Source organism: Gorilla gorilla, chromosome 9, assembly GCF_029281585.2.
Source record: "Gorilla gorilla gorilla isolate KB3781 chromosome 9, NHGRI_mGorGor1-v2.1_pri, whole genome shotgun sequence".
Classification (NCBI taxonomy): Eukaryota; Metazoa; Chordata; class Mammalia; order Primates; family Hominidae; genus Gorilla; species Gorilla gorilla.
This window is the reverse complement of record NC_073233.2, coordinates 59,578,854-60,155,569: the sequence shown is the minus strand read 5'-3', so window position 1 is coordinate 60,155,569 and position 576,716 is coordinate 59,578,854.

Here is a 576,716-nt window from a genome sequence, read left to right as displayed (position 1 = left end):
CAATATCTTCGTATAGAAAATAGAGAGAATCATTCTCAGCAACCACTTGGTGATGTGTGCGTTCCATTCACTCAGTTTAACCTTTCTTTTCATAGAGCAGTTTGGAAACACTGTGCCTGTAAAGTCTGCAAGTGGATAATTGGACCTCTCTGGGGATTTCGTTGGAAAAGGGATTTCTGCATATAACGCTAGACAGAAGAATTCTCAGTAACTTCTTTGGGCTGCATGTGTTCAACTCACAGAGTTGAACCTTCCTTTAGACAGAGCAGATTTGAAACCCTCTTTTTGTGGGATTTGCAAGTGGAGATTTCAAGCGCTTTGGGGCCAACGGAAGAAAAGGCAATATCTTCGTGTAAAAACTAGAGAGAATCATTCTCAGCAACCACTTGCTGATGTGTGCGTTCCAATCACACTGTTTAACCTTTCTTTTCATAGAGCACTTTGGAAACACTCTGTTTGTCAAGTCTGCAAGTGGATATTTGGACCTCTCTGGGGATTTCGTTGGAAACGGGATTTCTGCATATAACGCTAGACAGAAGAATTCTCAGTAACTTCTTTGGGCTCCGTGTATTCAACTCACAGAATTGAACCTTCCTTTAGACAGAGCACATTTGAATCCCTCTTTTTGTGGAATTTGCAAGTGGAGATTTCAAGCTCTTTGGGGCAAACGGTAGAAAAGGCAATATCTTCGTACAGAAAATAGAGAGAATCATTCTCAGCAACCACTTGATGATGTGTGTGTTCCACTCACAGAGTTTAACCTTTCTTTTCATAGAGCAGTTTGGAAACACTCTGTTTGTAAAGTCTGCAAGTGGATATTTGGACCTCTCTGGGGATTTCGTTGGAAACGGGATTTCTGCATATAACGCTAGACAGAAGAATTATCAGTAACTTCTTTGGGCTGCGTGTGTTCAACTCTCAGAGTTGAAAATTCCTTTAGACAGAGCAGATTTGAAACCCTCTTTTTGTGGAATTTGCAAGTGGAGATTTCAAGCAATTTGGGGCCTACGTTAGAAAAGGCAATATATTCGTATAGAATATAGAGAGAATCATTCTCAGCAACCACTTGGTGATGTGTGTGTTCCACTCACACACTTTAAGCTTTCTTTTCATAGAGCAGCTTGGAAACACTCTGTTTGTAAAATCGGCAAGGGGATATTTGGACCTCTGTGGGGATTTCGTTGGAAACGGGATTTCTGCCTATAACGCTAGACAGAAGAATTCTCAGTAAATTCTTCAGGCTGCGTGTGTTCAACTCACAGTGTTGAACCTCCCCTTAGACAGAGCAGATTTGAAACCCTCTTTTTGTGGAATTTGCAAGTGGAGATTTCAAGCGCTTTGGGGCCAACGGTAGAAAAGGAAATATCTTCCTATAAAAACTAGAGAGAATCATTCTCAGCAACCACTTGGTGATGTGTGCGTTCCACTCAGAGAGTTTAACCTTTCTTTTCATAGAGCAGTTTGGAAACACTGTGTTTCTAAATTCTGCAAGTGGATATTTGGACCTCTCTGGGGATTTCGTTGGAAACGGTGTTTCTGCATATGACACTAGACAGAAGAATTCTCAGTAACTTCTTTGGGCTGCGTGTGTTCAACTCACAGAGTTGGACCTTCCTTTAGACAGAGCAGATTTGAAACCCTCTTTTTGTGGAATTTGCAAGTGGAGATTTCAAGCGATTTGCGGCCAACGGTAGAAAAGGCCATATCTTCGTATAGAAAATAGAGAGAATCATTCTCAGCAACCACTTGGTGATGTGTGTGTTCCACTCACAGAGTTTAACCTTTCTTTTCATAGAGCAGTTTGGAAACACTCTGTTTGTAAAGTCTGCAGGTGGATATTTGGACCTCTCTGGGGATTTCGTTGGAAACGGGATTTCTGCATATAACGCTAGACAGAAGAATTCTCTGTAACTTCATTGGGCTGCGTGTGTTCAACTCACAGAGTTGAACCTTCCTTTACACAGAAAAAATTTGAAACCCTCTTTTTGTGGAATTTGCAAGTGGAGATTTCAAGCTCTTTGGGGCCAACGGTAGAAAAGGAAATATCTTCCTATCAAAACTAGAGAGAATCATTCTCAGCATCCACTTAGTGATGTGTGCATTCCACTCAGAGGGTTTAACCTTTCTTTTCATAGAGTAGTTTGGAAACACTCTGTTTGTAAAGTCTGCAAGTGGATATTTGGACCTCTCTGGGGATTTCATTGGAAACGGGATTTCTGCACATAACGCTAGACAGAAGAATTCCCAGTAACTTCTTTGGGCTGCGTGTGTTCAACTCACAGAGTTGAACCTTCCTTTAGACAGAGCAGATTTGAAACCCTCTTTTTGTGGGATTTGCAAGTGGAGATTTCAAGCGCTTTGGGGCCAACGGTAGAAAAGGCAATATCTGCGTATAAAAACTAGAGAGAATCATTCTCAGCAACCACTTGCTGATGTGCGCGTTCCACTCACACAGTTTAACATTTCTTTTCATAGAGCAGTTTGGAAACACACTGTTTGTAAAGTCTGCAGGTGGATATTTGGACCTCTCTGGGGATTTCGTTGGAAACGGGATTTCTGCATATAACGCTAGACAGAAGAATTCTCAGTAACTTCTTTGGGCTGCGTCTGTTCAACTCACAGAGTTGAACCTTCCTTTAGTCAGAGCAGATTTGAAACCCTCTTTTTGTGGAATTTGCAAGTGGGGATTTCAAGCGCTTTGGGGCCAACGGTAAAAAAGGAAATATCTTCCTATAAAAACTAGAGAGAATCATTCTCAGAAACCACTTGGTGATGGGTGCGTTCCACTCAGAGAGTTTAACCTTTCTTTTCATAGAGCAGTTTGGAAACACTGTGCCTGTAAAGTCTGCAAGTGGATATTTGGACCTCTCTGGGGATTTCTTTGGAAACGGGATTTCTGCATATAACGCTAGACAGAAGAATTCTCAGTAAGTACTTTGGGCTGCGTGTGTTCAACTCACAGAGTTGAACCTTCCTTTAGAGAGAGCAGATTTGAAACCCTCTTTTTGTTGGATTTGCAAGTGGAGATTTCAAGCGGTTTGGGGCCAACGGTAGAAAAGGCAATATCTTCGTATATAAACTATAGAGAATCATTCTCAGCAACCACTTGGTGATGTGTGCGTCCCACTCACACAGTTTAACCTTTCTTTTCATAGAGCACTTTGGAAACACTCTGTTTCTAAAGTCTGCAAGAGGATATTTGGACCTCTCTGGGGATTTCGTTGGAAAAGGGATTTCTGCATATAACGCTAGACAGAAGAATTCTCAGTAACTTCTTTGGGCTGCGTGTGTTCAACTCACAGAGTTGAACCTTCCTTTTGACAGAGCAGATTTGAAACCCTCTTTTTGTGGAATTTGCAAGTGGAGATTTCAAGCGATTTGGGGTCAACGGTAGAAAAGCCAATATCTTCGTATAGAAAATAGAGAGAATCATTCTCAGCAACCACTTGGTGATGTGTGTGTTCCACTCACAGAGTTTAACCTTTCTTTTCATGGAGCAGTTTGGAAACACTCTGTTTGTAAAGTCGGCAAGGGGATATTTGGACCTCTCCTGGGGATTTCGTTGGAAACGGGATTTCTGCATATAACGCTAGACAGAAGAATTCTCAGTAACTTCTTTGGGCTGCGTGTGTTCAACTCACAGAGTTGAACCTTCCTTTAGACAGAGCACATTTGAAACCCTCTCTTTGTGGAATTTGCAAGTGGAGATTTCAAGCGATTTGGGGCCAACGGTAGAAAAGGCAATATCTTCGTATAGAAAATAGAGAGAATCATTCTCAGCAACCACTTGGTGATGTGTGCGTTCCATTCACTCAGTTTAACCTTTCTTTTCATAGAGCATTTTGGAACCACTGTGCCTGTAAAGTCTGCAAGTGGATAATTGGACCTCTCTGGGGATTTCGTTGGAAAAGAGATTTCTGCATATAACGCTAGACAGAAGAATTCTCAGTAACTTCTTTGGGCTGCATGTGTTCAACTCACAGAGTTGAACCTTCCTTTAGACAGAGCAGATTTGAAACCCTCTTTTTGTGGGATTTGCAAGTGGAGATTTCAAGCGCTTTGGGGCCAACGGAAGAAAAGGCAATATCTTCGTGTAAAAACTAGAGAGAATCATTCTCAGCAACCACTTGCTGATGTGTGCGTTCCAATCACACTGTTTAACCTTTCTTTTCATAGAGCACTTTGGAAACACTCTGTTTGTAAAGTCTGCAAGTGGATATTTGGACCTCTCTGGGGATTTCGTTGGAAACGGGATTTCTGCATATAACGCTAGACAGAAGAATTCTCAGTAACTTCTTTGGGCTCCGTGTATTCAACTCACAGAATTGAACCTTCCTTTAGACAGAGCACATTTGAATCCCTCTTTTTGTGGAATTTGCAAGTGGAGATTTCAAGCTCTTTGGGGCAAACGGTAGAAAAGGCAATATCTTCGTACAGAAAATAGAGAGAATCATTCTCAGCAACCACTTGATGATGTGTGTGTTCCACTCACAGAGTTTAACCTTTCTTTTCATAGAGCAGTTTGGAAACACTCTGTTTGTAAAGTCTGCAAGTGGATATTTGGACCTCTCTGGGGATTTCGTTGGAAACGGGATTTCTGCATATAACGCTAGACAGAAGAATTATCAGTAACTTCTTTGGGCTGCGTGTGTTCAACTCTCAGAGTTGAAAATTCCTTTAGACAGAGCAGATTTGAAACCCTCTTTTTGTGGAATTTGCAAGTGGAGATTTCAAGCGATTTGGGGCCAACGTTAGAAAAGGCAATATATTCGTATAGAATATAGAGAGAATCATTCTCAGCAACCACTTGGTGATGTGTGTGTTCCACTCACACACTTTAACCTTTCTTTTCATAGAGCAGCTTGGAAACACTCTGTTTGTAAAATCGGCAAGGGGATATTTGGACCTCTGTGGGGATTTCGTTGGAAACGGGATTTCTGCCTATAACGCTAGACAGAAGAATTCTCAGTAAATTCTTCAGGCTGCGTGTGTTCAACTCACAGTGTTGAACCTCCCATTAGACAGAGCAGATTTGAAACCCTCTTTTTGTGGAATTTGCAAGTGGAGATTTCAAGCGCTTTGGGGCCAACGGTAGAAAAGGAAATATCTTCCTATAAAAACTAGAGAGAATCATTCTCAGCAAACACTTGGTGATGTGTGCGTTCCACTCACAGAGTTTAACCTTTCTTTTCATAGAGCAGTTTGGAAACACTGTGTTTCTAAATTCTGCAAGTGGATATTTGGACCTCTCTGGGGATTTCGTTGGAAACGGTATTTCTGCATATGACACTAGACAGAAGAATTCTCAGTAACTTCTTTGGGCTGCGTGTGTTCAACTCACAGAGTTGGACCTTCCTTTAGACAGAGCAGATTTGAAACCCTCTTTTTGTGGAATTTGCAAGTGGAGATTTCAAGCGCTTTGGGTCCAACGGTAGAAAACGCAATATCTTCGTTTAGAAAATAGAGAGAATCATTCTCAGCAACCACTTGGTGATGTGTGTCTCCCACTCACAGAGTTTAACCTTTCTTTTCATAGAGCAGTTTGGAAACACTCTGTTTGTAAAGTCTGCAAGTGGATATTTGGACCTCTCTGGGGATTTCGTTTTAAGCGGGATTTCTGCATATAACGCTAGACAGAAGAATTCTCAGTAACTTCTTTGGGCTCCGTGTATTCAACTAACAGAGTTGAACGTTCCTTTAGACAGAGCATGTTTGAAACCCTCTTTTTGTGGAATTTGCAAGTGGAGATTTCAAGCGCTTTGGGTCCAACGGTAGAAAAGGAAATATCTTCTTATAAAAACTAGAGAGATTCATTCTCAGAAACCACTTGGTGATGTGTGCGTTCCACACACAGAGTTTAACCATTCTTTTCATAGAGCAGTTTGGAAACACTGTGCTTGTAAAGTCTGCATTTGGATATTTGGACATCTCTGGGGATTTCGTTGGAAACGGGATTTCTGCATATAACGCTAGACAGAAGAATTCTCAGTAGCTCCTTTGGGCTGAGTGTGTTCAACTCACAGAGTTGAACCTTCCTTTAGACAGAGCACATTTGAATCCCTCTTTTTGTGGAATTTGCAAGTGGAGATTTCAAACGCTTTGGGGCAAACGGTAGAAAAGGCAACATCTTCGTACAGAAAATAGAGAGAATCATTCTCAGCAACCAGTTGGTGATGTGTGTGTTCCACTCACAGAGTTTAAACTTTCTTTTCATAGAGCAGTTTGGAAACACTCTGTTTGTAAAGTCTGCAAGTGGATATTTGGACCTCTCTATGGATTTCGTTGGAAACGGGATTTCTGCATATAACGCTAGACAGAAGAATTCTCAGTAACTTCTTTGGGCTGCGTGTGTTCAACTCACAGAGTTGAAAATTCCTTTAGAGAGAGCAGATTTGAAACCCTCTTTTTGTGGAATTTGCAAGTGGAGATTTCAAGCGATTTGGGGCCAACGGTAGAAAAGGCAATATATTCGTATAGAATATAGAGAGAATCATTCTCAGCAACCACTTGGTGATGTGTGTGTTCCACTCACACACTTTAACCTTTCTTTTCAAAGAGCAGTTTGGAAACACTCTGTTTGTAAAATCGGCAAGGGGATATTTGGACCTCTGTGGGGATTTCGTTGGAAACGGGATTTCTGCATATAACGCTAGACAGAAGAATTCTCAGTAAATTCTTCAGGCTGCGTGTGTTCAACTCACAGTGTTGAACCTCCCCTTAGACAGAGCAGATTTGAAACCCTCTTTTTGTGGAATTTGCAAGTGGAGATTTCAAGCGCTTTGGGGCCAACGGTAGAAAAGGAAATATCTTCCTATAAAAACTAGAGAGAATCATTCTCAGCAACCACTTGGTGATGTGTGCGTTCCACTCGCAGACTTTAACCTTTCTTTTCATAGAGCAGTTTGGAAACACTGTGTTTCTAAATTCTGCAAGTGGATATATGGACCTCTCTGGGGATTTCGTTGGAAACGGTATTTCTGCATATGACACTAGACAGAAGAATTCTCAGTAACTTCTTTGGGCTGCGTGTGTTCAACTCACAGAGTTGGAACTTCCTTTAGACAGAGCAGATTTGAAACCCTCTTTTTGTGGGATTTGCAAGTGGAGATTTCAAGCGCTTTGGGGCCAACGGTAGAAAACGCAATATCTTCGTTTAGAAAATAAAGAGAATCATTCTCAGCAACCACTTGGTGATGTGTGTCTTCCACTCACAGAGTTTAACCTTTCTTTTCATAAAGCAGCTTGGAAACACTCTGTTTGTAAAGTCTGCAGGTGGATATTTGGACCTCTCTGGGGATTTCGTTGGAAACGGGATTTCTGCATAAAACGCTAGACAGAAGAATTCTCAGTAACTTCTTTGGGCTGCGTGTGTTCAACTCACAGAATTACCCCTTCCTTTACACAGAGCAGATTTGAAACCCTCTTTTTGTGGAATTTGCAAGTGGAGATTTCAAGGGCTTTGGGGCCAACGTAGAAAAGGAAATATCTTCCTATAAAAACTAGAGAGAATTATTCTCAAAAACCACTTGGTGATGTGTGCGTTCCACTCACAGAGTTTAACCTTTCTTTTCATAGAGCAGTTTGGAAACACTCTGTTTGTAAAGTCTGCAAGTGGATATTTGGACCTCTCTGGGGATTTCGCTGGAAACGGGATTTCTGCATATAACGCTAGACAGAAGAATTCTCAGTAACTTCTTTGGGCTGCGTGTGTTCAACTCACAGAGTTGAAGCTTCCTTTAGACAGAGCAGATTTGTAACCCTCTTTTTGTGGAATTTGCAAGTGGAGATTTCAAGCGATTTGGGGCAAACGGTGGAAAAGGCAATATCTTCGTATAGAAAATAGAGAGAATCATTCTCAGCAACCACTTGGTGATGTGTGTGTTCCACTCACACACTTTAACCTTTCTTTTCATAGAGCAGTTTGGAAACACTCTGTTTGTACAGTCGGCAAGGGGATATTTGGACCTCTCTGGGGATTTCGTTGGAAACGGGATTTCTGCATATAACGCTAGACAGAAGAATTCTCAGTAAATTCTTCGGGCTGCGTGTGTCCAACTCACAGTGTTGAACCTTCCTTTAGACAGAGCAGATTTGAAGCCCTCTTTCTGTGGAATTTGCAAGTGGAGATTTCAAGCGATTTGGGGCCAACGGTAGAAAAGGAAATATCTTCCTATAAAAACTAGAGAGAATCATTCTCAGAAACCAGTTGGTGATGGGTGCGTTCCACTCAGAGAGTTTAACCTTTCTTTTCATAGAGCAGTTTGGAAACACTGTGCTTGTAAAGTCGGCAAGTCGATATTTGGACCTCTCTGGGAATTTCGTTGGGAACGGGATTTCTGCATATAACGCTACACAGAAGAATTCTCAGTACCTTCTTTGGGCTGCGTGTGTTCAACTCACAGAGTTGAACCTTCCTTTAGACAGAGCAGATTTGAAACCCTCTTTTTGTGCGATTTGCAAGTGGAGATTTCAAGAGCTTTGGGGCCAACCGTAGAAAAGGAAATATCTTCCTATAAAAACTGGAGAAAATCATTCTCAGCAACCACTTGGTGATGTGTGTTCCACTCACAGAGTTTAACCTTTCTTTTCATAGAGCAGTTTGGAAACACTCTGTTTGTAAAGTCTGCAAGTGGATATTTGGACCTCTCTGGGGATTTCGTTGGAAACGGGATTTCTGCATATAACGCTAGACAGAAGAATTCTCTGTAACTTCATTGGGCTGCGTGTGTTCAACTCACAGAGTTGAACCTTCCTTTACACAGAAAAAATTTGAAACCCTCTTTTTGTGGAATTTGCAAGTGGAGATTTCAAGCTCTTTGGGGCCAACGGTAGAAAAGGAAATATCTTCCTATCAAAACTAGAGAGAATCATTCTCAGCAACCACTTAGTGATGTGTGCATTCCACTCAGAGGGTTTAACCTTTCTTTTCATAGAGTAGTTTGGAAACACTCTGTTTGTAAAGTCTGCAAGTGGATATTTGGACCTCTCTGGGGATTTCGTTGGTAACGGGATTTCTGCACATAACGCTAGACAGAAGAATTCTCAGTAACTTCTTAGGGCTGCGTGTATTCAACTCACAGAGTTGAACCTTCCTTTAGACAGAGCAGATTTGAAACCCTCTTTTTGTGGGATTTGCAAGTGGAGATTTCAAGCGCTTTGGGGCCAAAGGTAGAAAAGGCAATATCTTCGTATAAAAACTAGAGAGAATCATTCTCAGCAACCACTTGCTGATGTGCGCATTCCACTCACACAGTTTAACATTTCTTTTCATAGAGCAGTTTGGAAACACACTGTTTGTAAGGTCTGCAGGTGGATATTTGGACCTCTCTGGGGATTTCGTTGGAAACGGGATTTCTGCATATAACGCTAGACAGAAGAATTCTCAGTAACTTCTTTGGGCTGCGTCTGTTCAACTCACAGAGTTGAACCTTCCTTTAGACAGAGCAGATTTGAAACCCTCTTTTTGTGGAATTTGCAAGTGGAGATTTCAAGCGCTTTGGGGCCAACGGTAGAAAAGGAAATATCTTCCTATAAAAACTAGAGAGAATCATTCTCAGAAAACACTTGGTGATGGGTGCGTTCCACTCAGAGAGTTTAACCTTTCTTTTCATAGAGCAGTTTGGAAACACTGTGCCTGTAAAGTCTGCAAGTGGATATTTGGACCTCTCTGGGGATTTCTTTGGAAACGGGATTTCTGCATATAACGCTAGACAGAAGAATTCTCAGTAAGTACTTTGGGCTGCGTGTGTTCAACTCACAGAGTTGAACCTTCCTTTAGAGAGAGAAGATTTGAAACCCTCTTTTTGTTGGATTTGCAAGTGGAGATTTCAAGCGGTTTGGGGCCAACGGTAGAAAAGGCAATATCTTCGTATAAAAACTATAGAGAATCATTCTCAGCAACCACTTGGTGATGTGTGCGTCCCACTCACACAGTTTAACCTTTCTTTTCATAGAGCACTTTGGAAACACTCTGTTTCTAAAGTCTGCAAGAGGATATTTGGACCTCTCTGGGGATTTCGTTGGAAACGGGATTTCTGCATATAACGCTAGACAGAAGAATTCTCAGTAACTTCTTTGGGCTGCGTGTGTTCAACTCACAGAGTTGAACCTTCCTTTTGACAGAGCAGATTTGAAACCCTCTTTTTGTGGAATTTGCAAGTGGAGATTTCAAGCGATTTGGGGTCAACGGTAGAAAAGGCAATATCTTCGTATAGAAAATAGAGAGAATCATTCTCAGCAACCACTTGGTGATGTGTGTGTTCCACTCACAGAGTTTAACCTTTCTCTTCATAGAGCAGTTTGGAAACACTCTGTTTGTAAAGTCGGCAAGGGGATATTTGGACCTCTCTGGGGATTTCGTTGGAAACGGGATTTCTGCATATAACGCTAGACAGAAGAATTCTCAGTAACTTCTTTGGGCTGCGTGTGTTCAACTCACAGAGTTGAACCTTCCTTTCGACAGAGCAGATTTGAAACCCTCTTTTTCTGGGATTTGCAAGTGGAGATTTCAAGCGCTTTGTGGCCAACCGTAGAAAAGGAAACATCTTCCTATAAAAACTAGAGAGAATCATTCTCTGAAACCACTTGGTGATGTGCGCGTTCCACTCACAGAGTTTAACCTTTCTTTTCATAGAGCAGTTTGGAAACACTGTGCTTGTAAAGTCGGCAAGTCGATATTTGGACCTCTCTGGGAATTTCGTTGGGAAAGGGATTTCTGCATATAACACTACACAGAAGAATTCTCAGTACCTTCTTTGGGCTGCGTGTGTTCAACTCACAGAGTTGAACCTTCCCTTAGACAGAGCAGATTTGAAACCCTCTTTTTGTGGGATTTGCAAGTGGAGATTTCAAGCGCTTTGGGGCCAACCGTAGAAAAGGAAATATCTTCCTATAAAAACTGGAGAAAATCATTCTCAGCAACCACTTGGTGATGTGTGTTCCACTCACACAGTGTAACCTTTCTTTTCATAGAGCAGTTTGGAAACACTCTGTTTTTGAAGTCTGCAAGTGGATATTTGGACCTCTCTGGGGATTTCGTTGGAAACGGGATTTCTGCATATAACGCTAGACAGAAGAATTCTCAGTAACTACGTTGGGCTGCGTGTGTTCAACTCACAGAGTTGAACCTTCCTTTAGACAGAGCAGATTTGAAACCCTCTTTTTGTGGAATTTGCAAGTGGAGATTTCAAGCGATTTGGGGTCAACGGTAGAAAAGGCCATATCTTCGTATAGAAAATAGAGAGAATCATTCTCAGCAACCACTTGGTGATGTGTGTGTTCCACTCACAGAGTTTAACCTTTCTTTTCATAGAGCAGTTTGCAAACACTCTGTTTGTAAAGTCTGCAGGTGGATATTTTGACCTCTCTGGGGATTTCGTTGGAAACGGGATTTCTGCATATAACGCTAGACAGAAGAATTCTCTGTAACTTCATTGGGCTGCGTGTGTTCAACTCACAGAGTTGAACCTTCCTTTACCCAGAAAAAATTTGAAACCCTCTTTTTGTGGAATTTGCAAGTGGAGATTTCAAGCGATTTGGGGTCAACGGTAGAAAAGGCCATATCTTCGTATAGAAAATAGAGAGAATCATTCTCAGCAACCACTTAGTGATGTGTGCATTCCACTCAGAGGGTTTAACCTTTCTTTTCATAGAGTAGTTTGGAAACACTCTGTTTGTAAAGTCTGCAAGTGGATATTTGGACCTCTCTGGGGATTTCATTGGAAACGGGATTTCTGCACATAACGCTAGACAGAAGAATTCTCAGTAACTTCTTTGGGCTGCGTGTGTTCAACTCACAGAGTTGAACCTTCCTTTAGACAGAGCAGATTTGAAACCCTCTTTTTGTGGGATTTGCAAGTGGAGATTTCAAGCGCTTTGGGGCCAACGGTAGAAAAGGAAATATCTGCGTATAAAAACTAGAGAGAATCATTCTCAGCAACCACTTGCTGATGTGCGCGTTCCACTCACACAGTTTAACATTTCTTTTCATAGAGCAGTTTGGAAACACACTGTTTGTAAAGTCTGCAGGTGGATATTTGGACCTCTCTGGGGATTTCGTTGGAAACGGGATTTCTGCATATCACGCTAGACAGAAGAATTCTCAGTAACTTCTTTGGGCTGCGTCTGTTCAACTCACAGAGTTGAACCTTCCTTTAGACAGAGCAGATTTGAAACCCTCTTTTTGTGGAATTTGCAAGTGGAGATTTCAAGCGCTTTGGGGCCAACGGTAGAAAAGGAAATATCTTCCTATAAAAACTAGAGAGAATCATTCTCAGCAACGACTTGGTGATGTGTGCGTTCCACTCAGAGAGTTTAACCTTTCTTTTCATAGAGCAGTTTGGAAACACTGTGCCTGTAAAGTCCGTAAGTGGATATTTGGACCTCTCTGGGGATTTCTTTGGAAACGGGATTTCTGCATATAACGCTAGACAGAAGAATTCCCAGTAAGTACTTTGGGCTGCGTGTGTTCAACTCACAGAGTTGAACCTTCCTTTAGACAGAGCAGATTTGAAACCCTCTTTTTGTTGGATTTGCAAGTGGAGATTTCAAGCGGTTTGGGGCCAACGGTAGAAAAGGCAATATCTTCGTATAAAAACTATAGAGAATCATTCTCAGCAACCACTTGGTTATGTGTGCGTCCCACTCACACAGTTCAACCTTTCTTTTCATAGAGCACTCTGGAAACACTCTGTTTCTAAAGTCTGCAAGAGGATATTTAGACCTCTCTGGGGATATCGTTGGAAAAGGGATTTCTGCATATAACGCTAGACAGAAGAATTCTCAGTAACTTCTTTGGGCTGCGTGTGTTCAACTCACAGAGTTGAACCTCCCTTTTGACAGAGCAGATTTGAAACCCTCTTTTTGTGGAATTTGCAAGTGGAGATTTCAAGCGATTTGGGGTCAACGGTAGAAAAGGCCATATCTTCGTATAGAAAATAGAGAGAATCATTCTCAGCAACCACTTGGTGATGTGTGTGTTCCACTCACAGAGTTTAACCTTTCTTTTCATAGAGCAGTTTGGAAACACTCTGTTTGTAAAGTCGGCAAGGGGATATTTGGACCTCTCTATGGATTTCGTTGGAAACGGGATTTCTGCATATAACGCTAGACAGAAGAATTCTCAGTAACTTCTTTGGGCTGCGTGTGTTCAACTCACAGAGTTGAAAATTCCTTTAGACAGAGCACATTTCAAACCCTCTTTTTGTGGAATTTGCAAGTGGAGATTTCAAGCGATTTGGGGCCAACGGTAGAAAAGGCAATATATTCGTATAGAATATAGAGAGAATCATTCTCAGCAACCACTTGGTGATGTGTATGTTCCACTCACACACTTTAACCTTTCTTTTCAAAGAGCAGTTTGGAAACACTCTGTTTGTAAAATCGGCAAGGGGATATTTGGACCTTGTGGGGATTTCGTTGGAAACGGGATTTCTGCATATAACGCTAGACAGAAGAATTCTCAGTAAATTCTTCGGGCTGCGTGTGTTCAACTCACAGTGTTGAACCTCCCCTTAGACAGAGCAGATTTGAAACCCTCTTTTTGTGGAATTTGCAAGTGGAGATTTCAAGCGCTTTGGGGCCAACGGTAGAAAAGGAAATATCTTCCTATAAAAACTAGAGAGAATCATTCTCAGCAACCACTTGGTGATGTGTGCGTTCCACTCGCAGACTTTAACCTTTCTTTTCATAGAGCAGTTTGGAAACACTGTGTTTCTAAATTCTGCAAGTGGATATATGGACCTCTCTGGGGATTTCGTTGGAAACGGTATTTCTGCATATGACACTAGACAGAAGAATTCTCAGTAACTTCTTTGGGCAGCGTGTGTTCAACTCACAGAGTTGGAACTTCCTTTAGACAGAGCAGATTTGAAACCCTCTTTTTGTGGGATTTGCAAGTGGAGATTTCAAGCGCTTTGGGGCCAACGGTAGAAAACGCAATATCTTCGTTTAGAAAATAAAGAGAATCATTCTCAGCAACCACTTGGTGATGTGTGTCTTCCACTCACAGAGTTTAACCTTTCTTTTCATACAGCAGCTTGGAAACACTCTGTTTGTAAAGTCTGCAGGTGGATATTTGGACCTCTCTGGGGATTTCGTTGGAAACGGGATTTCTGCATAAAACGCTAGACAGAAGAATTCTCAGTAACTTCTTTGGGCTGCGTCTGTTCAACTCACAGAATTACCCCTTCCTTTACACAGAGCAGATTTGAAACCCTCTTTTTGTGGAATTTGCAAGTGGAGATTTCAAGGGCTTTGGGGCCAACGTAGAAAAGGAAATATCTTCCTATAAAAACTAGAGAGAATTATTCTCAAAAACCACTTGGTGATGTGTGCGTTCCACTCACAGAGTTTAACCTTTCTTTTCATAGAGCAGTTTGGAAACACTCTGTTTGTAAAGTCTGCAAGTGGATATTTGGACCTCTCTGGGGATTTCACTGGAAACGGGATTTCTGCATATAACGCTAGACAGAAGAATTCTCAGTAACTTCTTTGGGCTGCGTGTGTTCAACTCACAGAGTTGAAGCTTCCTTTAGACAGAGCAGATTTGTAACCCTCTTTTTGTGGAATTTGCAAGTGGAGATTTCAAGCGATTTGGGGCAAACGGTGGAAAAGGCAATATCTTCGTATAGAAAATAGAGAGAATCATTCTCAGCAACCACTTGGTGATGTGTGTGTTCCACTCACACACTTTAACCTTTCTTTTCATAGAGCAGTTTGGAAACACTCTGTTTGTACAGTCGGCAAGGGGATATTTGGACCTCTCTGGGGATTTCGTTGGAAACGGGATTTCTGCATATAACGCTAGACAGAAGAATTCTCAGTAAATTCTTCGGGCTGCGTGTGTCCAACTCACAGTGTTGAACCTTCCTTTAGACAGAGCAGATTTGAAGCCCTCTTTCTGTGGAATTTGCAAGTGGAGATTTCAAGCGATTTGGGGCCAACGGTAGAAAAGGAAATATCTTCCTATAAAAACTAGAGAGAATCATTCTCAGAAACCACTTGGTGATGGGTGCGTTCCACTCAGAGAGTTTAACCTTTCTTTTCATAGAGCAGTTTGGAAACACTGTGCTTGTAAAGTCGGCAAGTCGATATTTGGACCTCTCTGGGAATTTCGTTGGGAACGGGATTTCTGCATATAACGCTACACAGAAGAATTCTCAGTACCTTCTTTGGGCTGCGTGTGTTCAACTCACAGAGTTGAACCTTCCTTTAGACAGAGCAGATTTGAAACCCTCTTTTTGTGGGATTTGCAAGTGGAGATTTCAAGAGCTTTGGGGCCAACCGTAGAAAAGGAAATATCTTCCTATAAAAACTGGAGAAAATCATTCTCAGCAACCACTTGGTGATGTGTGTTCCACTCACAGAGTTTAACCTTTCTTTTCATAGAGCAGTTTGGAAACACTCTGTTTGTAAAGTCTGCAAGTGGATATTTGGACCTCTCTGGGGATTTCGTTGGAAACGGGATTTCTGCATATAACGCTAGACAGAAGAATTCTCTGTAACTTCATTGGGCTGCGTGTGTTCAACTCACAGAGTTGAACCTTCCTTTACACAGAAAAAATTTGAAACCCTCTTTTTGTGGAATTTGCAAGTGGAGATTTCAAGCTCTTTGGGGCCAACGGTAGAAAAGGAAATATCTTCGTATAGAAAATAGAGAGAATCATTCTCAGCAACCACTTGGTGATGTGTGTGTTCCACTCACAGAGTTTAACCTTTCTCTTCATAGAGCAGTTTGGAAACACTCTGTTTGTAAAGTCGGCAAGGGGATATTTGGACCTCTCTGGGGATTTCGTTGGAAACGGGATTTCTGCATATAACGCTAGACAGAAGAATTCTCAGTAACTTCTTAGGGCTGCGTGTGTTCAACTCACAGAGTTGAACCTTCCTTTAGACAGAGCAGATTTGAAACCCTCTTTTTGTGGGATTTGCAAGTGGAGATTTCAAGCGCTTTGGGGCCAACGGTAGAAAAGGCAATATCTTCGTATAAAAACTAGAGAGAATCATTCTCAGCAACCACTTGCTGATGTGCGCGTTCCACTCACACAGTTTAACATTTCTTTTCATAGAGCAGTTTGGAAACACACTGTTTGTAAAGTCTGCAGGTGGATATTTGGACCTCTCTGGGGATTTCGTTGGAAACGGGATTTCTGCATATAACGCTAGACAGAAGAATTCTCAGTAACTTCTTTGGGCTGCGTCTGTTCAACTCACAGAGTTGAACCTTCCTTTAGACAGAGCAGATTTGAAACCCTCTTTTTGTGGAATTTGCAAGTGGAGATTTCAAGCGCTTTGGGGCCAACGGTAGAAAAGGAAATATCTTCCTATAAAAACTAGAGAGAATCATTCTCAGAAACCACTTGGTGATGGGTGCGTTCCACTCAGAGAGTTTAACCTTTCTTTTCATAGAGCAGTTTGGAAACACTGTGCCTGTAAAGTCTGCAAGTGGATATTTGGACCTCTCTGGGGATTTCTTTGGAAACGGGATTTCTGCATATAACGCTAGACAGAAGAATTCTCAGTAAGTACTTTGGGCTGCGTGTGTTCAACTCACAGAGTTGAACCTTCCTTTAGACAGAGAAGATTTGAAACCCTCTTTTTGTTGGATTTGCAAGTGGAGATTTCAAGCGGTTTGGGGCCAACGGTAGAAAAGGCAATATCTTCGTATAAAAACTATAGAGAATCATTCTCAGCAACCACTTGGTGATGTGTGCGTCCCACTCACACAGTTTAACCTTTCTTTTCATAGAGCTCTTTGGAAACACTCTGTTTCTAAAGTCTGCAAGAGGATATTTGGACCTCTCTGGGGATTTCGTTAGAAACGGGATTTCTGCATATAACGCTAGACAGAAGAATTCTCAGTAACTTCTTTGGGCTGCGTGTGTTCAACTCACAGAGTTGAACCTTCCTTTTGACAGAGCAGATTTGAAACCCTCTTTTTGTGGAATTTGCAAGTGGAGATTTCAAGCGATTTGGGGTCAACGGTAGAAAAGGCAATATCTTCGTATAGAAAATAGAGAGAATCATTCTCAGCAACCACTTGGTGATGTGTGTGTTCCACTCACAGAGTTTAACCTTTCTCTTCATAGAGCAGTTTGGAAACACTCTGTTTGTAAAGTCGGCAAGGGGATATTTGGACCTCTCTGGGGATTTCGTTGGAAACGGGATTTCTGCATATAACGCTAGACAGAAGAATTCTCAGTAACTTCTTTGGGCTGCGTGTGTTCAACTCACAGCGTTGAACCTTCCTTTAGACAGAGCACATTTGAAACCCTCTCTTTGTGGAATTTGCAAGTGGAGATTTCAAGCGCTTTGGGGCCAACGGTAGAAAAGGCAATATCTTTGTGTAAAAACTAGAGAGAATCATTCTCAGCAACCACTTGCTGATGTGTGCGTTCCAATCACACAGTTTAACCTTTCTTTTCATAGAGCAGTTTGGAAACACTCTGTTTGTAAAGTCTGCAAGTGGATATTTGGACCTCTCTGGGGATTTCGTTGGAAACGGGATTTCTGCATATAACGCTAGACAGAAGAATTCTCAGTAACTTCTTTGGGCTGCGTGTGTTCAACTCACAGAGTTGAACCTTCCTTTCGACAGAGCAGATTTGAAACCCTCTTTTTCTGGGATTTGCAAGTGGAGATTTCAAGCGCTTTGGGGCCAACGGTAGAAAAGGAAATATCTTCCAATAAAAACTAGAGAGAATCATTCTCAGCAACCACTTGGTGATGTGTGCGTTCCACTCACAGACTTTAACCTTTCTTTTCATAGAGCAGTTTGGAAACACTGTGTTTCTAAATTCTGCAAGTGGATATATGGACCTCTCTGGGGATTTCGTTGGAAACGGTATTTCTGCATATGACACTAGACAGAAGAATTCTCAGTAACTTCTTTGGGCTGCGTGTGTTCAACTCACAGAGTTGGAACTTCCTTTAGACAGAGCAGATTTGAAACCCTCTTTTTGTGGGATTTGCAAGTGGAGATTTCAAGCGCTTTGGGGCCAACGGTAGAAAACCCAATATCTTCGTTTAGAAAATAGAGAGAATCATTCTCAGCAACCACTTGGTGATGTGTGTGTTCCACTCACACACTTTAACCTTTCTTTTCATACAGCAGCTTGGAAACACTCTGTTTGTAAAGTCTGCAGGTGGATATTTGGACCTCTCTGGGGATTTAATTGGAAACGGGATTTCTGCATAAAACGCTAGACAGAAGAATTCTCAGTAACTTCTTTGGGCTGCGTGTGTTCAACTCACAGAATTACCCCTTCCTTTACACAGAGCAGATTTGAAACCCTCTTTTTGTGGAATTTGCAAGTGGAGATTTCAAGGGCTTTGGGGCCAACGTAGAAAAGGAAATATCTTCCTATAAAAACTAGAGAGAATTATTCTCAAAAACCACTTGGTGATGTGTGCGTTCCACTCACGGAGTTTAACCTTTCTTTTCATAGAGCAGTTTGGAAACACTCTGTTTGTAAAGTCTGCAAGTGGATATTTGGACCTCTCTGGGGATTTCGCTGGAAACGGGATTTCTGCATATAACGCTAGACAGAAGAATTCTCAGTAACTTCTTTGGGCTGCGAAGGTTCAACTCAAAGAGTTGAACCTTCCTTTAGACAGAGCAGATTTGTAACCCTCTTTTTGTGGAATTTGCAAGTGGAGATTTCAAGCGATTTGGGGCAAACGGTGGAAAAGGCAATATCTTCGTATAGAAAATAGAGAGAATCATTCTCAGCAACCACTTGGTGATGTGTGTGTTCCACTCACACACTTTAACCTTTCTTTTCATAGAGCAGTTTGGAAACACTCTGTTTGTACAGTCGGCAAGGGGATATTTGGACCTCTCTTGGGATTTCGTTGGAAACGGGATTTCTGCATATAACGCTAGACAGAAGAAATCTCAGTAAATTCTTCGGGCTGCGTGTGTCCAACTCACAGTGTTGAACCTTCCTTTAGACAGAGCAGATTTGAAGCCCTCTTTCTGTGGAATTTGCAAGTGGAGATTTCAAGCGCTTTGGGGCCAACGGTAGAAAAGGAAATATCTTCCTATAAAAACTAGAGAGAATCATTCTCAGAAACCACTTGGCGATGGGTGCGTTCCACTCAGAGAGTTTAACCTTTCTTTTCATAGAGCAGTTTGGAAACACTGTGCTTGTAAAGTCGGCAAGTCGATATTTGGACCTCTCTGGGAATTTCGTTGGGAAAGGGATTTCTGCATATAACGCTACACAGAAGAATTCTCAGTACCTTCTTTGGGCTGCATGTGTTCAACTCACAGAGTTGAACCTTCCTTTAGACAGAGAAGATTTGAAACCCTCTTTTTGTGGGATTTGCAAGTGGAGATTTCAAGCGCTTTGGGGCCAACCGTAGAAAAGGAAATATCTTCCTATAAAAACTGGAGAAAATCATTCTCAGCAACCACTTGGTGATGTGTGTTCCACTCACACAGTTTAACCTTTCTTTTCATAGAGCAGTTTGGAAACACTCTGTTTTTAAAGTCTGCAAGTGGATATTTGGACCTCTCTGGGGATTTCGTTGGAAACGGGATTTCTGCATATAACGCTAGACAGAAGAATTCTCAGTAACTACTTTGGGCTGCGTGTGTTCAACTCACAGAGTTGAACCTTCCTTTAGACAGAGCAGATTTGAAACCCTCTTTTTGTGGAATTTGCAAGTGGAGATTTCAAGCGATTTGGGGTCAACGGTAGAAAAGGCCATATCTTCGTATAGAAAATAGAGAGAATCATTCTCAGCAACCACTTGGTGATGTGTGTGTTCCACTCACAGAGTTTAACCTTTCTTTTCATAGAGCAGTTTGGAAACACTCTGTTTGTAAAGTCTGCAGGTGGATATTTGGACCTCTCTGGGGATTTCGTTCGAAACGGGATTTCTGCATATAACGCTAGACAGAAGAAATCTCAGTAAATTCTTCGGGCTGCGTGTGTCCAACTCACAGTGTTGAACCTTCCTTTAGACAGAGCAGATTTGAAGCCCTCTTTCTGTGGAATTTGCAAGTGGAGATTTCAAGCGCTTTGGGGCCAACGGTAGAAAAGGAAATATCTTCCTATAAAAACTAGAGAGAATCATTCTCAGCAACCACTTGCTGATGTGTGCGTTCCAATCACACAGTTTAACCTTTCTTTTCATAGAGCAGTTTGGAAACACTCTGTTTGTAAAGTCTGCAAGTGGATATTTGGACCTCTCTGGGGATTTCGTTGGAAACGGGATTTCTGCATATAACGCTAGACAGAAGAATTCTCAGTAACTTCTTTGGGCTGCGTGTGTTCAACTCACAGAGTTGAACCTTCCTTTCGACAGAGCAGATTTGAAACCCTCTTTTTCTGGGATTTGCAAGTGGAGATTTCAAGCGCTTTGTGGCCAACCGTAGAAAAGGAAACATCTTCCTATAAAAACTAGAGAGAATCATTCTCTGAAACCACTTGGTGATGTGCGCGTTCCACTCACAGAGTTTAACCTTTCTTTTCATAGAGCAGTTTGGAAACACTGTGCTTGTAAAGTCGGCAAGTCGATATTTGGACCTCTCTGGGAATTTCGTTGGGAAAGGGATTTCTGCATATAACACTACACAGAAGAATTTTCAGTACCTTCTTTGGGCTGCGTGTGTTCAACTCACAGAGTTGAACCTTCCTTTAGACAGAGCAGATTTGAAACCCTCTTTTTGTGGGATTTGCAAGTGGAGATTTCAAGCGCCTTGGGGACAACCGTAGAAAAGGAAATATCTTCCTATAAAAACTGGAGAAAATCATTCTCAGCAACCGCTTGGTGATGTGTGTTCCACTCACACAGTTTAACCTTTCTTTTCATAGAGCAGTTTGGAAACACTCTGTTTTTAAAGTCTGCAAGTGGATATTTAGACCTCTCTGGGGATTTCGTTGGAAACGGGATTTCTGCATATAACGCTAGACAGAAGAATTCTCAGTAACTTCTTTGGGCTGCGTGCGTTCAACTCACAGAGTTGAAAATTCCTTTAGACAGAGCAGATTTGAAACCCTCTTTTTGTGGAATTTGCAAGTGGAGATTTCAAGCGATTTGGGGCCAACGGTAGAAAAGGCAATATATTCGTATAGAATATAGAGAGAATCATTCTCAGCAACCACTTGGTGATGTGTGTGTTCCACTCACACACTTTAACCTTTCTTTTCAAAGAGCAGTTTGGAAACACTCTGTTTGTAAAATCGGCAAGGGGATATTTGGACCTCTGTGGGGATTTCGTTGGAAACGGGATTTCTGCATATAACGCTAGACAGAAGAATTCTCAGTAAATTCTTCAGGCTGCGTGTGTTCAACTCACAGTGTTGAACCTCCCCTTAGACAGAGCAGATTTGAAACCCTCTTTTTGTGGAATTTGCAAGTGGAGATTTCAAGCGCTTTGGGGCCAACGGTAGAAAAGGAAATATCTTCCAATAAAAACTAGAGAGAATCATTCTCAGCAACCACTTGGTGATGTGTGCGTTCCACTCACAGACTTTAACCTTTCTTTTCATAGAGCAGTTTGGAAACACTGTGTTTCTAAATTCTGCAAGTGGATATATGGACCTCTCTGGGGATTTCGTTGGAAACGGTATTTCTGCATATGACACTAGACAGAAGAATTCTCAGTAACTTCTTTGGGCTGCGTGTGTTCAACTCACAGAGTTGGAACTTCCTTTAGACAGAGCAGATTTGAAACCCTCTTTTTGTGGGATTTGCAAGTGGAGATTTCAAGCGCTTTGGGGCCAACGGTAGAAAACCCAATATCTTCGTTTAGAAAATAGAGAGAATCATTCTCAGCAACCACTTGGTGATGTGTGTGTTCCACTCACACACTTTAACCTTTCTTTTCATACAGCAGCTTGGAAACACTCTGTTTGTAAAGTCTGCAGGTGGATATTTGGACCTCTCTGGGGATTTAATTGGAAACGGGATTTCTGCATAAAACGCTAGACAGAAGAATTCTCAGTAACTTCTTTGGGCTGCGTGTGTTCAACTCACAGAATTACCCCTTCCTTTACACAGAGCAGATTTGAAACCCTCTTTTTGTGGAATTTGCAAGTGGAGATTTCAAGGGCTTTGGGGCCAACGTAGAAAAGGAAATATCTTCCTATAAAAACTAGAGAGAATTATTCTCAAAAACCACTTGGTGATGTGTGCGTTCCACTCACGGAGTTTAACCTTTCTTTTCATAGAGCAGTTTGGAAACACTCTGTTTGTAAAGTCTGCAAGTGGATATTTGGACCTCTCTGGGGATTTCGCTGGAAACGGGATTTCTGCATATAACGCTAGACAGAAGAATTCTCAGTAACTTCTTTGGGCTGCGAAGGTTCAACTCAAAGAGTTGAACCTTCCTTTAGACAGAGCAGATTTGTAACCCTCTTTTTGTGGAATTTGCAAGTGGAGATTTCAAGCGATTTGGGGCAAACGGTGGAAAAGGCAATATCTTCGTATAGAAAATAGAGAGAATCATTCTCAGCAACCACTTGGTGATGTGTGTGTTCCACTCACACACTTTAACCTTTCTTTTCATAGAGCAGTTTGGAAACACTCTGTTTGTACAGTCGGCAAGGGGATATTTGGACCTCTCTTGGGATTTCGTTGGAAACGGGATTTCTGCATATAACGCTAGACAGAAGAAATCTCAGTAAATTCTTCGGGCTGCGTGTGTCCAACTCACAGTGTTGAACCTTCCTTTAGACAGAGCAGATTTGAAGCCCTCTTTCTGTGGAATTTGCAAGTGGAGATTTCAAGCGCTTTGGGGCCAACGGTAGAAAAGGAAATATCTTCCTATAAAAACTAGAGAGAATCATTCTCAGAAACCACTTGGCGATGGGTGCGTTCCACTCAGAGAGTTTAACCTTTCTTTTCATAGAGCAGTTTGGAAACACTGTGCTTGTAAAGTCGGCAAGTCGATATTTGGACCTCTCTGGGAATTTCGTTGGGAAAGGGATTTCTGCATATAACGCTACACAGAAGAATTCTCAGTACCTTCTTTGGGCTGCATGTGTTCAACTCACAGAGTTGAACCTTCCTTTAGACAGAGAAGATTTGAAACCCTCTTTTTGTGGGATTTGCAAGTGGAGATTTCAAGCGCTTTGGGGCCAACCGTAGAAAAGGAAATATCTTCCTATAAAAACTGGAGAAAATCATTCTCAGCAACCACTTGGTGATGTGTGTTCCACTCACACAGTTTAACCTTTCTTTTCATAGAGCAGTTTGGAAACACTCTGTTTTTAAAGTCTGCAAGTGGATATTTGGACCTCTCTGGGGATTTCGTTGGAAACGGGATTTCTGCATATAACGCTAGACAGAAGAATTCTCAGTAACTACTTTGGGCTGCGTGTGTTCAACTCACAGAGTTGAACCTTCCTTTAGACAGAGCAGATTTGAAACCCTCTTTTTGTGGAATTTGCAAGTGGAGATTTCAAGCGATTTGGGGTCAACGGTAGAAAAGGCCATATCTTCGTATAGAAAATAGAGAGAATCATTCTCAGCAACCACTTGGTGATGTGTGTGTTCCACTCACAGAGTTTAACCTTTCTTTTCATAGAGCAGTTTGGAAACACTCTGTTTGTAAAGTCTGCAGGTGGATATTTGGACCTCTCTGGGGATTTCGTTCGAAACGGGATTTCTGCATATAACGCTAGACAGAAGAATTCTCTGTAACTTCATTGGGCTGCGTGTGTTCAACTCACAGAGTTGAACCTTCCTTTACACAGAAAAAATTTGAAACCCTCTTTTTGTGGAATTTGCAAGCGGAGATTTCAAGCTCTTTGGGGCCAACGGTAGAAAAGGAAATATCTTCCTATCAAAACTAGAGAGAATCATTCTCAGCAACCACTTGGTGATGTGTGCGTTCCACTCACAGAGTTTAACCTTTCTTTTCATAGAGCAGTTTGGAAACACTGTGCCTGTAAAGTCTGCAAGTGGATAATTGGACCTCTCTGGGGATTTCGTTGGAAAAGGGATTTCTGCATATAAGGATAGACAGAAGAATTCTCAGTAACTTCTTTGGGCTGCGTGTGTTCAACTCACAGAGTTGAACCCTCCTCTAGACAGAGCAGATTTGAAACCCTCTTTTTGTGGAATTTGCAAGTGGAGATTTCAAGCGCTTTTGGGCCAACGGTAGAAAAGGTAATATCTTCCTATAAAAACTAGAGAGAATCATTCTCCGAAACCACTTGTTGATGTGTGCGTTCCACTCACAGAGTTTAACCTTTCTTTTCATAGAGCAGTTTGGAAACACTCTGTTTGTAAAGTCTGCAAGTGGATATTTGGACCTCTCTGGGGATTTCGTTGGAAACGGGATTTCTGCATATAACGCTAGACAGAAGAATTCTCAGTAACTTCTTTGGGCTGCGTGTGTTCAACTCACAGAGTTGAACCTTCCTTTAGACAGAGCCGATTTGAAACCCTCTTTTTGTGGAATTTGCAAGTGGAGATTTCATGTGCTTTGGGGCCAACGGTAGAAAAGGAAATATCTTCCTTAAAAACTAGAGAGAATCATTCTCAGCAACCACTTGGTGATGTGTGCTTTCCACTCACAGAGTTTAACCTTTCTTTTCATAGAGAAGTTTGGAAACACTCTGTTTGTATAGTCTGCAAGTGGATATTTGGACCTCTCTGGGGATTTCGCTGGAAACGGGATTTCTGCATATAACGCTAGACAGAAGAATTCTCAGTAACTTCTTTGGGCTGCGAAGGTTCAACTCAAAGAGTTGAACCTTCCTTTAGACAGAGCAGATTTGTAACCCTCTTTTTGTGGAATTTGCAAGTGGAGATTTCAAGCGATTTGGGGCAAACGGTGGAAAAGGCAATATCTTCGTATAGAAAATAGAGAGAATCATTCTCAGCAACCACTTGGTGATGTGTGTGTTCCACTCACACACTGTAACCTTTCTTTTCGTAGAGCAGTTTGGAAACACTCTGTTTGTACAGTCGGCAAGGGGATATTTGGACCTCTCTTGGGATTTCGTTGGAAACGGGATTTCTGCATATAACGCTAGACAGAAGAAATCTCAGTAAATTCTTCGGGCTGCGTGTGTCCAACTCACAGTGTTGAACCTTCCTTTAGACAGAGCAGATTTGAAGCCCTCTTTCTGTGGAATTTGCAAGTGGAGATTTCAAGCGCTTTGGGGCCAACGGTAGAAAAGGAAATATCTTCCTATAAAAACTAGAGAGAATCATTCTCAGAAACCACTTGGCGATGGGTGCGTTCCACTCAGAGAGTTTAACCTTTCTTTTCATAGAGCAGTTTGGAAACACTGTGCTTGTAAAGTCGGCAAGTCGATATTTGGACCTCTCTGGGAATTTCGTTGGGAACGGGATTTCTGCATATAACGCTACACAGAAGAATTCTCAGTACCTTCTTTGGGCTGCATGTGTTCAACTCACAGAGTTGAACCTTCCTTTAGACAGAGCAGATTTGAAACCCTCTTTTTGTGGGATTTGCAAGTGGAGATTTCAAGCGCTTTGGGGCCAACCGTAGAAAAGGAAATATCTTCCTATAAAAACTGGAGAAAATCATTCTCAGCAACCACTTGGTGATGTGTGTTCCACTCACACAGTTTAACCTTTCTTTTCATAGAGCAGTTTGGAAACACTCTGTTTTTAAAGTCTGCAAGTGGATATTTGGACCTCTCTGGGGATTTCGTTGGAAACGGGATTTCTGCATATAACGCTAGACAGAAGAATTCTCAGTAACTACTTTGGGCTGCGTGTGTTCAACTCACAGAGTTGAACCTTCCTTTAGACAGAGCAGATTTGAAACGCTCTTTTTGTGGAATTTGCAAGTGGAGATTTCAAGCGATTTGGGGTCAACCGTAGAAAAGGCCATATCTTCGTATAGAAAATAGAGAGAATCATTCTCAGCAACCACTTGGTGATGTGTGTGTTCCACTCACAGAGTTTAACCTTTCTTTTCATAGAGCAGTTTGGAAACACTCTGTTTGTAAAGTCTGCAGGTGGATATTTGGACCTCTCTGGGGATTTCGTTCGAAACGGGATTTCTGCATATAACGCTAGACAGAAGAATTCTCTGTAACTTCATTGGGCTGCGTGTGTTCAACTCACAGAGTTGAACCTTCCTTTACACAGAAAAAATTTGAAACCCTCTTTTTGTGGAATTTGCAAGCGGAGATTTCAAGCTCTTTGGGGCCAACGGTAGAAAAGGAAATATCTTCCTATCAAAACTAGAGAGAATCATTCTCAGCAACCACTTGGTGATGTGTGCGTTCCACTCACAGAGTTTAACCTTTCTTTTCATAGAGCAGTTTGGAAACACTGTGCCTGTAAAGTCTGCAAGTGGATAATTGGACCTCTCTGGGGATTTCGTTGGAAAAGGGATTTCTGCATATAAGGATAGACAGAAGAATTCTCAGTAACTTCTTTGGGCTGCATGTGTTCAACTCACAGAGTTGAACCCTCCTCTAGACAGAGCAGATTTGAAACCCTCTTTTTGTGGAATTTGCAAGTGGAGATTTCAAGCGCTTTTGGGCCAACGGTAGAAAAGGTAATATCTTCCTATAAAAACTAGAGAGAATCATTCTCCGAAACCACTTGTTGATGTGTGCGTTCCACTCACAGAGTTTAACCTTTCTTTTCATAGAGCAGTTTGGAAACACTCTGTTTGTAAAGTCTGCAAGTGGATATTTGGACCTCTCTGGGGATTTCGTTGGAAACGGGATTTCTGCATATAACGCTAGACAGAAGAATTCTCAGTAACTTCTTTGGGCTGCGTGTGTTCAACTCACAGAGTTGAACCTTCCTTTAGACAGAGCCGATTTGAAACCCTCTTTTTGTGGAATTTGCAAGTGGAGATTTCATGTGCTTTGGGGCCAACGGTAGAAAAGGAAATATCTTCCTTAAAAACTAGAGAGAATCATTCTCAGCAACCACTTGGTGATGTGTGCTTTCCACTCACAGAGTTTAACCTTTCTTTTCATAGAGCAGTTTGGAAACACTCTGTTTGTATAGTCTGCAAGTGGATATTTGGACCTCTCTGGGGATTTTGTTGGAAACGGGATTTCTGCATATAACGCAAGACAGAAGAATTCTCTGTACCTTCTTTGGGCGGCGTGTGTTCAACTCACAGAGTTGAACCTTCCTTTAGACAGAGCAGATTTGAAACACTCTTTTTGTGGAATTTGCAAGTTGAGATATCAAGCGCTTTGGGCCAACGGTAGAAAAGGCAATATCTTCGTATAAAAACTAGAGATAATCATTCTCAGCAACCACTTGCTGATGTGCGCGTTCCACTCACACAGTTTAACATTTCTTTTCATAGAGCAGTTTGGAAACACACTGTTTGTAAAGTCTGCAGGTGGATATTTGGACCCCTCTGGGGATTTCGTTGGAAACGGTATTTCTGCATATAACGCTAGACAGAAGAATTCTCAGTAACTACTTTGGGCTGCGTGTGCTCAACTCACAAAGTTGAACCTTCCTTTAGACAGAGCAGATTTGAAACCCTCTTTTTGTGGAATTTGCAAGTGGAGATTTCAAGTGCTTTGGGGCCAATGGTAGAAAAGGGAATATCTTCCTTAAAAACTAGAGAGAATCATTCTCAGCAACCACTTGGTGATGTGTGCGTTCCACTCACAGAGTTTAACCTTTCTTTTCATAGAGCAGTTTGGAAACACTCTGTTTGTAAAGTCTGCAAGTGGATATTTGGACCTCACTGGGGATTTCGTTGGAAACGGGATTTCTGCATATAACGCGAGACAGAAGAATTCTCAGTAACTTCGTTGGGCTGCGTGTGTTCAACTCACAGAGTTGAATCTTCCTTTAGACAGAGCAGATTTGAAACCCTCTTTTTGTGGAATTTGCCAGTGGAGATTTCAAGCACTTTGGGGCCAACGGTAGAAAAGGAAATATCTTCCTATAAAAACTAGAGAGAATCATTCTCAGCAACCACTTGGTGATGTGTGTGTTCCACTCACAGAGTTTAACCTTTCTTTTCATAGAGCAGTTTGGAAACACTGTGCTTGTAAAGTCGGCAAGTCGATATTTGGACCTCTCTGGGAATTTCGTTGGGAACGGGATTTCTGCATATAACGCTACACAGAAGAATTCTCAGTACCTTCTTTGGGCTGCGTGTGTTCAACTCACAGAGTTGAACCTTCCTTTAGACAGAGCAGATTTGAAACCCTCTTTTTGTGGGATTTGCAAGTGGAGATTTCAAGCGCTTTGGGGCCAACCGTAGAAAAGGAAATATCTTCCTATAAAAACTAGAGAGAATCATTCTCAGCAACCACTTGGTGATGTGTGCGTTCCACTCACAGAGTTTAACCTTTCTTTTCATAGAGTAGTTTGGAAACACTCTGTTTGTAAAGTCTGCAAGTGGATATTTGGACCTCTCTGGGGATTTCGTTGGAAACGGGATTTCTGCATATAACGCTAGACAGAAGAATTCTCAGTAACTTCTTTGGGCTGCGTGTGTTCAACTCACAGAGTTGAACCTTCCTTTAGACAGAGCAGATTTGAAACCCTCTTTTTGTGGGATTTGCAAGTGGAGATTTCAAGCGCTTTGGGGCCAACGGTAGAAAAGGCAATATCTGCGTATAAAAACTAGAGAGAATCATTCTCAGCAACCACTTGGTGATGTGTGCTTTCCACTCACAGAGTTTAACCTTTCTTTTCATAGAGCAGTTTGGAAACACTGTGCCTGTAAAGTCTGCAAGTGGATAATTGGACCTCTCTGGGGATTTCGTTGGAAAAGGGATTTCTGCATATAAGGATAGACAGAAGAATTCTCAGTAACTTCTTTGGGCTGCGTGTGTTCAACTCACAGAGTTGAACCCTCCTCTAGACAGAGCAGATTTGAAACCCTCTTTTTGTGGAATTTGCAAGTGGAGATTTCAAGCGCTTTGGGGCCAACGGTAGAAAAGGAAATATCTTCCTATAAAAACTAGAGAGAATCATTCTCAGCAACCACTTGGTGATGTGTGTGTTCCACTCACAGAGTTTAACCTTTCTTTTCATAGAGCAGTTTGGAAACACTCTGTTTGTAAAGTCTGCAAGTGGATATTTGGACCTCTCTCGGGATTTCGTTGGAAACGGGTTTTCTGCATATAGCGCTAGACAGAAGAATTCTCAGTAACTACTTTGGGCTGCGTGTGTTCAACTCACAGAGTTGAACCTTCCTTTAGACAGAGCAGATTTGAAACCCTCTTTTTGTGGAATTTGCAAGTGGAGATTTCAAGCGATTTGGGGCCAACGGTAGAAAAGGCCATATCTTCGTATAAAAACTAGAGAGAATCATTCTCAGCAACCACTTGCTAATGTGTGCGTTCCAATCACACAGTTTAACCTTTCTTTTCATAGAGCAGTTTGGAAACACTCTGTTTGTAAAGTCTGCAAGTGGATATTTGGACCTCTCTGGGGATTTCGTTGGAAACGGGATTTCTGCATATAACGCTAGACAGAAGAATTCTCAGTAACTCCTTTGGGCTGCGTGTGTTCAACTCACAGAGTTGAACCTTCCTTTAGACAGAGCAGATTTGATACCCTCTTTTTGTGGAATTTGCAAGTGGAGATTTCAAGCGATTTGGGGCCTATGGTAGAAAAGGCAATATCTTCGTATAGAAAATAGAGAGAATCATTCTCAGCAACCACTTGGTGATGTGTGCGTTCCACTCACAGAGTTTAACCTTTCTTTTCATGGAGCAGTTTGGAAACACTCTGTTTGTAAAGTCTGCAAGTGGATATTTGGACCTCTCTGGGGATTTCGTTGGAAACGGGATTTCTGCATATAACGCTAGACAGAAGAATTCTCAGTAACTTCTTTGGGCTGCGTGTGTTCAACTCACAGAGTTGAACCTTCCTTTCAACAGAGCAGATTTGAAACCCTCTTTTTCTGGGATTTGCAAGTGGAGATTTCTAGCGCTTTGTGGCCAACCGTAGAAAGGAAACATCTTCCTATAAAAACTAGAGAGAATCATTCTCTGAAACCACTTGGTGATGTGCGCGTTCCACTCACAGAGTTTAACCTTTCTTTTCATAGAGCAGTTTGGAAACACTGTGCTTGTAAAGTCGGCAAGACGATATTTGGACCTCTCTGGGAATTTCGTTGGGAACGGGATTTCTGCATATAACGCTACACAGAAGAATTCTCAGTACCTTCTTTGGGCTGCGTGTGTTCAACTCACAGAGTTGAACCTTCCTTTAGACAGAGCAGATTTGAAACCCTTTTTTTGTGGGATTTGCAAGTGGAGATTTCAAGCGCTTTGGGGCCAACCGTAGAAAAGGAAATATCTTCCTATAAAAACTGGAGAAAATCATTCTCAGAAACCACTTGGTGATGTGTGCATTCCACTCAGAGGGTTTAACCATTCTTTTCATAGAGTAGTTTGGAAACACTCTGTTTGTAAAGTCTGCAAGTGGATATTTGGACCTCTCTGGGGATTTCGTTGGAAACGGGATTTCTGCACATAACGCTAGACAGAAGAATTCTCAGTAACTTCTTTGGGCTGCGTGTGTTCAACTCACAGAGTTGAACCTTCCTTTAGACAGAGCAGATTTGAAACCCTCTTTTTGTGGGATTTGCAAGTGGAGATTTCAAGCGCTTTGGGGCCAACGGTAGAAAAGGCAATATCTGCGTATAAAAACTAGAGAGAATCATTCTCAGCAACCACTTGCTGATGTGCGCGTTCCACTCACACAGTTTAACATTTCTTTTCATAGAGCAGTTTGGAAACACACTGTTTGTAAAGTCTGCAGGTGGATATTTGGACCTCTCTGGGGATTTCTTTGGAAACGGGATTTCTGCATATAACGCTAGACAGAAGAATTCTCAGTAACTTCTTTGGGCTGCGTCTGTTCAACTCACAGAGTTGAACCTTCCTTTAGACAGAGCAGATTTGAAACCCTCTTTTTGTGGAATTTGCAAGTGGATATTTCAAGCGCTTTGGGGCCAACGGTAGAAAAGGAAATATCTTCCTATAAAAACTAGAGAGAATCATTCTCAGAAACCACTTGGTGATGGGTGCGTTCCACTCAGACAGTTTAACCTTTCTTTTCATAGAGCAGTTTGGAAACACTGTGCCTGTAAAGTCTGTAAGTGGATATTTGGACCTCTTTGGGGATTTCTTTCGAAACGGGATTTCTGCATATAACGCTAGAGAGAAGAATTCCCAGTAAGTACTTTGGGCTGCGTGTGTTCAACTCACAGAGTTGAACCCTCCTTTAGACAGAGCAGATTTGAAGCCCTCTTTTTGTTGGATTTGCAAGTGGAGATTTCAAGCGGTTTGGGGCCAACGGTAGAAAAGGCAATATCTTCGTATAAAAACTATAGAGAATCATTCTCAGCAACCACTTGGTGATGTGCGCGTTCCACTCACAGAGTTTAACCTTTCTTTTCATAGAGCAGTTTGGAAACACTGTGCTTGTAAAGTCGGCAAGACGATATTTGGACCTCTCTGGGAATTTCGTTGGGAACGGGATTTCTGCATATAACGCTACACAGAAGAATTCTCAGTACCTTCTTTGGGCTGCGTGTGTTCAACTCACAGAGTTGAACCTTCCTTTAGACAGAGCAGATTTGAAACCCTTTTTTTGTGGGATTTGCAAGTGGAGATTTCAAGCGCTTTGGGGCCAACCGTAGAAAAGGAAATATCTTCCTATAAAAACTGGAGAAAATCATTCTCAGAAACCACTTGGTGATGTGTGCATTCCACTCAGAGGGTTTAACCATTCTTTTCATAGAGTAGTTTGGAAACACTCTGTTTGTAAAGTCTGCAAGTGGATATTTGGACCTCTCTGGGGATTTCGTTGGAAACGGGATTTCTGCACATAACGCTAGACAGAAGAATTCTCAGTAACTTCTTTGGGCTGCGTGTGTTCAACTCACAGAGTTGAACCTTCCTTTAGACAGAGCAGATTTGAAACCCTCTTTTTGTGGGATTTGCAAGTGGAGATTTCAAGCGCTTTGGGGCCAACGGTAGAAAAGGCAATATCTGCGTATAAAAACTAGAGAGAATCATTCTCAGCAACCACTTGCTGATGTGCGCGTTCCACTCACACAGTTTAACATTTCTTTTCATAGAGCAGTTTGGAAACACACTGTTTGTAAAGTCTGCAGGTGGATATTTGGACCTCTCTGGGGATTTCTTTGGAAACGGGATTTCTGCATATAACGCTAGACAGAAGAATTCTCAGTAACTTCTTTGGGCTGCGTCTGTTCAACTCACAGAGTTGAACCTTCCTTTAGACAGAGCAGATTTGAAACCCTCTTTTTGTGGAATTTGCAAGTGGATATTTCAAGCGCTTTGGGGCCAACGGTAGAAAAGGAAATATCTTCCTATAAAAACTAGAGAGAATCATTCTCAGAAACCACTTGGTGATGGGTGCGTTCCACTCAGACAGTTTAACCTTTCTTTTCATAGAGCAGTTTGGAAACACTGTGCCTGTAAAGTCTGTAAGTGGATATTTGGACCTCTTTGGGGATTTCTTTCGAAACGGGATTTCTGCATATAACGCTAGACAGAAGAATTCCCAGTAAGTACTTTGGGCTGCGTGTGTTCAACTCACAGAGTTGAACCCTCCTTTAGACAGAGCAGATTTGAAGCCCTCTTTTTGTTGGATTTGCAAGTGGAGATTTCAAGCGGTTTGGGGCCAACGGTAGAAAAGGCAATATCTTCGTATAAAAACTATAGAGAATCATTCTCAGCAACCACTTGGTGATGTGTGCGTCCCACTCACACAGTTTAACCTTTCTTTTCATAGAGCACTTTGGAAACCCTCTGTTTCTAAAGTCTGCAAGAGGATATTTGGACCTCTCTGGGGATTTCGTTGGAAAAGGGATTTCTGCATATAACGCTAGACAGAAGAATTCTCAGTAACTTCTTTGGGCTGCGTGTGTTCAACTCACAGAGTTGAACCTCCCTTTTGAAAGAGCAGATTTGAAACCCTCTTTTTGTGGAATTTGCAAGTGGAGATTTCAAGCGATTTGGGGTCAACGGTAGAAAAGGCAATATCTTCGTATAGAAAACAGAGAGAATCATTCTCAGCAACCACTTGGTGATGTGTGTGTTCCACTCACAGAGTTTAACCTTTCTTTTCATAGAGCAGTTTGGAAACACTCTGTTTGTAAAGTCTGCAAGTGGATATTTGGACCTCTCTGGGGATTTCGTTGGAAACGGGATTTCTGCATATAACGCTAGACAGAAGAATTCTCAGTAACTTCTTTGGGCTGCGTGTGTTCAACTCACAGAGTTGAACCTTCCTTTAGACAGAGCACATTTGAAAAACTCTCTTTGTGGAATTTGCAAGTGGAGATTTCAAGCGATTTGGGGCCAACGGTAGAAAAGGCAACATCTTCGTATAGAAAATAGAGAGAATCATTCTCAGCAACCACTTGGTGATGTGTGCGTTCCATTCACTCAGTTTAACCTTTCTTTTCATAGAGCAGTTTGGAAACACTGTGCCTGTAAAGTCTGCAAGTGGATAATTGGACCTCTCTGGGGATTTCTTTGGAAAAGGGATTTCTGCATATAAGGATAGACAGAAGAATTCTCAGTAACTTCTTTGGGCTGCGTGTGTTCAACTCACAGAGTTGAACCTTTCTTTAGACAGAGCCGATTTGAAACCCTCTTTTTGTGGAATTTGCAAGTGGAGATTTCAAGCACTTTGGGGCCAACGGTAGAAAAGTTAATATCTTCCTATAAAAACTAGAGAGAATCATTCTCAGCAACCACTTGGTGATGTGTGCGTTCCACTCTCAGAGTTTAACCTTTCTTTTCATAGAGCAGTTTGGAAACACTCTGTTTGTAAAGTCTGCAAGTGGATATTTGGACCTCTCTGGGGATTTCGTTGGAAACGGGATTTCTGCATATAACGCTAGACAGAAGAATTCTCAGTAACTTCTTTGGGCTGCGTGTGTTCAACTCACAGAGTTGAACCTTCCTTTAGACAGAGCAGATTTGAATCCCTCTTTTTGTGGGATTTGCAGGTGGAGATTTCAAGCGCTTTGGGGCCAACCGTAGAAAAGGAAATATCTTCCTATAAAAACTGGAGAAAATCATTCTCAGCAACCACTTGGTGATGTGTGCGTTCCACTCACACAGTTTAACCTTTCTTTTCATAGAGCAGTTTGGAAACACTCCGTTTTTAAAGTCTGCAAGTGGATATTTGGACCTCTCTGGGGATTTCGTTGGAAAAGGGATTTCTGCATATAACGCTAGACAGAAGAATTCTCAGTAACTACTTTGGGCTGCGTGTGTTCAACTCACAGAGTTGAACCTTCCTTTAGACAGAGCAGATTTGAAACCCTCATTTTGTGGAATTTGCAAGTGGAGATTTCAAGCGCTTTGGGGCCAACGGTAGAAAAGGAAATATCTTCCTATCAAAACTAGAGACAATCATTCTCAGCAACCACTTGGTGATGTGTGCATTCCACTCAGAGGGTTTAACCTTTCTTTTCATAGAGTAGTTTGGAAACACTCTGTTTGTAAAGTCTGCAAGTGTATATTTGGACCTCTCTGGGGATTTCATTGGAAACGGGATTTCTGCACATAACGCTAGACAGAAGAATTCTCAGTAACTTCTTTGGGCTGCGTGTGATCAACTCACAGAGTTGAACCTTCCTTTAGACAGAGCAGATTTGAAACCCTCTTTTTGTGGGATTTGCAAGTGGAGATTTCAAGCGCTTTGGGGCCAACGGTAGAAAAGGCAATATCTGCGTATAAAAACTAGAGAGAATCATTCTCAGCAACCACTTGCTGATGTGCGCGTTCCACACACACAGTTTAACATTTCTTTTCATAGAGCAGTTTGGAAACACACTGTTTGTAAAGTCTGCAGGTGGATATTTGGACCTCTCTGGGGATTTCGTTGGAAACGGTATTTCTGCATATAACGCTAGACAGAAGAATTCTCAGTAACTTCTTTGGGCTGCGTGTGTTCAACTCACAGAGTTGAACCGTCCTTTAGACAGAGCAGATTTGAAACCCTCTTTTTGTGGAATTTGCAAGTGGAGATTTCAAGTGCTTTGGGGCCAACGGTAGAAAAGGAAATATCTTCCTTAAAAACTAGAGAGAATCATTCTCAGCAACCACTTGGTGACGTGTGCTTTCCACTCACAGAGTTTAACCTTTCTTTTCATAGAGCAGTTTGGAAACACTCTGTTTGTATAGTCTGCAAGTGGATATTTGGGCCTCTCTGGGGATTTCGTTGGAAACGGGATTTCTGCATATAACGCAAGACAGAAGAATTCTCTGTACCTTCTTTGGGCGGCGTGTGTTCAACTCACAAAGTTGAAACTTCCTTTAGACAGAGCAGATTTGAAACACTCTTTTTGTGGAATTTGCAAGTTGAGATATCAAGCGCTTTGGGGCCAACGGTAGAAAAGGCAATATCTTCGTATAAAAACTAGAGAGAATAATTCTCAGCAACCACTTGGTGATGTGCGCGTTCCACTCACACAGTTTAACATTTCTTTTCATAGAGCAGTTTGGAAGCACACTGTTTGTAAAGTCTGCAGGAGGATATTTGGACCTCTCTGGGGATTTCATTGGAAACGGTATTTCTGCATATAACGCTAGACAGAAGAATTCTCAGTAACTACTTTAGGCTGCGTGTGTTCAACTCACAAAGTTGAACCTTCCTTTAGACAGAGCAGATTTGAAACCCTCTTTTTGTGGAATTTGCAAGTGGAGATTTCAAGTGCTTTGGGGCCAATGGTAGAAAAGGAAATATCTTCCTTAAAAACTAGAGAGAATCATTCTCAGCAACCACTTGGTGATGTGTGCGTTCCACTCAGAGAGTTTAACCTTTCTTTTCATAGAGCAGTTTGGAAACACTGTGCTTGTAAATTCTGCAAGTGGATATTTGGACCTCTCTGGGGATTTCGTAGGAAACGGGATTTCTGCATATAACGCCAGACAGAAGAATTCTCAGTAAATACTTTGGGCTGCGTGTGTTCAACTCACAGAGTTGAACCTTCCTTTAGACAGAGCAGATTTGAAACCCTCTTTTTGTGGGATTTGCAAGTGGAGATTTCAAGCGCTTTGGGGCCAACCGTAGAAATGGAAATATCTTCCTATAAAAACTGGAGAAAATCATTCTCAGCAACCACTTGGTGATGTGTGCGTTCCACTCACACAGTTTAACCTTTCTTTTCATAGAGCAGTTTGGAAACACTCTGTTTTTAAAGTCTGCAAGTGGATATTTGGACCTCTCTGGGGATTTCGTTGGAAACGGGATTTCTGCATATAACGCTAGACAGAAGAATTCTCAGTAACTTCTTTGGGCTGCGTGTGTTCAACTCACAGAGTTGAACCTTCCTTTAGACAGAGCAGATTTGAAACCCTCTTTTTGTGGAATTTGCAAGTGGAGATTTCAAGCGCTTTGGGGCCAACGGTAGAAAAGGAAATATCTTCCTATCAAAACTAGAGAGAATCATTCTCAGCAACCACTTGGTGATGTGTGCATTCCACTCAGAGGGTTTAACCTTTCTTTTCATAGAGTAGTTTGGAAACACTCTGTTTGTAAAGTCTGCAAGTGGATATTTGGACCTCTCTGGGGATTTCGTTGGAAACGGGATTTCTGCACATAACGCTAGACAGAAGAATTCTCAGTAACTTCTTTGGGCTGCGTGTGTTCAACTCACAGAGTTGAACCTTCCTTTAGACAGAGCAGATTTGAAACTGTCTTTTTGTGGGATTTGCAAGTGGAGATTTCAAGCGCTTTGGGGCCAACGGTAGAAAAGGCAATATCTGCGTATAGAAAATAGAGAGAATCATTCTCAGCAACCACTTGGTGATGTGTGTGTTCCACTCACAGAGTTTAACCTTTCTTTTCATGGAGCAGTTTGGAAACACTCTGTTTGTAAAGTCTGCAAGTGGATATTTGGACCTCTCTGGGGATTTCGTTGGAAACGGGATTTCTGCATATAACGCTAGACAGAAGAATTCTCAGTAACTTCTTTGGGCTGCGTGTGTTCAACTCACAGAGTTGAACCTTCCTTTCAACAGAGCAGATTTGAAACCCTCTTTTTCTGGGATTTGCAAGTGGAGATTTAAAGCGCTTTGTGGCCAACCGTAGAAAGGAAACATCTTCCTATAAAAACTAGAGAGAATCATTCTCTGAAACCACTTGGTGATGTGCGCGTTCCACTCACAGAGTTTAACCTTTCTTTTCATAGAGCAGTTTGGAAACACTGTGCTTGTAAAGTCGGCAAGTCGATATTTGGACCTCTCTGGGAATTTCGTTGGGAACGGGATTTCTGCATATAACGCTACACAGAAGAATTCTCAGTACCTTCTTTGGGCTGCGTGTGTTCAACTCACAGAGTTGAACCTTCCTTTAGACAGAGCAGATTTGAAACCCTTTTTTTGTGGGATTTGCAAGTGGAGATTTCAAGCGCTTTGGGGCCAACCGTAGAAAAGGAAATATCTTCCTATAAAAACTGGAGAAAATCATTCTCAGAAACCACTTGGTGATGTGTGCATTCCACTCAGAAGGTTTAACCATTCTTTTCATAGAGTAGTTTGGAAACACTCTGTTTGTAAAGTCTGCAAGTGGATATTTGGACCTCTCTGGGGATTTCGTTGGAAACGGGATTTCTGCACATAACGCTAGACAGAAGAATTCTCAGTAACTTCTTTGGGCTGCGTGTGTTCAACTCACAGAGTTGAACCTTCCTTTAGACAGAGCAGATTTGAAACCCTCTTTTTGTGGGATTTGCAAGTGGAGATTTCAAGCGCTTTGGGGCCAACGGTAGAAAAGGCAATATCTGCGTATAAAAACTAGAGAGAATCATTCTCAGCAACCATTTGCTGATGTGCGCGTTCCACTCACACAGTTTAACATTTCTTTTCATAGAGCAGTTTGGAAACACACTGTTTGTAAAGTCTGCAGGTGGATATTTGGACCTCTCTGGGGATTTCTTTGGAAACGGGATTTCTGCATATAACGCTAGACAGAAGAATTCCCAGTAAGTACTTTGGGCTGCGTGTGTTCAACTCACAGAGTTGAACCCTCCTTTAGACAGAGCAGATTTGAAGCCCTCTTTTTGTTGGATTTGCAAGTGGAGATTTCAAGCGGTTTGGGGCCAACGGTAGAAAAGGCAATATCTTCGTATAAAAACTATAGAGAATCATTCTCAGCAACCACTTGGTGATGTGTGCGTCCCACTCACACAGTTTAACCTTTCTTTTCATAGAGCACTTTGGAAACCCTCTGTTTCTAAAGTCTGCAAGAGGATATTTGGACCTCTCTGGGGATTTCGTTGGAAAAGGGATTTCTGCATATAACGCTAGACAGAAGAATTCTCAGTAACTTCTTTGGGCTGCGTGTGTTCAACTCACAGAGTTGAACCTCCCTTTTGAAAGAGCAGATTTGAAACCCTCTTTTTGTGGAATTTGCAAGTGGAGATTTCAAGCGATTTGGGGTCAACGGTAGAAAAGGCAATATCTTCGTATAGAAAACAGAGAGAATCATTCTCAGCAACCACTTGGTGATGTGTGTGTTCCACTCACAGAGTTTAACCTTTCTTTTCATAGAGCAGTTTGGAAACACTCTGTTTGTAAAGTCTGCAAGTGGATATTTGGACCTCTCTGGGGATTTCGTTGGAAACGGGATTTCTGCATATAACGCTAGACAGAAGAATTCTCAGTAACTTCTTTGGGCTGCGTGTGTTCAACTCACAGAGTTGAACCTTCCTTTAGACAGAGCACATTTGAAAAACTCTCTTTGTGGAATTTGCAAGTGGAGATTTCAAGCGATTTGGGGCCAACGGTAGAAAAGGCAATATCTTCGTATAGAAAATAGAGAGAATCATTCTCAGCAACCACTTGGTGATTTGTGCGTTCCATTCACTCAGTTTAACCTTTCTTTTCATAGAGCAGTTTGGAAACACTGTGCCTGTAAAGTCTGCAAGTGGATAATTGGACCTCTCTGGGGATATCTTTGGAAAAGGGATTTCTGCATATAAGGATAGACAGAAGAATTCTCAGTAACTTCTTTGGGCTGCGTGTGTTCAACTCACAGAGTTGAACCTTCCTTTAGACAGAGCCGATTTGAAACCCTCTTTTTGTGGAATTTGCAAGTGGAGATTTCAAGCACTTTGGGGCCAACGGTAGAAAAGTTAATATCTTCCTATAAAAACTAGAGAGAATCATTCTCAGCAACCACTTGGTGATGTGTGCGTTCCACTCTCAGAGTTTAACCTTTCTTTTCATAGAGCAGTTTGGAAACACTCTGTTTGTAAAGTCTGCAAGTGGATATTTGGACCTCTCTGGGGATTTCGTTGGAAACGGGATTTCTGCATATAACGCTAGACAGAAGAATTCTCAGTAACTTCTTTGGGCTGCGTGTGTTCAACTCACAGAGTTGAACCTTCCTTTAGACAGAGCAGATTTGAATCCCTCTTTTTGTGGGATTTGCAAGTGGAGATTTCAAGCGCTTTGGGGCCAACCGTAGAAAAGGAAATATCTTCCTATAAAAACTGGAGAAAATCATTCTCAGCAACCACTTGGTGATGTGTGCGTTCCACTCACACAGTTTAACCTTTCTTTTCATAGAGCAGTTTGGAAACACTCCGTTTTTAAAGTCTGCAAGTGGATATTTGGACCTCTCTGGGGATTTCGTTGGAAAAGGGATTTCTGCATATAACGCTAGACAGAAGAATTCTCAGTAACTACTTTGGGCTGCGTGTGTTCAACTCACAGAGTTGAACCTTCCTTTAGACAGAGCAGATTTGAAACCCTCATTTTGTGGAATTTGAAAGTGGAGATTTCAAGCGCTTTGGGGCCAACGGTAGAAAAGGAAATATCTTCCTATCAAAACTAGAGACAATCATTCTCAGCAACCACTTGGTGATGTGTGCATTCCACTCAGAGGGTTTAACCTTTCTTTTCATAGAGTAGTTTGGAAACACTCTGTTTGTAAAGTCTGCAAGTGTATATTTGGACCTCTCTGGGGATTTCATTGGAAACGGGATTTCTGCACATAACGCTAGACAGAAGAATTCTCAGTAACTTCTTTGGGCTGCGTGTGTTCAACTCACAGAGTTGAACCTTCCTTTAGACAGAGCAGATTTGAAACCCTCTTTTTGTGGGATTTGCAAGTGGAGATTTCAAGCGCTTTGGGGCCAACGGTAGAAAAGGCAATATCTGCGTATAAAAACTAGAGAGAATCATTCTCAGCAACCACTTGCTGATGTGCGCGTTCCACTCACACAGTTTAACATTTCTTTTCATAGAGCAGTTTGGAAACACACTGTTTGTAAAGTCTGCAGGTGGATATTTGGACCTCTCTGGGTATTTCGTTGGAAACGGTATTTCTGCATATAACGCTAGACAGAAGAATTCTCAGTAACTTCTTTGGGCTGCGTGTGTTCAACTCACAGAGTTGAACCGTCCTTTAGACAGAGCAGATTTGAAACCCTCTTTTTGTGGAATTTGCAAGTGGAGATTTCAAGTGCTTTGGGGCCAACGGTAGAAAAGGAAATATCTTCCTTAAAAACTAGAGAGAATCATTCTCAGCAACCACTTGGTGACGTGTGCTTTCCACTCACAGAGTTTAACCTTTCTTTTCATAGAGCAGTTTGGAAACACTCTGTTTGTATAGTCTGCAAGTGGATATTTGGGCCTCTCTGGGGATTTCGTTGGAAACGGGATTTCTGCATATAACGCAAGACAGAAGAATTCTCTGTACCTTCTTTGGGCGGCGTGTGTTCAACTCACAAAGTTGAAACTTCCTTTAGACAGAGCAGATTTGAAACACTCTTTTTGTGGAATTTGCAAGTTGAGATATCAAGCGCTTTGGGGCCAACGGTAGAAAAGGCAATATCTTCGTATAAAAACTAGAGAGAATAATTCTCAGCAACCACTTGGTGATGTGCGCGTTCCACTCACACAGTTTAACATTTCTTTTCATAGAGCAGTTTGGAAACACACTGTTTGTAAAGTCTGCAGGAGGATATTTGGACCTCTCTGGGGATTTCATTGGAAACGGTATTTCTGCATATAACGCTAGACAGAAGAATTCTCAGTAACTACTTTAGGCTGCGTGTGTTCAACTCACAAAGTTGAACCTTCCTTTAGACAGAGCAGATTTGAAACCCTCTTTTTGTGGAATTTGCAAGTGGAGATTTCAAGTGCTTTGGGGCCAATGGTAGAAAAGGAAATATCTTCCTTAAAAACTAGAGAGAATCATTCTCAGCAACCACTTGGTGATGTGTGCGTTCCACTCAGAGAGTTTAACCTTTCTTTTCATAGAGCAGTTTGGAAACACTCTGTTTGTAAAGTCTGCAAGTGGATATTTGGACCTCACTGGGGATTTCGTTGGAAACGGGATTTCTGCATATAACGCGAGACAGAAGAATTCTCAGTAACTTCTTTGGGCTGCGTGTGTTCAACTCGCAGAGTTGAATCTTCCTTTAGACAGAGCAGATTTGAAACCCTGTTTTTGTGGAATTTGCAAGTGGAGATTTCAAGCACTTTGGGGCCAACGGTAGAAAAGGAAATATCTTCCTATAAAAAGTAGAGAGAATCATTCTCAGAAACCACTTGGTGATGTGTGCGTTCCACTCACAGAGTTTAACCTTTCTTTTCATAGAGCAGTTTGGAAACACTGTGCTTGTAAATTCTGCAAGTGGATATTTGGACCTCTCTGGGGATTTCGTAGGAAACGGGATTTCTGCATATAACGCCAGACAGAAGAATTCTCAGTAAATACTTTGGGCTGCGTGTGTTCAACTCACAGAGTTGAACCTTCCTTTAGACAGAGCAGATTTGAAACCCTCTTTTTGTGGGATTTGCAAGTGGAGATTTCAAGCGCTTTGGGGCCAACCGTAGAAATGGAAATATCTTCCTATAAAAACTGGAGAAAATCATTCTCAGCAACCACTTGGTGATGTGTGCGTTCCACTCACACAGTTTAACCTTTCTTTTCATAGAGCAGTTTGGAAACACTCTGTTTTTAAAGTCTGCAAGTGGATATTTGGACCTCTCTGGGGATTTCGTTGGAAACGGGATTTCTGCATATAACGCTAGACAGAAGAATTCTCAGTAACTTCTTTGGGCTGCGTGTGTTCAACTCACAGAGTTGAACCTTCCTTTAGACAGAGCAGATTTGAAACCCTCTTTTTGTGGAATTTGCAAGTGGAGATTTCAAGCGCTTTGGGGCCAACGGTAGAAAAGGAAATATCTTCCTATCAAAACTAGAGAGAATCATTCTCAGCAACCACTTGGTGATGTGTGCATTCCACTCAGAGGGTTTAACCTTTCTTTTCATAGAGTAGTTTGGAAACACTCTGTTTGTAAAGTCTGCAAGTGGATATTTGGACCTCTCTGGGGATTTCGTTGGAAACGGGATTTCTGCACATAACGCTAGACAGAAGAATTCTCAGTAACTTCTTTGGGCTGCGTGTGTTCAACTCACAGAGTTGAACCTTCCTTTAGACAGAGCAGATTTGAAACTGTCTTTTTGTGGGATTTGCAAGTGGAGATTTCAAGCGCTTTGGGGCCAACGGTAGAAAAGGCAATATCTGCGTATCAAAACTAGAGAGAATCATTCTCAGCAACCACTTGCTGATGTGCGCGTTCCACTCACACAGTTTAACATTTCTTTTCATAGAGCAGTTTGGAAACACACTGTTTGTAAAGTCTGCAGGTGGATATTTGGACCTCTCTGGGGATTTCGTTGGAAACGGTATTTCTGCATATAACGCTAGACAGAAGAATTCTCAGTAACTTCTTTGGGCTGCGTGTGTTCAACTCACAGAGTTGAACCTTCCTTTAGACAGAGCAGATTTGAAACCCTCTTTTTGTGGAATTTGCAAGTGGAGATTTCAAGTGCTTTGGGGCCAACGGTAGAAAAGGAAATATCTTCCTTAAAAACTAGAGAGAATCATTCTCAGCAACCACTTGGTGATGTGTGCGTTCCACTCACACAGTTTAACCTTCCTTTTCATAGAGCAGTTTGGAAACACTCTGTTTTTAAAGTCTGCAAGTGGATATTTGGACCTCTCTGGGGATTTCGTTGGAAACGGGATTTCTGCATATAACGCTAGACAGAAGAATTCTCAGTAACTACTTTGGGCTCCGTGTGTTCAACTCACAGAGTTGAACCTTCCTTTAGACAGAGCAGATTTGAAACCCTCTTTTTGTGGAATTTGCAAGTGGAGATTTCAAGCGCTTTGGGGCCAACGGTAGAAAAGGAAATATCTTCCTATCAAAACTAGAGAGAATCATTCTCAGCAACCACTTGGTGATGTGTGCATTCCACTCAGAGGGTTTAACCTTTCTTTTCATAGAGTAGTTAGGAAACACTCTGTTTGTAAAGTCTGCAAGTGGATATTTGGACCTCTCTGGGGATTTCGTTTGAAACGGGATTTCTGCACATAACACTAGACAGAAGAATTCTCAGTAACTTCTTTGGCCTGCGTGTGTTCAACTCACAGAGTTGAACCTTCCTTTAGACAGAGCAGATTTGAAACCCTCTTTTTGTGGGATTTGCAAGTGGAGATTTCAAGCGCTTTGGGGCCAACGGTAGAAAAGGCAATATCTGCGTATAAAAACTAGAGGGAATCATTCTCAGCAACCACTTGCTGATGTGCGCGTTCAACTCACACAGTTTAACATTTCTTTTCATAGAGCAGTTTGGAAACACACTGTTTGTAAAGTCTGCAGGTGGATATTTGGACCTCTCTGGGGAATTCGTTGGAAACGGTATTTCTGCATATAACGCTAGACAGAAGAATTCTCAGTAAGTACTTTGGGCTGCGTGTGTTCAACTCACAGAGTTGAACCTTCCTTTAGACAGAGCAGATTTGAAACCCCCTTTTTGTTGGATTTGCAAGTGGAGATTTCAAGCTGTTTGGGACCAACGGTAGAAAAGGCAATATCTTCGTATAAAAACTATAGAGAATCATTCTCAGCAACCACTTGGTGATGTGTGTGTTCCACTCACAGAGTTTAACCTTTCTTTTCATAGAGCAGTTTGGAAACACTCTGTTTGTAAAGTCGGGAAGGGGATATTTGGACCTCTCTCTGGGGATTTCGTTGGAAACGGGATTTCTGCATATAACGCTAGACAGAAGAATTCTCAGTAACTCCTTTGGGCTGTGTGTGTTCAACTCACAGAGTTGAACCTTCCTTTAGACAGAGCAGATTTGAAACCCCCTTTTTGTTGGATTTGCAAGTGGAGATTTCAAGCGATTTGGGGCCAACGGTAGAAAAGGCAATATCTTCGTATAGAAAATAGAGAGAATCATTCTCAGCAACCACTTGGTGATGTGTGCGTTCCATTCACTCAGTTTAACCTTTCTTTTCATAGAGCAGTTTGGAAACACTCTGTTTGTAAAGTCTGCAAGTGGATAATTGGACCTCTCTGGGGATTTCGTTGGAAACGGGATTTCTGCATATAACGCTAGACAGAAGAATTCTCAGTAACTTCTTTGGGCTGCATGTGTTCAACTCACAGAGTTGAACCTTCCTTTAGACAGAGCAGATTTGAAACCCTCTTTTTGTGGGATTTGCAAGTGGAGATTTCACGTGCTTTGGGGCCAACTGTAGAAAAGGAAATATCTTCCTTAAAAACTAGAGAGAATCATTCTCAGCAACCACTTGGTGATGTGTGCGTTCCACTCACAGAGTTTAACCTTTCTTTTAATAGAGCAGTTTGGAAACACTCTGTTTGTAAACTCTGCAAGTGGATATTTGGACCTCACTGGGGATTTCTTTGGAAACGGGATTTCTGCATAGAACGCGAGACAGAAGAATTCTCAGTAACTTCTTTGGGCTGCGTGTGTTCCACTCACAGAGTTGAACCTTCCTTTAGACAGAGCAGATTTGAAACCCTCTTTTTGTGGAATTTGCAAGTGGAGATTTCAAGCGATTTGGGGTCAACGGTAGAAAAGGCCATATCTTCGTATAGAAAATAGAGAGAATCATTCTCAGCAACCACTTGGTGATGTGTGTGTTCCACTCACAGAGTTTAACCTTTCTTTTCATAGAGCAGTTTGGAAACACTCTGTTTGTAAAGTCTGCAGGTGGATATTTGGACCTCTCTGGGGATTTCGTTCGAAACGGGATTTCTGCATATAACGCTAGACAGAAGAATTCTCTGTAACTTCATTGGGCTGCGTGTGTTCAACTCACAGAGTTGAACCTTCCTTTACACAGAAAAAATTTGAAACCCTCTTTTTGTGGAATTTGCAAGCGGAGATTTCAAGCTCTTTGGGGCCAACGGTAGAAAAGGAAATATCTTCCTATCAAAACTAGAGAGAATCATTCTCAGCAACCACTTGGTGATGTGTGCGTTCCACTCACAGAGTTTAACCTTTCTTTTCATAGAGCAGTTTGGAAACACTGTGCCTGTAAAGTCTGCAAGTGGATAATTGGACCTCTCTGGGGATTTCGTTGGAAAAGGGATTTCTGCATATAAGGATAGACAGAAGAATTCTCAGTAACTTCTTTGGGCTGCGTGTGTTCAACTCACAGAGTTGAACCCTCCTCTAGACAGAGCAGATTTGAAACCCTCTTTTTGTGGAATTTGCAAGTGGAGATTTCAAGCGCTTTTGGGCCAACGGTAGAAAAGGTAATATCTTCCTATAAAAACTAGAGAGAATCATTCTCCGAAACCACTTGTTGATGTGTGCGTTCCACTCACAGAGTTTAACCTTTCTTTTCATAGAGCAGTTTGGAAACACTCTGTTTGTAAAGTCTGCAAGTGGATATTTGGACCTCTCTGGGGATTTCGTTGGAAACGGGATTTCTGCATATAACGCTAGACAGAAGAATTCTCAGTAACTTCTTTGGGCTGCGTGTGTTCAACTCACAGAGTTGAACCTTCCTTTAGACAGAGCCGATTTGAAACCCTCTTTTTGTGGAATTTGCAAGTGGAGATTTCATGTGCTTTGGGGCCAACGGTAGAAAAGGAAATATCTTCCTTAAAAACTAGAGAGAATCATTCTCAGCAACCACTTGGTGATGTGTGCTTTCCACTCACAGAGTTTAACCTTTCTTTTCATAGAGCAGTTTGGAAACACTCTGTTTGTATAGTCTGCAAGTGGATATTTGGACCTCTCTGGGGATTTCGCTGGAAACGGGATTTCTGCATATAATGCTAGACAGAAGAATTCTCAGTAACTTCTTTGGGCTGCGAAGGTTCAACTCAAAGAGTTGAACCTTCCTTTAGACAGAGCAGATTTGTAACCCTCTTTTTGTGGAATTTGCAAGTGGAGATTTCAAGCGATTTGGGGCAAACGGTGGAAAAGGCAATATCTTCGTATAGAAAATAGAGAGAATCATTCTCAGCAACCACTTGGTGATGTGTGTGTTCCACTCACACACTTTAACCTTTCTTTTCATAGAGCAGTTTGGAAACACTCTGTTTGTACAGTCGGCAAGGGGATATTTGGACCTCTCTTGGGATTTCGTTGGAAACGGGATTTCTGCATATAACGCTAGACAGAAGAAATCTCAGTAAATTCTTCGGGCTGCGTGTGTCCAACTCACAGTGTTGAACCTTCCTTTAGACAGAGCAGATTTGAAGCCCTCTTTCTGTGGAATTTGCAAGTGGAGATTTCAAGCGCTTTGGGGCCAACGGTAGAAAAGGAAATATCTTCCTATAAAAACTAGAGAGAATCATTCTCAGAAACCACTTGGCGATGGGTGCGTTCCACTCAGAGAGTTTAACCTTTCTTTTCATAGAGCAGTTTGGAAACACTGTGCTTGTAATTCGGCAAGTCGATATTTGGACCTCTCTGGGAATTTCGTTGGGAACGGGATTTCTGCATATAACGCTACACAGAAGAATTCTCAGTACCTTCTTTGGGCTGCATGTGTTCAACTCACAGAGTTGAACCTTCCTTTAGACAGAGCAGATTTGAAACCCTCTTTTTGTGGGATTTGCAAGTGGAGATTTCAAGCGCTTTGGGGCCAACCGTAGAAAAGGAAATATCTTCCTATAAAAACTGGAGAAAATCATTCTCAGCAACCACTTGGTGATGTGTGTTCCACTCACACAGTTTAACCTTTCTTTTCATAGAGCAGTTTGGAAACACTCTGTTTTTAAAGTCTGCAAGTGGATATTTGGACCTCTCTGGGGATTTCGTTGGAAACGGGATTTCTGCATATAACGCTAGACAGAAGAATTCTCAGTAACTACTTTGGGCTGCGTGTGTTCAACTCACAGAGTTGAACCTTCCTTTAGACAGAGCAGATTTGAAACCCTCTTTTTGTGGAATTTGCAAGTGGAGATTTCAAGCGATTTGGGGTCAACGGTAGAAAAGGCCATATCTTCGTATAGAAAATAGAGAGAATCATTCTCAGCAACCACTTGGTGATGTGTGTGTTCCACTCACAGAGTTTAACCTTTCTTTTCATAGAGCAGTTTGGAAACACTCTGTTTGTAAAGTCTGCAGGTGGATATTTGGACCTCTCTGGGGATTTCGTTCGAAACGGGATTTCTGCATATAACGCTAGACAGAAGAATTCTCTGTAACTTCATTGGGCTGCGTGTGTTCAACTCACAGAGTTGAACCTTCCTTTACACAGAAAAAATTTGAAACCCTCTTTTTGTGGAATTTGCAAGCGGAGATTTCAAGCTCTTTGGGGCCAACGGTAGAAAAGGAAATATCTTCCTATCAAAACTAGAGAGAATCATTCTCAGCAACCACTTGGTGATGTGTGCGTTCCACTCACAGAGTTTAACCTTTCTTTTCATAGAGCAGTTTGGAAACACTGTGCCTGTAAAGTCTGCAAGTGGATAATTGGACCTCTCTGGGGATTTCGTTGGAAAAGGGATTTCTGCATATAAGGATAGACAGAAGAATTCTCAGTAACTTCTTTGGGCTGCGTGTGTTCAACTCACAGAGTTGAACCCTCCTCTAGACAGAGCAGATTTGAAACCCTCTTTTTGTGGAATTTGCAAGTGGAGATTTCAAGCGCTTTTGGGCCAACGGTAGAAAAGGTAATATCTTCCTATAAAAACTAGAGAGAATCATTCTCCGAAACCACTTGTTGATGTGTGCGTTCCACTCACAGAGTTTAACCTTTCTTTTCATAGAGCAGTTTGGAAACACTCTGTTTGTATAGTCTGCAAGTGGATATTTGGACCTCTCTGGGGATTTCGTTGGAAACGGGATTTCTGCATATAACGCTAGACAGAAGAATTCTCAGTAACTTCTTTGGGCTGCGTGTGTTCAACTCACAGAGTTGAACCTTCCTTTTGACAGAGCCGATTTGAAACCCTCTTTTTGTGGAATTTGCAAGTGGAGATTTCATGTGCTTTGGGGCCAACGGTAGAAAAGGAAATATCTTCCTTAAAAACTAGAGAGAATCATTCTCAGCAACCACTTGGTGATGTGTGCTTTCCACTCACAGAGTTTAACCTTTCTTTTCATAGAGCAGTTTGGAAACACTCTGTTTGTATAGTCTGCAAGTGGATATTTGGACCTCTCTGGGGATTTTGTTGGAAACGGGATTTCTGCATATAACGCAAGACAGAAGAATTCTCTGTACCTTCTTTGGGCGGCGTGTGTTCAACTCACAGAGTTGAACCTTCCTTTAGACAGAGCAGATTTGAAACACTCTTTTTGTGGAATTTGCAAGTTGAGATATCAAGCGCTTTGGGGCCAACGGTAGAAAAGGCAATATCTTCGTATAAAAACTAGAGATAATCATTCTCAGCAACCACTTGCTGATGTGCGCGTTCCACTCACACAGTTTAACATTTCTTTTCATAGAGCAGTTTGGAAACACACTGTTTGTAAAGTCTGCAGGTGGATATTTGGACCCCTCTGGGGATTTCGTTGGAAACGGTATTTCTGCATATAACGCTAGACAGAAGAATTCTCAGTAACTACTTTGGGCTGCGTGTGCTCAACTCACAAAGTTGAACCTTCCTTTAGACAGAGCAGATTTGAAACCCTCTTTTTGTGGAATTTGCAAGTGGAGATTTCAAGTGCTTTGGGGCCAATGGTAGAAAAGGAAATATCTTCCTTAAAAACTAGAGAGAATCATTCTCAGCAACCACTTGGTGATGTGTGCGTTCCACTCACAGAGTTTAACCTTTCTTTTCATAGAGCAGTTTGGAAACACTCTGTTTGTAAAGTCTGCAAGTGGATATTTGGACCTCACTGGGGATTTCGTTGGAAACGGGATTTCTGCATATAACGCGAGACAGAAGAATTCTCAGTAACTTCGTTGGGCTGCGTGTGTTCAACTCACAGAGTTGAATCTTCCTTTAGACAGAGCAGATTTGAAACCCTCTTTTTGTGGAATTTGCCAGTGGAGATTTCAAGCACTTTGGGGCCAACGGTAGAAAAGGAAATATCTTCCTATAAAAACTAGAGAGAATCATTCTCAGCAACCACTTGGTGATGTGTGTGTTCCACTCACAGAGTTTAACCTTTCTTTTCATAGAGCAGTTTGGAAACACTGTGCTTGTAAAGTCGGCAAGTCGATATTTGGACCTCTCTGGGAATTTCGTTGGGAACGGGATTTCTGCATATAACGCTACACAGAAGAATTCTCAGTACCTTCTTTGGGCTGCGTGTGTTCAACTCACAGAGTTGAACCTTCCTTTAGACAGAGCAGATTTGAAACCCTCTTTTTGTGGGATTTGCAAGTGGAGATTTCAAGCGCTTTGGGGCCAACCGTAGAAAAGGAAATATCTTCCTATAAAAACTAGAGAGAATCATTCTCAGCAACCACTTGGTGATGTGTGCGTTCCACTCACAGAGTTTAACCTTTCTTTTCATAGAGTAGTTTGGAAACACTCTGTTTGTAAAGTCTGCAAGTGGATATTTGGACCTCTCTGGGGATTTCGTTGGAAACGGGATTTCTGCATATAACGCGAGACAGAAGAATTCTCAGTAACTTCTTTGGGCTGCGTGTGTTCAACTCACAGAGTTGAACCTTCCTTTAGACAGAGCAGATTTGAAACCCTCTTTTTGTGGGATTTGCAAGTGGAGATTTCAAGCGCTTTGGGGCCAACGGTAGAAAAGGCAATATCTGCGTATAAAAACTAGAGAGAATCATTCTCAGCAACCACTTGGTGATGTGTGCTTTCCACTCACAGAGTTTAACCTTTCTTTTCATAGAGCAGTTTGGAAACACTGTGCCTGTAAAGTCTGCAAGTGGATAATTGGACCTCTCTGGGGATTTCGTTGGAAAAGGGATTTCTGCATATAAGGATAGACAGAAGAATTCTCAGTAACTTCTTTGGGCTGCGTGTGTTCAACTCACAGAGTTGAACCCTCCTCTAGACAGAGCAGATTTGAAACCCTCTTTTTGTGGAATTTGCAAGTGGAGATTTCAAGCGCTTTGGGGCCAACGGTAGAAAAGGAAATATCTTCCTATAAAAACTAGAGAGAATCATTCTCCGAAACCACTTGTTGATGTGTGCGTTCCACTCACAGAGTTTAACCTTTCTTTTCATAGAGCAGTTTGGAAACACTCTGTTTGTAAAGTCTGCAAGTGGATATTTGGACCTCTCTGGGGATTTCGTTGGAAACGGGATTTCTGCATATAACGCTAGACAGAAGAATTCTCAGTAACTTCTTTGGGCTGCGTGTGTTCAACTCACAGAGGTGAACCTTCCTATAGACAGAGCAGATTTGAAACCCTCTTTTTGTGGAATTTGCAAGTGGAGATTTCAAGTGCTTTGGGGCCAACGGTAGAAAAGGAAATATCTTCCTTAAAAACTAGAGAGAATCATTCTCAGCAACCACTTGGTTACGTGTGCTTTCCACTCACAGAGTTTAACCTTTCTTTTCATAGAGCAGTTTGGAAACACTCTGTTTGTATAGTCTGCAAGTGGATATTTGGACCTCTCTGGGGATTTCGTTGGAAACGGGATTTCTGCATATAACGCAAGACAGAAGAATTCTCTGTACCTTCTTTGGGCGGCGTGTGTTCAACTCACAGAGTTGAACCTTCCTTTAGACAGAGCAGATTTGAAACACTCTTTTTGTGGAATTTGCAAGTTGAGATATCAAGCGCTTTGGGGCCAACGGTAGAAAAGGCAATATCTTCGTATAAAAACTAGAGATAATCATTCTCAGCAACCACTTGCTGATGTGCGCGTTCCACTCACACAGTTTAACCTTTCTTTTCATAGAGCAGTTTGGAAACACACTGTTTGTAAAGTCTGCAGGTGGATATTTGGACCTCTCTGGGGATTTCGTTGGAAACGGTATTTCTGCATATAACGCTAGACAGAAGAATTCTCAGTAACTACTTTGGGCTGCGTGTGCTCAACTCACAAAGTTGAACCTTCCTTTAGACAGAGCAGATTTGAAACCCTCTTTTTGTGAAATTTGCAAGTGGAGATTTCAAGTGCTTTGGGGCCAATGGTAGAAAAGGAAATATCTTCCTTAAAAACTAGAGAGAATCATTCTCAGCAACCACTTGGTGATGTGTGCGTTCCACTCAGAGAGTTTAACCTTTCTTTTCATAGAGCAGTTTGGAAACACTCTGTTTGTAAAGTCTGCAAGTGGATATTTGGACCTCACTGGGGATTTCGTTGGAAACGGGATTTCTGCATATAACGCGAGACAGAAGAATTCTCAGTAACTTCTTTGGGCTGCGTGTGTTCAACTCACAGAGTTGAATCTTCCTTTAGACAGAGCAGATTTGAAACCCTCTTTTTGTGGAATTTGCCAGCGGAGATTTCAAGCACTTTGGGGCCAAAGGTAGAAAAGGAAATATCTTCCTATAAAAACTAGAGAGAATCATTCTCAGCAACCACTTGGTGATGTGTGTGTTCCACTCACAGAGTTTAACCTTTCTTTTCATAGAGCAGTTTGGAAACACTGTGCTTGTAAATTCGGCAAGTCGATATTTGGACCTCTCTGGGAATTTCGTTGGGAACGGGATTTCTGCATATAACGCTACACAGAAGAATTCTCAGTACCTTCTTTGGGCTGCGTGTGTTCAACTCACAGAGTTGAACCTTCCTTTAGACAGAGCAGATTTGAAACCCTCTTTTTGTGGAATTTGCAAGTGGAGATTTCAAGCGCTTTGGGGCCAACCGTAGAAAAGGAAATATCTTCCTATAAAAACTGGAGAAAATCATTCTCAGCAACCACTTGGTGATGTGTGTTCCACTCACACAGTTTAACCTTTCTTTTCATAGAGCAGTTTGGAAACACTCTGTTTGTAAAGTCTGCAAGTGGATATTTGGACCTCTCTCGGGATTTCGTTGGAAACGGGATTTCTGCATATAGCGCTAGACAGAAGAATTCTCAGTAACTACTTTGGGCTGCGTGTGTTCAACTCACAGAGTTGAACCTTCCTTTAGACAGAGCAGATTTGAAACCCTCTTTTTGTGGGATTTGCAAGTGGAGATTTCAAGCCCTTTGGGGCCAACGGTAGAAAAGGCCATATCTTCGTATAAAAACTAGAGAGAATCATTCTCAGCAACCACTTGCTGATGTGTGCGTTCCAATCACACAGTTTAACCTTTCTTTTCATAGAGCAGTTTGGAAACACTCTGTTTGTAAAGTCTGCAAGTGGATATTTGGACCTCTTTGGGGATTTCGTTGGAAACGGGATTTCTGCATATAACGCTAGACAGAAGAATTCTCAGTAACTCCTTTGGGCTGCGTGTGTTCAACTCACAGAGTTGAACCTTCCTTTAGACAGAGCAGATTTGATACCCTCTTTTTGTGGAATTTGCAAGTGGAGATTTCAAGCGATTTGGGGCCAACGGTAGAAAAGGCAATATCTTCGTATAGAAAATAGAGAGAATCATTCTCAGCAACCACTTGGTGATGTGTGTGTTCCACTCACAGAGTTTAACCTTTCTTTTCATGGAGCAGTTTGGAAACACTCTGTTTGTAAAGTCTGCAAGTGGATATTTGGACCTCTCTGGGGATTTCGTTGGAAACGGGATTTCTGCATATAACGCTAGACAGAAGAATTCTCAGTAACTTCTTTGGGCTGCGTGTGTTCAACTCACAGAGTTGAACCTTCCTTTCAACAGAGCAGATTTGAAACCCTCTTTTTCTGGGATTTGCAAGTGGAGATTTCATGCGCTTTGTGGCCAACCGTAGAAAGGAAACATCTTCCTATAAAAACTAGAGAGAATCATTCTCAGAAACCACTTGGTGATGGGTGCGTTCCACTCAGACAGTTTAACCTTTCTTTTCATAGAGCAGTTTGGAAACACTGTGCCTGTAAAGTCTGTAAGTGGATATTTGGACCTCTTTGGGGATTTCTTTGGAAACGGGATTTCTGCATATAACGCTAGACAGAAGAATTCCCAATAAGTACTTTGGGCTGCGTGTGTTCAACTCACGGAGTTGAACCCTCCTTTAGACAGAGCAGATTTGAAGCCCTCTTTTTGTTGGATTTGCAAGTGGAGATTTCAAGCGGTTTGGGGCCAACGGTAGAAAAGGCAATATCTTCGTATAAAAACTATAGAGAATCATTCTCAGCAACCACTTGGTGATGTGTGCGTCCCACTCACACAGTTTAACCTTTCTTTTCATAGAGCACTTTGGAAACCCTCTGTTTCTAAAGTCTGCAAGAGGATATTTGGACCTCTCTGGGGATTTCGTTGGAAAAGGGATTTCTGCATATAACGCTAGACAGAAGAATTCTCAGTAACTTCTTTGGGCTGCGTGTGTTCAACTCACAGAGTTGAACCTCCCTTTTGAAAGAGCAGATTTGAAACCCTCTTTTTGTGGAATTTGCAAGTGGAGATTTCAAGCGATTTGGGGTCAACGGTAGAAAAGGCAATATCTTCGTATAGAAAACAGAGAGAATCATTCTCAGCAACCACTTGGTGATGTGTGTGTTCCACTCACAGAGTTTAACCTTTCTTTTCATAGAGCAGTTTGGAAACACTCTGTTTGTAAAGTCTGCAAGTGGATATTTGGACCTCTCTGGGGATTTCGTTGGAAACGGGATTTCTGCATATAACGCTAGACAGAAGAATTCTCAGTAACTTCTTTGGGCTGCGTGTGTTCAACTCACAGAGTTGAACCTTCCTTTAGACAGAGCACATTTGAAAAACTCTCTTTGTGGAATTTGCAAGTGGAGATTTCAAGCGATTTGGGGCCAACGGTAGAAAAGGCAACATCTTCGTATAGAAAATAGAGAGAATCATTCTCAGCAACCACTTGGTGATGTGTGCGTTCCATTCACTCAGTTTAACCTTTCTTTTCATAGAGCAGTTTGGAAACACTGTGCCTGTAAAGTCTGCAAGTGGATAATTGGACCTCTCTGGGGATTTCTTTGGAAAAGGGATTTCTGCATATAAGGATAGACAGAAGAATTCTCAGTAACTTCTTTGGGCTGCGTGTGTTCAACTCACAGAGTTGAACCTTCCTTTAGACAGAGCCGATTTGAAACCCTCTTTTTGTGGAATTTGCAAGTGGAGATTTCAAGCACTTTGGGGCCAACGGTAGAAAAGTTAATATCTTCCTATAAAAACTAGAGAGAATCATTCTCAGCAACCACTTGGTGATGTGTGCGTTCCACTCTCAGAGTTTAACCTTTCTTTTCATAGAGCAGTTTGGAAACACTCTGTTTGTAAAGTCTGCAAGTGGATATTTGGACCTCTCTGGGGATTTCGTTGGAAACGGGATTTCTGCATATAACGCTAGACAGAAGAATTCTCAGTAACTTCTTTGGGCTGCGTGTGTTCAACTCACAGAGTTGAACCTTCCTTTAGACAGAGCAGATTTGAATCCCTCTTTTTGTGGGATTTGCAAGTGGAGATTTCAAGCGCTTTGGGGCCAACCGTAGAAAAGGAAATATCTTCCTATAAAAACTGGAGAAAATCATTCTCAGCAACCACTTGGTGATGTGTGCGTTCCACTCACACAGTTTAACCTTTCTTTTCATAGAGCAGTTTGGAAACACTCCGTTTTTAAAGTCTGCAAGTGGATATTTGGACCTCTCTGGGGATTTCGTTGGAAAAGGGATTTCTGCATATAACGCTAGACAGAAGAATTCTCAGTAACTACTTTGGGCTGCGTGTGTTCAACTCACAGAGTTGAACCTTCCTTTAGACAGAGCAGATTTGAAACCCTCATTTTGTGGAATTTGCAAGTGGAGATTTCAAGCGCTTTGGGGCCAACGGTAGAAAAGGAAATATCTTCCTATCAAAACTAGAGACAATCATTCTCAGCAACCACTTGGTGATGTGTGCATTCCACTCAGAGGGTTTAACCTTTCTTTTCATAGAGTAGTTTGGAAACACTCTGTTTGTAAAGTCTGCAAGTGTATATTTGGACCTCTCTGGGGATTTCATTGGAAACGGGATTTCTGCACATAACGCTAGACAGAAGAATTCTCAGTAACTTCTTTGGGCTGCGTGTGTTCAACTCACAGAGTTGAACCTTCCTTTAGACAGAGCAGATTTGAAACCCTCTTTTTGTGGGATTTGCAAGTGGAGATTTCAAGCGCTTTGGGGCCAACGGTAGAAAAGGCAATATCTGCGTATAAAAACTAGAGAGAATCATTCTCAGCAACCACTTGCTGATGTGCGCGTTCCACTCACACAGTTTAACATTTCTTTTCATAGAGCAGTTTGGAAACACACTGTTTGTAAAGTCTGCAGGTGGATATTTGGACCTCTCTGGGGATTTCATTGGAAACGGTATTTCTGCATATAACGCTAGACAGAAGAATTCTCAGTAACTTCTTTGGGCTGCGTGTGTTCAACTCACAGAGTTGAACCGTCCTTTAGACAGAGCAGATTTGAAACCCTCTTTTTGTGGAATTTGCAAGTGGAGATTTCAAGTGCTTTGGGGCCAACGGTAGAAAAGGAAATATCTTCCTTAAAAACTAGAGAGAATCATTCTCAGCAACCACTTGGTTACGTGTGCTTTCCACTCACAGAGTTTAACCTTTCTTTTCATAGAGCAGTTTGGAAACACTCTGTTTGTATAGTCTGCAAGTGGATATTTGGGCCTCTCTGGGGATTTCGTTGGAAACGGGATTTCTGCATATAACGCAAGACAGAAGAATTCTCTGTACCTTCTTTGGGCGGCGTGTGTTCAACTCACAAAGTTGAAACTTCCTTTAGACAGAGCAGATTTGAAACACTCTTTTTGTGGAATTTGCAAGTTGAGATATCAAGCGCTTTGGGGCCAACGGTAGAAAAGGCAATATCTTCGTATAAAAACTAGAGAGAATAATTCTCAGCAACCACTTGGTGATGTGCGCGTTCCACTCACACAGTTTAACATTTCTTTTCATAGAGCAGTTTGGAAACACACTGTTTGTAAAGTCTGCAGGAGGATATTTGGACCTCTCTGGGGATTTCATTGGAAACGGTATTTCTGCATATAACGCTAGACAGAAGAATTCTCAGTAACTACTTTAGGCTGCGTGTGTTCAACTCACAAAGTTGAACCTTCCTTTAGACAGAGCAGATTTGAAACCCTCTTTTTGTGGAATTTGCAAGTGGAGATTTCAAGTGCTTTGGGGCCAATGGTAGAAAAGGAAATATCTTCCTTAAAAACTAGAGAGAATCATTCTCAGCAACCACTTGGTGATGTGTGCGTTCCACTCAGAGAGTTTAACCTTTCTTTTCATAGAGCAGTTTGGAAACACTCTGTTTGTAAAGTCTGCAAGTGGATATTTGGACCTCACTGGGGATTTCGTTGGAAACGGGATTTCTGCATATAACGCGAGACAGAAGAATTCTCAGTAACTTCTTTGGGCTGCGTGTGTTCAACTCGCAGAGTTGAATCTTCCTTTAGACAGAGCAGATTTGAAACCCTGTTTTTGTTGAATTTGCAAGTGGAGATTTCAAGCACTTTGGGGCCAACGGTAGAAAAGGAAATATCTTCCTATAAAAAGTAGAGAGAATCATTCTCAGAAACCACTTGGTGATGTGTGCGTTCCACTCACAGAGTTTAACCTTTCTTTTCATAGAGCAGTTTGGAAACACTGTGCTTGTAAATTCTGCAAGTGGATATTTGGACCTCTCTGGGGATTTCGTAGGAAACGGGATTTCTGCATATAACGCCAGACAGAAGAATTCTCAGTAAATACTTTGGGCTGCGTGTGTTCAACTCACAGAGTTGAACCTTCCTTTAGACAGAGCAGATTTGAAACCCTCTTTTTGTGGAATTTGCAAGTGGAGATTTCAAGCGCTTTGGGGCCAACGGTAGAAAAGGAAATATCTTCCTATCAAAACTAGAGAGAATCATTCTCAGCAACCACTTGGTGATGTGTGCATTCCACTCAGAGGGTTAAACCTTTCTTTTCATAGAGTAGTTTGGAAACACTCTGTTTGTAAAGTCTGCAAGTGGATATTTGGACCTCTCTGGGGATTTCGTTGGAAACGGGATTTCTGCACATAACGGTAGACAGAAGAATTCTCAGTAACTTCTTTGGGCTGCGTGTGTTCAACTCACAGAGTTGAACCTTCCTTTAGACAGAGCAGATTTGAAACTGTCTTTTTGTGGGATTTGCAAGTGGAGATTTCAAGCGCTTTGTGGCCAACGGTAGAAAAGGCAATATCTGCGTATAGAAAATAGAGAGAATCATTCTCAGCAACCACTTGGTGATGTGTGTGTTCCACTCACAGAGTTTAACCTTTCTTTTCATGGAGCAGTTTGGAAACACTCTGTTTGTAAAGTCTGCAAGTGGATATTTGGACCTCTCTGGGGATTTCGTTGGAAACGGGATTTCTGCATATAACGCTAGACAGAAGAATTCTCAGTAACTTCTTTGGGCTGCGTGTGTTCAACTCACAGAGTTGAACCTTCCTTTAGACAGAGCAGATTTGAAACCCTCTTTTTGTGGAATTTGCAAGTGGAGATTTCAAGCGATTTGGGGCCAACGGTAGAAAAGGCAATATCTTCGTATAGAAAATAGAGAGAATCATTCTCAGCAACCACTTGGTGATGTGTGTGTTCCACTCACAGAGTTTAACCTTTCTTTTCATGGAGCAGTTTGGAAACACTCTGTTTGTAAAGTCTGCAAGTGGATATTTGGACCTCTCTGGGGATTTCGTTGGAAACGGGATTTCTGCATATAACGCTAGACAGAAGAATTCTCAGTAACTTCTTTGGGCTGCGTGTGTTCAACTCACAGAGTTGAACCTTCCTTTCAACAGAGCAGATTTGAAACCCTCTTTTTCTGGGATTTGCAAGTGGAGATTTCAAGCGCTTTGTGGCCAACCGTAGAAAGGAAACATCTTCCTATAAAAACTAGAGAGAATCATTCTCTGAAACCACTTGGTGATGTGCGCGTTCCACTCACAGAGTTTAACCTTTCTTTTCATAGAGCAGTTTGGAAACACTGTGCTTGTAAAGTCGGCAAGTCGATATTTGGACCTCTCTGGGAATTTCGTTGGGAACGGGATTTCTGCATATAACGCTACACAGAAGAATTCTCAGTACCTTCTTTGGGCTGCGTGTGTTCAACTCACAGAGTTGAACCTTCCTTTAGACAGAGCAGATTTGAAACCCTTTTTTTGTGGGATTTGCAAGTGGAGATTTCAAGCGCTTTGGGGCCAACGGTAGAAAAGGAAATATCTTCCTATAAAAACTGGAGAAAATCATTCTCAGAAACCACTTGGTGATGTGTGCATTCCACTCAGAGGGTTTAACCATTCTTTTCATAGAGTAGTTTGGAAACACTCTGTTTGTAAAGTCTGCAAGTGGATATTTGGACCTCTCTGGGGATTTCGTTGGAAACGGGATTTCTGCACATAACGCTAGACAGAAGAATTCTCAGTAACTTCTTTGGGCTGCGTGTGTTCAACTCACAGAGTTGAACCTTCCTTTAGACAGAGCAGATTTGAAACCCTCTTTTTGTGGGATTTGCAAGTGGAGATTTCAAGCGCTTTGGGGCCAACGGTAGAAAAGGCAATATCTGCGTATAAAAACTAGAGAGAATCATTCTCAGCAACCACTTGCTGATGTGCGCGTTCCACTCACACAGTTTAACATTTCTTTTCATAGAGCAGTTTGGAAACACACTGTTTGTAAAGTCTGCAGGTGGATATTTGGACCTCTCTGGGGATTTCTTTGGAAACGGGATTTCTGCATATAACGCTAGACAGAAGAATTCTCAGTAACTTCTTTGGGCTGCGTCTGTTCAACTCACAGAGTTGAACCTTCCTTTAGACAGAGCAGATTTGAAACCCTCTTTTTGTGGAATTTGCAAGTGGATATTTCAAGCGCTTTGGGGCCAACGGTAGAAAAGGAAATATCTTCCTATAAAAACTAGAGAGAATCATTCTCAGAAACCACTTGGTGATGGGTGCGTTCCACTCAGACAGTTTAACCTTTCTTTTCATAGAGCAGTTTGGAAACACTGTGCCTGTAATGTCTGTAAGTGGATATTTGGACCTCTTTGGGGATTTCTTTGGAAACGGGATTTCTGCATATAACGCTAGACAGAAGAATTCCCAGTAAGTACTTTGGGCTGCGTGTGTTCAACTCACAGAGTTGAACCCTCCTTTAGACAGAGCAGATTTGAAGCCCTCTTTTTGTTGGATTTGCAAGTGGAGATTTCAAGCGGTTTGGGGCCAACGGTAGAAAAGGCAATATCTTCGTATAAAAACTATAGAGAATCATTCTCAGCAACCACTTGGTGATGTGTGTGTTCCACTCACAGAGTTTAACCTTTCTTTTCATAGAGCAGTTTGGAAACACTCTGTTTGTAAAGTCTGCAAGTGGATATTTGGACCTCTCTGGGGATTTCGTTGGAAACGGGATTTCTGCATATAACGCTAGACAGAAGAATTCTCAGTAACTTCTTTGGGCTGCGTGTGTTCAACTCACAGAGTTGAACCTTCCTTTAGACAGAGCACATTTGAAAAACTCTCTTTGTGGAATTTGCAAGTGGAGATTTCAAGCGATTTGGGGCCAACGGTAGAAAAGGCAATATCTTCCTATAAAAACTAGAGAGAATCATTCTCAGCAACCACTTGGTGATGTGTGCTTTCCACTCACAGAGTTTAACCTTTCTTTTCATAGAGCAGTTTGGAAACACTCTGTTTGTATAGTCTGCAAGTGGATATTTGGGCCTCTCTGGGGATTTCGTTGGAAACGGGATTTCTGCATATAACGCATGACAGAAGAATTCTCTGTACCTTCTTTGGGCGGCGTGTGTTCAACTCACAAAGTTGAAACTTCCTTTAGACAGAGCAGATTTGAAACACTCTTTTTGTGGAATTTGCAAGTTGAGATATCAAGCGCTTTGGGGCCAACGGTAGAAAAGGCAATATCTTCGTATAAAAACTAGAGAGAATAATTCTCAGCAACCACTTGGTGATGTGCGCGTTCCACTCACACAGTTTAACATTTCTTTTCATAGAGCAGTTTGGAAACACACTGTTTGTAAAGTCTGCAGGAGGATATTTGGACCTCTCTGGGGATTTCATTGGAAACGGTATTTCTGCATATAACGCTAGACAGAAGAATTCTCAGTAACTACTTTAGGCTGCGTGTGTTCAACTCACAAAGTTGAACCTTCCTTTAGACAGAGCAGATTTGAAACCCTCTTTTTGTGGAATTTGCAAGTGGAGATTTCAAGTGCTTTGGGGCCAATGGTAGAAAAGGAAATATCTTCCTTAAAAACTAGAGAGAATCATTCTCAGCAACCACTTGGTGATGTGTGCGTTCCACTCAGAGAGTTTAACCTTTCTTTTCATAGAGCAGTTTGGAAACACTCTGTTTGTAAAGTCTGCAAGTGGATATTTGGACCTCACTGGGGATTTCGTTGGAAACGGGATTTCTGCATATAACGCGAGACAGAAGAATTCTCAGTAACTTCTTTGGGCTGCGTGTGTTCAACTTGCAGAGTTGAATCTTCCTTTAGACAGAGCAGATTTGAAACCCTGTTTTTGTTGAATTTGCAAGTGGAGATTTCAAGCACTTTGGGGCCAACGGTAGAAAAGGAAATATCTTCCTATAAAAAGTAGAGAGAATCATTCTCAGAAACCACTTGGTGATGTGTGCGTTCCACCCACAGAGTTTAACCTTTCTTTTCATAGAGCAGTTTGGAAACACTGTGCTTGTAAATTCTGCAAGTGGATATTTGGACCTCTCTGGGGATTTCGTAGGAAACGGGATTTCTGCATATAACGCCAGACAGAAGAATTCTCAGTAAATACTTTGGGCTGCGTGTGTTCAACTCACAGAGTTGAACCTTCCTTTAGACAGAGCAGATTTGAAACCCTCTTTTTGTGGGATTTGCAAGTGGAGATTTCAAGCGCTTTGGGGCCAACCGTAGAAATGGAAATATCTTCCTATAAAAACTGGAGAAAATCATTCTCAGCAACCACTTGGTGATGTGTGCGTTCCACTCACACAGTTTAACCTTTCTTTTCATAGAGCAGTTTGGAAACACTCTGTTTTTAAAGTCTGCAAGTGGATATTTGGACCTCTCTGGGGATTTCTTTGGAAACGGGATTTCTGCATATAACGCTAGACAGAAGAATTCTCAGTAACTTCTTTGGGCTGCGTGTGTTCAACTCACAGAGTTGAACCTTCCTTTAGACAGAGCAGATTTGAAACCCTCTTTTTGTGGAATTTGCAAGTGGAGATTTCAAGCGCTTTGGGGCCAACGGTAGAAAAGGAAATATCTTCCTATCAAAACTAGAGAGAATCATTCTCAGCAACCACTTGGTGATGTGTGCATTCCACTCAGAGGGTTTAACCTTTCTTTTCATAGAGTAGTTTGGAAACACTCTGTTTGTAAAGTCTGCAAGTGGATATTTGGACCTCTCTGGGGATTTCGTTGGAAACGGGATTTCTGCACATAACGCTAGACAGAAGAATTCTCAGTAACTTCTTTGGGCTGCGTGTGTTCAACTCACAGAGTTGAACCTTCCTTTAGACAGAGCAGATTTGAAACTGTCTTTTTGTGGGATTTGCAAGTGGAGATTTCAAGCGCTTTGGGGCCAACGGTAGAAAAGGCAATATCTGCGTATCAAAACTAGAGAGAATCATTCTCAGCAACCACTTGCTGATGTGCGCGTTCCACTCACACAGTTTAACATTTCTTTTCATAGAGCAGTTTGGAAACACACTGTTTGTAAAGTCTGCAGGTGGATATTTGGACCTCTCTGGGGATTTCGTTGGAAACGGTATTTCTGCATATAACGCTAGACAGAAGAATTCTCAGTAACTTCTTTGGGCTGCGTCTGTTCAACTCACAGAGTTGAACCTTCCTTTAGACAGAGCAGATTTGAAACCCTCTTTTTGTGGAATTTGCAAGTGGAGATTTCAAGTGCTTTGGGGCCAACGGTAGAAAAGGAAATATCTTCCTTAAAAACTAGAGAGAATCATTCTCAGCAACCACTTGCTGATGTGCGCGTTCCACTCACACAGTTTAACATTTCTTTTCATAGAGCAGTTTGGAAACACACTGTTTGTAAAGTCTGCAGGTGGATATTTGGACCTCTCTGGGGAATTCGTTGGAAACGGGATTTCTGCATATAACGCTAGACAGAAGAATTCTCAGTAAGTACTTTGGGCTGCGTGTGTTCAACTCACAGAGTTGAACCTTCCTTTAGACAGAGCAGATTTGAAACCCCCTTTTTGTTGGATTTGCAAGTGGAGATTTCAAGCTGTTTGGGACCAACGGTAGAAAAGGCAATATCTTCGTATAAAAACTATAGAGAATCATTCTCAGCAACCACTTGGTGATGTGTGTGTTCCACTCACAGAGTTTAACCTTTCTTTTCATAGAGCAGTTTGGAAACACTCTGTTTGTAAAGTCGGGAAGGGGATATTTGGACCTCTCTCTGGGGATTTCGTTGGAAACGGGATTTCTGCATATAACGCTAGACAGAAGAATTCTCAGTAACTCCTTTGGGCTGTGTGTGTTCAACTCACAGAGTTGAACCTTCCTTTAGACAGAGCACATTTGAAACCCTCTCTTTGTGGAATTTGCAAGTGGAGATTTCAAGCGATTTGGGGCCAACGGTAGAAAAGGCAATATCTTCGTATAGAAAATAGAGAGAATCATTCTCAGCAACCACTTGGTGATGTGTGCGTTCCATTCACTCAGTTTAACCTTTCTTTTCATAGAGCAGTTTGGAAACACTCTGTTTGTAAAGTCTGCAAGTGGATAATTGGACCTCTCTGGGGATTTCGTTGGAAACGGGATTTCTGCATATAACGCTAGACAGAAGAATTCTCAGTAACTTCTTTGGGCTGCATGTGTTCAACTCACAGAGTTGAACCTTCCTTTAGACAGAGCAGATTTGAAACCCTCTTTTTGTGGGATTTGCAAGTGGAGATTTCACGTGCTTTGGGGCCAACTGTAGAAAAGGAAGTATCTTCCTTAAAAACTAGAGAGAATCATTCTCAGCAACCACTTGGTGATGTGTGCGTTCCACTCACAGAGTTTAACCTTTCTTTTAATAGAGCAGTTTGGAAACACTCTGTTTGTAAACTCTGCAAGTGGATATTTGGACCTCACTGGGGATTTCTTTGGAAACGGGATTTCTGCATAGAACGCGAGACAGAAGAATTCTCAGTAACTTCTTTGGGCTGCGTGTGTTCAACTCACAGAGTTGAACCTTCCTTTAGACAGAGCAGATTGGAAACCCTCTTTTTGTGGAATTTGCCAGTGGAGATTTCAAGCGCTTTGGGGCCAACGGTAGAAAAGGAAATATCTTCCTATAAAAAGTAGAGAGAATCATTCTCAGAAACCACTTGGTGATGTGTGCGTTCCACTCACAGAGTTTAACCTTTCTTTTCATAAAGCAGTTTGGAAACACTGTGCTTGTAAATTCTGCAAGTGGATACTTGGACCTCTCTGGGGATTTCGTTGGAAACGGGATTTCTGCATATAACGCTAGACAGAAGAATTCTCAGTAACTACTTTGGGCTGCGTGTGTTCAACTCACAGAGTTGAACCTTCCTTTAGACAGAGCAGATTTGAAACCCTCTTTTTGTAGGATTTGCAAGTGGAGATTTCAAGCGCTTTGGGGCCAACCGTAGAAAAGGAAATATCTTCCCATAAAAACTAGAGAGAATCATTCTCAGCAACCACTTGCTGATGTGCGCGTTCCACTCACACAGTTTAACATTTCTTTTCATAGAGCAGTTTGGAAACACACTGTTTGTAAAGTCTGCAGGTGGATATTTGGACCTCTCTGGGGATTTCATTGGAAACGGTATTTCTGCATATAATGCTAGACAGAAGAATTCTCAGTAACTTCTTTCAGCTGCGTGTGTTCAACTCACAAATTTGAACCTTCCTTTAGACAGAGCAGATTTGAAACCCTCTTTTTGTGGAATTTGCAAGTGGAGATTTCAAGTGCTTTGGGGCCAACGGTAGAAAAGGAAATATCTTCCTTAAAAACTAGAGAGAATCATTCTCAGCAACCACTTGGTGATCTGTGCGTTCCACTCACAGAGTTTAACCTTTCTTTTCATAGAGCAGTTTGGAAACACTCTGTTTGTAAAGTCTGCAAGTGGATATTTGGACCTCACTGGGGATTTCGTTGGAAACGGGATTTCTGCATATAACGCGAGACAGAAGAATTCTCAGTAACTTCTTTGGGCTGCGTGTGTTCAACTCACAGAGTTGGACCTTCCTTTAGACAGAGCAGATTTGAAACCCTCTTTTTGTGGAATTTGCAATTTGAGATTTCAAGCGCTTTGGGGCCAACGGTAGAAAAGGAAATATCTGCGTATAAAAACTAGAGAGAATCATTCTCAGCAACCACTTGCTGATGTGCGCGTTCCACTTACACAGTTTAACATTTCTTTTCATAGAGCAGTTTGGAAACACACTGTTTGTAAAGTCTGCAGGTGGATATTTGGACCTCTCTGGGGATTTCGTTGGAAACGGTATTTCTGCATATAACGCTAGACAGAAGAATTCTCAGTAACTTCTTTCGGCTGCGTATGTTCAACTCACAAAGTTGAACCTTCCTTTAGACAGAGCAGATTTGAAACCCTCTTTTTGTGGAATTTGCAAGTGGAGATTTCAAGTGCTTTGGGGCCAACGGTAGAAAAGGAAATATCTTCCTTAAAAACTAGAGAGAATCATTCTCAGCAACCACTTGGTGATCTGTGCGTTCCACTCACAGAGTTTAACCTTTCTTTTCATAGAGCAGTTTGGAAACACTCTGTTTGTAAAGTCTGCAAGTGGATATTTGGACCTCACTGGGGATTTCGTTGGAAACGGGATTTCTGCATATAACGCTAGACAGAAGAATTCTCAGTAACTTCTTTGGGCTGCGTGTGTTCAACTCACAGAGTTGAACCTTCCTTTAGACAGAGCAGATTTGAAACCCTCTTTTTGTGGAATTTGCCAGTGGAGATTTCAAGCGCTTTGGGGCCAACGGTAGAAAAGGAAATATCTTCCTATAAAAAGTAGAGAGAATCATTCTCAGAAACCACTTGGTGATGTGTGCGTTCCACTCACAGAGTTTAACCTTTCTTTTCATAGAGCAGTTTGGAAACACTGTGCTTGTAAATTCTGCAAGTGGATATTTGGACCTCTCTGGGGTTTTCGTTGGAAACGGGATTTCTGCATATAACGCTAGACAGAAGAATTCTCAGTAACTACTTTGGGCTGTGTGTTTAACTCACAGAGTTGAACCTTCCTTTAGACAGAGCAGATTTGAAACCCTCTTTTTGTGGGATTTGCAAGTGGAGATTTCAAGCGCTTTGGGGCCAACCATAGAAAAGGAAATATCTTCCTATAAAAACTGGAGAAAATCATTCTCAGCAACCACTTGCTGATGTGTGCGTTCCACTCACACAGTTTAACCTTTCTTTTCATAGAGCAGTTTGGAAACACTCTGTTTTTAAAGTCTGCAAGTGGATATTTGGACCTCTCTGGGGATTTTGTTGGAAACGGGATTTCTGCATATAACGCTAGACAGAAGAATTCTCAGTAAGTACTTTGGGCTGCGTGTGTTCAGTTCACAGAGTTGAACCTTCCTTTAGACAGAGCAGATTTGAAACCCTCTTTTTGTGGGATTTGCAAGTGGAGATTTCGAGTGCTTTGGGGCCAACGGTAGAAAAGGCAATATCTTCCTATAAAAACTAGAGAGAATTATTCTCAGCAACCACTTGGTGATGTGTGCGTTCCACTCACAGAGTTTAACCTTTCTTTTCATGGAGCAGTTTGGAAACACTCTGTTTGTAAAGTCTGCAAGTGGATATTTGGACCTCTCTGGGGTTTCGTTGGAAACGGGATTTCTGCATATAACGCTAGACAGAAGAATTCTCAGTAGCTTCTTTGGGCTGCGTGTGTTCAACTCACAGAGTTGAACCTTCCTTTAGACAGAGCAGATTTGAAACGCTCTTTTTGTGGATCTTGCAAGTGGGTATTTCAAGCGCTTTGGGGTCAACGGTAGAAAAGGAAATATCTTCCTATAAAAACTAGAGAGAATCATTCTCAGAAACCACTTGGTGATGTGTGCATTCCACTCACACAGTTTAACCTTTCTTTTCACAGAGCAGTTTGGAAACACTGTGCTTGTAAATTCTGCAAGTGGATATTTGGACCTCTCTGGGGATTTCGTTGGAAACGGGATATCTGCATATAACGCTAGAGAGAAGAATTCTCAGTAACTACTTGCGGCTGCGTGTGTTCAACTCACAGAGTTGAACCTTCCTTTAGACAGATCAGATTTGAAACCCTCTTTTTGTGGGATTTGCAAGTGGACATTTCAAGCGCTTTGGGGCCAACGGTAGAAAAGGAAATATCGTCCCATAAAAACTAGAGAGAATCGTTCTCAGCAACCACTTGGTGATGTGTGCTTTCCACTCACAGAGTTTAACGTTTCTTTTCATAGAGCAGTTTGGAAACACTCTGTTTGTATAGTCTGCAAGTGGATATTTGGACCTCTCTGGGGATTTCATTGGAAAGGGTATTTCTGCATATAACGCTAGACAGAAGAATTCTCTGTAACTTCTTTGGGCTGCCTGTGTTCAACTCACAGAGTTGAACCTTCCTTTAGACAGAGCAGATTTGAAACCCTCTTTTTGTGGGATTTGCAAGTGGAGATTTCAAGCGCTTTGCGTCCAACGGTAGAAAAGGAAATATCTTCCTATAAAAACTAGAGAGAATCATTCTCAGCAACCACTTGGTGATGTGTGCGTTCCACTCACAGACTATAACCTTTCTTTTCATAGAGCAGTTTGGAAACCCTGTGCTTGTAAAGTCTGCATGTGGATATTTGGACCTCTCTGGGGATTTCGTTGGAAACGGGATTTCTGCATATAAGGCTGGACAGAAGAATTCTCAGTAACTTCTTTGGGCTGCGTGTGTTCAACTCACAGAGTTGAACCTTCCTTTAGACAGAGCACATTTGAATCCCTCTTTTTTTGGAATTTGCAAGTGGAGATTTCAAGCAGTTTGGGGCAAACGGTAGAAAAGGCAATATCTTCGTAGAGAAAATAGAGAGAATCATTCTCAGCAACCACTTGGTGATGTGTGTGTTCCACTCACGGAGTTTAACCTTTCTTTTCATAGAGCAGTTTGGAAACACTCTGTTTGTAAAGTCTGCAAGTGGATATTTGGACCTCTCTGGGGATTTCGTTGGAAATGGGATTTCTGCATATAACGCTAGACAGAAGAATTCTCAGTAACTACTTTGGGCTGCGTGTGTTCAACTCACAGAGTTCAACCTTCCTTTAGACAGAGCAGATTTGAAACCCTCTTTTTGTGGGATTTGCAAGTGGAGATTTCAAGCGCTTTGGGGCCAACCGTAGAAAAGGTAATATCTTCCTATAAAAACTGGAGAACATCATTCTCAGCAACCACTTGGTGATGTGTGCGTTCCACTCACACAGTTTAACCTTTCTTTTCATAGAGCAGTTTGGAAACACTCTGTTTTTAATCTGCAAGTGGATATTTGGACCTCTCTGTGGATTTCGTTGGAAACGGGATTTCTGCATATAACGCTAGACAGAAGAATTCTCAGTAACTACTTTGGGCTGCGTGTGTTCAACTCACAGAGTTGAACCTTCCTTTAGACAGAGCAGATTTGAAACCCTCTTTTTGTGGAATTTGCAAGTGGAGATTTCAAGCGATTTGGGGCCAACGGTAGAAAAGGCCATATCTTCGTATAGAAAATAGAGAGAATCATTCTCAGCAACCACTTGGTGATGTGTGTGTTCCACTGACAGAGTTTAATCTTTCTTTTCATAGAGCAGTTTGCAAACACTCTATTTGTAAAGTCGGCAAGGGGATATTTGGACCTCTCTGGGGATTTCGTTGGAAACGGGATTTCTGCATAGAACGCTAGACAGAAGAATTCTCAGTAACTTCTTTGGGCTGCGTGTGTTCAACTCACAGAGTTGAACCTTCCTTTAGACAGAGCAGATTTGAAACCCTCTTTTTGTGGAATTTGCAAGTGGAGATTTCAATCGCCTTGGGGCCAACGGTAGAAAACGCAATATCTTCCTATAAAAACTAGAGAGAATCATTCTCAGAAACCACTTGGTGATGGGTGCGTTCCACTCAGAGAGTTTAACCTTTCTTTTCATAGAGCAGTTTGGAAACACTGTGCCTGTAAAGGCTGCAAGTGGATATTTGGACCTCTCTGGGGATTTCTTTGGAAACGGGATTTCTGCATATAACACTATACAGAAGAATTCTCAGTAAGTACTTTGGGCTGCGTGTGTTCAACTCACAGAGTTGAACCTTCCTTTAGACAGAGCAGATTTGAAACCCTCTTTTTGTTGGATTTGCAAGTGGAGATTTCAAGCGGTTTGGGGCCAACGGTAGAAAAGGCAATATCTTCGTATAAAAACTAGAGAGAATCAATCTCAGCAATCACTTGGTGATGTGTGCGTCCCCCTCACACAGTTTAACCTTTCTTTTCATAGAGCAGTATGGAAACACTCTGTTTCTAAAGTCTGCAAGAGGATATTTGGACCTCAATGGGGATTTCGTTGGAAAAGGGATTTCTGCATATAATGCTATACAGAAGAATTCTCAGTAAGTACTTTGGGCTGCGTGTGTTCAATTCACAGAGTTGAACCTTCCTTTAGACAGAGCAGATTTGAAACCCTCTTTTTGTGGGATTTGCAAGTGGAGATTTCAAGTGCTTTGGGGCCAACGGTAGAAAAGGCAATATCTTCCTATGAAAACTAGAGAGAATAATTCTCAGCAACCACTTGGTGATGTGTGCGTTCCACTCACAGAGTTTAACCTTTCTTTTCATGGAGCAGTTTGGAAACACTCTGTTTGTAAAGTCTGCAAGTCGATATTTGGACCTCTCTGGGGTTTCGTTGGAAACGGGATTTCTGCATATAACGCTAGACAGAAGAATTCTCAGTAACTTCTTTGGGCTGCGTGTGTTCAACTCACAGAGTTGAACCTTCCTTTAGACAGAGCAGATTTGAAACATTCTTTTTGTGGATCTTGCAAGTGGGTATTTCAAGCGCTTTGGGGTCAACGGTAGAAATGGAAATATCTTCCTATAAAAACTAGAGAGAATCATTCTCAGCAACCACTTGGTGATGTGTGCATTCCACTCACACAGTTTAACCTTTCTTTTCACAGAGCAGTTTGGAAACACTGTGCTTGTAAAGTCTGCAAGTGGATATTTGGACCTCTCTGGGGATTTCGTTGGAAACGGGATATCTGCATATAACGCTAGAGAGAAGAATTCTCAGTAACTACTTGGGGCTGCGTGTGTTCAACTCACAGAGTTGAACCTTCCTTTAGACAGAGCAGATTTGAAACCCTCTTTTTGTGGGATTTGCAAGTGGAGATTTCAAGCGCTTTGGGGCCAACCATAGAAAAGGAAATATCTTCCTATAAAAACTGGAGAAAATCATTCTCAGCAACCACTTGCTGATGTGTGCGTTCCACTCACACAGTTTAACCTTTCTTTTCATAGAGCAGTTTGGAAACACTCTGTTTTTAAAGTCTGCAAGTGGATATTTGGACCTCTCTGGGGATTTTGTTGGAAACGGGATTTCTGCATATAACGCTAGACAGAAGAATTCTCAGTAAGTACTTTGGGCTGCGTGTGTTCAGTTCACAGAGTTGAACCTTCCTTTAGACAGAGCAGATTTGAAACCCTCTTTTTGTGGGATTTGCAAGTGGAGATTTCGAGTGCTTTGGGGCCAACGGTAGAAAAGGCAATATCTTCCTATAAAAACTAGAGAGAATTATTCTCAGCAACCACTTGGTGATGTGTGCGTTCCACTCACAGAGTTTAACCTTTCTTTTCATGGAGCAGTTTGGAAACACTCTGTTTGTAAAGTCTGCAAGTGGATATTTGGACCTCTCTGGGGTTTCGTTGGAAACGGGATTTCTGCATATAACGCTAGACAGAAGAATTCTCAGTAGCTTCTTTGGGCTGCGTGTGTTCAACTCACAGAGTTGAACCTTCCTTTAGACAGAGCAGATTTGAAACGCTCTTTTTGTGGATCTTGCAAGTGGGTATTTCAAGCGCTTTGGGGTCAACGGTAGAAAAGGAAATATCTTCCTATAAAAACTAGAGAGAATCATTCTCAGAAACCACTTGGTGATGTGTGCATTCCACTCACACAGTTTAACCTTTCTTTTCACAGAGCAGTTTGGAAACACTGTGCTTGTAAATTCTGCAAGTGGATATTTGGACCTCTCTGGGGATTTCGTTGGAAACGGGATATCTGCATATAACGCTAGAGAGAAGAATTCTCAGTAACTACTTGCGGCTGCGTGTGTTCAACTCACAGAGTTGAACCTTCCTTTAGACAGATCAGATTTGAAACCCTCTTTTTGTGGGATTTGCAAGTGGACATTTCAAGCGCTTTGGGGCCAACGGTAGAAAAGGAAATATCGTCCCATAAAAACTAGAGAGAATCGTTCTCAGCAACCACTTGGTGATGTGTGCTTTCCACTCACAGAGTTTAACGTTTCTTTTCATAGAGCAGTTTGGAAACACTCTGTTTGTATAGTCTGCAAGTGGATATTTGGACCTCTCTGGGGATTTCATTGGAAAGGGTATTTCTGCATATAACGCTAGACAGAAGAATTCTCTGTAACTTCTTTGGGCTGCCTGTGTTCAACTCACAGAGTTGAACCTTCCTTTAGACAGAGCAGATTTGAAACCCTCTTTTTGTGGGATTTGCAAGTGGAGATTTCAAGCGCTTTGCGTCCAACGGTAGAAAAGGAAATATCTTCCTATAAAAACTAGAGAGAATCATTCTCAGCAACCACTTGGTGATGTGTGCGTTCCACTCACAGACTATAACCTTTCTTTTCATAGAGCAGTTTGGAAACACTGTGCTTGTAAAGTCTGCATGTGGATATTTGGACCTCTCTGGGGATTTCGTTGGAAACGGGATTTCTGCATATAAGGCTGGACAGAAGAATTCTCAGTAACTTCTTTGGGCTGCGTGTGTTCAACTCACAGAGTTGAACCTTCCTTTAGACAGAGCACATTTGAATCCCTCTTTTTTTGGAATTTGCAAGTGGAGATTTCAAGCAGTTTGGGGCAAACGGTAGAAAAGGCAATATCTTCGTAGAGAAAATAGAGAGAATCATTCTCAGCAACCACTTGGTGATGTGTGTGTTCCACTCACGGAGTTTAACCTTTCTTTTCATAGAGCAGTTTGGAAACACTCTGTTTGTAAAGTCTGCAAGTGGATATTTGGACCTCTCTGGGGATTTCGTTGGAAATGGGATTTCTGCATATAACGCTAGACAGAAGAATTCTCAGTAACTACTTTGGGCTGCGTGTGTTCAACTCACAGAGTTCAACCTTCCTTTAGACAGAGCAGATTTGAAACCCTCTTTTTGTGGGATTTGCAAGTGGAGATTTCAAGCGCTTTGGGGCCAACCGTAGAAAAGGTAATATCTTCCTATAAAAACTGGAGAACATCATTCTCAGCAACCACTTGGTGATGTGTGCGTTCCACTCACACAGTTTAACCTTTCTTTTCATAGAGCAGTTTGGAAACACTCTGTTTTTAATCTGCAAGTGGATATTTGGACCTCTCTGTGGATTTCGTTGGAAACGGGATTTCTGCATATAACGCTAGACAGAAGAATTCTCAGTAACTACTTTGGGCTGCGTGTGTTCAACTCACAGAGTTGAACCTTCCTTTAGACAGAGCAGATTTGAAACCCTCTTTTTGTGGAATTTGCAAGTGGAGATTTCAAGCGATTTGGGGCCAACGGTAGAAAAGGCCATATCTTCGTATAGAAAATAGAGAGAATCATTCTCAGCAACCACTTGGTGATGTGTGTGTTCCACTGACAGAGTTTAATCTTTCTTTTCATAGAGCAGTTTGCAAACACTCTATTTGTAAAGTCGGCAAGGGGATATTTGGACCTCTCTGGGGATTTCGTTGGAAACGGGATTTCTGCATAGAACGCTAGACAGAAGAATTCTCAGTAACTTCTTTGGGCTGCGTGTGTTCAACTCACAGAGTTGAACCTTCCTTTAGACAGAGCAGATTTGAAACCCTCTTTTTGTGGAATTTGCAAGTGGAGATTTCAATCGCCTTGGGGCCAACGGTAGAAAACGCAATATCTTCCTATAAAAACTAGAGAGAATCATTCTCAGAAACCACTTGGTGATGGGTGCGTTCCACTCAGAGAGTTTAACCTTTCTTTTCATAGAGCAGTTTGGAAACACTGTGCCTGTAAAGGCTGCAAGTGGATATTTGGACCTCTCTGGGGATTTCTTTGGAAACGGGATTTCTGCATATAACACTATACAGAAGAATTCTCAGTAAGTACTTTGGGCTGCGTGTGTTCAACTCACAGAGTTGAACCTTCCTTTAGACAGAGCAGATTTGAAACCCTCTTTTTGTTGGATTTGCAAGTGGAGATTTCAAGCGGTTTGGGGCCAACGGTAGAAAAGGCAATATCTTCGTATAAAAACTAGAGAGAATCAATCTCAGCAATCACTTGGTGATGTGTGCGTCCCCCTCACACAGTTTAAGCTTTCTTTTCATAGAGCAGTATGGAAACACTCTGTTTCTAAAGTCTGCAAGAGGATATTTGGACCTCAATGGGGATTTCGTTGGAAAAGGGATTTCTGCATATAATGCTATACAGAAGAATTCTCAGTAAGTACTTTGGGCTGCGTGTGTTCAATTCACAGAGTTGAACCTTCCTTTAGACAGAGCAGATTTGAAACCCTCTTTTTGTGGGATTTGCAAGTGGAGATTTCAAGTGCTTTGGGGCCAACGGTAGAAAAGGCAATATCTTCCTATGAAAACTAGAGAGAATAATTCTCAGCAACCACTTGGTGATGTGTGCGTTCCACTCACAGAGTTTAACCTTTCTTTTCATGGAGCAGTTTGGAAACACTCTGTTTGTAAAGTCTGCAAGTCGATATTTGGACCTCTCTGGGGTTTCGTTGGAAACGGGATTTCTGCATATAACGCTAGACAGAAGAATTCTCAGTAACTTCTTTGGGCTGCGTGTGTTCAACTCACAGAGTTGAACCTTCCTTTAGACAGAGCAGATTTGAAACACTCTTTTTGTGGATCTTGCAAGTGGGTATTTCAAGCGCTTTGGGGTCAACGGTAGAAAAGGAAATATCTTCCTATAAAAACTAGAGAGAATCATTCTCAGCAACCACTTGGTGATGTGTGCATTCCACTCACACAGTTTAACCTTTCTTTTCACAGAGCAGTTTGGAAACACTGTGCTTGTAAAGTCTGCAAGTGGATATTTGGACCTCTCTGGGGATTTCGTTGGAAACGGGATATCTGCATATAACGCTAGAGAGAAGAATTCTCAGTAACTACTTGGGGCTGCGTGTGTTCAACTCACAGAGTTGAACCTTCCTTTAGACAGATCAGATTTGAAACCCTCTTTTTGTGGGATTTGCAAGTGGACATTTCAAGCGCTTTGGGGCCAACGGTAGAAAAGGAAATATAGTCCCATAAAAACTAGAGAGAATCGTTCTCAGCAACCACTTGGTGATGTGTGCTTTCCACTCACAGAGTTTAACGTTTCTTTTCATAGAGCAGTTTGGAAACACTCTGTTTGTATAGTCTGCAAGTGGATATTTGGACCTCTCTGGGGATTTCATTGGAAAGTGTATTTCTGCATATAACGCTAGACAGAAGAATTCTCTGTAACTTCTTTGGGCTGCCTGTGTTCAACTCACAGAGTTGAACCTTCTTTTAGACAGAGCAGATTTGAAACCCTCTTTTTGTGGGATTTGCAAGTGGAGATTTCAAGCGCTTTGCGTCCAACGGTAGAAAAGGAAATATCTTCCTGTAAAAACTAGAGAGAATCATTCTCAGCAACCACTTGGTGATGTGTGCGTTCCACTCACAGACTTTAACCTTTCTTTTCATAGAGCAGTTTGGAAACACTGTGCTTGTAAAGTCTGCATGTGGATATTTGGACCTCTCTGGGGATTTCGTTGGAAACGGGATTTCTGCATATAAGGCTGGACAGAAGAATTCTCAGTAACTTCTTTGGGCTGCGTGTGTTCAACTCACAGAGTTGAACCTTCCTTTAGACAGAGCACATTTGAATCCCTCTTTTTGTGGAATTTGCAAGTGGAGATTTCAAGCGGTTTGGGGCAAACGGTAGAAAAGGCAATATCTTCGTAGAGAAAATAGAGAGAATCATTCTCAGCAACCACTTGGTGATGTGTGTGTTCCACTCACGGAGTTTAACCTTTCTTTTCATAGAGCAGTTTGGAAACACTCTGTTTGTAAAGTCTGCAAGTGGATATTTGGACCTCTCTGGGGATTTCGTTGGAAATGGGATTTCTGCATATAACGCTAGACAGAAGAATTCTCAGTAACTACTTTGGGCTGCGTGTGTTCAACTCACAGAGTTGAACCTTCCTTTAGACAGAGCAGATTTGAAACCCTCTTTTTGTGGGATTTGCAAGTGGAGATTTCAAGCGCTTTGGGGCCAACCGTAGAAAAGGTACTATCTTCCTATAAAAACTGGAGAACATCATTCTCAGCAACCACTTGGTGATGTGTGCGTTCCACTCACACAGTTTAACCTTTCTTTTCATAGAGCAGTTTGGAAACACTCTGTTTTTAAGTCTGCAAGTGGATATTTGGACCTCTCTGGGGATTTCGTTGGAAACGGGATTTCTGCATATAACGCTAGACAGAAGAATTCTCAGTAACTACTTTGGGCTGCGTGTGTTCAACTCACACAGTTGAACCTTCCTTTAGACAGAGCAGATTTGAAACCCTCTTTTTGTGGAATTTGCAAGTGGAGATTTCAAGCGATTTGGGGCCAACGGTAGAAAAGGCCATATCTTCGTATAGAAAATAGAGAGAATCATTCTCAGCAACCACTTGGTGATGTGTGTGTTCCACTGACAGAGTTTAATCTTTCTTTTCATAGAGCAGTTTGCAAACACTCTGTTTGTAAAGTCGGCAAGGGGATATTTGGACCTCTCTGGGGATTTCGTTGGAAACGGGATTTCTGCATAGAACGCTAGACAGAAGAATTCTCAGTAACTTCTTTGGGCTGCGTGTGTTCAACTCACAGAGTTGAACCTTCCTTTAGACAGAGCAGATTTGAAACCCTCTTTTTGTGGAATTTGCAAGTGGAGATTTCAATCGCTTTGGGGCCAACGGTAGAAAACGCAATATCTTCCTATAAAAACTAGAGAGAATCATTCTCAGAAACCACTTGGTGATGGGTGCGTTCCACTCAGAGAGTTTAACCTTTCTTTTCATAGAGCAGTTTGGAAACACTGTGCCTGTAAAGGCTGCAAGTGGATATTTGGACCTCTCTGGGGATTTCTTTGGAAACGGGATTTCTGCATATAACGCTATACAGAAGAATTCTCAGTAAGTACTTTGGGCTGCGTGTGTTCAACTCACAGAGTTGAACCTTCCTTTAGACAGAGCAGATTTGAAACCCTCTTTTTGTTGGATTTGCAAGTGGAGATTTCAAGCGGTTTGGGGCCAACGGTAGAAAAGGCAATATGTTCGTATAAAAATTAGAGAGAATCAATCTCAGCAATCACTTGGTGATGTGTGCGTCCCCCTCACACAGTTTAACCTTTCTTTTCATAGAGCAGTTTGGAAACACTCTGTTTCTAAAGTCTGCAAGAGGATATTTGGACCTCTCTGGGGATTTCGTTGGAAAAGGGATTTCTGCATATAATGCTATACAGAAGAATTCTCAGTAAGTACTTTGGGCTGCGTGTGTTCAATTCACAGAGTTGAACCTTCCTTTAGACAGAGCAGATTTGAAACCCTCTTTTTGTGGGATTTGCAAGTGGAGATTTCAAGTGCTTTGGGGCCAACGGTAGAAAAGGAAATATCTTCCTATAAAAACTAGAGAGAATAATTCTCAGCAACCACTTGGTGATGTGTGCGTTCCACTCACAGAGGTTAACCTTTCTTTTCATGGAGCAGTTTGGAAACACTCTGTTTGTAAAGTCTGCAAGTGGATATTTGGACCTCTCTGGGGTTTCGTTGGAAACGGGATTTCTGCATATAACGCTAGACAGAAGAATTCTCAGTAACTTCTTTGGGCTGCGTGTGTTCAACTCACAGAGTTGAACCTTCCTTTAGACAGAGCAGATTTGAAACGCTCTTTTTGTGGATCTTGCAAGTGGGTATTTCAAGCGCTTTGGGGTCAACGGTAGAAAAGGAAATATCTTCCTATAAAAACTAGAGAGAATCATTTTCAGCAACCACTTGGTGATGTGTTCATTCCACTCACACAGTTTAACCTTTCTTTTCACAGAGCAGTTTGGAAACACTGTGCTTGTAAAGTCTGCAAGTGGATATTTGGACCTCTCTGGGGATTTCGTTGGAAACGGGATATCTGCATATAACGCTAGACAGAAGAATTCTCAGTAACTACTTGGGGCTGCGTGTGTTCAACTCACAGAGTTGAACCTTCCTTTACACAGAGCAGATTTGAAACCCTCTTTTTGTGGGATTTGCAAGTGGACATTTCAAGCGCTTTGGGGCCAACGGAAGAAAAGGAAATATCGTCCCATAAAAACTAGACAGAATCATTCTCAGCAACCACTTGTTGATGTGTGCTTTCCACTCACAGAGTTTAACGTTTCTTTTCATAGAGCAGTTTGGAAACACTCTGTTTGTATAGTCTGCAAGTGGATATTTGGACCTCTCTGGGGATTTCATTGGAAAGGGTATTTCTGCATATAACTCTAGACAGAAGAATTCTCTGTAACTTCTTTGGGCTGCCTGTGTTCAACTCACAGAGTTGAACCTTCCTTTAGACAGAGCAGATTTGAAACCCTCTTTTTGTGGGATTTGCAAGTGGAGATTTCAAGCGCTTTGAGTCCAACGGTAGAAAAGGAAATATCTTCCTATAAAAACTAGAGAGAATCATTCTCAGAAACCACTTGGTGATGTGTGCGTTCCACTCACAGACTTTAACCTTTCTTTTCATAGAGCAGTGTGGAAACACTGTGCTTGTAAAGTCTGCATGTGGATATTTGGACCTCTCTGGGGATTTCTTTGGAAATGGGATTTCTGCATATAAGGCTGGACAGAAGAATTCTCAGTAACTTCTTTGGGCTGCGTGTGTTCAACTCACAGAGTTGAACCTTCCTTTAGACAGAGCACATTTGAATCCCTCTTTTTGTGGAATTTGCAAGTGGAGATTTCAAGCGGTTTGGGGCAAACGGTAGAAAAGGAAATATCTTCGTAGAGAAAATAGAGAGAATCATTCTCAGCAACCACTTGGTGATGTGTGTGTTCCACTCACGGAGTTTAACCTTTCTTTTCATAGAGCAGTTTGGAAACACTCTGTTTGTAAAGTCTGCAAGTGGATATTTGGACCTCTCCGGGGATTTCGTTGGAAATGGGATTTCTGCATATAACGCTAGACAGAAGAATTCTCAGTAACTTCTTTGGACTGCGTGTGTTCAACTCACAGAGTTTAACCTTCCTTTAGACAGAGCAGATTTGAAACCCTCTTTTTGTGGAATTTGCAAGTGGAGATTTCAAGCGCTTTGGGGCCAACGGTAGAAAAGGCCATATCTTCGTATAGAAAATAGAGAGAATCATTCTCAGCAACCACTTGGGATGTGTGTGTTCCACTCACAGAGTTTAACCTTTCTTTTCATAGAGCAGTTTGCAAACACTCTGTTTGTAAAGTCGGCAAGGGGATATTTGGACCTCTCTGGGGATTTCGTTGGAAACGGGATTTCTGCATAGAACGCTAGACAGAAGAATTCTCAGTAACTTCTTTGGGCTGCGTGTGTTCAACTCACAGAGTTGAACCTTCCTTTAGACAGAGCAGTTTTGAAACCCTCTTTTTGTGGAATTTCCAAGTGGAGATTTCAATCGCTTTGGGGCCAACGGTAGAAAACGCAATATCTTCCTATAAAAACTAGAGAGAATCATTCTCAGAAACCACTTGGTGATGGGTGCGTTCCACTCAGAGAGTTTAACCTTTCTTTTCATAGAGCAGTTTGGAAACACTGTGCCTGTAAAGGCTGCAAGTGGATATTTGGACCTCTCTGGGGATTTCTTTGGAAACGGGATTTCTGCATATAACGCTATACAGAAGAATTCTCAGTAAGTACTTTGGGCTGCGTGTGTTCAACTCACAGAGTTGAACCTTCCTTTAGACAGAGCAGATTTGAAACCCTCTTTTTGTTGGATTTGCAAGTGGAGATTTCAAGCGGTTTGGGGCCAACGGTAGAAAAGGCAATATCTTCGTATAAAAACTAGGGAGAATCATTCTCAGCAACCACTTGGTGATGTGTGCGTCCCCCTCACACAGTTTAACCTTTCTTTTCATAGAGCAGTTTGGAAACACTCTGTTTCTAAAGTCTGCAAGAGGATATTTGGACCTCTCTGGGGATTTCGTTGGAAAAGGGATTTCTGCATATAACGCTTGACCAAAGAATTCTCAGTAACTTCTTTGGGCTGCGAGTGTTCAACTCACAGAGTTGAACCTTCCTTTAGACAGAGCAGATTTGAGACCCTCTTTTTGTGGAATTTGCAAGTGGAGATTTCAAGCGATTTGGGGTCAACGGTAGAAAAGGCAATATCTTCGTATAGAAAATAGAGAGCATCATTCTCAGCAACCACTTGGTGATGTGTGTGTTCCACTCACAGAGTTTAACCTTTCTTTTCATAGAGCAGTTTGGAAACACTCTGTTTGTAAAGTCGGCAAGGGGATATTTGGACCTCTCTGTGGATTTCGTTGGAAACGGGATTTCTGCATATAACGCTAGACAGAAGAATTCTCAGTAACTTCTTTGGGCTGTGTGTGTTCAACTCACAGAGTTGAACCTTCCTTTAGGCAGAGCACATTTGAAACCCTCTCTTTGTGGAATTTGCAAGTGGAGATTTCAAGCGATTTGGGGCCAACGGTAGAAAAGGCAATATCTTCGTATAGAAAATAGAGAGAATCATTCTCAGCAACCACTTGGTGATGTGTGCGTTCCATTCACTCAGTTTAACCTTTCTTTTTATAGAGCAGTTTGGAAACACTGTGCCTGTAAAGTCTGCATGTGGATAATTGGACCTCTCTGGGGATTTCGTTGGAAACGGGATTTCTGCATATAACGCTAGACAGAAGAATTCTCAGTAACTTCTTTGGGCTGCATGTGTTCAACTCACAGAGTTGAACCTTCCTTTAGACAGAGCAGATTTGAAACCCTCTTTTTGTGGGATTTGCAAGTGGAGATTTCAAGCGCTTTGGGGCCAACCGTAGAAAAGGAAATATCTTCCTATAAAAACTGGAGAAAATCATTCTCAGCAACCACTTGGTGATGTGTGTGTTCCACTCACAGAGTTTAACCTTTCTTTTCATAGAGCAGTTTGCAAACACTCTGTTTGTAAAGTCGGCAAGGGGATATTTGGACCTCTCTGGGGATTTCGTTGGAAACGGGATTTCTGCATATAACGCTAGACAGAAGAATTCTCAGTAACTTCTTTGGGCTGCGTGTGTTCAACTCACAGAGTTGAACCTTCCTTTAGACAGAGCAGATTTGAAACCCTCTTTTTGTGGAATTTGCAAGTGGAGATTTCAAGCGCTTTGGGGCCAACGGTAGAAAAGGAAATATCTTCCTATAAAAAGTAGAGAGAATCATTCTCAGAAAACACTTGGTGATGTGTGCGTTCCACTCACAGAGTTTAACATTTCTTTTCATAGAGCAGTTTGGAAACACTGTGCTTGTAAATTCTGCAAGTGGATATTTGGACCTCTCTGGGGATTTCGTTGGAAACGGGATTTCTGCATATAACGCTAGACAGAAGAATTCTCAGTAACTTCTTTGGGCTGCGTGTGTTCAACTCACAGAGTTGAACCTTCCTTTAGACAGAGCAGATTTGAAACCCTCTTTTTGTGGGATTTGCAAGTGGAGATTTCAAGCGGTTTGGGGCCAACGGTAGAAAAGGAAATATCTTCCTATAAAAACTGGAGAAAATCATTCTCAGCAACCACTTGGTGATGTCTGCGTTCCACTCACACAGTTTAACCTTTCTTTTCATTGAGCAGTTTGGAAACACTCTGTTTTTAAAGTCTGCAAGTGGATATTTGGACCTCTCTGGGGATTTCGTTGGAAACGGGATTTCTGCATATAACGATAGACAGAAGAATTCTCAGTAACTACTTTGGGCTGCGTGTGTTTAACTCACAGAGTTGAACCTTCCTTTAGACAGAGCAGATTTAAAACCCTCTTTTTGTGGAATTTGCATGTGGAGATTTCAAGTGATTTGGGGCCAACGGTAGAAAAGGCCATATCTTCGTATAGAAAATAGAGAGAATCATTCTCAGCAACCACTTGGTGATGTGTGTGTTCCACTCACAGAGTTTAACCTTTCTTTTCATAGAGCAGTTTGCAAACACTCTGTTTGTAAAGTCGGCAAGGGGATATTTGGACCTCTCTGGGGATTTCGTTGGAAACGGGATTTCTGCATATAACGCTAGACAGAAGAATTCACAGTAACTTCTTTGGGCTGCGTGTGTTCAACTCACAGAGTTGAACCTTCCTTTAGACAGAGCAGATTTGAAACCCTCTTTTTGTGGAATTTGCAAGTGGAGATTTCAAGCGCTTTGGGGCCAACGGTAGAAAACGCAATATCTTCCTATAAAAACTAGAGAGAATCATTCTCAGAAACCACTTGGTGATGGGTGCGTTCCACTCAGAGACTTTAACCTTTCTTTTCATAGAGCAGTTTGGAAACACTGTGCCTGAAAAGTCTGCAAGTGGATATTTGGACCTCTCTGGGGATTTCATTGGAAACGGGATTTCTGCATATAACGCTAGACAGAAGAGTTCTCAGTAAGTACTTTGGGCTGCGTGTGTTCAACTCACAGAGTTGAACCTTCCTTTAGACAGAGCAGATTTGAAACCCTCTTTTTGTGGGATTTGCAAGTGGAGATTTCAAGCGGTTTTGGGGCCAACGGTAGAAAAGGCAATATCTTCGTATAAAAACTAGAGAGAATCATTCTCAGCAACCACTTGGTGATGTGTGCGTCCCACTCACACAGTTTAACCTTTCTTTTCATAGAGCAGTTTGGAAACACTCTGTTTGTAAAGTCTGCAAGAGGATATTAGGACCTCTCTGGGGATTTCCTTGGAAAAGGGATTTCTGCATATAACGCTAGACAGAAGAATTCTCAGTAACTTCTTTGGGCTGCGTGTGTTCAACTCAAAGAGTTGAACCTTCCTTTAGACAGAGCAGATTTGAAACCCTCTTTTTGTGGAATTTGCAAGTGGAGATTTCAAGCGATTTGGAGTCAACGGTAGAAAAGGCAATATCTTCGTATAGAAAATAGAGAGAATCATTCTCAGCAACCACTTGGTGATGTGTGTGTTCCACTCACTGAGTTTAACCTTTCTCTTCATAGAGCAGTTTGGAAACACTCTGTTTGTAAAGTCGGCAAGGGGATATTTGGACCTCTCTGTGGATTTCGTTGGAAACGGGATTTCTGCATATAACGCTAGACAGAAGAATTCTCAGTAACTTCTTTGGGCTGCGTGTGTTCAACTCACAGAGTTGAACCTTCCTTTAGACAGAGCACATTTGAAACCCTCTCTTTGTGGAATTTGCAGGTGGAGATTTCAAGCGATTTGGGGCCAACGGTAGAAAAGGCAATATCTTCGTATAGAAAATAGAGAGAATCATTCTCAGCAACCACTTGGTGATGTGTGCGTTCCATTCACTCAGTTTAACCTTTCTTTTCATAGAGCAGTTTGGAAACACTGTGCCTGTAAAGTCTGCAAGTGGATAATTGGACCTCTCTGGGGATTTCGTTGGAAACGGGATTTCTGCATATAACGCTAGACAGAAGAATTCTCAGTAACTTCTTTGGGCTGCGTGTGTTCAACTCACAGAGTTGAACCTTCCTTTAGACAGAGTAGATTTGAAACCCTCTTTTTGTGGGATTTGCAAGTGGAGATTTCAAGCGCTTTGGGGCCAACCGTAGAAAAGGAAATATCTTCCTATAAAAACTGGAGAAAATCATTCTCAGCAACCACTTGGTGATGTCTGCGTTCCACTCACACAGTTTAACCTTTCTTTTCATTGAGCAGTTTGGAAACACTCTGTTTTTAAAGTCTGCAAGTGGATATTTGGACCTCTCTGGGGATTTCGTTGGAAACGGGATTTCTGCATATAACGCTAGACAGAAGAATTCTCAGTAACTTCTTTGGGCTGCGTGTGTTCAACTCACAGAGTTGAACCTTCCTTTAGACAGAGCAGATTTAAAACCCTCTTTTTGTGGAATTTGCAAGTGGAGATTTCAAGTGATTTGGGGCCAACGGTAGAAAAGGCCATATCTTCGTATAGAAAATAGAGAGAATCATTCTCAGCAACCACTTGGTGATGTGTGTGTTCCACTCACAGAGTTTAACCTTTCTTTTCATAGAGCAGTTTGCAAACACTCTGTTTGTAACGTCGGCAAGGGGATATTTGGAACTCTCTGGGGATTTCGTTGGAAAAGGGATTTCTGCATATAACGCTAGACAGAAGAATTCTCAGTAACTTCTTTGGGCTGCGTGTGTTCAACTCAAAGAGTTGAACCTTCCTTTAGACAGAGCAGATTTGAAACCCTCTTTTTGTGGGATTTGCAAGTGGAGATTTCAAGCGGTTTTGGGGCCAACGGTAGAAAAGGCAATATCTTCGTATAAAAACTAGAGAGAATCATTCTCAGCAACCACTTGGTGATGTGTGCGTCTCACTCACACAGTTTAACCTTTCTTTTCATAGAGCAGTTTGGAAACACTCTGTTTGTAAAGTCTGCAAGAGGATATTAGGACCTCTCTGGGGATTTCCTTGGAAAAGGGATTTCTGCATATAACGCTAGACAGAAGAATTCTCAGTAACTTCTTTGGGCTGCGTGTGTTCAACTCAAAGAGTTGAACCTTCCTTTAGACAGAGCAGATTTGAAACCCTCTTTTTGTGGAATTTGCAAGTGGAGATTTCAAGCGATTTGGAGTCAATGGTAGAAAAGGCAATATCTTCGTATAGAAAATAGAGAGAATCATTCTCAGCAACCACTTGGTGATGTGTGTGTTCCACTCACTGAGTTTAACCTTTCTCTTCATAGAGCAGTTTGGAAACACTCTGTTTGTAAAGTCGGCAAGGGGATATTTGGACCTCTCTGTGGATTTCGTTGGAAACGGGATTTCTGCATATAACGCTAGACAGAAGAATTCTCAGTAACTTCTTTGGGCTGCGTGTGTTCAACTCACAGAGTTGAACCTTCCTTTAGACAGAGCACATTTGAAACCCTCTCTTTGTGGAATTTGCAGGTGGAGATTTCAAGCGATTTGGGGCCAACGGTAGAAAAGGCAATATCTTCGTATAGAAAATAGAGAGAATCATTCTCAGCAACCACTTGGTGATGTGTGCGTTCCATTCACTCACTTTAACCTTTCTTTTCATAGAGCAGTTTGGAAACACTGTGCCTGTAAAGTCTGCAAGTGGATAATTGGACCTCTCTGGGGATTTCGTTGGAAACGGGATTTCTGCATATAACGCTAGACAGAAGAATTCTCAGTAACTTCTTTGGGCTGCGTGTGTTCAACTCACAGAGTTGAACCTTCCTTTAGACAGAGCAGATTTGAAACCCTCTTTTTGTGGGATTTGCAAGTGGAGATTTCAAGCGCTTTGGGGCCAACCGTAGAAAAGGAAATATCTTCCTATAAAAACTGGAGAAAATCATTCTCAGCAACCACTTGGTGATGTCTGCGTTCCACTCACACAGTTTAACCTTTCTTTTCATTGAGCAGTTTGGAAACACTCTGTTTTTAAAGTCTGCAAGTGGATATTTGGACCTCTCTGGGGATTTCGTTGGAAACGGGATTTCTGCATATAACGCTAGACAGAAGAATTCTCAGTAACTTCTTTGGGCTGCGTGTGTTCAACTCACAGAGTTGAACCTTCCTTTAGACAGAGCAGATTTAAAACCCTCTTTTTGTGGAATTTGCAAGTGGAGATTTCAAGTGATTTGGGGCCAACGGTAGAAAAGGCCATATCTTCGTATAGAAAATAGAGAGAATCATTCTCAGCAACCACTTGGTGATGTGTGTGTTCCACTCACAGAGTTTAACCTTTCTTTTCATAGAGCAGTTTGCAAACACTCTGTTTGTAAAGTCGGCAAGGGGATATTTGGACCTCTCTGGGGATTTCGTTGGACACGGGATTTCTGCATATAACGCTAGACAGAAGAATTCTCAGTAACTTCTTTGGGCTGCGTGTGTTCAACTCACAGAGTTGAACCTTCCTTTAGACAGAGCAGATTTGAAACCCTCTTTTTGTGGAATTTGCAAGTGGAGATTTCAAGCGCTTTGGGGCCAACGGTAGAAAACGCAATATCTTCCTATAAAAACTAGAGAGAATCATTCTCAGAAACCACTTGGTGATGGGTGCGTTCCACTCAGAGAGTTTAACCTTTCTTTTCATAGAGCAGTTTGGAAACACTGTGCCTGTAAAGTCTGCAAGTGGATATTTGGACCACTGTGGGGATTTCTTTGGAAACGGGATTTCTGCATATAACGCTAGACAGAAGAGTTCTCAGTAAGTACTTTGGGCTAAGTGTGTTCAACTCACAGAGTTGAACCTTCCTTTAGACAGAGCAGATTTGAAACCCTCTTTTTGTGGGATTTGCAAGTGGAGATTTCAAGCGGTTTGGGGCCAACGGTAGAAAAGGAAATATCTTCCTTAAAAACTAGAGAGAATCATTCTCAGCAACCACTTGGTGATGTGTGCGTTCCACTCACAGAGTTTAACCTTTCTTTTCATAGAGCAGTTTGGAAACACTCTGTTTGTGAAGTCTGCAAGTGGATATTTGGACCTCACTGGGGATTTCTTTGGAAACGGGATTTCTGCATATAACGCGAGACAGAAGAATTCTCAGTAACTTCTTTGGGCTGCGTGTGTTCAACTCACAGAGTTGAACCTTCCTTTAGACAGAGCAGATTTGAAACCCTCTTTTTGTGGGATTTGCAAGTGGGGATTTCAAGCGCTTTGGGGCCAACCGTAGAAAAGGAAATATCTTCCTATAAAAACTGGAGAAAATCATTCTCAGCAACCACTTGGTGATGTGTGCGTTCCACTCACACAGTTTAACCTTTCTTTTCATGGAGCAGTTTGGAAACACTCTGTTTTTAAGTCTGCAAGTGGATATTTGGACCTCTCTGGGGATTTCGTTGGAAACGGGATTTCTGCATATAATGCTAGACAGAAGAATTCTCAGTAACTACTTTGGGCTGCGTGTGTTCAACTCACAGAGTTGAACCTTCCTTTAGACAGAGCAGATTTGAAACGCTCTTTTTGTGGAATTTGCAAGTGGAGATTTCAAGCGCTTTGGGGCCAAAGGTAGAAAAGGAAATATCTTCCTATAAAAACTAGAGAGAATCATTCTCAGAAACCACTTGGTGATGTGTGCATTCCACTCACACAGTTTAACCTTTCTTTTCACAGAGCAGTTTGGAAACACTGTGCTTGTAAATTCTGCAAGTGAATATTTGGACCTCTCTGGGGATTTCGATGGAAACGGGATATCTGCATATAACGCTAGACAGAAGAATTCTCTGTAACTACTTGGGGCTGCGTGTGTTCAACTCACAGAGTTGAACCTTCCTTTACACAGAGCAGATTTGAAACCCTCTTTTTGTGGGATTTGCAAGTGGAGATTTCAAGCGCTTTGGGGCCAACGGTAGAAAAGGAAATATCTTCCCACAAAAACTAGAGAGAATCATTCTCAGCAACCACTTGGTGATGTGTGCTTTCCACTCACAGAGTTTAACCTTTCTTTCCATAGAGCAGTTTGGAAACACTCTGTTTGTATAGTCTGCAAGTGGATATTTGGACCTCTCTGGGGATTTCATTGGAAAGGGTATTTCTGCATATAACGCTGGACAGAAGAATTCTCTGTAACTTCTTTGGGCTGCGTGTGTTCAACTCACAGAGTTGAACCTTCCTTTAGTCAGAGCAGATTTGAAACTCTCTTTTTGTGGAATTTGCAAGTGGAGATTTCAAGCGCTTTGGGTCCAACGGTAGGAAAGGAAATATCTTCCTATAAAAACTAGAGGGAATCATTCTCAGAAACCACTTGGTGATGTGTGCGTTCCACTCACTGACTTTAACCTTTCTTTTCATAGAGCAGTTTGGAAACACTGTGCTTGTAAAGTCTGCATGTGGATATTTGGACCTCTCTGGGGATTTCGTTGGAAACGGGATTTCTGCATATAAGGCTGGACAGAAGAATTCTCAGTAACTTCTTTGGGCTGCGTGTGTTCAACTCACAGAGTTGGACCTTCCTTTAGACAGAGCAGATTTGAAACCCTCTTTTTGTGGAATTTGCAATTTGAGATTTCAAGCGCTTTGGGGCCAACGGTAGAAAAGGAAATATCTGCGTATAAAAACTAGAGAGAATCATTCTCAGCAACCACTTGCTGATGTGCGCGTTCCACTTACACAGTTTAACATTTCTTTTCATAGAGCAGTTTGGAAACACACTGTTTGTAAAGTCTGCAGGTGGATATTTGGACCTCTCTGGGGATTTCGTTGGAAACGGTATTTCTGCATATAACGCTAGACAGAAGAATTCTCAGTAACTTCTTTCGGCTGCGTATGTTCAACTCACAAAGTTGAACCTTCCTTTAGACAGAGCAGATTTGAAACCCTCTTTTTGTGGAATTTGCAAGTGGAGATTTCAAGTGCTTTGGGGCCAACGGTAGAAAAGGAAATATCTTCCTTAAAAACTAGAGAGAATCATTCTCAGCAACCACTTGGTGATCTGTGCGTTCCACTCACAGAGTTTAACCTTTCTTTTCATAGAGCAGTTTGGAAACACTCTGTTTGTAAAGTCTGCAAGTGGATATTTGGACCTCACTGGGGATTTCGTTGGAAACGGGATTTCTGCATATAACGCGAGACAGAAGAATTCTCAGTAACTTCTTTGGGCTGCGTGTGTTCAACTCACAGAGTTGAACCTTCCTTTAGACAGAGCAGATTTGAAACCCTCTTTTTGTGGAATTTGCCAGTGGAGATTTCAAGCGCTTTTGGGCCAACGGTAGAAAAGGAAATATCTTCCTATAAAAAGTAGAGAGAATCATTCTCAGAAACCACTTGGTGATGTGTGCGTTCCACTCACAGAGTTTAACCTTTCTTTTCATAGAGCAGTTTGGAAACACTGTGCTTGTAAATTCTGCAAGTGGATATTTGGACCTCTCTGGGGTTTTCGTTGGAAACGGGATTTCTGCATATAACGCTAGACAGAAGAATTCTCAGTAACTACTTTGGGCTGTGTGTTTAACTCACAGAGTTGAACCTTCCTTTAGACAGAGCAGATTTGAAACCCTCTTTTTGTGGGATTTGCAAGTGGAGATTTCAAGCGCTTTGGGGCCAACCATAGAAAAGGAAATATCTTCCTATAAAAACTGGAGAAAATCATTCTCAGCAACCACTTGCTGATGTGTGCGTTCCACTCACACAGTTTAACCTTTCTTTTCATAGAGCAGTTTGGAAACACTCTGTTTTTAAAGTCTGCAAGTGGATATTTGGACCTCTCTGGGGATTTTGTTGGAAACGGGATTTCTGCATATAACGCTAGACAGAAGAATTCTCAGTAAGTACTTTGGGCTGCGTGTGTTCAGTTCACAGAGTTGAACCTTCCTTTAGACAGAGCAGATTTGAAACCCTCTTTTTGTGGGATTTGCAAGTGGAGATTTCGAGTGCTTTGGGGCCAACGGTAGAAAAGGAAATATCGTCCCATAAAAACTAGAGAGAATCGTTCTCAGCAACCACTTGGTGATGTGTGCTTTCCACTCACAGAGTTTAACGTTTCTTTTCATAGAGCAGTTTGGAAACACTCTGTTTGTATAGTCTGCAAGTGGATATTTGGACCTCTCTGGGGATTTCATTGGAAAGGGTATTTCTGCATATAACGCTAGACAGAAGAATTCTCTGTAACTTCTTTGGGCTGCCTGTGTTCAACTCACAGAGTTGAACCTTCCTTTAGACAGAGCAGATTTGAAACCCTCTTTTTGTGGGATTTGCAAGTGGAGATTTCAAGCGCTTTGCGTCCAACGGTAGAAAAGGAAATATCTTCCTATAAAAACTAGAGAGAATCATTCTCAGCAACCACTTGGTGATGTGTGCGTTCCACTCACAGACTATAACCTTTCTTTTCATAGAGCAGTTTGGAAACACTGTGCTTGTAAAGTCTGCATGTGGATATTTGGACCTCTCTGGGGATTTCGTTGGAAACGGGATTTCTGCATATAAGGCTGGACAGAAGAATTCTCAGTAACTTCTTTGGGCTGCGTGTGTTCAACTCACAGAGTTGAACCTTCCTTTAGACAGAGCACATTTGAATCCCTCTTTTTTTGGAATTTGCAAGTGGAGATTTCAAGCAGTTTGGGGCAAACGGTAGAAAAGGCAATATCTTCGTAGAGAAAATAGAGAGAATCATTCTCAGCAACCACTTGGTGATGTGTGTGTTCCACTCACGGAGTTTAACCTTTCTTTTCATAGAGCAGTTTGGAAACACTCTGTTTGTAAAGTCTGCAAGTGGATATTTGGACCTCTCTGGGGATTTCGTTGGAAATGGGATTTCTGCATATAACGCTAGACAGAAGAATTCTCAGTAACTACTTTGGGCTGCGTGTGTTCAACTCACAGAGTTCAACCTTCCTTTAGACAGAGCAGATTTGAAACCCTCTTTTTGTGGGATTTGCAAGTGGAGATTTCAAGCGCTTTGGGGCCAACCGTAGAAAAGGTAATATCTTCCTATAAAAACTGGAGAACATCATTCTCAGCAACCACTTGGTGATGTGTGCGTTCCACTCACACAGTTTAACCTTTCTTTTCATAGAGCAGTTTGGAAACACTCTGTTTTTAATCTGCAAGTGGATATTTGGACCTCTCTGTGGATTTCGTTGGAAACGGGATTTCTGCATATAACGCTAGACAGAAGAATTCTCAGTAACTACTTTGGGCTGCGTGTGTTCAACTCACAGAGTTGAACCTTCCTTTAGACAGAGCAGATTTGAAACCCTCTTTTTGTGGAATTTGCAAGTGGAGATTTCAAGCGATTTGGGGCCAACGGTAGAAAAGGCCATATCTTCGTATAGAAAATAGAGAGAATCATTCTCAGCAACCACTTGGTGATGTGTGTGTTCCACTGACAGAGTTTAATCTTTCTTTTCATAGAGCAGTTTGCAAACACTCTATTTGTAAAGTCGGCAAGGGGATATTTGGACCTCTCTGGGGATTTCGTTGGAAACGGGATTTCTGCATAGAACGCTAGACAGAAGAATTCTCAGTAACTTCTTTGGGCTGCGTGTGTTCAACTCACAGAGTTGAACCTTCCTTTAGACAGAGCAGATTTGAAACCCTCTTTTTGTGGAATTTGCAAGTGGAGATTTCAATCGCCTTGGGGCCAACGGTAGAAAACGCAATATCTTCCTATAAAAACTAGAGAGAATCATTCTCAGAAACCACTTGGTGATGGGTGCGTTCCACTCAGAGAGTTTAACCTTTCTTTTCATAGAGCAGTTTGGAAACACTGTGCCTGTAAAGGCTGCAAGTGGATATTTGGACCTCTCTGGGGATTTCTTTGGAAACGGGATTTCTGCATATAACACTATACAGAAGAATTCTCAGTAAGTACTTTGGGCTGCGTGTGTTCAACTCACAGAGTTGAACCTTCCTTTAGACAGAGCAGATTTGAAACCCTCTTTTTGTTGGATTTGCAAGTGGAGATTTCAAGCGGTTTGGGGCCAACGGTAGAAAAGGCAATATCTTCGTATAAAAACTAGAGAGAATCAATCTCAGCAATCACTTGGTGATGTGTGCGTCCCCCTCACACAGTTTAACCTTTCTTTTCATAGAGCAGTATGGAAACACTCTGTTTCTAAAGTCTGCAAGAGGATATTTGGACCTCAATGGGGATTTCGTTGGAAAAGGGATTTCTGCATATAATGCTATACAGAAGAATTCTCAGTAAGTACTTTGGGCTGCGTGTGTTCAATTCACAGAGTTGAACCTTCCTTTAGACAGAGCAGATTTGAAACCCTCTTTTTGTGGGATTTGCAAGTGGAGATTTCAAGTGCTTTGGGGCCAACGGTAGAAAAGGCAATATCTTCCTATGAAAACTAGAGAGAATAATTCTCAGCAACCACTTGGTGATGTGTGCGTTCCACTCACAGAGTTTAACCTTTCTTTTCATGGAGTAGTTTGGAAACACTCTGTTTGTAAAGTCTGCAAGTCGATATTTGGACCTCTCTGGGGTTTCGTTGGAAACGGGATTTCTGCATATAACGCTAGACAGAAGAATTCTCAGTAACTTCTTTGGGCTGCGTGTGTTCAACTCACAGAGTTGAACCTTCCTTTAGACAGAGCAGATTTGAAACACTCTTTTTGTGGATCTTGCAAGTGGGTATTTCAAGCGCTTTGGGGTCAACGGTAGAAAAGGAAATATCTTCCTATAAAAACTAGAGAGAATCATTCTCAGCAACCACTTGGTGATGTGTGCATTCCACTCACACAGTTTAACCTTTCTTTTCACAGAGCAGTTTGGAAACACTGTGCTTGTAAAGTCTGCAAGTGGATATTTGGACCTCTCTGGGGATTTCGTTGGAAACGGGATATCTGCATATAACGCTAGAGAGAAGAATTCTCAGTAACTACTTGGGGCTGCGTGTGTTCAACTCACAGAGTTGAACCTTCCTTTAGACAGATCAGATTTGAAACCCTCTTTTTGTGGGATTTGCAAGTGGACATTTCAAGCGCTTTGGGGCCAACGGTAGAAAAGGAAATATAGTCCCATAAAAACTAGAGAGAATCGTTCTCAGCAACCACTTGGTGATGTGTGCTTTCCACTCACAGAGTTTAACGTTTCTTTTCATAGAGCAGTTTGGAAACACTCTGTTTGTATAGTCTGCAAGTGGATATTTGGACCTCTCTGGGGATTTCATTGGAAAGTGTATTTCTGCATATAACGCTAGACAGAAGAATTCTCTGTAACTTCTTTGGGCTGCCTGTGTTCAACTCACAGAGTTGAACCTTCTTTTAGACAGAGCAGATTTGAAACCCTCTTTTTGTGGGATTTGCAAGTGGAGATTTCAAGCGCTTTGCGTCCAACGGTAGAAAAGGATATATCTTCCTGTAAAAACTAGAGAGAATCATTCTCAGCAACCACTTGGTGATGTGTGCGTTCCACTCACAGACTTTAACCTTTCTTTTCATAGAGCAGTTTGGAAACACTGTGCTTGTAAAGTCTGCATGTGGATATTTGGACCTCTCTGGGGATTTCGTTGGAAACGGGATTTCTGCATATAAGGCTGGACAGAAGAATTCTCAGTAACTTCTTTGGGCTGCGTGTGTTCAACTCACAGAGTTGAACCTTCCTTTAGACAGAGCACATTTGAATCCCTCTTTTTGTGGAATTTGCAAGTGGAGATTTCAAGCGGTTTGGGGCAAACGGTAGAAAAGGCAATATCTTCGTAGAGAAAATAGAGAGAATCATTCTCAGCAACCACTTGGTGATGTGTGTGTTCCACTCACGGAGTTTAACCTTTCTTTTCATAGAGCAGTTTGGAAACACTCTGTTTGTAAAGTCTGCAAGTGGATATTTGGACCTCTCTGGGGATTTCGTTGGAAATGGGATTTCTGCATATAACGCTAGACAGAAGAATTCTCAGTAACTACTTTGGGCTGCGTGTGTTCAACTCACAGAGTTGAACCTTCCTTTAGACAGAGCAGATTTGAAACCCTCTTTTTGTGGGATTTGCAAGTGGAGATTTCAAGCGCTTTGGGGCCAACCGTAGAAAAGGTACTATCTTCCTATAAAAACTGGAGAACATCATTCTCAGCAACCACTTGGTGATGTGTGCGTTCCACTCACACAGTTTAACCTTTCTTTTCATAGAGCAGTTTGGAAACACTCTGTTTTTAAGTCTGCAAGTGGATATTTGGACCTCTCTGGGGATTTCGTTGGAAACGGGATTTCTGCATATAACGCTAGACAGAAGAATTCTCAGTAACTACTTTGGGCTGCGTGTGTTCAACTCACACAGTTGAACCTTCCTTTAGACAGAGCAGATTTGAAACCCTCTTTTTGTGGAATTTGCAAGTGGAGATTTCAAGCGATTTGGGGCCAACGGTAGAAAAGGCCATATCTTCGTATAGAAAATAGAGAGAATCATTCTCAGCAACCACTTGGTGATGTGTGTGTTCCACTGACAGAGTTTAATCTTTCTTTTCATAGAGCAGTTTGCAAACACTCTGTTTGTAAAGTCGGCAAGGGGATATTTGGACCTCTCTGGGGATTTCGTTGGAAACGGGATTTCTGCATAGAACGCTAGACAGAAGAATTCTCAGTAACTTCTTTGGGCTGCGTGTGTTCAACTCACAGAGTTGAACCTTCCTTTAGACAGAGCAGATTTGAAACCCTCTTTTTGTGGAATTTGCAAGTGGAGATTTCAATCGCTTTGGGGCCAACGGTAGAAAACGCAATATCTTCCTATAAAAACTAGAGAGAATCATTCTCAGAAACCACTTGGTGATGGGTGCGTTCCACTCAGAGAGTTTAACCTTTCTTTTCATAGAGCAGTTTGGAAACACTGTGCCTGTAAAGGCTGCAAGTGGATATTTGGACCTCTCTGGGGATTTCTTTGGAAACGGGATTTCTGCATATAACGCTATACAGAAGAATTCTCAGTAAGTACTTTGGGCTGCGTGTGTTCAACTCACAGAGTTGAACCTTCCTTTAGACAGAGCAGATTTGAAACCCTCTTTTTGTTGGATTTGCAAGTGGAGATTTCAAGCGGTTTGGGGCCAACGGTAGAAAAGGCAATATGTTCGTATAAAAATTAGAGAGAATCAATCTCAGCAATCACTTGGTGATGTGTGCGTCCCCCTCACACAGTTTAACCTTTCTTTTCATAGAGCAGTTTGGAAACACTCTGTTTCTAAAGTCTGCAAGAGGATATTTGGACCTCTCTGGGGATTTCGTTGGAAAAGGGATTTCTGCATATAATGCTATACAGAAGAATTCTCAGTAAGTACTTTGGGCTGCGTGTGTTCAATTCACAGAGTTGAACCTTCCTTTAGACAGAGCAGATTTGAAACCCTCTTTTTGTGGGATTTGCAAGTGGAGATTTCAAGTGCTTTGGGGCCAACGGTAGAAAAGGAAATATCTTCCTATAAAAACTAGAGAGAATAATTCTCAGCAACCACTTGGTGATGTGTGCGTTCCACTCACAGAGGTTAACCTTTCTTTTCATGGAGCAGTTTGGAAACACTCTGTTTGTAAAGTCTGCAAGTGGATATTTGGACCTCTCTGGGGTTTCGTTGGAAACGGGATTTCTGCATATAACGCTAGACAGAAGAATTCTCAGTAACTTCTTTGGGCTGCGTGTGTTCAACTCACAGAGTTGAACCTTCCTTTAGACAGAGCAGATTTGAAACGCTCTTTTTGTGGATCTTGCAAGTGGGTATTTCAAGCGCTTTGGGGTCAACGGTAGAAAAGGAAATATCTTCCTATAAAAACTAGAGAGAATCAATTTCAGCAACCACTTGGTGATGTGTGCATTCCACTCACACAGTTTAACCTTTCTTTTCACAGAGCAGTTTGGAAACACTGTGCTTGTAAAGTCTGCAAGTGGATATTTGGACCTCTCTGGGGATTTCGTTGGAAACGGGATATCTGCATATAACGCTAGACAGAAGAATTCTCAGTAACTACTTGGGGCTGCGTGTGTTCAACTCACAGAGTTGAACCTTCCTTTACACAGAGCAGATTTGAAACCCTCTTTTTGTGGGATTTGCAAGTGGACATTTCAAGCGCTTTGGGGCCAACGGAAGAAAAGGAAATATCGTCCCATAAAAACTAGACAGAATCATTCTCAGCAACCACTTGTTGATGTGTGCTTTCCACTCACAGAGTTTAACGTTTCTTTTCATAGAGCAGTTTGGAAACACTCTGTTTGTATAGTCTGCAAGTGGATATTTGGACCTCTCTGGGGATTTCATTGGAAAGGGTATTTCTGCATATAACTCTAGACAGAAGAATTCTCTGTAACTTCTTTGGGCTGCCTGTGTTCAACTCACAGAGTTGAACCTTCCTTTAGACAGAGCAGATTTGAAACCCTCTTTTTGTGGGATTTGCAAGTGGAGATTTCAAGCGCTTTGAGTCCAACGGTAGAAAAGGAAATATCTTCCTATAAAAACTAGAGAGAATCATTCTCAGAAACCACTTGGTGATGTGTGCGTTCCACTCACAGACTTTAACCTTTCTTTTCATAGAGCAGTGTGGAAACACTGTGCTTGTAAAGTCTGCATGTGGATATTTGGACCTCTCTGGGGATTTCTTTGGAAATGGGATTTCTGCATATAAGGCTGGACAGAAGAATTCTCAGTAACTTCTTTGGGCTGCGTGTGTTCAACTCACAGAGTTGAACCTTCCTTTAGACAGAGCACATTTGAATCCCTCTTTTTGTGGAATTTGCAAGTGGAGATTTCAAGCGGTTTGGGGCAAACGGTAGAAAAGGAAATATCTTCGTAGAGAAAATAGAGAGAATCATTCTCAGCAACCACTTGGTGATGTGTGTGTTCCACTCACGGAGTTTAACCTTTCTTTTCATAGAGCAGTTTGGAAACACTCTGTTTGTAAAGTCTGCAAGTGGATATTTGGACCTCTCTGGGGATTTCGTTGGAAATGGGATTTCTGCATATAACGCTAGACAGAAGAATTCTCAGTAACTTCTTTGGACTGCGTGTGTTCAACTCACAGAGTTTAACCTTCCTTTAGACAGAGCAGATTTGAAACCCTCTTTTTGTGGAATTTGCAAGTGGAGATTTCAAGCGCTTTGGGGCCAACGGTAGAAAAGGCCATATCTTCGTATAGAAAATAGAGAGAATCATTCTCAGCAACCACTTGGGATGTGTGTGTTCCACTCACAGAGTTTAACCTTTCTTTTCATAGAGCAGTTTGCAAACACTCTGTTTGTAAAGTCGGCAAGGGGATATTTGGACCTCTCTGGGGATTTCGTTGGAAACGGGATTTCTGCATAGAACGCTAGACAGAAGAATTCTCAGTAACTTCTTTGGGCTGCGTGTGTTCAACTCACAGAGTTGAACCTTCCTTTAGACAGAGCAGTTTTGAAACCCTCTTTTTGTGGAATTTCCAAGTGGAGATTTCAATCGCTTTGGGGCCAACGGTAGAAAACGCAATATCTTCCTATAAAAACTAGAGAGAATCATTCTCAGAAACCACTTGGTGATGGGTGCGTTCCACTCAGAGAGTTTAACCTTTCTTTTCATAGAGCAGTTTGGAAACACTGTGCCTGTAAAGTCTGCAAGTGGATATTTGGACCTCTCTGGGGATTTCTTTGGAAACGGGATTTCTGCATATAACGCTATACAGAAGAATTCTCAGTAAGTACTTTGGGCTGCGTGTGTTCAACTCACAGAGTTGAACCTTCCTTTAGACAGAGCAGATTTGAAACCCTCTTTTTGTTGGATTTGCAAGTGGAGATTTCAAGCGGTTTGGGGCCAACGGTAGAAAAGGCAATATCTTCGTATAAAAACTAGGGAGAATCATTCTCAGCAACCACTTGGTGATGTGTGCGTCCCCCTCACACAGTTTAACCTTTCTTTTCATAGAGCAGTTTGGAAACACTCTGTTTCTAAAGTCTGCAAGAGGATATTTGGACCTCTCTGGGGATTTCGTTGGAAAAGGGATTTCTGCATATAACGCTAGACCAAAGAATTCTCAGTAACTTCTTTGGGCTGCGAGTGTTCAACTCACAGACTTGAACCTTCCTTTAGACAGAGCAGATTTGAGACCCTCTTTTTGTGGAATTTGCAAGTGGAGATTTCAAGCGATTTGGGGTCAACGGTAGAAAAGGCAATATCTTCGTATAGAAAATAGAGAGCATCATTCTCAGCAACCACTTGGTGATGTGTGTGTTCCACTCACAGAGTTTAACCTTTCTTTTCATAGAGCAGTTTGGAAACACTCTGTTTGTAAAGTCGGCAAGGGGATATTTGGACCTCTCTGTGGATTTCGTTGGAAACGGGATTTCTGCATATAACGCTAGACAGAAGAATTCTCAGTAACTTCTTTGGGCTGTGTGTGTTCAACTCACAGAGTTGAACCTTCCTTTAGGCAGAGCACATTTGAAACCCTCTCTTTGTGGAATTTGCAAGTGGAGATTTCAAGCGATTTGGGGCCAACGGTAGAAAAGGCAATATCTTCGTATAGAAAATAGAGAGAATCATTCTCAGCAACCACTTGGTGATGTGTGCGTTCCATTCACTCAGTTTAACCTTTCTTTTTATAGAGCAGTTTGGAAACACTGTGCCTGTAAAGTCTGCATGTGGATAATTGGACCTCTCTGGGGATTTCGTTGGAAACGGGATTTCTGCATATAACGCTAGACAGAAGAATTCTCAGTAACTTCTTTGGGCTGCATGTGTTCAACTCACAGAGTTGAACCTTCCTTTAGACAGAGCAGATTTGAAACCCTCTTTTTGTGGGATTTGCAAGTGGAGATTTCAAGCGCTTTGGGGCCAACCGTAGAAAAGGAAATATCTTCCTATAAAAACTGGAGAAAATCATTCTCAGCAACCACTTGGTGATGTGTGTGTTCCACTCACAGAGTTTAACCTTTCTTTTCATAGAGCAGTTTGCAAACACTCTGTTTGTAAAGTCGGCAAGGGGATATTTGGACCTCTCTGGGGATTTCGTTGGAAACGGGATTTCTGCATATAACGCTAGACAGAAGAATTCTCAGTAACTTCTTTGGGCTGCGTGTGTTCAACTCACAGAGTTGAACCTTCCTTTAGACAGAGCAGATTTGAAACCCTCTTTTTGTGGAATTTGCAAGTGGAGATTTCAAGCGCTTTGGGGCCAACGGTAGAAAAGGAAATATCTTCCTATAAAAAGTAGAGAGAATCATTCTCAGAAAACACTTGGTGATGTGTGCGTTCCACTCACAGAGTTTAACATTTCTTTTCATAGAGCAGTTTGGAAACACTGTGCTTGTAAATTCTGCAAGTGGATATTTGGACCTCTCTGGGGATTTCGTTGGAAACGGGATTTCTGCATATAACGCTAGACAGAAGAATTCTCAGTAACTTCTTTGGGCTGCGTGTGTTCAACTCACAGAGTTGAACCTTCCTTTAGACAGAGCAGATTTGAAACCCTCTTTTTGTGGGATTTGCAAGTGGAGATTTCAAGCGGTTTGGGGCCAACGGTAGAAAAGGAAATATCTTCCTATAAAAACTGGAGAAAATCATTCTCAGCAACCACTTGGTGATGTCTGCGTTCCACTCACACAGTTTAACCTTTCTTTTCATTGAGCAGTTTGTAAACACTCTGTTTTTAAAGTCTGCAAGTGGATATTTGGACCTCTCTGGGGATTTCGTTGGAAACGGGATTTCTGCATATAACGATAGACAGAAGAATTCTCAGTAACTACTTTGGGCTGCGTGTGTTTAACTCACAGAGTTGAACCTTCCTTTAGACAGAGCAGATTTAAAACCCTCTTTTTGTGGAATTTGCATGTGGAGATTTCAAGTGATTTGGGGCCAACGGTAGAAAAGGCCATATCTTCGTATAGAAAATAGAGAGAATCATTCTCAGCAACCACTTGGTGATGTGTGTGTTCCACTCACAGAGTTTAACCTTTCTTTTCATAGAGCAGTTTGCAAACACTCTGTTTGTAAAGTCGGCAAGGGGATATTTGGACCTCTCTGGGGATTTCGTTGGAAACGGGATTTCTGCATATAACGCTAGACAGAAGAGTTCTCAGTAAGTACTTTGGGCTGCGTGTGTTCAACTCACAGAGTTGAACCTTCCTTTAGACAGAGCAGATTTGAAACCCTCTTTTTGTGGGATTTGCAAGTGGAGATTTCAAGCGGTTTTGGGGCCAACGGTAGAAAAGGCAATATCTTCGTATAAAAACTAGAGAGAATCATTCTCAGCAACCACTTGGTGATGTGTGCGTCCCACTCACACAGTTTAACCTTTCTTTTCATAGAGCAGTTTGGAAACACTCTGTTTGTAAAGTCTGCAAGAGGATATTAGGACCTCTCTGGGGATTTCCTTGGAAAAGGGATTTCTGCATATAACGCTAGACAGAAGAATTCTCAGTAACTTCTTTGGGCTGCGTGTGTTCAACTCAAAGAGTTGAACCTTCCTTTAGACAGAGCAGATTTGAAACCCTCTTTTTGTGGAATTTGCAAGTGGAGATTTCAAGCGATTTGGAGTCAACGGTAGAAAAGGCAATATCTTCGTATAGAAAATAGAGAGAATCATTCTCAGCAACCACTTGGTGATGTGTGTGTTCCACTCACTGAGTTTAACCTTTCTCTTCATAGAGCAGTTTGGAAACACTCTGTTTGTAAAGTCGGCAAGGGGATATTTGGACCTCTCTGTGGATTTCGTTGGAAACGGGATTTCTGCATATAACGCTAGACAGAAGAATTCTCAGTAACTTCTTTGGGCTGCGTGTGTTCAACTCACAGAGTTGAACCTTCCTTTAGACAGAGCACATTTGAAACCCTCTCTTTGTGGAATTTGCAGGTGGAGATTTCAAGCGATTTGAGGCCAACGGTAGAAAAGGCAATATCTTCGTATAGAAAATAGAGAGAATCATTCTCAGCAACCACTTGGTGATGTGTGCGTTCCATTCACTCAGTTTAACCTTTCTTTTCATAGAGCAGTTTGGAAACACTGTGCCTGTAAAGTCTGCAAGTGGATAATTGGACCTCTCTGGGGATTTCGTTGGAAACGGGATTTCTGCATATAACGCTAGACAGAAGAATTCTCAGTAACTTCTTTGGGCTGCGTGTGTTCAACTCACAGAGTTGAACCTTCCTTTAGACAGAGTAGATTTGAAACCCTCTTTTTGTGGGATTTGCAAGTGGAGATTTCAAGCGCTTTGGGGCCAACCGTAGAAAAGGAAATATCTTCCTATAAAAACTGGAGAAAATCATTCTCAGCAACCACTTGGTGATGTCTGCGTTCCACTCACACAGTTTAACCTTTCTTTTCATTGAGCAGTTTGGAAACACTCTGTTTTTAAAGTCTGCAAGTGGATATTTGGACCTCTCTGGGGATTTCGTTGGAAACGGGATTTCTGCATATAACGCTAGACAGAAGAATTCTCAGTAACTTCTTTGGGCTGCGTGTGTTCAACTCACAGAGTTGAACCTTCCTTTAGACAGAGCAGATTTAAAACCCTCTTTTTGTGGAATTTGCAAGTGGAGATTTCAAGTGATTTGGGGCCAACGGTAGAAAAGGCCATATCTTCGTATAGAAAATAGAGAGAATCATTCTCAGCAACCACTTGGTGATGTGTGTGTTCCACTCACAGAGTTTAACCTTTCTTTTCATAGAGCAGTTTGCAAACACTCTGTTTGTAACGTCGGCAAGGGGATATTTGGAACTCTCTGGGGATTTCGTTGGAAAAGGGATTTCTGCATATAACGCTAGACAGAAGAATTCTCAGTAACTTCTTTGGGCTGCGTGTGTTCAACTCAAAGAGTTGAACCTTCCTTTAGACAGAGCAGATTTGAAACCCTCTTTTTGTGGGATTTGCAAGTGGAGATTTCAAGCGGTTTTGGGGCCAACGGTAGAAAAGGCAATATCTTCGTATAAAAACTAGAGAGAATCATTCTCAGCAACCACTTGGTGATGTGTGCGTCTCACTCACACAGTTTAACCTTTCTTTTCATAGAGCAGTTTGGAAACACTCTGTTTGTAAAGTCTGCAAGAGGATATTAAGACCTCTCTGGGGATTTCCTTGGAAAAGGGATTTCTGCATATAACGCTAGACAGAAGAATTCTCAGTAACTTCTTTGGGCTGCGTGTGTTCAACTCAAAGAGTTGAACCTTCCTTTAGACAGAGCAGATTTGAAACCCTCTTTTTGTGGAATTTGCAAGTGGAGATTTCAAGCGATTTGGAGTCAATGGTAGAAAAGGCAATATCTTCGTATAGAAAATAGAGAGAATCATTCTCAGCAACCACTTGGTGATGTGTGTGTTCCACTCACTGAGTTTAACCTTTCTCTTCATAGAGCAGTTTGGAAACACTCTGTTTGTAAAGTCGGCAAGGGGATATTTGGACCTCTCTGTGGATTTCGTTGGAAACGGGATTTCTGCATATAACGCTAGACAGAAGAATTCTCAGTAACTTCTTTGGGCTGCGTGTGTTCAACTCACAGAGTTGAACCTTCCTTTAGACAGAGCACATTTGAAACCCTCTCTTTGTGGAATTTGCAGGTGGAGATTTCAAGCGATTTGGGGCCAACGGTAGAAAAGGCAATATCTTCGTATAGAAAATAGAGAGAATCATTCTCAGCAACCACTTGGTGATGTGTGCGTTCCATTCACTCACTTTAACCTTTCTTTTCATAGAGCAGTTTGGAAACACTGTGCCTGTAAAGTCTGCAAGTGGATAATTGGACCTCTCTGGGGATTTCGTTGGAAACGGGATTTCTGCATATAACGCTAGACAGAAGAATTCTCAGTAACTTCTTTGGGCTGCGTGTGTTCAACTCACAGAGTTGAACCTTCCTTTAGACAGAGCAGATTTGAAACCCTCTTTTTGTGGAATTTGCAAGTGGAGATTTCAAGCGCTTTGGGGCCAACGGTAGAAAAGGAAATATCTTCCTATAAAAAGTAGAGAGAATCATTCTCAGAAAACACTTGGTGATGTGTGCGTTCCACTCACAGAGTTTAACATTTCTTTTCATAGAGCAGTTTGGAAACACTGTGCTTGTAAATTCTGCAAGTGGATATTTGGACCTCTCTGGGGATTTCGTTGGAAACGGGATTTCTGCATATAACGCTAGACAGAAGAATTCTCAGTAACTTCTTTGGGCTGCGTGTGTTCAACTCACAGAGTTGAACCTTCCTTTAGACAGAGCAGATTTGAAACCCTCTTTTTGTGGGATTTGCAAGTGGAGATTTCAAGCGGTTTGGGGCCAACGGTAGAAAAGGAAATATCTTCCTATAAAAACTGGAGAAAATCATTCTCAGCAACCACTTGGTGATGTCTGCGTTCCACTCACACAGTTTAACCTTTCTTTTCATTGAGCAGTTTGGAAACACTCTGTTTTTAAAGTCTGCAAGTGGATATTTGGACCTCTCTGGGGATTTCGTTGGAAACGGGATTTCTGCATATAACGATAGACAGAAGAATTCTCAGTAACTACTTTGGGCTGCGTGTGTTTAACTCACAGAGTTGAACCTTCCTTTAGACAGAGCAGATTTAAAACCCTCTTTTTGTGGAATTTGCATGTGGAGATTTCAAGTGATTTGGGGCCAACGGTAGAAAAGGCCATATCTTCGTATAGAAAATAGAGAGAATCATTCTCAGCAACCACTTGGTGATGTGTGTGTTCCACTCACAGAGTTTAACCTTTCTTTTCATAGAGCAGTTTGCAAACACTCTGTTTGTAAAGTCGGCATGGGGATATTTGGACCTCTCTGGGGATTTCGTTGGAAACGGGATTTCTGCATATAACGCTAGACAGAAGAATTCACAGTAACTTCTTTGGGCTGCGTGTGTTCAACTCACAGAGTTGAACCTTCCTTTAGACAGAGCAGATTTGAAACCCTCTTTTTGTGGAATTTGCAAGTGGAGATTTCAAGCGCTTTGGGGCCAACGGTAGAAAACGCAATATCTTCCTATAAAAACTAGAGAGAATCATTCTCAGAAACCACTTGGTGATGGGTGCGTTCCACTCAGAGACTTTAACCTTTCTTTTCATAGAGCAGTTTGGAAACACTGTGCCTGAAAAGTCTGCAAGTGGATATTTGGACCTCTCTGGGGATTTCATTGGAAACGGGATTTCTGCATATAACGCTAGACAGAAGAGTTCTCAGTAAGTACTTTGGGCTGCGTGTGTTCAACTCACAGAGTTGAACCTTCCTTTAGACAGAGCAGATTTGAAACCCTCTTTTTGTGGGATTTGCAAGTGGAGATTTCAAGCGGTTTTGGGGCCAACGGTAGAAAAGGCAATATCTTCGTATAAAAACTAGAGAGAATCATTCTCAGCAACCACTTGGTGATGTGTGCGTCCCATTCACACAGTTTAACCTTTCTTTTCATAGAGCAGTTTGGAAACACTCTGTTTGTAAAGTCTGCAAGAGGATATTAGGACCTCTCTGGGGATTTCCTTGGAAAAGGGATTTCTGCATATAACGCTAGACAGAAGAATTCTCAGTAACTTCTTTGGGCTGCGTGTGTTCAACTCAAAGAGTTGAACCTTCCTTTAGACAGAGCAGATTTGAAACCCTCTTTTTGTGGAATTTGCAAGTGGAGATTTCAAGCGATTTGGAGTCAACGGTAGAAAAGGCAATATCTTCGTATAGAAAATAGAGAGAATCATTCTCAGCAACCACTTGGTGATGTGTGTGTTCCACTCACTGAGTTTAACCTTTCTCTTCATAGAGCAGTTTGGAAACACTCTGTTTGTAAAGTCGGCAAGGGGATATTTGGACCTCTCTGTGGATTTCGTTGGAAACGGGATTTCTGCATATAACGCTAGACAGAAGAATTCTCAGTAACTTCTTTGGGCTGCGTGTGTTCAACTCACAGAGTTGAACCTTCCTTTAGACAGAGCACATTTGAAACCCTCTCTTTGTGGAATTTGCAGGTGGAGATTTCAAGCGATTTGGGGCCAACGGTAGAAAAGGCAATATCTTCGTATAGAAAATAGAGAGAATCATTCTCAGCAACCACTTGGTGATGTGTGCGTTCCATTCACTCAGTTTAACCTTTCTTTTCATAGAGCAGTTTGGAAACACTGTGCCTGTAAAGTCTGCAAGTGGATAATTGGACCTCTCTGGGGATTTCGTTGGAAACGGGATTTCTGCATATAACGCTAGACAGAAGAATTCTCAGTAACTTCTTTGGGCTGCGTGTGTTCAACTCACAGAGTTGAACCTTCCTTTAGACAGAGTAGATTTGAAACCCTCTTTTTGTGGGATTTGCAAGTGGAGATTTCAAGCGCTTTGGGGCCAACCGTAGAAAAGGAAATATCTTCCTATAAAAACTGGAGAAAATCATTCTCAGCAACCACTTGGTGATGTCTGCGTTCCACTCACACAGTTTAACCTTTCTTTTCATTGAGCAGTTTGGAAACACTCTGTTTTTAAAGTCTGCAAGTGGATATTTGGACCTCTCTGGGGATTTCGTTGGAAACGGGATTTCTGCATATAACGCTAGACAGAAGAATTCTCAGTAACTTCTTTGGGCTGCGTGTGTTCAACTCACAGAGTTGAACCTTCCTTTAGACAGAGCAGATTTAAAACCCTCTTTTTGTGGAATTTGCAAGTGGAGATTTCAAGTGATTTGGGGCCAACGGTAGAAAAGGCCATATCTTCGTATAGAAAATAGAGAGAATCATTCTCAGCAACCACTTGGTGATGTGTGTGTTCCACTCACAGAGTTTAACCTTTCTTTTCATAGAGCAGTTTGCAAACACTCTGTTTGTAACGTCGGCAAGGGGATATTTGGAACTCTCTGGGGATTTCGTTGGAAAAGGGATTTCTGCATATAACGCTAGACAGAAGAATTCTCAGTAACTTCTTTGGGCTGCGTGTGTTCAACTCAAAGAGTTGAACCTTCCTTTAGACAGAGCAGATTTGAAACCCTCTTTTTGTGGGATTTGCAAGTGGAGATTTCAAGCGGTTTTGGGGCCAACGGTAGAAAAGGCAATATCTTCGTATAAAAACTAGAGAGAATCATTCTCAGCAACCACTTGGTGATGTGTGCGTCTCACTCACACAGTTTAACCTTTCTTTTCATAGAGCAGTTTGGAAACACTCTGTTTGTAAAGTCTGCAAGAGGATATTAGGACCTCTCTGGGGATTTCCTTGGAAAAGGGATTTCTGCATATAACGCTAGACAGAAGAATTCTCAGTAACTTCTTTGGGCTGCGTGTGTTCAACTCAAAGAGTTGAACCTTCCTTTAGACAGAGCAGATTTGAAACCCTCTTTTTGTGGAATTTGCAAGTGGAGATTTCAAGCGATTTGGAGTCAATGGTAGAAAAGGCAATATCTTCGTATAGAAAATAGAGAGAATCATTCTCAGCAACCACTTGGTGATGTGTGTGTTCCACTCACTGAGTTTAACCTTTCTCTTCATAGAGCAGTTTGGAAACACTCTGTTTGTAAAGTCGGCAAGGGGATATTTGGACCTCTCTGTGGATTTCGTTGGAAACGGGATTTCTGCATATAACGCTAGACAGAAGAATTCTCAGTAACTTCTTTGGGCTGCGTGTGTTCAACTCACAGAGTTGAACCTTCCTTTAGACAGAGCACATTTGAAACCCTCTCTTTGTGGAATTTGCAGGTGGAGATTTCAAGCGATTTGGGGCCAACGGTAGAAAAGGCAATATCTTCGTATAGAAAATAGAGAGAATCATTCTCAGCAACCACTTGGTGATGTGTGCGTTCCATTCACTCACTTTAACCTTTCTTTTCATAGAGCAGTTTGGAAACACTGTGCCTGTAAAGTCTGCAAGTGGATAATTGGACCTCTCTGGGGATTTCGTTGGAAACGGGATTTCTGCATATAACGCTAGACAGAAGAATTCTCAGTAACTTCTTTGGGCTGCGTGTGTTCAACTCACAGAGTTGAACCTTCCTTTAGACAGAGCAGATTTGAAACCCTCTTTTTGTGGAATTTGCAAGTGGAGATTTCAAGCGCTTTGGGGCCAACGGTAGAAAACGCAATATCTTCCTATAAAAACTAGAGAGAATCATTCTCAGAAACCACTTGGTGATGGGTGCGTTCCACTCAGAGAGTTTAACCTTTCTTTTCATAGAGCAGTTTGGAAACACTGTGCCTGTAAAGTCTGCAAGTGGATATTTGGACCACTGTGGGGATTTCTTTGGAAACGGGATTTCTGCATATAACGCTAGACAGAAGAGTTCTCAGTAAGTACTTTGGGCTAAGTGTGTTCAACTCACAGAGTTGAACCTTCCTTTAGACAGAGCAGATTTGAAACCCTCTTTTTGTGGGATTTGCAAGTGGAGATTTCAAGCGGTTTGGGGCCAACGGTAGAAAAGGAAATATCTTCCTTAAAAACTAGAGAGAATCATTCTCAGCAACCACTTGGTGATGTGTGCGTTCCACTCACAGAGTTTAACCTTTCTTTTCATAGAGCAGTTTGGAAACACTCTGTTTGTGAAGTCTGCAAGTGGATATTTGGGCCTCACTGGGGATTTCTTTGGAAACGGGATTTCTGCATATAACGCGAGACAGAAGAATTCTCAGTAACTTCTTTGGGCTGCGTGTGTTCAACTCACAGAGTTGAACCTTCCTTTAGACAGAGCAGATTTGAAACCCTCTTTTTGTGGGATTTGCAAGTGGGGATTTCAAGCGCTTTGGGGCCAACCGTAGAAAAGGAAATATCTTCCTATAAAAACTGGAGAAAATCATTCTCAGCAACCACTTGGTGATGTGTGCGTTCCACTCACACAGTTTAACCTTTCTTTTCATGGAGCAGTTTGGAAACACTCTGTTTTTAAGTCTGCAAGTGGATATTTGGACCTCTCTGGGGATTTCGTTGGAAACGGGATTTCTGCATATAATGCTAGACAGAAGAATTCTCAGTAACTACTTTGGGCTGCGTGTGTTCAACTCACAGAGTTGAACCTTCCTTTAGACAGAGCAGATTTGAAACGCTCTTTTTGTGGAATTTGCAAGTGGAGATTTCAAGCGCTTTGGGGCCAAAGGTAGAAAAGGAAATATCTTCCTATAAAAACTAGAGAGAATCATTCTCAGAAACCACTTGGTGATGTGTGCATTCCACTCACACAGTTTAACCTTTCTTTTCACAGAGCAGTTTGGAAACACTGTGCTTGTAAATTCTGCAAGTGAATATTTGGACCTCTCTGGGGATTTCGATGGAAACGGGATATCTGCATATAACGCTAGACAGAAGAATTCTCTGTAACTACTTGGGGCTGCGTGTGTTCAACTCACAGAGTTGAACCTTCCTTTACACAGAGCAGATTTGAAACCCTCTTTTTGTGGGATTTGCAAGTGGAGATTTCAAGCGCTTTGGGGCCAACGGTAGAAAAGGAAATATCTTCCCACAAAAACTAGAGAGAATCATTCTCAGCAACCACTTGGTGATGTGTGCTTTCCACTCACAGAGTTTAACCTTTCTTTCCATAGAGCAGTTTGGAAACACTCTGTTTGTATAGTCTGCAAGTGGATATTTGGACCTCTCTGGGGATTTCATTGGAAAGGGTATTTCTGCATATAACGCTGGACAGAAGAATTCTCTGTAACTTCTTTGGGCTGCGTGTGTTCAACTCACAGAGTTGAACCTTCCTTTAGTCAGAGCAGATTTGAAACTCTCTTTTTGTGGAATTTGCAAGTGGAGATTTCAAGCGCTTTGGGTCCAACGGTAGGAAAGGAAATATCTTCCTATAAAAACTAGAGGGAATCATTCTCAGAAACCACTTGGTGATGTGTGCGTTCCACTCACTGACTTTAACCTTTCTTTTCATAGAGCAGTTTGGAAACACTGTGCTTGTAAAGTCTGCATGTGGATATTTGGACTTCTCTGGGGATTTCGTTGGAAAAGGGATTTCTGCATATAAGGCTGGACAGAAGAATTCTCAGTAACTTCTTTGGGCTGCGTGTGTTCAACTCACAGAGTTGAACCTTCCTTTAGACAGAGCACATTTGAATCCCTCTTTTTGTGGAATTTGCAAGTGGAGATTTCAAGCGGTTAGGGGCAAACGGTAGAAAAGGAAATATCTTCGTAGAGAAAATAGAGAGAATCATTCTCAGCAACCACTTGGTGATGTGTGTGTTCCACTCACAGAGTTTAACCTTTCTTTTCATAGAGCAATTTGGAAACACTCTGTTTGTAAAGTCTGCAAGTGGATATTTGGACCTCTCTGGGGATTTCGTTGGAAACGGGATTTCTGCATATAAGGCTGGACAGAAGAATTCTCAGTAACTTCTTTGGGCTGCGTGTGTTCAACTCACAGAGTTGAACCTTCCTTTAGACAGAGCAGATTTGAAACCCTCTTTTTGTGGAATTTGCAAGTGGAGATTTCAAGCGCTTTGGGGCCAACGGTAGAGAAGGAAATATCTTCCTATAAAAACTAGAGAGAATCATTCTCAGCAACCACTTGGTGATGTGTGCGTTCCACTCACAGAGTTTAACCTTTCTTTTCATAGAGCAGTTTGGAAACACTGTGCTTGTAAAGTCTGCAAGTGGATATTTGGACCTCTCTGGGGATTTCTTTGGAAACGGGATTTCTGCATATAACGCTATACAGAAGAATTCTCAGTAAGTACTTTGGGCTGCGTGTGTTCAATTCACAGAGTTGAACCTTCCTTTAGACAGAGCAGATTTGAAACCCTCTTTTTGTGGGATTTGCAAGTGGAGATTTCAAGCGGTTTGGGGCCAACGGTAGAAAAGGCAATATCTTCCTATAAAAACTAGAGAGAATCATTCTCAGCAACCACTTGGTGATATGTGCGTTCCACTCACAGAGTTCAACCTTTCTTTTCATGGAGCAGTTTGGAAACACTCTGTTTGTAAAGTCTGCAAGTGGATATTTGGACCTCTCTGGGGATTTCGTTGGAAACGGGATTTCTGCCTATAACGCTAGACAGAAGAATTCTCAGTAACATTTTGGGCTGCGTGTGTTCAATTCACAGAGTTGAACCTTCCTTTAGACAGAGCAGATTTGAAACGCTCTTTTTGTGGAATTTTCAAGTGGCTATTTCAAGCGCTTTGTGGTCAACGGTAGAAAAGGAAATATCTTCCTATAAAAACTAGAGAGAATCATTCTCAGAAACCACTTGGTGATGTGTGCATTCCACTCACACAGTTTAACCTTTCTTTTCACAGAGCAGTTTGGAAACACTGTGCTTGTAAAGTCTGCAAGTGGATATTTGGACCTCTCTGGGGATTTCGTTGGAAACGGGATATCTGCATATAACGCTAGACAGAAGAATTCTCAGTAACTACTTGGGGCTGCGTGTGTTCAACTCACAGAGTTGAACCTTCCTTTATACAGAGCAGATTTGAAACCCTCTTTTTGTGGGATTTGCAAGTGGAGATTTCAAGCGCTTTGGGGCCAACGGTAGAAAAGGAAATATCTTACCATAAAAACTAGAGAGAATCATTCTCAGCAACCACTTGTTGATGTGTGCTGTCCACTCACAGAGTTTAACATTTCTTTTCATAGAGCAGTTTGGAAACACTCTGTTTGTAATGTCTGCAAGTGGATATTTGGACCTCACTGGGGATTTCGTTGGAAACGGGATTTCTGCATATAACGCTAGACAGAAGAATTCTCAGTAACTTCTTTGGGCTGCGTGTGTTCAACTCACAGAGTTGAACCTTCCTTTAGACAGAGCAGATTTGAAACGCTCTTTTTGTGGAATTTGCAAGTGGGTATTTCAAGAGCATTGGGATCAACGGTAGAAAAGGAAATATCTTCCTATAAAAACTAGAGAGAATCATTCTCAGAAACCACTTGGTGATGTGTGCATTCCACTCACACAGTTTAACCTTTCTTTTCACAGAGCAGTTTGGAAACACTGTGCTTGTAATGTCTGCAACTGGATATTTGGACCTCTCTGGGGATTTCGTTGGAAACGGGATATCTGCATATAACGCTAGACAGAAGAATTCTCAGTAACTACTTGGGGCTGCGTGTGTTCAACTCACAGAGTTGAACCTTCCTTTAGACAGAGCAGATTTGAAATCCTCTTTTTGTGGGATTTCCAAGTGGAGATTTCAAGCGCTTTGGGGCCAACGGTAGAAAAGGAAATATCTTCCCTTAAAAACTAGAGAGAATCATTCTCAGCAACCACTTGGTGATGTGTGCTTTCCACTCACAGAGTTTAACCTTTCTTTTCATAGAGCAGATTGGAAACACTCTCTTTGTATAGTCTGCAAGTGGATATTTGGACCTCTCTGGGGATTTCGTTGGAAACGGGATTTCTGCATATAACGCTAGACAGAAGAATTCTCTGTAACTTCTTTGGGCTGCGTGTGTTCAACTCACAGAGTTGAACCTTCCTTTAGACAGAGCAGATTTGAAACCCTCTTTTTGTGGAATTTGCAAGTGGAGATTTCAAGCTCTTTGGGTCAAACGGCAGAAAAGGAAATATCTTCCTATAAAAACGAGAGAGATACATTCTCAGAAAAAACTTAGTGATGTGTACTTTCCACTCACAGAGTTTAACCTTTCTTTTCATAGAGCAGTTTGGAAACACTGTGATTGTAAAGTCTGCATGTGGAAATTTGGATCTCTCTGGGGATTTCGTTGGAAACGGGATTTCTGCATATAACGCTAGACAGAAGAATTCTCAGTAACTTCTTTGGGCTGGGTGTGTTCAACTCACAGAGTTGAACCTTCCTTTAGACAGAGCACATTTGAATCCCTCTTTTAGTGGAATTTGCAAGTGGAAATTTCAAGCGGTTTGGGGCAAACGGTAGAAAAGGCAATATCTTCGTACAGAAAATAGAGAGAATCATTCTCAGCAACCACTTGGTGATGTGTGTGTTCCACTCACAGAGTTTAACCTTTCTTTTCATAGAGCAGTTTGGAAACACTCTGTTTGTAAAGTCTGCAAGTGGATATTTGGACCTCTCTGGGGATTTCTTTGGAAACGGGCTTTCTGCATATAACGCTAGACAGAAGAATTCTCAGTAACTTCTTTGGACTGCGTGTGTTCAACTCACAGAGTTGAACCTTCCTTTAGACAGAGCAGATTTGAAACCCTCTTTTTGTGGAATTGGCAAGTGGAGATTTCAAGCGCTTTGGGGCCAACGGTAGAAAAGGAAATATCTTCCTATAAAAACTAGAGGGAATCATTCTCAGAAACCACTTGGTGATGTGTGCATTCCACTCAGAGAGTTTAACATTTCTTTTCATAGAGCAGTCTGGAAACTCTGTGCTTGTAAAGTCTGCAATTGGATATTTGGACCTCTCTGAGGATTTCTTTGGAAACGGGATTTCTGCATATAACGCTAGACAGAAGAATTCTCAGTGAGTACATTGGGCTGTGTGAGTTCAATTCACAGAGTTGAACTTTCCTTTAGACAGAGTAGATTTGAAACCCTCTTTTTGTGGGATTTCCAAGTGGAGATTTCAAGCGCTTTGGGGCCAACGGTAGAAAAGGAAATATCTTCCTATAAAAACTAGAGAGAATCATTCTCAGCAACCACTTGGTGATGTGTGCGTTCCACTCACAGAGTTTAACCTTTCTTTTCATGGAGCAGTTTGGAAACACTCTTTTTGTAAAGTCTGCAAGTGGATATTTGGACCTCACTGGGGATTTCGTTGGAAACGGGATTTCTGCATATAACGCTAGACAGAAGAATTCTCAGTAACTTCTTTGTGCTGCGTGTGTTCAACTCACAGAGTTGAACCTTCCTTTAGACAGAGCATATTTGAAACCCACTATTTGTGGGATTTGCAAGTGGAGATTTCAAGAGCTTTGGGGCCATCGGTAGAAAAGGAAATATCTTCCTATAAAAACTAGAGAGAATCATTCTCATAAACCACTTGGTGATGGGTGCGTTCCACTCAGAGAGTTTAACCTTTCTTTTCATAGAGCAGTTTGGAAACACTGTGCTTGTAAAGTCTGCAAGTGGATATTTGGACCTCTCTGGGGATTTCGTTGGAAACGGGATTTCTGCATATAACGCTAGACAGAAGAATTCTCAGTAACTTCTTTGGGCTGTGTGTGTTCAACTCACAGAGTTGAACCTTCCTTTAGACAGAGCAGATTTGAAGCCCTCTTTTTGTGGAATTGGCAAGTGGAGATTTCAAGCGCTTTGGGGCCAATGGTAGAAAGGGAAATATCTTCCTATAAAAACTAGAGAGAATCATTCTCAGAAACCACTTGGTGATGTGTGCGTTCCACTCAGAGAGTTTAACATTTCTTTTCATAGAGCAGTCTGGAAACACTGTGCTTGTAAAGTCTGCAATTGGATATTTGGACCTCTCTGAGGATTTCTTTGGAAACGGGATTTCTGCATATAACGCTAGACAGAAGAATTCTCAGTAACTTCTTTGGGCTGCGTGAGTTCAACTCACAGAGTTGAACCTTCCTTTAGTCAGAGCAGATTTGAAACCCTCTTTTTGTGGGATTTGCCATTGGAGATTTCAAGCGCTTTGGGGCCAATGGTAGAAAAGGAAATATCTTCCTTAAAAACTAGAGAGAATCATTCTCAGCAACCACTTGGTGATGTGTGCATTCCACTCACAGAGTTTAACCTTTCTTTTCATAGAGCAGTTTGGAAACACTCTTTTTGTATAGTCTGCAAGTGGATATTTGGACCTCTCTGGGGATTTCGTTGGAAACGGGATTTCTGCATATAACGCTAGACAGAAGAATTCTCAGTAACTTCTTTGGGCTGCGTGTGTTCAACTCACAGAGTTGAACCTTCCTTTAGACAGAGCAGATTTGAAACCCTCTTTTTGTGGAATTTGCAAGTGGAGATTTCAAGCGCTTTGGGGCCAACGGTAGAAAACGAAATATCTTCCTATAAAAACTAGAGAGAATCATTCTCAGAAACCACTTCATGATGTCTGCATTCCACTCACAGGGTTTAACATTTCTTTTCATAGAGCAGTTTGGAAACTCTGTGCTTGTAAAGTCTGCAAGGGGATATTTGGACCTCTTTGGGGATTTCTTTGGAAACGGGATTTCTGCATATAACGCTATACAGAAGAATTCTCAGTAAGTACTTTGGGCTGCGTGTGTTCAATTCACGGAGTTAAACCTTCCTTTAGACAGAGCAGATTTGAAACCCTCTTTTTGTGGAATTTGCAAGTGGAGATTTCAAGTGCTTTGGGGCCAACAGTAGAAAAGGAAATATCTTCCCATAAAAACTAGAGAGAATCATTCTCAGCAACCACTTGCTGATGTGCGCGTTCCACTCACACAGTTTAACATTTCTTTTCATAGAGCAGTTTGGAAACACACTGTTTGTAAAGTCTGCAGGTGGATATTTGGACCTCTCTGGGGATTTCATTGGAAACGGTATTTCTGCATATAACGCTAGACAGAAGAATTCTCAGTAACTTCTTTCAGCTGCGTGTGTTCAACTCACAAAGTTGAACCTTCCTTTAGACAGAGCAGATTTGAAACCCTCTTTTTGTGGAATTTGCAAGTGGAGATTTCAAGTGCTTTGGGGCCAACGGTAGAAAAGGAAATATCTTCCTTAAAAACTAGAGAGAATCATTCTCAGCAACCACTTGGTGATCTGTGCGTTCCACTCACAGAGTTTAACCTTTCTTTTCATAGAGCAGTTTGGAAACACTCTGTTTGTAAAGTCTGCAAGTGGATATTTGGACCTCACTGGGGATTTCGTTGGAAACGGGATTTCTGCATATAACGCGAGACAGAAGAATTCTCAGTAACTTCTTTGGGCTGCGTGTGTTCAACTCACAGAGTTGGACCTTCCTTTAGACAGAGCAGATTTGAAACCCTCTTTTTGTGGAATTTGCAATTTGAGATTTCAAGCGCTTTGGGGCCAACGGTAGAAAAGGAAATGTCTGCGTATAAAAACTAGAGAGAATCATTCTCAGCAACCACTTGCTGATGTGCGCGTTCCACTTACACAGTTTAACATTTCTTTTCATAGAGCAGTTTGGAAACACACTGTTTGTAAAGTCTGCAGGTGGATATTTGGACCTCTCTGGGGATTTCGTTGGAAACGGTATTTCTGCATATAACGCTAGACAGAAGAATTCTCAGTAACTTCTTTCGGCTGCGTATGTTCAACTCACAAAGTTAAACCTTCCTTTAGACAGAGCAGATTTGAAACCCTCTTTTTGTGGAATTTGCAAGTGGAGATTTCAAGTGCTTTGGGGCCAACGGTAGAAAAGGAAATATCTTCCTTAAAAACTAGAGAGAATCATTCTCAGCAACCACTTGGTGATCTGTGCGTTCCACTCACAGAGTTTAACCTTTCTTTTCATAGAGCAGTTTGGAAACACTCTGTTTGTAAAGTCTGCAAGTGGATATTTGGACCTCACTGGGGATTTCGTTGGAAACGGGATTTCTGCATATAACGCGAGACAGAAGAATTCTCAGTAACTTCTTTGGGCTGCGTGTGTTCAACTCACAGAGTTGAACCTTCCTTTAGACAGAGCAGATTTGAAACCCTCTTTTTGTGGAATTTGCCAGTGGAGATTTCAAGCGCTTTGGGGCCAACGGTAGAAAAGGAAATATCTTCCTATAAAAAGTAGAGAGAATCATTCTCAGAAACCACTTGGTGATGTGTGCGTTCCACTCACAGAGTTTAACCTTTCTTTTCATAGAGCAGTTTGGAAACACTGTGCTTGTAAATTCTGCAAGTGGATATTTGGACCTCTCTGGGGTTTTCGTTGGAAACGGGATTTCTGCATATAACGCTAGACAGAAGAATTCTCAGTAACTACTTTGGGCTGTGTGTTTAACTCACAGAGTTGAACCTTCCTTTAGACAGAGCAGATTTGAAACCCTCTTTTTGTGGGATTTGCAAGTGGAGATTTCAAGCGCTTTGGGGCCAACCGTTGAAAAGGAAATATCTTCCTATAAAAACTGGAGAAAATCATTCTCAGCAACCACTTGCTGATGTGTGCGTTCCACTCACACAGTTTAACCTTTCTTTTCATAGAGCAGTTTGGAAACACTCTGTTTTTAAAGTCTGCAAGTGGATATTTGGACCTCTCTGGGGATTTTGTTGGAGACGGGATTTCTGCATATAACGCTAGACAGAAGAATTCTCAGTAACTTCTTTGGGCTGCGTGTGTTCAACTCACAGAGTTGAACCTTCCTTTAGACAGAGCAGATTTGAAACACTCTTTTTGTGGAATTTGCAAGTGGAGATTTCAAGCGCTTTGCGGCCAACGGTAGAAAACGCAATATCTTCCTATAAAAACTAGAGAGAATCATTCTCAGAAACCACTTGGTGATGGGTGCGTTCCACTCAGAGAGTTTAACCTTTCTTTTCATAGAGCAGTTTGGAAACACTGTGCCTGTAAAGTCTGAATGTGGATATTTGGACCTCTCTGGGGATTTCTTTGGAAACGGGATTTCTGCATATAACGCTAGACAGAAGAATTCTCAGTAACTTCTTTGGGCTGCGTGTGTTCAACTCACAGAGTTGAACCTTCCTTTAGACAGAGCAGATTTGAAACCCTCTTTTTGTGGAATTTGCATGTTGAGATTTCAAGCGCTTTGGGGCCAACGGTAGAAAAGGAAATATCTTCCTATCAAAACTAGAGAGAATCATTCTCAGCAACCACTTGGTGATATGTGCATTCCACTCAGAGGGTTTAACCTTTCTTTTCATAGAGTAGTTTGGAAACACTGTGTTTGTAATGTCTGCAAGTGGATATTTGGACCTCTCTGGGGATTTCGTTGGAAACGGGATTTCTGCACATAACGCTAGACAGAAGAATTCTCAGTAACTTCTTTGGGCTGCGTGTGTTCAACTCACAGAGTTGAACCTTCCTTTAGACACAGCAGATTTGAAACCCTCTTTTTGTGGAATTTGCAAGTGGAGATTTCAAGCGCTTTGGGGCCAACGGTAGAAAAGGAAATATCTTCCTATCAAAACTAGAGAGAATCATTCTCATCAACCACTTGGTGATGTGTGCGTCCCCCTCACACAGTTTAACCTTTCTTTTCATAGAGCAGTATGGAAACACTCTGTTTCTAAAGTCTGCAAGAGGATATTTGGACCTCACTGGGGATTTCGTTGGAAAAGGGATTTCTGCATATAATGCTATACAGAAGAATTCTCAGTAAGTACTTTGGGCTGCGTGTGTTCAATTCACAGAGTTGAACCTTCCTTTAGACAGAGCAGATTTGAAACCCTCTTTTTGTGGGATTTGCAAGTGGAGATTTCAAGTGCTTTGGGGCCAACGGTAGAAAAGGCAATATCTTCCTATGAAAACTAGAGAGAATAATTCTCAGCAACCACTTGGTGATGTGTGCGTTCCACTCACAGAGTTTAACCTTTCTTTTCATGGAGCAGTTTGGAAACACTCTGTTTGTAAAGTCTGCAAGTCGATATTTGGACCTCTCTGGGGTTTCGTTGGAAACGGGATTTCTGCATATAACGCTAGACAGAAGAATTCTCAGTAACTTCTTTGGGCTGCGTGTGTTCAACTCACAGAGATGAACCTTCCTTTAGACAGAGCAGATTTGAAACACTCTTTTTGTGGATCTTGCAAGTGGGTATTTCAAGCGCTTTGGGGTCAACGGTAGAAAAGGAAATATCTTCCTATAAAAACTAGAGAGAATCATTTTCAGCAACCACTTGGTGATGTGTGCATTCCACTCACACAGTTTAACCTTTCTTTTCACAGAGCAGTTTGGAAACACTGTGCTTGTAAAGTCTGCAAGTGGATATTTGGACCTCTCTGGGGATTTCGTTGGAAACGGGATATCTGCATATAACGCTAGAGAGAAGAATTCTCAGTAACTACTTGGGGCTGCGTGTGTTCAACTCACAGAGTTGAACCTTCCTTTAGACAGATCAGATTTGAAACCCTCTTTTTGTGGGATTTGCAAGTGGACATTTCAAGCGCTTTGGGGCCAACGGTAGAAAAGGAAATATCGTCCCATAAAAACTAGAGAGAATCGTTCTCAGCAACCACTTGGTGATATGTGCTTTCCACTCACAGAGTTTAACGTTTCTTTTCATAGAGCAGTTTGGAAACACTCTGTTTGTATAGTCTGCAAGTGGATATTTGGACCTCTCTGGGGATTTCATTGGAAAGTGTATTTCTGCATATAACGCTAGACAGAAGAATTCTCTGTAACTTCTTTGGGCTGCCTGTGTTCAACTCACAGAGTTGAACCTTCTTTTAGACAGAGCAGATTTGAAACCCTCTTTTTGTGGGATTTGCAAGTGGAGATTTCAAGCGCTTTGCGTCCAACGGTAGAAAAGGAAATATCTTCCTATAAAAACTAGAGAGAATCATTCTCAGCAACCACTTGGTGATGTGTGCGTTCCACTCACAGACTTTAACCTTTCTTTTCATAGAGCAGTTTGGAAACACTGTGCTTGTAAAGTCTGCATGTGGATATTTGGACCTCTCTGGGGATTTCGTTGGAAACGGGATTTCTGCATATAAGGCTGGACAGAAGAATTCTCAGTAACTTCTTTGGGCTGCGTGTGTTCAACTCACAGAGTTGAACCTTCCTTTAGACAGAGCACATTTGAATCCCTCTTTTTGTGGAATTTGCAAGTGGAGATTTCAAGCGGTTTGGGGCAAACGGTAGAAAAGGCAATATCTTCGTAGAGAAAATAGAGAGAATCATTCTCAGCAACCACTTGGTGATGTGTGTGTTCCACTCACGCAGTTTAACCTTTCTTTTCATAGAGCAGTTTGGAAACACTCTGTTTGTAAAGTCTGCAAGTGGATATTTGGACCTCTCTGGGGATTTCGTTGGAAATGGGATTTCTGCATATAACGCTAGACAGAAGAATTCTCAGTAACTACTTTGGGCTGCGTGTGTTCAACTCACAGAGTTGAACCTTCCTTTAGACAGAGCAGATTTGAAACCCTCTTTTTGTGGGATTTGCAAGTGGAGATTTCAAGCGCTTTGGGGCCAACCGTAGAAAAGGTACTATCTTCCTATAAAAACTGGAGAACATCATTCTCAGCAACCACTTGGTGATGTGTGCGTTCCACTCACACAGTTTAACCTTTCTTTTCATAGAGCAGTTTGGAAACACTCTGTTTTTAAGTCTGCAAGTGGATATTTGGACCTCTCTGGGGATTTCGTTGGAAACGGGATTTCTGCATATAACGCTAGACAGAAGAATTCTCAGTAACTACTTTGGGCTGCGTGTGTTCAACTCACACAGTTGAACCTTCCTTTAGACAGAGCAGATTTGAAACCCTCTTTTTGTGGAATTTGCAAGTGGAGATTTCAAGCGATTTGGGGCCAACGGTAGAAAAGGCCATATCTTCGTATAGAAAATAGAGAGAATCATTCTCAGCAACCACTTGGTGATGTGTGTGTTCCACTGACAGAGTTTAATCTTTCTTTTCATAGATCAGTTTGCAAACACTCTGTTTGTAAAGTCGGCAAGGGGATATTTGGACCTCTCTGGGGATTTCGTTGGAAACGGGATTTCTGCATAGAACGCTAGACAGAAGAATTCTCAGTAACTTCTTTGGGCTGCGTGTGTTCAACTCACAGAGTTGAACCTTCCTTTAGACAGAGCAGATTTGAAACACTCTTTTTGTGGAATTTGCAAGTGGAGATTTCAATCGCTTTGGGGCCAACGGTAGAAAACGCAATATCTTCCTATAAAAACTAGAGAGAATCATTCTCAGAAACCACTTGGTGATGGGTGCGTTCCACTCAGAGAGTTTAACCTTTCTTTTAATAGAGCAGTTTGGAAACACTGTGCCTGTAAAGGCTGCAAGTGGATATTTGGACCTCTCTGGGGATTTCTTTGGAAACGGGATTTCTGCATATAACGCTATACAGAAGAATTCTCAGTAAGTACTTTGGGCTGCGTGTGTTCAACTCACAGAGTTGAACCTTCCTTTAGACAGAGCAGATTTGAAACCCTCTTTTTGTTGGATTTGCAAGTGGAGATTTCAAGCGGTTTGGGGCCAACGGTAGAAAAGGCAATATCTTCGTATAAAAACTAGAGAGAATCAATCTCAGCAATCACTTGGTGATGTGTGCGTCCCCCTCACACAGTTTAACCTTTCTTTTCATAGAGCAGTTTGGAACCACTCTGTTTCTAAAGTCTGCAAGAGGATATTTGGACCTCTCTGGGGATTTCGTTGGAAAAGGGATTTCTGCATATAATGCTATACAGAAGAATTCTCAGTAAGTACTTTGGGCTGCGTGTGTTCAATTCACAGAGTTGAACCTTCCTTTAGACAGAGCAGATTTGAAACCCTCTTTTTGTGGGATTTGCAAGTGGAGATTTCAAGTGCTTTGGGGCCAACGGTAGAAAAGGAAATATCTTCCTATAAAAACTAGAGAGAATAATTCTCAGCAACCACTTGGTGATGTGTGCGTTCCACTCACAGAGGTTAACCTTTCTTTTCATGGAGCAGTTTGGAAACACTCTGTTTGTAAAGTCTGCAAGTGGATATTTGGACCTCTCTGGGGTTTCGTTGGAAACGGGATTTCTGCATATAACGCTAGACAGAAGAATTCTCAGTAACTTCTTTGGGCTGCGTGTGTTCAACTCACAGAGTTGAACCTTCCTTTAGACAGAGCAGATTTGAAACGCTCTTTTTGTGGATCTTGCAAGTGGGTATTTCAAGCGCTTTGTGGTCAACGGTAGAAAAGGAAATATCTTCCTATAAAAACTAGAGAGAATCATTCTCAGCAACCACTTGGTGATGTGTGCATTCCACTCACACAGTTTAACCTTTCTTTTCACAGAGCAGTTTGGAAACACTGTGCTTGTAAAGTCTGCAAGTGGATATTTGGACATCTCTGGGGATTTCGTTGGAAACGGGATATCTGCATATAACGCTAGACAGAAGAATTCTCAGTAACTACTTGGGGCTGCGTGTGTTCAACTCACAGAGTTGAACCTTCCTTTACACAGAGCAGATTTGAAACCCTCTTTTTGTGGGATTTGCAAGTGGACATTTCAAGCGCTTTGGGGCCAACGGAAGAAAAGGAAATATCGTCCCATAAAAACTAGACAGAATCATTCTCAGCAACCACTTGGTGATGTGTGCTTTCCACTCACAGAGTTTAACGTTTCTTTTCATAGAGCAGTTTGGAAACACTCTGTTTGTATAGTCTGCAAGTGGATATTTGGACCTCTCTGGGGATTTCATTGGAAAGGGTATTTCTGCATATAACTCTAGACAGAAGAATTCTCTGTAACTTCTTTGGGCTGCCTGTGTTCAACTCACAGAGTTGAACCTTCCTTTAGACAGAGCAGATTTGAAACCCTCTTTTTGTGGGATTTGCAAGTGGAGATTTCAAGCGCTTTGAGTCCAACGGTAGAAAAGGAAATATCTTCCTATAAAAACTAGAGAGAATCATTCTCAGAAACCACTTGGTGATGTGTGCGTTCCACTCACAGACTTTAACCTTTCTTTTCATAGAGCAGTGTGGAAACACTGTGCTTGTAAAGTCTGCATGTGGATATTTGGACCTCTCTGGGGATTTCTTTGGAAACGGGATTTCTGCATATAAGGCTGGACAGAAGAATTCTCAGTAACTTCTTTGGGCTGCGTGTGTTCAACTCACAGAGTTGAACCTTCCTTTAGACAGAGCACATTTGAATCCCTCTTTTTGTGGAATTTGCAAGTGGAGATTTCAAGCGGTTTGGGGCAAACGGTAGAAAAGGAAATATCTTCGTAGAGAAAATAGAGAGAATCATTCTCAGCAACCACTTGGTGATGTGTGTGTTCCACTCACGGAGTTTAACCTTTCTTTTCATAGAGCAGTTTGGAAACACTCTGTTTGTAAAGTCTGCAAGTGGATATTTGGACCTCTCTGGGGATTTCGTTGGAAATGGGATTTCTGCATATAACGCTAGACAGAAGAATTCTCAGTAACTTCTTTGGACTGCGTGTGTTCAACCCACAGAGTTTAACCTTCCTTTAGACAGAGCAGATTTGAAACCCTCTTTTTGTGGAATTTGCAAGTGGAGATTTCAAGCGCTTTGGGGCCAACGGTAGAAAAGGCCATATCTTCGTATAGAAAATAGAGAGAATCATTCTCAGCAACCACTTGGGATGTGTGTGTTCCACTCACAGAGTTTAACCTTTCTTTTCATAGAGCAGTTTGCAAACACTCTGTTTGTAAAGTCGGCAAGGGGATATTTGGACCTCTCTGGGGATTTCGTTGGAAACGGGATTTCTGCATAGAACGCTAGACAGAAGAATTCTCAGTAACTTCTTTGGGCTGCGTGTGTTCAACTCACAGAGTTGAACCTTCCTTTAGACAGAGCAGTTTTGAAACCCTCTTTTTGTGGAATTTCCAAGTGGAGATTTCAATCGCTTTGGGGCCAACGGTAGAAAACGCAATATCTTCCTATAAAAACTAGAGAGAATCATTCTCAGAAACCACTTGGTGATGGGTGCGTTCCACTCAGAGAGTTTAACCTTTCTTTTCATAGAGCAGTTTGGAAACACTGTGCCTGTAAAGTCTGCAAGTGGATATTTGGACCTCTCTGGGGATTTCTTTGGAAACGGGATTTCTGCATATAACGCTATACAGAAGAATTCTCAGTAAGTACTTTGGGCTGCGTGTGTTCAACTCACAGAGTTGAACCTTCCTTTAGACAGAGCAGATTTGAAACCCTCTTTTTGTTGGATTTGCAAGTGGAGATTTCAAGCGGTTTGGGGCCAACGGTAGAAAAGGCAATATCTTCGTATAAAAACTAGGGAGAATCATCCTCAGCAACCACTTGGTGATGTGTGCGTCCCCCTCACACAGTTTAACCTTTCTTTTCATAGAGCAGTTTGGAAACACTCTGTTTCTAAAGTCTGCAAGAGGATATTTGGACCTCTCTGGGGATTTCGTTGGAAAAGGGATTTCTGCATATAAGGCTAGACCAAAGAATTCTCAGTAACTTCTTTGGGCTGCGAGTGTTCAACTCACAGAGTTGAACCTTCCTTTAGACAGAGCAGATTTGAGACCCTCTTTTTGTGGAATTTGCAAGTGGAGATTTCAAGCGATTTGGGGTCAACGGTAGAAAAGGCAATATCTTCGTATAGAAAATAGAGAGCATCATTCTCAGCAACCACTTTGTGATGTGTGTGTTCCACTCACAGAGTTTAACCTTTCTTTTCATAGAGCAGTTTGGAAACACTCTGTTTGTAAAGTCGGCAAGGGGATATTTGGACCTCTCTGTGGATTTCGTTGGAAACGGGATTTCTGCATATAACGCTAGACAGAAGAATTCTCAGTAACTTCTTTGGGCTGTGTGTGTTCAACTCACAGAGTTGAACCTTCCTTTAGACAGAGCACATTTGAAACCCTCTCTTTGTGGAATTTGCAAGTGGAGATTTCAAGCGATTTGGGGCCAACGGTAGAAAAGGCAATATCTTCGTATAGAAAATAGAGAGAATCATTCTCAGCAACCACTTGGTGATGTGTGCGTTCCATTCACTCAGTTTAACCTTTCTTTTTATAGAGCAGTTTGGAAACACTGTGCCTGTAAAGTCTGCATGTGGATAATTGGACCTCTCTGGGGATTTCGTTGGAAACGGGATTTCTGCATATAACGCTAGACAGAAGAATTCTCAGTAACTTCTTTGGGCTGCATGTGTTCAACTCACAGAGTTGAACCTTCCTTTAGACAGAGCAGATTTGAAACCCTCTTTTTGTGGGATTTGCAAGTGGAGATTTCAAGCGCTTTGGGGCCAACCGTAGAAAAGGAAATATCTTCCTATAAAAACTGGAGAAAATCATTCTCAGCAACCACTTGGTGATGTGTGTGTTCCACTCACAGAGTTTAACCTTTCTTTTCATAGAGCAGTTTGGAAACACTCTGTTTGTAAAGTCGGCAAGGGGATATTTGGACCTCTCTGGGGATTTCGTTGGAAACGGGATTTCTGCATATAACGCTAGACAGAAGAATTCTCAGTAACTTCTTTGGGCTGCGTGTGTTCAACTCACAGAGTTGAACCTTCCTTTAGACAGAGCACATTTGAAACCCTCAATTTGTGGAATTTGCAGGTGGAGATTTCAAGCGATTTGGGGCCAACGGTAGAAAAGGCAATATCTTCGTATAGAAAATAGAGAGAATCATTCTCAGCAACCACTTGGTGATGTGTGTGTTCCATTCACTCAGTTTAACCTTTCTTTTCATAGAGCAGTTTGGAAACACTGTGCCTGTAAAGTCTGCAAGTGGATAATTGGACCTCTCTGGGGATTTCGTTGGAAACGGGATTTCTGCATATAACGCTAGACAGAAGAATTCTCAGTAACTTCTTTGGGCTGCATGTGTTCAACTCACAGAGTTGAACCTTCCTTTAGACAGAGCAGATTTCAAACCCTCTTTTTCTGGAATTTGCATGTTGAGATTTCAAGCGCTTTGGGGCCAACGGTAGAAAAGGAAATATCTTCCTATAAAAAGTAGAGAGAATCATTCTCAGAAACCACTTGGTGATGTGTGCGTTCCACTCACAGAGTTTAACCTTTCTTTTCATAGAGCAGTTTGGAAACACTGTGCTTGTAAATTCTGCAAGTGGATATTTGGACCTCTCTGGGGATTTCGTTGGAAACGGGATTTCTGCATATAACGCTAGACAGAAGAATTCTCAGTAACTTCTTTGGGCTGCGTGTGTTCAACTCACAGAGTTGAACCTTCCTTTAGACAGAGCAGATTTGAAACCCTCTTTTTGTGGGATTTGCAAGTGGAGATTTGAAGCGCTTTGGGGCCAACCGTAGAAAAGGAAATATCTTCCTATAAAAACTGGAGAAAATCATTCTCAGCAACCACTTGGTGATGTCTGCGTTCCACTCACACAGTTTAACCTTTCTTTTCATTGAGCAGTTTGGAAACACTCTGTTTTTAAAGTCTGCAAGTGGATATTTGGACCTCTCTGGGGATTTCGTTGGAAACGGGATTTCTGCATATAACGATAGACAGAAGAATTCTCAGTAACTACTTTGGGCTGCGTGTGTTTAACTCACAGAGTTGAACCTTCTTTTAGACAGAGGAGATTTAAAACCCTCTTTTTGTGGAATTTGCAAGTGGAGATTTCAAGTGATTTGGGGCCAACGGTAGAAAAGGCCATATCTTCGTATAGAAAATAGAGAGCATCATTCTCAGCAACCACTTGGTGATGTGTGTGTTCCACTCACAGAGTTTAACCTTTCTTTTCATAGAGCAGTTTGGAAACACTCTGTTTGTAAAGTCGGCAAGGGGATATTTGGACCTCTCTGTGGATTTCGTTGGAAACGGGATTTCTGCATATAACGCTAGACAGAAGAATTCTCAGTAACTTCTTTGGGCTGCGTGTGTTCAACTCACAGAGTTGAACCTTCCTTTAGACAGAGCAGATTTGAAACCCTCTTTTTGTGGAATTTGCAAGTGGAGATTTCAAGCGCTTTGGGGCCAACGGTAGAAAAGGAAATATCTTCCTATAAAAAGTAGAGAGAATCATTCTCAGAAAACACTTGGTGATGTGTGCGTTCCACTCACAGAGTTTAACATTTCTTTTCATAGAGCAGTTTGGAAACACTGTGCTTGTAAATTCTGCAAGTGGATATTTGGACCTCTCTGGGGATTTCGTTGGAAACGGGATTTCTGCATATAACGCTAGACAGAAGAATTCTCAGTAACTTCTTTGGGCTGCGTGTGTTCAACTCACAGAGTTGAACCTTCCTTTAGACAGAGCAGATTTGAAACCCTCTTTTTGTGGGATTTGCAAGTGGAGATTTCAAGCGCTTTGGGGCCAACGGTAGAAAAGGAAATATCTTCCTATAAAAACTGGAGAAAATCATTCTCAGCAACCACTTGGTGATGTCTGCGTTCCACTCACACAGTTTAACCTTTCTTTTCATTGAGCAGTTTGGAAACACTCTGTTTTTAAAGTCTGCAAGTGGATATTTGGACCTCTCTGGGGATTTCGTTGGAAACGGGATTTCTGCATATAACGATAGACAGAAGAATTCTCCGTCACTACTTTGGGCTGCGTGTGTTTAACTCACAGAGTTGAACCTTCCTTTAGACAGAGCAGATTTAAAACCCTCTTTTTGTGGAATTTGCATGTGGAGATTTCAAGTGATTTGGGGCCAACGGTAGAAAAGGCCATATCTTCGTATAGAAAATAGAGAGAATCATTCTCAGCAACCACTTGGTGATGTGTGTGTTCCACTCACAGAGTTTAACCTTTCTTTTCATAGAGCAGTTTGCAAACACTCTGTTTGTAAAGTCGGCAAGGGGATATTTGGACCTCTCTGGGGATTTCGTTGGAAACGGGATTTCTGCATATAACGCTAGACAGAAGAATTCACAGTAACTTCTTTGGGCTGCGTGTGTTCAACTCACAGAGTTGAACCTTCCTTTAGACAGAGCAGATTTGAAACCCTCTTTTTGTGGAATTTGCAAGTGGAGATTTCAAGCGCTTTGGGGCCAACGGTAGAAAACGCAATATCTTCCTATAAAAACTAGAGAGAATCATTCTCAGAAACCACTTGGTGATGGGTGCGTTCCACTCAGAGACTTTAACCTTTCTTTTCATAGAGCAGTTTGGAAACACTGTGCCTGAAAAGTCTGCAAGTGGATATTTGGACCTCTCTGGGGATTTCATTGGAAACGGGATTTCTGCATATAACGCTAGACAGAAGAGTTCTCAGTAAGTACTTTGGGCTGCGTGTGTTCAACTCACAGAGTTGAACCTTCCTTTAGACAGAGCAGATTTGAAACCCTCTTTTTTTGGGATTTGCAAGTGGAGATTTCAAGCGGTTTTGGGGCCAACGGTAGAAAAGGCAATATCTTCGTATAAAAACTAGAGAGAATCATTCTCAGCAACCACTTGGTGATGTGTGCGTCCCACTCACACAGTTTAACCTTTCTTTTCATAGAGCAGTTTGGAAACACTCTGTTTGTAAAGTCTGCAAGAGGATATTAGGACCTCTCTGGGGATTTCCTTGGAAAAGGGATTTCTGCATATAACGCTAGACAGAAGAATTCTCAGTAACTTCTTTGGGCTGCGTGTGTTCAACTCAAAGAGTTGAACCTTCCTTTAGACAGAGCAGATTTGAAACCCTCTTTTTGTGGAATTTGCAAGTGGAGATTTCAAGCGATTTGGAGTCAACGGTAGAAAAGGCAATATCTTCGTATAGAAAATAGAGAGAATCATTCTCAGCAACCACTTGGTGATGTGTGTGTTCCACTCACTGAGTTTAACCTTTCTCTTCATAGAGCAGTTTGGAAACACTCTGTTTGTAAAGTCGGCAAGGGGATATTTGGACCTCTCTGGGGATTTCGTTGGAAACGGGATTTCTGCATATAACGCTAGACAGAAGAATTCTCAGTAACTTCTTTGGGCTGCGTGTGTTCAACTCACAGAGTTGAACCTTCCTTTAGACAGAGCACATTTGAAACCCTCTCTTTGTGGAATTTGCAGGTGGAGATTTCAAGCGATTTGGGGCCAACGGTAGAAAAGGCAATATCTTCGTATAGAAAATAGAGAGAATCATTCTCAGCAACCACTTGGTGATGTGTGCGTTCCATTCACTCAGTTTAACCTTTCTTTTCATAGAGCAGTTTGGAAACACTGTGCCTGTAAAGTCTGCAAGTGGATAATTGGACCTCTCTGGGGATTTCGTTGGAAACGGGATTTCTGCATATAACGCTAGACAGAAGAATTCTCAGTAACTTCTTTGGGCTGCGTGTGTTCAACTCACAGAGTTGAACCTTCCTTTAGACAGAGTAGATTTGAAACCCTCTTTTTGTGGGATTTGCAAGTGGAGATTTCAAGCGCTTTGGGGCCAACCGTAGAAAAGGAAATATCTTCCTATAAAAACTGGAGAAAATCATTCTCAGCAACCACTTGGTGATGTCTGCGTTCCACTCACACAGTTTAACCTTTCTTTTCATTGAGCAGTTTGGAAACACTCTGTTTTTAAAGTCTGCAAGTGGATATTTGGACCTCTCTGGGGATTTCGTTGGAAACGGGATTTCTGCATATAACGCTAGACAGAAGAATTCTCAGTAACTTCTTTGGGCTGCGTGTGTTCAACTCACAGAGTTGAACCTTCCTTTAGACAGAGCAGATTTAAAACCCTCTTTTTGTGGAATTTGCAAGTGGAGATTTCAAGTGATTTGGGGCCAACGGTAGAAAAGGCCATATCTTCGTATAGAAAATAGAGAGAATCATTCTCAGCAACCACTTGGTGATGTGTGTGTTCCACTCACAGAGTTTAACCTTTCTTTTCATAGAGCAGTTTGCAAACACTCTGTTTGTAAAGTCGGCAAGGGGATATTTGGACCTCTCTGGGGATTTCGTTGGAAAAGGGATTTCTGCATATAACGCTAGACAGAAGAATTCTCAGTAACTTCTTTGGGCTGCGTGTGTTCAACTCAAAGAGTTGAACCTTCCTTTAGACAGAGCAGATTTGAAACCCTCTTTTTGTGGAATTTGCAAGTGGAGATTTCAAGCGATTTGGGGTCAACGGTAGAAAAGGCAATATCTTCGTATAGAAAATAGAGAGAATCATTCTCAGCAACCACTTGGTGATGTGTGTGTTCCACTCACTGAGTTTAACCTTTCTCTTCATAGAGCAGTTTGGAAACACTCTGTTTGTAAAGTCGGCAAGGGGATATTTGGACCTCTCTGTGGATTTCGTTGGAAACGGGATTTCTGCATATAACGCTAGACAGAAGATTTCTCAGTAACTTCTTTGGGCTGCGTGTGTTCAACTCACAGAGTTGAAACTTCCTTTAGACAGAGCACATTTGAAACCCTCTCTTTGTGGAATTTGCAGGTGGAGATTTCAAGCGATTTGGGGCCAACGGTAGAAAAGGCAATATCTTCGTATAGAAAATAGAGAGAATCATTCTCAGCAACCACTTGGTGATGTGTGCGTTCCATTCACTCAGTTTAACCTTTCTTTTCATAGAGCAGTTTGGAAACACTGTGCCTGTAAAGTCTGCAAGTGGATAATTGGACCTCTCTGGGGATTTCGTTGGAAACGGGATTTCTGCATATAACGCAAGACAGAAGAATTCTCAGTAACTTCTTTGGGCTGCGTGTGTTCAACTCACAGAGTTGAACCTTCCTTTAGACAGAGCAGATTTGAAACCCTCTTTTTGTGGGATTTGCAAGTGGAGATTTCAAGCGCTTTGGGGCCAACCGTAGAAAAGGAAATATCTTCCTATAAAAACTGGAGAAAATCATTCTCAGCAACCACTTGGTGATGTCTGCGTTCCACTCACACAGTTTAACCTTTCTTTTCATTGAGCAGTTTGGAAACACTCTGTTTTTAAAGTCTGCAAGTGGATATTTGGACCTCTCTGGGGATTTCGTTGGAAACGGGATTTCTGCATATAACGCTAGACAGAAGAATTCTCAGTAACTTCTTTGGGCTGCGTGTGTTCAACTCACAGAGTTGAACCTTCCTTTAGACAGAGCAGATTTAAAACCCTCTTTTTGTGGAATTTGCAAGTGGAGATTTCAAGTGAATTGGGGCCAACGGTAGAAAAGGCCATATCTTCGTATAGAAAATAGAGAGAATCATTCTCAGCAACCACTTGGTGATGTGTGTGTTCCACTCACAGAGTTTAACCTTTCTTTTCATAGAGCAGTTTGCAAACACTCTGTTTGTAAAGTCGGCAAGGGGATATTTGGACCTCTCTGGGGATTTCGTTGGACACGGGATTTCTGCATATAACGCTAGACAGAAGAATTCTCAGTAACTTCTTTGGGCTGCGTGTGTTCAACTCACAGAGTTGAACCTTCCTTTAGACAGAGCAGATTTGAAACCCTCTTTTTGTGGAATTTGCAAGTGGAGATTTCAAGCGCTTTGGGGCCAACGGTAGAAAACGCAATATCTTCCTATAAAAACTAGAGAGAATCATTCTCAGAAACCACTTGGTGATGGGTGCGTTCCACTCAGAGAGTTTAACCTTTCTTTTCATAGAGCAGTTTGGAAACACTGTGCCTGTAAAGTCTGCAAGTGGATATTTGGACCACTGTGGGGATTTCTTTGGAAACGGGATTTCTGCATATAACGCTAGACAGAAGAGTTCTCAGTAAGTACTTTGGGCTAAGTGTGTTCAACTCACAGAGTTGAACCTTCCTTTAGACAGAGCAGATTTGAAACCCTCTTTTTGTGGGATTTGCAAGTGGAGATTTCAAGCGGTTTGGGGCCAACGGTAGAAAAGGAAATATCTTCCTTAAAAACTAGAGAGAATCATTCTCAGCAACCACTTGGTGATGTGTGCGTTCCACTCACAGAGTTTAACCTTTCTTTTCATAGAGCAGTTTGGAAACACTCTGTTTGTGAAGTCTGCAAGTGGATATTTGGACCTCACTGGGGATTTCTTTGGAAACGGGATTTCTGCATATAACGCGAGACAGAAGAATTCTCAGTAACTTCTTTGGGCTGCGTGTGTTCAACTCACAGAGTTGAACCTTCCTTTAGACAGAGCAGATTTGAAACCCTCTTTTTGTGGGATTTGCAAGTGGGGATTTCAAGCGCTTTGGGGCCAACCGTAGAAAAGGAAATATCTTCCTATAAAAACTGGAGAAAATCATTCTCAGCAACCACTTGGTGATGTGTGCGTTCCACTCACACAGTTTAACCTTTCTTTTCATGGAGCAGTTTGGAAACACTCTGTTTTTAAGTCTGCAAGTGGATATTTGGACCTCTCTGGGGATTTCGTTGGAAACGGGATTTCTGCCTATAACGCTAGACAGAAGAATTCTCAGTAACATTTTGGGCTGCGTGTGTTCAATTCACAGAGTTGAACCTTCCTTTAGACAGAGCAGATTTGAAACGCTCTTTTTGTGGAATTTGCAAGTGGGTATTTCAAGCGCTTTGTGGTCAACGGTAGAAAAGGAAATATCTTCCTATAAAAACTGGAGAGAATCATTCTCAGAAACCACTTGGTGATGTGTGCATTCCACTCACACAGTTTAACCTTTCTTTTCACAGAGCAGTTTGGAAACACTGTGCTTGTAAAGTCTGCAAGTGGATATTTGGACCTCTATGGGGATTTCGTTGGAAATGGGATATCTGCATATAACGCTAGACAGAAGAATTCTCAGTAACTACTTGGGGCTGCGTGTGTTCAACTCACAGAGTTGAACCTTCCTTTATACAGAGCAGATTTGAAACCCTCTTTTTGTGTGATTTGCAAGTGGAGATTTCAAGCGCTTTGGGGCCAACGGTAGAAAAGGAAATATCTTACCATAAAAACTAGAGAGAATCATTCTCAGCAACCACTTGTTGATGTGTGCTGTCCACTCACAGAGTTTAACATTTCTTTTCATAGAGCAGTTTGGAAACACTCTGTTTGTAATGTCTGCAAGTGGATATTTGGACCTCACTGGGGATTTCGTTGGAAACGGGATTTCTGCATATAACGCTTGACAGAAGAATTCTCAGTAACTTCTTTGGGCTGCGTGTGTTCAACTCACAGAGTTGAACCTTCCTTTAGACAGAGCAGATTTGAAACCCTCTTTTTGTGGAATTTGCAAGTGGGTATTTCAAGAGCATTGGGATCAACGGTAGAAAAGGAAATATCTTCCTATAAAAACTAGAGAGAATCATTCTCAGAAACCACTTGGTGATGTGTGCATTCCACTCACACAGTTTAACCTTTCTTTTCACAGAGCAGTTTGGAAACACTGTGCTTGTAATGTCTGCAAGTGGATATTTGGACCTCTCTGGGGATTTCGTTGGAAACGGGATATCTGCATATAACGCTAGACAGAAGAATTCTCAGTAACTACTTGGGGCTGCGTGTGTTCAACTCACAGAGTTGAACCTTCCTTTAGACAGAGCAGATTTGAAATCCTCTTTTTGTTGGATTTCCAAGTGTAGATTTCAAGCGCTTTGGGGCCAACGGTAGAAAAGGAAATATCTTCCCTTAAAAACTAGAGAGAATCATTCTCAGCAACCACTTGGTGATGTGTGCTTTCCACTCACAGAGTTTAACCTTTCTTTTCATAGAGCAGATTGGAAACACTCTCTTTGTATAGTCTGCAAGTGGATATTTGGACCTCTCTGGGGATTTCGTTGGAAACGGGATTTCTGCATATAACGCTAGACAGAAGAATTCTCTGTAACTTCTTTGGGCTGCGTGTGTTCAACTCACAGAGTTGAACCTTCCTTTAGACAGAGCAGATTTGAAACCCTCTTTTTGTGGAATTTGCAAGTGGAGATTTCAAGCTCTTTGGGTCAAACGGTAGAAAAGGAAATATCTTCCTATAAAAACGAGAGAGATACATTCTCAGAAAAAACTTAGTGATGTGTACTTTCCACTCACAGACTTTAACCTTTCTTTTCATAGAGCAGTTTGGAAACACTGTGCTTGTAAAGTCTGCATGTGGAAATTTGGACCTCTCTGGGGATTTCGTTGGAAACGGGATTTCTGCATATAAAGCTAGACAGAAGAATTCTCAGTAAATTCTTTGGGCTGGGTGTGTTCAACTCACAGAGTTGAACCTTCCTTTAGACAGAGCACATTTGAATCCCTCTTTTAGTGGAATTTGCAAGTGGAGATTTCAAGCGGTTTGGGGCAAACGGTAGAAAAGGCAATATCTTCGTACAGAAAATAGAGAGAATCATTCTCAGCAACCACTTGGTGATGTGTGTGTTCAACTCACAGAGTTTAACCTTTCTTTTCATAGAGCAGTTTGGAAACACTCTGTTTGTAAAGTCTGCAAGTGGATATTTGGACCTCTCTGGGGATTTATTTGGAAACGGGCTTTCTGCATATAACGCTAGACAGAAGAATTCTCAGTAAATTCTTTGGGCTGCGTGTGTTCAACTCACAGAGTTGAACCTTCCTTTAGACAGAGCAGATTTGAAACCCTCTTTTTGTGGAATTGGCAAGTGGAGATTTCAAGCGCTTTGGGGCCAACGGTAGAAAAGGAAATATCTTCCTATAAAAACTAGAGAGAATCATTCTCAGAAACCACTTGGTGATGTGTGCGTTCCACTCAGAGAGTTTAACATTTCTTTTCATAGAGCAGTCTGGAAACACTGTGCTTGTAAAGTCTGCAATTGGATATTTGGACCTCTCTGAGGATTTCTTTGGAAACGGGATTTCTGCATATAACGCTACACAGAAGAATTCTCAGTGAGTACATTGGGCTGTGTGAGTTCAATTCACAGAGTTGAACTTTCCTTTAGACAGAGTAGATTTGAAACCCTCTTTTTGTGGGATTTCCAAGTGGAGATTTCAAGCGCTTTGGGGCCAACGGTAGAAAAGGCAATATCTTCCTATAAAAACTAGAGAGAATCATTCTCAGCAACCACTTGGTGATGTGTGCGTTCCACTCACAGAGTTTAACCTTTCTTTTCATGGAGCAGTTTGGAAACACTCTTTTTGTAAAGTCTGCAAGTGGATATTTGGACCTCTCTGGGGATTTCGTTGGAAACGGGATTTCTGCATATAATGCTAGACAGAAGTATTCTCAGTAACTTCTTTGGGCTGCGTGTGTTCAACTCACAGAGTTGAACCTTCCTTTAGACAGAGCCGATTTGAAACCCTCTTTTTCTGGGATTTGCAAGTGGAGATTTCAAGCACTTTGGGGCCAACGGTAGAAAACGAAATATCTTCCTATATAAACTAGAGAGAATCATTCTCAGCAACCACTTGGTGATGTGTGCGTTCCACAAACAGAGTTTAACCTTTCTTTTCATGGAGCAGTTTCGAAACACTCTGTTTGTAAACTCTGCAAGTGGATATTTGGACCTCTATGGGGATTTCGTTGGAAACGGGATTTCTGCATATAACGCTAGACAGAAGAATTCTCAGTAACTTCTTTGGGCTGCGTGTGTTCAACTCACAGAGTTGAACCTTCCTTTAGACAGAGCAGATTTCAAACCCTCTTTTCGTGGATTTTGCAAGAGGAGATTTCAAGCACTTTGGGGCCAACGGTAGAAAAGGAAATATCTTCCTATAAAAACCAGAGAGAATCATTCTCAGCAACCACTTGGTGATGTGTGGGTTCCATTCACAGAGTTTAACCTTTCTTTTCATAGAGCAGTTTGGAAACACTCTGTTTGTAAAGTCTGCAAGTGGATATTTGGACCTCTCTGGGGATTTCTTTGGAAACGGGATTTCTGCATGTAACGCTAGACAGAAGAATTCTCAGTAACTTCTTTGGGCTGCGTGTGTTCAACTCACAGAGTTGAACCTTCCTTTAGTCAGAGCAGATTTGAAACCCTCTTTTTGTGGGATTTGCCATTGGAGATTTCAAGCGCTTTGGGGCCAATTGTAGAAAAGGAAATATCTTCCTTAAAAACTAGAGAGAATCATTCTCAGCAACCACTTGGTGATGTGTGCATTCCACTCACAGAGTTTAACCTTTCTTTTCATAGAGCAGTTTGGAAACACTCTGTTTGTAAAGTCTGCAAGTGGATATTTGGACCTCACTGGGGATTTCGTTGGAAACGGGATTTCTGCATATAACGCTAGACAGAAGAATTCTCAGTAACTTCTTTGTGCTGCGTGTGTTCAACTCACAGAGTTGAACCTTCCTTTAGACAGAGCATATTTGAAACCCACTATTTGTGGGATTTGCAAGTGGAGATTTCAAGCGCTTTGGGGCCAACGGTAGAAAAGGAAATATCTTCCTATAAAAACTAGAGAGAATCATTCTCAGAAACCACTTGGTGATGGGTGCGTTCCACTCAGAGAGTTTAACCTTTCTTTTCATAGAGCAGTTTGGAAACACTGTGCTTGTAAAGTCTGCAAGTGGATATTTGGACCTCTCTGGGGATTTCGTTGGAAGCGGGATTTCTGCATATAACGCTAGACAGAAGAATTCTCAGTAACTTCTTTGGGCTGTGTGTGTTCAACTCACAGAGTTGAACCTTCCTTTAGACAGAGCAGATTTGAAGCCCTCTTTTTGTGGAATTGGCAAGTGGAGATTTCAAGCGCTTTGGGGCCAACGGTAGAAAAGGAAATATCTTCCTATAAAAACTAGAGAGAATCATTCTCAGAAACCACTTGGTGATGTGTGCGTTCCACTCAGAGAGTTTAACATTTCTTTTCATAGAGCAGTCTGGAAACACTGTGCTTGTAAAGTCTGCAATTGGATATTTGGACCTCTCTGAGGATTTCTTTGGAAACGGGATTTCTGCATATAACGCTAGACAGAAGAATTCTCAGTAAGTACTTTGGGCTGCGTGAGTTCAACTCACAGAGTTGAACCTTCCTTTAGTCAGAGCAGATTTGAAACCCTCTTTTTGTGGGATTTGCCATTGGAGATTTCAAGCGCTTTGGGGCCAATGGTAGAAAAGGAAATATCTTCCTTAAAAACTAGAGAGAATCATTCTCAGCAACCACTTGGTGATGTGTGTGTTCCACTCACAGAGTTTAACCTTTCTTTTCATAGAGCAGTTTGGAAACACTCTTTTTGTATAGTCTGCAAGTGGATATTTGGACCTCTCTGGGGATTTCGTTGGAAACGGGATTTCTGCATATAACGCTAGACAGAAGAATTCTCAGTAACTTCTTTGGGCTGCGTGTGTTCAACTCACAGAGTTGAACCTTCCTTTAGACAGAGCAGATTTGAAACCCTCTTTTTGTGGAATTTGCAAGTGGAGATTTCAAGCGCTTTGGGGCCAACGGTAGAAAACGAAATATCTTCCTATAAAAACTAGAGAGAATCATTCTCAGAAACCACTTCATGATGTCTGCATTCCACTCACAGGGTTTAACATTTCTTTTCATAGAGCAGTTTGGAAACTCTGTGCTTGTAAAGTCTGCAAGGGGATATTTGGACCTCTTTGGGGATTTCGTTGGAAACCGGATTTCTGCATATAACGCTAGACAGAAGAATTCTCAGTAACTACTTTGGGCTGCGTGTATTCAGCTCACGGAGTTGAACCTTCCTTTAGACAGAGCCGATTTGAAACCCTCTTTTTGTGGAATTTGCAAGTGGAGATTTCAAGCGCTTTGGGGCCAACGGTAGAAAAGGAAATATCTTCCTATAAAAACTAGAGAGAATCATTCTCAGCAACCACTTGGTGATGTGTGTGTTCCACTCACAGTGTTTAACCTTTCTTTTCATAGAGCAGTTTGGAAACACTCTGTTTGCAAAGTCGGCAAGGGGATATTTGTACCTCTCCGGGGATTTCGTTGGAAACGGGATTTCTGCATATAACGCTAGACAGAAGAATTCTCAGTAAATTATTTGGGCTGCGTGTGTTCATCTCACAGAGTTGAACCTTCCTTTAGAGAGAGCAGATTTGAAACCCTCTTTTTGTGGAATTTGCAAGTGGGTATTTCAAGCGCTTTGGGGTCAATGGTAGAAAACGTAATATCTTCCTATAAAAACTAGAGAGAATCATTCTCAGAAACCACTTGGTGATGTGTGCGTTCCACTCACACAGTTTAACCTTTCTTTTCACAGAACTGTTTGGAAACACTGTGCTTGTAAAGTCTGCAAGTGGATATTTGGATCTCTCTGGGGATTTCGTTGGAAACGGGATTTCTGCATATAACGCTAGACAGAAGAATTCTCAGTAACTACTTGGGGCTGCGTGTGTTCAACTCACAGAGTTGAACCTTCCTTTCGACAGAGCAGATTTGGAACCCTCTTTTCGTGGGATTTGCAAGTGGAGATTTCAAGCGCTTTGGGGCCAACGGTAGAAAAGGCAATATCTTCGTATAAAAACTAGAGAGAATCATTTTCAGCAACCACTTCGTAATGTGTGCGTTCCACTCACACAGTTTAACCTTTCTTTTCATAGAACAGTTTGGAAACACTCTTTTTGTAAAGTCTGCAAGTGGATATTTGGACCTCTCTGGGGATTTCGATGGAAACGGGATTTCTGCATATAACGCTAGACAGAAGAATTCTCAGTAACTTCTTTGGGATGCGTGTGTTCAACTCACAGAGTTGAATCTTCCTTTAGACAGAGCAGATTTGAAACCCTCTTTTTGTTAGATTTGCAAGTGGAGATTTCCAGCGCTTTGGGGCCAATGGTAGAATAGGCAATATCTTCGTATAAAAACAAGAGAGAATCATTCTCAGCAACCACTTCGTGATGTGTGCGTTCCACTCACACAGTTTAACCTTTCTTTTCATAGAGCAGTTTGGAAACACTCTGTTTCTAAAACCTGCAAGTGGATATTTGGACCTCTCTGGGGATTTCGTTGGAAACGGGATTTCTGCATATAACGCTAGACAGAAGAATTCTCAGTAACTTCTTTGGGCTGCGTGTGTTCAACTCACAGAGTTGAACCTTCCTTTAGACAGAGCAGATTTGAAAACCTCTTTTTCTGGAATTTGCAAGTGTAGATTCCAAGCGATTTGGGGCCAACGGTACAAAAGGCAATTTCTTCGTATAGAAAATAGAGAGAATCATTCTCAGCAACCACTTGGTGCTGTGTGTGTTCCACTCACGGTGTTTAACCTTTCTTTTCTTAAAGCAGTTTGGAAACACTCTGTTTGTAAAGTCGGCAAGGGGATATTTGGATCTCTCTGGGGATTTCGTTGGAAACGGGATTTCTGCATATAACGCTAGACAGAAGAATTCTCAGTAACTTCTTTGGGCTTTGTGTGATCAACTCACAGAGTTGAACCTTCCTTTAGACAGAGCACATTTGAAACCCTCTTTTTGAGGAATTGGCAAGCGGAGATTTCAAGCGATTTGGGGCCAACGGTAGAAAAGGCAATATCTTCGCATGGAAAATAGAGAGAATCATTCACAGCAACCACTTGGTGATGTGTGCGTTCCACTCACAGAGTTTAACCTTTCTTTTCATAGAGCAGTTTGGAAACACTCTGTTTGTAAAGTCTGCAAGTGGATATTTGGACCTCTCTGGGGATTTCGTTGGAAACCGGATTTCTGCATATTACGCTAGACAGAAGAATTCTCAGTAACTTCTTCGGACTGCGTGTGTTCAACTCACAGAGTTGAACCTCCTTTAGACAGAGCAGATTTGAAACCCACTTTTTGTGGAATTTGCAAGTGGAGATTTCATGCGATTTGGGGCCAACGGTAGAAAAGGCAATATCTTCGTATAGAAAATAAAGAGAATCATTCTCAGCAACCACTTGGTGATGTGTGTGTTCCACTCACAGAGTTTAACCTTTCTTTTCATAGAGCAGTTTGGAAACACTCTGTTTGTTAAGTCAGCAAGGGGATATTTGGACCTCTCTGGGGATTTCGTTGGAAACGGGATTTCTGCATATAACGCTAGACAGAAGAATACTCAGTAACTTCTTTGGGCTGCGTGTGTTCAACTCACAGAGTTGAACCTTCTTTAGACAGAGCAGATTTGAAACCCTCTTTTTGTGGAATTTGCAAGTGGAGATGTCATGCGATTTGGGGCCAACGGTAGAAAAGGCATTATCTTCGTATAGAAAATAAAGAGAATCATTCTCAGCAACCACTTGGTGATGTGTGTGTTCCACTCACGGAGTTTAACCTTTCTTTTCATAGAGCAGTTTGGAAACACTCTGTTTGAAAAGTCAGCAAGGGGATATTTGGACCTCTCTGGGGATTTCTTTGGAAACGGGATTTCTGCATATAACGCTTGACAGAAGAAATCTCAGTAAGTTCTTTGGGCTGCGTGTGTTCAACTCAAAGAGTTGAACCTTCCTTTAGACAGAGCAGATTTGAAACCCTCTTTTTGTGGAATTTTCAAGTGGAGATTTCAAGCGCTTTGGGGCCAACGGTAGAAAAGGAAATATCTTCCTATAAAAACTAGAGAGAATCATTCTCCGAAACCACTTGGTGATGTGTGTTCTACTCACAGAATTTAACCTTTCTTTTCATAGAGCAGTTTGGAAACACTATGCTTGTAAAGTCTGCAGGTGGATATTTGGACCTCTCTGGGGATTTCGTTGGAAACGGGATTTCTGCATATAACGCTAGACAGAAGAATTCTCAGTAAGTACTTTGGGCTGCGTGTGTTCAACTCACATAGTTGAACCTTCCTTTAGACAGAGCAGATTTGAAACCCTCTTTTTGTGGGATTTGCAAGTGGAGATTTCCAGCGCTTTGTGGCCAATGGTAGAAAAGGCAATATCTTCCTATAAAAACTAGAGAGAATCATTCTCAGCAACCACTTGATGATGTGTGCGTTCCACTCACAGAGTTTAACCTTTCTTTTCATGGAGCAGTTTGGAAACACTCTGTTTGTAAACTCTGCAAGTGGATATTTGGACCTCTCTGGGGATTTCGTTGGAAACGGGATTTCTGCATATAACGCTAGACAGAAGAATACTCAGTAACTTCTTTGGGCTGCGTGTGTTCAACTCACAGAGTTGAACCTTCCTTTAGACAGAGCAGATTTGAAACCCTCTGTTTGTGTGATTTGCAAGTGGAGATTTCAAACGCTTTGGGGCCAACGGTATAAAAGGCAATATCTTCCTATAAAAACTAGAGAGAATCATTCTCAGCAACCACTTTGTGATGGGTGCGTTCCACTCACACAGTTCAACCTTACTTTTCATAGAGCAGTTTGGAATCACTCTGTTTGTAAAGTCTGCAAGTGGATATTTGGACCTCTCTGGGGATGTAGTTGGAAACGAGATTTCTGCATATAACGCTAGACAGAAGAATTCTCAGTAACTTCTTTGGGCTGCGTGTGTTCAACTCACACATTTGAACCTCCTTTAGACAGGGCAGATTTGAAACCCTGTTTTTGTGGAATTTGCAAGTGGAGATTTCAAGCGCTTTGGGGCCAACGGTAGAAAAGGAAATATCTTCCTATAAAAACTAGAGAGAATCATTCTCAGCAACCACTTGGGGATGTGTGTCTTCCACTCACAGAGTTTAACCTTTCTTTTCATAGAGCAGTTTGGAAACACTCTGTTTGTAAAGTCGGCAAGGGGATATTTGGACCTCTCTGGGGATTTCGTTGGAAACGGGATTTCTGCATATAACGCTAGACAGAAGAATTCTCAGTAACTTCTTTGGACTGCGTGTGTTCAACTCACAGAGTTGAACCTTCCTTTAGACAGAGCACATTTGAAACCCTCATTTTGTGGAATTTGCAAGTGGAGATTTCAAGCGCTTTATGGCCAACGGTAGAAAAGGAAATATCTTCCTATAAAAACTAGACAGAATCATTCTCAGAAACCACTTCATGATGTTTGCGTTCCACTCACAGAGTTTAACCTTTCTTTTCATAGAGCAGTTTGGAAACACTCTGTTTGTAATGTCTGCAAGTGGCTATTTGGACCTCTCTGGGGATTTCGTTGGAAACGGGATTTCTGCATATAACGCTAGACAGAAGAATTCTCAGTAACTACTTTGGGCTGCGTGTGTTCAACTCACAGAATTGAACCTTCCTTTAGACAGAGCCGATTTGAAACCCTCTTTTTCTGGGATTTGCAAGTGGAGATTTCAAGCACTTTGGGGCCAATGGTAGAAAAGGAAATATCTTCGTATAAAAACTAGATAGAATCATTCTCAGCAACCACTTGGTGATGTGTGTGTTCCACTCACAGAGTTTAACCTTTCTTTTCATGGAGCAGTTTGGAAACACTCTGTTTGTAAACTCTGCAAGTGGATATTTGGACCTCTCTGGGGATATCGTTGGAAACGGGATTTCTGCATATAACGCTAGACAGAAGAATTCTCAGTAACTTCTTTGGGCTGCGTGTGTTCAACTCACAGAGTTGAACCTTCCTTTAGACAGAGCAGATTTGAAACCCTCTTTTCGTGGATTTTGCAAGAGGAGATTTCAAGCACTTTGGGGCCAACGGTAGAAAAGGAAATATCTTCCTATAAAAACCAGAGAGAATCATTCTCAGCAACTACTTGGTGATGTGTGCATTCCACTCACAGAGTTTAACCTTTCTTTTCATAGAGCAGTTTGGAGACACTCTGTTTGTAAAGTCTGCAAGTGGATATTTGGACCTCTCTGGGGATTTCGTTGGAAACGGGATTTCTGCATGTAACGCTAGACAGAAGAATTCTCAGTAACTTCTTTGTGCTGCGTGTGTGCAACTCACAGAGTTGAACCTTCCTTTAGACAGAGCAGATTTGAAACCCTCTTTTTGTGGAATTTGCAAGTGGAGATTTCAAGCGATTTGGGGCCAATGGTAGAAAAGGCAATATTTTCGTATAAAAAATAGAGAGAATCATTCTCAGCAACCACTTGGTGATGTGTGTGTTCCACTCACAGAGTTTAACCTTTCTTTTCATAGAGCAGTTTGGAAACACTCTGTTTGTAATGACGGCAAGGGGATATTTGGACCTCTCGGGGGATTTCGTTGGAAACGGGATTTCTGCATAAAACGCTAGACAGACGAATTCTCAGTAACTTCTTTGGGCTGCGTGTGTTCAACTCACAGTGTTGAACCTTCCTTTAGACAGAGCACATTTGAAACCCTCTCTTTGTGGTATTTGCAAGTGGAGATTTCAAGCGATTTGGGGCCAACGGTACAAAAGGCAATATCTTCGTATAGAAAATAGAGAGAATCATTCTCAGCAACCACTTGGTGATGTGTGCGTTCCACTCACAGTGTTTAACCTCTCTTTTCATAGAGCAGTATGGAAACACTGTGCTTGTAAAGTCTGCAAGTGGATATTTGGACCTCTCTGGGGATTTTGTTGGAAACGGGATTTCTGCATATAACGCTAGACAGAAGAATTCTCAATAACTACTTTGGGCAGCGTGTGTTCAACTCACAGAATTGAACCTTCCTTTAGACACAGCAGATTTGAAACCCTCTTTTTGTTAGATTTGCAAGTGGAGATTTCAAACGCTTTTGGGCCAACGGTAGAATAGGAAATATCTTCGTATAAAAACAAGAGAGAATCATTCTCAGCAACCACTTCGTGATGTGTGCGTTCCACTCACACAGTTTAACCTTTCTTTTCATAGAGCAGTTTGGAAACACTCTGTTTCTAAAACCTGCAAGTGGATATTTGGACCTCTCTGGGGATTTCGTTGGAAACGGGATTTCTGCATATAACGCTAGAAATAAGGATTCTCAGTAACTTCTTTGGGCTGCGTGTGTTCAACTCACAGAGTTGAACCTTCCTTTAGACAGAGCAGATTTGAAAACCTCTTTTTCTGGAATTTGCAAGTCTAGATTCCAAGCGATTTGGGGCCAACGGTAGAAAAGGAAATATCTTCGTATAGAAAATAGAGAGAATCATTCTCAGCAACCACTTGGTGATGTGTGTGTTCCACTCACGGTGTTTAACCTTTCTTTTCTTAAAGCAGTTTGGAAACACTCTGTTTGTAAAGTCGGCAAGGGGATATTTGGATCTCTCTGGGGATTTCGTTGGAAACGGGATTTCTGCATATAACGCTAGACAGAAGAATTCTCAGTAACTTCTTTGGGCTGCGTGTGTTCAACTCACAGAGTTGAACCTTCCTTTAGACAGAGCACATTTGAAACCCTCTTTTTGTGGAATTTGCAAGTGGAGATTTCAAGCGCTTTGGGGCCAACGGTAGAAAAGGAAATATCTTCCTATAAAAACTAGAGAGAATCATTCTCCGAAACCACTTGTTGATGTGTGCGTTCCACTCAGAGAGTTTAACCTTTCTTTTCATAGAGCAGTTTGGAAACACCATGCTTGTAAAGTCTGCAGGTGGATATTTGGACCTCTCTGGGGATTTCGTTGGAAACGGGATTTCTGCATATAACGCTAGACAGAAGAATTCTCAGTAACTTCTTTGGGCTGCGTGTGTTCAACTCACAGGGTTGAACCTTCCTTTAGACAGAGCACATTTGAAACGCTGTTTTTGTGGAATTTGCAAGTGGAGATTTCAAGCGCTTTGGGGCCAAGGGTAGAAAAGGCAATATCTTCATATAAAAACTAGAGAGAATCATTCTCAGCAACAACTTGGTGATGTGTGCGTTCCACTCACAGAGTTTAACCTTTCTTTTCATAGAGCAGTTTGGAAACACTCTGTTTGTAAAGTCGGCAAGTGGATATTTGGACCTCTCTGGGGATTTCGTTGGAAACGGGATTTCTGCATAAAACGCTAGACAGAAGAATTCTCAGTAACTTCTTTGGGCTGCGTGTGTTCAACTCACATAGTTGAACCTTCCTTTAGACAGAGCAGATTTGAAACCCTCTTTTTGTGGAATTTGCAAGTGGAGATTTCAAGCGATTTGGGGCCAACGGTAGAAAAGGCAATATCTTCGTATAGAAAATAGGGAGAATCATTCTCAGCAACCACTTGGTGATGTGTGTCTTCCACTCACATAGTTGAAGCTTTCTTTTCATAGAGCAGTTTGGAAACACTCTGTTTGTAAAGTCTGCAGGTGGATATTTGGACCTCTCTGGGGATTTCTTTGGAAACGGGATTTCTGCATATAACGCTAGACAGAAGAATTCTCAGTAAGTACTTTGGGCTGCGTGTGTTCAATTCACGGAGTTGAACCTTCCTTTAGACAGAGCAGATTTGAAACCCTCTTTTTGTGGGATTTGCAAGTGGAGATTTCCAGCGCTTTGTGGCCAATGGTAGAAAAGGTAATATCTTCCTATAAAAATTAGAGAGAATCATTCTCAGCAACCACTTGGTGATGTGTGCGTTCCACTCACAGAGTTTAACCTTTCTTTTCATGGAGCAGTTTGGAAACACTCTGTTTGTAAACTCTGCAAGTGGATATTTGGACCTCTCTGGGGATTTCGTTGGAAACGGGTTTTCTGCATATAATGTTAGACAGAAGAATTCTCAGTAACTTCTTTGGGCTGCGTGTGTTCAACTCACAGGGTTGAACCTTCCTTTAGACAGAGCACATTTGAAACGCTGTTTTTGTGGAATTTGCAAGTGGAGATTTCAAGCGCTTTGGGGCCAAGGGTAGAAAAGGCAATATCTTCATATAAAAACTAGAGAGAATCATTCTCAGCAACAACTTGGTGATGTGTGCGTTCCACTCACAGAGTTTAACCTTTCTTTTCATAGAGCAGTTTGGAAACACTCTGTTTGTAAAGTCGGCAAGTGGATATTTGGACCTCTCTGGGGATTTCGTTGGAAACGGGATTTCTGCATAAAACGCTAGACAGAAGAATTCTCAGTAACTTCTTTGGGCTGCGTGTGTTCAACTCACATAGTTGAACCTTCCTTTAGACAGAGCAGATTTGAAACCCTCTTTTTGTGGAATTTGCAAGTGGGGATTTCAAGCGATTTGGGGCCAACGGTAGAAAAGGCAATATCTTCGTATAGAAAATAGGGAGAATCATTCTCAGCAACCACTTGGTGATGTGTGTCTTCCACTCACATAGTTGAAGCTTTCTTTTCATAGAGCAGTTTGGAAACACTCTGTTTGTAAAGTCTGCAGGTGGATATTTGGACCTGTCTGGGGATTTCTTTGGAAACGGGATTTCTGCATATAACGCTAGACAGAAGAATTCTCAGTAAGTACTTTGGGCTGCGTGTGTTCAATTCACGGAGTTGAACCTTCCTTTAGACAGAGCATATTTGAAACCCACTAATTGTGGGATTTGCAAGTGGAGATTTCAAGCGCTTTGGGGCCAACGGTAGAAAAGGAAATATCTTCCTATAAAAACTAGAGAGAATCATTCTCATAAACCACTTGGTGATGTGTGCGTTCCACTCAGAGAGTTTAACCTTTCTTTTCATAGAGCAGTTTGGAAACACTGTGCTTGTAAAGTCTGCAAGTGGATATTTGGACCTCTCTGGGGATTTCTTTGGAAACGGGATATCTGCATATAACGCAAGACGGAAGAATACTCAGTAACTACTTTGGGCTGCGTGTGTTCAACTCACACTGTTGAACCTTCCTTTAGACAGAGCAGATTTGAAACCCTCTTTTTGTGGGATTTGCAAGTGGAGATTTCAAGCGCTTTGGGGCCAATGGTAGAAAAGGCAATATCTTCATATAAAAACTAGAGAGAATCATTCTCAGCAACAACTTGGTGATGTGTGTGTTCCACTCACAGAGTTTAACCTTTCTTTTCATAGAGCAGTTTGGAAACACTCTGTTTGTAAAGTCGGCAAGGGGATATTTGGACCTCTCTGGGGATTTCGTTGGAAACGGGATTTCTGCATATAACGCTAGACAGAAGAATTCTCAGTAACTTCTTTGGGCTGCGTGTGTTCAACTCACAGAGTTGAACCTTCCTTTAGACAGAGCACATTTGAAACCCTCTTTTTGTGGAATTTGCAAGTGGAGATTTCAAGCGATTTGGGGCCTACTGTACAAAAGGAAATATCTTCCTATAAAAACTAGAGAGAATCATTCTCAGCAACCACTTGGTGATGTGTGCGTTCCACTCAGAGAGTTTAACCTTTCTTTTCATAGAGCAGTTTGGAAACACTGTGCTTTTAAAGTCTACAGGTGGATATTTGGACCTCTCTGGGGATTTCGTTGGAAAAGGGATTTCTGCATATAACGCTAGACAGAAGAATTCTCAGTAACTTCTTTGGGCTGCGTGTGTTCAACTCACAGAGTTGAACCTTCCTTTAGAGATAGCACATTTGAAACCCTCTTTTTGTGGAATTTGCAAGTGGAGATTTCAAGCGATTTGGGGCCAACGGTAGAAAAGGAAATATCTTCCTATAAAAACTAGAGAGAATCATTCTCAGCAACCACTTGGAGATGTGTGTGTTCCACTCACAGAGTTAAACCTTTCTTTTCATAGAGCAGTTTGGAAACACTCTGTTTGTAAAGTCGGCAAGGGGATATTTGGACCTCTCTGGGGATTTCGTTGGAAACGGGATTTCTGCATATAACGCTAGACAGAAGAATTCTCAGTAACTTCTTTGGACTGCGTGTGTTCAACTCACAGAGTTGAACCCTCCTTTAGACAGAGCACATTTGAAACCCTCTTTTTGTGGAATTTGCAAGTGGAGATTTCAAGTGTTTTGGGGCCAACGGTAGAAAAGGAAATATCTTCCTATAAAAACTAGAGAGAATCATTCTCAGAAACCACTTCGTGATGTGTACGTTACACTCACAGAGTTTAACCTTTCTTTTCATAGAGCAGTTTGTAAACACTCTGTTTGTAAAGTCTGCAAGTGGATATTTGGACCTCTCTGGGGATTTCGTTGGAAACGGGATTTCTGCATATTACGCTAGACAGAAGAATTCTCAGTAACTTCTTCGCGCTGCGTTTGTTCAACTCACAGAGTTGAACCTTCTTTAGACAGAGCAGATTTGAAACCCACTTTTTGTGGAATTTGCAAGTGGAGATTTCATGCGATTTGGGGCCAACGGTAGAAAAGACAATATCTTCGTATAAAAACTAGAGAGAATCATTCTCAGCAACCACTTGGTGATGTGTGTCTTCCACTCACAGAGTTTAACCTTTCTTTTCATAAAGCAGTTTGGAAACACTCTGTTTGTAAAGTCGGCAAGGGGATATTTGGACCTCTCTGGGGATTTCGTTGGAAACGGGATTTCTGCATATAACGCTAGACAGAAGAATTCTCAGTAACTTCTTTGGACTGCGTGTGTTCAACTCACAGAGTTGAACCTTCCTTTAGACAGAGCACATTTGAAACCCTCTTTTTGTGGAATTTGCAAGTGGAGATTTCAAGTGCTTTGGGGCCAACGGTAGAAAAGGAAATATCTTCCTATAAAAACTAGAGAGAATCATTCTCAGAAACCACTTCGTGATGTGTGCGTTCCACTCACAGAGTTTAACCTTTCTTTTCATAGAGCAGTTTAGAAACACAGTGCTTGTAAAGTCTTCAGGTGGATATTTGGACCTCTCTGGGGATTTCGTTGGAAACGGGATTTCTGCATATAACGCTAGACAGAAGAATTCTCAGTAACTTCTTTGGGCTGCGTGTCTTCAACTCACAGAGTTGAACCTTCCTTTAGACAGAGCAGATTTGAAACCCTCTTTTTGTGGAATTTGCAAGTATAGATTTCAAGCGATTTGGGGCCAACGGTAGAAAAGGCAATATCTTCGTATAGAAACTAGAGAGAATCATTCTCAGCAACCACTTGGTGATGTGTGTGTTCCACTCACAGAGTTTAACCTTTCTTTTCATAGAGCAGTTTGGAAACACTCTGTTTTTACAGTCGGCAAGGGGATATTAGGAACTCTCTGGGGATTTCATTGGAAACGGGATTTCTGCATATAACGCTAGACAGAAGAATTCTCAGTAACATCTTTGGGCTGCGTGGGTTCAACTCACAGAGTTGAACCTTCCTATAGACAGAGGAGATTTGAAACCCTCTTTTTGTGGAATTTGCATGTGGAGATTTCAAGCGGTTTGGGGCCAACGGTAGAAAAGGAAATATCTTCCTATAAAAACTAGAGAGAATCATTCTCAGCAACCACTTGGTGATGTGTGCATTCCACTCACAGAGTTTAACCTTTCTTTTCATAGAGCAGTTAGGAAACACTCTGTTTGTAAAGTCTGCAAGTGGATATTTGGACCTCTCTGGGGATTTCGTTGGAAACGGGATTTCTGCATATAACGCTAGACAGAAGAATTCTCAGTAACTTCTTTGGGCTGCGTGTCTTCAACTCACAGAGTTGAACGTTCCTTTAGACAGAGCAGATTTGAAACCCTCTTTTTGTGGAATTTGCAAATGGGTATTTCAAGCGCTTTGGCGTCAAAGGTAGAAAAGGAAATATCTTCGTATAAAAACTAGAGAGAATCATTCTCAGCAACCACTTGGTGATGTGTGGGTTCCACTCACACAGTTTAACCTTTCTTTTCATAGAGCAGTTTGGAAACACCCTGTTTGTAAATTCAGCAAGTGGATACTTGGACCTCTCTGGGGATTTCGTTGGAAACGGGATTTCTGCATATAACGCTAGACAGAAGAATTCTCAGTAACTTCTTTGGGCTGCGTGTGTTCAACTCACCGAGTTGAACCTTCCTTTAGACACAGCAGATTTGAAACCCTCTTTTTGTGGAATTTGCCAGTGGAGATTTGAAGCGCTTTGGGGCCAACGGTAGAAAACGAAATATCTTCCTATAAAACAAGAGGGAATCATTCTCAGAAACCACTTCGTGATGTGTGCGTTCCACTCACAGAGTTTAACCTTTCTTTTCATAGAGCAGTTTGGAAACACAGTGCTTGTAAAGTCTGCAAGTGGATATTTGGACCTCTCTGGGGATTTCGTTGGAAACCGGATTTCTGCATATAACGCTAGACGGACGAATTCTCAGTAACTTCTTTGGGCTGCGTGTGTTCAACTCACAGAGTTGAACCTTCCTTTAGACAGAGCACGTTTGAAACCCTCTTTTTGTGGAATTTGCAAGTGGAGATTTCAAGCGCTATGGGGCCAATGGTAGAAAAGGCAATATCTTCGTATAGAAAATAGAGAGAATCATTCTCAGCAACCACTTGGTGATGTGTGCTTTCCACTCACAGAGTTTAACCTTTCTTTTCATAGAGCAGTTTGGAAACACTATGTTTGTACAGTCTGCAAGTGGATATTTGGACCTCTCTGGGGATTTCGTTGGAAACGGGATTTCTGCATATAACGCTAGACAGAAGAATTCTCAGTAACTTCTATGGGCTGCGTGTGTTCAACTCACAGAGTTTAACCTTCCTTTAGACAGAGCACATTTGAAACCCTCTTTGTGTGGAATTTGCAAGTGGAGATTTCAAGCGCTTTGGGGCCAACGGTAGAAAAGGAGATATCTTCCTATAAAAACTAGAGAGAATCATTCTCAGCAATCACTTGGTGATGTGTGTGGTCCAATCACAGAGTTTAACCTTTCTTTTCATAGAGCAGTTTGGAAACACTCTGTTTGTAAAGTCGGCAATGGGATATTTGGACCTCTCTGGGGATTTCGTTGGAAACGGGATTTCTGCCTATAAAGCTAGACAGAAGAATTCTCAGTAACTACTTTGGGCTGCGTGTATTCAACTCACAGATTTGAACATTCCTTTAGACAGAGCAGATTTGAAACCCTCTTTTTGTTGGATTTGCAAGTGGAGATTTCAAGCGCTTTGGGGCCAACGGTAGAAAAGGCAATATCTTAGTATAAAAACTAGAGAGAATCATTCTCAAAAACCACTTGGTGATGTGTGCGTTCCACTCACAGAGTTCAACCTTTCTTTTCATAGAGCAGATTGGAAACACTGTGATTGTAAAGTCTGCAAGTGGATATTTGGACCTCTCTGGGGATTTCGTTGGAAACGGGATTTCTGCATATAACGGTAGACAGAAGAATTCTCAGTAACATCTTTGGGCTGCGTGGGTTCAACTCACAGAGTTGAACCTTCCTTTAGACACAGCAGATTTGAAACCCTCTTTTTGTGGAATTTGCAAGTGGGTATTTCAAGCGCTTTGTGGTCAACAGTAGAAAAGGAAATATCTTCCTATAAAAACTAGAGAGAATCATTCTCAGAAACCACTTGGTGATGTGTGCGTTCCACTCACAGAGTTTAACCTTTCTTTTCACAGAGCAGTTTGGAGACACTGTGCTTGTAAAGTCTGCAAGTGGATATTTGGACCTCTCTTGAGATTTCGTTGGAAACGGGATTTCTGCATATAACGCTAGACAGAAGAATTCTCAGTAACTACATTGTGCTGCGTGTGTTCAACTCACAGTGTTGAACCTTCCTTTAGACAGAGCAGATTTGAAACCCTCTTTTTGTGGGATTTGCAAGTGGAGATTTCAAGCGCTTTGGGGCCAACGGTAGAAAACGAAATATCTTCCTATAAAAACTAGAGGGAATCATTCTCAGAAACCACTTCGTGATGTGTGCGTTCCACTCACACAGTTTAACCTTTCTTTTCATTGAGCAGTTTAGAAACACAGTGCTTGTAAAGTCTGCAGGTGGATATTTGGACCTCTCTGGGGATTTCGTTGGAAACGGGATTTCTGCATATAACGCTAGACAGAAGAATTCTCAGTAACTACTTTGGGCTGCATGTGTTCAACTCACAGTGTTGAACCGTCCTTTGGACAGAGCAGATTTGAAACCCTCTTTTTGTGGGATTTGCAAGTGGAGATTTCAAGCGCTTTGGGGCCAACGGTAGAAAACGAAATATCTTCCTATAAAAACTAGAGGGAATCATTCTCAGAAACCACTTCGTGATGTGTGCGTTCCACTCACAGAGTTTAACCTTTCTTTTCATAGAGCAGTTTAGAAACACAGTGCTTGTAAAGTCTGCAGGTGGATATTTGGACCTCTCTGGGGATTTCGTTGGAAACGGGATTTCTGCATGTAACGCTAGACAGAAGAATTCTCAGTAATTTCTTAGGGCTGCGTGTGTTCAACTCACAGAGTTGAACCTTCCTTTAGACAGAGCAGATTTGAAACCCTCTTTTTGTGGAATTTGCAAGTATAGATTTCAAGCGATTTGGGGCCAACGGTATAAAAGGCAATATCTTCATATAGAAAATAGAGAGAATCATTCTCAGCAACCACTTGGTGATGTGTGTGTTCCACTCACAGTGTTTAACCTTTCTTTTCATAGAGCAGTTTGGAAACACTCTGTTTGTAAAGTCGGCAAGGGGATATTTGGAACTCTCTGGGGATTTAATTGGAAACGGGATTTCTGCATATAACGCTAGACAGAAGAATTCTCAGTAACATCTTTGGGCTGCGTGTGTTCAACTCACAGAGTTGAACCTTCCTATAGACAGAGGAGATTTGAAACCCTCTTTTTGTGGAATTTGCATATGGAGATTTCCAGCGCTTTGGGGCCAACCGTAGAAAAGGAAATATCTTCGTATAAAAACTAGAGAGAATCATTCTCATCAACCACTTGGTGATGTGTGTGTTCCACTCACAGAGTTTAACCTTTCTTTTCATAGAGCAGTTTGCAAACACTCTGTTTGTAAAGTAAGCAAGGGGATATTTGGACCTCTCTGGGGATTTCGTTGGAAACGGAATTTCTGCATATAACGCTACACAGAAGAATTCTCAGTAACTTCTTTGGGCTGCGTGTGTTCAACTCACAGAGTTGAACCTTCCTTTAGACACAGCAGATTGGAAAACCTCTTTTTGTGGAATTTGCAAGTGGAGATTTCAAGCGCTTTGGGGCCAACGGTAGAAAAGGAAATATCTTCCTATAAAAACTAGAGAGAATCATTCTCAGCAACCACTTGGTGATGTGTGGGTTCCACTCACACTGTTTAACCTTTCTTTTCATAGAGCAGTTTAGAAACACTCTGTTTGTAAAGTCAGCAAGTGGATACTTGGACCTCCTTGGGATTTCGTCGGAAACGGGATTTCTGCATATAAGGCTAGACAGAAGAATTCTCAGTAACTTCTTTGGGCTGCGTGTGTTCAACTCACAGAGTTGAACCTTCTTTAGACAGAGCAGATTTGGAACCCACTTTTTGTGGAATTTGCAAGTGGAGATTTCATGCGATTTGGGGCCAACGGTAGAAAAGGCAATATCTTCGTATAGAAAATAAAGAGAATCATTCTCAGCAACCACTTGGTGATGTGTGTGTTCCACTCACAGAGTTTAACCTTTCTTTTCATAGAGCAGTTTGGAAACACTCTGTTTGTAAAGTCAGCAATGGGATATTTGGAACTCTCTGGGGATTTCGTTGGAAACGGGATTTCTGCATATAACGCTACACAGAAGAATTCTCAGTAACTTCTTTGGGCTGCGTGTGTTCAACTCACAGAGTTGAACCTTCCTTTAGACAGAGCAGATTTGAAACCCTCTTTTTGTGGAATTTGCAAGTGGAGATTTCAAGCACTTTGGGGCCAACGGTAGAAAAGGAAATATCTTCCTATAAAAACTAGAGAGAATCATTCTCAGCAACCACTTGGTGATGTGGGCGTTCCACTCAGAGAGTTTAACCTTTCTTTTCATAGAGCTGATTGGAAACACTCTGTTTGTAAAGTCTGCAAGTGGATATTTGGACCTCTCTGGGGATTTCGTTGGAAACGGGGTTTCTGCATATAACGCTATACAGAAGAATTCTCAGTAACTCCTTTGGGCTGCGTGTGTTCAACTCACAGAGTTGAACCTTCCTTTAGACAGAGCAGATTTGAAACCCTCTTTTTGTGGAATTTGCAAGTGGAGATTTCAAGCGATTTGGGGCCAACAGTAGAAAAGGCAATATCTTCATATAGAAACTAGAGAGAATCATTCTCAGCAACCACTTGGTGATCTGTGCGTTCCACTCACAGAGTTTAACCTTTCTTTTCATAGAGCAGTTTGGAAATACTATGTTTGTAAAGTCTGCAAGTGGATATTTGGACCTCTCTGGGGATTTCGTTGGAAACGGGATTTCTGCATATAACGCTAGACAGAAGAATTCTCAGTAACTACTTTGGGCTGCATGTGTTCAACTCACAGTGTTGAACCGTCCTTTGGACAGAGCAGATTTGAAACCCTCTTTTTGTGGGATTTGCAAGTGGAGATTTCAAGCACTTTGGGGCCAACGGTAGAAAACGAAATATCTTCCTATAAAAACTAGAGGGAATCATTCTCAGAAACCACTTCGTGATGTGTGCGTTCCAGTCACAGAGTTTAACCTTTCTTTTCATAGAGCAGTTTAGAAACACAGTGCTTGTAAAGTCTGCAGGTGGATATTTGGACCTCTCTGGGAATTTCGTTGGAAACGGGATTTCTGCATGTAACGCTAGACAGAAGAATTCTCAGTAATTTGTTAGGGCTGCGTGTGTTCAACTCACAGAGTTGAACCTTCCTTTAGACAGAGCAGATTTGAAACCCTCTTTTTGTGGAATTTGGAAGTATAGATTTCAAGCGATTTGGGTCCAACGGTAGAAAAGGCAATATCTTCATATAGAAAATAGAGAGAATCATTCTCAGCAACCACTTGGTGATGTGTGTGTTCCACTCACAGTGTTTAACCTTTCTTTTCATAGAGCAGTTTGGAAACACTCTGTTTGTAAAGTCGGCTAGGGGATATTTGGAACTCTCTGGGGATTTAATTGGAAACGGGATTTCTGCATATAACGCTAGACAGAAGAATTCTCAGTAACATCTTTGGGCTGCGTGTGTTCAACTCACAGAGTTGAACCTTCCTATAGACAGAGGAGATTTGAAACCCTGTTTTTGTGGAATTTGCATATGGAGATTTCCAGCGCTTTGGGGCCAACGGTAGAAAAGGAAATATCTTCGTATAAAAACTAGAGAGAATCATTCTCATCAACCACTTGGTGATGTGTGTGTTCCACTCACAGAGTTTAACCTTTTTTTCATAGAGCAGTTTGGAAACACTCTGTTTGTAAAGTCAGCAAGGGGATATTTGGACCTCTCTGGGGATTTCGTTGGAAACGGAATTTCTGCATATAACGCTACACAGAAGAATTCTCAGTAACTTCTTTGGGCTGCGTGTGTTCAACTCACAGAGTTGAACCTTCCTTTAGACACAGCAGATTGGAAAACCTCTTTTTGTGGAATTTGCAAGTGGAGATTTCAAGCGCTTTGGGGCCAACGGTAGAAAAGGAAATATCTTCCTATAAAAACTAGAGAGAATCATTCTCAGCAACCACTTGGTGATGTGTTCGTTCCACTCAGAGAGTTTAACCTTTCTTTTCATAGAGCTGATTGGAAACACTCTGTTTGTAAAGTCTGCAAGTGGATATTTGGACCTCTCTGGGGATTTCGTTGGAAACGGGATTTATGCATATAACGCTAGACAGAAGAATTCTCAGTAACTTCTTTGGGCTGCGTGTGTTCAACTCACAGAATTGAACCTTCCTTTAGGCAGAGCAGATTTGAAACCCTCTTTTTGTGGAATTTACAAGTGGGTATTTCAAGCGCTTTGGGGTCAACGGTAGGAAAGGAAATGTCTTCGTATAAAAACTAGAGAGAATCATTATCAGCAACCACTTGGTGATGAGTGGGTTCCACTCACACAGTTTAACCTTTCTTTTCATTGAGCAGTTTAGAAACACTCTGTTTGTAAAGTCTGCAAGTGGAAACTTGGACCTCTCTGGGGATTTCGTTGGAAACGGGATTTCTGCATATAAAGCTAGACAGAAGAATTCTCAGTAACTTCTTTGGGCTGCGTGTGTTCAACTCACAAAGTTGAACCTTCCTTCAGACACAGCAGATTTGAAACCCTCTTTTTGTTAAATTTGCAAGTGGAGATTTCTAGCGCTTTGGGGCCAACAGTAGAAAAGGAAATATCTTCCTATAAAAACTAGAGAGAATCATTCTCAGCAATCATTTGGTGATGTGTGTGTTCCACTCACAGAGTTTAACCTTTCCTTTCATAGAGCAGTTTGGAAACACTCTGTTTGTAAAGTCGGAAAGGGGATATTTGGACCTCTCTGTGGATTTCGTTGGAAAAGGGATTTCTGCATATAATGCTAGACAGAAGAATTCTCAGTAACTTCTTTGGGCTGCGTGTGTTCAACTCACAGAGTTGAACCTTCCTTTAGGCAGATCAGATTTGAAACCCTCTTTTTGTGGAATTTGCAAGCGGAGATTTCAAGCGCTTTGGGCCAACGGTAGAAAACGAAATATCTTCCTATAAAAACTAGAGAGAATCATTCTCAGCAACCACTTGGTGATGTGTGTGTTCCACTCACTGAGTTTAACCTTTCTTTTCATAGAGCAGTTTGGAAACACTCTGTTTGTAAAGTCGGCAAGGGGATATTTGGACCTCTCTGGGGATTTCGTTGGAAACGGGATTTCTGCATATAATGCTAGACAGAAGAATTCTCAGTAACTTCTTTGGGCTGCGTGTGTTCAACTCACAGAGTTGAACCTTCCTTTAGGCAGATCAGATTTGAAACCCTCTTTTTGTGGAATTTGCCAGTGGAGATTTCAAGCGCTTTGGGCCAACGGTAGAAAACGAAATATCTTCCTATAAAAACTAGAGGGAATCATTCTCAGAAACCACTTCGTGATGTGTGCGTTCCACTCACAGAGTTTAACCTTTGTTTTCATAGAGCAGTTTGGAAACACTGTGCTTGTAAAGTCTGCAAGTGGATATTTGGACCTCTCTGGGGATTTCGTTGGAAACGGGATTTCTGCATTTAACGCTAGACAGAAGAATTCTCAGTAACTTCTTTGGGCTGCGTGTGTTCAACTCACACAGTTGAACCTTCCTTTAGACAAAGCAGATCTGAAACCCTCTTTTTGTGGGATTTGCAAGTGGAGATTTCAAGCGCTTAGGGGCCAACGGTAGAAAAGGAAATATCTTCCTATAAAAACTATAGAGAATCATTCTCAGAAACCACTTCGTGGTGTGTGCGTTCCACTCACAGAGTTTAACCTTTATGTCCACAGAGCACTTTGGAAACACTGTGCTTGTAAAGTCTGCAAGGGGATATTTGGACCTCTCTGGGGATTTCGTTGGAAACGGGATTTCTGCATATAATGCTAGACAGAAGAATTCTCAGTAACTTCTTTGGGCTGTGTGTGTTCAACTCACAGAGTTGAACCTTCCTTTAGACAGAGCAGATTTGAAACCCTTTTTTTGTGGAATTTGCAAGTGTAGATTTCAAGTGATTTGGGGCCAAAGGTAATAAAGGCAATATCTTCGTTTAGAAAATAGAGAGAATCATTCTCAGCAACCACTTGGTGATGAGTGTGTTCCACTCACAGTGTTTAACCTTTCTTTTCATAGAGCAGTTTGGAAACAGACTCTTTGTATAGTCGGCAAGGGGATATTTGGACCTCTCTGGGGATTTTGTTGGAAACGGGATTTCTGCATATAACGCAAGACAGAAGAATTCTCAGTAACTTCTTTGGGCTGCATGTGTTCAACTCACAGAGTTGAACCTTCCTTTAGACAGAGCAGATTTGACACCCTCTTTTTGTGGAATTTGCAAGTGGCGATTTTAAGCGCTTTGGGGCCTACGGTAGAAAAGGAAATATCTTCCTATAAAAACTAGAGAGAATCATTCTCAGCAACCACTTGGTGATGTGTGTGTTCCACTCTCAGAGATTAACCTTTCTTTTCATAGAGCAGTTTGGAAACACTCTGTTTGTAAAGTCGGCAAGGGGATATTTGGACCTCTCTGGGGATTTCGTTGGAAACGGGATTTCTGCATATAACGCTAGACAGAAGAATTCTCAGTAACTACTTTGGGCTGCATGTGTTCAACTCACAGTGTTGAACCGTCCTTTGGACAGAGCAGATTTGAAACCCTCTTTTTGTGGGATTTGCAAGTGGAGATTTCAAGCGCTTTGGGGCCAACGGTAGAAAAGGCAATATCTGCGTATAAAAACTAGAGGGAATCATTCTCAGAAACCACTTCGTGATGTGTGCGTTCCACTCACAGAGTTTAACCTTTCTTTTCATAGAGCAGTTTAGAAACACAGTGCTTGTAAAGTCTGCAGGTGGATATTTGGACCTCTCTGGGGATTTCGTTGGAAACGGGATTTCTGCATGTAACGCTAGACAGAAGAATTCTCAGTAATTTCTTAGATCTGCGTGTGTTCAACTCACAGAGTTGAACCTTCCTTTAGACAGAGCAGATTTGAAACCCTCTTTTTGTGGAATTTGCAAGTGGGTATTTCAAGCGCTTTGGGGCCAACGGTAGAAAAGGCAATATCTTCGTATAAAAACTAGATAGAATCATTGTCAGCAACCACATGGTGATGTGTGCGTTCCCCTCACTGAGTTTAACCTTTCTTTTCATAGAGCAGTTTGGAAACACTGTGCTTGTAAAGTCGGCAAGGGGATATTTGGACCTCTCTGGGGATTTCGTTGGAAACGGGATTTCTGCATATAACGCTAGACAGAAGAATTCTCAGTAACTACTTTGGGCTGCGTGTGTTAAACTCACAGAATTGAACCTTCCTTTAGACAGAGCAGATTTGAAACCCTCTTTTTGTGGAATTTGCTAGTGGAGATTTCAAGCGCTTTGGGGCCAACGGTAGAAAAGGAAATATCTTCCTATAAAAATTAGAGAGAATCATTCTCAGCAACCACTTGGTGATGTCTGCGTTCCACTCACAGAGTTTAACCTTTCTTTTCATAGAGCAGTTTGGAAACACTATCTTTGTAAAGTCTGCAAGTGGATATTTGGACCTCTTTGAGGATTTCGTTGGAAACGGGATTTCTGCATATAACGCTAGACAGAAGAATTCTCAGTAACTTCTTTGGGCTGTGTGTGTTCAACTCACAGAGTTCAACCTTCCTTTAGACACAGCAGATTTGAAACCCTCTTTTTGTGGGATTTGCAAGTGGAGATTTCAAGCGCTTTGGGGCCAACGGTAGAAAAGGCAATATCTTCGTATAAAAACTAGAGAGAATCATTCTCAGCAACCACTTGGTGATGTGTGCGTTCCACTCACACAGTTTAACCTTTCTTTTCATAGAGCAGTTTGGAAACACTCTGTTTGTAATGTCTGCAAGTGGATATTTGGACCTCTCTGGGAATTTTGTTGGAAACGCGATTTCTGCATATAACGCTAGACCGAAGAATTCTCAGTAACTTCTTTGGGCTGCGTGTGTTCAACTCACAGAGTTGAACCTTCCCTTAGACAGAGCAGATTTGAAACCCTCTTTTTGTGGAATTGGCAAGTGGACATATCAAGCGCTTTGGGGCCAACAGTAGAAAAGGCAATATCTTCGTATAGAAAATAGAGAGAATCATTCTCAGCAACCACTTGGTGATGTGTGTGTTCCACTCACAGAGTTTAACCTTTCTTTTCATAGAGCAGTTTGGAAACACTCTGTTTCTTAAGTCGGCAGGGGGATATTTGGACCTCTCTGGGGATTTTGTTGGAAACGGGATTTCTGCATATAACGCTAGACAGAAGAATTCTCAGTAACTTCTTTGGGCTGCGTGTGTTCAACTCACAGAGTTGAACCTTCCTTTAGACAGAGCAGATTTGAAACCCTCTTTTTGTGGAATTTGAAAGTGGAGATTTCAAGCGATTTGGGGCCTACGGTAGAAAAGGAAATATCTTCGTATAAAAACTCGAGAGAGTCATTCTCAGCAACCACTTGGTGATGTGTGCGTTCCACTCACAGAGTTTAACCTTTCTTTTCATAGAGCAGTTTGGAAACACTCTGTTTGTAAAGTCTGCAAGTGGATATTTGGACCTCTCTGGGGATGTCGTTGGAAACGGGATTTCTGCATATAACGCTAGACAGAAGAATTCTCAGTAACTACTTTGGGCTGCGAGTGTTCAACTCACAGAGTTGAACCTTCCTTTAGACAGAGCAGATTTGAAACCCTCTTTTTGTGGAATTTGCAAGTGGAGATTTCAAGCGCTTTGGGGCCAACGGTAGAAAAGGCAATATCTTCGTATAAAAACTAGAGAGAATCATTCTCAGCAACCACTTGGTGATGTGTGCGTTCCACTCACACAGTTTAACCTTTCTTTTCATAGAGCAGTTTGGAAACACTCTGTTTGTAAAGTCGGCAAGTGGATATTTGGACCTCTCTGGGGATTTCATTGGAAACGGGATTTTTGCATATAACGCTAGACAGAAGAATTCTCAGTAACTTCTTTGGGCTGCGTGTGTTCAACTCACAGAGTTGAACCTTCCTTTAGACAGAGCAGATTTGAAACCCTCTTTTTGTGGAATTTGCAAGTGGAGATATCAAGCGCTTTGGGGCCAACAGTAGAAAAGGCAATATCTTCGTATAGAAAATAGAGAGAATCATTCTCAGCAACCACTTGGTGATCTGTGTGTTCCACTCACAGTGTTTAACCTTTCTTTTCATAGAGCAGTTTGGAAACACTCTCTTTGTAAAGTCGGCAGAGGGATATTTCGACATCTCTGGGGATTTCGTTGGAAACGGGATTTCTGCATATTACGCTAGACAGAAGAATTCTCAGTAACTTCTTTGGGCTGCATGTGTTCAACTCACAGAGTTGAACCTTCCTTCAGACAGAGCAGATTTGAAACCCTCTTTTTGTGGAATTTGCAAGTGGAGATTTCAAGCGCTTTGGGGCCTACGGTAGAAAAGGAAATATCTTCGTATAAAAACTCGAGAGAGTCATTCTCAGCAACCACTTGGTGATGTGTGCGTTCCACTCACACAGTTTAACCTTTCTTTTCATAGAGCAGTTTGGAAACACTCTGTTTGTCAAGTCTGCAAGTGGATATTTGGACCTCTCTGGGGATTTCGTTGGAAACGGGATTTCTGCATATAACGCTAGACAGAAGAATTCTCAGTAACTTTTTGGGCTGTGTGTGTTCAACTCACAGAGTTGAACCTTCCTTTAGACAGAGCAGATTTGAAACCCTCTTTTTGTGGAATTTGCATGTGTAGATTTCAAGCGATTTGGGGCCAACGGTAGTAAAGGAAATATCTTCGTTTAGAAAATAGAGAGAATCATTCTCAGCAACCACTTGGTGATGTGTGTTTTCCACTCACAGTGTTTAACCTTTCTTTTCATAGAGCAGTTTGGAAACAGACTCTTTGTATAGTCGGCAAGGGGATATTTGGACCTCTCTGGGGATTTTGTTGGAAACGGGATTTCTGCATATAACGCAAGACAGAAGAATTCTCAGTAACTTCTTTGGGCTGCATGTGTTCAACTCACAGAGTTGAACCTTCCTTTAGACAGAGCAGATTTGACACCCTCTTTTTGTGGAATTTGCAAGTGGCGATTTTAAGCGCTTTGGGGCCTACGGTAGAAAAGGAAATATCTTCCTATAAAAACTAGAGAGAATCATTCTCAGCAACCACTTGGTGATGTGTGTGTTCCACTCTCAGAGATTAACCTTTCTTTTCATAGAGCAGTTTGGAAACACTCTGTTTGTAAAGTCGGCAAGGGGATATTTGGACCTCTCTGGGGATTTCGTTGGAAACGGGATTTCTGCATATAACGCTAGACAGAAGAATTCTCAGTAACTACTTTGGGCTGCATGTGTTCAACTCACAGTGTTGAACCGTCCTTTGGACAGAGCAGATTTGAAACCCTCTTTTTGTGGGATTTGCAAGTGGAGATTTCAAGCGCTTTGGGGCCAACGGTAGAAAACGAAATATCTTCCTATAAAAACTAGAGGGAATCATTCTCAGAAACCACTTCGTGGTGTGTGCGTTCCACTCACAGAGTTTAACCTTTCTTTTCATAGAGCAGTTTAGAAACACAGTGCTTGTAAAGTCTGCAGGTGGATATTTGGACCTCTCTGGGGATTTCGTTGGAAACGGGATTTCTGCATGTAACGCTAGACAGAAGAATTCTCAGTAATTTCTTAGGGCTGCGTGTGTTCAACTCACAGAGTTGAACCTTCCTTTAGACAGAGCAGATTTGAAACCCTCTTTTTGTGGAATTTGCAAGTGGGTATTTCAAGCGCTTTGGGGCCAACGGTAGAAAAGGCAATATCTTCGTATAAAAACTAGATAGAATCATTGTCAGCAACCACATGGTGATGTGTGCGTTCCCCTCACTGAGTTTAACCTTTCTTTTCATAGAGCAGTTTGGAAACACTGTGCTTGTAAAGTCGGCAAGGGGATATTTGGACCTCTCTGGGGATTTCGTTGGAAACGGGATTTCTGCATATAACGCTAGACAGAAGAATTCTCAGTAACTACTTTGGGCTGCGTGTGTTAAACTCACAGAATTGAACCTTCCTTTAGACAGAGCAGATTTGAAACCCTCTTTTTGTGGAATTTGCTAGTGGAGATTTCAAGCGCTTTGGGGCCAACGGTAGAAAAGGAAATATCTTCCTATAAAAATTAGAGAGAATCATTCTCAGCAACCACTTGGTGATGTCTGCGTTCCACTCACAGAGTTTAACCTTTCTTTTCATAGAGCAGTTTGGAAACACTATCTTTGTAAAGTCTGCAAGTGGATATTTGGACCTCTTTGAGGATTTCGTTGGAAACGGGATTTCTGCATATAACGCTAGACAGAAGAATTCTCAGTAACTTCTTTGGGCTGTGTGTGTTCAACTCACAGAGTTCAACCTTCCTTTAGACACAGCAGATTTGAAACCCTCTTTTTGTGGGATTTGCAAGTGGAGATTTCAAGCGCTTTGGGGCCAACGGTAGAAAAGGCAATATCTTCGTATAAAAACTAGAGAGAATCATTCTCAGCAACCACTTGGTGATGTGTGCGTTCCACTCACACAGTTTAACCTTTCTTTTCATAGAGCAGTTTGGAAACACTCTGTTTGTAATGTCTGCAAGTGGATATTTGGACCTCTCTGGGAATTTTGTTGGAAACGCGATTTCTGCATATAACGCTAGACCGAAGAATTCTCAGTAACTTCTTTGGGCTGCGTGTGTTCAACTCACAGAGTTGAACCTTCCCTTAGACAGAGCAGATTTGAAACCCTCTTTTTGTGGAATTGGCAAGTGGACATATCAAGCGCTTTGGGGCCAACAGAAGAAAAGGCAATATCTTCGTATAGAAAATAGAGAGAATCATTCTCAGCAACCACTTGGTGATGTGTGTGTTCCACTCACAGAGTTTAACCTTTCTTTTCATAGAGCAGTTTGGAAACACTCTGTTTCTTAAGTCGGCAGGGGGATATTTGGACCTCTCTGGGGATTTTGTTGGAAACGGGATTTCTGCATATAACGCTAGACAGAAGAATTCTCAGTAACTTCTTTGGGCTGCGTGTGTTCAACTCACAGAGTTGAACCTTCCTTTAGACAGAGCAGATTTGAAACCCTCTTTTTGTGGAATTTGCAAGTGGGTATTTCAAGCGCTTTGGGGCCAACGGTAGAAAAGGCAATATCTTCGTATAAAAACTAGATAGAATCATTGTCAGCAACCACATGGTGATGTGTGCGTTCCCCTCACTGAGTTTAACCTTTCTTTTCATAGAGCAGTTTGGAAACACTGTGCTTGTAAAGTCGGCAAGGGGATATTTGGACCTCTCTGGGGATTTCGTTGGAAACGGGATTTCTGCATATAACGCTAGACAGAAGAATTCTCAGTAACTACTTTGGGCTGCGTGTGTTAAACTCACAGAATTGAACCTTCCTTTAGACAGAGCAGATTTGAAACCCTCTTTTTGTGGAATTTGCTAGTGGAGATTTCAAGCGCTTTGGGGCCAACGGTAGAAAAGGAAATATCTTCCTATAAAAATTAGAGAGAATCATTCTCAGCAACCACTTGGTGATGTCTGCGTTCCACTCACAGAGTTTAACCTTTCTTTTCATAGAGCAGTTTGGAAACACTATCTTTGTAAAGTCTGCAAGTGGATATTTGGACCTCTTTGAGGATTTCGTTGGAAACGGGATTTCTGCATATAACGCTAGACAGAAGAATTCTCAGTAACTTCTTTGGGCTGTGTGTGTTCAACTCACAGAGTTCAACCTTCCTTTAGACACAGCAGATTTGAAACCCTCTTTTTGTGGGATTTGCAAGTGGAGATTTCAAGCGCTTTGGGGCCAACGGTAGAAAAGGCAATATCTTCGTATAAAAACTAGAGAGAATCATTCTCAGCAACCACTTGGTGATGTGTGCGTTCCACTCACACAGTTTAACCTTTCTTTTCATAGAGCAGTTTGGAAACACTCTGTTTGTAATGTCTGCAAGTGGATATTTGGACCTCTCTGGGAATTTTGTTGGAAACGCGATTTCTGCATATAACGCTAGACCGAAGAATTCTCAGTAACTTCTTTGGGCTGCGTGTGTTCAACTCACAGAGTTGAACCTTCCCTTAGACAGAGCAGATTTGAAACCCTCTTTTTGTGGAATTGGCAAGTGGACATATCAAGCGCTTTGGGGCCAACAGTAGAAAAGGCAATATCTTCGTATAGAAAATAGAGAGAATCATTCTCAGCAACCACTTGGTGATGTGTGTGTTCCACTCACAGAGTTTAACCTTTCTTTTCATAGAGCAGTTTGGAAACACTCTGTTTCTTAAGTCGGCAGGGGGATATTTGGACCTCTCTGGGGATTTTGTTGGAAACGGGATTTCTGCATATAACGCTAGACAGAAGAATTCTCAGTAACTTCTTTGGGCTGCGTGTGTTCAACTCACAGAGTTGAACCTTCCTTTAGACAGAGCAGATTTGAAACCCTCTTTTTGTTGAATTTGAAAGTGGAGATTTCAAGCGATTTGGGGCCTACGGTAGAAAAGGAAATATCTTCGTATAAAAACTCGAGAGAGTCATTCTCAGCAACCACTTGGTGATGTGTGCGTTCCACTCACAGAGTTTAACCTTTCTTTTCATAGAGCAGTTTGGAAACACTCTGTTTGTAAAGTCTGCAAGTGGATATTTGGACCTCTCTGGGGATTTCGTTGGAAACGGGATTTCTGCATATAACGCTAGACAGAAGAATTCTCAGTAACTACTTTGGGCTGCGAGTGTTCAACTCACAGAGTTGAACCTTCCTTTAGACAGAGCAGATTTGAAACCCTCTTTTTGTGGAATTTGCAAGTGGAGATTTCAAGCGCTTTGGGGCCAACGGTAGAAAAGGCAATATCTTCGTATAAAAACTAGAGAGAATCATTCTCAGCAACCACTTGGTGATGTGTGTGTTCCACTCACAGAGTTTAACCTTTCTTTTCATAGAGCAGTTTGGAAACACTCTGTTTGTAAAGTCAGCAATGGGATATTTGGAACTCTCTGGGGATTTCGTTGGAAACGGGATTTCTGCATATAACGCTACACAGAAGAATTCTCAGTAACTTCTTTGGGCTGCGTGTGTTCAACTCACAGAGTTGAACCTTCCTTTAGACAGAGCAGATTTGAAACCCTCTTTTTGTGGAATTTGCAAGTGGAGATTTCAAGCACTTTGGGGCCAACGGTAGAAAAGGAAATATCTTCCTATAAAAACTAGAGAGAATCATTCTCAGCAACCACTTGGTGATGTGTGCGTTCCACTCAGAGAGTTTAACCTTTCTTTTCATAGAGCAGTTTGGAAACACTGTGCTTTTAAAGTCTACAGGTGGATATTTGGACCTCTCTGGGGATTTCGTTGGAAAAGGGATTTCTGCATATAACGCTAGACAGAAGAATTCTCAGTAACTTCTTTGGGCTGCGTGTGTTCAACTCACAGAGTTGAACCTTCCTTTAGAGATAGCACATTTGAAACCCTCTTTTTGTGGAATTTGCAAGTGGAGATTTCAAGCGATTTGGGGCCAACGGTAGAAAAGGAAATATCTTCCTATAAAAACTAGAGAGAATCATTCTCAGCAACCACTTGGAGATGTGTGTGTTCCACTCACAGAGTTAAACCTTTCTTTTCATAGAGCAGTTTGGAAACACTCTGTTTGTAAAGTCGGCAAGGGGATATTTGGACCTCTCTGGGGATTTCGTTGGAAACGGGATTTCTGCATATAACGCTAGACAGAAGAATTCTCAGTAACTTCTTTGGACTGCGTGTGTTCAACTCACAGAGTTGAACCCTCCTTTAGACAGAGCACATTTGAAACCCTCTTTTTGTGGAATTTGCAAGTGGAGATTTCAAGTGTTTTGGGGCCAACGGTAGAAAAGGAAATATCTTCCTATAAAAACTAGAGAGAATCATTCTCAGAAACCACTTCGTGATGTGTACGTTACACTCACAGAGTTTAACCTTTCTTTTCATAGAGCAGTTTGTAAACACTCTGTTTGTAAAGTCTGCAAGTGGATATTTGGACCTCTCTGGGGATTTCGTTGGAAACGGGATTTCTGCATATTACGCTAGACAGAAGAATTCTCAGTAACTTCTTCGCGCTGCGTTTGTTCAACTCACAGAGTTGAACCTTCTTTAGACAGAGCAGATTTGAAACCCACTTTTTGTGGAATTTGCAAGTGGAGATTTCATGCGATTTGGGGCCAACGGTAGAAAAGACAATATCTTCGTATAAAAACTAGAGAGAATCATTCTCAGCAACCACTTGGTGATGTGTGTCTTCCACTCACAGAGTTTAACCTTTCTTTTCATAAAGCAGTTTGGAAACACTCTGTTTGTAAAGTCGGCAAGGGGATATTTGGACCTCTCTGGGGATTTCGTTGGAAACGGGATTTCTGCATATAACGCTAGACAGAAGAATTCTCAGTAACTTCTTTGGACTGCGTGTGTTCAACTCACAGAGTTGAACCTTCCTTTAGACAGAGCACATTTGAAACCCTCTTTTTGTGGAATTTGCAAGTGGAGATTTCAAGTGCTTTGGGGCCAACGGTAGAAAAGGAAATATCTTCCTATAAAAACTAGAGAGAATCATTCTCAGAAACCACTTCGTGATGTGTGCGTTCCACTCACAGAGTTTAACCTTTCTTTTCATAGAGCAGTTTAGAAACACAGTGCTTGTAAAGTCTTCAGGTGGATATTTGGACCTCTCTGGGGATTTCGTTGGAAACGGGATTTCTGCATATAACGCTAGACAGAAGAATTCTCAGTAACTTCTTTGGGCTGCGTGTCTTCAACTCACAGAGTTGAACCTTCCTTTAGACAGAGCAGATTTGAAACCCTCTTTTTGTGGAATTTGCAAGTATAGATTTCAAGCGATTTGGGGCCAACGGTAGAAAAGGCAATATCTTCGTATAGAAACTAGAGAGAATCATTCTCAGCAACCACTTGGTGATGTGTGTGTTCCACTCACAGAGTTTAACCTTTCTTTTCATAGAGCAGTTTGGAAACACTCTGTTTTTACAGTCGGCAAGGGGATATTAGGAACTCTCTGGGGATTTCATTGGAAACGGGATTTCTGCATATAACGCTAGACAGAAGAATTCTCAGTAACATCTTTGGGCTGCGTGGGTTCAACTCACAGAGTTGAACCTTCCTATAGACAGAGGAGATTTGAAACCCTCTTTTTGTGGAATTTGCATGTGGAGATTTCAAGCGGTTTGGGGCCAACGGTAGAAAAGGAAATATCTTCCTATAAAAACTAGAGAGAATCATTCTCAGCAACCACTTGGTGATGTGTGCATTCCACTCACAGAGTTTAACCTTTCTTTTCATAGAGCAGTTAGGAAACACTCTGTTTGTAAAGTCTGCAAGTGGATATTTGGACCTCTCTGGGGATTTCGTTGGAAACGGGATTTCTGCATATAACGCTAGACAGAAGAATTCTCAGTAACTTATTTGGGCTGCGTGTCTTCAACTCACAGAGTTGAACGTTCCTTTAGACAGAGCAGATTTGAAACCCTCTTTTTGTGGAATTTGCAAATGGGTATTTCAAGCGCTTTGGCGTCAAAGGTAGAAAAGGAAATATCTTCGTATAAAAACTAGAGAGAATCATTCTCAGCAACCACTTGGTGATGTGTGGGTTCCACTCACACAGTTTAACCTTTCTTTTCATAGAGCAGTTTAGAAACACCCTGTTTGTAAATTCAGCAAGTGGATACTTGGACCTCTCTGGGGATTTCGTCGGAAACGGGATTTCTGCATATAACGCTAGACAGAAGAATTCTCAGTAACTTCTTTGGGCTGCGTGTGTTCAACTCACCGAGTTGAACCTTCCTTTAGACACAGCAGATTTGAAACCCTCTTTTTGTGGAATTTGCCAGTGGAGATTTGAAGCGCTTTGGGGCCAACGGTAGAAAACGAAATATCTTCCTATAAAACAAGAGGGAATCATTCTCAGAAACCACTTCGTGATGTGTGCGTTCCACTCACAGAGTTTAACCTTTCTTTTCATAGAGCAGTTTGGAAACACAGTGCTTGTAAAGTCTGCAAGTGGATATTTGGACCTCTCTGGGGATTTCGTTGGAAACCGGATTTCTGCATATAACGCTAGATGGACGAATTCTCAGTAACTTCTTTGGGCTGCGTGTGTTCAACTCACAGAGTTGAACCTTCCTTTAGACAGAGCACGTTTGAAACCCTCTTTTTGTGGAATTTGCAAGTGGAGATTTCAAGCGCTATGGGGCCAATGGTAGAAAAGGCAATATCTTCGTATAGAAAATAGAGAGAATCATTCTCAGCAACCACTTGGTGATGTGTGCTTTCCACTCACAGAGTTTAACCTTTCTTTTCATAGAGCAGTTTGGAAACACTATGTTTGTACAGTCTGCAAGTGGATATTTGGACCTCTCTGGGGATTTCGTTGGAAACGGGATTTCTGCATATAACGCTAGACAGAAGAATTCTCAGTAACTTCTATGGGCTGCGTGTGTTCAACTCACAGAGTTTAACCTTCCTTTAGACAGAGCACATTTGAAACCCTCTTTGTGTGGAATTTGCAAGTGGAGATTTCAAGCGCTTTGGGGCCAACGGTAGAAAAGGAGATATCTTCCTATAAAAACTAGAGAGAATCATTCTCAGCAATCACTTGGTGATGTGTGTGGTCCAATCACAGAGTTTAACCTTTCTTTTCATAGAGCAGTTTGGAAACACTCTGTTTGTAAAGTCGGCAATGGGATATTTGGACCTCTCTGGGGATTTCGTTGGAAACGGGATTTCTGCCTATAAAGCTAGACAGAAGAATTCTCAGTAACTACTTTGGGCTGCGTGTATTCAACTCACAGATTTGAACATTCCTTTAGACAGAGCAGATTTGAAACCCTCTTTTTGTTGGATTTGCAAGTGGAGATTTCAAGCGCTTTGGGGCCAACGGTAGAAAAGGCAATATCTTAGTATAAAAACTAGAGAGAATCATTCTCAAAAACCACTTGGTGATGTGTGCGTTCCACTCACAGAGTTCAACCTTTCTTTTCATAGAGCAGTTTGGAAACACTGTGATTGTAAAGTCTGCAAGTGGATATTTGGACCTCTCTGGGGATTTCGTTGGAAACGGGATTTCTGCATATAACGGTAGACAGAAGAATTCTCAGTAACATCTTTGGGCTGCGTGGGTTCAACTCACAGAGTTGAACCTTCCTTTAGACACAGCAGATTTGAAACCCTCTTTTTGTGGAATTTGCAAGTGGGTATTTCAAGCGCTTTGTGGTCAACAGTAGAAAAGGAAATATCTTCCTATAAAAACTAGAGAGAATCATTCTCAGAAACCACTTGGTGATGTGTGCGTTCCACTCACAGAGTTTAACCTTTCTTTTCACAGAGCAGTTTGGAGACACTGTGCTTGTAAAGTCTGCAAGTGGATATTTGGACCTCTCTTGAGATTTCGTTGGAAACGGGATTTCTGCATATAACGCTAGACAGAAGAATTCTCAGTAACTACATTGGGCTGCGTGTGTTCAACTCACAGTGTTGAACCTTCCTTTAGACAGAGCAGATTTGAAACCCTCTTTTTGTGGGATTTGCAAGTGGAGATTTCAAGCGCTTTGGGGCCAACGGTAGAAAACGAAATATCTTCCTATAAAAACTAGAGGGAATCATTCTCAGAAACCACTTCGTGATGTGTGCGTTCCACTCACACAGTTTAACCTTTCTTTTCATTGAGCAGTTTAGAAACACAGTGCTTGTAAAGTCTGCAGGTGGATATTTGGACCTCTCTGGGGATTTCGTTGGAAACGGGATTTCTGCATATAACGCTAGACAGAAGAATTCTCAGTAACTACTTTGGGCTGCATGTGTTCAACTCACAGTGTTGAACCGTCCTTTGGACAGAGCAGATTTGAAACCCTCTTTTTGTGGGATTTGCAAGTGGAGATTTCAAGCGCTTTGGGGCCAACGGTAGAAAACGAAATATCTTCCTATAAAAACTAGAGGGAATCATTCTCAGAAACCACTTCGTGATGTGTGCGTTCCACTCACAGAGTTTAACCTTTCTTTTCATAGAGCAGTTTAGAAACACAGTGCTTGTAAAGTCTGCAGGTGGATATTTGGACCTCTCTGGGGATTTCGTTGGAAACGGGATTTCTGCATGTAACGCTAGACAGAAGAATTCTCAGTAATTTCTTAGGGCTGCGTGTGTTCAACTCACAGAGTTGAACCTTCCTTTAGACAGAGCAGATTTGAAACCCTCTTTTTGTGGAATTTGCAAGTATAGATTTCAAGCGATTTGGGGCCAACGGTAGAAAAGGCAATATCTTCATATAGAAAATAGAGAGAATCATTCTCAGCAACCACTTGGTGATGTGTGTGTTCCACTCACAGTGTTTAACCTTTCTTTTCATAGAGCAGTTTGGAAACACTCTGTTTGTAAAGTCGGCAAGGGGATATTTGGAACTCTCTGGGGATTTAATTGGAAACGGGATTTCTGCATATAACGCTAGACAGAAGAATTCTCAGTAACATCTTTGGGCTGCGTGTGTTCAACTCACAGAGTTGAACCTTCCTATAGACAGAGGAGATTTGAAACCCTCTTTTTGTGGAATTTGCATATGGAGATTTCCAGCGCTTTGGGGCCAACCGTAGAAAAGGAAATATCTTCGTATAAAAACTAGAGAGAATCATTCTCATCAACCACTTGGTGATGTGTGTGTTCCACTCACAGAGTTTAACCTTTCTTTTCATAGAGCAGTTTGCAAACACTCTGTTTGTAAAGTAAGCAAGGGGATATTTGGACCTCTCTGGGGATTTCGTTGGAAACGGAATTTCTGCATATAACGCTACACAGAAGAATTCTCAGTAACTTCTTTGGGCTGCGTGTGTTCAACTCACAGAGTTGAACCTTCCTTTAGACACAGCAGATTGGAAAACCTCTTTTTGTGGAATTTGCAAGTGGAGATTTCAAGCGCTTTGGGGCCAACGGTAGAAAAGGAAATATCTTCCTATAAAAACTAGAGAGAATCATTCTCAGCAACCACTTGGTGATGTGTGGGTTCCACTCACACTGTTTAACCTTTCTTTTCATAGAGCAGTTTAGAAACACTCTGTTTGTAAAGTCAGCAAGTGGATACTTGGACCTCCTTGGGATTTCGTCGGAAACGGGATTTCTGCATATAAGGCTAGACAGAAGAATTCTCAGTAACTTCTTTGGGCTGCGTGTGTTCAACTCACAGAGTTGAACCTTCTTTAGACAGAGCAGATTTGGAACCCACTTTTTGTGGAATTTGCAAGTGGAGATTTCATGCGATTTGGGGCCAACGGTAGAAAAGGCAATATCTTCGTATAGAAAATAAAGAGAATCATTCTCAGCAACCACTTGGTGATGTGTGTGTTCCACTCACAGAGTTTAACCTTTCTTTTCATAGAGCAGTTTGGAAACACTCTGTTTGTAAAGTCAGCAATGGGATATTTGGAACTCTCTGGGGATTTCGTTGGAAACGGGATTTCTGCATATAACGCTACACAGAAGAATTCTCAGTAACTTCTTTGGGCTGCGTGTGTTCAACTCACAGAGTTGAACCTTCCTTTAGACAGAGCAGATTTGAAACCCTCTTTTTGTGGAATTTGCAAGTGGAGATTTCAAGCACTTTGGGGCCAACGGTAGAAAAGGAAATATCTTCCTATAAAAACTAGAGAGAATCATTCTCAGCAACCACTTGGTGATGTGGGCGTTCCACTCAGAGAGTTTAACCTTTCTTTTCATAGAGCTGATTGGAAACACTCTGTTTGTAAAGTCTGCAAGTGGATATTTGGACCTCTCTGGGGATTTCGTTGGAAACGGGGTTTCTGCATATAACGCTATACAGAAGAATTCTCAGTAACTCCTTTGGGCTGCGTGTGTTCAACTCACAGAGTTGAACCTTCCTTTAGACAGAGCAGATTTGAAACCCTCTTTTTGTGGAATTTGCAAGTGGAGATTTCAAGCGATTTGGGGCCAACAGTAGAAAAGGCAATATCTTCATATAGAAACTAGAGAGAATCATTCTCAGCAACCACTTGGTGATCTGTGCGTTCCACTCACAGAGTTTAACCTTTCTTTTCATAGAGCAGTTTGGAAATACTATGTTTGTAAAGTCTGCAAGTGGATATTTGGACCTCTCTGGGGATTTCGTTGGAAACGGGATTTCTGCATATAACGCTAGACAGAAGAATTCTCAGTAACTACTTTGGGCTGCATGTGTTCAACTCACAGTGTTGAACCGTCCTTTGGACAGAGCAGATTTGAAACCCTCTTTTTGTGGGATTTGCAAGTGGAGATTTCAAGCACTTTGGGGCCAACGGTAGAAAACGAAATATCTTCCTATAAAAACTAGAGGGAATCATTCTCAGAAACCACTTCGTGATGTGTGCGTTCCAGTCACAGAGTTTAACCTTTCTTTTCATAGAGCAGTTTAGAAACACAGTGCTTGTAAAGTCTGCAGGTGGATATTTGGACCTCTCTGGGAATTTCGTTGGAAACGGGATTTCTGCATGTAACGCTAGACAGAAGAATTCTCAGTAATTTGTTAGGGCTGCGTGTGTTCAACTCACAGAGTTGAACCTTCCTTTAGACAGAGCAGATTTGAAACCCTCTTTTTGTGGAATTTGGAAGTATAGATTTCAAGCGATTTGGGGCCAACGGTAGAAAAGGCAATATCTTCATATAGAAAATAGAGAGAATCATTCTCAGCAACCACTTGGTGATGTGTGTGTTCCACTCACAGTGTTTAACCTTTCTTTTCATAGAGCAGTTTGGAAACACTCTGTTTGTAAAGTCGGCTAGGGGATATTTGGAACTCTCTGGGGATTTAATTGGAAACGGGATTTCTGCATATAACGCTAGACAGAAGAATTCTCAGTAACATCTTTGGGCTGCGTGTGTTCAACTCACAGAGTTGAACCTTCCTATAGACAGAGGAGATTTGAAACCCTGTTTTTGTGGAATTTGCATATGGAGATTTCCAGCGCTTTGGGGCCAACGGTAGAAAAGGAAATATCTTCGTATAAAAACTAGAGAGAATCATTCTCATCAACCACTTGGTGATGTGTGTGTTCCACTCACAGAGTTTAACCTTTTTTTCATAGAGCAGTTTGGAAACACTCTGTTTGTAAAGTCAGCAAGGGGATATTTGGACCTCTCTGGGGATTTCGTTGGAAACGGAATTTCTGCATATAACGCTACACAGAAGAATTCTCAGTAACTTCTTTGGGCTGCGTGTGTTCAACTCACAGAGTTGAACCTTCCTTTAGACACAGCAGATTGGAAAACCTCTTTTTGTGGAATTTGCAAGTGGAGATTTCAAGCGCTTTGGGGCCAACGGTAGAAAAGGAAATATCTTCCTATAAAAACTAGAGAGAATCATTCTCAGCAACCACTTGGTGATGTGTTCGTTCCACTCAGAGAGTTTAACCTTTCTTTTCATAGAGCTGATTGGAAACACTCTGTTTGTAAAGTCTGCAAGTGGATATTTGGACCTCTCTGGGGATTTCGTTGGAAACGGGATTTATGCATATAACGCTAGACAGAAGAATTCTCAGTAACTTCTTTGGGCTGCGTGTGTTCAACTCACAGAATTGAACCTTCCTTTAGGCAGAGCAGATTTGAAACCCTCTTTTTGTGGAATTTACAAGTGGGTATTTCAAGCGCTTTGGGGTCAACGGTAGGAAAGGAAATGTCTTCGTATAAAAACTAGAGAGAATCATTATCAGCAACCACTTGGTGATGAGTGGGTTCCACTCACACAGTTTAACCTTTCTTTTCATTGAGCAGTTTAGAAACACTCTGTTTGTAAAGTCTGCAAGTGGAAACTTGGACCTCTCTGGGGATTTCGTTGGAAACGGGATTTCTGCATATAAAGCTAGACAGAAGAATTCTCAGTAACTTCTTTGGGCTGCGTGTGTTCAACTCACAAAGTTGAACCTTCCTTCAGACACAGCAGATTTGAAACCCTCTTTTTGTTAAATTTGCAAGTGGAGATTTCTAGCGCTTTGGGGCCAACAGTAGAAAAGGAAATATCTTCCTATAAAAACTAGAGAGAATCATTCTCAGCAATCATTTGGTGATGTGTGTGTTCCACTCACAGAGTTTAACCTTTCCTTTCATAGAGCAGTTTGGAAACACTCTGTTTGTAAAGTCGGAAAGGGGATATTTGGACCTCTCTGTGGATTTCGTTGGAAAAGGGATTTCTGCATATAATGCTAGACAGAAGAATTCTCAGTAACTTCTTTGGGCTGCGTGTGTTCAACTCACAGAGTTGAACCTTCCTTTAGGCAGATCAGATTTGAAACCCTCTTTTTGTGGAATTTGCAAGCGGAGATTTCAAGAGCTTTGGGCCAACGGTAGAAAACGAAATATCTTCCTATAAAAACTAGAGAGAATCATTCTCAGCAACCACTTGGTGATGTGTGTGTTCCACTCACTGAGTTTAACCTTTCTTTTCATAGAGCAGTTTGGAAACACTCTGTTTGTAAAGTCGGCAAGGGGATATTTGGACCTCTCTGGGGATTTCGTTGGAAACGGGATTTCTGCATATAATGCTAGACAGAAGAATTCTCAGTAACTTCTTTGGGCTGCGTGTGTTCAACTCACAGAGTTGAACCTTCCTTTAGGCAGATCAGATTTGAAACCCTCTTTTTGTGGAATTTGCCAGTGGAGATTTCAAGCGCTTTGGGCCAACGGTAGAAAACGAAATATCTTCCTATAAAAACTAGAGGGAATCATTCTCAGAAACCACTTCGTGATGTGTGCGTTCCACTCACAGAGTTTAACCTTTGTTTTCATAGAGCAGTTTGGAAACACTGTGCTTGTAAAGTCTGCAAGTGGATATTTGGACCTCTCTGGGGATTTCGTTGGAAACGGGATTTCTGCATTTAACGCTAGACAGAAGAATTCTCAGTAACTTCTTTGGGCTGCGTGTGTTCAACTCACACAGTTGAACCTTCCTTTAGACAAAGCAGATCTGAAACCCTCTTTTTGTGGGATTTGCAAGTGGAGATTTCAAGCGCTTAGGGGCCAACGGTAGAAAAGGAAATATCTTCCTATAAAAACTATAGAGAATCATTCTCAGAAACCACTTCGTGGTGTGTGCGTTCCACTCACAGATTTTAACCTTTATGTCCACAGAGCACTTTGGAAACACTGTGCTTGTAAAGTCTGCAAGGGGATATTTGGACCTCTCTGGGGATTTCGTTGGAAACGGGATTTCTGCATATAATGCTAGACAGAAGAATTCTCAGTAACTTCTTTGGGCTGTGTGTGTTCAACTCACAGAGTTGAACCTTCCTTTAGACAGAGCAGATTTGAAACCCTTTTTTTGTGGAATTTGCAAGTGTAGATTTCAAGTGATTTGGGGCCAAAGGTAATAAAGGCAATATCTTCGTTTAGAAAATAGAGAGAATCATTCTCAGCAACCACTTGGTGATGAGTGTGTTCCACTCACAGTGTTTAACCTTTCTTTTCATAGAGCAGTTTGGAAACAGACTCTTTGTATAGTCGGCAAGGGGATATTTGGACCTCTCTGGGGATTTTGTTGGAAACGGGATTTCTGCATATAACGCAAGACAGAAGAATTCTCAGTAACTTCTTTGGGCTGCATGTGTTCAACTCACAGAGTTGAACCTTCCTTTAGACAGAGCAGATTTGACACCCTCTTTTTGTGGAATTTGCAAGTGGCGATTTTAAGCGCTTTGGGGCCTACGGTAGAAAAGGAAATATCTTCCTATAAAAACTAGAGGGAATCATTCTCAGAAACCACTTCGTGATGTGTGCGTTCCACTCACAGAGTTTAACCTTTCTTTTCATAGAGCAGTTTAGAAACACAGTGCTTGTAAAGTCTGCAGGTGGATATTTGGACCTCTCTGGGGATTTCGTTGGAAACGGGATTTCTGCATGTAACGCTAGACAGAAGAATTCTCAGTAATTTCTTAGGGCTGCGTGTGTTCAACTCACAGAGTTGAACCTTCCTTTAGACAGAGCAGATTTGAAACCCTCTTTTTGTGGAATTTGCAAGTGGGTATTTCAAGCGCTTTGGGGCCAACGGTAGAAAAGGCAATATCTTCGTATAAAAACTAGATAGAATCATTGTCAGCAACCACATGGTGATGTGTGCGTTCCCCTCACTGAGTTTAACCTTTCTTTTCATAGAGCAGTTTGGAAACACTGTGCTTGTAAAGTCGGCAAGGGGATATTTGGACCTCTCTGGGGATTTCGTTGGAAACGGGATTTCTGCATATAACGCTAGACAGAAGAATTCTCAGTAACTACTTTGGGCTGCGTGTGTTAAACTCACAGAATTGAACCTTCCTTTAGACAGAGCAGATTTGAAACCCTCTTTTTGTGGAATTTGCTAGTGGAGATTTCAAGCGCTTTGGGGCCAACGGTAGAAAAGGAAATATCTTCCTATAAAAATTAGAGAGAATCATTCTCAGCAACCACTTGGTGATGTCTGCGTTCCACTCACAGAGTTTAACCTTTCTTTTCATAGAGCAGTTTGGAAACACTATCTTTGTAAAGTCTGCAAGTGGATATTTGGACCTCTTTGAGGATTTCGTTGGAAACGGGATTTCTGCATATAACGCTAGACAGAAGAATTCTCAGTAACTTCTTTGGGCTGTGTGTGTTCAACTCACAGAGTTCAACCTTCCTTTAGACACAGCAGATTTGAAACCCTCTTTTTGTGGGATTTGCAAGTGGAGATTTCAAGCGCTTTGGGGCCAACGGTAGAAAAGGCAATATCTTCGTATAAAAACTAGAGAGAATCATTCTCAGCAACCACTTGGTGATGTGTGCGTTCCACTCACACAGTTTAACCTTTCTTTTCATAGAGCAGTTTGGAAACACTCTGTTTGTAATGTCTGCAAGTGGATATTTGGACCTCTCTGGGAATTTTGTTGGAAACGCGATTTCTGCATATAACGCTAGACCGAAGAATTCTCAGTAACTTCTTTGGGCTGCGTGTGTTCAACTCACAGAGTTGAACCTTCCCTTAGACAGAGCAGATTTGAAACCCTCTTTTTGTGGAATTGGCAAGTGGACATATCAAGCGCTTTGGGGCCAACAGTAGAAAAGGCAATATCTTCGTATAGAAAATAGAGAGAATCATTCTCAGCAACCACTTGGTGATGTGTGTGTTCCACTCACAGAGTTTAACCTTTCTTTTCATAGAGCAGTTTGGAAACACTCTGTTTCTTAAGTCGGCAGGGGGATATTTGGACCTCTCTGGGGATTTTGTTGGAAACGGGATTTCTGCATATAACGCTAGACAGAAGAATTCTCAGTAACTTCTTTGGGCTGCGTGTGTTCAACTCACAGAGTTGAACCTTCCTTTAGACAGAGCAGATTTGAAACCCTCTTTTTGTGGAATTTGAAAGTGGAGATTTCAAGCGATTTGGGGCCTACGGTAGAAAAGGAAATATCTTCGTATAAAAACTCGAGAGAGTCATTCTCAGCAACCACTTGGTGATGTGTGCGTTCCACTCACAGAGTTTAACCTTTCTTTTCATAGAGCAGTTTGGAAACACTCTGTTTGTAAAGTCTGCAAGTGGATATTTGGACCTCTCTGGGGATGTCGTTGGAAACGGGATTTCTGCATATAACGCTAGACAGAAGAATTCTCAGTAACTACTTTGGGCTGCGAGTGTTCAACTCACAGAGTTGAACCTTCCTTTAGACAGAGCAGATTTGAAACCCTCTTTTTGTGGAATTTGCAAGTGGAGATTTCAAGCGCTTTGGGGCCAACGGTAGAAAAGGCAATATCTTCGTATAAAAACTAGAGAGAATCATTCTCAGCAACCACTTGGTGATGTGTGCGTTCCACTCACACAGTTTAACCTTTCTTTTCATAGAGCAGTTTGGAAACACTCTGTTTGTAAAGTCTGCAAGTGGATATTTGGACCTCTCTGGGGATTTCATTGGAAACGGGATTTTTGCATATAACGCTAGACAGAAGAATTCTCAGTAACTTCTTTGGGCTGCGTGTGTTCAACTCACAGAGTTGAACCTTCCTTTAGACAGAGCAGATTTGAAACCCTCTTTTTGTGGAATTTGCAAGTGGAGATATCAAGCGCTTTGGGGCCAACAGTAGAAAAGGCAATATCTTCGTATAGAAAATAGAGAGAATCATTCTCAGCAACCACTTGGTGATCTGTGTGTTCCACTCACAGTGTTTAACCTTTCTTTTCATAGAGCAGTTTGGAAACACTCTCTTTGTAAAGTCGGCAGAGGGATATTTCGACATCTCTGGGGATTTCGTTGGAAACGGGATTTCTGCATATTACGCTAGACAGAAGAATTCTCAGTAACTTCTTTGGGCTGCATGTGTTCAACTCACAGAGTTGAACCTTCCTTCAGACAGAGCAGATTTGAAACCCTCTTTTTGTGGAATTTGCAAGTGGAGATTTCAAGCGCTTTGGGGCCTACGGTAGAAAAGGAAATATCTTCGTATAAAAACTCGAGAGAGTCATTCTCAGCAACCACTTGGTGATGTGTGCGTTCCACTCACACAGTTTAACCTTTCTTTTCATAGAGCAGTTTGGAAACACTCTGTTTGTCAAGTCTGCAAGTGGATATTTGGACCTCTCTGGGGATTTCGTTGGAAACGGGATTTCTGCATATAACGCTAGACAGAAGAATTCTCAGTAACTTTTTGGGCTGTGTGTGTTCAACTCACAGAGTTGAACCTTCCTTTAGACAGAGCAGATTTGAAACCCTCTTTTTGTGGAATTTGCATGTGTAGATTTCAAGCGATTTGGGGCCAACGGTAGTAAAGGAAATATCTTCGTTTAGAAAATAGAGAGAATCATTCTCAGCAACCACTTGGTGATGTGTGTTTTCCACTCACAGTGTTTAACCTCTCTTTTCATAGAGCAGTTTGGAAACAGACTCTTTGTATAGTCGGCAAGGGGATATTTGGACCTCTCTGGGGATTTTGTTGGAAACGGGATTTCTGCATATAACGCAAGACAGAAGAATTCTCAGTAACTTCTTTGGGCTGCATGTGTTCAACTCACAGAGTTGAACCTTCCTTTAGACAGAGCAGATTTGACACCCTCTTTTTGTGGAATTTGCAAGTGGCGATTTTAAGCGCTTTGGGGCCTACGGTAGAAAAGGAAATATCTTCCTATAAAAACTAGAGAGAATCATTCTCAGCAACCACTTGGTGATGTGTGTGTTCCACTCTCAGAGATTAACCTTTCTTTTCATAGAGCAGTTTGGAAACACTCTGTTTGTAAAGTCGGCAAGGGGATATTTGGACCTCTCTGGGGATTTCGTTGGAAACGGGATTTCTGCATATAACGCTAGACAGAAGAATTCTCAGTAACTACTTTGGGCTGCATGTGTTCAACTCACAGTGTTGAACCGTCCTTTGGACAGAGCAGATTTGAAACCCTCTTTTTGTGGGATTTGCAAGTGGAGATTTCAAGCGCTTTGGGGCCAACGGTAGAAAACGAAATATCTTCCTATAAAAACTAGAGGGAATCATTCTCAGAAACCACTTCGTGATGTGTGCGTTCCACTCACAGAGTTTAACCTTTCTTTTCATAGAGCAGTTTAGAAACACAGTGCTTGTAAAGTCTGCAGGTGGATATTTGGACCTCTCTGGGGATTTCGTTGGAAACGGGATTTCTGCATGTAACGCTAGACAGAAGAATTCTCAGTAATTTCTTAGGGCTGCGTGTGTTCAACTCACAGAGTTGAACCTTCCTTTAGACAGAGCAGATTTGAAACCCTCTTTTTGTGGAATTTGCAAGTGGGTATTTCAAGCGCTTTGGGGCCAACGGTAGAAAAGGCAATATCTTCGTATAAAAACTAGATAGAATCATTGTCAGCAACCACATGGTGATGTGTGCGTTCCCCTCACTGAGTTTAACCTTTCTTTTCATAGAGCAGTTTGGAAACACTGTGCTTGTAAAGTCGGCAAGGGGATATTTGGACCTCTCTGGGGATTTCGTTGGAAACTGGATTTCTGCATATAACGCTAGACAGAAGAATTCTCAGTAACTACTTTGGGCTGCGTGTGTTAAACTCACAGAATTGAACCTTCCTTTAGACAGAGCAGATTTGAAACCCTCTTTTTGTGGAATTTGCTAGTGGAGATTTCAAGCGCTTTGGGGCCAACGGTAGAAAAGGAAATATCTTCCTATAAAAATTAGAGAGAATCATTCTCAGCAACCACTTGGTGATGTCTGCGTTCCACTCACAGAGTTTAACCTTTCTTTTCATAGAGCAGTTTGGAAACACTATCTTTGTAAAGTCTGCAAGTGGATATTTGGACCTCTTTGAGGATTTCGTTGGAAACGGGATTTCTGCATATAACGCTAGACAGAAGAATTCTCAGTAACTTCTTTGGGCTGTGTGTGTTCAACTCACAGAGTTCAACCTTCCTTTAGACACAGCAGATTTGAAACCCTCTTTTTGTGGGATTTGCAAGTGGAGATTTCAAGCGCTTTGGGGCCAACGGTAGAAAAGGCAATATCTTCGTATAAAAACTAGAGAGAATCATTCTCAGCAACCACTTGGTGATGTGTGCGTTCCACTCACACAGTTTAACCTTTCTTTTCATAGAGCAGTTTGGAAACACTCTGTTTGTAATGTCTGCAAGTGGATATTTGGACCTCTCTGGGAATTTTGTTGGAAACGCGATTTCTGCATATAACGCTAGACCGAAGAATTCTCAGTAACTTCTTTGGGCTGCGTGTGTTCAACTCACAGAGTTGAACCTTCCCTTAGACAGAGCAGATTTGAAACCCTCTTTTTGTGGAATTGGCAAGTGGACATATCAAGCGCTTTGGGGCCAACAGTAGAAAAGGCAATATCTTCGTATAGAAAATAGAGAGAATCATTCTCAGCAACCACTTGGTGATGTGTGTGTTCCACTCACAGAGTTTAACCTTTCTTTTCATAGAGCAGTTTGGAAACACTCTGTTTCTTAAGTCGGCAGGGGGATATTTGGACCTCTCTGGGGATTTTGTTGGAAACGGGATTTCTGCATATAACGCTAGACAGAAGAATTCTCAGTAACTTCTTTGGGCTGCGTGTGTTCAACTCACAGAGTTGAACCTTCCTTTAGACAGAGCAGATTTGAAACCCTCTTTTTGTGGAATTTGAAAGTGGAGATTTCAAGCGATTTGGGGCCTACGGTAGAAAAGGAAATATCTTCGTATAAAAACTCGAGAGAGTCATTCTCAGCAACCACTTGGTGATGTGTGCGTTCCACTCACAGAGTTTAACCTTTCTTTTCATAGAGCAGTTTGGAAACACTCTGTTTGTAAAGTCTGCAAGTGGATATTTGGACCTCTCTGGGGATTTCGTTGGAAACGGGATTTCTGCATATAACGCTAGACAGAAGAATTCTCAGTAACTACTTTGGGCTGCGAGTGTTCAACTCACAGAGTTGAACCTTCCTTTAGACAGAGCAGATTTGAAACCCTCTTTTTGTGGAATTTGCAAGTGGAGATTTCAAGCGCTTTGGGGCCAACGGTAGAAAAGGCAATATCTTCGTATAAAAACTAGAGAGAATCATTCTCAGCAACCACTTGGTGATGTGTGCGTTCCACTCACACAGTTTAACCTTTCTTTTCATAGAGCAGTTTGGAAACACTCTGTTTGTAAAGTCGGCAAGTGGATATTTGGACCTCTCTGGGGATTTCATTGGAAACGGGATTTTTGCATATAACGCTAGACAGAAGAATTCTCAGTAACTTCTTTGGGCTGCGTGTGTTCAACTCACAGAGTTGAACCTTCCTTTAGACAGAGCAGATTTGAAACCCTCTTTTTGTGGAATTTGCAAGTGGAGATATCAAGCGCTTTGGGGCCAACAGTAGAAAAGGCAATATCTTCGTATAGAAAATAGAGAGAATCATTCTCAGCAACCACTTGGTGATCTGTGTGTTCCACTCACAGTGTTTAACCTTTCTTTTCATAGAGCAGTTTGGAAACACTCTCTTTGTAAAGTCGGCAGAGGGATATTTCGACATCTCTGGGGATTTCGTTGGAAACGGGATTTCTGCATATTACGCTAGACAGAAGAATTCTCAGCAACTTCTTTGGGCTGCATGTGTTCAACTCACAGAGTTGAACCTTCCTTCAGACAGAGCAGATTTGAAACCCTCTTTTTGTGGAATTTGCAAGTGGAGATTTCAAGCGCTTTGGGGCCTACGGTAGAAAAGGAAATATCTTCGTATAAAAACTCGAGAGAGTCATTCTCAGCAACCACTTGGTGATGTGTGCGTTCCACTCACACAGTTTAACCTTTCTTTTCATAGAGCAGTTTGGAAACACTCTCTTTGTCAAGTCTGCAAGTGGATATTTGGACCTCTCTGGGGATTTCGTTGGAAACGGGATTTCTGCATATAACGCTAGACAGAAGAATTCTCAGTAACTTTTTGGGCTGTGTGTGTTCAACTCACAGAGTTGAACCTTCCTTTAGACAGAGCAGATTTGAAACCCTCTTTTTGTGGAATTTGCAAGTGTAGATTTCAAGCGATTTGGGGCCAACGGTAGTAAAGGAAATATCTTCGTTTAGAAAATAGAGAGAATCATTCTCAGCAACCACTTGGTGATGTGTGTTTTCCATTCACAGTGTTTAACCTTTCTTTTCATAGAGCAGTTTGGAAACACTCTGTTTGTAAAGTCGGCAAGGGGATATTGGGACCTCTCTGGGGATTTCGTTGGAAACGGGATTTCTGCATATAACGCTAGACAGAAAAATTCTCAGTAACTTCTTTGGGCTGCGTGTGTTCAACTCACAGAGTTGAACCTTCCTTTAGACAGAGCAGATTGGAAACCCTCTTTTTGTGGAAATTGCAAGTGGAGATTTCAGGCGCTTTGGGGCCAACGGTAGAAAAGGAAATATCTTCCTATAAAAACTAGAGAGAATCATTCTCAGCAACCACTTGGTGATGTGTGCGTTCCACTCACAGAGTTTAGCCTTTCTTTTCATAGAGCAGTTTGGAAACACTATCTTTGTAAAGTCTGCAGGTGTATATTTGGACCTCTCTGGGGATTTCGTTGGAAACGGGATTTCTGCATATAACGCTAGACAGAAGAATTGTCAGTAACTTCTTTGGGCTGCGTGTGTTCAACTCACAGAGTTCAACCTTCCTTTAGAGAGAGCAGATTTGAAACCCTCTTTTTGTGGGATTTGCAAGTGGAGATTTCAAGCGCTTTGGTGCCAACGGTAGAAAAGGAAATATCTTCGTATAAAAACTAGAGAGAATCATTCTCAGCAACCACTTGGTGATGTGTGCGTTCCACTCACACAGTTTAACCTTTCTTTTCATAGAGCAGTTTGGAAACACTCTGTTTGTAAAGTCTGCAAGTGGATATTTGGACCTCTCTGGGGATTTCGTTGGAAACGGGATTTCTGCATATAACGCTAGACAGAAGAATTCTCAGTAACTACTTTGAGCTGCGTGTGTTCAACTCACAGAATTGAACCTTCCTTTAGTCAGAGCACATTTGAAACCCTCTTTTTGTGGAATTTGCAAGTGGAGATTTCAAACGCTTTGGGGCCAACGGTAGAAAAGGAAATATCTTCCTATAAAAACTAGAGAGAATCATTCTCAGCAACCACTTGGTGATGTGTGCGTTCCACTCACAGAGTTTAACCTTTCTTTTCATAGAGCAGTTTGGAAACACTATCTTTGTAAAGTCTGCAAGTGGATATTTGGAACTCTCTGGGGATTTCGTTGGAAACGGGATTTCTGCATATAACGCTAGACAGAAGTATTGTCAGTAACTTCTTTGGGCTGCGTGTGTTCAACTCACAGAGTTCAACCTTCCTTTAGAGAGAGCAGATTTGAAACCCTCTTTTTGTGGGATTTGCAAGTGGAGATTTCAAGCGCTTTGGGGCCAACGGTAGAAAAGGCAATATCTTCGTATAAAAACTAGAGAGAATCATTCTCAGCAACCACTTGGTGATGTGTGCGTTCCACTCACACAGTTTAACCTTTCTTTTCATAGAGCAGTTTGGAAACACTCTGTTTGTAATGTCTGCAAGTGGATATTTGGACCTCTCTGGGAATTTTGTTGGAAAAGCGATTTCTGCATATAACGCTAGACCGAAGAATTCTCAGTAACTTCTTTGGGCTGCGTGTGTTCAACTCACAGAGTTGAACCTTCCTTTAGACAGAGCAGATTTGAAACCCTCTTTTTGTGGAATTGGCAAGTGGACATATCAACCGCTTTGGGGCCAACAGTAGAAAAGGCAATATCTTCGTATAGAAAATAGAGAGAATCATTCTCAGCAACCACTTGGTGATGTGTGTGTTCCACTCACAGAGTTTAACCTTTCTTTTCATAGAGCAGTTTGGAAACACTCTGTTTGTAATGTCGGCAGGGGGATATTTGGACCTCTCTGGGGATTTCGTTGGAAACGGGATTTCTGCATATAACGCTAGACAGAAGAATTCTCAGTAACTTCTTTGGGCTGCGTGTGTTCAACTCACAGAGTTGAACCTTCCTTTAGACAGAGCAGATTTGAAACCCTCTTTTTGTGGAATTTGCAAGTGGAGATTTCAAGCGCTTTGGGGCCTACGGTAGAAAAGGAAATATCTTCGTATAAAAACTCGAGAGAGTCATTCTCAGCAACCACTTGGTGATGTGTGCGTTCCACTCACAGAGTTTAACCTTTCTTTTCATAGAGCAGTTTGGAAACACTCTGTTTGTAAAGTCTGCAAGTGGATATTTGGACCTCTCTGGGGATTTCGTTGGAAACGGGATTTCTGCATATAACGCTAGACAGAAGAATTCTCAGTAACTTCTTTGGGCTGCGTGTGTTCAACTCACAGAGTTGAACCTTCCTTTAGTCAGAGCACTTTTGAAACCCTCTTTTTGTGGAATTAGCAAGTGGAGATTTCAAGCGCTTTGGGGCCAACGGTAGAAAAGGAAATATCTTCCTATAAAAACTAGAGAGAATCATTCTCAGCAACCACTTGGTGATGTGTGTGTTCCACTCACAGAGTTTAACCTTTATTTTCATAGAGCAGTTTGGAAACACTGTGCTTGTAAAGTCTACAAGTGAATATTTGGACCTCTCTGGGGATTTCGTTGGAAACGGGATTTCTGCATGTAACGCTAGACAGAAGAATTCTCAGTAACTACTTTGGGCTGCGAGTGTTCAACTCACAGAGTTGAACCTTCCTTTAGACAGAGCAGATTTGAAACCCTCTTTTTGTGGGATTTGCAAGTGGAGATTTCAAGCGCTTTGGGGCCAACGGTAGAAAAGGCAATATCTTCGTATAAAAACTAGAGAGAATCATTCTCAGCAACCACTTGGTGATGTGTGCGTTCCACTCACACAGTTTAACCTTTCATTTCATAGAGCAGTTTGGAAACACTCTGTTTGTAAAGTCTTCAAGTGGATATTTGGACCTCTCTGGGGATTTCGTTGGAAACGGGATTTCTGCATATAACGCTAGACAGAAGAATTCTCAGTAACTACTTTGTGCTGCGTGTGTTCAACTCACAGAGTTGAACCTTCCTTTAGACAGAGCAGATTTGAAACCCTCTTTTTGTGGAATTTGCAAGTGTAGATTTCAAGTGATTTGGGGCCAACGGTAGTAAAGGCAATATCTTCGTTTAGAAAATAGAGAGAATCATTCTCAGCAACCACTTGGTGATGAGTGTGTTCCACTCACAGTGTTTAACCTTTCTTTTCATAGAGCAGTTTGGAAACAGTCTCTTTGTAAAGTCGGCAAGGGGATATTTGGACCTCTCTGGGGATTTCGTTGGAAACGGGATTTCTGCATATAACGCAAGACAGAAGAATTCTCAGTAACTTTTTGGGCTGCATGTGTTCAACTCACAGAGTTGAACCTTCCTTTAGACAGAGCAGATTTGAAACCCTCTTTTTGTGGAATTTGCAAGTGGCGATTTTAAGCGCTTTGGGGCCTACGGTAGAAAAGGAAATATCTTCCTATAAAAACTAGAGAGAATCATTCTCAGAAACCACTTGGTGATGTGTGCGTTCCACTCACGCAGTTCAACCTTTCTTTCCACAGAGCAGTTTGGAAACACTCTGCTGGTAAAGTCTGCAAGTGGATATTTGGACCTCTCTGTGGATTTTGTTGGAAACGGGATTTCTGCATATAACGCTAGACAGAAGAAATCTCACTAACTACTTTGGGCTGCGTGTGTTCAACTCACACAGTTGAACCTTCCTTTAGACACAGCAGATTTGAAACCCTCTTTTTGTGGAATTTGCAAGTGGAGATTTCAAGCGATTTGGGCCAACGGTAGAAAAGGCAATATCTTCATATAGAAACTAGAGAGAATCATTCTCAGCAACCACTTGGTGATCTGTGCGTTCCACTCACAGAGTTTAACCTTTCTTTTCATAGAGCAGTTTGGAAACACTCTGTTTGTAAAGTCTGCAAGTGGATATTTGGACCTCACTGGGGATTTCGTTGGAAACGGGATTTCTGCATATAACGCTAGACCGAAGAATTCTCAGTAACTACTTTGGGCTGCGTGTGTTCAACTCACAGTGTTGAACCGTCCTTTGGACAGAGCAGATTTGAAACCCTCTTTTTGTGGGATTTGCAAGTGGAGATTTCAAGCGCTTTGGGGCCAAAGGTAGAAAACGAAATATCTTCCTATAAAAACTAGAGGGAATCATTCTCAGAAACCACTTCGTGATGTGTGCGTTCCACTCACAGAGTTTAACCTTTCTTTTCATAGAGCAGTTTAGAAACACAGTGCTTGTAAAGTCTGCAGGTGGATATTTGGGCCTCTCTGGGGATTTCGTTGGAAACGGGATTTCTGCATGTAACGCTAGACAGAAGAATTCTCAGTAATTTCTTAGGGCTGCGTGTGTTCAACTCACAGAGTTGAACCTTCCTTTAGACAGAGCAGATTTGAAACCCTCTTTTTGTGGAATTTGCAAGTATAGATTTCAAGCGATTTGGGGCCAACGGTAGAAAAGGCAATATCTTCATATAGAAAATAGAGAGAATCATTCTCAGCAACCACTTGGTGATGTGTGTGTTCCACTCACAGTGTTTAACCTTTCTTTTCATAGAGCAGTTTGGAAACACTCTGTTTGTAAAGTCAGCAAGGGGATATTTGGAACTCTCTGGGGATTTAATTGGAAACGGGATTTCTGCATATAACGCTAGACAGAAGAATTCTCAGTAACATCTTTGGGCTGCGTGTGTTCAACTCTCAGAGTTGAACCTTCCTATAGACAGAGGAGATTTGAAACCCTCTTTTTGTGGAATTTGCATATGGAGATTTCAAGCGCTTTGGGGCCAACGGTAGAAAAGGAAATATCTTCCTATAAAAACTAGAGAGAATCATTCTCAGCAACCACTTGGTGATGTGTTCGTTCCACTCAGAGAGTTTAACCTTTCTTTTCATAGAGCTGATTGGAAACACTCTGTTTTTAAAGTCTGCAAGTGGATATTTGGATCTCTCTGGGGATTTCGATGGAAACGGGATTTCTGCATATAACGCTAGACAGAAGAATTCTCAGTAACTTCTTTGGGCTGCGTGTGTTCAACTCACAGAATTGAACCTTCCTTTAGGCAGAGCAGATTTGAAACCCTCTTTTTGTGGAATTTACAAGTGGGTATTTGAAGCGCTTTGGGGTCAACGGTAGGAAAGGAAATGTCTTCGTATAAAAACTGGAGAGAATCATTATCAGCAACCACTTGGTGATGAGTGGGTTCCACTCACACAGTTTAACCTTTCTTTTCATTGAGCAGTTTAGAAACACTCTGTTTGTAAAGTCTGCAAGTGGAAACTTGGACCTCTCTGGGGATTTCGTTGGAAACGGGATTTCTGCATATAAAGCTAGACAGAAGAATTCTCTGTAACTTCTTTGGGCTGCGTGTGTTCAACTCACAAAGTTGAACCTTCCTTTAGACACAGCAGATTTGAAACCCTCTTTTTGTTAAATTTGCAAGTGGAGATTTCTAGCGCTTTGGGGCCAACAGTAGAAAAGGAAATATCTTCCTATAAAAACTACAGAGAATCATTCTCAGCAATCACTTGGTGATGTGTGTGTTCCACTCACAGAGTTTAACCTTTCCTTTCATAGAGCAGTTTGGAAACACTCTGTTTGTAAAGTCGGCAAGGGGATATTTGGACCTCTCTGTGGATTTCGTTGGAAACGGGATTTCTGCATATAACGCTAGACAGAAGAATTCTCAGTAACTTCTTTGGGCTGCGTGTGTTCAACTCACAGAGTTGGACCTTCCTTTAGACAGAGAAGATTTGAAACCCTCATTTTGTGGAATTTGCAAGTGGACATTTCAAGCGCTTTGGGGCCAACGGTAGAAAAGGCAATATCTTCGTATAGAAAATAAAGAGAATCATTCTCAGCAACCACTTGGTGATGTGTGTGTTCCACTCTCAGAGATTAACCTTTCTTTTCATAGAGCAGATTGGAAACACTCTGTTTGTAAAGTCAGCAAGGGGATATTTGGACCTCTCTGGGGATTTCGTTGGAAACGGGATTTCTGCATATAACGATAGACAGAAGAATTCTCAGTAACTCCTTTGGGCTGCGTGTGTTCAACTCACAGAGTTGAACCTTCCTTTAGACAGAGCAGATTTGAAACCCTCTTTTTGTGGAATTTGCAAGTGGAGATTTCAAGCGATTTGGGGCCAACGGTAGAAAAGGCAATATCTTCATATAGAAAATAGAGAGAATCATTCTCAGCAACCACTTGGTGATGTGTGTGTTCCACTCACTGAGTTTAACATTTCTTTTCATAGAGCAGTTTGGAAACACTCTGTTTGTAAAGTCGGCAAGGGGATATTTGGACCTCTCTGGGGATTTCGTTGGAAACGGGATTTCTGCATATAACGCTAGACAGAAGAATTCTCAGTAACTTCTTTGGGCTGCGTGTGTTCAACTCACAGAGTTGAACCTTCCTTTAGGCAGAGCAGATTTGAAACCCTCTTTTTGTGGAATTTGCCAGTGGAGATTTCAAGCGCTTTGGGCCAACGGTAGAAAACGAAATATCTTCCTATATATACCAGAGGGAATCATTCTCAGAAACCACTTCGTGATGTGTGCGTTCCACTCACAGAGTTTAACCTTCGTTTTCATAGAGCAGTTTGGAAACACTGTGCTTGTAAAGTCTGCAAGTGGATATTTGGACCTCTCTGGGGATTTCGTTGGAAACGGGATTTCTGCATTTAACGCTAGACAGAAGAATTCTCAGTAACTTCTTTGGGCTGCGTGTGTTCAACTCACACAGTTGAACCTTCCTTTAGACAAAGCAGATCTGAAACCCTCTTTTTGTGGGATTTGCAAGTGGAGATTTCAAGCGCTTAGGGGCCAACGGTAGAAAAGGAAATATCTTCCTATAAAAACTATAGAGAATCATTCTCAGAAACCACTTCGTGATGTGTGCGTTCCACTCACAGAGTTTAACCTTTCTGTCCACAGAGCAGTTTGGAAACACTGTGCTTGTAAAGTCTGCAAGGGGATATTTGGACCTCTCTGGGGATTTCGTTGGAAACGGGATTTCTGCATATAATGTTAGACAGAAGAATTCTCAGTAACTACTTTGGGCTGCGTGTGTTCAACTCACAGTTTTCAACCTTCCTTTAGACAGAGCAGATTTGAAACCCTCTTTTTGTGGGATTTGCAAGTGGAGATTTCAAGCCCTTTGGGGCCAAAGGTAGTAAAAGCAATATCTTCGTTTAGAAAATAGAGAGAATCATTCTCAGCAACCACTTGGTGATGTGTGTGTTCCAGTCACAGTGTTTAACCTTTCTTTTCATAGAGCAGTTTGGAAACACTCTGTTTGTACAGTCGGCAAGGGGATGTTTGGACCTCTCTGGGGATTTCGTTGGAAACGGGATTTCAGCATATAACGCTAGACAGAAGAATTCTCAGTTACTTCTTGTGCTGCGTGTGTTCAACTCACAGAGTTGAACCTTCCTTTAGACAGAGCAGATTTGAAAACCTCTTTTTGTGGAATTTGCAAGTGGAGATTTCAAGCGCTTTGGGGCCAACGGTAGAAAAGGAAATATCTTCCTATAAAAACTAGAGAGAATCATTCTCAGAAACCACTTGGTGATGTGTGCGTTCCACTCAAACAGTTTAACCTTTCTTTTCACAGAGCAGTTTGGAAACACTGTGCTGGTAAAGTCTGCAAGTGGATATTTGGACCTCTCTGGGTATTTCGTTGGAAACGGGATTTCTGCATATAACTCTAGACAGAAGAATTCTCACTAACTTCTTTGGGCTGTGTGTGTTCAACTCACAGAGTTGAACCTTCCTTTAGACAGAGCAGATTTGAAACCCTCTTTTTGTGGAATTTGCAAGTGTAGATTTCAAGTGATTTGGGGCCAAAGGTAATAAAGGCAATATCTTCGTTTAGAAAATAGAGAGAATCATTCTCAGCAACCACTTGGTGATGAGTGTGTTCCACTCACAGTGTTTAACCTTTATTTTCATAGAGCAGTTTGGAAACAGTCTCTTTGTATAGTCGGCAAGGGGATATTTGGACCTCTCTGGGGATTTCGTTGGAAACGGGATTTCTGCATATAACGCTAGACAGAAGAATTCTCAGTAACTTCTTTGGGCTGCATGTGTTCAACTCACAGAGTTGAACCTTCCTTTAGACAGAGCAGATTTGAAACCCTCTTTTTGTGGAATTTGCAAGTGGCGATTTTAAGCGCTTTGGGGCCTACGGTAGAAAAGGAAATATCTTCCTATAAAAACTAGAGAGAATCATTCTCAGAAACCACTTGGTGATGTGTGCGTTCCACTCACGCAGTTTAACCTTTCTTTCCACAGAGCAGTTTGGAAACACTCTGCTGGTAAAGTCTGCAAGTGGATATTTGGACCTCTCTGTGGATTTTGTTGGAAACGGGATTTCTGCATATAACGCTAGACAGAAGAAATCTCACTAACTACTTTGGGCTGCGTGTGTTCAACTCACAGAGTTGAACCTTCCTTTAGACACAGCAGATTTGAAAACCTTTTTTTGTGGAATTTGCAAGTGGAGATTTCAAGCGCTTTGTGTCCAACGGTTGAAAAGGAAATATCTTCCTATAAAAACTAGAGAGAATCATTCTCATCAACCACTTGGTGATGTGTTCGTTCCACTCAGAGAGTTTAACCTTTCTTTTCATAGAGCAGTTTGGAAACACTCTGTTTGTAAAGTCAGCAAGGGGATATTTGGACCTCTCTGGGGATTTCGTTGGAAACGGAATTTCTGCATATAACGCTACACAGAAGAATTCTCAGTAACTTCTTTGGGCTGCGTGTGTTCAACTCACAGAGTTGAACCTTCCTTTAGACACAGCAGATTTGAAAACCTTTTTTTGTGGAATTTGCAAGTGGAGATTTCAAGCGCTTTGGGGCCAACGGTAGAAAAGGAAATATCTTCCTATAAAAACTAGAGAGAATCATTCTCAGCAACCACTTGGTGATGTGTTCGTTCCACTCAGAGAGTTTAACCTTTCTTTTCATAGAGCTGATTGGAAACACTCTGTTTGTAAAGTCTGCAAGTGGATATCTGGACCTCTCTGGGGATTTCGATGGAAACGGGATTTCTGCATATAACGCTAGACAGAAGAATTCTCAGTAACTTCTTTGGGCTGCGTGTGTTCAACTCACAGAATTGAACCTTCCTTTAGGCAGAGCAGATTTGAAACCCTCTTTTTGTGGAATTTACAAGTGGGTATTTCAAGCGCTTTGGGGTCAACGGTAGGAAAGGAAATGTCTTCGTATAAAAACTAGAGAGAATCATTATCAGCAACCACTTGGTGATGAGTGGGTTCCACTCACACAGTTTAACCTTTCTTTTCATTGAGCAGTTTAGAAACACTCTGTTTGTAAAGTCTGCAAGTGGAAACTTGGACCTCTCTGGGGATTTCGTTGGAAACGGGATTTCTGCATATAAAGCTAGACAGAAGAATTCTCAGTAACTTCTTTGGGCTGCGTGTGTTCAACTCACAAAGTTGAACCTTCCTTTAGACACAGCAGATTTGAAACCCTCTTTTTGTTAAATTTGCAAGTGGAGATTTCTAGCGCTTTGGGGCCAACAGTAGAAAAGGAAATATCTTCCTATAAAAACTACAGAGAATCATTCTCAGCAATCACTTGGTGATGTGTGTGTTACACTCACAGAGTTTAACCTTTCCTTTCATAGAGCAGTTTGGAAACACTCTGTTTGTAAAGTCGGCAAGGGGATATTTGGACCTCTCTGTGGATTTCGTTGGAAACGGGATTTCTGCATATAACGCTAGACAGAAGAATTCTCAGTAACTTCTTTGGGCTGCGTGTGTTCAACTCACAGAGTTGAACCTTCCTTTAGACAGAGAAGATTTGAAACCCTCATTTTGTGGAATTTGCAAGTGGACATTTCAAGCGCTTTGGGGCCAACGGTAGAAAAGGCAATATCTTCGTATAGAAAATAAAGAGAATCATTCTCAGCAACCACTTGGTGATGTGTGTGTTCCACTCTCAGAGATTAACCTTTCTTTTCATAGAGCAGATTGGAAACACTCTGTTTGTAATGTCAGCAAGGGGATATTTGGACCTCTCTGGGGATTTCGTTGGAAACGGGATTTCTGCATATAACGCTAGACAGAAGAATTCTCAGTAACTTCTTTGTGCTGCGTGTGTTCAACTCACAGAGTTGAACCTTCCTTTAGACAGAGCAGATTTGAAACCCTCTTTTTGTGGAATTTGCAAGTGGCGATTTTAAGCGCTTTGGGGCCTACGGTAGAAAAGGAAATATCTTCCTATAAAAACTAGAGAGAATCATTCTCAGAAACCACTTGGTGATGTGTGCGTTCCACTCACACAGTTTAACCTTTCTTTCCACAGAGCAGTTTGGAAACACTCTGCTGGTAAAGTCAGCAAGTGGATATTTGGAACTCTCTGGGGATTTCGTTGGAAACGGGATTTCCGCATATAACGCCAGACAGAAGAATTCTCAGTAACTACTTTGGGCTGCGTGTGTTCAACTCACAGAGTTGAACCTTCCTTTAGACAGAGCAGATTTGAAACCCTCTTTTTGTGGAATTTGCAAGTGGAGATTTCAAGCGCTTTGGGGCCAACGGTAGAAAAGGAAATATCTTCCTATAAAAACTAGAGAGAATCATTCTCAGCAACCACTTGGTGATGTGTTCGTTCCACTCAGAGAGTTTAACCTTTCTTTTCATAGAGCTGATTGGAAACACTCTGTTTGTAAAGTCTGCAAGTGGATATCTGGACCTCTCTGGGGATTTCGATGGAAACGGGATTTCTGCATATAACGCTAGACAGAAGAATTCTCAGTAACTTCTTTGGGCTGCGTGTGTTCAACTCACAGAATTGAACCTTCCTTTAGGCAGAGCAGATTTGAAACCCTCTTTTTGTGGAATTTACAAGTGGGTATTTCAAGCGCTTTGGGGTCAACGGTAGGAAAGGAAATGTCTTCGTATAAAAACTAGAGAGAATCATTATCAGCAACCACTTGGTGATGAGTGGGTTCCACTCACACAGTTTAACCTTTCTTTTCATTGAGCAGTTTAGAAACACTCTGTTTGTAAAGTCTGCAAGTGGAAACTTGGACCTCTCTGGGGATTTCGTTGGAAACGGGATTTCTGCATATAAAGCTAGACAGAAGAATTCTCAGTAACTTCTTTGGGCTGCGTGTGTTCAACTCACAAAGTTGAACCTTCCTTTAGACACAGCAGATTTGAAACCCTCTTTTTGTTAAATTTGCAAGTGGAGATTTCTAGCGCTTTGGGGCCAACAGTAGAAAAGGAAATATCTTCCTATAAAAACTACAGAGAATCATTCTCAGCAATCACTTGGTGATGTGTGTGTTCCACTCACAGAGTTTAACCTTTCCTTTCATAGAGCAGTTTGGAAACACTCTGTTTGTAAAGTCGGCAAGGGGATATTTGGACCTCTCTGTGGATTTCGTTGGAAACGGGATTTCTGCATATAACGCTAGACAGAAGAATTCTCAGTAACTTCTTTGGGCTGCGTGTGTTCAACTCACAGAGTTGGACCTTCCTTTAGACAGAGAAGATTTGAAACCCTCATTTTGTGGAATTTGCAAGTGGACATTTCAAGCGCTTTGGGGCCAACGGTAGAAAAGGCAATATCTTCGTATAGAAAATAAAGAGAATCATTCTCAGCAACCACTTGGTGATGTGTGTGTTCCACTCTCAGAGATTAACCTTTCTTTTCATAGAGCAGATTGGAAACACTCTGTTTGTAAAGTCAGCAAGGGGATATTTGGACCTCTCTGGGGATTTCGTTGGAAACGGGATTTCTGCATATAACGCTAGACAGAAGAATTCTCAGTAACTTCTTTGTGCTGCGTGTGTTCAACTCACAGAGTTGAACCTTCCTTTAGACAGAGCAGATTTGAAACCCTCTTTTTGTGGAATTTGCAAGTGGCGATTTTAAGCGCTTTGCGGCCTACGGTAGAAAAGGAAATATCTTCCTATAAAAACTAGAGAGAATCATTCTCAGAAACCACTTGGTGATGTGTGCGTTCCACTCACACAGTTTAACCTTTCTTTCCACAGAGCAGTTTGGAAACACTCTGCTGGTAAAGTCTGCAAGTGGATATTTGGAACTCTCTGGGGATTTCGTTGGAAACGGGATTTCCGCATATAACGCCAGACAGAAGAATTCTCAGTAACTACTTTGGGCTGCGTGTGTTCCACTCACAGAGTTTAACCTTTCTTTTCATAGAGCAGTTTGGAAACACTATCTTTGTAAAGTCTGCAAGTGGATATTTGGACCTCTTTGGGGATTTCGTTGTAAACGGGATTTCTGCATATAACGCTAGACAGAAGAATTCTCAGTAAGTTCTTTGGGCTGTGTGTGTTCAACTCACAGAATTCAACCTTCCTTTAGACACAGAAGATTTGAAACCCTCTTTTTGTGGGATTTGCAAGTGGAGATTTCAAGCGCTTTGGGGCCAACGGTAGAAAAGGCAATATCTTCGTAAAAAAACTAGAGAGAATCATTCTCAGCAACCACTTGGTGATGTGTGCGTTCCACTCACACAGTTTAACCTTTCTTTTCATAGAGCAGTTTGGAAACACTCTGTTTGTAATGTCTGCAAGTGGATATTTGGACCTCTCTGGGAATTTTGTTGGAAAAGCGATTTCTGCATATAACGCTAGACCGAAGAATTCTCAGTAACTTCTTTGGGCTGCGTGTGTTCAACTCACAGAGTTGAACCTTCCCTTAGACAGAGCAGATTTGAAACCCTCTTTTTGTGGAATTGGCAAGTGGACATATCAAGCGCTTTGGGGCCAACAGTAGAAAAGGCAATATCTTCGTATAGAAAATAGAGAGAATCATTCTCAGCAACCACTTGGTGATGTGTGTGTCCCACTCACAGAGTTTAACCTTTCTTTTCATAGAGCAGTTTGGAAACACTCTGTTTGTTAAGTCGGCAGGGGGATATTTGGACCTCTCTGGGGATTTCGTTGGAAACGGGATTTCTGCATATAACGCTAGACAGAAGAATTCTCAGTAACTTCTTTGGGCTGCGTGTGTTCAACTCACAGAGTTGAACCTTCCTTTAGACAGAGCAGATTTGAAACCCTCTTTTTGTGGAATTTGAAAGTGGAGATTTCAAGCGATTTGGGGCCTACGGTAGAAAAGGAAATATCTTCGTATAAAAACTCGAGAGAGTCATTCTCAGCAACCTCTTGGTGATGTGTGCGTTCCACTCACAGAGTTTAACCTTTCTTTTCATAGAGCAGTTTGGAAACACTCTGTTTGTAAAGTCTGCAAGTGGATATTTGGACCTCTCTGGGGATTTCGTTGGAAACGGGATTTTTGCATATAACGCTAGACAGAAGAATTCTCAGTAACTACTATGAGCTGCGTGTGTTCAACTCACAGAATTGAACCTTCCTTTAGTCAGAGCACATTTGAAACCTTCTTTTTGTGGAATTTGCAAGTGGAGATTTCAAACGCTTTGGGGCCAACGGTAGAAAAGGAAATATCTTCCTATAAAAATTAGAGAGAATCATTCTCAGAAACCACTTCGTGATGTGTGCGTTCCACTCACAGAGTTTAACCTTTCTTTTCATAGAGCAGTTTGGAAACACTGTGCTTGTAAAGTCTACAAGTGGATATTTGGACCTCTCTGGGGATTTCGTTGGAAACGGGATTTCTGCATATAACGCTAGACAGAAGAATTCTCAGTAACTACTTTGGGCTGCGAGTGTTCAACTCACAGAGTTGAGCCTTCCTTTAGACAGAGCAGATTTGAAACCCTCTTTTTGTGGAATTTGCAAGTGGAGATTTCAAGCGCTTTGGGGCCAACGGTAGAAAAGGCAATATCTTCGTATAAAAACTAGAGAGAATCATTCTCAGCAACCACTTGGTGATGTGTGCGTTCCACTCACACAGTTTAACCTTTCTTTTCATAGAGCAGTTTGGAAACACTCTGTTTGTAAAGTCGGCAAGTGGATATTTGGACCTCTCTGGGAATTTCGTTGGAAACGAGATTTTTGCATATAACGCTAGACAGAAGAATTCACAGTAACTTCTTTGGGCTGCGTGTGTTCAACTCACAGAGTTGAACCTTCCTTTAGACAGAGCAGATTTGAAACCCTCTTTTTGTGGAATTTGCAAGTGGAGATATCATGCGCTTTGGGGCCAACAGTAGAAAAGGCAATATCTTCGTATAGAAAATAGAGAGAATCATTCTCAGCAACCACTTGGTGATCTGTGTGTTCCACTCACAGTGTTTAACCTTTCTTTTCATAGAGCAGTTTGGAAACACTCTGTTTGTAAAGTCGGCAGGGGGATATTTCGACATCTCTGGGGATTTCGTTGGAAACGGGATTTCTGCATATTACGCTAGACAGAAGAATTCTCAGTAACTTCTTTGGGCTGCATGTGTTCAACTCACAGAGTTGAACCTTCCTTCAGACAGAGCAGATTTGAAACCCTCTTTTTGTGGAATTTGCAAGTGGAGATTTCAAGCGCTTTGGGGCCTACGGTAGAAAAGGAAATATCTTCGTATAAAAACTCGAGAGAGTCATTCTCAGCAACCCCTTGGTGATGTGTGCGTTCCACTCACACAGTTTAACCTTTCTTTTCATAGAGCAGTTTGGAAACACTCTGTTTGTCAAGTCTGCAAGTGGATATTTGGACCTCTCTGGGGATTTCGTTGGAAACGGGATTTCTGCATATAACGCTAGACAGAAGAATTCTCAGTAACTTTTTGGGCTGTGTGTGTTCAACTCACAGAGTTGAACCTTCCTTTAGACAGAGCAGATTTGAAACCCTCTTTTTGTGGAATTTGCAAGTGTAGATTTCAAGCGATTTGGGGCCAACGGTAGTAATGGAAATATCTTCGTTTAGAAAATAGAGAGAATCATTCTCAGCAACCACTTGGTGATGTGTGTGTTCCATTCACAGTGTTTAACCTTTCTTTTCATAGAGCAGTTTGGAAACACTCTGTTTGTAAAGTCGGCAAGGGGATATTGGGACCTCTCTGGGGATTTCGTTGGAAATGGGATTTCTGCATATAACGCTAGACAGAAAAATTCTCAGTAACTTCTTTGGGCTGCGTGTGTTCAACTCACAGAGTTGAACCTTCCTTTAGACAGAGTAGATTGGAAACCCTCTTTTTGTGGAAATTGCAAGTGGAGATTTCAAGCGCTTTGGGGCCAACGGTAGAAAAGGAAATATCTTCCTATAAAAACTAGAGAGAATCATTCTCAGCAACCACTTGGTGATGTGTGCGTTCCACTCACAGAGTTTAGCCTTTCTTTTCATAGAGCAGTTTGGAAACACTATCTTTGTAAAGTCTGCAGGTGGATATTTGGACCTCTCTGGGGATTTCGTTGGAAACGGGATTTCTGCATATAACGCTAGACAGAAGAATTGTCAGTAACTTCTTTGGGCTGCGTGTGTTCAACTCACAGAGTTCAACCTTCCTTTAGAGAGAGCAGATTTGAAACCCTCTTTTTGTGGGATTTGCAAGTGGAGATTTCAAGCACTTCGGGGCCAACGGTAGAAAAGGAAATATCTTCGTATAAAAACTAGAGAGAATCATTCTCAGCAACCACTTGGTGATGTGTGCGTTCCACTCACACAGTTTAACCTTTCTTTTCATAGAGCAGTTTGGAAACACTCTGTTTGTAAAGTCTGCAAGTGGATATTTGGACCTCTCTGGGGATTTCGTTGGAAACGGGATTTCTGCATATAACGCTAGACAGAAGAATTCTCAGTAACTTCTTTGGGCTGCGTGTGTTCTACTCACAGAGTTCCACCTTCCTTTAGAGAGAGCAGATTTGAAACCCTCTTTTTGTGGGATTTGCAAGTGGAGATTTCAAGCGCTTTGGGGCCAACGGTAGAAAAGGCAATATCTTCGTATAAAAACTAGAGAGAATCATTCTCAGCAACAACTTGGTGATGTGTGCGTTCCACTCACACAGTTTAACCTTTCTTTTCATAGAGCAGTTTGGAAACACTCTGTTTGTAATGTCTGCAAGTGGATATTTGGACCTCTCTGGGAATTTTGTTGGAAACGCGATTTCTGCATATAACGCTAGACAGAAGAATTCTCAGTAACTTCTTTGGGCTGCGTGTGTTCAACTCACAGAGTTGAACCTTCCTTTAGACAGAGCAGATTTGAAACCCTCTTTTTGTGGAATTGGCAAGTGGACATATCAACCGCTTTGGGGCCAACAGTAGAAAAGGCAATATCTTCGTATAGAAAAGAGAGAGAATCATTCTCAGCAACCACTTGGTGATGTGTGTGTTCCACTCACAGAGTTTAACCTTTCTTTTCATAGAGCAGTTTGGAAACACTCTGTTTGTAATGTCGGCAGGGGGATATTTGGACCTCTCTGGGGATTTCGTTGGAAACGGGATTTCTGCATATAACGCTAGACAGAAGAATTCTCAGTAACTTCTTTGGGCTGCGTGTGTTCAACTCACAGAGTTGAACCTTCCTTTAGACAGAGCAGATTTGAAACCCTCTTTTTGTGGAATTTGCAAGTGGAGATTTCAAGCGCTTTGGGGCCTACGGTAGAAAAGGAAATATCTTCGTATAAAAACTCGAGAGAGTCATTCTCAGCAACCACTTGGTGATGTGTGCGTTCCACTCACAGAGTTTAACCTTTCTTTTCATAGAGCAGTTTGGAAACACTCTGTTTGTAAAGTCGGCAAGGGGATATTTGGACCTCTCTGGGGATTTCGTTGGAAACGGGATTTCTGCATATAACGCTAGACAGAAGAATTCTCAGTAACTTCTTTGGGCTGCGTGTGTTCAACTCACAGAGTTGAACCTTCCTTTAGTCAGAGCACTTTTGAAACCCTCTTTTTGTGGAATTTGCAAGTGGAGATTTCAAGCGCTTTGGGGCCAACGGTAGAAAAGGAAATATCTTCCTATAAAAACTAGAGAGAATCATTCTCAGCAACCACTTGGTGATGTGTGTGTTCCACTCACAGAGTTTAACCTTTATTTTCATAGAGCAGTTTGGAAACACTGTGCTTGTAAAGTCTACAAGTGAATATTTGGACCTCTCTGGGGATTTCGTTGGAAACGGGATTTCTGCATGTAACGCTAGACAGAAGAATTCTCAGTAACTACTTTGGGCTGCGAGTGTTCAACTCACAGAGTTGAACCTTCCTTTAGACAGAGCAGATTTGAAACCCTCTTTTTGTGGGATTTGCAAGTGGAGATTTCAAGCGCTTTGGGGCCAACGGTAGAAAAGGCAATATCTTCGTATAAAAACTAGAGAGAATCATTCTCAGCAACCACTTGGTGATGTGTGCGTTCCACTCACACAGTTTAACCTTTCTTTTCATTGAGCAGTTTAGAAAAACTCTGTTTGTAAAGTCTGCAAGTGGAAACATGGACCTCTCTGGGGATTTCGTTGGAAACGGGATTTCTGCATATAACGCTAGACAGAAGAATTCTCAGTAACTTCTTTGGGCTGCGTGTGTTCAGCTCACAAAGTTGAACCCTCCTTTAGACAGAGCAGATTTGAAACCCTCTTTTTGTTAAATTTTCAAGTGGAGATTTCTAGCGCTTTGGGGCCAACAGTAGAAAAGGAAATATCTTCCTATAAAAACTAGAGAGAATCATTCTCAGCAATCACTTAGTGATGTGTGTGTTCCACTCACAGAGTTTAACCTTTCCTTTCATAGAGCAGTTTGGAAACACTCTGTTTGTAAAGTCGGCAAGGGGATATTTGGACCTCTCTGTGGATTTCGTTGGAAACGGGATTTCTGCATATAACGCTAGACAGAAGAATTCTCAGTAACTTCTTTGGGCTGCGTGTGTTCAACTCACAGAGTTGAACCTTCCTTTAGGCAGAGCAGATTTGAAACCCTCTTTTTGTGGAATTTGCCAGTGGAGATTTCAAGCGCTTTGGGGCCAATGGTAGAAAACGAAATATCTTCCTATAACAACTAGAGGGAATCATTCTCAGAAACCACTTCGTGATGTGTGCGTTCCACTCACAGAGTTTAACCTTTGTTTTCATAGAGCAGTTTGGAAACACTGTGCTTGTAAAGTCTGCAAGTGGATATTTGGACCTCTCTGGGGATTTCGTTGGAAACGCGATTTCTGCATTTAACGCTAGACAGAAGAATTCTCAGTAACTTCTTTGGGCTGCGTGTGTTCAACTCACACAGTTGAACCTTCCTTTAGACAAAGCAGATCTGAAACCCTCTTTTTGTGGGATTTGCATGTGGAGATTTCAAGCGCTTTGGGGCCAACGGTAGAAAAGGAAATATCTTCCTATAAAAACTATAGAGAATCATTCTGAGAAACCATTTCGTGATGTGTGCGTTCCACTCACAGAGTTTAACCTTTCTGTCCACAGAGCAGTTTGGAAACACTGTGCTTGTAAAGTCTGCAAGGGGATATTTGGACCTCTCTGGGGATTTCGTTGGAAACGGGATTTCTGCATATAACGCTAGACAGAAGAATTCTCTGTAACTACTTTGGGCTGCGTGTGTTCAACGCACACAGTTGAACCTTCCTTTAGACAGAGCAGATTTGAAACCCTCTTTTTGTGGGATTTGCAAGTGTAGACTTCAAGCGATTTGGGGCCAACGGTTGTAAAAGCAATATCTTCGTTTAGAAAATAGAGAGAATCATTCTCAGCAACCACTTGGTGATGTGTGTGTTCCAGTCACTGTGTTTAACCTTTCTTTTCATAGAGCAGTTTGGAAACACTCTGTTTGTACAGTCGGCAAGTGGATATTTGGACCTCTCTGGGGATTTCGTTGGAAACGGGTTTTCAGCATATAACGCTAGACAGAAGAATTCTCTGTTACTTCTTGGGCTGCGTGTGTTCAACTCACAGAGTTGAACCTTCCTTTAGACAGAGCAGATTTGAAAACCTCTTTTTGTGGAATTTGCAAGTGGAGATTTCGAGCGCTTTGGGGCCAATGGTAGAAAAGGAAATATCTTCCTATCAAAACAAGAGAGAATCATTCTCAGCCACCACTTGGTGATGAGTGCGTTCCTCTCAGAGAGTTTAACCTTTCTTTTCATAGAGCAGTTTGGAAACACTCTGTTTGTAAAGTCTGAAAGTGGATATTTGGACCTCTCTGGGGATTTCGTTGGAAACGGGATTTCGGCATATAACGCTAGACAGAAGAATTCTCAGTAACTTCTTTGGGCTGCGTGTGTTCACCTCACAGAGTTGAACCTTCCTTTAGACAGAGCAGATTTGAAACCCTCTTTTTGTTGAATTTGCAAGTGGAGATTCCAAGCGCATTGGGGCCAACGTTAGAAAAGGAAATATCTTCCTATAAAAACTAGAGAGAATCATTCTCAGCAACCACTTGGTGATGTGTGCCTTCCACTCAAAAAGTTTAACCTTTCTTTTCATAGAGCAGTTTGGAAACATTCTGTTTGTAAAGTCTGCAAGTGGATATTTGGACCTCTATGGGGATTTCGTTGGAAACGGGATTTCTGCATATAACGCTAGACAGAAGAATTCTCAGTAACTTGTTTGGGCTGCGTGTGTTCAACTCACAGAGTTGAACCTTCCTTTAGACAGAGCAGATTGGAAACCCTCTTTTTGTGGAATTTGCAAGTGGAGATTTCAAGCGCTTTGCGGCCATCGGTAGAAAAGGAAATATCTTCGTATAAAAACTAGAGAGAATCATTCTCAGCAACCACTTGGTGATGTGTGTGTTCCACTCACAGAGTTTAACCTTTATTTTCATAGAGCAGTTTGGAAACACTGTGCTTGTAAAGTCTACAAGTGAATATTTGGACCTCTCTGGGGATTTCGTTGGAAACGGGATTTCTGCATATAACGCTAGACAGAAGAATTCTCAGTAACTACTTTGGGCTGCGAGTGTTCAACTCACAGAGTTGAACCTTCCTTTAGACAGAGCAGATTTGAAACCCTCTTTTTGTGGGATTTGCAAGTGGAGATTTCAAGCGCTTTGGGGCCAACGGTAGAAAAGGCAATATCTTCGTATAAAAACTAGAGAGAATCATTCTCAGCAACCACTTGGTGATGTGTCCGTTCCACTCACACAGTTTAACCTTTCATTTCATAGAGCAGTTTGGAAACACTCTGTTTGTAAAGTCTGCAATTGGATATTTGGACCTCTCTGGGAATTTCGTTGGAAACGGGATTTCTGCATATAACGCTAGACAGAAGAATTCTCAGTAACTTCTTTGGGCTGCGTGTGTTCAACTCACAGAGTTGAACCTTCCTTTAGACAGAGCAGATTTGAAACCCTCTTTTTGTGGAATTGGAAAGTGGAGATATCAAGCGCTTTGGGGCCAACAGTAGAAAAGGCAATATCTTCTTATAGAAAATAGAGAGAATCATTCTCAGCAACCACTTGGTGATGTGTGCGTTCCCCTCACAGAGTTTAACCTTTCTTTTCATAGAGCAGTTTGGAAACACTGTGCTTGTAAAGTCGGCAAGGGGATATTTGGACCTCTCTGGGGATTTTGTTGGAAACGGGATTTCTGCATATAACGCTAGACAGAAGAATTCTCAGTAACTACTTTGGGCTGCGTGTTTTAAACTCACAGAATTGAACCTTCCTTTAGACAGAGCAGATTTGAAACCCTCTTTTTGTGGAATTTGCAAGTGGAGATTTCAAGCGCTTTGGGAACAACGGTAGAAAAGGAAATATCTTCCTATAAAAACTAGAGAGAATCATTCTCAGCCACCACTTGGTGATGTGTGCATTCCACTCAGAGAGTTTAACTTTTCTTTTCATAGAGCAGTTTGGAAACACTCTGTTTGTAAAGTCTGCAAGTGGATATTTGGACGTCTCTGGGGATTTCGTTGGAAACGGGATTTCTGCCAATAACGCTAGACAGAAGAATTCTCTGTAACTTCTTTGGGCTGCGTGTGTTCAACTCACAGAGTTGAACCTTCCTTTCGACAGAGCAGATTTGAAACCCTCTTTTTGTGGAATTTGCAAGTGGAGATTTCAAGCGCTTTGGGCCCAACGGTAGAAAAGGAAACATCTTCCTATTAAAACTAGAGAGAATCATTCTCAGCTTCCACTTGGTGATGTGTGCATTCCACTCAGAGAGTTTAACCTTTCTTTTCATAGAGCAGTATGGAAACACTCTGTTTGTAAAGTCTGCAAGTGGATATTTGGACCTCTCTGGGGATTTCGTTGGAAACGGGATTTCTGCATATAACGCTAGACAGAAGAATTCACAGTAACTACTTTGGGCTGCGAGTGTTCAACTCACAGAGTTGAACCTTCCTTTAGACAGAGCAGATTTGAAACCCTCTTTTTGTGGGATTTGCAAGTGGAGATTTCAAGCGCTTTTGGGCCACCGGTAGAAAAGGCAATATCTTCGTATAAAAACTAGAGAGAATCATTCTCAGCAACCACTTGGTGATGTGTGCGTTCCACTCACACAGTTTAACCTTTCTTTTCATAGAGCAGTTTGGAAACACTCTGTTTGTAAAGTCGGCAAGTGGATATTTGGACCTCTCTGGGAATTTCGTTGGAAACGGGATTTCTGCATATAACGCTAGACAGAAGAATTCTCAGTAACTTCTTTGGGCTGCGTGTGTTCAACTCACAGAGTTGAACCTTCCTTTAGACAGAGCGGATTTGAAACCCTCTTTTTGTGGAATTGGCAAGTGGAGATATCAAGCGCTTTGGGCCAACAGTAGAAAAGGCAATATCTTCGTATAGAAAATAGAGAGAATCATTCTCAGCAACCACTTGGTGATGTGTGTGTTCCACTCACAGAGTTTAACCTTTCTTTTCGTAGAGCAGTTTGGAAACACTCTGTTTGTAAAGTCAGCAGGGGGATATTTGGACATCTCTGGGGATTTCGTTGGAAACGGGATTTATGCATATAACGCTACACAGAAGAATTCTCAGTAACTTCTTTGGGCTGCGTGTGTTCAACTCACAGAGTTGAACCTTCCATTAGACACAGCAGATTTCAAACCCTCTTTTTGTGGAATTTGCAAGTGGAGATTTCAAGCGCTTTGGGGCCAACGGTAGAAAAGGAAATATCTTCCTATAAATACTAAAGAGAATCATTCTCAGCAACCACTTGGTGATGTGTGCGTTCCACTCAGAGAGTTTAACCTTTCTTTTCATAGAGCAGATTGGAAACACTCTGTTTGTAAAGTCTGCAAGTGGATATTTGGACCTCTCTGGGGATTTCTTTGGAAACGGGATTTCTGCATATAACGCTAGACAGAAGAATTCTCAGTAACTTCTTTGGGCTGCGTGTGTTCAACTCACAGAATTGAACCTTCCTTTAGACAGAGCAGATTTGAAACCCTCTTTTTGTGGAATTTACAAGTGGGTATTTCAAGCGCTTTGTGGTCAACTGTAGGAAAGGAAATATCTTCGTATAAAAACTAGAGAGAATCATTATCAGCAACCACTTGGTGATGTGTGGGTTCCACTCACACAGTTTAACCTTTCTTTTCATTGAGCAGTTTAGAAACACTCTGTTTGTAAAGTCTGCAATTGGAAACATGGACCTCTCTGGGGATTTCGTTGGAAACGGGATTTCTGCATATAACGCTAGACAGAAGAATTCTCAGTAACTTCTTTGGGCTGCGTGTGTTCAGCTCACAAAGTTGAACCCTCCTTTAGACAGAGCAGATTTGAAACCCTCTTTTTGTTAAATTTTCAAGTGGAGATTTCTAGCGCTTTGGGGCCAACAGTAGAAAAGGAAATATCTTCCTATAAAAACTAGAGAGAATCATTCTCAGCAATCACTTAGTGATGTGTGTGTTCCACTCACAGAGTTTAACCTTTCCTTTCATAGAGCAGTTTGGAAACACTCTGTTTGTAAAGTCGGCAAGGGGATATTTGGACCTCTCTGTGGATTTCGTTGGAAACGGGATTTCTGCATATAACGCTAGACAGAAGAATTCTCAGTAACTTCTTTGGGCTGCGTGTGTTCAACTCACAGAGTTGAACCTTCCTTTAGGCAGAGCAGATTTGAAACCCTCTTTTTGTGGAATTTGCCAGTGGAGATTTCAAGCACTTTGGGGCCAACGGTAGAAAACGAAATATCTTCCTATAAAAACTAGAGGGAATCATTCTCAGAAACCACTTCGTGATGTGTGCGTTCCACTCACAGAGTTTAACCTTTGTTTTCATAGAGCAGTTTGGAAACACTGTGCTTGTAAAGTCTGCAAGTGGATATTTGGACCTCTCTGGGGATTTCGTTGGAAACGGGATTTCTGCATTTAACGCTAGACAGAAGAATTCTCAGTAACTTCTTTGGGCTGCGTGTGTTCAACTCACACAGTTGAACCTTCCTTTAGACAAAGCAGATCTGAAACCCTCTTTTTGTGGGATTTGCATGTGGAGATTTCAAGCGCTTTGGGGCCAACGGTAGAAAAGGAAATATCTTCCTATAAAAACTAGAGAGAATCATTCTCAGAAACCACTTCGTGATGTGTGCGTTCCACTCACAGAGTTTAACCTTTCTGTCCACAGAGCAGTTTGGAAACACTGTGCTTGTAAAGTCTGCAAGGGGATATTTGGACCTCTCTGGGGATTTCGTTGGAAACGGGATTTCTGCATATAATGCTAGACAGAAGAATTCTCAGTAACTACTTTGGGCTGCGTCTGTTCAACTCACAGTTTTCAACCTTCCTTTAGACAGAGCAGATTTGAAACCCTCTTTTTGTGGGATTTGCAAGTGGAGATTTCAAGCGCTTTGGGGCCAACGGTAGAAAAGGCAATATCTTCGTATAAAAACTAGAGAGAATCATTCTCAGCAACCAATTGGTGATGTGTGTGTTCCACTCACAGAGTTTAACCTTTCTTTTCATAGAGCACTTTGGAAACACTCTGTTTGTAAAGTCGGCAAGTGGATATTTGGACCTCTCTGGGGATTTCGTTGGAAATGGGATTTCTGCATATAACGCAAGACAGAAGAATTCTCAGTAACTTCTTTGGGCTGCGTGTGTTCAACTCACAGAGTTGAACCTTCCTATAGACAGAGCAGATTTGAAACCCTCTTTTTGTGGAATTTGCAAGTGGAGATTTCAAGCGCTTTGGGGCCTACGGTAGAAAAGGAAATATCTTCGTATAAAAACTCGAGAGAGTCATTCTCAGCAACCACTTGGTGATGTGTGCATTCCACTCACACAGTTTAACCTTTCTTTTCATAGAGCAGTTTGGAAACACTGTGCTTGTAAAGTCGGCAAGGGGATATTTGGACCTCTCTGGGGATTTCGTTGGAAACGGGATTTCTGCATATAACGCTAGACAGAAGAATTCTCAGTAACTACTTTGGGCTGCGTGTTTTAAACTCACAGAATTGAACCTTCCTTTAGACAGAGCAGATTTGAAACCCTCTTTTTGTGGAATTTGCAAGTGGAGATTTCAAGCGCTTTGGGGCCAACGGTAGGAAAGGAAATATCTTCCTATAAAAACTAGAGAGAATCATTCTCAGCAACCACTTGGTGATGTGTGCGTTCCACTCACAGAGTCTAACCTTTCTTTTCATAGAGCAGTTTGGAAACAATCTGTTTGTAAAGTCGGCAGGGGGATATTTGACCTCTCTGGGGATTTCGTTGGAAACGGGATTTCTGCATATAACGCTAGACAGAAGAATTCTCAGTAACTTCTTTGGGCTGCGTGTGTTCAACTCACAAAGTTGAACCTTCCTTTAGACAGAGCAGATTTGAAACCCTCTTTTTGTGGAATTTGCAAGTGGAGATTTCAAGCGTTTGGGGCCTACGGTAGAAAATTAAATATCTTCGTATAAAAACTCGAGAGAGTCATTCTCAGCAACCACTTGGTGATGTGTGCGTTCCACTCACAGAGTTTAACCTTTCTTTTCATAGAGCAGTTTGGAAACACTCTGTTTGTAAAGTCTGCAAGTGGATATTTGGACCTCTCTGGGGATTTCGTTGGAAACGGGATTTCTGCATATAACGCTAGACAGAAGAATTCTCAGTAACTTCTTTGGGCTGCGTGTGTTCAACTCACAGAGGTGAACCTTCCTTTAGTCAGAGCACTTTTGAAACCCTCTTTTTGTGGAATTTGCAAGTGGAGATTTCAAGCGCTTTGGGGCCAACGGTAGAAAAGGAAATATCTTCCTATAAAAACAAGAGAGAATCATTCTCAGCAACCACTTGGTGATGTGTGTGTTCCACTCACAGAGTTTAACCTTTATTTTCATAGAGCAGTTTGGAAACACTGTGCTTGTAAAGTCTACAAGTGAATATTTGGACCTCTCTGGGGATTTCGTTGGAAACCGGATTTCTGCATATAACGCTAGACAGAAGAATTCTCAGTAACTACTTTGGGCTGCGAGTGTTCAACTCACAGAGTTGAACCTTCCTTTAGACAGAGCAGATTTGAAACCCTCTTTTTGTGGGATTTGCAAGTGGAGATTTCAAGCGCTTTGGGGCCAACGGTAGAAAAGGCAATATCTTCGTATAAAAACTAGAGAGAATCATTCTCAGCAACCACTTGGTGATGTGTCCGTTCCACTCACACAGTTTAACCTTTCATTTCATAGAGCAGTTTGGAAACACTCTGTTTGTAAAGTCTGCAAGTGGATATTTGGACCTCTCTGGGAATTTCGTTGGAAACGGGATTTCTGCATATAACGCTAGACAGAAGAATTCTCAGTAACTTCTTTGGGCTGCGTGTGTTCATCTCACAGAGTTGAACCTTCCTTTAGACAGAGCAGATTTGAAACCCTCTTTTTGTGGAATTGGCAAGTGGAGATATCAAGCGCTTTGGGGCCAACAGTAGAAAAGGCAATATCTTCGTATAGAAAATAGAGAGAATCATTCTCAGCAACCACTTGGTGATGTGTGCGTTCCCCTCACAGAGTTTAACCTTTCTTTTCATAGAGCAGTTTGGAAACACTGTGCTTGTAAAGTCGGCAAGGCGATATTTGGACCTCTCTGGGGATTTCGTTGGAAACGGGATTTCTGCATATAACGCTAGACAGAAGAATTCTCAGTAACTACTTTGGGCTGCGTGTTTTAAACTCACAGAATTGAACCTTCCTTTAGACAGAGCAGATTTGAAACCCTCTTTTTGTGGAATTTGCAAGTGGAGATTTCAAGCGCTTTGGGACCAACGGTAGAAAAGGAAATATCTTCCTATAAAAACTAGAGAGAATCATTCTCAGCCACCACTTGGTGATGTGTGCATTCCACTCAGAGAGTTTAACTTTTCTTTTCATAGAGCAGTTTGGAAACACTCTGTTTGTAAAGTCTGCAAGTGGATATTTGGACCTCTCTGGGGATTTCGTTGGAAACGGGATTTCTGCCTATAACGCTAGACAGAAGAATTCTCAGTAACTTGTTTGGGCTGCGTGTGTTCAACTCACAGAGTTGAACCTTCCTTTCGACAGAGCAGATTTGAAACCCTCTTTTTGTGGAATTTGCAAGTGGAGATTTCAAGCGCTTTGGGCCCAACTGTTGAAAAGGAAACATCTTCCTATTAAAACTAGAGAGAATCATTCTCAGCTTCCACTTGGTGATGTGTGCATTCCACTCAGAGAGTTTAACCTTTCTTTTCATAGAGCAGTATGGAAACAATCTGTTTGTAAAGTCTGCAAGTGGATATTTGGACCTCTCTGGGGATTTCGTTGGAAACGGGATTTCTGCATATAACGCTAGACAGAAGAATTCACAGTAACTACTTTGGGCTGCGAGTGTTCAACTCACAGAGTTGAACCTTCCTTTAGACAGAGCAGATTTGAAACCCTCTTTTTGTGGGATTTGCAAGTGGAGATTTCAAGCGCTTTTGGGCCACCGGTAGAAAAGGCAATATCTTCGTATAAAAACTAGAGAGAATCATTCTCAGCAACCACTTGGTGATGTGTGCGTTCCACGCACACAGTTTAACCTTTCTTTTCATAGAGCAGTTTGGAAACACTCTGTTTGTAAAGTCGGCAAGTGGATATTTGGACCTCTCTGGGAATTTCGTTGGAAACGGGATTTCTGCATATAACGCTAGACAGAAGAATTCTCAGTAACTTCTTTGGGCTGCGTGTGTTCAACTCACAGAGTTGAACCTTCCTTTAGACAGAGCGGATTTGAAACCCTCTTTTTGTGGAATTGGCAAGTGGAGATATCAAGCGCTTTGGGGCCAACAGTAGAAAAGGCAATATCTTCGTATAGAAAATAGAGAGAATCATTCTCAGCAACCACTTGGTGATCTGTGTGTTACACTCACAGAGTTTAACCTTTCTTTTCGTAGAGCAGTTTGGAAACACTCTGTTTGTAAAGTCAGCAGGGGGATATTTGGACATCTCTGGGGATTTCGTTGGAAACGGGATTTCGGCATATTACGCTAGACAGAAGAATTCTCAGTAACTTCTTTGGGCTGCGTGTGTTCAACTCACAGAGTTGAACCTTCCTTTAGACAGAGCAGATTTGAAACCCTCTTTTTGTGGAATTTGCAAGTGTAGATTTCAAGCGATTTGGGGCCAACGGTAGTAAAGGCAATATCTTCATTTAGAAAATAGAGAGAATCATTCTCAGCAACCACTTGGTGATGTGTGTGTTCCATTCACAGTGTTTAACCTTTGTTTTCATAGAGCAGTTTGGAAACACTTTTTTTGTAAAGTCGGCAAGGGGATATTTGGACCTCTCTGGGGATTTCTTTGGAAACGGGATTTCTGCATATAACGCTAGACAGAAGAATTCTCAGTAACTTCTTTGGGCTGCGTGTGTTCAACTCACAGAGTTGAACCTTCCTTTAGACAGAGCAGATTTGAAACCCTCTTTTTGTGGAATTTGCAAGTATAGATTTCAAGCGATTTGGGGCCAACGGTAGAAAAGGCAATATCTTCGTATAGAAAATAGAGAGAATCATTCTCAGCAACCACTTGGTGATGTGTGTGTTCCACTCACAGTGTTTAACCTTTCTTTTCATAGAGCAGTTTGGAAACACTCTGCTTGTAAAGTCGGCAAGGGGATATTTGGAACTCTCTGGGGATTTTATTGGAAACGGGATTTCTGCATATAACGCTAGACAGAAGAATTCTCAGTAACATCTTTGGGCTGCGTGTGTTCAACTCTCAGAGTTGAACCTTCCTGTAGACAGAGGAGATTTGAAACCCTCTTTTTGTGGAATTTGCATATGGAGATTTCAAGCGCTTTGGGGCCAACGGTAGAAAAGGAAATATCTTCCTATAAAAACTAGAGAGAATCATTCTCAGCAACCACTTGGTGATGTGTGCATTCCACTCACAGAGTTTAACCTTTCTTTTCATAGAGCAGTTAGGAAACACTCTGTTTGTAAAGTCTGCAAGTGGATATTTGGACCTCTCTGGGGATTTCGTTGGAAACGGGATTTCTGCATATAACGCTAGACAGAAGAATACTCAGTAACTTCTTTGGGCTGCGTGTCTTCAACTCACAGAGTTGAACCTTCCTTTAGACAGAGCAGATTTGAAACCCTCTTTTTGTGGAATTTGCAAGTGGGTATTTCAAGCGCTTTGGCGTCAACGGTAGAAAAGGAAATATCTTCGTATAAAAACTAGAGAGAATCATTCTCAGCAACCACTTGCTGATGTGTGTGTTCCAATCACACAGTTTAACCTTTCTTTTCATAGAGCAGTTTAGAAACACTCTGTTTGTAAAGTCAGCAAGTGGATACTTGGACCTCTCTGGGGATTTCGTCGGAAACGGGATTTCTGCATATAACGCTAGACAGAAGAATTCTCAGTAACTTCTTTGGGCTACGTGTGTTCAACTCAAAGAGTTGAACCTTCTTTAGACAGAGCAGATTTGAAACCCACTTTTTGTGGAATTTGCAAGTGGAGATTTCATGCGATTTGGGGCCAACGGTAGAAAAGGCCATATCTTCGTATAGAAAATAAAGAGAATCATTCTCAGCAACCACTTGGTGATGTGTGTGTTCCACTCACAGAGTTTAACCTTTCTTTTCATAGAGCAGTTTGGAAACACTCTGTTTGTAAAGTCAGCAAGGGGATATTTGGACCTCTCTGGGGATTTCGTTGGAAACGGGATTTCTGCATATAACGCTACACAGAAGAATTCTCAGTAACTTCTTTGGGCTGCGTGTGTTCAACTCACAGAGTTGAACTTTCCATTAGACACAGCAGATTTGAAACCCTCTTTTTGTGGAATTTGCAAGTGGAGATTTCAAGCGCTTTGGGGCCAAAGGTAGAAAAGGAAATATCTTCCTATAAATACTAAAGAGAATCATTCTCAGCAACCACTTGGTGATGTGTGCGTTCCACTCAGAGAGTTTAACCTTTCTTTTCATAGAGCTGATTGGAAACACTCTGTTTGTAAAGTCTGCAAGTGGATATTTGGACCTCTCTGGGGATTTCGTTGGAAACGGGATTTTTGCATATAACGCTAGACAGAAGAATTCTCAGTAACTTCTTTGGGCTGCGTGTGTTCAACTCACAGAATTGAACCTTCCTTTAGACAGAGCAGATTTGAAACCCTCTTTTTGTGGAATTTACAAGTGGGTATTTCAAGCGCTTTGGGGTCAACTGTAGGAAAGGAAATATCTTCGTATAAAAACTAGAGAGAATCATTATCAGCAACCACTTGGTGATGTGTGGGTTCCACTCACACAGTTTAACCTTTCTTTTCATTGAGCAGTTTAGAAACACTCTGTTTGTAAAGTCTGCAAGTGGAAACATGGACCTCTCTGGGGATTTCGTTGGAAACGGGATTTCTGCATATAACGCTAGACAGAAGAATTCTCAGTAACTTCTTTGGGCTGCGTGTGTTCAGCTCACAAAGTTGAACCCTCCTTTAGACAGAGCAGATTTGAAACCCTCTTTTTGTGGGATTTGCATGTGGAGATTTCAAGCGCTTTGGGGCCAACGGTAGAAAAGGAAATATCTTCCTATAAAAACTATAGAGAATCATTCTCAGAAACCACTTCGTGATGTGTGCGTTCCACTCACAGAGTTTAACCTTTCTGTCCACAGAGCAGTTTGGAAACACTGTGCTTGTAAAGTCTGCAAGGGGATATTTGGACCTCTCTGGGGATTTCGTTGGAAACGGGATTTCTGCATATAATGCTAGACAGAAGAATTCTCAGTAACTACTTTGGGCTGCGTGTGTTCAACTCACAGTTTTCAACCTTCCTTTAGACAGAGCAGATTTGAAACCCTCTTTTTGTGGGATTTGCAAGTGGAGATTTCAAGCGCTTTGGGGCCAACGGTAGAAAAGGCAATATCTTCGTATAAAAAATAGAGAGAATCATTCTCAGCAACCAATTGGTGATGTGTGTGTTCCACTCACAGAGTTTAACCTTTCTTTTCATAGAGCAGTTTGGAAACACTCTGTTTGTAAAGTCGGCAAGGGGATATTTGGACCTCTCTGGGGATTTCGTTGGAAATGGGATTTCTGCATATAACGCTAGACAGAAGAATTCTCAGTAACTTCTTTGGGCTGCGTGTGTTCAACTCACAGAGTTGAACCTTCCTATAGACAGAGCAGATTTGAAACCCTCTTTTTGTGGAATTTAATGTGGAGATTTCAAGCGCTTTGGGGCCAACGGTAGAAAAGTAAATATCTTCCTATAAAGACTAGAGAGAATCATTCTCAGCAACCACTTGGTGATGTGTGCGTTCCACTCACAGAGTTTAACCTTTCTTTTCATAGAGCAGTTAGGAAACACTATGTTTGTAAAGTCTGCAAGTGGATATTTGGACCTTTCTGGGGATTTCGTTGGAAACGGGATTTCTGCATATAACGCTAGACAGAAGATTTCTCAGTAACTTCTTTGGGCTGCGTGTGTTCAACTCACAGAGTTGAACCTTCCTTTAGACAGAGCAGATTTGAAACCCTCTTTGTGTGGAATTTGCAAGTGGAGATTTCAAGCGCTTTGGGGCCAACGGTAGAAAAGCAAATATCTTCCTATAAAAACTAGAGAGAATCATTCTCAGCAATCACTTGTTGATGTGTGTGTTCCACTCAGAGAGTTTAACCTTTCTTTTCATAGAGCAGTTTGGAAACACTCTGTTTGTAAAGTCGGCAAGGGGATATTTGGACCTCTCTCGGGATTTCGTTGGAAACGGGATTTCTGCATATAACGCTAGACAGAAGAATTCTCAGTAACTTCTTTGGGCTGCGTGTGTTCAACTCACAGAGTTGAACCTTCCTTTAGACAGAGAAGATTTGAAACCCTCATTTTGTGGAATTTGCAAGTGGAGATTTCAAGCGCATAGGGGCCAACGGTAGAAAAGGCAATATCTTCGTATAGAAAATAAACAGAATCATTCTCAGCAACCACTTGGTGATGTGTGTGTTCCACTCACAGAGTTTAACCTTTCTTTTCATAGAGCAGTTAGGAAACACTCTGTTTGTACAGTCGGCAAGGGGATATTTGGACCTCTCTGGGGATTTCGTTGGAAACGGGATTTCTGCATATAACGCTAGACAGAAGAATTCTCAGTAACTCCTTTGGGCTGCGTGCGTTCAACTCACAGAGTTGAACCTTCCTTTAGACAGAGCAGATTTGAAACCCTCTTTTTGTGGAATTTGCAAGTGGAGAGTTCAAGCGATTTGGGGCCAACGGTTGAAAAGGCAATATCTTCATATAGAAAATAGAGAGAATCATTCTCAGCAACCACTTGGTGATGTGTGTGTTCCACTCACTGAGTTTAACCTTTCTTTTCATAGAGCAGTGTGGAAACACTCTGTTTGTAAAGTAGGCAGGGGGATATTTGGACCTCTCTGGGGATTTCGTTGGAAACGGGATTTCTGCATATAACGCTAGACAGAAGAATTCTCTGTAACTACTTTGGGCTGCGTGTGTTCAACGCACACAGTTGAACCTTCCTTTAGACAGAGCAGATTTGAAACCCTCTTTTTGTGGGATTTGCAAGTGTAGACTTCAAGCGATTTGGGGCCAACGGTAGTAAAAGCAATATCTTCGTTTAGAAAATAGAGAGAATCATTCTCAGCAACCACTTGGTGATGTGTGTGTTCCAGTCACTGTGTTTAACCTTTCTTTTCATAGAGCAGTTTGGAAACACTCTGTTTGTACAGTCGGCAAGTGGATATTTGGACCTCTCTGGGGATTTCGTTGGAAACGGGATTTCTGCATATAACGCTAGACAGAAGAATTCTCAGTAACTTCTTTGGGCTGCGTGTGTTCAACTCACAGAGTTGAACCTTCCTTTAGACAGAGCAGATTTGAAACCCTCTTTTTGTGGAATTTGCAAGTGGAGATTTCAAGCGCTTTGGGGCCAATGGTAGAAAAGGAAATATCTTCCTATCAAAACTAGAGAGAATCATTCTCAGCCACCACTTGGTGATGAGTGCGTTCCTCTCAGAGAGTTTAAACTTTCTTTTCATAGAGCAGTTTGGAAACACTCTGTTTGTAAAGTCTTCAAGTGGATATTTGGACCTCTCTGGAGATTTCGTTGGAAACGGGATTTCTGCACATAACGCTAGACAGAAGACTTCTCAGTAACTTCTTTGGGCTGCGTGTGTTCACCTCAGAGAGTTGAACATTCCTTTAGACAGAGCAGATTTGAAACCCTCTTTTTGTGGAATTTGCAAGTGGAGATTTCAAGCGCTTTGGGGCCAACGGTAGAAAAGGAAATATCTTCCTATCAAAACTAGAGAGAATCATTCTCAGCAACCACTTGGTGATGTGTGCGTTCCACTCAGAGAGTTTAACCTTTCTTTTCATAGAGCAGTTTGGAAACACTCTGTTTGTAAACTCTACAAGTGGATATTTGGACCTCTCTGGGGATTTCGTTGGAAACGGGATTTCTGCATATAACACTAGACAGAAGAATTCTCAGTAACTTCTTTGGGCTGCGTGTGTTCAACTCACAGAGTTGAACCTTCCTTTACACAGAGCAGATATGAAACCCTCTTTTTGTGGAATTTGCAAGTGGAGATTTCAAGCGCTTTTGGGCCAATGATAGAAAAGGAAATATCTTCCTATCAAAACTAGAGAGAATCATTCTCAGCCACCACTTGGTGATGAGTGCGTTCCTCTCAGAGAGTTTAACCTTTCTTTTCATAGAGCAGTTTGGAAACACTCTGTTTGTAAAGTCTGCAAGTGGATATTTGGATCTCTCTGGGGATTTCGTTGGAAACGGGATTTCTGCATATAACGCTAGACAGAAGAATTCTCAGTAACTTCTTTGGGCTGCGTGTGTTCAACTCACAGAGTTGAACCTTCCTTTAGACAGAGCAGATTGGAAACCCTCTTTTTGTGGAATTTGCAAGTGGAGATTTCAAGAGTTTGGGGCCAACAGTAGAAAAGGAAATATCTTCCTATCAAAACTAGAGAGAATCATTCTCAGCAACCACTTGGTGATGTGTGCGCTCCACTCACAGAGTTTAACCTTTCTTTTCATAGAGCAGTTTGGAAACACTCTGTTTGTAAAGTCTGCAAGTGGATATTTGGACCTCTCTGGGGATTTCTTTGGAAACGGGATTTCTGCATATAACGCTAGACAGAAGAATTCTCAGTAACTTCTTTGGGCTGCGTGTGTTCAACTCACAGAGTTGAACCTTCCTTTAGACAGAGCAGATTTGAAACCCTCTTTTTGTGGAATTTGCAAGTGGAGATTTCAAGCGCTTTGGGGCCAACGGTAGAAAAGGAAATATCTTCGTATAATAACTAGAGAGAATCATTCTCATCAACCACTTGGTGATGTTTGCGTTCCACTCAGAGAGTTTAAACATTCTTTTCATAGAGCAGTTTGGAAACACTCTGTTTGTAAAGTATGCAAGTGGATATTTGGACCTCTCTGGGGATTTCGTTGGAAACGGGATTTCTGCATATAACGCTAGACAGAAGAATTCTCAGTAACTTCTTTGGGCTGCGTGTGTTCAACTCACAGAGTTGAACCTTCCTTTAGACAGAGCAGATTTGAAACCCTCTTTTTGTGGAATTTGCAAGTGGAGATTTCAAGCGCTTTGGGGCCAACGGTAGAAGAGGAAATATCTTCGTATAAAAACTAGAGAGAATCATTCTCATCAACCACTTGGTGATGTGTGTGTTCCACTCAGAGAGTTTAAACTTTCTTTTCATAGAGCAGTTTGGAAACACTCTGTTTGTAAAGTCTGCAAGTGGATATTTGGACCTCTCTGGGGATTTCTTTGGAAACGGGATTTCTGCATATAACGCTAGACAGAAGAATTCTCAGTAACTTCTTTGGGCTGCGTGTGTTCCACTCACAGAGTTGAACCTTCCTTTAGACAGAGCAGATTTGAAACCCTCTTTTTGTGGAATTTGCAAGTGGAGATTTCAACGGCCTTGGGGCCAACGGTAGAAAAGGAAATATCTTCCTATCAAAACTAGAGAGAATCATTCTCAGCAACCACTTGGTGATGTGTGCGTTCCACTCAGAGAGTTTAACCTTTCTTTTCATAGAGCAGTTTGGAAACACTCTGTTTGTAAAGTCTGCAAGTGGATATTTGGACCTCTCTGGATTTCGTTGGAAACTGGATTTCTGCATATAACGCTAGACAGAAGAATTCTCAGTAACTTCTTTGGGCTGCGTGTGTTCAACTCACAGAGTTGAACCTTCCTTTAGACAGAGCAGATTTGAAACCCTCTTTTTGTGGAATTTGCAAGTGGAGATTTCAAGCGCTTTGGGGCCAATGGTAGAAAAGGAAATATCTTCCTATCAAAACTAGAGAGAATCATTCTCAGCCACCACTTGGTGATGAGTGCGTTCCTCTCAGAGAGTTTAACCTTTCTTTTCATAGAGTAGTTTGGAAACATTCTGTTTGTAAAGTCTGCAAGTGGATATTTGGACCTCTCTGGGGGTTTCGTTGGAAACGGGATTTCTGCATATAACGCTAGACAGAAGAATTCTCAGTAACTTCTTTGGGCTACGTGTGTTCACCTCAGAGAGTTGAACCATCCTTTAGACAGAGCAGATTTGAAACCCTCTTTTTGTGGAATTTGCAAGTGGAGATTCCAAGCGCATTGGGGCCAACGGTAGAAAAGGAAATATCTTCCTATAAAAACTAGAGAGAATCATTCTCAGCAACCACTTGGTGATGTGTGCCTTCCACTCAAAAAGTTTAACCTTTCTTTTCATAGAGCAGTTTGGAAACACTGTGTTTGTAAAGTCTGCAAGTGGATATTTGGACCTCTCTGGGGATTTCGTTGCAAACGGGATTTCTGCATATAACGCTAGACAGAAGAATTCTCAGTAACTTCTTTGGGCTGCGTGTGTTCAACTCACAGAGTTGAACCTTCCTTTAGACAGAGCAGATTTGAAACCCTCTTTTTGTGGAATTTGCAAGTGGAGATTTCAAGCGCTTTGGGGCCAACGGTAGAAAAGGAAATATCTTCCTATAAAAACTAGAGAGAATCATTCTCAGCAACCACTTGGTGATGTGTGCGTTCCACTCAGAGAGTTTAACCTTTCTTTTCATAGAGCAGTTTGGAAACACTCTGTTTGTAAAGTCTGCAAGTGGATATTTGGACCTCTCTGGGGATTTCGTTGGAAACGGGATTTCTGCATATAACGCTAGACAGAAGAATTCTCAGTAACTTCTTTGGGCTGCGTGTGTTCAACTCACAGAGTTGAACCTTCCTTTAGACAGAGCAGATTTGAAACCCTCTTTTTGTGGAATTTGCAAGTGGAGATTTCAAGCGCTTTGGGGCCAATGGTAGAAAAGGAAATATCTTCCTATCAAAACTAGAGAGAATCATTCTCAGCCACCACTTGGTGATGAGTGCGTTCCTCTCAGAGAGTTTAACCTTTCTTTTCATAGAGCAGTTTGGAAACACTCTGTTTGTAAAGTCTGCAAGTGGATATTTGGACCTCTCTGGGGATTTCGTTGGAAACGGGATTTCTGCATATAACGCTAGACAGAAGAATTCTCTGTAACTACTTTGGGCTGCGTGTGTTCAACGCACACAGTTGAACCTTCCTTTAGATAGAGCAGATTTGAAACCCTCTTTTTGTGGGATTTGCAAGTGTAGACTTCAAGCGATTTGGGGCCAACGGTAGTAAAAGCAATATCTTCGTTTAGAAAATAGAGAGAATCATTCTCAGCAACCACTTGGTGATGTGTGTGTTCCAGTCACTGTGTTTAACCTTTCTTTTCATAGAGCAGTTTGGAAACACTCTGTTTGTACAGTCGGCAAGTGGATATTTGGACCTCTCTGGGGATTTCGTTGGAAACGGGATTTCTGCATATAACGCTAGACAGAAGAATTCTCAGTAACTTCTTTGGGCTGCGTGTGTTCAACTCACAGAGTTGAACCTTCCTTTAGACAGAGCAGATTTGAAACCCTCTTTTTGTGGAATTTGCAAGTGGAGATTTCAAGCGCTTTGGGGCCAATGGTAGAAAAGGAAATATCTTCCTATCAAAACTAGAGAGAATCATTCTCAGCCACCACTTGGTGATGAGTGCGTTCCTCTCAGAGAGTTTAAACTTTCTTTTCATAGAGCAGTTTGGAAACACTCTGTTTGTAAAGTCTTCAAGTGGATATTTGGACCTCTCTGGAGATTTCGTTGGAAACGGGATTTCTGCATATAACGCTAGACAGAAGAATTCTCAGTAACTTCTTTGGGCTGCGTGTGTTCACCTCAGAGAGTTGAACATTCCTTTAGACAGAGCAGATTTGAAACCCTCTTTTTGTGGAATTTGCAAGTGGAGATTTCAAGCGCTTTGGGGCCAACGGTAGAAAAGGAAATATCTTCCTATCAAAACTAGAGAGAATCATTCTCAGCAACCACTTGGTGATGTGTGCGTTCCACTCAGAGAGTTTAACCTTTCTTTTCATAGAGCAGTTTGGAAACACTCTGTTTGTAAACTCTACAAGTGGATATTTGGACCTCTCTGGGGATTTCGTTGGAAACGGGATTTCTGCATATAACACTAGACAGAAGAATTCTCAGTAACTTCTTTGGGCTGCGTGTGTTCAACTCACAGAGTTGAACCTTCCTTTACACAGAGCAGATTTGAAACCCTCTTTTTGTGGAATTTGCAAGTGGAGATTTCAAGCGCTTTGGGGCCAATGGTAGAAAAGGAAATATCTTCCTATCAAAACTAGAGAGAATCATTCTCAGCCACCACTTGGTGATGAGTGCGTTCCTCTCAGAGAGTTTAACCTTTCTTTTCATAGAGCAGTTTGGAAACACTCTGTTTGTAAAGTCTGCAAGTGGATATTTGGATCTCTCTGGGGATTTCGTTGGAAACGGGATTTCTGCATATAACGCTAGACAGAAGAATTCTCAGTAACTTCTTTGGGCTGCGTGTGTTCAACTCACAGAGTTGAACCTTCCTTTAGACAGAGCAGATTGGAAACCCTCTTTTTGTGGAATTTGCAAGTGGAGATTTCAAGAGCTTTGGGGCCAACAGTAGAAAAGGAAATATCTTCCTATCAAAACTAGAGAGAATCATTCTCAGCAACCACTTGGTGATGTGTGCGCTCCACTCACAGAGTTTAACCTTTCTTTTCATAGAGCAGTTTGGAAACACTCTGTTTGTAAAGTCTGCAAGTGGATATTTGGACCTCTCTGGGGATTTCTTTGGAAACGGGATTTCTGCATATAACGCTAGACAGAAGAATTCTCAGTAACTTCTTTGGGCTGCGTGTGTTCAACTCACAGAGTTGAACCTTCCTTTAGACAGAGCAGATTTGAAACCCTCTTTTTGTGGAATTTGCAAGTGGAGATTTCAAGCGCTTTGGGGCCAACGGTAGAAAAGGAAATATCTTCGTATAATAACTAGAGAGAATCATTCTCATCAACCACTTGGTGATGTTTCCGTTCCACTCAGAGAGTTTAAACATTCTTTTCATAGAGCAGTTTGGAAACACTCTGTTTGTAAAGTATGCAAGTGGATATTTGGACCTCTCTGGGGATTTCGTTGGAAACGGGATTTCTGCATATAACGCTAGACAGAAGAATTGTCAGTAACTTCTTTGGGCTGCGTGTGTTCAACTCACAGAGTTGAACCTTCCTTTAGACAGAGCAGATTTGAAACCCTCTTTTTGTGGAATTTGCAAGTGGAGATTTCAAGCGCTTTGGGGCCAACGGTAGAAGAGGAAATATCTTCGTATAAAAACTAGAGAGAATCATTCTCATCAACCACTTGGTGATGTGTGTGTTCCACTCAGAGAGTTTAAACTTTCTTTTCATAGAGCAGTTTGGAAACACTCTGTTTGTAAAGTCTGCAAGTGGATATTTGGACCTCTCTGGGGATTTCTTTGGAAACGGGATTTCTGCATATAACGCTAGACAGAAGAATTCTCAGTAACTTCTTTGGGCTGCGTGTGTTCCACTCACAGAGTTGAACCTTCCTTTAGACAGAGCAGATTTGAAACCCTCTTTTTGTGGAATTTGCAAGTGGAGATTTCAACGGCCTTGGGGCCAACGGTAGAAAAGGAAATATCTTCCTATCAAAACTAGAGAGAATCATTCTCAGCTACCACTTGGTGATGTGTGCGTTCCACTCAGAGAGTTTAACCTTTCTTTTCATAGAGCAGTTTGGAAACACTCTGTTTGTAAAGTCTGCAAGTGGATATTTGGACCTCTCGGGATTTCGTTGGAAACTGGATTTCTGCATATAACGCTAGACAGAAGAATTCTCAGTAACTTCTTTGGGCTGCGTGTGTTCAACTCACAGAGTTGAACCTTCCTTTAGACAGAGCAGATTTGAAACCCTCTTTTTGTGGAATTTGCAAGTGGAGATTTCAAGCGCTTTGGGGCCAATGGTAGAAAAGGAAATATCTTCCTATCAAAACTAGGGAGAATCATTCTCAGCCACCACTTGGTGATGAGTGCGTTCCTCTCAGAGAGTTTAACCTTTCTTTTCATAGAGTAGTTTGGAAACATTCTGTTTGTAAAGTCTGCAAGTGGATATTTGGACCTCTCTGGGGGTTTCGTTGGAAACGGGATTTCTGCATATAACGCTAGACAGAAGAATTCTCAGTAACTTCTTTGGGCTGCGTGTGTTCACCTCAGAGAGTTGAACCATCCTTTAGACAGAGCAGATTTGAAACCCTCTTTTTGTGGAATTTGCAAGTGGAGATTCCAAGCGCATTGGGGCCAACGGTAGAAAAGGAAATATCTTCCTATAAAAACTAGAGAGAATCATTCTCAGCAACCACTTGGTGATGTGTGCCTTCCACTCAAAAAGTTTAACCTTTCTTTTCATAGAGCAGTTTGGAAACACTGTGTTTGTAAAGTCTGCAAGTGGATATTTGGACCTCTCTGGGGATTTCGTTGCAAACGGGATTTCTGCATATAACGCTAGACAGAAGAATTCTCAGTAACTTCTTTGGGCTGCGTGTGTTCAACTCACAGAGTTGAACCTTCCTTTAGACAGAGCAGATTTGAAACCCTCTTTTTGTGGAATTTGCAAGTGGAGATTTCAAGCGCTTTGGGGCCAACGGTAGAAAAGGAAATATCTTCCTATAAAAACTAGAGAGAATCATTCTCAGCAACCACTTGGTGATGTGTGCGTTCCACTCAGAGAGTTTAACCTTTCTTTTCATAGAGCAGTTTGGAAACACTCTGTTTGTAAAGTCTGCAAGTGGATATTTGGACCTCTCTGGGGATTTCGTTGGAAACGGGATTTCTGCATATAACGCTAGACAGAAGAATTCTCAGTAACTTCTTTGGGCTGCGTGTGTTCAACTCACAGAGTTGAACCTTCCTTTAGACAGAGCAGATTTGAAACCCTCTTTTTGTGGAATTTGCAAGTGGAGATTTCAAGCGCTTTGGGGCCAATGGTAGAAAAGGAAATATCTTCCTATCAAAACTAGAGAGAATCATTCTCAGCCACCACTTGGTGATGAGTGCGTTCCTCTCAGAGAGTTTAACCTTTCTTTTCATAGAGCAGTTTGGAAACACTCTGTTTGTAAAGTCTGCAAGTGGATATTTGGACCTCTCTGGGGATTTCGTTGGAAACGGGATTTCTGCATATAACGCTAGACAGAAGAATTCTCAGTAACTTCTTTGGGCTGCGTGTGTTCAACTCACAGAGTTGAACCTTCCTTTAGACAGAGCAGATTTGAAACCCTCTTTTTGTGGAATTTGCAAGTGGAGATTTCAAGCGCTTTGGGGCCAATGGTAGAAAAGGAAATATCTTCCTATCAAAACTAGAGAGAATCATTCTCAGACACCACTTGGTGATGAGTGCCTTCCACTCAGAGAGTTTAACCTTTCTTTTCATAGAGCAGTTTGGAAACACTCTGTTTGTAAAGTCTGCAAGTGGATATTTGGACCTCTCTGGGGATTTCGTTGGAAACGGGATTTCTGCATATAACGCTAGACAGAAGAATTCTCATTAACTTCTTTGGGCTGCGTGTGTTCACCTCAGAGAGTTGAATCTCCCTTTAGACAGAGCAGATTTGAAATCCTCTTTTTGTGGAATTTGCAAGTGGAGATTCCAAGGGCTTTGGGGCCAACGGTAGAAAAGGAAATATCTTCCTATCAAAACTAGAGAGAATCATTCTCAGCAACCACTTGGTGATGTGTGCGTTCCACTCAGAGAGTTTAACCTTTCTTTTCATAGAGCAGTTTGGAAACACTCTGTTTGTAAAGTCTGCAAGTGGATATTTGGACCTCTCTGGGGATTTCGTTGGAAACGGGATTTCTGCATATAACGCTAGACAGAAGAATTCTCAGTAACTTCTTTGGGCTGCGTGTGTTCAACTCACAGAGTTGAACCTTCCTTGAGACAGAGAAGATTTGAAACCCTCTTTTTGTGGAATTTGCAAGTGGAGATTTCAAGCGCTTTGGGGCCAATGGTAGAAAAGGAAATATCTTCCTATCAAAACTAGAGAGAATCATTCTCAGCCACCACTTGGTGATGAGTGCGTTCCTCTCAGAGAGTTTAACCTTTCTTTTCATAGAGCAGTTTGGAAACACTCTGTTTGTAAAGTCTGCAAGTGGATATTTGGACCTCTCTGGGGATTTCGTTGGAAACGGGATTTCTGCATATAACGCTAGACAAAAGAATTCTCAGTAACTTCTTTGGGCTGCGTGTGTTCAACTCACATAGTTGAACCTTCCTTTAGACAGAGCAGATTTGAAACCCTCTTTTTGTGGAATTTGCAAGTGGAGATTTCAAGCGCTTTGGGGCCAATGGTAGAAAAGGATATATCTTCCTATCAAAACTAGAGAGAATCATTCTCAGCCACCACTTGGTGATGAGTGCGTTCCTCTCAGAGAGTTTAACCTTTCTTTTCATAGAGCAGTTTGGAAACACTCTGTTTGTAAAGTCTGCAAGTGGATATTTGGACCTCTCTTGGGATTTCGTTGGAAACGGGATTTCTGCATATAACGCTAGACAGAAGAATTCTCAGTAACTTCTTTGGGCTGCGTGTGTTCACCTCAGAGAGTTGAATCTCCCTCTGGACAGAGCAGATTTGAAACCCTCTTTTTGTTGAATTTGCAAGTGGAGATTCCAAGCGCTTTGGGGCCAACGGTAGAAAAGGAAATATCTTCCTATCAAAACTAGAGAGAATCATTCTCAGCAACCACTTGGTGATGTGTGCGTTCCACTCACAGAGTTTAACCTTTCTTTTCATAGAGCAGTTTGGAAACACTCTGTTTGTAAAGTCTGCAAGTGGATATTTGGACCTCTCTGGGGATTTCGTTGGAAACGGGATTTCTGCATATAACGCTAGACAGAAGAATTCTCAGTAACTTCTTTGGGCTGCGTGTGTTCAACTCACAGAGTTGAACCTTCCTTTAGACAGAGCAGATTTGAAACCCTCTTTTTGTGGAATTTGCAAGTGGAGATTTCAAGCGCTTTGGGGCCAATGGTTGAAAAGGAAATATCTTCCGATCAAAACTAGAGAGAATCATTCTCAGCCACCACTTGGTGATGAGTGCGTTCCTCTCAGAGAGTTTAACCTTTCTTTTCATAGAGCAGTTTGGAAACACTCTGTTTGTAAATTCTGCAAGTGGATATTTGGACCTCTCTGGGGATTTCGTTGGAAACGGGATTTCTGCATATAACGCTAGACAGAAGAATTCTCAGTAACTTCTTTGGGCTGCGTGTGTTCAACTCACAGAGTTGAACCTTCCTTTAGACAGAGCAGATTGGAAACCCTCTTTTTGTGGAATTTGCAAGTGGAGATTTCAAGCGCTTTGGGGCCAACGGTAGAAAAGGAAATATCTTCCTATCAAAACTAGAGAGAATCATTCTCAGCAACCACTTGGTGATGTGTGCGTTCCACTCACAGAGTTTAACCTTTCTTTTCATAGAGCAGTTTGGAAACACTCTGCTTGTAAAGTATGCAAGTGGATATTTGGACCTCTCTGGGGATTTCGTTGGAAAAGGGATTTCTGCATATAACGCTAGACAGAAGAATTCTCAGTAACTTCTTTGGGCTGCGTGTGTTCAACTCACAGAGTTGAACCTTCCTTTAGACAGAGCAGATTTGAAACCCTCTTTTTGTGGAATTTGCAAGTGGAGATTTCAAGCGCTTTGGGGCCAACGGTAGAAAAGGAAATATCTTCGTATAAAAACTAGGGAGAATCATTCTCATCAACCACTTGGTGATGTGTGCATTCCACTCAGAGAGTTTAAACTTTCTTTTCATAGAGCAGTTTGGAAACACTCTGTTTGTAAAGTCTGCAAGTGGATATTTGGACCTCTCTGGGGATTTCGTTGGAAACGGGATTTCTGCATGTAACGCTAGACAGAAGAATTCTCAATAACTTCTTTGGGCTGCGTGTGTTCAACTCACAGAGCTGAACCTTCCTTTAGACAGAGCAGATTTGAAACCCTCTTTTTGTGGAATTTGCAAGTGGAGATTTCAAGCGCTTTGGGTCCAACGGTAGAAAAGGAAATATCTTCCTATCAAAACTAGAGAGAATCATTCTCATCAACCTCTTGGTGATGTGTGCGTTCCACTCAGAGTGTTTAAACTTTCTTTTCATAGAGCAGTTTGGAAACACTCTGTTTGTAAAGTTTGCAAGTGGATACTTGGACCTCTCTGGGGATTTCGTTGGAAACGGGATTTCTGCATATAACGCTAGACAGAAGAATTCTCAGTAACTTCTTTGGGCTGCGTGTGTTCAACTCACAGAGTTGAACCTTCCTTTAGACAGAGCAGATTTGAAACCCACTTTTTGTGGAATTTGCAAGTGGAGATTTCAAGCGCTTTGGGGACAATGGTAGAAAAGGAAATATATTCCTATCAAAACTAGAGAGAATCATTCTCAGCCACCACTTGGTGATGAGGGCGTTCCTCTCAGAGAGTTTAACCTTTCTTTTCATAGAGCAGTTTGGAAACACTCTGTTTGTAAAGTCTGCAAGTGGATATTTGGACCTCTCTGGGGATTTCGTTGGAAACGGCATTTCTGCATATAACGCTAGACAGAAGAATTCTCAGTAACTTCTTTGGGCTGCGTGTGTTCACCTTAGAGAGTTGAACCTTCCTTTACACAGAGCAGATTTGAAACCCTCGTTTTGTGGAATTTGCAAGTGGAGATTTCAAGCGCTTTGGGGCCAACGGTAGAAAAGGAAATATCTTCCTATCAAAACTAGAGAGAATCATTCTCAGCAACCACTTGGTGATGTGTGCGTTCCACTCACAGAGTTTAACCTTTCTTTTCATAGAGCAGTTTGGAAACACTGTGATTGTAAAGTCTGCAAGTGGATATTTGGACCTCTCTGGGGATTTCGTTGGAAACGGGATTTCTGCATATAACGCTAGACAGAAGAATTCTCAGTAACTTCTATGGGCTGCGTGTGTTCAACTCACAGAGTTGAACCTTTCTTTAGACAGAGCAGATTTGAAACCCTCTTTTTGTGAAATTTGCAAGTGGAGATTTCAAGCGCTTTGGTCCCAACGGTAGAAAAGGAAATATCTTCTTATAAAAACTAGAGAGAATCATTCTCATCAACCACTTGGTGATGTTTGCGTTCCACTCAGAGAGTTAAAGCATTCTTTTCATAGAGCAGTTTGGAAACACTCTGTTTGTAAAGTATGCAAGTGGATATTTGGACCTCTCTGGGGATTTCGTTGGAAACGGGATTTCTGCATATAACGCTAGACAGAAGAATTCTCAGTAACTTCTTTGGGCTGCGTGTGTTCAACTCACAGAGTTGAACCTTCCTTTAGACAGAGAAGATTTGAAACCCTCTTTTTGTTGAATTTGCAAGTGGAGATTTCAAGCGTTTTGGGGCCAACGGTAGAAAAGGAAATATCTTCGTATAAAAACTAGAGAGAATCATTCTCATCAACCACTTGGTGATGTGTGCGTTCCACTCAGAGAGTTTAAACTTTCTTTTCATAGAGCAGTTTGGAAACACTCTGTTTGTAAAGTCTGCATGTGGATATTTGGACCTCTCTGGGGATTTCGTTGGAAACGGGATTTCTGCATATAACGCTAGACAGAAGAATTCTCAGTAACTACTTTGGGCTGCGTGTGTTCAACTCACAGAGTTGAACCTTCCTTTAGACAGAGCAGATTTGAAACCCTCTTTTTGTGGAATTTGCAAGTGGAGATTTCAAGCACTTTGGGGCCAACGGTAGAAAAGGAAATATCTTCCTATCAAAACTAGAGAGAATCATTCTCAGCAACCACTTGGTGATGTGTGCGTTCCACTCACAGAGTTTAACCTTTCTTTTCATAGAGCAGTTTGGAAACACTCTGTTTGTAAAGTCTGCAAGTGGATATTTGGACCTCTCTGGGGATTTCGTTGGAAACGGGATTTCTGCATATAACGCTAGACAGAAGAATTCTCAGTAACTTCTTTGGGCTGCGTGTGTTCAACTCACAGAGTTGAACCTTCCTTTAGACAGAGCAGATTTGAAACCCTCTTTTTGTGGAATTTGCAAGTGGAGATTTCAAGCGCTTTGGGGCCAATGGTAGAAAAGGAAATATCTTCCTATCAAAACTAGAGAGAATCATTCTCAGCCACCACTTGGTGATGAGTGCGTTCCGCTCAGAGAGTTTAACCTTTCTTTTCATAGAGCAGTTTGGAAACACTATGTCTGTAAAGTCTGCAAGTGGATATTTGGACCTCTCTGGGGATTTCGTTGGAAACGGGATTTCTGCATATAACGCTAGACAGAAGAATTCCCAGTAACTTCTTTGGGCTGCGTGTGTTCAACTCACAGAGTTGAACCTTCCTTTAGACAGAGCAGATTTGAAACCCTCTTTTTGTGAAATTTGCAAGTGGAGATTTCAAGCGCTTTGGTCCCAACGGTAGAAAAGGAAATATCTTTGTATAAAAACTAGAGAGAATCATTCTCATCAACCACTTGGTGATGATTGCGTTCCACTCAGAGAGTTTAAACATTCTTTTCATAGAGCAGTTTGGAAACACTCTGTTTGTAAAGTATGCAAGTGGATATTTGGACCTCTCTGGGGATTTCGTTGGAAACGGGATTTCTGCATATAACGCTAGACAGAAGAATTCTCAGTAACTTCTTTGGGCTGCGTGTGTTCAACTCACAGAGTTGAACCTTCCTTTCGACAGAGCAGATTTGAAACCCTCTTTTTGTGGAATTTGCAAGTGGAGATTTCAAGCGCTTTGGGGCCAACGGTAGAAAAGGAAATATCATCGTATAAAAACTAGAGGGAATCATTCTCATCAACCACTTGGTGATGTGTGCGTTCCACTCAGAGAGTTTAAACTTTCTTTTCATAGAGCAGTTTGGAAACACTCTGTTTGTAAAGTCTGCAAGTGGATATTTGGACCTCTCTGGGGATTTCGTTGGAAACGGGATTTCTGCATATAACGCTAGACAGAATAATTCTCAGTAACTTCTTTGGGCTGCGTGTGTCCAACTCACAGAGTTGAACCTTCCTTTAGACAGAGCAGATTTGAAACCCTCTTTTTGTGGAATTTGCAAGTGGAGATTTCAAGGGCTTTGGGGCCAACGGTAGAAAAGGAAATATCTTCCTATCAAAACTAGAGAGAATCATTCTCAGCAACCACTTGGTGATGTGTGCGTTCCACTCAGAGAGTTTAAACTTTCTTTTCATAGAGCAGTTTGGAAACACTCTGTTTGTAAAGTCTGCAAGTGGATATTTGGACCTCTCTGGGGATTTCGTTGGAAACGGGATTTCTGCATATAACGCTAGACAGAAGAATTCTCAGTAACTTCTTTGGGCTGCGTGTGTTCAACTCACAGAGTTGAACCTTCCTTTAGACAGAGCAGATTTGAAACCCACTTTTTGTGGAATTTGCAAGTGGAGATTTCAAGCGCTTTGGGGCCAATGGTAGAAAAGGAAATATCTTCCTATCAAAACTAGAGAGAATCATTCTCAGCCACCACTTGGTGATGAGTGCGTTCCTCTCAGAGAGTTTACCCTTTCTTTTCATAGAGCAGTTTGGAAACACTCTGTTTGTAAAGTCTGCAAGTGGATATGTGGACCTCTCTGGGGATTTCGTTGGAAACGGAATTTCTGCATATAACGCTAGACAGAAGAATTCTCAGTAACTTCTTTGGGCTGCGTGTGTTCAACTCACAGAGTTGAACCTTCCTTTAGACAGAGCAGATTTGAAACCCTCTTTTTGTTGAATTTGCATGTGGAGATTTCAAGCGCTTTGGGGCCAACGGTAGAAAAGGAAATATCTTCATATAAAAACTAGAGGGAATCATTCTCATCAACCACTTGGTGATGTGTGCGTTCCACTCAGAGAGTTTAAACTTTCTTTTCATAGAGCAGTTTGGAAACACTCTGTTTGTAAAGTCTGCAAGTGGATATTTGGACCTCTCTGGGGATTTCGTTGGAAACGGGATTTCTGCATATAACGCTAGACAGAAGAATTGTCAGTAACTTCTTTGGGCTGCGTGTGTTCAACTCACAGAGCTGAACCTTCCTTTAGACAGAGCAGATTTGAAACCCTCTTTTTGTGGAATTTGCAAGTGGAGATTTCAAGCGCTTTGGGGCCAATGGTAGAAAAGGAAATATCTTCCTATCAAAACTAGAGAGAATCATTCTCAGCCACCACTTGGTGATGAGTGCGTTCCTCTCAGAGAGTTTAACCTTTCTTTTCATAGAGCAGTTTGGAAACACTCTGTTTGTAAAGTCTGCAAGTGGATATTTGGACCTCTCTGGGGATTTCGTTGGAAACGGGATTTCTGCATATAACGCTAGACAGAAGAATTCCCAGTAACTTCTTTGGGCTGCGTGTGTTCAACTCACAGAGTTGAACCTTCCTTTAGACAGAGCAGATTTGAAACCCTCTTTTTGTGAAATTTGCAAGTGGAGATATCAAGGGCTTTGGGGCCAACGGTAGAAAAGGAAATATCTTCCTATCAAAACTAGAGAGAATCATTCTCAGCAAACACTTGGTGATGTGTGCGTTCCACTCACAGAGTTTAACCTTTGTTTTCATAGAGCAGTTTGGAAACACTCTGTTTGTAAAGTCTGCAAGTGGATATTTGGACCTCTCTGGGGATTTCGTTGGAAACGGGATTTCTGCATATAACGCTAGACAGAAGAATTCTCAGTAACTTCTTTGGGCTGCGTGTGTTCAACTCACAGAGTTGAACCTTCCTTTAGACAGAGCAGATTTGAAACCCTCCTTTTGTGGAATTTGCAAGTGGAGATTTCAAGCGCTTTGGTCCCAACGGTAGAAAAGGAAATATCTTTGTATAAAAACTAGAGAGAATCATTCTCATCAACCACTTGGTGATGATTGCGTTCCACTCAGAGAGTTTAAACATTCTTTTCATAGAGCAGTTTGGAAACACTCTGTTTGTAAAGTATGCAAGTGGATATTTTGACCTCTCTGGGGATTTCGTTGGAAACGGGATTTCTGCATATAACGCTAGACAGAAGAATTCTCAGTAACTTCTTTGGGCTGCGTGTGTTCAACTCACAGAGTTGAACCTTCCTTTAGACAGAGCAGATTTGAAACCCTCTTTTTGTGGAATTTGCAAGTGGAGATTTCAAGCGCTTTGGGGCCAACGGTAGAAAAGGAAATATCTTCATATAAAAACTAGAGGGAATCATTCTCATCAACCACTTGGTGATGTGTGCGTTCCACTCAGAGAGTTTAAACTTTCTTTTCATAGAGCAGTTTGGAAACACTCTGTTTGTAAAGTCTGCAAGTGGATATTTGGACCTCTCTGGGGATTTCGTTGGAAACGGGATTTCTGCATATAACGCTAGACAGAAGAATTCTCAGTAACTTCTTTGGGCTGCGTGTGTTCAACTCACAGAGTTGAACCTTCCTTTAGACAGAGCAGATTTGAAACCCACTTTTTGTGGAATTTGCAAGTGGAGATTTCAAGCGCTTTGGGGCCAATGGTAGAAAAGGAAATATCTTCCTATCAAAACTAGAGAGAATCATTCTCAGCCACCACTTGGTGATGAGTGCGTTCCTCTCAGAGAGTTTAACCTTTCTTTTCATAGAGCAGTTTGGAAACACTCTGTTTGTAAAGTCTGCAAGTGGATATTTGGACCTCTCTGGGGATTTCGTTGGAAACGGGATTTCTGCATATAACGCTAGACAGAAGAATTCTCAGTAACTTCTTTGGGCTGCGTGGGTTCAACTCACAGAGTTGAACCTTCCTTTAGACAGAGCAGATTTGAAACCCTCTTTTTGTTGAATTTGCATGTGGAGATTTCAAGCGCTTTGGGGCCAACGGTAGAAAAGGAAATATCTTCGTATAAAAACTAGAGGGAATCATTCTCATCAACCACTTGGTGATGTGTGCGTTCCACTCAGAGAGTTTAAACTTTCTTTTCATAGAGCAGTTTGGAAACACTCTGTTTGTAAAGTCTGCAAGTGGATATTTGGACCTCTCTGGGGATTTCGTTGGAAACGGGATTTCTGCATATAACGCTAGACAGAAGAATTGTCAGTAACTTCTTTGGGCTGCGTGTGTTCAACTCACAGAGTTGAACCTTCCTTTAGACAGAGCAGATTTGAAACCCTCTTTTTGTGGAATTTGCAAGTGGAGATTTCAAGGGCTTTGGGGCCAACGGTAGAAAAGGAAATATCTTCCTATCAAAACTAGAGAGAATCATTCTCAGCAACCACTTGGTGATGTGCGCGTTCCACTCAGAGAGTTTAAACTTTCTTTTCATAGAGCAGTTTGGAAACACTCTGTTTGTAAAGTCTGCAAGTGGATATTTGGACCTCTCTGGGGATTTCGTTGGAAACGGGATTTCTGCATATACGCTAGACAGAAGAATTCTCAGTAACTTCTTTGGGCTGCGTGTGTTCAACTCACAGAGTTGAACCTTCCTTTAGACAGAGCAGATTTGAAACCCTCTTTTTGTGGAATTTGCAAGTGGAGATTTCAAGCGCTTTGGGGCCAACGGTAGAAAAGGAAATATCTTCGTATAAAAACTAGAGGGAATCATTCTCATCAACCACTTGGTGATGTGTGCGTTCCACTCAGAGAGTTTAAACTTTCTTTTCATAGAGCAGTTTGGAAACACTCTGTTTGTAAAGTCTGCAAGTGGATATTTGGACCTCTCTGGGGATTTCGTTGGAAACGGGATTTCTGCATATAACGCTAGACAGAAGAATTGTCAGTAACTTCTTTGGGCTGCGTGTGTTCAACTCACAGAGTTGAACCTTCCTTTAGACAGAGCAGATTTGAAACCCTCTTTTTGTGGAATTTGCAAGTGGAGATTTCAAGGGCTTTGGGGCCAACGGTAGAAAAGGAAATATCTTCCTATCAAAACTAGAGAGAATCATTCTCAGCAACCACTTGGTGATTTGTGCGTTCCACTCAGAGAGTTTAAACTTTCTTTTCATAGAGCAGTTTGGAAACACTCTGTTTGTAAAGTCTGCAAGTGGATATTTGGACTTCTCTGGGGATTTCGTTGGAAACGGGATTTCTGCATATAACGCTAGACAGAAGAATTCTCAGTAACTTCTTTGGGCTGCGTGTGTTCAACTCACAGAGTTGAACCTTCCTTTAGACAGAGCAGATTTGAAACCCACTTTTTGTGGAATTTGGAAGTGGAGATTTCAAGCGCTTTGGGGCCAATGGTAGAAAAGGAAATATCTTCCTATCAAAACTAGAGAGAATCATTCTCAGCCACCACTTGGTGATGAGTGCGTTCCTCTCAGAGAGTTTAACCTTTCTTTTCATAGAGCAGTTTGGAAACACTCTGTTTGTAAAGTCTTCAAGTGGATACTTGGACCTCTCTGGGGATTTCGTTGGAAACGGGATTTCTGCATATAACGCTAGACAGAAGAATTCTCAGTAAGTTCTTTGGGCTGCGTGTGTTCAACTCACAGAGTTGAACCATCCTTTAGACAGAGCAGATTTGAAACCCTCTTTTTGTGGAATTTGCAAGTGGAGAAATCAAGCGCTTTGGGGCCAACGGTAGAAAAGGACATATCTTCCTATAAAAACTAGAGAGAATCAATCTCAGCAACCACTTGGTGATGTGCGCATTCCACTCCAAAAGTTTAACCTTTCTTTTCAAAGAGCAGTTTGGAAACCCTCTGTTTGTGAAGTCTGCAAGTAGATATTTGGACCTCTCTGGTGATTTCGTTGGAAACGGGATTTCTGCATACAACGCTAGACAGAAGAATTCTCAGTAAGTTCTTTGGGCTGCGTGTGTTCAACTCACAGAGTTGAACCTTCCTTTAGACAGAGCAGATTTGAAACCCTCTTCTTGTGTAATTTGCAAGTGGAGATTTCAAGCGCTTTGGGGCCAACGGTAGAAAAGGAAATATCTTCCTATCAAAACTAGAGAGAATCATTCTCAGCAACCACTTGGTGATGTGTGCATTCCACTCAGAGAGTTTAACCTTTCTTTTCATAGAGCAGTTTGGAAACACTCTGTTTGTAAAGTCTGCAAGTGGATATTTGGACCTCTCTGGGGATTTCGTTGGAAACGGGATTTCTGCATATAAAGCTAGACAGAAGAATTCTCAGTAACTTCTTTGGGCTGCGTGTGATCAACTCACAGAGTTGAACCTTCCTTTAGACAGAGCAGATTTGAAACCCACTTTTTGTGGAATTTGCAAGTGGAGATTTCAAGCGCTTTGGGGCCAACGGTAGAAAAGGAAATATCTTCGTATAAAAACTAGAGGGAATCATTCTCATCAACCACTTGGTGATGTTTGCGTTCCACTCAGAGAGTTTAAACATTCTTTTCATAGAGCAGTTTGGAAACACTCAGTTTGTAAAGTCTGCAAGTGGATATTTGGACCTCTCTGGGGATTTCGATGGTAACGGGATTTCTGCATATAACGCTAGATAGAAGAATTCTCAGTAACTTCTTTGGGCTGCGTGTGTTCAACTCACAGAGTTGAACCTTCCTTTAGACAGAGCAGATTTGAAACCCTCTTTTTGTGGAATTTGCAATTGGAGATTTCAAGCGCTTTGGGGCCAACGGTAGAAAAGGAAATATCTTCCTATAAAAACTAGAGAGAATCATTCTCATCAACCACTTGGTGATGTGTGCGTTCCACTCACAGAGTTTAACCTTTCTTTTCATAGAGCAGTTTGGAAACACGCTGTTTGTAAAGTCTGCAAGTGGATATTTGGACCTCTCTGGGGATTTCGTTGGAAACGGGATTTCTGCATATAGCGCTAGACAGAAGAATTCTCAGTAACTTCTTTGGGCTGCGTGTGTTCAACTCACAGAGTTGAACCTTCCTTTAGACAGAGCAGATTTGAAACCCTCTTTTTGTGGAATTTGCAAGTGGAGATTTCAAGCGCTTTGGGGCCAACGGTAGAAAAGGAAATATCTTCGTATAAAAACTAGAGAGAATCATTCTCATCAACCACTTGGTGATGTGTGCGTTCCACTCAGAGAATTTAACCTTTCTTTTCATAGAGCAGTTTGGAAACACTCTGTTTGTAAAGTCTGCAAGTGGATATTTGGACCTCTCTGGGGATTTCGTTGGAAACGGGATTTCTGCATATAACGCTAGACAGAAGAATTGTCAGTAACTTCTTTGGGCTGCGTGTGTTCAACTCACAGAGTTGAACCTTCCTTTAGAAAGAGCAGATTGGAAACCCTCTTTTTGTGGAATTTGCAAGTGGAGATTTCAAGCACTTTGGGGCCAATGGTAGAAAAGGAAATATCTTCCTATCAAAACTAGAGAGAATCATTCTCAGCCACCACTTGGTGATGAGTGCGTTCCTCTCAGAGAGTTTAACCTTTCTTTTCATAGAGCAGTTTGGAAACACTCTGTTTGTAAAGTCTGCAAGTGGATATTTGGACCTCTCTGGGGATTTCGTTGGAAACGGGATTTCTGCATATAACGCTAGACAGAAGAATTCTCAGTAACTTCTTTGGGCTGCGTGTGTTCAACTCACAGAGTTGAACCATCCTTTAGACAGAGCAGATTTGAAACCCTCTTTTTGTGGAATTTGCAAGTGGAGATATCAAGCGCCTTGGGGCCAACGGTAGAAAAGGACATATCTTCCTACAAAAACTAGAGAGAATCAATCTCAGCAACCACTTGGTGATGTGTGCATTCCACTCCAAAAGTTTAACCTTTCTTTTCAAAGAGCAGTTTGGAAACCCTCTGTTTGTAAAGTCTGCAAGTGGATATTTGGACCTCTCTGGGGATTTCGATGGTAACGGGATTTCTGCATATAACGCTAGACAGAAGAATTCTCAGTAACTTCTTTGGGCTGCGTGTGTTCACCTTAGAGAGTTGAACCTTCCTTTACACAGAGCAGATTTGAAACCCTCGTTTTGTGGAATTTGCAAGCGGAGATTCCAAGCGCATTGGGGCCAACGGTAGAAAAGGAAATATCTTCCTATAAAAACTAGAGAGAATCATTCTCAGCAACCACTTGGTGATGTGTGCCTTCCACTCAAAAAGTTTAACCTTTCTTTTCATAGAGCAGTTTGGAAACACTCTGTTTGTAAAGTCTGCAAGTGGATATTTGGACCTCTCTGGGGATTTCGTTGGAAACGGGATTTCTGCATATAGCGCTAGACAGAAGAATTCTCAGTAACTTCTTTGGGCTGCGTGTGTTCAACTCACAGAGTTGAACCTTCCTTTAGACAGAGCAGATTTGAAACCCTCTTTTTGTGGAATTTGCAAGTGGAGATTTCAAGCGCTTTGGGGCCAACGGTAGAAAAGGAAATATCTTCCTATCAAAACTAGAGAGAATCATTCTCATCAACCACTTGGTGATGTGTGCGTTCCACTCAGAGAATTTAACCTTTCTTTTCATAGAGCAGTTTGGAAACACTCTGTTTGTAAAGTCTGCAAGTGGATATTTGGACCTCTCTGGGGATTTCGTTGGAAACGGGATTTCTGCATATAACGCTAGACAGAAGAATTCTCAGTAACTTCTTTGGGCTGCGTGTGTTCAACTCACAGAGTTGAACCTTCCTTTAGAAAGAGCAGATTGGAAACCCTCTTTTTGTGGAATTTGCAAGTGGAGATTTCAAGCACTTTGGGGCCAATGGTAGAAAAGGAAATATCTTCCTATCAAAACTAGAGAGAATCATTCTCAGCCACCACTTGGTGATGAGTGCGTTCCTCTCAGAGAGTTTAACCTTTCTTTTCATAGAGCAGTTTGGAAACACTCTGTTTGTAAAGTCTGCAAGTGGATATTTGGACCTCTCTGGGGATTTCGTTGGAAACGGGATTTCTGCATATAACGCTAGACAGAAGAATTCTCAGTAACTTCTTTGGGCTGCGTGTGTTCACCTTAGAGAGTTGAACCTTCCTTTACACAGAGCAGATTTGAAACCCTCGTTTTGTGGAATTTGCAAGTGGAGATTCCAAGCGCATTGGGGCCAACGGTAGAAAAGGAAATATCTTCCTATAAAAACTAGAGAGAATCATTCTCAGACACCACTTGGTGATGAGTGCGTTCCACTCAGAGAGTTTAACCTTTCTTTTCATTGAGCAGTTTGGAAACACTCTGTTTGTAAAGTCTGCAAGTGGATATTTGGACCTCTCTGGGGATTTCGTTGGAAACGGGATTTCTGCATATAACGCTAGACAGAAGAATTCTCAGTAACTTCTTTGGGCTGCGTGTGTTCAACTCACAGAGTTGAACCTTCCTTTAGACAGAGCAGATTTGAAACCCTCTTTTTGTGGAATTTGCAAGTGGAGATTTCAAGCGCTTTGGGGCCAACGGTAGAAAAGGAAATATCTTCGTATAAAAACTAGAGGGAATCATTCTCATCAACCACTTGGTGATGTGTGCGTTCCACTCAGAGAGTTTAAACTTTCTTTTCATAGAGCAGTTTGGAAACACTCTGTTTGTAAAGTCTGCAAGTGGATATTTGGACCTCTCTGGGGATTTCGTTGGAAACGGGATTTCTGCATATAACGCTAGACAGAAGAATTGTCAGTAACTTCTTTGGGCTGCGTGTGTTCAACTCACAGAGTTGAACCTTCCTTTAGACAGAGCAGATTTGAAACCCTCTTTTTGTGGAATTTGCAAGTGGAGATTTCAAGGGCTTTGGGGCCAACGGTAGAAAAGGAAATATCTTCCTATCAAAACTAGAGAGAATCATTCTCAGCAACCACTTGGTGATGTGTGCGTTCCACTCAGAGAGTTTAAACTTTCTTTTCATAGAGCAGTTTGGAAACACTCTGTTTGTAAAGTCTACAAGTGGATATTTGGACTTCTCTGGGGATTTCGTTGGAAACGGGATTTCTGCATATAACGCTAGACAGAAGAATTCTCAGTAACTTCTTTGGGCTGCGTGTGTTCAACTCACAGAGTTGAACCTTCCTTTAGACAGAGCAGATTTGAAACCCACTTTTTGTGGAATTTGCAAGTGGAGATTTCAAGCGCTTTGGGGCCAATGGTAGAAAAGGAAATATCTTCCTATCAAAACTAGAGAGAATCATTCTCAGCCACCACTTGGTGATGAGTGCGTTCCTCTCAGAGAGTTTAACCTTTCTTTTCATAGAGCAGTTTGGAAACACTCTGTTTGTAAAGTCTGCAAGTGGATATTTGGACCTCTCTGGGGATTTCTTTGGAAACGGGATTTCTGCATATAACGCTAGACAGAAGAATTCTCAGTAAGTTCTTTGGGCTGCGTGTGTTCAACTCACAGAGTTGAACCATCCTTTAGACAGAGCAGATTTGAAACCCTCTTTTTGTGGAATTTGCAAGTGGAGATATCAAGCGCTTTGGGGCCAACGGTAGAAAAGGACATATCTTCCTATAAAAACTAGAGAGAATCAATCTCAGCAACCACTTGGTGATGTGTGCATTCCACTCCAAAAGTTTAACCTTTCTTTTCAAAGAGCAGTTTGGAAACCCTCTGTTTGTAAAGTCTGCAAGTGGATATTTGGACCTCTCTGGGGATTTCGTTGGAAACGGGATTTCTGCATACAACGCTAGACAGAAGAATTCTCAGTAAGTTCTTTGGGCTGCGTGTGTTCAACTCACAGAGTTGAACCTTCCTTTAGACAGAGCAGATTTGAAACCCTCTTCTTGTGTAATTTGCAAGTGGAGATTTCAAGTGCTTTGGGGCCAACGGTAGAAAAGGAAATATCTTCCTATAAAAACTAGAGAGAATCATTCTCAGCAACCACTTGGTGATGTGTGCATTCCACTCAGAGAGTTTAACCTTTCTTTTCATAGAGCAGTTTGGAAACACTCTGTTTGTAAAGTCTGCAAGTGGATATTTGGACCTCTCTTGGGATTACGTTGGAAACGGGATTTCTGCATATAAAGCTAGACAGAAGAATTCTCAGTAACTTCTTTGGGTTGCGTGTGATCAACTCACAGAGTTGAACCTTCCTTTAGACAGAGCAGATTGGAAACCCTCTTTTTGTGGAATTTGCAAGTGGAGATTTCAAGCGCTTTGGGGCCAACGGTAGAAAAGGAAATATCTTCCTATCAAAACTAGAGAGAAACACTCTCAGCAACCACTTGGTGATGGGTGCGTTCCACTCACAGAGTTTAACCTTTCTTTTCATAGAGCAGTTTGGAAACACTCTGTTTCTAAAGTCTGCAAGTGGATATTTGGACCTCTCTGGGGATTTCTTTGGAAACGGGATTTCTGCATATAACACTAGACAGAAGAATTCTCAGTAACTTCTTTGGGCTGCGTGTGTTCAACTCACAGAGTTGAACCTTCCTTTAGACAGAGCAGATTTGAAACCCTCTTTTTGTGGAATTTGCAAGTGGAGATTCCAAGCGCTTTGGGGCCAACGGTAGAAAAGGAAATATCTTCGTATAAAAACTGGAGAGAATCATTCTCAGCAACCACTTGGTGATGTGTGCATTCCACTCAAAAAGTTTAACCTTTCTTTTCATAGAGCAGTTTGGAAACACTCTGTTTGTAAAGTCTGCAAGTGGATATTTGGACCTCTCTGGGGATTTCGTTGGAAACGGGATTTCTGCATATAACGCTAGACAGAAGAATTCCCAGTAACTTCTTTGGGCTGCGTGTGTTCAACTCACAGAGTTGAACCTTCCTTTAGACAGAGCAGATTTGAAACACTCTTTTTGTGAAATTTGCAAGTGGAGATATCAAGCGCTTTGGGGCCAACGGTAGAAAAGGAAATATCTTCCTATCAAAACTAGAGAGAATCATTCTCAACAACCACTTGGTGATGTGTGCGTTCCACTCACAGAGTTTAACCTTTCTTTTCATAGAGCAGTTTGGAAACACTCTGTTTGTAAAGTCTGCAAGTGGATATTTGGACCTCTCTGGGGATTTCGTTGGAAACGGGATTTCTGCATATAACGCTAGACAGAAGAATTCTCAGTAAGTTCTTTGGGCTGCGTGTGTTCAACTCACAGAGTTGAACCATCCTTTAGACAGAGCAGATTTGAAACCCTCTTTTTGTGGAATTTGCAAGTGGAGATATCAAGCGCTTTGGGGCCAACGGTAGAAAAGGACATATCTTCCTATAAAAACTAGAGAGAATCAATCTCAGCAACCACTTGGTGATGTGTGCATTCCACTCCAAAAGTTTAACCTTTCTTTTCAAAGAGCAGTTTGGAAACCCTCTGTTTGTAAAGTCTGCAAGTGGATATTTGGACCTCTCTGGGGATTTCGTTGGAAACGGGATTTCTGCATACAACGCTAGACAGAAGAATTCTCAGTAAGTTCTTTGGGCTGCGTGTGTTCAACTCACAGAGTTGAACCTTCCTTTAGACAGAGCAGATTTGAAACCCTCTTCTTGTGTAATTTGCAAGTGGAGATTTCAAGCGCTTTGGGGCCAACGGTAGAAAAGGAAATATCTTCCTATAAAAACTAGAGAGAATCATTCTCAGCAACCACTTGGTGATGTGTGCATTCCACTCAGAGAGTTTAACCTTTCTTTTCATAGAGCAGTTTGGAAACACTCTGTTTGTAAAGTCTGCAAGTGGATATTTGGACCTCTCTGGGGATTACGTTGGAAACGGGATTTCTGCATATAAAGCTAGACAGAAGAATTCTCAGTAACTTCTTTGGGTTGCGTGTGATCAACTCACAGAGTTGAACCTTCCTTTAGACAGAGCAGATTGGAAACCCTCTTTTTGTGGAATTTGCAAGTGGAGATTTCAAGCGCTTTGGGGCCAACGGTAGAAAAGGAAATATCTTCCTATCAAAACTAGAGAGAAACACTCTCAGCAACCACTTGGTGATGGGTGCGTTCCACTCACAGAGTTTAACCTTTCTTTTCATAGAGCAGTTTGGAAACACTCTGTTTCTAAAGTCTGCAAGTGGATATTTGGACCTCTCTGGGGATTTCGTTGGAAACGGGATTTCTGCATATAACACTAGACAGAAGAATTCTCAGTAACTTCTTTGGGCTGCGTGTGTTCAACTCACAGAGTTGAACCTTCCTTTAGACAGAGCAGATTTGAAACCCTCTTTTTGTGGAATTTGCAAGTGGAGATTCCAAGCGCTTTGGGGCCAACGGTAGAAAAGGAAATATCTTCGTATAAAAACTAGAGAGAATCATTCTCAGCAACCACTTGGTGATGTGTGCATTCCACTCAAAAAGTTTAACCTTTCTTTTCATAGAGCAGTTTGGAAACACTCTGTTTGTAAAGTCTGCAAGTGGATATTTGGACCTCTCTGGGGATTTCGTTGGAAACGGGATTTCTGCATATAACGCTAGACAGAAGAATTCCCAGTAACTTCTTTGGGCTGCGTGTGTTCAACTCACAGAGTTGAACCTTCCTTTAGACAGAGCAGATTTGAAACCCTCTTTTTGTGAAATTTGCAAGTGGAGATATCAAGCGCTTTTGGGCCAACGGTAGAAAAGGAAATATCTTCCAATCAAAACTAGAGAGAATCATTCTCAACAACCACTTGGTGATGTGTGCGTTCCACTCACAGAGTTTAACCTTTCTTTTCATAGAGCAGTTTGGAAACACTCTGTTTGTAAAGTCTGCAAGTGGATATTTGGACCTCTCTGGGGATTTCGTTGGAAACGGGATTTCTGCATATAACGCTAGACAGAAGAATTCTCAGTAACTTCTTTGGGCTGCGTGTGTTCAACTCACAGAGTTGAACCTTCCTTTAGACAGAGCAGATTTGAAACCCTCCTTTTGTGGAATTTGCAAGTGGAGATTTCAAGAGCTTTGGTCCCAACGGTAGAAAAGGAAATATCTTTGTATAAAAACTAGAGAGAATCATTCTCATCAACCACTTGGTGATGATTGCGTTCCACTCAGAGAGTTTAAACATTCTTTTCATAGAGCAGTTTGGAAACACTCTGTTTGTAAAGTCTGCAAGTGGATATTTGGACCTCTCTGGGGATTTCGTTGGAAACGGGATTTCTGCATATAACGCTAGACAGAAGAATTCTCAGTAACTTCTTTGGGCTGCGTGTGTTCAACTCACAGAGTTGAACCTTCCTTTAGACAGAGCAGATTTGAAACCCACTTTTTGTGGAATTTGCAAGTGGAGATTTCATGCGCTATGGGGCCAATGGTAGAAAAGGAAATATCTTCCTATCAAAACTAGAGAGAATCATTCTCAGCCACCACTTGGTGATGAGTGCGTTCCTCTCAGAGAGCTAAACCTTTCTTTTCATAGAGCAGTTTGGAAACACTCTGTTTGTAAAGTCTGCAAGTGGATATTTGGACCTCTCTGGGGATTTCGTTGGAAACGGGATTTCTGCATATAACGCTAGACAGAAGAATTCTCAGTAAGTTCTTTGGGCTGCGTGTGTTCAACTCACAGAGTTGAACCATCCTTTAGACAGAGCAGAATTGAAACCCTCTTTTTGTGGAATTTGCAAGTGGAGATATCAAGCGCTTTGGGGCCAACGGTAGAAAAGGACATATCTTCCTATAAAAACTAGAGAGAATCAATCTCAGCAACCACTTGGTGATGTGTGCATTCCACTCCAAAAGTTTAACCTTTCTTTTCAAAGAGCAGTTTGGAAACCCTCTGTTTGTAAAGTCTGCAAGTGGATATTTGGACCTCTCTGGGGATTTCGTTGGAAACGGGATTTCTGCATATAGCGCTAGACAGAAGAATTCTCAGTAACTTCTTTGGGCTGCGTGTGTTCAACTCACAGAGTTGAACCTTCCTTTAGACAGAGCAGATTTGAAACTCTCTTTTTGTGGAATTTGCAAGTGGAGATTTCAAGCGCTTTGGGGCCAACGGTAGAAAAGGAAATATCTTCGTATAAAAACTAGAGAGAATCATTCTCATCAACCACTTGGTGATGTGTGCGTTCCACTCAGAGAATTTAACCTTTCTTTTCATAGAGCAGTTTGGAAACACTCTGTTTGTAAAGTCTGCAAGTGGATATTTGGACCTCTCTGGGGATTTCGTTGGAAACGGGATTTCTGCATATAACGCTAGACAGAAGAATTCTCAGTAACTTCTTTGGGCTGCGTGTGTTCAACTCACAGAGTTGAACCTTCCTTTAGAAAGAGCAGATTGGAAACCCTCTTTTTGTGGAATTTGCAAGTGGAGATTTCAAGCACTTTGGGGCCAATGGTAGAAAAGGAAATATCTTCCTATCAAAACTAGAGAGAATCATTCTCAGCCACCACTTGGTGATGAGTGCGTTCCTCTCAGAGAGTTTAACCTTTCTTTTCATAGAGCAGTTTGGAAACACTCTGTTTGTAAAGTCTGCAAGTGGATATTTGGACCTCTCTGGGGATTTCGTTGGAAACGGGATTTCTGCATATAACGCTAGACAGAAGAATTCTCAGTAACTTCTTTGGGCTGCGTGTGTTCACCTTAGAGAGTTGAACCTTCCTTTACACAGAGCAGATTTGAAACCCTCGTTTTGTGGAATTTGCAAGTGGAGATTCCAAGCGCATTGGGGCCAACGGTAGAAAAGGAAATATCTTCCTATAAAAACTAGAGAGAATCATTCTCAGCAACCACTTGGTGATGTGTGCCTTCCACTCAAAAAGTTTAACCTTTCTTTTCATAGAGCAGTTTGGAAACACTCTGTTTGTAAAGTCTGCAAGTGGATATTTGGACCTCTCTGGGGATTTCGTTGGAAACGGGATTTCTGCATATAACGCTAGACAGAAGAATTCTCAGTAACTTCTTTGGGCTGCGTGTGTTCAACACACAGAGTTGAACCATCCTTTAGACAGAGCAGATTTGAAACCCTCTTTTTGTGGAATTTGCAAGTGGAGATTTCAAGCGCTTTGGGGCCAATGGTAGAAAAGGAAATATCTTCCTATCAAAACTAGAGAGAATCATTCTCAGACACCACTTGGTGATGAGTGCGTTCCACTCAGAGAGTTTAACCTTTCTTTTCATAGAGCAGTTTGGAAACACTCTGTTTGTAAAGTCTGCAAGTGGATATTTGGACCTCTCTGGGGATTTCGTTGGAAACGGGATTTCTGCATATAACGCTAGACAGAAGAATTCTCAGTAACTTCTTTGGGCTGCGTGTGTTCAACTCACAGAGTTGAACCTTCCTTTAGACAGAGCAGATTTGAAACCCTCTTTTTGTGGAATTTGCAAGTGGAGATTTCAAGCGCTTTGGGGCCAGCGGTAGAAAAGGAAATATCTTCGTATAAAAACTAGAGGGAATCATTCTCATCAACCACTTGGTGATGTGTGCGTTCCACTCAGAGAGTTTAAACTTTCTTTTCATAGAGCAGTTTGGAAACACTCTGTTTGTAAAGTCTGCAAGTGGATATTTGGACCTCTCTGGGGATTTCGTTGGAAACGGGATTTCTGCATATAACGCTAGACAGAAGAATTGTCAGTAACTTCTTTGGGCTGCGTGTGTTCAACTCACAGAGTTGAACCTTCCTTTAGACAGAGCAGATTTGAAACCCTCTTTTTGTGGAATTTGCAAGTGGAGATTTCAAGGGCTTTGGGGCCAACGGTAGAAAAGGAAATATCTTCCTATCAAAACTAGAGAGAATCATTCTCAGCAACCACTTGGTGATGTGTGCGTTCCACTCAGAGAGTTTAAACTTTCTTTTCATAGAGCAGTTTGGAAACACTCTGTTTGTAAAGTCTGCAAGTGGATATTTGGACCTCTCTGGGGATTTCGTTGGAAACGGGATTTCTGCATATAACGCTAGACAGAAGAATTCTCAGTAACTTCTTTGGGCTGCGTGTGTTCAACTCACAGAGTTGAACCTTCCTTTAGACAGAGCAGATTTGAAACCCACTTTTTGTGGAATTTGCAAGTGGAGATTTCAAGCGCTTTGGGGCCAATGGTAGAAAAGGAAATATCTTCCTATCAAAACTAGAGAGAATCATTCTCAGCCACCACTTGGTGATGAGTGCGTTCCTCTCAGAGAGTTTAACCTTTCTTTTCATAGAGCAGTTTGGAAACACTCTGTTTGTAAAGTCTGCAAGTGGATATTTGGACCTCTCTGGGGATTTCGTTGGAAACGGGATTTCTGCATATAACGCTAGACAGAAGAATTCTCAGTAAGTTCTTTGGGCTGCGTGTGTTCAACTCACACAGTTGAACCATCCTTTAGACAGAGCACATTTGAAACCCTCTTTTTGTGGAATTTGCAAGTGGAGATATCAAGCGCTTTGGGGCCAATGGTAGAAAAGGAAATATCTTCGTATAAAAACTAGAGAGAATCATTCTCATCAACCACTTGGTGATGTGTGCGTTCCACTCAGAGAATTTAACCTTTCTTTTCATAGAGCAGTTTGGAAACACTCTGTTTGTAAAGTCTGCAAGTGGATATTTGGACCTCTCTGGGGATTTCGTTGGAAACGGGATTTCTGCATATAACGCTAGACAGAAGAATTCTCAGTAACTTCTTTGGGCTGCGTGTGTTCAACTCACAGAGTTGAACCTTCCTTTAGAAAGAGCAGATTGGAAACCCTCTTTTTGTGGAATTTGCAAGTGGAGATTTCAAGCACTTTGGGGCCAATGGTAGAAAAGGAAATATCTTCCTATAAAAACTAGAGAGAATCATTCTCAGCAACCACTTGGTGATGTGTGCCTTCCACTCAAAAAGTTTAACCTTTCTTTTCATAGAGCAGTTTGGAAACACTCTGTTTGTAAAGTCTGCAAGTGGATATTTGGACCTCTCTGGGGATTTCGTTGGAAACGGGATTTCTGCATATAACGCTAGACAGAAGAATTCTCAGTAACTTCTTTGGGCTGCGTGTGTTCAACACACAGAGTTGAACCATCCTTTAGACAGAGCAGATTTGAAACCCTCTTTTTGTGGAATTTGCAAGTGGAGATTTCAAGCGCTTTGGGGCCAATGGTAGAAAGGGAAATATCTTCCTATCAAAACTAGAGAGAATCATTCTCAGACACCACTTGGTGATGAGTGCGTTCCACTCAGAGAGTTTAACCTTTCTTTTCATAGAGCAGTTTGGAAACACTCTGTTTGTAAAGTCTGCAAGGGGATATTTGGACCTCTCTGGGGATTTCGTTGGAAACGGGATTTCTGCATATAACGCTAGACAGAAGAATTCTCAGTAACTTCTTTGGGCTGCGTGTGTTCAACTCACAGAGTTGAACCTTCCTTTAGACAGAGCAGATTTGAAACCCTCTTTTTGTGGAATTTGCAAGTGGAGATTTCAAGCGCTTTGGGGCCAACGGTAGAAAAGGAAATATCTTCGTATAAAAACTAGAGGGAATCATTCTCATCAACCACTTGGTGATGTGTGCGTTCCACTCAGAGAGTTTAAACTTTCTTTTCATAGAGCAGTTTGGAAACACTCTGTTTGTAAAGTCTGCAAGTGGATATTTGGACCTCTCTGGGGATTTCGTTGGAAACGGGATTTCTGCATATAACGCTAGACAGAAGAATTGTCAGTAACTTCTTTGGGCTGCGTGTGTTCAACTCACAGAGTTGAACCTTCCTTTAGACAGAGCAGATTTGAAACCCTCTTTTTGTGGAATTTGCAAGTGGAGATTTCAAGGGCTTTGGGGCCAACGGTAGAAAAGGAAATATCTTCCTATCAAAACTAGAGAGAATCATTCTCAGCAACCACTTGGTGATGTGTGCGTTCCACTCAGAGAGTTAAACCTTTCTTTTCATAGAGCAGTTTGGAAACACTCTGTTTGTAAAGTCTGCAAGTGGATATTTGGACCTCTCTGGGGATTTCGTTGGAAACGGGATTTCTGCATATAACGCTAGACAGAAGAATTCTCAGTAACTTCTTTGGGCTGTGTGTGTTCAACTCACAGAGTTGAACCTTCCTTTAGAAAGAGCAGATTGGAAACCCTCTTTTTGTGGAATTTGCAAGTGGAGATTTCAAGCACTTTGGGGCCAATGGTAGAAAAGGAAATATCTTCCTATCAAAACTAGAGAGAATCATTCTCAGCCACCACTTGGTGATGAGTGCGTTCCTCTCAGAGAGTTTAACCTTTCTTTTCATAGAGCAGTTTGGAAACACTCTGTTTGTAAAGTCTGCAAGTGGATATTTGGACCTCTCTGGGGATTTCGTTGGAAACGGGATTTCTGCATATAACGCTAGACAGAAGAATTCTCAGTAACTTCTTTGGGCTGCGTGTGTTCACCTTAGAGAGTTGAACCTTCCTTTACACAGAGCACATTTGAAACCCTCGTTTTGTGGAATTTGCAAGTGGAGATTCCAAGCGCATTGGGGCCAACGGTAGAAAAGGAAATATCTTCCTATAAAAACTAGAGAGAATCATTCTCAGCAACCACTTGGTGATGTGTGCCTTCCACTCAAAAAGTTTAACCTTTCTTTTCATAGAGCAGTTTGGAAACACTCTGTTTGTAAAGTCTGCAAGTGGATATTTGGACCTCTCTGGGGATTTCGTTGGAAACGGGATTTCTGCATATAACGCTAGACAGAAGAATTCTCAGTAACTTCTTTGGGCTGCGTGTGTTCAACACACAGAGTTGAACCATCCTTTAGACAGAGCAGATTTGAAACCCTCTTTTTGTGGAATTTGCAAGTGGAGATTTCAAGCGCTTTGGGGCCAATGGTAGAAAAGGAAATATCTTCCTATCAAAACTAGAGAGAATCATTCTCAGACACCAATTGGTGATGAGTGCGTTCCACTCAGAGAGTTTAACCTTTCTTTTTCATACAGCAGTTTGGAAACACTCTGTTTGTAAAGTCTGCAAGTGGGTATTTGGACCTCTCTGGGGATTTCGTTGGAAACGGGATTTCTGCATATAACGCTAGACAGAAGAATTCTCAGTAACTTCTTCGGGCTGCGTGTGTTCACCTTAGAGAGTTGAACCTTCCTTTACACAGAGCAGATTTGAAACCCTCGTTTTGTGGAATTTGCAAGTGGAGATTCCAAGCGCATTGGGGCCAACGGTAGAAAAGGAAATATCTTCCTATAAAAACTAGAGAGAATCATTCTCAGCAACCACTTGGTGATGTGTGCGTTCCACTCAGAGAGTTTAAGCTTTCTTCTCATAGAGCAGTTTGGAAACACTCTGTTTGTAAAGTCTGCAAGTGGATATTTGGACCTCTCTGGGGATTTCGTTGGAAACGGGATTTCTGCATATAACGCTAGACAGAAGAATTCTCAGTAACTTCTTTGGGCTGCGTGTGTTCAACTCACAGAGTTGAACATTCCTTTAGAAAGAGCAGATTTGAAACCCTCTTTTTGTGGAATTTGCAAGTGGAGATTTCAAGCGCTTTGGGGCCAACGGTAGAAAAGGAAATATCTTCCTATAAAAACTAGAGAGAATCATTCTCAGCAACCACTTGGTGATGTGTGCGTTCCACTCAGAGAGTTCAACCTTTCTTTTCATAGAGCAGTTTGGAAACACTCTGTTTGTTAAGTCTGCAAGTGGATATTTGGACCTCTCTGGGGATTTCGTTGGAAACGGGATTTCTGCCTATAACGCTAGAAAGAGAAGTTCTCAGTAACTTCATTGGGCTGCATGTGTTCAACTCACAGAGTTGAACCTTCCTTTAGACAGAGCAGATTTGAAACCCTCTTTTTGTGGAATTTGCAAGTGGAGATTTCAAGCGCTTTGGGGCGAAGGGTAGAAAAGAAAATATCTTCCAATAAAAACCAGAGAGAATCATTCTCAGCAACCACTTGGTGATGTGTGCCTTCCACTCACAGAGTTTAACCTTTCTTTTTCATACAGCAGTTTGGAAACACTCTGTTTGTAAAGTCTGCAAGTGGATATTTGGACCTCTCTGGGGATTTCGTTGGAAACGGGATTTCTGCATATACCGCTAGACAGAAGAATTCTCAGTAACTTCTTTTGGCTGCGTGTGTTCACCTCAGAGAGTTGAACCTTCCTTTAGACAGAGCAGATTTGAAACCCTCTTTTTGTGGAATTTGCAAGTGGAGATTTCAAGCGCTTTGGGGCCAACGGTAGAAAAGGAAATATCTTCCTATAAAAACTAGAGAGAATCATTCTCAGCAACCACTTGGTGATGTGTGCGTTCCACTCAGAGAGTTTAACCTTTCTTTTCATAGAGCAGTTTGGAAACACTCTGTTTGTAAAGTCTGCAAGTGGATATTTGGACCTCTCTGGGGATTTCGTTGGAAACGGGATTTCTGCATATAACGCTAGACAGAAGAATTCTCAGTAACTTCTTTGGGCTGCGTGTGTTCAACTCACAGAGTTGAACCTTCCTTTAGACAGAGCAGATTTGAAACCCTCTTTTTGTGGAATTTGCAATTGGAGATTTCAAGCGCTTTGGGGCCAATGGTAGAAAAGGAAATATCTTCCTATCAAAATTAGAGAGAATCATTCTCAGCCACCACTTGGTGATGAGTGCGTTCCTCTCAGAGAGTTTAACCTTTCTTTTCATAGAGCAGTTTGGAAACACTCTGTTTGTAAAGTCTGCAAGTGGATATTTGGACCTCTCTGGGGATTTCGTTGGAAACGGGATTTCTGCATATAACGCTAGACAGAAGAATTCTCAGTAACTTCTTTGGGCTGCGTGTGTTCACCTCAGAGAGTTGAACCTTCCTTTAGACAGAGCAGATTTGAAACCCTCTTTTTGTTGAATTTGCAAGTGGAGATTTCAAGCGCTTTGGGGCCAACGGTAGAAATGGAAATATCTTCGTATAAAAACTAGAGAGAATCATTCTCATCAACCACTTGGTGATGTGTGCGTTCCACTCAGAGAGTTTAACCTTTATTTTCATAGAGCAGTTTGGAAACACTCTGTTTGTAAAGTCTGCAAGTGGATATTTGGACCTCTCTGGGGATTTCGTTGGAAACGGGATTTCTGCATATAACGCTAGACAGAAGAATTGTCAGTAACTTCTTTGGGCTGCGTGTGTTCACCTTAGAGTGTTGAACGTTCCTTTACACAGAGCAGATTTGAAACCCTCGTTTTGTGGAATTTGCAAGTGGAGATTCCAAGCGCATTGGGGCCAACGGTAGAAAAGGAAATATCTTCGTATAAAAACTAGAGAGAATCATTCTCATCAACCACTTGGTGATGTGTGCGTTCCACTCAGAGAATTTAACCTTTCTTTTCATAGAGCAGTTTGGAAACACTCTGTTTGTAAAGTCTGCAAGTGGATATTTGGACCTCTCTGGGGATTTCGTTGGAAACGGGATTTCTGCATATAACGCTAGACAGAAGAATTCTCAGTAACTTCTTTGGGCTGCGTGTGTTCAACTCACAGAGTTGAACCTTCCTTTAGAAAGAGCAGATTGGAAACCCTCTTTTTGTGGAATTTGCAAGTGGAGATTTCAAGCACTTTGGGGCCAATGGTAGAAAAGGAAATATCTTCCTATCAAAACTAGAGAGAATCATTCTCAGCCACCACTTGGTGATGAGTGCGTTCCTCTCAGAGAGTTTAACCTTTCTTTTCATAGAGCAGTTTGGAAACACTCTGTTTGTAAAGTCTGCAAGTGGATATTTGGACCTCTCTGGGGATTTCGTTGGAAACGGGATTTCTGCATATAACGCTAGACAGAAGAATTCTCAGTAACTTCTTTGGGCTGCGTGTGTTCACCTTAGAGAGTTGAACCTTCCTTTACACAGAGCACATTTGAAACCCTCGTTTTGTGGAATTTGCAAGTGGAGATTCCAAGCGCATTGGGGCCAACGGTAGAAAAGGAAATATCTTCCTATAAAAACTAGAGAGAATCATTCTCAGCAACCACTTGGTGATGTGTGCCTTCCACTCAAAAAGTTTAACCTTTCTTTTCATAGAGCAGTTTGGAAACACTCTGTTTGTAAAGTCTGCAAGTGGATATTTGGACCTCTCTGGGGATTTCGTTGGAAACGTGATTTCTGCATATAACGCTAGACAGAAGAATTCTCAGTAACTTCTTTGGGCTGCGTGTGTTCAACACACAGAGTTGAACCATCCTTTAGAAAGAGCAGATTGGAAACCCTCTTTTTGTGGAATTTGCAAGTGGAGATTTCAAGCACTTTGGGGCCAATGGTAGAAAAGGAAATATCTTCCTATCAAAACTAGAGAGAATCATTCTCAGCCACCACTTGGTGATGAGTGCGTTCCTCTCAGAGAGTTTAACCTTTCTTTTCATAGAGCAGTTTGGAAACACTCTGTTTGTAAAGTCTGCAAGTGGATATTTGGACCTCTCTGGGGATTTCGTTGGAAACGGGATTTCTGCATATAACGCTAGACAGAAGAATTCTCAGTAACTTCTTTGGGCTGCGTGTGTTCACCTTAGAGAGTTGAACCTTCCTTTACACAGAGCACATTTGAAACCCTCGTTTTGTGGAATTTGCAAGTGGAGATTCCAAGCGCATTGGGGCCAACGGTAGAAAAGGAAATATCTTCCTATAAAAACTAGAGAGAATCATTCTCAGCAACCACTTGGTGATGTGTGCCTTCCACTCAAAAAGTTTAACCTTTCTTTTCATAGAGCAGTTTGGAAACACTCTGTTGGTAAAGTCTGCAAGTGGATATTTGGACCTCTCTGGGGATTTCGTTGGAAACGGGATTTCTGCATATAACGCTAGACAGAAGAATTCTCAGTAACTTCTTTGGGCTGCGTGTGTTCACCTTAGAGAGTTGAACCTTCCTTTACACAGAGCACATTTGAAACCCTCGTTTTGTGGAATTTGCAAGTGGAGATTCCAAGCGCATTGGGGCCAACGGTAGAAAAGGAAATATCTTCCTATAAAAACTAGAGAGAATCATTCTCAGCAACCACTTGGTGATGTGTGCGTTCCACTCAGAGAGTTTAAGCTTTCTTCTCATAGAGCAGTTTGGAAACACTCTGTTTGTAAAGTCTGCAAGTGGATATTTGGACCTCTCTGGGGATTTCGTTGGAAACGGGATTTCTGCATATAACGCTAGACAGAAGAATTCTCAGTAACTTCTTTGGGCTGCGTGTGTTCAACTCACAGAGTTGAACATTCCTTTAGAAAGAGCAGATTTGAAACCCTCTTTTTGTGGAATTTGCAAGTGGAGATTTCAAGCGCTTTGGGGCCAAGGGTAGAAAAGGAAATATCTTCCTATAAAAACTAGAGAGAATCATTCTCAGCAACCACTTGGTGATGTGTGCGTTCCACTCACAGAGTTTAACCTTTCTTTTCATAGAGCAGTTTGGAAACACTCTGTTTGTAAAGTCTGCAAGTGGATATTTGGACCTCTCTGGGGATTTCTTTGGAAACGGGATTTCTGCATATAACGCTAGACAGAAGAATTCTCAGTAACTTCTTTGGGCTGCGTGTGTTCAACCCACAGAGTTGAACCTTCCTTTAGACCGAGCAGATTTGAAACCCTCTTTTGTGGAATTTGCAAGTGGAGATTTCAAGCGCTTTGGGGCCAACGGTAGAAAAGGAAATATCTTCCTATCAAAACTAGAGAGAATCACTCTCAGCAACCACTTGGTGATGTGTGCGTTCCACTCACAGAGTTTAACCTTTCTTTTCATAGAGCAGTTTGGAAACACTCTGTTTCTAAAGTCTGCAAGTGGATATTTGGACCTCTCTGGGGATTTCGTTGGAAACGGGATTTCTGCATATAACGCTAGACAGAAGAATTCTCAGTAACTTCTTTGGGCTGCGTGTGTTCAACTCACAGAGTTGAACCTTCCTTTAGACAGAGCAGATTTGAAACCCTCTTTTTGTTGAATTTGCAAGTGGAGATTCCAAGCACTTTGGGGACAATGGTAGAAAAGGAAATATCTTCGTATAAAAACTAGAGAGAATCATTCTCAGCAACCACTTGGTGATGTGTGCATTCCACTCAAAAAGTTTAACCTTTCTTTTCATAGAGCAGTTTGGAAACACTCTGTTTGTAAAGTCTGCAAGTGGATATTTGGACCTCTCTGGGGATTTCGTTGGAAACGGGATTTCTGCATATAACGCTAGACAGAATAATTCTCAGTAATTTCTTTGGGCTGCGTGTGTTCAACTCACATAGTTGAACCTTCCTTTAGACAGAGCAGATTTGAAACCCTCTTTTTGTGGAATTTGCAAGTGGAGATTTCAAGCGCTTTGGGGCCAACGGAAGAAAAGGAAATATCTTCCTTTAAAAACTAGAGAGAATCATTCTCAGCAACCACTTGGTGATGTGTGCGTTCCACTCAGAGAGTTCAACCTTTCTTTTCATAGAGCAGTTTGGAAACACTCTGTTTGTTAAGTCTGCAAGTGGATATTTGGACCTCTCTGGGGATTTCGTTGGAAACGGGATTTCTGCCTATAACGCTAGACAGAGAAGTTCTCAGTAACTTCATTGGGCTGCATGTGTTCAACTCACAGAGTTGAACCTTCCTTTAGACAGAGCAGATTTGAAACCCTCTTTTTGTGGAATTTGCAAGTGGAGATTTCAAGCGCTTTGGGGCGAAGGGTAGAAAAGAAAATATCTTCCAATAAAAACTAGAGAGAATCATTCTCAGCAACCACTTGGTGATGTGTGCCTTCCACTCACAGAGTTTAACCTTTCTTTTTCATACAGCAGTTTGGAAACAATCTGTTTGTAAAGTCTGCAAGTGGATATTTGGACCTCTCTGGGGATTTCGTTGGAAACGGGATTTCTGCATATACCGCTAGACAGAAGAATTCTCAGTAACTTCTTTTGGCTGCGTGTGTTCACCTCAGAGAGTTGAACCTTCCTTTAGACAGAGCAGATTTGAAACCCTCTTTTTGTGGAATTTGCAAGTGGAGATTTCAAGCGCTTTGGGGCCAACGGTAGAAATGGAAATATCTTCGTATAAAAACTAGAGAGAATCATTCTCATCAACCACTTGGTGATGTGTGCGTTCCACTCAGAGAGTTTAACCTTTATTTTCATAGAGCAGTTTGGAAACACTCTGTTTGTAAAGTCTGCAAGTGGATATTTGGACCTCTCTGGGGATTTCGTTGGAAACGGGATTTCTGCATATAACGCTAGACAGAAGAATTCTCAGTAACTTCTTTGGGCTGCGTGTGTTCAACTCACAGAGTTGAACCTTCCTTTAGACAGAGCAGATTTGAAACCCTCTTTTTGTGGAATTTGCAAGTGGAGATTTCAAGCGCTTTGGGGCCAATGGTAGAAAAGGAAATATCTTCCTATAAAAACTAGAGAGAATCATTCTCAGACACCACTTGGTGATGAGTGCGTTCCTCTCAGAGAGTTTAACCTTTCTTTTCATAGAGCAGTTTGGAAACACTCTGTTTGTAAAGTCTGCAAGTGGATATTTGGACCTCTCTGGGGATTTCGTTGGAAACGGGATTTCTGCATATAACGCTAGACAGGAGAATTCTCAGTAACTTCTTTGGGCTGCGTGTGTTCAACTCACAGAGTTGAACCTTCCTTTAGACAGAGCAGATTTGAAACCCTCTTTTTGTGGAATTTGCAATTGGAGATTTCAAGCGCTTTGGGGCCAATGGTAGAAAAGGAAATATCTTCGTATAAAAACTAGAGAGAATCATTCTCATCAACCACTTGGTGATGTGTGCGTTCCACTCAGAGAATTTAACCTTTCTTTTCATAGAGCAGTTTGGAAACACTCTGTTTGTAAAGTCTGCAAGTGGATATTTGGACCTCTCTGGGGATTTCGTTGGAAACGGGATTTCTGCATATAACGCTAGACAGAAGAATTCTCAGTAACTTCTTTGGGCTGCGTGTGTTCAACTCACAGAGTTGAACCTTCCTTTAGAAAGAGCAGATTGGAAACCCTCTTTTTGTGGAATTTGCAAGTGGAGATTTCAAGCACTTTGGGGCCAATGGTAGAAAAGGAAATATCTTCCTATAAAAACTAGAGAGAATCATTCTCAGCAACCACTTGGTGATGTGTGCCTTCCACTCAAAAAGTTTAACCTTTCTTTTCATAGAGCAGTTTGGAAACACTCTGTTTGTAAAGTCTGCAAGTGGATATTTGGACCTCTCTGGGGATTTCGTTGGAAACGGGATTTCTGCATATAACGCTAGACAGAAGAATTCTCAGTAACTTCTTTGGGCTGCGTGTGTTCAACACACAGAGTTGAACCATCCTTTAGACAGAGCAGATTTGAAACCCTCTTTTTGTGGAATTTGCAAGTGGAGATTTCAAGCGCTTTGGGGCCAATGGTAGAAAAGGAAATATCTTCCTATCAAAACTAGAGAGAATCATTCTCAGACACCACTTGGTGATGAGTGCGTTCCACTCAGAGAGTTTAACCTTTCTTTTCATAGAGCAGTTTGGAAACACTCTGTTTGTAAAGTCTGCAAGTGGATATTTGGACCTCTCTGGGGATTTCGTTGGAAACGGGATTTCTGCATATAACGCTAGACAGAAGAATTCTCAGTAACTTCTTTGGGCTGCGTGTGTTCAACTCACAGAGTTGAACCTTCCTTTAGACAGAGCAGATTTGAAACCCTCTTTTTGTGGAATTTGCAAGTGGAGATTTCAAGCGCTTTGGGGCCAACGGTAGAAAAGGAAATATCTTCGTATAAAAACTAGAGGGAATCATTCTCATCAACCACTTGGTGATGTGTGCGTTCCACTCAGAGAGTTTAAACTTTCTTTTCATAGAGCAGTTTGGAAACACTCTGTTTGTAAAGTCTGCAAGTGGATATTTGGACCTCTCTGGGGATTTCGTTGGAAACGGGATTTCTGCATATAACGCTAGACAGAAGAATTGTCAGTAACTTCTTTGGGCTGCGTGTGTTCAACTCACAGAGTTGAACCTTCCTTTAGACAGAGCAGATTTGAAACCCTCTTTTTGTGGAATTTGCAAGTGGAGATTTCAAGGGCTTTGGGGCCAACGGTAGAAAAGGAAATATCTTCCTATCAAAAATAGAGAGAATCATTCTCAGCAACCACTTGGTGATGTGTGCGTTCCACTCAGAGAGTTAAACCTTTCTTTTCATAGAGCAGTTTGGAAACACTCTGTTTGTAAAGTCTGCAAGTGGATATTTGGACCTCTCTGGGGATTTCGTTGGAAACGGGATTTCTGCATATAACGCTAGACAGAAGAATTCTCAGTAACTTCTTTGGGCTGCGTGTGTTCAACTCACAGAGTTGAACCTTCCTTTAGAAAGAGCAGATTGGAAACCCTCTTTTTGTGGAATTTGCAAGTGGAGATTTCAAGCACTTTGGGGCCAATGGTAGAAAAGGAAATATCTTCCTATCAAAACTAGAGAGAATCATTCTCAGCCACCACTTGGTGATGAGTGCGTTCCTCTCAGAGAGTTTAACCTTTCTTTTCATAGAGCAGTTTGGAAACACTCTGTTTGTAAAGTCTGCAAGTGGATATTTGGACCTCTCTGGGGATTTCGTTGGAAACGGGATTTCTGCATATAACGCTAGACAGAAGAATTCTCAGTAACTTCTTTGGGCTGCGTGTGTTCACCTTAGAGAGTTGAACCTTCCTTTACACAGAGCACATTTGAAACCCTCGTTTTGTGGAATTTGCAAGTGGAGATTCCAAGCGCATTGGGGCCAACGGTAGAAAAGGAAATATCTTCCTATAAAAACTAGAGAGAATCATTCTCAGCAACCACTTGGTGATGTGTGCCTTCCACTCAAAAAGTTTAACCTTTCTTTTCATAGAGCAGTTTGGAAACACTCTGTTTGTAAAGTCTGCAAGTGGATATTTGGACCTCTCTGGGGATTTCGTTGGAAACGGGATTTCTGCATATAACGCTAGACAGAAGAATTCTCAGTAACTTCTTTGGGCTGCGTGTGTTCAACACACAGAGTTGAACCATCCTTTAGACAGAGCAGATTTGAAACCCTCTTTTTGTGGAATTTGCAAGTGGAGATTTCAAGCGCTTTGGGGCCAATGGTAGAAAAGGAAATATCTTCCTATCAAAACTAGAGAGAATCATTCTCAGACACCAATTGGTGATGAGTGCGTTCCACTCAGAGAGTTTAACCTTTCTTTTCATAGAGCAGTTTGGAAACACTCTGTTTGTAAAGTCTGCAAGTGGGTATTTGGACCTCTCTGGGGATTTCGTTGGAAACGGGATTTCTGCATATAACGCTAGACAGAAGAATTCTCAGTAACTTCTTCGGGCTGCGTGTGTTCACCTTAGAGAGTTGAACCTTCCTTTACACAGAGCAGATTTGAAACCCTCGTTTTGTGGAATTTGCAAGTGGAGATTCCAAGCGCATTGGGGCCAACGGTAGAAAAGGAAATATCTTCCTATAAAAACTAGAGAGAATCATTCTCAGCAACCACTTGGTGATGTGTGCGTTCCACTCAGAGAGTTTAAGCTTTCTTCTCATAGAGCAGTTTGGAAACACTCTGTTTGTAAAGTCTGCAAGTGGATATTTGGACCTCTCTGGGGATTTCGTTGGAAACGGGATTTCTGCATATAACGCTAGACAGAAGAATTCTCAGTAACTTCTTTGGGCTGCGTGTGTTCAACTCACAGAGTTGAACATTCCTTTAGAAAGAGCAGATTTGAAACCCTCTTTTTGTGGAATTTGCAAGTGGAGATTTCAAGCGCTTTGGGGCCAACGGTAGAAAAGGAAATATCTTCCTATAAAAACTAGAGAGAATCATTCTCAGCAACCACTTGGTGATGTGTGCGTTCCACTCAGAGAGTTCAACCTTTCTTTTCATAGAGCAGTTTGGAAACACTCTGTTTGTTAAGTCTGCAAGTGGATATTTGGACCTCTCTGGGGATTTCGTTGGAAACGGGATTTCTGCCTATAACGCTAGAAAGAGAAGTTCTCAGTAACTTCATTGGGCTGCATGTGTTCAACTCACAGAGTTGAACCTTCCTTTAGACAGAGCAGATTTGAAACCCTCTTTTTGTGGAATTTGCAAGTGGAGATTTCAAGCGCTTTGGGGCGAAGGGTAGAAAAGAAAATATCTTCCAATAAAAACTAGAGAGAATCATTCTCAGCAACCACTTGGTGATGTGTGCCTTCCACTCACAGAGTTTAACCTTTCTTTTTCATACAGCAGTTTGGAAACACTCTGTTTGTAAAGTCTGCAAGTGGATATTTGGACCTCTCTGGGGATTTCGTTGGAAACGGGATTTCTGCATATACCGCTAGACAGAAGAATTCTCAGTAACTTCTTTTGGCTGCGTGTGTTCACCTCAGAGAGTTGAACCTTCCTTTAGACAGAGCAGATTTGAAACCCTCTTTTTGTGGAATTTGCAAGTGGAGATTTCAAGCGCTTTGGGGCCAACGGTAGAAAAGGAAATATCTTCCTATAAAAACTAGAGAGAATCATTCTCAGCAACCACTTGGTGATGTGTGCGTTCCACTCAGAGAGTTTAACCTTTCTTTTCATAGAGCAGTTTGGAAACACTCTGTTTGTAAAGTCTGCAAGTGGATATTTGGACCTCTCTGGGGATTTCGTTGGAAACGGGATTTCTGCATATAACGCTAGACAGCAGAATTCTCAGTAACTTCTTTGGGCTGCGTGTGTTCAACTCACAGAGTTGAACCTTCCTTTAGACAGAGCAGATTTGAAACCCTCTTTTTGTGGAATTTGCAAGTGGAGATTTCAAGCGCTTTGGGGCCAATGGTAGAAAAGGAAATATCTTCCTATAAAAACTAGAGAGAATCATTCTCAGACACCACTTGGTGATGAGTGCGTTCCTCTCAGAGAGTTTAACCTTTCTTTTCATAGAGCAGTTTGGAAACACTCTGTTTGTAAAGTCTGCAAGTGGATATTTGGACCTCTCTGGGGATTTCGTTGGAAACGGGATTTCTGCATATAACGCTAGACAGAAGAATTCTCAGTAACTTCTTTGGGCTGCGTGTGTTCAACTCACAGAGTTGAACCTTCCTTTAGACAGAGCAGATTTGAAACCCTCTTTTTGTGGAATTTGCAATTGGATATTTCAAGCGCTTTGGGGCCAATGGTAGAAAAGGAAATATCTTCCTATCAAAATTAGAGAGAATCATTCTCAGCCACCACTTGGTGATGAGTGCGTTCCTCTCAGAGAGTTTAACCTTTCTTTTCATAGAGCAGTTTGGAAACACTCTGTTTGTAAAGTCTGCAAGTGGATATTTGGACCTCTCTGGGGATTTCGTTGGAAACGGGATTTCTGCATATAACGCTAGACAGAAGAATTCTCAGTAACTTCTTTGGGCTGCGTGTGTTCACCTCAGAGAGTTGAACCTTCCTTTAGACAGAGCAGATTTGAAACCCTCTTTTTGTTGAATTTGCAAGTGGAGATTCCAAGCGCATTGGGGCCAACGTTAGAAAAGGAAATATCTTCCTATAAAAACTAGAGAGAATCATTCTCAGCAACCACTTGGTGATGTGTGCCTTCCACTCAAAAAGTTCATCCTTTCTTTTCATAGAGCAGTTTGGAAACATTCTGTTTGTAAAGTCTGCAAGTGGATATTTGGACCTCTATGGGGATTTCGTTGGAAACGGGATTTCTGCATATAACGCTAGACAGAAGAATTCTCAGTAACTTCTTTGGGCTGCGTGTGTTCAACTCACAGAGTTGAACCTTCCTTTAGACAGAGCAGATTTGAAACCCTCTTTTTGTGGAATTTGCAAGTGGAGATTTCAAGCGCTTTGGGGCCAACGGTAGAAATGGAAATATCTTCGTATAAAAACTAGAGAGAATCATTCTCATCAACCACTTGGTGATGTGTGCGTTCCACTCAGAGAGTTTAACCTTTATTTTCATAGAGCAGTTTGGAAACACTCTGTTTGTAAACTCTGCAAGTGGATATTTGGACCTCTCTGGGGATTTCGTTGGAAACGGGATTTCTGCATATAACGCTAGACAGAAGAATTGTCAGTAACTTCTTTGGGCTGCGTGTGTTCACCTTAGAGTGTTGAACGTTCCTTTACACAGAGCAGATTTGAAACCCTCGTTTTGTGGAATTTGCAATTGGAGATTCCAAGCGCATTGGGGCCAACGGTAGAAAAGGAAATATCTTCGTATAAAAACTAGAGAGAATCATTCTCATCAACCACTTGGTGTTGTGTGCGTTCCACTCAGAGAATTTAACCTTTCTTTTCATAGAGCAGTTTGGAAACACTCTGTTTGTAAAGTCTGCAAGTGGATATTTGGACCTCTCTGGGGATTTCGTTGGAAACGGGATTTCTGCATATAACGCTAGACAGAAGAATTCTCAGTAACTTCTTTGGGCTGCGTGTGTTCAACTCACAGAGTTGAACCTTCCTTTAGAAAGAGCAGATTGGAAACCCTCTTTTTGTGGAATTTGCAAGTGGAGATTTCAAGCAATTTGGGGCCAATGGTAGAAAAGGAAATATCTTCCTATCAAAACTAGAGAGAATCATTCTCAGCCACCACTTGGTGATGAGTGCGTTCCTCTCAGAGAGTTTAACCTTTCTTTTCATAGAGCAGTTTGGAAACACTCTGTTTGTAAAGTCTGCAAGTGGATATTTGGACCTCTCTGGGGATTTCGTTGGAAACGGGATTTCTGCATATAACGCTAGACAGAAGAATTCTCAGTAACTTCTTTGGGCTGCGTGTGTTCACCTTAGAGAGTTGAACCTTCCTTTACACAGAGCACATTTGAAACCCTCGTTTTGTGGAATTTGCAAGTGGAGATTCCAAGCGCATTGGGGCCAACGGTAGAAAAGGAAATATCTTCCTATAAAAACTAGAGAGAATCATTCTCAGCAACCACTTGGTGATGTGTGCCTTCCACTCAAAAAGTTTAACCTTTCTTTTCATAGAGCAGTTTGGAAACACTCTGTTTGTAAAGTCTGCAAGTGGATATTTGGACCTCTCTGGGGATTTCGTTGGAAACGGGATTTCTGCATATAACGCTAGACAGAAGAATTCTCAGTAACTTCTTTGGGCTGCGTGTGTTCAACACACAGAGTTGAACCATCCTTTAGACAGAGCAGATTTGAAACCCTCTTTTTGTGGAATTTGCAAGTGGAGATTTCAAGCGCTTTGGGGCCAATGGTAGAAAAGGAAATATCTTCCTATCAAAACTAGAGAGAATCATTCTCAGACACCACTTGGTGATGAGTGCGTTCCACTCAGAGAGTTTAACCTTTCTTTTCATAGAGCAGTTTGGAAACACTCTGTTTGTAAAGTCTGCAAGTGGATATTTGGACCTCTCTGGGGATTTCGTTGGAAACGGGATTTCTGCATATAACGCTAGACAGAAGAATTCTCAGTAACTTCTTTGGGCTGCGTGTGTTCACCTTAGAGAGTTGAACCTTCCTTTACACAGAGCAGATTTGAAACCCTCGTTTTGTGGAATTTGCAAGTGGAGATTCCTAGCGCATTGGGGCCAACGGTAGAAAAGGAAATATCTTCCTATAAAAACTAGAGAGAATCATTCTCAGCAACCACTTGGTGATGTGTGCGTTCCACTCAGAGAGTTTAAGCTTTCTTCTCATAGAGCAGTTTGGAAACACTCTGTTTGTAAAGTCTGCAAGTGGATATTTGGACCTCTCTGGGGATTTCGTTGGAAACGGGATTTCTGCATATAACGCTAGACAGAAGAATTCTCAGTAACTTCTTTGGGCTGCGTGTGTTCAACTCACAGAGTTGAACATTCCTTTAGAAAGAGCAGATTTGAAACCCTCTTTTTGTGGAATTTGCAAGTGGAGATTTCAAGCGCTTTGGGGCCAACGGTAGAAAAGGAAATATCTTCCTATAAAAACTAGAGAGAATCATTCTCAGCAACCACTTGGTGATGTGTGCGTTCCACTCACAGAGTTTAACCTTTCTTTTCATAGAGCAGTTTGGAAACACTCTGTTTGTAAAGTCTGCAAGTGGATATTTGGACCTCTCTGGGGATTTCTTTGGAAACGGGATTTCTGCATATAACGCTAGACAGAAGAATTCTCAGTAACTTCTTTGGGCTGCGTGTGTTCAACCCACAGAGTTGAACCTTCCTTTAGACCGAGCAGATTTGAAACCCTCTTTTGTGGAATTTGCAAGTGGAGATTTCAAGCGCTTTGGGGCCAACGGTAGAAAAGGAAATATCTTCCTATCAAAACTAGAGAGAATCACTCTCAGCAACCACTTGGTGATGTGTGCGTTCCACTCACAGAGTTTAACCTTTCTTTTCATAGAGCAGTTTGGAAACACTCTGTTTCTAAAGTCTGCAAGTGGATATTTGGACCTCTCTGGGGATTTCGTTGGAAACGGGATTTCTGCATATAACGCTAGACAGAAGAATTCTCAGTAACTTCTTTGGGCTGCGTGTGTTCAACTCACAGAGTTGAACCTTCCTTTAGACAGAGCAGATTTGAAACCCTCTTTTTGTTGAATTTACAAGTGGAGATTCCAAGCACTTTGGGGCCAATGGTAGAAAAGGAAATATCTTCGTATAAAAACTAGAGAGAATCATTCTCAGCAACCACTTGGTGATGTGTGCATTCCACTCAAAAAGTTTAACCTTTCTTTTCATAGAGCAGTTTGGAAACACTCTGTTTGTAAAGTCTGCAAGTGGATATTTGGACCTCTCTGGGGATTTCGTTGGAAACGGGATTTCTGCATATAACGCTAGACAGAATAATTCTCAGTAATTTCTTTGGGCTGCGTGTGTTCAACTCACATAGTTGAACCTTCCTTTAGACAGAGCAGATTTGAAACCCTCTTTTTGTGGAATTTGCAAGTGGAGATTTCAAGCGCTTTGGGGCCAACGGAAGAAAAGGAAATATCTTCCTTTAAAAACTAGAGAGAATCATTCTCAGCAACCTCTTGGTGATGTGTGCGTTCCACTCAGAGAGTTCAACCTTTCTTTTCATAGAGCAGTTTGGAAACACTCTGTTTGTTAAGTCTGCAAGTGGATATTTGGACCTGTCTGGGGATTTCGTTGGAAACGGGATTTCTGCCTATAACGCTAGACAGAGAAGTTCTCAGTAACTTCATTGGGCTGCATGTGTTCAACTCACAGAGTTGAACCTTCCTTTAGACAGAGCAGATTTGAAACCCTCTTTTTGTGGAATTTGCAAGTGGAGATTTCAAGCGCTTTGGGGCGAAGGGTAGAAAAGAAAATATCTTCCAATAAAAACTAGAGAGAATCATTCTCAGCAACCACTTGGTGATGTGTGCCTTCCACTCACAGAGTTTAACCTTTCTTTTTCATACAGCAGTTTGGAAACAATCTGTTTGTAAAGTCTGCAAGTGGATATTTGGACCTCTCTGGGGATTTCGTTGGAAACGGGATTTCTGCATATACCGCTAGACAGAAGAATTCTCAGTAACTTCTTTTGGCTGCGTGTGTTCACCTCAGAGAGTTGAACCTTCCTTTAGACAGAGCAGATTTGAAACCCTCTTTTTGTGGAATTTGCAAGTGGAGATTTCAAGCGCTTTGGGGCCAACGGTAGAAAAGGAAATATCTTCCTATAAAAACTAGAGAGAATCATTCTCAGCAACCACTTGGTGATGTGTGCGTTCCACTCAGAGAGTTTAACCTTTGTTTTCATAGAGCAGTTTGGAAACACTCTGTTTGTAAAGTCTGCAAGTGGATATTTGGACCTCTCTGGGGATTTCGTTGGAAACGGGATTTCTGCATATAACGCTAGACAGAAGAATTCTCAGTAACTTCTTTGGGCTGCGTGTGTTCAACTCACAGAGTTGAACCTTCCTTTAGACAGAGCAGATTTGAAACCCTCTTTTTGTGGAATTTGCAAGTGGAGATTTCAAGCGCTTTGGGGCCAATGGTAGAAAAGGAAATATCTTCCTATAAAAACTAGAGAGAATCATTCTCAGACACCACTTGGTGATGAGTGCGTTCCTCTCAGAGAGTTTAACCTTTCTTTTCATAGAGCAGTTTGGAAACACTCTGTTTGTAAAGTCTGCAAGTGGATATTTGGACCTCTCTGGGGATTTCGTTGGAAACGGGATTTCTGCATATAACGCTAGACAGAAGAATTCTCAGTAACTTCTTTGGGCTGCGTGTGTTCAACTCACAGAGTTGAACCTTCCTTTAGACAGAGCAGATTTGAAACCCTCTTTTTGTGGAATTTGCAATTGGAGATTTCAAGCGCTTTGGGGCCAATGGTAGAAAAGGAAATATCTTCCTATAAAAACTAGAGAGAATCATTCTCAGCAACCACTTGGTGATGTGTGCCTTCCACTCAAAAAGTTTAACCTTTCTTTTCATAGAGCAGTTTGGAAACATTCTGTTTGTAAAGTCTGCAAGTGGATATTTGGACCTCTATGGGGATTTCGTTGGAAACGGGATTTCTGCATATAACGCTAGACAGAAGAATTCTCAGTAACTTCTTTGGGCTGCGTGTGTTCAACTCACAGAGTTGAACCTTCCTTTAGACAGAGCAGATTTGAAACCCTCTTTTTGTGGAATTTGCAAGTGGAGATTTCAAGCGCTTTGGGGCCAATGGTAGAAAAGGAAATATCTTCCTATAAAAACTAGAGAGAATCATTCTCAGACACCACTTGGTGATGAGTGCGTTCCTCTCAGAGAGTTTAACCTTTCTTTTCATAGAGCAGTTTGGAAACACTCTGTTTGTAAAGTCTGCAAGTGGATATTTGGACCTCTCTGGGGATTTCGTTGGAAACGGGATTTCTGCATATAACGCTAGACAGGAGAATTCTCAGTAACTTCTTTGGGCTGCGTGTGTTCAACTCACAGAGTTGAACCTTCCTTTAGACAGAGCAGATTTGAAACCCTCTTTTTGTGGAATTTGCAATTGGAGATTTCAAGCGCTTTGGGGCCAATGGTAGAAAAGGAAATATCTTCCTATAAAAACTAGAGAGAATCATTCTCAGCAACCACTTGGTGATGTGTGCCTTCCACTCAAAAAGTTTAACCTTTCTTTTCATAGAGCAGTTTGGAAACATTCTGTTTGTAAAGTCTGCAAGTGGATATTTGGACCTCTATGGGGATTTCGTTGGAAACGGGATTTCTGCATATAACGCTAGACAGAAGAATTCTCAGTAACTTCTTTGGGCTGCGTGTGTTCAACTCACAGAGTTGAACCTTCCTTTAGACAGAGCAGATTTGAAACCCTCTTTTTGTGGAATTTGCAAGTGGAGATTTCAAGCGCTTTGGGGCCAACGGTAGAAATGGAAATATCTTCGTATAAAAACTAGAGAGAATCATTCTCATCAACCACTTGGTGATGTGTGCGTTCCACTCAGAGAGTTTAACCTTTATTTTCATAGAGCAGTTTGGAAACACTCTGTTAGTAAAGTCTGCAAGTGGATATTTGGACCTCTCTGGGGATTTCGTTGGAAACGGGATTTCTGCATATAACGCTAGACAGAAGAATTCTCAGTAACTTCTTTGGGCTGCGTGTGTTCAACTCACAGAGTTGAACCTTCCTTTAGAAAGAGCAGATTGGAAACCCTCTTTTTGTGGAATTTGCAAGTGGAGATTTCAAGCACTTTGGGGCCAACGGTAGAAAAGGAAATATCTTCCTATCAAAACTAGAGAGAATCATTCTCAGCCACCACTTGGTGATGAGTGCGTTCCTCTCAGAGAGTATAACCTTTCTTTTCATAGAGCAGTTTGGAAACACTCTGTTTGTAAACTCTGCAAGTGGATATTTGGACCTCTCTGGGGATTTCGTTGGAAACGGGATTTCTGCATATAACGCTAGACAGAAGAATTCTCAGTAACTTCTTTGGGCTGCGTGTGTTCAACTCACAGAGTTGAACCATCCTTTAGAAAGAGCAGATTTGAAACCCTCTTTTTGTGGAATTTGCAAGTGGAGATTTCAAGCGCTTTGGGGCCAATGGTAGAAAAGGAAATATCTTCCTATCAAAACTAGAGAGAATCATTCTCAGCCACCACTTGGTGATGAGTGCGTTCCTCTCAGAGAGTTTAACCTTTCTTTTCATAGAGCAGTTTGGAAACACTCTGTTTGTAAAGTCTGGAAGTGGATATTTGGACCTCTCTGGGGATTTCGTTGGAAACGGGAATTCTGCATATAACGCTAGACAGGAGAATTCTCAGTAACTTCTTTGGGCTGCGTGTGATCAACTCACAGAGTTGAACCTTCCTTTAGACAGAGCAGATTGGAAACCCTCTTTTTGTGGAATTTGCAAGTGGAGATTTCAAGTGCTTTGGGGCCAATGGTAGAAAAGGAAATATCTTCGTATAAAAACTAGAGGGAATCATTCTCATCAAGCACTTGGTGATGTTTGCGTTCCACTCAGAGAGTTTAAACATTCTTTTCATAGAGCAGTTTGGAAACACTCTGTTTGTAAAGTCTGCAAGTGGATATTTGGACCTCTCTGGGGATTTCGATGGTAACGGGATTTCTGCATATAACGCTAGACAGAAGAATTCTCAGTAACTTCTTTGGGCTGCGTGTGTTCAACTCACAGAGTTGAACCTTCCTTTAGACAGAGCAGATTTGAAACCCTCTTTTTGTGGAATTTGCAATTGGAGATTTCAAGCGCTTTGGGGCCAACGGTAGAAAAGGAAATATCTTCCTATAAAAACTAGAGAGAATCATTCTCATCAACCACTTGGTGATGTGTGCGTTCCACTCACAGAGTTTAACCTTTCTTTTCATAGAGCAGTTTGGAAACACTCTGTTTGTAAAGTCTGCAAGTGGATATTTGGACCTCTCTGGGGATTTCGTTGGAAACGGGATTTCTGCATATAGCGCTAGACAGAAGAATTCTCAGTAACTTCTTTGGGCTGCGTGTGTTCAACTCACAGAGTTGAACCTTCCTTTAGACAGAGCAGATTTGAAACCCTCTTTTTGTGGAATTTGCAAGTGGAGATTTCAAGCGCTTTGGGGCCAACGGTAGAAAAGTAAATATCTTCGTATAAAAACTAGAGAGAATCATTCTCATCAACCACTTGGTGATGTGTGCGTTCCACTCAGAGAGTTTAACCTTTCTTTTCATAGAGCAGTTTGGAAACACTCTGTTTGTAAAGTCTGCAAGTGGATATTTGGACCTCTCTGGGGATTTCGTTGGAAACGGGATTTCTGCATATAACGCTAGACAGAAGAATTCTCAGTAACTTCTTTGGGCTGCGTGTGTTCAACTCACAGAGTTGAACCTTCCTTTAGAAAGAGCAGATTGGAAACCCTCTTTTTGTGGAATTTGCAAGTGGAGATTTCAAGCACTTTGGGGCCAACGGTAGAAAAGGAAATATCTTCCTATCAAAACTAGAGAGAATCATTCTCAGCCACCGCTTGGTGATGAGTGCGTTCCTCTCAGAGAGTTTAACCTTTCTTTTCATAGAGCAGTTTGGAAACACTCTGTTTGTAAAGTCTGCAAGTGGATATTTGGACCTCTCTGGGGATTTCGTTGGAAACGGGATTTCTGCATATAACGCTAGACAGAAGAATTCTCAGTAACTTCTTTGGGCTGCGTGTGTTCACCTTAGAGAGATGAACCTTCCTTTAGACAGAGCAGATTTGAAACCCTCTCTTTGTGGAATTTGCAAGTGGAGATTCCAAGCGCATTGGGGCCAACGGTAGAAAGGAAATATCTTCCTATAAAAACTAGAGAGAATCATTCTCAGCCGCCACTTGGTGATGAATGCGTTCCTCTCAGAGAGTTTAACCTTTCTTTTCATAGAGCAGTTTGGAAACACTCTGTTTGTAAAGTCTGCAAGTGGATATTTGGACCTCTCTGGGGATTTCGTTGGAAACGGGATTTCTGCATATAACGCTAGACAGAAGAATTCTCAGTAACTTCTTTGGGCTGCGTGTGTTCACCTCAGAGAGTTGAACCTTCCTTTAGACAGAGCAGATTGGAAACCCTCTTTTTGTGGAATTTGCAAGTGGAGATTTCAAGCGCTTTGGGGCCAACGGTAGAAAAGGAAATATCTTCCTATCTAAACTAGAGAGAATCATTCTCAGCAACCACTTGGTGATGTGTGCGCTCCACTCACAGAGTTTAACCTTTCTTTTCATAGAGCAGTTTGGAAACACTCTGTTTGTAAAGTCTGCAAGTGGATATTTGGACCTCTCTGGGGATTTCGTTGGAAACGGGATTTCTGCATATAACGCTAGACAGAAGAATTCTCAGTAACTTCTTTGGGCTGCGTGTGTTCAACTCACAGAGTTGAACCTTCCTTTAGACAGAGCAGATTGGAAACCCTCTTTTTGTGGAATTTGCAAGTGGAGATTTCAAGCGCTTTGGGGCCAACGGTAGAAAAGTAAATATCTTCGTATAAAAACTAGAGAGAATCATTCTCATCAACCACTTGGTGATGTGTGCGTTCCACTCAGAGAGTTTAACCTTTCTTTTCATAGAGCAGTTTGGAAACACTCTGTTTGTAAAGTCTGCAAGTGGATATTTGGACCTCTCTGGGGATTTCGTTGGAAACGGGATTTCTGCATATAACGCTAGACAGAAGAATTCTCAGTAACTTCTTTGGGCTGCGTGTGTTCAACTCACAGAGTTGAACCTTCCTTTAGAAAGAGCAGATTGGAAACCCTCTTTTTGTGGAATTTGCAAGTGGAGATTTCAAGCACTTTGGGGCCAACGGTAGAAAAGGAAATATCTTCCTATCAAAACTAGAGAGAATCATTCTCAGCCACCGCTTGGTGATGAGTGCGTTCCTCTCAGAGAGTTTAACCTTTCTTTTCATAGAGCAGTTTGGAAACACTCTGTTTGTAAAGTCTGCAAGTGGATATTTGGACCTCTCTGGGGATTTCGTTGGAAACGGGATTTCTGCATATAACGCTAGACAGAAGAATTCTCAGTAACTTCTTTGGGCTGCGTGTGTTCACCTTAGAGAGATGAACCTTCCTTTAGACAGAGCAGATTTGAAACCCTCTTTTTGTGGAATTTGCAAGTGGAGATTCCAAGCGCATTGGGGCCAACGGTAGAAAGGAAATATCTTCCTATAAAAACTAGAGAGAATCATTCTCAGCCACCACTTGGTGATGAATGCGTTCCTCTCAGAGAGTTTAACCTTTCTTTTCATAGAGCAGTTTGGAAACACTCTGTTTGTAAAGTCTGCAAGTGGATATTTGGACCTCTCTGGGGATTTCGTTGGAAACGGGATTTCTGCATATAACGCTAGACAGAAGAATTCTCAGTAACTTCTTTGGGCTGCGTGTGTTCACCTCAGAGAGTTGAACCTTCCTTTAGACAGAGCAGATTGGAAACCCTCTTTTTGTGGAATTTGCAAGTGGAGATTTCAAGCGCTTTGGGGCCAACGGTAGAAAAGGAAATATCTTCCTATCTAAACTAGAGAGAATCATTCTCAGCAACCACTTGGTGATGTGTGCGCTCCACTCACAGAGTTTAACCTTTCTTTTCATAGAGCAGTTTGGAAACACTCTGTTTGTAAAGTCTGCAAGTGGATATTTGGACCTCTCTGGGGATTTCGTTGGAAACGGGATTTCTGCATATAACGCTAGACAGAAGAATTCTCAGTAACTTCTTTGGGCTGTGTGTGTTCAACTCACAGAGTTGAACCTTCCTTTAGACAGAGCAGATTGGAAACCCTCTTTTTGTGGAATTTGCAAGTGGAGATTTCAAGCGCTTTGGGGCCAACGGTAGAAAAGGAAATATCTTCGTATAAAAACTAGAGAGAATCATTCTCATCAACCACTTCGTGATGTTTGCGTTCCACTCAGAGAGTTTAAACATTCTTTTCATAGAGCAGTTTGGAAACACTCTGTTTGTAAAGTGTGCAAGTGGATATTTGGACCACTCTGGGGATTTCGTTGGAAACGGGATTTCTGCATATAACGCTAGACAGAAGAATTCTCAGTAACTTCTTTGGGCTACGTGTGTTCAACTCACAGAGTTGAACCTTCCTTTAGACAGAGCAGATTTGAAACCCTCTTTTTGTGGAATTTGCAAGTGGAGATTTCAAGCGCTTTGGGGCCAACGGTAGAAAAGGAAATATCTTCGTATAAAAACTAGAGAGAATCATTCTCATCAACCACTTGGTGATGTGTGCGTTCCACTCAGAGAGTTTAAACTTTCTTTTCATAGAGCAGTTTGGAAACACTCTGTTTGTAAAGTCTGCAAGTGGATATTTGGACCTCTCTGGGGATTTCTTTGGAAACGGGATTTCTGCATATAACGCTAGACAGAAGAATTCTCAGTAACTTCTTTGGGCTGCGTGTGTTCAACTCACAGAGTTGAACCTTCCTTTAGACAGAGCAGATTTGAAACCCTCTTTTTGTGGAATTTGCAAGTGGAGATTTCAAGTGCTTTGGGGCCAATGGTAGAAAAGGAAATATCTTCCTATAAAAACTAGAGAGAATCATTCTCAGACACCACTTGGTGATGAGTGCGTTCCTCTCAGAGAGTTTAACCTTTCATTTCATAGAGCAGTTTGGAAACACTCTGTTTGTAAAGTCTGCAAGTGGATATTTGGACCTCTCTGGGGATTTCGTTGGAAACGGGATTTCTGCATATAACGCTAGACAGAAGAATTCTCAGTAACTTCTTTGGGCTGCGTGTGTTCAACTCACAGAGTTGAACCTTCCTTTAGACAGAGCAGATTTGAAACCCTCTTTTTGTGGAATTTGCAAATGGAGATTTCAAGCGCTTTGGGGCCAATGGTAGAAAAGGAAATATCTTCCTATCAAAACTAGAGAGAATCATTCTCAGCCACCACTTGGTGATGAGTGCGTTCCTCTCAGAGAGTTTAACCTTTCTTTTCATAGAGCAGTTTGGAAACACTCTGTTTGTAAAGTCTGCAAGTGGATATTTGGACCTCTCTGGGGATTTCGTTGGAAACGGGATTTCTGCATATAACGCTAGACAGAAGAATTCTCAGTAACTTCTTTGGGCTGCGTGTGTTCACCTCAGAGAGTTGAACCTTCCTTTAGACAGAGCAGATTTGAAACCCTCTTTTTGTGGAATTTGCAAGTGGAGATTTCAAGGGCTTTGGGGCCAACGGTAGAAAAGGAAATATCTTCCTATCAAAACTAGAGAGAATCATTCTCAGCAACCACTTGGTGATGTGTGCGTTCCACTCAGAGAGTTTAACCTTTCTTTTCATAGAGCAGTTTGGAAACACTCTGTTTGTAAAGTCTGCAAGTGGATATTTGGACCTCTCTGGGGATTTCGTTGGAAACTGGATTTCTGCATATAACGCTAGACAGAAGAATTCTCAGTAACTTCTTTGGGCTGCGTGTGTTCAACTCACAGAGTTGAACCTTCCTTTAGACCGAGCAGATTTGAAACCCTCTTTTTGTGGAATTTGCAAGTGGAGATTCCAATCGCATTGGGGCCAACGGTAGAAAAGGAAATATCTTCCTATCAAAACTAGAGAGAATCATTCTCAGCAACCACTTGGTGATGTGTGCGTTCCACTCAGAGAGTTTAACCTTTCTTTTCATAGAGCAGTTTGGAAACACTCTGTTTGTAAAGTCTGCAAGTGGATATTTGGACCTCTCTGGGGATTTCGTTGGAAACTGGATTTCTGCATATAACGCTAGACAGAAGAATTCTCAGTAACTTCTTTGGGCTGCGTGTGTTCAACTCACAGAGTTGAACCTTCCTTTAGACAGAGCAGATTTGAAACCCTCTTTTTGTGGAATTTGCAAGTGGAGATTTCAAGCGCTTTGAGGCCAACGGTAGAAAAGGAAATATCTTCCTATAAAAACTAGAGAGAATCATTCTCAGCAACCACTTGGTGATGTGTGCGTTCCACTCAGAGAGTTTAACCTTTCTTTTCATAGAGCAGTTTGGAAACACTCTGTTTGTAAAGTCTGCAAGTGGATATTTGGACCTCTCTGGGGATTTCATTGGAAACGGGATTTCTGCATATAACGCTAGACAGAAGAATTCTCAGTAACTTCTTTGGGCTGCGTGTGTTCAACTCACAGAGTTGAACCTTCCTTTAGACAGAGCAGATTTGAAACCCTCTTTTTGTGGAATTTGCAAGTGGAGATTTCAAGCGCTTTGGGGCCAACGGTAGAAAAGGAAATATCTTCCTATAAAAACTAGAGAGAATCATTCTCAGCAACCACTTGGTGATGTGTGCGTTCCACTCACAGAGTTTAACCTTTATTTTCATAGAGCAGTTTGGAAACACTCTGTTTGTAAAGTCTGCAAGTGGATATTTGGACCTCTCTGGGGATTTCGTTGGAAACGGGATTTCTGCATATAACGCTAGACAGAAGAATTGTCAGTAACTTCTTTGGGCTGCGTGTGTTCAACTCACAGAGTTGAACCTTCCTTTTGAAAGAGCAGATTGGAAACCCTCTTTTTGTGGAATTTGCAAGTGGAGATTTCAAGCACTTTGGGGCCAACGGTAGAAAAGGAAATATCTTCCTATCAAAACTAGAGAGAATCATTCTCAGCCACCACTTGGTGATGAGTGCGTTCCTCTCAGAGAGTTTAACCTTTCTTTTCATAGAGCAGTTTGGAAACACTCTGTTTGTAAAGTCTGCAAGTGGATATTTGGACCTCTCTGGGGATTTCGTTGGAAACGGGATTTCTGCATATAACGCTAGACAGAAGAATTCTCAGTAACTTCTTTGGGCTGCGTGTGTTCACCTTAGAGTGTTGAACCTTCCTTTACACAGAGCAGATTTGAAACCCTCGTTTTGTGGAATTTGCAAGTGGAGATTCCAAGCGCATTGGGGCCAACGGTAGAAAAGGAAATATCTTCCTATCAAAACTAGAGAGAATCATTCTCAGCCACCACTTGGTGATGAGTGCGTTCCTCTCAGAGAGTTTAACCTTTCTTTTCATAGAGCAGTTTGGAAACACTCTGTTTGTAAAGTCTGCAAGTGGATATTTGGACCTCTCTGGGGATTTCGTTGGAAACGGGATTTCTGCATATAACGCTAGACAGAAGAATTCTCAGTAACTTCTTTGGGCTGCGTGTGTTCACCTCAGAGAGTTGAACCTTCCTTTAGACAGAGCAGATTTGAAACCCTCTTTTTGTGGAATTTGCAAGTGGAGATTTCAAGCGCTTTGGGGCCAACGGTAGAAAAGGAAATATCTTCCTATCAAAACTAGAGAGAATCATTCTCAGCAACCACTTGGTGATGTGTGCGTTCCACTCACAGAGTTTAACCTTTCTTTTCATAGAGCAGTTTGGAAACACTCTGTTTGTAAACTCTGCAAGTGGATATTTGGACCTCTCTGGGGATTTCGTTGGAAACGGGATTTCTGCATATAACGCTAGACAGAAGAATTCTCAGTAACTTCTTTGGGCTGCGTGTGTTCAACTCACAGAGTTGAACCTTCCTTTAGACAGAGCAGATTTGAAACCCTCTTTTTGTGGAATTTGCAAGTGGAGATTTCAAGCGCTTTGGGGCCAATGGTAGAAAAGGAAATATCTTCCTATCAAAACTAGAGAGAATCATTCTCAGCCACCACTTGGTGATGAGTGCGTTCCTCTCAGAGAGTTTAACCTTTCTTTTCATAGAGCAGTTTGGAAACACTCTGTTTGTAAAGTCTGGAAGTGGATATTTGGACCTCTCTGGGGATTTCGTTGGAAACGGGATTTCTGCATATAACGCTAGACAGAAGAATTCTCAGTAACTTCTTTGGGCTGCGTGTGTTCAACTCACAGAGTTGAACCTTCCTTTAGACAGAGCAGATTGGAAACCCTCTTTTTGTGTAATTTGCAAGTGGAGATTTCAAGAGCTTTGGGGCCAACGGTAGAAAAGGAAATATCTTCCTATCAAAACTAGAGAGAATCATTCTCATCAACCACTTGGTGATGTGTGCATTCCACTCAGAGAGTTTAACCTTTCTTTTCATAGAGCAGTTTGGAAACACTCTGTTGGTAAAGTCTGCAAGTGGATATTTGGACCTCTCTGGGGATTTCGTTGGAAACGGGATTTCTGCATATAAAGCTAGACAGAAGAATTCTCAGTAACTTCTTTGGGCTGCGTGTGATCAACTCACAGAGTTGAACCTTCCTTTAGACAGAGCAGATTGGAAACCCTCTTTTTGTGGAATTTGCAAGTGGAGATTTCAAGCGCTCTGGGGCCAACGGTAGAAAAGGAAATATCTTCGTATAAAAACTAGAGGGAATCATTCTCATCAACCACTTGGTGATGTTTGCGTTCCACTCAGAGAGTTTAAACATTCTTTTCATAGAGCAGTTTGGAAACACTCTGTTTGTAAAGTCTGCAAGTGGATATTTGGACCTCTCTGGGGATTTAGATGGTAACGGGATTTCTGCATATAACGCTAGACAGAAGAATTCTCAGTAACTTCTTTGGGCTGCGTGTGTTCAACTCACAGAGTTGAACCTTCCTTTAGACAGAGCAGATTTGAAACCCTCTTTTTGTGGAATTTGCAATTGGAGATTTCAAGCGCTTTGGGGCCAACGGTAGAAAAGGAAATATCTTCCTATAAAATCTAGAGAGAATCATTCTCATCAACCACTTGGTGATGTGTGCGTTCCACTCACAGAGTTTAACCTTTCTTTTCATAGAGCAGTTTGGAAACACTCTGTTTGTAAAGTCTGCAAGTGGATATTTGGACCTCTCTGGGGATTTCGTTGGAAACGGGATTTCTGCATATAGCGCTAGACAGAAGAATTCTCAGTAACTTCTTTGGGCTGCGTGTGTTCAACTCACAGAGTTGAACCTTCCTTTAGACAGAGCAGATTTGAAACCCTCTTTTTGTGGAATTTGCAAGTGGAGATTTCAAGCGCTTTGTGGCCAACGGTAGAAAAGTAAATATCTTCGTATAAAAACTAGAGAGAATCATTCTCATCAACCACTTGGTGATGTGTGCGTTCCACTCAGAGAGTTTAACCTTTCTTTTCATAGAGCAGTTTGGAAACACTCTGTTTGTAAAGTCTGCAAGTGGATATTTGGACCTCTCTGGGGATTTCGTTGGAAACGGGATTTCTGCATATAACGCTAGACAGAAGAATTCTCAGTAACTTCTTTGGGCTGCGTGTGTTCAACTCACAGAGTTGAACCTTCCTTTAGAAAGAGCAGATTGGAAACCCTCTTTTTGTGGAATTTGCAAGTGGAGATTTCAAGCACTTTGGGGCCAACGGTAGAAAAGGAAATATCTTCCTATCAAAACTAGAGAGAATCATTCTCAGCCACCGCTTGGTGATGAGTGCGTTCCTCTCAGAGAGTTTAACCTTTCTTTTCATAGAGCAGTTTGGAAACACTCTGTTTGTAAAGTCTGCAAGTGGATATTTGGACCTCTCTGGGGATTTCGTTGGAAACGGGATTTCTGCATATAACGCTAGACAGAAGAATTCTCAGTAACTTCTTTGGGCTGCGTGTGTTCACCTTAGAGAGTTGAACCTTCCTTTAGACAGAGCAGATTTGAAACCCTCTTTTTGTGGAATTTCCAAGTGGAGATTCCAAGCGCATTGGGGCCAACGGTAGAAAAGGAAATATCTTCCTATAAAAACTAGAGAGAATCATTCTCAGCCACCACTTGGTGATGAATGCGTTCCTCTCAGAGAGTTTAACCTTTCTTTTCATAGAGCAGTTTGGAAACACTCTGTTTGTAAAGTCTGCAAGTGGATATTTGGACCTCTCTGGGGATTTCGTTGGAAACGGGATTTCTGCATATAACGCTAGACAGAAGAATTCTCAGTAACTTCTTTGGGCTGCGTGTGTTCACCTCAGAGAGTTGAACCTTCCTTTAGACAGAGCAGATTGGAAACCCTCTTTTTGTGGAATTTGCAAGTGGAGATTTCAAGCGCTTTGGGGCCAACGGTAGAAAAGGAAATATCTTCCTATCAAAACTAGAGAGAATCATTCTCAGCAACCACTTGGTGATGTGTGCGCTCCACTCACAGAGTTTAACCTTTCTTTTCATAGAGCAGTTTGGAAACACTCTGTTTGTAAAGTCTGCAAGTGGATATTTGGACCTCTCTGGGGATTTCGTTGGAAACGGGATTTCTGCATATAACGCTAGACAGAAGAATTCTCAGTAACTTCTTTGGGCTGCGTGTGTTCAACTCACAGAGTTGAACCTTCCTTTAGACAGAGCAGATTGGAAACCCTCTTTTTGTGGAATTTGCAAGTGGAGATTTCAAGCGCTTTGGGGCCAACGGTAGAAAAGGAAATATCTTCGTATAAAAACTAGAGAGAATCATTCTCATCAACCACTTGGTGATGTTTGCGTTCCACTCAGAGAGTTTAAACATTCTTTTCATAGAGCAGTTTGGAAACACTCTGTTTGTAAAGTGTGCAAGTGGATATTTGGACCTCTCTGGGGATTTCGTTGGAAACGGGATTTCTGCATATAACGCTAGACAGAAGAATTCTCAGTAACTTCTTTGGGCTACGTGTGTTCAACTCACAGAGTTGAACCTTCCTTTAGACGGAGCAGATTTGAAACCCTCTTTTTGTGGAATTTGCAAGTGGAGATTTCAAGCGCTTTGGGGCCAACGGTAGAAAAGGAAATATCTTCGTATAAAAACTAGAGAGAATCATTCTCATCAACCACTTGGTGATGTGTGCGTTCCACTCAGAGAGTTTAAACTTTCTTTTCATAGAGCAGTTTGGAAACACTCTGTTTGTAAAGTCTGCAAGTGGATATTTGGACCTCTCTGTGGATTTCTTTGGAAACGGGATTTCTGCATATAACGCTAGACAGAAGAATTCTCAGTAACTTCTTTGGGCTGCGTGTGTTCCACTCACAGAGTTGAACCTTCCTTTAGACAGAGCAGATTTGAAACCCTCTTTTTGTGGAATTTGCAAGTGGAGATTTCAAGGGCTTTGGGGCCAACGGTAGAAAAGGAAATATCTTCCTATCAAAACTAGAGAGAATCATTCTCAGCAACCACTTGGTGATGTGTGCGTTCCACTCAGAGAGTTTAACCTTTCTTTTCATAGAGCAGTTTGGAAACACTCTGTTTGTAAAGTCTGCAAGTGGATATTTGGACCTCTCTGGGGATTTCGTTGGAAACTGGATTTCTGCATATACTGCTAGACAGAAGAATTCTCAGTAACTTCTTTGGGCTGCGTGTGTTCACCTCAGAGAGTTGAACCTTCCTTTAGACAGAGCAGATTTGAAACCCTCTTTTTGTGGAATTTGCAAGTGGAGATTTCAAACGCTTTGGGGCCAACGGTAGAAAAGGAAATATCTTCCTATAAAAACTAGAGAGAATCATTCTCAGCAACCACTTCGTGATGTGTGCGTTCCACTCAGAGAGTTTAACCTTTCTTTTCATAGAGCAGTTTGGAAACACTCTGTTTGTAAAGTCTGCAAGTGGATATTTGGACCTCTCTGGGGATTTCGTTGGAAATGGGATTTCTGCATATAACGCTAGACAGAAGAATTCTCAGTAACTTCTTTGGGCTGCGTGTGTTCAACTCACAGAGTTGAACCTTCCTTTAGACAGAGCAGATTTGAAACCCTCTTTTTGTGGAATTTGCAAGTGGAGATTTCAAGCGCTTTGGGGCCAATGGTAGAAAAGGAAATATCTTCCTATAAAAACTAGAGAGAATCATTCTCAGACACCACTTGGTGATGAGTGCGTTCCTCTCAGAGAGTTTAACCTTTCTTTTCATAGAGCAGTTTGGAAACACTCTGTTTGTAAAGTCTGCAAGTGGATATTTGGACCTCTCTGGGGATTTCGTTGGAAACGGGATTTCTGCATATAACGCTAGACAGAAGAATTCTCAGTAACTTCTTTGGGCTGCGTGTGTTCAACTCACAGAGTTGAACCTTCCTTTAGACAGAGCAGATTTGAAACCCTCTTTTTGTGGAATTTGCAAATGGAGATTTCAAGCGCTTTGGGGCCAATGGTAGAAAAGGAAATATCTTCCTATCAAAACTAGAGAGAATCATTCTCAGCCACCATTTGGTGATGAGTGCGTTCCTCTCAGAGAGTTTAACCTTTCTTTTCATAGAGCAGTTTTAAACACTCTGTTTGTAAAGTCTGCAAGTGGATATTTGGACCTCTCTGGGGATTTCGTTGGAAACGGGATTTCTGCATATAACGCTAGACAGAAGAATTCTCAGTAACTTCTTTGGGCTGCGTGTGTTCACCTCAGAGAGTTGAACCTTCCTTTAGAAAGAGCAGATTTGAAACCCTCTTTTTGTGGAATTTGCAAGTGGAGATTTCAAGCGCTTTGGGGCCAACGGTAGAAAAGGAAATATCTTCCTATCAAAACTAGAGAGAATCATTCTCATCAACCACTTGGTGATGTGTGCGTTCCTCTCAGAGAGTTTAACCTTTCTTTTCATAGAGCAGTTTGGAAACACTCTGTTTGTAAAGTCTGCAAGTGGATATTTGGACCTCTCTGGGGATTTCGTTGGAAACGGGATTTCTGCATATAACGCTAGACAGAAGAATTCTCAGTAACTTCTTTGGGCTGCGTGTGTTCAACTCACAGAGTTGAACCTTCCTTTAGACAGAGCAGATTTGAAACCCTCTTTTTGTGGAATTTGCAAGTGGAGATTTCAAGCGCTTTGGGGCCAATGGTAGAAAAGGAAATATCTTCCTATCAAAACTAGAGAGAATCATTCTCAGCCACCACTTGGTGATGAGTGCGTTCCTCTCAGAGAGTTTAACCTTTCTTTTCATAGAGCAGTTTGGAAACACTCTGTTTGTAAAGTCTGCAAGTGGATATTTGGACCTCTCTGGGGATTTCGTTGGAAACGGGATTTCTGCATATAACGCTAGACAGAAGAATTCTCAGTAACTTCTTTGGGCTGCGTGTGTTCACCTCAGAGAGTTGAACCTTCCTTTGGACAGAGCAGATTTGAAACCCTCTTTTTGTGGAATTTGCAAGTGGAGATTTCAAGCGCTTTGGGTCCAACGGTAGAAAAGGAAATATCTTCCTATCAAAACTAGAGAGAATCATTCTCATCAACCACTTGGTGATGTGTGCGTTCCACTCAGAGAGTTTAAACTTTCTTTTCATAGAGCAGTTTGGAAACACTCTGTTTGTAAAGTCTGCAAGTGGATATTTGGACCTCCCTGGGGATTTCTTTGGAAACGGGATTTCTGCATATAATGCTAGACAGAAGAATTCTCAGTAACTTCTTTGGGCTGCGTGTGTTCCACTCACAGAGTTGAACCTTCCTTTAGACAGAGCAGATTTGAAACCCTCTTTTTGTGGAATTTGCAAGTGGAGATTTCAAGGGCTTTGGGGCCAACGGTAGAAAAGGAAATATCTTCCTATCAAAACTAGAGAGAATCATTCTCAGCAACCACTTGGTGATGTGTGCGTTCCACTCAGAGAGTTTAACCTTTCTTTTCATAGAGCAGTTTGGAAACACTCTGTTTGTAAAGTCTGCAAGTGGATATTTGGACCACTCTGGGGATTTCGTTGGAAACTGGATTTCTGCATATAACGCTAGACAGAAGAATTCTCAGTAACTTCTTTGGGCTGCGTGTGTTCAACTCACAGAGTTGAACCTTCCTTTAGACAGAGCAGATTTGAAACCCTCTTTTTGTGGAATTTGCAAGTGGAGATTTCAAGCGCTTTTGGGCCAACGGTAGAAAAGGAAATATCTTCCTATCAAAACTAGAGAGAATCATTCTCAGCAACCACTTGGTGATGTGTGCGTTCCACTCAGAGAGTTTAACCTTTCTTTTCATAGAGCAGTTTGGAAACACTCTGTTTGTAAAGTCTGCAAGTGGATATTTGGACCTCTCTGGGGGTTTCGTTGGAAACGGGATTTCTGCATATAACGCTAGACAGAAGAATTCTCAGTAACTTCTTTGGGCTGCGTGTGTTCACCTCAGAGAGTTGAACCATCCTTTAGACAGAGCAGATTTGAAACCCTCTTTTTGTGGAATTTGCAAGTGGAGATTCAAAGCGCATTGGGGCCAACGGTAGAAAAGGAAATATCTTCCTATAAAAACTAGAGAGAATCATTCTCAGCAACCACTTGGTGATGTGTGCCTTCCACTCAAAAAGTTTAACCTTTCTTTTCATAGAGCAGATTGGAAACACTGTGTTTGTAAAGTCTGCAAGTGGATATTTGGACCTCTCCGGGGATTTCGTTGCAAACGGGATTTCTGCATATAACGCTAGACAGAAGAATTCTCAGTAACTTCTTTTGGCTGCGTGTGTTCAACTCACAGAGTTGAACCTTCCTTTAGACAGAGCAGATTTGAAACCCTCTTTTTGTGGAATTTGCAAGTGGAGATTTCAAGCGCTTTGGGGCCAACGGTACAAAAGGAAATATCTTCCTATAAAAACTAGAGAGAATCATTCTCAGCAACCACTTGGTGATGTGTGTGTTCCACTCAGAGAGTTTAACCTTTCTTTTCATAGAGCAGTTTGGAAACACTCTGTTTGTAAAGTCTGCAAGTGGATATTTGGACCTCTCTGGGGATATCGTTGGAAACGGGATTTCTGCATATAATGCTAGACAGAAGAATTCTCAGTAACTTCTTTGGGCTGCGTGTGTTCCACTCACAGAGTTGAACCTTCCTTTAGACAGAGCAGATTTGAAACCCTCTTTTTGTGGAATTTGCAAGTGGAGATTTCAAGCGCTTTGGGGCCAATGGTAGAAAAGGAAATATCTTCCTATCAAAACTAGAGAGAATCATTCTCAGCCACCACCTGGTGATGAGTGCGTTCCTCTCAGAGAGTTTAACCTTTCTTTTCATAGAGCAGTTTGGAAACACTCTGTTTGTAAAGTCTGCAAGTGGATATTTGGACCTCTCTGGGGATTTCGTTGGAAACGGGATTTCTGCATATAACGCTAGACAGAAGAATTCTCAGTAACTTCTTTGGGCTGCGTGTGTTCAACTCACAGAGTTGAACCTTCCTTTAGACAGAGCAGATTTGATACCCTCTTTTTGTGGAATTTGCAAGTGGAGATTTCAAGCGCTTTGGGGCCAATGGTAGAAAAGGAAATATCTTCCTATCAAAACTAGAGAGAATCATTCTCAGCAACCACTTGGTGATGTGTGCGTTCCACTCAGAGAGTTTAACCTTTCTTTTCATAGAGCAGTTTGGAAACACTCTGTTTGTAAAGTCTGCAAGTGGATATTTGGACCTCTCTGGGGATATCGTTGGAAACGGGATTTCTGCATATAATGCTAGACAGAAGAATTCTCAGTAACTTCTTTGGGCTGCGTGTGTTCAACTCACAGAGTTGAACCTTCCTTTAGACAGAGCAGATTTGAAACCCTCTTTTTGTGGAATTTGCAAGTGGAGATTTCAAGCGCTTTGGGGCCAATGGTAGAAAAGGAAATATCTTCCTATCAAAACTAGAGAGAATCATTCTCAGCCACCACCTGGTGATGAGTGCGTTCCTCTCAGAGAGTTTAACCTTTCTTTTCATAGAGCAGTTTGGAAACACTCTGTTTGTAAAGTCTGCAAGTGGATATTTGGACCTCTCTGGGGGTTTCGTTGGAAACGGGATTTCTGCATATAACGCTAGACAGAAGAATTCTCAGTAACTTCTTTGGGCTGCGTGTGTTCACCTCAGAGAGTTGAACCATCCTTTAGACAGAGCAGATTTGAAACCCTCTTTTTGTGGAATTTGCAAGTGGAGATTCCAAGCGCATTGGGGCCAACGGTAGAAAAGGAAATATCTTCCTATAAAAACTAGAGAGAATCATTCTCAGCAACCACTTGGTGATGTGTGCCTTCCACTCAAAAAGTTTAACCTTTCTTTTCATAGAGCAGATTGGAAACACTGTGTTTGTAAAGTCTGCAAGTGGATATTTGGACCTCTCCGGGGATTTCGTTGCAAACGGGAATTCTGCATATAACGCTAGACAGAAGAATTCTCAGTAACTTCTTTTGGCTGCGTGTGTTCAACTCACAGAGTTGAACCTTCCTTTAGACAGAGCAGATTTGAAACCCTCTTTTTGTGGAATTTGCAAGTGGAGATTTCAAGCGCTTTGGGGCCAACGGTACAAAAGGAAATATCTTCCTATAAAAACTAGAGAGAATCATTCTCAGCAACCACTTGGTGATGTGTGTGTTCCACTCAGAGAGTTTAACCTTTCTTTTCATAGAGCAGTTTGGAAACACTCTGTTTGTAAAGTCTGCAAGTGGATATTTGGACCTCTCTGGGGATATCGTTGGAAACGGGATTTCTGCATATAATGCTAGACAGAAGAATTCTCAGTAACTTCTTTGGGCTGCGTGTGTTCAACTCACAGAGTTGAACCTTCCTTTAGACAGAGCAGATTTGAAACCTTCTTTTTGTGGAATTTGCAAGTGGAGATTTCAAGCGCTTTGGGGCCAATGGTAGAAAAGGAAATATCTTCCTATCAAAACTAGAGAGAATCATTCTCAGCCACCACCTGGTGATGAGTGCGTTCCTCTCAGAGAGTTTAACCTTTCTTTTCATAGAGCAGTTTGGAAACACTCTGTTTGTAAAGTCTGCAAGTGGATATTTGGACCTCTCTGGGGATTTCGTTGGAAACGGGATTTCTGCATATAACGCTAGACAGAAGAATTCTCAGTAACTTCTTTGGGCTGCGTGTGTTCAACTCACAGAGTTGAACCTTCCTTTAGACAGAGCAGATTTGAAACCCTCTTTTTGTGGAATTTGCAAGTGGAGATTTCAAGCGCTTTGGGGCCAATGGTAGAAAAGGAAATATCTTCCTATCAAAACTAGAGAGAATCATTCTCAGCCACCACTTGGTGATGAGTGCGTTCCTCTCAGAGAGTTTAACCTTTCTTTTCATAGAGCAGTTTGGAAACACTCTGTTTGTAAAGTCTGCAAGTGGATATTTGGACCTCTCTGGGGATTTCGTTGGAAACGGGATTTCTGCATATAACGCTAGACAGAAGAATTCTCAGTAACTTCTTTGGGCTGCGTGTGTTCACCTCAGAGAGTTGAACCTTCCTTTAGACAGAGCAGATTTGAAACCCTCTTTTTGTTGAATTTGCAAGTGGAGATTCCAAGCGCATTGGGGCCAACGTTAGAAAAGGAAATATCTTCCTATCAAAACTAGAGAGAATCATTCTCAGCAACCACTTGGTGATGTGTGCGTTCCACTCAGAGAGTTTAACCTTTCTTTTCATAGAGCAGTTTGGAAACACTCTGTTTGTAAAGTCTGCAAGTGGATATTTGGACCTCTCTGGGGATTTCGTTGGAAACGGGATTTCTGCATATAACGCTAGACAGAAGAATTCTCAGTAACTTCTTTGGGCTGCGTGTGTTCAACTCACAGAGTTGAACCTTCCCTTAGACAGAGCAGATTTGAAACCCTCTTTTTGTGGAATTTGCAAGTGGAGATTTCAAGCGCTTTGGGGCCAATGGTAGAAAAGGAAATATCTTCCTATCAAAACTAGAGAGAATCATTCTCAGACACCACTTGGTGATGAGTGCGTTCCACTCAGAGAGTTTAACCTTTCTTTTCATAGAGCAGTTTGGAAACACTCTGTTTGTAAAGTCTGCAAGTGGATATTTGGACCTCTCTGGGGATTTCGTTGGAAACGGGATTTCTGCATATAACGCTATACAGAAGAATTCTCAGTAACTTCTTTGGGCTGCGTGTGTTCACCTCAGAGAGTTGAATCTCCCTTTAGACAGAGCAGATTTGAAACCCTCTTTTTGTTGAATTTGCAAGTGGAGATTCCAAGGGCTTTGGGGCCAACGGTAGAAAAGGAAATATCTTCCTATCAAAACTAGAGAGAATCATTCTCATCAACCACTTGGTGATGTGTGCGTTCCACTCAGAGAGTTTAAACTTTCTTTTCATAGAGCAGTTTGGAAACACTCTGTTTGTAAAGTCTGCAAGTGGATATTTGGACCTCCCTGGGGATTTCTTTGGAAACGGGATTTCTGCATATAACGCTAGACAGAAGAATTCTCAGTAACTTCTTTGGGCTGCGTGTGTTCCACTAACAGAGTTGAACCTTCCTTTAGACAGAGCAGATTTGAAACCCTCTTTTTGTGGAATTTGCAAGTGGAGATTTCAAGGGCTTTGGGGCCAACGGTAGAAAAGGAAATATCTTCCTATCAAAACTAGAGAGAATCATTCTCAGCCACCACTTGGTGATGTGTGCGTTCCACTCAGAGAGTTTAACCTTTCTTTTCATAGAGCAGTTTGGAAACACTCTGTTTGTAAAGTCTGCAAGTGGATATTTGGACCTCTCTGGGGATTTCGTTGGAAACGGGATTTCTGCATATAACGCTAGACAGAAGAATTCTCAGTAACTTCTTTGGGCTGCGTGTGTTCAACTCACAGAGTTGAACCTTCCTTTAGACAGAGCAGATTTGAAACCCTCTTTTTGTGGAATTTGCAAGTGGAGATTTCAAGCGCTTTGGGGCCAACGGTAGAAAAGGAAATATCTTCCTATCAAAACTAGAGAGAATCATTCTCAGCAACCACTTGGTGATGTGTGCGTTCCACTCAGAGAGTTTAACCTTTCTTTTCATACAGCAGTTTGGAAACACTCTGTTTGTAAAGTCTGCAAGTGGATATTTGGACCTCTCTGGGGATTTCGTTTGAAACTGGATTTCTGCATATAACGCTAGACAGAAGAATTCTCAGTAACTTCTTTGGGCTGCGTGTGTTCAACTCACAGAGTTGAACCTTCCTTTAGACAGAGCAGATTTGAAACCCTCTTTTTGTGGAATTTGCAAGTGGAGATTTCAAGTGCTTTGGGGCCAACGGTAGAAAAGGAAATATCTTCCTATAAAAACTAGAGAGAATAATTCTCAGCAACCACTTGGTGATGTGTGCGTTCCACTCAGAGAGTTTAACCTTTCTTTTCATAGAGCAGTTTGGAAACACTCTGTTTGTAAAGTCTGCAAGTGGATATTTGGACCTCTCTGGGGATTTCGTTGGAAACGGGATTTCTGCATATAACGCTAGACAGAAGAATTCTCAGTAACTTCCTTGGGCTGCGTGTGTTCAACTCACAGAGTTGAACCTTCCTTTAGACAGAGCAGATTTGAAACCCTCTTTTTGTGGAATTTGCAAGTGGAGATTTCAAGCGCTTTGGGGCCAATGGTAGAAAAGGAAATATCTTCCTATAAAAACTAGAGAGAATCATTCTCAGACACCACTTGGTGATGAGTGCGTTCCTCTCAGAGAGTTTAACCTTTCTTTTCATAGAACAGTTTGGAAACACTCTGTTTGTAAAGTCTGCAAGTGGATATTTGGACCTCTCTGGGGATTTCGTTGGAAACGGGATTTCTGCATATAACGCTAGACAGAAGAATTCTCAGTAACTTCTTTGGGCTGCGTGTGTTCAACTCACAGAGTTGAACCTTCCTTTAGACAGAGCAGATTTGAAACCCTCTTTTTGTGGAATTTGCAAGTGGAGATTTCAAGCGCTTTGGGGCCAATGGTAGAAAAGGAAATATCTTCCTATCAAAACTAGAGAGAATCATTCTCAGCCACCACTTGGTGATGAGTGCGTTCCTCTCAGAGAGTTTAACCTTTCTTTTCATAGAGCAGTTTGGAAACACTCTGTTTGTAAAGTCTGCAAGTGGATATTTGGACCTCTCTGGGGATTTCGTTGTAAACGGGATTTCTGCATATAACGCTAGACAGAAGAATTCTCAGTAACTTCTTTGGGCTGCGTGTGTTCACCTCAGAGAGTTGAACCTTCCTTTAGACAGAGCAGATTTGAAACCCTCTTTTTGTGGAATTTGCAAGTGGAGATTTCAAGCGCTTTGGGTCCAACGGTAGAAAAGGAAATATCTTCCTATCAAAACTAGAGAGAATCATTCTCATCAACCACTTGGTGATGTGTGCGTTCCACTCAGAGAGTTTAAACTTTCTTTTCATAGAGCAGTTTGGAAACACTCTGTTTGTAAAGTCTGCAAGTGGATATTTGGACCTCCCTGGGGATTTCTTTGGAAACGGGATTTCTGCATATAAGGCTAGACAGAAGAATTCTCAGTAACTTCTTTGGGCTGCGTGTGTTCCACTCACAGAGTTGAACCTTCCTTTAGACAGAGCAGATTTGAAACCCTCTTTTTGTGGAATTTGCAAGTGGAGATTTCAAGGGCTTTGGGGCCAACGGTAGAAAAGGAAATATCTTTCTATCAAAACTAGAGAGAATCATTCTCAGCAACCACTTGGTGATGTGTGCGTTCCACTCAGAGAGTTTAACCTTTCTTTTCATAGAGCAGTTTGGAAACACTCTGTTTGTAAAGTCTGCAAGTGGATATTTGGACCTCTCTGGGGATTTCGTTGGAAACTGGATTTCTGCATATAACGCTAGACAGAAGAATTCTCAGTAACTTCTTTGGGCTGCGTGTGTTCAACTCACAGAGTTGAACCTTCCTTTAGACAGAGCAGATTTGAAACCCTCTTTTTGTGGAATTTGCAAGTGGAGATTTCAAGCGCTTTGGGGCCAACGGTAGAAAAGGAAATATCTTCCTATCAAAACTAGAGAGAATCATTCTCAGCAACCACTTGGTGATGTGTGCGTTCCACTCAGAGAGTTTAACCTTTCTTTTCATAGAGCAGTTTGGAAACACTCTGTTTGTAAAGTCTGCAAGTGGATATTTGGACCTCTCTGGGGATTTCGTTGGAAACGGGATTTCTGCATATAACGCTAGACAGAAGAATTCTCAGTAACTTCTTTGGGCTGCGTGTGTTCAACTCACAGAGTTGAACCTTCCTTTAGACAGAGCAGATTTGAAACCCTCTTTTTGTGGAATTTGCAAGTGGAGATTTCAAGCGCTTTGGGGCCAATGGTAGAAAAGGAAATATCTTCCTATCAAAACTAGAGAGAATCATTCTCAGCCACCACCTGGTGATGAGTGCGTTCCTCTCAGAGAGTTTAACCTTTCTTTTCATAGAGCAGTTTGGAAACACTCTGTTTGTAAAGTCTGCAAGTGGATATTTGGACCTCTCTGGGGGTTTCGTTGGAAACGGGATTTCTGCATATAACGCTAGACAGAAGAATTCTCAGTAACTTCTTTGGGCTGCGTGTGTTCACCTCAGAGAGTTGAACCATCCTTTAGACAGAGCAGATTTGAAACCCTCTTTTGGTGGAATTTGCAAGTGGAGATTCCAATCGCATTGGGGCCAACGGTAGAAAAGGAAATATCTTCCTATAAAAACTAGAGAGAATCATTCTCAGCAACCACTTGGTGATGTGTGCCTTCCACTCAAAAAGTTTAACCTTTCTTTTCATAGAGCAGTTTGGAAACACTGTGTTTGTAAAGTCTGCAAGTGGATATTTGGACCTCTCCGGGGATTTCGTTGCAAACGGGATTCCTGCATATAACGCTAGACAGAAGAATTCTCAGTAACTTCTTTTGGCTGCGTGTGTTCAACTCACAGAGTTGAACCTTCCTTTAGACAGAGCAGATTTGAAACCCTCTTTTTGTGGAATTTGCAAGTGGAGATTTCAAGGGCTTTGGGGCCAACGGTAGAAAAGGAAATATCTTCCTATAAAAACTAGAGAGAATCATTCTCAGCAACCACTTGGTGATGTGTGCGTTCCACTCAGAGAGTTTAACCTTTCTTTTCATAGAGCAGTTTGGAAACACTCTGTTTGTAAAGTCTGCAAGTGGATATTTGGACCTCTCTGGGGATTTCGTTGGAAACGGGATTTCTGCATATAACGCTAGACAGAAGAATTCTCAGTAACTTCTTTGGGCTGCGTGTGTTCAACTCACAGAGTTGAACCTTCCTTTAGACAGAGCAGATTTGAAACCCTCTTTTTGTGGAATTTGCAAGTGGAGATTTCAAGCGCTTTGGGGCCAATGGTAGAAAAGGAAATATCTTCCTATCAAAACTAGAGAGAATCATTCTCAGCCACCACCTGGTGATGAGTGCGTTCCTCTCAGAGAGTTTAACCTTTCTTTTCATAGAGCAGTTTGGAAACACTCTGTTTGTAAAGTCTGCAAGTGGATATTTGGACCTCTCTGGGGATTTCGTTGGAAACTGGATTTCTGCATATAACGCTAGACAGAAGAATTCTCAGTAACTTCTTTGGGCTGCGAGTGTTCAACTCACAGAGTTGAACCTTCCTTTAGACAGAGCAGATTTGAAACCCTCTTTTTGTGGAATTTGCAAGTGGAGATTTCAAGCGCTTTGGGGCCAATGGTAGAAAAGGAAATATCTTCCTATCAAAACTAGAGAGAATCATTCTCAGCCACCACTTGGTGATGAGTGCGTTCCTCTCAGAGAGTTTAACCTTTCTTTTCATAGAGCAGTTTGGAAACACTCTGTTTGTAACGTCTGCAAGTGGATATTTGGACCTCTCTGGGGATTTCGTTGGAAACGGGATTTCTGCATATAACGCTAGACAGAAGAATTCTCAGTAACTTCTTTGGGCTGCGTGTGTTCACCTCAGAGATTTGAACCTTCCTTTAGACAGAGCAGATTTGAAACCCTCTTTTTGTGGAATTTGCAAGTGGAGATTTCAAGCGCTTTGGGTGAAACGGTAGAAAAGGAAATATCTTACTATAAAAACTAGAGAGAATCATTCTCATCAACCACTTGGTGATGTGTGCGTTCCACTCAGAGAGTTTAAACTTTCTTTTCATAGAGCAGTTTGGAAACACTCTGTTTGTAAAGTCTGCAAGTGGATATTTGGACCTCCCTGGGGATTTCTTTGGAAACGGGATTTCTGCATATAATGCTAGACAGAAGAATTCTCAGTAACTTCTTTGGGCTGCGTGTGTTCCACTCACAGAGTTGAACCTTCCTTTAGACAGAGCAGATTTGAAACCCTCTTTTTGTGGAATTTGCAAGTGGAGATTTCAAGGGCTTTGGGGCCAACGGTAGAAAAGGAAATATCTTCCTATCAAAACTAGAGAGAATCATTCTCAGCAACCACTTGGTGATGTGTGCGTTCCACTCAGAGAGTTTAAACTTTCTTTTCATAGAGCAGTTTGGAAACACTCTGTTTGTAAAGTCTGCAAGTGGATATTTGGACCTCTCTGGGGATTTCGTTGGAAACTGGATTTCTGCATATAACGCTAGACAGAAGAATTCTCAGTAACTTCTTTGGGCTGCGTGTGTTCAACTCACAGAGTTGAACCTTCCTTTAGACAGAGCAGATTTGAAACCCTCTTTTTGTGGAATTTGCAAGTGGAGATTTCAAGCGCTTTTGGGCCAACGGTAGAAAAGGAAATATCTTCCTATCAAAACTAGAGAGAATCATTCTCAGCAACCACTTGGTGATGTCTGCGTTCCACTCAGAGAGTTTAACCTTTCTTTTCATAGAGCAGTTTGGAAACACTCTGTTTGTAAAGTCTGCAAGTGGATATTTGGACCTCTCTGGGGGTTTCGTTGGAAACGGGATTTCTGCATATAACGCTAGACAGAAGAATTCTCAGTAACTTCTTTGGGCTGCGTGTGTTCACCTCAGAGAGTTGAACCATCCTTTAGACAGAGCAGATTTGAAACCCTCTTTTTGTGGAATTTGCAAGTGGAGATTCCAAGCGCATTGGGGACAACGGTAGAAAAGGAAATATCTTCCTATAAAAACTAGAGAGAATCATTCTCAGCAACCACTTGGTGAAGTGTGCCTTCCACTCAAAAAGTTTAACCTTTCTTTTCATAGAGCAGTTTGGAAACACTGTGTTTGTAAAGTCTGCAAGTGGATATTTGGACCTCTCCGGGGATTTCGTTGCAAACGGGATTTCTGCATATAACGCTAGACAGAAGAATTCTCAGTAACTTCTTTTGGCTGCGTGTGTTCAACTCACAGAGTTGAACCTTCCTTTAGACAGAGCAGATTTGAAACCCTCTTTTTGTGGAATTTGCAAGTGGAGATTTCAAGCGCTTTGGGGCCAACGGTAGAAAAGGAAATATCTTCCTATAAAAACTAGAGAGAATCATTCTCAGCAACCACTTTGTGATGTGTGTGTTCCACTCAGAGAGTTTAACCTTTCTTTTCATAGAGCAGTTTGGAAACACTCTGTTTGTAAAGTCTGCAAGTGGATATTTGGACCTCTCTGGGGATATCGTTGGAAACGGGATTTCTGCATATAACGCTAGACAGAAGAATTCTCAGTAACTTCTTTGGGCTGCGTGTGTTCAACTCACAGAGTTGAACCTTCCTTTAGACAGAGCAGATTTGAAACCCTCTTTTTGTGGAATTTGCAAGTGGAGATTTCAAGCGCTTTGGGGCCAATGGTAGAAAAGGAAATATCTTCCTATCAAAACTAGAGAGAATCATTCTCAGCCACCACTTGGTGATGAGTGCGTTCCTCTCAGAGATTTTAACCTTTCTTTTCATAGAGCAGTTTGGAAACACTCTGTTTGTAAAGTCTGCAAGTGGATATTTGGACCTCTCTGGGGATTTCGTTGTAAACGGGATTTCTGCATATAACGCTAGACAGAAGAATTCTCAGTAACTTCTTTGGGCTGCGTGTGTTCACCTCAGAGAGTTGAACCTTCCTTTAGACAGAGCAGATTTGAAACCCTCTTTTTGTGGAATTTGCAAGTGGAGATTTCAAGCGCTTTGGGTCCAACGGTAGAAAAGGAAATATCTTCCTATCAAAACTAGAGAGAATCATTCTCATCAACCACTTGGTGATGTGTGCGTTCCACTCAGAGAGTTTAAACTTTCTTTTCATAGAGCAGTTTGGAAACACTCTGTTTGTAAAGTCTGCAAGTGGATATTTGGACCTCCCTGGGGATTTCTTTGGAAACGGGATTTCTGCATATAATGCTAGACAGAAGAATTCTCAGTAACTTCTTTGGGCTGCGTGTGTTCCACTCACAGAGTTGAACCTTCCTTTAGACAGAGCAGATTTGAAACCCTCTTTTTGTGGAATTTGCAAGTGGAGATTTCAAGGGCTTTGGGGCCAACGGTAGAAAAGGAAATATCTTTCTATCAAAACTAGAGAGAATCATTCTCAGCAACCACTTGGTGATGTGTGCGTTCCACTCAGAGAGTTTAACCTTTCTTTTCATAGAGCAGTTTGGAAACACTCTGTTTGTAAAGTCTGCAAGTGGATATTTGGACCTCTCTGGGGATTTCGTTGGAAACTGGATTTCTGCATATAACGCTAGACAGAAGAATTCTCAGTAACTTCTTTGGGCTGCGTGTGTTCAACTCACAGAGTTGAACCTTCCTTTAGACAGAGCAGATTTGAAACCCTCTTTTTGTGGAATTTGCAAGTGGAGATTTCAAGCGCTTTGGGGCCAACGGTAGAAAAGGAAATATCTTCCTATCAAAACTAGAGAGAATCATTCTCAGCAACCACTTGGTGATGTGTGCGTTCCACTCAGAGAGTTTAACCTTTCTTTTCATAGAGCAGTTTGGAAACACTCTGTTTGTAAAGTCTGCAAGTGGATATTTGGACCTCTCTGGGGATTTCGTTGGAAACGGGATTTCTGCATATAACGCTAGACAGAAGAATTCTCAGTAACTTCTTTGGGCTGCGTGTGTTCAACTCACAGAGTTGAACCTTCCTTTAGACAGAGCAGATTTGAAACCCTCTTTTTGTGGAATTTGCAAGTGGAGATTTCAAGCGCTTTGGGGCCAATGGTAGAAAAGGAAATATCTTCCTATCAAAACTAGAGAGAATCATTCTCAGCCACCACCTGGTGATGAGTGCGTTCCTCTCAGAGAGTTTAACCTTTCTTTTCATAGAGCAGTTTGGAAACACTCTGTTTGTAAAGTCTGCAAGTGGATATTTGGACCTCTCTGGGGATTTCGTTGGAAACGGGATTTCTGCATATAACGCTAGACAGAAGAATTCTCAGTAACTTCTTTGGGCTGCGTGTGTTCACCTCAGATAGTTGAATCTCCCTTTAGACAGAGCAGATTTGAAACCCTCTTTTTGTTGAATTTGCAAGTGGAGATTCCAAGGGCTTTGGGGCCAACGGTAGAAAAGGAAATATCTTCCTATCAAAACTAGAGAGAATCATTCTCAGCAACCACTTGGTGATGTGTGCGTTCTACTCAGAGAGTTTAACCTTTCTTTTCATAGAGCAGTTTGGAAACACTCTGTTTGTAAAGTCTGCAAGTGGATATTTGGACCTCTCTGGGGATTTCGTTGGAAACGGGATTTCTGCATATAACGCTAGACAGAAGAATTCTCAGTAACTTCTTTGGGCTGCGTGTGTTCAACTCACGGAGTTGAACCTTCCTTTAGACAGAGCAGATTTGAAACCCTCTTTTTGTGGAATTTGCAAGTGGAGATTTCAAGCGCTTTGGGGCTAACGGTAGAAAAGGAAATATCTTCGTATAAAAACTAGAGAGAATCATTCTCATCAACCACTTGGTGATGTGTGCGTTCCACTCAGAGAGTTTAACCTTTCTTTTCATAGAGCAGTTTGGAAACACTCTGTTTGTAAAGTCTGCAAGTGGATATTTGGACCTCTCTGGGGATTTCGTTGGAAACGGGATTTCTGCATATAACGCTAGACAGAAGAATTCTCAGTAACTTCTTTGGGCTGCGTGTGTTCAACTCACAGAGTTGAACCTTCCTTTAGACAGAGCAGATTTGAAACCCTCTTTTTGTGGAATTTGCAAGTGGAGATTTCAAGCGCTTTGGGGCCAATGGTAGAAAAGGAAATATCTTCCTATCAAAACTAGAGAGAATCATTCTCAGCCACCACTTGGTGATGAGTGCGTTCCTCTCAGAGAGTTTAACCTTTCTTTTCATAGAGCAGTTTGGAAACACTCTGTTTGTAAAGTCTGCAAGTGGATATTTGGACCTCTCTGGGGATTTCGTTGGAAACGGGATTTCTGCATATAACGCTAGACAGAAGAATTCTCAGTAACTTCTTTGGGCTGCGTGTGTTCAACTCACAGAGTTGAACCTTCCTTTAGACAGAGCAGATTTGAAACCCTCTTTTTGTGGAATTTGCAAGTGGAGATTACAAGCGCTTTGGGGCCAATGGTAGAAAAGGAAATATCTTCCTATCAAAACTAGAGAGAATCATTCTCAGCCACCACTTGGTGATGAGTGCGTTCCTCTCAGAGAGTTTAACCTTTCTTTTCATAGAGCAGTTTGGAAACACTCTGTTTGTAAAGTCTGCAAGTGGATATTTGGACCTCTCTGGGGAATTCGTTGGAAACGGGATTTCTGCATATAACGCTAGACAGAAGAATTCTCAGTAACTTCTTTGGGCTGCGTGTGTTCAACTCACAGAGTTGAACCTTCCTTTAGACAGAGCAGATTTGAAACCCTCTTTTTGTGGAATTTGCAAGTGGAGATTTCAAGCGCTTTGGGGCCAATGGTAGAAAAGGAAATATCTTCCTATCAAAACTAGAGAGAATCATTCTCAGACACCACTTGGTGATGAGTGCGTTCCACTCAGAGAGTTTAACCTTTCTTTTCATAGAGCAGTTTGGAAACACTCTGTTTGTAAAGTCTGCAAGTGGATATTTGGACCTCTCTGGGGATTTCGTTGGAAACGGGATTTCTGCATATAACACTAGACAGAAGAATTCTCAGTAACTTCTTTGGGCTGCGTGTGTTCACCTCAGAGAGTTGAATCTCCCTTTAGACAGAGCAGATTTGAAACCCTCTTTTTGTTGAATTTGCAAGTGGAGATTCCAAGGGCTTTGGGGCCAACGGTAGAAAAGGAAATATCTTCCTATCAAAACTAGAGAGAATCATTCTCAGCAACCACTTGGTGATGTGTGCGTTCCACTCAGAGAGTTTAACCTTTCTTTTCATAGAGCAGTTTGGAAACACTCTGTTTGTAAAGTCTGCAAGTGGATATTTGGACCTCTCTGGGGATTTCGTTGGAAACTGGATTTCTGCATATAACGCTAGACAGAAGAATTCTCAGTAACTTCTTTGGGCTGCGTGTGTTCAACTCACAGAGTTGAACCTTCCTTTAGACAGAGCAGATTGGAAACCCTCTTTTTGTGGAATTTGCAAGTGGAGATTTCAAGCGCTTTGGGTCCAACGGTAGAAAAGGGTATATCTTCGTATAAAAACTAGAGAGAATCATTCTCATCAACCTCTTGGTGATGTGTGCGTTCCACTCAGAGAGTTTAAACTTTCTTTTCATAGAGCAGTTTGGAAACACTCTGTTTGTAAAGTTTGCAAGTGGATATTTGGACCTCTCTGGGGATTTCGTTGGAAACGGGATTTCTGCATATAACGCTAGACAGAAGAATTCTCAGTAACTTCTTTGGGCTGCGTGTGTTCAACTCACAGAGTTGAACCTTCCCTTAGACAGAGCAGATTTGAAACCCTCTTTTTGTGGAATTTGCAAGTGGAGATTTCAAGCGCATTGGGGCCAACGGTAGAAAAGGAAATATCTTCCTATCAAAACTAGAGAGAATCATTCTCAGCCACCGCCTGGTGATGAGTGCGTTCCTCTCAGAGAGTTTAACCTTTCTTTTCATAGAGCAGTTTGGAAACACTCTGTTTGTAAAGTCTGCAAGTGGATATTTGGACCTCTCTGGGGATTTCGTTGGAAACTGGATTTCTGCATATAACGCTAGACAGAAGAATTCTCAGTAACTTCTTTGGGCTGCGAGTGTTCAACTCACAGAGTTGAACCTTCCTTTAGACAGAGCAGATTTGAAACCCTCTTTTTGTGGAATTTGCAAGTGGAGATTTCAAGCGCTTTGGGGCCAATGGTAGAAAAGGAAATATCTTCCTATCAAAACTAGAGAGAATCATTCTCAGCCACCACTTGGTGATGAGTGCGTTCCTCTCAGAGAGTTTAACCTTTCTTTTCATAGAGCAGTTTGGAAACACTCTGTTTGTAACGTCTGCAAGTGGATATTTGGACCTCTCTGGGGATTTCGTTGGAAACGGGATTTCTGCATATAACGCTAGACAGAAGAATTCTCAGTAACTTCTTTGGGCTGCGTGTGTTCACCTCAGAGAGTTGAACCTTCCTTTAGACAGAGCAGATTTGAAACCCTCTTTTTGTGGAATTTGCAAGTGGAGATTTCAAGCGCTTTGGGTCCAACGGTAGAAAAGGAAATATCTTCCTATCAAAACTAGAGAGAATCATTCTCATCAACCACTTGGTGATGAGTGCGTTCCACTCAGAGAGTTTAAACTTTCTTTTCATAGAGCAGTTTGGAAACACTCTGTTTGTAAAGTCTGCAAGTGGATATTTGGACCTCCCTGGGGATTTCTTTGGAAACGGGATTTCTGCATATAATGCTAGACAGAAGAATTCTCAGTAACTTCTTTGGGCTGCGTGTGTTCCACTCACAGAGTTGAACCTTCCTTTAGACAGAGCAGATTTGAAACCCTCTTTTTGTGGAATTTGCAAGTGGAGATTTCAAGGGCTTTGGGGCCAACGGTAGAAAAGGAAATATCTTCCTATCAAAACTAGAGAGAATCATTCTCAGCAACCACTTGGTGATTTGTGCGTTCCACTCAGAGAGTTTAAACTTTCTTTTCATAGAGCAGTTTGGAAACACTCTGTTTGTAAAGTCTGCAAGTGGATATTTGGACCTCTCTGGGGATTTCGTCGGAAACTGGATTTCTGCATATAATGCTAGACAGAAGAATTCTCAGTAACTTCTTTGGGCTGCGTGTGTTCAACTCACAGAGTTGAACCTTCCTTTAGACAGAGCAGATTTGAAACCCTCTTTTTGTGGAATTTGCAAGTGGAGATTTCAAGCGCTTTTGGGCCAACGGTAGAAAAGGAAATATCTTCCTATCAAAACTAGAGAGAATCATTCTCAGCAACCACTTGGTGATGTGTGCGTTCCACTCAGAGAGTTTAACCTTTCTTTTCATAGAGCAGTTTGGAAACACTCTGTTTGTAAAGTCTGCAAGTGGATATTTGGACCTCTCTTGGGGTTTCGTTGGAAACGGGATTTCTGCATATAACGCTAGACAGAAGAATTCTCAGTAACTTCTTTGGGCTGCGTGTGTTCACCTCAGAGAGTTGAACCATCCTTTAGACAGAGCAGATTTGAAACCCTCTTTTTGTGGAATTTGCAAGTGGAGATTCCAAGCGCATTGGGGCCAACGGTAGAAAAGGAAATATCTTCCTATAAAAACTAGAGAGAATCATTCTCAGCAACCACTTGGTGATGTGTGCCTTCCACTCAAAAAGTTTAACCTTTCTTTTCATAGAGCAGTTTGGAAACACTGTGTTTGTAAAGTCTGCAAGTGGATATTTGGACCTCTCCGGGGATTTCGTTGCAAACGGGATTTCTGCATATAACGCTAGACAGAAGAATTCTCAGTAACTTCTTTTGGCTGCGTGTGTTCAACTCACAGAGTTGAACCTTCCTTTAGACAGAGCAGATTTGAAACCCTCTTTTTGTGGAATTTGCAAGTGGAGATTTCAAGCGCTTTGGGGCCAACGGTAGAAAAGGAAATATCTTCCTATAAAAACTAGAGAGAATCATTCTCAGCAACCACTTGGTGATGTGTGTGTTCCACTCAGAGAGTTTAACCTTTCTTTTCATAGAGCAGTTTGGAAACACTCTGTTTGTAAAGTCTGCAAGTGGATATTTGGACCTCTCTGGGGATATCGTTGGAAACGGGATTTCTGCATATAACGCTAGACAGAAGAATTCTCAGTAACTTCTTTGGGCTGCGTGTGTTCAACTCACAGAGTTGAACCTTCCTTTAGACAGAGCAGATTTGAAACCCTCTTTTTGTGGAATTTGCAAGTGGAGATTTCAAGCGCTTTGGGGCCAATGGTAGAAAAGGAAATATCTTCCTATCAAAACTAGAGAGAATCATTCTCAGCCACCACCTGGTGATGAGTGCGTTCCTCTCAGAGAGTTTAACCTTTCTTTTCATAGAGCAGTTTGGAAACACTCTGTTTGTAAAGTCTGCAAGTGGATATTTGGACCACTCTTGGGATTTCGTTGGAAACGGGATTTCTGCATATAACGCTAGACAGAAGAATTCTCAGTAACTTCTTTGGGCTGCGTGTGTTCAACTCACAGAGTTGAACCTTCCTTTAGACAGAGCAGATTTGAAACCCTCTTTTTGTGGAATTTGCAAGTGGAGATTTCAAGCGCTTTGGGGCCAATGGTAGAAAAGAAATATCTTCCTATCAAAACTAGAGAGAATCATTCTCAGCCACCACTTGGTGATGAGTGCGTTCCTCTCAGAGAGTTTAACCTTTCTTTTCATAGAGCAGTTTGGAAACACTCTGTTTGTAAAGTCTGCAAGTGGATATTTGGACCTCTCTGGGGATTTCGTTGGAAACGGGATTTCTGCATATAACGCTAGACAGAAGAATTCTCAGTAACTTCTTTGGGCTGCGTGTGTTCAACTCACAGAGTTGAACCTTCCTTTAGAAAGAGCAGATTGGAAACCCTCTTTTTGTGGAATTTGCAAGTGGAGATGTCAAGCGCTTTGGGTCCAACGGTAGAAAAGGAAATATCTTCGTATAAAAACTAGAGAGAATCATTCTCATCAACCTCTTGGTGATGTGTGCGTTCCACTCAGAGAGTTTAAACTTTCTTTTCATAGAGCAGTGTGGAAACACTCTGTTTGTAAAGTTTGCAAGTGGATATTTGGACCTCTCTGGGGATTTCGTTGGAAACGGGATTTCTGCATATAACGCTAGACAGAAGAATTCTCAGTAACTTCTTTGGGCTGCGTGTGTTCAACTCACAGAGTTGAACCTTCCTTTAGACAGAGCAGATTTGAAACCCTCTTTTTGTTGAATTTGCAAGTGGAGATTTCAAGCGCATTGGGGCCAACGGTAGAAAAGGAAATATCTTCCTATAAAAACTAGAGAGAATCATTCTCAGCAACCACTTTGTGATGTGTGCCTTCCACTCAAAAAGTTTAACCTTTCTTTTCATAGAGCAGTTTGGAAACACTCTGTTTGTAAAGTCTGCAAGTGGATATTTGGACCTGTCTGGGGATTTCGTTGGAAACGGGATTTCTGCATATAACGCTAGACAGAAGAATTCTCAGTAACTTCTTTGGGCTGCGTGTGTTCAACACACAGAGTTGAACCATCCTTTAGACAGAGCAGATTTGAAACCCTCTTTTTGTGGAATTTGCAAGTGGAGATTTCAAGCGCTTTGGGGCCAATGGTAGAAAAGGAAATATCTTCCTATCAAAACTAGAGAGAATCATTCTCAGACACCACTTGGTGATGAGTGCGTTCCACTCAGAGAGTTTAACCTTTCTTTTCATAGAGCAGTTTGGAAACACTCTGTTTGTAAAGTCTGCAAGTGGATATTTGGACCTCTCTGGGGATTTCGTTGGAAACGGGATTTCTGCATATAACGCTAGACAGAAGAATTCTCAGTAACTTCTTTGGGCTGCGTGTGTTCACCTCAGAGAGTTGAATCTCCCTTTAGACAGAGCAGATTTGAAACCCTCTTTTTGTTGAATTTGCAAGTGGAGATTCCAAGGGCTTTGGGGCCAACGGTAGAAAAGGAAATATCTTCCTATCAAAACTAGAGAGAATCATTCTCAGCAACCACTTGGTGATGTGTGCGTTCCACTCAGAGAGTTTAACCTTTCTTTTCATAGAGCAGTTTGGAAACACTCTGTTTGTAAAGTCTGCAAGTGGATATTTGGACCTCTCTGGGGATTTCGTTGGAAACGGGATTTCTGCATATAACGCTAGACAGAAGAATTCTCAGTAACTTCTTTGGGCTGCGTGTGTTCAACTCACAGAGTTGAACCTTCCTTTAGACAGAGCAGATTTGAAACCCTCTTTTTGTGGAATTTGCAAGTGGAGATTTCAAGCGCTTTGGGGCCAATGGTAGAAAAGGAAATATCTTCCTATCAAAACTAGAGAGAATCATTCTCAGCCACCACTTGGTGATGAGTGCGTTCCTCTCAGAGAGTTTAACCTTTCTTTTCATAGAGCAGTTTGGAAACACTCTGTTTGTAAAGTCTGCAAGTGGATATTTGGACCTCTCTGGGGATTTCGTTGGAAACGGGATTTCTGCATATAACGCTAGACAGAAGAATTCTCAGTAACTTCTTTGGGCTGCGTGTGTTCACCTCAGAGAGTTGAATCTCCCTTTAGACAGAGCAGATTTGAAACCCTCTTTTTGTTGAATTTGCAAGTGGAGATTCCAAGGGCTTTGGGGCCAACGGTAGAAAAGGAAATATCTTCCTATCAAAACTAGAGAGAATCATTCTCAGCAACCACTTGGTGATGTGTGCGTTCCACTCAGAGAGTTTAACCTTTCTTTTCATAGAGCAGTTTGGAAACACTCTGTTTGTAAAGTCTGCAAGTGGATATTTGGACCTCTCTGGGGATTTCGTTGGAAACGGGATTTCTGCATATAACGCTAGACAGAAGAATTCTCAGTAACTTCTTTGGGCTGCGTGTGTTCAACTCACAGAGTTGAACCTTCCTTTAGACAGAGCAGATTTGAAACCCTCTTTTTGTGGAATTTGCAAGTGGAGATTTCAAGCGCTTTGGGGCCAACGGTAGAAAAGGAAATATCTTCGTATAAAAACTAGAGAGAATCATTCTCATCAACCACTTGGTGATGTGTGCGTTCCACTCAGAGAGTTTAAACTTTCTTTTCATAGAGCAGTTTGGAAACACTCTGTTTGTAAAGTCTGCAAGTGGATATTTGGACCTCTCTGGGGATTTCGTTGGAAACGGGATTTCTGCATATAACGCTAGACAGAAGAATTCTCAGTAACTTCTTTGGGCTGCGTGTGTTCAACTCACAGAGTTGAACCTTCCTTTAGACAGAGCAGATTTGAAACCCTCTTTTTGTGGAATTTGCAAGTGGAGATTTCAAGCGCTTTGGGGCCAATGGTAGAAAAGGAAATATCTTCCTATCAAAACTAGAGAGAATCATTCTCAGCCACCACGTGGTGATGAGTGCGTTCCTCTCAGAGAGTTTAACCTTTCTTTTCATAGAGCAGTTTGGAAACACTCTGTTTGTAAAGTCTGCAAGTGGATATTTGGACCTCTCTGGGGATTTCGTTGGAAACGGGATTTCTGCATATAACACTAGACAGAAGAATTCTCAGTAACTTCTTTGGGCTGCGTGTGTTCACCTCAGAGAGTTGAATCTCCCTTTAGACAGAGCAGATTTGAAACCCTCTTTTTGTTGAATTTGCAAGTGGAGATTCCAAGGGCTTTGGGGCCAACGGTAGAAAAGGAAATATCTTCCTATCAAAACTAGAGAGAATCATTCTCAGCAACCACTTGGTGATGTGTGCGTTCCACTCAGAGAGTTTAACCTTTCTTTTCATAGAGCAGTTTGGAAACACTCTGTTTGTAAAGTCTGCAAGTGGATATTTGGACCTCTCTGGGGATTTCGTTGGAAACTGGATTTCTGCATATAACGCTAGACAGAAGAATTCTCAGTAACTTCTTTGGGCTGCGTGTGTTCAACTCACAGAGTTGAACCTTCCTTTAGACAGAGCAGATTTGAAACCCTCTTTTTGTGGAATTTGCAAGTGGAGATTTCAAGCGCTTTGGGGCCAATGGTAGAAAAGGAAATATCTTCCTATCAAAACTAGAGAGAATCATTCTCAGCCACCACTTGGTGATGAGTGCGTTCCTCTCAGAGAGTTTAACCTTTCTTTTCATAGAGCAGTTTGGAAACACTCTGTTTGTAAATTCTGCAAGTGGATATTTGGACCTCTCTGGGGATTTCGTTGGAAACGGGATTTCTGCATATAACGCTAGACAGAAGAATTCTCAGTAACTTCTTTGGGCTGCGTGTGTTCAACTCACAGAGTTGAACCTTCCTTTAGACAGAGCAGATTGGAAACCCTCTTTTTGTGGAATTTGCAAGTGGAGATTTCAAGCGCTTTGGGTCCAACGGTAGAAAAGGGTATATCTTCGTATAAAAACTAGAGAGAATCATTCTCATCAACCTCTTGGTGATGTGTGCATTCCACTCAGAGAGTTTAAACTTTCTTTTCATAGAGCAGTTTGGAAACACTCTGTTTGTAAAGTTTGCAAGTGGATATTTGGACCTCTCTGGGGATTTCGTTGGAAACGGGATTTCTGCATATAACGCTAGACAGAAGAATTCTCAGTAACTTCTTTGGGCTGCGTGTGTTCAACTCACAGAGTTGAACCTTCCCTTAGACAGAGCAGATTTGAAACCCTCTTTTTGTGGAATTTGCAAGTGGAGATTTCAAGCGCATTGGGGCCAACGGTAGAAAAGGAAATATCTTCCTATAAAAACTAGAGAGAATCATTCTCAGCAACCACTTTGTGATGTGTGCCTTCCACTCAAAAAGTTTAACCTTTCTTTTCATAGAGCAGTTTGGAAACACTCTGTTTGTAAAGTCTGCAAGTGGATATTTGGACCTGTCTGGGGATTTCGTTGGAAACGGGATTTCTGCATATAACGCTAGACAGAAGAATTCTCAGTAACTTCTTTGGGCTGCGTGTGTTCAACACACAGAGTTGAACCATCCTTTAGACAGAGCAGATTTGAAACCCTCTTTTTGTGGAATTTGCAAGTGGAGATTTCAAGCGCTTTGGGGCCAATGGTAGAAAAGGAAATATCTTCCTATCAAAACTAGAGAGAATCATTCTCAGACACCACTTGGTGATGAGTGCGTTCCACTCAGAGAGTTTAACCTTTCTTTTCATAGAGCAGTTTGGAAACACTCTGTTTGTAAAGTCTGCAAGTGGATATTTGGACCTCTCTGGGGATTTCGTTGGAAACGGGATTTCTGCATATAACGCTAGACAGAAGAATTCTCAGTAACTTCTTTGGGCTGCGTGTGTTCACCTCAGAGAGTTGAATCTCCCTTTAGACAGAGCAGATTTGAAACCCTCTTTTTGTTGAATTTGCAAGTGGAGATTCCAAGGGCTTTGGGGCCAACGGTAGAAAAGGAAATATCTTCCTATCAAAACTAGAGAGAATCATTCTCATCAACCACTTGGTGATGTGTGCGTTCCACTCAGAGAGTTCAAACTTTCTTTTCATAGAGCAGTTTGGAAACACTCTGTTTGTAAAGTCTGCAAGTGGATATTTGGACCTCCCTGGGGATTTCTTTGGAAACGGGATTTCTGCATATAACGCTAGACAGAAGAATTCTCAGTAACTTCTTTGGGCTGCGTGTGTTTCACTCACAGAGTTGAACCTTCCTTTAGACAGAGCAGATTTGAAACCCTCTTTTTGTGGAATTTGCAAGTGGAGATTTCAAGGGCTTTGGGGCCAACGGTAGAAAAGGAAATATCTTCCTATCAAAACTAGAGAGAATCATTCTCAGCCACCACTTGGTGATGTGTGCGTTCCACTCAGAGAGTTTAACCTTTCTTTTCATAGAGCAGTTTGGAAACACTCTGTTTGTAAAGTCTGCAAGTGGATATTTGGACCTCTCTGGGGATTTCGTTGGAAACTGGATTTCTGCATATAACGCTAGACAGAAGAATTCTCAGTAACTTCTTTGGGCTGCGTGTGTTCAACTCACAGAGTTGAACCTTCCTTTAGACAGAGCAGATTTGAAACCCTCTTTTTGTGGAATTTGCAAGTGGAGATTTCAAGCGCTTTGGGGCCAACGGTAGAAAAGGAAATATCTTCCTATCAAAACTAGAGAGAATCATTCTCAGCAACCACTTGGTGATGTGTGCGTTCCACTCAGAGAGTTTAACCTTTCTTTTCATAGAGCAGTTTGGAAACACTCTGTTTGTAAAGTCTGCAAGTGGATATTTGGACCTCTCTGGGGATTTCGTTGGAAACTGGATTTCTGCATATAACGCTAGACAGAAGAATTCTCAGTAACTTCTTTGGGCTGCGTGTGTTCAACTCACAGAGTTGAACCTTCCTTTAGACAGAGCAGATTTGAAACCCTCTTTTTGTGGAATTTGCAAGTGGAGATTTCAAGCGCTTTGGGGCCAATGGTAGAAAAGGAAATATCTTCCTATCAAAACTAGAGAGAATCATTCTCAGCCACCACTTGGTGATGAGTGCGTTCCTCTCAGAGAGTTTAACCTTTCTTTTCATAGAGCAGTTTGGAAACACTCTGTTTGTAAAGTCTGCAAGTGGATATTTGGACCTCTCTGGGGATTTCGTTGGAAACGGGATTTCTGCATATAACGCTAGACAGAAGAATTCTCAGTAACTTCTTTGGGCTGCGTGTGTTCAACTCACAGAGTTGAACCTTCCTTTAGACAGAGCAGATTTGAAACCCTCTTTTTGTGGAATTTGCAAGTGGAGATTACAAGCGCTTTGGGGCCAATGGTAGAAAAGGAAATATCTTCCTATCAAAACTAGAGAGAATCATTCTCAGCCACCACTTGGTGATGAGTGCGTTCCTCTCAGAGAGTTTAACCTTTCTTTTCATAGAGCAGTTTGGAAACACTCTGTTTGTAAAGTCTGCAAGTGGATATTTGGACCTCTCTGGGGATTTCGTTGGAAACGGGATTTCTGCATATAACACTAGACAGAAGAATTCTCAGTAACTTCTTTGGGCTGCGTGTGTTCAACTCACAGAGTTGAACCTTCCTTTAGACAGAGCAGATTTGAAACCCTCTTTTTGTGGAATTTGCAAGTGGAGATTTCAAGCGCTTTGGGGCCAATGGTAGAAAAGGAAATATCTTCCTATCAAAACTAGAGAGAATCATTCTCAGACACCACTTGGTGATGAGTGCGTTCCACTCAGAGAGTTTAACCTTTCTTTTCATAGAGCAGTTTGGAAACACTCTGTTTGTAAAGTCTGCAAGTGGATATTTGGACCTCTCTGGGGATTTCTTTGGAAACGGGATTTCTGCATATAACGCTAGACAGAAGAATTCTCAGTAACTTCTTTGGGCTGCGTGTGTTCAACTCACAGAGTTGAACCTTCCTTTAGACAGAGCAGATTGGAAACCCTCTTTTTGTGGAATTTGCAAGTGGAGATTTCAAGCGCTTTGGGTCCAACGGTAGAAAAGGATATATCTTCGTATAAAAACTAGAGAGAATCATTCTCATCAACCTCTTGGTGATGTGTGCGTTCCACTCAGAGAGTTTAAACTTTCTTTTCATAGAGCAGTTTGGAAACACTCTGTTTGTAAAGTTTGCAAGTGGATATTTGGACCTCTCTGGGGATTTCGTTGGAAACGGGATTTCTGCATATAACGCTAGACAGAAGAATTCTCAGTAACTTCTTTGGGCTGCGTGTGTTCAACTCACAGAGTTGAACCTTCCCTTAGACAGAGCAGATTTGAAACCCTCTTTTTGTGGAATTTGCAAGTGGAGATTTCAAGCGCATTGGGGCCAACGGTAGAAAAGGAAATATCTTCCTATAAAAACTAGAGAGAATCATTCTCAGCAACCACTTTGTGATGTGTGCCTTCCACTCAAAAAGTTTAACCTTTCTTTTCATAGAGCAGTTTGGAAACACTCTGTTTGTAAAGTCTGCAAGTGGATATTTGGACCTGTCTGGGGATTTCGTTGGAAACGGGATTTCTGCATATAACGCTAGACAGAAGAATTCTCAGTAACTTCTTTGGGCTGCGTGTGTTCAACACACAGAGTTGAACCATCCTTTAGACAGAGCAGATTTGAAACCCTCTTTTTGTGGAATTTGCAAGTGGAGATTTCAAGCGCTTTGGGGCCAATGGTAGAAAAGGAAATATCTTCCTATCAAAACTAGAGAGAATTATTCTCAGACACCACTTTGTGATGAGTGCGTTCCACTCAGAGAGATTAACCTTTCTTTTCATAGAGCAGTTTGGAAACACTCTGTTTGTAAAGTCTGCAAGTGGATATTAGGACCTCTCTGGGGATTTCGTTGGAAACGGGATTTCTGCATATAACGCTAGACAGAAGAATTCTCAGTAACTTCTTTGGGCTGCGTGTGTTCACCTCAGAGAGTTGAATCTCCCTTTAGACAGAGCAGATTTGAAACCCTCTTTTTGTTGAATTTGCAAGTGGAGATTCCAAGGGCTTTGCGGCCAACGGTAGAAAAGGAAATATCTTCCTATCAAAACTAGAGAGAATCATTCTCATCAACCACTTGGTGATGTGTGCGTTCCACTCAGAGAGTTTAAACTTTCTTTTCATAGAGCAGTTTGGAAACACTCTGTTTGTAAAGTCTGCAAGTGGATATTTGGACCTCCCTGGGGATTTCTTTGGAAACGGGATTTCTGCATATAACGCTAGACAGAAGAATTCTCAGTAACTTCTTTGGGCTGCGTGTGCTCCACTCACAGAGTTGAACCTTCCTTTAGACAGAGCAGATTTGAAACCCTCTTTTTGTGGAATTTGCAAGTGGAGATTTCAAGGGCTTTGGGGCCAACGGTAGAAAAGGAAATATCTTCCTATCAAAACTAGAGAGAATCATTCTCAGCCACCACTTGGTGATGTGTGCGTTCCACTCAGAGTGTTTAACCTTTCTTTTCATAGAGCAGTTTGGAAACACTCTGTTTGTAAAGTCTGCAAGTGGATATTTGGACCTCTCTGGGGATTTCGTTGGAAACTGGATTTCTGCATATAACGCTAGACAGAAGAATTCTCAGTAACTTCTTTGGGCTGCGTGTGTTCAACTCACAGAGTTGAACCTTCCTTTAGACAGAGCAGATTTGAAACCCTCTTTTTGTGGAATTTGCAAGTGGAGATTTCAAGCGCTTTGGGGCCAATGGTAGAAAAGGAAATATCTTCCTATCAAAACTAGAGAGAATCATTCTCAGCCACCACTTGGTGATGAGTGCGTTCCTCTCAGAGAGTTTAACCTTTCTTTTCATAGAGCAGTTTGGAAACACTCTGTTTGTAAATTCTGCAAGTGGATATTTGGACCTCTCTGGGGATTTCGTTGGAAACGGGATTTCTGCATATAACGCTAGACAGAAGAATTCTCAGTAACTTCTTTGGGCTGCGTGTGTTCAACTCACAGAGTTGAACCTTCCTTTAGACAGAGCAGATTGGAAACCCTCTTTTTGTGGAATTTGCAAGTGGAGATTTCAAGCGCTTTGGGTCCAACGGTAGAAAAGGATATATCTTCGTATAAAAACTAGAGAGAATCATTCTCATCAACCTCTTGGTGATGTGTGCGTTCCACTCAGAGAGTTTAAACTTTCTTTTCATAGAGCAGTTTGGAAACACTCTGTTTGTAAAGTTTGCAAGTGGATATTTGGACCTCTCTGGGGATTTCGTTGGAAACGGGATTTCTGCATATAACGCTAGACAGAAGAATTCTCAGTAACTTCTTTGGGCTGCGTGTGTTCAACTCACAGAGTTGAACCTTCCCTTAGACAGAGCAGATTTAAAACACTCTTTTTGTGGAATTTGCAAGTGGAGATTTCAAGCGCATTGGGGCCAACGGTAGAAAAGGAAATATCTTCCTATAAAAACTAGAGAGAATCATTCTCAGCAACCACTTTGTGATGTGTGCCTTCCACTCAAAAAGTTTAACCTTTCTTTTCATAGAGCAGTTTGGAAACACTCTGTTTGTAAAGTCTGCAAGTGGATATTTGGACCTGTCTGGGGATTTCGTTGGAAACGGGATTTCTGCATATAACGCTAGACAGAAGAATTCTCAGTAACTTCTTTGGGCTGCGTGTGTTCAACACACAGAGTTGAACCATCCTTTAGACAGAGCAGATTTGAAACCCTCTTTTTGTGGAATTTGCAAGTGGAGATTTCAAGCGCTTTGGGGCCAATGGTAGAAAAGGAAATATCTTCCTATCAAAACTAGAGAGAATCGTTCTCAGACACCACTTGGTGATGAGTGCGTTCCACTCAGAGAGTTTAACCTTTCTTTTCATAGAGCAGTTTGGAAACACTCTGTTTGTAAAGTCTGCAAGTGGATATTAGGACCTCTCTGGGGATTTCGTTGGAAACGGGATTTCTGCATATAACGCTAGACAGAAGAATTCTCAGTAACTTCTTTGGGCTGCGTGTGTTCACCTCAGAGAGTTGAATCTCCCTTTAGACAGAGCAGATTTGAAACCCTCTTTTTGTTGAATTTGCAAGTGGAGATTCCAAGGGCTTTGGGGCCAACGGTAGAAAAGGAAATATCTTCCTATCAAAACTAGAGAGAATCATTCTCATCAACCACTTGGTGATGTGTGCGTTCCACTCAGAGAGTTTAAACTTTCTTTTCATAGAGCAGTTTGGAAACACTCTGTTTGTAAAGTCTGCAAGTGGATATTTGGACCTCCCTGGGGATTTCTTTGGAAACGGGATTTCTGCATATAACGCTAGACAGAAGAATTCTCAGTAACTTCTTTGGGCTGCGTGTGTTCCACTCACAGAGTTGAACCTTCCTTTAGACAGAGCAGATTTGAAACCCTCTTTTTGTGGAATTTGCAAGTGGAGATTTCAAGGGCTTTGGGGCCAACGGTAGAAAAGGAAATATCTTCCTATCAAAACTAGAGAGAATCATTCTCAGCAACCACTTGGTGATGTGTGCGTTCCACTCAGAGAGTTTAACCTTTCTTTTCATAGAGCAGTTTGGAAACACTCTGTTTGTAAAGTCTGCAAGTGGATATTTGGACCTCTCTGGGGATTTCGTTGGAAACTGGATTTCTGCATATAACGCTAGACAGAAGAATTCTCAGTAACTTCTTTGGGCTGCGTGTGTTCAACTCACAGAGTTGAACCTTCCTTTAGACAGAGCAGATTTGAAACCCTCTTTTTGTGGAATTTGCAAGTGGAGATTTCAAGCGCTTTGGGGCCAACGGTAGAAAAGGAAATATCTTCCTATCAAAACTAGAGAGAATCATTCTCAGCAACCACTTGGTGATGTGTGCGTTCCACTCAGAGAGTTTAACCTTTCTTTTCATAGAGCAGTTTGGAAACACTCTGTTTGTAAAGTCTGCAAGTGGATATTTGGACCTCTCTGGGGATTTCTTTGGAAACTGGATTTCTGCATATAACGCTAGACAGAAGAATTCTCAGTAAGTTCTTTGGGCTGCGTGTGTTCAACTCACAGAGTTGAACCTTCCTTTAGACAGAGCAGATTTGAAACCCTCTTTTTGTGGAATTTGCAAGTGGAGATTTCAAGCGCTTTGGGGCCAACGGTAGAAAAGGAAATATCTTCCTATCAAAACTAGAGAGAATCATTCTCAGCAACCACTTGGTGATGTGTGCGTTCCACTCAGAGAGTTTAACCTTTCTTTTCATAGAGCAGTTTGGAAACACTCTGTTTGTAAAGTCTGCAAGTGGATATTTGGACCTCTCTGGGGATTTCGTTGGAAACGGGATTTCTGCATATAACGCTAGACAGAAGAATTCTCAGTAACTTCTTTGGGCTGCGTGTGTTCAACTCACAGAGTTGAACCTTCCTTTAGACAGAGCAGATTTGAAACCCTCTTTTTGTGGAATTTGCAAGTGGAGATTTCAAGCGCTTTGGGGCCAATGGTAGAAAAGGAAATATCTTCCTATCAAAACTAGAGAGAATCATTCTCAGCCACCACTTGGTGATGAGTGCGTTCCTCTCAGAGAGTTTAACCTTTCTTTTCATAGAGCAGTTTGGAAACACTCTGTTTGTAAAGTCTGCAAGTGGATATTTGGACCTCTCTGGGGATTTCGTTGGAAACGGGATTTCTGCATATAACGCTAGACAGAAGAATTCTCAGTAACTTCTTTGGGCTGCGTGTGTTCACCTCAGAGAGTTGAATCTCCCTTTAGACAGAGCAGATTTGAAACCCTCTTTTTGTTGAATTTGCAAGTGGAGATTCCAAGGGCTTTGGGGCCAACGGTAGAAAAGGAAATATCTTCCTATCAAAACTAGAGAGAATCATTCTCAGCAACCACTTGGTGATGTGTGCGTTCCACTCAGAGAGTTTAACCTTTCTTTTCATAGAGCAGTTTGGAAACACTCTGTTTGTAAAGTCTGCAAGTGGATATTTGGACCTCTCTGGGGATTTCGTTGGAAACGGGATTTCTGCATATAACGCTAGACAGAAGAATTCTCAGTAACTTCTTTGGGCTGCGTGTGTTCAACTCACAGAGTTGAACCTTCCTTTAGACAGAGCAGATTTGAAACCCTCTTTTTGTGGAATTTGCAAGTGGAGATTTCAAGCGCTTTGGGGCCAACGGTAGAAAAGGAAATATCTTCGTATAAAAACTAGAGAGAATCATTCTCATCAACCACTTGGTGATGTGTGCGTTCCACTCAGAGAGTTTAAACTTTCTTTTCATAGAGCAGTTTGGAAACACTCTGTTTGTAAAGTCTGCAAGTGGATATTTGGACCTCTCTGGGGATTTCGTTGGAAACGGGATTTCTGCATATAACGCTAGACAGAAGAATTCTCAGTAACTTCTTTGGGCTGCGTGTGTTCAACTCACAGAGTTGAACCTTCCTTTAGACAGAGCAGATTTGAAACCCTCTTTTTGTGGAATTTGCAAGTGGAGATTTCAAGCGCTTTGGGGCCAATGGTAGAAAAGGAAATATCTTCCTATCAAAACTAGAGAGAATCATTCTCAGCCACCACGTGGTGATGAGTGCGTTCCTCTCAGAGAGTTTAACCTTTCTTTTCATAGAGCAGTTTGGAAACACTCTGTTTGTAAAGTCTGCAAGTGGATATTTGGACCTCTCTGGGGATTTCGTTGGAAACGGGATTTCTGCATATAACACTAGACAGAAGAATTCTCAGTAACTTCTTTGGGCTGCGTGTGTTCACCTCAGAGAGTTGAATCTCCCTTTAGACAGAGCAGATTTGAAACCCTCTTTTTGTTGAATTTGCAAGTGGAGATTCCAAGGGCTTTGGGGCCAACGGTAGAAAAGGAAATATCTTCCTATCAAAACTAGAGAGAATCATTCTCAGCAACCACTTGGTGATGTGTGCGTTCCACTCAGAGAGTTTAACCTTTCTTTTCATAGAGCAGTTTGGAAACACTCTGTTTGTAAAGTCTGCAAGTGGATATTTGGACCTCTCTGGGGATTTCGTTGGAAACTGGATTTCTGCATATAACGCTAGACAGAAGAATTCTCAGTAACTTCTTTGGGCTGCGTGTGTTCAACTCACAGAGTTGAACCTTCCTTTAGACAGAGCAGATTTGAAACCCTCTTTTTGTGGAATTTGCAAGTGGAGATTTCAAGCGCTTTGGGGCCAATGGTAGAAAAGGAAATATCTTCCTATCAAAACTAGAGAGAATCATTCTCAGCCACCACTTGGTGATGAGTGCGTTCCTCTCAGAGAGTTTAACCTTTCTTTTCATAGAGCAGTTTGGAAACACTCTGTTTGTAAATTCTGCAAGTGGATATTTGGACCTCTCTGGGGATTTCGTTGGAAACGGGATTTCTGCATATAACGCTAGACAGAAGAATTCTCAGTAACTTCTTTGGGCTGCGTGTGTTCAACTCACAGAGTTGAACCTTCCTTTAGACAGAGCAGATTGGAAACCCTCTTTTTGTGGAATTTGCAAGTGGAGATTTCAAGCGCTTTGGGTCCAACGGTAGAAAAGGGTATATCTTCGTATAAAAACTAGAGAGAATCATTCTCATCAACCTCTTGGTGATGTGTGCATTCCACTCAGAGAGTTTAAACTTTCTTTTCATAGAGCAGTTTGGAAACACTCTGTTTGTAAAGTTTGCAAGTGGATATTTGGACCTCTCTGGGGATTTCGTTGGAAACGGGATTTCTGCATATAACGCTAGACAGAAGAATTCTCAGTAACTTCTTTGGGCTGCGTGTGTTCAACTCACAGAGTTGAACCTTCCCTTAGACAGAGCAGATTTGAAACCCTCTTTTTGTGGAATTTGCAAGTGGAGATTTCAAGCGCATTGGGGCCAACGGTAGAAAAGGAAATATCTTCCTATAAAAACTAGAGAGAATCATTCTCAGCAACCACTTTGTGATGTGTGCCTTCCACTCAAAAAGTTTAACCTTTCTTTTCATAGAGCAGTTTGGAAACACTCTGTTTGTAAAGTCTGCAAGTGGATATTTGGACCTGTCTGGGGATTTCGTTGGAAACGGGATTTCTGCATATAACGCTAGACAGAAGAATTCTCAGTAACTTCTTTGGGCTGCGTGTGTTCAACACACAGAGTTGAACCATCCTTTAGACAGAGCAGATTTGAAACCCTCTTTTTGTGGAATTTGCAAGTGGAGATTTCAAGCGCTTTGGGGCCAATGGTAGAAAAGGAAATATCTTCCTATCAAAACTAGAGAGAATCATTCTCAGACACCACTTGGTGATGAGTGCGTTCCACTCAGAGAGTTTAACCTTTCTTTTCATAGAGCAGTTTGGAAACACTCTGTTTGTAAAGTCTGCAAGTGGATATTTGGACCTCTCTGGGGATTTCGTTGGAAACGGGATTTCTGCATATAACGCTAGACAGAAGAATTCTCAGTAACTTCTTTGGGCTGCGTGTGTTCACCTCAGAGAGTTGAATCTCCCTTTAGACAGAGCAGATTTGAAACCCTCTTTTTGTTGAATTTGCAAGTGGAGATTCCAAGGGCTTTGGGGCCAACGGTAGAAAAGGAAATATCTTCCTATCAAAACTAGAGAGAATCATTCTCATCAACCACTTGGTGATGTGTGCGTTCCACTCAGAGAGTTCAAACTTTCTTTTCATAGAGCAGTTTGGAAACACTCTGTTTGTAAAGTCTGCAAGTGGATATTTGGACCTCCCTGGGGATTTCTTTGGAAACGGGATTTCTGCATATAACGCTAGACAGAAGAATTCTCAGTAACTTCTTTGGGCTGCGTGTGTTTCACTCACAGAGTTGAACCTTCCTTTAGACAGAGCAGATTTGAAACCCTCTTTTTGTGGAATTTGCAAGTGGAGATTTCAAGGGCTTTGGGGCCAACGGTAGAAAAGGAAATATCTTCCTATCAAAACTAGAGAGAATCATTCTCAGCCACCACTTGGTGATGTGTGCGTTCCACTCAGAGAGTTTAACCTTTCTTTTCATAGAGCAGTTTGGAAACACTCTGTTTGTAAAGTCTGCAAGTGGATATTTGGACCTCTCTGGGGATTTCGTTGGAAACTGGATTTCTGCATATAACGCTAGACAGAAGAATTCTCAGTAACTTCTTTGGGCTGCGTGTGTTCAACTCACAGAGTTGAACCTTCCTTTAGACAGAGCAGATTTGAAACCCTCTTTTTGTGGAATTTGCAAGTGGAGATTTCAAGCGCTTTGGGGCCAACGGTAGAAAAGGAAATATCTTCCTATCAAAACTAGAGAGAATCATTCTCAGCAACCACTTGGTGATGTGTGCGTTCCACTCAGAGAGTTTAACCTTTCTTTTCATAGAGCAGTTTGGAAACACTCTGTTTGTAAAGTCTGCAAGTGGATATTTGGACCTCTCTGGGGATTTCGTTGGAAACTGGATTTCTGCATATAACGCTAGACAGAAGAATTCTCAGTAACTTCTTTGGGCTGCGTGTGTTCAACTCACAGAGTTGAACCTTCCTTTAGACAGAGCAGATTTGAAACCCTCTTTTTGTGGAATTTGCAAGTGGAGATTTCAAGCGCTTTGGGGCCAATGGTAGAAAAGGAAATATCTTCCTATCAAAACTAGAGAGAATCATTCTCAGCCACCACTTGGTGATGAGTGCGTTCCTCTCAGAGAGTTTAACCTTTCTTTTCATAGAGCAGTTTGGAAACACTCTGTTTGTAAAGTCTGCAAGTGGATATTTGGACCTCTCTGGGGATTTCGTTGGAAACGGGATTTCTGCATATAACGCTAGACAGAAGAATTCTCAGTAACTTCTTTGGGCTGCGTGTGTTCAACTCACAGAGTTGAACCTTCCTTTAGACAGAGCAGATTTGAAACCCTCTTTTTGTGGAATTTGCAAGTGGAGATTACAAGCGCTTTGGGGCCAATGGTAGAAAAGGAAATATCTTCCTATCAAAACTAGAGAGAATCATTCTCAGCCACCACTTGGTGATGAGTGCGTTCCTCTCAGAGAGTTTAACCTTTCTTTTCATAGAGCAGTTTGGAAACACTCTGTTTGTAAAGTCTGCAAGTGGATATTTGGACCTCTCTGGGGATTTCGTTGGAAACGGGATTTCTGCATATAACACTAGACAGAAGAATTCTCAGTAACTTCTTTGGGCTGCGTGTGTTCAACTCACAGAGTTGAACCTTCCTTTAGACAGAGCAGATTTGAAACCCTCTTTTTGTGGAATTTGCAAGTGGAGATTTCAAGCGCTTTGGGGCCAATGGTAGAAAAGGAAATATCTTCCTATCAAAACTAGAGAGAATCATTCTCAGACACCACTTGGTGATGAGTGCGTTCCACTCAGAGAGTTTAACCTTTCTTTTCATAGAGCAGTTTGGAAACACTCTGTTTGTAAAGTCTGCAAGTGGATATTTGGACCTCTCTGGGGATTTCTTTGGAAACGGGATTTCTGCATATAACGCTAGACAGAAGAATTCTCAGTAACTTCTTTGGGCTGCGTGTGTTCAACTCACAGAGTTGAACCTTCCTTTAGACAGAGCAGATTGGAAACCCTCTTTTTGTGGAATTTGCAAGTGGAGATTTCAAGCGCTTTGGGTCCAACGGTAGAAAAGGATATATCTTCGTATAAAAACTAGAGAGAATCATTCTCATCAACCTCTTGGTGATGTGTGCGTTCCACTCAGAGAGTTTAAACTTTCTTTTCATAGAGCAGTTTGGAAACACTCTGTTTGTAAAGTTTGCAAGTGGATATTTGGACCTCTCTGGGGATTTCGTTGGAAACGGGATTTCTGCATATAACGCTAGACAGAAGAATTCTCAGTAACTTCTTTGGGCTGCGTGTGTTCAACTCACAGAGTTGAACCTTCCCTTAGACAGAGCAGATTTGAAACCCTCTTTTTGTGGAATTTGCAAGTGGAGATTTCAAGCGCATTGGGGCCAACGGTAGAAAAGGAAATATCTTCCTATAAAAACTAGAGAGAATCATTCTCAGCAACCACTTTGTGATGTGTGCCTTCCACTCAAAAAGTTTAACCTTTCTTTTCATAGAGCAGTTTGGAAACACTCTGTTTGTAAAGTCTGCAAGTGGATATTTGGACCTGTCTGGGGATTTCGTTGGAAACGGGATTTCTGCATATAACGCTAGACAGAAGAATTCTCAGTAACTTCTTTGGGCTGCGTGTGTTCAACACACAGAGTTGAACCATCCTTTAGACAGAGCAGATTTGAAACCCTCTTTTTGTGGAATTTGCAAGTGGAGATTTCAAGCGCTTTGGGGCCAATGGTAGAAAAGGAAATATCTTCCTATCAAAACTAGAGAGAATTATTCTCAGACACCACTTTGTGATGAGTGCGTTCCACTCAGAGAGTTTAACCTTTCTTTTCATAGAGCAGTTTGGAAACACTCTGTTTGTAAAGTCTGCAAGTGGATATTAGGACCTCTCTGGGGATTTCGTTGGAAACGGGATTTCTGCATATAACGCTAGACAGAAGAATTCTCAGTAACTTCTTTGGGCTGCGTGTGTTCACCTCAGAGAGTTGAATCTCCCTTTAGACAGAGCAGATTTGAAACCCTCTTTTTGTTGAATTTGCAAGTGGAGATTCCAAGGGCTTTGCGGCCAACGGTAGAAAAGGAAATATCTTCCTATCAAAACTAGAGAGAATCATTCTCATCAACCACTTGGTGATGTGTGCGTTCCACTCAGAGAGTTTAAACTTTCTTTTCATAGAGCAGTTTGGAAACACTCTGTTTGTAAAGTCTGCAAGTGGATATTTGGACCTCCCTGGGGATTTCTTTGGAAACGGGATTTCTGCATATAACGCTAGACAGAAGAATTCTCAGTAACTTCTTTGGGCTGCGTGTGCTCCACTCACAGAGTTGAACCTTCCTTTAGACAGAGCAGATTTGAAACCCTCTTTTTGTGGAATTTGCAAGTGGAGATTTCAAGGGCTTTGGGGCCAACGGTAGAAAAGGAAATATCTTCCTATCAAAACTAGAGAGAATCATTCTCAGCCACCACTTGGTGATGTGTGCGTTCCACTCAGAGTGTTTAACCTTTCTTTTCATAGAGCAGTTTGGAAACACTCTGTTTGTAAAGTCTGCAAGTGGATATTTGGACCTCTCTGGGGATTTCGTTGGAAACTGGATTTCTGCATATAACGCTAGACAGAAGAATTCTCAGTAACTTCTTTGGGCTGCGTGTGTTCAACTCACAGAGTTGAACCTTCCTTTAGACAGAGCAGATTTGAAACCCTCTTTTTGTGGAATTTGCAAGTGGAGATTTCAAGCGCTTTGGGGCCAATGGTAGAAAAGGAAATATCTTCCTATCAAAACTAGAGAGAATCATTCTCAGCCACCACTTGGTGATGAGTGCGTTCCTCTCAGAGAGTTTAACCTTTCTTTTCATAGAGCAGTTTGGAAACACTCTGTTTGTAAATTCTGCAAGTGGATATTTGGACCTCTCTGGGGATTTCGTTGGAAACGGGATTTCTGCATATAACGCTAGACAGAAGAATTCTCAGTAACTTCTTTGGGCTGCGTGTGTTCAACTCACAGAGTTGAACCTTCCTTTAGACAGAGCAGATTGGAAACCCTCTTTTTGTGGAATTTGCAAGTGGAGATTTCAAGCGCTTTGGGTCCAACGGTAGAAAAGGATATATCTTCGTATAAAAACTAGAGAGAATCATTCTCATCAACCTCTTGGTGATGTGTGCGTTCCACTCAGAGAGTTTAAACTTTCTTTTCATAGAGCAGTTTGGAAACACTCTGTTTGTAAAGTTTGCAAGTGGATATTTGGACCTCTCTGGGGATTTCGTTGGAAACGGGATTTCTGCATATAACGCTAGACAGAAGAATTCTCAGTAACTTCTTTGGGCTGCGTGTGTTCAACTCACAGAGTTGAACCTTCCCTTAGACAGAGCAGATTTAAAACACTCTTTTTGTGGAATTTGCAAGTGGAGATTTCAAGCGCATTGGGGCCAACGGTAGAAAAGGAAATATCTTCCTATAAAAACTAGAGAGAATCATTCTCAGCAACCACTTTGTGATGTGTGCCTTCCACTCAAAAAGTTTAACCTTTCTTTTCATAGAGCAGTTTGGAAACACTCTGTTTGTAAAGTCTGCAAGTGGATATTTGGACCTGTCTGGGGATTTCGTTGGAAACGGGATTTCTGCATATAACGCTAGACAGAAGAATTCTCAGTAACTTCTTTGGGCTGCGTGTGTTCAACACACAGAGTTGAACCATCCTTTAGACAGAGCAGATTTGAAACCCTCTTTTTGTGGAATTTGCAAGTGGAGATTTCAAGCGCTTTGGGGCCAATGGTAGAAAAGGAAATATCTTCCTATCAAAACTAGAGAGAATCGTTCTCAGACACCACTTGGTGATGAGTGCGTTCCACTCAGAGAGTTTAACCTTTCTTTTCATAGAGCAGTTTGGAAACACTCTGTTTGTAAAGTCTGCAAGTGGATATTAGGACCTCTCTGGGGATTTCGTTGGAAACGGGATTTCTGCATATAACGCTAGACAGAAGAATTCTCAGTAACTTCTTTGGGCTGCGTGTGTTCACCTCAGAGAGTTGAATCTCCCTTTAGACAGAGCAGATTTGAAACCCTCTTTTTGTTGAATTTGCAAGTGGAGATTCCAAGGGCTTTGGGGCCAACGGTAGAAAAGGAAATATCTTCCTATCAAAACTAGAGAGAATCATTCTCATCAACCACTTGGTGATGTGTGCGTTCCACTCAGAGAGTTTAAACTTTCTTTTCATAGAGCAGTTTGGAAACACTCTGTTTGTAAAGTCTGCAAGTGGATATTTGGACCTCCCTGGGGATTTCTTTGGAAACGGGATTTCTGCATATAACGCTAGACAGAAGAATTCTCAGTAACTTCTTTGGGCTGCGTGTGTTCCACTCACAGAGTTGAACCTTCCTTTAGACAGAGCAGATTTGAAACCCTCTTTTTGTGGAATTTGCAAGTGGAGATTTCAAGGGCTTTGGGGCCAACGGTAGAAAAGGAAATATCTTCCTATCAAAACTAGAGAGAATCATTCTCAGCAACCACTTGGTGATGTGTGCGTTCCACTCAGAGAGTTTAACCTTTCTTTTCATAGAGCAGTTTGGAAACACTCTGTTTGTAAAGTCTGCAAGTGGATATTTGGACCTCTCTGGGGATTTCGTTGGAAACTGGATTTCTGCATATAACGCTAGACAGAAGAATTCTCAGTAACTTCTTTGGGCTGCGTGTGTTCAACTCACAGAGTTGAACCTTCCTTTAGACAGAGCAGATTTGAAACCCTCTTTTTGTGGAATTTGCAAGTGGAGATTTCAAGCGCTTTGGGGCCAACGGTAGAAAAGGAAATATCTTCCTATCAAAACTAGAGAGAATCATTCTCAGCAACCACTTGGTGATGTGTGCGTTCCACTCAGAGAGTTTAACCTTTCTTTTCATAGAGCAGTTTGGAAACACTCTGTTTGTAAAGTCTGCAAGTGGATATTTGGACCTCTCTGGGGATTTCTTTGGAAACTGGATTTCTGCATATAACGCTAGACAGAAGAATTCTCAGTAAGTTCTTTGGGCTGCGTGTGTTCAACTCACAGAGTTGAACCTTCCTTTAGACAGAGCAGATTTGAAACCCTCTTTTTGTGGAATTTGCAAGTGGAGATTTCAAGCGCTTTGGGGCCAACGGTAGAAAAGGAAATATCTTCCTATAAAAACTAGAGAGAATAATTCTCAGCAACCACTTGGTGATGTGTGCGTTCCACTCAGAGAGTTTAACCTTTCTTTTCATAGAGCAGTTTGGAAACACTCTGTTTGTAAAGTCTGCAAGTGGATATTTGGACCTGTCTGGGGATTTCGTTGGAAACGGGATTTCTGCATATAACGCTAGACAGAAGAATTCTCAGTAACTTCTTTGGGCTGCGTGTGTTCAACTCACAGAGTTGAACCTTCCTTTAGACAGAGCAGATTTGAAACCCTCTTTTTGTGGAATTTGCAAGTGGAGATTTCAAGCGCTTTGGGGCCAATGGTAGAAAAGGAAATATCTTCCTATAAAAACTAGAGAGAATCATTCTCAGACACCACTTGGTGATGAGTGCGTTCCTCTCAGAGAGTTTAACCTTTCTTTTCATAGAGCAGTTTGGAAACACTCTGTTTGTAAAGTCTGCAAGTGGATATTTGGACCTCTCTGGGGATTTCGTTGGAAACGGGATTTCTGCATATAACGCTAGACAGAAGAATTCTCAGTAACTTCTTTGGGCTGCGTGTGTTCAACTCACAGAGTTGAACCTTCCTTTAGACAGAGCAGATTTGAAACCCTCTTTTTGTGGAATTTGCAAGTGGAGATTTCAAGCGCTTTGGGGCCAATGGTAGAAAAGGAAATATCTTCCTATCAAAACTAGAGAGAATCATTCTCAGCCACCACTTGGTGATGAGTGCGTTCCTCTCAGAGAGTTTAACCTTTCTTTTCATAGAGCAGTTTGGAAACACTCTGTTTGTAAATTCTGCAAGTGGATATTTGGACCTCTCTGGGGATTTCGTTGGAAACGGGATTTCTGCATATAACGCTAGACAGAAGAATTCTCAGTAACTTCTTTGGGCTGCGTGTGTTCAACTCACAGAGTTGAACCTTCCTTTAGACAGAGCAGATTGGAAACCCTCTTTTTGTGGAATTTGCAAGTGGAGATTTCAAGCGCTTTGGGTCCAACGGTAGAAAAGGATATATCTTCGTATAAAAACTAGAGAGAATCATTCTCATCAACCTCTTGGTGATGTGTGCGTTCCACTCAGAGAGTTTAAACTTTCTTTTCATAGAGCAGTTTGGAAACACTCTGTTTGTAAAGTTTGCAAGTGGATATTTGGACCTCTCTGGGGATTTCGTTGGAAACGGGATTTCTGCATATAACGCTAGACAGAAGAATTCTCAGTAACTTCTTTGGGCTGCGTGTGTTCAACTCACAGAGTTGATCCTTCCCTTAGACAGAGCAGATTTGAAACCCTCTTTTTGTGGAATTTGCAAGTGGAGATTTCAAGCGCATTGGGGCCAACGGTAGAAAAGGAAATATCTTCCTATAAAAACTAGAGAGAATCATTCTCAGCAACCACTTTGTGATGTGTGCCTTCCACTCAAAAAGTTTAACCTTTCTTTTCATAGAGCAGTTTGGAAACACTCTGTTTGTAAAGTCTGCAAGTGGATATTTGGACCTGTCTGGGGATTTCGTTGGAAACGGGATTTCTGCATATAACGCTAGACAGAAGAATTCTCAGTAACTTCTTTGGGCTGCGTGTGTTCAACACACAGAGTTGAACCATCCTTTAGACAGAGCAGATTTGAAACCCTCTTTTTGTGGAATTTGCAAGTGGAGATTTCAAGCGCTTTGGGGCCAATGGTAGAAAAGGAAATATCTCCCTATCAAAACTAGAGAGAATCATTCTCAGACACCACTTGGTGATGAGTGCGTTCCACTCACAGAGTTTAACCTTTCTTTTCATAGAGCAGTTTGGAAACACTCTGTTTGTAAAGTCTGCAAGTGGATATTAGGACCTCTCTGGGGATTTCGTTGGAAACGGGATTTCTGCATATAACGCTAGACAGAAGAATTCTCAGTAACTTCTTTGGGCTGCGTGTGTTCACCTCAGAGAGTTGAATCTCCCTTTAGACAGAGCAGATTTGAAACCCTCTTTTTGTTGAATTTGCAAGTGGAGATTCCAAGGGCTTTGGGGCCAACGGTAGAAAAGGAAATATCTTCCTATCAAAACTAGAGAGAATCATTCTCAGCCACCACTTGGTGATGTGTGCGTTCCACTCAGAGAGTTTAACCTTTCTTTTCATAGAGCAGTTTGGAAACACTCTGTTTGTAAAGTCTGCAAGTGGATATTTGGACCTCTCTGGGGATTTCGTTGGAAACTGGATTTCTGCATATAACGCTAGACAGAAGAATTCTCAGTAACTTCTTTGGGCTGCGTGTGTTCAACTCACAGAGTTGAACCTTCCTTTAGACAGAGCAGATTTGAAACCCTCTTTTTGTGGAATTTGCAAGTGGAGATTTCAAGCGCTTTGGGGCCAATGGTAGAAAAGGAAATATCTTCCTATCAAAACTAGAGAGAATCATTCTCAGCCACCACTTGGTGATGAGTGCGTTCCACTCAGAGAGTTTAACCTTTCTTTTCATAGAGCAGTTTGGAAACACTCTGTTTGTAAAGTCTGCAAGTGGATATTAGGACCTCTCTGGGGATTTCGTTGGAAACGGGATTTCTGCATATAACGCTAGACAGAAGAATTCTCAGTAACTTCTTTGGGCTGCGTGTGTTCACCTCAGAGAGTTGAATCTCCCTTTAGACAGAACAGATTTGAAACCCTCTTTTTGTTGAATTTGCAAGTGGAGATTCCAAGGGCTTTGGGGCCAACGGTAGAAAAGGAAATATCTTCCTATCAAAACTAGAGAGAATCATTCTTATCAACCACTTGGTGATGTGTGCGTTCCACTCAGAGAGTTTAAACTTTCTTTTCATAGAGCAGTTTGGAAACACTCTGTTTGTAAAGTCTGCAAGTGGATATTTGGACCTCCCTGGGGATTTCTTTGGAAACGGGATTTCTGCATATAACGCTAGACAGAAGAATTCTCAGTAACTTCTTTGGGCTGCGTGTGTTCCACTCACAGAGTTGAACCTTCCTTTAGACAGAGCAGATTTGAAACCCTCTTTTTGTGGAATTTGCAAGTGGAGATTTCAAGGGCTTTGGGGCCAACGGTAGAAAAGGAAATATCTTCCTATCAAAACTAGAGAGAATCATTCTCAGCCACCACTTGGTGATGTGTGCATTCCACTCAGAGAGTTTAACCTTTCTTTTCATAGAGCAGTTTGGAAACACTCTGTTTGTAAAGTCTGCAAGTGGATATTTGGACCTCTCTGGGGATTTCGTTGGAAACTGGATTTCTGCATATAACGCTAGACAGAAGAATTCTCAGTAACTTCTTTGGGCTGCGTGTGTTCAACTCACAGAGTTGAACCTTCCTTTAGACAGAGCAGATTTGAAACCCTCTTTTTGTGGAATTTGCAAGTGGAGATTTCAAGCGCTTTGGGGCCAACGGTAGAAAAGGAAATATCTTCCTATCAAAACTAGAGAGAATCATTCTCAGCAACCACTTGGTGATGTGTGCGTTCCACTCAGAGAGTTTAACCTTTCTTTTCATAGAGCAGTTTGGAAACACTCTGTTTGTAAAGTCTGCAAGTGGATATTTGGACCTCTCTTGGGATTTCTTTGGAAACTGGATTTCTGCATATAACGCTAGACAGAAGAATTCTCAGTAACTTCTTTGGGCTGCGTGTGTTCAACTCACAGAGTTGAACCTTCCTTTAGACAGAGCAGATTTGAAACCCTCTTTTTGTGGAATTTGCAAGTGGAGATTTCAAGCGCTTTGGGGCCAACGGTAGAAAAGGAAATATCTTCCTATAAAAACTACAGAGAATAATTCTCAGCAACCACTTGGTGATGTGTGCGTTCCACTCAGAGAGTTTAACCTTTCTTTTCATAGAGCAGTTTGGAAACACTCTGTTTGTTAAGTCTGCAAGTGGATATTTGGGCCTCTCTGGGGATTTCGTTGGAAACGGGATTTCTGCATATAACGCTAGACAGAAGAATTCTCAGTAACTTCTTTGGGCTGCGTGTGTTCAACTCACAGAGTTGAACCTTCCTTTAGACAGAGCAGATTTGAAACCCTCTTTTTGTGGAATTTGCAAGTGGAGATTTCAAGCGCTTTGGGGCCAATGGTAGAAAAGGAAATATCTTCCTATAAAAACTAGAGAGAATCATTCTCAGACACCACTTGGTGATGAGTGCGTTCCTCTCAGAGAGTTTAACCTTTCTTTTCATAGAGCAGTTTGGAAACACTCTGTTTGTAAAGTCTGCAAATGGATATTTGGACCTCTCTGGGGATTTCGTTGGAAACGGGATTTCTGCATATAACGCTAGACAGAAGAATTCTCAGTAACTTCTTTGGGCTGCGTGTGTTCACCTCAGAGAGTTGAACCTTCCAATAGACAGAGCAGATTTGAAACCCTCTTTTTGTGGAATTTGCAAGTGGAGATTTCAAGCGCTTTGGGTCCAACGGTAGAAAAGGAAATATCTTCCTATCAAAACTAGAGAGAATCATTCTCATCAACCACTTGGTGATGTGTGCGTTCCACTCAGAGAGTTTAAACTTTCTTTTCATAGAGCAGTTTGGAAACACTCTGTTTGTAAAGTCTGCAAGTGGATATTTGGACCTCCCTGGGGATTTCTTTGGAAACGGGATTTCTGCATATAATGCTAGACAGAAGAATTCTCAGTAACTTCTTTGGGCTGCGTGTGTTCCACTCACAGAGTTGAACCTTCCTTTAGACAGAGCAGATTTCAAACCCTCTTTTTGTGGAATTTGCAAGTGGAGATTTCAAGGGCTTTGGGGCCAACGGTAGAAAAAGAAATATCTTCCTATCAAAACTAGAGAGAATCATTCTCAGCAACCACTTGGTGATGTGTGCGTTCCACTCAGAGAGTTTAACCTTTCTTTTCATAGAGCAGTTTGGAAACACTCTGTTTGTAAAGTCTGCAAGTGGATATTTGGACCTCTCTGGGGATTTCGTTGGAAACTGGATTTCTGCATATAACGCTAGACAGAAGAATTCTCAGTAACTTCTTTGGGCTGCGTGTGTTCAACTCACAGAGTTGAACCTTCCTTTAGACAGAGCAGATTTGAAACCCTCTTTTTGTGGAATTTGCAAGTGGAGATTTCAAGCGCTTTTGGGCCAACGGTAGAAAAGGAAATATCTTCCTATCAAAACTAGAGAGAATCATTCTCAGCAACCACTTGGTGATGTGTGCGTTCCACTCAGAGAGTTTAACCTTTCTTTTCATAGAGCAGTTTGGAAACACTCTGTTTGTAAAGTCTGCAAGTGGATATTTGGACCTCTCTGGGGATTTCGTTGGAAACTGGATTTCTGCATATAACGCTAGACAGAAGAATTCTCAGTAACTTCTTTGGGCTGCGTGTGTTCAACTCACAGAGTTTAACCTTCCTTTAGACAGAGCAGATTTGAAACCCTCTTTTTGTGGAATTTGCAAGTGGAGATTTCAAGCGCTTTGGGGCCAATGGTAGAAAAGGAAATATCTTCCTATAAAAACTAGAGAGAATCATTCTCAGCCACCACTTGGTGATGAGTGCGTTCCTCTCAGAGAGTTTAACCTTTCTTTTCATAGAGCAGTTTGGAAACACTCTGTTTGTAAAGTCTGCAAGTGGATATTTGGACCTCTCTGGGGGTTTCGATGGAAACGGGATTTCTGCATATAACGCTAGACAGAAGAATTCTCAGTAACTTCTTTGGGCTGCGTGTGTTCACCTCAGAGAGTTGAACCATCCTTTAGACAGAGCAGATTTGAAACCCTCTTTTGGTGGAATTTGCAAGTGGAGATTCCAATCGCATTGGGGCCAACGGTAGAAAAGGAAATATCTTCCTATAAAAACTAGAGAGAATCATTCTCAGCAACCACTTGGTGATGTGTGCCTTCCACTCAAAAAGTTTAACCTTTCTTTTCATAGAGCAGTTTGGAAACACTGTGTTTGTAAAGTCTGCAAGTGGATATTTGGACCTCTCCGGGGATTTCGTTGCAAACGGGATTTCTGCATATAACGCTAGACAGAAGAATTCTCAGTAACTTCTTTTGGCTGCGTGTGTTCAACTCACAGAGTTGAACCTTCCTTTAGACAGAGCAGATTTGAAACCCTCTTTTTGTGGAATTTGCACGTGGAGATTTCAAGCGCTTTGGGGCCAACGGTAGAAAAGGAAATATCTTCCTATAAAAACTAGAGAGAATCATTCTCAGCAACCACTTGGTGATGTGTGTGTTCCACTCAGAGAGTTTAACCTTTCTTTTCATAGAGCAGTTTGGAAACACTCTGTTTGTAAAGTCTGCAAGTGGATATTTGGACCTCTCTGGGGATTTCGTTGGAAACGGGATTTCTGCATATAACGCTAGACAGAAGAATTCTCAGTAACTTCTTTGGGCTGCGTGTGTTCAACTCACAGAGTTGAACCTTCCTTTAGACAGAGCAGATTTGAAACCCTCTTTTTGTGGAATTTGCAAGTGGAGATTTCAAGCGCTTTGGGGCCAATGGTAGAAAAGGAAATATCTTCCTATCAAAACTAGAGAGAATCATTCTCAGCCACCATCTGGTGATGAGTGCGTTCCTCTCAGAGTGTTTAACCTTTCTTTTCATAGAGCAGTTTGGAAACACTCTGTTTGTAAAGTCTGCAAGTGGATATTTGGACCTCTCTGGGGATTTCGTTGGAAACGGGATTTCTGCATATAACGCTAGACAGAAGAACTCTCAGTAACTTCTTTGGGCTGCGTGTGTTCAACTCACAGAGTTGAACCTTCCTTTAGACAGAGCAGATTTGAAACCCTCTTTTTGTGGAATTTGCAAGTGGAGATTTCAAGCGCTTTGGGGCCAATGGTAGAAAAGGAAATATCTTCCTATCAAAACTAGAGAGAATCATTCTCAGCCACCACATGGTGATGAGTGCGTTCCTCTCAGAGAGTTTAACCTTTCTTTTCATAGAGCAGTTTGGAAACACTCTGTTTGTAAAGTCTGCAAGTGGATATTTGGACCTCTCTGGGGATTTCGTTGGAAACGGGATTTCTGCATATAACGCTAGACAGAAGAATTCTCAGTAACTTCTTTGGGCTGCGTGTGTTCACCTCAGAGAGTTGAACCTTCCTTTAGACAGAGCAGATTTGAAACCCTCTTTTTGTGGAATTTGCAAGTGGAGATTCCAAGCGCATTGGGGCCAACGTTAGAAAAGGAAATATCTTCCTATCAAAACTAGGGAGAATCATTCTCAGCAACCACTTGGTGATGTGTGCGTTCCACTCAGAGAGTTTAACCTTTCTTTTCATAGAGCAGTTTGGAAACACTCTGTTTGTAAAGTCTGCAAGTGGATATTTGGACCTGTCTGGGGATTTCGTTGGAAACGGGATTTCTGCATATAACGCTAGACAGAAGAATTCTCAGTAACTTCTTTGGGCTGCGTGTGTTCAACTCACAGAGTTGAACCTTCCTTTAGACAGAGCAGATTTGAAACCCTCTTTTTGTGGAATTTGCAAGTGGAGATTTCAAGCGCTTTGGGGCCAATGGTAGAAAAGGAAATATCTTCCTATCAAAACTAGAGAGAATCATTCTCAGCCACCACTTGGTGATGAGTGCGTTCCTCTCAGAGAGTTTAACCTTTCTTTTCATAGAGCAGTTTGGAAACACTCTGTTTGTAAATTCTGCAAGTGGATATTTGGACCTCTCTGGGGATTTCGTTGGAAACGGGATTTCTGCATATAACGCTAGACAGAAGAATTCTCAGTAACTTCTTTGGGCTGCGTGTGTTCAACTCACAGAGTTGAACCTTCCTTTAGACAGAGCAGATTGGAAACCCTCTTTTTGTGGAATTTGCAAGTGGAGATTTCAAGCGCTTTGGGTCTAACGGTAGAAAAGGAAATATCTTCGTATAAAAACTAGAGAGAATCATTCTCATCAACCTCTTGGTGATGTGTGCGTTCCACTCAGAGTGTTTAAACTTTCTTTTCATAGAGCAGTTTGGAAACACTCTGTTTGTAAAGTTTGCAAGTGGATATTTGGACCTCTCTGGGGATTTCGTTGGAAACGGGATTTCTGCATATAACGCTAGACAGAAGAATTCTCAGTAACTTCTTTGGGCTGCGTGTGTTCAACTCACAGAGTTGAACCTTCCTTTAGACAGAGCAGATTTGAAACCCTCTTTTTGTGGAATTTGCAAGTGGAGATTTCTAGCGCATTGGGGCCAACGGTAGAAAAGGGAATATCTTCCTATAAAAACTAGAGAGAATCATTCTCAGCAACCACTTTGTGATGTGTGCCTTCCACTCAAAAAGTTTAACCTTTCTTTTCATAGAGCAGTTTGGAAACACTCTGTTTGTAAAGTCTGCAAGTGGATATTTGGACCTGTCTGGGGATTTCGTTGGAAACGGGATTTCTGCATATAACGCTAGACAGAAGAATTCTCAGTAACTTCTTTGGGCTGCGTGTGTTCAACACACAGAGTTGAACCATCCTTTAGACAGAGCAGATTTGGAACCCTCTTTTTGTGGAATTTGCAAGTGGAGATTTCAAGCGCTTTGGGGCCAATGGTAGAAAAGGAAATATCTTCCTATCAAAACTAGAGAGAATCATTCTCAGACACCACTTGGTGATGAGTGCGTTCCACTCAGAGAGTTTAACCTTTCTTTTCATAGAGCAGTTTGGAAACACTCTGTTTGTAAAGTCTGCAAGTGGATATTTGGACCTCTCTGGGGATTTCGTTGGAAACGGGATTTCTGCATATAACGCTAGACAGAAGAATTCTCAGCAACTTCTTTGGGCTGCGTGTGTTCACCTCAGAGAGTTGAATCTCCCTTTAGACAGAGCAGATTTGAAACCCTCTTTTTGTTGAATTTGCAAGTGGAGATTCCAAGGGCTTTGGGGCCAACGGTAGAAAAGGAAATATCTTCCTATCAAAACTAGAGAGAATCATTCTCAGCAACCACTTGGTGATGTGTGCGTTCCACTCAGAGAGTTTAACCTTTCTTTTCATAGAGCAGTTTGGAAACACTCTGTTTGTAAAGTCTGCAAGTGGATATTTGGACCTCTCTAGGGATTTCGTTGGAAACGGGATTTCTGCATATAACGCTAGACAGAAGAATTCTCAGTAACTTCTTTGGGCTGCGTGTGTTCAACTCACAGAGTTGAACCTTCCTTTAGACAGAGCAGATTTGAAACCCTCTTTTTGTGGAATTTGCAAGTGGAGATTTCAAGCGCTTTGGGGCCAATGGTAGAAAAGGAAATATCTTCCTATCAAAACTAGAGAGAATCATTCTCAGCCACCACTTGGTGATGAGTGCGTTCCTCTCAGAGAGTTTAACCTTTCTTTTCATAGAGCAGTTTGGAAACACTCTGTTTGTAAAGTCTGCAAGTGGATATTTGGACCTCTCTGGGGATTTCGTTGGAAACGGGATTTCTGCATATAACGCTAGACAGAAGAATTCTCAGTAACTTCTTTGGGCTGCGTGTGTTCAACTCACATAGTTGAACCTTCCTTTAGACAGAGCAGATTTGAAACCCTCTTTTTGTGGAATTTGCAAGTGGAGATTTCAAGCGCTTTGGGGCCAATGGTAGAAAAGGAAATATCTTCCTATCAAAACTAGAGAGAATCATTCTCAGCCACCACTTGGTGATGAGTGCGTTCCTCTCAGAGAGTTTAACCTTTCTTTTCATAGAGCAGTTTGGAAACACTCTGTTTGTAAAGTCTGCAAGTGGATATTTGGACCTCTCTGGGGATTTCGTTGGAAACGGGATTTCTGCATATAACGCTAGACAGATGAATTCTCAGTAACTTCTTTGGGCTGCGTGTGTTCAACTCACAGAGTTGAACCTTCCTTTAGACAGAGCAGATTTGAAACCCTCTTTTTGTGGAATTTGCAAGTGGAGATTTCAAGCGCTTTGGGGCCAACGGTAGAAAAGGAAATATCTTCGTATAAAAACTAGAGAGAATCATTCTCATCAACCACTTGGTGATGTGTGCGTTCCACTCAGAGAGTTTAAACTTTCTTTTCATAGAGCAGTTTGGAAACACTCTGTTTGTAAAGTCTGCAAGTGGATATTTGGACCTCTCTGGGGATTTCGTTGGAAACGGGATTTCTGCATATAACGCTAGACAGAAGAATTCTCAGTAACTTCTTTGGGCTGCGTGTGTTCAACTCACAGAGTTGAACCTTCCTTTAGACAGAGCAGATTTGAAACCCTCTTTTTGTGGAATTTGCAAGTGGAGATTACAAGCGCTTTGGGGCCAATGGTAGAAAAGGAAATATCTTCCTATCAAAACTAGAGAGAATCATTCTCAGCCACCACTTGGTGATGAGTGCGTTCCTCTCAGAGAGTTTAACCTTTCTTTTCATAGAGCAGTTTGGAAACACTCTGTTTGTAAAGTCTGCAAGTGGATATTTGGACCTCTCTGGGGATTTCGTTGGAAACGGGATTTCTGCATATAACGCTAGACAGAAGAATTCTCAGTAACTTCTTTGGGCTGCGTGTGTTCACCTCAGAGAGTTGAATCTCCCTTTAGACAGAGCAGATTTGAAACCCTCTTTTTGTTGAATTTGCAAGTGGAGATTCCAAGGGCTTTGGGGCCAACGGTAGAAAAGGAAATATCTTCCTATCAAAACTAGAGAGAATCATTCTCAGCAACCACTTGGTGATGTGTGCGTTCCACTCAGAGAGTTTAACCTTTCTTTTCATAGAGCAGTTTGGAAACACTCTGTTTGTAAAGTCTGCAAGTGGATATTTGGACCTCTCTGGGGATTTCGTTGGAAACGGGATTTCTGCATATAACGCTAGACAGAAGAATTCTCAGTAACTTCTTTGGGCTGCGTGTGTTCAACTCACAGAGTTGAACCTTCCTTTAGACAGAGCAGATTTGAAACCCTCTTTTTGTGGAATTTGCAAGTGGAGATTTCAAGCGCTTTGGGGCCAATGGTAGAAAAGGAAATATCTTCCTATCAAAACTAGAGAGAATCATTCTCAGCCACCACTTGGTGATGAGTGCGTTCCTCTCAGAGAGTTTAACCTTTCTTTTCATAGAGCAGTTTGGAAACACTCTGTTTGTAAAGTCTGCAAGTGGATATTTGGACCTCTCTGGGGATTTCGTTGGAAACGGGATTTCTGCATATAACGCTAGACAGAAGAATTCTCAGTAACTTCTTTGGGCTGCGTGTGTTCAACTCACATAGTTGAACCTTCCTTTAGACAGAGCAGATTTGAAACCCTCTTTTTGTGGAATTTGCAAGTGGAGATTTCAAGCGCTTTGGGGCCAACGGTAGAAAAGGAAATATCTTCCTATCAAAACTAGAGAGAATCATTCTCAGCCACCACTTGGTGATGAGTGCGTTCCTCTCAGAGAGTTTAACCTTTCTTTTCATAGAGCAGTTTGGAAACACTCTGTTTGTAAAGTCTGCAAGTGGATATTTGGACCTCTCTGGGGATTTCGTTGGAAACGGGATTTCTGCATATAACGCTAGACAGAAGAATTCTCAGTAACTTCTTTGGGCTGCGTGTGTTCAACTCACAGAGTTGAACCTTCCTTTAGACAGAGCAGATTTGAAACCCTCTTTTTGTGGAATTTGCAAGTGGAGATTTCAAGCGCTTTGGGGCCAATGGTAGAAAAGGAAATATCTTCCTATCAAAACTAGAGAGAATCATTCTCAGCCACCACTTGGTGATGAGTGCGTTCCTCTCAGAGAGTTTAACCTTTCTTTTCATAGAGCAGTTTGGAAACACTCTGTTTGTAAAGTCTGCAAGTGGATATTTGGACCTCTCTGGGGATTTCGTTGGAAACGGGATTTCTGCATATAACGCTAGACAGAAGAATTCTCAGTAACTTCTTTGGGCTGCGTGTGTTCACCTCAGAGAGTTGAACCTTCCTTTAGACAGAGCAGATTTGAAACCCTCTTTTTGTGGAATTTGCAAGTGGAGATTCCAAGCGCATTGGGGCCAACGTTAGAAAAGGAAATATCTTCCTATCAAAACTAGGGAGAATCATTCTCAGCAACCACTTGGTGATGTGTGCGTTCCACTCAGAGAGTTTAACCTTTCTTTTCATAGAGCAGTTTGGAAACACTCTGTTTGTAAAGTCTGCAAGTGGATATTTGGACCTGTCTGGGGATTTCGTTGGAAACGGGATTTCTGCATATAACGCTAGACAGAAGAATTCTCAGTAACTTCTTTGGGCTGCGTGTGTTCAACTCACAGAGTTGAACCTTCCTTTAGACAGAGCAGATTTGAAACCCTCTTTTTGTGGAATTTGCAAGTGGAGATTTCAAGCGCTTTGGGGCCAATGGTAGAAAAGGAAATATCTTCCTATCAAAACTAGAGAGAATCATTCTCAGCCACCACTTGGTGATGAGTGCGTTCCTCTCAGAGAGTTTAACCTTTCTTTTCATAGAGCAGTTTGGAAACACTCTGTTTGTAAATTCTGCAAGTGGATATTTGGACCTCTCTGGGGATTTCGTTGGAAACGGGATTTCTGCATATAACGCTAGACAGAAGAATTCTCAGTAACTTCTTTGGGCTGCGTGTGTTCAACTCACAGAGTTGAACCTTCCTTTAGACAGAGCAGATTGGAAACCCTCTTTTTGTGGAATTTGCAAGTGGAGATTTCAAGCGCTTTGGGTCCAACGGTAGAAAAGGAAATATCTTCGTATAAAAACTAGAGAGAATCATTCTCATCAACCTCTTGGTGATGTGTGCGTTCCACTCAGAGAGTTTAAACTTTCTTTTCATAGAGCAGTTTGGAAACACTCTGTTTGTAAAGTTTGCAAGTGGATATTTGGACCTCTCTGGGGATTTCGTTGGAAACGGGATTTCTGCATATAACGCTAGACAGAAGAATTCTCAGTAACTTCTTTGGGCTGCGTGTGTTCAACTCACAGAGTTGATCCTTCCCTTAGACAGAGCAGATTTGAAACCCTCTTTTTGTGGAATTTGCAAGTGGAGATTTCAAGCGCATTGGGGCCAACGGTAGAAAAGGAAATATCTTCCTATAAAAACTAGAGAGAATCATTCTCAGCAACCACTTTGTGATGTGTGCCTTCCACTCAAAAAGTTTAACCTTTCTTTTCATAGAGCAGTTTGGAAACACTCTGTTTGTAAAGTCTGCAAGTGGATATTTGGACCTGTCTGGGGATTTCGTTGGAAACGGGATTTCTGCATATAACGCTAGACAGAAGAATTCTCAGTAACTTCTTTGGGCTGCGTGTGTTCAACACACAGAGTTGAACCATCCTTTAGACAGAGCAGATTTGGAACCCTCTTTTTGTGGAATTTGCAAGTGGAGATTTCAAGCGCTTTGGGGCCAATGGTAGAAAAGGAAATATCTTCCTATCAAAACTAGAGAGAATCATTCTCAGACACCACTTGGTGATGAGTGCGTTCCACTCAGAGAGTTTAACCTTTCTTTTCATAGAGCAGTTTGGAAACACTCTGTTTGTAAAGTCTGCAAGTGGATATTTGGACCTCTCTGGGGATTTCGTTGGAAACGGGATTTCTGCATATAACGCTAGACAGAAGAATTCTCAGCAACTTCTTTGGGCTGCGTGTGTTCACCTCAGAGAGTTGAATCTCCCTTTAGACAGAGCAGATTTGATACCCTCTTTTTGTTGAATTTGCAAGTGGAGATTCCAAGGGCTTTGGGGCCAACGGTAGAAAAGGAAATATCTTCCTATCAAAACTAGAGAGAATCATTCTCAGCAACCACTTGGTGATGTGTGCGTTCCACTCAGAGAGTTTAACCTTTCTTTTCATAGAGCAGTTTGGAAACACTCTGTTTGTAAAGTCTGCAAGTGGATATTTGGACCTCTCTGGGGATTTCGTTGGAAACGGGATTTCTGCATATAACGCTAGACAGAAGAATTCTCAGTAACTTCTTTGGGCTGCGTGTGTTCAACTCACAGAGTTGAACCTTCCTTTAGACAGAGCAGATTTGAAACCCTCTTTTTGTGGAATTTGCAAGTGGAGATTTCAAGCGCTTTGGGGCCAATGGTAGAAAAGGAAATATCTTCCTATCAAAACTAGAGAGAATCATTCTCAGCCACCACTTGGTGATGAGTGCGTTCCTCTCAGAGAGTTTAACCTTTCTTTTCATAGAGCAGTTTGGAAACACTCTGTTTGTAAAGTCTGCAAGTGGATATTTGGACCTCTCTGGGGATTTCGTTGGAAACGGGATTTCTGCATATAACGCTAGACAGAAGAATTCTCAGTAACTTCTTTGGGCTGCGTGTGTTCAACTCACATTGTTGAACCTTCCTTTAGACAGAGCAGATTTGAAACCCTCTTTTTGTGGAATTTGCAAGTGGAGATTTCAAGCGCTTTGGGGCCAATGGTAGAAAAGGAAATATCTTCCTATCAAAACTAGAGAGAATCATTCTCAGCCACCACTTGGTGATGAGTGCGTTCCTCTCAGAGAGTTTAACCTTTCTTTTCATAGAGCAGTTTGGAAACACTCTGTTTGTAAAGTCTGCAAGTGGATATTTGGACCTCTCTGGGGATTTCGTTGGAAACGGGATTTCTGCATATAACGCTAGACAGAAGAATTCTCAGTAACTTCTTTGGGCTGCGTGTGTTCAACTCACAGAGTTGAACCTTCCTTTAGACAGAGCAGATTTGAAACCCTCTTTTTGTGGAATTTGCAAGTGGAGATTTCAAGCGCTTTGGGGCCAACGGTAGAAAAGGAAATATCTTCGTATAAAAACTAGAGAGAATCATTCTCATCAACCACTTGGTGATGTGTGCGTTCCACTCAGAGAGTTTAAACTTTCTTTTCATAGAGCAGTTTGGAAACACTCTGTTTGTAAAGTCTGCAAGTGGATATTTGGACCTCTCTGGGGATTTCGTTGGAAACGGGATTTCTGCATATAACGCTAGACAGAAGAATTCTCAGTAACTTCTTTGTGCTGCGTGTGTTCAACTCACAGAGTTGAACCTTCCTTTAGACAGAGCAGATTTGAAACCCTCTTTTTGTGGAATTTGCAAGTGGAGATTACAAGCGCTTTGGGGCCAATGGTAGAAAAGGAAATATCTTCCTATCAAAACTAGAGAGAATCATTCTCAGCCACCACTTGGTGATGAGTGCGTTCCTCTCAGAGAGTTTAACCTTTCTTTTCATAGAGCAGTTTGGAAACACTCTGTTTGTAAAGTCTGCAAGTGGATATTTGGACCTCTCTGGGGATTTCGTTGGAAACGGGATTTCTGCATATAACGCTAGACAGAAGAATTCTCAGTAACTTCTTTGGGCTGCGTGTGTTCACCTCAGAGAGTTGAATCTCCCTTTAGACAGAGCAGATTTGAAACCCTCTTTTTGTTGAATTTGCAAGTGGAGATTCCAAGGGCTTTGGGGCCAACGGTAGAAAAGGAAATATCTTCCTATCAAAACTAGAGAGAATCATTCTCAGCAACCACTTGGTGATGTGTGCGTTCCACTCAGAGAGTTTAACCTTTCTTTTCATAGAGCAGTTTGGAAACACTCTGTTTGTAAAGTCTGCAAGTGGATATTTGGACCTCTCTGGGGATTTCGTTGGAAACGGGATTTCTGCATATAACGCTAGACAGAAGAATTCTCAGTAACTTCTTTGGGCTGCGTGTGTTCAACTCACAGAGTTGAACCTTCCTTTAGACAGAGCAGATTTGAAACCCTCTTTTTGTGGAATTTGCAAGTGGAGATTTCAAGCGCTTTGGGGCCAATGGTAGAAAAGGAAATATCTTCCTATCAAAACTAGAGAGAATCATTCTCAGCCACCACTTGGTGATGAGTGCGTTCCTCTCAGAGAGTTTAACCTTTCTTTTCATAGAGCAGTTTGGAAACACTCTGTTTGTAAAGTCTGCAAGTGGATATTTGGACCTCTCTGGGGATTTCGTTGGAAACGGGATTTCTGCATATAACGCTAGACAGAAGAATTCTCAGTAAGTTCTTTGGGCTGCGTGTGTTCAACTCACAGAGTTGAACCTTCCTTTAGACAGAGCAGATTTGAAACCCTCTTTTTGTGGAATTTGCAAGTGGAGATTACAAGCGCTTTGGGGCCAATGGTAGAAAAGGAAATATCTTCCTATCAAAACTAGAGAGAATCATTCTCAGCCACCACTTGGTGATGAGTGCGTTCCTCTCAGAGAGTTTAACCTTTCTTTTCATAGAGCAGTTTGGAAACACTCTGTTTGTAAAGTCTGCAAGTGGATATTTGGACCTGTCTGGGGATTTCGTTGGAAACGGGATTTCTGCATATAACGCTAGACAGAAGAATTCTCAGTAACTTCTTTGGGCTGCGTGTGTTCAACTCACAGAGTTGAACCTTCCTTTAGACAGAGCAGATTTGAAACCCTCTTTTTGTGGAATTTGCAAATGGAGATTTCAAGCGCTTTGGGGACAATGGTAGAAAAGGAAATATCTTCCTATCAAAACTAGAGAGAATCATTCTCAGACACCACTTGGTGATGAGTGCGTTCCACTCAGAGAGTTTAACCTTTCTTTTCATAGAACAGATGGAAACACTCTGTTTGTAAAGTCTGCAAGTGGATATTTGGACCTCTCTGGGGATTTCGTTGGAAACGGGATTTCTGCATATAACGCTAGACAGAAGAATTCTCAGTAACTTCTTTGGGCTGCGTGTGTTCAACTCACAGAGTTGAACCTTCCTTTAGACAGAGCAGATTTGAAACCCTCTTTTTGTGGAATTTGCAAGTGGAGATTTCAAGCGCTTTGGGGCCAACGGTAGAAAAGGAAATATCTTCGTATAAAAACTAGAGAGAATCATTCTCATCAACCACTTGGTGATGTGTGCGTTCCACTCAGAGAGTTTAACCTTTCTTTTCATAGAGCAGTTTGGAAACACTCTGTTTGTAAAGTCTGCAAGTGGATATTTGGGCCTCTCTTGGGATTTCGTTGGAAACGGGATTTCTGCATATAACGCTAGACAGAAGAATTCTCAGTAACTTCTTTGGGCTGCGTGTGTTCAACTCACAGAGTTGAACCTTCCTTTAGACAGAGCAGGTTGGAAACCCTCTTTTTGTGGAATTTGCAAGTGGAGATTTCAAGCGCTTTGGGGCCAACGGTAGAAAAGGAAATATCTTCCTATCAAAACTAGAGAGAATCATTCTCAGCAACCACTTGGTGATGTGTGCGTTCCACTCACAGAGTTTAACCGTTCTTTTCATAGAGCAGTTTGGAAACACTCTGTTTGTAAAGTCTGCAAGTGGATATTTGGACCTCTCTGGGGATTTCGTTGGAAACGGGATTTCTGCATATAACGCTAGACAGAAGAATTCTCAGTAACTTCTATGGGCTGCGTGTGTTCAACTCACAGAGTTGAACCTTTCTTTAGACAGAGCAGATTTGAAACCCTCTTTTTGTGAAATTTGCAAGTGGAGATTTCAAGCGCTTTGGTCCCAACGGTAGAAAAGGAAATATCTTCGTATAAAAACTAGAGAGAATCATTCGCATCAACCACTTGGTGATGTTTGCGTTCCACTCAGAGAGTTAAAACATTCTTTTCATAGAGCAGTTTGGAAACACTCTGTTTGTAAAGTCTGCAAGTGGATATTTGGACCTCTCTGGGGATTTCGTTGGAAACGGGATTTCTGCATATAACGCTAGACAGAAGAATTCTCAGTAACTTCTTTGGGCTGCGTGTGTTCAACTCACAGAGTTGAACCTTCCTTTAGACAGAGCAGATTTGAAACCCTCTTTTTGTGGAATTTGCAAGTGGAGATTTCAAGCGCTTTGGGGCCAACGGTAGAAAAGGAAATATCTTCGTATAAAAACTAGAGAGAATCATTCTCATCAACCACTTGGTGATGTGTGCGTTCCACTCAGAGAGTTTAAACTTTCTTTTCATAGAGCAGTTTGGAAACACTCTGTTTGTAAAGTCTGCAAGTGGATATTTGGACCTCTCTGGGGATTTCGTTGGAAACGGGATTTCTGCATATAACGCTAGACAGAAGAATTCTCAGTAACTTCTTTGGGCTGCGTGTGTTCAACTCACAGAGTTGAACCTTCCTTTAGACAGAGCAGATTTGAAACCCTCTTTTTGTGGAATTTGCAAGTGGAGATTTCAAGGGCTTTGGGGCCAACGGTAGAAAAGGAAATATCTTCCTATCAAAACTAGAGAGAATCATTCTCAGCAACCACTTGGTGATGTGTGCGTTCCACTCACAGAGTTTAACCTTTCTTTTAATAGAGCAGTTTGGAAACACTCTGTTTGTAAAGTCTGCAAGTGGATATTTGGACCTCTCTGGGGATTTCGTTGGAAACGGGATTTCTGCATATAACGCTAGACAGAAGAATTCTCAGTAACTTCTTTGGGCTGCGTGTGTTCAACTCACAGAGTTGAACCTTCCTTTAGACAGAGCAGATTTGAAACCCTCTTTTTGTGGAATTTGCAAGTGGAGATTTCAAGCGCTTTGGGGCCAATGGTGGAAAAGGAAATATCTTCCTATCAAAACTAGAGAGAATCATTGTCAGCCACCACTTGGTGATGAGTGCGTTCCTCTCAGAGAGTTTAACCTTTCTTTTCATAGAGCAGTTTGGAAACACTCTGTTTGTAAAGTCTGCAAGTGGATATTTGGACCTCTCTGGGGATTTCGTTGGAAACGGGATTTCTGCATATAACGCTAGACAGAAGAATTCTCAGTAACTTCTTTGGGCTGCGTGTGTTCAACTCACAGAGTTGAACCTTCGTTTAGACAGAGCAGATTTGAAACCCTCTTTTTGTGAAATTTGCAAGTGGAGATATCAAGCGCTTTGGGGCCAACGGTAGAAAAGGAAATATCTTCCTATCAAAACTAGAGAGAATCATTCTCAGCAACCACTTGGTGATGTGTGCGTTCCACTCACAGAGTTTAACCTTTCTTTTCATAGAGCAGTTTGGAAACACTCTGTTTGTAAAGTCTGCAAGTGGATATTTGGACCTCTCTGGGGATTTTGTTGGAAACGGGATTTCTGCATATAACGCTAGACAGAAGAATTCTCAGTAACTTCTTTGGGCTGCGTGTGTTCAACTCACAGAGTTGAACCTTCCTTTAGACAGAGCAGATTTGAAACCCTCCTTTTGTGGAATTTGCAAGTGGAGATTTCAAGCGCTTTGGTCCCAACGGTAGAAAAGGAAATATCTTCGTATAAAAACTAGAGAGAATCATTCTCATCAACCACTTGGTGATGATTGCGTTCCACTCAGAGAGTTTAAACATTCTTTTCATAGAGCAGTTTGGAAACACTCTGTTTGTAAAGTCTGCAAGTGGATATTTGGACCTCTCTGGGGATTTCGTTGGAAACGGGATTTCTACATATAACGCTAGACAGAAGAATTCTCAGTAACTTCTTTGGGCTGCTTGTGTTCAACTCACATAGTTGAACCTTCCTTTAGACAGAGCAGATTTGAAACCCTCTTTTTGTGGAATTTGCAAGTGGAGATTTCAAGCGCTTTGGGGCCAATGGTAGAAAAGGAAATATCTTCCTATCAAAACTAGAGAGAATCATTCTCAGCCACCACTTGGTGATGAGTGCGTTCCTCTCAGAGAGTTTAACCTTTCTTTTCATAGAGCAGTTTGGAAACACTCTGTTTGTAAAGTCTGCAAGTGGATATTTGGACCTCTCTGGGGATTTCGTTGGAAACGGAATTTCTGTATATAACGCTAGACAGAAGAATTCTCAGTAACTTCTTTGGGCTGCGTGTGTTCAACTCACAGAGTTGAACCTTCCTTTAGACAGAGCAGATTTGAAACCCTCTTTTTGTGGAATTTGCAAGTGGAGATTTCAAGCGCTTTGGGGCCAACGGTAGAAAAGGAAATATCTTCGTATAAAAACTAGAGAGAATCATTCTCATCAACCATTTGGTGATGTGTGCGTTCCACTCAGAGAGTTTAAACTTTCTTTTCATAGAGCAGTTTGGAAACACTCTGTTTGTAAAGTCTGCAAGTGGATATTTGGACCTCTCTGGGGATTTCGTTGGAAACGGGATTTCTGCATATAACGCTAGACAGAAGAATTCTCAGTAACTTCTTTGGGCTGCGTGTGTTCAACTCACAGAGTTGAACCTTCCTTTAGACAGAGCAGATTTGAAACCCTCTTTTTGTGGAATTTGCAAGTGGAGATTTCAAGCGATTTGGGGCCAATGGTAGAAAAGGAAATATCTTCCTATCAAAACTAGAGAGAATCATTCTCAGCCACCACTTGGTGATGAGTGCGTTCCTCTCAGAGAGTTTAACCTTTCTTTTCATAGAGCAGTTTGGAAACACTCTGTTTGTAAAGTCTGCAAGTGGATATTTGGACCTCTCTGGGGATTTCGTTGGAAACGGGATTTCTGCATATAACGCTAGACAGAAGAATTCTCAGTAACTTCTTTGGGCTGCGTGTGTTCAACTCACAGAGTTGAACCTTCCTTTAGACAGAGCAGATTTGAAACCCTCTTTTTGTGGAATTTGCAAGTGGAGATTACAAGCGCTTTGGGGCCAATGGTAGAAAAGGAAATATCTTCCTATCAAAACTAGAGAGAATCATTCTCAGCCACCACTTGGTGATGAGTGCGTTCCTCTCAGAGAGTTTAACCTTTCTTTTCATAGAGCAGTTTGGAAACACTCTGTTTGTAAAGTCTGCAAGTGGATATTTGGACCTCTCTGGGGATTTCGTTGGAAACGGGATTTCTGCATATAACGCTAGACAGAAGAATTCTCAGTAACTTCTTTGGGCTGCGTGTGTTCAACTCACAGAGTTGAACCTTCCTTTAGACAGAGCAGATTTGAAACCCTCTTTTTGTGGAATTTGCAAGTGGAGATTTCAAGCGCTTTGGGGCCAATGGTAGAAAAGGAAATATCTTCCTATCAAAACTAGAGAGAATCATTCTCAGACACCACTTGGTGATGAGTGCGTTCCACTCAGAGAGTTTAACCTTTCTTTTCATAGAGCAGTTTGGAAACACTCTGTTTGTAAAGTCTGCAAGTGGATATTTGGACCTCTCTGGGGATTTCGTTGGAAACGGGATTTCTACATATAACGCTAGACAGAAGAATTCTCAGTAACTTCTTTGGGCTGCTTGTGTTCAACTCACATAGTTGAACCTTCCTTTAGACAGAGCAGATTTGAAACCCTCTTTTTGTGGAATTTGCAAGTGGAAATTTCAAGCGCTTTGGGGCCAATGGTAGAAAAGGAAATATCTTCCTATCAAAACTAGAGAGAATCATTCTCAGCCACCACTTGGTGATGAGTGCGTTCCTCTCAGAGAGTTTAACCTTTCTTTTCATAGAGCAGTTTGGAAACACTCTGTTTGTAAAGTCTGCAAGTGGATATTTGGACCTCTCTGGGGATTTCGTTGGAAACGGAATTTCTGTATATAACGCTAGACAGAAGAATTCTCAGTAACTTCTTTGGGCTGCGTGTGTTCAACTCACAGAGTTGAACCTTCCTTTAGACAGAGCAGATTTGAAACCCTCTTTTTGTGGAATTTGCAAGTGGAGATTTCAAGCGCTTTGGGGCCAACGGTAGAAAAGGAAATATCTTCGTATAAAAACTAGAGAGAATCATTCTCATCAACCATTTGGTGATGTGTGCGTTCCACTCAGAGAGTTTAAACTTTCTTTTCATAGAGCAGTTTGGAAACACTCTGTTTGTAAAGTCTGCAAGTGGATATTTGGACCTCTCTGGGGATTTCGTTGGAAACGGGATTTCTGCATATAACGCTAGACAGAAGAATTCTCAGTAACTTCTTTGGGCTGCGTGTGTTCAACTCACAGAGTTGAACCTTCCTTTAGACAGAGCAGATTTGAAACCCTCTTTTTGTGGAATTTGCAAGTGGAGATTTCAAGCGATTTGGGGCCAATGGTAGAAAAGGAAATATCTTCCTATCAAAACTAGAGAGAATCATTCTCAGCCACCACTTGGTGATGAGTGCGTTCCTCTCAGAGAGTTTAACCTTTCTTTTCATAGAGCAGTTTGGAAACACTCTGTTTGTAAAGTCTGCAAGTGGATATTTGGACCTCTCTGGGGATTTCGTTGGAAACGGGATTTCTGCATATAACGCTAGACAGAAGAATTCTCAGTAACTTCTTTGGGCTGCGTGTGTTCAACTCACAGAGTTGAACCTTCCTTTAGACAGAGCAGATTTGAAACCCTCTTTTTGTGGAATTTGCAAGTGGAGATTACAAGCGCTTTGGGGCCAATGGTAGAAAAGGAAATATCTTCCTATCAAAACTAGAGAGAATCATTCTCAGCCACCACTTGGTGATGAGTGCGTTCCTCTCAGAGAGTTTAACCTTTCTTTTCATAGAGCAGTTTGGAAACACTCTGTTTGTAAAGTCTGCAAGTGGATATTTGGACCTCTCTGGGGATTTCGTTGGAAACGGGATTTCTGCATATAACGCTAGACAGAAGAATTCTCAGTAACTTCTTTGGGCTGCGTGTGTTCAACTCACAGAGTTGAACCTTCCTTTAGACAGAGCAGATTTGAAACCCTCTTTTTGTGGAATTTGCAAGTGGAGATTTCAAGCGCTTTGGGGCCAATGGTAGAAAAGGAAATATCTTCCTATCAAAACTAGAGAGAATCATTCTCAGACACCACTTGGTGATGAGTGCGTTCCACTCAGAGAGTTTAACCTTTCTTTTCATAGAGCAGTTTGGAAACACTCTGTTTGTAAAGTCTGCAAGTGGATATTTGGACCTCTCTGGGGATTTCGTTGGAAACGGGATTTCTGCATATAACGCTAGACAGAAGAATTCTCAGTAACTTCTTTGGGCTGCGTGTGTTCAACTCAGAGGGTTGAACCTTCCTTTAGACAGAGCAGATTTGAAACCCTCTTTTTGTGGAATTTGCAAGTGGAGATTTCAAGCGCTTTGGGGCCAATGGTAGAAAAGGAAATATCTTCCTATCAAAACTAGAGAGAATCATTCTCAGCCACCACTTGGTGATGAGTGCGTTCCTCTCAGAGAGCTTAACCTTTCTTTTCATAGAGCAGTTTGGAAACACTCTGTTTGTAAAGTCTGCAAGTGGATATTTGGACCTCTCTTGGGATTTCGTTGGAAACGGGATTTCTGCATATAACGCTAGACAGAAGAATTCTCAGTAACTTCTTTGGGCTGCGTGTGTTCAACTCACAGAGTTGAACCTTCCTTTAGACAGAGCAGGTTGGAAACCCTCTTTTTGTGGAATTTGCAAGTGGAGATTTCAAGCGCTTTGGGGCCAACGGTAGAAAAGGAAATATCTTCCTATCAAAACTAGAGAGAATCATTCTCAGCAACCACTTGGTGATGTGTGCGTTCCACTCACAGAGTTTAACCTTTCTTTTCATAGAGCAGTTTGGAAACACTCTGTTTGTAAAGTCTGCAAGTGGATATTTGTACCTCTCTGGGGATTTCGTTGGAAACGGGATTTCTGCATATAACGCTAGACAGAAGAATTCTCAGTAACTTTTATGGGCTGCGTGTGTTCAACTCACAGAGTTGAACCTTTCTTTAGACAGAGCAGATTTGAAACCCTCTTTTTGTGAAATTTGCAAGTGGAGATTTCAAGCGCTTTGGTCCCAACGGTAGAAAAGGAAATATCTTCGTATAAAAACTAGAGAGAATCATTCGCATCAACCACTTGGTGATGTTTGCGTTCCACTCAGAGAGTTAAAACATTCTTTTCAGAGAGCAGTTTGGAAACACTCTGTTTGTAAAGTCTGCAAGTGGATATTTGGACCTCTCTGGGGATTTCGTTGGAAACGGGATTTCTGCATATAACGCTAGACAGAAGAATTCTCAGTAACTTCTTTGGGCTGCGTGTGTTCAACTCACAGAGTTGAACCTTCCTTTAGACAGAGCAGATTTGAAACCCTCTTTTTGTGGAATTTGCAAGTGGAGATTTCAAGCGCTTTGGGGCCAACGGTAGAAAAGGAAATATCTTCGTATAAAAACTAGAGAGAATCATTCTCATCAACCACTTGGTGATGTGTGCGTTCCACTCAGAGAGTTTAAACTTTCTTTTCATAGAGCAGTTTGGAAACACTCTGTTTGTAAAGTCTGCAAGTGGATATTTGGACCTCTCTGGGGATTTCGTTGGAAACGGGATTTCTGCATATAACGCTAGACAGAAGAATTCTCAGTAACTTCTTTGGGCTGCGTGTGTTCAACTCACAGAGTTGAACCTTCCTTTAGACAGAGCAGATTTGAAACCCTCTTTTTGTGGAATTTGCAAGTGGAGATTTCAAGGGCTTTGGGGCCAACGGTAGAAAAGGAAATATCTTCCTATCAAAACTAGAGAGAATCATTCTCAGCAACCACTTGGTGATGTGTGCGTTCCACTCACAGAGTTTAACCTTTCTTTTAATAGAGCAGTTTGGAAACACTCTGTTTGTAAAGTCTGCAAGTGGATATTTGGACCTCTCTGGGGATTTCGTTGGAAACGGGATTTCTGCATATAACGCTAGACAGAAGAATTCTCAGTAACTTCTTTGGGCTGCGTGTGTTCAACTCACAGAGTTGAACCTTCCTTTAGACAGAGCAGATTTGAAACCCTCTTTTTGTGGAATTTGCAAGTGGAGATTTCAAGCGCTTTGGGGCCAATGGTGGAAAAGGAAATATCTTCCTATCAAAACTAGAGAGAATCATTCTCAGCCACCACTTGGTGATGAGTGCGTTCCTCTCAGAGAGTTTAACCTTTCTTTTCATAGAGCAGTTTGGAAACACTCTGTTTGTAAAGTCTGCAAGTGGATATTTGGACCTCTCTGGGGATTTCGTTGGAAACGGGATTTCTGCATATAACGCTAGACAGAAGAATTCTCAGTAACTTCTTTGGGCTGCGTGTGTTCAACTCACAGAGTTGAACCTTCGTTTAGACAGAGCAGATTTGAAACCCTCTTTTTGTGAAATTTGCAAGTGGAGATATCAAGCGCTTTGGGGCCAACGGTAGAAAAGGAAATATCTTCCTATCAAAACTAGAGAGAATCATTCTCAGCAACCACTTGGTGATGTGTGCGTTCCACTCACAGAGTTTAACCTTTCTTTTCATAGAGCAGTTTGGAAACACTCTGTTTGTAAAGTCTGCAAGTGGATATTTGGACCTCTCTGGGGATTTTGTTGGAAACGGGATTTCTGCATATAACGCTAGACAGAAGAATTCTCAGTAACTTCTTTGGGCTGCGTGTGTTCAACTCACAGAGTTGAACCTTCCTTTAGACAGAGCAGATTTGAAACCCTCCTTTTGTGGAATTTGCAAGTGGAGATTTCAAGCGCTTTGGTCCCAACGGTAGAAAAGGAAATATCTTCGTATAAAAACTAGAGAGAATCATTCTCATCAACCACTTGGTGATGATTGCGTTCCACTCAGAGAGTTTAAACATTCTTTTCATAGAGCAGTTTGGAAACACTCTGTTTGTAAAGTCTGCAAGTGGATATTTGGACCTCTCTGGGGATTTCGTTGGAAACGGGATTTCTACATATAACGCTAGACAGAAGAATTCTCAGTAACTTCTTTGGGCTGCTTGTGTTCAACTCACATAGTTGAACCTTCCTTTAGACAGAGCAGATTTGAAACCCTCTTTTTGTGGAATTTGCAAGTGGAGATTTCAAGCGCTTTGGGGCCAATGGTAGAAAAGGAAATATCTTCCTATCAAAACTAGAGAGAATCATTCTCAGCCACCACTTGGTGATGAGTGCGTTCCTCTCAGAGAGTTTAACCTTTCTTTTCATTGAGCAGTTTGGAAACACTCTGTTTGTAAAGTCTGCAAGTGGATATTTGGACCTCTCTGGGGATTTCGTTGGAAACGGAATTTCTGCATATAACGCTAGACAGAAGAATTCTCAGTAACTTCTTTGGGCTGCGTGTGTTCAACTCACAGAGTTGAACCTTCCTTTAGACAGAGCAGATTTGAAACCCTCTTTTTGTGGAATTTGCAAGTGGAGATTTCAAGCGCTTTGGGGCCAACGGTAGAAAAGGAAATATCTTCGTATAAAAACTAGAGAGAATCATTCTCATCAACCACTTGGTGATGTGTGCGTTCCACTCAGAGAGTTTAAACTTTCTTTTCATAGAGCAGTTTGGAAACACTCTGTTTGTAAAGTCTGCAAGTGGATATTTGGACCTCTCTGGGGATTTCGTTGGAAACGGGATTTCTGCATATAACGCTAGACAGAAGAATTCTCAGTAACTTCTTTGGGCTGCGTGTGTTCAACTCACAGAGTTGAACCTTCCTTTAGACAGAGCAGATTTGAAACCCTCTTTTTGTGGAATTTGCAAGTGGAGATTTCAAGCGATTTGGGGCCAATGGTAGAAAAGGAAATATCTTCCTATCAAAACTAGAGAGAATCATTCTCAGCCACCACTTGGTGATGAGTGCGTTCCTCTCAGAGAGTTTAACCTTTCTTTTCATAGAGCAGTTTGGAAACACTCTGTTTGTAAAGTCTGCAAGTGGATATTTGGACCTCTCTGGGGATTTCGTTGGAAACGGGATTTCTGCATATAACGCTAGACAGAAGAATTCTCAGTAACTTCTTTGGGCTGCGTGTGTTCAACTCACAGAGTTGAACCTTCCTTTAGACAGAGCAGATTTGAAACCCTCTTTTTGTGGAATTTGCAAGTGGAGATTACAAGCGCTTTGGGGCCAATGGTAGAAAAGGAAATATCTTCCTATCAAAACTAGAGAGAATCATTCTCAGCCACCACTTGGTGATGAGTGCGTTCCTCTCAGAGAGTTTAACCTTTCTTTTCATAGAGCAGTTTGGAAACACTCTGTTTGTAAAGTCTGCAAGTGGATATTTGGACCTCTCTGGGGATTTCGTTGGAAACGGGATTTCTGCATATAACGCTAGACAGAAGAATTCTCAGTAACTTCTTTGGGCTGCGTGTGTTCAACTCACAGAGTTGAACCTTCCTTTAGACAGAGCAGATTTGAAACCCTCTTTTTGTGGAATTTGCAAGTGGAGATTTCAAGCGCTTTGGGGCCAATGGTAGAAAAGGAAATATCTTCCTATCAAAACTAGAGAGAATCATTCTCAGACACCACTTGGTGATGAGTGCGTTCCACTCAGAGAGTTTAACCTTTCTTTTCATAGAGCAGTTTGGAAACACTCTGTTTGTAAAGTCTGCAAGTGGATATTTGGACCTCTCTGGGGATTTCGTTGGAAACGGGATTTCTGCATATAACGCTAGACAGAAGAATTCTCAGTAACTTCTTTGGGCTGCGTGTGTTCAACTCAGAGGGTTGAACCTTCCTTTAGACAGAGCAGATTTGAAACCCTCTTTTTGTGGAATTTGCAAGTGGAGATTTCAAGCGCTTTGCGGCCAATGGTAGAAAAGGAAATATCTTCCTATCAAAACTAGAGAGAATCATTCTCAGCCACCACTTGGTGATGAGTGCGTTCCTCTCAGAGAGCTTAACCTTTCTTTTCATAGAGCAGTTTGGAAACACTCTGTTTGTAAAGTCTGCAAGTGGATATTTGGACCTCTCTTGGGATTTCGTTGGAAACGGGATTTCTGCATATAACGCTAGACAGAAGAATTCTCAGTAACTTCTTTGGGCTGCGTGTGTTCAACTCACAGAGTTGAACCTTCCTTTAGACAGAGCAGGTTGGAAACCCTCTTTTTGTGGAATTTGCAAGTGGAGATTTCAAGCGCTTTGGGGCCAACGGTAGAAAAGGAAATATCTTCCTATCAAAACTAGAGAGAATCATTCTCAGCAACCACTTGGTGATGTGTGCGTTCCACTCACAGAGTTTAACCTTTCTTTTCATAGAGCAGTTTGGAAACACTCTGTTTGTAAAGTCTGCAAGTGGATATTTGGACCTCTCTGGGGATTTCGTTGGAAACGGGATTTCTGCATATAACGCTAGACAGAAGAATTCTCAGTAACTTCTATGGGCTGCGTGTGTTCAACTCACAGAGTTGAACCTTTCTTTAGACAGAGCAGATTTGAAACCCTCTTTTTGTGAAATTTGCAAGTGGAGATTTCAAGCGCTTTGGTCCCAACGGTAGAAAAGGAAATATCTTCGTATAAAAACTAGAGAGAATCATTCGCATCAACCACTTGGTGATGTTTGCGTTCCACTCAGAGAGTTAAAACATTCTTTTCATAGAGCAGTTTGGAAACACTCTGTTTGTAAAGTCTGCAAGTGGATATTTGGACCTCTCTGGGGATTTCGTAGGAAACGGGATTTCTGCATATAACGCTAGACAGAAGAATTCTCAGTAACTTCTTTGGGCTGCGTGTGTTCAACTCACAGAGTTGAACCTTCCTTTAGACAGAGCAGATTTGAAACCCTCTTTTTGTGGAATTTGCAAGTGGAGATTTCAAGCGCTTTGGGGCCAACGGTAGAAAAGGAAATATCTTCGTATAAAAACTAGAGAGAATCATTCTCAGCCACCACTTGGTGATGAGTGCGTTCCTCTCAGAGAGTTTAACCTTTCTTTTCATAGAGCAGTTTGGAAACACTCTGTTTGTAAAGTCTGCAAGTGGATATTTGGACCTCTCTAGGGATTTCGTTGGAAACGGGATTTCTGCATATAACGCTAGACAGAAGAATTCTCAGTAACTTCTTTGGGCTGCGTGTGTTCAACTCACAGAGTTGAACCTTCCTTTAGACAGAGCAGGTTGGAAACCCTCTTTTTGTGGAATTTGCAAGTGGAGATTTCAAGCGCTTTGGGGCCAACGGTAGAAAAGGAAATATCTTCCTATCAAAACTAGAGAGAATCATTCTCAGCAACCACTTGGTGATGTGTGCGTTCCACTCACAGAGCTTAACCTTTCTTTTCATAGAGCAGTTTGGAAACACTCTGTTTGTAAAGTCTGCAAGTGGATATTTGGACCTCTCTGGGGATTTCGTTGGAAACGGGATTTCTGCATATAACGCTAGACAGAAGAATTCTCAGTAACTTCTATGGGCTGCGTGTGTTCAACTCACAGAGTTGAACCTTTCTTTAGACAGAGCAGATTTGAAACCCTCTTTTTGTGAAATTTGCAAGTGGAGATTTCAAGCGCTTTGGTCCCAACGGTAGAAAAGGAAATATCTTCGTATAAAAACTAGAGAGAATCATTCTCATCAACCACTTGGTGATGTGTGTGTTCCACTCAGAGAGTTAAAACATTCTTTTCATAGAGCAGTTTGGAAACACTCTGTTTGTAAAGTCTGCAAGTGGATATTTGGACCTCTCTGGGGATTTCGTTGGAAACGGGATTTCTGCATATAACGCTAGACAGAAGAATTCTCAGTAACTTCTTTGGGCTGCGTGTGTTCAACTCACAGAGTTGAACCTTCCTTTAGACAGAGCAGATTTGAAACCCTCTTTTTGTGAAATTTGCAAGTGGAGATTTCAAGCGCTTTGGGGCCAACGGTAGAAAAGGAAATATCTTCGTATAAAAACTAGAGAGAATCATTCTCATCAACCACTTGGTGATGTGTGCGTTCCACTCAGAGAGTTTAAACTTTCTTTTCATAGAGCAGTTTGGAAACACTCTGTTTGTAAAGTCTGCAAGTGGATATTTGGACCTCTCTGGGGATTTCGTTGGAAACGGGATTTCTGCATATAACGCTAGACAGAAGAATTCTCAGTAACTTCTTTGGGCTGCGTGTGTTCAACTCACAGAGTTGAACCTTCCTTTAGACAGAGCAGATTTGAAACCCTCCTTTTGTGGAATTTGCAAGTGGAGATTTCAAGCGCTTTGGTCCCAACGGTAGAAAAGGAAATATCTTCGTATAAAAACTAGAGAGAATCATTCTCATCAACCACTTGGTGATGATTGCGTTCCACTCAGAGAGTTTAAACATTCTTTTCATAGAGCAGTTTGGAAACACTCTGTTTGTAAAGTCTGCAAGTGGATATTTTGACCTCTCTGGGGATTTCGTTGGAAACGGGATTTCTGCATATAACGCTAGACAGAAGAATTCTCAGTAACTTCTTTGGGCTGCGTGTGTTCAACTCACATAGTTGAACCTTCCTTTAGACAGAGCAGATTTGAAACCCTCTTTTTGTGGAATTTGCAAGTGGAGATTTCAAGCGCTTTGGGGCCAATGGTAGAAAAGGAAATATCTTCCTATCAAAACTAGAGAGAATCATTCTCAGCCACCACTTGGTGATGAGTGCGTTCCTCTCAGAGAGTTTAACCTTTCTTTTCATAGAGCAGTTTGGAAACACTCTGTTTGTAAAGTCTGCAAGTGGATATTTGGACCTCTCTGGGGATTTCGTTGGAAACGGAATTTCTGCATATAACGCTAGACAGAAGAATTCTCAGTAACTTCTTTGGGCTGCGTGTGTTCAACTCACAGAGTTGAACCTTCCTTTAGACAGAGCAGATTTGAAACCCTCTTTTTGTGGAATTTGCAAGTGGAGATTTCAAGCGCTTTTGGGCCAACGGTAGAAAAGGAAATATCTTCGTATAAAAACTAGAGAGAATCATTCTCATCAACCACTTGGTGATGTGTGCGTTCCACTCAGAGAGTTTAAACTTTCTTTTCATAGAGCAGTTTGGAAACACTCTGTTTGTAAAGTCTGCAAGTGGATATTTGGACCTCTCTGGGGATTTCGTTGGAAACGGGATTTCTGCATATAACGCTAGACAGAAGAATTCTCAGTAACTTCTTTGGGCTGCGTGTGTTCAACTCACAGAGTTGAACCTTCCTTTAGACAGAGCAGATTTGAAACCCTCTTTTTGTGGAATTTGCAAGTGGAGATTTCAAGCGATTTGGGGCCAATGGTAGAAAAGGAAATATCTTCCTATCAAAACTAGAGAGAATCATTCTCAGCCACCACTTGGTGATGAGTGCGTTCCTCTCAGAGAGTTTAACCTTTCTTTTCATAGAGCAGTTTGGAAACACTCTGTTTGTAAAGTCTGCAAGTGGATATTTGGACCTCTCTGGGGATTTCGTTGGAAACGGGATTTCTGCATATAACGCTAGACAGAAGAATTCTCAGTAACTTCTTTGGGCTGCGTGTGTTCAACTCACAGAGTTGAACCTTCCTTTAGACAGAGCAGATTTGAAACCCTCTTTTTGTGGAATTTGCAAGTGGAGATTACAAGCGCTTTGGGGCCAATGGTAGAAAAGGAAATATCTTCCTATCAAAACTAGAGAGAATCATTCTCAGCCACCACTTGGTGATGAGTGCGTTCCTCTCAGAGAGTTTAACCTTTCTTTTCATAGAGCAGTTTGGAAACACTCTGTTTGTAAAGTCTGCAAGTGGATATTTGGACCTCTCTGGGGATTTCGTTGGAAACGGGATTTCTGCATATAACGCTAGACAGAAGAATTCTCAGTAACTTCTTTGGGCTGCGTGTGTTCAACTCACAGAGTTGAACCTTCCTTTAGACAGAGCAGATTTGAAACCCTCTTTTTGTGGAATTTGCAAGTGGAGATTTCAAGCGCTTTGGGGCCAATGGTAGAAAAGGAAATATCTTCCTATCAAAACTAGAGAGAATCATTCTCAGACACCACTTGGTGATGAGTGCGTTCCACTCAGAGAGTTTAACCTTTCTTTTCATAGAGCAGTTTGGAAACACTCTGTTTGTAAAGTCTGCAAGTGGATATTTGGACCTCTCTGGGGATTTCGTTGGAAACGGGATTTCTGCATATAACGCTAGACAGAAGAATTCTCAGTAACTTCTTTGGGCTGCGTGTGTTCAACTCAGAGAGTTGAACCTTCCTTTAGACAGAGCAGATTTGAAACCCTCTTTTTGTGGAATTTGCAAGTGGAGATTTCAAGCGCTTTGGGGCCAATGGTAGAAAAGGAAATATCTTCCTATCAAAACTAGAGAGAATCATTCTCAGCCACCACTTGGTGATGAGTGCGTTCCTCTCAGAGAGCTTAACCTTTCCTTTCATATAGCAGTTTGGAAACACTCTGTTTGTAAAGTCTGCAAGTGGATATTTGGACCTCTCTGGGGATTTTGTTGGAAACGGGATTTCTGCATATAACGCTAGACAGAAGAATTCTCAGTAACTTCTTTGGGCTGCGTGTGTTCAACTCACAGAGTTGAACCTTCCTTTAGACAGAGCACATTTGAAACCCTCCTTTTGTGGAATTTGCAAGTGGAGATTTCAAGCGCTTTGGTCCCAACGGTAGAAAAGGAAATATCTTCGTATAAAAACTAGAGAGAATCATTCTCATCAACCACTTGGTGATGATTGCGTTCCACTCAGAGAGTTTAAACATTCTTTTCATAGAGCAGTTTGGAAACACTCTGTTTGTAAAGTCTGCAAGTGGATATTTGGACCTCTCTGGGGATTTCGTTGGAAACGGGATTTCTGCATATAACGCTAGACAGAAGAATTCTCAGTAACTTCTTTGGGCTGCGTGTGTTCAACTCACATAGTTGAACCTTCCTTTAGACAGAGCAGATTTGAAACCCTCTTTTTGTGGAATTTGCAAGTGGAGATTTCAAGCGCTTTGGGGCCAATGGTAGAAAAGGAAATATCTTCCTATCAAAACTAGAGAGAATCATTCTCAGCCACCACTTGGTGATGAGTGCGTTCCTCTCAGAGAGTTTAACCTTTCTTTTCATAGAGCAGTTTGGAAACACTCTGTTTGTAAAGTCTGCAAGTGGATATTTGGACCTCTCTGGGGATTTCGTTGGAAACGGAATTTCTGCATATAACGCTAGACAGAAGAATTCTCAGTAACTTCTTTGGGCTGCGTGTGTTCAACTCACAGAGTTGAACCTTCCTTTAGACAGAGCAGATTTGAAACCCTCTTTTTGTGGAATTTGCAAGTGGAGATTTCAAGCGCTTTGGGGCCAACGGTAGAAAAGGAAATATCTTCGTATAAAAACTAGAGAGAATCATTCTCATCAACCACTTGGTGATGTGTGCGTTCCACTCAGAGAGTTTAAACTTTCTTTTCATAGAGCAGTTTGGAAACACTCTGTTTGTAAAGTCTGCAAGTGGATATTTGGACCTCTCTGGGGATTTCGTTGGAAACGGGATTTCTGCATATAACGCTAGACAGAAGAATTCTCAGTAACTTCTTTGGGCTGCGTGTGTTCAACTCACAGAGTTGAACCTTCCTTTAGACAGAGCAGATTTGAAACCCTCTTTTTGTGGAATTTGCAAGTGGAGATTACAAGCGCTTTGGGGCCAATGGTAGAAAAGGAAATATCTTCCTATCAAAACTAGAGAGAATCATTCTCAGCCACCACTTGGTGATGAGTGCGTTCCTCTCAGAGAGTTTAACCTTTCTTTTCATAGAGCAGTTTGGAAACACTCTGTTTGTAAAGTCTGCAAGTGGATATTTGGACCTCTCTGGGGATTTCGTTGGAAACGGGATTTCTGCATATAACGCTAGACAGAAGAATTCTCAGTAACTTCTTTGGGCTGCGTGTGTTCAACTCACAGAGTTGAACCTTCCTTTAGACAGAGCAGATTTGAAACCCTCTTTTTGTGGAATTTGCAAGTGGAGATTTCAAGCGCTTTGGGGCCAATGGTAGAAAAGGAAATATCTTCCTATCAAAACTAGAGAGAATCATTCTCAGACACCACTTGGTGATGAGTGCGTTCCACTCAGAGAGTTTAACCTTTCTTTTCATAGAGCAGTTTGGAAACACTCTGTTTGTAAAGTCTGCAAGTGGATATTTGGACCTCTCTGGGGATTTCGTTGGAAACGGGATTTCTGCATATAACGCTAGACAGAAGAATTCTCAGTAACTTCTTTGGGCTGCGTGTGTTCAACTCAGAGGGTTGAACCTTCCTTTAGACAGAGCAGATTTGAAACCCTCTTTTTGTGGAATTTGCAAGTGGAGATTTCAAGCGCTTTGGGGCCAATGGTAGAAAAGGAAATATCTTCCTATCAAAACTAGAGAGAATCATTCTCAGCCACCACTTGGTGATGAGTGCGTTCCTCTCAGAGAGCTTAACCTTTCTTTTCATAGAGCAGTTTGGAAACACTCTGTTTGTAAAGTCTGCAAGTGGATATTTGGACCTCTCTTGGGATTTCGTTGGAAACGGGATTTCTGCATATAACGCTAGACAGAAGAATTCTCAGTAACTTCTTTGGGCTGCGTGTGTTCAACTCACAGAGTTGAACCTTCCTTTAGACATAGCAGGTTGGAAACCCTCTTTTTGTGGAATTTGCAAGTGGAGATTTCAAGCGCTTTGGGGCCAACGGTAGAAAAGGAAATATCTTCCTATCAAAACTAGAGAGAATCATTCTCAGCAACCACTTGGTGATGTGTGCGTTCCACTCACAGAGTTTAACCTTTCTTTTCATAGAGCAGTTTGGAAACACTCTGTTTGTAAAGTCTGCAAGTGGATATTTGTACCTCTCTGGGGATTTCGTTGGAAACGGGATTTCTGCATATAACGCTAGACAGAAGAATTCTCAGTAACTTCTATGGGCTGCGTGTGTTCAACTCACAGAGTTGAACCTTTCTTTAGACAGAGCAGATTTGAAACCCTCTTTTTGTGAAATTTGCAAGTGGAGATTTCAAGCGCTTTGGTCCCAACGGTAGAAAAGGAAATATCTTCGTATAAAAACTAGAGAGAATCATTCGCATCAACCACTTGGTGATGTTTGCGTTCCACTCAGAGAGTTAAAACATTCTTTTCATAGAGCAGTTTGGAAACACTCTGTTTGTAAAGTCTGCAAGTGGATATTTGGACCTCTCTGGGGATTTCGTTGGAAACGGGATTTCTGCATATAACGCTAGACAGAAGAATTCTCAGTAACTTCTTTGGGCTGCGTGTGTTCAACTCACAGAGTTGAACCTTCCTTTAGACAGAGCAGATTTGAAACCCTCTTTTTGTGGAATTTGCAAGTGGAGATTTCAAGCGCTTTGGGGCCAACGGTAGAAAAGGAAATATCTTCGTATAAAAACTAGAGAGAATCATTCTCAGCCACCACTTGGTGATGAGTGCGTTCCTCTCAGAGAGTTTAACCTTTCTTTTCATAGAGCAGTTTGGAAACACTCTGTTTGTAAAGTCTGCAAGTGGATATTTGGACCTCTCTAGGGATTTCGTTGGAAACGGGATTTCTGCATATAACGCTAGACAGAAGAATTCTCAGTAACTTCTTTGGGCTGCGTGTGTTCAACTCACAGAGTTGAACCTTCCTTTAGACAGAGCAGGTTGGAAACCCTCTTTTTGTGGAATTTGCAAGTGGAGATTTCAAGCGCTTTGGGGCCAACGGTAGAAAAGGAAATATCTTCCTATCAAAACTAGAGAGAATCATTCTCAGCAACCACTTGGTGATGTGTGCGTTCCACTCACAGAGCTTAACCTTTCTTTTCATAGAGCAGTTTGGAAACACTCTGTTTGTAAAGTCTGCAAGTGGATATTTGGACCTCTCTGGGGATTTCGTTGGAAACGGGATTTCTGCATATAACGCTAGACAGAAGAATTCTCAGTAACTTCTATGGGCTGCGTGTGTTCAACTCACAGAGTTGAACCTTTCTTTAGACAGAGGAGATTTGAAACCCTCTTTTTGTGAAATTTGCAAGTGGAGATTTCAAGCGCTTTGGTCCCAACGGTAGAAAAGGAAATATCTTCGTATAAAAACTAGAGAGAATCATTCTCATCAACCACTTGGTGATGTTTGCGTTCCACTCAGAGAGTTAAAACATTCTTTTCATAGAGCAGTTTGGAAACACTCTGTTTGTAAAGTCTGCAAGTGGATATTTGGACCTCTCTGGGGATTTCGTTGGAAACGGGATTTCTGCATATAACGCTAGACAGAAGAATTCTCAGTAACTTCTTTGGGCTGCGTGTGTTCAACTCACAGAGTTGAACCTTCCTTTAGACAGAGCAGATTTGAAACCCTCTTTTTGTGAAATTTGCAAGTGGAGATTTCAAGCGCTTTGGGGCCAACGGTAGAAAAGGAAATATCTTCGTATAAAAACTAGAGAGAATCATTCTCATCAACCACTTGGTGATGTGTGCGTTCCACTCAGAGAGTTTAAACTTTCTTTTCATAGAGCAGTTTGGAAACACTCTGTTTGTAAAGTCTGCAAGTGGATATTTGGACCTCTCTGGGGATTTCGTTGGAAACGGGATTTCTGCATATAACGCTAGACAGAAGAATTCTCAGTAACTTCTTTGGGCTGCGTGTGTTCAACTCACAGAGTTGAACCTTCCTTTAGACAGAGCAGATTTGAAACCCTCTTTTTGTGAAATTTGCAAGTGGAGATATCAAGCGCTTTGGGGCCAACGGTAGAAAAGGAAATATCTTCCTATCAAAACTAGAGAGAATCATTCTCAGCAACCACTTGGTGATGTGTGCGTTCCACTCACAGAGTTTAACCTTTCTTTTCATAGAGCAGTTTGGAAACACTCTGTTTGTAAAGTCTGCAAGTGGATATTTGGACCTCTCTGGGGATTTTGTTGGAAACGGGATTTCTGCATATAACGCTAGACAGAAGAATTCTCAGTAACTTCTTTGGGCTGCGTGTGTTCAACTCACAGAGTTGAACCTTCCTTTAGACAGAGCAGATTTGAAACCCTCCTTTTGTGGAATTTGCAAGTGGAGATTTCAAGCGCTTTGGTCCCAACGGTAGAAAAGGAAATATCTTCGTATAAAAACTAGAGAGAATCATTCTCATCAACCACTTGGTGATGATTGCGTTCCACTCAGAGAGTTTAAACATTCTTTTCATAGAGCAGTTTGGAAACACTCTGTTTGTAAAGTCTGCAAGTGGATATTTTGACCTCTCTGGGGATTTCGTTGGAAACGGGATTTCTGCATATAACGCTAGACAGAAGAATTCTCAGTAACTTCTTTGGGCTGCGTGTGTTCAACTCACATAGTTGAACCTTCCTTTAGACAGAGCAGATTTGAAACCCTCTTTTTGTGGAATTTGCAAGTGGAGATTTCAAGCGCTTTGGGGCCAATGGTAGAAAAGGAAATATCTTCCTATCAAAACTAGAGAGAATCATTCTCAGCCACCACTTGGTGATGAGTGCGTTCCTCTCAGAGAGTTTAACCTTTCTTTTCATAGAGCAGTTTGGAAACACTCTGTTTGTAAAGTCTGCAAGTGGATATTTGGACCTCTCTGGGGATTTCGTTGGAAACGGAATTTCTGCATATAACGCTAGACAGAAGAATTCTCAGTAACTTCTTTGGGCTGCGTGTGTTCAACTCACAGAGTTGAACCTTCCTTTAGACAGAGCAGATTTGAAACCCTCTTTTTGTGGAATTTGCAAGTGGAGATTTCAAGCGCTTTGGGGCCAACGGTAGAAAAGGAAATATCTTCGTATAAAAACTAGAGAGAATCATTCTCATCAACCACTTGGTGATGTGTGCGTTCCACTCAGAGAGTTTAAACTTTCTTTTCATAGAGCAGTTTGGAAACACTCTGTTTGTAAAGTCTGCAAGTGGATATTTGGACCTCTCTGGGGATTTCGTTGGAAACGGGATTTCTGCATATAACGCTAGACAGAAGAATTCTCAGTAACTTCTTTGGGCTGCGTGTGTTCAACTCACAGAGTTGAACCTTCCTTTAGACAGAGCAGATTTGAAACCCTCTTTTTGTGGAATTTGCAAGTGGAGATTTCAAGCGATTTGGGGCCAATGGTAGAAAAGGAAATATCTTCCTATCAAAACTAGAGAGAATCATTCTCAGCCACCACTTGGTGATGAGTGCGTTCCTCTCAGAGAGTTTAACCTTTCTTTTCATAGAGCAGTTTGGAAACACTCTGTTTGTAAAGTCTGCAAGTGGATATTTGGACCTCTCTGGGGATTTCGTTGGAAACGGGATTTCTGCATATAACGCTAGACAGAAGAATTCTCAGTAACTTCTTTGGGCTGCGTGTGTTCAACTCACAGAGTTGAACCTTCCTTTAGACAGAGCAGATTTGAAACCCTCTTTTTGTGGAATTTGCAAGTGGAGATTACAAGCGCTTTGGGGCCAATGGTAGAAAAGGAAATATCTTCCTATCAAAACTAGAGAGAATCATTCTCAGCCACCACTTGGTGATGAGTGCGTTCCTCTCAGAGAGTTTAACCTTTCTTTTCATAGAGCAGTTTGGAAACACTCTGTTTGTAAAGTCTGCAAGTGGATATTTGGACCTCTCTGGGGATTTCGTTGGAAACGGGATTTCTGCATATAACGCTAGACAGAAGAATTCTCAGTAACTTCTTTGGGCTGCGTGTGTTCAACTCACAGAGTTGAACCTTCCTTTAGACAGAGCAGATTTGAAACCCTCTTTTTGTGGAATTTGCAAGTGGAGATTTCAAGCGCTTTGGGGCCAATGGTAGAAAAGGAAATATCTTCCTATCAAAACTAGAGAGAATCATTCTCAGACACCACTTGGTGATGAGTGCGTTCCACTCAGAGAGTTTAACCTTTCTTTTCATAGAGCAGTTTGGAAACACTCTGTTTGTAAAGTCTGCAAGTGGATATTTGGACCTCTCTGGGGATTTCGTTGGAAACCGGATTTCTGCATATAACGCTAGACAGAAGAATTCTCAGTAACTTCTTTGGGCTGCGTGTGTTCAACTCAGAGAGTTGAACCTTCCTTTAGACAGAGCAGATTTGAAACCCTCTTTTTGTGGAATTTGCAAGTGGAGATTTCAAGCGCTTTGGGGCCAATGGTAGAAAAGGAAATATCTTCCTATCAAAACTAGAGAGAATCATTCTCAGCCACCACTTGGTGATGAGTGCGTTCCTCTCAGAGAGCTTAACCTTTCTTTTCATAGAGCAGTTTGGAAACACTCTGTTTGTAAAGTCTGCAAGTGGATATTTGGACCTCTCTTGGGATTTCGTTGGAAACGGGATTTCTGCATATAACGCTAGACAGAAGAATTCTCAGTAACTTCTTTGGGCTGCGTGTGTTCAACTCACAGAGTTGAACCTTCCTTTAGACAGAGCAGGTTGGAAACCCTCTTTTTGTGGAATTTGCAAGTGGAGATTTCAAGCGCTTTGGGGCCAACGGTAGAAAAGGAAATATCTTCCTATCAAAACTAGAGAGAATCATTCTCAGCAACCACTTGGTGATGTGTGCGTTCCACTCACAGAGTTTAACCTTTCTTTTCATAGAGCAGTTTGGAAACACTCTGTTTGTAAAGTCTGCAAGTGGATATTTGTACCTCTCTGGGGATTTCGTTGGAAACGGGATTTCTGCATATAACGCTAGACAGAAGAATTCTCAGTAACTTCTATGGGCTGCGTGTGTTCAACTCACAGAGTTGAACCTTTCTTTAGATAGAGCAGATTTGAAACCCTCTTTTTGTGAAATTTGCAAGTGGAGATTTCAAGCGCTTTGGTCCCAACGGTAGAAAAGGAAATATCTTCGTATAAAAACTAGAGAGAATCATTCGCATCAACCACTTGGTGATGTTTGCGTTCCACTCAGAGAGTTAAAACATTCTTTTCATAGAGCAGTTTGGAAACACTCTGTTTGTAAAGTCTGCAAGTGGATATTTGGACCTCTCTGGGGATTTCGTTGGAAACGGGATTTCTGCATATAACGCTAGACAAAAGAATTCTCAGTAACTTCTTTGGGCTGCGTGTGTTCAACTCACAGAGTTGAACCTTCCTTTAGACAGAGCAGATTTGAAACCCTCTTTTTGTGGAATTTGCAAGTGGAGATTTCAAGCGCTTTGGGGCCAACGGTAGAAAAGGAAATATCTTCGTATAAAAACTAGAGAGAATCATTCTCAGCCACCACTTGGTGATGAGTGCGTTCCTCTCAGAGAGTTTAACCTTTCTTTTCATAGAGCAGTTTGGAAACACTCTGTTTGTAAAGTCTGCAAGTGGATATTTGGACCTCTCTAGGGATTTCGTTGGAAACGGGATTTCTGCATATAACGCTAGACAGAAGAATTCTCAGTAACTTCTTTGGGCTGCGTGTGTTCAACTCACAGAGTTGAACCTTCCTTTAGACAGAGCAGGTTGGAAACCCTCTTTTTGTGGAATTTGCAAGTGGAGATTTCAAGCGCTTTGGGGCCAACGGTAGAAAAGGAAATATCTTCCTATCAAAACTAGAGAGAATCATTCTCAGCAACCACTTGGTGATGTGTGCGTTCCACTCACAGAGCTTAACCTTTCTTTTCATAGAGCAGTTTGGAAACACTCTGTTTGTAAAGTCTGCAAGTGGATATTTGGACCTCTCTGGGGATTTCGTTGGAAACGGGATTTCTGCATATAACGCTAGACAGAAGAATTCTCAGTAACTTCTATGGGCTGCGTGTGTTCAACTTACAGAGTTGAACATTTCTTTAGACAGAGCAGATTTGAAACCCTCTTTTTGTGAAATTTGCAAGTGGAGATTTCAAGCGCTTTGGTCCCAACGGTAGAAAAGGAAATATCTTCGTATAAAAACTAGAGAGAATCATTCGCATCAACCACTTGGTGATGTTTGCGTTCCACTCAGAGAGTTAAAACATTCTTTTCATAGAGCAGTTTGGAAACACTCTGTTTGTAAAGTATGCAAGTGGATATTTGGACCTCTCTGGGGATTTCGTTGGAAACGGGATTTCTGCATATAACGCTAGACAGAAGAATTCTCAGTAACTTCTTTGGGCTGCGTGTGTTCAACTCACAGAGTTGAACCTTCCTTTAGACAGAGCAGATTTGAAACCCTCTTTTTGTGGAATTTGCAAGTGGAGATTTCAAGCGCTTTGGGGCCAACGGTAGAAAAGGAAATATCGTCGTATAAAAACTAGGGAGAATCATTCTCATCAACCACTTGGTGATGTGTGCGTTCCACTCAGAGAGTTTGAACTTTCTTTTCATAGAGCAGTTTGGAAACACTCTGTTTGTAAAGTCTGCAAGTGGATATTTGGACCTCTCTGGGGATTTCGTTGGAAACGGGATTTCTGCATATAACGCTAGACAGAATAATTCTCAGTAACTTCTTTGGGCTGCGTGTGTTCAACTCACAGAGTTGAACCTTCCTTTAGACAGAGCAGATTTGAAACCCTCTTTTTGTGGAATTTGCAAGTGGAGATTTCAAGGGCTTTGGGGCCAACGGTAGAAAAGGAAATATCTTCTTATCAAAACTAGAGAGAATCATTCTCAGCAACCACTTGGTGATGTGTGCGTTCCACTCACAGAGTTTAACCTTTCTTTTAATAGAGCAGTTTGGAAACACTCTGTTTGTAAAGTCTGCAAGTGGATATTTGGACCTCTCTGGGGATTTCGTTGGAAACGGGATTTCTGCATATAACGCTAGACAGAAGAATTCTCAGTAACTTCTTTGGGCTGCGTGTGTTCAACTCACAGAGTTGAACCTTCCTTTAGACAGAGCAGATTTCAAACCCTCTTTTTGTGGAATTTGCAAGTGGAGATTTCAAGCGCTTAGGGGCCAATGGTAGAAAAGGAAATATCTTCCTATCAAAACTAGAGAGAATCATTCTCAGCCACCACTTGGTGATGAGTGCGTTCCTCTCAGAGAGTTTAACCTTTCTTTTCATAGAGCAGTTTGGAAACACTCTGTTTGTAAAGTCTGCAAGTGGATATTTGGACCTCTCTGGGGATTTCGTTGGAAACGGGATTTCTGCATATAACGCTAGACAGAAGAATTCTCAGTAACTTCTTTGGGCTGCGTGTGTTCAACTCACAGAGTTGAACCTTCCTTTAGACAGAGCAGATTTGATACCCTCTTTTTGTGAAATTTGCAAGTGGAGATATCAAGCGCTTTGGGGCCAACGGTAGAAAAGGAAATATCTTCCTATCAAAACTAGAGAGAATCATTCTCAGCAACCACTTGGTGATGTGTGCGTTCCACTCACAGAGTTTAACCTTTCTTTTCATAGAGCAGTTTGGAAACACACTGTTTGTAAAGTCTGCAAGTGGATATTTGGACCTCTCTGGGGATTTCGTTGGAAACGGGATTTCTGCATATAACGCTAGACAGAAGAATTCTCATTAACTTCTTTGGGCTGCATGTGTTCAACTCACAGAGTTGAACCTTCCTTTAGACAGAGCAGATTTGAAACCCTCCTTTTGTGGAATTTGCAAGTGGAGATTTCAAGCGCTTTGGTCCCAACGGTAGAAAAGGAAATATCTTCGTATAAAAACTAGAGAGAATCATTCTCATCAACCACTTGGTGATGATTGCGTTCCACTCAGAGAGTTTAAACATTCTTTTCATAGAGCAGTTTGGAAACACTCTGTTTGTAAAGTATGCAAGTGGATATTTTGACCTCTCTGGGGATTTCGTTGGAAACGGGATTTCTGCATATAACGCTAGACAGAAGAATTCTCAGTAACTTCTTTGGGCTGCGTGTGTTCAACTCACAGAGTTGAACCTTCCTTTAGACAGAGCAGATTTGAAACCCTCTTTTTGTGGAATTTGCAAGTGGAGATTTCAAGCGCTTTGGGGCCAACGGTAGAAAAGGAAATATCTTCGTATAAAAACTAGAGGGAATCATTCTAATCAACCACTTGGTGATGTGTGCGTTCCACTCAGAGAGTTTAAACTTTCTTTTCATAGAGCAGTTTGGAAACACTCTGTTTGTAAAGTCTGCAAGTGGATATTTGGACCTCTCTGGGGATTTCGTTGGAAACGGGATTTCTGCATATAACGCTAGACAGAAGAATTCTCAGTAACTTCTTTGGGCTGCGTGTGTTCAACTCACAGAGTTGAACCTTCCTTTAGACAGAGCAGATTTGAAACCCTCTTTTTGTGGAATTTGCAAGTGGAGATTTCAAGGGCTTTGGGGCCAACGGTAGAAAAGGAAATATCTTCCTATCAAAACTAGAGAGAATCATTCTCAGCAACCACTTGGTGATGTGTGCGTTCCACTCAGAGAGTTTAAACTTTCTTTTCATAGAGCAGTTTGGAAACACTCTGTTTGTAAAGTCTGCAAGTGGATATTTGGACCTCTCTGGGGATTTCGTTGGAAACGGGATTTCTGCATATAACGCTAGACAGAAGAATTCTCAGTAACTTCTTTGGGCTGCGTGTGTTCAACTCACAGAGTTGAACCTTCCTTTAGACAGAGCAGATTTGAAACCCACTTTTTGTGGAATTTGCAAGTGGAGATTTCAAGCGCTTTGGGGCCAATGGTAGAAAAGGAAATATCTTCCTATCAAAACTAGAGAGAATCATTCTCAGCCACCACTTGGTGATGAGTGCGTTCCTCTCAGAGAGTTTAACCTTTCTTTTCATAGAGCAGTTTGGAAACACTCTGTTTGTAAAGTCTGCAAGTGGATATTTGGACCTCTCTGGGGATTTCGTTGGAAACGGGATTTCTGCATATAACGCTAGACAGAAGAATTCTCAGTAAGTTCTTTGGGCTGCGTGTGTTCAACTCACAGAGTTGAACAATCCTTTAGACAGAGCAGATTTGAAACCCTCTTTTTGTGGAATTTGCAAGTGGAGATATCAAGCGCTTTGGGGCCAACGGTAGAAAAGGACATATCTTCCTATAAAAACTAGAGAGAATCAATCTCAGCAACCACTTGGTGATGTGTGCATTCCACTCCAAAAGTTTAACCTTTCTTTTCATAGAGCAGTTTGGAAACCCTCTGTTTGTAAAGTCTGCAAGTGGATATTTGGACCTCTCTGGGGATTTCGTTGGAAACGGGATTTCTGCATACAACGCTAGACAGAAGAATTCTCAGTAAGTTCTTTGGGCTGCGTGTGTTCAACTCACAGAGTTGAACCTTCCTTTAGACAGAGCAGATTTGAAACCCTCTTTTTGTGGAATTTGCAAGTGGAGATTTCAATCGCTTTGGGGCCAACGGTAGAAAAGGAAATATCTTCCTATCAAAACTAGAGAGAATCATTCTCAGCAACCACTTGGTGATGTGTGCATTCCACTCAGAGAGTTTAACCTTTCTTTTCATAGAGCAGTTTGGAAACACTCTGTTTGTAAAGTCTGCAAGTGGATATTTGGACCTCTCTGGGGATTTCGTTGGAAACGGGATTTCTGCATATAAAGCTAGACAGAAGAATTCTCAGTAACTTCTTTGGGCTGCGTGTGATCAACTCACAGAGTTGAACCTTCCTTTAGACAGAGCAGATTGGAAACCCTCTTTTTGTGGAATTTGCAAGTGGAGATTTCAAGGGCTTTGGGGCCAACGGTAGAAAAGGAAATATCTTCTTATCAAAACTAGAGAGAATCATTCTCAGCAACCACTTGGTGATGTGTGCGTTCCACTCACAGAGTTTAACCTTTCTTTTAATAGAGCAGTTTGGAAACACTCTGTTTGTAAAGTCTGCAAGTGGATATTTGGACCTCTCTGGGGATTTCGTTGGAAACGGGATTTCTGCATATAACGCTAGACAGAAGAATTCTCAGTAACTTCTTTGGGCTGCGTGTGTTCAACTCACAGAGTTGAACCTTCCTTTAGACAGAGCAGATTTGAAACCCTCTTTTTGTGGAATTTGCAAGTGGAGATTTCAAGCGCTTAGGGGCCAATGGTAGAAAAGGAAATATCTTCCTATCAAAACTAGAGAGAATCATTCTCAGCCACCACTTGGTGATGAGTGCGTTCCTCTCAGAGAGTTTAACCTTTCTTTTCATAGAGCAGTTTGGAAACACTCTGTTTGTAAAGTCTGCAAGTGGATATTTGGACCTCTCTGGGGATTTCGTTGGAAACGGGATTTCTGCATATAACGCTAGACAGAAGAATTCTCAGTAACTTCTTTGGGCTGCGTGTGTTCAACTCACAGAGTTGAACCTTCCTTTAGACAGAGCAGATTTGATACCCTCTTTTTGTGAAATTTGCAAGTGGAGATATCAAGCGCTTTGGGGCCAACGGTAGAAAAGGAAATATCTTCCTATCAAAACTAGAGAGAATCATTCTCAGCAACCACTTGGTGATGTGTGCGTTCCACTCACAGAGTTTAACCTTTCTTTTCATAGAGCAGTTTGGAAACACTCTGTTTGTAAAGTCTGCAAGTGGATATTTGGACCTCTCTGGGGATTTCGTTGGAAACGGGATTTCTGCATATAACGCTAGACAGAAGAATTCTCAGTAACTTCTTTGGGCTGCATGTGTTCAACTCACAGAGTTGAACCTTCCTTTAGACAGAGCAGATTTGAAACCCTCCTTTTGTGGAATTTGCAAGTGGAGATTTCAAGCGCTTTGGTCCCAACGGTAGAAAAGGAAATATCTTCGTATAAAAACTAGAGAGAATCATTCTCATCAACCACTTGGTGATGATTGCGTTCCACTCAGAGAGTTTAAACATTCTTTTCATAGAGCAGTTTGGAAACACTCTGTTTGTAAAGTATGCAAGTGGATATTTTGACCTCTCTGGGGATTTCGTTGGAAACGGGATTTCTGCATATAACGCTAGACAGAAGAATTCTCAGTAACTTCTTTGGGCTGCGTGTGTTCAACTCACAGAGTTGAACCTTCCTTTAGACAGAGCAGATTTGAAACCCTCTTTTTGTGGAATTTGCAAGTGGAGATTTCAAGCGCTTTGGGGCCAACGGTAGAAAAGGAAATATCTTCGTATAAAAACTAGAGGGAATCATTCTAATCAACCACTTGGTGATGTGTGCGTTCCACTCAGAGAGTTTAAACTTTCTTTTCATAGAGCAGTTTGGAAACACTCTGTTTGTAAAGTCTGCAAGTGGATATTTGGACCTCTCTGGGGATTTCGTTGGAAACGGGATTTCTGCATATAACGCTAGACAGAAGAATTCTCAGTAACTTCTTTGGGCTGCGTGTGTTCAACTCACAGAGTTGAACCTTCCTTTAGACAGAGCAGATTTGAAACCCTCTTTTTGTGGAATTTGCAAGTGGAGATTTCAAGGGCTTTGGGGCCAACGGTAGAAAAGGAAATATCTTCCTATCAAAACTAGAGAGAATCATTCTCAGCAACCACTTGGTGATGTGTGCGTTCCACTCAGAGAGTTTAAACTTTCTTTTCATAGAGCAGTTTGGAAACACTCTGTTTGTAAAGTCTGCAAGTGGATATTTGGACCTCTCTGGGGATTTCGTTGGAAACGGGATTTCTGCATATAACGCTAGACAGAAGAATTCTCAGTAACTTCTTTGGGCTGCGTGTGTTCAACTCACAGAGTTGAACCTTCCTTTAGACAGAGCAGATTTGAAACCCACTTTTTGTGGAATTTGCAAGTGGAGATTTCAAGCGCTTTGGGGCCAATGGTAGAAAAGGAAATATCTTCCTATCAAAACTAGAGAGAATCATTCTCAGCCACCACTTGGTGATGAGTGCGTTCCTCTCAGAGAGTTTAACCTTTCTTTTCATAGAGCAGTTTGGAAACACTCTGTTTGTAAAGTCTGCAAGTGGATATTTGGACCTCTCTGGGGATTTCGTTGGAAACGGGATTTCTGCATATAACGCTAGACAGAAGAATTCTCAGTAACTTCTTTGGGCTGCGTGTGTTCAACTCACAGAGTTGAACCTTCCTTTAGACAGAGCAGATTTGATACCCTCTTTTTGTGAAATTTGCAAGTGGAGATATCAAGCGCTTTGGGGCCAACGGTAGAAAAGGAAATATCTTCCTATCAAAACTAGAGAGAATCATTCTCAGCAACCACTTGGTGATGTGTGCGTTCCACTCACAGAGTTTAACCTTTCTTTTCATAGAGCAGTTTGGAAACACTCTGTTTGTAAAGTCTGCAAGTGGATATTTGGACCTCTCTGGGGATTTCGTTGGAAACGGGATTTCTGCATATAACGCTAGACAGAAGAATTCTCAGTAACTTCTTTGGGCTGCATGTGTTCAACTCACAGAGTTGAACCTTCCTTTAGACAGAGCAGATTTGAAACCCTCCTTTTGTGGAATTTGCAAGTGGAGATTTCAAGCGCTTTGGTCCCAACGGTAGAAAAGGAAATATCTTCGTATAAAAACTAGAGAGAATCATTCTCATCAACCACTTGGTGATGATTGCGTTCCACTCAGAGAGTTTAAACATTCTTTTCATAGAGCAGTTTGGAAACACTCTGTTTGTAAAGTATGCAAGTGGATATTTTGACCTCTCTGGGGATTTCGTTGGAAACGGGATTTCTGCATATAACGCTAGACAGAAGAATTCTCAGTAACTTCTTTGGGCTGCGTGTGTTCAACTCACAGAGTTGAACCTTCCTTTAGACAGAGCAGATTTGAAACCCTCTTTTTGTGGAATTTGCAAGTGGAGATTTCAAGCGCTTTGGGGCCAACGGTAGAAAAGGAAATATCTTCGTATAAAAACTAGAGGGAATCATTCTAATCAACCACTTGGTGATGTGTGCGTTCCACTCAGAGAGTTTAAACTTTCTTTTCATAGAGCAGTTTGGAAACACTCTGTTTGTAAAGTCTGCAAGTGGATATTTGGACCTCTCTGGGGATTTCGTTGGAAACGGGATTTCTGCATATAACGCTAGACAGAAGAATTCTCAGTAACTTCTTTGGGCTGCGTGTGTTCAACTCACAGAGTTGAACCTTCCTTTAGACAGAGCAGATTTGAAACCCTCTTTTTGTGGAATTTGCAAGTGGAGATTTCAAGGGCTTTGGGGCCAACGGTAGAAAAGGAAATATCTTCCTATCAAAACTAGAGAGAATCATTCTCAGCAACCACTTGGTGATGTGTGCGTTCCACTCAGAGAGTTTAAACTTTCTTTTCATAGAGCAGTTTGGAAACACTCTGTTTGTAAAGTCTGCAAGTGGATATTTGGACCTCTCTGGGGATTTCGTTGGAAACGGGATTTCTGCATATAACGCTAGACAGAAGAATTCTCAGTAACTTCTTTGGGCTGCGTGTGTTCAACTCACAGAGTTGAACCTTCCTTTAGACAGAGCAGATTTGAAACCCACTTTTTGTGGAATTTGCAAGTGGAGATTTCAAGCGCTTTGGGGCCAATGGTAGAAAAGGAAATATCTTCCTATCAAAACTAGAGAGAATCATTCTCAGCCACCACTTGGTGATGAGTGCGTTCCTCTCAGAGAGTTTAACCTTTCTTTTCATAGAGCAGTTTGGAAACACTCTGTTTGTAAAGTCTGCAAGTGGATATTTGGACCTCTCTGGGGATTTCGTTGGAAACGGGATTTCTGCATATAACGCTAGACAGAAGAATTCTCAGTAAGTTCTTTGGGCTGCGTGTGTTCAACTCACAGAGTTGAACAATCCTTTAGACAGAGCAGATTTGAAACCCTCTTTTTGTGGAATTTGCAAGTGGAGATATCAAGCGCTTTGGGGCCAACGGTAGAAAAGGACATATCTTCCTATAAAAACTAGAGAGAATCAATCTCAGCAACCACTTGGTGATGTGTGCATTCCACTCCAAAAGTTTAACCTTTCTTTTCATAGAGCAGTTTGGAAACCCTCTGTTTGTAAAGTCTGCAAGTGGATATTTGGACCTCTCTGGGGATTTCGTTGGAAACGGGATTTCTGCATACAACGCTAGACAGAAGAATTCTCAGTAAGTTCTTTGGGCTGCGTGTGTTCAACTCACAGAGTTGAACCTTCCTTTAGACAGAGCAGATTTGAAACCCTCTTTTTGTGGAATTTGCAAGTGGAGATTTCAATCGCTTTGGGGCCAACGGTAGAAAAGGAAATATCTTCCTATCAAAACTAGAGAGAATCATTCTCAGCAACCACTTGGTGATGTGTGCATTCCACTCAGAGAGTTTAACCTTTCTTTTCATAGAGCAGTTTGGAAACACTCTGTTTGTAAAGTCTGCAAGTGGATATTTGGACCTCTCTGGGGATTTCGTTGGAAACGGGATTTCTGCATATAAAGCTAGACAGAAGAATTCTCAGTAACTTCTTTGGGCTGCGTGTGATCAACTCACAGAGTTGAACCTTCCTTTAGACAGAGCAGATTGGAAACCCTCTTTTTGTGGAATTTGCAAGTGGAGATTTCAAGCGCTTTGGGGCCAACGGTAGAAAAGGAAATATCCTCGTATAAAAACTAGAGGGAATCATTCTCATCAACCACTTGGTGATGTTTGCGTTCCACTCAGAGAGTTTAAACATTCTTTTCATAGAGCAGTTTGGAAACACTCTGTTTGTAAAGTCTGCAAGTGGATATTTGGACCTCTCTGGGGATTTCGATGGTAACGGGATTTCTGCATATAACGCTAGACAGAAGAATTCTCAGTAACTTCTTTGGGCTGCGTGTGTTCAACTCACAGAGTTGAACCTTCCTTTAGACAGAGCAGATTTGAAACCCTCTTTTTGTGGAATTTGCAATTGGAGATTTCAAGCGCTTTGGGGCCAACGGTAGAAAAGGAAATATCTTCCTATAAAAACTAGAGAGAATCATTCTCAGCAGCCACTTGGTGATGTGTGCGTTCCACTCACAGAGTTTAACCTTTCTTTTCATAGAGCAGTTTGGAAACACTCTGTTTGTAAAGTCTGCAAGTGGATATTTGGACCTCTCTGGGGATTTCGTTGGAAACGGGATTTCTGCATATAGCGCTAGACAGAAGAATTCTCAGTAACTTCTTTGGGCTGCGTTTGTTCAACTCACAGAGTTGAACCTTCCTTTAGACAGAGCAGATTTGAAACCCTCTTTTTGTGGAATTTGCAAGTGGAGATTCCAAGCGCATTGGGGCCAACGGTAGAAAAGGAAATATCTTCCTATAAAAACTAGAGAGAATCATTCTCAGCAACCACTTGGTGATGTGTGCCTTCCACTCAAAAAGTTTAACCTTTCTTTTCATAGAGCAGTTTGGAAACACTCTGTTTGTAAAGTCTGCAAGTGGATATTTGGACTTCTCTGGGGATTTCGTTGGAAACGGGATTTCTGCATATAACGCTAGACAGAAGAATTCTCAGTAACTTCTTTGGGCTGCGTGTGTTCAACACACAGAGTTGAACCTTCCTTTAGACAGAGCAGATTTGAAACCCTCTTTTTGTGGAATTTGCAAGTGGAGATTTCAAGCGCTTTGGGGCCAATGGTAGAAAAGGAAATATCTTCCTATCAAAACTAGAGAGAATCATTCTCAGCCACCACTTGGTGATGAGTGCGTTCCTCTCAGAGAGTTTAACCTTTCTTTTCATAGAGCAGTTTGGAAACACTCTGTTTGTAAAGTCTGCAAGTGGATATTTGGACCTCTCTGGGGATTTCGTTGGAAACGGAATTTCTGCATATAACGCTAGACAGAAGAATTCTCAGTAACTTCTTTGGGCTGCGTGTGTTCAACTCACAGAGTTGAACCTTCCTTTAGACAGAGCAGATTTGAAACCCTCTTTTTGTGGAATTTGCAAGTGGAGATTTCAAGCGCTTTGGGGCCAACGGTAGAAAAGGAAATATCTTCGTATAAAAACTAGAGAGAATCATTCTCATCAACCACTTGGTGATGTGTGCGTTCCACTCAGAGAGTTTAACCTTTCTTTTCATAGAGCAGTTTGGAAACACTCTGTTTGTAAAGTCTGCAAGTGGATATTTGGACCTCTCTGGGGATTTCGTTGGAAACGGGATTTCTGCATATAACGCTAGACAGAAGAATTCTCAGTAACTTCTTTGGGCTGCGTGTGTTCAACTCACAGAGTTGAACCTTCCTTTAGACAGAGCAGATTTGAAACCCTCTTTTTGTGGAATTTGCAAGTGGAGATTTCAAGCGATTTGGGGCCAATGGTAGAAAAGGAAATATCTTCCTATCAAAACTAGAGAGAATCATTCTCAGCCACCACTTGGTGATGAGTGCGTTCCTCTCAGAGAGTTTAACCTTTCTTTTCATAGAGCAGTTTGGAAACACTCTGTTTGTAAAGTCTGCAAGTGGATATTTGGACCTCTCTGGGGATTTCGTTGGAAACGGGATTTCTGCATATAACGCTAGACAGAAGAATTCTCAGTAACTTCTTTGGGCTGCGTGTGTTCAACTCACAGAGTTGAACCTTCCTTTAGACAGAGCAGATTTGAAACCCTCTTTTTGTGGAATTTGCAAGTGGAGATTACAAGCGCTTTGGGGCCAATGGTAGAAAAGGAAATATCTTCCTATCAAAACTAGAGAGAATCATTCTCAGCCACCACTTGGTGATGAGTGCGTTCCTCTCAGAGAGTTTAACCTTTCTTTTCATAGAGCAGTTTGGAAACACTCTGTTTGTAAAGTCTGCAAGTGGATATTTGGACCTCTCTGGGGATGTCGATGGAAACGGGATTTCTGCATATAACGCTAGACAGAAGAATTCTCAGTAACTTCTTTGGGCTGCGTGTGTTCAACTCACAGAGTTGAACCTTCCTTTAGACAGAGCAGATTTGAAACCCTCTTTTTGTGGAATTTGCAAGTGGAGATTTCAAGCGCTTTGGGGCCAATGGTAGAAAAGGAAATATCTTCCTATCAAAACTAGAGAGAATCATTCTCAGACACCACTTGGTGATGAGTGCGTTCCACTCAGAGAGTTTAACCTTTCTTTTCATAGAGCAGTTTGGAAACACTCTGTTTGTAAAGTCTGCAAGTGGATATTTGGACCTCTCTGGGGATTTCGTTGGAAACGGGATTTCTGCATATAACGCTAGACAGAAGAATTCTCAGTAACTTCTTTGGGCTGCGTGTGTTCAACTCAGAGAGTTGAACCTTCCTTTAGACAGAGCAGATTTGAAACCCTCTTTTTGTGGAATTTGCAAGTGGAGATTTCAAGCGCTTTGGGGCCAATGGTAGAAAAGGAAATATCTTCCTATCAAAACTAGAGAGAATCATTCTCAGCCACCACTTGGTGATGAGTGCGTTCCTCTCAGAGAGCTTAACCTTTCTTTTCATAGAGCAGTTTGGAAACACTCTGTTTGTAAAGTCTGCAAGTGGATATTTGGACCTCTCTTGGGATTTCGTTGGAAACGGGATTTCTGCATATAACGCTAGACAGAAGAATTCTCAGTAACTTCTTTGGGCTGCGTGTGTTCAACTCACAGAGTTGAACCTTCCTTTAGACAGAGCAGGTTGGAAACCCTCTTTTTGTGGAATTTGCAAGTGGAGATTTCAAGCGCTTTGGGGCCAACGGTAGAAAAGGAAATATCTTCCTATCAAAACTAGAGAGAATCATTCTCAGCAACCACTTGGTGATGTGTGCGTTCCACTCACAGAGTTTAACCTTTCTTTTCATAGAGCAGTTTGGAAACACTCTGTTTGTAAAGTCTGCAAGTGGATATTTGTACCTCTCTGGGGATTTCGTTGGAAACGGGATTTCTGCATATAACGCTAGACAGAAGAATTCTCAGTAACTTCTATGGGCTGCGTGTGTTCAACTCACAGAGTTGAACCTTTCTTTAGACAGAGCAGATTTGAAACCCTCTTTTTGTGAAATTTGCAAGTGGAGATTTCAAGCGCTTTGGTCCCAACGGTAGAAAAGGAAATATCTTCATATAAAAACTAGAGAGAATCATTCGCATCAACCACTTGGTGATGTTTGCGTTCCACTCAGAGAGTTAAAACATTCTTTTCATAGAGCAGTTTGGAAACACTCTGTTTGTAAAGTCTGCAAGTGGATATTTGGACCTCTCTGGGGATTTCGTTGGAAACGGGATTTCTGAATATAACGCTAGACAGAAGAATTCTCAGTAACTTCTTTGGGCTGCGTGTGTTCAACTCACAGAGTTGAACCTTCCTTTAGACAGAGCAGATTTGAAACCCTCTTTTTGTGGAATTTGCAAGTGGAGATTTCAAGCGCTTTGGGGCCAACGGTAGAAAAGGAAATATCTTCGTATAAAAACTAGAGAGAATCATTCTCAGCCACCACTTGGTGATGAGTGCGTTCCTCTCAGAGAGTTTAACCTTTCTTTTCATAGAGCAGTTTGGAAACACTCTGTTTGTAAAGTCTGCAAGTGGATATTTGGACCTCTCTAGGGATTTCGTTGGAAACGGGATTTCTGCATATAACGCTAGACAGAAGAATTCTCAGTAACTTCTTTGGGCTGCGTGTGTTCAACTCACAGAGTTGAACCTTCCTTTAGACAGAGCAGGTTGGAAACCCTCTTTTTGTGGAATTTGCAAGTGGAGATTTCAAGCGCTTTGGGGCCAACGGTAGAAAAGGAAATATCTTCCTATCAAAACTAGAGAGAATCATTCTCAGCAACCACTTGGTGATGTGTGCGTTCCACTCACAGAGCTTAACCTTTCTTTTCATAGAGCAGTTTGGAAACACTCTGTTTGTAAAGTCTGCAAGTGGATATTTGGACCTCTCTGGGGATTTCGTTGGAAACGGGATTTCTGCATATAACGCTAGACAGAAGAATTCTCAGTAACTTCTATGGGCTGCGTGTGTTCAACTCACAGAGTTGAACATTTCTTTAGACAGAGCAGATTTGAAACCCTCTTTTTGTGAAATTTGCAAGTGGAGATTTCAAGCGCTTTGGTCCCAACGGTAGAAAAGGAAATATCTTCGTATAAAAACTAGAGAGAATCATTCGCATCAACCACTTGGTGATGTTTGCGTTCCACTCAGAGAGTTAAAACATTCTTTTCATAGAGCAGTTTGGAAACACTCTGTTTGTAAAGTATGCAAGTGGATATTTGGACCTCTCTGGGGATTTCGTTGGAAACGGGATTTCTGCATATAACGCTAGACAGAAGAATTCTCAGTAACTTCTTTGGGCTGCGTGTGTTCAACTCACAGAGTTGAACCTTCCTTTAGACAGAGCAGATTTGAAACCCTCTTTTTGTGGAATTTGCAAGTGGAGATTTCAAGCGCTTTGGGGCCAACGGTAGAAAAGGAAATATCGTCGTATAAAAACTAGGGAGAATCATTCTCATCAACCACTTGGTGATGTGTGCGTTCCACTCAGAGAGTTTAAACTTTCTTTTCATAGAGCAGTTTGGAAACACTCTGTTTGTAAAGTCTGCAAGTGGATATTTGGACCTCTCTGGGGATTTCGTTGGAAACGGGATTTCTGCATATAACGCTAGACAGAATAATTCTCAGTAACTTCTTTGGGCTGCGTGTGTTCAACTCACAGAGTTGAACCTTCCTTTAGACAGAGCAGATTTGAAACCCTCTTTTTGTGGAATTTGCAAGTGGAGATTTCAAGGGCTTTGGGGCCAACGGTAGAAAAGGAAATATCTTCTTATCAAAACTAGAGAGAATCATTCTCAGCAACCACTTGGTGATGTGTGCGTTCCACTCACAGAGTTTAACCTTTCTTTTAATAGAGCAGTTTGGAAACACTCTGTTTGTAAAGTCTGCAAGTGGATATTTGGACCTCTCTGGGGATTTCGTTGGAAACGGGATTTCTGCATATAACGCTAGACAGAAGAATTCTCAGTAACTACTTTGGGCTGCGTGTGTTCAACTCACAGAGTTGAACCTTCCTTTAGACAGAGCAGATTTGAAACCCTCTTTTTGTGGAATTTGCAAGTGGAGATTTCAAGCGCTTTGGGGCCAATGGTAGAAAAGGAAATATCTTCCTATCAAAACTAGAGAGAATCATTCTCAGCCACCACTTGGTGATGAGTGCGTTCCTCTCAGAGAGTTTAACCTTTCTTTTCATAGAGCAGTTTGGAAACACTCTGTTTGTAAAGTCTGCAAGTGGATATTTGGACCTCTCTGGGGATTTCGTTGGAAACGGGATTTCTGCATATAACGCTAGACAGAAGAATTCTCAGTAACTTCTTTGGGCTGCGTGTGTTCAACTCACAGAGTTGAACCTTCCTTTAGACAGAGCAGATTTGATACCCTCTTTTTGTGAAATTTGCAAGTGGAGATATCAAGCGCTTTGGGGCCAACGGTAGAAAAGGAAATATCTTCCTATCAAAACTAGAGAGAATCATTCTCAGCAACCACTTGGTGATGTGTGCGTTCCACTCACGGAGTTTAACCTTTCTTTTCATAGAGCAGTTTGGAAACACTCTGTTTGTAAAGTCTGCAAGTGGATATTTGGACCTCTCTGGGGATTTCGTTGGAAACGGGATTTCTGCATATAACGCTAGACAGAAGAATTCTCAGTAACTTCTTTGGGCTGCATGTGTTCAACTCACAGAGTTGAACCTTCCTTTAGACAGAGCAGATTTGAAACCCTCCTTTTGTGGAATTTGCAAGTGGAGATTTCAAGCGCATTGGTCCCAACGGTAGAAAAGGAAATATCTTCGTATAAAAACTAGAGAGAATCATTCTCATCAACCACTTGGTGATGATTGCGTTCCACTCAGAGAGTTTAAACATTCTTTTCATAGAGCAGTTTGGAAACACTCTGTTTGTAAAGTATGCAAGTGGATATTTTGACCTCTCTGGGGATTTCGTTGGAAACGGGATTTCTGCATATAACGCTAGACAGAAGAATTCTCAGTAACTTCTTTGGGCTGCGTGTGTTCAACTCACAGAGTTGAACCTTCCTTTAGACAGAGCAGATTTGAAACCCTCTTTTTGTGGAATTTGCAAGTGGAGATTTCAAGCGCTTTGGGGCCAACGGTAGAAAAGGAAATATCTTCGTATAAAAACTAGAGGGAATCATTCTAATCAACCACTTGGTGATGTGTGCGTTCCACTCAGAGAGTTTAAACTTTCTTTTCATAGAGCAGTTTGGAAACACTCTGTTTGTAAAGTCTGCAAGTGGATATTTGGACCTCTCTGGGGATTTCGTTGGAAACGGGATTTCTGCATATAACGCTAGACAGAAGAATTCTCAGTAACTTCTTTGGGCTGCGTGTGTTCAACTCACAGAGTTGAACCTTCCTTTAGACAGAGCAGATTTGAAACCCTCTTTTTGTGGAATTTGCAAGTGGAGATTTCAAGGGCTTTGGGGCCAACGGTAGAAAAGGAAATATCTTCCTATCAAAACTAGAGAGAATCATTCTCAGCAACCACTTGGTGATGTGTGCGTTCCACTCAGAGAGTTTAAACTTTCTTTTCATAGAGCAGTTTGGAAACACTCTGTTTGTAAAGTCTGCAAGTGGATATTTGGACCTCTCTGGGGATTTCGTTGGAAACGGGATTTCTGCATATAACGCTAGACAGAAGAATTCTCAGTAACTTCTTTGGGCTGCGTGTGTTCAACTCACAGAGTTGAACCTTCCTTTAGACAGAGCAGATTTGAAACCCACTTTTTGTGGAATTTGCAAGTGGAGATTTCAAGCGCTTTGGGGCCAATGGTAGAAAAGGAAATATCTTCCTATCAAAACTAGAGAGAATCATTCTCAGCCACCACTTGGTGATGAGTGCGTTCCTCTCAGAGAGTTTAACCTTTCTTTTCATAGAGCAGTTTGGAAACACTCTGTTTGTAAAGTCTGCAAGTGGATATTTGGACCTCTCTGGGGATTTCGTTGGAAACGGGATTTCTGCATATAACGCTAGACAGAAGAATTCTCAGTAAGTTCTTTGGGCTGCGTGTGTTCAACTCACAGAGTTGAACAATCCTTTAGACAGAGCAGATTTGAAACCCTCTTTTTGTGGAATTTGCAAGTGGAGATATCAAGCGCTTTGGGGCCAACGGTAGAAAAGGGCATATCTTCCTATAAAAACTAGAGAGAATCAATCTCAGCAACCACTTGGTGATGTGTGCATTCCACTCCAAAAGTTTAACCTTTCTTTTCATAGAGCAGTTTGGAAACCCTCTGTTTGTAAAGTCTGCAAGTGGATATTTGGACCTCTCTGGGGATTTCGTTGGAAACGGGATTTCTGCATACAACGCTAGACAGAAGAATTCTCAGTAAGTTCTTTGGGCTGCGTGTGTTCAACTCACAGAGTTGAACCTTCCTTTAGACAGAGCAGATTTGAAACCCTCTTTTTGTGGAATTTGCAAGTGGAGATTTCAATCGCTTTGGGGCCAACGGTAGAAAAGGAAATATCTTCCTATCAAAACTAGAGAGAATCATTCTCAGCAACCACTTGGTGATGTGTGCATTCCACTCAGAGAGTTTAACCTTTCTTTTCATAGAGCAGTTTGGAAACACTCTGTTTGTAAAGTCTGCAAGTGGATATTTGGACCTCTCTGGGGATTTCGTTGGAAACGGGATTTCTGCATATAAAGCTAGACAGAAGAATTCTCAGTAACTTCTTTGGGCTGCGTGTGATCAACTCACAGAGTTGAACCTTCCTTTAGACAGAGCAGATTGGAAACCCTCTTTTTGTGGAATTTGCAAGTGGAGATTTCAAGCGCTTTGGGGCCAACGGTAGAAAAGGAAATATCCTCGTATAAAAACTAGAGGGAATCATTCTCATCAACCACTTGGTGATGTTTGCGTTCCACTCAGAGAGTTTAAACATTCTTTTCATAGAGCAGTTTGGAAACACTCTGTTTGTAAAGTCTGCAAGTGGATATTTGGACCTCTCTGGGGATTTCGATGGTAACGGGATTTCTGCATATAACGCTAGACAGAAGAATTCTCAGTAACTTCTTTGGGCTGCGTGTGTTCAACTCACAGAGTTGAACCTTCCTTTAGACAGAGCAGATTTGAAACCCTCTTTTTGTGGAATTTGCAATTGGAGATTTCAAGCGCTTTGGGGCCAACGGTAGAAAAGGAAATATCTTCCTATAAAAACTAGAGAGAATCATTCTGAGCAACCACTTGGTGATGTGTGCGTTCCACTCAGAGAGTTTAACCTTTCTTTTCATAGAGCAGTTTGGAAACACTCTGTTTGTAAAGTCTGCAAGTGGATATTTGGACCTCTCTGGGGATTTCGTTGGAAACGGGATTTCTGCATATAGCGCTAGACAGAAGAATTCTCAGTAACTTCTTTGGGCTGCGTTTGTTCAACTCACAGAGTTGAACCTTCCTTTAGACAGAGCAGATTTGAAACCCTCTTTTTGTGGAATTTGCAAGTGGAGATTTCAAGCGCTTTGGGGCCAACGGCAGAAAAGGAAATATCTTCGTATAAAAACTAGAGAGAATCATTCTCATCCACCACTTGGTGATGTGTGCGTTCCACTCAGAGAGTTTAACCTTTCTTTTCATAGAGCAGTTTGGAAACACTCCGTTTGTAAAGTCTGCAAGTGGATATTTGGACCTCTCTGGGGATTTCGTTGGAAACGGGATTTCTGCATATAACGCTATACAGAAGAATGCTCAGTAACTTCTTTGGGCTGCGTGTGTTCAACTCACAGAGTTGAACCTTCCTTTAGAAAGAGCAGATTGGAAACCCTCTTTTTGTGGAATTTGCAAGTGGAGATTTCAAGCACTTTGGGGCCAACGGTAGAAAAGGAAATATCTTCCTATCAAAACTAGAGAGAATCATTCTCAGCCACCACTTGGTGATGAGTGCGTTCCTCTCAGAGAGTTTAACCTTTCTTTTCATAGAGCAGTTTGGAAACACTCTGTTTGTAAAGTCTGCAAGTGGATATTTGGACCTCTCTGGGGATTTCTTTGGAAACGGGATTTCTGCATATAACGCTAGACAGAAGAATTCTCAGTAACTTCTTTGGGCTGCGTGTGTTCACCTTAGAGAGTTGAACCTTCCTTTACACAGAGCAGATTTGAAACCCTCGTTTTGTGGAATTTGCAAGTGGAGATTCCAAGCGCATTGGGGCCAACGGTAGAAAAGGAAATATCTTCCTATAAAAACTAGAGAGAATCATTCTCAGCAACCACTTGGTGATGTGTGCCTTCCACTCAAAAAGTTTAACCTTTCTTTTCATAGAGCAGTTTGGAAACACTCTGTTTGTAAAGTCTGCAAGTGGATATTTGGACTTCTCTGGGGATTTCGTTGGAAACGGGATTTCTGCATATAACGCTAGACAGAAGAATTCTCAGTAAGTTCTTTGGGCTGCGTGTGTTCAACTCACAGAGTTGAACCTTCCTTTAGACAGAGCAGATTTGAAACCCTCTTTTTGTGGAATTTGCAAGTGGAGATTTCAATCGCTTTGGGGCCAACGGTAGAAAAGGAAATATCTTCCTATCAAAACTAGAGAGAATCATTCTCAGCAACCACTTGGTGATGTGTGCATTCCACTCAGAGAGTTTAACCTTTCTTTTCATAGAGCAGTTTGGAAACACTCTGTTTGTAAAGTCTGCAAGTGGATATTTGGACCTCTCTGGGGATTTCGTTGGAAACGGGATTTCTGCATATAAAGCTAGACAGAAGAATTCTCAGTAACTTCTTTGGGCTGCGTGTGATCAACTCACAGAGTTGAACCTTCCTTTAGACAGAGCAGATTGGAAACCCTCTTTTTGTGGAATTTGCAAGTGGAGATTTCAAGCGCTTTGGGGCCAACGGTAGAAAAGGAAATATCCTCGTATAAAAACTAGAGGGAATCATTCTCATCAACCACTTGGTGATGTTTGCGTTCCACTCAGAGAGTTTAAACATTCTTTTCATAGAGCAGTTTGGAAACACTCTGTTTGTAAAGTCTGCAAGTGGATATTTGGACCTCTCTGGGGATTTCGATGGTAACGGGATTTCTGCATATAACGCTAGACAGAAGAATTCTCAGTAACTTCTTTGGGCTGCGTGTGTTCAACTCACAGAGTTGAACCTTCCTTTAGACAGAGCAGATTTGAAACCCTCTTTTTGTGGAATTTGCAATTGGAGATTTCAAGCGCTTTGGGGCCAACGGTAGAAAAGGAAATATCTTCCTATAAAAACTAGAGAGAATCATTCTGAGCAACCACTTGGTGATGTGTGCGTTCCACTCAGAGAGTTTAACCTTTCTTTTCATAGAGCAGTTTGGAAACACTCTGTTTGTAAAGTCTGCAAGTGGATATTTGGACCTCTCTGGGGATTTCGTTGGAAACGGGATTTCTGCATATAGCGCTAGACAGAAGAATTCTCAGTAACTTCTTTGGGCTGCGTTTGTTCAACTCACAGAGTTGAACCTTCCTTTAGACAGAGCAGATTTGAAACCCTCTTTTTGTGGAATTTGCAAGTGGAGATTTCAAGCGCTTTGGGGCCAACGGCAGAAAAGGAAATATCTTCGTATAAAAACTAGAGAGAATCATTCTCATCCACCACTTGGTGATGTGTGCGTTCCACTCAGAGAGTTTAACCTTTCTTTTCATAGAGCAGTTTGGAAACACTCCGTTTGTAAAGTCTGCAAGTGGATATTTGGACCTCTCTGGGGATTTCGTTGGAAACGGGATTTCTGCATATAACGCTATACAGAAGAATGCTCAGTAACTTCTTTGGGCTGCGTGTGTTCAACTCACAGAGTTGAACCTTCCTTTAGAAAGAGCAGATTGGAAACCCTCTTTTTGTGGAATTTGCAAGTGGAGATTTCAAGCACTTTGGGGCCAACGGTAGAAAAGGAAATATCTTCCTATCAAAACTAGAGAGAATCATTCTCAGCCACCACTTGGTGATGAGTGCGTTCCTCTCAGAGAGTTTAACCTTTCTTTTCATAGAGCAGTTTGGAAACACTCTGTTTGTAAAGTCTGCAAGTGGATATTTGGACCTCTCTGGGGATTTCTTTGGAAACGGGATTTCTGCATATAACGCTAGACAGAAGAATTCTCAGTAACTTCTTTGGGCTGCGTGTGTTCACCTTAGAGAGTTGAACCTTCCTTTACACAGAGCAGATTTGAAACCCTCGTTTTGTGGAATTTGCAAGTGGAGATTCCAAGCGCATTGGGGCCAACGGTAGAAAAGGAAATATCTTCCTATAAAAACTAGAGAGAATCATTCTCAGCAACCACTTGGTGATGTGTGCCTTCCACTCAAAAAGTTTAACCTTTCTTTTCATAGAGCAGTTTGGAAACACTCTGTTTGTAAAGTCTGCAAGTGGATATTTGGACTTCTCTGGGGATTTCGTTGGAAACGGGATTTCTGCATATAACGCTAGACAGAAGAATTCTCAGTAACTTCTTTGGGCTGCGTGTGTTCAACACACAGAGTTGAACCATCCTTTAGACAGAGCAGATTTGAAACCCTCTTTTTGTGTAATTTGCAAGTGGAGATTTCAAGCGCTTTGGGGCCAATGGTAGAAAAGGAAATATCTTCCTATCAAAACTAGAGAGAATCATTCTCAGACACCACTTGGTGATGAGTGCGTTCCACTCAGAGAGTTTAACCTTTCTTTTCATAGAGCAGTTTGGAAACACTCTGTTTGTAAAGTCTGCAAGTGGATATTTGGACCTCTCTTGGGATTTCGTTGGAAACGGGATTTCTGCATATAACGCTAGACAGAAGAATTCTCAGTAACTTCTTTGGGCTGCGTGTGTTCACCTCAGAGAGTTGAATCTCCCTTTAAACAGAGCAGATTTGAAACCCTCTTTTTGTTGAATTTGCAAGTGGAGATTCCAAGCGCTTTGGGGCCAACGGTAGAAAAGGAAATATCTTCCTATCAAAACTAGAGAGAATCATTCTCAGCAACCACTTGGTGATGTGTGCGTTCCACTCAGAGAGTTTAACCTTTCTTTTCATAGAGCAGTTTGGAAACACTCTGTTTGTAAAGTCTGCAAGTGGATATTTGGACCTCTCTGGGGATTTCGTTGGAAACGGGATTTCTGCATATAACGCTAGACAGAAGAATTCTCAGTAACTTCTTTGGGCTGCGTGTGTTCAACTCACAGAGTTGAACCTTCCTTTAGACAGAGCAGATTTGAAACCCTCTTTTTGTGGAATTTGCAAGTGGAGATTTCAAGCGCTTTGGGGCCAATGGTAGAAAAGGAAATATCTTCCTATCAAAACTAGAGAGAATCATTCTCAGCCACCACTTGGTGATGAGTGCGTTCCTCTCAGAGAGTTTAACCTTTCTTTTCATAGAGCAGTTTGGAAACACTCTTTTTGTAAAGTCTGCAAGTGGATATTTGGACCTCTCTTGGGATTTCGTTGGAAACGGGATTTCTGCATATAACGCTAGACAGAAGAATTCTCAGTAACTTCTTTGGGCTGCGTGTGTTCAACTCACAGAGTTGAACCTTCCTTTAGACAGAGCAGGTTGGAAACCCTCTTTTTGTGGAATTTGCAAGTGGAGATTTCAAGCGCTTTGGGGCCAACGGTAGAAAAGGAAATATCTTCCTATCAAAACTAGAGAGAATCATTCTCAGCAACCACTTGGTGATGTGTGCGTTCCACTCACAGAGTTTAACCTTTCTTTTCATAGAGCAGTTTGGAAACACTCTGTTTGTAAAGTCTGCAAGTGGATATTTGGACCTCTATAGGGATTTCGTTGGAAACGGGATTTCTGCATATAACGCTAGACAGAAGAATTCTCAGTAACTTCTTTGGGCTGCGTGTGTTCAACTCACAGAGTTGAACCTTCCTTTAGACAGAGCAGATTTGAAACCCTCTTTTTGTGGAATTTGCAAGTGGAGATTTCAAGCGCTTTGGGGCCAACGGTAGAAAAGGAAATATCTTCATATAAAAACTAGAGAGAATCATTCTCATCAACCACTTGGTGATGTGTGCGTTCCACTCAGAGAGTTTAAACTTTCTTTTCATAGAGCAGTTTGGAAACACTCTGTTTGTAAAGTCTGCAAGTGGATATTTGGACCTCTCTGGGGATTTCGTTGGAAACGGGATTTCTGCATATAACGCTAGACAGAAGAATTCTCAGTAACTTCTTTGGGCTGCGTGTGTTCAACTCACAGAGTTGAACCTTCCTTTAGACAGAGCAGATTTGAAACCCTCTTTTTGTGGAATTTGCAAGTGGAGATTTCAAGCGCTTTGGGGCCAACGGTAGAAAAGGAAATATCTTCCTATCAAAACTAGAGAGAATCATTCTCATCAACCACTTGGTGATGTGTGCGTTCCACTCAGAGAGTTTAAACTTTCTTTTCATAGAGCAGTTTGGAAACACTCTGTTTGTAAAGTCTGCAAGTGGATATTTGGACCTCTCTGGGGATTTCGTTGGAAACGGGATTTCTGCATATAACGCTAGACAGAAGAATTCTCAGTAACTTCTTTGGGCTGCGTGTGTTCAACTCACAGAGTTGAACCTTCCTTTAGACAGAGCAGATTTGAAACCCTCTTTTTGTGGAATTTGCAAGTGGAGATTTCAAGCGCTTTGGGGCCAACGGTAGAAAAGGAAATATCTTCGTATAAAAACTAGAGAGAATCATTCTCATCAACCACTTGGTGATGTGTGCGTTCCACTCAGAGAGTTTAAACTTTCTTTTCATAGAGCAGTTTGGAAACACTCTGTTTGTAAAGTCTGCAAGTGGATATTTGGACCTCTCTGGGGATTTCGTTGGAAACGGGATTTCTGCATATAACGCTAGACAGAAGAATTCTCAGTAACTTCTTTGGGCTGCGTGTGTTCAACTCACAGAGTTGAACCTTCCTTTAGACAGAGCAGATTTGAAACCCTCGTTTTGTGGAATTTGCAAGTGGAGATTTCAAGCGCTTTGGGGCCAATGGTAGAAAAGGAAATATCTTCCTATGAAAACTAGAGAGAATCATTCTCAGACACCACTTGGTGATGAGTGCGTTCCTCTCAGAGAGTTTAACCTTTCTTTTCATAGAGCAGTTTGGAAACACTCTGTTTGTAAAGTCTGCAAGTGGATATTTGGACCTCTCTGGGGATTTCGTTGGAAACGGGATTTCTGCATATAACGCTAGACAGAAGAATTCTCAGTAACTTCTTTGGGCTGCGTGTGTTCAACTCACAGAGTTGAACCTTCCTTTAGACAGAGCAGATTTGAAACCCTCTTTTTGTGGAATTTGCAAGTGGAGATTTCAAGCGCTTTGGGGCCAACGGTAGAAAAGGAAATATCTTCGTATAAAAACTAGAGAGAATCATTCTCATCAACCACTTGGTGATGTGTGCGTTCCACTCAGAGAGTTTAAACTTTCTTTTCATAGAGCAGTTTGGAAACACTCTGTTTGTAAAGTCTGCAAGTGGATATTTGGACCTCTCTGGGGATTTCATTGGAAACGGGATTTCTGCATATAACGCTAGACAGAAGAATTCTCAGTAACTTCTTTGGCCTGCGTGTGTTCAACTCACAGAGTTGAACCTTCCTTTAGACAGAGCAGATTTGAAACCCTCTTTTTGTGGAATTTGCAAGTGGAGATTTCAAGCGCTTTGGGGCCAATGGTAGAAAAGGAAATATCTTCCTATCAAAACTAGAGAGAATCATTCTCAGCCACCACTTGGTGATGAGTGCGTTCCTCTCAGAGAGTTTAACCTTTCTTTTCATAGAGCAGTTTGGAAACACTCTGTTTGTAAAGTCTGCAAGTGGATATTTGGACCTCTCTGGGGATTTCGTTGGAAACGGGATTTCTGCATATAACGCTAGACAGAAGAATTCTCAGTAACTTCTTTGGGCTGCGTGTGTTCAACTCACAGAGTTGAACCTTCCTTTAGACAGAGCAGATTTGAAACCCTCTTTTTATGAAATTTGCAAGTGGAGATATCAAGCGCTTTGGGGCCAACGGTAGAAAAGGAAATATCTTCGTATAAAAACTAGAGAGAATCATTCTCAGCAACCACTTGGTGATGTGTGCGTTCCACTCACAGAGTTTAACCTTTCTTTTCATAGAGCAGTTTGGAAACACTCTGTTTGTAAAGTCTGCAAGTGGATATTTGGACCTCTCTGGGGATTTCGTTGGAAACGGGATTTCTGCATATAACGCTAGACAGAAGAATTCTCAGTAACTTCTTTGGGCTGCGTGTGTTCAACTCACAGAGTTGAACCTTCCTTTAGACAGAGCAGATTTGAAACCCTCCTTTTGTGGAATTTGCAAGTGGAGATTTCAAGCGCTTTGGTCCCAACAGTAGAAAAGGAAATATCTTCGTATAAAAACTAGAGAGAATCATTCTCATCAACCACTTGGTGATGATTGCGTTCCACTCAGAGAGTTTAAACATTCTTTTCATAGAGCAGTTTGGAAACACTCTGTTTGTAAAGTATGCAAGTGGATACTTTGACCTCTCTGGGGATTTCGTTGGAAACGGGATTTCTGCATATAAAGCTAGACAGAAGAATTCTCAGTAACTTCTTTGGGCTGCGTGTGTTCAACTCACAGAGTTGAACCTTCCTTTAGACAGAGCAGATTTGAAACCCTCTTTTTGTGGAATTTGCAAGTGGAGATTTCAAGCGCTTTGGGGCCAACGGTAGAAAAGGAAATATCTTCGTATAAAAACTAGAGGGAATCATTCTCATCAACCACTTGGTGATGTGTGCGTTCCACTCAGAGAGTTTAAACTTTCTTTTCATAGAGCAGTTTGGAAACACTCTGTTTGTAAAGTCTGCAAGTGGATATTTGGACCTCTCTGGGGATTTCGTTGGAAACGGGATTTCTGCATATAACGCTAGACGGAAGAATTCTCAGTAACTTCTTTGGGCTGCGTGTGTTCAACTCACAGAGTTGAACCTTCCTTTAGACAGAGCAGATTTGAAACCCTCTTTTTGTGGAATTTGCAAGTGGAGATTTCAAGGGCTTTGGGGCCAACGGTAGAAAAGCAAATATCTTCCTATCAAAACTAGAGAGAATCATTCTCAGCAACCACTTGGTGATGTGTGCGTTCCACTCAGAGAGTTTAAACTTTCTTTTCATAGAGCAGTTTCGAAACACTCTGTTTGTAAAGTCTGCAAGTGGATATTTGGACCTCTCTGGGGATTTCGTTGGAAACGGGATTTCTGCATATAACGCTAGACAGAAGAATTCTCAGTAACTTCTTTGGGCTGCGTGTGTTCAACTCACAGAGTTGAACCTTCCTTTAGACAGAGCAGATTTGAAACCCACTTTTTGTGGAATTTGCAAGTGGAGATTTCAAGCGCTTTGGGGCCAATGGTAGAAAAGGAAATATCTTCCTATCAAAACTAGAGAGAATCATTCTCAGCCACCACTTGGTGATGAGTGCGTTCCTCTCAGAGAGTTTAACCTTTCTTTTCATAGAGCAGTTTGGAAACACTCTGTTTGTAAAGTCTGCAAGTGGATATTTGGACCTCTCTGGGGATTTCGTTGGAAACGGGATTTCTGCATATAACGCTAGACAGAAGAATTCTCAGTAAGTTCTTTGGGCTGCGTGTGTTCAACTCACAGAGTTGAACCATCCTTTAGACAGAGCAGATTTGAAACCCTCTTTTTGTGGAATTTGCAAGTGGAGATATCTAGCGCTTTGGGGCCAACGGTAGAAAAGGAAATATCTTCTTATAAAAACTAGAGAGAATCAATCTCAGCAACCACTTGGTGATGTGTGCATTCCACTCCAAAAGTTTAACCTTTCTTTTCATAGAGCAGTTTGGAAACCCTCTGTTTGTAAAGTCTGCAAGTGGATATTTGGACCTCTCTGGGGATTTCGTTGGAAACGGGATTTCTGCATACAACGCTAGACAGAAGAATTCTCAGTAAGTTCTTTGGGCTGCGTGTGTTCAACTCACAGAGGTGAACCTTCCTTTAGACAGAGCAGATTGGAAACCCTCTTTTTGTGTAATTTGCAAGTGGAGATTTCAAGCGCATTGGGGTCAACGGTAGAAAAGGAAATATCTTCCTATCAAAACTAGAGAGAATCATTCTCAGCAACCACTTGGTGATGTGTGCATTCCACTCAGAGAGTTTAACCTTTCTTTTCATAGAGCAGTTTGGAAACACTCTGTTTGTAAAGTCTGCAAGTGGATATTTGGACCTCTCTGGGGATTTCGTTGGAAACGGGATTTCTGCATATAAAGCTAGACAGAAGAATTCTCAGTAACTTCTTTGCGCTGCGTGTGATCAACTCACAGAGTTGAACCTTCCTTTAGACAGAGCAGATTGGAAACCCTCTTTTTATGGAATTTGCAAGTGGAGATTTCAAGCGCTTTGGGGCCAACGGTAGAAAAGGAAATATCTTCGTATAAAAACTAGAGGGAATCATTCTCATCAACCACTTGGTGATGTTTGCGTTCCACTCAGAGAGTTTAAACATTCTTTTCATAGAGCAGTTTGGAAACACTCTGTTTGTAAAGTCTGCAAGTGGATATTTGGACCTCTCTGGGGATTTCGATGGTAACGGGATTTCTGCATATAACGCTAGACAGAAGAATTCTCAGTAACTTCTTTGGGCTGCGTGTGTTCAACTCACAGAGTTGAACCTTCCTTTAGACAGAGCAGATTTGAAACCCTCTTTTTGTGGAATTTGCAATTGGAGATTTCAAGCGCTTTGGGGCCAACGGTAGAAAAGGAAATATCTTCCTATAAAAACTAGAGAGAATCATTCTCATCAACCACTTGGTGATGAGTGCGTTCCACTCAGAGAGTTTAACCTTTCTTTTCATAGAGCAGTTTGGAAACACTCTGTTTGTAAAGTCTGCATGTGGATATTTGGACCTCTCTGGGGATTTCGTTGGAAACGGGATTTCTGCATATAGCGCTAGACAGAAGAATTCTCAGTAACTTCTTTGGGCTGCGTGTGTTCAACTCACAGAGTTGAACCTTCCTTTAGACAGAGCAGATTTGAAACCCTCTTTTTGTGGAATTTGCAAGTGGAGATTTCAAGCGCTTTGGGGCCAACGGTAGAAAAGGAAATATCTTCGTATAAAAACTAGAGAGAATCATTCTCATCAACCACTTGGTGATGTGTGCGTTCCACTCAGAGAGTTTAAACTTTCTTTTCATAGAGCAGTTTGGAAACACTCTGTTTGTAAAGTCTGCAAGTGGATATTTGGACCTCTCTGGGGATTTCGTTGGAAACGGGATTTCTGCATATAACGCTAGACAGAAGAATTCTCAGTAACTTCTTTGGGCTGCGTGTGTTCAACTCACAGATTTGAACCTTCCTTTAGACAGAGCAGATTTGAAACCCTCTTTTTGTGGAATTTGCAAGTGGAGATTTCAAGCGCTTTGGGGCCAACGGTAGAAAAGGAAATATCTTCCTATCAAAACTAGAGAGAATCATTCTCATCAACCACTTGGTGATGTGTGCGTTCCACTCAGAGAGTTTAAACTTTCTTTTCATAGAGCAGTTTGGAAACACTCTGTTTGTAAAGTCTGCAAGTGGATATTTGGACCTCTCTGGGGATTTCGTTGGAAACGGGATTTCTGCATATAACGCTAGACAGAAGAATTCTCAGTAACTTCTTTGGGCTGCGTGTGTTCAACTCACAGAGTTGAACCTTCCTTTAGACAGAGCAGATTTGAAACCCTCTTTTTGTGGAATTTGCAAGTGGAGATTTCAAGCGCTTTGGGGCCAACGGTAGAAAAGGAAATATCTTCGTATAAAAACTAGAGAGAATCATTCTCATCAACCACTTGGTGATGTGTGCGTTCCACTCAGAGAGTTTAAACTTTCTTTTCATAGAGTAGTTTGGAAACACTCTGTTTGTAAAGTCTGCAAGTGGATATTTGGACCTCTCTGGGGATTTCGTTGGAAACGGGATTTCTGCATATAACGCTAGACAGAAGAATTCTCAGTAACTTCTTTGGGCTGCGTGTGTTCAACTCACAGAGTTGAACCTTCCTTTAGACAGAGCAGATTTTAAACCCTCGTTTTGTGGAATTTGCAAGTGGAGATTTCAAGCGCTTTGGGGCCAATGGTAGAAAAGGAAATATCTTCCTATAAAAACTAGAGAGAATCATTCTCAGACACCACTTGGTGATGAGTGCGTTCCTCTCAGAGAGTTTAACCTTTCTTTTCATAGAGCAGTTTGGAAACACTCTGTTTGTAAAGTCTGCAAGTGGATATTTGGACCTCTCTGGGGATTTCGTTGGAAACGGGATTTCTGCATATAACGCTAGACAGAAGAATTCTCAGTAACTTCTTTGGGCTGCGTGTGTTCAACTCGCAGAGTTGAACCTTCCTTTAGACAGAGCAGATTTGAAACCCTCTTTTTGTGGAATTTGCAAGTGGAGATTTCAAGCGCTTTGGGGCCAACGGTAGAAAAGGAAATATCTTCGTATAAAAACTAGAGAGAATCATTCTCATCAACCACTTGGTGATGTGTGCGTTCCACTCAGAGAGTTTAAACTTTCTTTTCATAGAGCAGTTTGGAAACACTCTGTTTGTAAAGTCTGCAAGTGGATATTTGGACCTCTCTGGGGATTTCATTGGAAACGGGATTTCTGCATATAACGCTAGACAGAAGAATTCTCAGTAACTTCTTTGGCCTGCGTGTGTTCAACTCACAGAGTTGAACCTTCCTTTAGACAGAGCAGATTTGAAACCCTCTTTTTGTGGAATTTGCAAGTGGAGATTTCAAGCGCTTTGGGGCCAATGGTAGAAAAGGAAATATCTTCCTATCAAAACTAGAGAGAATCATTCTCAGCCACCACTTGGTGATGAGTGCGTTCCTCTCAGAGAGTTTAACCTTTCTTTTCATAGAGCAGTTTGGAAACACTCTGTTTGTAAAGTCTGCAAGTGGATATTTGGACCTCTCTGGGGATTTCGTTGGAAACGGGATTTCTGCATATAACGCTAGACAGAAGAATTCTCAGTAACATCTTTGGGCTGCGTGTGTTCAACTCACAGAGTTGAACCTTCCTTTAGACAGAGCAGATTTGAAACCCTCTTTTTATGAAATTTGCAAGTGGAGATATCAAGCGCTTTGGGGCCAACGGTAGAAAAGGAAATATCTTCGTATAAAAACTAGAGAGAATCATTCTCAGCAACCACTTGGTGATGTGTGCGTTCCACTCACAGAGTTTAACCTTTCTTTTCATAGAGCAGTTTGGAAACACTCTGTTTGTAAAGTCTGCAAGTGGATATTTGGACCTCTCTGGGGATTTCGTTGGAAACGGGATTTCTGCATATAACGCTAGACAGAAGAATTCTCAGTAACTTCTTTGGGCTGCGTGTGTTCAACTCACAGAGTTAAACCTTCCTTTAGACAGAGCAGATTTGAAACCCTCCTTTTGTGGAATTTGCAAGTGGAGATTTCAAGCGCTTTGGTCCCAACGGTAGAAAAGGAAATATCTTCGTATAAAAACTAGAGAGAATCATTCTCATCAACCACTTGGTGATGATTGCGTTCCACTCAGAGAGTTTAAACATTCTTTTCATAGAGCAGTTTGGAAACACTCTGTTTGTAAAGTATGCAAGTGGATACTTTGACCTCTCTGGGGATTTCGTTGGAAACGGGATTTCTGCATATAACGCTAGACAGAAGAATTCTCAGTAACTTCTTTGGGCTGCGTGTGTTCAACTCACAGAGTTGAACCTTCCTTTAGACAGAGCAGATTTGAAACCCTCTTTTTGTGGAATTTGCAAGTGGAGATTTCAAGGGCTTTGGGGCCAACGGTAGAAAAGCAAATATCTTCCTATCAAAACTAGAGAGAATCATTCTCAGCAACCACTTGGTGATGTGTGCGTTCCACTCAGAGAGTTTAAACTTTCTTTTCATAGAGCAGTTTCGAAACACTCTGTTTGTAAAGTCTGCAAGTGGATATTTGGACCTCTCTGGGGATTTCGTTGGAAACGGGATTTCTGCATATGACGCTAGACAGAAGAATTCTCAGTAACTTCTTTGGGCTGCGTGTGTTCAACTCACAGAGTTGAACCTTCCTTTAGACAGAGCAGATTTGAAACCCACTTTTTGTGGAATTTGCAAGTGGAGATTTCAAGCGCTTTGGGGCCAATGGTAGAAAAGGAAATATCTTCCTATCAAAACTAGAGAGAATCATTCTCAGCCACCACTTGGTGATGAGTGCGTTCCTCTCAGAGAGTTTAACCTTTCTTTTCATAGAGCAGTTTGGAAACACTCTGTTTGTAAAGTCTGCAAGTGGATATTTGGACCTCTCTGGGGATTTCGTTGGAAACGGGATTTCTGCATATAACGCTAGACAGAAGAATTCTCAGTAAGTTCTTTGGGCTGCGTGTGTTCAACTCACAGAATTGAACCATCCTTTAGACAGAGCAGATTTGAAACCCTCTTTTTGTGGAATTTGCAAGTGGAGATATCTAGCGCTTTGGGGCCAACGGTAGAAAAGGAAATATCTTCCTATAAAAACTAGAGAGAATCAATCTCAGCAACCACTTGGTGATGTGTGCATTCCACTCCAAAAGTTTAACCTTTCTTTTCATAGAGCAGTTTGGAAACCCTCTGTTTGTAAAGTCTGCAAGTGGATATTTGGATCTCTCTGGGGATTTCGTTGGAAACGGGATTTCTGCATACAACGCTAGACAGAAGAATTCTCAGTAAGTTCTTTGGGCTGCGTGTGTTCAACTCACAGAGTTGAACCTTCCTTTAGACAGAGCAGATTGGAAACCCTCTTTTTGTGTAATTTGCAAGTGGAGATTTCAAGCGCATTGGGGTCAACGGTAGAAAAGGAAATATCTTCCTATCAAAACTAGAGAGAATCATTCTCAGCAACCACTTGGTGATGTGTGCATTCCACTCAGAGAGTTTAACCTTTCTTTTCATAGAGCAGTTTGGAAACACTCTGTTTGTAAAGTCTGCAAGTGGATATTTGGACCTCTCTGGGGATTTCGTTGGAAACGGGATTTCTGCATCTAAAGCTAGACAGAAGAATTCTCAGTAACTTCTTTGGGCTGCGTGTGATCAACTCACAGAGTTGAACCTTCCTTTAGACAGAGCAGATTGGAAACCCTCTTTTTGTGGAATTTGCAAGTGGAGATTTCAAGCGCTTTGGGGCCAACAGTAGAAAAGGAAATATCTTCGTATAAAAACTAGAGCGAATCATTCTCATCAACCACTTGGTGATGTTTGCGTTCCACTCAGAGAGTTTAAACATTCTTTTCATAGAGCAGTTTGGAAACACTCTGTTTGTAAAGTCTGCAAGTGGATATTTGGACCTCTCTGGGGATTTCGATGGTAACGGGATTTCTGCATATAACGCTAGACAGAAGAATTCTCAGTAACTTCTTTGGGCTGCGTGTGTTCAACTCACAGAGTTGAACCTTCCTTTAGACAGAGCAGATTTGAAACCCTCTTTTTGTGGAATTTGCAATTGGAGATTTCAAGCGCTTTGGGGCCAACGGTAGAAAAGGAAATATCTTCCTATAAAAACTAGAGAGAATCATTCTCATCAACCACTTGGTGATGAGTGCGTTCCACTCAGAGAGTTTAACCTTTCTTTTCATAGAGCAGTTTGGAAACACTCTGTTTGTAAAGTCTGCAAGTGGATATTTGGACCTCTCTGGGGATTTCGTTGGAAACGGGATTTCTGCATATAGCGCTAGACAGAAGAATTCTCAGTAACTTCTTTGGGCTGCGTGTGTTCAACTCACAGAGTTGAACCTTCCTTTAGACAGAGCAGATTTGAAACCCTCTTTTTGTGGAATTTGCAAGTGGAGATTTCAAGCGCTTTGGGGCCAACGGTAGAAAAGGAAATATCTTCGTATAAAAACTAGAGAGAATCATTCTCATCAACCACTTGGTGATGTGTGCGTTCCACTCAGAGAGTTTAACCTTTCTTTTCATAGAGCAGTTTGGAAACACTCTGTTTGTAAAGTCTGCAAGTGGATATTTGGACCTCTCTGGGGATTTCGTTGGAAACGGGATTTCTGCATATAACGCTAGACAGAAGAATTCTCAGTAACTTCTTTGGGCTGCGTGTGTTCAACTCACAGATTTGAACCTTCCTTTAGACAGAGCAGATTTGAAACCCTCTTTTTGTGGAATTTGCAAGTGGAGATTTCAAGCGCTTTGGGGCCAACGGTAGAAAAGGAAATATCTTCGTATAAAAACTAGAGAGAATCATTCTCATCAACCACTTGGTGATGTGTGCGTTCCACTCAGAGAGTTTAAACTTTCTTTTCATAGAGTAGTTTGGAAACACTCTGTTTGTAAAGTCTGCAAGTGGATATTTGGACCTCTCTGGGGATTTCGTTGGAAACGGGATTTCTGCATATAACGCTAGACAGAAGAATTCTCAGTAACTTCTTTGGGCTGCGTGTGTTCAACTCACAGAGTTGAACCTTCCTTTAGACAGAGCAGATTTGAAACCCTCGTTTTGTGGAATTTGCAATTGGAGATTTCAAGCGCTTTGGGGCCAACGGTAGAAAAGGAAATATCTTCCTATAAAAACTAGAGAGAATCATTCTCATCAACCACTTGGTGATGAGTGCGTTCCACTCAGAGAGTTTAACCTTTCTTTTCATAGAGCAGTTTGGAAACACTCTGTTTGTAAAGTCTGCAAGTGGATATTTGGACCTCTCTGGGGATTTCGTTGGAAACGGGATTTCTGCATATAGCGCTAGACAGAAGAATTCTCAGTAACTTCTTTGGGCTGCGTGTGTTCAACTCACAGAGTTGAACCTTCCTTTAGACAGAGCAGATTTGAAACCCTCTTTTTGTGGAATTTGCAAGTGGAGATTTCAAGCGCTTTGGGGCCAACGGTAGAAAAGGAAATATCTTCGTATAAAAACTAGAGAGAATCATTCTCATCAACCACTTGGTGATGTGTGCGTTCCACTCAGAGAGTTTAACCTTTCTTTTCATAGAGCAGTTTGGAAACACTCTGTTTGTAAAGTCTGCAAGTGGATATTTGGACCTCTCTGGGGATTTCGTTGGAAACGGGATTTCTGCATATAACGCTAGACAGAAGAATTCTCAGTAACTTCTTTGGGCTGCGTGTGTTCAACTCACAGATTTGAACCTTCCTTTAGACAGAGCAGATTTGAAACCCTCTTTTTGTGGAATTTGCAAGTGGAGATTTCAAGCGCTTTGGGGCCAACGGTAGAAAAGGAAATATCTTCGTATAAAAACTAGAGAGAATCATTCTCATCAACCACTTGGTGATGTGTGCGTTCCACTCAGAGAGTTTAAACTTTCTTTTCATAGAGTAGTTTGGAAACACTCTGTTTGTAAAGTCTGCAAGTGGATATTTGGACCTCTCTGGGGATTTCGTTGGAAACGGGATTTCTGCATATAACGCTAGACAGAAGAATTCTCAGTAACTTCTTTGGGCTGCGTGTGTTCAACTCACAGAGTTGAACCTTCCTTTAGACAGAGCAGATTGGAAACCCTCGTTTTGTGGAATTTGCAAGTGGAGATTTCAAGCGCTTTGGGGCCAATGGTAGAAAAGGAAATATCTTCCTATGAAAACTAGAGAGAATCATTCTCAGACACCACTTGGTGATGAGTGCGTTCCTCTCAGAGAGTTTAACCTTTCTTTTCATAGAGCAGTTTGGAAACACTCTGTTTGTAAAGTCTGCAAGTGGATATTTGGACCTCTCTGGGGATTTCGTTGGAAACGGGATTTCTGCATATAACGCTAGACAGAAGAATTCTCAGTAACTTCTTTGGGCTGCGTGTGTTCAACTCACAGAGTTGAACCTTCCTTTAGACAGAGCAGATTTGAAACCCTCTTTTTGTGGAATTTGCAAGTGGAGATTTCAAGCGCTTTGGGGCCAACGGTAGAAAAGGAAATATCTTCGTATAAAAACTATAGAGAATCATTCTCATCAACCACTTGGTGATGTGTGCGTTCCACTCAGAGAGTTTAAACTTTCTTTTCATAGAGCAGTTTGGAAACACTCTGTTTGTAAAGTCTGCAAGTGGATATTTGGACCTCTCTGGGGATTTCATTGGAAACGGGATTTCTGCATATAACGCTAGACAGAAGAATTCTCAGTAACTTCTTTGGGCTGCGTGTGTTCAACTCACAGAGTTGAACCTTCCTTTAGACAGAGCAGATTTGAAACCCTCTTTTTGTGGAATTTGCAAGTGGAGATTTCAAGCGCTTTGGGGCCAATGGTAGAAAAGGAAATATCTTCCTATCAAAACTAGAGAGAATCATTCTCAGCCACCACTTGGTGATGAGTGCGTTCCTCTCAGAGAGTTTAACCTTTCTTTTCATAGAGCAGTTTGGAAACACTCTGTTTGTAAAGTCTGCAAGTGGATATTTGGACCTCTCTGGGGATTTCGTTGGAAACGGGATTTCTGCATATAACGCTAGACAGAAGAATTCTCAGTAACTTCTTTGGGCTGCGTGTGTTCAACTCACAGAGTTGAACCTTCCTTTAGACAGAGCAGATTTGAAACCCTCTTTTTATGAAATTTGCAAGTGGAGATATCAAGCGCTTTGGGGCCAACGGTAGAAAAGGAAATATCTTCGTATAAAAACTAGAGAGAATCATTCTCAGCAACCACTTGGTGATGTGTGCGTTCCACTCACAGAGTTTAACCTTTCTTTTCATAGAGCAGTTTGGAAACACTCTGTTTGTAAAGTCTGCAAGTGGATATTTGGACCTCTCTGGGGATTTCGTTGGAAACGGGATTTCTGCATATAACGCTAGACAGAAGAATTCTCAGTAACTTCTTTGGGCTGCGTGTGTTCAACTCACAGAGTTAAACCTTCCTTTAGACAGAGCAGATTTGAAACCCTCCTTTTGTGGAATTTGCAAGTGGAGATTTCAAGCGCTTTGGTCCCAACGGTAGAAAAGGAAATATCTTCGTATAAAAACTAGAGAGAATCATTCTCATCAACCACTTGGTGATGATTGCGTTCCACTCAGAGAGTTTAAACATTCTTTTCATAGAGCAGTTTGGAAACACTCTGTTTGTAAAGTATGCAAGTGGATACTTTGACCTCTCTGGGGATTTCGTTGGAAACGGGATTTCTGCATATAACGCTAGACAGAAGAATTCTCAGTAACTTCTTTGGGCTGCGTGTGTTCAACTCACAGAGTTGAACCTTCCTTTAGACAGAGCAGATTTGAAACCCTCTTTTTGTGGAATTTGCAAGTGGAGATTTCAAGCGCTTTGGGGCCAACAGTAGAAAAGGAAATATCTTCGTATAAAAAGTAGAGGGAATCATTCTCATCAACCACTTGGTGATGTGTGCGTTCCACTCAGAGAGTATAAACTTTCTTTTCATAGAGCAGTTTGGAAACACTCTGTTTGTAAAGTCTGCAAGTGGATATTTGGACCTCTCTGGGGATTTCGTTGGAAACGGGATTTCTGCATATAACGCTAGACGGAAGAATTCTCAGTAACTTCTTTGGGCTGCGTGTGTTCAACTCACAGAGTTGAACCTTCCTTTAGACAGAGCAGATTTGAAACCCTCTTTTTGTGGAATTTGCAAGTGGAGATTTCAAGGGCTTTGGGGCCAACGGTAGAAAAGCAAATATCTTCCTATCAAAACTAGAGAGAATCATTCTCAGCAACCACTTGGTGATGTGTGCGTTCCACTCAGAGAGTTTAAACTTTCTTTTCATAGAGCAGTTTCGAAACACTCTGTTTGTAAAGTCTGCAAGTGGATATTTGGACCTCTCTGGGGATTTGGTTGGAAACGGGATTTCTGCATATAACGCTAGACAGAAGAATTCTCAGTAACTTCTTTGGGCTGCGTGTGTTCAACTCACAGAGTTGAACCTTCCTTTAGACAGAGCAGATTTGAAACCCACTTTTTGTGGAATTTGCAAGTGGAGATTTCAAGCGCTTTGGGGCCAATGGTAGAAAAGGAAATATCTTCCTATCAAAACTAGAGAGAATCATTCTCAGCCACCACTTGGTGATGAGTGCGTTCCTCTCAGAGAGTTTAACCTTTCTTTTCATAGAGCAGTTTGGAAACACTCTGTTTGTAAAGTCTGCAAGTGGATATTTGGACCTCTCTGGGTATTTCGTTGGAAACGGGATTTCTGCATATAACCCTAGACAGAAGAATTCTCAGTAAGTTCTTTGGGCTGCGTGTGTTCAACTCACAGAGTTGAACCATCCTTTAGACAGAGCAGATTTGAAACCCTCTTTTTGTGGAATTTGCAAGTGGAGATATCTAGCGCTTTGGGGCCAACGGTAGAAAAGGAAATATCTTCCTATAAAAACTAGAGAGAATCAATCTCAGCAACCACTTGGTGATGTGTGCATTCCACTCCAAAAGTTTAACCTTTCTTTTCATAGAGCAGTTTGGAAACCCTCTGTTTGTAAAGTCTGCAAGTGGATATTTGGACCTCTCTGGGGATTTCGTTGGAAACGGGATTTCTGCATACAACGCTAGACAGAAGAATTCTCAGTAAGTTCTTTGGGCTGCGTGTGTTCAACTCACAGAGTTGAACCTTCCTTTAGACAGAGCAGATTGGAAACCCTCTTTTTGTGTAATTTGCAAGTGGAGATTTCAAGCGCATTGGGGTCAACGGTAGAAAAGGAAATATCTTCCTATCAAAACTAGAGAGAATCATTCTCAGCAACCACTTGGTGATGTGTGCATTCCACTCAGAGAGTTTAACCTTTCTTTTCATAGAGCAGTTTGGAAACACTCTGTTTGTAATGTCTGCAAGTGGATATTTGGACCTCTCTGGGGATTTCGTTGTAAACGGGATTTCTGCATATAAAGCTAGACAGAAGAATTCTCAGTAACTTCTTTGCGCTGCGTGTGATCAACTCACAGAGTTGAACCTTCCTTTAGACAGAGCAGATTGGAAACCCTCTTTTTGTGGAATTTGCAAGTGGAGATTTCAAGCGCTTTGGGGCCAACGGTAGAAAAGGAAATATCTTCGTATAAAAACTAGAGGGAATCATTCTCATCAACCACTTGGTGATGTTTGCGTTCCACTCAGAGAGTTTAAACATTCTTTTCATAGAGCAGTTTGGAAACACTCTGTTTGTAAAGTCTGCATGTGGATATTTGGACCTCTCTGGGGATTTCGTTGGAAACGGGATTTCTGCATATAGCGCTAGACAGAAGAATTCTCAGTAACTTCTTTGGGCTGCGTGTGTTCAACTCACAGAGTTGAACCTTCCTTTAGACAGAGCAGGTTGGAAACCCTCTTTTTGTGGAATTTGCAAGTGGAGATTTCAAGCGCTTTGGGGCCAACGGTAGAAAAGGAAATATCTTCGTATAAAAACTAGAGAGAATCATTCTCATCAACCACTTGGTGATGTGTGCATTCCACTCAGAGAGTTTAACCTTTCTTTTCATAGAGCAGTTTGGAAACACTCTGTTTGTAAAGTCTGCAAGTGGATATTTGGACCTCTCTGGGGATTTCGTTGGAAACGGGATTTCTGCATATAACGCTAGACAGAAGAATTCTCAGTAACTTCTTTGGGCTGCGTGTGTTCAACTCACAGAGTTGAACCTTCCTTTAGAAAGAGCAGATTGGAAACCCTCTTTTTGTGGAATTTGCAAGTGGAGATTTCAAGCACTTTGGGGCCAACGGTAGAAAAGGAAATATCTTCCTATCAAAACTAGAGAGAATCATTCTCAGCCACCACTTGGTGATGAGTGCGTTCCTCTCAGAGAGTTTAACCTTTCTTTTCATAGAGCAGTTTGGAAACACTCTGTTTGTAACGTCTGCAAGTGGATATTTGGACCTCTCTGGGGATTTCGTTGGAAATGGGATTTCTGCATATAACGCTAGACAGAAGAATTCTCAGTAACTTCTTTGGGCTGCGTGTGTTCACCTTAGAGAGTTGAACCTTCCTTTACACAGAGCAGATTTGAAACCCTCGTTTTGTGGAATTTGCAAGTGGAGATTCCAAGCGCATTGGGGCCAACGGTAGAAAAGGAAATATCTTCCTATAAAAACTAGAGAGAATCATTCTCAGCAACCACTTGGTGATGTGTGCCTTCCACTCAAGAAGTTTAACCTTTCTTTACATAGAGCAGTTTGGAAACACTCTGTTTGTAAAGTCTGCAAGTGGATATTTGGACCTCTCTGGGGATTTCGTTGGAAACGGGATTTCTGCATATAACGCTAGACAGAAGAATTCTCAGTAACTTCTTTGGGCTGCGTGTGTTCAACACACAGAGTTGAACCATCCTTTAGACAGAGCAGATTTGAAACCCTCTTTTTGTGGAATTTGCAAGTGGAGATTTCAAGCGCTTTGGGGCCAATGGTAGAAAAGGAAATATCTTCCTATCAAAACTAGAGAGAATCATTCTCAGACACCACTTGGTGATGAGTGCGTTCCACTCAGAGAGTTTAACCTTTCTTTTCATAGAGCAGTTTGGAAACACTCTGTTTGTAAAGTCTGCAAGTGGATATTTGGACCTCTCTGGGGATTTCGTTGGAAACGGGATTTCTGCATATAACGCTAGACAGAAGAATTCTCAGTAACTTCTTTGGGCTGCGTGTGTTCACCTCAGAGAGTTGAATCTCCCTTTAGACAGAGCAGATTTGAAACCCTCTTTTTGTGGAATTTGCAAGTGGAGATTTCAAGCGCTTTGGGGCCAATGGTAGAAAAGGAAATATCTTCCTATCAAAACTAGAGAGAATCATTCTCAGCCACCACTTGGTGATGAGTGCGTTCCTCTCAGAGAGTTTAACCTTTCTTTTCATAGAGCAGTTTGGAAACACTCTGTTTGTAAAGTCTGCAAGTGGATATTTGGACCTCTCTTGGGATTTCGTTGGAAACGGGATTTCTGCATATAACGCTAGACAGAAGAATTCTCAGTAACTTCTTTGGGCTGCGTGTGTTCAACTCACAGAGTTGAACCTTCCTTTAGACAGAGCAGGTTGGAAACCCTCTTTTTGTGGAATTTGCAAGTGGAGATTTCAAGCGCTTTGGGGCCAACGGTAGAAAAGGAAATATCTTCCTATCAAAACTAGAGAGAATCATTCTCAGCAACCACTTGGTGATGTGTGCGTTCCACTCACAGAGTTTAACCTTTCTTTTCATAGAGCAGTTTGGAAACATTCTGTTTGTAAAGTCTGCAAGTGGATATTTGGACCTCTCTGGGGATTTCGTTGGAAACGGGATTTCTGCATATAACGCTAGACAGAAGAATTCTCAGTAACTTCTTTGGGCTGCGTGTGTTCAACTCACAGAGTTGAACCTTCCTTTAGACAGAGCAGATTTGAAACCCTCTTTTTGTGGAATTTGCAAGTGGAGATTTCAAGCGCTTTGGGGCCAACGGTAGAAAAGGAAATATCTTCGTATAAAAACTAGAGAGAATCATTCTCAGCCACCACTTGGTGATGAGTGCGTTCCTCTCAGAGAGTTTAACCTTTCTTTTCATAGAGCAGTTTGGAAACACTCTGTTTGTAAAGTCTGCAAGTGGATATTTGGACCTCTCTGGGGATTTCGTTGGAAACGGGATTTCTGCATATAACGCTAGACAGAAGAATTCTCAGTAACTTCTTTGGGCTGCGTGTGTTCAACTCACAGAGTTGAACCTTCCTTTAGACAGAGCAGATTTGAAACCCTCTTTTTGTGGAATTTGCAAGTGGAGATTTCAAGCGCTTTGGGTCCAATGGTAGAAAAGGAAATATCTTCCTATCAAAACTAGAGAGAATCATTCTCAGCCACCACTTGGTGATGAGTGCGTTCCTCTCAGAGAGTTTAACCTTTCTTTTCATAGAGCAGTTTGGAAACACTCTGTTTGTAAAGTCTGCAAGTGGATATTTGGACCTCCCTTGGGATTTCGTTGGAAACGGGATTTCTGCATATAACGCTAGACAGAAGAATTCTCAGTAACTTCTTTGGGCTGCGTGTGTTCAACTCACAGAGTTGAACCTTCCTTTAGACAGAGCAGGTTGGAAACCCTCTTTTTGTGGAATTTGCAAGTGGAGATTTCAAGCGCTTTGGGGCCAACGGTAGAAAAGGAAATATCTTCCTATCAAAACTAGAGAGAATCATTCTCAGCAACCACTTGGTGATGTGTGCGTTCCACTCACAGAGTTTAACCTTTCTTTTCATAGAGCAGTTTGGAAACACTCTGTTTGTAAAGTCTGCAAGTGGATATTTGGACCTCTCTGGGGATTTCGTTGGAAACGGGATTTCTGCATATAACGCTAGACAGAAGAATTCTCAGTAACTTCTTTGGGCTGCGTGTGTTCAACTCACAGAGTTGAACCTTCCTTTAGACAGAGCAGATTTGAAACCCTCTTTTTGTGGAATTTGCAAGTGGAGATTTCAAGCGCTTTGGGGCCAATGGAAGAAAAGGAAATATCTTCGTATAAAAACTAGAGAGAATCATTCTCATCAACCACTTGGTGATGTGTGCGTTCCACTCAGAGAGTGTAAACTTTCTTTTCATAGAGCAGTTTGGAAACACTCTGTTTGTAAAGTCTGCAAGTGGATATTTGGACCTCTCTGGGGATTTCGTTGGAAACGGGATTTCTGCATATAACGCTATACAGAAGAATGCTCAGTAACTTCTTTGGGCTGCGTGTGTTCAACTCAAAGAGTTGAACCTTCCTTTAGACAGAGCAGATTTGAAACCCTCGTTTTGTGGAATTTGCAAGTGGAGATTTCAAGCGCTTTGGGGCCAATGGTAGAAAAGGAAATATCTTCCTATCAAAACTAGAGAGAATCATTCTCAGCCACCGCTTGGTGATGAGTGCGTTCCTCTCAGAGAGTTTAACCTTTCTTTTCATAGAGCAGTTTGGAAACACTCTGTTTGTAAAGTCTGCAAGTGGATATTTGGACCTCTCTGGGGATTTCGTTGGAAACGGGTTTTCTGCATATAACGCTAGACAGAAGAATTCTCAGTAACTTCTTTGGGCTGCGTGTGTTCAACTCACAGAGTTGAACCTTCCTTTAGACAGAGCAGATTTGAAACCCTCTTTTTGTGGAATTTGCAAGTGGAGATTTCAAGCGCTTTGGGGCCAACGGTAGAAAAGGAAATATCTTCGTATAAAAACTAGAGAGCATCATTCTCATCAACCACTTGGTGATGTGTGCGTTCCACTCAGAGAGTTTAAACTTTCTTTTCATAGAGCAGTTTGGAAACACTCTGTTTGTAAAGTCTGCAAGTGGATATTTGAACCTCCCTGGGGATTTCGTTGGAAACGGGATTTCTGCATATAACGCTAGACAGAAGAATTCTCAGTAACTTCTTTGGGCTGCGTGTGTTCAACTCACAGAGTTGAACCTTCCTTTAGACAGAGCAGATTTGAAACCCTCTTTTTGTGGAATTTGCAAGTGGAGATTTCAAGCGCTTTGGGGCCAATGGTAGAAAAGGAAATATCTTCCTATCAAAACTAGAGAGAATCATTCTCAGCCACCACTTGGTGATGAGTGCGTTCCTCTCAGAGAGTTTAACCTTTCTTTTCATAGAGCAGTTTGGAAACACTCTGTTTGTAAAGTCTGCAAGTGGATATTTGGACCTCTCTGGGGATTTCGTTGGAAACGGGATTTCTGCATATAACGCTAGACAGAAGAATTCTCAGTAACTTCTTTGGGCTGCGTGTGTTCAACTCACAGAGTTGAACCTTCCTTTAGACAGAGCAGATTTGAAACCCTCTTTTTGTGGAATTTGCAAGTGGAGATTCCAAGCGCATTGGGGCCAACGGTAGAAAAGGAAATATCTTCCTATAAAAACTAGAGAGAATCATTCTCAGCAACCACTTGGTGATGTGTTCCTTCCACTCAAAAAGTTTAACCTTTCTTTTCATAGAGCAGTTTGGAAACACTCTGTTTGTAAAGTCTGCAAGTGGATATTTGGACCTCTCTGGGGATTTCGTTGGAAACGGGATTTCTGCATATAACGCTAGACAGAAGAATACTCAGTAACTTCTTTGGGCTGCGTGTGTTCAACACACAGAGTTGAACCATCCTTTAGACAGAGCAGATTTGAAACCCTCTTTTTGTGGAATTTGCAAGTGGAGATTTCAAGCGCTTTGGGGCCAACGGTAGAAAAGGAAATATCTTCCTATCAAAACTAGAGAGAATCATTCTCAGACTCCACTTGGTGATGAGTGCGTTCCACTCAGAGAGTTTAACCTTTCTTTTCATAGAGCAGTTTGGAAACACTCTGTTTGTAAAGTCTGCAAGTGGATATTTTGACCTCTCTGGGGATTTCGTTGGAAACGGGATTTCTGCATATAACGCTAGACAGAAGAATTCTCAGTAACTTCTTTGGGCTGCGTGTGTTCACCTCAGAGAGTTGAATCTCCCTTTAGACAGAGCAGATTTGAAACACTCTTTTTGTTGAATTTGCAAGTGGAGATTTCAAGCGCTTTGGGGCCAACGGTAGAAAAGGAAATATCTTCCTATCAAAACTAGAGAGAATCATTCTCAGCAACCACTTGGTGATGTGTGCGTTCCACTCAGAGAGTTTAACCTTTCTTTTCATAGAGCAGTTTGGAAACACTCTGTTTGTAAAGTCTGCAAGTGGATATTTGGATCTCTCTGGGGATTTCGTTGGAAACGGGATTTCTGCATATAACGCTAGACAGAAGAATTCTCAGTAACTTCTTTGGGCTGCGTGTGTTCAACTCACAGAGTTGAACCTTCCTTTAGACAGAGCAGATTTGAAACCCTCTTTTTGTGGAATTTGCAAGTGGAGATTTCAAGCGCTTTGGGGCCAATGGTAGAAAAGGAAATATCTTCCTATCAAAACTAGAGAGAATCATTCTCAGCCACCACTTGGTGATGAGTGCGTTCCTCTCAGAGAGTTTAACCTTTCTTTTCATAGAGCAGTTTGGAAACACTCTGTTTGTAAAGTCTGCAAGTGGATATTTGGACCTCTCTTGGGATTTCGTTGAAAACGGGTTTCTGCATATAACGCTAGACAGAAGAATTCTCAGTAACTTCTTTGGGCTGCGTGTGTTCAACTCACAGAGTTGAACCTTCCTTTAGACAGAGCAGGTGGGAAACCCTCTTTTTGTGGAATTTGCAAGAGGAGATTTCAAGCGCTTTGGGGCCAACGGTAGAAAAGGAAATATCTTCCTATCAAAACTAGAGAGAATCATTCTCAGCAACCACTTGGTGATGTGTGCGTTCCACTCACAGAGTTTAACCTTTCTTTTCATAGAGCAGTTTGGAAACACTCTGTTTGTAAAGTCTGCAAGTGGATATTTGGACCTCTCTGGGGATTTCGTTGGAAACTGGATTTCTGCATATAACGCTAGACAGAAGAATTCTCAGTAACTTCTTTGGGCTGCGTGTGTTCACCTTAGAGAGTTGAACCTTCCTTTAGACAGAGCAGATTTGAAACCCTCTTTTTGTGGAATTTGCAAGTGGAGATTCCAAGCGCATTGGGGCCAACGGTAGAAAAGGAAATATCTTCCTATAAAAACTAGAGAGAATCATTCTCAGCAACCACTTGGTGATGTGTGCCTTCCACTCAAAAAGTTTAACCTTTCTTTTCATAGAGCAGTTTGGAAACACTCTGTTTGTAAAGTCTGCAAGTGGATATTTGGACCTCTCTGGGGATTTCGTTGGAAACGGGATTTCTGCATATAACGCTAGACAGAAGAATTCTCAGTAACTTCTTTGGGCTGCGTGTGTTCACCTCAGAGAGTTGAATCTCCCTTTAGACAGAGCAGATTTGAAACACTCTTTTTGTTGAATTTGCAAGTTGAGATTCCAAGCGCTTTGGGGCCAACGGTAGAAAAGGAAGTATCTTCCTATCAAAACTAGAGAGAATCATTCTCAGCAACCACTTGGTGATGTGTGCGTTCCACTCAGAGAGTTTAACCTTTCTTTTCATAGAGCAGTTTGGAAACACTCTGTTTGTAAAGTCTGCAAGTGGATATTTGGACCTCTCTGGGGATTTCGTTGGAAACGGGATTTCTGCATATAACGCTAGACAGAAGAATTCTCAGTAACTTCTTTGGGCTGCGTGTGTTCAACTCACAGAGTTGAACCTTCCTTTAGACAGAGCAGATTTGAAACCCTCTTTTTGTGGAATTTGCAAGTGGAGATTTCAAGCGCTTTGGGGCCAATGGTAGAAAAGGAAATATCTTCCTATCAAAACTAGAGAGAATCATTCTCAGCCACCACTTGGTGATGAGTGCGTTCCTCTCAGAGAGTTTAACCTTTCTTTTCATAGAGCAGTTTGGAAACACTCTGTTTGTAAAGTCTGCAAGTGGATATTTGGACCTCTCTGGGGATTTCGTTGGAAACGGGATTTCTGCATATAACGCTAGACAGAAGAATTCTCAGTAACTTCTTTGGGCTGCGTGTGTTCAACTCACAGAGTTGAACCTTCCTTTAGACAGAGCAGATTTGAAACCCTCTTTTTGTGGAATTTGCAAGTGGAGATTCCAAGCGCATTGGGGCCAACGGTAGAAAAGGAAATATCTTCCTATAAAAACTAGAGAGAATCATTCTCAGCAACCACTTGGTGATGTGTTCCTTCCACTCAAAAAGTTTAACCTTTCTTTTCATAGAGCAGTTTGGAAACACTCTGTTTGTAAAGTCTGCAAGTGGATATTTGGACCTCTCTGGGGATTTCGTTGGAAACGGGATTTCTGCATATAACGCTAGACAGAAGAATACTCAGTAACTTCTTTGGGCTGCGTGTGTTCAACACACAGAGTTGAACCATCCTTTAGACAGAGCAGATTTGAAACCCTCTTTTTGTGGAATTTGCAAGTGGAGATTTCAAGCGCTTTGGGGCCAACGGTAGAAAAGGAAATATCTTCCTATCAAAACTAGAGAGAATCATTCTCAGACTCCACTTGGTGATGAGTGCGTTCCACTCAGAGAGTTTAACCTTTCTTTTCATAGAGCAGTTTGGAAACACTCTGTTTGTAAAGTCTGCAAGTGGATATTTTGACCTCTCTGGGGATTTCGTTGGAAACGGGATTTCTGCATATAACGCTAGACAGAAGAATTCTCAGTAACTTCTTTGGGCTGCGTGTGTTCACCTCAGAGAGTTGAATCTCCCTTTAGACAGAGCAGATTTGAAACACTCTTTTTGTTGAATTTGCAAGTGGAGATTTCAAGCGCTTTGGGGCCAACGGTAGAAAAGGAAATATCTTCCTATCAAAACTAGAGAGAATCATTCTCAGCAACCACTTGGTGATGTGTGCGTTCCACTCAGAGAGTTTAACCTTTCTTTTCATAGAGCAGTTTGGAAACACTCTGTTTGTAAAGTCTGCAAGTGGATATTTGGATCTCTCTGGGGATTTCGTTGGAAACGGGATTTCTGCATATAACGCTAGACAGAAGAATTCTCAGTAACTTCTTTGGGCTGCGTGTGTTCAACTCACAGAGTTGAACCTTCCTTTAGACAGAGCAGATTTGAAACCCTCTTTTTGTGGAATTTGCAAGTGGAGATTTCAAGCGCTTTGGGGCCAATGGTAGAAAAGGAAATATCTTCCTATCAAAACTAGAGAGAATCATTCTCAGCCACCACTTGGTGATGAGTGCGTTCCTCTCAGAGAGTTTAACCTTTCTTTTCATAGAGCAGTTTGGAAACACTCTGTTTGTAAAGTCTGCAAGTGGATATTTGGACCTCTCTTGGGATTTCGTTGAAAACGGGTTTCTGCATATAACGCTAGACAGAAGAATTCTCAGTAACTTCTTTGGGCTGCGTGTGTTCAACTCACAGAGTTGAACCTTCCTTTAGACAGAGCAGGTGGGAAACCCTCTTTTTGTGGAATTTGCAAGAGGAGATTTCAAGCGCTTTGGGGCCAACGGTAGAAAAGGAAATATCTTCCTATCAAAACTAGAGAGAATCATTCTCAGCAACCACTTGGTGATGTGTGCGTTCCACTCACAGAGTTTAACCTTTCTTTTCATAGAGCAGTTTGGAAACACTCTGTTTGTAAAGTCTGCAAGTGGATATTTGGACCTCTCTGGGGATTTCGTTGGAAACTGGATTTCTGCATATAACGCTAGACAGAAGAATTCTCAGTAACTTCTTTGGGCTGCGTGTGTTCACCTTAGAGAGTTGAACCTTCCTTTAGACAGAGCAGATTTGAAACCCTCTTTTTGTGGAATTTGCAAGTGGAGATTCCAAGCGCATTGGGGCCAACGGTAGAAAAGGAAATATCTTCCTATAAAAACTAGAGAGAATCATTCTCAGCAACCACTTGGTGATGTGTGCCTTCCACTCAAAAAGTTTAACCTTTCTTTTCATAGAGCAGTTTGGAAACACTCTGTTTGTAAAGTCTGCAAGTGGATATTTGGACCTCTCTGGGGATTTCGTTGGAAACGGGATTTCTGCATATAACGCTAGACAGAAGAATTCTCAGTAACTTCTTTGGACTGCGTGTGTTCACCTCAGAGAGTTGAATCTCCCTTTAGACAGAGCAGATTTGAAACACTCTTTTTGTTGAATTTGCAAGTTGAGATTCCAAGCGCTTTGGGGCCAACGGTAGAAAAGGAAGTATCTTCCTATCAAAACTAGAGAGAATCATTCTCAGCAACCACTTGGTGATGTGTGCGTTCCACTCAGAGAGTTTAACCTTTCTTTTCATAGAGCAGTTTGGAAACACTCTGTTTGTAAAGTCTGCAAGTGGATATTTGGACCTCTCTGGGGATTTCGTTGGAAACGGGATTTCTGCATATAACGCTAGACAGAAGAATTCTCAGTAACTTCTTTGGGCTGCGTGTGTTCAACTCACAGAGTTGAACCTTCCTTTAGACAGAGCAGATTTGAAACCCTCTTTTTGTGGAATTTGCAAGTGGAGATTTCAAGCGCTTTGGGGCCAATGGTAGAAAAGGAAATATCTTCCTATCAACACTAGAGAGAATCATTCTCAGCCACCACTTGGTGATGAGTGCGTTCCTCTCAGAGAGTTTAACCTTTCTTTTCATAGAGCAGTTTGGAAACACTCTGTAAATTCTGCAAGGGGATATTTGGACCTCTCTGGGGATTTCGTTGGAAACGGGATTTCTGCATATAACGCTAGACAGAAGAATTCTCAGTAACTTCTTTGGGCTGCGTGTGTTCAACTCACAGAGTTGAACCTTCCTTTAGACAGAGCAGATTGGAAACCCTCTTTTTGTGGAATTTGCAAGTGGAGATTTCAAGCGCTTTGGGGCCAACGGTAGAAAAGGAAATATCCTCCTATCAAAACTAGAGAGAATCATTCTCAGCAACCACTTGGTGATGTGTGCGTTCCACTCAGAGAGTTTAACCTTTCTTTTCATAGAGCAGTTTGGAAACACTCTGTTTGTAAAGTCTGCAAGTGGATATTTGGACCTCTCTCGGGATTTCTTTTGAAACGGGATTTCTGCATATAACGCTAGACAGAAGAATTCTCAGTAACTTCTTTGGGCTGCGTGTGTTCAACCCACAGAGTTGAACCTTCCTTTAGACCGAGCAGATTTGAAACCCTCTTTTGTGGAATTTGCAAGTGGAGATTTCAAGCGCTTTGGGGCCGACGGTAGAAAAGGAAATATCTTCCTATCAAAACTAGAGAGAATCACTCTCTGCAACCACTTGGTGATGTGTGCGTTCCACTCAGAGAGTTTAACCTTTCTTTTCATAGAGCAGTTTGGAAACACTCTGTTTCTAAAGTCTGCAAGTGGATATTTGGACCTCTCTGGGGATTTCGTTGGAAACGGGATTTCTGCATATAACACTAGACAGAAGAATTCTCAGTAACTTCTTTGGGCTGCGTGTGTTCAACTCACAGAGTTGAACCTTCCTTTAGACAGAGCAGATTTGAAACCCTCTTTTTGTGGAATTTGCAAGTGGAGATTTCAAGCGCTATGGGGCCAATGGTAGAAAGGAAATATCTTCCTATCAAAATTAGAGAGAATCATTCTCAGCCACCACTTGGTGATGAGTGCGTTCCTCTCAGAGAGTTTAACCTTTCTTTTCATAGAGCAGTTTGGAAACACTCTGTTTGTAAAGTCTGCAAGTGGATATTTGGACCTCTCTGGGGATTTCGTTGGAAACGGGATTTCTGCATATAACGCTAGACAGAAGAATTCTCAGTAACTTCTTTGGGCTGCGTGTGTTCACCTCAGAGAGTTGAACCTTCCTTTAGACAGAGCAGATTTGAAACCCTCTTTTTGTTGAATTTGCAAGTGGAGATTCCAAGCGCTTTGGGGCCAACGGTAGAAAAGGAAATATCTTCCTATAAAAACTAGAGAGAATCATTCTCAGCAACCACTTGGTGATGTGTGCGTTCCACTCAGAGAGTTCAACCTTTCTTTTCATAGAGCAGTTTGGAAACACTCTGTTTGTAAAGTCTGCAAGTGGATATTTTGACCTCTCTGGGGATTTCGTTGGAAACGGGATTTCTGCATATAACGCTAGACAGAAGAATTCTCAGTAACTTCTTTGGGCTGCGTGTGTTCACCTCAGAGAGTTGAATCTCCCTTTAGACAGAGCAGATTTGAAACACTCTTTTTGTTGAATTTGCAAGTGGAGATTCCAAGCGCTTTGGGGCCAACGGTAGAAAAGGAAATATCTTCCTATCAAAACTAGAGAGAATCATTCTCAGCAACCACTTGGTGATGTGTGCGTTCCACTCAGAGAGTTTAACCTTTCTTTTCATAGAGCAGTTTGGAAACACTCTGTTTGTAAAGTATGCATGTGGATATTTGGACCTCTCTGGGGATTTCGTTGGAAACGGGATTTCTGCATATAACGCTAGACAGAAGAATTCTCAGTAACTTCTTTGGGCTGCGTGTGTTCAACTCACAGAGTTGAACCTTCCTTTAGACAGAGCAGATTTGAAACCCTCTTTTTGTGGAATTTGCAAGTGGAGATTTCAAGCGCTTTGGGGCCAATGGTAGAAAAGGAAATATCTTCCTATCAAAACTAGAGAGAATCATTCTCAGCCACCACTTGGTGATGAGTGCGTTCCTCTCAGAGAGTTTAACCTTTCTTTTCATAGAGCAGTTTGGAAACACTCTGTTTGTAAAGTCTGCAAGTGGATATTTGGACCTCTCTGGGGATTTCGTTGGAAACGGGATTTCTGCATATAACGCTAGACAGAAGAATTCTCAGTAACTTCTTTGGGCTGCGTGTGTTCACCTCAGAGAGTTGAACCTTCCTTTAGACAGAGCAGATTTGAAACCCTCTTTTTGTGGAATTTGCAAGTGGAGATTTCAAGCGCTTTGGGGCCAACGGTAGAAAAGGAAATATCTTCCTATCAAAACTAGAGAGAATCATTCTCAGCAACCACTTGGTGATGTGTGCGTTTCACTCACAGAGTTTAACCTTTCTTTTCATAGAGCAGTTTGGAAACACTCTGTTTGTAAACTCTGCAAGTGGATATTTGGACCTCTCTGGGGATTTCGTTGGAAACGGGATTTCTGCATATAACGCTAGACAGAAGAATTCTCAGTAACTTCTTTGGGCTGCGTGTGTTCAACTCACAGAGTTGAACCTTCCTTTAGACAGAGCAGATATGAAACCCTCTTTTTGTGGAATTTGCAAGTGGAGATTTCAAGCGCTTTGGGGCCAATGGTAGAAAAGGAAATATCTTCCTATCAAAACTAGAGAGAATCATTCTCAGCCACCACTTGGTGATGAGTGCGTTCCTCTCAGAGAGTTTAACCTTTCTTTTCATAGAGCAGTTTGGAAACACTCTGTTTGTAAAGTCTGCAAGTGGATATTTGGACCTCTGTGGGGATTTCGTTGGAAACGGGATTTCTGCATATAACGCTAGACAGAAGAATTCTCAGTAACTTCTTTGGGCGGCGTGTGTTCAACTCACAGAGTTGAACCTTCCTTTAGACAGAGCAGATTTGAAACCCTCTTTTTGTGGAATTTGCAAGTGGAGATTTCAAGCGCTTTGGGGCCAACGGTAGAAAAGGAAATATCTTCGTATAAAAACTAGAGAGAATCATTCTCATCAACCACTTGGTGATGTGTGCGTTCCACTCAGAGAGTTTAAACTTTCTTTTCATAGAGCAGTTTGGAAACACTCTGTTTGTAAAGTCTGCAAGTGGATATTTGGACCTCTCTGGGGATTTCTTTGGAAACGGGATTTCTGCATATAACGCTAGACAGAAGAATTCTCAGTAACTTCTTTGGGCTGCGTGTGTTCCACTCACAGAGTTGAACCTTCCTTTAGACAGAGCAGATTTGAAACCCTCTTTTTGTGGAATTTGCAAGTGGAGATTTCAAGGGCTTTGGGGCCAACGGTAGAAAAGGAAATATCTTCCTATAAAAACTAGAGAGAATCATTCTCAGCAACCACTTGGTGATGTGTGCATTCCACTCAAGAAGTTTAACCTTTCTTTTCATAGAGCAGTTTGGAAACACTCTGTTTGTAAAGTCTGCAAGTGGATATTTGGACCTCTCTGGGGATTTCGTTGGAAACGGGATTTCTGCATATAACGCTAGACAGAATAATTCTCAGTAATTTCTTTGGGCTGCGTGTGTTCAACTCACAGAGTTGAACCTTCCTTTAGACAGAGCAGATTTGAAACCCTCTTTTTGTGGAATTTGCAAGTGGAGATTTCAAGCGCTTTGGGGCCAACGGAAGAAAAGGATATATCTTCGTATAAAAACTAGAGAGAATCATTCTCATCAACCACTTGGTGATGTGTGCGTTCCACTCAGAGAGTTTAAACTTTCTTTTCATAGAGCAGTTTGGAAACACTCTGTTTGTAAAGTCTGCAAGTGGATATTTGGACCTCTCTGGGGATTTCTTTGGAAACGGGATTTCTGCATATAACGCTAGACAGAAGAATTCTCAGTAACTTCTTTGGGCTGCGTGTGTTCCACTCACAGAGTTGAACCTTCCTTTAGACAGAGCAGATTTGAAACCCTCTTTTTGTGGAATTTGCAAGTGGAGATTTCAAGGGCTTTGGGGCCAACGGTAGAAAAGGAAATATCTTCCTATAAAAACTAGAGAGAATCATTCTCAGCAACCACTTGGTGATGTGTGCATTCCACTCAAGAAGTTTAACCTTTCTTTTCATAGAGCAGTTTGGAAACACTCTGTTTGTAAAGTCTGCAAGTGGATATTTGGACCTCTCTGGGGATTTCGTTGGAAACGGGATTTCTGCATATAACGCTAGACAGAATAATTCTCAGTAATTTCTTTGGGCTGCGTGTGTTCAACTCACAGAGTTGAACCTTCCTTTAGACAGAGCAGATTTGAAACCCTCTTTTTGTGGAATTTGCAGGTGGAGATTTCAAGCGCTTTGGGGCCAACGGAAGAAAAGGATATATCTTCCTTTAAAAACTAGAGAGAATCATTCTCAGCAACCACTTGGTGATGTGTGCGTTCCACTCAGAGAGTTTAAACTTTCTTTTCATAGAGCAGTTTGGAAACACTCTGTTTGTAAAGTCTGCAAGTGGATATTTGGACCTCTCTGGGGATTTCGTTGGAAACGGGATTTCTGCATATAACGCTAGACAGAAGAATTCTCAGTAACTTCTTTGGGCTGCGTGTGTTCAACTCACAGAGTTGAACCTTCCTTTAGACAGAGCAGATTTGAAACCCTCTTTTTGTGGAATTTGCAAGTGGAGATTTCAAGCGCTTTGGGGCCAATGGTAGAAAAGGAAATATCTTCCTATCAAAACTAGAGAGAATCATTCTCAGCCACCACTTGGTGATGAGTGCGTTCCTCTCAGAGAGTTTAACCTTTCTTTTCATAGAGCAGTTTGGAAACACTCTGTTTGTAAAGTCTGCAAGTGGATATTTGGACCTCTCTGGGGATTTCGTTGGAAACGGGATTTCTGCATATAACGCTAGACAGAAGAATTCTCAGTAACTTCTTTGGGCTGCGTGTGTTCACCTCAGAGAGTTGAACCTTCCTTTAGACAGAGCAGATTTGAAACCCTCTTTTTGTGGAATTTGCAAGTGGAGATTTCAAGCGCTTTGGGGCCAACGGTAGAAAAGGAAATATCTTCCTATCAAAACTAGAGAGAATCATTCTCAGCAACCACTTGGTGATGTGTGCGTTCCACTCACAGAGTTTAACCTTTCTTTTCATAGAGCAGTTTGGAAACACTCTGTTTGTAAACTCTGCAAGTGGATATTTGGACCTCTCTGGGGATTTCGTTGGAAACGGGATTTCTGCATATAACGCTAGACAGAAGAATTCTCAGTAACTTCTTTGGGCTGCGTGTGTTCAACTCACAGAGTTGAACCTTCCTTTAGACAGAGCAGATATGAAACCCTCTTTTTGTGGAATTTGCAAGTGGAGATTTCAAGCGCTTTGGGGCCAATGGTAGAAAAGGAAATATCTTCCTATCAAAACTAGAGAGAATCATTCTCAGCCACCACTTGGTGATGAGTGCGTTCCTCTCAGAGAGTTTAACCTTTCTTTTCATAGAGCAGTTTGGAAACACTCTGTTTGTAAAGTCTGCAAGTGGATATTTGGACCTCTCTGGGGATTTCGTTGGAAACGGGATTTCTGCATATAACGCTAGACAGAAGAATTCTCAGTAACTTCTTTGGGCTGCGTGTGTTCAACTCACAGAGTTGAACCTTCCTTTAGACAGAGCAGGTTTGAAACCCTCTTTTTGTGGAATTTGCAAGTGGAGATTTCAAGCGCTTTGGGGCCAATGGTAGAAAAGGAAATATCTTCCTATCAAAACTAGAGAGAATCATTCTCAGCCACCACTTGGTGATGAGTGCGTTCCTCTCAGAGAGTTTAACCTTTCTTTTCATAGAGCAGTTTGGAAACACTCTGTTTGTAAAGTCTGCAAGTGGATATTTGGACCTCTCTGGGGATTTCGTTGGAAACGGGATTTCTGCATATAACGCTAGACAGAAGAATTCTCAGTAACTTCTTTGGGCTGCGTGTGTTCACCTCAGAGAGTTGAACCTTCCTTTAGACAGAGCAGATTTGAAACCCTCTTTTTGTGGAATTTGCAAGTGGAGATTTCAAGCGCTTTGGGGCCAACGGTAGAAAAGGAAATATCTTCCTATCAAAACTAGAGAGAATCATTCTCAGCAACCACTTGGTGATGTGTGCGTTTCACTCACAGAGTTTAACCTTTCTTTTCATAGAGCAGTTTGGAAACACTCTGTTTGTAAACTCTGCAAGTGGATATTTGGACCTCTCTGGGGATTTCGTTGGAAACGGGATTTCTGCATATAACGCTAGACAGAAGAATTCTCAGTAACTTCTTTGGGCTGCGTGTGTTCAACTCACAGAGTTGAACCTTCCTTTAGACAGAGCAGATTGGAAACCCTCTTTTTGTGGAATTTGCAAGTGGAGATTTCAAGCGCTTTGGGGCCAACGGTAGAAAAGGAAATATCCTCCTATCAAAACTAGAGAGAATCATTCTCAGCAACCACTTGGTGATGTGTGCGTTCCACTCAGAGAGTTTAACCTTTCTTTTCATAGAGCAGTTTGGAAACACTCTGTTTGTAAAGTCTGCAAGTGGATATTTGGACCTCTCTCGGGATTTCTTTTGAAACGGGATTTCTGCATATAACGCTAGACAGAAGAATTCTCAGTAACTTCTTTGGGCTGCGTGTGTTCAACCCACAGAGTTGAACCTTCCTTTAGACCGAGCAGATTTGAAACCCTCTTTTGTGGAATTTGCAAGTGGAGATTTCAAGCGCTTTGGGGCCGACGGTAGAAAAGGAAATATCTTCCTATCAAAACTAGAGAGAATCACTCTCTGCAACCACTTGGTGATGTGTGCGTTCCACTCAGAGAGTTTAACCTTTCTTTTCATAGAGCAGTTTGGAAACACTCTGTTTCTAAAGTCTGCAAGTGGATATTTGGACCTCTCTGGGGATTTCGTTGGAAACGGGATTTCTGCATATAACACTAGACAGAAGAATTCTCAGTAACTTCTTTGGGCTGCGTGTGTTCAACTCACAGAGTTGAACCTTCCTTTAGACAGAGCAGATTTGAAACCCTCTTTTTGTGGAATTTGCAAGTGGAGATTTCAAGCGCTATGGGGCCAATGGTAGAAAGGAAATATCTTCCTATCAAAATTAGAGAGAATCATTCTCAGCCACCACTTGGTGATGAGTGCGTTCCTCTCAGAGAGTTTAACCTTTCTTTTCATAGAGCAGTTTGGAAACACTCTGTTTGTAAAGTCTGCAAGTGGATATTTTGACCTCTCTGGGGATTTCGTTGGAAACGGGATTTCTGCATATAACGCTAGACAGAAGAATTCTCAGTAACTTCTTTGGGCTGCGTGTGTTCAACTCACAGAGTTGAACCTTCCTTTAGACAGAGCAGATTTGAAACCCTCTTTTTGTTGAATTTGCAAGTGGAGATTCCAAGCGCTTTGGGGCCAACGGTAGAAAAGGAAATATCTTCCTATAAAAACTAGAGAGAATCATTCTCAGCAACCACTTGGTGATGTGTGCGTTCCACTCAGAGAGTTCAACCTTTCTTTTCATAGAGCAGTTTGGAAACACTCTGTTTGTAAAGTCTGCAAGTGGATATTTTGACCTCTCTGGGGATTTCGTTGGAAACGGGATTTCTGCATATAACGCTAGACAGAAGAATTCTCAGTAACTTCTTTGGGCTGCGTGTGTTCACCTCAGAGAGTTGAATCTCCCTTTAGACAGAGCAGATTTGAAACACTCTTTTTGTTGAATTTGCAAGTGGAGATTCCAAGCGCTTTGGGGCCAACGGTAGAAAAGGAAATATCTTCAAATCAAAACTAGAGAGAATCATTCTCAGCAACCACTTGGTGATGTGTGCGTTCCACTCAGAGAGTTTAACCTTTCTTTTCATAGAGCAGTTTGGAAACACTCTGTTTGTAAAGTATGCATGTGGATATTTGGACCTCTCTGGGGATTTCGTTGGAAACGGGATTTCTGCATATAACGCTAGACAGAAGAATTCTCAGTAACTTCTTTGGGCTGCGTGTGTTCAACTCACAGAGTTGAACCTTCCTTTAGACAGAGCAGATTTGAAACCCTCTTTTTGTGGAATTTGCAAGTGGAGATTTCAAGCGCTTTGGGGCCAATGGTAGAAAAGGAAATATCTTCCTATCAAAACTAGAGAGAATCATTCTCAGCCACCACTTGGTGATGAGTGCATTCCTCTCAGAGAGTTTAACCTTTCTTTTCATAGAGCAGTTTGGAAACACTCTGTTTGTAAAGTCTGCAAGTGGATATTTGGACCTCTCTGGGGATTTCGTTGGAAACGGGATTTCTGCATATAGCGCTAGACAGAAGAATTCTCAGTAACTTCTTTGGGCTGCGTGTGTTCAACTCACAGAGTTGAACCTTCCTTTAGACAGAGCAGATTTGAAACCCTCTTTTTGTGGAATTTGCAAGTGGAGATTTCAAGCGCTTTGGGGCCAACGGTAGAAAAGGAAATATCTTCGTATAAAAACTAGAGAGAATCATTCTCATCAACCACTTGGTGATGTGTGCGTTCCACTCAGAGAGTTTAACCTTTCTTTTCATAGAGCAGTTTGGAAACACTCTGTTTGTAAAGTCTGCAAGTGGATATTTGGACCTCTCTGGGGATTTCGTTGGAAACGGGATTTCTGCATATAACGCTAGACAGAAGAATTCTCAGTAACTTCTTTGGGCTGCGTGTGTTCAACTCACAGATTTGAACCTTCCTTTAGACAGAGCAGATTTGAAACCCTCTTTTTGTGGAATTTGCAAGTGGAGATTTCAAGCGCTTTGGGGCCAACGGTAGAAAAGGAAATATCTTCGTATAAAAACTAGAGAGAATCATTCTCATCAACCACTTGGTGATGTGTGCGTTCCACTCAGAGAGTTTAAACTTTCTTTTCATAGAGTAGTTTGGAAACACTCTGTTTGTAAAGTCTGCAAGTGGATATTTGGACCTCTCTGGGGATTTCGTTGGAAACGGGATTTCTGCATATAACGCTAGACAGAAGAATTCTCAGTAACTTCTTTGGGCTGCGTGTGTTCAACTCACAGAGTTGAACCTTCCTTTAGACAGAGCAGATTGGAAACCCTCGTTTTGTGGAATTTGCAAGTGGAGATTTCAAGCGCTTTGGGGCCAATGGTAGAAAAGGAAATATCTTCCTATGAAAACTAGAGAGAATCATTCTCAGACACCACTTGGTGATGAGTGCGTTCCTCTCAGAGAGTTTAACCTTTCTTTTCATAGAGCAGTTTGGAAACACTCTGTTTGTAAAGTCTGCAAGTGGATATTTGGACCTCTCTGGGGATTTCGTTGGAAACGGGATTTCTGCATATAACGCTAGACAGAAGAATTCTCAGTAACTTCTTTGGGCTGCGTGTGTTCAACTCACAGAGTTGAACCTTCCTTTAGACAGAGCAGATTTGAAACCCTCTTTTTGTGGAATTTGCAAGTGGAGATTTCAAGCGCTTTGGGGCCAACGGTAGAAAAGGAAATATCTTCGTATAAAAACTATAGAGAATCATTCTCATCAACCACTTGGTGATGTGTGCGTTCCACTCAGAGAGTTTAAACTTTCTTTTCATAGAGCAGTTTGGAAACACTCTGTTTGTAAAGTCTGCAAGTGGATATTTGGACCTCTCTGGGGATTTCATTGGAAACGGGATTTCTGCATATAACGCTAGACAGAAGAATTCTCAGTAACTTCTTTGGGCTGCGTGTGTTCAACTCACAGAGTTGAACCTTCCTTTAGACAGAGCAGATTTGAAACCCTCTTTTTGTGGAATTTGCAAGTGGAGATTTCAAGCGCTTTGGGGCCAATGGTAGAAAAGGAAATATCTTCCTATCAAAACTAGAGAGAATCATTCTCAGCCACCACTTGGTGATGAGTGCGTTCCTCTCAGAGAGTTTAACCTTTCTTTTCATAGAGCAGTTTGGAAACACTCTGTTTGTAAAGTCTGCAAGTGGATATTTGGACCTCTCTGGGGATTTCGTTGGAAACGGGATTTCTGCATATAACGCTAGACAGAAGAATTCTCAGTAACTTCTTTGGGCTGCGTGTGTTCAACTCACAGAGTTGAACCTTCCTTTAGACAGAGCAGATTTGAAACCCTCTTTTTATGAAATTTGCAAGTGGAGATATCAAGCGCTTTGGGGCCAACGGTAGAAAAGGAAATATCTTCGTATAAAAACTAGAGAGAATCATTCTCAGCAACCACTTGGTGATGTGTGCGTTCCACTCACAGAGTTTAACCTTTCTTTTCATAGAGCAGTTTGGAAACACTCTGTTTGTAAAGTCTGCAAGTGGATATTTGGACCTCTCTGGGGATTTCGTTGGAAACGGGATTTCTGCATATAACGCTAGACAGAAGAATTCTCAGTAACTTCTTTGGGCTGCGTGTGTTCAACTCACAGAGTTAAACCTTCCTTTAGACAGAGCAGATTTGAAACCCTCCTTTTGTGGAATTTGCAAGTGGAGATTTCAAGCGCTTTGGTCCCAACGGTAGAAAAGGAAATATCTTCGTATAAAAACTAGAGAGAATCATTCTCATCAACCACTTGGTGATGATTGCGTTCCACTCAGAGAGTTTAAACATTCTTTTCATAGAGCAGTTTGGAAACACTCTGTTTGTAAAGTATGCAAGTGGATACTTTGACCTCTCTGGGGATTTCGTTGGAAACGGGATTTCTGCATATAACGCTAGACAGAAGAATTCTCAGTAACTTCTTTGGGCTGCGTGTGTTCAACTCACAGAGTTGAACCTTCCTTTAGACAGAGCAGATTTGAAACCCTCTTTTTGTGGAATTTGCAAGTGGAGATTTCAAGCGCTTTGGGGCCAACAGTAGAAAAGGAAATATCTTCGTATAAAAAGTAGAGGGAATCATTCTCATCAACCACTTGGTGATGTGTGCGTTCCACTCAGAGAGTATAAACTTTCTTTTCATAGAGCAGTTTGGAAACACTCTGTTTGTAAAGTCTGCAAGTGGATATTTGGACCTCTCTGGGGATTTCGTTGGAAACGGGATTTCTGCATATAACGCTAGACGGAAGAATTCTCAGTAACTTCTTTGGGCTGCGTGTGTTCAACTCACAGAGTTGAACCTTCCTTTAGACAGAGCAGATTTGAAACCCTCTTTTTGTGGAATTTGCAAGTGGAGATTTCAAGGGCTTTGGGGCCAACGGTAGAAAAGCAAATATCTTCCTATCAAAACTAGAGAGAATCATTCTCAGCAACCACTTGGTGATGTGTGCGTTCCACTCAGAGAGTTTAAACTTTCTTTTCATAGAGCAGTTTCGAAACACTCTGTTTGTAAAGTCTGCAAGTGGATATTTGGACCTCTCTGGGGATTTGGTTGGAAACGGGATTTCTGCATATAACGCTAGACAGAAGAATTCTCAGTAACTTCTTTGGGCTGCGTGTGTTCAACTCACAGAGTTGAACCTTCCTTTAGACAGAGCAGATTTGAAACCCACTTTTTGTGGAATTTGCAAGTGGAGATTTCAAGCGCTTTGGGGCCAATGGTAGAAAAGGAAATATCTTCCTATCAAAACTAGAGAGAATCATTCTCAGCCACCACTTGGTGATGAGTGCGTTCCTCTCAGAGAGTTTAACCTTTCTTTTCATAGAGCAGTTTGGAAACACTCTGTTTGTAAAGTCTGCAAGTGGATATTTGGACCTCTCTGGGGATTTCGTTGGAAACGGGATTTCTGCATATAACCCTAGACAGAAGAATTCTCAGTAAGTTCTTTGGGCTGCGTGTGTTCAACTCACAGAGTTGAACCATCCTTTAGACAGAGCAGATTTGAAACCCTCTTTTTGTGGAATTTGCAAGTGGAGATATCTAGCGCTTTGGGGCCAACGGTAGAAAAGGAAATATCTTCCTATAAAAACTAGAGAGAATCAATCTCAGCAACCACTTGGTGATGTGTGCATTCCACTCCAAAAGTTTAACCTTTCTTTTCATAGAGCAGTTTGGAAACCCTCTGTTTGTAAAGTCTGCAAGTGGATATTTGGACCTCTCTGGGGATTTCGTTGGAAACGGGATTTCTGCATACAACGCTAGACAGAAGAATTCTCAGTAAGTTCTTTGGGCTGCGTGTGTTCAACTCACAGAGTTGAACCTTCCTTTAGACAGAGCAGATTGGAAACCCTCTTTTTGTGTAATTTGCAAGTGGAGATTTCAAGCGCATTGGGGTCAACGGTAGAAAAGGAAATATCTTCCTATCAAAACTAGAGAGAATCATTCTCAGCAACCACTTGGTGATGTGTGCATTCCACTCAGAGAGTTTAACCTTTCTTTTCATAGAGCAGTTTGGAAACACTCTGTTTGTAATGTCTGCAAGTGGATATTTGGACCTCTCTGGGGATTTCGTTGTAAACGGGATTTCTGCATATAAAGCTAGACAGAAGAATTCTCAGTAACTTCTTTGCGCTGCGTGTGATCAACTCACAGAGTTGAACCTTCCTTTAGACAGAGCAGATTGGAAACCCTCTTTTTGTGGAATTTGCAAGTGGAGATTTCAAGCGCTTTGGGGCCAACGGTAGAAAAGGAAATATCTTCGTATAAAAACTAGAGGGAATCATTCTCATCAACCACTTGGTGATGTTTGCGTTCCACTCAGAGAGTTTAAACATTCTTTTCATAGAGCAGTTTGGAAACACTCTGTTTGTAAAGTCTGCAAGTGGATATTTGGACCTCTCTGGGGATTTCGATGGTAACGGGATTTCTGCATATAACGCTAGACAGAAGAATTCTCAGTAACTTCTTTGGGCTGCGTGTGTTCAACTCACAGAGTTGAACCTTCCTTTAGACAGAGCAGATTTGAAACCCTCTTTTTGTGGAATTTGCAATTGGAGATTTCAAGCGCTTTGGGGCCAACGGTAGAAAAGGAAATATCTTCCTATAAAAACTAGAGAGAATCATTCTCATCAACCACTTGGTGATGAGTGCGTTCCACTCAGAGAGTTTAACCTTTCTTTTCATAGAGCAGTTTGGAAACACTCTGTTTGTAAAGTCTGCATGTGGATATTTGGACCTCTCTGGGGATTTCGTTGGAAACGGGATTTCTGCATATAGCGCTAGACAGAAGAATTCTCAGTAACTTCTTTGGGCTGCGTGTGTTCAACTCACAGAGTTGAACCTTCCTTTAGACAGAGCAGGTTGGAAACCCTCTTTTTGTGGAATTTGCAAGTGGAGATTTCAAGCGCTTTGGGGCCAACGGTAGAAAAGGAAATATCTTCGTATAAAAACTAGAGAGAATCATTCTCATCAACCACTTGGTGATGTGTGCATTCCACTCAGAGAGTTTAACCTTTCTTTTCATAGAGCAGTTTGGAAACACTCTGTTTGTAAAGTCTGCAAGTGGATATTTGGACCTCTCTGGGGATTTCGTTGGAAACGGGATTTCTGCATATAACGCTAGACAGAAGAATTCTCAGTAACTTCTTTGGGCTGCGTGTGTTCAACTCACAGAGTTGAACCTTCCTTTAGAAAGAGCAGATTGGAAACCCTCTTTTTGTGGAATTTGCAAGTGGAGATTTCAAGCACTTTGGGGCCAACGGTAGAAAAGGAAATATCTTCCTATCAAAACTAGAGAGAATCATTCTCAGCCACCACTTGGTGATGAGTGCGTTCCTCTCAGAGAGTTTAACCTTTCTTTTCATAGAGCAGTTTGGAAACACTCTGTTTGTAACGTCTGCAAGTGGATATTTGGACCTCTCTGGGGATTTCGTTGGAAATGGGATTTCTGCATATAACGCTAGACAGAAGAATTCTCAGTAACTTCTTTGGGCTGCGTGTGTTCACCTTAGAGAGTTGAACCTTCCTTTACACAGAGCAGATTTGAAACCCTCGTTTTGTGGAATTTGCAAGTGGAGATTCCAAGCGCATTGGGGCCAACGGTAGAAAAGGAAATATCTTCCTATAAAAACTAGAGAGAATCATTCTCAGCAACCACTTGGTGATGTGTGCCTTCCACTCAAGAAGTTTAACCTTTCTTTACATAGAGCAGTTTGGAAACACTCTGTTTGTAAAGTCTGCAAGTGGATATTTGGACCTCTCTGGGGATTTCGTTGGAAACGGGATTTCTGCATATAACGCTAGACAGAAGAATTCTCAGTAACTTCTTTGGGCTGCGTGTGTTCAACACACAGAGTTGAACCATCCTTTAGACAGAGCAGATTTGAAACCCTCTTTTTGTGGAATTTGCAAGTGGAGATTTCAAGCGCTTTGGGGCCAATGGTAGAAAAGGAAATATCTTCCTATCAAAACTAGAGAGAATCATTCTCAGACACCACTTGGTGATGAGTGCGTTCCACTCAGAGAGTTTAACCTTTCTTTTCATAGAGCAGTTTGGAAACACTCTGTTTGTAAAGTCTGCAAGTGGATATTTGGACCTCTCTGGGGATTTCGTTGGAAACGGGATTTCTGCATATAACGCTAGACAGAAGAATTCTCAGTAACTTCTTTGGGCTGCGTGTGTTCACCTCAGAGAGTTGAATCTCCCTTTAGACAGAGCAGATTTGAAACCCTCTTTTTGTGGAATTTGCAAGTGGAGATTTCAAGCGCTTTGGGGCCAATGGTAGAAAAGGAAATATCTTCCTATCAAAACTAGAGAGAATCATTCTCAGCCACCACTTGGTGATGAGTGCGTTCCTCTCAGAGAGTTTAACCTTTCTTTTCATAGAGCAGTTTGGAAACACTCTGTTTGTAAAGTCTGCAAGTGGATATTTGGACCTCTCTTGGGATTTCGTTGGAAACGGGATTTCTGCATATAACGCTAGACAGAAGAATTCTCAGTAACTTCTTTGGGCTGCGTGTGTTCAACTCACAGAGTTGAACCTTCCTTTAGACAGAGCAGGTTAGAAACCCTCTTTTTGTGGAATTTGCAAGTGGAGATTTCAAGCGCTTTGGGGCCAACGGTAGAAAAGGAAATATCTTCCTATCAAAACTAGAGAGAATCATTCTCAGCAACCACTTGGTGATGTGTGCGTTCCACTCACAGAGTTTAACCTTTCTTTTCATAGAGCAGTTTGGAAACACTCTGTTTGTAAAGTCTGCAAGTGGATATTTGGACCTCTCTGGGGATTTCGTTGGAAACGGGATTTCTGCATATAACGCTAGACAGAAGAATTCTCAGTAACTTTTTTGGGCTGCGTGTGTTCAACTCACAGAGTTGAACCTTCCTTTAGACAGAGCAGATTTGAAACCCTCTTTTTGTGGAATTTGCAAGTGGAGATTTCAAGCGCTTTGGGGCCAACGGTAGAAAAGGAAATATCTTCGTATAAAAACTAGAGAGAATCATTCTCAGCCACCACTTGGTGATGAGTGCGTTCCTCTCAGAGAGTTTAACCTTTCTTTTCATAGAGCAGTTTGGAAACACTCTGTTTGTAAAGTCTGCAAGTGGATATTTGGACCTCTCTGGGGATTTCGTTGGAAACGGGATTTCTGCATATAACGCTAGACAGAAGAATTCTCAGTAACTTCTTTGGGCTGCGTGTGTTCAACTCACAGAGTTGAACCTTCCTTTAGACAGAGCAGATTTGAAACCCTCTTTTTGTGGAATTTGCAAGTGGAGATTTCAAGCGCTTTGGGTCCAATGGTAGAAAAGGAAATATCTTCCTATCAAAACTAGAGAGAATCATTCTCAGCCACCACTTGGTGATGAGTGCGTTCCTCTCAGAGAGTTTAACCTTTCTTTTCATAGAGCAGTTTGGAAACACTCTGTTTGTAAAGTCTGCAAGTGGATATTTGGACCTCCCTTGGGATTTCGTTGGAAACGGGATTTCTGCATATAACGCTAGACAGAAGAATTCTCAGTAACTTCTTTGGGCTGCGTGTGTTCAACTCACAGAGTTGAACCTTCCTTTAGACAGAGCAGGTTGGAAACCCTCTTTTTGTGGAATTTGCAAGTGGAGATTTCAAGCGCTTTGGGGCCAACGGTAGAAAAGGAAATATCTTCCTATCAAAACTAGAGAGAATCATTCTCAGCAACCACTTGGTGATGTGTGCGTTCCACTCACAGAGTTTAACCTTTCTTTTCATAGAGCAGTTTGGAAACACTCTGTTTGTAAAGTCTGCAAGTGGATATTTGGACCTCTCTGGGGATTTCGTTGGAAACGGGATTTCTGCATATAACGCTAGACAGAAGAATTCTCAGTAACTTCTTTGGGCTGCGTGTGTTCAACTCACAGAGTTGAACCTTCCTTTAGACAGAGCAGATTTGAAACCCTCTTTTTGTGGAATTTGCAAGTGGAGATTTCAAGCGCTTTGGGGCCAATGGTAGAAAAGGAAATATCTTCGTATAAAAACTAGAGAGAATCATTCTCATCAACCACTTGGTGATGTGTGCGTTCCACTCAGAGAGTGTAAACTTTCTTTTCATAGAGCAGTTTGGAAACACTCTGTTTGTAAAGTCTGCAAGTGGATATTTGGACCTCTCTGGGGATTTCGTTGGAAACGGGATTTCTGCATATAACGCTATACAGAAGAATGCTCAGTAACTTCTTTGGGCTGCGTGTGTTCAACTCAAAGAGTTGAACCTTCCTTTAGACAGAGCAGATTTGAAACCCTCGTTTTGTGGAATTTGCAAGTGGAGATTTCAAGCGCTTTGGGGCCAATGGTAGAAAAGGAAATATCTTCCTATCAAAACTAGAGAGAATCATTCTCAGCCACCGCTTGGTGATGAGTGCGTTCCTCTCAGAGAGTTTAACCTTTCTTTTCATAGAGCAGTTTGGAAACACTCTGTTTGTAAAGTCTGCAAGTGGATATTTGGACCTCTCTGGGGATTTCGTTGGAAACGGGTTTTCTGCATATAACGCTAGACAGAAGAATTCTCAGTAACTTCTTTGGGCTGCGTGTGTTCAACTCACAGAGTTGAACCTTCCTTTAGACAGAGCAGATTTGAAACCCTCTTTTTGTGGAATTTGCAAGTGGAGATTTCAAGCGCTTTGGGGCCAACGGTAGAAAAGGAAATATCTTCGTATAAAAACTAGAGAGAATCATTCTCATCAACCACTTGGTGATGTGTGCGTTCCACTCAGAGAGTTTAAACTTTCTTTTCATAGAGCAGTTTGGAAACACTCTGTTTGTAAAGTCTGCAAGTGGATATTTGAACCTCCCTGGGGATTTCGTTGGAAACGGGATTTCTGCATATAACGCTAGACAGAAGAATTCTCAGTAACTTCTTTGGGCTGCGTGTGTTCAACTCACAGAGTTGAACCTTCCTTTAGACAGAGCAGATTTGAAACCCTCTTTTTGTGGAATTTGCAAGTGGAGATTTCAAGCGCTTTGGGGCCAATGGTAGAAAAGGAAATATCTTCCTATCAAAACTAGAGAGAATCATTCTCAGCCACCACTTGGTGATGAGTGCGTTCCTCTCAGAGAGTTTAACCTTTCTTTTCATAGAGCAGTTTGGAAACACTCTGTTTGTAAAGTCTGCAAGTGGATATTTGGACCTCTCTGGGGATTTCGTTGGAAACGGGATTTCTGCATATAACGCTAGACAGAAGAATTCTCAGTAACTTCTTTGGGCTGCGTGTGTTCAACTCACAGAGTTGAACCTTCCTTTAGACAGAGCAGATTTGAAACCCTCTTTTTGTGGAATTTGCAAGTGGAGATTCCAAGCGCATTGGGGCCAACGGTAGAAAAGGAAATATCTTCCTATAAAAACTAGAGAGAATCATTCTCAGCAACCACTTGGTGATGTGTTCCTTCCACTCAAAAAGTTTAACCTTTCTTTTCATAGAGCAGTTTGGAAACACTCTGTTTGTAAAGTCTGCAAGTGGATATTTGGACCTCTCTGGGGATTTCGTTGGAAACGGGATTTCTGCATATAACGCTAGACAGAAGAATACTCAGTAACTTCTTTGGGCTGCGTGTGTTCAACACACAGAGTTGAACCATCCTTTAGACAGAGCAGATTTGAAACCCTCTTTTTGTGGAATTTGCAAGTGGAGATTTCAAGCGCTTTGGGGCCAACGGTAGAAAAGGAAATATCTTCCTATCAAAACTAGAGAGAATCATTCTCAGACTCCACTTGGTGATGAGTGCGTTCCACTCAGAGAGTTTAACCTTTCTTTTCATAGAGCAGTTTGGAAACACTCTGTTTGTAAAGTCTGCAAGTGGATATTTTGACCTCTCTGGGGATTTCGTTGGAAACGGGATTTCTGCATATAACGCTAGACAGAAGAATTCTCAGTAACTTCTTTGGGCTGCGTGTGTTCACCTCAGAGAGTTGAATCTCCCTTTAGACAGAGCAGATTTGAAACACTCTTTTTGTTGAATTTGCAAGTGGAGATTTCAAGCGCTTTGGGGCCAACGGTAGAAAAGGAAATATCTTCCTATCAAAACTAGAGAGAATCATTCTCAGCAACCACTTGGTGATGTGTGCGTTCCACTCAGAGAGTTTAACCTTTCTTTTCATAGAGCAGTTTGGAAACACTCTGTTTGTAAAGTCTGCAAGTGGATATTTGGATCTCTCTGGGGATTTCGTTGGAAACGGGATTTCTGCATATAACGCTAGACAGAAGAATTCTCAGTAACTTCTTTGGGCTGCGTGTGTTCAACTCACAGAGTTGAACCTTCCTTTAGACAGAGCAGATTTGAAACCCTCTTTTTGTGGAATTTGCAAGTGGAGATTTCAAGCGCTTTGGGGCCAATGGTAGAAAAGGAAATATCTTCCTATCAAAACTAGAGAGAATCATTCTCAGCCACCACTTGGTGATGAGTGCGTTCCTCTCAGAGAGTTTAACCTTTCTTTTCATAGAGCAGTTTGGAAACACTCTGTTTGTAAAGTCTGCAAGTGGATATTTGGACCTCTCTTGGGATTTCGTTGAAAACGGGTTTCTGCATATAACGCTAGACAGAAGAATTCTCAGTAACTTCTTTGGGCTGCGTGTGTTCAACTCACAGAGTTGAACCTTCCTTTAGACAGAGCAGGTGGGAAACCCTCTTTTTGTGGAATTTGCAAGAGGAGATTTCAAGCGCTTTGGGGCCAACGGTAGAAAAGGAAATATCTTCCTATCAAAACTAGAGAGAATCATTCTCAGCAACCACTTGGTGATGTGTGCGTTCCACTCACAGAGTTTAACCTTTCTTTTCATAGAGCAGTTTGGAAACACTCTGTTTGTAAAGTCTGCAAGTGGATATTTGGACCTCTCTGGGGATTTCGTTGGAAACTGGATTTCTGCATATAACGCTAGACAGAAGAATTCTCAGTAACTTCTTTGGGCTGCGTGTGTTCACCTTAGAGAGTTGAACCTTCCTTTAGACAGAGCAGATTTGAAACCCTCTTTTTGTGGAATTTGCAAGTGGAGATTCCAAGCGCATTGGGGCCAACGGTAGAAAAGGAAATATCTTCCTATAAAAACTAGAGAGAATCATTCTCAGCAACCACTTGGTGATGTGTGCCTTCCACTCAAAAAGTTTAACCTTTCTTTTCATAGAGCAGTTTGGAAACACTCTGTTTGTAAAGTCTGCAAGTGGATATTTGGACCTCTCTGGGGATTTCGTTGGAAACGGGATTTCTGCATATAACGCTAGACAGAAGAATTCTCAGTAACTTCTTTGGACTGCGTGTGTTCACCTCAGAGAGTTGAATCTCCCTTTAGACAGAGCAGATTTGAAACACTCTTTTTGTTGAATTTGCAAGTTGAGATTCCAAGCGCTTTGGGGCCAACGGTAGAAAAGGAAGTATCTTCCTATCAAAACTAGAGAGAATCATTCTCAGCAACCACTTGGTGATGTGTGCGTTCCACTCAGAGAGTTTAACCTTTCTTTTCATAGAGCAGTTTGGAAACACTCTGTTTGTAAAGTCTGCAAGTGGATATTTGGACCTCTCTGGGGATTTCGTTGGAAACGGGATTTCTGCATATAACGCTAGACAGAAGAATTCTCAGTAACTTCTTTGGGCTGCGTGTGTTCAACTCACAGAGTTGAACCTTCCTTTAGACAGAGCAGATTTGAAACCCTCTTTTTGTGGAATTTGCAAGTGGAGATTTCAAGCGCTTTGGGGCCAATGGTAGAAAAGGAAATATCTTCCTATCAAAACTAGAGAGAATCATTCTCAGCCACCACTTGGTGATGAGTGCGTTCCTCTCAGAGAGTTTAACCTTTCTTTTCATAGAGCAGTTTGGAAACACTCTGTTTGTAAAGTCTGCAAGTGGATATTTGGACCTCTCTGGGGATTTCGTTGGAAACGGGATTTCTGCATATAACGCTAGACAGAAGAATTCTCAGTAACTTCTTTGGGCTGCGTGTGTTCAACTCACAGAGTTGAACCTTCCTTTAGACAGAGCAGATTTGAAACCCTCTTTTTGTGGAATTTGCAAGTGGAGATTCCAAGCGCATTGGGGCCAACGGTAGAAAAGGAAATATCTTCCTATAAAAACTAGAGAGAATCATTCTCAGCAACCACTTGGTGATGTGTTCCTTCCACTCAAAAAGTTTAACCTTTCTTTTCATAGAGCAGTTTGGAAACACTCTGTTTGTAAAGTCTGCAAGTGGATATTTGGACCTCTCTGGGGATTTCGTTGGAAACGGGATTTCTGCATATAACGCTAGACAGAAGAATACTCAGTAACTTCTTTGGGCTGCGTGTGTTCAACACACAGAGTTGAACCATCCTTTAGACAGAGCAGATTTGAAACCCTCTTTTTGTGGAATTTGCAAGTGGAGATTTCAAGCGCTTTGGGGCCAACGGTAGAAAAGGAAATATCTTCCTATCAAAACTAGAGAGAATCATTCTCAGACTCCACTTGGTGATGAGTGCGTTCCACTCAGAGAGTTTAACCTTTCTTTTCATAGAGCAGTTTGGAAACACTCTGTTTGTAAAGTCTGCAAGTGGATATTTTGACCTCTCTGGGGATTTCGTTGGAAACGGGATTTCTGCATATAACGCTAGACAGAAGAATTCTCAGTAACTTCTTTGGGCTGCGTGTGTTCACCTCAGAGTGTTGAATCTCCCTTTAGACAGAGCAGATTTGAAACACTCTTTTTGTTGAATTTGCAAGTGGAGATTTCAAGCGCTTTGGGGCCAACGGTAGAAAAGGAAATATCTTCCTATCAAAACTAGAGAGAATCATTCTCAGCAACCACTTGGTGATGTGTGCGTTCCACTCAGAGAGTTTAACCTTTCTTTTCATAGAGCAGTTTGGAAACACTCTGTTTGTAAAGTCTGCAAGTGGATATTTGGATCTCTCTGGGGATTTCGTTGGAAACGGGATTTCTGCATATAACGCTAGACAGAAGAATTCTCAGTAACTTCTTTGGGCTGCGTGTGTTCAACTCACAGAGTTGAACCTTCCTTTAGACAGAGCAGATTTGAAACCCTCTTTTTGTGGAATTTGCAAGTGGAGATTTCAAGCGCTTTGGGGCCAATGGTAGAAAAGGAAATATCTTCCTATCAAAACTAGAGAGAATCATTCTCAGCCACCACTTGGTGATGAGTGCGTTCCTCTCAGAGAGTTTAACCTTTCTTTTCATAGAGCAGTTTGGAAACACTCTGTTTGTAAAGTCTGCAAGTGGATATTTGGACCTCTCTTGGGATTTCGTTGAAAACGGGTTTCTGCATATAACGCTAGACAGAAGAATTCTCAGTAACTTCTTTGGGCTGCGTGTGTTCAACTCACAGAGTTGAACCTTCCTTTAGACAGAGCAGGTGGGAAACCCTCTTTTTGTGGAATTTGCAAGAGGAGATTTCAAGCGCTTTGGGGCCAACGGTAGAAAAGGAAATATCTTCCTATCAAAACTAGAGAGAATCATTCTCAGCAACCACTTGGTGATGTGTGCGTTCCACTCACAGAGTTTAACCTTTCTTTTCATAGAGCAGTTTGGAAACACTCTGTTTGTAAAGTCTGCAAGTGGATATTTGGACCTCTCTGGGGATTTCGTTGGAAACTGGATTTCTGCATATAACGCTAGACAGAAGAATTCTCAGTAAATTCTTTGGGCTGCGTGTGTTCACCTTAGAGAGTTGAACCTTCCTTTAGACAGAGCAGATTTGAAACCCTCTTTTTGTGGAATTTGCAAGTGGAGATTCCAAGCGCATTGGGGCCAACGGTAGAAAAGGAAATATCTTCCTATAAAAACTAGAGAGAATCATTCTCAGCAACCACTTGGTGATGTGTGCCTTCCACTCAAAAAGTTTAACCTTTCTTTTCATAGAGCAGTTTGGAAACACTCTGTTTGTAAAGTCTGCAAGTGGATATTTGGACCTCTCTGGGGATTTCGTTGGAAACGGGATTTCTGCATATAACGCTAGACAGAAGAATTCTCAGTAACTTCTTTGGACTGCGTGTGTTCACCTCAGAGAGTTGAATCTCCCTTTAGACAGAGCAGATTTGAAACACTCTTTTTGTTGAATTTGCAAGTTGAGATTCCAAGCGCTTTGGGGCCAACGGTAGAAAAGGAAGTATCTTCCTATCAAAACTAGAGAGAATCATTCTCAGCAACCACTTGGTGATGTGTGCGTTCCACTCAGAGAGTTTAACCTTTCTTTTCATAGAGCAGTTTGGAAACACTCTGTTTGTAAAGTCTGCAAGTGGATATTTGGACCTCTCTGGGGATTTCGTTGGAAACGGGATTTCTGCATATAACGCTAGACAGAAGAATTCTCAGTAACTTCTTTGGGCTGCGTGTGTTCAACTCACAGAGTTGAACCTTCCTTTAGACAGAGCAGATTTGAAACCCTCTTTTTGTGGAATTTGCAAGTGGAGATTTCAAGCGCTTTGGGGCCAATGGTAGAAAAGGAAATATCTTCCTATCAAAACTAGAGAGAATCATTCTCAGCCACCACTTGGTGATGAGTGCGTTCCTCTCAGAGAGTTTAACCTTTCTTTTCATAGAGCAGTTTGGAAACACTCTGTAAATTCTGCAAGGGGATATTTGGACCTCTCTGGGGATTTCGTTGGAAACGGGATTTCTGCATATAACGCTAGACAGAAGAATTCTCAGTAACTTCTTTGGGCTGCGTGTGTTCAACTCACAGAGTTGAACCTTCCTTTAGACAGAGCAGATTGGAAACCCTCTTTTTGTGGAATTTGCAAGTGGAGATTTCAAGCGCTTTGGGGCCAACGGTAGAAAAGGAAATATCCTCCTATCAAAACTAGAGAGAATCATTCTCAGCAACCACTTGGTGATGTGTGCGTTCCACTCAGAGAGTTTAACCTTTCTTTTCATAGAGCAGTTTGGAAACACTCTGTTTGTAAAGTCTGCAAGTGGATATTTGGACCTCTCTCGGGATTTCTTTTGAAACGGGATTTCTGCATATAACGCTAGACAGAAGAATTCTCAGTAACTTCTTTGGGCTGCGTGTGTTCAACCCACAGAGTTGAACCTTCCTTTAGACCGAGCAGATTTGAAACCCTCTTTTGTGGAATTTGCAAGTGGAGATTTCAAGCGCTTTGGGGCCGACGGTAGAAAAGGAAATATCTTCCTATCAAAACTAGAGAGAATCACTCTCTGCAACCACTTGGTGATGTGTGCGTTCCACTCAGAGAGTTTAACCTTTCTTTTCATAGAGCAGTTTGGAAACACTCTGTTTCTAAAGTCTGCAAGTGGATATTTGGACCTCTCTGGGGATTTCGTTGGAAACGGGATTTCTGCATATAACACTAGACAGAAGAATTCTCAGTAACTTCTTTGGGCTGCGTGTGTTCAACTCACAGAGTTGAACCTTCCTTTAGACAGAGCAGATTTGAAACCCTCTTTTTGTGGAATTTGCAAGTGGAGATTTCAAGCGCTATGGGGCCAATGGTAGAAAGGAAATATCTTCCTATCAAAATTAGAGAGAATCATTCTCAGCCACCACTTGGTGATGAGTGCGTTCCTCTCAGAGAGTTTAACCTTTCTTTTCATAGAGCAGTTTGGAAACACTCTGTTTGTAAAGTCTGCAAGTGGATATTTGGACCTCTCTGGGGATTTCGTTGGAAACGGGATTTCTGCATATAACGCTAGACAGAAGAATTCTCAGTAACTTCTTTGGGCTGCGTGTGTTCACCTCAGAGAGTTGAACCTTCCTTTAGACAGAGCAGATTTGAAACCCTCTTTTTGTTGAATTTGCAAGTGGAGATTCCAAGCGCTTTGGGGCCAACGGTAGAAAAGGAAATATCTTCCTATAAAAACTAGAGAGAATCATTCTCAGCAACCACTTGGTGATGTGTGCGTTCCACTCAGAGAGTTCAACCTTTCTTTTCATAGAGCAGTTTGGAAACACTCTGTTTGTAAAGTCTGCAAGTGGATATTTTGACCTCTCTGGGGATTTCGTTGGAAACGGGATTTCTGCATATAACGCTAGACAGAAGAATTCTCAGTAACTTCTTTGGGCTGCGTGTGTTCACCTCAGAGAGTTGAATCTCCCTTTAGACAGAGCAGATTTGAAACACTCTTTTTGTTGAATTTGCAAGTGGAGATTCCAAGCGCTTTGGGGCCAACGGTAGAAAAGGAAATATCTTCCTATCAAAACTAGAGAGAATCATTCTCAGCAACCACTTGGTGATGTGTGCGTTCCACTCAGAGAGTTTAACCTTTCTTTTCATAGAGCAGTTTGGAAACACTCTGTTTGTAAAGTATGCATGTGGATATTTGGACCTCTCTGGGGATTTCGTTGGAAACGGGATTTCTGCATATAACGCTAGACAGAAGAATTCTCAGTAACTTCTTTGGGCTGCGTGTGTTCAACTCACAGAGTTGAACCTTCCTTTAGACAGAGCAGATTTGAAACCCTCTTTTTGTGGAATTTGCAAGTGGAGATTTCAAGCGCTTTGGGGCCAATGGTAGAAAAGGAAATATCTTCCTATCAAAACTAGAGAGAATCATTCTCAGCCACCACTTGGTGATGAGTGCGTTCCTCTCAGAGAGTTTAACCTTTCTTTTCATAGAGCAGTTTGGAAACACTCTGTTTGTAAAGTCTGCAAGTGGATATTTGGACCTCTCTGGGGATTTCGTTGGAAACGGGATTTCTGCATATAACGCTAGACAGAAGAATTCTCAGTAACTTCTTTGGGCTGCGTGTGTTCACCTCAGAGAGTTGAACCTTCCTTTAGACAGAGCAGATTTGAAACCCTCTTTTTGTGGAATTTGCAAGTGGAGATTTCAAGCGCTTTGGGGCCAACGGTAGAAAAGGAAATATCTTCCTATCAAAACTAGAGAGAATCATTCTCAGCAACCACTTGGTGATGTGTGCGTTTCACTCACAGAGTTTAACCTTTCTTTTCATAGAGCAGTTTGGAAACACTCTGTTTGTAAACTCTGCAAGTGGATATTTGGACCTCTCTGGGGATTTCGTTGGAAACGGGATTTCTGCATATAACGCTAGACAGAAGAATTCTCAGTAACTTCTTTGGGCTGCGTGTGTTCAACTCACAGAGTTGAACCTTCCTTTAGACAGAGCAGATATGAAACCCTCTTTTTGTGGAATTTGCAAGTGGAGATTTCAAGCGCTTTGGGGCCAATGGTAGAAAAGGAAATATCTTCCTATCAAAACTAGAGAGAATCATTCTCAGCCACCACTTGGTGATGAGTGCGTTCCTCTCAGAGAGTTTAACCTTTCTTTTCATAGAGCAGTTTGGAAACACTCTGTTTGTAAAGTCTGCAAGTGGATATTTGGACCTCTGTGGGGATTTCGTTGGAAACGGGATTTCTGCATATAACGCTAGACAGAAGAATTCTCAGTAACTTCTTTGGGCGGCGTGTGTTCAACTCACAGAGTTGAACCTTCCTTTAGACAGAGCAGATTTGAAACCCTCTTTTTGTGGAATTTGCAAGTGGAGATTTCAAGCGCTTTGGGGCCAACGGTAGAAAAGGAAATATCTTCGTATAAAAACTAGAGAGAATCATTCTCATCAACCACTTGGTGATGTGTGCGTTCCACTCAGAGAGTTTAAACTTTCTTTTCATAGAGCAGTTTGGAAACACTCTGTTTGTAAAGTCTGCAAGTGGATATTTGGACCTCTCTGGGGATTTCTTTGGAAACGGGATTTCTGCATATAACGCTAGACAGAAGAATTCTCAGTAACTTCTTTGGGCTGCGTGTGTTCCACTCACAGAGTTGAACCTTCCTTTAGACAGAGCAGATTTGAAACCCTCTTTTTGTGGAATTTGCAAGTGGAGATTTCAAGGGCTTTGGGGCCAACGGTAGAAAAGGAAATATCTTCCTATAAAAACTAGAGAGAATCATTCTCAGCAACCACTTGGTGATGTGTGCATTCCACTCAAGAAGTTTAACCTTTCTTTTCATAGAGCAGTTTGGAAACACTCTGTTTGTAAAGTCTGCAAGTGGATATTTGGACCTCTCTGGGGATTTCGTTGGAAACGGGATTTCTGCATATAACGCTAGACAGAAGAATTCTCAGTAATTTCTTTGGGCTGCGTGTGTTCAACTCACAGAGTTGAACCTTCCTTTAGACAGAGCAGATTTGAAACCCTCTTTTTGTGGAATTTGCAAGTGGAGATTTCAAGCGCTTTGGGGCCAACGGAAGAAAAGGATATATCTTCGTATAAAAACTAGAGAGAATCATTCTCATCAACCACTTGGTGATGTGTGCGTTCCACTCAGAGAGTTTAAACTTTCTTTTCATAGAGCAGTTTGGAAACACTCTGTTTGTAAAGTCTGCAAGTGGATATTTGGACCTCTCTGGGGATTTCTTTGGAAACGGGATTTCTGCATATAACGCTAGACAGAAGAATTCTCAGTAACTTCTTTGGGCTGCGTGTGTTCCACTCACAGAGTTGAACCTTCCTTTAGACAGAGCAGATTTGAAACCCTCTTTTTGTGGAATTTGCAAGTGGAGATTTCAAGGGCTTTGGGGCCAACGGTAGAAAAGGAAATATCTTCCTATAAAAACTAGAGAGAATCATTCTCAGCAACCACTTGGTGATGTGTGCATTCCACTCAAGAAGTTTAACCTTTCTTTTCATAGAGCAGTTTGGAAACACTCTGTTTGTAAAGTCTGCAAGTGGATATTTGGACCTCTCTGGGGATTTCGTTGGAAACGGGATTTCTGCATATAACGCTAGACAGAATAATTCTCAGTAATTTCTTTGGGCTGCGTGTGTTCAACTCACAGAGTTGAACCTTCCTTTAGACAGAGCAGATTTGAAACCCTCTTTTTGTGGAATTTGCAAGTGGAGATTTCAAGCGCTTTGGGGCCAACGGAAGAAAAGGATATATCTTCCTTTAAAAACTAGAGAGAATCATTCTCAGCAACCACTTGGTGATGTGTGCGTTCCACTCAGAGAGTTTAAACTTTCTTTTCATAGAGCAGTTTGGAAACACTCTGTTTGTAAAGTCTGCAAGTGGATATTTGGACCTCTCTGGGGATTTCGTTGGAAACGGGATTTCTGCATATAACGCTAGACAGAAGAATTCTCAGTAACTTCTTTGGGCTGCGTGTGTTCAACTCACAGAGTTGAACCTTCCTTTAGACAGAGCAGATTTGAAACCCTCTTTTTGTGGAATTTGCAAGTGGAGATTTCAAGCGCTTTGGGGCCAATGGTAGAAAAGGAAATATCTTCCTATCAAAACTAGAGAGAATCATTCTCAGCCACCACTTGGTGATGAGTGCGTTCCTCTCAGAGAGTTTAACCTTTCTTTTCATAGAGCAGTTTGGAAACACTCTGTTTGTAAAGTCTGCAAGTGGATATTTGGACCTCTCTGGGGATTTCGTTGGAAACGGGATTTCTGCATATAACGCTAGACAGAAGAATTCTCAGTAACTTCTTTGGGCTGCGTGTGTTCACCTCAGAGAGTTGAACCTTCCTTTAGACAGAGCAGATTTGAAACCCTCTTTTTGTGGAATTTGCAAGTGGAGATTTCAAGCGCTTTGGGGCCAACGGTAGAAAAGGAAATATCTTCCTATCAAAACTAGAGAGAATCATTCTCAGCAACCACTTGGTGATGTGTGCGTTCCACTCACAGAGTTTAACCTTTCTTTTCATAGAGCAGTTTGGAAACACTCTGTTTGTAAACTCTGCAAGTGGATATTTGGACCTCTCTGGGGATTTCGTTGGAAACGGGATTTCTGCATATAACGCTAGACAGAAGAATTCTCAGTAACTTCTTTGGGCTGCGTGTGTTCAACTCACAGAGTTGAACCTTCCTTTAGACAGAGCAGATATGAAACCCTCTTTTTGTGGAATTTGCAAGTGGAGATTTCAAGCGCTTTGGGGCCAATGGTAGAAAAGGAAATATCTTCCTATCAAAACTAGAGAGAATCATTCTCAGCCACCACTTGGTGATGAGTGCGTTCCTCTCAGAGAGTTTAACCTTTCTTTTCATAGAGCAGTTTGGAAACACTCTGTTTGTAAAGTCTGCAAGTGGATATTTGGACCTCTCTGGGGATTTCGTTGGAAACGGGATTTCTGCATATAACGCTAGACAGAAGAATTCTCAGTAACTTCTTTGGGCTGCGTGTGTTCAACTCACAGAGTTGAACCTTCCTTTAGACAGAGCAGGTTTGAAACCCTCTTTTTGTGGAATTTGCAAGTGGAGATTTCAAGCGCTTTGGGGCCAATGGTAGAAAAGGAAATATCTTCCTATCAAAACTAGAGAGAATCATTCTCAGCCACCACTTGGTGATGAGTGCGTTCCTCTCAGAGAGTTTAACCTTTCTTTTCATAGAGCAGTTTGGAAACACTCTGTTTGTAAAGTCTGCAAGTGGATATTTGGACCTCTCTGGGGATTTCGTTGGAAACGGGATTTCTGCATATAACGCTAGACAGAAGAATTCTCAGTAACTTCTTTGGGCTGCGTGTGTTCACCTCAGAGAGTTGAACCTTCCTTTAGACAGAGCAGATTTGAAACCCTCTTTTTGTGGAATTTGCAAGTGGAGATTTCAAGCGCTTTGGGGCCAACGGTAGAAAAGGAAATATCTTCCTATCAAAACTAGAGAGAATCATTCTCAGCAACCACTTGGTGATGTGTGCGTTTCACTCACAGAGTTTAACCTTTCTTTTCATAGAGCAGTTTGGAAACACTCTGTTTGTAAACTCTGCAAGTGGATATTTGGACCTCTCTGGGGATTTCGTTGGAAACGGGATTTCTGCATATAACGCTAGACAGAAGAATTCTCAGTAACTTCTTTGGGCTGCGTGTGTTCAACTCACAGAGTTGAACCTTCCTTTAGACAGAGCAGATTGGAAACCCTCTTTTTGTGGAATTTGCAAGTGGAGATTTCAAGCGCTTTGGGGCCAACGGTAGAAAAGGAAATATCCTCCTATCAAAACTAGAGAGAATCATTCTCAGCAACCACTTGGTGATGTGTGCGTTCCACTCAGAGAGTTTAACCTTTCTTTTCATAGAGCAGTTTGGAAACACTCTGTTTGTAAAGTCTGCAAGTGGATATTTGGACCTCTCTCGGGATTTCTTTTGAAACGGGATTTCTGCATATAACGCTAGACAGAAGAATTCTCAGTAACTTCTTTGGGCTGCGTGTGTTCAACCCACAGAGTTGAACCTTCCTTTAGACCGAGCAGATTTGAAACCCTCTTTTGTGGAATTTGCAAGTGGAGATTTCAAGCGCTTTGGGGCCGACGGTAGAAAAGGAAATATCTTCCTATCAAAACTAGAGAGAATCACTCTCTGCAACCACTTGGTGATGTGTGCGTTCCACTCAGAGAGTTTAACCTTTCTTTTCATAGAGCAGTTTGGAAACACTCTGTTTGTAAAGTCTGCAAGTGGATATTTGGACCTCTCTGGGGATTTCGTTGGAAACGGGATTTCTGCATATAACACTAGACAGAAGAATTCTCAGTAACTTCTTTGGGCTGCGTGTGTTCAACTCACAGAGTTGAACCTTCCTTTAGACAGAGCAGATTTGAAACCCTCTTTTTGTGGAATTTGCAAGTGGAGATTTCAAGCGCTATGGGGCCAATGGTAGAAAGGAAATATCTTCCTATCAAAATTAGAGAGAATCATTCTCAGCCACCACTTGGTGATGAGTGCGTTCCTCTCAGAGAGTTTAACCTTTCTTTTCATAGAGCAGTTTGGAAACACTCTGTTTGTAAAGTCTGCAAGTGGATATTTTGACCTCTCTGGGGATTTCGTTGGAAACGGGATTTCTGCATATAACGCTAGACAGAAGAATTCTCAGTAACTTCTTTGGGCTGCGTGTGTTCAACTCACAGAGTTGAACCTTCCTTTAGACAGAGCAGATTGGAAACCCTCTTTTTGTGGAATTTGCAAGTGGAGATTTCAAGCGCTTTGGGGCCAACGGTAGAAAAGGAAATATCCTCCTATCAAAACTAGAGAGAATCATTCTCAGCAACCACTTGGTGATGTGTGCGTTCCACTCAGAGAGTTTAACCTTTCTTTTCATAGAGCAGTTTGGAAACACTCTGTTTGTAAAGTCTGCAAGTGGATATTTGGACCTCTCTCGGGATTTCTTTTGAAACGGGATTTCTGCATATAACGCTAGACAGAAGAATTCTCAGTAACTTCTTTGGGCTGCGTGTGTTCAACCCACAGAGTTGAACCTTCCTTTAGACCGAGCAGATTTGAAACCCTCTTTTGTGGAATTTGCAAGTGGAGATTTCAAGCGCTTTGGGGCCGACGGTAGAAAAGGAAATATCTTCCTATCAAAACTAGAGAGAATCACTCTCTGCAACCACTTGGTGATGTGTGCGTTCCACTCAGAGAGTTTAACCTTTCTTTTCATAGAGCAGTTTGGAAACACTCTGTTTCTAAAGTCTGCAAGTGGATATTTGGACCTCTCTGGGGATTTCGTTGGAAACGGGATTTCTGCATATAACACTAGACAGAAGAATTCTCAGTAACTTCTTTGGGCTGCGTGTGTTCAACTCACAGAGTTGAACCTTCCTTTAGACAGAGCAGATTTGAAACCCTCTTTTTGTGGAATTTGCAAGTGGAGATTTCAAGCGCTATGGGGCCAATGGTAGAAAGGAAATATCTTCCTATCAAAATTAGAGAGAATCATTCTCAGCCACCACTTGGTGATGAGTGCGTTCCTCTCAGAGAGTTTAACCTTTCTTTTCATAGAGCAGTTTGGAAACACTCTGTTTGTAAAGTCTGCAAGTGGATATTTTGACCTCTCTGGGGATTTCGTTGGAAACGGGATTTCTGCATATAACGCTAGACAGAAGAATTCTCAGTAACTTCTTTGGGCTGCGTGTGTTCAACTCACAGAGTTGAACCTTCCTTTAGACAGAGCAGATTTGAAACCCTCTTTTTGTTGAATTTGCAAGTGGAGATTCCAAGCGCTTTGGGGCCAACGGTAGAAAAGGAAATATCTTCCTATAAAAACTAGAGAGAATCATTCTCAGCAACCACTTGGTGATGTGTGCGTTCCACTCAGAGAGTTCAACCTTTCTTTTCATAGAGCAGTTTGGAAACACTCTGTTTGTAAAGTCTGCAAGTGGATATTTTGACCTCTCTGGGGATTTCGTTGGAAACGGGATTTCTGCATATAACGCTAGACAGAAGAATTCTCAGTAACTTCTTTGGGCTGCGTGTGTTCACCTCAGAGAGTTGAATCTCCCTTTAGACAGAGCAGATTTGAAACACTCTTTTTGTTGAATTTGCAAGTGGAGATTCCAAGCGCTTTGGGGCCAACGGTAGAAAAGGAAATATCTTCAAATCAAAACTAGAGAGAATCATTCTCAGCAACCACTTGGTGATGTGTGCGTTCCACTCAGAGAGTTTAACCTTTCTTTTCATAGAGCAGTTTGGAAACACTCTGTTTGTAAAGTATGCATGTGGATATTTGGACCTCTCTGGGGATTTCGTTGGAAACGGGATTTCTGCATATAACGCTAGACAGAAGAATTCTCAGTAACTTCTTTGGGCTGCGTGTGTTCAACTCACAGAGTTGAACCTTCCTTTAGACAGAGCAGATTTGAAACCCTCTTTTTGTGGAATTTGCAAGTGGAGATTTCAAGCGCTTTGGGGCCAATGGTAGAAAAGGAAATATCTTCCTATCAAAACTAGAGAGAATCATTCTCAGCCACCACTTGGTGATGAGTGCATTCCTCTCAGAGAGTTTAACCTTTCTTTTCATAGAGCAGTTTGGAAACACTCTGTTTGTAAAGTCTGCAAGTGGATATTTGGACCTCTCTGGGGATTTCGTTGGAAACGGGATTTCTGCATATAACGCTAGACAGAAGAATTCTCAGTAACTTCTTTGGGCTGCGTGTGTTCACCTCAGAGAGTTGAACCTTCCTTTAGACAGAGCAGATTTGAAACCCTCTTTTTGTGGAATTTGCAAGTGGAGATTTCAAGCGCTTTGGGGCCAACGGTAGAAAAGGAAATATCTTCCTATCAAAACTAGAGAGAATCATTCTCAGCAACCACTTGGTGATGTGTGCGTTTCACTCACAGAGTTTAACCTTTCTTTTCATAGAGCAGTTTGGAAACACTCTGTTTGTAAACTCTGCAAGTGGATATTTGGACCTCTCTGGGGATTTCGTTGGAAACGGGATTTCTGCATATAACGCTAGACAGAAGAATTCTCAGTAACTTCTTTGGGCTGCGTGTGTTCAACTCACAGAGTTGAACCTTCCTTTAGACAGAGCAGATATGAAACCCTCTTTTTGTGGAATTTGCAAGTGGAGATTTCAAGCGCTTTGGGGCCAATGGTAGAAAAGGAAATATCTTCCTATCAAAACTAGAGAGAATCATTCTCAGCCACCACTTGGTGATGAGTGCGTTCCTCTCAGAGAGTTTAACCTTTCTTTTCATAGAGCAGTTTGGAAACACTCTGTTTGTAAAGTCTGCAAGTGGATATTTGGACCTCTGTGGGGATTTCGTTGGAAACGGGATTTCTGCATATAACGCTAGACAGAAGAATTCTCAGTAACTTCTTTGGGCTGCGTGTGTTCAACTCACAGAGTTGAACCTTCCTTTAGACAGAGCAGATTTGAAACCCTCTTTTTGTGGAATTTGCAAGTGGAGATTTCAAGCGCTTTGGGGCCAACGGTAGAAAAGGAAATATCTTCGTATAAAAACTAGAGAGAATCATTCTCATCAACCACTTGGTGATGTGTGCGTTCCACTCAGAGAGTTTAAACTTTCTTTTCATAGAGCAGTTTGGAAACACTCTGTTTGTAAAGTCTGCAAGTGGATATTTGGACCTCTCTGGGGATTTCTTTGGAAACGGGATTTCTGCATATAACGCTAGACAGAAGAATTCTCAGTAACTTCTTTGGGCTGCGTGTGTTCCACTCACAGAGTTGAACCTTCCTTTAGACAGAGCAGATTTGAAACCCTCTTTTTGTGGAATTTGCAAGTGGAGATTTCAAGGGCTTTGGGGCCAACGGTAGAAAAGGAAATATCTTCCTATAAAAACTAGAGAGAATCATTCTCAGCAACCACTTGGTGATGTGTGCATTCCACTCAAGAAGTTTAACCTTTCTTTTCATAGAGCAGTTTGGAAACACTCTGTTTGTAAAGTCTGCAAGTGGATATTTGGACCTCTCTGGGGATTTCGTTGGAAACGGGATTTCTGCATATAACGCTAGACAGAATAATTCTCAGTAATTTCTTTGGGCTGCGTGTGTTCAACTCACAGAGTTGAACCTTCCTTTAGACAGAGCAGATTTGAAACCCTCTTTTTGTGGAATTTGCAAGTGGAGATTTCAAGCGCTTTGGGGCCAACGGAAGAAAAGGATATATCTTCCTTTAAAAACTAGAGAGAATCATTCTCAGCAACCACTTGGTGATGTGTGCGTTCCACTCAGAGAGTTTAAACTTTCTTTTCATAGAGCAGTTTGGAAACACTCTGTTTGTAAAGTCTGCAGGTGGATATTTGGACCTCTCTGGGGATTTCGTTGGAAACGGGATTTCTGCATATAACGCTAGACAGAAGAATTCTCAGTAACTTCTTTGGGCTGCGTGTGTTCAACTCACAGAGTTGAACCTTCCTTTAGACAGAGCAGATTTGAAACTCTCTTTTTGTGGAATTTGCAAGTGGAGATTTCAAGCGCTTTGGGGCCAATGGTAGAAAAGGAAATATCTTCCTATCAAAACTAGAGAGAATCATTCTCAGCCACCACTTGGTGATGAGTGCGTTCCTCTCAGAGAGTTTAACCTTTCTTTTCATAGAGCAGTTTGGAAACACTCTGTTTGTAAAGTCTGCAAGTGGATATTTGGACCTCTCTGGGGATTTCGTTGGAAACGGGATTTCTGCATATAACGCTAGACAGAAGAATTCTCAGTAACTTCTTTGGGCTGCGTGTGTTCACCTCAGAGAGTTGAACCTTCCTTTAGACAGAGCAGATTTGAAACCCTCTTTTTGTGGAATTTGCAAGTGGAGATTTCAAGCGCTTTGGGGCCAACGGTAGAAAAGGAAATATCTTCCTATCAAAACTAGAGAGAATCATTCTCAGCAACCACTTGGTGATGTGTGCGTTCCACTCACAGAGTTTAACCTTTCTTTTCATAGAGCAGTTTGGAAACACTCTGTTTGTAAACTCTGCAAGTGGATATTTGGACCTCTCTGGGGATTTCGTTGGAAACGGGATTTCTGCATATAACGCTAGACAGAAGAATTCTCAGTAACTTCTTTGGGCTGCGTGTGTTCAACTCACAGAGTTGAACCTTCCTTTAGACAGAGCAGATATGAAACCCTCTTTTTGTGGAATTTGCAAGTGGAGATTTCAAGCGCTTTGGGGCCAATGGTAGAAAAGGAAATATCTTCCTATCAAAACTAGAGAGAATCATTCTCAGCCACCACTTGGTGATGAGTGCGTTCCTCTCAGAGAGTTTAACCTTTCTTTTCATAGAGCAGTTTGGAAACACTCTGTTTGTAAAGTCTGCAAGTGGATATTTGGACCTCTCTGGGGATTTCGTTGGAAACGGGATTTCTGCATATAACGCTAGACAGAAGAATTCTCAGTAACTTCTTTGGGCTGCGTGTGTTCAACTCACAGAGTTGAACCTTCCTTTAGACAGAGCAGGTTTGAAACCCTCTTTTTGTGGAATTTGCAAGTGGAGATTTCAAGCGCTTTGGGGCCAACGGTAGAAAAGGAAATATCTTCCTATAAAAACTAGAGAGAATCATTCTCATCAACCACTTGGTGATGTGTGCGTTCCACTCAGAGAGTTTAAACTTTCTTTTCATAGAGCAGTTTGGAAACACTCTGTTTGTAAAGTCTGCAAGTGGATATTTGGACCTCTCTGGGGATTTCTTTGGAAACGGGATTTCTGCATATAACGCTAGACAGAAGAATTCTCAGTAACTTCTTTGGGCTGCGTGTGTTCCACTCACAGAGTTGAACCTTCCTTTAGACAGAGCAGATTTGAAACCCTCTTTTTGTGGAATTTGCAAGTGGAGATTTCAAGGGCTTTGGGGCCAACGGTAGAAAAGGAAATATCTTCCTATCAAAACTAGAGAGAATCATTCTCAGCAACCACTTGGTGATGTGTGCGTTCCACTCAGAGAGTTTAACCTTTCTTTTCATAGAGCAGATTGGAAACACTCTGTTTGTAAAGTCTGCAAGTGGATATTTGGACCTCTCTGGGGATTTCGTTGGAAACTGGATTTCTGCATATAACGCTAGACAGAAGAATTCTCAGTAACTTCTTTGGGCTGCGTGTGTTCATCTCACAGAGTTGAACCTTCCTTTAGACAGAGCAGATTGGAAACCCTCTTTTTGTGGAATTTGCAAGTGGAGATTTCAAGCGCTTTGGGTCCAACGGTAGAAAAGGAAATATCTTCGTATAAAAACTAGAGAGAATCATTCTCATCAACGACTTGGTGATGTGTGCGTTCCACTCAGAGAGTTTAAACTTTCTTTTCATAGAGCAGTTTGGAAACACTCTGTTTGTAAAGTCTGCAAGTGGATATTTGGACCTCTCTGGGGATTTCTTTGGAAACGGGATTTCTGCATATAACGCTAGACAGAAGAATTCTCAGTAACTTCTTTGGGCTGCGTGTGTTCCACTCACAGAGTTGAACCTTCCTTTAGACAGAGCAGATTGGAAACCCTCTTTTTGTGGAATTTGCAAGTGGAGATTTCAAGCGCTTTGGGTCCAACGGTAGAAAAGGAAATATCTTCGTATAAAAACTAGAGAGAATCATTCTCATCAACGACTTGGTGATGTGTGCGTTCCACTCAGAGAGTTTAAACTTTCTTTTCATAGAGCAGTTTGGAAACACTCTGTTTGTAAAGTCTGCAAGTGGATATTTGGACCTCTCTGGGGATTTCTTTGGAAACGGGATTTCTGCATATAACGCTAGACAGAAGAATTCTCAGTAACTTCTTTGGGCTGCGTGTGTTCCACTCACAGAGTTGAACCTTCCTTTAGACAGAGCAGATTTGAAACCCTCTTTTTGTGGAATTTGCAAGTGGAGATTTCAAGGGCTTTGGGGCCAACGGTAGAAAAGGATATATCTTCCTATCAAAACTAGAGAGAATCATTCTCAGCAACCACTTGGTGATGTTTGCGTTCCAATCAGAGAGTTTAACCTTTCTTTTCATAGAGCAGTTTGGAAACACTCTGTTTGTAAAGTCTGCAAGTGGATATTTGGACCTCTCTGGGGATTTCGTTGGAAACTGGATTTCTGCATATAACGCTAGACAGAAGAATTCTCAGTAACTTCTTTGGGCTGCGTGTGTTCAACTCACAGAGTTGAACCTTCCTTTAGACAGAGCAGATTTGAAACCCTCTTTTTGTGGAATTTGCAAGTGGAGATTTCAAGCGCTTTGGGGCGAAGGGTAGAAAAGAAAATATCTTCCAATAAAAACTAGAGAGAATCATTCTCAGCAACCACTTGGTGATGTGTGCCTTCCACTCACAGAGTTTAACCTTTCTTTTTCATACAGTAGTTCGGAAACTCTCTGTTTGTAAAGTCTGCAAGTGGATATTTGGACCTCTTTGGGGATTTCGTTGGAAACGGGATTTCTGCATATACCGCTAGACAGAAGAATTCTCAGTAACTTCTTTGGGCTGCGTGTGTTCACCTCAGAGAGTTGAACCTTCATTTAGACAGAGCAGATTTGAAACCCTCTTTTTGTGGAATTTGCAAGTGGAGATTTCAAGCGCTTTGGGGCCAACGGTAGAAAAGGAAATATCTTCCTATCAAAACTAGAGAGAATCATTCTCAGCAACCACTTGGTGATGTGTGCGTTCCACTCAGAGAGTTTAACCTTTCTTTTCATAGAGCAGTTTGGAAACACTCTGTTTGTAAAGTCTGCAAGAGGATATTTGGACCTCTCTGGGGATTTCTTTGGAAACGGGATTTCTGCATATAACGCTAGACAGAAGAATTCTCAGTAACTTCTTTGGGCTGCGTGTGTTCAACTCACAGAGTTGAACCTTCCTTTAGACAGCGCAGATTTGAAACCCTCTTTTTGTGGAATTTGCAAGTGGAGATTTCAAGCGCTTTGGGGCCAATGGTAGAAAAGGAAATATCTTCCTATAAAAACTAGAGAGAATCATTCTCAGACACCACTTGGTGATGAGTGCGTTCCTCTCAGAGAGTTTAACCTTTCTTTTCATAGAGCAGTTTGGAAACACTCTGTTTGTAAAGTCTGCAAGTGGATATTTGGACCTCTCTGGGGATTTCGTTGGAAACGGGATTTCTGCATATAACGCTAGACAGAAGAATTCTCAGTAACTTCTTTGGGCTGGGTGTGTTCAACTCACAGAGTTGAACCTTCCTTTAGACAGAGCAGATTTGAAACCCTCTTTTTGTGGAATTTGCAAGTGGAGATTTCAAGCGCTTTGGGGTCAATGGAAGAAAAGGAAATATCTTCCTATCAAAACTAGAGAGAATCATTCTCAGCCACCACTTGGTGATGAGTGCGTTCCTCTCAGGGAGTTTAACCTTTCTTTTCATAGAGCAGTTTGGAAACACTCTGTTTGTAAAGTCTGCAAGTGGATATTTGGACCTCTCTGGGGATTTCGTTGGAAACGGGATTTCTGCATATAACGCTAGACAGAAGAATTCTCAGTAACTTCTTTGGGCTGAGTGTGTTCACCTCAGAGAGTTGAACCTTCCTTTAGACAGAGCAGATTTGAAACCCTCTTTTTGTTGAATTTGCAAGTGGAGATTCCAAGCGCATTGTGGCCAACGTTAGAAAAGGAAATATCTTCCTATAAAAACTAGAGAGAATCATTCTCAGCAACCACTTGGTGATGTGTGCCTTCCACTCAAAAAGTTTAACCTTTCTTTTCATAGAGCAGTTTGGAAACATTCTGTTTGTAAAGTCTGCAAGTGGATATTTGGACCTCTATGGGGATTTCGTTGGAAACGGGATTTCTGCATATAAAGCTAGACAGAAGAATTCTCAGTAACTTCTTTGGGCTGCGTGTGTTCAACTCACAGAGTTGAACATTCCTTTAGACAGAGCAGATTTGAAACCCTCTTTTTGTGGAATTTGCAAGTGGAGATTTCAAGCGCTTTGCGGCCAACGGTAGAAAAGGAAATATCTTCCTATCAAAACTAGAGAGAATCATTCTAATCAACCACTTGGTGATGTGTGCGTTCCACTCACAGAGTTTAACCTTTCTTTTCATAGAGCAGTTTGGAAACACTCTGTTGGTGAAGTCTGCAAGTGGATATTTGGACCTCTCTGGGGATTTCGTTGGAAACTGGATTTCTGCATATAACGCTAGACAGAAGAATTCTCAGTAACTTCTTTGGGCTGCGTGTGTTCAACTCACAGAGTTGAACCTTCCTTTAGACAGAGCAGATTTGAAACCCTCTTTTTGTGGAATTTGCAAGTGGAGATTTCAAGCGCTTTGGGGCCAACGGTAGAAAAGGAAATATCTTCGTATAAAAACTAAAGAGAATCATTCTCATCAACCACTAGGTGATGTTTGCGTTCCACTCAGAGAGTTTAAACATTCTTTTCATAGAGCACTTTGGAAACACTCTGTTTGTAAAGTATGCAAGTGGATATTTGGACCTCTCTGGGGATTTTGTTGGAAACGGGATTTCTGCATATAACGCTAGACAGAAGAATTCTCAGTAACTTCTTTGGGCTGCGTGTGTTCAACTCACAGAGTTGAACCTTCCTTTAGACAGAGCAGATTTGAAACCCTCTTTTTGTGGAATTTGCAAGTGGAGATTTCAAGCGCTTTGGGGCCAATGGTAGAAAAGGAAATATCTTCCTATCAAAACTAGAGAGAATCATTCTCAGCCACCACTTGGTGATGAGTGCGTTCCTCTCAGAGAGTTTAACCTTTCTTTTCATAGAGCAGTTTGGAAACACTCTGTTTGTAAAGTCTGCAAGTGGATATTTGGACCTCTCTGGGGATTTCGTTGGAAACGGGATTTCTGCATATAACGCTAGACAGAAGAATTCTCAGTAACTTCTTTGGGCTGCGTGTGTTCATCTCACAGAGTTGAACCTTCCTTTAGACAGAGCAGATTGGAAACCCTCTTTTTGTGGAATTTGCAAGTGGAGATTTCAAGCGCTTTGGGGCCAACGGTAGAAAAGGAAATATCTTCGTATAAAAACTAGAGAGAATCATTCTCATCAACCACTTGGTGATGTGTGCGTTCCACTCAGAGAGGTTAAACTTTCTTTTCATAGAGCAGTTTGGAAACACTCTGTTTGTAAAGTCTGCAAGTGGATATTTGGACCTCTCTGGGGATTTCTTTGGAAACGGGATTTCTGCATATAACGCTAGACAGAAGAATTCTCAGTAACTTCTTTGGGCTGCGTGTGTTCCACTCACAGAGTTGAACCTTCCTTTAGACAGAGCAGATTTGAAACCCTCTTTTTGTGGAATTTGCAAGTGGAGATTTCAAGGGCTTTGGGGCCAACGGTAGAAAAGGAAATATCTTCCTATCAAAACTAGAGAGAATCATTCTCAGCAACCACTTGGTGATGTTTGCGTTCCAATCAGAGAGTTTAACCTTTCTTTTCATAGAGCAGTTTGGAAACACTCTGTTTGTAAAGTCTGCAAGTGGATATTTGGACCTCTCTGGGGATTTCGTTGGAAACTGGATTTCTGCATATAACGCTAGACAGAAGAATTCTCAGTAACTTCTTTTTGCTGCGTGTGTTCAACTCACAGAGTTGAACCTTCCTTTAGACAGAGCAGATTTGAAACCCTCTTTATGTGGAATTTGCAAGTGGAGATTTCAAGCGCTTTGGGGCGAAGGGTAGAAAAGAAAATATCTTCCAATAAAAACTAGAGAGAATCATTCTCAGCAACCACTTGGTGATGTGTGCCTTCCACTCACAGAGTTTAACCTTTCTTTTTCATACAGTAGTTCGGAAACTCTCTGTTTGTAAAGTCTGCAAGTGGATATTTGGACCTCTTTGGGGATTTCGTTGGAAACGGGATTTCTGCATATACCGCTAGACAGAAGAATTCTCAGTAACTTCTTTGGGCTGCGTGTGTTCACCTCAGAGAGTTGAACCTTCATTTAGACAGAGCAGATTTGAAACCCTCTTTTTGTGGAATTTGCAAGTGGAGATTTCAAGCGCTTTGGGGCCAACGGTAGAAAAGGAAATATCTTCCTATCAAAACTAGAGAGAATCATTCTCAGCAACCACTTGGTGATGTGTGCGTTCCACTCAGAGAGTTTATCCTTTCTTTTCATAGAGCAGATTGGAAACACTCTGTTTGTAAAGTCTGCAAGTGGATATTTGGACCTCTCTGGGGATTTCGTTGGAAACTGGATTTCTGCATATAACACTAGACAGAAGAATTCTCAGTAACTTCTTTGGGCTGCGTGTGTTCATCTCACAGAGTTGAACCTTCCTTTAGACAGAGCAGATTGGAAAACCTCTTTTTGTGGAATTTGCAAGTGGAGATTTCAAGCGCTTTGGGGCCAACGGTAGAAAAGGAAATATCTTCGTATAAAAACTAGAGAGAATCATTCTCATCAACCACTTGGTGATGTGTGCGTTCCACTCAGAGAGTTTAAACTTTCTTTTCATAGAGCAGTTTGGAAACACTCTGTTTGTAAAGTCTGCAAGTGGATATTTGGACCTCTCTGGGGATTTCGTTGGAAACTGGATTTCTGCATATAACGCTAGACAGAAGAATTCTCAGTAACTTCTTTGGGCTGCGTGTGTTCAACTCACAGAGTTGAACCTTCCTTTAGACAGAGCAGATTTGAAACCCTCTTTTTGTGGAATTTGCAAGTGGAGATTTCAAGCGCTTTGGGGCGAAGGGTAGAAAAGAAAATATCTTCCAATAAAAACTAGAGAGAATCATTCTCAGCAACCACTTGGTGATGTGTGCCTTCCACTCACAGAGTTTAACCTTTCTTTTTCATACAGTAGTTCGGAAACTCTCTGTTTGTAAAGTCTGCAAGTGGATATTTGGACCTCTTTGGGGATTTCGTTGGAAACGGGATTTCTGCATATACCGCTAGACAGAAGAATTCTCAGTAACTTCTTTGGGCTGCGTGTGTTCACCTCAGAGAGTTGAACCTTCATTTAGACAGAGCAGATTTGAAACCCTCTTTTTGTGGAATTTGCAAGTGGAGATTTCAAGCGCTTTGGGGCCAACGGTAGAAAAGGAAATATCTTCCTATCAAAACTAGAGAGAATCATTCTCAGCAACCACTTGGTGATGTGTGCGTTCCACTCAGAGAGTTTAACCTCTCTTTTCATAGAGCAGATTGGAAACACTCTGTTTGTAAAGTCTGCAAGTGGATATTTGGACCTCTCTGGGGATTTCGTTGGAAACTGGATTTCTGCATATAACGCTAGACAGAAGAATTCTCAGTAACTTCTTTGGGCTGCGTGTGTTCAACTCACAGAGTTGAACCTTCCTTTAGACAGAGCAGATTTGAAACCCTCTTTTTGTGGAATTTGCAAGTGGAGATTTCAAGCGCTTTGGGGCCAACGGTAGAAAAGGAAATATCTTCGTATAAAAACTAGAGAGAATCATTCTCATCAACCACTTGGTGATGTGTGCGTTCCACTCAGAGAGTTTAAACTTTCTTTTCATAGAGCAGTTTGGAAACACTCTGTTTGTAAAGTCTGCAAGTGGATATTTGGACCTCTCTGGGGATTTCTTTGGAAACGGGATTTCTGCATATAACGCTAGACAGAAGAATTCTCAGTAACTTCTTTGGGCTGCGTGTGTTCCACTCACAGAGTTGAACCTTCCTTTAGACAGAGCAGATTTGAAACCCTCTTTTTGTGGAATTTGCAAGTGGAGATTTCAAGGGCTTTGGGGCCAACGGTAGAAAAGGAAATATCTTCCTATCAAAACTAGAGAGAATCATTCTCAGCAACCACTTGGTGATGTTTGCGTTCCAATCAGAGAGTTTAACCTTTCTTTTCATAGAGCAGTTTGGAAACACTCTGTTTGTAAAGTCTGCAAGTGGATATTTGGACCTCTCTGGGGATTTCGTTGGAAACTGGATTTCTGCATATAACGCTAGACAGAAGAATTCTCAGTAACTTCTTTGGGCTGCGTGTGTTCAACTCACAGAGTTGAACCTTCCTTTAGACAGAGCAGATTTGAAACCCTCTTTTTGTGGAATTTGCAAGTGGAGATTTCAAGCGCTTTGGGGCGAAGGGTAGAAAAGAAAATATCTTCCAATAAAAACTAGAGAGAATCATTCTCAGCAACCACTTGGTGATGTGTGCCTTCCACTCACAGAGTTTAACCTTTCTTTTTCATACAGTAGTTCGGAAACTCTCTGTTTGTAAAGTCTGCAAGTGGATATTTGGACCTCTTTGGGGATTTCGTTGGAAACGGGATTTCTGCATATACCGCTAGACAGAAGAATTCTCAGTAACTTCTTTGGGCTGCGTGTGTTCACCTCAGAGAGTTGAACCTTCATTTAGACAGAGCAGATTTGAAACCCTCTTTTTGTGGAATTTGCAAGTGGAGATTTCAAGCGCTTTGGGGCCAACGGTAGAAAAGGAAATATCTTCCTATCAAAACTAGAGAGAATCATTCTCAGCAACCACTTGGTGATGTGTGCCTTCCACTCACAGAGTTTAACCTTTCTTTTTCATACAGTAGTTCGGAAACTCTCTGTTTGTAAAGTCTGCAAGTGGATATTTGGACCTCTTTGGGGATTTCGTTGGAAACGGGATTTCTGCATATACCGCTAGACAGAAGAATTCTCAGTAACTTCTTTGGGCTGCGTGTGTTCACCTCAGAGAGTTGAACCTTCATTTAGACAGAGCAGATTTGAAACCCTCTTTTTGTGGAATTTGCAAGTGGAGATTTCAAGCGCTTTGGGGCCAACGGTAGAAAAGGAAATATCTTCCTATCAAAACTAGAGAGAATCATTCTCAGCAACCACTTGGTGATGTGTGCGTTCCACTCAGAGAGTTTAACCTTTCTTTTCATAGAGCAGATTGGAAACACTCTGTTTGTAAAGTCTGCAAGTGGATATTTGGACCTCTCTGGGGATTTCGTTGGAAACTGGATTTCTGCATATAACGCTAGACAGAAGAATTCTCAGTAACTTCTTTGGGCTGCGTGTGTTCATCTCACAGAGTTGAACCTTCCTTTAGACAGAGCAGATTGGAAACCCTCTTTTTGTGGAATTTGCAAGTGGAGATTTCAAGCGCTTTGGGGCCAACGGTAGAAAAGGAAATATCTTCGTATAAAAACTAGAGAGAATCATTCTCATCAACCACTTGGTGATGTGTGCGTTCCACTCAGAGAGTTTAAACTTTCTTTTCATAGAGCAGTTTGGAAACACTCTGTTTGTAAAGTCTGCAAGTGGATATTTGGACCTCTCTGGGGATTTCGTTGGAAACTGGATTTCTGCATATAACGCTAGACAGAAGAATTCTCAGTAACTTCTTTGGGCTGCGTGTGTTCAACTCACAGAGTTGAACCTTCCTTTAGACAGAGCAGATTTGAAACCCTCTTTTTGTGGAATTTGCAAGTGGAGATTTCAAGCGCTTTGGGGCGAAGGGTAGAAAAGAAAATATCTTCCAATAAAAACTAGAGAGAATCATTCTCAGCAACCACTTGGTGATGTGTGCCTTCCACTCACAGAGTTTAACCTTTCTTTTTCATACAGTAGTTCGGAAACTCTCTGTTTGTAAAGTCTGCAAGTGGATATTTGGACCTCTTTGGGGATTTCGTTGGAAACGGGATTTCTGCATATACCGCTAGACAGAAGAATTCTCAGTAACTTCTTTGGGCTGCGTGTGTTCACCTCAGAGAGTTGAACCTTCATTTAGACAGAGCAGATTTGAAACCCTCTTTTTGTGGAATTTGCAAGTGGAGATTTCAAGTGCTTTGGGGCCAACGGTAGAAAAGGAAATATCTTCCTATCAAAACTAGAGAGAATCATTCTCAGCAACCACTTGGTGATGTGTGCGTTCCACTCAGAGAGTTTAACCTTTCTTTTCATAGAGCAGATTGGAAACACTCTGTTTGTAAAGTCTGCAAGTGGATATTTGGACCTCTCTGGGGATTTCGTTGGAAACTGGATTTCTGCATATAACGCTAGACAGAAGAATTCTCAGTAACTTCTTTTGGCTGCGTGTGTTCATCTCACAGAGTTGAACCTTCCTTTAGACAGAGCAGATTGGAAACCCTCTTTTTGTGGAATTTGCAAGTGGAGATTTCAAGCGCTTTGGGGCCAACGGTAGAAAAGGAAATATCTTCGTATAAAAACTAGAGAGAATCATTCTCATCAACCACTTGGTGATGTGTGCGTTCCACTCAGAGAGTTTAAACTTTCTTTTCATAGAGCAGTTTGGAAACACTCTGTTTGTAAAGTCTGCAAGTGGATATTTGGACCTCTCTAGGGATTTCTTTGGAAACGGGATTTCTGCATATAACGCTAGACAGAAGAATTCTCAGTAACTTCTTTGGGCTGCGTGTGTTCCACTCACAGAGTTGAACCTTCCTTTTGACAGAGCAGATTTGAAACCCTCTTTTTGTGGAATTTGCAAGTGGAGATTTCAAGGGCTTTGGGGCCAACGGTAGAAAAGGAAATATCTTCCTATCAAAACTAGAGAGAATCATTCTCAGCAACCACTTGGTGATGTTTGCGTTCCAATCAGAGAGTTTAACCTTTCTTTTCATAGAGCAGTTTGGAAACACTCTGTTTGTAAAGTCTGCAAGTGGATATTTGGACCTCTCTGGGGATTTCGTTGGAAACTGGATTTCTGCATATAACGCTAGACAGAAGAATTCTCAGTAACTTCTTTGGGCTGCGTGTGTTCAACTCACAGAGTTGAACCTTCCTTTAGACAGAGCAGATTTGAAACCCTCTTTTTGTGGAATTTGCAAGTGGAGATTTCAAGCGCTTTGGGGCGAAGGGTAGAAAAGAAAATATCTTCCAATAAAAACTAGAGAGAATCATTCTCAGCAACCACTTGGTGATGTGTGCCTTCCACTCACAGAGTTTAACCTTTCTTTTTCATACAGTAGTTCGGAAACTCTCTGTTTGTAAAGTCTGCCAGTGGATATTTGGACCTCTTTGGGGATTTCGTTGGAAACGGGATTTCTGCATATACCGCTAGACAGAAGAATTCTCAGTAACTTCTTTGGGCTGCGTCTGTTCAACTCACAGAGTTGAACCTTCATTTAGACAGAGCAGATTTGAAACCCTCTTTTTGTGGAATTTGCAAGTGGAGATTTCAAGCGCTTTGGGGCCAACGGTAGAAAAGGAAATATCTTCCTATCAAAACTAGAGAGAATCATTCTCAGCAACCACTTGGTGATGTGTGCGTTCCACTCAGAGAGTTTAACCTTTCTTTTCATAGAGCAGTTTGGAAACACTCTGTTTGTAAAGTCTGCAAGAGGATATTTGGACCTCTCTGGGGATTTCTTTGGAAACGGGATTTCTGCATATAACGCTAGACAGAAGAATTCTCAGTAACTTCTTTGGGCTGCGTGTGTTCAACTCACAGAGTTGAACCTTCCTTTAGACAGAGCAGATTTGAAACCCTCTTTTTGTGGAATTTGCAAGTGGAGATTTCAAGCGCTTTGGGGCCAATGGTAGAAAAGGAAATATCTTCCTATAAAAACTAGAGAGAATCATTCTCAGACACCACTTGGTGATGAGTGCGTTCCTCTCAGAGAGTTTAACCTTTCTTTTCATAGAGCAGTTTGGAAACACTCTGTTTGTAAAGTCTGCAAGTGGATATTTGGACCTCTCTGGGGATTTCGTTGGAAACGGGATTTCTGCATATAACGCTAGACAGAAGAATTCTCAGTAACTTCTTTGGGCTGCGTGTGTTCAACTCACAGAGTTGAACCTTCCTTTAGACAGAGCAGATTTGAAACCCTCTTTTTGTGGAATTTGCAAGTGGAGATTTCAAGCGCTTAGCGGCCAACAGTAGAAAAGGAAATATCTTCCTATCAAAACTAGAGAGAATCATTCTAATCAACCACTTGGTGATGTGTGCGTTCCACTCACAGAGTTTAACCTTTCTTTTCATAGAGCAGTTTGGAAACACTCTGTTGGTGAAGTCTGCAAGTGGATATTTGGACCTCTCTGGGGATTTCGTTGGAAACTGGATTTCTGCATATAACGCTAGACAGAAGAATTCTCAGTAACTTCTTTGGGCTGCGTGTGTTCAACTCACAGAGTTGAACCTTCCTTTAGACAGAGCAGATTTGAAACCCTCTTTTTGTGGAATTTGCAAGTGGAGATTTCAAGCGCTTTGGGGCCAACGGTAGAAAAGGAAATATCTTCGTATAAAAACTAAAGAGAATCATTCTCATCAACCACTAGGTGATGTTTGCGTTCCACTCAGAGAGTTTAAACATTCTTTTCATAGAGCACTTTGGAAACACTCTGTTTGTAAAGTATGCAAGTGGATATTTGGACCTCTCTGGGGATTTCGTTGGAAACGGGATTTCTGCATATAACGCTAGACAGAAGAATTCTCAGTAACTTCTTTGGGCTGCGTGTGTTCAACTCACAGAGTTGAACCTTCCTTTAGACAGAGCAGATTTGAAACCCTCTTTTTGTGAAATTTGCAAGTGTAGATTTCAAGCGCTTTGGGGCCAACGGTAGAAAAGGAAATATCTTCCTATCAAAACTAGAGAGAATCATTCTCAGCAACCACTTGGTGATGTGTGCGTTCCACTCACAGAGTTTAACCTTTCTTTTCATAGAGCAGTTTGGAAACACTCTGTTTGTAAAGTCTGCAAGTGGATATTTGGACCTCTCTGGGGATTTCATTGGAAACGGGATTTCTGCATATAACGCTAGACAGAAGAATTCTCAGTAACTTCTTTGGGCTGCGTGTGTTCAACTCACAGAGTTGAACCTTCCTTTAGACAGAGCAGATTGGAAACCCTCTTTTTGTGGAATTTGCAAGTGGAGATTTCAAGAGCTTTGGGGCCAACGGTAGAAAAGGAAATATCTTCCTATCAAAACTAGACAGAATCATTCTCAGCAACCACTTGGTGATGTGTGCGCTCCACTCACAGAGTTTAACCTTACTTTTCATAGAGCAGTTTGGAAACACTCTGTTGGTGAAGTCTGCAAGTGGATATTTGGACCTCTCTGGGGATTTCGTTGGAAACGGGATTTCTGCATATAACGCTAGACAGAAGAATTCTCAGTAACTTCTTTGGGCTGCGTGTGTTCAACTCACAGAGTTGAACCTTCCTTTAGACAGAGCAGATTTGAAACCCTCTTTTTGTGGAATTTGCAAGTGGAGATTTCAAGCGCTTTGGGGCCAACGGTAGAAAAGGAAATATCTTCGTATAAAAACTAGAGAGAATCATTCTCATCAACCACTTGGTGATGTTTGCGTTCCACTCAGAGAGTTTAAACATTCTTTTCATAGAGCACTTTGGAAACACTCTGTTTGTAAAGTATGCAAGTGGATATTTGGACCTCTCTGGGGATTTCGTTGGAAACGGGATTTCTGCATATAACGCTAGACAGAAGAATTCTCAGTAACTTCTTTGGGCTGCGTGTGTTCAACTCACAGAGTTGAACCTTCCTTTAGACAGAGCAGATTTGAAACCCTCTTTTTGTGGAATTTGCAAGTGGAGATTTCAAGCGCTTTGGGGACAATGGTAGAAAAGGGAATATCTTCCTATCAAAACTAGAGAGAATCATTCTCAGCCACCACTTGGTGATGAGTGCGTTCCTCTCAGAGAGTTTAACCTTTCTTTTCATAGAGCAGTTTGGAAACACTCTGTTTGTAAAGTCTGCAAGTGGATATTTGGACCTCTCTGGGGATTTCGTTGGAAACGGGATTTCTGCATATAACGCTAGACAGAAGAATTCTCAGTAACTTCTTTGGGCTGCGTGTGTTCACCTCAGAGAGTTGAACCTTCCTTTAGACAGAGCAGATTTGAAACCCTCTTTTTGTGGAATTTGCAAGTGGAGATTTCAAGCGCTTTGGGGCCAATGGTAGAAAAGGAAATATCTTCCTATAAAAACTAGAGAGAATCATTCTCAGCAACCACTTGGTGATGTGTGCGTTCCACTCAGAGAGTTTAACCTTTCTTTTCATAGAGCAGTTTGGAAACACTCTGTTTGTAAACTCTGCAAGTGGATATTTGGACCTCTCTGGGGATTTCGTTGGAAACGGGATTTCTGCATATAACGCTAGACAGAAGAATTCTCAGTAACTTCTTTGGGCTGCGTGTGTTCAACTCACAGAGTTGAACCTTCCTTTAGACAGAGCAGATTTGAAACCCTCTTTTTGTTGAATTTGCAAGTGGAGATTTCAAGCGCTTTGGGGCCAATGGTAGAAAAGGAAATATCTTCCTATCAAAACTAGAGAGAATCATTCTCAGCCACCACTTGGGGATGAGTGCGTTCCTCTCAGAGAGTTTAACCTTTCTTTTCATAGAGCAGTTTGGAAACACTCTGTTTGTAAAGTCTGCAAGTGGATATTTGGACCTCTCTGGGGATTTCGTTGGAAACGGGATTTCTGCATATAACGCTAGACAGAAGAATTCTCAGTAACTTCTTTGGGCTGCGTGTGTTCAACTCACAGAGTTGAACCTTCCTTTAGACAGAGCAGATTGGAAACCCTCTTTTTGTGTAATTTGCAAGTGGAGATTTCAAGAGCTTTGGGGCCAACGGTAGAAAAGGAAATATCTTCCTATCAAAACTAGAGAGAATCATTCTCAGCAACCACTTGGTGATGTGTGCGCTCCACTCACAGAGTTTAACCTTTCTTTTCATAGAGCAGTTTGGAAACACTCTGTTTGTAAAGTCTGCAAGTGGATATTTTGACCTCTCTGGGGATTTCGTTGGAAACGGGATTTCTGCATATAACGCTAGACAGAAGAATTCTCAGTAACTTCTTTGGGCTGCGTGTGTTCAACTCACAGATTTGAACCTTCCTTTAGACAGAGCAGAATTGAAACCCTCGTTTTGTGGAATTTGCAAGTGGAGGTTTCAAGCGCTTTGGGGCCAATGGTAGAAAAGGAAATATCTTCCTATGAAAACTAGAGAGAATCATTCTCAGACACCACTTGGTGATGAGTGCGTTCCTCTCAGAGAGTTTAACCTTTCTTTTCATAGAGCAGTTTGGAAACACTCTGTTTGTAAAGTCTGCAAGTGGATATTTGGACCTCTCTGGGGATTTCGTTGGAAACGGGATTTCTGCATATAACGCTAGACAGAAGAATTCTCAGTAACTTCTTTGGGCTGCGTGTGTTCAACTCACAGAGTTGAACCTTCCTTTAGACAGAGCAGATTTGAAACCCTCTTTTTGTGGAATTTGCAAGTGGAGATTTCAAGCGCTTTGGGGCCAACGGTAGAAAAGGAAATATCTTCGTATAAAAACTAGAGAGAATCATTCTCATCATCCACTTGGTGATGTGTGCGTTCCACTCAGAGAGTTTAAACTTTCTTTTCATAGAGCAGTTTGGAAACACTCTGTTTGTAAAGTCTGCAAGTGGATATTTGGACCTCTCTGGGGATTTCGTTGGAAACGGGATTTCTGCATATAACGCTAGACAGAAGAATTCTCAGTAACTTCTTTGGCCTGCGTGTGTTCAACTCACAGAGTTGAACCTTCCTTTAGACAGAGCAGATTTGAAACCCTCTTTTTGTGGAATTTGCAAGTGGAGATTTCAAGCGCTTTGGGGCCAATGGTAGAAAAGGAAATATCTTCTTATCAAAACTAGAGAGAATCATTCTCAGCCACCACTTGGTGATGAGTGCGTTCCTCTCAGAGAGTTTAACCTTTCTTTTCATAGAGCAGTTTGGAAACACTCTGTTTGTAAAGTCTGCAAGTGGATATTTGGACCTCTCTGGGGATTTCGTTGGAAACGGGATTTCTGCATATAACGCTAGACAGAAGAATTCTCAGTAACTTCTTTGGGCTGCGTGTGTTCAACTCACAGAGTTGAACCTTCCTTTAGACAGAGCAGATTTGAAACCCTCTTTTTGTGAAATTTGCAAGTGGAGATATCAAGCGCTTTGGGGCCAACGGTAGAAAAGGAAATACCTTCGTATAAAAACTAGAGAGAATCATTCTCAGCAACCACTTGGTGATGTGTGCGTTCCACTCACAGAGTTTAACCTTTCTTTTCATAGAGCAGTTTGGAAACACTCTGTTTGTGAAGTCTGCAAGTGGATATTTGGACCTCTCTGGGGATTTCGTTGGAAACGGGATTTCTGCATATAACGCTAGACAGAAGAATTCTCATTAACTTCTTTGGGCTGCGTGTGTTCAACTCACAGAGTTAAACCTTCCTTTAGACAGAGCAGATTTGAAACCCTCCTTTTGTGGAATTTGCAAGTGGAGATTTCAAGCGCTTTGGTCCCAACAGTAGAAAAGGAAATATCTTCGTATAAAAACTAGAGAGAATCATTCTCATCAACCACTTGGTGATGATTGCGTTCCACTCAGAGAGTTTAAACATTCTTTTCATAGAGCAGTTTGGAAACACTCTGTTTATAAAGTATACAAGTGGATACTTTGACCTCTCTGGGGATTTCGTTGGAAACGGGATTTCTGCATATAACGCTAGACAGAAGAATTCTCAGTAACTTCTTTGGGCTGCGTGTGTTCAACTCACAGAGTTGAACCTTCCTTTAGACAGAGCAGATTTGAAACCCTCTTTTTGTGGAATTTGCAAGTGGAGATTTCAAGCGCTTTGGGGCCAACGGTAGAAAAGGAAATATCTTCGTATAAAAACTAGAGGGAATCATTCTCTTCAACCACTTGGTGATGTGTGCGTTCCACTCAGAGAGTTTAAACTTTCTTTTCATAGAGCAGTTTGGAAACACTCTGTTTGTAAAGTCTGCAAGTGGATATTTGGACCTCTCTGGGGATTTCGTTGGAAACGGGATTTCTGCATATAACGCTAGACAGAAGAATTCTCAGTAACTTCTTTGGGCTGCGTGTGTTCAACTCACAGAGTTGAACCTTCCTTTAGACAGAGCAGATTTGAAACCCTCTTTTTGTGGAATTTGCAAGTGGAGATTTCAAGGGCTTTGGGGCCAACGGCAGAAAAGGAAATATCTTCCTATCAAAACTAGAGAGAATCATTCTCAGCAACTACTTGGTGATGTGTGCATTCCACTCCAAAAGTTTAACCTTTCTTTTCATAGAGCAGTTTGGAAACCCTCTGTTTGTAAAGTCTGCAAGTGGATATTTGGACCTCTCTGGGGATTTCGTTGGAAACGGGATTTCTGCATACAACGCTAGACAGAAGAATTCTCAGTAAGTTCTTTGGGCTGCGTGTGTTCAACTCACAGAGTTGAACCTTCCTTTAGACAGAGCAGATTGGAAACCCTCTTTTTGTGGAATTTGCAAGTGGAGATTTCAAGCGCTTTGGGGCCAATGGTAGAAAAGGAAATATCTTCCTATCAAAACTAGAGAGAATCATTGTCAGCCACCACTTGGTGATGAGTGCGTTCCTCTCAGAGAGTTTAACCTTTCTTTTCATAGAGCAGTTTGGAAACACTCTGTTTGTAAAGTCTGCAAGTGGATATTTGGACCTCTCTGGGGATTTCGTTGGAAACGGGATTTCTGCATATAACGCTAGACAGAAGAATTCTCAGTAACTTCTTTGGGCTGCGTGTGTTCAACTCACAGAGTTGAACCTTCCTTTAGACAGAGCAGATTTGAAACCCTCTTTTTGTGAAATTTGCAAGTGGAGATATCAAGCGCTTTGGGGCCAACGGTAGAAAAGGAAATATCTTCGTATAAAAACTAGAGAGAATCATTCTCAGCAACCACTTGGTGATGTGTGCGTTCCACTCACAGAGTTTAACCTTTCTTTTCATAGAGCAGTTTGGAAACACTCTGTTTGTAAAGTCTGCAAGTGGATATTTGGACCTCTCTGGGGATTTCGTTGGAAACGGGATTTCTGCATATAACGCTAGACAGAAGAATTCTCAGTAACTTCTTTGGGCTGCGTGTGTTCAACTCACAGAGTTAAACCTTCCTTTAGACAGAGCAGATTTGAAACCCTCCTTTTGTGGAATTTGCAAGTGGAGATTTCAAGCGCTTTGGTCCCAACAGTAGAAAAGGCAATATCTTCGTATAAAAACTAGAGAGAATCATTCTCATCAACCACTTGGTGATGATTGCGTTCCACTCAGAGAGTTTAAACATTCTTTTCATAGAGCAGTTTGGAAACACTCTGTTTGTAAAGTATGCAAGTGGATACTTTGACCTCTCTGGGGATTTCGTTGGAAACGGGATTTCTGCATATAACGCTAGACAGAAGAATTCTCAGTAACTTCTTTGGGCTGCGTGTGTTCAACTCACAGAGTTGAACCTTCCTTTAGACAGAGCAGATTTGAAACCCTCTTTTTGTGGAATTTGCAAGTGGAGATTTCAAGCGCTTTGGGGCCAACGGTAGAAAAGGAAATATCTTCGTATAAAAACTAGTGAGAATCATTCTCATCATCCACTTGGTGATGTGTGCGTTCCACTCAGAGAGTTTAAACTTTCTTTTCATAGAGCAGTTTGGAAACACTCTGTTTGTAAAGTCTGCAAGTGGATATTTGGACCTCTCTGGGGATTTCGTTGGAAATGGGATTTCTGCATATAACGCTAGACAGAAGAATTCTCAGTAACTTCTTTGGCCTGCGTGTGTTCAACTCACAGAGTTGAACCTTCCTTTAGACAGAGCAGATTTGAAACCCTCTTTTTGTGGAATTTGCAAGTGGAGATTTCAAGCGCTTTGGGGCCAATGGTAGAAAAGGAAATATCTTCCTATCAAAACTAGAGAGAATCATTCTCAGCCACCACTTGGTGATGAGTGCGTTCCTCTCAGAGAGTTTAACCTTTCTTTTCATAGAGCAGTTTGGAAACACTCTGTTTGTAAAGTCTGCAAGTGGATATTTGGACCTCTCTGGGGATTTCGTTGGAAACGGGATTTCTGCATATAACGCTAGACAGAAGAATTCTCAGTAACTTCTTTGGGCTGCGAGTGTTCAACTCACAGAGTTGAACCTTCCTTTAGACAGAGCAGATTTGAAACCCTCTTTTTGTGGAATTTGCAAGTGGAGATTTCAAGCGCTTTGGGGCCAACGGTAGAAAAGGAAATATCTTCGTATAAAAACTAGAGGGAATCATTCTCATCAACCACTTGGTGATGTTTGCGTTCCACTCAGAGAGTTTAAACATTCTTTTCATAGAGCAGTTTGGAAACACTCTGTTTGTAAAGTCTGCAAGTGGATATTTGGACCTCTCTGGGGATTTCGATGGTAACGGGATTTCTGCATATAACGCTAGACAGAAGAATTCTCAGTAACTTCTTTGGGCTGCGTGTGTTCAACTCACAGAGTTGAACCTTCCTTTAGACAGAGCAGATTGGAAACCCTCTTTTTGTGTAATTTGCAAGTGGAGATTTCAAGAGCTTTGGGGCCAACGGTAGAAAAGGAAATATCTTCCTATCAAAACTAGAGAGAATCATTCTCAGCAACCACTTGGTGATGTGTGCGCTCCACTCACAGAGTTTAACCTTTCTTTTCATAGAGCAGTTTGGAAACACTCTGTTTGTAAAGTCTGCAAGTGGATATTTGGACCTCTCTGGGGATTTCGTTGGAAACGGGATTTCTGCATATAACGCTAGACAGAAGAATTCTCAGTAACTTCTTTGGGCTGCGTGTGTTCAACTCACAGAGTTGAACCTTCCTTTAGACAGAGCAGAATTGAAACCCTCGTTTTGTGGAATTTGCAAGTGGAGGTTTCAAGCGCTTTGGGGCCAATGGTAGAAAAGGAAATATCTTCCTATGAAAACTAGAGAGAATCATTCTCAGACACCACTTGGTGATGAGTGCGTTCCTCTCAGAGAGTTTAACCTTTCTTTTCATAGAGCAGTTTGGAAACACTCTGTTTGTAAAGTCTGCAAGTGGATATTTGGACCTCTCTGGGGATTTCGTTGGAAACGGGATTTCTGCATATAACGCTAGACAGAAGAATTCTCAGTAACTTCTTTGGGCTGCGTGTGTTCAACTCACAGAGTTGAACCTTCCTTTAGACAGAGCAGATTTGAAACCCTCTTTTTGTGGAATTTGCAAGTGGAGATTTCAAGCGCTTTGGGGCCAACGGTAGAAAAGGAAATATCTTCGTATAAAAACTAGAGAGAATCATTCTCATCATCCACTTGGTGATGTGTGCGTTCCACTCAGAGAGTTTAAACTTTCTTTTCATAGAGCAGTTTGGAAACACTCTGTTTGTAAAGTCTGCAAGTGGATATTTGGACCTCTCTGGGGATTTCGTTGGAAACGGGATTTCTGCATATAACGCTAGACAGAAGAATTCTCAGTAACTTCTTTGGCCTGCGTGTGTTCAACTCACAGAGTTGAACCTTCCTTTAGACAGAGCAGATTTGAAACCCTCTTTTTGTGGAATTTGCAAGTGGAGATTTCAAGCGCTTTGGGGCCAATGGTAGAAAAGGAAATATCTTCTTATCAAAACTAGAGAGAATCATTCTCAGCCACCACTTGGTGATGAGTGCGTTCCTCTCAGAGAGTTTAACCTTTCTTTTCATAGAGCAGTTTGGAAACACTCTGTTTGTAAAGTCTGCAAGTGGATATTTGGACCTCTCTGGGGATTTCGTTGGAAACGGGATTTCTGCATATAACGCTAGACAGAAGAATTCTCAGTAACTTCTTTGGGCTGCGTGTGTTCAACTCACAGAGTTGAACCTTCCTTTAGACAGAGCAGATTTGAAACCCTCTTTTTGTGAAATTTGCAAGTGGAGATATCAAGCGCTTTGGGGCCAACGGTAGAAAAGGAAATACCTTCGTATAAAAACTAGAGAGAATCATTCTCAGCAACCACTTGGTGATGTGTGCGTTCCACTCACAGAGTTTAACCTTTCTTTTCATAGAGCAGTTTGGAAACACTCTGTTTGTAAAGTCTGCAAGTGGATATTTGGACCTCTCTGGGGATTTCGTTGGAAACGGGATTTCTGCATATAACGCTAGACAGAAGAATTCTCAGTAACTTCTTTGGGCCGCGTGTGTTCAACTCACAGAGTTAAACCTTCCTTTAGACAGAGCAGATTTGAAACCCTCCTTTTGTGGAATTTGCAAGTGGAGATTTCAAGCGCTTTGGTCCCAACAGTAGAAAAGGAAATATCTTCGTATAAAAACTAGAGAGAATCATTCTCATCAACCACTTGGTGATGATTGCGTTCCACTCAGAGAGTTTAAACATTCTTTTCATAGAGCAGTTTGGAAACACTCTGTTTATAAAGTATACAAGTGGATACTTTGACCTCTCTGGGGATTTCGTTGGAAACGGGATTTCTGCATATAACGCTAGACAGAAGAATTCTCAGTAACTTCTTTGGGCTGCGTGTGTTCAACTCACAGAGTTGAACCTTCCTTTAGACAGAGCAGATTTGAAACCCTCTTTTTGTGGAATTTGCAAGTGGAGATTTCAAGCGCTTTGGGGCCAACGGTAGAAAAGGAAATATCTTCGTATAAAAACTAGAGGGAATCATTCTCATCAACCACTTGGTGATGTGTGCGTTCCACTCAGAGAGTTTAAACTTTCTTTTCATAGAGCAGTTTGGAAACACTCTGTTTGTAAAGTCTGCAAGTGGATATTTGGACCTCTCTGGGGATTTCGTTGGAAACGGGATTTCTGCATATAACGCTAGACAGAAGAATTCTCAGTAACTTCTTTGGGCTGCGTGTGTTCAACTCACAGAGTTGAACCTTCCTTTAGACAGAGCAGATTTGAAACCCTCTTTTTGTGGAATTTGCAAGTGGAGATTTCAAGGGCTTTGGGGCCAACGGCAGAAAAGGAAATATCTTCCTATCAAAACTAGAGAGAATCATTCTCAGCAACTACTTGGTGATGTGTGCATTCCACTCCAAAAGTTTAACCTTTCTTTTCATAGAGCAGTTTGGAAACCCTCTGTTTGTAAGTCTGCAAGTGGATATTTGGACCTCTCTGGGGATTTCGTTGGAAACGGGATTTCTGCATACAACGCTAGACAGAAGAATTCTCAGTAAGTTCTTTGGGCTGCGTGTGTTCAACTCACAGAGTTGAACCTTCCTTTAGACAGAGCAGATTGGAAACCCTCTTTTTGTGGAATTTGCAAGTGGAGATTTCAAGCGCTTTGGGGCCAATGGTAGAAAAGGAAATATCTTCCTATCAAAACTAGAGAGAATCATTGTCAGCCACCACTTGGTGATGAGTGCGTTCCTCTCAGAGAGTTTAACCTTTCTTTTCATAGAGCAGTTTGGAAACACTCTGTTTGTAAAGTCTGCAAGTGGATATTTGGACCTCTCTGGGGATTTCGTTGGAAACGGGATTTCTGCATATAACGCTAGACAGAAGAATTCTCAGTAACTTCTTTGGGCTGCGTGTGTTCAACTCACAGAGTTGAACCTTCCTTTAGACAGAGCAGATTTGAAACCCTCTTTTTGTGAAATTTGCAAGTGGAGATATCAAGCGCTTTGGGGCCAACGGTAGAAAAGGAAATATCTTCGTATAAAAACTAGAGAGAATCATTCTCAGCAACCACTTGGTGATGTGTGCGTTCCACTCACAGAGTTTAACCTTTCTTTTCATAGAGCAGTTTGGAAACACTCTGTTTGTAAAGTCTGCAAGTGGATATTTGGACCTCTCTGGGGATTTCGTTGGAAACGGGATTTCTGCATATAACGCTAGACAGAAGAATTCTCAGTAACTTCTTTGGGCTGCGTGTGTTCAACTCACAGAGTTAAACCTTCCTTTAGACAGAGCAGATTTGAAACCCTCCTTTTGTGGAATTTGCAAGTGGAGATTTCAAGCGCTTTGGTCCCAACAGTAGAAAAGGCAATATCTTCGTATAAAAACTAGAGAGAATCATTCTCATCAACCACTTGGTGATGATTGCGTTCCACTCAGAGAGTTTAAACATTCTTTTCATAGAGCAGTTTGGAAACACTCTGTTTGTAAAGTATGCAAGTGGATACTTTGACCTCTCTGGGGATTTCGTTGGAAACGGGATTTCTGCATATAACGCTAGACAGAAGAATTCTCAGTAACTTCTTTGGGCTGCGTGTGTTCAACTCACAGAGTTGAACCTTCCTTTAGACAGAGCAGATTTGAAACCCTCTTTTTGTGGAATTTGCAAGTGGAGATTTCAAGCGCTTTGGGGCCAACGGTAGAAAAGGAAATATCTTCGTATAAAAACTAGTGAGAATCATTCTCATCATCCACTTGGTGATGTGTGCGTTCCACTCAGAGAGTTTAAACTTTCTTTTCATAGAGCAGTTTGGAAACACTCTGTTTGTAAAGTCTGCAAGTGGATATTTGGACCTCTCTGGGGATTTCGTTGGAAACGGGATTTCTGCATATAACGCTAGACAGAAGAATTCTCAGTAACTTCTTTGGCCTGCGTGTGTTCAACTCACAGAGTTGAACCTTCCTTTAGACAGAGCAGATTTGAAACCCTCTTTTTGTGGAATTTGCAAGTGGAGATTTCAAGCGCTTTGGGGCCAATGGTAGAAAAGGAAATATCTTCCTATCAAAACTAGAGAGAATCATTCTCAGCCACCACTTGGTGATGAGTGCGTTCCTCTCAGAGAGTTTAACCTTTCTTTTCATAGAGCAGTTTGGAAACACTCTGTTTGTAAAGTCTGCAAGTGGATATTTGGACCTCTCTGGGGATTTCGTTGGAAACGGGATTTCTGCATATAACGCTAGACAGAAGAATTCTCAGTAACTTCTTTGGGCTGCGAGTGTTCAACTCACAGAGTTGAACCTTCCTTTAGACAGAGCAGATTTGAAACCCTCTTTTTGTGGAATTTGCAAGTGGAGATTTCAAGCGCTTTGGGGCCAACGGTAGAAAAGGAAATATCTTCGTATAAAAACTAGAGGGAATCATTCTCATCAACCACTTGGTGATGTTTGCGTTCCACTCAGAGAGTTTAAACATTCTTTTCATAGAGCAGTTTGGAAACACTCTGTTTGTAAAGTCTGCAAGTGGATATTTGGACCTCTCTGGGGATTTCGATGGTAACGGGATTTCTGCATATAACGCTAGACAGAAGAATTCTCAGTAACTTCTTTGGGCTGCGTGTGTTCAACTCACAGAGTTGAACCTTCCTTTAGACAGAGCAAATTTGAAACCCTCTTTTTGTGGAATTTGCAATTGGAGATTTCAAGCGCTTTGGGGCCAACGGTAGAAAAGGAAATATCTTCCTATAAAAACTAGAGAGAATCATTCTCATCAACCACTTGGTGATGAGTGCGTTCCACTCACAGAGTTTAACCTTTCTTTTCATAGAGCAGTTTGGAAACACTCTGTTTGTAAAGTCTGCAAGTGGATATTTGGACCTCTCTGGGGATTTCGTTGGAAACGGGATTTCTGCATATAGCGCTAGACAGAAGAATTCTCAGTAACTTCTTTGGGCTGCGTGTGTTCAACTCACAGAGTTGAACCTTCCTTTAGACAGAGCAGATTTGAAACCCTCTTTTTGTGGAATTTGCAAGTGGAGATTTCAAGCGCTTTGGGGCCAACGGTAGAAAAGGAAATATCTTCGTATAAAAACTAGAGAGAATCATTCTCATCAACCACTTGGTGATGTGTGCGTTCCACTCAGAGAGTTTAACCTTTCTTTTCATAGAGCAGTTTGGAAACACTGTGTTTGTAAAGTCTGCAAGTGGATATTTGGACCTCTATGGGGATTTCGTTGGAAACGGGATTTCTGCATATAACGCTAGACAGAAGAATTCTCAGTAACTTCTTTGGGCTGCGTGTGTTCAACTCACAGAGTTGAACCTTCCTTTAGAAAGAGCAGATTGGAAACCCTCTTTTTGTGGAATTTGCAAGTGGAGATTTCAAACACTTTGGGGCCAACGGTAGAAAAGGAAATATCTTCCTATCAAAACTAGAGAGAATCATTCTCAGCCACCACTTGGTGATGAGTGCGTTCCTCTCAGAGAGTTTAACCTTTCTTTTCATAGAGCAGTTTGGAAACACTCTGTTTGTAAAGTCTGCAAGTGGATATTTGGACCTCTCTGGGGATTTCGTAGGAAACGGGATTTCTGCATATAACGCTAGACAGAAGAATTCTCAGTAACTTCTTTGGGCTGCGTGTGTTCACCTTAGAGAGTTGAACCTTCCTTTACACAGAGCAGATTTGAAACCCTCGTTTTGTGGAATTTGCAAGTGGAGATTCCAAGCGCATTGGGGCCAACGGTAGAAAAGGAAATATCTTCCTATAAAAACTAGAGAGAATCATTCTCAGCAACCACTTGGTGATGTGTGCGTTCCACTCACAGAGTTTAACCTTTCTTTTCATAGAGCAGTTTGGAAACACTCTGTTTGTAAAGTCTGCAAGTGGATATTTGGACCTCTCTGGGGATTTCGTTGGAAACGGGATTTCTGCATATAACGCTAGACAGAAGAATTCTCAGTAACTTCTTTGGGCTGCGTGTGTTCAACTCACAGAGTTAAACCTTCCTTTAGACAGAGCAGATTTGAAACCCTCCTTTTGTGGAATTTGCAAGTGGAGATTTCAAGCGCTTTGGTCCCAACAGTAGAAAAGGAAATATCTTCGTATAAAAACTAGAGAGAATCATTCTCATCATCCACTTGGTGATGATTGCGTTCCACTCAGAGAGTTTAAACATTCTTTTCATAGAGCAGTTTGGAAACACTCTGTTTATAAAGTATGCAAGTGGATACTTTGACCTCTCTGGGGATTTCGTTGGAAACGGGATTTCTGCATATAACGCTAGACAGAAGAATTCTCAGTAACTTCTTTGGGCTGCGTGTGTTCAACTCACAGAGTTGAACCTTCCTTTAGACAGAGCAGATTTGAAACCCTCTTTTTGTGGAATTTGCAAGTGGAGATTTCAAGCGCTTTGGGGCCAACGGTAGAAAAGGAAATATCTTCGTATAAAAACTAGAGGGAATCATTCTCATCAACCACTTGGTGATGTGTGCGTTCCACTCAGAGAGTTTAAACTTTCTTTTCATAGAGCAGTTTGGAAACACTCTGTTTGTAAAGTCTGCAAGTGGATATTTGGACCTCTCTGGGGATTTCGTTGGAAACGGGATTTCTGCATATAACGCTAGACAGAAGAATTCTCAGTAACTTCTTTGGGCTGCGTGTGTTCAACTCACAGAGTTGAACCTTCCTTTAGACAGAGCAGATTTGAAACCCTCTTTTTGTGGAATTTGCAAGTGGAGATTTCAAGGGCTTTGGGGCCAACGGCAGAAAAGGAAATATCTTCCTATCAAAACTAGAGAGAATCATTCTCAGCAACTACTTGGTGATGTGTGCATTCCACTCCAAAAGTTTAACCTTTCTTTTCATAGAGCAGTTTGGAAACCCTCTGTTTGTAAAGTCTGCAAGTGGATATTTGGACCTCTCTGGGGATTTCGTTGGAAACGGGATTTCTGCATACAACGCTAGACAGAAGAATTCTCAGTAAGTTCTTTGGGCTGCGTGTGTTCAACTCACAGAGTTGAACCTTCCTTTAGACAGAGCAGATTGGAAACCCTCTTTTTGTGGAATTTGCAAGTGGAGATTTCAAGCGCTTTGGGGCCAATGGTAGAAAAGGAAATATCTTCCTATCAAAACTAGAGAGAATCATTGTCAGCCACCACTTGGTGATGAGTGCGTTCCTCTCAGAGAGTTTAACCTTTCTTTTCATAGAGCAGTTTGGAAACACTCTGTTTGTAAAGTCTGCAAGTGGATATTTGGACCTCTCTGGGGATTTCGTTGGAAACGGGATTTCTGCATATAACGCTAGACAGAAGAATTCTCAGTAACTTCTTTGGGCTGCGTGTGTTCAACTCACAGAGTTGAACCTTCCTTTAGACAGAGCAGATTTGAAACCCTCTTTTTGTGAAATTTGCAAGTGGAGATATCAAGCGCTTTGGGGCCAACGGTAGAAAAGGAAATATCTTCGTATAAAAACTAGAGAGAATCATTCTCAGCAACCACTTGGTGATGTGTGCGTTCCACTCACAGAGTTTAACCTTTCTTTTCATAGAGCAGTTTGGAAACACTCTGTTTGTAAAGTCTGCAAGTGGATATTTGGACCTCTCTGGGGATTTCGTTGGAAACGGGATTTCTGCATATAACGCTAGACAGAAGAATTCTCAGTAACTTCTTTGGGCTGCGTGTGTTCAACTCACAGAGTTAAACCTTCCTTTAGACAGAGCAGATTTGAAACCCTCCTTTTGTGGAATTTGCAAGTGGAGATTTCAAGCGCTTTGGTCCCAACAGTAGAAAAGGCAATATCTTCGTATAAAAACTAGAGAGAATCATTCTCATCAACCACTTGGTGATGATTGCGTTCCACTCAGAGAGTTTAAACATTCTTTTCATAGAGCAGTTTGGAAACACTCTGTTTGTAAAGTATGCAAGTGGATACTTTGACCTCTCTGGGGATTTCGTTGGAAACGGGATTTCTGCATATAACGCTAGACAGAAGAATTCTCAGTAACTTCTTTGGGCTGCGTGCGTTCAACTCACAGAGTTGAACCTTCCTTTAGACAGAGCAGATTTGAAACCCTCTTTTTGTGGAATTTGCAAGTGGAGATTTCAAGCGCTTTGGGGCCAACGGTAGAAAAGGAAATATCTTCGTATAAAAACTAGAGGGAATCATTCTCATCAACCACTTGGTGATGTTTGCGTTCCACTCAGAGAGTTTAAACATTCTTTTCATAGAGCAGTTTGGAAACACTCTGTTTGTAAAGTCTGCAAGTGGATATTTGGACCTCTCTGGGGATTTCGATGGTAACGGGATTTCTGCATATAACGCTAGACAGAAGAATTCTCAGTAACTTCTTTGGGCTGCGTGTGTTCAACTCACAGAGTTGAACCTTCCTTTAGACAGAGCAAATTTGAAACCCTCTTTTTGTGGAATTTGCAATTGGAGATTTCAAGCGCTTTGGGGCCAACGGTAGAAAAGGAAATATCTTCCTATAAAAACTAGAGAGAATCATTCTCATCAACCACTTGGTGATGAGTGCGTTCCACTCACAGAGTTTAACCTTTCTTTTCATAGAGCAGTTTGGAAACACTCTGTTTGTAAAGTCTGCAAGTGGATATTTGGACCTCTCTGGGGATTTCGTTGGAAACGGGATTTCTGCATATAGCGCTAGACAGAAGAATTCTCAGTAACTTCTTTGGGCTGCGTGTGTTCAACTCACAGAGTTGAACCTTCCTTTAGACAGAGCAGATTTGAAACCCTCTTTTTGTGGAATTTGCAAGTGGAGATTTCAAGCGCTTTGGGGCCAACGGTAGAAAAGGAAATATCTTCGTATAAAAACTAGAGAGAATCATTCTCATCAACCACTTGGTGATGTGTGCGTTCCACTCAGAGAGTTTAACCTTTCTTTTCATAGAGCAGTTTGGAAACACTCTGTTTGTAAAGTCTGCAAGTGGATATTTGGACCTCTATGGGGATTTCGTTGGAAACGGGATTTCTGCATATAACGCTAGACAGAAGAATTCTCAGTAACTTCTTTGGGCTGCGTGTGTTCAACTCACAGAGTTGAACCTTCCTTTAGAAAGAGCAGATTGGAAACCCTCTTTTTGTGGAATTTGCAAGTGGAGATTTCAAACACTTTGGGGCCAACGGTAGAAAAGGAAATATCTTCCTATCAAAACTAGAGAGAATCATTCTCAGCCACCACTTGGTGATGAGTGCGTTCCTCTCAGAGAGTTTAACCTTTCTTTTCATAGAGCAGTTTGGAAACACTCTGTTTGTAAAGTCTGCAAGTGGATATTTGGACCTCTCTGGGGATTTCGTTGGAAACGGGATTTCTGCATATAACGCTAGACAGAAGAATTCTCAGTAACTTCTTTGGGCTGCGTGTGTTCACCTTAGAGAGTTGAACCTTCCTTTACACAGAGCAGATTTGAAACCCTCGTTTTGTGGAATTTGCAAGTGGAGATTCCAAGCGCATTGCGGCCAACGGTAGAAAAGGAAATATCTTCCTATAAAAACTAGAGAGAATCATTCTCAGCAACCACTTGGTGATGTGTGCCTTCCACTCAAAAAGTTTAACCTTTCTTTACATAGAGCAGTTTGGAAACACTCTGTTTGTAAAGTCTGCAAGTGGATATTTGGACCTCTCTGGGGATTTCGTTGGAAACGGGATTTCTGCATATAACGCTAGACAGAAGAATTCTCAGTAACTTCTTTGGGCTGCGTGTGTTCAACACACAGAGTTGAACCATCCTTTAGACAGAGCAGATTTGAAACCCTCTTTTTGTGTAATTTGCAAGTGGAGATTTCAAGCGCTTTGGGGCCAATGGTAGAAAAGGAAATATCTTCCTATCAAAACTAGAGAGAATCATTCTCAGACACCACTTGGTGATGAGTGCGTTCCACTCAGAGAGTTTAACCTTTCTTTTCATAGAGCAGTTTGGAAACACTCTGTTTGTAAAGTCTGCAAGTGGATATTTGGACCTCTCTGGGGATTTCGTTGGAAACGGGATTTCTGCATACAACGCTAGACAGAAGAATTCTCAGTAACTTCTTTGGGCTGCGTGTGTTCACCTCAGAGAGTTGAATCTCCCTTTAGACAGAGCAGATTTGAAACCCTCTTTTTGTGGAATTTGCAAGTGGAGATTCCAAGCGCTTTGGGGCCAACGGTAGAAAAGGAAATATCTTCCTATCAAAACTAGAGAGAATCATTCTCAGCAACCACTTGGTGATGTGTGCGTTCCACTCAGAGAGTTTAACCTTTCTTTTCATAGAGCAGTTTGGAAACACTCTGTTTGTAAAGTCTGCAAGTGGATATTTGGACCTCTCTGGGGATTTCGCTGGAAACGGGATTTCTGCATATAACGCTAGACAGAAGAATTCTCAGTAACTTCTTTGGGCTGCGTGTGTTCAACTCACAGAGTTGAACCTTCCTTTAGACAGAGCAGATTTGAAACCCTCTTTTTGTGGAATTTGCAAGTGGAGATTTCAAGCGCTTTGGGGCCAATGGTAGAAAAGGAAATATCTTCCTATCAAAACTAGAGAGAATCAGTCTCAGCCACCACTTGGTGATGAGTGCGTTCCTCTCAGAGAGTTTAACCTTTCTTTTCATAGAGCAGTTTGGAAACACTCTGTTTGTAAAGTCTGCAAGTGGATATTTGGACCTCTCTGGGGATTTCGTTGGAAACGGGATTTCTGCATATAACGCTAGACAGAAGAATTCTCAGTAACTTCTTTGGGCTGCGTGTGTTCAACTCACAGAGTTGAACCTTCCTTTAGACAGAGCAGATTTGAAACCCTCTTTTTGTGGAATTTGCAAGTGGAGATTTCAAGGGCTTTGGGGCCAACGGCAGAAAAGGAAATATCTTCCTATCAAAACTAGAGAGAATCATTCTCAGCAACTACTTGGTGATGTGTGCATTCCACTCCAAAAGTTTAACCTTTCTTTTCATAGAGCAGTTTGGAAACACTCTGTTTGTAAAGTCTGCAAGTGGATACTTTGACCTCTCTGGGGATTTCGTTGGAAACGGGATTTCTGCATATAACGCTAGACAGAAGAATTCTCAGTAACTTCTTTGGGCTGCGTGTGTTCAACTCACAGAGTTGAACCTTCCTTTAGACAGAGCAGATTTGAAACCCTCCTTTTGTGGAATTTGCAAGTGGAGATTTCAAGCGCTTTGGGGCCAATGGTAGAAAAGGAAATATCTTCCTATCAAAACTAGAGAGAATCATTCTCAGCCACCACTTGGTGATGAGTGCGTTCCTCTCAGAGAGTTTAACCTTTCTTTTCATAGAGCAGTTTGGAAACACTCTGTTTGTAAAGTCTGCAAGTGGATATTTGGACCTCTCTTGGGATTTCGTTGGAAACGGGATTTCTGCATATAACGCTAGACAGAAGAATTCTCAGTAACTTCTTTGGGCTGCGTGTGTTCAACTCACAGAGTTGAACCTTCCTTTAGACAGAGCAGGTTGGAAACCCTCTTTTTGTGGAATTTGCAAGTGGAGATTTCAAGCGCTTTGGGGCCAACGGTAGAAAAGGAAATATCTTCCTATCAAAACTAGAGAGAATCATTCTCAGCAACCACTTGGTGATGTGTGCGTTCCACTCACAGAGTTTAACCTTTCTTTTCATAGAGCAGTTTGGAAACACTCTGTTTTTAAAGTCTGCAAGTGGATATTTGGACCTCTCTGGGGATTTCGTTGGAAACGGGATTTCTGCATATAACGCTAGACAGAAGAATTCTCAGTAACTTCTTTGGGCTGCGTGTGTTCAACTCACAGAGTTGAACCTTCCTTTAGACAGAGCAGATTTGAAACCCTCCTTTTGTGGAATTTGCAAGTGGAGATTTCAAGCGCTTTGGGGCCAACGGTAGAAAAGGAAATATCTTCGTATAAAAACTAGAGAGAATCATTCTCATCAACCAGTTGGTGATGTGTGCGTTCCACTCAGAGAGTTTAACCTTTCTTTTCATAGAGCAGTTTGGAAACACTCTGTTTGTAAAGTCTGCAAGTGGATATTTGGACCTCTCTGGGGATTTCGTTGGAAACGGGATTTCTGCATATAACGCTAGACAGAAGAATTCTCAGTAACTTCTTTGGGCTGCGTGTGTTCAACTCACAGAGTTGAACCTTCCTTTAGAAAGAGCAGATTGGAAACCCTCTTTTTGTGGAATTTGCAAGTGGAGATTTCAAGCACTTTGGGGCCAACGGTAGAAAAGGAAATATCTTCCTATCAAAACTAGAGAGAATCATTCTCAGCCACCACTTGGTGATGTGTGCGTTCCTCTCAGAGAGTTTAACCTTTCTTTTCATAGAGCAGTTTGGAAACACTCTGTTTGTAAAGTCTGCAAGTGGATATTTGGACCTCTCTGGGGATTTCGTTGGAAACGGGATTTCTGCATATAACGCTAGACAGAAGAATTCTCAGTAACTTCTTTGGGCTGCGTGTGTTCAACTCACAGATTTGAACCTTCCTTTAGACAGAGCAGATTTGAAACCCTCGGTTTGTGGAATTTGCAAGTGGAGATTTCAAGCGCTTTGGTCCCAACAGTAGAAAAGGAAATATCTTCGTATAAAAACTAGAGAGAATCATTCTCATCATCCACTTGGTGATGATTGCGTTCCACTCAGAGAGTTTAAACATTCTTTTCATAGAGCAGTTTGGAAACACTCTGTTTATAAAGTATGCAAGTGGATACTTTGACCTCTCTGGGGATTTCGTTGGAAACGGGATTTCTGCATATAACGCTAGACAGAAGAATTCTCAGTAACTTCTTTGGGCTGCGTGTGTTCAACTCACAGAGTTGAACCTTCCTTTAGACAGAGCAGATTTGAAACCCTCTTTTTGTGGAATTTGCAAGTGGAGATTTCAAGCGCTTTGGGGCCAACGGTAGAAAAGGAAATATCTTCGTATAAAAACTAGAGGGAATCATTCTCATCAACCACTTGGTGATGTGTGCGTTCCACTCAGAGAGTTTAAACTTTCTTTTCATAGAGCAGTTTGGAAACACTCTGTTTGTAAAGTCTGCAAGTGGATATTTGGACCTCTCTGGGGATTTCGTTGGAAACGGGATTTCTGCATATAACGCTAGACAGAAGAATTCTCAGTAACTTCTTTGGGCTGCGTGTGTTCAACTCACAGAGTTGAACCTTCCTTTAGACAGAGCAGATTTGAAACCCTCTTTTTGTGGAATTTGCAAGTGGAGATTTCAAGGGCTTTGGGGCCAACGGCAGAAAAGGAAATATCTTCCTATCAAAACTAGAGAGAATCATTCTCAGCAACTACTTGGTGATGTGTGCATTCCACTCCAAAAGTTTAACCTTTCTTTTCATAGAGCAGTTTGGAAACCCTCTGTTTGTAAAGTCTGCAAGTGGATATTTGGACCTCTCTGGGGATTTCGTTGGAAACGGGATTTCTGCATACAACGCTAGACAGAAGAATTCTCAGTAAGTTCTTTGGGCTGCGTGTGTTCAACTCACAGAGTTGAACCTTCCTTTAGACAGAGCAGATTGGAAACCCTCTTTTTGTGGAATTTGCAAGTGGAGATTTCAAGCGCTTTGGGGCCAATGGTAGAAAAGGAAATATCTTCCTATCAAAACTAGAGAGAATCATTGTCAGCCACCACTTGGTGATGAGTGCGTTCCTCTCAGAGAGTTTAACCTTTCTTTTCATAGAGCAGTTTGGAAACACTCTGTTTGTAAAGTCTGCAAGTGGATATTTGGACCTCTCTGGGGATTTCGTTGGAAACGGGATTTCTGCATATAACGCTAGACAGAAGAATTCTCAGTAACTTCTTTGGGCTGCGTGTGTTCAACTCACAGAATTGAACCTTCCTTTAGACAGAGCAGATTTGAAACCCTCTTTTTGTGAAATTTGCAAGTGGAGATATCAAGCGCTTTGGGGCCAACGGTAGAAAAGGAAATATCTTCGTATAAAAAATAGAGAGAATCATTCTCAGCAACCACTTGGTGATGTGTGCGTTCCACTCACAGAGTTTAACCTTTCTTTTCATAGAGCAGTTTGGAAACACTCTGTTTGTAAAGTCTGCAAGTGGATATTTGGACCTCTCTGGGGATTTCGTTGGAAACGGGATTTCTGCATATAACGCTAGACAGAAGAATTCTCAGTAACTTCTTTGGGCTGCGTGTGTTCAACTCACAGAGTTAAACCTTCCTTTAGACAGAGCAGATTTGAAACCCTCCTTTTGTGGAATTTGCAAGTGGAGATTTCAAGCGCTTTGGTCCCAACAGTAGAAAAGGCAATATCTTCGTATAAAAACTAGAGAGAATCATTCTCATCAACCACTTGGTGATGATTGCGTTCCACTCAGAGAGTTTAAACATTCTTTTCATAGAGCAGTTTGGAAACACTCTGTTTGTAAAGTATGCAAGTGGATACTTTGACCTCTCTGGGGATTTCGTTGGAAACGGGATTTCTGCATATAACGCTAGACAGAAGAATTCTCAGTAACTTCTTTGGGCTGCGTGTGTTCAACTCACAGAGTTGAACCTTCCTTTAGACAGAGCAGATTTGAAACCCTCTTTTTGTGGAATTTGCAAGTGGAGATTTCAAGCGCTTTGGGGCCAACGGTAGAAAAGGAAATATCTTCGTATAAAAACTAGAGGGAATCATTCTCATCAACCACTTGGTGATGTTTGCGTTCCACTCAGAGAGTTTAAACATTCTTTTCATAGAGCAGTTTGGAAACACTCTGTTTGTAAATTCTGCAAGTGGATACTTTGACCTCTCTGGGGATTTCGTTGGAAACGGGATTTCTGCATATAACGCTAGACAGAAGAATTCTCAGTAACTTCTTTGGGCTGCGTGTGTTCACCTTAGAGAGTTGAACCTTCCTTTACACAGAGCAGATTTGAAACCCTCGTTTTGTGGAATTTGCAAGTGGAGATTCCAAGCGCATTGGGGCCAACGGTAGAAAAGGAAATATCTTCCTATAAAAACTAGAGAGAATCATTCTCAGCAACCACTTGGTGATGTGTGCCTTCCACTCAAAAAGTTTAACCTTTCTTTACATAGAGCAGTTTGGAAACACTCTGTTTGTAAAGTCTGCAAGTGGATATTTGGACCTCTCTGGGGATTTCGTTGGAAACGGGATTTCTGCATATAACGCTAGACAGAAGAATTCTCAGTAACTTCTTTGGGCTGCGTGTGTTCAACACACAGAGTTGAACCATCCTTTAGACAGAGCAGATTTGATACCCTCTTTTTGTGTAATTTGCAAGTGGAGATTTCAAGCGCTTTGGGGCCAATGGTAGAAAAGGAAATATCTTCCTATCAAAACTAGAGAGAATCATTCTCAGACACCACTTGGTGATGAGTGCGTTCCACTCAGAGAGTTTAACCTTTCTTTTCATAGAGCAGTTTGGAAACACTCTGTTTGTAAAGTCTGCAAGTGGATATTTGGACCTCTCTGGGGATTTCGTTGGAAACGGGATTTCTGCATATAACGCTAGACAGAAGAATTCTCAGTAACTTCTTTGGGCTGCGTGTGTTCACCTCAGAGAGTTGAATCTCCCTTTAGACAGAGCAGATTTGAAACCCTCTTTTTGTTGAATTTGCAAGTGGAGATTCCAAGCGCTTTGGGGCCAACGGTAGAAAAGGAAATATCTTCCTATCAAAACTAGAGAGAATCATTCTCAGCAACCACTTGGTGATGTGTGCGTTCCACTCAGAGAGTTTAACCTTTCTTTTCATAGAGCAGTTTGGAAACACTCTGTTTGTAAAGTCTGCAAGTGGATATTTGGACCTCTCTGGGGATTTCGTTGGAAACGGGATTTCTGCATATAACGCTAGACAGAAGAATTCTCAGTAACTTCTTTGGGCTGCGTGTGTTCAACTCACAGAGTTGAACCTTCCTTTAGACAGAGCAGGTTGGAAACCCTCTTTTTGTGGAATTTGCAAGTGGAGATTTCAAGCGCTTTGGGGCCAATGGTAGAAAAGGAAATATCTTCCTATCAAAACTAGAGAGAATCATTCTCAGCCACCACTTGGTGATGAGTGCGTTCCTCTCAGAGAGTTTAACCTTTCTTTTCATAGAGCAGTTTGGAAACACTCTGTTTGTAAAGTCTGCAAGTGGATATTTGGACCTCTCTGGGGATTTCGTTGGAAACGGGATTTCTGCATATAACGCTAGACAGAAGAATTCTCAGTAACTTCTTTGGGCTGCGTGTGTTCAACTCACAGAGTTGAACCTTCCTTTAGAAAGAGCAGATTGGAAACCCTCTTTTTGTGGAATTTGCAAGTGGAGATTTCAAGCACTTTGGGGCCAACGGTAGAAAAGGAAATATCTTCCTATCAAAACTAGAGAGAATCATTCTCAGCCACCACTTGGTGATGTGTGCGTTCCTCTCAGAGAGTTTAACCTTTCTTTTCATAGAGCAGTTTGGAAACACTCTGTTTGTAAAGTCTGCAAGTGGATATTTGGACCTCTCTGGGGATTTCGTTGGAAACGGGATTTCTGCATATAACGCTAGACAGAAGAATTCTCAGTAACTTCTTTGGGCTGCGTGTGTTCAACTCACAGATTTGAACCTTCCTTTAGACAGAGCAGATTTGAAACCCTCGTTTTGTGGAATTTGCAAGTGGAGATTTCAAGCGCTTTGGTCCCAACAGTAGAAAAGGAAATATCTTCGTATAAAAACTAGAGAGAATCATTCTCATCATCCACTTGGTGATGATTGCGTTCCACTCAGAGAGTTTAAACATTCTTTTCATAGAGCAGTTTGGAAACACTCTGTTTATAAAGTATGCAAGTGGATACTTTGACCTCTCTGGGGATTTCGTTGGAAACGGGATTTCTGCATATAACGCTAGACAGAAGAATTCTCAGTAACTTCTTTGGGCTGCGTGTGTTCAACTCACAGAGTTGAACCTTCCTTTAGACAGAGCAGATTTGAAACCCTCTTTTTGTGGAATTTGCAAGTGGAGATTTCAAGCGCTTTGGGGCCAACGGTAGAAAAGGAAATATCTTCGTATAAAAACTAGAGGGAATCATTCTCATCAACCACTTGGTGATGTGTGCGTTCCACTCAGAGAGTTTAAACTTTCTTTTCATAGAGCAGTTTGGAAACACTCTGTTTGTAAAGTCTGCAAGTGGATATTTGGACCTCTCTGGGGATTTCGTTGGAAACGGGATTTCTGCATATAACGCTAGACAGAAGAATTCTCAGTAACTTCTTTGGGCTGCGTGTGTTCAACTCACAGAGTTGAACCTTCCTTTAGACAGAGCAGATTTGAAACCCTCTTTTTGTGGAATTTGCAAGTGGAGATTTCAAGGGCTTTGGGGCCAACGGCAGAAAAGGAAATATCTTCCTATCAAAACTAGAGAGAATCATTCTCAGCAACTACTTGGTGATGTGTGCATTCCACTCCAAAAGTTTAACCTTTCTTTTCATAGAGCAGTTTGGAAACCCTCTGTTTGTAAAGTCTGCAAGTGGATATTTGGACCTCTCTGGGGATTTCGTTGGAAACGGGATTTCTGCATACAACGCTAGACAGAAGAATTCTCAGTAAGTTCTTTGGGCTGCGTGTGTTCAACTCACAGAGTTGAACCTTCCTTTAGACAGAGCAGATTGGAAACCCTCTTTTTGTGGAATTTGCAAGTGGAGATTTCAAGCGCTTTGGGGCCAATGGTAGAAAAGGAAATATCTTCCTATCAAAACTAGAGAGAATCATTGTCAGCCACCACTTGGTGATGAGTGCGTTCCTCTCAGAGAGTTTAACCTTTCTTTTCATAGAGCAGTTTGGAAACACTCTGTTTGTAAAGTCTGCAAGTGGATATTTGGACCTCTCTGGGGATTTCGTTGGAAACGGGATTTCTGCATATAACGCTAGACAGAAGAATTCTCAGTAACTTCTTTGGGCTGCGTGTGTTCAACTCACAGAGTTGAACCTTCCTTTAGACAGAGCAGATTTGAAACCCTCTTTTTGTGAAATTTGCAAGTGGAGATATCAAGCGCTTTGGGGCCAACGGTAGAAAAGGAAATATCTTCGTATAAAAAATAGAGAGAATCATTCTCAGCAACCACTTGGTGATGTGTGCGTTCCACTCACAGAGTTTAACCTTTCTTTTCATAGAGCAGTTTGGAAACACTCTGTTTGTAAAGTCTGCAAGTGGATATTTGGACCTCTCTGGGGATTTCGTTGGAAACGGGATTTCTGCATATAACGCTAGACAGAAGAATTCTCAGTAACTTCTTTGGGCTGCGTGTGTTCAACTCACAGAGTTAAACCTTCCTTTAGACAGAGCAGATTTGAAACCCTCCTTTTGTGGAATTTGCAAGTGGAGATTTCAAGCGCTTTGGTCCCAACAGTAGAAAAGGCAATATCTTCGTATAAAAACTAGAGAGAATCATTCTCATCAACCACTTGGTGATGATTGCGTTCCACTCAGAGAGTTTAAACATTCTTTTCATAGAGCAGTTTGGAAACACTCTGTTTGTAAAGTATGCAAGTGGATACTTTGACCTCTCTGGGGATTTCGTTGGAAACGGGATTTCTGCATATAACGCTAGACAGAAGAATTCTCAGTAACTTCTTTGGGCTGCGTGTGTTCAACTCACAGAGTTGAACCTTCCTTTAGACAGAGCAGATTTGAAACCCTCTTTTTGTGGAATTTGCAAGTGGAGATTTCAAGCGCTTTGGGGCCAACGGTAGAAAAGGAAATATCTTCGTATAAAAACTAGAGGGAATCATTCTCATCAACCACTTGGTGATGTTTGCGTTCCACTCAGAGAGTTTAAACATTCTTTTCATAGAGCAGTTTGGAAACACTCTGTTTGTAAAGTCTGCAAGTGGATACTTTGACCTCTCTGGGGATTTCGTTGGAAACGGGATTTCTGCATATAACGCTAGACAGAAGAATTCTCAGTAACTTCTTTGGGCTGCGTGTGTTCAACTCACAGAGTTGAACCTTCCTTTAGACAGAGCAGATTTGAAACCCTCTTTTTGTGGAATTTGCAAGTGGAGATTTCAAGCGCTTTGGGGCCAACGGTAGAAAAGGAAATATCTTCGTATAAAAACTAGAGGGAATCATTCTCATCAACCACTTGGTGATGTGTGCGTTCCACTCAGAGAGTTTAACCTTTCTTTACATAGAGCAGTTTGGAAACACTCTGTTTGTAAAGTCTGCAAGTGGATATTTGGACCTCTCTGGGGATTTCGTTGGAAACGGGATTTCTGCATATAACGCTAGACAGAAGAATTCTCAGTAACTTCTTTGGGCTGCGTGTGTTCAACTCACAGAGTTGAACCTTCCTTTAGACAGAGCAGATTTGAAACCCTCTTTTTGTGGAATTTGCAAGTGGAGATTTCAAGGGCTTTGGGGCCAACGGCAGAAAAGGAAATATCTTCCTATCAAAACTAGAGAGAATCATTCTCAGCAACTACTTGGTGATGTGTGCATTCCACTCCAAAAGTTTAACCTTTCTTTTCATAGAGCAGTTTGGAAACCCTCTGTTTGTAAAGTCTGCAAGTGGATATTTGGACCTCTCTGGGGATTTCGTTGGAAACGGGATTTCTGCATACAACGCTAGACAGAAGAATTCTCAGTAACTTCTTTGGGCTGCGTGTGTTCAACTCACAGAGTTGAACCTTCCTTTAGACAGAGCAGATTGGAAACCCTCTTTTTGTGGAATTTGCAAGTGGAGATTCCAAGCGCTTTGGGGCCAACGGTAGAAAAGGAAATATCTTCCTATCAAAACTAGAGAGAATCATTGTCAGCCACCACTTGGTGATGAGTGCGTTCCTCTCAGAGAGTTTAACCTTTCTTTTCATAGAGCAGTTTGGAAACACTCTGTTTGTAAAGTCTGCAAGTGGATATTTGGACCTCTCTGGGGATTTCGTTGGAAACGGGATTTCTGCATATAACGCTAGACAGAAGAATTCTCAGTAACTTCTTTGGGCTGCGTGTGTTCAACTCACAGAGTTGAACCTTCCTTTAGACAGAGCAGATTTGAAACCCTCTTTTTGTGAAATTTGCAAGTGGAGATATCAAGCGCTTTGGGGCCAACGGTAGAAAAGGAAATATCTTCGTATAAAAAATAGAGAGAATCATTCTCAGCAACCACTTGGTGATGTGTGCGTTCCACTCACAGAGTTTAACCTTTCTTTTCATAGAGCAGTTTGGAAACACTCTGTTTGTAAAGTCTGCAAGTGGATATTTGGACCTCTCTGGGGATTTCGTTGGAAACGGGATTTCTGCATATAACGCTAGACAGAAGAATTCTCAGTAACTTCTTTGGGCTGCGTGTGTTCAACTCACAGAGTTGAACCTTCCTTTAGACAGAGCAGATTTGAAACCCTCCTTTTGTGGAATTTGCAAGTGGAGATTTCAAGCGCTTTGGTCCCAACAGTAGAAAAGGCAATATCTTCGTATAAAAACTAGAGAGAATCATTCTCATCAACCACTTGGTGATGATTGCGTTCCACTCAGAGAGTTTAAACATTCTTTTCATAGAGCAGTTTGGAAACACTCTGTTTGTAAAGTATGCAAGTGGATACTTTGACCTCTCTGGGGATTTCGTTGGAAACGGGATTTCTGCATATAACGCTAGACAGAAGAATTCTCAGTAACTTCTTTGGGCTGCGTGTGTTCAACTCACAGAGTTGAACCTTCCTTTAGACAGAGCAGATTTGAAACCCTCTTTTTGTGGAATTTGCAAGTGGAGATTTCAAGCGCTTTGGGGCCAATGGTAGAAAAGGAAATATCTTCCTATCAAAACTAGAGAGAATCATTCTCAGCCACCACTTGGTGATGAGTGCGTTCCTCTCAGAGAGTTTAACCTTTCTTTTCATAGAGCAGTTTGGAAACACTCTGTTTGTAAAGTCTGCAAGTGGATATTTGGACCTCTCTGGGGATTTCGTTGGAAACGGGATTTCTGCATATAACGCTAGACAGAAGAATTCTCAGTAACTTCTTTGGGCTGCGTGTGTTCAACTCACAGAGTTGAACCTTCCTTTAGACAGAGCAGATTTGAAACCCTCTTTTTGTGAAATTTGCAAGTGGAGATATCAAGCGCTTTGGGGCCAACGGTAGAAAAGGAAATATCTTCGTATAAAAAATAGAGAGAATCATTCTCAGCAACCACTTGGTGATGTGTGCGTTCCACTCACAGAGTTTAACCTTTCTTTTCATAGAGCAGTTTGGAAACACTCTGTTTGTAAAGTCTGCAAGTGGATATTTGGACCTCTCTGGGGATTTCGTTGGAAACGGGATTTCTGCATATAACGCTAGACAGAAGAATTCTCAGTAACTTCTTTGGGCTGCGTGTGTTCAACTCACAGAGTTAAACCTTCCTTTAGACAGAGCAGATTTGAAACCCTCCTTTTGTGGAATTTGCAAGTGGAGATTTCAAGCGCTTTGGTCCCAACAGTAGAAAAGGCAATATCTTCGTATAAAAACTAGAGAGAATCATTCTCATCAACCACTTGGTGATGATTGCGTTCCACTCAGAGAGTTTAAACATTCTTTTCATAGAGCAGTTTGGAAACACTCTGTTTGTAAAGTATGCAAGTGGATACTTTGACCTCTCTGGGGATTTCGTTGGAAACGGGATTTCTGCATATAACGCTAGACAGAAGAATTCTCAGTAACTTCTTTGGGCTGCGTGTGTTCAACTCACAGAGTTGAACCTTCCTTTAGACAGAGCAGATTTGAAACCCTCTTTTTGTGGAATTTGCAAGTGGAGATTTCAAGCGCTTTGGGGCCAACGGTAGAAAAGGAAATATCTTCGTATAAAAACTAGAGAGAATCATTCTCATCAACCAGTTGGTGATGTGTGCGTTCCACTCAGAGAGTTTAACCTTTCTTTTCATAGAGCAGTTTGGAAACACTCTGTTTGTAAAGTCTGCAAGTGGATATTTGGACCTCTCTGGGGATTTCGTTGGAAACGGGATTTCTGCATATAACGCTAGACAGAAGAATTCTCAGTAACTTCTTTGGGCTGCGTGTGTTCAACTCACAGAGTTGAACCTTCCTTTAGACAGAGCAGATTTGAAACCCTCTTTTTGTGAAATTTGCAAGTGGAGATATCAAGCGCTTTGGGGCCAACGGTAGAAAAGGAAATATCTTCGTATAAAAAATAGAGAGAATCATTCTCAGCAACCACTTGGTGATGTGTGCGTTCCACTCACAGAGTTTAACCTTTCTTTTCATAGAGCAGTTTGGAAACACTCTGTTTGTAAAGTCTGCAAGTGGATATTTGGACCTCTCTGGGGATTTCGTTGGAAACGGGATTTCTGCATATAACGCTAGACAGAAGAATTCTCAGTAACTTCTTTGGGCTGCGTGTGTTCAACTCACAGAGTTAAACCTTCCTTTAGACAGAGCAGATTTGAAACCCTCCTTTTGTGGAATTTGCAAGTGGAGATTTCAAGCGCTTTGGTCCCAACAGTAGAAAAGGCAATATCTTCGTATAAAAACTAGAGAGAATCATTCTCATCAACCACTTGGTGATGATTGCGTTCCACTCAGAGAGTTTAAACATTCTTTTCATAGAGCAGTTTGGAAACACTCTGTTTGTAAAGTATGCAAGTGGATACTTTGACCTCTCTGGGGATTTCGTTGGAAACGGGATTTCTGCATATAACGCTAGACAGAAGAATTCTCAGTAACTTCTTTGGGCTGCGTGTGTTCAACTCACAGAGTTGAACCTTCCTTTAGACAGAGCAGATTTGAAACCCTCTTTTTGTGGAATTTGCAAGTGGAGATTTCAAGCGCTTTGGGGCCAACGGTAGAAAAGGAAATATCTTCGTATAAAAACTAGAGGGAATCATTCTCATCAACCACTTGGTGATGTTTGCGTTCCACTCAGAGAGTTTAAACATTCTTTTCATAGAGCAGTTTGGAAACACTCTGTTTGTAAAGTCTGCAAGTGGATACTTTGACCTCTCTGGGGATTTCGTTGGAAACGGGATTTCTGCATATAACGCTAGACAGAAGAATTCTCAGTAACTTCTTTGGGCTGCGTGTGTTCACCTTAGAGAGTTGAACCTTCCTTTACACAGAGCAGATTTGAAACCCTCGTTTTGTGGAATTTGCAAGTGGAGATTCCAAGCGCATTGGGGCCAACGGTAGAAAAGGAAATATCTTCCTATAAAAACTAGAGAGAATCATTCTCAGCAACCACTTGGTGATGTGTGCCTTCCACTCAAAAAGTTTAACCTTTCTTTACATAGAGCAGTTTGGAAACACTCTGTTTGTAAAGTCTGCAAGTGGATATTTGGACCTCTCTGGGGATTTCGTTGGAAACGGGATTTCTGCATATAACGCTAGACAGAAGAATTCTCAGTAACTTCTTTGGGCTGCGTGTGTTCAACACACAGAGTTGAACCATCCTTTAGACAGAGCAGATTTGATACCCTCTTTTTGTGTAATTTGCAAGTGGAGATTTCAAGCGCTTTGGGGCCAATGGTAGAAAAGGAAATATCTTCCTATCAAAACTAGAGAGAATCATTCTCAGACACCACTTGGTGATGAGTGCGTTCCACTCAGAGAGTTTAACCTTTCTTTTCATAGAGCAGTTTGGAAACACTCTGTTTGTAAAGTCTGCAAGTGGATATTTGGACCTCTCTGGGGATTTCGTTGGAAACGGGATTTCTGCATATAACGCTAGACAGAAGAATTCTCAGTAACTTCTTTGGGCTGCGTGTGTTCACCTCAGAGAGTTGAATCTCCCTTTAGACAGAGCAGATTTGAAACCCTCTTTTTGTTGAATTTGCAAGTGGAGATTCCAAGCGCTTTGGGGCCAACGGTAGAAAAGGAAATATCTTCCTATCAAAACTAGAGAGAATCATTCTCAGCAACCACTTGGTGATGTGTGCGTTCCACTCAGAGAGTTTAACCTTTCTTTTCATAGAGCAGTTTGGAAACACTCTGTTTGTAAAGTCTGCAAGTGGATATTTGGACCTCTCTGGGGATTTCGTTGGAAACGGGATTTCTGCATATAACGCTAGACAGAAGAATTCTCAGTAACTTCTTTGGGCTGCGTGTGTTCAACTCACAGAGTTGAACCTTCCTTTAGACAGAGCAGATTTGAAACCCTCTTTTTGTGGAATTTGCAAGTGGAGATTTCAAGCGCTTTGGGGCCAATGGTAGAAAAGGAAATATCTTCCTATCAAAACTAGAGAGAATCATTCTCAGCCACCACTTGGTGATGAGTGCGTTCCTCTCAGAGAGTTTAACCTTTCTTTTCATAGAGCAGTTTGGAAACACTCTGTTTGTAAAGTCTGCAAGTGGATATTTGGACCTCTCTTGGGATTTCGTTGGAAACGGGATTTCTGCATATAACGCTAGACAGAAGAATTCTCAGTAACTTCTTTGGGCTGCGTGTGTTCAACTCACAGAGTTGAACCTTCCTTTAGACAGAGCAGGTTGGAAACCCTCTTTTTGTGGAATTTGCAAGTGGAGATTTCAAGCGCTTTGGGGCCAACGGTAGAAAAGGAAATATCTTCCTATCAAAACTAGAGAGAATCATTCTCAGCAACCACTTGGTGATGTGTGCGTTCCACTCACAGAGTTTAACCTTTCTTTTCATAGAGCAGTTTGGAAACACTCTGTTTTTAAAGTCTGCAAGTGGATATTTGGACCTCTCTGGGGATTTCGTTGGAAACGGGATTTCTGCATATAACGCTAGACAGAAGAATTCTCAGTAACTTCTTTGGGCTGCGTGTGTTCAACTCACAGAGTTGAACCTTCCTTTAGACAGAGCAGATTTGAAACCCTCCTTTTGTGGAATTTGCAAGTGGAGATTTCAAGCGCTTTGGGGCCAACGGTAGAAAAGGAAATATCTTCGTATAAAAACTAGAGAGAATCATTCTCATCAACCAGTTGGTGATGTGTGCGTTCCACTCAGAGAGTTTAACCTTTCTTTTCATAGAGCAGTTTGGAAACACTCTGTTTGTAAAGTCTGCAAGTGGATATTTGGACCTCTCTGGGGATTTCGTTGGAAACGGGATTTCTGCATATAACGCTAGACAGAAGAATTCTCAGTAACTTCTTTGGGCTGCGTGTGTTCAACTCACAGAGTTGAACCTTCCTTTAGAAAGAGCAGATTGGAAACCCTCTTTTTGTGGAATTTGCAAGTGGAGATTTCAAGCACTTTGGGGCCAACGGTAGAAAAGGAAATATCTTCCTATCAAAACTAGAGAGAATCATTCTCAGCCACCACTTGGTGATGTGTGCGTTCCTCTCAGAGAGTTTAACCTTTCTTTTCATAGAGCAGTTTGGAAACACTCTGTTTGTAAAGTCTGCAAGTGGATATTTGGACCTCTCTGGGGATTTCGTTGGAAACGGGATTTCTGCATATAACGCTAGACAGAAGAATTCTCAGTAACTTCTTTGGGCTGCGTGTGTTCAACTCACAGATTTGAACCTTCCTTTAGACAGAGCAGATTTGAAACCCTCGTTTTGTGGAATTTGCAAGTGGAGATTTCAAGCGCTTTGGTCCCAACAGTAGAAAAGGAAATATCTTCGTATAAAAACTAGAGAGAATCATTCTCATCATCCACTTGGTGATGATTGCGTTCCACTCAGAGAGTTTAAACATTCTTTTCATAGAGCAGTTTGGAAACACTCTGTTTATAAAGTATGCAAGTGGATACTTTGACCTCTCTGGGGATTTCGTTGGAAACGGGATTTCTGCATATAACGCTAGACAGAAGAATTCTCAGTAACTTCTTTGGGCTGCGTGTGTTCAACTCACAGAGTTGAACCTTCCTTTAGACAGAGCAGATTTGAAACCCTCTTTTTGTGGAATTTGCAAGTGGAGATTTCAAGCGCTTTGGGGCCAACGGTAGAAAAGGAAATATCTTCGTATAAAAACTAGAGGGAATCATTCTCATCAACCACTTGGTGATGTGTGCGTTCCACTCAGAGAGTTTAAACTTTCTTTTCATAGAGCAGTTTGGAAACACTCTGTTTGTAAAGTCTGCAAGTGGATATTTGGACCTCTCTGGGGATTTCGTTGGAAACGGGATTTCTGCATATAACGCTAGACAGAAGAATTCTCAGTAACTTCTTTGGGCTGCGTGTGTTCAACTCACAGAGTTGAACCTTCCTTTAGACAGAGCAGATTTGAAACCCTCTTTTTGTGGAATTTGCAAGTGGAGATTTCAAGGGCTTTGGGGCCAACGGCAGAAAAGGAAATATCTTCCTATCAAAACTAGAGAGAATCATTCTCAGCAACTACTTGGTGATGTGTGCATTCCACTCCAAAAGTTTAACCTTTCTTTTCATAGAGCAGTTTGGAAACCCTCTGTTTGTAAAGTCTGCAAGTGGATATTTGGACCTCTCTGGGGATTTCGTTGGAAACGGGATTTCTGCATACAACGCTAGACAGAAGAATTCTCAGTAAGTTCTTTGGGCTGCGTGTGTTCAACTCACAGAGTTGAACCTTCCTTTAGACAGAGCAGATTGGAAACCCTCTTTTTGTGGAATTTGCAAGTGGAGATTTCAAGCGCTTTGGGGCCAATGGTAGAAAAGGAAATATCTTCCTATCAAAACTAGAGAGAATCATTGTCAGCCACCACTTGGTGATGAGTGCGTTCCTCTCAGAGAGTTTAACCTTTCTTTTCATAGAGCAGTTTGGAAACACTCTGTTTGTAAAGTCTGCAAGTGGATATTTGGACCTCTCTGGGGATTTCGTTGGAAACGGGATTTCTGCATATAACGCTAGACAGAAGAATTCTCAGTAACTTCTTTGGGCTGCGTGTGTTCAACTCACAGAGTTGAACCTTCCTTTAGACAGAGCAGATTTGAAACCCTCTTTTTGTGAAATTTGCAAGTGGAGATATCAAGCGCTTTGGGGCCAACGGTAGAAAAGGAAATATCTTCGTATAAAAACTAGAGAGAATCATTCTCAGCAACCACTTGGTGATGTGTGCGTTCCACTCACAGAGTTTAACCTTTCTTTTCATAGAGCAGTTTGGAAACACTCTGTTTGTAAAGTCTGCAAGTGGATATTTGGACCTCTCTGGGGATTTCGTTGGAAACGGGATTTCTGCATATAACGCTAGACAGAAGAATTCTCAGTAACTTCTTTGGGCTGCGTGTGTTCAACTCACAGAGTTAAACCTTCCTTTAGACAGAGCAGATTTGAAACCCTCCTTTTGTGGAATTTGCAAGTGGAGATTTCAAGCGCTTTGGTCCCAACAGTAGAAAAGGCAATATCTTCGTATAAAAACTAGAGAGAATCATTCTCATCAACCACTTGGTGATGATTGCGTTCCACTCAGAGAGTTTAAACATTCTTTTCATAGAGCAGTTTGGAAACACTCTGTTTGTAAAGTATGCAAGTGGATACTTTGACCTCTCTGGGGATTTCGTTGGAAACGGGATTTCTGCATATAACGCTAGACAGAAGAATTCTCAGTAACTTCTTTGGGCTGCGTGCGTTCAACTCACAGAGTTGAACCTTCCTTTAGACAGAGCAGATTTGAAACCCTCTTTTTGTGGAATTTGCAAGTGGAGATTTCAAGCGCTTTGGGGCCAACGGTAGAAAAGGAAATATCTTCGTATAAAAACTAGAGGGAATCATTCTCATCAACCACTTGGTGATGTTTGCGTTCCACTCAGAGAGTTTAAACATTCTTTTCATAGAGCAGTTTGGAAACACTCTGTTTGTAAAGTCTGCAAGTGGATATTTGGACCTCTCTGGGGATTTCGATGGTAACGGGATTTCTGCATATAACGCTAGACAGAAGAATTCTCAGTAACTTCTTTGGGCTGCGTGTGTTCAACTCACAGAGTTGAACCTTCCTTTAGACAGAGCAAATTTGAAACCCTCTTTTTGTGGAATTTGCAATTGGAGATTTCAAGCGCTTTGGGGCCAACGGTAGAAAAGGAAATATCTTCCTATAAAAACTAGAGAGAATCATTCTCATCAACCACTTGGTGATGAGTGCGTTCCACTCACAGAGTTTAACCTTTCTTTTCATAGAGCAGTTTGGAAACACTCTGTTTGTAAAGTCTGCAAGTGGATATTTGGACCTCTCTGGGGATTTCGTTGGAAACGGGATTTCTGCATATAGCGCTAGACAGAAGAATTCTCAGTAACTTCTTTGGGCTGCGTGTGTTCAACTCACAGAGTTGAACCTTCCTTTAGACAGAGCAGATTTGAAACCCTCTTTTTGTGGAATTTGCAAGTGGAGATTTCAAGCGCTTTGGGGCCAACGGTAGAAAAGGAAATATCTTCGTATAAAAACTAGAGAGAATCATTCTCATCAACCACTTGGTGATGTGTGCGTTCCACTCAGAGAGTTTAACCTTTCTTTTCATAGAGCAGTTTGGAAACACTCTGTTTGTAAAGTCTGCAAGTGGATATTTGGACCTCTATGGGGATTTCGTTGGAAACGGGATTTCTGCATATAACGCTAGACAGAAGAATTCTCAGTAACTTCTTTGGGCTGCGTGTGTTCAACTCACAGAGTTGAACCTTCCTTTAGAAAGAGCAGATTGGAAACCCTCTTTTTGTGGAATTTGCAAGTGGAGATTTCAAACACTTTGGGGCCAACGGTAGAAAAGGAAATATCTTCCTATCAAAACTAGAGAGAATCATTCTCAGCCACCACTTGGTGATGAGTGCGTTCCTCTCAGAGAGTTTAACCTTTCTTTTCATAGAGCAGTTTGGAAACACTCTGTTTGTAAAGTCTGCAAGTGGATATTTGGACCTCTCTGGGGATTTCGTTGGAAACGGGATTTCTGCATATAACGCTAGACAGAAGAATTCTCAGTAACTTCTTTGGGCTGCGTGTGTTCACCTTAGAGAGTTGAACCTTCCTTTACACAGAGCAGATTTGAAACCCTCGTTTTGTGGAATTTGCAAGTGGAGATTCCAAGCGCATTGCGGCCAACGGTAGAAAAGGAAATATCTTCCTATAAAAACTAGAGAGAATCATTCTCAGCAACCACTTGGTGATGTGTGCCTTCCACTCAAAAAGTTTAACCTTTCTTTACATAGAGCAGTTTGGAAACACTCTGTTTGTAAAGTCTGCAAGTGGATATTTGGACCTCTCTGGGGATTTCGTTGGAAACGGGATTTCTGCATATAACGCTAGACAGAAGAATTCTCAGTAACTTCTTTGGGCTGCGTGTGTTCAACACACAGAGTTGAACCATCCTTTAGACAGAGCAGATTTGAAACCCTCTTTTTGTGTAATTTGCAAGTGGAGATTTCAAGCGCTTTGGGGCCAATGGTAGAAAAGGAAATATCTTCCTATCAAAACTAGAGAGAATCATTCTCAGACACCACTTGGTGATGAGTGCGTTCCACTCAGAGAGTTTAACCTTTCTTTTCATAGAGCAGTTTGGAAACACTCTGTTTGTAAAGTCTGCAAGTGGATATTTGGACCTCTCTGGGGATTTCGTTGGAAACGGGATTTCTGCATACAACGCTAGACAGAAGAATTCTCAGTAACTTCTTTGGGCTGCGTGTGTTCACCTCAGAGAGTTGAATCTCCCTTTAGACAGAGCAGATTTGAAACCCTCTTTTTGTTGAATTTGCAAGTGGAGATTCCAAGCGCTTTGGGGCCAACGGTAGAAAAGGAAATATCTTCCTATCAAAACTAGAGAGAATCATTCTCAGCAACCACTTGGTGATGTGTGCGTTCCACTCAGAGAGTTTAACCTTTCTTTTCATAGAGCAGTTTGGAAACACTCTGTTTGTAAAGTCTGCAAGTGGATATTTGGACCTCTCTGGGGATTTCGCTGGAAACGGGATTTCTGCATATAACGCTAGACAGAAGAATTCTCAGTAACTTCTTTGGGCTGCGTGTGTTCAACTCACAGAGTTGAACCTTCCTTTAGACAGAGCAGATTTGAAACCCTCTTTTTGTGGAATTTGCAAGTGGAGATTTCAAGCGCTTTGGGGCCAATGGTAGAAAAGGAAATATCTTCCTATCAAAACTAGAGAGAATCAGTCTCAGCCACCACTTGGTGATGAGTGCGTTCCTCTCAGAGAGTTTAACCTTTCTTTTCATAGAGCAGTTTGGAAACACTCTGTTTGTAAAGTCTGCAAGTGGATATTTGGACCTCTCTTGGGATTTCGTTGGAAACGGGATTTCTGCATATAACGCTAGACAGAAGAATTCTCAGTAACTTCTTTGGGCTGCGTGTGTTCAACTCACAGAGTTGAACCTTCCTTTAGACAGAGCAGGTTGGAAACCCTCTTTTTGTGGAATTTGCAAGTGGAGATTTCAAGCGCTTTGGGGCCAACGGTAGAAAAGGAAATATCTTCCTATCAAAACTAGAGAGAATCATTCTCAGCAACCACTTGGTGATGTGTGCATTCCACTCCAAAAGTTTAACCTTTCTTTTCATAGAGCAGTTTGGAAACACTCTGTTTGTAAAGTCTGCAAGTGGATATTTGGACCTCTCTGGGGATTTCGTTGGAAACGGGATTTCTGCATATAACGCTAGACAGAAGAATTCTCAGTAACTTCTTTGGGCTGCGTGTGTTCAACTCACAGAGTTGAACCTTCCTTTAGACAGAGCAGATTTGAAACCCTCCTTTTGTGGAATTTGCAAGTGGAGATTTCAAGCGCTTTGGGGCCAACGGTAGAAAAGGAAATATCTTCGTATAAAAACTAGAGAGAATCATTCTCATCAACCAGTTGGTGATGTGTGCGTTCCACTCAGAGAGTTTAACCTTTCTTTTCATAGAGCAGTTTGGAAACACTCTGTTTGTAAAGTCTGCAAGTGGATATTTGGACCTCTCTGGGGATTTCGTTGGAAACGGGATTTCTGCATATAACGCTAGACAGAAGAATTCTCAGTAACTTCTTTGGGCTGCGTGTGTTCAACTCACAGAGTTGAACCTTCCTTTAGACAGAGCAGATTTGAAACCCTCTTTTTGTGAAATTTGCAAGTGGAGATATCAAGCGCTTTGGGGCCAACGGTAGAAAAGGAAATATCTTCGTATAAAAAATAGAGAGAATCATTCTCAGCAACCACTTGGTGATGTGTGCGTTCCACTCACAGAGTTTAACCTTTCTTTTCATAGAGCAGTTTGGAAACACTCTGTTTGTAAAGTCTGCAAGTGGATATTTGGACCTCTCTGGGGATTTCGTTGGAAACGGGATTTCTGCATATAACGCTAGACAGAAGAATTCTCAGTAACTTCTTTGGGCTGCGTGTGTTCAACTCACAGAGTTAAACCTTCCTTTAGACAGAGCAGATTTGAAACCCTCCTTTTGTGGAATTTGCAAGTGGAGATTTCAAGCGCTTTGGTCCCAACAGTAGAAAAGGCAATATCTTCGTATAAAAACTAGAGAGAATCATTCTCATCAACCACTTGGTGATGATTGCGTTCCACTCAGAGAGTTTAAACATTCTTTTCATAGAGCAGTTTGGAAACACTCTGTTTGTAAAGTATGCAAGTGGATACTTTGACCTCTCTGGGGATTTCGTTGGAAACGGGATTTCTGCATATAACGCTAGACAGAAGAATTCTCAGTAACTTCTTTGGGCTGCGTGTGTTCAACTCACAGAGTTGAACCTTCCTTTAGACAGAGCAGATTTGAAACCCTCTTTTTGTGGAATTTGCAAGTGGAGATTTCAAGCGCTTTGGGGCCAACGGTAGAAAAGGAAATATCTTCGTATAAAAACTAGAGGGAATCATTCTCATCAACCACTTGGTGATGTTTGCGTTCCACTCAGAGAGTTTAAACATTCTTTTCATAGAGCAGTTTGGAAACACTCTGTTTGTAAAGTCTGCAAGTGGATACTTTGACCTCTCTGGGGATTTCGTTGGAAACGGGATTTCTGCATATAACGCTAGACAGAAGAATTCTCAGTAACTTCTTTGGGCTGCGTGTGTTCACCTTAGAGAGTTGAACCTTCCTTTACACAGAGCAGATTTGAAACCCTCGTTTTGTGGAATTTGCAAGTGGAGATTCCAAGCGCATTGGGGCCAACGGTAGAAAAGGAAATATCTTCCTATAAAAACTAGAGAGAATCATTCTCAGCAACCACTTGGTGATGTGTGCCTTCCACTCAAAAAGTTTAACCTTTCTTTACATAGAGCAGTTTGGAAACACTCTGTTTGTAAAGTCTGCAAGTGGATATTTGGACCTCTCTGGGGATTTCGTTGGAAACGGGATTTCTGCATATAACGCTAGACAGAAGAATTCTCAGTAACTTCTTTGGGCTGCGTGTGTTCAACACACAGAGTTGAACCATCCTTTAGACAGAGCAGATTTGATACCCTCTTTTTGTGTAATTTGCAAGTGGAGATTTCAAGCGCTTTGGGGCCAATGGTAGAAAAGGAAATATCTTCCTATCAAAACTAGAGAGAATCATTCTCAGACACCACTTGGTGATGAGTGCGTTCCACTCAGAGAGTTTAACCTTTCTTTTCATAGAGCAGTTTGGAAACACTCTGTTTGTAAAGTCTGCAAGTGGATATTTGGACCTCTCTGGGGATTTCGTTGGAAACGGGATTTCTGCATATAACGCTAGACAGAAGAATTCTCAGTAACTTCTTTGGGCTGCGTGTGTTCACCTCAGAGAGTTGAATCTCCCTTTAGACAGAGCAGATTTGAAACCCTCTTTTTGTTGAATTTGCAAGTGGAGATTCCAAGCGCTTTGGGGCCAACGGTAGAAAAGGAAATATCTTCCTATCAAAACTAGAGAGAATCATTCTCAGCAACCACTTGGTGATGTGTGCGTTCCACTCAGAGAGTTTAACCTTTCTTTTCATAGAGCAGTTTGGAAACACTCTGTTTGTAAAGTCTGCAAGTGGATATTTGGACCTCTCTGGGGATTACGTTGGAAAAGGGATTTCTGAATATAACGCTAGACAGAAGAATTCTCAGTAACTTCTTTGGGCTGCGTGTGTTCAACTCACAGAGTTGAACCTTCCTTTAGACAGAGCAGATTTGAAACCCTCTTTTTGTGGAATTTGCAAGTGGAGATTTCAAGCGCTTTGGGGCCAATGGTAGAAAAGGAAATATCTTCCTATCAAAACTAGAGAGAATCATTCTCAGCCACCACTTGGTGATGAGTGCGTTCCTCTCAGAGAGTTTAACCTTTCTTTTCATAGAGCAGTTTGGAAACACTCTGTTTGTAAAGTCTGCAAGTGGATATTTGGACCTCTCTTGGGATTTCGTTGGAAACGGGATTTCTGCATATAACGCTAGACAGAAGAATTCTCAGTAACTTCTTTGGGCTGCGTGTGTTCAACTCACAGAGTTGAACCTTCCTTTAGACAGAGCAGGTTGGAAACCCTCTTTTTGTGGAATTTGCAAGTGGAGATTTCAAGCGCTTTGGGGCCAACGGTAGAAAAGGAAATATCTTCCTATCAAAACTAGAGAGAATCATTCTCAGCAACCACTTGGTGATGTGTGCGTTCCACTCACAGAGTTTAACCTTTCTTTTCATAGAGCAGTTTGGAAACACTCTGTTTTTAAAGTCTGCAAGTGGATATTTGGACCTCTCTGGGGATTTCGTTGGAAACGGGATTTCTGCATATAACGCTAGACAGAAGAATTCTCAGTAACTTCTTTGGGCTGCGTGTGTTCAACTCACAGAGTTGAACCTTCCTTTAGACAGAGCAGATTTGAAACCCTCCTTTTGTGGAATTTGCAAGTGGAGATTTCAAGCGCTTTGGGGCCAACGGTAGAAAAGGAAATATCTTCGTATAAAAACTAGAGAGAATCATTCTCATCAACCAGTTGGTGATGTGTGCGTTCCACTCAGAGAGTTTAACCTTTCTTTTCATAGAGCAGTTTGGAAACACTCTGTTTGTAAAGTCTGCAAGTGGATATTTGGACCTCTCTGGGGATTTCGTTGGAAACGGGATTTCTGCATATAACGCTAGACAGAAGAATTCTCAGTAACTTCTTTGGGCTGCGTGTGTTCAACTCACAGAGTTGAACCTTCCTTTAGAAAGAGCAGATTGGAAACCCTCTTTTTGTGGAATTTGCAAGTGGAGATTTCAAGCACTTTGGGGCCAACGGTAGAAAAGGAAATATCTTCCTATCAAAACTAGAGAGAATCATTCTCAGCCACCACTTGGTGATGTGTGCGTTCCTCTCAGAGAGTTTAACCTTTCTTTTCATAGAGCAGTTTGGAAACACTCTGTTTGTAAAGTCTGCAAGTGGATATTTGGACCTCTCTGGGGATTTCGTTGGAAACGGGATTTCTGCATATAACGCTAGACAGAAGAATTCTCAGTAACTTCTTTGGGCTGCGTGTGTTCAACTCACAGATTTGAACCTTCCTTTAGACAGAGCAGATTTGAAACCCTCGTTTTGTGGAATTTGCAAGTGGAGATTCCAAGCGCATTGGGGCCAACGGTAGAAAAGGAAATATCTTCCTATAAAAACTAGAGAGAATCATTCTCATCAACCACTTGGTGATGAGTGCGTTCCACTCAAAAAGTTTAACCTTTCTTTTCATAGAGCAGCTTGGAAACACTCTGTTTGTAAAGTCTGCAAGTGGATATTTGGACCTCTCTGGGGATTTCGTTGGAAACGGGATTTCTGCATATAGCGCTAGACAGAAGAATTCTCAGTAACTTCTTTGGGCTGCGTGTGTTCAACTCACAGAGTTGAACCTTCCTTTAGACAGAGCAGATTTGAAACCCTCTTTTTGTGGAATTTGCAAGTGGAGATTTCAAGCGCTTTGGGGCCAACGGTAGAAAAGGAAATATCTTCGTATAAAAACTAGAGGGAATTATTCTCATCAACCACTTGGTGATGTGTGCGTTCCACTCAGAGAGTTTAAACTTTCTTTTCATAGAGCAGTTTGGAAACACTCTGTTTGTAAAGTCTGCAAGTGGATATTTGGACCTCTCTGGGGATTTTGTTGGAAACGGGATTTCTGCATATAACGCTAGACAGAAGAATTCTCAGTAACTTCTTTGGGCTGCGTGTGTTCAACTCACAGAGTTGAACCTTCCTTTAGACAGAGCAGATTTGAAACCCTCTTTTTGTGGAATTTGCAAGTGGAGATTTCAAGGGCTTTGGGGCCAACGGCAGAAAAGGAAATATCTTCCTATCAAAACTAGAGAGAATCATTCTCAGCAACCACTTGGTGATGTGTGCATTCCACTCCAAAAGTTTAACCTTTCTTTTCATAGAGCAGTTTGGAAACCCTCTGTTTGTAAAGTCTGCAAGTGGATATTTGGACCTCTCTGGGGATTTCGTTGGAAACGGGATTTCTGCATACAACGCTAGACAGAAGAATTCTCAGTAAGTTCTTTGGGCTGCGTGTGTTCAACTCACAGAGTTGAACCTTCCTTTAGACAGAGCAGATTGGAAACCCTCTTTTTGTGGAATTTGCAAGTGGAGATTCCAAGCGCTTTGGGGCCAATGGTAGAAAAGGAAATATCTTCCTATCAAAACTAGAGAGAATCATTCTCAGCCACCACTTGGTGATGAGTGCGTTCCTCTCAGAGAGTTTAACCTTTCTTTTCATAGAGCAGTTTGGAAACACTCTGTTTGTAAAGTCTGCAAGTGGATATTTGGACCTCTCTGGGGATTTCGTTGGAAACGGGATTTCTGCATATAACGCTAGACAGAAGAATTCTCAGTAACTTCTTTGGGATGCGTGTGTTCAACTCACAGAGTTGAACCTTCCTTTAGACAGAGCAGATTTGAAACCCTCTTTTTGTGAAATTTGCAAGTGGAGATATCAAGCGCTTTGGGGCCAACGGTAGAAAAGGAAATATCTTCGTATAAAAACTAGAGAGAATCATTCTCAGCAACCACTTGGTGATGTGTGCGTTCCACTCACAGAGTTTAACCTTTCTTTTCATAGAGCAGTTTGGAAACACTCTGTTTGTAAAGTCTGCAAGTGGATATTTGGACCTCTCTGGGGATTTCGTTGGAAACGGGATTTCTGCATATAACGCTAGACAGAAGAATTCTCAGTAACTTCTTTGGGCTGCGTGTGTTCAACTCACAGAGTTAAACCTTCCTTTAGACAGAGCAGATTTGAAACCCTCCTTTTGTGGAATTTGCAAGTGGAGATTTCAAGCGCTTTGGTCCCAACAGTAGAAAAGGCAATATCTTCGTATAAAAACTAGAGAGAATCATTCTCATCAACCACTTGGTGATGATTGCGTTCCACTCAGAGAGTTTAAACATTCTTTTCATAGAGCAGTTTGGAAACACTCTGTTTGTAAAGTATGCAAGTGGATACTTTGACCTCTCTGGGGATTTCGTTGGAAACGGGATTTCTGCATATAACGCTAGACAGAAGAATTCTCAGTAACTTCTTTGGGCTGCGTGTGTTCAACTCACAGAGTTGAACCTTCCTTTAGACAGAGCAGATTTGAAACCCTCTTTTTGTGGAATTTGCAAGTGGAGATTTCAAGCGCTTTGGGGCCAACGGTAGAAAAGGAAATATCTTCGTATAAAAACTAGAGAGAATCATTCTCATCAACCACTTGGTGATGTGTGCGTTCCACTCACAGAGTTTAACCTTTGTTTTCATAGAGCAGTTTGGAAACACTCTGTTTGTAAAGTCTGCAAGTGGATATTTGGACCTCTCTGGGGATTTCGTTGGAAACGGGATTTCTGCATATAACGCTAGACAGAAGAATTCTCAGTAACTTCTTTGGGCTGCGTGTGTTCAACTCACAGAGTTGAACCTTCCTTTAGACAGAGCAGATTTGAAACCCTCTTTTTGTGGAATTTGCAAGTGGAGATTTCAAGCGCTTTGGGGCCAATGGTAGAAAAGGAAATATCTTCCTATCAAAACTAGAGAGAATCATTCTCAGCCACCACTTGGTGATGAGTGCGTTCCTCTCAGAGAGTTTAACCTTTCTTTTCATAGAGCAGTTTGGAAACACTCTGTTTGTAAAGTCTGCAAGTGGATATTTGGACCTCTCTTGGGATTTCGTTGGAAACGGGATTTCTGCATATAACGCTAGACAGAAGAATTCTCAGTAACTTCTTTGGGCTGCGTGTGTTCAACTCACAGAGTTGAACCTTCCTTTAGACAGAGCAGGTTGGAAACCCTCTTTTTGTGGAATTTGCAAGTGGAGATTTCAAGCGCTTTGGGGCCAACGGTAGAAAAGGAAATATCTTCCTATCAAAACTAGAGAGAATCATTCTCAGCAACCACTTGGTGATGTGTGCGTTCCACTCACAGAGTTTAACCTTTCTTTTCATAGAGCAGTTTGGAAACACTCTGTTTGTAAAGTCTGCAAGTGGATATTTGGACCTCTCTGGGGATTTCGTTGGAAACGGGATTTCTGCATATAACGCTAGACAGAAGAATTCTCAGTAACTTCTTTGGGCTGCGTGTGTTCAACTCACAGAGTTGAACCTTCCTTTAGACAGAGCAGATTTGAAACCCTCCTTTTGTGGAATTTGCAAGTGGAGATTTCAAGCGCTTTGGGGCCAACGGTAGAAAAGGAAATATCTTCGTATAAAAACTAGAGAGAATCATTCTCATCAACCAGTTGGTGATGTGTGCGTTCCACTCAGAGAGTTTAACCTTTCTTTTCATAGAGCAGTTTGGAAACACTCTGTTTGTAAAGTCTGCAAGTGGATATTTGGACCTCTCTGGGGATTTCGTTGGAAACGGGATTTCTGCATATAACGCTAGACAGAAGAATTCTCAGTAACTTCTTTGGGCTGCGTGTGTTCAACTCACAGAGTTGAACCTTCCTTTAGAAAGAGCAGATTGGAAACCCTCTTTTTGTGGAATTTGCAAGTGGAGATTTCAAGCACTTTGGGGCCAACGGTAGAAAAGGAAATATCTTCCTATCAAAACTAGAGAGAATCATTCTCAGCCACCACTTGGTGATGAGTGCGTTCCTCTCAGAGAGTTTAACCTTTCTTTTCATAGAGCAGTTTGGAAACACTCTGTTTGTAAAGTCTGCAAGTGGATATTTGGACCTCTCTGGGGATTTCGTTGGAAACGGGATTTCTGCATATAACGCTAGACAGAAGAATTCTCAGTAACTTCTTTGGGCTGCGTGTGTTCAACTCACAGATTTGAACCTTCCTTTAGACAGAGCAGATTTGAAACCCTCGTTTTGTGGAATTTGCAAGTGGAGATTCCAAGCGCATTGGGGCCAACGGTAGAAAAGGAAATATCTTCCTATAAAAACTAGAGAGAATCATTCTCATCAACCACTTGGTGATGAGTGCGTTCCACTCAAAAAGTTTAACCTTTCTTTTCATAGAGCAGCTTGGAAACACTCTGTTTGTAAAGTCTGCAAGTGGATATTTGGACCTCTCTGGGGATTTCGTTGGAAACGGGATTTCTGCATATAGCGCTAGACAGAAGAATTCTCAGTAACTTCTTTGGGCTGCGTGTGTTCAACTCACAGAGTTGAACCTTCCTTTAGACAGAGCAGATTTGAAACCCTCTTTTTGTGGAATTTGCAAGTGGAGATTTCAAGCGCTTTGGGGCCAACGGTAGAAAAGGAAATATCTTCGTATAAAAACTAGAGGGAATCATTCTCATCAACCACTTGGTGATGTGTGCGTTCCACTCAGAGAGTTTAAACTTTCTTTTCATAGAGCAGTTTGGAAACACTCTGTTTGTAAAGTCTGCAAGTGGATACTTTGACCTCTCTGGGGATTTCGTTGGAAACGGGATTTCTGCATATAACGCTAGACAGAAGAATTCTCAGTAACTTCTTTGGGCTGCGTGTGTTCACCTTAGAGAGTTGAACCTTCCTTTACACAGAGCAGATTTGAAACCCTCGTTTTGTGGAATTTGCAAGTGGAGATTCCAAGCGCATTGGGGCCAACGGTAGAAAAGGAAATATCTTCCTATAAAAACTAGAGAGAATCATTCTCAGCAACCACTTGGTGATGTGTGCCTTCCACTCAAAAAGTTTAACCTTTCTTTACATAGAGCAGTTTGGAAACACTCTGTTTGTAAAGTCTGCAAGTGGATATTTGGACCTCTCTGGGGATTTCGTTGGAAACGGGATTTCTGCATATAACGCTAGACAGAAGAATTCTCAGTAACTTCTTTGGGCTGCGTGTGTTCAACACACAGAGTTGAACCATCCTTTAGACAGAGCAGATTTGATACCCTCTTTTTGTGTAATTTGCAAGTGGAGATTTCAAGCGCTTTGGGGCCAATGGTAGAAAAGGAAATATCTTCCTATCAAAACTAGAGAGAATCATTCTCAGACACCACTTGGTGATGAGTGCGTTCCACTCAGAGAGTTTAACCTTTCTTTTCATAGAGCAGTTTGGAAACACTCTGTTTGTAAAGTCTGCAAGTGGATATTTGGACCTCTCTGGGGATTTCGTTGGAAACGGGATTTCTGCATATAACGCTAGACAGAAGAATTCTCAGTAACTTCTTTGGGCTGCGTGTGTTCACCTCAGAGAGTTGAATCTCCCTTTAGACAGAGCAGATTTGAAACCCTCTTTTTGTTGAATTTGCAAGTGGAGATTCCAAGCGCTTTGGGGCCAACGGTAGAAAAGGAAATATCTTCCTATCAAAACTAGAGAGAATCATTCTCAGCAACCACTTGGTGATGTGTGCGTTCCACTCAGAGAGTTTAACCTTTCTTTTCATAGAGCAGTTTGGAAACACTCTGTTTGTAAAGTCTGCAAGTGGATATTTGGACCTCTCTGGGGATTTCTTTGGAAAAGGGATTTCTGCATATAACGCTAGACAGAAGAATTCTCAGTAACTTCTTTGGGCTGCGTGTGTTCAACTCACAGAGTTGAACCTTCCTTTAGACAGAGCAGATTTGAAACCCTCTTTTTGTGGAATTTGCAAGTGGAGATTTCAAGCGCTTTGGGGCCAATGGTAGAAAAGGAAATATCTTCCTATCAAAACTAGAGAGAATCATTCTCAGCCACCACTTGGTGATGAGTGCGTTCCTCTCAGAGAGTTTAACCTTTCTTTTCATAGAGCAGTTTGGAAACACTCTGTTTGTAAAGTCTGCAAGTGGATATTTGGACCTCTCTTGGGATTTCGTTGGAAACGGGATTTCTGCATATAACGCTAGACAGAAGAATTCTCAGTAACTTCTTTGGGCTGCATGTGTTCAACTCACAGAGTTGAACCTTCCTTTAGACAGAGCAGGTTGGAAACCCTCTTTTTGTGGAATTTGCAAGTGGAGATTTCAAGCGCTTTGGGGCCAACGGTAGAAAAGGAAATATCTTCCTATCAAAACTAGAGAGAATCATTCTCAGCAACCACTTGGTGATGTGTGCGTTCCACTCACAGAGTTTAACCTTTCTTTTCATAGAGCAGTTTGGAAACACTCTGTTTGTAAAGTCTGCAAGTGGATATTTGGACCTCTCTGGGGATTTCGTTGGAAACGGGATTTCTGCATATAACGCTAGACAGAAGAATTCTCAGTAACTTCTTTGGGCTGCGTGTGTTCAACTCACAGAGTTGAACCTTCCTTTAGACAGAGCAGATTTGAAACCCTCCTTTTGTGGAATTTGCAAGTGGAGATTTCAAGCGCTTTGGGGCCAACGGTAGAAAAGGAAATATCTTCGTATAAAAACTAGAGAGAATCATTCTCATCAACCAGTTGGTGATGTGTGCGTTCCACTCAGAGAGTTTAACCTTTCTTTTCATAGAGCAGTTTGAAAACACTCTGTTTGTAAAGTCTGCAAGTGGATATTTGGACCTCTCTGGGGATTTCGTTGGAAACGGGATTTCTGCATATAACGCTAGACAGAAGAATTCTCAGTAACTTCTTTGGGCTGCGTGTGTTCAACTCACAGAGTTGAACCTTCCTTTAGAAAGAGCAGATTGGAAACCCTCTTTTTGTGGAATTTGCAAGTGGAGATTTCAAGCACTTTGGGGCCAACGGTAGAAAAGGAAATATCTTCCTATCAAAACTAGAGAGAATCATTCTCAGCCACCACTTGGTGATGTGTGCGTTCCTCTCAGAGAGTTTAACCTTTCTTTTCATAGAGCAGTTTGGAAACACTCTGTTTGTAAAGTCTGCAAGTGGATATTTGGACCTCTCTGGGGATTTCGTTGGAAACGGGATTTCTGCATATAACGCTAGACAGAAGAACTCTCAGTAACTTCTTTGGGCTGCGTGTGTTCAACTCACAGATTTGAACCTTCCTTTAGACAGAGCAGATTTGAAACCCTCGTTTTGTGGAATTTGCAAGTGGAGATTCCAAGCGCATTGGGGCCAACGGTAGAAAAGGAAATATCTTCCTATAAAAACTAGAGAGAATCATTCTCATCAACCACTTGGTGATGAGTGCGTTCCACTCAAAAAGTTTAACCTTTCTTTTCATAGAGCAGCTTGGAAACACTCTGTTTGTAAAGTCTGCAAGTGGATATTTGGACCTCTCTGGGGATTTCGTTGGAAACGGGATTTCTGCATATAGCGCTAGACAGAAGAATTCTCAGTAACTTCTTTGGGCTGCGTGTGTTCAACTCACAGAGTTGAACCTTCCTTTAGACAGAGCAGATTTGAAACCCTCTTTTTGTGGAATTTGCAAGCGGAGATTTCAAGCGCTTTGGGGCCAACGGTAGAAAAGGAAATATCTTCGTATAAAAACTAGAGAGAATCATTCTCATCAACCACTTGGTGATGTGTGCGTTCCACTCAGAGAGTTTAACCTTTCTTTTCATAGAGCAGTTTGGAAACACTCTGTTTGTAAAGTCTGCAAGTGGATATTTGGACCTCTCTGGGGATTTCGTTGGAAACGGGATTTCTGCATACAACGCTAGACAGAAGAATTCTCAGTAAGTTCTTTGGGCTGCGTGTGTTCAACTCACAGAGTTGAACCTTCCTTTAGACAGAGCAGATTTGAAACCCTCTTTTTGTGGAATTTGCAAGTGGAGATTTCAAGCGCTTTGGGGCCAATGGTAGAAAAGGAAATATCTTCCTATCAAAACTAGAGAGAATCATTCTCAGCCACCACTTGGTGATGAGTGCGTTCCACTCAGAGAGTTTAACCTTTCTTTTCATAGAGCAGTTTGGAAACACTCTGTTTGTAAAGTCTGCAAGTGGATATTTGGACCTCTCTGGGGATTTCGTTGGAAACGGGATTTCTGCATATAACGCTAGACAGAAGAATTCTCAGTAACTTCTTTGGGCTGCGTGTGTTCAACTCACAGAGTTGAACCTTCCTTTAGACAGAGCAGATTTGAAACCCTCTTTTTGTTGAATTTGCAAGTGGAGATTCCAAGCGCTTTGGGGCCAACGGTAGAAAAGGAAATATCTTCCTATCAAAACTAGAGAGAATCATTCTCAGCAACCACTTGGTGATGAGTGCGTTCCTCTCAGAGAGTTTAACCTTTCTTTTCATAGAGCAGTTTGGAAACACTCTGTTTGTAAAGTCTGCAAGTGGATATTTGGACCTCTCTGGGGATTTCGTTGGAAACGGGATTTCTGCATATAACGCTAGACAGAAGAATTCTCAGTAACTTCTTTGGGCTGCGTGTGTTCAACTCACAGAGTTGAACCTTCCTTTAGACAGAGCAGATTTGAAACCCTCCTTTTGTGGAATTTGCAAGTGGAGATTTCAAGCGCTTTGGGGCCAACGGTAGAAAAGGAAATATCTTCGTATAAAAACTAGAGAGAATCATTCTCATCAACCAGTTGGTGATGTGTGCGTTCCACTCAGAGAGTTTAACCTTTCTTTTCATAGAGCAGTTTGGAAACACTCTGTTTGTAAAGTCTGCAAGTGGATATTTGGACCTCTCTGGGGATTTCGTTGGAAACGGGATTTCTGCATATAACGCTAGACAGAAGAATTCTCAGTAACTTCTTTGGGCTGCGTGTGTTCAACTCACAGAGTTGAACCTTCCTTTAGAAAGAGCAGATTGGAAACCCTCTTTTTGTGGAATTTGCAAGTGGAGATTTCAAGCACTTTGGGGCCAACGGTAGAAAAGGAAATATCTTCCTATCAAAACTAGAGAGAATCATTCTCAGCCACCACTTGGTGATGAGTGCGTTCCTCTCAGAGAGTTTAACCTTTCTTTTCATAGAGCAGTTTGGAAACACTCTGTTTGTAAAGTCTGCAAGTGGATATTTGGACCTCTCTGGGGATTTCGTTGGAAACGGGATTTCTGCATATAACGCTAGACAGAAGAATTCTCAGTAACTTCTTTGGGCTGCGTGTGTTCAACTCACAGAGTTGAACCTTCCTTTAGACAGAGCAGATTTGAAACCCTCGTTTTGTGGAATTTGCAAGTGGAGATTCCAAGCGCATTGGGGCCAACGGTAGAAAAGGAAATATCTTCCTATAAAAACTAGAGAGAATCATTCTCATCAACCACTTGGTGATGAGTGCGTTCCACTCAAAAAGTTTAACCTTTCTTTTCATATAGCAGCTTGGAAACACTCTGTTTGTAAAGTCTGCAAGTGGATATTTGGACCTCTCTGGGGATTTCGTTGGAAACGGGATTTCTGCATATAGCGCTAGACAGAAGAATTCTCAGTAACTTCTTTGGGCTGCGTGTGTTCAACTCACAGAGTTGAACCTTCCTTTAGACAGAGCAGATTTGAAACCCTCTTTTTGTGGAATTTGCAAGTGGAGATTTCAAGCGCTTTGGGGCCAACGGTAGAAAAGGAAATATCTTCGTATAAAAACTAGAGGGAATCATTCTCATCAACCACTTGGTGATGTGTGCGTTCCACTCAGAGAGTTTAAACTTTCTTTTCATAGAGCAGTTTGGAAACACTCTGTTTGTAAAGTCTGCAAGTGGATATTTGGACCTCTCTGGGGATTTCGTTGGAAACGGGATTTCTGCATATAACGCTAGACAGAAGAATTCTCAGTAACTTCTTTGGGCTGCGTGTGTTCAACTCACAGAGTTGAACCTTCCTTTAGACAGAGCAGATTTGAAACCCTCTTTTTGTGGAATTTGCAAGTGGAGATTTCAAGGGCTTTGGGGCCAACGGCAGAAAAGGAAATATCTTCCTATCAAAACTAGAGAGAATCATTCTCAGCAACCACTTGGTGATGTGTGCATTCCACTCCAAAAGTTTAACCTTTCTTTTCATAGAGCAGTTTGGAAACCCTCTGTTTGTAAAGTCTGCAAGTGGATATTTGGACCTCTCTGGGGATTTCATTGGAAACGGGATTTCTGCATACAACGCTAGACAGAAGAATTCTCAGTAAGTTCTTTGGGCTGCGTGTGTTCAACTCACAGAGTTGAACCTTCCTTTAGACAGAGCAGATTGGAAACCCTCTTTTTGTGGAATTTGCAAGTGGAGTTTTCAAGCGCTTTGGGGCCAATGGTAGAAAAGGAAATATCTTCCTATCAAAACTAGAGAGAATCATTCTCAGCCACCACTTGGTGATGAGTGCGTTCCTCTCAGAGAGTTTAACCTTTCTTTTCATAGAGCAGTTTGGAAACACTCTGTTTGTAAAGTCTGCAAGTGGATATTTGGACCTCTCTGGGGATTTCGTTGGAAACGGGATTTCTGCATATAACGCTAGACAGAAGAATTCTCAGTAACTTCTTTGGGATGCGTGTGTTCAACTCACAGAGTTGAACCTTCCTTTAGACAGAGCAGATTTGAAACCCTCTTTTTGTGAAATTTGCAAGTGGAGATATCAAGCGCTTTGGGGCCAACGGTAGAAAAGGAAATATCTTCGTATAAAAACTAGAGAGAATCATTCTCAGCAACCACTTGGTGATGTGTGCGTTCCACTCACAGAGTTTAACCTTTCTTTTCATAGAGCAGTTTGGAAACACTCTGTTTGTAAAGTCTGCAAGTGGATATTTGGACCTCTCTGGGGATTTCGTTGGAAACGGGATTTCTGCATATAACGCTAGACAGAAGAATTCTCAGTAACTTCTTTGGGCTGCGTGTGTTCAACTCACAGAGTTAAACCTTCCTTTAGACAGAGCAGATTTGAAACCCTCCTTTTGTGGAATTTGCAAGTGGAGATTTCAAGTGCTTTGGTCCCAACAGTAGAAAAGGCAATATCTTCGTATAAAAACTAGAGAGAATCATTCTCATCAACCACTTGGTGATGATTGCGTTCCACTCAGAGAGTTTAAACATTCTTTTCATAGAGCAGTTTGGAAACACTCTGTTTGTAAAGTATGCAAGTGGATACTTTGACCTCTCTGGGGATTTCGTTGGAAACGGGATTTCTGCATATAACGCTAGACAGAAGAATTCTCAGTAACTTCTTTGGGCTGCGTGTGTTCAACTCACAGAGTTGAACCTTCCTTTAGACAGAGCAGATTTGAAACCCTCTTTTTGTGGAATTTGCAAGTGGAGATTTCAAGCGCTTTGGGGCCAACGGTAGAAAAGGAAATATCTTCGTATAAAAACTAGAGGGAATCATTCTCATCAACCACTTGGTGATGTTTGCGTTCCACTCAGAGAGTTTAAACATTCTTTTCATAGAGCAGTTTGGAAACACTCTGTTTGTAAAGTCTGCAAGTGGATATTTGGACCTCTCTGGGGATTTCGATGGTAACGGGATTTCTGCATATAACGCTAGACAGAAGAATTCTCAGTAACTTCTTTGGGCTGCGTGTGTTCAACTCACAGAGTTGAACCTTCCTTTAGACAGAGCAGATTTGAAACCCTCTTTTTGTGGAATTTGCAATTGGAGATTTCAAGCGCTTTGGGGCCAACGGTAGAAAAGGAAATATCTTCCTATAAAAACTAGAGAGAATCATTCTCATCAACCACTTGGTGATGAGTGCGTTCCACTCACAGAGTTTAACCTTTCTTTTCATAGAGCAGTTTGGAAACACTCTGTTTGTAAAGTCTGCAAGTGGATATTTGGACCTCTCTGGGGATTTCGTTGGAAACGGGATTTCTGCATATAGCGCTAGACAGAAGAATTCTCAGTAACTTCTTTGGGCTGCGTGTGTTCAACTCACAGAGTTGAACCTTCCTTTAGACAGAGCAGATTTGAAACCCTCTTTTTGTGGAATTTGCAAGTGGAGATTTCAAGCGCTTTGGGGCCAACGGTAGAAAAGGAAATATCTTCGTATAAAAACTAGAGAGAATCATTCTCATCAACCACTTGGTGATGTGTGCGTTCCACTCAGAGAGTTTAACCTTTGTTTTCATAGAGCAGTTTGGAAACACTCTGTTTGTAAAGTCTGCAAGTGGATATTTGGACCTCTCTGGGGATTTCGTTGGAAACGGGATTTCTGCATATAACACTAGACAGAAGAATTCTCAGTAACTTCTTTGGGCTGCGTGTGTTCAACTCACAGAGTTGAACCTTCCTTTAGAAAGAGCAGATTGGAAACCCTCTTTTTGTGGAATTTGCAAGTGGAGATTTCAAGCGCTTTGGGGCCAACGGTAGAAAAGGAAATATCTTCCTATCAAAACTAGAGAGAATCATTCTCAGCCACCACTTGGTGATGAGTGCGTTCCTCTCAGAGAGTTTAACCTTTCTTTTCATAGAGCAGTTTGGAAACACTCTGTTTGTAAAGTCTGCAAGTGGATATTTGGACCTCTCTGGGGATTTCGTTGGAAACGGGATTTCTGCATATAACGCTAGACAGAAGAATTCTCAGTAACTTCTTTGGGCTGCGTGTGTTCACCTTAGAGAGTTGAACCTTCCTTTACACAGAGCAGATTTGAAACCCTCGTTTTGTGGAATTTGCAAGTGGAGATTCCAAGCGCATTGGGGCCAACGGTAGAAAAGGAAATATCTTCCTATAAAAACTAGAGAGAATCATTCTCAGCAACCACTTGGTGATGTGTGCCTTCCACTCAAAAAGTTTAACCTTTCTTTACATAGAGCAGTTTGGAAACACTCTGTTTGTAAAGTCTGCAAGTGGATATTTGGACCTCTCTGGGGATTTCGTTGGAAACGGGATTTCTGCATATAACGCTAGACAGAAGAATTCTCAGTAACTTCTTTGGGCTGCGTGTGTTCAACACACAGAGTTGAACCATCCTTTAGACAGAGCAGATTTGAAACCCTCTTTTTGTGTAATTTGCAAGTGGAGATTTCAAGCGCTTTGGGGCCAACGGTAGAAAAGGAAATATCTTCCTATCAAAACTAGAGAGAATCATTCTCAGACACCACTTGGTGATGAGTGCGTTCCACTCAGAGAGTTTAACCTTTCTTTTCATAGAGCAGTTTGGAAACACTCTGTTTGTAAAGTCTGCAAGTGGATATTTGGACCTCTCTGGGGATTTCGTTGGAAACGGGATTTCTGCATATAACGCTAGACAGAAGAATTCTCAGTAACTTCTTTGGGCTGCGTGTGTTCACCTCAGAGAGTTGAATCTCCCTTTAGACAGAGCAGATTTGAAACCCTCTTTTTGTTGAATTTGCAAGTGGAGATTCCAAGCGCTTTGGGGCCAACGGTAGAAAAGGAAATATCTTCCTATCAAAACTAGAGAGAATCATTCTCAGCAACCACTTGGTGATGTGTGCGTTCCACTCAGAGAGTTTAACCTTTCTTTTCATAGAGCAGTTTGGAAACACTCTGTTTGTAAAGTCTGCAAGTGGATATTTGGACCTCTGTGGGGATTTCGTTGGAAACGGGATTTCTGCATATAACGCTAGACAGAAGAATTCTCAGTAACTTCTTTGGGCTGCGTGTGTTCAACTCACAGAGTTGAACCTTCCTTTAGACAGAGCAGATTTGAAACCCTCTTTTTGTGGAATTTGCAAGTGGAGATTCCAAGCGCATTGGGGCCAACGGTAGAAAAGGAAATATCTTCCTATAAAAACTAGAGAGAATCATTCTCAGCAACCACTTGGTGATGTGTGCGTTCCACTCAAAAAGTTTAACCTTTCTTTTCATAGAGCAGTTTGGAAACACTCTGTTTGTAAAGTCTGCAAGTGGATATTTGGACCTCTCTGGGGATTTCGTTGGAAACGGGATTTCTGCATATAACGCTAGACAGAAGAATACTCAGTAACTTCTTTGGGCTGCGTGTGTTCAACACACAGAGTTGAACCATCCTTTAGACAGAGCAGATTTGAAACCCTCTTTTTGTGTAATTTGCAATTGGAGATTTCAAGCGCTTTGGGGCCAATGGTAGAAAAGGAAATATCTTCCTATCAAAACTAGAGAGAATCATTCTCAGACACCACTTGGTGATGAGTGCGTTCCACTCAGAGAGTTTAACCTTTCTTTTCATAGAGCAGTTTGGAAACACTCTGTTTGTAAAGTCTGCAAGTGGATATTTGGACCTCTCTGGGGATTTCGTTGGAAACGGGATTTCTGCATATAACGCTAGACAGAAGAATTCTCAGTAACTTCTTTGGGCTGCGTGTGTTCAACTCACAGAGTTGAACCTTCCTTTAGACAGAGCAGATTTGAAACCCTCTTTTTGTGGAATTTGCAAGTGGAGATTCCAAGCGCATTGGGGCCAACGGTAGAAAAGGAAATATCTTCCTATAAAAACTAGAGAGAATCATTCTCAGCAACCACTTGGTGATGTGTGCGTTCCACTCAAAAAGTTTAACCTTTCTTTTCATAGAGCAGTTTGGAAACACTCTGTTTGTAAAGTCTGCAAGTGGATATTTGGACCTCTCTGGGGATTTCGTTGGAAACGGGATTTCTGCATATAACGCTAGACAGAAGAATACTCAGTAACTTCTTTGGGCTGCGTGTGTTCAACACACAGAGTTGAACCATCCTTTAGACAGAGCAGATTTGAAACCCTCTTTTTGTGTAATTTGCAATTGGAGATTTCAAGCGCTTTGGGGCCAATGGTAGAAAAGGAAATATCTTCCTATCAAAACTAGAGAGAATCATTCTCAGCCACCACTTGGTGATGAGTGCGTTCCTCTCAGAGAGTTTAACCTTTCTTTTCATAGAGCAGTTTGGAAACACTCTGTTTGTAAAGTCTGCAAGTGGATATTTGGACCTCTCTTGGGATTTCGTTGGAAACGGGATTTCTGCATATAACGCTAGACAGAAGAATTCTCAGTAACTTCTTTGGGCTGCGTGTGTTCAACTCACAGAGTTGAACCTTCCTTTAGACAGAGCAGGTTGGAAACCCTCTTTTTGTGGAATTTGCAAGTGGAGATTTCAAGCGCTTTGGGGCCAACGGTAGAAAAGGAAATATCTTCCTATCAAAACTAGAGAGAATCATTCTCAGCAACCACTTGGTGATGTGTGCGTTCCACTCACAGAGTTTAACCTTTCTTTTCATAGAGCAGTTTGGAAACACTCTGTTTGTAAAGTCTGCAAGTGGATATTTGGACCTCTCTGGGGATTTCGTTGGAAACGGGATTTCTGCATATAACGCTAGACAGAAGAATTCTCAGTAACTTCTTTGGGCTGCGTGTGTTCACCTTAGAGAGTTGAACCTTCCTTTAGACAGAGCAGATTTGAAACCCTCTTTTTGTGGAATTTGCAAGTGGAGATTCCAAGCGCATTGGGGCCAACGGTAGAAAAGGAAATATCTTCCTATAAAAACTAGAGAGAATCATTCTCAGCAACCACTTGGTGATGTGTGCCTTCCACTCAAAAAGTTTAACCTTTCTTTTCATAGAGCAGTTTGGAAACACTCTGTTTGTAAAGTCTGCAAGTGGATATTTGGACCTCTCTGGGGATTTCGTTGGAAACGGGATTTCTGCATATAACGCTAGACAGAAGAATTCTCAGTAACTTCTTTGGGGTGCGTGTGTTCAACACACAGAGTTGAACCATCCTTTAGACAGAGCAGATTTGAAACCCTCTTTTTGTGGAATTTGCAAGTGGAGATTTCAAGCGCTTTGGGGCCAATGGTAGAAAAGGAAATATCTTCCTATCAAAACTAGAGAGAATCATTCTCAGACACCACTTGGTGATGAGTGCGTTCCACTCAGAGAGTTTAACCTTTCTTTTCATAGAGCAGTTTGGAAACACTCTGTTTGTAAAGTCTGCAAGTGGATATTTGGACCTCTCTGGGGATTTCGTTGGAAACGGGATTTCTGCATATAACGCTAGACAGAAGAATTCTCAGTAACTTCTTTGGGCTGCGTGTGTTCACCTCAGAGAGTTGAATCTCCCTTTAGACAGAGCAGATTTGAAACACTCTTTTTGTTGAATTTGCAAGTGGAGATTCCAAGCGCTTTGGGGCCAACGGTAGAAAAGGAAATATCTTCCTATCAAAACTAGAGAGAATCATTCTCAGCAACCACTTGGTGATGTGTGCGTTCCACTCAGAGAGTTAAACCTTTCTTTTCATAGAGCAGTTTGGAAACACTCTGTTTGTAAAGTCTGCAAGTGGATATTTGGACCTCTCTGGGGATTTCGTTGGAAACGGGGTTTCTGCATATAACGCTAGACAGAAGAATTCTCAGTAACTTCTTTGGGCTGCGTGTGTTCAACTCACAGAGTTGAACCTTCCTTTAGACAGAGCAGATTTGAAACCCTCTTTTTGTGGAATTTGCAAGTGGAGATTTCAAGCGCTTTGGGGCCAATGGTAGAAAAGGAAATATCTTCCTATCAAAACTACAGAGAATCATTCTCAGCCACCACTTGGTGATGAGTGCGTTCCTCTCAGAGAGTTTAACCTTTCTTTTCATAGAGCAGTTTGGAAACACTCTGTTTGTAAATTCTGCAAGTGGATATTTGGACCTCTCTGGGGATTTCGTTGGAAACGGGATTTCTGCATATAACGCTAGACAGAAGAATTCTCAGTAACTTCTTTGGGCTGCGTGTGTTCAACTCACAGAGTTGAACCTTCCTTTAGACAGAGCAGATAGGAAACCCTCTTTTTGTGGAATTTGCAAGTGGAGATTTCAAGCGCTTTGGGGCCAACGGTAGAATAGGAAATATCTTCCTATCAAAACTAGAGAGAATCATTCTCAGCAACCACTTGGTGATGTGTGCGTTCCACTCACAGAGTTTAACCTTTCTTTTCATAGAGCAGTTTGGAAACACTCTGTTTGTAAAGTATGCAAGTGGATATTTGGACCTCTCTGGGGATTTCGTTGGAAACGGGATTTCTGCATATAACGCTAGACAGAAGAATTCTCAGTAACTTCTTTGGGCTGCGTGTGTTCAACTCACAGAGTTGAACCTTCCTTTAGACAGAGCAGATTTGAAACCCTCTTTTTGTGGAATTTGCAAGTGGAGATTTCAAGCGCTTTGGGGCCAACGGTAGAAAAGGAAGTATCTTCCTATCAAAACTAGAGAGAATCATTCTCAGCAACCACTTGGTGATGTGTGCGTTCCACTCAGAGAGTTTAACCTTTCTTTTCATAGAGCAGTTTGGAAACACTCTGTTTGTAAAGTCTGCAAGTGGATATTTGGACCTCTCTCGGGATTTCTTTTGAAACGGGATTTCTGCATATAACGCTAGACAGAAGAATTCTCAGTAACTTCTTTGGGCTGCGTGTGTTCAACCCACAGATTTGAACCTTCCTTTAGACCGAGCAGATTTGAAACCCTCTTTTGTGGAATTTGCAAGTGGAGATTTCAAGCGCTTTGGGGCCAACGGTAGAAAAGGAAATATCTTCCTATCAAAACTAGGGAGAATCACTCTCAGCAACCACTTGGTGATGTGTGCGTTCCACTCAGAGAGTTTAACCTTTCTTTTCATAGAGCAGTTTGGAAACACTCTGTTTGTAAAGTCTGCAAGTGGATATTTGGACCTCTCTGGGGATTTCGTTGGAAACGGGATTTCTGCATATAACGCTAGACAGAAGAATTCTCAGTAACTTCTTTGGGCTGCGTGTGTTCACCTCAGAGAGTTGAATCTCCCTTTAGACAGAGCAGATTTGAAACACTCTTTTTGTTGAATTTGCAAGTGGAGATTCCAAGCGCTTTGGGGCCAACGGTAGAAAAGGAAATATCTTCCTATCAAAACTAGAGAGAATCATTCTCAGCAACCACTTGGTGATGTGTGCGTTCCACTCAGAAAGTTTAACCTTTCTTTTCATAGAGCAGTTTGGAAACACTCTGTTTGTAAAGTCTGCAAGTGGATATTTGGTCCTCTCTTGGGATTTCGTTGGAAACGGGATTTCTGCATATAACGCTAGACAGAAGAATTCTCAGTAACTTCTTTGGGCTGCGTGTGTTCAACTCACAGAGTTGAACCTTCCTTTAGACAGAGCAGGTTGGAAACCCTCTTTTTGTGGAATTTGCAAGTGGAGATTTCAAGCACTTTGGGGCCAACGGTAGAAAAGGAAATATCTTCCTATCAAAACTAGAGAGAATCATTCTCAGCAACCACTTGGTGATGTGTGCGTTCCACTCACAGAGTTTAACCTTTCTTTTCATAGAGCAGTTTGGAAACACTCTGTTTGTAAAGTCTGCAAGTGGATATTTGGACCTCTCTGGGGATTTCGTTGGAAACTGGATTTCTGCATATAACGCTAGACAGAAGAATTCTCAGTAACTTCTTTGGGCTGCGTGTGTTCACCTTAGAGAGTTGAACCTTCCTTTAGACAGAGCAGATTTGAAACCCTCTTTTTGTGGAATTTGCAAGTGGAGATTCCAAGCGCATTGGGGCCAACGGTAGAAAAGGAAATATCTTCCTATAAAAACTAGAGAGAATCATTCTCAGCAACCACTTGGTGATGTGTGCCTTCCACTCAAAAAGTTTAACCTTTCTTTTCATAGAGCAGTTTGGAAACACTCTGTTTGTAAAGTCTGCAAGTGGATATTTGGACCTCTCTGGGGATTTCGTTGGAAACGGGATTTCTGCATATAACGCTAGACAGAAGAATACTCAGTAACTTCTTTGGGCTGCGTGTGTTCAACACACAGAGTTGAACCATCCTTTAGACAGAGCAGATTTGAAACCCTCTTTTTGTGGAATTTGCAAGTGGAGATTTCAAGCGCTTTGGGGCCAATGGTAGAAAAGGAAATATCTTCCTATCAAAACTAGAGAGAATCATTCTCAGACACCACTTGGTGATGAGTGCGTTCCACTCAGAGAGTTTAACCTTCCTTTTCATAGAGCAGTTTGGAAACACTCTGTTTGTAAAGTCTGCAAGTGGATATTTGGACCTCTCTGGGGATTTCGTTGGAAACGGGATTTCTGCATATAACGCTAGACAGAAGAATTCTCAGTAACTTCTTTGGGCTGCGTGTGTTCACCTCAGAGAGTTGAATCTCCCTTTAGACAGAGCAGATTTGAAACACTCTTTTTGTTGAATTTGCAAGTGGAGATTCCAAGCGCTTTGGGGCCAACGGTAGAAAAGGAAATATCTTCCTATCAAAACTAGAGAGAATCATTCTCAGCAACCACTTGGTGATGTGTGCGTTCCACTCAGAGAGTTTAACCTTTCTTTTCATAGAGCAGTTTGGAAACACTCTGTTTGTAAAGTCTGCAAGTGGATATTTGGACCTCTCTGGGGATTTCGTTGGAAACGGGATTCTGCATATAACGCTAGACAGAAGAATTCTCAGTAACTTCTTTGGGCTGCGTGTGTTCAACTAACAGAGTTGAACCTTCCTTTAGACAGAGCAGATTGGAAACCCTCTTTTTGTGGAATTTGCAAGTGGAGATTTCAAGCGCTTTGGGGCCAACGGTAGAATAGGAAATATCTTCCTATCAAAACTAGAGAGAATCATTCTCAGCAACCACTTGGTGATGTGTGCGTTCCACTCACAGAGTTTAACCTTTCTTTTCATAGAGCAGTTTGGAAACACTCTGTTTGTAAAGTATGCAAGTGGATATTTGGACCTCTCTGGGGATTTCGTTGGAAACGGGATTTCTGCATATAACGCTAGACAGAAGAATTCTCAGTAACTTCTTTGGGCTGCGTGTGTTCAACTCACAGAGTTGAACCTTCCTTTAGACAGAGCAGATTTGAAACCCTCTTTTTGTGGAATTTGCAAGTGGAGATTTCAAGCGCTTTGGGGCCAACGGTAGAAAAGGAAGTATCTTCCTATCAAAACTAGAGAGAATCATTCTCAGCAACCACTTGGTGATGTGTGCGTTCCACTCAGAGAGTTTAAACTTTCTTTTCATAGAGCAGTTTGGAAACACTCTGTTTGTAAAGTCTGCAAGTGGATATTTGGACCTCTCTGGGGATTTCGTTGGAAACGGGATTTCTGCATATAACGCTAGACAGAAGAATTCTCAGTAACTTCTTTGGGCTGCGTGTGTTCAACTCACAGAGTTGAACCTTCCTTTAGACAGAGCAGATTTGAAACCCTCTTTTTCTGGAATTTGCAAGTGGAGATTTCAAGCGCTTTGGGGCCAATGGTAGAAAAGGAAATATCTTCCTATCAAAACTAGAGAGAATCATTCTCAGCCACCACGTGGTGATGAGTGCGTTCCTCTCAGAGAGTTTAACCTTTCTTTTCATAGAGCAGTTTGGAAACACTCTGTTTGTAAAGTCTGCAAGTGGATATTTGGACCTCTCTTGGGATTTCGTTGGAAACGGGATTTCTGCATACAACGCTAGACAGAAGAATTCTCAGTAACTTCTTTGGGCTGCGTGTGTTCAACTCACAGAGTTGAACCTTCCTTTAGACAGAGCAGGTTGGAAACCCTCTTTTTGTGGAATTTGCAAGTGGAGATTTCAAGCGCTTTGGGGCCAACGGTAGAAAAGGAAATATCTTCCTATCAAAACTAGAGAGAATCATTCTCAGCAACCACTTGGTGATGTGTGCGTTCCACTCACAGAGTTTAACCTTTCTTTTCATAGAGCAGTTTGGAAACACTCTGTTTGTAAAGTCTGCAAGTGGATATTTGGACCTCTCTGGGGATTTCGTTGGAAACTGGATTTCTGCATATAACGCTAGACAGAAGAATTCTCAGTAACTTCTTTGGGCTGCGTGTGTTCACCTTAGAGAGTTGAACCTTCCTTTAGACAGAGCAGAGTTGAAACCCTCTTTTTGTGGAATTTGCAAGTGGAGATTCCAAGCGCATTGGTGCCAACGGTAGAAAAGGAAATATCTTCCTATCAAAACTAGAGAGAATCATTCTCAGCCACCACTTGGTGATGAGTGCGTTCCTCTCAGAGAGTTTAACCTTTCTTTTCATAGAGCAGTTTGGAAACACTCTGTTTGTAAAGTCTGCAAGTGGATATTTGGACCTCTCTGGGGATTTCGTTGGAAACGGGATTTCTGCATACAACGCTAGACAGAAGAATTCTCAGTAACTTCTTTGGGCTGCGTGTGTTCAACTCACAGAGTTGAACCTTCCTTTAGACAGAGCAGGTTGGAAACCCTCTTTTTGTGGAATTTGCAAGTGGAGATTTCAAGCGCTTTGGGGCCAACGGTAGAAAAGGAAATATCTTCCTATCAAAACTAGAGAGAATCATTCTCAGCAACCACTTGGTGATGTGTGCGTTCCACTCACAGAGTTTAACCTTTCTTTTCATAGAGCAGTTTGGAAACACTCTGTTTGTAAAGTCTGCAAGTGGATATTTGGACCTCTCTGGGGATTTCGTTGGAAACTGGATTTCTGCATATAACGCTAGACAGAAGAATTCTCAGTAACTTCTTTGGGCTGCGTGTGTTCACCTTAGAGAGTTGAACCTTCCTTTAGACAGAGCAGATTTGAAACCCTCTTTTTGTGGAATTTACAAGTGGAGATTCCAAGCGCATTGGTGCCAACGGTAGAAAAGGAAATATCTTCCTATAAAAACTAGAGAGAATCATTCTCAGCAACCACTTGGTGATGTGTGCCTTCCACTCAAAAAGTTTAACCTTTCTTTTCATAGAGCAGTTTGGAAACACTCTGTTTGTAAAGTCTGCAAGTGGATATTTGGACCTCTCTGGGGATTTCGTTGGAAACGGGATTTCTGCATATAACCCTAGACAGAAGAATACTCAGTAACTTCTTTGGGCTGCGTGTGTTCAACTCACAGAGTTGAACCATCCTTTAGACAGAGCAGATTTAAAACCCTCTTTTTGTGGAATTTGCAAGTGGAGATTTCAAGCGCTTTGGGGCCAATGGTAGAAAAGGAAATATCTTCCTATCAAAACTAGAGAGAATCATTCTCAGACACCACTTGGTGATGAGTGCGTTCCACTCAGAGAGTTTAACCTTTCTTTTCATAGAGCAGCTTGGAAACACTCTGTTTGTAAAGTCTGCAAGTGGATATTTGGACCTCTCTGGGGATTTCGTTGGAAACGGGATTTCTGCATATAACGCTAGACAGAAGAATTCTCAGTAACTTCTTTGGGCTGCGTGTGTTCACCTCAGAGAGTTGAATCTCCCTTTAGACAGAGCAGATTTGAAACACTCTTTTTGTTGAATTTGCAAGTGGAGATTCCAAGCGCTTTGGGGCCAACGGTAGAAAAGGAAATATCTTCCTATCAAAACTAGAGAGAATCATTCTCAGCAACCACTTGGTTTTGTGTGCGTTCCACTCAGAGAGTTTAACCTTTCTTTTCATAGAGCAGTTTGGAAACACTCTGTTTGTAAAGTCTGCAAGTGGATATTTGGACCTCTCTGGGGATTTCGTTGGAAACGGGATTTCTGCATATAACGCTAGACAGAAGAATTCTCAGTAACTTCTTTGGGCTGCGTGTGTTCAACTCACAGAGTTGAACCTTCCTTTAGACAGAGCAGATTTGAAACCCTCTTTTTGTGGAATTTGCAAGTGGAGATTTCAAGCGCTTTGGGGCCAATGGTAGAAAAGGAAATATCTTCCTATCAAAACTAGAGAGAATCATTCTCAGCCACCACTTGGTGATGAGTGCGTTCCTCTCAGAGAGTTTAACCTTTCTTTTCATAGAGCAGTTTGGAAACACTCTGTTTGTAAATTCTTCAAGTGGATATTTGGACCTCTCTGGGGATTTCGTTGGAAACGGGATTTCTGCATATAACGCTAGACAGAAGAATTCTCAGTAACTTCTTTGGGCTGCGTGTGTTCAACTCACAGAGTTGAACCTTCCTTTAGACAGAGCAGATTTGAAACCCTCTTTTTGTGGAATTTGCAAGTGGAGATTTCAAGCGCTATGGGGCCAATGGTAGAAAGGAAATATCTTCCTATCAAAATTAGAGAGAATCATTCTCAGCCACCACTTGGTGATGAGTGCGTTCCTCTCAGAGAGTTTAACCTTTCTTTTCATAGGGCAGTTTGGAAACACTCTGTTTGTAAAGTCTGCAAGTGGATATTTGGACCTCTCTTGGGATTTCGTTGGAAACGGGATTTCTGCATATAACGCTAGACAGAAGAATTCTCAGTAACTTCTTTGGGCTGCGTGTGTTCACCTCAGAGAGTTGAACGTTCCTTTAGACAGAGCAGATTTGAAACCCTCTTTTTGTTGAATTTGCAAGTGGAGATTCCAAGCGCTTTGGGGCCAACGGTAGAAAAGGAAATATCTTCCTATAAAAACTAGAGAGAATCATTCTCAGCAACCACTTGGTGATGTGTGCATTCCACTCAAAAAGTTTAACCTTTCTTTTCATAGAGCAGTTTGGAAACACTCTGTTTGTAAAGTCTGCAAGTGGATATTTGGACCTCTCTGGGGATTTCGTTGGAAACGGGATTTCTGCATATAACGCTAGACAGAATAATTCTCAGTAATTTCTTTGGGCTGCGTGTGTTCAACTCACAGAGTTGAACCTTCCTTTAGACAGAGCAGATTTGAAACCCTCTTTTTGTGGAATTTGCAAGTGGAGATTTCAAGCGCTTTGGGGCCAACGGAAGAAAAGGAAATATCTTCTTCAAAAACTAGAGAGAATCATTCTCAGCAACCACTTGGTGATGTGTGCGTTCCACTCAGAGAGTTTAACCTTTCTTTTCATAGAGCAGTTTGGAAACACTCTGTTTGTTAAGTCTGCAAGTGGATATTTGGACCTCTTTAGGGATTTCTTTGGAAACGGGATTTCTGTCTATAACGCTAGACAGAAAAATTCTCAGTAACTTCATTGGGCTGCGTGCATTCAACTCACAGAGCTGAACCTTCCTTTAGACAGAGCAGATTTGAAACCCTCTTTTTGTGGAATTTGCAAGTGGAGATTTCAAGAGCTTTGGGGCCAACGGTAGAAAAGGAAATATCTTCCTATCAAAACTAGAGAGAATCATTCTCAGCAACCACTTGGTGATGTGTGCGTTCCACTCAGAGAGTTCAACCTTTCTTTTCATAGAGCAGTTTGGAAACACTCTGTTTGTAAAGTCTGCAAGTGGATATTTTGACCTCTCTGGGGATTTCGTTGGAAACGGGATTTCTGCATATAACGCTAGACAGAAGAATTCTCAGTAACTTCTTTGGGCTGCGTGTGTTCACCTCAGAGAGTTGAATCTCCCTTTAGACAGAGCAGATTTGAAACACTCTTTATGTTGAATTTGCAAGTGGAGATTCCAAGCGCTTTGGGGCCAACGGTAGAAAAGGAAATATCTTCCTATCAAAACTAGAGAGAATCATTCTCAGCAACCACTTGGTGATGTGTGCGTTCCACTCAGAGAGTTTAACCTTTCTTTTCATAGAGCAGTTTGGAAACACTCTGTTTGTAAAGTCTGCAAGTGGATATTTGGACCTCTCTGGGGATTTCGTTGGAAACGGGATTTCTGCATATAACGCTAGACAGAAGAATTCTCAGTAACTTCTTTGGGCTGCGTGTGTTCAACTCACAGAGTTGAACCTTCCTTTAGACAGAGCAGATTTGAAACCCTCTTTTTCTGGAATTTGCAAGTGGAGATTCCAAGCGCTTTGGGGCCAACGGTAGAAAAGGAAATATCTTCCTATCAAAACTAGAGAGAATCATTCTCAGCCACCACTTGGTGATGAGTGCGTTCCTCTCAGAGAGTTTAACCTTTCTTTTCATAGAGCAGTTTGGAAACACTCTGTTTGTAAAGTCTGCAAGTGGATATTTGGACCTCTCTGGGGATTTCGTTGGAAACGGGATTTCTGCATACAACGCTAGACAGAAGAATTCTCAGTAACTTCTTTGGGCTGCGTGTGTTCAACTCACAGAGTTGAACCTTCCTTTAGACAGAGCAGGTTGGAAACCCTCTTTTTGTGGAATTTGCAAGTGGAGATTTCAAGCGCTTTGGGGCCAACGGTAGAAAAGGAAATATCTTCCTATCAAAACTAGAGAGAATCATTCTCAGCAACCACTTGGTGATGTGTGCGTTCCACTCACAGAGTTTAACCTTTCTTTTCATAGAGCAGTTTGGAAACACTCTGTTTGTAAAGTCTGCAAGTGGATATTTGGACCTCTCTGGGGATTTCGTTGGAAACTGGATTTCTGCATATAACGCTAGACAGAAGAATTCTCAGTAACTTCTTTGGGCTGCGTGTGTTCACCTTAGAGAGTTGAACCTTCCTTTAGACAGAGCAGATTTGAAACCCTCTTTTTGTGGAATTTACAAGTGGAGATTCCAAGCGCATTGGTGCCAACGGTAGAAAAGGAAATATCTTCCTATAAAAACTAGAGAGAATCATTCTCAGCAACCACTTGGTGATGTGTGCCTTCCACTCAAAAAGTTTAACCTTTCTTTTCATAGAGCAGTTTGGAAACACTCTGTTTGTAAAGTCTGCAAGTGGATATTTGGACCTCTCTGGGGATTTCGTTGGAAACGGGATTTCTGCATATAACCCTAGACAGAAGAATACTCAGTAACTTCTTTGGGCTGCGTGTGTTCAACTCACAGAGTTGAACCATGCTTTAGACAGAGCAGATTTAAAACCCTCTTTTTGTGGAATTTGCAAGTGGAGATTTCAAGCGCTTTGGGGCCAATGGTAGAAAAGGAAATATCTTCCTATCAAAACTAGAGAGAATCATTCTCAGACACCACTTGGTGATGAGTGCGTTCCACTCAGAGAGTTTAACCTTTCTTTTCATAGAGCAGCTTGGAAACACTCTGTTTGTAAAGTCTGCAAGTGGATATTTGGACCTCTCTGGGGATTTCGTTGGAAACGGGATTTCTGCATATAACGCTAGACAGAAGAATTCTCAGTAACTTCTTTGGGCTGCGTGTGTTCACCTCAGAGAGTTGAATCTCCCTTTAGACAGAGCAGATTTGAAACACTCTTTTTGTTGAATTTGCAAGTGGAGATTCCAAGCGCTTTGGGGCCAACGGTAGAAAAGGAAATATCTTCCTATCAAAACTAGAGAGAATCATTCTCAGCAACCACTTGGTTATGTGTGCGTTCCACTCAGAGAGTTTAACCTTTCTTTTCATAGAGCAGTTTGGAAACACTCTGTTTGTAAAGTCTGCAAGTGGATATTTGGACCTCTCTGGGGATTTCGTTGGAAACGGGATTTCTGCATATAACGCTAGACAGAAGAATTCTCAGTAACTTCTTTGGGCTGCGTGTGTTCAACTCACAGAGTTGAACCTTCCTTTAGACACAGCAGATTTGAAACCCTCTTTTTGTGGAATTTGCAAGTGGAGATTTCAAGCGCTTTGGGGCCAATGGTAGAAAAGGAAATATCTTCCTATCAAAACTAGAGAGAATCATTCTCAGCCACCACTTGGTGATGAGTGCGTTCCTCTCAGAGAGTTTAACCTTTCTTTTCATAGAGCAGTTTGGAAACACTCTGTTTGTAAATTCTTCAAGTGGATATTTGGACCTCTCTGGGGATTTCGTTGGAAACGGGATTTCTGCATATAACGCTAGACAGAAGAATTCTCAGTAACTTCTTTGGGCTGCGTGTGTTCAACTCACAGAGTTGAACCTTCCTTTAGACAGAGCAGATTGGAAACCCTCTTTTTGTGGAATTTGCAAGTGGAGATTTCAAGCGCTTTGGGGCCAACGGTAGAAAAGGAAATATCTTCCTATCAAAACTAGAGAGAATCATTCTCAGCAACCACTTGGTGATGTGTGCGTTCCACTCACAGAGTTTAACCTTTCTTTTCATAGAGCAGTTTGGAAACACTCTGTTTGTAAAGTATGCAAGTGGATATTTGGACATCTCTTGGGATTTCGTTGGAAACGGGATTTCTGCATATAACGCTAGACAGAAGAATTCTCAGTAACTTCTTTGGGCTGCGTGTGTTCAACTCACAGAGTTGAACCTTCCTTTAGACAGAGCAGATTTGAAACCCTCTTTTTGTGGAATTTGCAAGTGGAGATTTCAAGCGCTATGGGGCCAATGGTAGAAAGGAAATATCTTCCTATCAAAATTAGAGAGAATCATTCTCAGCCACCACTTGGTGATGAGTGCGTTCCTCTCAGAGAGTTTAACCTTTCTTTTCATAGGGCAGTTTGGAAACACTCTGTTTGTAAAGTCTGCAAGTGGATATTTGGACCTCTCTGGGGATTTCGTTGGAAACGGGATTTCTGCATATAACGCTAGACAGAAGAATTCTCAGTAACTTCTTTGGGCTGCGTGTGTTCACCTCAGAGAGTTGAACGTTCCTTTAGACAGAGCAGATTTGAAACCCTCTTTTTGTTGAATTTGCAAGTGGAGATTCCAAGCGCTTTGGGGCCAACGGTAGAAAAGTAAATATCTTCCTATAAAAACTAGAGAGAATCATTCTCAGCAACCACTTGGTGATGTGTGCATTCCACTCAAAAAGTTTAACCTTTCTTTTCATAGAGCAGTTTGGAAACACTCTGTTTGTAAAGTCTGCAAGTGGATATTTGGACCTCTCTGGGGATTTCGTTGGAAACGGGATTTCTGCATATAACGCTAGACAGAATCATTCTCAGTAATTTCTTTGGGCTGCGTGTGTTCAACTCACAGAGTTGAACCTTCCTTTAGACAGAGCAGATTTGAAACCCTCTTTTTGTGGAATTTGCAAGTGGAGATTTCAAGCGCTTTGGGGCCAACGGAAGAAAAGGAAATATCTTCCTTCAAAAACTAGAGAGAATCATTCTCAGCAACCACTTGGTGATGTGTGCGTTCCACTCAGAGAGTTTAACCTTTCTTTTCATAGAGCAGTTTGGAAACACTCTGTTTGTTAAGTCTGCAAGTGGATATTTGGACCTCTTTAGGGATTTCTTTGGAAACGGGATTTCTGTCTATAACGCTAGACAGAAAAATTCTCAGTAACTTCATTGGGCTGCGTGCGTTCAACTCACAGAGCTGAACCTTCCTTTAGACAGAGCAGATTTGAAACCCTCTTTTTGTGGAATTTGCAAGTGGAGATTTCAAGCGCTTTGGGGCCAACGGAAGAAAAGGAAATATCTTCCTTCAAAAACTAGAGAGAATCATTCTCAGCAACCACTTGGTGATGTGTGCGTTCCACTCAGAGAGTTTAACCTTTCTTTTCATAGAGCAGTTTGGAAACACTCTGTTTGTAAAGTCTGCAAGTGGATATTTGGACCTCTATGGGGATTTCGTTGGAAACGGGATTTCTGCATATAAAGCTAGACAGAAGAATTCTAAGTAACTTCTTTGGGCTGCGTGTGTTCAACTCACAGAGTTGAACTTTCCTTTAGACAGAGCAGATTTGAAACCCTCTTTTTGTGGAATTTGCAAGTGGAGATTTCAAGCGTTTTGCGGCCAACGGTAGAAAAGGAAATATCTTCCTATCAAAACTAGAGAGAATCATTCTAATCAACCACTTGGTGATGTGTGCGTTCCACTCACAGAGTTTAACCTTTCTTTTCATAGAGCAGTTTGGAAACACTCTGTTGGTGAAGTCTGCAAGTGGATATTTGGACCTCTCTGGGGATTTCGTTGGAAACTGGATTTCTGCATATAACGCTAGACAGAAGAATTCTCAGTAACTTCTTTGGGCTGCGTGTGTTCAACTCACAGAGTTGAACCTTCCTTTAGACAGAGCAGATTTGAAACCCTCTTTTTGTGGAATTTGCAAGTGGAGATTTCAAGCGCTTTGGGGCCAACGGTAGAAAAGGAAATATCTTCGTATAAAAACTAAAGAGAATCATTCTCATCAACCACTAGGTGATGTTTGCGTTCCACTCAGAGAGTTTAAACATTCTTTTCATAGAGCAGTTTGGAAACACTCTGTTTGTAAAGTCTGCAAGTGGATATTTGGACCTCTCTGGGGATTTCGTTGGAAACGGGATTTCTGCATATAACGCTAGACAGAAGAATTCTCAGTAACTTCTTTGGGCTGCGTGTGTTCAACTCACAGAGTTGAAACTTCCTTTAGACAGAGCAGATTTGAAACCCTCTTTTTGTGGAATTTGCAAGTGGAGATTTCAAGCGCTTTGGGGCCAATGGTAGAAAAGGAAATATCTTCCTATCAAAACTAGAGAGAATCATTCTCAGCCACCACTTGGTGATGAGTGCGTTCCTCTCAGAGAGTTTAACCTTTCTTTTCATAGAGCAGTTTGGAAACACTCTGTTTGTAAAGTCTGCAAGTGGATATTTGGACCTCTCTGGGGATTTCGTTGGAAACGGGATTTCTGCATGTAACGCTAGACAGAAGAATTCTCAGTAACTTCTTTGGGCTGCGTGTGTTCACCTCAGAGAGTTGAACCTTCCTTTAGACAGAGCAGATTTGAAACCCTCTTTTTGTGGAATTTGCAAGTGGAGATTTCAAGCGCTTTGGGGCCAACGGTAGAAAAGGAAATATCTTCCTATCAAAACTAGAGAGAATCATTCTCAGCAACCACTTGGTGATGTGTGCGTTCCACTCACAGAGTTTAACCTTTCTTTTCATAGAGCAGTTTGGAAACACTCTGTTTGTAAAGTCTGCAAGTGGATATTTGGACCTCTCTGGGGATTTCGTTGGAAACGGGATTTCTGCATATAACGCTAGACAGAAGAATTCTCAGTAACTTCTTTGGGCTGAGTGTGTTCAACTCACAGAGTTGAACCTTCCTTTAGACAGAGCAGATTGGAAACCCTCTTTTTGTGGAATTTGCAAGTGGAGATTTCAAGAGCTTTGGGGCCAACGGTAGAAAAGGAAATATCTTCCTATCAAAACTAGACAGAATCATTCTCAGCAACCACTTGGTGATGTGTGCGCTCCACTCACAGAGTTTAACCTTTCTTTTCATAGAGCAGTTTGGAAACACTCTGTTGGTGAAGTCTGCAAGTCGATATTTGGACCTCTCTGGGGATTTCGTTGGAAACGGGATTTCTGCATATAACGCTAGACAGAAGAATTCTCAGTAACTTCTTTGGGCTGCGTGTGTTCAACTCACAGAGTTGAACCTTCCTTTAGACAGAGCAGATAAGAAACCCTCTTTTTGTGGGATTTGCAAGTGGAGATTTCAAGCGCTTTGGGGCCAACGGTAGAAAAGGGAATATCTTCGTATAAAAACTAGAGAGAATCATTCTCATCAACCACTTGGTGATGTTTGCGTTCCACTCAGAGAGTTTAAACATTCTTTTCATAGAGCACTTTGGAAACACTCTGTTTGTAAAGTATGCAAGTGGATATTTGGACCTCTCTGGGGATTTCGTTGGAAACGGGATTTCTGCATATAACGCTAGACAGAAGAATTCTCAGTAACTTCTTTGGGATGCGTGTGTTCAACTCACAGAGTTGAACCTTCCTTTAGACAGAGCAGATTTGAAACCCTCTTTTTGTGGAATTTGCAAGTGGAGATTTCAAGCGCTTTGGGGACAATGGTAGAAAAGGAAATATCTTCCTATCAAAACTAGAGAGAATCATTCTCAGCCACCACTTGGTGATGAGTGCGTTCCTCTCAGAGAGTTTAACCTTTCTTTTCATAGAGCAGTTTGGAAACACTCTGTTTGTAAAGTCTGCAAGTGGATATTGGGACCTCTCTGGGGATTTCTTTGGAAACGGGATTTCTGCATATAACGCTAGACAGAAGAATTCTCAGTAACTTCTTTGGGCTGCGTGTGTTCACCTCAGAGAGTTGAACCTTCCTTTAGACAGAGCAGATTTGAAACCCTCTTTTTGTGGAATTTGCAAGTGGAGATTTCAAGCGCTTTGGGGCCAACGGTAGAAAAGGAAATATCTTCCTATAAAAACTAGAGAGAATCATTCTCAGCAACCACTTGGTGATGTGTGCGTTCCACTCAGAGAGTTTAACCTTTCTTTTCATAGAGCAGTTTGGAAACACTCTGTTTGTAAACTCTGCAAGTGGATATTTGGACCTCTCTGGGGATTTCGTTGGAAACGGGATTTCTGCATATAACGCTAGACAGAAGAATTCTCAGTAACTTCTTTGGGCTGCGTGTGTTCAACTCACAGAGTTGAACCTTCCTTTAGACAGAGCAGATTGGAAACCCTCTTTTTGTGTAATTTGCAAGTGGAGATTTCAAGAGCTTTGGGGCCAACGGTAGAAAAGGAAATATCTTCCTATCAAAACTAGAGAGAATCATTCTCAGCAACCACTTGGTGATGTGTGCGCTCCACTCACAGAGTTTAACCTTTCTTTTCATAGAGCAGTTTGGAAACACTCTGTTTGTAAAGTCTGCAAGTGGATATTTGGACCTCTCTGGGGATTTCGTTGGAAACGGGATTTCTGCATATAACGCTAGACAGAAGAATTCTCAGTAACTTCTTTGGGCTGCGTGTGTCCAACTCACAGAGTTGAACCTTCCTTTAGACAGAGCAGATTTGAAACCCTCTTTTTGTGGAATTCGCAAGTGGAGATTTCAAGCGCTTTGGGGTCAACGGTAGAAAAGGAAATATCTTCGTATAAAAACTAGAGAGAATCATTCTCATCAACCACTTGGTGATGTTTGCGTTCCACTCAGAGAGTTTAAACATTCTTTTCATAGAGCAGTTTGGAAACACTCTGTTTGTAAAGTATGCAAGTGGATATTTGGACCTCTCTGGGGATTTCGTTGGAAACGGGATTTCTGCATATAACGCTAGACAGAAGAATTCTCACTAACTTCTTTGGGCTGCGTGTGTTCAACTCACAGAGTTGAACCTTCCTTTAGACAGAGCAGATTTGAAACCCTCTTTTTGTGGAATTTGCAAGTGGAGATTTCAAGCGCTTTGGGGCCAACGGTAGAAAAGGAAATATCTTCGTATAAAAACTAGAGAGAATCATTCTCATCAACCACTTGGTGATGTGTGCATTCCACTCAGAGAGTTTAAACTTTCTTTTCATAGAGCAGTTTGGAAACATTCTGTTTGTAAAGTCTGCAAGTGGATATTTGGACCTCTCTGGGGATTTCGTTGGAAACGGGATTTCTGCATATAACGCTAGACAGAAGAATTCTCAGTAACTTCTTTGGGCTGCGTGTGTTCCACTCACAGAGTTGAACCTTCCTTTAGACAGAGCAGATTTGAAACCCTCTTTTTGTGGAATTTGCAAGTGGAGATTTCAAGGGCTTTGGGGCCAACGGTAGAAAAGGAAATATCTTCCTATCAAAACTAGAGAGAATCACTCTCAGCAACCACTTGGTGATGTGTGCGTTCCACTCAGAGAGTTTAAACTTTCTTTTCATAGAGCAGTTTGGAAACACTCTGTTTGTAAAGTCTGCAAGTGGATATTTGGACCTCTCTGGGGATTTCTTTGGAAACGGGATTTCTGCCTATAACGGTAGACAGAAGAATTCTCAGTAACTTCTTTGGGCTGCGTGTGTTCAACTCACAGAGTTGAACCTTCCTTTAGACAGAGCAGATTTGAAACCCTCTTTTTGTGGAATTTGCAAGTGGAGATTTCAAGGGCTTTGGGGCCAACGGTAGAAAAGGAAATATCTTCCTATCAAAACTAGAGAGAATCATTCTCAGCAACCACTTGGTGATGTGTGCGTTCCACTCAGAGAGTTTAACCTTTCTTTTCATAGAGCAGTTTGGAAACACTCTGTTTGTAAAGTCTGCAAGTGGATATTTGGACCTCTCTGGGGATTTCGTTGGAAACTGGATTTCTGCATATAACGCTAGACAGAAGAATTCTCAGTAACTTCTTTGGGCTGCGTGTGTTCAACTCACAGAGTTGAACCTTCCTTTAGACAGAGCAGATTTGAATCCCTCTTTTTGTGGAATTTGCATGTGGAGATTTCAAGCGCTTTGGGGCCAATGGTAGAAAAGGAAATATCTTCCTATCAAAACTAGAGAGAATCATTCTCAGCCACCACTTGGTGATGAGTGCGTTCCTCTCAGAGAGTTTAACCTTTCTTTTCATAGAGCAGTTTGGAAACACTCTGTTTGTAAAGTCTGCAAGTGGATATTTGGACCTCTCTGGGGATTTCGTTGGAAACGGGATTTCTGCATATAACACTAGACAGAAGAATTCTCAGTAACTTCTTTGGGCTGCGTGTGTTCACCTCAGAGAGTTGAACCTTCCTTTAGACAGAGCAGATTTGAGACCCTCTTTTTGTGGAATTTGCAAGTGGAGATTTCAAGCGCTTTGGGGCCAACGGTAGAAAAGGAAATATCTTCCTATAAAAACTAGAGAGAATCATTCTCAGCAACCACTTGGTGATGTGTGCGTTCCACTCAGAGAGTTTAACCTTTCTTTTCATAGAGCAGTTTGGAAACACTCTGTTTGTAAAGTCTGCAAGTGGATATTTGGACCTCTCTGGGGATTTCGTTGGAAACGGGATTTCTGCATATAACGCCAGACAGAAGAATTCTCAGTAACTTCTTTGGGCTGCGTGTGTTCAACTCACAGAGTTGAACATTCCTTTAGACAGAGCAGATTTGAAACCCTCTTTTTGTGGAATTTGCAAGTGGAGATTTCAAGCGCTTTGGGGCCAACGGTAGAAAAGGAAATATCTTCGTATAAAAACTAAAGAGAATCATTCTCATCAACCACTAGGTGATGTTTGCGTTCCACTCAGAGAGTTTAAACATTCTTTTCATAGAGCACTTTGGAAACACTCTGTTTGTAAAGTATGCAAGTGGATATTTGGACCTCTCTGGGGATTTCGTTGGAAACGGGATTTCTGCATATAACGCTAGACAGAAGAATTCTCAGTAACTTCTTTGGGCTGCGTGTGTTCAACTCACAGAGTTGAAACTTCCTTTAGACAGAGCAGATTTGAAACCCTCTTTTTGTGGAATTTGCAAGTGGAGATTTCAAGCGCTTTGGGGCCAATGGTAGAAAAGGAAATATCTTCCTATCAAAACTAGAGAGAATCATTCTCAGCCACCACTTGGTGATGAGTGCGTTCCTCTCAGAGAGTTTAACCTTTCTTTTCATAGAGCAGTTTGGAAACACTCTGTTTGTAAAGTCTGCAAGTGGATATTTGGACCTCTCTGGGGATTTCGTTGGAAACGGGATTTCTGCATGTAACGCTAGAGAGAAGAATTCTCAGTAACTTCTTTGGGCTGCGTGTGTTCAACTCAGAGAGTTGAACCTTCCTTTAGACAGAGCAGATTTGAAACCCTCTTTTTGTGGAATTTGCAAGTGGAGATTTCAAGCGCTTTGGGGCCAACGGTAGAAAAGGAAATATCTTCCTATCAAAACTAGAGAGAATCATTCTCATCAACCACTTGGTGATGTGTGCGTTCCACTCAGAGAGTTTAACCTTTCTTTTCATAGAGCAGTTTGGAAACACTCTGTTTGTAAAGTCTGCAAGTGGATATTTGGACCTCTCTGGGGATTTCGTTGGAAACGGGATTTCTGCATAAAACGCTAGACAGAAGAATTCTCAGTAACTTCTTTGGGCTGCGTGTGTTCAACTCACAGAGTTGAACCTTCCTTTAGACAGAGCAGATTGGAAACCCTCTTTTTGTGGAATTTGCAAGTGGAGATTTCAAGCGCTTTGGGGCCAACGGTAGAAAAGGAAATATCTTCCTATCAAAACTAGACAGAATCATTCTCAGCAACCACTTGGTGATGTGTGCGCTCCACTCACAGAGTTTAACCTTTCTTTTCATAGAGCAGTTTGGAAACACTCTGTTGGTGAAGTCTGCAAGTCGATATTTGGACCTCTCTGGGGATTTCGTTGGAAACGGGATTTCTGCATATAACGCTAGACAGAAGAATTCTCAGTAACTTCTTTGGGCTGCGTGTGTTCAACTCACAGAGTTGAACCTTCCTTTAGACAGAGCAGATTTGAAACCCTCTTTTTGTGGGATTTGCAAGTGGAGATTTCAAGCGCTTTGGGGCCAACGGTAGAAAAGGGAATATCTTCGTATAAAAACTAGAGAGAATCATTCTCATCAACCACTTGGTGATGTTTGCGTTCCACTCAGAGAGTTTAAACATTCTTTTCATAGAGCACTTTGGAAACACTCTGTTTGTAAAGTATGCAAGTGGATATTTGGACCTCTCTGGGGATTTCGTTGGAAACGGGATTTCTGCATATAACGCTAGACAGAAGAATTCTCAGTAACTTCTTTGGGATGCGTGTGTTCAACTCACAGAGTTGAACCTTCCTTTAGACAGAGCAGATTTGAAACCCTCTTTTTGTGGAATTTGCAAGTGGAGATTTCAAGCGCTTTGGGGACAATGGTAGAAAAGGAAATATCTTCCTATCAAAACTAGAGAGAATCATTCTCAGCCACCACTTGGTGATGAGTGCGTTCCTCTCAGAGAGTTTAACCTTTCTTTTCATAGAGCAGTTTGGAAACACTCTGTTTGTAAAGTCTGCAAGTGGATATTTGGACCTCTCTGGGGATTTCTTTGGAAACGGGATTTCTGCATATAACGCTAGACAGAAGAATTCTCAGTAACTTCTTTGGGCTGCGTGTGTTCACCTCAGAGAGTTGAACCTTCCTTTAGACAGAGCAGATTTGAAACCCTCTTTTTGTGGAATTTGCAAGTGGAGATTTCAAGCGCTTTGGGGCCAACGGTAGAAAAGGAAATATCTTCCTATAAAAACTAGAGAGAATCATTCTCAGCAACCACTTGGTGATGTGTGCGTTCCACTCAGAGAGTTTAACCTTTCTTTTCATAGAGCAGTTTGGAAACATTCTGTTTGTAAAGTCTGCAAGTGGATATTTGGACCTCTCTGGGGATTTCGTTGGAAACGGGATTTCTGCATATAACGCTAGACAGAAGAATTCTCAGTAACTTCTTTGGGCTGCGTGTGTTCCACTCACAGAGTTGAACCTTCCTTTAGACAGAGCAGATTTGAAACCCTCTTTTTGTGGAATTTGCAAGTGGAGATTTCAAGGGCTTTGGGGCCAACGGTAGAAAAGGAAATATCTTCCTATCAAAACTAGAGAGAATCACTCTCAGCCACCACTTGGTGATGTGTGCGTTCCACTCAGAGAGTTTAAACTTTCTTTTCATAGAGCAGTTTGGAAACACTCTGTTTGTAAAGTCTGCAAGTGGATATTTGGACCTCTCTGGGGATTTCTTTGGAAACGGGATTTCTGCCTATAACGGTAGACAGAAGAATTCTCAGTAACTTCTTTGGGCTGCGTGTGTTCAACTCACAGAGTTGAACCTTCCTTTAGACAGAGCAGATTTGAAACCCTCTTTTTGTGGAATTTGCAAGTGGAGATTTCAAGGGCTTTGGGGCCAACGGTAGAAAAGGAAATATCTTCCTATCAAAACTAGAGAGAATCATTCTCAGCAACCACTTGGTGATGTGTGCGTTCCACTCAGAGAGTTTAACCTTTCTTTTCATAGAGCAGTTTGGAAACACTCTGTTTGTAAAGTCTGCAAGTGGATATTTGGACCTCTCTGGGGATTTCGTTGGAAACTGGATTTCTGCATATAACGCTAGACAGAAGAATTCTCAGTAACTTCTTTGGGCTGCGTGTGTTCAACTCACAGAGTTGAACCTTCCTTTAGACAGAGCAGATTTGAATCCCTCTTTTTGTGGAATTTGCATGTGGAGATTTCAAGCGCTTTGGGGCCAATGGTAGAAAAGGAAATATCTTCCTATCAAAACTAGAGAGAATCATTCTCAGCCACCACTTGGTGATGAGTGCGTTCCTCTCAGAGAGTTTAACCTTTCTTTTCATAGAGCAGTTTGGAAACACTCTGTTTGTAAAGTCTGCAAGTGGATATTTGGACCTCTCTGGGGATTTCGTTGGAAACGGGATTTCTGCATATAACACTAGACAGAAGAATTCTCAGTAACTTCTTTGGGCTGCGTGTGTTCACCTCAGAGAGTTGAACCTTCCTTTAGACAGAGCAGATTTGAGACCCTCTTTTTGTGGAATTTGCAAGTGGAGATTTCAAGCGCTTTGGGGCCAACGGTAGAAAAGGAAATATCTTCCTATAAAAACTAGAGAGAATCATTCTCAGCAACCACTTGGTGATGTGTGCGTTCCACTCAGAGAGTTTAACCTTTCTTTTCATAGAGCAGTTTGGAAACACTCTGTTTGTAAAGTCTGCAAGTGGATATTTGGACCTCTCTGGGGATTTCGTTGGAAACGGGATTTCTGCATATAACGCCAGACAGAAGAATTCTCAGTAACTTCTTTGGGCTGCGTGTGTTCAACTCACAGAGTTGAACATTCCTTTAGACAGAGCAGATTTGAAACCCTCTTTTTGTGGAATTTGCAAGTGGAGATTTCAAGCGCTTTGGGGCCAACGGTAGAAAAGGAAATATCTTCGTATAAAAACTAAAGAGAATCATTCTCATCAACCACTAGGTGATGTTTGCGTTCCACTCAGAGAGTTTAAACATTCTTTTCATAGAGCACTTTGGAAACACTCTGTTTGTAAAGTATGCAAGTGGATATTTGGACCTCTCTGGGGATTTCGTTGGAAACGGGATTTCTGCATATAACGCTAGACAGAAGAATTCTCAGTAACTTCTTTGGGCTGCGTGTGTTCAACTCACAGAGTTGAAACTTCCTTTAGACAGAGCAGATTTGAAACCCTCTTTTTGTGGAATTTGCAAGTGGAGATTTCAAGCGCTTTGGGGCCAATGGTAGAAAAGGAAATATCTTCCTATCAAAACTAGAGAGAATCATTCTCAGCCACCACTTGGTGATGAGTGCGTTCCTCTCAGAGAGTTTAACCTTTCTTTTCATAGAGCAGTTTGGAAACACTCTGTTTGTAAAGTCTGCAAGTGGATATTTGGACCTCTCTGGGGATTTCGTTGGAAACGGGATTTCTGCATGTAACGCTAGAGAGAAGAATTCTCAGTAACTTCTTTGGGCTGCGTGTGTTCAACTCAGAGAGTTGAACCTTCCTTTAGACAGAGCAGATTTGAAACCCTCTTTTTGTGGAATTTGCAAGTGGAGATTTCAAGCGCTTTGGGGCCAACGGTAGAAAAGGAAATATCTTCCTATCAAAACTAGAGAGAATCATTCTCATCAACCACTTGGTGATGTGTGCGTTCCACTCAGAGAGTTTAACCTTTCTTTTCATAGAGCAGTTTGGAAACACTCTGTTTGTAAAGTCTGCAAGTGGATATTTGGACCTCTCTGGGGATTTCGTTGGAAACGGGATTTCTGCATAAAACGCTAGACAGAAGAATTCTCAGTAACTTCTTTGGGCTGCGTGTGTTCAACTCACAGAGTTGAACCTTCCTTTAGACAGAGCAGATTGGAAACCCTCTTTTTGTGGAATTTGCAAGTGGAGATTTCAAGCGCTTTGGGGCCAACGGTAGAAAAGGAAATATCTTCCTATCAAAACTAGACAGAATCATTCTCAGCAACCACTTGGTGATGTGTGCGCTCCACTCACAGAGTTTAACCTTTCTTTTCATAGAGCAGTTTGGAAACACTCTGTTGGTGAAGTCTGCAAGTCGATATTTGGACCTCTCTGGGGATTTCGTTGGAAACGGGATTTCTGCATATAACGCTAGACAGAAGAATTCTCAGTAACTTCTTTGGGCTGCGTGTGTTCAACTCACAGAGTTGAACCTTCCTTTAGACAGAGCAGATTTGAAACCCTCTTTTTGTGGGATTTGCAAGTGGAGATTTCAAGCGCTTTGGGGCCAACGGTAGAAAAGGGAATATCTTCGTATAAAAACTAGAGAGAATCATTCTCATCAACCACTTGGTGATGTTTGCGTTCCACTCAGAGAGTTTAAACATTCTTTTCATAGAGCACTTTGGAAACACTCTGTTTGTAAAGTATGCAAGTGGATATTTGGACCTCTCTGGGGATTTCGTTGGAAACGGGATTTCTGCATATAACGCTAGACAGAAGAATTCTCAGTAACTTCTTTGGGATGCGTGTGTTCAACTCACAGAGTTGAACCTTCCTTTAGACAGAGCAGATTTGAAACCCTCTTTTTGTGGAATTTGCAAGTGGAGATTTCAAGCGCTTTGGGGACAATGGTAGAAAAGGAAATATCTTCCTATCAAAACTAGAGAGAATCATTCTCAGCCACCACTTGGTGATGAGTGCGTTCCTCTCAGAGAGTTTAACCTTTCTTTTCATAGAGCAGTTTGGAAACACTCTGTTTGTAAAGTCTGCAAGTGGATATTTGGACCTCTCTGGGGATTTCTTTGGAAACGGGATTTCTGCATATAACGCTAGACAGAAGAATTCTCAGTAACTTCTTTGGGCTGCGTGTGTTCACCTCAGAGAGTTGAACCTTCCTTTAGACAGAGCAGATTTGAAACCCTCTTTTTGTGGAATTTGCAAGTGGAGATTTCAAGCGCTTTGGGGCCAACGGTAGAAAAGGAAATATCTTCCTATAAAAACTAGAGAGAATCATTCTCAGCAACCACTTGGTGATGTGTGCGTTCCACTCAGAGAGTTTAACCTTTCTTTTCATAGAGCAGTTTGGAAACACTCTGTTTGTAAACTCTGCAAGTGGATATTTGGACCTCTCTGGGGATTTCGTTGGAAACGGGATTTCTGCATATAACGCTAGACAGAAGAATTCTCAGTAACTTCTTTGGGCTGCGTGTGTTCAACTCACAGAGTTGAACCTTCCTTTAGACAGAGCAGATTTGAAACCCTCTTTTTGTGGAATTTGCAAGTGGAGATTTCAAGCGCTTTGGGGCCAATGGTAGAAAAGGAAATATCTTCCTATCAAAACTAGAGAGAATCATTCTCAGCCACCACTTGGGGATGAGTGCGTTCCTCTCAGAGAGTTTAACCTTTCTTTTCATAGAGCAGTTTGGAAACACTCTGTTTGTAAAGTCTGCAAGTGGATATTTGGACCTCTCTGGGGATTTCGTTGGAAACGGGATTTCTGCATATAACGCTAGACAGAAGAATTCTCAGTAACTTCTTTGGGCAGCGTGTGTTCAACTCACAGAGTTGAACCTTCCTTTAGACAGAGCAGATTGGAAACCCTCTTTTTGTGTAATTTGCAAGTGGAGATTTCAAGAGCTTTGGGGCCAACGGTAGAAAAGGAAATATCTTCCTATCAAAACTAGAGAGAATCATTCTCAGCAACCACTTGGTGATGTGTGCGCTCCACTCACAGAGTTTAACCTTTCTTTTCATAGAGCAGTTTGGAAACACTCTGTTTGTAAAGTCTGCAAGTGGATATTTGGACCTCTCTGGGGATTTCGTTGGAAACGGGATTTCTGCATATAACGCTAGACAGAAGAATTCTCAGTAACTTCTTTGGGCTGCGTGTGTCCAACTCACAGAGTTGAACCTTCCTTTAGACAGAGCAGATTTGAAACCCTCTTTTTGTGGAATTCGCAAGTGGAGATTTCAAGCGCTTTGGGGTCAACGGTAGAAAAGGAAATATCTTCGTATAAAAACTAGAGAGAATCATTCTCATCAACCACTTGGTGATGTTTGCGTTCCACTCAGAGAGTTTAAACATTCTTTTCATAGAGCAGTTTGGAAACACTCTGTTTGTAAAGTATGCAAGTGGATATTTGGACCTCTCTGGGGATTTCGTTGGAAACGGGATTTCTGCATATAACGCTAGACAGAAGAATTCTCAGTAACTTCTTTGGGCTGCGTGTGTTCAACTCACAGAGTTGAACCTTCCTTTAGACAGAGCAGATTTAAAACCCTCTTTTTGTGGAATTTGCAAGTGGAGATTTCAAGCGCTTTGGGGCCAACGGTAGAAAAGGAAATATCTTCGTATAAAAACTAGAGAGAATCATTCTCATCAACCACTTGGTGATGTGTGCGTTCCACTCAGAGAGTTTAAACTTTCTTTTCATAGAGCAGTTTGGAAACATTCTGTTTGTAAAGTCTGCAAGTGGATATTTGGACCTCTCTGGGGATTTCGTTGGAAACGGGATTTCTGCATATAACGCTAGACAGAAGAATTCTCAGTAACTTCTTTGGGCTGCGTGTGTTCCACTCACAGAGTTGAACCTTCCTTTAGACAGAGCAGATTTGAAACCCTCTTTTTGTGGAATTTGCAAGTGGAGATTTCAAGGGCTTTGGGGCCAACGGTAGAAAAGGAAATATCTTCCTATCAAAACTAGAGAGAATCACTCTCAGCAACCACTTGGTGATGTGTGCGTTCCACTCAGAGAGTTTAAACTTTCTTTTCATAGAGCAGTTTGGAAACACTCTGTTTGTAAAGTCTGCAAGTGGATATTTGGACCTCTCTGGGGATTTCTTTGGAAACGGGATTTCTGCATATAACGCTAGACAGAAGAATTCTCAGTAACTTCTTTGGGCTGCGTGTGTTCAACTCACAGAGTTGAACCTTCCTTTAGACAGAGCAGATTTGAAACCCTCTTTTTGTGGAATTTGCAAGTGGAGATTTCAAGCGCTTTGGGGCCAACGGTAGAAAAGGAAATATCTTCCTATCAAAACTAGAGAGAATCATTCTCAGCAACCACTTGGTGATGTGTGCGTTCCACTCAGAGAGTTTAACCTTTCTTTTCATAGAGCAGTTTGGAAACACTCTGTTTGTAAAGTCTGCAAGTGGATATTTGGACCTCTCTGGGGATTTCGTTGGAAACTGGATTTCTGCATATAACGCTAGACAGAAGAATTCTCAGTAACTTCTTTGGGCTGCGTGTGTTCAACTCACAGAGTTGAACCTTCCTTTAGACAGAGCAGATTTGAAACCCTCTTTTTGTGGAATTTGCATGTGGAGATTTCAAGCGCTTTGGGGCCAATGGTAGAAAAGGAAATATCTTCCTATCAAAACTAGAGAGAATCATTCTCAGCCACCACTTGGTGATGAGTGCGTTCCTCTCAGAGAGTTTAACCTTTCTTTTCATAGAGCAGTTTGGAAACACTCTGTTTGTAAAGTCTGCAAGTGGATATTTGGACCTCTCTGGGGATTTCGTTGGAAACGGGATTTCTGCATATAACGCTAGACAGAAGAATTCTCAGTAACTTCTTTGGGCTGCGTGTGTTCACCTCAGAGAGTTGAACCTTCCTTTAGACAGAGCAGATTTGAGACCCTCTTTTTGTGGAATTTGCAAGTGGAGATTTCAAGCGCTTTGGGGCGAAGGGTAGAAAAGAAAATATCTTCCAATAAAAACTAGAGAGAATCATTCTCAGCAACCACTTGGTGATGTGTGCGTTCCACTCACAGAGTTTAACCTTTCTTTTTCATACAGCAGTTTGGAAACACTCTGTTTGTAAAGTCTGCAAGTGGATATTTGGACCTCTCTGGGGATTTCGTTGGAAACGGGATTTCTGCATATAACGCTAGACAGAAGAATTCTCAGTAACTTCTTTGGGCTGCGTGTGTTCAACTCACAGAGTTGAACCTTCCTTTAGACAGAGCAGATTTGAAACCCTCTTTTTGTGGAATTTGCAAGTGGAGATTTCAAGCGCTTTGGGGCCAACGGTAGAAAAGGAAATATCTTCCTATAAAAACTAGAGAGAATCATTCTAATCAACCACTTGGTGATGTGTGCGTTCCACTCAGAGAGTTTAACCTTTCTTTTCATAGAGCAGTTTGGAAACACTCTGTTTGTAAAGTCTGCAAGTGGATATTTGGACCTCTCTGGGGATTTCGTTGGAAACGGGATTTCTGCATATAACGCCAGACAGAAGAATTCTCAGTAACTTCTTTGGGCTGCGTGTGTTCAACTCACAGAGTTGAACATTCCTTTAGACAGAGCAGATTTGAAACCCTCTTTTTGTGGAATTTGCAAGTGGAGATTTCAAGCGCTTTGGGGCCAACGGTAGAAAAGGAAATATCTTCCTATAAAAAGTAGAGAGAATCATTCTCAGCAACCACTTGGTGATGTGTGCGTTCCACTCACGGAGTTTAACCTTTCTTTTCATAGAGCAGTTTGGAAACACTCTGTTTGTAAAGTCTGCAAGTGGATATTTGGACCTCTCTGGGGATTTCGTTGGAAACGCGATTTCTGCATATAACGCTAGACAGAAGAATTGTCAGTAACTTCTTTGGGCTGCGTGTGTTCAACTCACAGAGTTGAACCTTCCTTTAGACAGAGCAGATTTGAAGCCCTCTTTTTGTGGAATTTGCAAGTGGAGATATCAAGCGCTTTGGGGCCATCGGTAGAAAAGGAAGTATCTTCCTATCAAAACTAGAGAGAATCATTATCAGCAACCACTTGGTTATGTGTGCGTTCCACTCAGAGAGTTTAACCTTTCTTTTCATAGAACAGTTTGGAAACACTCTGTTTGTAAAGTCTGCAAGTGGATATTTGGACCTCTCTGGGGATTTCTTTGGAAACGGGATTTCTGCATATAACGCTAGACAGAAGAATTCTCAGTAACTTCTTTGGGCTGCGTGTGTTCAACCCACAGAGTTGAACCTTCCTTTAGACCGAGCAGATTTGAAACCCTCTTTTGTGGAATTTGCAAGTGGAGATTTCAAGCGCTTTGGGGCCAACGGTAGAAAAGGAAATATCTTCCTATAAAAACTAGAGAGAATCACTCTCAGCAACCACTTGGTGATGTGTGCGTTCCACTCAGAGAGTTTAACCTTTCTTTTCATAGAGCAGTTTGGAAACACTCTGTTTGTAAAGTCTGCAAGTGGATATTTGGACCTCTCTGGGGATTTCATTGGAAACGGGATTTCTGCATATAACGCTAGACAGAGGAATTCTCAGTAACTTCTTTGGGCTGCGTGTGTTCAACTCACAGAGTTGAACCTTCCTTTAGACAGAGCAGATTTGAAACCCTCTTTTTGTGGAATTTGCAAGTGGAGATTTCAAGCGCTTTGGGGCCAACGGTAGAAAAGGAAATATCTTCCTATCAAAACTAGAGAGAATCATTCTCATCAACCACTTGGTGATGTGTGCGTTCCACTCAGAGAGTTTAACCTTTCTTTTCATAGAGCAGGTTGGAAACACTCTGTTTGTAAAGTCTGCAAGGGGATATTTAGACCTCTCTGGGGATTTCGTTGGAAACGGGATTTCTGCATATAACGCTAGACAGAAGAATTCTCAGTAACTTCTTTGGGCTGCGTGTGTCCATCTCGCAGAGTTGAACCTTCCTTTAGACAGAGCAGATTTGAAACCCTCTTTTTGTGGAATTTGCAAGTGGAGATTTCAAGCGCTTTGGGGCCAACGGTAGAAAAGGAAATATCTTCCTATCAAAACTAGAGAGAATCATTCTCATCAACCACTTGGTGATGTGTGCATTCCACTCACAGAGTTCAACCTTTCTTTTCATAGAGCAGTTTGCGAACACTGTGTTTGTAAAGTCTGCAAGTGGATATTTGGACCTCTGTGGGGATTTCGTTGGAAACGGGATTTCTGCATATAACGTTAGACAGAAGAATTCTCAGTAACTTCTTTGGGCTGCGTGTGTTCAACTCACAGAGCTGAACCTTCCTTTAGACAGAGCAGATTTGAAACCCTCTTTTTGTGGAATTTGCAAGTGGAGATTTCAAGCGCTTTGGGGCCAACGGTAGAAAAGGAAATATCTTCCTATAAAAACTAGAGAGAATCATTCTCATCAACCACTTGGTGATGTGTGCGTTCCACTCACAGAGTTTACACTTTCTTTTCACAGAGGAGTTTGGAAACACTCTGTTTGTAAAGTCTGCAAGTGGATATTTGGACCTCTCTGGGGATTTCGTTGGAAACGGGATTTCTGCATATAACGCTAGACAGAAGAATTCTCAGTAACTTCTTAGGGCTGCTTGTGTTCAACTCACAGAGTTGAACCTTCCTTTAGACAGAGCAGATTTGAAACCCTCTTTTTGTGGAATTTGCAAGTGGAGATTTCAAGTGCTTTGGGGCCAACGGTAGAAAAGGAAATATCTTCCTATCAAAACTAAAGAAAATCATTCTCAGCAACCACTTGGTGATGTTTGCGTTCCACTCAGAGAGTTTAACCTTTCTTTTCATAGAGCAGTTTGGAAACACTCTGTTTGTAAAGTCTGCAAGTGGATATTTGGACCTCTCTGGGGATTTCGTTGGAAAGGAGATTTCTGCATATAACGCTAGACAGAAGAATTCCCAGTAACTTCTTTGGGCTGCGTGTGTTCAACTCACAGATTTGAACCTTCCTTTAGACAGAGCAGATTTGAAACCCTCTTTTTGTGGAATTTGCAAGTGGAGATTTCAAGCGCTTTGGGGCAATAGTAGAAAAGGAAATATCTTCCTAACAAAACTAGAGAGAATCTTTCTCATCAACCACTTGGTGATGTGTGCGTTCCACTCACAGAGTTTAACCTTTCTATTCATAGAGCAGTTTGGAAACACTCTGTTTGTAAAGTCTGCAAGTGGATATTTGGACCTCTCTGGGGATTTCGTTGGAAACGGGATTTCTGCATATAACGCTAGACAGAAGAATTCTCAGTAACTTCTTTGGGCTGCGTGTGTTCCACTCACAGAGTTGAACCTTCCTTTAGACAGAGCAGATTTGAAACCCTCTTTTTGTGGAATTTGCAAGTGGAGATTTCAAGCGCTTTGGGGCCAACGGTAGAAAAGGAAATATCTTCCTATCAAAACTAGAGAGAATCATTCTCAGCAACCACTTGGTTATGTGTGCGTTCCACTCAGAGAGTTTAACCTTTCTTTTCATAGAGCAGTTTGGAAACACTCTGTTTGTAAAGTCTGCAAGTGGATATTTGGACCTCTCTGGGGATTTCGTTGGAAACGGGATTTCTGAATATAACGCTAGACAGAAGAATTCTCAGTAACTTCTTTGGGCTGCGTGTGTTCAACTCACAGATTTGAACCTTCCTTTAGACAGAGCAGATTTGAAACCCTCTTTTTGTGGAATTTGCAAGTGGAGAATTCAAGCGCTTTGGGGCGATGGGTAGAAAAGAAAATATCTTCCTATAAAAACTAGAGAGAATCATTCTCAGCAACCACTTGGTGATGTGTGCGTTCCACTCACAGAGTTTAACCTTTCTTTTTCATACAGCAGTTTGGAAACACTCTGTTTGTAAAGTCTGCAAGTGGATATTTGGACCTCTCTGGGGATTTCGTTGGAAAGGGGATTTCTGCATATACCGCTAGACAGAAGAATTCTCAGTAACTTCTTTGGGTTGCGTGTGTTCAACTCACAGAGTTGAACCTTCCTTTAGACAGAACAGATTTGAAACCCTCTTTTTGTGGAATTTGCAAGTGGAGATTTCAAGCGCTTTGGGGCCAACGGTAGAAAAGGAAATATCTTCTTATCAAAACTAGAGAGAATCATTCTCAGCCACCACTTGGTGATGAGTGCGTTCCTCTCAGAGAGTTTAACCTTTCTTTTCATAGAGCAGTTTAGAAACACTCTGTTTGTAAAGTCTGCAAGTGGATATTTGGACCTCTCTGGGGATTTCGTTGGAAACGGGATTTCTGCCTATAACGCTAGACAGAAGAATTCTCAGTAACTTCTTTGGGCTGCGTGTGTTCACCTCAGAGAGTTGAACCTTCCTTTAGACCGAGCAGATTTGAAACCCTCTTTTTGTTGAATTTGCAAGTGGAGATTCCAAGCGCTTTGGGGCCAACGTTAGAAAAGGAAATATCTTCCTATAAAAACTAGAGAGAATCATTCTCAGCAACCACTTGGTGATGTGTGCCTTCCACTCAAAAAGTTTAACCTTTCTTTTCATAGAGCAGTTTGGAAACATTCTGTTTGTAAAGTCGGCAAGTGGATATTTGGACCTCTCTGGGGATTTCGTTGGAAACGGGATTTCTGCATATAAGGCTAGACAGAAGAATTCTCAGTATCTTCTTTGGGCTGCGTGTATTCACCTCAGAGAGTTGAAGCTTCCTTTAGACAGAGCAGATTTGAAACCCTCTTTTTGTGGAATTTGCAAGTGGAGATTCCAAGCGCATTGGGGCCAACGTTAGAAAAGGAAATATCTTCCTATGAAAACTAGAGAGAATCATTCTCAGCAACCACTTGGTGATGTGTGCCTTCCACTCAAAAAGTTTAACCTTTCTTTTCATGGAGCAGTTTGGAAACATTCTGTTTGTAAAGTCTGCAAGTGGATATTTGGACCTCTCTGGGGATTTCGTTGGAAACGGGATTTCTGCATATAACGCCAGACAGAAGAATTCTCAGTAACTTCTTTGGGCTGCGTGTGTTCAACTCACAGAGTTGAACATTCCTTTAGACAGAGCAGATTTGAAACCCTCTTTTTGTGGAATTTGCAAGTGGAGATTTCAAGCGCTTTGGGGCCAACGGTAGAAAAGGAAATATCTTCCTATAAAAAGTAGAGAGAATCATTCTCAGCAACCACTTGGTGATGTGTGCGTTCCACTCACGGAGTTTAACCTTTCTTTTCATAGAGCAGTTTGGAAACACTCTGTTTGTAAAGTCTGCAAGTGGATATTTGGACCTCTCTGGGGATTTCGTTGGAAACGCGATTTCTGCATATAACGCTAGACAGAAGAATTGTCAGTAACTTCTTTGGGCTGCGTGTGTTCAACTCACAGAGTTGAACCTTCCTTTAGACAGAGCAGATTTGAAACCCTCTTTTTGTGGAATTTGCAAGTGGAGATATCAAGCGCTTTGGGGCCATCGGTAGAAAAGGAAGTATCTTCCTATCAAAACTAGAGAGAATCATTATCAGCAACCACTTGGTTATGTGTGCGTACCACTCAGAGAGTTTAACCTTTCTTTTCATAGAACAGTTTGGAAACACTCTGTTTGTAAAGTCTGCAAGTGGATATTTGGACCTCTCTGGGGATTTCTTTGGAAACGGGATTTCTGCATATAACGCTAGACAGAAGAATTCTCAGTAACTTCTTTGGGCTGCGTGTGTTCAACCCACAGAGTTGAACCTTCCTTTAGACCGAGCAGATTTGAAACCCTCTTTTGTGGAATTTGCAAGTGGAGATTTCAAGCGCTTTGGGGCCAACGGTAGAAAAGGAAATATCTTCCTATCAAAACTAGAGAGAATCACTCTCAGCAACCACTTGGTGATGTGTGCGTTCCACTCAGAGAGTTTAACCTTTCTTTTCATAGAGCAGTTTGGAAACACTCTGTTTCTAAAGTCTGCAAGTGGATATTTGGACCTCTCTGGGGATTTCGTTGGAAACGGGATTTCTGCATATAACACTAGACAGAAGAATTCTCAGTAACTTCTTTGGGCTGCGTGTGTTCAACTCACAGAGTTGAACCTTCCTTAGGCAGAGCAGATTGGAAACCCTCTTTTTGTGGAATTTGCAAGTGGAGATTTCAAGAGCTTTGGGGCCAACGGTAGAAAAGGAAATATCTTCGTATAAAAACTAGAGAGAATCATTCTCAGTAACCACTTGGTGATGTGTGCGTTCCACTCACAGAGTTTAACCTTTCTTTTCATAGAGCAGTTTGGAAACACTCTGTTTGTAAAGTCTGCAAGTGGATATTTGGACCTCTCTGGGGATTTCATTGGAAACGGGATTTCTGCATATAACGCTAGACAGAGGAATTCTCAGTAACTTCTTTGGGCTGCGTGTGTTCAACTCACAGAGTTGAACCTTCCTTTAGACAGAGCAGATTTGAAACCCTCTTTTTGTGGAATTTGCAAGTGGAGATTTCAAGCGCTTTGGGGCCAACGGTAGAAAAGGAAATATCTTCCTATCAAAACTAGAGAGAATCATTCTCATCAACCACTTGGTGATGTGTGCGTTCCACTCAGAGAGTTTAACCTTTCTTTTCATAGAGCAGGTTGGAAACACTCTGTTTGTAAAGTCTGCAAGGGGATATTTAGACCTCTCTGGGGATTTCGTTGGAAACGGGATTTCTGCATATAACGCTAGACAGAAGAATTCTCGGTAACTTCTTTGGGCTGCGTGTGTCCATCTCGCAGAGTTGAACCTTCCTTTAGACAGAGCAGATTTGAAACCCTCTTTTTGTGGAATTTGCAAGTGGAGATTTCAAGCGCTTTGGGGCCAACGGTAGAAAAGGAAATATCTTCCTATCAAAACTAGAGAGAATCATTCTCATCAACCACTTGGTGATGTGTGCATTCCACTCACAGAGTTCAACCTTTCTTTTCATAGAGCAGTTTGCGAACACTGTGTTTGTAAAGTCTGCAAGTGGATATTTGGACCTCTCTGGGGATTTCGTTGGAAACGGGATTTCTGCATATAACGTTAGACAGAAGAATTCTCAGTAACTTCTTTGGGCTGCGTGTGTTCAACTCACAGAGTTGAACCTTCCTTTAGACAGAGCAGATTTGAAACCCTCTTTTTGTGGAATTTGCAAGTGGAGAATTCAAGCGCTTTGGGGCCAACGGTAGAAAAGGAAATATCTTCCTATAAAAACTAGAGAGAATCATTCTCATCAACCACTTGGTGATGTGTGCGTTCCACTCACAGAGTTTACACTTTCTTTTCACAGAGGAGTTTGGAAACACTCTGTTTGTAAAGTCTGCAAGTGGATATTTGGACCTCTCTGGGGATTTCGTTGGAAACGGGATTTCTGCATATAACGCTAGACAGAAGAATTCTCAGTAACTTCTTAGGGCTGCTTGTGTTCAACTCACAGAGTTGAACCTTCCTTTAGACAGAGCAGATTTGAAACCCTCTTTTTGTGGAATTTGCAAGTGGAGATTTCAAGTGCTTTGGGGCCAACGGTAGAAAAGGAAATATCTTCCTATCAAAACTAAAGAAAATCATTCTCAGCAACCACTTGGTGATGTTTGCGTTCCACTCAGAGAGTTTAACCTTTCTTTTCATAGAGCAGTTTGGAAACACTCTGTTTGTAAAGTCTGCAAGTGGATATTTGGACCTCTCTGGGGATTTCGTTGGAAAGGAGATTTCTGCATATAACGCTAGACAGAAGAATTCCCAGTAACTTCTTTGGGCTGCGTGTGTTCAACTCACAGATTTGAACCTTCCTTTAGACAGAGCAGATTTGAAACCCTCTTTTTGTGGAATTTGCAAGTGGAGATTTCAAGCGCTTTGGGGCAATAGTAGAAAAGGAAATATCTTCCTAACAAAACTAGAGAGAATCTTTCTCATCAACCACTTGGTGATGTGTGCGTTCCACTCACAGAGTTTAACCTTTCTATTCATAGAGCAGTTTGGAAACACTCTGTTTGTAAAGTCTGCAAGTGGATATTTGGACCTCTCTGGGGATTTCGTTGGAAACGGGATTTCTGCATATAACGCTAGACAGAAGAATTCTCAGTAACTTCTTTGGGCTGCGTGTGTTCAACTCACAGAGTTGAACCTTCCTTTAGACAGAGCAGATTTGAAACCCTCTTTTTGTGGAATTTGCAAGTGGAGATTTCAAGCGCTTTGGGGCCAACGGTAGAAAAGGAAATATCTTCCTTTCAAAACTAGAGAGAATCATTCTCAGCAACCACTTGGTTATGTGTGCGTTCCACTCAGAGAGTTTAACCTTTCTTTTCATAGAGCAGTTTGGAAACACTCTGTTTGTAAAGTCTGCAAGTGGATATTTGGACCTCTCTGGGGATTTCGTTGGAAACGGGATTTCTGAATATAACGCTAGACAGAAGAATTCTCAGTAACTTCTTTGGGCTGCGTGTGTTCAACTCACAGATTTGAACCTTCCTTTAGACAGAGCAGATTTGAAACCCTCTTTTTGTGGAATTTGCAAGTGGAGAATTCAAGCGCTTTGGGGCGAAGGGTAGAAAAGAAAATATCTTCCTATAAAAACTAGAGAGAATCATTCTCAGCAACCACTTGGTGATGTGTGCGTTCCACTCACAGAGTTTAATCTTTCTTTTTCATACAGCAGTTTGGAAACACTCTGTTTGTAAAGTCTGCAAGTGGATATTTGGACCTCTCTGGGGATTTCGTTGGAAAGGGGATTTCTGCATATACCGCTAGACAGAAGAATTCTCAGTAACTTCTTTGGGTTGCGTGTGTTCAACTCACAGAGTTGAACCTTCCTTTAGACAGAACAGATTTGTAACCCTCTTTTTGTGGAATTTGCAAGTGGAGATTTCAAGCGCTTTGGGGCCAACGGTAGAAAAGGAAATATCTTCTTATCAAAACTAGAGAGAATCATTCTCAGCCACCACTTGGTGATGAGTGCGTTCCTCTCAGAGAGTTTAACCTTTCTTTTCATAGAGCAGTTTAGAAACACTCTGTTTGTAAAGTCTGCAAGTGGATATTTGGACCTCTCTGGGGATTTCGTTGGAAACGGGATTTCTGCATATAACGCTAGACAGAAGAATTCTCAGTAACTTCTTTGGGCTGCGTGTGTTCACCTCAGAGAGTTGAACCTTCCTTTAGACCGAGCAGATTTGAAACCCTCTTTTTGTGGAATTTGCAAGTGGAGATTTCAAGCGCTTTGGGGCCAACGGTAGAAAAGGAAATATCTTCCTATCAAAACTAGAGAGAATCATTCTCAGCAACCACTTGGTGATGTGTGCGTTCCACTCAGAGAGTTTAACCTTTCTTTTCATAGAGCAGTTTGGAAACACTCTGTTTGTTAAGTCTGCAAGAGGATATTTGGACCTCTCTGGGGATTTCGTTGGAAACGGGATTTCTGCATATAACGCTAGACAGAAGAATTCTCAGTAACTTCTTTGGGCTGCGTGTGTTCAACTCACAGAGGTGAACCTTCCTTTAGACAGAGCAGATTTGAAACCCTCTTTTTGTGGAATTTGCAAGTGGAGATTTCAAGCGCTTTGGGGCCAATGGTAGAAAAGGAAATATCTTCCTATAAAAACTAGAGAGAATCATTCTCAGACACCACTTGGTGATGAGTGCGTTCCTCTCAGAGAGTTTAACCTTTCTTTTCATAGAGCAGTTTGGAAACACTCTGTTTGTAAAGTCTGCAAGTGGATATTTGGACCTCTCTGGGGATTTCGTTGGAAACGGGATTTCTGCATATAACGCTAGACAGAAGAATTCTCAGTAACTTCTTTGGGCTGCGTGTGTTCACCTCAGAGAGTTGAACCTTCCTTTAGACAGAGCAGATTTGAAACCCTCTTTTTGTGGAATTTGCAAGTGGAGATTTCAAGCGCTTTGGAGCCAATGGTAGAAAAGGAAATATCTTCCTATCAAAACTAGAGAGAATCATTCTCAGCCACCACTTGGTGATGAGCGCGTTGCTCTCAGAGAGTTTAACCTTTCTTTTCATAGAGCAGTTTGGAAACACTCTGTTTGTAAAGTCTGCAAGTGGATATTTGGACCTCTCTGGGGATTTCGTTGGAAACGGGATTTCTGCATATAACGCTAGACAGAAGAATTCTCAGTAACTTCTTTGGGCTGCGTGTGTTCAACTCACAGAGTTGAACCTTCCTTTAGACAGAGCAGATTTGAAACCCTCTTTTTGTGGAATTTGCAAGTGGAGATTTCAAGCGCTTTGGGGCCAACGGTAGAAAAGGAAATATCTTCGTATAAAAACTAGAGAGAATCATTCTCATCAACCACTTGGTGATGTGTGCGTTCCACTCAGAGAGTTTAAACTTTCTTTTCATAGAGCAGTTTGGAAACACTCTGTTTGTAAAGTCTGCAAGTGGATATTTGGACCTCTCTGGGGATTTCGTTGGAAACGGGATTTCTGCATATAACGCTAGACAGAAGAATTCTCGGTAACTTCTTTGGGCTGCGTGTGTCCAACTCACAGAGTTGAACCTTCCTTTAGACAGAGCAGATTTGAAACCCTCTTTTCGTGGAATTTGCAAGTGGAGATTTCATGCGCTTTGGGGCCAACGGTAGAAAAGGAAATATCTTCCTATCAAAACTAGAGAGAATCATTCTCATCAACCACTTGGTGATGTGTGCATTCCACTCACAGAGTTCAACCTTTCTTTTCATAGAGCAGTTTGCAAACACTGTGTTTGTAAAGTCTGCAAGTGGATATTTGGACCTCTCTGGGGATTTCGTTGGAAACGGGATTTCTGCATATAACGTTAGACAGAAGAATTCTCAGTAACTTCTTTGGGCTGCGTGTGTTCAACTCACAGAGTTGAACCTTCCTTTAGACAGAGCAGATTTGAAACCCTCTTTTTGTGGAATTTGCAAGTGGAGATTTCAAGCGCTTTGGGGCCAACGGTAGAAAAGGAAATATCTTCCTATAAAAACTAGAGAGAATCATTCTCATCAACCACTTGGTGATGTGTGCGTTCCACTCACAGAGTTTACACTTTCTTTTCACAGAGGAGTTTGGAAACACTCTGTTTGTAATGTCTGCAAGTGGATATTTGGACCTCTCTGGGGATTTCGTTGGAAACGGGATTTCTGCATATAACGCTAGACAGAAGAATTCTCAGTAACTTCTTTGGGCTGCTTGTGTTCAACTCACAGAGTTGAACCTTCCTTTAGACAGAGCACATTTGAAACCCTCTTTTTGTGGAATTTGCAAGTGGAGATTTCAAGAGCTTTGGGGCCAACGGTAGAAAAGGAAATATCTTCCTATCAAAACTAAAGAAAATCATTCTCAGCAACCACTTGGTGATGTTTGCGTTCCACTCAGAGAGTTTAACCTTTCTTTTCATAGAGCAGTTTGGAAACACTCTGTTTGTAAAGTCTGCAAGTGGATATTTGGACCTCTCTGGGGATTTCGTTTGAAACGAGATTTCTGCATATAACGCTAGACAGAAGTATTCCCAGTAACTTCTTTGGGCTGCGTGTGTTCAACTCACAGATTTGAACCTTCCTTTAGACAGAGCAGATTTGAAACCCTCTTTTTGTGGAATTTGCAAGTGGAGATTTCAAGCGCTTTGGGGCAACAGTAGAAAAGGAAATATCTTCCTAACAAAACTAGAGAGAATCATTCTCATCAACCACTTGGTGATGTGTGCGTTCCACTCACAGAGTTTAACCTTTCTATTCATAGAGCAGTTTGGAAACACTCTGTTTGTAAAGTCTGCAAGTGGATATTTGGACCTCTCTGGGGATTTCTTTGGAAACGGGATTTCTGCATATAACGCTAGACAGAAGAATTCTCAGTAACTTCTTTGGGCTGCGTGTGTTCAACTCACAGAATTGAACCTTCCTTTAGACAGAGCAGATTTGAAACCCTCTTTTTGTGGAATTTGCAAGTGGAGATTTCAAGCGCTTTGGGGCCAACGGTAGAAAAGGAAATATCTTCCTATCAAAACTAGAGAGAATCATTCTCAGCAAGCACTTGGTTATGTGTGCGTTCCACTCAGAGAGTTTAACCTTTCTTTTCATAGAGCAGTTTGGAAACACTCTGTTTGTAAAGTCTGCAAGTGGATATTTGGACCTCTCTCGGGATTTCGTTGGAAACGAGATTTCTGCATATAACGCTAGACAGAAGAATTCTCAGTAACTTCTTTGGGCTGCGTGTGTTCAACTCACAGATTTGAACCTTCCTTTAGACAGAGCAGATTTGAAACCCTCTTTTTGTGGAATTTGCAAGTGGAGATTTCAAGCGCTTTGGGGCAACGGTAGAAAAGGAAATATCTTCCTATCAAAACTAGAGAGAATCATTCTCATCAACCACTTGGTGATGTGTGCGTTCCACTCACAGAGTTTAACCTTTCTTTTCATAGAGCAGTTTGGAAACACTCTGTTTGTAAAGTCTGCAAGTGGATATTTGGACCTCTCTGGGGATTTCGTTGGAAACGCGATTTCTGCATATAACGCTAGACAGAAGAATTCTCAGTAACTTCTTTGGGCTGCGTGTGTTCAACTCACAGAGTTGAACCTTCCTTTAGACAGAGCAGATTGGAAACCCTCTTTTTGTGGAATTTGCAAGAGGAGATTTCAAGCGCTTTGGGGCCAACGGTAGAAAAGGAAATATCTTCCTATCAAAACTAGAGAGAATCATTCTCAGCAACCACTTGGTTATGTGTGCGTTCCACTCAGAGAGTTTAACCTTTCTTTTCATAGAGAAGTTTGGAAACACTCTGTTTGTAAAGTCTGCAAGTGGATATTTGGACCTCTCTTGGGATTTCTTTGGAAACGGGATTTCTGAATATAACGCTAGACAGAAGAATTCTCAGTAACTTCTTTGGGCTGCGTGTGTTGAACTCACAGATTTGAACCATCCCTTAGACACAGCAGATTTGAAACCCTCTTTTTGTGGAATTTGCAAGTGGAGAATTCAAGCGCTTTGGGGCGAAGGGTAGAAAAGAAAATATCTTCCTATAAAAACTAGAGAGAATCATTCTCAGCAACCACTTGGTGATGTGTGCGTTCCACTCACAGAGTTTAACCTTTCTTTTTCATACAGCAGTTTGGAAACACTCTGTTTGTAAAGTCTGCAAGTGGATATTTGGACCTCTCTGGGGATTTCATTGGAAACGGGATTTCTGCATATAACGCTAGACAGAAGAATTCTCAGTAACTTCTTTGGGCTGCGTGTGTTCAACTCACAGAGTTGAACCTTCCTTTAGACAGAGCAGATTTGAAACCCTCTTTTTGTGGAATTTGCAAGTGGAGATTTCAAGCGCTTTGGGGCCAATGGTAGAAAAGGAAATATCTTCCTATCAAAACTAGAGAGAATCATTCTCAGCCACCACTTGGTGATGAGTGCGTTCCTCTCAGAGAGTTTAACCTTTCTTTTCATAGAGCAGTTTGGAAACACTCTGTTTGTAAAGTCTGCAAGTGGATATTTGGACCTCTCTGGGGATTTCGTTGGAAACGGGATTTCTGCATATAACGCTAGACAGAAGAATTCTCAGTAACTTCTTTGGGCTGCGTGTATTCACCTCAGAGAGTTGAACCTTCCTTTAGACAGAGCAGATTTGAAACCCTCTTTTTGTTGAATTTGCAAGTGGAGATTCCAAGCGCATTGGGGCCAACGTTAGAAAAGGAAATATCTTCCTAGGAAAACTAGAGAGAATAATTCTCAGCAACCACTTGGTGATGTGTGCCTTCCACTCAAAAAGTTTAACCTTTCTTTTCATAGAGCAGTTTGGAAACATTCTGTTTGTAAAGTCTGCAAGTGGATATTTGGACCTCTCTGGGGATTTCGTTGGAAACGGGATTTCTGCATATAACGCTAGACAGAAGAATTCTCAGTAACTTCTTTGGGCTGCGTGTGTTCAACTCACAGAGTTGAACCTTCCTTTAGACAGAGCAGATTGGAAACCCTCTTTTTGTGGAATTTGCAAGTGTAGATTTCAAGCGCTTTGGGGCCAACCGTAGAAAAGGAAATATCTTCGTATAAAAATTAGAGAGAATCATTCTCATCAATCACTTGGTGATGTGTGCGTTCCACTCAGAGAGTTTAAACTTTCTTTTCATAGAGCAGTTTGGAAACACTCTGTTTGTAAAGTCTGCAAGTGGATATTTGGACCTCTCTGGGGATTTCGTTGGAAACGGGATTTCTGCATATAACGCTAGACAGAAGATTTCTCAGTAACTTCTTTGGGCTGCGTGTGTTCAACTCACAGAGCTGAACCTTCCTTTAGACAGAGCAGATTTGAAACCCTCTTTTTGTGGAATTTGCAAGTGGAGATTTCAAGCGCTTTGGGGCAAACGGTAGAAAAGGAAATATCTTCGTATAAAAACTAGAGAGAATCATTCTCAGCAACCACTTGGTGATGTGTGCGTTCCACTCACAGAGTTTAACCTTTCTTTTCATAGAGCAGTTTGGAAACATTCTGTTTGTAAAGTCTGCAAGTGGATATTTGGACCTCTCTGGGGATTTCATTGGAAACGGGATTTCTGCATATAACGCTAGACAGAGGAATTATCAGTAACTTCTTTGGGCTGCGTGTGTTCAACTCACAGAGTTGAACCTTCCTTTAGACAGAGCAGATTTGAAACCCTCTTTTTGTGGAATTTGCAAGTGGAGATTTCAAGCGCTTTGGGGCCAATGGTAGAAAAGGAAATATCTTCCTATCAAAACTAGAGAGAATCATTCTCATCAACCACTTGGTGATGTGTGCGTTCCACTCACAGAGTTTACACTTTCTTTTCACAGAGGAGTTTGGAAACACTCTGTTTGTAATGTCTGCAAGTGGATATTTGGACCTCTCTGGGGATTTCGTTGGAAACGGGATTTCTGCTTATAACGCTAGACAGAAGAATTCTCAGTAACTTCTATGGGCTGCTTGTGTTCAACTCACAGAGTTGAACCTTCCTTTAGACAGAGCACATTTGAAACCCTCTTTTTGTGGAATTTGCAAGTGGAGATTTCAAGCGCTTTGGGGCCAACGGTAGAAAAGGAAATATCTTCCTATCAAAACTAAAGAAAATCATTCTCAGCAACCACTTGGTGATGTTTGCGTTCCACTCAGAGAGTTTAACCTTTCTTTTCATAGAGCAGTTTGGAAACACTCTGTTTGTAAAGTCTGCAAGTGGATATTTGGACCTCCCTGGGGATTTCGTTGGAAACGAGATTTCTGCATATAACGCTAGACAGAAGAATTCCCAGTAACTTCTTTGGGCTGCGTGTGTTCAACTCACAGATTTGAACCTTCCTTTAGACAGAGCAGATTTGAAACCCTCTTTTTGTGGAATTTGCAAGTGGAGATTTCAAGCGCTTTGGGGCAACAGTAGAAAAGGAAATATCTTCCTATCAAAACTAGAGAGAATCATTCTCATCAACCACTTGGTGATGTGTGCGTTCCACTCACAGAGTTTAACCTTTCTATTCATAGAGCAGTTTGGAAACACTCTGTTTGTAAAGTCTGCAAGTGGATATTTGGACCTCTCTGGGGATTTCGTTGGAAACGGGATTTCTGCATATAACGCTAGACAGAAGAATTCTCAGTAACTTCTTTGGGCTGCGTGTGTTCAACTCACAGAGTTGAACCTTCCTTTAGACAGAGCAGATTTGAAACCCTCTTTTTGTGGAATTTGCAAGTGGAGATTTCAAGCGCTTTGGGGCCGACGGTAGAAAAGGAAATATCTTCCTATAAAAACTAGAGAGAATCATTCTCAGCAACCACTTGGTGATGTGTGCGTTCCACTCAGAGAGTTTAACCTTTCTTTTCATAGAGCAGTTTGGAAACACTCTGTTTGTAAAGTCTGCAAGTGGATATTTGGACCTCTCTGGGGATTTCGTTGGAAACGGGATTTCTGAATATAACGCTAGACAGAAGAATTCTCAGTAACTTCTTTGGGCTGCGTGTGTTCAACTCACAGATTTGAACCTTCCTTTAGACAGAGCAGATTTGAAACCCTCTTTTTGTGGAATTTTCAAGTGGAGAATTCAAGCGCTTTGGGGCGATGGGTAGAAAAGAAAATATCTTCCTATAAAAACTAGAGAGAATCATTCTCAGCAACCACTTGGTGATGTGTGCGTTCCACTCTCAGAGTTTAACCTTTCTTTTTCATACAGCAGTTTGGAAACACTCTGTTTGTAAAGTCTGCAAGTGGATATTTGGACCTCTCTGGGGATTTCGTTGGAAAGGGGATTTCTGCATATACCGCTAGACAGAAGAATTCTCAGTAACTTCTTTGGGTTGCGTGTGTTCAACTCACAGAGTTGAACCTTCCTTTAGACAGAGCAGATTTGAAACCCTCTTTTTGTGGAATTTGCAAGTGGAGATTTCAAGCGCTTTGGGGCAAACGGTAGAAAAGGAAATATCTTCCTATCAAAACTAGAGAGAATCATTCTCAGCCACCACTTGGTGATGAGTGCGTTCCTCTCAGAGAGTTTAACCTTTCTTTTCATAGAGCAGTTTAGAAACACTCTGTTTGTAAAGTCTGCAAGTGGATATTTGGACCTCTCTGGGGATTTCATTGGAAATGGGATTTCTGCATATAACGCTAGACAGAAGAATTCTCAGTAACTTCTTTGGGCTGCGTGTGTTCACCTCAGAGAGTTGAACCTTCCTTTAGACCGAGCAGATTTGAAACCCTCTTTTTGTTGAATTTGCAAGTGGAGATTCCAAGCGCATTGGGGCCAACGTTAGAAAAGGAAATATCTTCCTATAAAAACTAGAGAGAATCATTCTCAGCAACCACTTGGTGATGTGTGCCTTCCACTCAAAAAGTTTAACCTTTCTTTTCATAGAGCAGTTTGGAAACATTCTGTTTGTAAAGTCGGCAAGTGGACATTTGGACCTCTCTGGGGATTTCGTTGGAAACGGGATTTCTGCATATAACGCTAGACAGAAGAATTCTCAGTAACTTCTTTGGGCTGCGTGTGTTCAACTCACAGAGTTGAACCTTCCTTTAGACAGAGCAGATTGGAAACCCTCTTTTTGTGGAATTTGCAAGTGGAGATTTCAAGCGCTTTGGGGCCAACCGTAGAAAAGGAAATATCTTCGTATAAAAACCAGAGAGAATCATTCTCATCAACCACTTGGTGATGTGTGCGTTCCACTCAGAGAGTTTAAACTTTCTTTTCATAGAGCAGTTTGGAAACACTCTGTTTGTAAAGTCTGCAAGTGGATATTTGGACCTCTCTGGGGATTTCGTTGGAAACGGGATTTCTGCATATAACGCTAGACAGAAGAATTCTCAGTAACTTCTTTGGGCTGCGTGTGTTCAACTCACAGAGTTGAACCTTCCTTTAGACAGAGCAGATTTGAAACCCTCTTTCTGTTGAATTTGCAAGTGGAGATTTCAAGCGCTTTGGGGCCAATGGTAGAAAAGGAAATATCTTCCTATAAAAACTAGAGAGAATCATTCTCAGCCACCACTTGGTGATGTGTGCCTTCCACTCAAAAAGTTTAACCTTTCCTTTCATAGAGCAGTTTGGAAACATTCTGTTTGTAAAGTCTGCAAGTGGATATTTGGACCTCTCTGGGGATTTCGTTGGAAACGGGATTTCTGCATATAACGCTAGACAGAAGAATTCTCAGTAACTTCTTTGGGCTGCGTGTATTCACCTCAGAGAGTTGAACCTTCCTTTAGACAGAGCAGATTTGAAACCCTCTTTTTGTTGAATTTGCAAGTGGAGATTCCAAGCGCATTGGGGCCAACGTTAGAAAAGGAAATATCTTCCTATGAAAACTAGAGAGAATCATTCTCAGCAACCACTTGGTGATGTGTGCCTTCCACTCAAAAAGTTTAAACTTTCTTTTCATAGAGCAGTTTGGAAACATTCTGTTTGTAAAGTCTGCAAGTGGATATTTGGACCTCTCTGGGGATTTCGTTGGAAACGGGATTTCTGCATATAACGCTAGACAGAAGAATTCTCAGTAACTTCTTTGGGCTGCGTGTGTTCAACTCACAGAGTTGAACCTTCCTTTAGACAGAGCAGATTGGAAACCCCCTTTTTGTGGAATTTGCAAGTGGAGATTTCAAGCGCTTTGGGGCCAACCGTAGAAAAGGAAATATCTTCGTATAAAAACTAGAGAGAATCATTCTCATCAACCACTTGGTGATGTGTGCGTTCCACTCAGAGAGTTTAAACTTTCTTTTCATAGAGCAGTTTGGAAACACTCTGTTTGTAAAGTCTGCAAGTGGATATTTGGACCTCTCTGGGGATTTCGTTGGAAACGGGATTTCTGCATATAACGCTAGACAGAAGAATTCTCAGTAACTTCTTTGGGCTGCGTGTGTTCAACTCACAGAGTTGAACCTTCCTTTAGACAGAGCAGATTTGAAACCCTCTTTCTGTTGAATTTGCAAGTGGAGATTTCAAGCGCTTTGGGGCCAATGGTAGAAAAGGAAATATCTTCCTATAAAAACTAGAGAGAATCATTCTCAGCCACCACTTGGTGATGTGTGCCTTCCACTCAAAAAGTTTAACCTTTCTTTTCATAGAGCAGTTTGGAAACATTCTGTTTGTAAAGTCTGCAAGTGGATATTTGGACCTCTCTGGGGATTTCGTTGGAAACGGGATTTCTGCATATAACGCTAGACAGAAGAATTCTCAGTAACTTCTTTGGCCTGCGTGTGTTCAACTCACAGAGTTGAACCTTCCTTTAGACAGAGCAGATTTGAAACCCTCCTTTTGTGGAATTTGCAAGTGGAGATTTCAAGCGCTTTGGGGCCAACGGTAGAAAAGGAAATATCTTCGTATAAAAACTAGAGAGAATCATTCTCATCAACCACTTGTTGAAGATTGCGTTCCACTCAGAGAGTTTAAACATTCTTTTCATAGAGCAGTTTGGAAACACTCTGTTTGTAAAGTATGCAAGTGGATATTTGGACCTCTCTGGGGATTTCGTTGGAAACGGGATTTCTGCATATAACGCTAGACAGAAGAATTCTCAGTAACTTCTTTGGGCTGCGTGTGTTCAACTCACAGAGTTGAACCTTCCTTTAGACAGAGCAGATTTGAAACCCTCTTTTTGTGGAATTTGCAAGTGGAGATTTCAAGCGCTTTGGGGCCAACGGTAGAAAAGGACATATCTTCGTATAAAAACTAGAGAGAATCATTCTCATCAACCACTTGGTGATGTGTGCGTTCCACTCACAGAGTTTAACCTTTCTTTTCATAGAGCAGTTTGGAAACATTCTGTTTGTAAAGTCTGCAAGTGGATATTTGGACCTCTCTGGGGATTTCGTTGGAAACGGGATTTCTGCATATAACGCTAGACAGAAGAATTCTCAGTAACTTCCTTGGGCTGCGTGTGTTCAACACACAGAGTTGAACCTTCCTTTAGACAGAGCAGATTGGAAACCCTCTTTTTGTGGAATTTGCAAGTGGAGATTTCAAGCGCTTTGGGGCCAACGGTAGAAAAGGAAATATCTTCCTATCAAAACTAGAGAGAATCATTCTCAACAACCACTTGGTGATGTGTGCGTTCCACTCACAGAGTTTAACCTTTCTTTTCATAGAGCAGTTTGGAAACACTCTGTTTGTAAAGTCTCCAAGAGGATATTTGGACCTCTCTGGGGATTTCGTTGGAAACGGGATTTCTGCATATAACGCTAGACAGAAGAATTCTCAGTAACTTCTTTGGGCTGCGTGTGTTCAACTCACAGAGTTGAACCTTCCTTTAGACAGAGCAGATTTGAAACCCTCTTTTTGTGGAATTTGCAAGTGGAGATTTCAAGCGCTTTGGGGCCAACGGTAGAAAAGGAAATATCTTCGTATAAAAACTAGAGAGAATCATTCTCATCAACCACTTGGTGAAGATTGCGTTCCACTCAGAGAGTTTAAACATTCTTTTCATAGAGCAGTTTGGAAACACTCTGTTTGTAAAGTATGCAAGTGGATATTTGGACCTCTCTGGGGATTTCGTTGGAAACGGGATTTCTGCATATAACGCTAGACAGAAGAATTCTCAGTAACTTCTTTGGGCTGCGTGTGTTCAACTCACAGAGTTGATCCTTCCTTTAGACAGAGCAGATTTGAAACCCTCTTTTTGTGGAATTTGCAAGTGGAGATTTCAAGCGATTTGGGGCCAACGGTAGAAAAGGAAATATCTTCGTATAAAAACTAGAGAGAACCATTCTCATCAACCACTTGGTGATGTTTGCGTTCCACTCAGAGAGTTTAAACATTCTTTTCATAGAGCAGTTTGGAAACACTCTGTTTGTAAAGTCTGCAAGTGGATATTTGGACCTCTCAGGGGATTTCGTTGGAAACGGGATTTCTGCATATAACGCTAGACAGAAGAATTCTCAGTAACTTCTTTGGGCTGCGTGTGTTCAACTCACAGAGTTGAAACTTCCTTTAGACAGAGCAGATTTGAAACCCTCTTTCTGTTGAATTTGCAAGTGGAGATTTCAAGCGCTTTGGGGCCAATGGTAGAAAAGGAAATATCTTCCTATAAAAACTAGAGAGAATCATTCTCAGCCACCACTTGGTGATGTGTGCCTTCCACTCAAAAAGTTTAACCTTTCCTTTCATAGAGCAGTTTGGAAACATTCTGTTTGTAAAGTCTGCAAGTGGATATTTGGACCTCTCTGGGGATTTCGTTGGAAACGGGATTTCTGCATATAACGCTAGACAGAAGAATTCTCAGTAACTTCTTTGGGCTGCGTGTATTCACCTCAGAGAGTTGAACCTTCCTTTAGACAGAGCAGATTTGAAACCCTCTTTTTGTTGAATTTGCAAGTGGAGATTCCAAGCGCATTGGGGCCAACGTTAGAAAAGGAAATATCTTCCTATGAAAACTAGAGAGAATCATTCTCAGCAACCACTTGGTGATGTGTGCCTTCCACTCAAAAAGTTTAACCTTTCTTTTCATAGAGCAGTTTGGAAACATTCTGTTTGTAAAGTCTGCAAGTGGATATTTGGACCTCTCTGGGGATTTCGTTGGAAACGGGATTTCTGCATATAACGCTAGACAGAAGAATTCTCAGTAACTTCTTTGGGCTGCGTGTGTTCAACTCACAGAGTTGAACCTTCCTTTAGACAGAGCAGATTGGAAACCCCCTTTTTGTGGAATTTGCAAGTGGAGATTTCAAGCGCTTTGGGGCCAACCGTAGAAAAGGAAATATCTTCGTATAAAAACTAGAGAGAATCATTCTCATCAACCACTTGGTGATGTGTGCGTTCCACTCAGAGAGTTTAAACTTTCTTTTCATAGAGCAGTTTGGAAACACTCTGTTTGTAAAGTCTGCAAGTGGATATTTGGACCTCTCTGGGGATTTCGTTGGAAACGGGATTTCTGCATATAACGCTAGACAGAAGAATTCTCAGTAACTTCTTTGGGCTGCGTGTGTTCAACTCACAGAGTTGAACCTTCCTTTAGACAGAGCAGATTTGAAACCCTCTTTCTGTTGAATTTGCAAGTGGAGATTTCAAGCGCTTTGGGGCCAATGGTAGAAAAGGAAATATCTTCCTATAAAAACTAGAGAGAATCATTCTCAGCCACCACTTGGTGATGTGTGCCTTCCACTCAAAAAGTTTAACCTTTCTTTTCATAGAGCAGTTCGGAAACATTCTGTTTGTAAAGTCTGCAAGTGGATATTTGGACCTCTCTGGGGATTTCGTTGGAAACGGGATTTCTGCATATAACGCTAGACAGAAGAATTCTCAGTAACTTCTTTGGGCTTCGTTTGTTCAACTCACAGAGTTGAACCTTCCTTTAGGCAGAGCAGATTTGAAACCCTCTTTTTGTGGAATTTGCAAGTGGAGAATTCAAGCGCTTTGGGGCCAACGGTAGAAAAGGAAATATCTTCCTATCAAAACTAGAGAGAATCATTCTCATCAACCACTTGGTGATGTGTGCATTCCACTCACAGAGTTTAACCTTTCTTTTCATAGAGCAGTTTGGAAACACTCTGTTTGTAAAGTCTGCAAGTGGATATTTGGACCTCTCTGGGGATTTCGTTGGAAACGGGATTTCTGCATATAACGCTAGACAGAAGAATTCTCAGTAACTTCTTTGGGCCGCGTGTGTTCAACTCACAGAGTTGAACCTTCCTTTAGACAGAGCAGATTTGAAACCCTCTTTCTGTTGAATTTGCAAGTGGAGATTTCAAGCGCCTTGGGGCCAATGGTAGAAAAGGAAATATCTTCCTATAAAAACTAGAGAGAATCATTCTCAGCCACCACTTGGTGATGTGTGCCTTCCGCTCAAAAAGTTTAACCTTTCTTTTCATAGAGCAGTTTGGAAACATTCTGTTTGTAAAGTCTGCAAGTGGATATTTGGACCTCTCTGGGGATTTCGTTGGAAACGGGATTTCTGCATATAACGCTAGACAGAAGAATTCTCAGTAACTTCCTTGGGCTGCGTGTGTTCAACTCACAGAGTTGAACCTTCCTTTAGGCAGAGCAGATTTGAAACCCTCTTTTTGTGGAATTTGCAAGTGGAGAATTCAAGCGCTTTGGGGCCTATGGTAGTAAAGGAAATATCTTCCTATCAAAACTAGAGAGAATCATTCTCATCAACCACTTGGTGATGTGTGCGTTCCACTCACAGAGTTTCACCTTTCTTTTCATAGAGCAGTTTGGAAACACTCTGTTTGTAAAGTCTGCAAGTGGATATTTGGACCTCTCTGGGGATTTCGTTGGAAACGGGATTTCTGCATATAACGCTAGACAGAAGAATTCTCAGTAACTTCTTTGGGCTGCGTGTGTTCAACTCACAGAGTTGAACCTTCCTTTAGACAGAGCAGATTGGAAACCCCCTTTTTGTGGAATTTGCAAGTGGAGATTTCAAGCGCTTTGGGGCCAACCGTAGAAAAGGAAATATCTTCGTATAAAAACTAGAGAGAATCATTCTCATCAACCACTTGGTGATGTGTGCGTTCCACTCAGAGAGTTTAAACTTTCTTTTCATAGAGCAGTTTGGAAACACTCTGTTTGTAAAGTCTGCAAGTGGATATTTGGACCTCTCTGGGGATTTCGTTGGAAACGGGATTTCTGCATATAACGCTAGACAGAAGAATTCTCAGTAACTTCTTTGGGCTGCGTGTGTTCAACTCACAGAGTTGAACCTTCCTTTAGACAGAGCAGATTTGAAACCCTCTTTCTGTTGAATTTGCAAGTGGAGATTTCAAGCGCTTTGGGGCCAATGGTAGAAAAGGAAATATCTTCCTATAAAAACTAGAGAGAATCATTCTCAGCCACCACTTGGTGATGTGTGCCTTCCACTCAAAAAGTTTAACCTTTCTTTTCATAGAGCAGTTTGGAAACATTCTGTTTGTAAAGTCTGCAAGTGGATATTTGGACCTCTCTGGGGATTTCGTTGGAAACGGGATTTCTGCATATAACGCTAGACAGAAGAATTCTCAGTAACTTCTTTGGGCTTCGTGTGTTCAACTCACAGAGTTGAACCTTCCTTTAGGCAGAGCAGATTTGAAACCCTCTTTTTGTGGAATTTGCAAGTGGAGAATTCAAGCGCTTTGGGGCCAACGGTAGAAAAGGAAATATCTTCCTATCAAAACTAGAGAGAATCATTCTCATCAACCACTTGGTGATGTGTGCGTTCCACTCACAGAGTTTAACCTTTCTTTTCATAGAGCAGTTTGGAAACACTCTGTTTGTAAAGTCTGCAAGTGGATATTTGGACCTCTCTGGGGATTTCGTTGGAAACGGGATTTCTGCATATAACGCTAGACAGAAGAATTCTCAGTAACTTCTTTGGGCCGCGTGTGTTCAACTCACAGAGTTGAACCTTCCTTTAGACAGAGCAGATTTGAAACCCTCTTTCTGTTGAATTTGCAAGTGGAGATTTCAAGCGCCTTGGGGCCAATGGTAGAAAAGGAAATATCTTCCTATAAAAACTAGAGAGAATCATTCTCAGCCACCACTTGGTGATGTGTGCCTTCCACTCAAAAAGTTTAACCTTTCTTTTCATAGAGCAGTTTGGAAACATTCTGTTTGTAAAGTCTTCAAGTGGATATTTGGACCTCTCTGGGGATTTCGTTGGAAACGGGATTTCTGCATATAACGCTAGACAGAAGAATTCTCAGTAACTTCCTTGGGCTGCGTGTGTTCAACTCACAGAGTTGAACCTTCCTTTAGGCAGAGCAGATTTGAAACCCTCTTTTTGTGGAATTTGCAAGTGGAGAATTCAAGCGCTTTGGGGCCTATGGTAGTAAAGGAAATATCTTCCTATCAAAACAAGAGAGAATCATTCTCATCAACCACTTGGTGATGTGTGCGTTCCACTCACAGAGTTTAACCTTTCTTTTCATAGAGCAGTTTGGAAACACTCTGTTTGTAAAGTCTGCAAGTGGATATTTGGACCTCTCTGGGGATTTCGTTGGAAACGGGATTTCTGCATATAACGCTAGACAGAAGAATTCTCAGTAACTTCTTTGGGCTGCGTGTGTTCAACTCACAGAGTTGAACCTTCCTTTAGACAGAGCAGATTTGAAACCCTCTTTTTGTGGAATTTGCAAGTGGAGATTTCAAGCGCTTTGGGGCCAATGGTAGAAAAGGAAATATCTTCCTATCAAAACTAGAGAGAATCATTCTCAGCCACAACTTGGTGATGAGTGTGTTCCTCTCAGAGAGTTTAACCTTTCTTTTCATAGAGCAGTTTGGAAACACTCTGTTTGTAAAGTCTTCAAGTGGATATTTGGACCTCTCTGGGGATTTCGTTGGAAACGGGATTTCTGCATATAACGCTAGACAGAAGAATTCTCAGTAACTTCTTTGGGCTGCGTGTGTTCAACTCACAGAGTTGAACCTTCCTTTAGACAGAGCAGATTTGAAACCCTCTTTTTGTTGAATTTGCAAGTGGAGATTCCAAGCGCATTGGGGCCAACGTTAGAAAAGGAAATATCTTCCTATGAAAACTAGAGAGAATCATTCTCAGCAACCACTTGGTGATGTGTGCCTTCCACTCAAAAAGTTTAACCTTTCTTTTCATAGAGCAGTTTGGAAACATTCTGTTTGTAAAGTCTGCAAGTGGATATTTGGACCTCTCTGGGGATTTCGTTGGAAACGGGATTTCTGCATATAACGCTAGACAGAAGAATTCTCAGTAACTTCTTTGGGCTGCGTGTGTTCAACTCACAGAGTTGAACCTTCCTTTAGACAGAGCAGATTGGAAACCCTCTTTTTGTGGAATTTGCAAGTGGAGATTTCAAGCGCTTTGGGGCCAACCGTAGAAAAGGAAATATCTTCGTATAAAAACCAGAGAGAATCATTCTCATCAACCACTTGGTGATGTGTGCGTTCCACTCAGAGAGTTTAAACTTTCTTTTCATAGAGCAGTTTGGAAACACTCTGTTTGTAAAGTCTGCAAGTGGATATTTGGACCTCTCTGGGGATTTCGTTGGAAACGGGATTTCTGCATATAACGCTAGACAGAAGAATTCTCAGTAACTTCTTTGGGCTGCGTGTGTTCAACTCACAGAGTTGAACCTTCCTTTAGACAGAGCAGATTTGAAACCCTCTTTCTGTTGAATTTGCAAGTGGAGATTTCAAGCGCTTTGGGGCCAATGGTAGAAAAGGAAATATCTTCCTATAAAAACTAGAGAGAATCATTCTCAGCCACAACTTGGTGATGAGTGCGTTCCTCTCAGAGAGTTTAACCTTTCTTTTCATAGAGCAGTTTGGAAACACTCTGTTTGTAAAGTCTGCAAGTGAATATTTGGACCTCTCTGGGGATTTCGTTGGAAACGGGATTTCTGCATATAACGCTAGACAGAAGAATTCTCAGTAACTTCTTTGGGCTGCGTGTATTCACCTCAGAGAGTTGAACCTTCCTTTAGACAGAGCAGATTTGAAACCCTCTTTTTGTTGAATTTGCAAGTGGAGATTCCAAGCGCATTGGGGCCAACGTTAGAAAAGGAAATATCTTCCTATGAAAACTAGAGAGAATCATTCTCAGCAACCACTTGGTGATGTGTGCCTTCCACTCAAAAAGTTTAACCTTTCTTTTCATAGAGCAGTTTGGAAACATTCTGTTTGTAAAGTCTGCAAGTGGATATTTGGACCTCTCTGGGGATTTCGTTGGAAACGGGATTTCTGCATATAACGCTAGACAGAAGAATTCTCAGTAACTTCTTTGGGCTGCGTGTGTTCAACTCACAGAGTTGAACCTTCCTTTAGACAGAGCAGATTGGAAACCCCCTTTTTGTGGAATTTGCAAGTGGAGATTTCAAGCGCTTTGGGGCCAACAGTAGAAAAGGAAATATCTTCGTATAAAAACTAGAGAGAATCATTCTCATCAACCACTTGGTGATGTGTGCGTTCCACTCAGAGAGTTTAAACTTTCTTTTCATAGAGCAGTTTGGAAACACTCTGTTTGTAAAGTCTGCAAGTGGATATTTGGACCTCTCTGGGGATTTCGTTGGAAACGGGATTTCTGCATATAACGCTAGACAGAAGAATTCTCAGTAACTTCTTTGGGCTGCGTGTGTTCAACTCACAGAGTTGAACCTTCCTTTAGACAGAGCAGATTTGAAACCCTCTTTCTGTTGAATTTGCAAGTGGAGATTTCAAGCGCTTTGGGGCCAATGGTAGAAAAGGAAATATCTTCCTATAAAAACTAGAGAGAATCATTCTCAGCCACCACTTGGTGATGTGTGCCTTCCACTCAAAAAGTTTAACCTTTCTTTTCATAGAGCAGTTTGGAAACATTCTGTTTGTAAAGTCTGCAAGTGGATATTTGGACCTCTCTGGGGATTTCGTTGGAAACGGGATTTCTGCATATAACGCTAGACAGAAGAATTCTCAGTAACTTCCTTGGGCTGCGTGTGTTCAACTCACAGAGTTGAACCTTCCTTTAGGCAGAGCAGATTTGAAACCCTCTTTTTGTGGAATTTGCAAGTGGAGAATTCAAGCGCTTTGGGGCCAATGGTAGAAAAGGAAATATCTTCCTATCAAAACTAGAGAGAATCATTCTCATCAACCACTTGGTGATGTGTGCGTTCCACTCACAGAGTTTAACCTTTCTTTTCATAGAGCAGTTTGGAAACACTCTGTTTGTAAAGTCTGCAAGTGGATATTTGGACCTCTCTGGGGATTTCGTTGGAAACGGGATTTCTGCATATAACGCTAGACAGAAGAATTCTCAGTAACTTCTTTGGGCTGCGTGTGTTCAACTCACAGAGTTGAACCTTCCTTTAGACAGAGCAGATTTGAAACCCTCTTTTTGTGGAATTTGCAAGTGGAGATTTCAAGCGCTTTGGGGCCAACGGTAGAAAAGGAAATATCTTCGTATAAAAACTAGAGAGAATCATTCTCATCAACCACTTGTTGAAGATTGCGTTCCACTCAGAGAGTTTAAACATTCTTTTCATAGAGCAGTTTGGAAACACTCTGTTTGTAAAGTATGCAAGTGGATATTTGGACCTCTCTGGGGATTTCGTTGGAAACGGGATTTCTGCATATAACGCTAGACAGAAGAATTCTCAGTAACTTCTTTGGGCTGCGTGTGTTCAACTCACAGAGTTGAACCTTCCTTTAGACAGAGCAGATTTGAAACCCTCTTTTTGTGGAATTTGCAAGTGGAGATTTCAAGCGCTTTGGGGCCAACGGTAGAAAAGGAAATATCTTCGTATAAAAACTAGAGAGAATCATTCTCATCAACCACTTGGTGATGTGTGCGTTCCACTCACAGAGTTTAACCTTTCTTTTCATAGAGCAGTTTGGAAACATTCTGTTTGTAAAGTCTGCAAGAGGATATTTGGACCTCTCTGGGGATTTCGTTGGAAACGGGATTTCTGCATATAACGCTAGACAGAAGAATTCTCAGTAACTTCCTTGGGCTGCGTGTGTTCAACACACAGAGTTGAACCTTCCTTTAGACAGAGCAGATTTGAAACCCTCTTTTTGTGGAATTTGCAAGTGGAGATTTCAAGCGCTTTGGGGCCAACGGTAGAAAAGGAAATATCTTCCTATCAAAACTAGAGAGAATCATTCTCATCAACCACTTGGTGAAGATTGCGTTCCACTCAGAGAGTTTAAACATTCTTTTCATAGAGCAGTTTGGAAACACTCTGTTTGTAAAGTATGCAAGTGGATATTTGGACCTCTCTGGGGATTTCGTTGGAAACGGGATTTCTGCATATAACGCTAGACAGAAGAATTCTCAGTAACTTCTTTGGGCTGCGTGTGTTCAACTCACAGAGTTGATCCTTCCTTTAGACAGAGCAGATTTGAAACCCTCTTTTTGTGGAATTTGCAAGTGGAGATTTCAAGCGATTTGGGGCCAACGGTAGAAAAGGAAATATCTTCGTATAAAAACTAGAGAGAATCATTCTCATCAACCACTTGGTGATGTTTGCGTTCCACTCAGAGAGTTTAAACATTCTTTTCATAGAGCAGTTTGGAAACACTCTGTTTGTAAAGTCTGCAAGTGGATATTTGGACCTCTCAGGGGATTTCGTTGGAAACGGGATTTCTGCATATAACGCTAGACAGAAGAATTCTCAGTAACTTCTTTGGGCTGCGTGTGTTCAACTCACAGAGTTGAACCTTCCTTTAGACAGAGCAGATTTGAAACCCTCTTTTTGTTGAATTTGCAAGTGGAGATTTCAAGCGCTTTGGGGCCAATGGTAGAAAAGGAAATATCTTCCTATCAAAACTAGAGAGAATCATTCTCAGCCACAACTTGGTGATGAGTGCGTTCCTCTCAGAGAGTTTAACCTTTCTTTTCATAGAGCAGTTTGGAAACACTCTGTTTGTAAAGTCTGCAAGTGGATATTTGGACCTCTCTGGGGATTTCGTTGGAAACGGGATTTCTGCATATAACGCTAGACAGAAGAATTCTCAGTAACTTCTTTGGGCTGCGTGTATTCACCTCAGAGAGTTGAACCTTCCTTTAGACAGAGCAGATTTGAAACCCTCTTTTTGTTGAATTTGCAAGTGGAGATTCCAAGCGATTGGGGCCAACGTTAGAAAAGGAAATATCTTCCTATGAAAACTAGAGAGAATCATTCTCAGCAACCACTTGGTGATGTGTGCCTTCCACTCAAAAAGTTTAACCTTTCTTTTCATAGAGCAGTTTGGAAACATTCTGTTTGTAAAGTCTGCAAGTGGATATTTGGACCTCTCTGGGGATTTCGTTGGAAACGGGATTTCTGCATATAACGCTAGACAGAAGAATTCTCAGTAACTTCCTTGGGCTGCGTATGTTCAACTCACAGATTTGAACCTTCCTTTAGGCAGAGCAGATTTGAAACCCTCTTTTTGTGGAATTTGCAAGTGGAGATTTCAAGCGCTTTGGGGCCAACGGTAGAAAAGGAAATATCTTCCTATCAAAACTAGAGAGAATCATTCTCATCAACCACTTGGTGATGTGTGCGTTCCACTCACAGAGTTTAACCTTTTTTTTCATAGAGCAGTTTGGAAACACTCTGTTTGTAAAGTCTGCAAGTGGATATTTGGACCTCTCTGGGGATTTCGTTGGAAACGGGATTTCTGCATATAACGCTAGACAGAAGAATTCTCAGTAACTTCTTTGGGCTGCGTGTGTTCAACTCACAGAGTTGAACCTTCCTTTAGACAGAGCAGATTGGAAACCCTCTTTTTGTGGAATTTGCAAGTGGAGATTTCAAGCGCTTTGGGGCCAACGGTAGAAAAGGAAATATCTTCGTATAAAAACTAGAGAGAATCATTCTCATCAACCACTTGGTGATGTGTGCGTTCCACTCAGAGAGTTTAAACTTTCTTTTCATAGAGCAGTTTGGAAACACTCTGTTTGTAAAGTCTGCAAGTGGATATTTGGACCTCTCTGGGGATTTCGTTGGAAACGGGATTTCTGCATATAACGCTAGACAGAAGAATTCTCAGTAACTTCTTTGGGCTGCGTGTGTTCAACTCACAGAGTTGAACCTTCCTTTAGACAGAGCAGATTTGAAACCCTCTTTCTGTTGAATTTGCAAGTGGAGATTTCAAGCGCTTTGGGGCCAATGGTAGAAAAGGAAATATCTTCCTATAAAAACTAGAGAGAATCATTCTCAGCCACCACTTGGTGATGTGTGCCTTCCACTCAAAAAGTTTAACCTTTCTTTTCATAGAGCAGTTTGGAAACATTCTGTTTGTAAAGTCTGCAAGTGGATATTTGGACCTCTCTGGGGATTTCGTTGGAAACGGGATTTCTGCATATAACGCTAGACAGAAGAATTCTCAGTAACTTCCTTGGGCTGCGTGTGTTCAACTCACAGAGTTGAACCTTCCTTTAGGCAGAGCAGATTTGAAACCCTCTTTTTGTGGAATTTGCAAGTGGAGAATTCAAGCGCTTTGGGGCCAACGGTAGAAAAGGAAATATCTTCCTATCAAAACTAGAGAGAATCATTCTCATCAACCACTTGGTGATGTGTGCGTTCCACTCACAGAGTTTAACCTTTCTTTTCATAGAGCAGTTTGGAAACACTCTGTTTGTAAAGTCTGCAAGTGGATATTTGGACCTCTCTGGGGATTTCGTTGGAAACGGGATTTCTGCATATAACGCTAGACAGAAGAATTCTCAGTAACTTCTTTGGGCTGCGTGTGTTCAACTCACAGAGTTGAACCTTCCTTTAGACAGAGCAGATTTGAAACCCTCTTTTTGTGGAATTTGCAAGTGGAGATTTCAAGCGCTTTGGGGCCAACGGTAGAAAAGGAAATATCTTCGTATAAAAACTAGAGAGAATCATTCTCATCAACCACTTGTTGAAGATTGCGTTCCACTCAGAGAGTTTAAACATTCTTTTCATAGAGCAGTTTGGAAACACTCTGTTTGTAAAGTATGCAAGTGGATATTTGGACCTCTCTGGGGATTTCGTTGGAAACGGGATTTCTGCATATAACGCTAGACAGAAGAATTCTCAGTAACTTCTTTGGGCTGCGTGTGTTCAACTCACAGAGTTGAACCTTCCTTTAGACAGAGCAGATTTGAAACCCTCTTTTTGTGGAATTTGCAAGTGGAGATTTCAAGCGCTTTGGGGCCAACGGTAGAAAAGGAAATATCTTCGTATAAAAACTAGAGAGAATCATTCTCATCAACCACTTGGTGATGTTTGCGTTCCACTCAGAGAGTTTAAACATTCTTTTCATAGAGCAGTTTGGAAACACTCTGTTTGTAAAGTCTGCAAGTGGATATTTGGACCTCTCAGGGGATTTCGTTGGAAACGGGATTTCTGCATATAACGCTAGACAGAAGAATTCTCAGTAACTTCTTTGGGCTGCGTGTGTTCAATTCACAGAGTTGAACCTTCCTTTAGACAGAGCAGATTTGAAACCCTCTTTTTGTGGAATTTGCAAGTGGAGATTTCAAGCGCTTTGGGGCCAATGGTAGAAAAGGAAATATCTTCCTATCAAAACTAGAGAGAATCATTCTCAGCCACAACTTGGTGATGAGTGCGTTCCTCTCAGAGAGTTTAAACTTTCTTTTCATAGAGCAGTTTGGAAACACTCTGTTTGTAAAGTCTGCAAGTGGATATTTGGACCTCTCTGGGGATTTCGTTGGAAACGGGATTTCTGCATATAACGCTAGACAGAAGAATTCTCAGTAACTTCTTTGGGCTGCGTGTATTCACCTCAGAGAGTTGAACCTTCCTTTAGACAGAGCAGATTTGAAACCCTCTTTTTGTTGAATTTGCAAGTGGAGATTCCAAGCGATTGGGGCCAACGTTAGAAAAGGAAATATCTTCCTATGAAAACTAGAGAGAATCATTCTCATCAACCACTTGGTGATGTGTGCGTTCCACTCACAGAGTTTAACCTTTCTTTTCATAGAGCAGTTTGGAAACATTCTGTTTGTAAAGTCTGCAAGTGGATATTTGGACCTCTCTGGGGATTTCGTTGGAAACGGGATTTCTGCATATAACGCTAGACAGAAGAATTCTCAGTAACTTCCTTGGGCTGCGTGTGTTCAACACACAGAGTTGAACCTTCCTTTAGACAGAGCAGATTGGAAACCCTCTTTTTGTGGAATTTGCAAGTGGAGATTTCAAGCGCTTTGGGGCCAACGGTAGAAAAGGAAATATCTTCCTATCAAAACTAGAGAGAATCATTCTCATCAACCACTTGGTGATGTGTGCGTTCCACTCACAGAGTTTAACCTTTCTTTTCATAGAGCAGTTTGGAAACACTCTGTTTGTAAAGTCTCCAAGTGGATATTTGGACCTCTCTGGGGATTTCGTTGGAAACGGGATTTCTGCATATAACGCTAGACAGAAGAATTCTCAGTAACTTCTTTGGGCTGCGTGTGTTCAACTCACAGAGTTGAACCTTCCTTTAGACAGAGCAGATTTGAAACCCTCTTTTTGTGGAATTTGCAAGTGGAGATTTCAAGCGCTTTGGGGCCAACGGTAGAAAAGGAAATATCTTCGTATAAAAACTAGAGAGAATCATTCTCATCAACCACTTGGTGAAGATTGCGTTCCACTCAGAGAGTTTAAACATTCTTTTCATAGAGCAGTTTGGAAACACTCTGTTTGTAAAGTATGCAAGTGGATATTGGGACCTCTCTGGGGATTTCGTTGGAAACGGGATTTCTGCATATAACGCTAGACAGAAGAATTCTCAGTAACTTCTTTGGGCTGCGTGTGTTCAACTCACAGAGTTGATCCTTCCTTTAGACAGAGCAGATTTGAAAACCTCTTTTTGTGGAATTTGCAAGTGGAGATTTCAAGCGATTTGGGGCCAACGGTAGAAAAGGAAATATCTTCGTATAAAAACTAGAGAGAATCATTCTCATCAACCACTTGGTGATGTTTGCGTTCCACTCAGAGAGTTTAAACATTCTTTTCATAGAGCAGTTTGGAAACACTCTGTTTGTAAAGTCTGCAAGTGGATATTTGGACCTCTCAGGGGATTTCGTTGGAAACGGGATTTCTGCATATAACGCTAGACAGAAGAATTCTCAGTAACTTCTTTGGGCTGCGTGTGTTCAACTCACAGAGTTGAACCTTCCTTTAGACAGAGCAGATTTGAAACCCTCTTTTTGTTGAATTTGCAAGTGGAGATTTCAAGCGCTTTGGGGCCAATGGTAGAAAAGGAAATATCTTCCTATCAAAACTAGAGAGAATCATTCTCAGCCACAACTTGGTGATGAGTGCGTTCCTCTCAGAGAGTTTAACCTTTCTTTTCATAGAGCAGTTTGGAAACACTCTGTTTGTAAAGTCTGCAAGTGGATATTTGGACCTCTCTGGGGATTTCGTTGGAAACGGGATTTCTGCATATAACGCTAGACAGAAGAATTCTCAGTAACTTCTTTGGGCTGCGTGTATTCACCTCAGAGAGTTGAACCTTCCTTTAGACAGAGCAGATTTGAAACCCTCTTTTTGTTGAATTTGCAAGTGGAGATTCCAAGCGATTGGGGCCAACGTTAGAAAAGGAAATATCTTCCTATGAAAACTAGAGAGAATCATTCTCAGCAACCACTTGGTGATGTGTGCCTTCCACTCAAAAAGTTTAACCTTTCTTTTCATAGAGCAGTTTGGAAACATTCTGTTTGTAAAGTCTGCAAGTGGATATTTGGACCTCTCTGGGGATTTCGTTGGAAACGGGATTTCTGCATATAACGCTAGACAGAAGAATTCTCAGTAACTTCTTTGGGCTGCGTGTTTTCAACTCACAGAGTTGAACCTTCCTTTAGACAGAGCAGATTGGAAACCCTCTTTTTGTGGAATTTGCAAGTGGAAATTTCAAGCGCTTTGGGGCCAACGGTAGAAAAGGAAATATCTTCGTATAAAAACTAGAGAGAATCATTCTCATCAACCACTTGGTGATGTTTGCGTTCCACTCACAGAGTTTAACCTTTCTTTACATAGAGCAGTTTGGAAACACTCTGTTTGTAAAGTCTGCAAGTGGATATTTGGACCTCTCTGGGGATTTCGTTGGAAACGGGATTTCTGCATATAACGCTAGACAGAAGAATTCTCAGTAACTTCTTTGGGCTGCGTGTGTTCAACTCACAGAGTTGAACCTTCCTTTAGACAGAGCAGATTGGAAACCCTCTTTCTGTTGAATTTGCAAGTGGAGATTTCAAGCGCTTTGGGGCCAATGGTAGAAAAGGAAATATCTTCCTATAAAAACTAGAGAGAATCATTCTCAGCCACCACTTGGTGATGTGTGCCTTCCACTCAAAAAGTTTAACCTTTCCTTTCATAGAGCAGTTTGGAAACATTCTGTTTGTAAAGTCTGCAAGTGGATATTTGGACCTCTCTGGGGATTTCGTTGGAAACGGGATTTCTGCATATAACGCTAGACAGAAGAATTCTCAGTAACTTCCTTGGGCTGCGTGTGTTCAACACACAGAGTTGAACCTTCCTTTAGACAGAGCAGATTGGAAACCCTCTTTTTGTGGAATTTGCAAGTGGAGATTTCAAGCGCTTTGGGGCCAACGGTAGAAAAGGAAATATCTTCCTATCAAAACTAGAGAGAATCATTCTCATCAACCACTTGGTGATGTGTGCGTTCCACTCACAGAGTTTAACCTTTCTTTTCATAGAGCAGTTTGGAAACACTCTGTTTGTAAAGTCTCCAAGTGGATATTTGGACCTCTCTGGTGATTTCGTTGGAAACGGGATGTCTGCATATAACGCTAGACAGAAAAATTCTCAGTAACTTCTTTGGGCTGCGTGTGTTCAACTCACAGAGTTGAACCTTCCTTTAGACAGAGCAGATTTGAAACCCTCTTTTTGTGGAATTTGCAAGTGGAGATTTCAAGCGCTTTGGGGCCAACGGTAGAAAAGGAAATATCTTCGTATAAAAACTAGAGAGAATCATTCTCTTCAACCACTTGGTGAAGATTGCGTTCCACTCAGAGAGTTTAAACATTCTTTTCATAGAGCAGTTTGGAAACACTCTGTTTGTAAAGTATGCAAGTGGATATTTGGACCTCTCTGGGGATTTCGTTGGAAACGGGATTTCTGCATATAACGCTAGACAGAAGAATTCTCAGTAACTTCTTTTGGCTGCGTGTATTCACCTCAGAGAGTTGAACCTTCCTTTAGACAGAGCAGATTTGAAACCCTCTTTTTGTTGAATTTGCAAGTGGAGATTCCAAGTGCATTGGGGCCAACGTTAGAAAAGGAAATATCTTCCTATGAAAACTAGAGAGAATCATTCTCAGCAACCACTTGGTGATGTGTGCCTTCCACTCAAAAAGTTTAACCTTTCTTTTCATAGAGCAGTTTGGAAACATTCTGTTTGTAAAGTCTGCAAGTGGATATTTGGACCTCTCTGGGGATTTCGTTGGAAACGGGATTTCTGCATATAACGCTAGACAGAAGAATTCTCAGTAACTTCTTTGGGCTGCGTGTGTTCAACTCACAGAGTTGAACCTTCCTTTAGACAGAGCAGATTTGAAACCCTCTTTCTGTTGAATTTGCAAGTGGAGATTTCAAGCGCTTTGGGGCCAATGGTAGAAAAGGAAATATCTTCCTATAAAAACTAGAGAGAATCATTCTCAGCCACCACTTGGTGATGTGTGCCTTCCACTCAAAAAGTTTAACCTTTCTTTTCATAGAGCAGTTTGGAAACATTCTGTTTGTAAAGTCTGCAAGTGGATATTTGGACCTCTCTGGGGATTTCGTTGGAAACGGGATTTCTGCATATAACGCTAGACAGAAGAATTCTCAGTAACTTCCTTGGGCTGCGTGTGTTCAACTCACAGAGTTGAACCTTCCTTTAGGCAGAGCAGATTTGAAACCCTCTTTTTGTGGAATTTGCAAGTGGAGAATTCAAGCGCTTTGGGGCCAACGGTAGAAAAGGAAATATCTTCCTATCAAAACTAGAGAGAATCATTCTCATCAACCACTTGGTGAAGATTGCGTTCCACTCAGAGAGTTTAAACATTCTTTTCATAGAGCAGTTTGGAAACACTCTGTTTATAAAGTATGCAAGTGGATATTTGGACCTCTCTGGGGATTTCGTTGGAAACGGGATTTCTGCATATAACGCTAGACAGAAGAATTCTCAGTAACTTCTTTGGGCTGCGTGTGTTCAACTCACAGAGTTGAACCTTCCTTTAGGCAGAGCAGATTTGAAACCCTCTTTTTGTGGAATTTGCAAGTGGAGATTTCAAGCGCTTTGGGGCCAATGGTAGAAAAGGAAATATCTTCCTATCAAAACTAGAGAGAATCATTCTCAGCCACAACTTGGTGATGAGTGCGTTCCTCTCAGAGAGTTTAACCTTTCTTTTCATAGAGCAGTTTGGAAACACTCTGTTTGTAAAGTCTGCAAGTGGATATTTGGACCTCTCTGGGGATTTCGTTGGAAATGGGATTTCTGCATATAACGCTAGACAGAAGAATTCTCAGTAACTTCTTTGGGCTGCGTGTATTCACCTCAGAGAGTTGAACCTTCCTTTAGACAGAGCAGATTTGAAACCCTCTTTTTGTTGAATTTGCAAGTGGAGATTCCAAGCGCATTGGGGCCAACGTTAGAAAAGGAAATATCTTCCTATGAAAACTAGAGAGAATCATTCTCAGCAACCACTTGGTGATGTGTGCCTTCCACTCAAAAAGTTTAACCTTTCTTTTCATAGAGCAGTTTGGAAACATTCTGTTTGTAAAGTCTACAAGTGGACATTTGGACCTCTCTGGGGATTTCGTTGGAAACGGGATTTCTGCATATAACGCTAGACAGAAGAATTCTCAGTAACTTCTTTGGGCTGCGTGTGTTCAACTCACAGAGTTGAACCTTCCTTTAGACAGAGCAGATTGGAAACCCTCTTTTTGTGGAATTTGCAAGTGGAGATTTCAAGCGCTTTGGGGCCAACCGTAGAAAAGGAAATATCTTCGTATAAAAACCAGAGAGAATCATTCTCATCAACCACTTGGTGATGTGTGCGTTCCACTCAGAGAGTTTAAACTTTCTTTTCATAGAGCAGTTTGGAAACACTCTGTTTGTAAAGTCTGCAAGTGGATATTTGGACCTCTCTGGGGATTTCGTTGGAAACGGGATTTCTGCATATAACGCTAGACAGAAGAATTCTCAGTAACTTCTTTGGGCTGCGTGTGTTCAACTCACAGAGTTGAACCTTCCTTTAGACAGAGCAGATTTGAAACCCTCTTTCTGTTGAATTTGCAAGTGGAGATTTCAAGCGCTTTGGGGCCAATGGTAGAAAAGGAAATATCTTCCTATAAAAACTAGAGAGAATCATTCTCAGCCACCACTTGGTGATGTGTGCCTTCCACTCAAAAAGTTTAACCTTTCCTTTCATAGAGCAGTTTGGAAACATTCTGTTTGTAAAGTCTGCAAGTGGATATTTGGACCTCTCTGGGGATTTCGTTGGAAACGGGATTTCTGCATATAACGCTAGACAGAAGAATTCTCAGTAACTTCTTTGGGCTGCGTGTATTCACCTCAGAGAGTTGAACCTTCCTTTAGACAGAGCAGATTTGAAACCCTCTTTTTGTTGAATTTGCAAGTGGAGATTCCAAGCGCATTGGGGCCAACTTTAGAAAAGGAAATATCTTCCTATGAAAACTAGAGAGAATCATTCTCAGCAACCACTTGGTGATGTGTGCCTTCCACTCAAAAAGTTTAAACTTTCTTTTCATAGAGCAGTTTGGAAACATTCTGTTTGTAAAGTCTGCAAGTGGATATTTGGACCTCTCTGGGGATTTCGTTGTAAACGGGATTTCTGCATATAACGCTAGACAGAAGAATTCTCAGTAACTTCTTTGGGCTGCGTGTGTTCAACTCACAGAGTTGAACCTTCCTTTAGACAGAGCAGATTGGAAACCCCCTTTTTGTGGAATTTGCAAGTGGAGATTTCAAGCGCTTTGGGGCCAACCGTAGAAAAGGAAATATCTTCGTATAAAAACTAGAGAGAATCATTCTCATCAACCACTTGGTGATGTTTGCGTTCCACTCACAGAGTTTAACCTTTCTTTACATAGAGCAGTTTGGAAACACTCTGTTTGTAAAGTCTGCAAGTGGATATTTGGACCTCTCTGGGGATTTCGTTGGAAACGGGATTTCTGCATATAACGCTAGACAGAAGAATTCTCAGTAACTTCTTTGGGCTGCGTGTGTTCAACTCACAGAGTTGAACCTTCCTTTAGACAGAGCAGATTGGAAACCCTCTTTCTGTTGAATTTGCAAGTGGAGATTTCAAGCGCTTTGGGGCCAATGGTAGAAAAGGAAATATCTTCCTATAAAAACTAGAGAGAATCATTCTCAGCCACCACTTGGTGATGTGTGCCTTCCACTCAAAAAGTTTAACCTTTCCTTTCATAGAGCAGTTTGGAAACATTCTGTTTGTAAAGTCTGCAAGTGGATATTTGGACCTCTCTGGGGATTTCGTTGGAAACGGGATTTCTGCATATAACGCTAGACAGAAGAATTCTCAGTAACTTCCTTGGGCTGCGTGTGTTCAACACACAGAGTTGAACCTTCCTTTAGACAGAGCAGATTGGAAACCCTCTTTTTGTGGAATTTGCAAGTGGAGATTTCAAGCGCTTTGGGGCCAACGGTAGAAAAGGAAATATCTTCCTATCAAAACTAGAGAGAATCATTCTCATCAACCACTTGGTGATGTGTGCGTTCCACTCACAGAGTTTAACCTTTCTTTTCATAGAGCAGTTTGGAAACACTCTGTTTGTAAAGTCTCCAAGTGGATATTTGGACCTCTCTGGTGATTTCGTTGGAAACGGAATGTCTGCATATAACGCTAGACAGAAAAATTCTCAGTAACTTCTTTGGGCTGCGTGTGTTCAACTCACAGAGTTGAACCTTCCTTTAGACAGAGCAGATTTGAAACCCTCTTTTTGTGGAATTTGCAAGTGGAGATTTCAAGCGCTTTGGGGCCAACGGTAGAAAAGGAAATATCTTCGTATAAAAACTAGAGAGAATCATTCTCTTCAACCACTTGGTGAAGATTGCGTTCCACTCAGAGAGTTTAAACATTCTTTTCATAGAGCAGTTTGGAAACACTCTGTTTGTAAAGTATGCAAGTGGATATTTGGACCTCTCTGGGGATTTCGTTGGAAACGGGATTTCTGCATATAACGCTAGACAGAAGAATTCTCAGTAACTTCTTTTGGCTGCGTGTATTCACCTCAGAGAGTTGAACCTTCCTTTAGACAGAGCAGATTTGAAACCCTCTTTTTGTTGAATTTGCAAGTGGAGATTCCAAGTGCATTGGGGCCAACGTTAGAAAAGGAAATATCTTCCTATGAAAACTAGAGAGAATCATTCTCAGCAACCACTTGGTGATGTGTGCCTTCCACTCAAAAAGTTTAACCTTTCTTTTCATAGAGCAGTTTGGAAACATTCTGTTTGTAAAGTCTGCAAGTGGATATTTGGACCTCTCTGGGGATTTCGTTGGATACGGGATTTCTGCATATAACGCTAGACAGAAGAATTCTCAGTAACTTCTTTGGGCTGCGTGTGTTCAACTCACAGAGTTGAACCTTCCTTTAGACAGAGCAGATTGGAAACCCCCTTTTTGTGGAATTTGCAAGTGGAGATTTCAAGCGCTTTGTGGCCAACGGTAGAAAAGGAAATATCTTCGTATAAAAACTAGAGAGAATCATTCTCATCAACCACTTGGTGATGTGTGCGTTCCACTCAGAGAGTTTAAACTTTCTTTTCATAGAGCAGTTTGGAAACACTCTGTTTGTAAAGTCTGCAAGTGGATATTTGGACCTCTCTGGGGATTTCGTTGGAAACGGGATTTCTGCATATAACGCTAGACAGAAGAATTCTCAGTAACTTCTTTGGGCTGCGTGTGTTCAACTCACAGAGTTGAACCTTCCTTTAGACAGAGCAGATTTGAAACCCTCTTTCTGTTGAATTTGCAAGTGGAGATTTCAAGCGCTTTGGGGCCAATGGTAGAAAAGGAAATATCTTCCTATAAAAACTAGAGAGAATCATTCTCAGCCACCACTTGGTGATGTGTGCCTTCCACTCAAAAAGTTTAACCTTTCTTTTCATAGAGCAGTTTGGAAACATTCTGTTTGTAAAGTCTGCAAGTGGATATTTGGACCTCTCTGGGGATTTCGTTGGAAACGGGATTTCTGCATATAACGCTAGACAGAAGAATTCTCAGTAACTTCCTTGGGCTGCGTGTGTTCAACTCACAGAGTTGAACCTTCCTTTAGGCAGAGCAGATTTGAAACCCTCTTTTTGTGGAATTTGCAAGTGGAGAATTCAAGCGCTTTGGGGCCAACGGTAGAAAAGGAAATATCTTCCTATCAAAACTAGAGAGAATCATTCTCATCAACCACTTGGTGAAGATTGCGTTCCACTCAGAGAGTTTAAACATTCTTTTCATAGAGCAGTTTGGAAACACTCTGTTTATAAAGTATGCAAGTGGATATTTGGACCTCTCTGGGGATTTCGTTGGAAACGGGATTTCTGCATATAACGCTAGACAGAAGAATTCTCAGTAACTTCTTTGGGCTGCGTGTGTTCAACTCACAGAGTTGAACCTTCCTTTAGGCAGAGCAGATTTGAAACCCTCTTTTTGTGGAATTTGCAAGTGGAGATTTCAAGCGCTTTGGGGCCAATGGTAGAAAAGGAAATATCTTCCTATCAAAACTAGAGAGAATCATTCTCAGCCACAACTTGGTGATGAGTGCGTTCCTCTCAGAGAGTTTAACCTTTCTTTTCATAGAGCAGTTTGGAAACACTCTGTTTGTAAAGTCTGCAAGTGGATATTTGGACCTCTCTGGGGATTTCGTTGGAAATGGGATTTCTGCATATAACGCTAGACAGAAGAATTCTCAGTAACTTCTTTGGGCTGCGTGTATTCACCTCAGAGAGTTGAACCTTCCTTTAGACAGAGCAGATTTGAAACCCTCTTTTTGTTGAATTTGCAAGTGGAGATTCCAAGCGCATTGGGGCCAACGTTAGAAAAGGAAATATCTTCCTATGAAAACTAGAGAGAATCATTCTCAGCAACCACTTGGTGATGTGTGCCTTCCACTCAAAAAGTTTAACCTTTCTTTTCATAGAGCAGTTTGGAAACATTCTGTTTGTAAAGTCTGCAAGTGGACATTTGGACCTCTCTGGGGATTTCGTTGGAAACGGGATTTCTGCATATAACGCTAGACAGAAGAATTCTCAGTAACTTCTTTGGGCTGCGTGTGTTCAACTCACAGAGTTGAACCTTCCTTTAGACAGAGCAGATTGGAAACCCTCTTTTTGTGGAATTTGCAAGTGGAGATTTCAAGCGCTTTGGGGCCAACCGTAGAAAAGGAAATATCTTCGTATAAAAACCAGAGAGAATCATTCTCATCAACCACTTGGTGATGTGTGCGTTCCACTCAGAGAGTTTAAACTTTCTTTTCATAGAGCAGTTTGGAAACACTCTGTTTGTAAAGTCTGCAAGTGGATATTTGGACCTCTCTGGGGATTTCGTTGGAAACGGGATTTCTGCATATAACGCTAGACAGAAGAATTCTCAGTAACTTCTTTGGGCTGCGTGTGTTCAACTCACAGAGTTGAACCTTCCTTTAGACAGAGCAGATTTGAAACCCTCTTTCTGTTGAATTTGCAAGTGGAGATTTCAAGCGCTTTGGGGCCAATGGTAGAAAAGGAAATATCTTCCTATAAAAACTAGAGAGAATCATTCTCAGCCACCACTTGGTGATGTGTGCCTTCCACTCAAAAAGTTTAACCTTTCCTTTCATAGAGCAGTTTGGAAACATTCTGTTTGTAAAGTCTGCAAGTGGATATTTGGACCTCTCTGGGGATTTCGTTGGAAACGGGATTTCTGCATATAACGCTAGACAGAAGAATTCTCAGTAACTTCTTTGGGCTGCGTGTATTCACCTCAGAGAGTTGAACCTTCCTTTAGACAGAGCAGATTTGAAACCCTCTTTTTGTTGAATTTGCAAGTGGAGATTCCAAGCGCATTGGGGCCAACTTTAGAAAAGGAAATATCTTCCTATGAAAACTAGAGAGAATCATTCTCAGCAACCACTTGGTGATGTGTGCCTTCCACTCAAAAAGTTTAAACTTTCTTTTCATAGAGCAGTTTGGAAACATTCTGTTTGTAAAGTCTGCAAGTGGATATTTGGACCTCTCTGGGGATTTCGTTGGAAACGGGATTTCTGCATATAACGCTAGACAGAAGAATTCTCAGTAACTTCTTTGGGCTGCGTGTGTTCAACTCACAGAGTTGAACCTTCCTTTAGACAGAGCAGATTGGAAACCCCCTTTTTGTGGAATTTGCAAGTGGAGATTTCAAGCGCTTTGGGGCCAACCGTAGAAAAGGAAATATCTTCGTATAAAAACTAGAGAGAATCATTCTCATCAACCACTTGGTGATGTGTGCGTTCCACTCAGAGAGTTTAAACTTTCTTTTCATAGAGCAGTTTGGAAACACTCTGTTTGTAAAGTCTGCAAGTGGATATTTGGACCTCTCTGGGGATTTCGTTGGAAACGGGATTTCTGCATATAACGCTAGACAGAAGAATTCTCAGTAACTTCTTTGGGCTGCGTGTGTTCAACTCACAGAGTTGAACCTTCCTTTAGACAGAGCAGATTTGAAACCCTCTTTCTGTTGAATTTGCAAGTGGAGATTTCAAGCGCTTTGGGGCCAATGGTAGAAAAGGAAATATCTTCCTATAAAAACTAGAGAGAATCATTCTCAGCCACCACTTGGTGATGTGTGCCTTCCACTCAAAAAGTTTAACCTTTCTTTTCATAGAGCAGTTTGGAAACATTCTGTTTGTAAAGTCTGCAAGTGGATATTTGGACCTCTCTGGGGATTTCGTTGGAAACGGGATTTCTGCATATAACGCTAGACAGAAGAATTCTCAGTAACTTCTTTGGGCTGCGTGTGTTCAACTCACAGAGTTGAACCTTCCTTTAGACAGAGCAGATTTGAAACCCTCTTTTTGTGGAATTTGCAAGTGGAGATTTCAAGCGCTTTGGGGCCAACGGTAGAAAAGGAAATATCTTCGTATAAAAACTAGAGAGAATCATTCTCATCAACCACTTGTTGAAGATTGCGTTCCACTCAGAGAGTTTAAACATTCTTTTCATAGAGCAGTTTGGAAACACTCTGTTTGTAAAGTATGCAAGTGGATATTTGGACCTCTCTGGGGATTTCGTTGGAAACGGGATTTCTGCATATAACGCTAGACAGAAGAATTCTCAGTAACTTCTTTGGGCTGCGTGTGTTCAACTCACAGAGTTGAACCTTCCTTTAGACAGAGCAGATTTGAAACCCTCTTTTTGTGGAATTTGCAAGTGGAGATTTCAAGCGCTTTGGGGCCAACGGTAGAAAAGGAAATATCTTCGTATAAAAACTAGAGAGAATCATTCTCATCAACCACTTGGTGATGTGTGCGTTCCACTCACAGAGTTTAACCTTTCTTTTCATAGAGCAGTTTGGAAACATTCTGTTTGTAAAGTCTGCAAGTGGATATTTGGACCTCTCTGGGGATTTCGTTGGAAACGGGATTTCTGCATATAACGCTAGACAGAAGAATTCTCAGTAACTTCCTTGGGCTGCGTGTGTTCAACACACAGAGTTGAACCTTCCTTTAGACAGAGCAGATTGGAAACCCTCTTTTTGTGGAATTTGCAAGTGGAGATTTCAAGCGCTTTGGGGCCAACGGTAGAAAAGGAAATATCTTCCTATCAAAACTAGAGAGAATCATTCTCAACAACCACTTGGTGATGTGTGCGTTCCACTCACAGAGTTTAACCTTTCTTTTCATAGAGCAGTTTGGAAACACTCTGTTTGTAAAGTCTCCAAGAGGATATTTGGACCTCTCTGGGGATTTCGTTGGAAACGGGATTTCTGCATATAACGCTAGACAGAAGAATTCTCAGTAACTTCTTTGGGCTGCGTGTGTTCAACTCACAGAGTTGAACCTTCCTTTAGACAGAGCAGATTTGAAACCCTCTTTTTGTGGAATTTGCAAGTGGAGATTTCAAGCGCTTTGGGGCCAACGGTAGAAAAGGAAATATCTTCGTATAAAAACTAGAGAGAATCATTCTCATCAACCACTTGGTGAAGATTGCGTTCCACTCAGAGAGTTTAAACATTCTTTTCATAGAGCAGTTTGGAAACACTCTGTTTGTAAAGTCTGCAAGTGGATATTTGGACCTCTCTGGGGATTTCGTTGGAAACGGGATTTCTGCATATAACGCTAGACAGAAGAATTCTCAGTAACTTCTTTGGGCTGCGTGTGTTCAACTCACAGAGTTGATCCTTCCTTTAGACAGAGCAGATTTGAAACCCTCTTTTTGTGGAATTTGCAAGTGGAGATTTCAAGCGATTTGGTTCCAACGGTAGAAAAGGAAATATCTTCGTATAAAAACTAGAGAGAACCATTCTCATCAACCACTTGGTGATGTTTGCGTTCCACTCAGAGAGTTTAAACATTCTTTTCATAGAGCAGTTTGGAAACACTCTGTTTGTAAAGTCTGCAAGTGGATATTTGGACCTCTCAGGGGATTTCGTTGGAAACGGGATTTCTGCATATAACGCTAGACAGAAGAATTCTCAGTAACTTCTTTGGGCTGCGTGTGTTCAACTCACAGAGTTGAAACTTCCTTTAGAGAGAGCAGATTTGAAACCCTCTTTCTGTTGAATTTGCAAGTGGAGATTTCAAGCGCTTTGGGGCCAAAGGTAGAAAAGGAAATATCTTCCTATAAAAACTAGAGAGAATCATTCTCAGCCACCACTTGGTGATGTGTGCCTTCCACTCAAAAAGTTTAACCTTTCCTTTCATAGAGCAGTTTGGAAACATTCTGTTTGTAAAGTCTGCAAGTGGATATTTGGACCTCTCTGGGGATTTCGTTGGAAACGGGATTTCTGCATATAACGCTAGACAGAAGAATTCTCAGTAACTTCTTTGGGCTGCGTGTATTCACCTCAGAGAGTTGAACCTTCCTTTAGACAGAGCAGATTTGAAACCCTCTTTTTGTTGAATTTGCAAGTGGAGATTCCAAGCGCATTGGGGCCAACGTTAGAAAAGGAAATATCTTCCTATGAAAACTAGAGAGAATCATTCTCAGCAACCACTTGGTGATGTGTGCCTTCCACTCAAAAAGTTTAACCTTTCTTTTCATAGAGCAGTTTGGAAACATTCTGTTTGTAAAGTCTGCAAGTGGATATTTGGACCTCTCTGGGGATTTCGTTGGAAACGGGATTTCTGCATATAACGCTAGACAGAAGAATTCTCAGTAACTTCTTTGGGCTGCGTGTGTTCAACTCACAGAGTTGAACCTTCCTTTAGACAGAGCAGATTGGAAACCCCCTTTTTGTGGAATTTGCAAGTGGAGATTTCAAGCGCTTTGGGGCCAACCGTAGAAAAGGAAATATCTTCGTATAAAAACTAGAGAGAATCATTCTCATCAACCACTTGGTGATGTGTGCGTTCCACTCAGAGAGTTTAAACTTTCTTTTCATAGAGCAGTTTGGAAACACTCTGTTTGTAAAGTCTGCAAGTGGATATTTGGACCTCTCTGGGGATTTCGTTGGAAACGGGATTTCTGCATATAACGCTAGACAGAAGAATTCTCAGTAACTTCTTTGGGCTGCGTGTGTTCAACTCACAGAGTTGAACCTTCCTTTAGACAGAGCAGATTTGAAACCCTCTTTCTGTTGAATTTGCAAGTGGAGATTTCAAGCGCTTTGGGGCCAATGGTAGAAAAGGAAATATCTTCCTATAAAAACTAGAGAGAATCATTCTCAGCCACCACTTGGTGATGTGTGCCTTCCACTCAAAAAGTTTAACCTTTCTTTTCATAGAGCAGTTTGGAAACATTCTGTTTGTAAAGTCTGCAAGTGGATATTTGGACCTCTCTGGGGATTTCGTTGGAAACGGGATTTCTGCATATAACGCTAGACAGAAGAATTCTCAGTAACTTCTTTGGGCTTCGTGTGTTCAACTCACAGAGTTGAACCTTCCTTTAGGCAGAGCAGATTTGAAACCCTCTTTTTGTGGAATTTGCAAGTGGAGAATTCAAGCGCTTTGGGGCCAACGGTAGAAAAGGAAATATCTTCCTATCAAAACTAGAGAGAATCATTCTCATCAACCACTTGGTGATGTGTGCGTTCCACTCACAGAGTTTAACCTTTCTTTTCATAGAGCAGTTTGGAAACACTCTGTTTGTAAAGTCTGCAAGTGGATATTTGGACCTCTCTGGGGATTTCGTTGGAAACGGGATTTCTGCATATAACGCTAGACAGAAGAATTCTCAGTAACTTCTTTGGGCCGCGTGTGTTCAACTCACAGAGTTGAACCTTCCTTTAGACAGAGCAGATTTGAAACCCTCTTTCTGTTGAATTTGCAAGTGGAGATTTCAAGCGCCTTGGGGCCAATGGTAGAAAAGGAAATATCTTCCTATAAAAACTAGAGAGAATCATTCTCAGCCACCACTTGGTGATGTGTGCCTTCCACTCAAAAAGTTTAACCTTTCTTTTCATAGAGCAGTTTGGAAACATTCTGTTTGTAAAGTCTGCAAGTGGATATTTGGACCTCTCTGGGGATTTCGTTGGAAACGGGATTTCTGCATATAACGCTAGACAGAAGAATTCTCAGTAACTTCCTTGGGCTGCGTGTGTTCAACTCACAGAGTTGAACCTTCCTTTAGGCAGAGCAGATTTGAAACCCTCTTTTTGTGGAATTTGCAAGTGGAGAATTCAAGCGCTTTGGGGCCTATGGTAGTAAAGGAAATATCTTCCTATCAAAACTAGAGAGAATCATTCTCATCAACCACTTGGTGATGTGTGCGTTCCACTCACAGAGTTTCACCTTTCTTTTCATAGAGCAGTTTGGAAACACTCTGTTTGTAAAGTCTGCAAGTGGATATTTGGACCTCTCTGGGGATTTCGTTGGAAACGGGATTTCTGCATATAACGCTAGACAGAAGAATTCTCAGTAACTTCTTTGGGCTGCGTGTGTTCAACTCACAGAGTTGAACCTTCCTTTAGACAGAGCAGATTGGAAACCCCCTTTTTGTGGAATTTGCAAGTGGAGATTTCAAGCGCTTTGGGGCCAACCGTAGAAAAGGAAATATCTTCGTATAAAAACTAGAGAGAATCATTCTCATCAACCACTTGGTGATGTGTGCGTTCCACTCAGAGAGTTTAAACTTTCTTTTCATAGAGCAGTTTGGAAACACTCTGTTTGTAAAGTCTGCAAGTGGATATTTGGACCTCTCTGGGGATTTCGTTGGAAACGGGATTTCTGCATATAACGCTAGACAGAAGAATTCTCAGTAACTTCTTTGGGCTGCGTGTGTTCAACTCACAGAGTTGAACCTTCCTTTAGACAGAGCAGATTTGAAACCCTCTTTCTGTTGAATTTGCAAGTGGAGATTTCAAGCGCTTTGGGGCCAATGGTAGAAAAGGAAATATCTTCCTATAAAAACTAGAGAGAATCATTCTCAGCCACCACTTGGTGATGTGTGCCTTCCACTCAAAAAGTTTAACCTTTCTTTTCATAGAGCAGTTTGGAAACATTCTGTTTGTAAAGTCTGCAAGTGGATATTTGGACCTCTCTGGGGATTTCGTTGGAAACGGGATTTCTGCATATAACGCTAGACAGAAGAATTCTCAGTAACTTCTTTGGGCTTCGTGTGTTCAACTCACAGAGTTGAACCTTCCTTTAGGCAGAGCAGATTTGAAACCCTCTTTTTGTGGAATTTGCAAGTGGAGAATTCAAGCGCTTTGGGGCCAACGGTAGAAAAGGAAATATCTTCCTATCAAAACTAGAGAGAATCATTCTCATCAACCACTTGGTGATGTGTGCGTTCCACTCACAGAGTTTAACCTTTCTTTTCATAGAGCAGTTTGGAAACACTCTGTTTGTAAAGTCTGCAAGTGGATATTTGGACCTCTCTGGGGATTTCGTTGGAAACGGGATTTCTGCATATAACGCTAGACAGAAGAATTCTCAGTAACTTCTTTGGGCCGCGTGTGTTCAACTCACAGAGTTGAACCTTCCTTTAGACAGAGCAGATTTGAAACCCTCTTTCTGTTGAATTTGCAAGTGGAGATTTCAAGCGCCTTGGGGCCAATGGTAGAAAAGGAAATATCTTCCTATAAAAACTAGAGAGAATCATTCTCAGCCACCACTTGGTGATGTGTGCCTTCCACTCAAAAAGTTTAACCTTTCTTTTCATAGAGCAGTTTGGAAACATTCTGTTTGTAAAGTCTTCAAGTGGATATTTGGACCTCTCTGGGGATTTCTTTGGAAACGGGATTTCTGCATATAACGCTAGACAGAAGAATTCTCAGTAACTTCCTTGGGCTGCGTGTGTTCAACTCACAGAGTTGAACCTTCCTTTAGGCAGAGCAGATTTGAAACCCTCTTTTTGTGGAATTTGCAAGTGGAGAATTCAAGCGCTTTGGGGCCTATGGTAGTAAAGGAAATATCTTCCTATCAAAACTAGAGAGAATCATTCTCATCAACCACGTGGTGAT